The 576716-nt window shown below is 41.1% G+C and overlaps 12 protein-coding genes, 2 long non-coding RNA genes and 5 pseudogenes across 23 annotated transcripts; 9 read left to right on the plus strand and 10 right to left on the minus strand.

Annotated features, from left to right (window-relative positions):
• The window catches only part of LOC125354356, a 1319-nt pseudogene extending 827 nt beyond the window's left edge, over window positions 1–492 (minus strand).
• Window positions 493–20059: 19567 nt separating this feature from the next.
• Window positions 20060–36770, minus strand: LOC125355724 (annotated as a pseudogene).
• On the minus strand, window positions 27392–28880 carry LOC125355382 (annotated as a pseudogene).
• On the plus strand, window positions 34497–35502 carry LOC125355383 (aprataxin-like). The gene is given in 2 exon segments (XM_048351725.1): window positions 34497–34905; window positions 34908–35502. Coding segments are annotated over 2 exon segments (795 nt in total). The 5' UTR covers window positions 34497–34598; the 3' UTR covers window positions 35396–35502.
• A 10610-nt stretch (window positions 36771–47380) lies between the features above and the next one.
• On the plus strand, window positions 47381–64061 carry LOC125355384 (guanylate-binding protein 5-like). 2 transcript variants are annotated; one of them, XM_048351726.1, is made up of 11 exons: window positions 47381–47542; window positions 54415–54615; window positions 55167–55294; window positions 56756–56865; window positions 57185–57414; window positions 57740–57982; window positions 59062–59342; window positions 60090–60302; window positions 61079–61181; window positions 61484–61677; window positions 63392–64061. In XM_048351726.1, exons 2-11 carry the CDS (start codon window positions 54426–54428, stop codon window positions 63512–63514), a joined length of 1815 nt encoding a protein of 604 aa, XP_048207683.1. In that variant the 5' UTR covers window positions 47381–47542; window positions 54415–54425; the 3' UTR covers window positions 63515–64061. The 2 variants fall into 2 exon arrangements, with proteins under 2 accessions (XP_048207683.1, XP_048207684.1); XM_048351727.1 differs by having other exon boundaries at window positions 47382–47542; window positions 57185–57381.
• Window positions 64062–83808: 19747 nt separating this feature from the next.
• Window positions 83809–103698, plus strand: LOC125355385 (guanylate-binding protein 4-like). 3 transcript variants are annotated; one of them, XM_048351729.1, is made up of 11 exons: window positions 83809–83869; window positions 88463–88658; window positions 89899–90026; window positions 91841–91950; window positions 92150–92346; window positions 95845–96090; window positions 96853–97133; window positions 99284–99496; window positions 101565–101667; window positions 101981–102174; window positions 102926–103698. In XM_048351729.1, the coding sequence occupies exons 2-11, from the start codon at window positions 88469–88471 to the stop codon at window positions 103142–103144; spliced, it is 1881 nt and encodes a 626-aa protein (XP_048207686.1). In that variant the 5' UTR covers window positions 83809–83869; window positions 88463–88468; the 3' UTR covers window positions 103145–103698. The 3 variants fall into 3 exon arrangements, with proteins under 3 accessions (XP_048207686.1, XP_048207685.1, XP_048207687.1); XM_048351728.1 differs by having other exon boundaries at window positions 83835–83869; window positions 88457–88658; XM_048351730.1 differs by lacking the exon at window positions 83809–83869 and adding an exon at window positions 88297–88313.
• A 21292-nt stretch (window positions 103699–124990) lies between these two features.
• Window positions 124991–132884, plus strand: LOC125355725 (monocarboxylate transporter 1-like). The gene is made up of 4 exons (XM_048352141.1): window positions 124991–125207; window positions 126458–126601; window positions 128648–129514; window positions 132610–132884. The coding sequence occupies exons 1-4, from the start codon at window positions 124991–124993 to the stop codon at window positions 132882–132884; spliced, it is 1503 nt and encodes a 500-aa protein (XP_048208098.1).
• A 37401-nt stretch (window positions 132885–170285) lies between these two features.
• Window positions 170286–173313, minus strand: LOC125355726 (annotated as a pseudogene).
• A 19960-nt stretch (window positions 173314–193273) lies between these two features.
• On the minus strand, window positions 193274–202780 carry Tafa3 (TAFA chemokine like family member 3). 3 transcript variants are annotated; one of them, XM_048351732.1, is made up of 7 exons: window positions 202469–202780; window positions 201225–201282; window positions 199863–199929; window positions 199630–199745; window positions 198765–198914; window positions 197886–198010; window positions 193274–195928 (listed from the first exon to the last, which is right to left on the minus strand). In XM_048351732.1, the coding sequence occupies exons 4-7, from the start codon at window positions 199742–199744 to the stop codon at window positions 195917–195919; spliced, it is 402 nt and encodes a 133-aa protein (XP_048207689.1). In that variant the 5' UTR covers window position 199745; window positions 199863–199929; window positions 201225–201282; window positions 202469–202780; the 3' UTR covers window positions 193274–195916. The 3 variants fall into 3 exon arrangements, with proteins under 3 accessions (XP_048207689.1, XP_048207690.1, XP_048207688.1); XM_048351733.1 differs by having other exon boundaries at window positions 199863–199951; XM_048351731.1 differs by lacking the exons at window positions 199863–199929; window positions 201225–201282; window positions 202469–202780 and having other exon boundaries at window positions 199630–199817.
• Window positions 202781–205651: 2871 nt separating this feature from the next.
• On the plus strand, window positions 205652–210935 carry Ppm1j (protein phosphatase, Mg2+/Mn2+ dependent 1J). Its single transcript, XM_048349958.1, has 10 exons — window positions 205652–205977; window positions 207183–207300; window positions 207823–208110; window positions 208385–208497; window positions 208969–209053; window positions 209625–209743; window positions 209926–209989; window positions 210146–210253; window positions 210374–210525; window positions 210668–210935. The coding sequence occupies exons 1-10, from the start codon at window positions 205652–205654 to the stop codon at window positions 210813–210815; spliced, it is 1521 nt and encodes a 506-aa protein (XP_048205915.1). The 3' UTR covers window positions 210816–210935.
• Window positions 210936–215423: 4488 nt separating this feature from the next.
• On the plus strand, window positions 215424–221603 carry Rhoc (ras homolog family member C). The gene is made up of 5 exons (XM_048351736.1): window positions 215424–215560; window positions 218907–219064; window positions 219729–219849; window positions 220102–220232; window positions 221005–221603. The coding sequence occupies exons 2-5, from the start codon at window positions 218909–218911 to the stop codon at window positions 221176–221178; spliced, it is 582 nt and encodes a 193-aa protein (XP_048207693.1). The 5' UTR covers window positions 215424–215560; window positions 218907–218908; the 3' UTR covers window positions 221179–221603.
• A 368-nt stretch (window positions 221604–221971) lies between these two features.
• Mov10 (Mov10 RISC complex RNA helicase) lies at window positions 221972–245491 on the minus strand. Of its 2 annotated transcripts, none has more exons than XM_048351734.1 (21): window positions 244268–245491; window positions 243865–244060; window positions 232740–232943; window positions 232181–232416; window positions 231778–232036; window positions 230246–230380; window positions 229382–229550; window positions 228529–228683; window positions 228112–228288; window positions 227850–227997; window positions 227293–227451; window positions 226979–227082; window positions 226697–226794; window positions 226377–226593; window positions 224592–224709; window positions 224177–224368; window positions 223921–223995; window positions 222920–223045; window positions 222747–222835; window positions 222380–222501; window positions 221972–222300 (listed from the first exon to the last, which is right to left on the minus strand). In XM_048351734.1, the coding sequence occupies exons 2-21, from the start codon at window positions 243999–244001 to the stop codon at window positions 222209–222211; spliced, it is 3012 nt and encodes a 1003-aa protein (XP_048207691.1). In that variant the 5' UTR covers window positions 244002–244060; window positions 244268–245491; the 3' UTR covers window positions 221972–222208. The 2 variants fall into 2 exon arrangements, with proteins under 2 accessions (XP_048207691.1, XP_048207692.1); XM_048351735.1 differs by lacking the exon at window positions 244268–245491 and adding an exon at window positions 244169–244253.
• A 2874-nt stretch (window positions 245492–248365) lies between these two features.
• On the minus strand, window positions 248366–286493 carry Capza1 (capping actin protein of muscle Z-line subunit alpha 1). Its single transcript, XM_048351742.1, has 10 exons — window positions 285919–286493; window positions 268560–268623; window positions 266265–266316; window positions 262548–262611; window positions 261337–261543; window positions 258168–258247; window positions 257551–257629; window positions 252186–252257; window positions 250351–250413; window positions 248366–250008 (listed from the first exon to the last, which is right to left on the minus strand). Exons 1-10 carry the CDS (start codon window positions 286123–286125, stop codon window positions 249868–249870), a joined length of 1029 nt encoding a protein of 342 aa, XP_048207699.1. The 5' UTR covers window positions 286126–286493; the 3' UTR covers window positions 248366–249867.
• Window positions 270942–271961, minus strand: LOC125355395. The gene is made up of 3 exons (XR_007211654.1): window positions 271648–271961; window positions 271342–271437; window positions 270942–271123 (listed from the first exon to the last, which is right to left on the minus strand). It is a non-coding gene; the product is annotated as an uncharacterized LOC125355395 (long non-coding RNA).
• A 106-nt stretch (window positions 286494–286599) lies between the features above and the next one.
• St7l (suppression of tumorigenicity 7 like) lies at window positions 286600–435072 on the plus strand. 4 transcript variants are annotated; one of them, XM_048351738.1, is made up of 15 exons: window positions 286600–286818; window positions 289808–289890; window positions 294255–294417; window positions 297487–297541; window positions 300948–301063; window positions 309062–309140; window positions 312527–312681; window positions 315072–315169; window positions 315429–315543; window positions 319045–319117; window positions 320932–321034; window positions 336535–336685; window positions 340343–340435; window positions 348933–349072; window positions 434837–435072. In XM_048351738.1, the coding sequence occupies exons 1-15, from the start codon at window positions 286611–286613 to the stop codon at window positions 434894–434896; spliced, it is 1692 nt and encodes a 563-aa protein (XP_048207695.1). In that variant the 5' UTR covers window positions 286600–286610; the 3' UTR covers window positions 434897–435072. The 4 variants fall into 4 exon arrangements, with proteins under 4 accessions (XP_048207695.1, XP_048207696.1, XP_048207698.1 ...); XM_048351739.1 differs by lacking the exon at window positions 434837–435072 and adding an exon at window positions 374207–374466; XM_048351741.1 differs by lacking the exon at window positions 434837–435072 and adding an exon at window positions 349876–349949.
• Window positions 365482–382841, minus strand: Wnt2b (Wnt family member 2B). Its single transcript, XM_048351743.1, has 5 exons — window positions 381814–382841; window positions 374395–374615; window positions 373037–373314; window positions 371083–371347; window positions 365482–368080 (listed from the first exon to the last, which is right to left on the minus strand). The coding sequence occupies exons 1-5, from the start codon at window positions 382002–382004 to the stop codon at window positions 367851–367853; spliced, it is 1185 nt and encodes a 394-aa protein (XP_048207700.1). The 5' UTR covers window positions 382005–382841; the 3' UTR covers window positions 365482–367850.
• On the plus strand, window positions 382514–397342 carry LOC125354411 (annotated as a pseudogene).
• Cttnbp2nl (CTTNBP2 N-terminal like) lies at window positions 420922–471173 on the minus strand. Its single transcript, XM_048351737.1, is given in 7 exon segments — window positions 420922–424581; window positions 424584–424947; window positions 426947–427054; window positions 430802–431032; window positions 450836–450943; window positions 455870–455992; window positions 471090–471173. Coding segments are annotated over 5 exon segments (1917 nt in total). The 5' UTR covers window positions 450935–450943; window positions 455870–455992; window positions 471090–471173; the 3' UTR covers window positions 420922–423466.
• Window positions 471174–573709: 102536 nt separating this feature from the next.
• Window positions 573710–574521, plus strand: LOC125354358. The gene is made up of 2 exons (XR_007211482.1): window positions 573710–573905; window positions 574291–574521. It is a non-coding gene; the product is annotated as an uncharacterized LOC125354358 (long non-coding RNA).
• The last annotated feature ends 2195 nt before the right edge of the window (window positions 574522–576716 follow it).

Consider the following 576716-nt stretch of genomic DNA (forward strand, 5'->3'; position numbering starts at 1 on the left):
AGCCTCGTTCCTGTCATTTCCTGTGGCAAATTCAGCCAGAAACCTGTGGTAGTCCCCTTTCATTTTATAATAGAAAACCTTGGACTCGCCAGTGTTAGCTGCTGGAATGAGGTGTTTGTCCAGTACATCCAGAATGTCACAACAGATTAACTTTAGTTCAGTCTCAACCATTTGCCGATATTCCTGAATCATTTTTAGATTGTTTTCTCCTCCCTTCTTTTCTTCTTTCTGTTCGATGCTGCTAATTATTCTCCAGGAGGCTCTTCTAGCTCCAATCACATTTTTATACGCAACAGATAGGAGATTTCTTCAACTGTCAGCTCCACATCCATTCCTGCTTTCATTGATTCCACCATTTCGTCGTATCGCTCAGCCTGCTCGGCCAGCTTCGCCTGATACACCAGATCTTCCCAATCATCCATAGCAGCAGCGGCTCCGGCAGGGTCTGCGCGACGGATGGAAGCAGATAGCGTCTCCGACTCTCTCTGCCTCTCGCTCCTTAGTTTGAGTTTTCTCCCTGGACATAATATAGGAAATGTGAGTCAAGTGCATCTGTGAAAAGTTCCAAGTCTACAGGGACTAAAGGATGCATGTGAGTACTTCACGGTCTCATCAGTGGTTGTTATCCTTTTCTAGTCTAGTTTGAATTGTTTTTCTTAATTAGTTTGATTTTACCATTCATAGCTATACTTTTTGCCTCTCACTAATCCCAATGTTCATAAACTGAAACAAAAAATTACTTATGGGCTGGGGATATGGCCTAGTGGCAAGAGTGCTTGCCTCTTATACATTCCCCAGCACCACATATACAGAAAATGGCCAGAAGTGGCACTGTGGCTCAAGTGGCAGAGTGCTAGCCTTGAGCAAGAAGAAGCCAGGGACAGTGCTCAGGCCCTGAGTCCAAGCCCCAGGACTGACCAAAAAGAAAAAAAAATTACTTATAATTGTTTCAGGAAACTCAAATCTTCATTTTTGAAATAATTCTTTCTGAAGATTGCTATAGCCTCTCTCACACAAGCCCTGGGAAGGTCTAGCAACTCCTTGTTGGTTTCTGGGGACAGTTGCACCTTCTGGCTTGTCTACTGCTCATGGTGGGCTATGGCCTTCTTCACAGCAGCTGAGTTCTCTCTATCTGGGACATGGCCAGGACTGTGTTCTCCATGCAGGGCAGTCCTCCGCTGAGAGGTTTGCACCAAGCTCACTAAACCTGAAAACAGGAAAGAAAAATTGTTCGCATTTGTTAATTAAACACATTTTTCATTCTGTATAGTTCAGAGCTTGTCTGTGATCACTTATTTTAAGATATCTGGTACAAATGCATACAGTCACATCTTAACACTATCAGAGTCAAGGCCAGAGCTGCAGTTTCCATGAAGGGCAGCGCCTCACTTCTCATGGCATTGGCATTGATCAGCACCAGATTTTCTAGACCTACAAAAAAGGAAGAGATGTGAGTATCAGCTATTGAATATAACTTTATAAAAACGATGTATATGGTTTCCACGGTGACAATTCCTTATGCATTTGCCAACACTGGCATTACAAAGAGACTGTTATGTGACATTTATTCTTCATGTTGAGCTGTAAAAGAATTCTTTAAAAGAGATTCATGAAAACTGTTGGATGTAGAAAAAATCATGTGAAGTGACATAAGCTAAACTTAGACAAATAGTGCATGTTTTCTCTCCTGTGTGGGAGCTAGATCTAAGATATACAATATTATACAGGACTGTAGGCATTCACACATAGAGAGACTGAAGGAGGACACACTCAGGGGAGAAACACAAAGGCACAGTGCTCTGATCATATGAAATAATATTTATCAAAAGGAACTACAAAGAAAGAAAGACTCAAAAATTCCATTGAACTTGATGTCACCTGGAAGAGTTTTGTTCTTGGAATGGCTGAAGATGTAGGAGCAGAATTCTGCAGCTTCTTGCACAAACTAGGGATCTAGCTCATCATCAAACAATGTTTCAATCTGGCCAAGCTTCTTCCCTTAGTGGGTGAGTCAAAGATAAACCATGTCCTTGTTGGGAAGAACTTTTGTCTACATAGATGGGGAAAATTAAAATTCTGAGTTCTTGAGAAGTAAAAGTAGCATATATTTTGTATAGAATTAAAATGCATGGCAATATTTTTCTTTTAAACTCATGTTCTTCCTTCTCATGTTACTAAGGTTCATATCTCTAAAACCCTACTCAAAAATAATAAAGGAAATTCATCATGAAAAGAAAGTAAGGAATCATATTTGCTGTAAGGTTGAGGGAGCAATGCAATTTAATATTGAATTTATCTCTTTCTTCAAAAATTGTTAATCAAAAAATTGGGAGAGGGCTGGGAATGTGGCCTCGTGGTAGAGTGTTTGTCTCATATACATAGAGCCCTGAGTTCATTTCCTCAGCACCACATATATAGAAAAAGCCAGAAGTGATGCTGTGGCTCACTCAAGTGTTAGAGTGCTAGCCTTGAGCAAATTGAAGCTAGAGACAATGCTCAGGCCCTGAGTTCAAGCCCCAGGACTGACAAAAAAAAAATGGGAGAATATGAGGGAGGGGGAGACACTATTCAAAAAAATGTCCTCATTGCCTGGCTTACATAACTGTTCACTATACCACCTTTAGAGTAAAAGCGTAAAAAACCCTAGTCAGATTTAAAACAATATGAGTAGATCTGCTGCTACTAATGATAAGTGTTCTGACATTTGCTCTGGAGATTTTGGTGGCAGATGTTGCTAACTGTGGCATCTTCTCTTAATATGCATGGAATGTATTAATGCTATTTTTCTTGTCTACAATACTATAAAGTCTGGAGCTAAATCTTTCAGAACCTGAGACTTTAATATAAAAGTGCTTTCCAGTTCATAATTGATATGGGTTCCATTGATTTCTCTAAGAGATTTTTGTTTTGTTTTTCATTTTTTGCCAGTCCTAGGGCTTAGGACTCAGGGCCTGAGCACTGTCTCTGGCTTCTTTTTGCCCAAGACTAGCACTCTACCTCTTGAGGCACAGTGCCACTTCCCGATTTTTCTGTTTATGTGGTGCTAAGGAATGGAAACCAAGGTCTTCACGAATGCTAGGCAAGCACTCTACCTCTAAGCCACATTCCCAGCCACTCTCTAAGAGATCTTGAAAGATACCCAACCTACAATGTTGGTGTTTGCTTAATCTGCTTGTTTGATTGAATTTTTCTTTTTTCTCATCCACTTTGTTTCTTAGCCATCTTAGTGAGGCATTTTAACCACAGTGTCTCATGAAAGAAAGTCATAGCAGAAAAGCAGAGATAAAAATGAAGTAAAATTTAAGGGGTTTCTTGGGTGTTCTTAGCTTTCTAACCCACAAAAAGGACAAAATAAACATGTAAGTGAAAAGATGTTTCTGTATATATCTTGTAGAGTGGTTGTGACAGAATATTTGTACTACATGCAATCTGCCAGATATGTCTCTGAGTATGGACAATTATAAATCTCAGTGATACAACTGGAATACTCCTTAGAGTACATAAGCATGATTTCCCACTAGAGTTGCTTAAGGACTATATTAATTACTAGTACTATAAATAAATTTATAACACGCTTTCAAAGAGCTTACACACTCCATTTGCACTTTGAAAGTTTTATTACTTTGGTAGTGACTTAATTCCAAATGTGAAGTCTAAACTGGCTCGTTAAACACGCCTTTAAAAGAGCAGAAGATGAGAACTGTTTTTCTTCTTTTTCACATTAAGGGACATGACTCAGCCTACTCTTTCTTCTTTTTCACATTAAGGGACATGACTCAGCCTACTCTTCTCTTGCTTTCTCATCACATTCTCATTTCTTCATGGTGCTGATTTTTCTGTTTCTCGAGTTTCTGTCTGAAGCTTACTTTTCGTTCCTCGAAAGAGAAAATTAAAAGGAATACTTGCGTGGAATGAGATCTCTAAATTTGTTCAACAGATTCGAACAAATTCCCATTCATTTTATTAATATTATTCCTATATTTTTTCTGGACTACACTACGTTAAAGCTTCAGAAATATATTGTCTATAATTCTACTCTTTCTGTTTCTTAGAGTGCCTTCCAAGAAGACATCTATAATAGAACAAAACATCACAGGGACCCTGTTACTTAGGATACACATGTTGGATATTTTTCTGAATTATGTCCCAGAATGGTTTCTATGCCAATAATCATATCTTTTGTTGAAAAAAATATAATAGCTCTGTGACATCAAAGACACAGTATGAAATGCATGTAAGGCATTGTATGTTTGGCTCAATAATACTTTTATTTTGTACATTAATGGGTATAATAACACAAACTCCATGGAGTATAACTTTTTTGTAAAAGACCTCTGACAATCACACATTTGCATAGAAAGAACCATGAAGATAATGAATACTGTAGTAGGTATTCTGCCTTCAAATTTTCTTTACCTAGATTGAGTGTACTGCATGGTACTGACACAAAAATAGGCCCAAGGTTCAATGGAACAGAATAGAAGACCCAGAAGTGGACATTATTATTTTTCATTATTCTTTATTTACTTGGGAGTGGAACTTTTGGATAACACAGTAGTGGCTTAATGCCCCTCTGGAAATGCTTCTGTAGTGTTTGCTAGTGTCCATGTCATTATGCATTCCCATCAGCCTACACTAAAGCTCCAGTCTCTCCACAATTGCTCCAATACTGCTTTTAAACATATTTTAATATCTTTAAGAAGTTGTACAGTACAGTTGGCATTCATTGAGGCAGTTTATGAATACAGTGCATCTTTTTTGTTTTGTAATTTAATTTTATTGTCAAGGTGATGTACAGAGAGTGATGTACAGAGGTGATGAACATTTACATACTTAAGGTAGTAAGCACATTTCTTGTCAAAGTTATCACCGCTCTCATTTTTCTTCCACCTTCAATTAGTACAACAATTAGTTTACAACATATTGTCTTGTAAGTATTGCTATTGCATTGGTTTGTCCTTTATCTCACCATTTTGGTGTTCCCCTTCCCTTCCTTAATTCAGATAAACATATATACAGCACCCAGGGTACCAAAATCAAATACAAAAACAACATGGGCTAAATCATAGAGAAGAAAAATGCAAGAGAAAGAATTTCACATAGTATGTTAAAAATAACAAGAACAATGAAAAACCACTTGTTTCCATATCTTGGAGTTCATTTTGCTTAGCATCATATTAAATGATCATATGTACATAGTCATTGAGCTATTGTGATCCTCTGCTAGGAAAATTAGGTTCTCCCAAAAAAAAATCTCAAAGAAACAACTACCCCATTAATAAATGGGCTAAAGACCTGGGGATAGAAATAAGCATCCTGTTAAATATAGAACTCCCCTATGACCCAGCAGCCCCACTTTTGGGTATCTATCCAAAAGACCACAAACAAAAATCACAGTAATGCCACCAGCACAACAATGTTCATCGCAGCACAATTTGTCATAGCAAGAATCTGGAACCAACCCAGATGCCCCTCAGTAGACGAATGGATCAGGAAAATGTGGTACATATACACAATGGAATTTTATGCCTCTATCAGAAAAAATGACATTGTTCCATTTGTAAGGAAATGGAAGGACTTGGAAAAAGTTATACTAAGTGAAGTGAGGCAGACCCAAAGAAACATGGACTCTATGGCCTCCCTTATTGGGAATAATTAGTACAGGTATAGGCAAGTCATAGCAGAGCATCACAAGGCCCAATAGCTATACCCTTATGAACACATAAGATGATGCTAAGTGAAATGAACTCCATGTTATGGAAACAATTGTTATATCACAGTTGTAACTACTTTCAACGTCCTATGTGTATCTGTAGCTTCTATTATTGATGATGTTCTTGTATCACCTTCCTGTGGTTGTACCTACACTATCTCTGTAATCTTATCTGAGTATATTGGAAACCGTGTTCACTGGTATTGGAAGTAGGAAATTCAAAGGGAATACCAAATTTGAGAGACACAGGGTGAAAAAAAGAGAAACAACTACAAAAGCAATACTTGCAAAACTGTTTGGTGTAAGTGAACTGAACACCTCCAGGGGGGGAAGGAAAAGGGGGGGAGGGAGGGGGGCATAAGGGACAAGGTAACAAACAGTACAAGAAATGTATCTAATGCCTAACATATGAAACTGTAACCTCTCTGTACATCAGTTCGATAATAAAAATTTGAAAAAAAAAAGAAAGAAAGAAAGAAGCAGCCTGTGACTCCATTGACAGACTTGCTATTCTTACCTGAGATGTTTGAGAAATGTTTCAAATTTTTATGCCTTCCTTTAGGACAAAAGTGGAGATTTTAAATAGTTTAAGTCACTGTGACACAAGTAAAGGCAATAGATCCTGAAAAAAAATGAGATAAGTGACTTTAAAATAACTTTATAAAGGATTATGTAAATATGCTTAGGAAAGATTGCAGACAGTCAAATAAATTACCTTAAAAATACCATTATGAAACTGAGTACTGGTGAATCACAGCTCTAATTCTAGTCTCTCAGGAAGCTGAGGTCTGTGGAGCAAGATTCAAAGTCAGCCTAGGCAGGCAAATTTAAAACACTCTTATCTCCACTAAGTAGCAAAATTCCAAAGTAGAGGTGTGGCTCAATTCATAGAGCACTAGCCTTGAATGAAAAAGCTAAGAGACGGTGTCTAGGCCCTGAGTGTGAACCCCAGTACAGGCACATACACTAAAAAAGCATTCAAGGAAGTGGCAGTGTTGCTCAAGAGGTAGAGCACTAGTCTTGAGCACAAAGAGGCTTAGGAACAGACCTTAGGCCCTCCCTGTTCAAGACCCACAACTGATTAAAAAAAGAAAAAAAGCATTCAATACATCTAATTTGCAGAGAAGTGACATATTAAACTTCAGAAGTCTTAATTAGTAGATAAATGCTTTGAATAGGCATTTTACTCTTGTCCATACACTTCCATTTTTTAAATATTCCGGATGGCAAAAATGTGACACTATTTTATATTTAGTTTGGGGAAGAGATTTTGGGGCCCTGTGAGTACAGGATCATGTCATCTGCAAAAAGGGATAGATTTACTTCTTCCTTCCATTTTGGATTCTTTTTTCCTATTGCCTTATTTTTCTTGCTAGGAATCCCAATACCATGTTGGAGAGGAGTGAAGAGAGAGGACATCCTTGTTTCACTCCTGATTTCAGGGGAAATTGCTTTAGTTTTTAATCATGAAGTATAATGTTAAATGTAGGCTTGTCATTTACAGCCTTTATAATATTGAGAAATGTTCCATTTATTCCTAGTTTCCTCAGTGCTTTTTATCGTAATAGGATGTTGGATCTTCACAAAGGCTTTTGTGGGGGATCTATCAAGACGATCATGTGGTTCTTGTCCTTGCTTGTGTTGATGTGTTATAATAGGTTAACTGGCTTATGTATGTTAAAACAGCTTTTACACAACTGGAATAGATCCTGTCTGATATCAGTGTATGATGTTCTTGATCAGTTATTGCACTGGATTGGTCAGTAATTTGTTGAGAAGTTTTGCACCAATGTTCATCAAGGAAATAGGTCTAAAGTTCTCTTTGCTTGATGTGACCTTATCTGGTTTGAGGGTGAGTGAAATACAATGAGTATGGTAGTGTTACCTCCCAGTCTATTTCATTGAAGAATTTGAGGAGAATGGGTGATAATTCTCCTGTGAAGGTTGTGGGAATCTCCGGAAACCAAACAGTGAGGTCTGATAGGGAAAGAAAATTGGAACACCATTCTCTAACAAGACACTCAGAATGCAGGGGGTTGCCCTGGAAAGATCAAACCATCTTGGCTGTACAGAAATTCACATTCCTACCAAAATGTCATTTGGTCAGGCCCCAAGCTGTCTGGGAGCATGGGGGTAGATAAAAGCTTAAACAAATTTGAAGATGTTCACTGCTTACCTCTACTTCCAAAGATAAGGAAGTCATTTATCACTAGCATGCAAAACTGTATTACATGTTGGTATTTGTAACTTCAAAGGTATTGATACTAGGGTTTGTCAGACTATTCAGTACAGAAGTAGAGTTCATTTGTGGTGTGGAGCTATGCTGTTAAAATTTTTCTCTCATATAAAAGAGATGAGGTTGTCAGGCAAGGTTAAGATGAAGAGCAGAATTTTCCATACATATCTCTGAGTCAGAGAGGTCTAAGTTTATAGAGAGGTGAAGAGAGAGGAGAAGCAAGGGAGGACAGGGAATGAGTGCAATGGAAGACACAAATGAGGAAGAGAAACCTTATATTCTACACTGAAGAAAAACATAAACTAGACAGAAAATGGAAAAAACACCCTGAACACTAATACTAAGTACTCTCAAAAGCCTAAGGCTATTGCTGATGCTCTCCTACATAACTACACCTCCACCTCTGAAAAGATAAATGGAATATTGAAAAAAAAAGGATTTTGCAAGCATATACATATATAACGTATGATATATAGTTATATATAATTAGTACATTATATTGTACATAATATGCATTTATATGTTATGTTATATATTATATTATATAACATATCATATAATTACATATTATAATACGGTTATATTATAATATGATATAACATAATTATATATGATATATTACATATATACACATCTCAAACAAACAGTAAATACAGAAAAATCAAGTTGGAGACACCATTCTCTAAAAAATGCATAAAAGTCAGTTGTTGTGGTGCTCTGTTCTATAGTCCTACCTACTCAGGAGGCTGAAATCTGAGGATCATGGTTTGCAACCAGCCTGGGCAGGAAAGTCTGTGAGAATCTTAACTCCATTAAACTATCTGGAAAAAGCTGGAGTGTCACTGTGATTCAAGTGGTTGAGTGCTATCTTGAACTCAGGAACCGCACATAGGCCCTGAGTTCAAGTCCCACAACCAGCTACTCCGTGCCCCACCCCCAAAAAACTAAAGGAAAAAAATGGTCTCCTAAATGTGGTACATATACACAATGGAATTTTATGCCTCTATCAGAAAGAATGACATTGCCCCATTTGTAAGGAAATGGAAGGACTTGGAAAAAATTATACTAAGTGAAGTGAGGCAGACCCAAAGAAACATGGACTCTATGGTCTCCCTTATTGGGAATAATTAGTACAGGTTTAGGGAAGTCATAGCAGAGCATCACAAGAGCCCAATAGCTATACCCTTATGATCACATAAGATGATGCTAAGTGAAATGAACTCCATGTTATGGAAACGATTGTTATATCACAGTTGTAATTACTTTCAATGGACCATGTGTATCTGTAGCATCTATTATAGATGATGTTCTTGTATCACCTTCCTGTGGTTGTACCTACCTCTGTAACATTATCTGAGTATATTGGAAACCATGTATACTGGTATTAGAACTAGGAAATTGAAAGGGAATACCAAAATTGAAAGACTCAGGGTAAAAAAAGAAAAACAACTACAAAAGCAATACTTGCAAAACAGTTTGGTCTAAGTGAATGGAACACCTCATGGGGGGAAAGGGAAAAGGGATGGGGGGAGGGGGTATGAGGGACGAGGTAACAAACAGTACAAGTAATGTATCCAATGCCTAATGTATGAAACTGTAACCTCTCTATACATCAGTTTGATAATAAAAATTTGAAAAAAAAAATGGTCTCCTCTACTCAGTGTATCAGACATAGGAGCTGCTCTGAGATGCAGTTTCTATAGGACTGGGGTGTTTTTGTTCCCCTCCGTGATCTGCAGGTCTCCTATTGGCCACAGTGGGGGCAGTGTCAGACTAAGTTCCTTAATTCAGGGTTAGAAGTCCTCTCTGACAGTTGCTACACTGATGAAGATTTTTCAGAGAGCACAGGTAGAGTTAGCAGTATAACACTTTCAGCAGTCTTTCCCGGTCTGGGTGCAGGTCAAGTACCTGGATTTTCCTACCTATGGGCCTCCCTGCTATGGGCACTCCCTGGGGTGTTATTGTAGGAGGGCTGGAGTTTTTAGGACTCCTTGCTCTTGTTCCCATGGTCTTTCATAGGTAGCCAGATAAGCGATGGGAAAAGAGCTTGCTTCTCGACCCTCTATAAAGCCCTCCTTCTCACGTGGGGGTCTGGTGCAGGTGCTCTGGTTCATCACAGGAGGAGGTCCCCCAAGGCAGGGGTCTCCAGTAGGGTATTCATATGTTTGGATGTGCCAGTCACGAGATTCTCTTCTTGCCTTTTTCTATTCTTTTGTCCCCAGTTGTGTATCTTCAGGGAACCTAGCATAGTTGCACTGGCCCCGTAAGGAGGGGAAAGGAGCACCTTACTACTGTGCCTCTTTGCCAATTTCTGTCTTTGCATGGCTGCAGTATAAACTCCTTTTCCACTTCCTCCAATAATTTTCTCATTTTCTCTGAATGATCAGCTTTTGCTTTTTCAACTGGAAATATTAAAGAAGAAAAAAGTTATTTTGCGTTATGTCTCCTCCATGCTTATTTATGTTGTTGCTTTATACAGGAAATGGTGTTTTTATTGGGGTAATTATTAATTGACCCCAACATATATTTCAGGCTCCTGTCCCATTTACAATGAAGTAACATCTACGCTAGACTTTCCCTAGATCTGAGGTGGCGCTGCCATGGTCTTGTCAGTGTGCATAGACCATGCAGCTTCTGCTTACCGATTCTAGTCATGACATTACCAATGACTATTGTTCTTTCATCGGACCATTGTTCTTTTCCTCCCGGGGTAAGGGTGATGGAGTCACGATGTAGACACCAAAGACAGGGCTCAAGGGACAAGTCTACTTCATTGCAGAAGCACGGCAGCCTATATACATTTTTAAACTAATTATAATACCCTACTCACCCTAGCAATCCAATGTAACTTATTACCTTAAAGGTTAAGTTGTTTACCAGGTTCTTTGGCTCAGTTCTCAAGAATGAGAAAGGTGTGGTGGTACCTGATGTGGAGGAGCTCATGACCCAGGGCAAACAACACACAGTGTTCTGCGTGGTTTAAGCACCCAGCAGTGTGCTGTCATGCCATGTCCCTTAGGGCAGCAGCACACACTCCAAAGCCTGGCTTGCGTCCCACATCTCCCCCTTCCTTTTGTATTTGAGCAAGCATCACTTCTGAAAATAAGGCTCTGTTTATCACCTGGGCTCATTTAAATTGTAAGAAACATTTCCATAACAGCAGCAACACTAAAATAACTAAGCCAAGCAAGGCAGATAGCACTAATTTGAACCAACTAAACCATTAAGTCAAAGTATTCCATACCTCGCCAAAAAAAACCATGCAAAGACTCAGCAGTATCTAATATATCCACTCGGTTATTATTGACTTTTAAAATATCTTATTCCATTTGTAGCATGAATTGCTGGAACATATAATTCCAAGGCCCTTGAATGAATAAAGACATATTTTTAAGATTTATTTTTGTTACCATGCACCTTATAAGGTATGACACAGATAGCTGTATATCTTGGGTAGCAGAATAGCATAGCAATCCTACATTGCTGATCAAAATCCTCCCTGACCAAGTCCAATTGCTGTTGGATTATCTCCATCCCATTCACTTCTTGTTAGTTTATCAGTTCCTGTCTTTTTAAAGGCCTCTGCTGTATGGGTGGAGAGAGAATTTACTCGTTTTTACGTGTTTAGCACAGATAAGCAAAAACAGAGTCCCAGGGGCTGGGGATATAGCCTAGTGGCAAGAGTGCCTGCCTCGGATACACGAGGCCCTAGGTTCGATTCCCCAGCACCACATATACAGAAAACGGCCAGAAGCGGCGCTGTGGCTCACGTGGCAGAGTGCTAGCCTTGAGCGGGAAGAAGCCAGGGACGGTGCTCAGGCCCTGAGTCCAAGGCCCAGGACTGGCCAAAAAAAAACAGAGTCCCAGCTCCAGGATTAGCATCAATTGCCATCTCTTGAGCCAGATTCACGAGATTCTTGATGACTCCACATATGATGTTATGAGCCATATGTCCTCTAGGTCTGCATCCTCTATGTCCCCTCTTGCGTGGTGGTGGATGAATCACCATGGTGTCCTCCAGCTCCTCCAGCTCCTCCAGAGTCATCTCCTGCAGTTTTCCCTGGATCTCCTGTGGTGGGTACTGGCCGGACATTTGGAGCAGGTATCCACAGGGGCTTGTCCTCTGTCTCTGGAAAGATACAAGCAAACCCTCTTCCTTGTGTTAAAAGGGGAGCAAATTCCTGCCATTGTTGTACGATAGAATCTCATGGCAGTACATAACATCAGGCCCCAATGTCTATAAGCTGCTGTAAGGACAGATGTGTCAAAAGTCAAAAAATTTTAAATAGTGTGGAAGTAAGTACTTTTGGGGGAGTTCTTCCCTGAGTTCCCCCTTCTTTTTGTATTTAAGCTTTTAACCTTTTGTAAGTCCTTCCTATCATACCTTGACCCTGTGGATTGTAAGGAATATCTGTGGAAGAGTATTATGTAGCTGTGAGCACAATGTTTTACAGGCCTGAGAAGTATAGGCACGACCATTATCAGTTTTAATTTGTTGAGGCAAATTAACAAAGGTAATAGTTGTAAATAAATGTGTAATAACATCTTTATAAGCCTCTCCTGTGTGACAGGAGGTAAAAAGCAGTTGTCTATAGAAACAGGAACTTAGGACAATCAACCAACAGAAAAAACATGGGTCATATCCATTTGTCACAACTGTCTAGGCAGGAGACCCCATCGGTTAACCCAATGATGGGAACAGCATGAGCAAGTGGACAATGGACACTTGGTGAATGAAGGATAGTACCAGCTTGCTCACATGTCAATCTAAACTGTTTACGAAGGGTGGCTGCATTTTGATGAAATTTTTTATGGCATCACAAGCAACATCAACAGGAAATTGAATAAGCATGTCAAGCTGAGTTAACTCATCTGCAATGGCATTGTCCTATGTTAAAGGTCCAGGCAAAAGAGAATGAGCATGTATATGACAAATGAATATAAGGGCTGTGTGCTGCAACCGTTGTTGCTGGAGGGAAGTAAAAAGGTGCAGCAGCTCCTCATCTGAAGTAAGAATAATGGCATCTTGGGTGTGTTGTAAAACAGAAACAACATCCTGACTCTCTTGGTACAAATTTATAGTAAAAGAATACTGCTGTAAAGCCAAAATGGCTGCAAACAACTCCATCCTTTGTGCAGAAGTCCTATTATATTGAACTTGTGTGGTGGAAGTATGAAGAGGGCATTGCAACACAAGCCCTACTTTTCCATTTTTTAGACCCATCAATAAACACATTGGGAACATTAGAAATAGGCCTGAGGGAAATAAAGGAGCAGATAATAATATAGTAATCATCAGCAAACTGTAATAATGGTAATGTGGGCAAGTGAAAGAGTACTTGCCCAGGAAAATTGGCCATGGCAATTTGCCATGCCAAGGAAGTTTGTAACATACTATCAAAGTTAGTACTCGTCATATGTAGGCTAAGGCATCAGGCTCACACACAAGTCAACTGAATACAGAACCTGCGTCCCTTAGAAATAAGTAAGGAAATCAAAGCAATCAAAGGCTTAATTACACTCATGGAACGTAAAGTCAGAAATATCCATGCAATGAGAGCATTCTGCCAAAGAATAGCAATAGGGAATTTACTAAGATTTAAAATATATAAAACATAGGTTGAGAATAATCTACCTGTACAAGTTGGGCCTCACGAATTATATACTCAATGACTTTTAAGGCCTCAACCACTTTAGGTGTAAGAAATCTTGGAGAGTGTCAGGACCCCTTTCACCCTCAAGCGTTTCTCACCCCATGCCACTGGGCAAAAGCTGGAGTGCAGCCCAATGTGCAAACCTTGGCGGTGCTTAGTCACGAGATGACCCTCCTCCCCTCGCACTCTTAAAGAATGACACGGGAGTCACACGGGCTGTCTCAGGGTAAGCTTCTGGAACTTCCACTGGATTTACTCAGGGGAGGGGTTTATATAACAGTAATGGTGGCAGGAAGGGGAGGGACTAACTGCATACTAGCGATAGGCTGATAAGCTGCCCATCATAGTGATGTCACAGAACTTCCTCTAGAGGCAGAGATCACAGCTCACATCACCGCCCTCTTGGGCTCGGCTTGGCGCCATTATGATATCCACACGTGGCTGAGGTGGAAGGTGAAGCTGGTTTGCTATCTCTTCTGGTTCTGGACCCAGAAGGGGGTAGGAGTGGCTAACAGCCAAGCAGCCCCAGGGCGGGAGAAGAGGCAGGCCTCTCGGGACTGCCACTTAAAGGTATAGCCAGAGCCCAACAGGAGAGGCTGGATTAGAGTCTCCCCGTAAAATCTGAAAAAGAAGTTGTAACTGTTGCAAGTAATTTTTAATGAGGGGGCGAATCCAATTAATGTCCCCAGTAACTTTTAAAAATTATTAAAAGTTTGCAACTGTTCAGTCTCCTTTCCCTTCTGGTCCTAGACCTGACATCCTATCACACCCTTGATTAAGCATATGTTGAGTAACAACTGGGCTAGGAATGTGAATGAAGCACCCATGTGAGACAGCAGTTCATGACCCCATAGATTTACTGGGAAATCAGGCAAAACAAAGGATTGAAAAACACTTGAATGACTCCTTGGTTAGCCACCATAGCGTGGCAGAACTTTGAGTAACTTTGGACATTCCTATACCCTGCAGCAGGGTGAAGCTATCTTCTTTTGGCCAGGAGGGGCCAGTGTAGACCAAGTATAACAGAAACATTAGCTCTGGTGTCAACTCAGCCCGTAAAAAGCTTTTATCCCATACAAAGATTTAATATGGGTTGCTCCTGTCCAATTCTCTGAAGCCAAAAGGCCTTATTTGGGGAGGCAAAGCCTCTATTTCCCTGGTTAGGTTGAAGAGACTCAGTAAAAAGAAGAACTAAAGGAAGTAAAATTAATTAATGGGAGTATGTGCAGGAACAAGCAAGGTTCCTCTTTCCAGTCCAGCCATGATTTTAATTTTTCCTGTATAATCATTATCAGTAACACCTGCATAGACAATCCTTTCATAGTCCAGCTGGACCTGCTCAATACTAACCCTACTGATTCAGAAGGCAAAGTCTTAAAATCCATCATTTATCCCATCTGATCTTAGACAACTCCTCAGTCCTGGCCCCAGAAGTAGGAAGCCTTCTCCAGGCTTTGGTTGCACATTTATTAATTTTTCCATAAGCAACTTCTGGGTAATTGATCAGTTGCTGAACGTCAGAATATTCACCTGCACCCACCAGCATGTCATAAGATACAAGGATGTTGGTGTGATTATTGTACTTTGCCACCTGATCAGACCTTTCCATCCATTCTGCCTTCCATAACAAATAATTGCCCCCATTGAGGCAGGCCCAAGCAACTGTCTTCCAATCCCTTGGGCATAATGCCTGCTGGGCCAAATTATCAATTAGGGATAAAGTAAAGAGAGCATTTTCCCCATATTGAGCAGTGGAAATCTTAATTTCTTTTAATTCCTTAAAATTTAGAATACTATACTGCCAGTTGCCTTTGTCTTGTAAGACAGGAAAATGTTGGAAATCCCCAGTATTCTCCCCCCACACACACCTCCTTTGCATCAGTATAGCCTTTTGAACTGCAGACATAGGGGAGAAGTCTGAATTAGGAGCAGGTGATAGTCACCTTCCCCCTTTATCCCAGGGAAGGTGGCTCTCACAGGGCCAGGTATGGGGAATGGCCGGTGCTCTGAAGGGTCTTTGTCTTCTTTACAGAGAGCGTCAAAAGACTGACACAGACTTTCTATACTTTTAACACTCTCACTCTGATGGACACAGAGGCGGGTCTCTTTATTTTTCTCCTCAGACAATGATTTTATAGAAACAATTTCAATCTGGTGATCAGGATCCAGACTGTCTCTAATCATCTTCCGAACAGAAAATATCTGAGGTGGAATAGCTTGTTTTCCTCTAATTTTTATCTGATTCTTTAATTCTTGGCCCACTTTTTGCCATATGGCTAAGTCCACAGTTCCCTCCTCAGGGAACCAGGGGCAGAGGTTCTCTATAATCTCAAAACAATTTCATAGCTCCTTTGAACTAATCTTACAGCCCTTTGCCTTAGAGGGGCAATGGTGGTGGAGCCTTTTCATTCACTGCTGTCCAGGGATCACTTTTCCTAGTGGGATCAGGGGGTTCCCAGGAAGGAGGGGAAAGGCTTCCCAGTCTATGAGGTCCTGCTTTAAGGTTAGGATATATGCCGGTCCCTTTATCCTCTGTACCCTTTATCCCCACTCTCCCTCAGCTAGATCCTTCTTTAGTTCCTCTGCTAGGAAGACATGTGTTGGGACTCTTCTTGCTCAAAGAGCCCTTGAGTACAAGCTATGATAGCCGTGATGATGAGGTAAAATGTAAGAGGGAGTGTTGTTCCTAGGTCTCAATTTCCTTAGGCCTAGCCAAGTGGAGCACTCTGCTCCAACTATCTCCATCCCACAACCTACTCTCATCTATCCGTGGAGCAATTCGAACCACATCGGTCATAAATTGTTCCAAGTCAGTTAGCTTCACTTTTACTCCCCTGCTTCGCAAAAGGCTCTCCAACGCTCTGGCCATTGCAAAGGTCCACTTACCCGTCCTCCTGCTGTAGCCTGCCCAAAGAGCCCCACATTGGGCGCCAAAAATGTTGTTCTTTCATTGGAGGTCGTCCTCGGAGGGTAAGGGCATCAGAGTCATGATGCAGACACTGAAGACAAGTCTCAAGGGACAAGTCTACTTTATTGCAGAAGCACAGTAGCCTATATACATTTTTAACTAATAATAATGCCCTACTCACCCTAGCAACCCAATGTAACTTATTACCTTAAAGGTAATGTTGTTTACCAGGTTCTTTAAGGTGTGGTGGTACCTGACATGGAGGAGCTCATGACCCAGAGCAAACAACTCACAGTGTTCTGCGTGGTTTAAGCGCCCCACATTGTGCTGTCACACCATGTCCCTTAGGGCAGCAGCATACACTCCAAGGCCAGGCTTACCTCCCACAAATGACCATCTAATACATTAGCTTGAACAATTTACACATGCTAATAACGTTTACTTGCACAGCCATTTCTCTTTTAACTTCAGAAAAATGCATCTCATTAACCAGTTAACCGTGATGTTCATATTTACTTAAAGATTGCTCATTTTCTATGTATTTTTGTCTGGTTCATACTCCATCCTTGACCACAAATGAACATTTAAGTTAACATCATTTGGCTGAAGATGACTATAAGTATTTCATATGCTGGAAGCAAAAGTCTGCCCTAAACACACTAAGTAGGTATCTGTTGTAAAATGCCTATTAATCACACAATTTATAATCCTCTGGTGTAAATGTATATGACATATATACAGTGGGTAATTTGTTTCTTGCTTCTGTCAATGTAATAAAACAAAATTACTTTGAACTCTGCTAGATAGGAAAAAATGCTGGATATTTTCCCAGGACACATTGCACAGACACTACCTTAGTTTTCCTATACTTTTCTTACTTGAACAAGAACATTGCATGTGAATGTGTGGACACACACACACACACACACACACACACACACACACACACACACTGAATTAGTATTCAGCCCAAAAGAAGAATAAAGTTATGACTTTGCAGGAAAATGTCTGAGGCTAGAAATCATCAAGTGATGTAAACTCAGTCACACTAAGAGTAATAGCACATTTTCTCCCATATGTGGAATCTACAATTAAAGAAGAAAATGACACATATGTATATGGTATTATCATTAAGGCATGAGGGCAGATAGGAAAGACTAATAGAGGAATTATTTTCACAAATGGACGTTATATACAGTGTGGGAATATAGCAGTGAAACACATATCAACAATTTATATATGATGACAATAATAAAAGAGAAAGAGCATGTAAAATAATTAATGTGTTCTTCCTCTCTAGCTCCTGAATCTCTTCCTGATGCTTTCTTGTCATTTCATTTATTTCCTCCTTGAAATGTAGTTCTTGTTCCTAAATAGGCAAAGAGGGTAATTAAAGTGGCAAATTATAAGATAATATCAAAATTATCCAAGAGTTTTTATTTTCCTTCCTTAAATTACACTTCTAGATTTTTAAACACTTTATGGAAAATTTTGATCTCTTAACTTCTATTATTTCAGTTTCTCATTGGGATTTTATGTTTTCTGTTACCTCTAAGTTTTCTCTATCTCAGAAGATGTATATTTACAGAATCCTTGAAATATTTATGATCTAGAATTTGTCTTTGGATCCTTGAATGCACATCTAATGAGTTTTTTTTCTGTAATTTTCACATGTCCTGATACAGTTCTAACCTTCTATATGGTGGGTTTTCATCTCAGAATTCTAACCTTAGATAATGTGGGTTTTCATTTCAGAATCATGGCCTTTGGGAAGATTGCTACATCACACTGAGAAGCAGGGGTATTGTGTGATCATGAGATTCAATGCAAACCTGACAATTTTCTGGAGGGACAGGAAGAGGAAGAACATGAGAAGATTAGGACTAAACATGTCCAGGGGGTACTTCTGGGTGGACATCAGAATCTTTGGAGTTGGACCCAGAGAACTGGGAACCAATAATAGCCTTGGCATATAACCAGTGTGTGTAAGAGAAGATGTGTTTAGAGAGTCTTCATATTCATTAGGGTATACAGAGAGCAGATATCATATCAGTGATGGTAGAAATGTGGATTTTCCTAGGAAAAAATATGTTAGATAAGTTTTCAGGAAATATTAGAAGGTAGCTCCTTGTTTCTCCTGAAGCTATAATGTTCTTATTTGAAAAAGAACAATGGTATTATTTCTATGCCATTATGTTAGGATGCAAAATGTAATAAAGGCAAGGCAGTTCATATAGTTACTGACTGATATAATAATGCAGGTTCATGGAGAATAGTCTGAGTGTAGAATGCCTTTAGCAATTGCAGATTAGGAGTGAAAGATTCGTACAAGGAATGAAAACTATTGAATAGATTCTACCTACAAAAATCCTTCACCAAGATTCATCACACCAACCTCTCTAATCACTGTCTTGCATTACTAGTCATTAATGAGAAACGTGCGATGACACAATGAAATACCTTAAGTTTAAAATCCGTAGTTCTTTCAAGTTCTGCCCTGAACTGATTTCCAACTCGCTGTATTCTCTGTACCAACTCTTTGAGTTCATCCTTGTGATTCTTTTCTTTCTGTGCCATCATTTCCTCAAGGTTCTTTTGCATTTCCACCAACATTTTTGCTATAGCCTTTGAAGATTAGTATTGCATCTGCTCCACTGAAGAAGAAAAGGAAAATTGTGTACAAATATCCTTCAAATGTTGTCTTCTTCCACCAACACTTGTTATTTATTGTGCTATTAGATAGAAGAAATTCCGTGGGAGAAATGTTTTCTTTTTTGTGAGCATATTCCTTCTGACATATTATTTGCACTCAGCTATGGTGTCCATAGTAAAGATACATTTTTGTTTCTATTGACATTATTTAAAATCCAAACTGATATATCTGATAATAAGCACTAAGTACCAGAAACTAGTATATAAAGGAGTCTTTTAACTTCCTCTAAGTATGCCTCTAAAGAATCCAGCTCTTCCTGCATATAATGTCCAGTATCACACCTCCCATTGACCATGAAACTTCCACTTGGTTGTTAACTGTACAGCATCTGGACAGTGATCTTAGTGTGTGCTGACATTATTGGCTAATAACTACTTTAATTGAAACCTGTATCATTTGATCAATGGCAGGATTGGAATGTGAAATATCACAAGAAAATGTGTTAGGTTCCCAGAACAAGTGTAATTCGAGGATGTATTATGATGTAGATGAAGACTAACAACAGTCAAATTCCAGCAGCTGCCTGATATCTCTCACATCTCACTCATTGAGCAATATCTAAAGAAGGAAATGATTATTTAATAGTAGTATAATGAAAATGTGAAAATAGAATTCAATCTGTATTGCAGATAACCATTAAATATCTATGGATAGGAACAGACTGTAGCATTCATTTTTACAAATGTCATACCTCTACAGAATTCCAGGTAATGTTATTTCAAGTGTAATGTAGTACCCATTGACTAGGGTCTCAATGCCATTAGAAAACTTAAACCCTGGTGTGGTTGTGTGACATAGCAAACCTGTGTCCTATGAGTTTTTTTTGTGATAGTGATTATTTATAGGAATACTTTTTTTCTCTTTGTCTCTTGTCTACATTCTGCATCTCCTGCTCAAGTCTTCGGCTCTCTAAATCCCTCGTTGAGTAGTTGTTTCTGTTCCTAGAGGATAAAAGGATGTTGAGGCTGGTATAGAATGAATAATATTATGAAGTTCTTAAATAATTTCCACATTCATTCCTATTTTTACTGCCAACAAATCTGAAAAGGTCTGATATTTAAAATTCTGTACTTCATCAGTTCCATTGCTTTTTTCTCTCTATCATATTATATCATTTTTATATATTTTGTAGGTCATACTCTATAAGTTAAGAATAACATTCTGTTATAATCTCTAAAATCATTTCCTTCCAAAATTCTATCCTGAGATTTGTGACTCCAAATCAGAAGTACTCCTCATATCAAAATTATAGTATTTTCTTGTTTTAGTCTTTAGTCTGTCATGTTTTAGTGTATATTTTTTACACAAAGTTGTCCCTCTGTATTCACACATTACAAATATATGCCCTCAACAAATTGTCACTTAGGTATGCTTTACAAAAAGTTGCATCTGAACATATACAAACATTTCTTTTGCCATGATTTCCTAAAAAAATAGATTCAAGCATCATAGGTCCTGCTGTCTGTGGAGAACTTGAAAAACCAATCTGTCTGCACAGATAATTGTTTATATAAAAGAAAAAGGATTCAAATAAAAAGGTCATTGACTATCAGAATCTTAGAATAAGAGAAGATAGTCCATTAGAAAAATCTATTAAAACTTCCAAAAATTTTAAAGGAAGCAAAAATGAAATCAAAAATTACTGTGGTCCGTAGGATGTTTTATAGCTGACATCATGACTTCACATATACTAGTAATCAAGCCAGGAGAACATGAACCTATGTGCTTATTGGTAATGTGCACTATTTTTCATGAATCTGCTTTTAGAGATAAAAATCATATAGAAAAATAAGAAAAGTATTACTACTTGGTCAGGCCAGACCAAGAGATGTTACCTAGAAAATTTAATTAGAAGATGCTATGTTACAAAATATTCATATAAAACATGACAACTCAAAAATTCCTATTCATAAGAGGATAATTCAAGCATAGAACACCTTCAAACTTCACATGCAAAGGCTACAAGTGAATAGATTGTGCTTACACTTAATTGTATATACTCTATAAACAAATACCTTTTAATATTCACAGATGAGCAGATGTTTGACATAAACAGGCAATGAATACTGTGGTGGATTTTATGTCCCTGAAAATTCTTATCCTATGTGATACTTTTGCCCAATATTGCAGTATTAATATAGAATTGTGAGAGATAAAAGACACAATGGAATACTTGAAGTTTAAGAGCAATGTTCCTCTTTTGCTCATCCATTAACTGTTTCTGTTCTCTCTCCATCTTCTCAGTCAGCTGTTTGAAATGTTCCTGATAACTCTTTTCTCTGTGTTCCATCAACTGCTTATTCTTCTTTTGTGTTTCTTCCAGCAGTTTTGCACTAGTCTGTGCAAATTCACCGTTTACACGTTCCACTGAGGAAGATAGGAAAGAGAAGTTATGTAAGCTCCCAGTGTGTTGTAGGGGGAATACTAGTATCCCCTCCAATTAGTATTTTTAAACCTAATTCCAAATGTAGTGGAAAAAGGACATGGACCCTGATAAAATGAAAGAATTCATGTAAGGCCACTAGGAAAACATAGGGTACTGTTTGGGTTTGGACGGATGGGAGAGAAATGATGTCAACTAAGATGCATTGTACTATCAAACTGGTTTTTTAGAAGCTACCCTTTTGTAACACACACACACACACACACACACACATATTTTAAAAGAGCATGAGAGTGGAATTCATAATTGGATTATTTCTTTGATAAGTAGATGAAGAGTTTAAAGCTGCCTCTCTTTCCACCATATGAGCAATTAATGAGAATACTTCCAGCTGGAGAAGAAGAAAGGGCCCCCTTAATGAATTTGAATGTCAGTGGCATCGAGTCCTATGATTCTTATTCTCCAGACCTTTGACAAATACACTTTTCTTGTCTATGGAGACTCAAATATCTGGCTTTTACTACAGAAATCACAAACAATAATACAGTGGTGTTCTATTTCCTTCCACACACCCTTTTTATTGTTACCACTCAATATGAAGAATTTCCTGCCACCATTTTCCTCTAGGAGCAAATATAATTTTAGTAACTTCATGTGACACACTAAGAAGTGATTTCAGGATCTCTGATGATTTTTATTCTTCTTAGTATTCAGTTATAAAGAAAACATTTGCACTTTGAAGATAATTCATGAGCAAACATTTCAACGTTGAAGAGATTTGATAAGCATCTCGAGTCATAGATCACTTCTCACCTTCAATCTCCTTTTCCTTGGCTGTGAGGGTCTGGTCTGTCTGGAGAATCGTGTTGCCTATGCTTTCCTTGGACTTCAAATACTTCTGCAGAATCTCTTCAGCCTTAGAATCCAAAAGCATGGAATTAGCAGAAAGAAGACCTGCAAACATTTGTTTTCTGTTTCCCAACATCCTCTAGAAAATGCTTCCTTAGCCTGGTCTAGCAACTTTCCCTGCTGGAGGGCAGGAAGAATGCTCCAAGATGGGCAATGAGAACACTGCTGAGCAGGACCATTACAGGAGGTTGGCACTGGGAATTGGACACAGAGACTATATTTCTTTCCATCTGAGACTGTATGGTTGTAGTTGTTTTGTTATGATCTTATTTTTTTGGGGGGGTGGGCATATCAATGTCTACTGAAATACTGAAGAAAAAAAAATCCATGTTGTTGAGAAATTCCTGGCAAGAACTGACATTACACTATGCTATTTCACTGACACAGTAGGAAAACGTCAACAAGTAACCGATTTCACACCATGAGCATGGCGTAGGTTCAAGTCCAAGGCAGTTACAATAATCTGTGGCACAAATGTTCAGATATCACAGGCTCATCTGTTCACAAATGTAGATCATCTATAATAAACCAAGCAAAGCAAAAACAAAAATCCTTTCTACCAGTCTGCTTTTCCCTGTGACTGAGAAGGCCGGTGGCTGCATAATGGGTCATGAACTTAGAAAGGGCCTGCCTGCCTAGGCTAGGAAGCTGGACAGGGCCTGGTCATAGTCCTGACCGGCCTCCGGTACCACCTCCATCCCTGGTGACTCGGTTCTTCTTTCTCACTGTTCTCAGGGCCCCGCTCACTGGGGAGACAGACTGATAAATGACATGTTTGTTTTAGATTTTAATACTCAGTAGGATGTCCGGTATATTAAAAATGAGAAAACATAAATTTTAGGAAATCAGTGTATTCTTTTTTTTTTTTTTTGACAATGTAAAAGACCTTCCAAATAAGCATCTTTCTCGTGTCATAATTATCCCCACCCATGGTCCATGGGCAAGATGGAATCCTTTTATTAACCATTGACAGCTCTCCCACTAACCAATGTGCTCTGGTGCGGGGGGGGGGGGGGGGGGTAACAGGCTCTGCCATTCTCTGAAGGCTTTGGATCTGAGATCTGCTCAGTGGTTTTTGACTGAAGCTTGGCAGCCACCAGTGCCCAGATTTTGTTGTTGTTGTTGTTGTTGTTGTTGTGTTTTTGTTTTTTTGGCCAGTCCTGAGGCTTGGACTCAGGGCCTGAGCACTGTCCCTGGCTTCTTTTTGCACAAGGCTAGCACTCTGCCACTTGAGCCACAGTGCCACTTCTGGCCATTTTCTGTATATGTGGTGCTGGGGAATCGAACCCAGGGCCTCATGTATATGAGGCAGGCACTCTTGCCACTAGGCCATATCCCCAGCCCACCAGTGCCCAGTTTACCAGGGTGTAACCCTTCATGTGGACAAATGTAAAAGGTGAGTCATAAAAAATAATTCAAAATAATGCTCTTCGTACCTACTGAATAGTAACTAATATCTTTGGTATACAACGTACAATGCCTTAATGGGAAACCAGGTTAAGACTCCACCTGGTTAAATGTAATCACAAACAGAGAAAGCTACAAGTCACATCATTTACAATAGATATTAAATAAAATACAGTAAAAATGATGAAAATTTACAGATGTTTAATCAAGTGGATGATTTTCATTCATTAAGACCCTTCTATGTCCTGGAGCAGAGTTCCACTAACTCGAAGACATGCTAGAGTAAACACATACATTTGGTTTCTCCTGTCTTGGTTATATGTTATACAAAGGCAAAAAAATGAGGAACAATAAATTAGTACCATAATTGTCTACAGTTAAAACTATGATATACAATATAAATAAACTATTCAAAAGCCGGAAATATTTATGGAAAAAAATTCAGAGACTAGGAGATCCTTTCACTTTTTTTTAAACAGTTTCTACAAGTGATTGTTCTGCAGATCATCTCAAAGGATGCATGAGATTCTTGGTCTTGATTTTAGTGTCTCACAACATACAATAATTACTGATCAAGAAAAATAACATTAAAGAAATTACTGCTTTTAAAAAACCAATAGTCCCCTCATCAAGTGGGCTAAAGACTTAAAAAGAGACTTCTCTGATGAGGAAATGAGAATGGCCAAGAGACATATGAAAAAGTGCTCTACATCACTGGCCATAAAAGAAGTGCAAATCAAAACAACATTGAGATTCCATCTCACCCCAGTAAGAATGTCCTATATCAAGAAAACTAACAACAACAATTGTTGGGAGGGGATGTGGCCAAAAGGGAACCCTACTTCATTGCTGGTGGGAATGTAAACTGGTTCAGCCACTCTGGCAAGCAGTATGGAGATTCCTCAGAAGGCTAATCATAGAGCTCCCCTATGACCCAGCAGCCCCACTTTTGGGTATCTATCCAAAAGACCACAAACAAAATCATACTAAAACCACCAGCACAACAATGTTCATCACAGCACAATTTGTAATAGCTAGAATCTGGAACCAACCCAGATGCCCCTCAGTCGACGAATGGATCAGGAAAATATGGTACATATACACAATAGAATTTTATGCCTCTATCAGAAAGAATGACATTGCCCCATTCATAAGGAAATGGAAGGACTTGGAAAAACTTATACTAAGTGAAGTGAGCCAGACCCAAAGAAACATGGACTCTATGGTCTCCCTTATAGGGAATAATTAGCACAGGTTTAGGCAAGTCACAGCAGAGGATCACAAGAGCCCAATAGCTATACCCTTATGAACACATAAGATGATGCTAAGTGAAATGAACTCCATGTTATGGAAATGATTGTTATATCACAGTTGTAACTACTTTCAACTTGCCATGTGTAACTGTAGCTTCAATTATTGATGATCTTCTTGTATCACCCTCCTGTGGTTGTACCTAAACTATCTCTGTATCTTTTTTTTAAGTAGTTACAACTGTGATATAACAATTGTTTCCATAACATGGAGTTCATTTCACTTAGCATCATCTTATGTGTTCATAAGGGTATAGCTATTGGGCCTTGTGATGCTCTGCTATGACTTGCCTAAACCTGTACTAATTATTCCCAATAAGGGAGTATCTCTGTATCTTATCTGAGTATATTGGAAACTGTGTATACTGGCATTAGAACTAGGAAATTGAAAGGGAATACCAAATTCGGAAGACACAGGGTAAAAAAAGGCAAACAACTACAAAAGCAATACTTGCGAAACTGTTTGGTGTAAATGAACTGAACAACTCATGGGGGGGGGGAGGGAAAGGGGGAGGGGGAGGGGGAACTAGGGACAAGGTAATAAACAGTACAAGAAATGTATCCAATGCCTAAGGTATGAAACTGTAACCTCCATGTAATTCAGTTTGATAATTTAAAAAAAAAGAAATTACTGCTTTTTTTTTTTTTTTTTTTGCTAATTTGGAAGATTGTAGTTCTCCCCGCCCCACCCCCTCACTCTCAGGACCTAAAGAATATACACACTATATTTTATTTGACTTTAAAGTATTAATACTTCATTTTAAATAAATGCAGATTCACATGTGCACAGCTCCCTTTGAGAATGATGAAATAAGGCAAGCTTCCCAGACCTGTGTATAATACTGACTGTGGTGTTTACAAACTCTGTGATTATTTGCTTTCAATATTTGTTCTACAGTAGACTTTGGTCAATGACTTAGAAAAGTCAGTACCATTCTCTTCCTTGCCCCTTTAGCAAAGATGTCAATTACTTTCAACATTCCAGGTTGTATGTAAAAAAAAAGAAAAACAATTATGTTAAGAGATGCTTGATACAACTAGAATGAACTTCCAGGCCCAATAATTGATAAAGCTCATCAATTCTGTTTATTTCACATTGCTAAGCATGCTTCTTCAATGTTTTGTTTCTCAACGACTTAGAACTTGACTATTTGACAGCCCAACAAAAAGATGCTTAATATTTTCTTTTTTAAATGAAGTTACCAACCTTGATGATTAAAAAAGACAGATGTGTCTAATAGGCAAGCCTTGGCGGCCAGGAATTCTCATGAAATCCAGTAATACCAAAGCCACAATTCAACAACATTAGCAGAAATAAGGTCTCACTGCTTTAGCTAGGGAGCATTTGCTTTAAATTTTTGTAATCATTTCCCTTCATTTTAATTAATGCGAATAAGACAGAAGAGGGATACTGCCTGCTTGAAAAAAAATAGGAACACACAACAAAACAAACTTCAGAATGCATTTAATGGCAAGGGACATATTGTTTCTAGACCGTTCTTATGAGCTGTTTGCAAATCCAAGATACGGACATTGAGACTTAAGGATTCCGCGGAGCTACTGCTGGGTGGCTGGACACAGGTCCTGGGCACAGGTTCGGTGACCTCAGGGCGGAAGGGGCGGGGACTTCCAGGAAGAGGGACTGGCTGGACAGATGCCAATGGTGCACTGCTGAGAATTCTTCCAGTGTCACCACGGAGGAATTCTGGATGCTAATTCCTCACTGTCTAAGCCAAATGAATGATGTGGACTCATTCTTCAATTTCTTCATAGCAGCGGCGATCGGTGTAATTATGGGGAATCTGTTCTGTCTGAGTTTTTGTTTGTTATTCTGACAGTGTGGAATCCATCTGTGAGTTGGAGTCTGCTCCACGACGCTGTCTCATTTGACTCCTGTGGGGACGGGTAGCTTCTCATTCACAGTTTGCAATACGAATACCCTGATACATCATTTGTCTGCTATTTATTAAGTATTTTGATTATAATGCCTTTTTAAATTCAATATCTTTAAACCAAGTTTGTTTTTAAATTAGTGTTGCTTGGAGCAGCTCAGAGTATTTATTTATTGTCCCTACCCCACTTCCGGTTCTTCTCTCCCTCCCCCATCTCTGCCTCTGTCTCTCTCTTGTCTTGTGCTGGAAGCTGAGCCTGGGGGCGTTCAGGCTCTCTTGGCATGCAGCATCTCGATGAGAAGGTTGTTGTAGGGTACGTCACCGTTCAGGTGGTTGAAGTACAGGTAATCCTCGGCCTGGATGCTGATCTGCCGGATTTCGGGGAGGAGGAGGACGAGCTGCGGGAACTTCTGGGTGTGCTGGGGGTAGTTGCACGTGGTGTACTCCAGGAGGGCGTTGTTGACCTGCTCATGGACTCCTTTCACCAGCTGTAAGTTCTCCAGGCTCTTCACATCTGAACTAAAGAGCACCAGGAATTTCAGACACACGAAGTCTCTCTGATCGAACTGCAGGGAGCGAAGCTTGGCCACCAGCTCCTGGGCATGGCTCAGGAGGTTGTGGAGTGTGGCGCCAGCTTGCTAGGCCACCAAAGAGTAATCCACTTGTTGCCCAGTAACCAAGAAGGTGGACCCTTCCTTCCCATGGACCACTTGCCGGTTTATGTGGTCCAGGATTAAGAGCTTACTCCAGCAATTCTGAAGCAGCTTCATTTGGTCATCAACCTTAAGTTCTTTGAAGAAGATGCTACTCCTGGCCCACTCAACAATGGAGAAGAGGGTTTGATCCACCATTTTGCACATTAACCCAAATGTGCTCAGCTTCTCGTGCTTGCCTTGGTTTGCCTGCTCTTGCTGTAGGTGAGCCTTGAACTTGAGGTTCGTGGGGCTCACATTTCATGAGTTCCAGTATCAGCTGTGGGATGCTTGCTGGGGAGCTGGTCTGGTAACTATCCATGTAGGAATAACCCATGATGGACTCGGATGAGCTGGTGTAGGGGTCTGGGTACTCAGACTTGATGGTCATATGGGTCTGGTAGGCTGGCAGGCTGTTGGGAGGTGGCATTGTCATTCTAATGGGGGACGTGACAAAGGGGCTTCTATCATAGTCTGTGGGAGGCAAGGTAGTGTGGTTCAGAGGTAGGCCCTTGGAAGCAGAATGGATATTCTGAATGGGGGTAGCTTAAGTCTGTTGGCTCTGATGAGGGCTTTCTTCTGTTGCTTCAAGGCCCTGTCCCTCTTGTACATTGGCCCAAATTTGTTCCTTCCTCTGTGCATCCAGTCATTCCTTACAGCTTCTAGCTTCATTCCAACACTCAGACATTTTTGAAATCGACAGTAAGGACACCGTTTTCTCTGTGTTTTGTCAATTTGGCAGTTCTGATTTTCTATACATGTGTACCTTTTATTATTTTGGACCATTCTCTTAAAAAATCCCTTGCAACTTTCACAGGTGAGGAGCCCATAATGGTATCCAGACACTTTATCTCCACACACAGGACACAACCCCTCAAGATCTTCATCATAGGAATAATTCACCATTTTAAATTGTGACATTTCATCTCCTCCCGCAGGAGACGTCCTCTAAAAGTGACAAGAAGGAAAATGAGAGGAAGCATTGCATGGCTTCCGGCATCTGTCCCTGGTCCCAATGCGATCAAGCCAGTGCCAGGGCTTCCGGCTCCACTTTGGGTAGCATGACCAGGCCGCCTCAGGGTCGATGAGCCAGCCCAGCAACCCCCGTCTCTGGCCTCTCTCCCTCTCTCTCTTTCTCTCCACTCCTCTCTTCCGGTCAGCTAGCTTCGCCTCTCCTCCACCCCTCTCCCGACCTCTCCTCTTCTGGTCTTATATGGCCTTAACATGCTGGAGAATAAAGTCCTCATATTCAGATCATTAATACAAACACGGGAAGAAAGGGAAGTATGGAAGCACAGGCCAGCATCTGACAAGGAGAAAGATGATATTATGTAAATATCCTCGTCCACTGCTTTTGAAACCTCACTTTCCCTTAACAACACCCAGTTGCTTACATCTTTCCTTAGCAGCAGTCAGTTGCTTTTGTAATTTCCAATGACTCTTTACAATAGTACACACATAATATTTCACATTTTAGTTGAGTTATAATTGAAAAGTTAGTTAAACATATTCTTTTGGATATACTGGTAGCACATCCAACATGATGGGTTTCCAATCTTTTTTGTCAAGGAATTTGTACATCAATGAGAAGCCACATCTCTGCAACCACAAGGACTTGTGGGGCATATTGGTGTCTCAAGGAAGCCTGTCAGCCAGAACACACAGGTAAGTATTATGGCTACCTGGATTTCTTTCCTTGGTTCTTCAAGGTACTTTTGCTTCAATATTTCTGTCTTTTGAACAAAGAAAGGGTAACCTCCAGGGTTAGAATAAATACCCTGCTTCAGTTCTTCTTCTAAAGGGCTGAAAATGTCCTGAAGTTACTCCCAGCACCAATATGATGATGCATCCAGATTGCATTTGTAAAAGTCATTCCACTGTTTGTGTAGCTGAGACTTCAATGAAAAATGAGAAGAAAGAGGTATAATCTTCTCAGGATGCCATTTAGCTTCAGAAATTCTAGAAATGCCTCTCAAAAAATTCAATTTCCCCCCCAAAACCTGAAGGACAACTAAGGAGAATTATGTCTATTCTCTTCTCCTGGACTTAGTTATGAAGTACCTTCTTAATAGATTCAAAGCAGAGGTTATGAGCTTCTACATTAAACATTAAAATTGGCTTGATGAAGGCAGAAAAACAGAAGCCTACTGGTGGAAATTGTTATTCTGAGTTTTATTTCTTTTGTTTCAAATGGTGTCAAAACAATCAGATATCAGAGGTAATTTATATTTCCAAAGCTCCATTGTTGCATTTATTTTTGAAATATGACTTTTAAAATTGTTTTAAATCATTGAGTGCATAATTATAAATCTTATCTTTTGATAATTGTGACAGCCAAGAGTTGTCATCAGAGTTAACAGCTCTTGAAGAATTGCCACCTAAACATGCATACTAATATGTTGCCTCTCATTTTGCCTGCAATAATAAGAATACATATAAACTTGAGAGAAAAATTACCATTAATTCCTTTTGGAATACATGGCCTACATCTTTGAAGGAGTTGCTATTGAAGATTTCTATGGCCTCATGCTCACAGGTCCTATGCATGTCCAGCAGCTCCTGGAGAGTGTCAGTGGGCAGCTCTGCTCTCTGGCCAACCTGCTGCTTATAGTGGGCAACGGTCTTTCACACCGCAGCTGCATTCTCTGTCTGGGCCAAAGCCTGGACTGCATTCTCCATGCAGGGTAGATCCCCACTGCTGATGGCCTTAACATAGGTAAGCACCAGACTCCCCAATCCTTTCAAATGTGAAACCAATAAATAAAGATTATTTATACAGAATGAAGAAAAAGTCTTCATTCTGAGTATTTCTAATCATACTTATAAAGAGCAATTATAAGCAGTCTCATCAATGGCATAAGCATTATTGGGAAACCTGGTACAAATGGAGACAGTCAAGTCTTAATACAGACCTATTAAAAAGAGAACCTTTGTGAGAACAAGACTCCCAGCTAATATTAATACACAAGAAAGGATAACTAGTACACAAGCCATGGCTTTAGATAAGACAGGTATGGATTTATTAAATCTGAATCTATTTGGCTCACTAGCTCTTTAGTATATGTTCTTCTCTTGTTTTCCTCAATCATTGGTTCTATGTACATGTCATTGGCATTAATCAATAGTTGTGAAACAATTAATAGTGTTCCAGCAGAAAGACATTCTTACTTTGGTTCACTTTTGCTCAATGATATCAAGATACGTTTCTGAAGTAAATGGATTGTTCTATGTGGGTGCTTTTCATTACATTAACTATGAAAAGTATATCTTTAGCTTTGAAATGAGGCTATGTAATGAAATGGTATTTTTCCATTTTTGTTTAAATGTAAATCACTATACATACACCTATTACCTACAGAATTAGTGTCACAGTTGTACTTCCTAGTATAATAATCAACCTAGAGGTTATTTCACTTGATTTTTGAGGTCATTTCTATCACAACATGTGGCTAACCAAAATCATTATTGAAGATATGGTTGAAATCATAGAGGGATTGCCTATCAATTGTGATATCCTAAAAGCAATCTCAGCCATGCATGAAAAAAACAAAATAAAATCTTAGTGTCTGTCATTCAAACTTGCTTGAGTTTATCAAATATAGCTGTAAATTCTGTTTTTCTTTAAATTAAGGTGTATAAATGCATTGTACACCCTTTATCTTACAAATCTCTGACAGACTAAAAATCTTATTTACAAGGTCCATTGACGTGGCTGCCTCCAGGAAGAGTCTTAGTGTTTGAATCTTTGAAGACATAGGCACAGAAGTCTGCCACTTGTTGCACAAAATCAGACTCTAGCTCATTATCATGCAGGGTCTCCAACCTGTCAAACTTCTTCCAATCAGTGGGAGGACAGAAGACAGACCATTTCTTTTTAGGAAAGAATTTTCAAATACAGAGTGAGGGCAAGTTGAACTTTTGAATTTCCTCACTGGTACCTAGAGAATTTACAAAACAGGAGGGGAAATAAGAGTCTGGAAGTCTTGAGTCATTTAAATGTTCTTTGAGCTTTCTTCCTATAAAGAGTTTATAGGAATAGAGTAGGGTGCTGGTGGCTCACAGCTTTATCCTAGCTACTCAGGAGGCTGAGATCTGAGAATTGCAGTTCAGAGCCAGCCCAGGCAGGAAAGTCTGTGAGACTCATATTAACCACCAGAAGAGGGGAAATGGCACTGTGGCTCAAAGTAGTAGTGTACTACCCTTGAGCTAAAGAGCTCAGGTAGAGTGTCAGGCTCAGAGTTCAAGACCCATGACAAAAAAAAAAAAAAAGTTTTCATTGTGTTTAGCTTCATGAATCTAGGTAGGGATGTGAAAGCAATTGGAGAGTGTATCAAGGGTAAAAAAGAAAAAGAAGCTTTCACTGAATGTAATCAGTTGTAGTTAGACATATACTAAAAATAGCCTAGAACTTAGAAATAGCTGAATATAAACACTTGTGAAAAGTGTTAATTTCTATACTTTCCCTCGCTGTTTTCCTATCACAATCCCTTTACCTTGCTTTAGTGTAAGAGAATGCTCCAGGTTAATCATCTGCTGTGATGGGTTGTCCATCTACTTCCAGCTTCAATGTCATATCTCTCAAAGTCTACACAAAATCTGGAAAGAAGGTCACAAAATCAGCTGAGTCCTCTACTTTCTCCTCCTCTATTGAAGAATTTTCTCTGATTCTCTGAGTTAACTCTGTCACAAAGTTGAACAGCTAAGGAATGACAGCACAAGAGTAAGGCCTTCCACACACACCACATTAGTTCTCTGCATTCCAAATCTTCATTTTCCCTTTGTGCTTAACCGAAGTGTAAATTCTTTACTAGGTACTTCTCTCCTTTCCCATAAAATTACACATCATCTATTTGTTTTGTTATCTAGGGCCTGTTTCTTCAACATCCATTTCTGGCATCTGTTTTAGTCAGGTAGTTCTCCCTTTTAACTTCATCCAATGGGATCACAAAAAGGATACTGCAGCTGGTCCATGGCATATTGGTTGATGGCTCCCATGCTGTTGTACAGGAAGCTGCTGCTCAGAAGTATGGCCATGGCAAAGATCCAACAGTCATTCTGGTTGTCACCCTGGAAATCAGAGCACATTTGGACCTGTGGTAGGCTTAGTACTCATTCCCCTGTCCAGATTGGCACTGTTTATTAATTTGTATTTTTCCAGCATACGTGGAGATGTTTTAGGATCACTATGGTTTATAAAAAGAATTTCAGTCTAATGCAAAGTGATTGATTGAATGTGGACTTTGTATATCATTTGGGTTCACACTTATTCTCATATGCCTTTCTTCTCAATATTGAGAGTTTGACAACAAATAGTTAAACTTGTTAGAGATAAAATTTTCTCTCATATATTAGCAATGTTGACTTGATGATATTTATAGTACTTTCAGTTGTTTTGAATTTTGTAAAGTTGGGAATGAACCCAGAGCCTCACCCAAGCTACTCAAGAGTGCTAGTACCGAACTATATACCCAGTCTGTTGTAACTTTTATATTGAGTGAATTTGATATACCTGAGAATATTTACCTTGTTATATAGAAACAGCACTGTGAAGCAAGTATAGAACTATTATGTTTACTTGGAAGATTATAGATATGACACTAAAAGAAATCAAATAACATGCTTATGACAATGAAGTTAGTAATGGTGTTTAATTTTAAATACAAATGGCATGATGCTTCAAAAACTAAATCCTAAGTAAATCCTAACTAACCCATGATCTTGAGTGTATTTACATCTCCTTTATACATGTGGCATTACTTGCTTCCCTTACAGTCTGTTTTAGTAGCTAGAATACTATGTACTAATCATTTTACTTTCAGGACACTGCTGTCTTAACACTGTCCCTTACAGGTAGTTGCTGGACCTGATCTCACAATATGTTTGCAGAAATGAAAATCATCTTATTTTAAATGCAAGTTACCCAATTACAGACACTACAGGGACATATTTATAAAGGCAAGGGCTTAATTTAAAACTGAATCTTCTGTCATACTTTCTCAACGTCTCCTGGGCCCTCTGTGTCCAGCAGAACAAGAGTGTGTTTTGACTTCATGGGATGAGGCACCCACCACATCCAGATTCTTTTGGTGTGAGACTGGACTGTATTGCCCAGAGAGATGCCTGAAAAGGGTAGAGAGAATTATGTCAATGGCCATAAAGTTTCACACAAGTAACATTAAGAGAGTTAACTAAGTAAGTAGCCAGTATTAGAACTGCTATCAGAGATGTGATAATAATTAGAATATATACATGAGGGCGAGGGATGGACAGAGTGTCATGAACGCGTTGTTTTCCGTCAACAGGAGATCATCGTTGACTGTGGCTAATGGAAACCATGGAAAGTGAAACTGTGGATAAGGAGGATGACTGTGTTGTCCTACTTTAGGCCTCATCATCTTTCACCTGAAATATCATGTATTGAGGAGCAAACCCAGGGCCTAGTGCAGATGAGTGCACACTCTACCACTTGAGTTACAGCTTCCGCACTACCGCTAATTCTTCATGTTTTTGTGTCAACTCCTTCCCAGAGACTTGCTAGTGATGATGCAGGTGTGCTGGTTGGTGAGACAGGACAGCCAGCAGCAGCAAATCAAATTTCCACATTTAGAAACAGTTGTGATTGGGCACAGCCCAGAGACCAAGATCACTGATAAAAAAAAAAAAATGTTCTCGACAGCAAGTACAGCTGAAAGCAGAGTGTAACAAGGGATATGTCAGGGTAAAGCAGTAGGGGGTCAATCCTACCAGCATTGACTCAGTCATAATTGGGAAGGACCAAGAGATGAAGCTGCAGCCTGGCCAGGTTCTCTATATGGTGAATGAACTTTATCCATATATTGTAGAGTTTGAGGAAGAAGCAAAGGGCCCTGGCCTACAAACACACAGGAAGAGAAAGAGGTCAGGCCACGGCAATTCTATAGAAGGGGATGTTGCCCAGGAAGCTGAGCCTATGATAGAGCAGGAACATGGGACTTCCAACCCCAGCCAATATTCTCTGCCCCCAAAAAAGGGGAAAGATGCATCTGCCAAAAAGGAATCACTGGGCCACTGGAGTCAAGGCTTAAAGATTTCTATGCAAGACCCTAAAATGCGGTTTACAAAAATGAGCAGGTGGTGGTGATTAAGGATAAATACCCTAAGGCCCAGTATCATTGGTTGGTCTTGCCATGGGCCTCTATTTCCAGTTTGAAGGCTGTGACCAGTGAACACCTTGAACTTCTCAAACATATGCATGTTGTAGGAGAAAAGGTGATATCAGATTTTGCTGGATGTAACAAACTCCGTTTCCAACTGGGCTATCATGCCATTCCCAGCAAGAGCCATGTACACCTTCATGTGGTCAGCCAGGATTTTGAGTCTCCTTGGCTTAAAAACAAAAAACACTGGAATTCTTTCAATACAGAATACTTCTTAGAATCAAAAGCTATAATCAAGATGGTACAAGAGGCTGGCAAGGTGACTGTCCAGGATGGGACGTCTGAGCTCTTGAAGCTGCCCCTTCGATGTCATGAGTGTCAGCAACTACTGCCTTCCATTCCACAGCTGAAAGAGCATCTCAGGAAGCACTGGACAAAGTGATGCTGAAGAGCTTCAACTTCTGCTGCCAGGGTGGCCAATTGGAGAGAAATGCTGGCACCTATTCTGGGTTGAGAACTTCTATTTATTTCTCCAATTAAAATATGCAGCTTTTTGTCAAAAAAAGAGAATATATACCTGAGAAATCAACAAATTCATGATAAATAAAATTCCATTTAAAAAATTAAGGCAACTGCCATCGCATAATAAAGTTATACCAAATCAAAGAGCATGCTAGGAAAATTGTAGGGAAGGGTATGGATAATTCAAAAATGTACATTATTGATGCGAAAGTAAGATGGTGCAGTCACCAAAGAAAAATGTATAGCATAAATAAAAAATTACTTGGAATGAAAATGAAGACTTGGAAAAAACTTATTAAAATTAGATTTAGAAAACTTAAAAAAATTGTTTAGTTATAAAAGTAGAATGCCTTTTTAGCCAGCAATTCAACTTCTGAGTGTTCACATGAAGAAGTAAAAGCAACTGTCTAAAATATATCTGTACAATTTATTCATGTCATCATTACGATTAACAGTAAAATGTAGAGGTAACCCAGGTGACCCTCTGCACATGCCTGGAAACAAATTTACACACACACACACACACACACACACACACACACACACAATTAAACAGCCCTAAATGAAGAATTTGACAGATGCTACAACAACATTGTTAATCATGACTTCACACAGTAAATGGAATAAGGCATTATTTCAAATGACCTTCTCACCATAACCTCTCAAAATGCTGGCTCCTATAGCCTCATGTCATAAGTCTTGCTTCTCTCTCTATTTTCCAGTAGTAGTTAAATTCATAGAGACAGTACATACAATGATGATGAGGAATTAGTGAAGGGAAAAATGCTATTTAATAGGTGTGGGGTTTGTGCTTAAAGAGTGAAACAATTGAAAATTAATCGAGGTGATGCTTGTAAGGCAATGTAAATTTACTTAATGACACAAAATTGCATTTCAAGAAATAATGTTATATTTCTGATCATAAAATCTAATTCACACTCAAACATTTTAACCTTAGAGATCAATGGAAACTTGGTACTACATGACTGCTTTAATAAAACCTTACAATGTATCATAGTGGAAATTATTGTTCTATTTACTCCCTTCTTCCTTCTAGAAAAGGAATATTTCATGCCTATTAGAATATCCCCCAGACTCATAATGGAGGCCTCACCTGTTTGCTCCCCAGCCATCTTGTTCATCAGGTAGGATTTGCCTGTGTGGTGGTAGAAGCCCACAATAGCCACCACCACCACAGGCTGCTGATGGCAGACAGGGATTTCCAGAGCTTCCTGATGTCCTTTAGTGTTCTCAATGAGGCACATGGGGCGTGACATTTGGGTATCAGAGGCCATGTCCAGGGTTGTCCTTTGTCTGCAAGGAACAGGAGGAAGAACTGAAATCTTCAGTCTCAGAATGCAGAGTTGGAAAATTCTCCAGCAAGAATAGAACTTTTATGTGCATAGTGAGATGGGTAAGTGAAAATATTTCATTTTAGAAAGTTGTGGAAGTATTATCAATGTAATTGATTTAAAAACTCATAGGGAAAATATGTTATTACTATTTGACTAGTATCACAACTCATAGCTTTCAATTACAGTACCAAAGATAGTTTACTTTTTTAATTTATTAATTTCTTTATTGTCAAAGTGATGTACGGAGGGGTTACCATTTCATATGTAAGGCAGTGCGTACATTTCTTATCCAACTTGCTACCTCCCCCCAGCTTCCACCTTCCCCATTTCCATCCCCTCATGAGGTGTACAGTTGGTTTACAGCATATAGTTTTCTAAATATTGCTGTTGCATTCACTTGTCTTTTTAACCTTTGTCTCTCAATTTTGATATTCCCTTTCCCTTCCCTAGTTCCAATACATGTATATAAAATATCCAGGGCACCAAAATCAGTTACAGTGACATCAGGGGTAAAATCATGGGAAAGAAAAAGCGCATAATTTCACATGGTATATTGAAAATAACAACAATGATAAACCACTTGTTTCCATAACTTGGAGTTCATTTCGTTTTTTGAATCCTTAGTAAAATTTTAGAGTGGATGTTAAAAGAAAATGAGAATCGAAAAAGTTCTTAAGATTCTACTTAGAAAATTTAGAAAATATAATTTTAGCAGATAAAATGTCTATTCATAAAAAACTAGTATGTTTTTCTTATCCAAACTATTATCAAGAATTTCAGTATTGATTAATTGTTCATTCTTGTAATGACTAAAACCCCTTATGAATACTTTATTGCCATGGTTGAATTGATAGAGGTTTTAAATAGTTTCCTCCCTCTCTTTTTTTTTTTTTTTTTTGTCAGCTGTGAGCTTGAACTCTGGGCCTAGGCTCTGTCCCTAAGCTCTTCAGCTCAAGGCTAGCACTCTACCACATAAGCCACTGCGTCACTTCTGGCTTTCTGGTGGTAAAGAGGAGATAAGATTCTCACGGACTTTTCTGCCCAGACTGGCTTTGACCACTATACTCATATCTCAGCCTCCTGAGTAGCTAGGATTACAGGTCTGAGTCACCAGTGGCCAGTTCTTCCTCATTCTTATTGATCTTTTCATTGGCTTGAGGATCCATGTGCTTTTCCCAATGACATTCTAAATGCATAACCAACACAACTCCTTGGATTTTTTATGCCACACATGTGGCAACACAAAAATCACTAAAGTAGGGAGCACAGAACTAGTGAAAGAAGCAAAAAAGTCATGTTTGCAGGAAGTGATCAATGAACCTAATGCCTAGCCAGGAATTCCCAGAATGACTTTCCAGAAATTAGGGGACATTATTTGAGATCATGAGGAGGCCAAGGTAATCAAAGATGCTGCCATTAGCACTGCACTCAGGAGATCACAGCCAGCCTTTAGTAAAGAATGGAACTAGTCTTCAACTGGCTGGGGAAAGAACCTGGAGGACACACTGAATGCACTGACACTGTCTCCCAGACCCAGCTGCAGCCAATCATCCTGGTAGTCTTAAGAAAACTAACTGGCCCCTATATATACTTCTCATCCTTACATCAGCTATGTAACCACTGAAGAACCTGAGCAGCCGTTGCACCTCCATATTGTAGCTTGGGCCTGACTGGGCCCTGAAGCTTCCTGGAATAACTGCAGAACATGTCAATGTAAAGAGCCTGAATAAAATGCAGTCTAAAATAATCAAGGTAGCCAGAGAGACTTCATTTGACCAGAGGTCAGTTAAAGTTAGAATGCTTTAGCCATTATGACAACAATGTTAGCAACATGTTAGCTGCACCTTATCCAGGTGGCAGCTTCTCTGCCGCTAAAGGGGAAGTAGGTAGGTCTCAATGGTGAGTAGAAGTGGCCCATTATAGTTCTAGGGTAGGGAGTTTAGGTGTGGATGGATCTGGGGGCAAATGGGAAGAGCTGAGGACCTAAGGCTGGGGAAATGCTAACAGCTATACCAGTGGTTTTCTGAATGGCAATGATTTTCTGAATTTCAAGTCAAGCAAAAGACTTTCTCTGAGCATAGTTAAATAAAAAACAGACTCACCGCTGGAAAATTGACACAAAAAATTGACAAAAGACTCCAAAAGAGAACACAGCTGTAGGAGAAATTCCCAGGGAAATTGGAAAACAAAAACATAACATCAAACTTTTTAGACAGCAAGCAGCAAGATATAAAGGAAATTTTAAGCTAGAGTAACATTTATTTCTTAACAAGTCTCAAATCAATAATCAAAATATACACCATAAGACTCAATAAATATAAAGTAAAATTAACTCAAAGCTAATAAAAGGAAAAGAATTTAAGAACTGAGATTAAATTTTTAAAAGCTTAAAATAACCATATAAATTAGTAATCTATAAATTGGAAGAAAGATAAAAGTTTGTTATACACAGAAATGTGCCCATGTATTGTATAGTTGAAGAAAATTAAACATTATAAAAGATAGATTAGATCTTGAAATCAGAAGATTTCTGAGGAAACTTAGAAGGTTTAGACTGTTTTCTTCTTAGTGGGAAAAGACAGAGAACCTGCAGAAAGAATAGTTTAAAAAGAAGATAGCACAAAAGGGATCTGAAAGGTTTTTAGCTTACCTAGATAGTGTGCTCTAGAAAAAGCTGTTAAGGGTGAGGCTGAACAACAGTTTTTGAAAAGATTTTAGGTTGTGTGGCTCACGAATGCTTTCAACCAGCTAAACTAAGTTTGTTGTTTTTTTTAGATGTCAAATTTGCTTTATTACATCACTATCTTTTTTGGTGTTAAAAAGTCATACATACATCCCAACATTATCCCTTGGTTTATCTTTTGTCATTACTCAGCCATTCTCTACAGAGGGCTTAAAGATCCCGTTAAGAAAGATGTACCCATCTTATCACTTCCCATGCTGCTTTTGAAGTAAAATCAAATTGTTATTGTGGTGAAGGGTAGGGAAAAAAGCTCCCAAAATAAAAAAGAAGTAAATACTAGCAAAACACCTTCTACACGTTTACCAGGAGTGGCTGGTAATAAAATAAGAAAGAGAAAATACAACTTCATAGTTGATTCAGTTTATTCCTACCACAGGGAATCCTCACTGGTGACGATGTCATGATAATATTTTTACTCCCTTTTTAGTCATAGTTTCCCTCTATGTTTTCAAGTCAAAATAGAATGGAATTTGTCATGTTAGGCTGCTGACTTGCCTGGGACATAAACCTGTGTTCTTTTGTGTTTCCCCTTCTTGAAATGAGGCATCATTATCTGATGCCTCGGTAACTTATTCTTGGTTTCTTAAGTTCGGCACATCAGAGGGATGTCTCCACATGACAAACCATATGTGGACTCTTACTCATACCTGGTCTACGTGAGACTTAATGAAGGTTTGGGAGTAGGGTGACGCTGAGACAATGTAATACTTTGAGGATGTTGTGATGGAAGAATAAAATTTGCATATAAGAAGTTTGTGCTACTTGAGAAGCTAAGGGAGAGGTGCAGTACTTTGTTACGGCAGCCCTAGAAAACTAACAATAATGATGGGTGAGGATGACTGCCCTGTTTGCTTAACGTATTTGATTAATTATGATGACAATTTTTTTTTTTGCCAGTCCTGGGGCTTGAGCTCAGGGCCTGGCACTGTTCCTGAGCTTCTTTTGCTCAAGGCTGGCACTCTACCCCCCCCCCCTTTTTTTTTTTTTTTGGCCAGTCCTGGGCCTTGAACTCAGGGCCTGAGCACTGTCCCTGACTTCCTTTTGCTCAAGACCAGCGCTCTGCCACTTGAGCCACAGCGCCACTTCTGGCCGTTTTCTATATATGTGGTGCTGGGGAATTGAACCCAGGGCTTCATGTATACAAGGCAAGCACTCTTGCCACTAGGCCATATCCTCAGCCCGTGATGACAAAATTTTCATCTCATTCAGTTCAAAACATTTTTAGAATCAGAATTCTCTTGTAAATATATCTGTGTTCTAGGAGCTGAGGGTGAGGGAAAGCAGGGAAAAAAGAAATAAAACATGGAAAAAATTTATGATAGGATAATATTTAACTCCATTGCTAAAATATGGAAGAAGTTTATTAAAACCCTGAGCATAATGCCTCTGTGAATATATATGTATATATATGTATATATGTACATATATACATGTTCAAGATTTCTTGTAACTTGTAGACCTATCAATGGAAAACTGACATAAAAATGTGACAGTGATGACAATAACAATCACAGGAGCTTGCATTTCTGATGACATGTTTAGAGCATTATAGAGCAAATTTTCTGTATTTGCTGACAAAGTTAAAGAACTAAATTCATATGTGCTTACTGAAAAAAAAGGTCCAAACTCTTAAACATGAATGCATTGAGCCATTCCTGTAATTAATATGTATTGACCACTATGTGCAGAACACCAGGGAAGGCATTAAGGATACTGTGATTAATAAGATAGTTGTAGGTCTCGCATTATTATTTTTAGTTCATAAGTAAGCCCTTATTCAGTCTTACCAACAAATTTAAACATAATAAGTGAACAGCACACAATGACTTAAGAATATACAATAATGATTTCCTAAATGGCCAGAAATACTTGCCTAAGGAAAGAAAATTAAGATGAATTTTTAATAAGTACAGTTTCGCAACAAATAAAATGAGGTTGGGCCCTGGTAACTCAGGTCTGTAATTCAGCCTACTCAGGAAGCTGCGATCTAAGGATCATTGTTCAAATCCAGCCCTTGAAGGAAGGCCCCTGAAACTCTTATGTCTAATTAACCACAAAAGTGGAGCGTGGTTCAAGTGGAAGAATGCTAACCTTGAGTACAAAAGCTCAGGGACAGTGGCCACTAATGAGTTCAGGTACTAGAACCAACACACAAAAAGAAACAAAGGAAAGAGAGAGAGAGAGATACAGAGAGACAGAGACAGAGACAGAGAGAGACAGAGACAGAGAGAGACACCGAAAGAGAGAAGAGAGAGTGAATCAGAGAAAAAGGGAAAACGAAAGGAAGGAAGGAAGGAAGGAAAGAAGAAAGGAAGGGAGGGAGGGAGGACAAGAAAGGAAGAGAGGAAGGAGGGAAGGAGGAAAGGAAGAGAAAAAAAGAAATGAGGAAAGTGATGACTAGGGAAAGTGTGTCCAACATTGGGGGTTGGGGGATAGTTTGGCACCTTGCTTCTGAATGAAGGTCCATTGGGAAAGCAGAAGTAGCCTGGGCTGACCAAGATCAGGCAAAAGCCAAGCTCAGAAGCCACTGAAGCCCAAGCTATGCAGACTAAACTTTACCTAAGTGAGGTAAAAGCTTTGAAGACTTTGAGAAAACTGTGATATAATACAAATTTGTTTGACCACTTTGTCCACTACAAAGAATGAGGTAAGGATAGCTAAACTAGAGGTTGTGCCATCAGCCAACCTACAATCACTTACAGAAAGAATTAAAATGAGGAGTGTTCCAACCTGCTCTGGAAAAGCAACAAAAAAAGATGTTAGAGGTAACATAGGATGCTTCCATGTTACTTTGTCCCAACTGCAGAGAATTGTAAACAAGTCTATTAGGATTCTCCCAGCCAGGAAAACAAGCCTGGCTAATGTAATGGCCTTTTCTGGAGGTGAGTCAGATTGAAACTGAAAGCAATGAGGAGCTAAGGATTCAGCAGGGCCACTTCCCAGAAATCATTAGCTTTCTTTCTAACGAAACATGAACTCTGATTTTAAAATAACCTTAGAGCCGACTAGAACCTTAGCCGACAGCTAATCCCTGGTTCCTGCAGAGCTATCATAACACACTTTTCCATGGGGAAATATACACTTCACAGGCCAGAGCAATTGCATGGCCTGGCAGCCTGCATGGCCTGGGACCTTAAGACTTTCACTTCTTGCTGTGATGTGTGCAGCTGCCTTCCTGGGTGTGTGCTCCCACAGACTTTCCAAAGTTAGGGCACCTGCTTCTGTTCACAGCTCTCACTGTTCTGACATCCAGCCTTTCCTTGTGCTGGAAAAACAGCTGCTGGGGAAATAGTTTGAAGAAAAAGTAAAACAGAAGTTTACTCTTTAAAAATAATAGAGAAATACTGATGTTTATAAAACCTCAGGACAAGAATATTGAAACAGATGGGCACACTATACATGGAAATACCAGATGCCATTGTGATCTTACAAGAAACTAGAACTATAAAAATACATTTTAATGCTTATAACTTCCTTGTCTTGGGAATTCTATGATAGCAGCATTGAATGAACTCAAGTACAAGGGGATTTGATATGGTATTAAGACAAAAATTAGAAATGAAAGAGATGTGAAAGGAAGTATCACCAATGTGTGAAGACTAGTAGGATTGGGTTTCAGATAGATACAAGGGAGAAATCCGAGGTTTAATTTGAACTTGAAGTATTTGTTGATGACAGTTATAGACCCCACAGACAGTTTAATTTAAAACATAGAAACTCAGGAATGAAACTAGAACTGAAAAAGTTGTTATATTTATATAGCTTGCCTTGGCCATGGACTTGATTACATGTAATCACCAAAATAACCTGAAAAACTGCAGAAGAAGAGCAGAACCAGGTATCTGTGGCTCATGCCTGTAAGCCTAGCTACTAGGAAGGTTGAGAATGAGAAGAATATAGTCCAAGGCCAGCCGGGGGACAAGAATTCACAAGACCCTCCTGTTCTCAATCCCAAAGTGGGTGCAGTATAACACACCAGTCAGTCATCCTAAAATAAGGTCGGAAGGTTAAGACTGGGAGGACCAGGGTCCAGGCCAACCTAGACAGAGAATTCTGTAAGACTTCATCTCACAGACAGATTCTGGCTACAGTGGAATGCCTGCCACTCTAGGAACATGAGTTGGGTAAATAGTCATCTTGGCAGGAAATGAGACCCTGTCCTAAAACAAACAGAAAAAGAAAACCAAGTCTAGAGGCATGACTCATGCAGAACAGTCCTACCAAACAAGCAAACTGCCCTCTATTCAAACTCCAGTACTGTGGGGGAAATGAGCAGTGATTGACTGTGGGTAACGGCTATAATCCCAGCTACTCAAAAGCTTAGATGAGGAGGATTGAAGTTTGATCCTAAATCCTGGCTAAAAGTTCATGAGACCACATCTCAACAGAAAAAGCTGGGGATGGCAGCACATCTGTCCTGCCAGCTATAGTAGAAAGTGTAAACACAAATACTACAGAACAGGCCAGCACAGGAGGAAAAAAGAAGATGAAGACCTATGTCAAAAAAATCAGAACAAAAAACAGTAGTGGATTCATAGCTCAAGTAATAGACCACCACCAAGCAAGTAAGAAGCCCTAATTCAAACCTACTATTGCCAAGAGAAGAAGAATAAAAGGGACCCAAACTGTTAAACCAATTAAAAACTTTAGACACTAAATGTAGTTCTACTGCTTAAAAACATTAATTGTAGCATTTATGACGAAGAACCTGAGCAGCCGTTGCTCCTCATATTGTAGCTTGGGCCTGACCTGGCCCTGAAGCTTCCTGGAATAACTGCAGAACATGTCAATGTAAAGAGCCTGAACAAAATACAATCTAAAATAATCAAGGTATCCAGAGAGACTTCATTTGACCAGAGGTCAAAGTTCGAATGCTTTAAATCGAGAGACACGGGGTAAAAAAGACAAACGACTACAAAAGCAATACTTGCAAAACTGTTCGGTGTAATTGAACTGAACAACTCTTGGGGGGGAAAGGGAAAGGGGGAGGGAGGAGGGGGGAATGAGGGAGGAGGTAACAAACAGTAAAAGAAATGTATCCAATGCCTAAGGTATGAAACTGTATCCTCTCTGTACATCAGTTTGAAAATAAAAATTTAAAAAAATCTGAAAGAAAAAAAAAGTTAGAATGCTTTAGCCATTGTGACACAAAGGAAAGATATTGAAGTATGGCCAGTGTGTTTTGTTCCTGAAACATGGTTAATGTGTCCCTCATAAATGAGAGTAGCCACTTCTGAGAAATAAGGCCCACTCCTAACAGGTGTGACTTAAGGCTGTAAACCTGCCCCTATGACAAAATACAGAAGTGCAGAGATTCCAGAAGAGTCAATAACCCCTTTAGGCAGTGAACCTCTCATAATTACCAAGTAATCAAGAAAGTGTCAATGACTTCTTTGGGCAGCGAAAACTCTCATAATAACCAGTAATCAAGAAATAACAGGAAATACCTGAAGTTCCAGATGTTCCCCTCCAGTTAAGGATGACTTGGGTGACACCCTTTCGACCCAGATCATTTGTCTAAACCAATCATTTTTGAACCCCATAAGCTAGCCAATCACCTTCACCAGGCCCGTTCCCGCCATTGATTAGGCCAATTATTCTTAAGGATTATTTTATGATTTTCCCGCGGTGTGACATGATTTGCTGTGTGATGATGTGACGCATGGAATGTTCCCCCAAGCCCTATAATAACCCTGATGAATGAAGGGTCGGGGCTCTCGATTCAGACCCTGCTGTGTGGGTGACTATCATGAGCCCAGACTGGAGCTTGCAATAAAGACTCTCATGTGATTACAGCAGCTTTCGGCTCTTTGGTGGTCTTTGGGGACCGCGAAATCTGGGCATAACAATGGCATAATTCTAAATACATAATACAAAGCTACTTCTACATAAATTACACTAGCATTTTGCAGGTTTCAATGGTATAATCATGGGGATATTAATTCCTCAACCAGACAGTTACATCTAATAAACTTACTTTATTATTAAAGTATTTTTCCACATATATGTTAATTTCTCTATGTAGAATTCTAGGTCATCATATTGTGATTTCTACATTACAATGGGTAAGTGATTTCATATAGAAATCACTGTCCATCACTATCCAATCACTGCTCTTCCTCCTATTTCTCCACCTGGAATTCCTACAATGTGGGTAATGCCCACATTGAGACCACAATGGTCTCCGTTTATCCTTTCTTTTTTCTCTCTTTTTCTTCTTTGGCTATCTTGGGGCTTGAACTCAGAAAAAGCTGGGAGTAGATCTGTGATGCAAGTGGTAGAGTGCTAGTCTTGAGCTCAGTGACAGTGCTCAGGCCTTATGTTCAAGCCCCAGGACTGGGGGAAAAAAAAAAAAAAGAATTGATGTGGATATTCTGAATTTTAAAATAATAAATTCCTATTTAAAAAAAAATTAGTGCCCCTGAAAGCACAGCTTGAAGGCTTGCTTACAGGCAGGTTAATTGTGAATAAGATTTCAAGGAATCAGAATGAAAGAGAGATTTCAGCACAGAAGGAAAGAAACTTAACAAAGGAATGAATTTTCAAGTGCAATGATGTAGCTATTTAATTCCACTGAAATGTTTTATGGAATATTTACTTTGGTGGACTGTTGTTGCACCTATTCCACATGGTTTACAGAAACACCAAGTAATAGCTTGTGACCAAATACAGTCCTTCCTATATCTACTGTGTAAAAATTCTAGTATCCCATTGTAATTAAGTCACAAGCACTAGTGTTTTGGTTATGTATCACATGTAAAAATTAGCCCCAGACAAGTGGGGGGGGGGAGGGTTCTTATCTATACTCAAGAGGCTGAGATCTGAGGATAGATATTTCAAGCCAGCTGAGGCAAAAAAAATTTTACACTCTATCTGCAAAATAACTAGCAAAGGGCTGACATAGAGGTGTGATCCAAGTGGTAGAGCCTCAGCTATAAATGGAAAAGCTAAGTGATAGCACCAGGCCCTGAGTTCAAGCCCCAGGATCAGGAAGAAATTACTCATGAACTTAGAAGAACAACTTTTTATTACAGCTAATAATTACTTTGTTGTGGTTGTTTGGAAATTCGGATGCTAATCCATTCAGTAAATACAGGAGAGCTGTAATAAAGTGCTTAGGTTTGAAGATTCACTGGCCAGTGGCTCTGTGGTTTTGGACAGGTTACTAAGTGTCTCAAGACCATGCTTCTCATTGTCCTGGGGGATATATATATATTAGCATATGTATGCTAGGAGAATTAAATAAAATAAATAATAAAAATAAAATTATATTAGAGTAATCTATATTAAATTGTGACTATTATGTGGAAAACAGAGCCACTCTTTAGCAAATACACTACTAGCCTTCTTGTGTATTAAGTGACAAAACTTTGTCTTTTCTGTAAGTTAAAATTCTCATTTATTATCTACTATAAAATCAATAAATTTTATCTCCTCTCTCTGAAAGTGCTTTTAACATTTTAGAAACTTAATCTCTCAAAGGATGTGAGATTTCCACTCAAAAATTTGGTACTTACAAAATGGAGGTAAACATTATTTCAGGAAACAAACTAACACACACTTGGAAAAACTGCAAAAATATCCTCCCAGTTCGTTTCCAGTAACTACAACTAATTCTGGGAATTCAAGTGAAATCCAGCTGCCATTCCACCAAGCAGCTCCTGGGGAAATTCCCATCATCAAGGCTTATTTGTTAGTTTCACTTTCCCATAGAGAAGTTTAGCAACTGCCTCTGACTGTTGGTATGCACCATTCATATTCAAATTATATTTTGGGGTGGATGGGGCATGGGAGAGACAGGAAATTGACACCATTGGGTAGACCAAGTACCAGAAATGATGACAGCTAAACGAGGGTACAATTGTCAGAAAGCTTACCAAGTTCTCTTAAAAAGCAACTTTCTTGCCAGCACTGAAAGATCTCCCATCAGTTCTAAAAGATCTCAGATCTTGAAGATTTTACTGTAAAGGTAAGATAGAGCAGGGGAAGATGCTTTCAAGGTTGGTAAGATTTTTAAACATATTCTACCTAGATGACATATAGCTTAACCTGGTGTGCTGTACCTGAACAGTAAAAGCTCAATTGTGTGATCAGAATAGCAGCAGGGTTTACTGTGTACCGATTGCTTTTCCTTCCTACTGAATTAGACACAGGTCTGGGCTGGGAGTCAGAAATGCCTTAAAATGTTTTCTCTAAATGCCATTTTAAGACCTGTTGAGTTCCCAAATGTCTTTACTGAAATCTGATTATGCTATTTCAAACTAGTCTTTGTTAGAAAAATGGAGGAGAATGGAAAAGGAATAAGCCAGACTCAATCATCAACAGGGGAGGACAATTTATTGAGGAACAGCAAGGGGCACAGACCTTCCCCCAGGTTTGGAGGTTGTGCAAGGGGGTGAATTTGGGACCAGGCTTATATGGGGTCTGAGCAAGGAGGCAGGTAATTGAAAGCACCACTAGGTCTAAGAAGTTGGGGCTTTTCCCTTTGGCCCACAAAGGGTTGTTTACAGCTGGGCCTAGGTGAGATGTCCTGCCTGCATATCAAAGCAGGTTCACATATTGAAGTTTTGCCTGGTGCCTGCAAATCAAACAAAGCAGGTTCTCATATTCAGGTTCCTACCTGGTGTTTGTATGGGCCGGAGGCAACAGGGTGGAGGTCAATCCTTCATATTCCATCTTTGATACATAGAAAGAATGGGCCTAGAGGGGAGAGGCTTCTGCTTCTGTCTTAAAGCCTCAAAATTATTTGAATGAGAAAGCAATAAATGAGTTTCTGTACAAACAGCTTGGGAACATTGCTATAGACAAAACAAAAATAAAATAAAAGGTGAAATTTTGAGAAAATGAAGAGATTGCATGAAAACAGCAATTACTATAACCTAGTAATTTGAAGGTCTTGGTCTTTGTTTTATCTTTTTCTTGATACCTATTCTCTTGTTAACCTCTGTACTGCAATTTTGCTAGCATCCTGTCTGTTGTAATGAATCACTTAACTCAACCACTGGTTAACTGGACCCCAAATACTGCCTGGCAGTTCTGGTCACTCCTTGCCACTCTTTCTTCCTTGGAATGTCTTACTATGTCACACTCTTCATGCAGGTTTTCATTCACTCATTTGACAAGTGATATTTTCCTCCAAATTGAAATCAAAACAACATAGACAAAGCAAATGTGAGGGGGGAAAAAACCCCACAAATCTTAAGTTAAAGGAAATCATATGTTTGAAAAGAGCTGTTTTCCCTAGAAACACCATCAGCAGCACTTATCAGTGTTTTTCTCATCTGTGTTTTGGCATTGCAGTTTTCTTCTTTTCATATTTCTTTTCTCTTTTACACTTCCTTGTTTTCTGAGCCAGCAGTTACACTGATATAAATATGTATTTATTGACTTTCTCTTTTAGGAAGCAGGCTTTTGCATAGTATGCGATTAATGTGATACAGCTAGCCTAGGCAGGGCTGGGGCTGCAAAAACGGTGTAACTTTCTACAAATCCAAAACTCTGTGTGTGTGTGTGTTCCCATGTTTTGTTCCATGCTTGTATTGCTTTTATTTACAAAGTAATGGAACACTAACAAAATTGGAAACAATGCACCCTACGGCATGTCACAGGCCAAGTTATGAAGGGCCAACCATTAGTTAATATGTGGCTTTAGTTTATTAATATTCCTAGCTGATTTACAGAGCTATCTCTATAGAAACCATTAAAGATGTTTTCCAAATACCACATAGTGACAAGGTATAAAATGCCATTTATTCACATAGGTGCAAAGTACAAATATTATTCATAAAGAAGTCTGAAGATTCAAATTAGTTTCCTCACCTTATTAGCATCATGCTAAAACATAAGTGCTCATAAACCCAATAGGTACTTATAGATTTGATTATCTTTGGTTTTTCTAGCGATGAGTCCTTGCTGCAAGGTTTGTACCTCTTGATCCTCTGAAAACATTTCTAGCGTCTGTTGTACAAGGCAAGCAGGATATTACGGTGGTGAGGAACCAATTAATTAGAAATGGACTAAGATGAAAAGACATTGGGTGTTTGAGCCTCTAAATCCATCTAAGTGTACTAGGCATTTCCTGACTCTCATACCTGGTGCCCTGCCATTTGTGAAGGCATCTCCTAATGTCTGCTCCCAAGTCATTCATATTTTAATTCATGGGATTTTTTTAAAGCATTGGCTATAAAGAAGAGGAAAAATAGGTATGCATGATTGTTCAAAACAACAATAGCTGGACATGATGAGCACCTGTAATCTCAATCTTTGACAGACCACACAGGAGAATTATATAAGGTCAGGGCCAGCCTAAGATGTATAGTGAGACATTTCCAAAAAATAAAAATGAAACAAAAACAAAACCAGAAACAGAGTAACAAAAACAAAACCAGAAACAGAGATCAACAAGGAAACCCATAGTTTCTCCAGTCAGCTAACACAGAGAATCTAGGTCATTTCAGTGAAACAAAATGAAATGAAAGAGATGGCTTGTTTTTCATTTCTATAATAAATAATCACTTCTACAAGGAAAGATGATGGTTTTTATGAAAACAAAATCCAGAAAAGCAAGCATTTTCTTATGTCTTAGATAGGGTTGTTTTCTTTTTTTTTTTAATGACTAAAACTCCTTATGAATGAGTATTTTATTGCCATGGGTGAATTGACAGAGGTTTTGAAGAGTTTCCTCCCCCTCTTTTTTTTTTTTTTTGTCAGCTGTGGGGCTTGAACTCTGGGCCTGGGCGCTGTCCCTGAGCTCTTCAGCTCAAGATTAGCTCTCTACCACTTTGAACCACAGCACCACATCCTCTCAGATAGTTTAAAATAGTTTTCCCAGAGATTTTTTCAGATTAAAGGAATAGATTCCCAGAAGTAGTGATTAGGATTTTTTAAATCAGGGCTGGGGATATGGCCTAGTGGCAAGAGTACTTGCCTCGTATACATGAAACCCTGGGTTCAAATCCCCAGCACCACATATGCAGAAAATGGCCAGAAGTGGCGCTGTGACTCAAGTGGCAGAGTGCTAGCCTTGAGCAAAAAGAAGCCAGGGACAGTGCTCAGGCCCTGAGTTTAAGGCCCAGGACTGGCAGGAAAAAAAAAAAAAGAAGGATTTTTTAAATCATTCAACCAATGATAAAATTATCATAAATGGAAGTTCTGTGTTTAAAAGGGCATTAAAACGTGTTTAAAATTCATTAAGTTGTAAGAGATGAAACAGGTAGCATCACCACAGAAATAACCGAAATTCAGAAAATAATAAGGGACTATTTTGCAAACCTTTATGCCAACAAATTCGAGAACTTGGAAGAAATGGATGATTTCCTAGAAAAAATTGATACCCCCAAACTCAACTATGAAGACTTAAACCTTCTAAACAGACCCATATCCAGTATTGAAATAGAAACAGCAATAAATGATCTCCCATCCAAGAAAAGCCCAGGTCCAGATGGATTCACCGCAGAATTCTACAAGGCCTTCAAAACAGAACTCACTCCAATATTTCTCAAACTCTTCAATGAAATTGAAAGAGAACGTTCACTGCCAGACTCATTTTATGAAGCCAGTATAACCCTCATCCCAAAACCAGGCAGAGACTCATCACGGAAAGAGGACTACAGACCAATCTCCCTGATGAACATAGATGCAAAAATTCTCAACAAAATTCTGGCCAATCGACTTCAACAGGTCATCAAAAAAATCATACACCACGATCAAACTGGATTCATCCCAGGGATGCAAAGCTGGTTTAATATACGCAAGTCAATTAATGTAATCCACCACATCAACCAGAGCAAGGTAAAGAACCACATGGTTTTATCGCTGGATGCGGAAAAAGCGTTCGATAAAATCCAGCACCCATTTATGCTAAAAGCCCTGGAAAAACTGGGATTCCAGGGAACATTCCTGAATATAATCAAGGCAGTTTATGACAAACCAACAGCAAGCATAACTCTAAATGGTGAAAAACTAAAGCCATTCCCTTTAAAATCAGGAACAAGGCAGGGATGTCCACTCTCTCCCCTGCTCTTCAACATAGTACTAGAATTCCTAGCCAGAGCAATTAGGCAAGAAGAGAATATAAAGGGGATCCAAATAGGAAAAGATGAAGTTAAACTTTCTCTCTTCGCAGATGACATGATCCTATACCTAAAGAATCCCATAGACTCTACCCCCAAGCTACTAGAGCTGATACAAAACTTTGGCAAAGTTGCAGGATATAAAATAAACCTTCAAAAATCAACGGCCTTTCTCTATGCTAACAACCCGAAGACCGAGGCTGAAATCAGGAAAGCAACTCCTTTTGCAATAGCCCCCAAAAACATAAAATACCTAGGAATAACCTTAACCAAAGAAGTGAAAGACCTCTTTGAAGAGAACTTTAAAAGCTTGAAAAATGAAATTAAGTCAGAACTAAGAAAATGGAAAAACCTCCCATGCTCCTGGATTGGGAGGATTAATATAATCAAAATGGCAATATTGCCAAAGGCTATCTACAAATTCAATGCAATACCCATTAATATCCCAACACCATTCTTTAATGAAATAGAGGAAGCAATCCAGAAATTCATATGGAATAATAAAAGACCTAGAATAGCAAAAACACTCCTAAGCAGAAAGAACAGTGCTGGAGGAATTACAATACCCAACTTCAAGCTGTATTATAAAGCTATAGTAATAAAAACAGCTTGGTATTGGCACCGGAACAGGCCTGAAGACCAATGGAACAGAATTGAAGACCCAGAATTAAACCCACAGAACTATGCCTACTTAATCTTTGATAAAGGAGCTAAAAGAATAGTATGGAAGAAAGATAGCCTCTTTAACAAGTGGTGCTGGCAAAACTGGCTCAACACATGCAACAAACTAAAACTAGATCCTTATATATCACCCTGCACCAAAATCAATTCCAAATGGATTAAAGACCTTGAAATCAAAACAGGCACCCTGAAGACACTAAAGGAAGGAGTAGGAGAAACACTTGGGCTCCTTGGCACAGGACAGAACTTCCTTAACAAAGACCCTGAAATGCTACAAATCAAAGAAAGGTTGGACAAATGGGACTGCATCAAACTTCAGAGCTTCTGCACGGCAAAGGACATAGCTCTCAAGATAAACAGAAAGCCCACAGACTGGGAGAAAATCTTTACCGGACATTCAACAGACAAAGGCCTCATCTCTAAAATATATGCAGAACTAAAAAAATTACCTTCTTCCAAAACAAAACTGCAAAGAACAAATAGCCCCCTCATCAAGTGGGCTAAAGACTTACAAAGAAACTTCTCTGATGAGGAAATGAGAATGGCCAATAGACATATGAAAAAATGCTCTACATCACTGGCCATAAAAGAAATGCAAATCAAAACAACATTGAGATTCCATCTCACCCCAGCAAGAATGTCATATATCAAGAAAACTAATAATAACAATTGTTGGAGGGGATGTGGCCAAAAGGGAACCCTACTTCATTGTTGGTGGGAATGTAAACTGGTTCAGCTACTCTGGCAAGCAGTATGGAGATTCCTCAGAAGGCTCAATATAGAACTCCCCTATGACCCAGCAGCCCCACTGTTGGGTATCTATCCAAAAGACCACAAACAAAATCACAGTAATGCCACCAGCACAACAATGTTCATCGCAGCACAGTTTGTCATAGCGAGAAGCTGGAACCAACCCAGATGCCCCTCCATAGATGAATGGATCAGGAAAATGTGGTACATTTACACAATGGAATTTTATGCCTCTATCAGAAAGAATGACATTGTTCCATTTGTAAGGAAATGGAAGGACTTGGAAAAAGTTATACTAAGTGAAGTGAGCCAGACCCAAAGAAACATGGACTCTATGGCCTCCCTTATTGGGAATAATTAGTACAGGTTTAGGCAAGCCATAGCAGAGCATCACAAGGCCCAATAGCTATACCCTTAGAAACACATAAGATGATGCTAAGTGAAATGAACTCCATGATATGGAAACAAGTGATATATCACAGTTATAACTACTTTCAATGTCCTATGTGTATGTGTAGTTTCTATTATTGATGATGTTTTGTATCACCTTCCTATGTTTGTACCTACACTATCTCTGTAATCTTATCTGAGTATATTGGAAACCGTGTTTACTGGTATTGGAAGTAGGAAATTCAAAGGGAATACCAAATTCGAGAGACACAGGGTAAAAAAAGAGAAATAACTACAAAAGCAATACTTGTAAAACTGTTTGCTGTAAGTGAACTGAACAACTGGGGGGGGAGGGAAAGGGGGGAGGGAGGGGGGCATGAGGGACAAGGCAACAAACAGTACAAGAAATGTATCCAATGCCCAACGTATGACACTGTAACCTCTCTGTACGTCAGTTTGATAATAAAAATTTGAGAAAAAAAAAATTCATTAAGTTGAAGTAAATATCTGTGATTCATTAGATACTACTATATATTTAATGCAATGCATTTTCACCAGACATAGTAAGAGAAAAGCAACAAGTTCAATATAAGCAAGAATGCTCATAAGCAATCAATCTAGGGATTTCAGGAGTTAAAACTACAAAACATGTAAGCCAAAAGCCAGTGAAATCAGTTAGATTTGTCAGTAGATTAAAATTGTCAATAGTTTAAACTCAGGAAGTGAGTTTCTCAAATATTCATCAAATATTTTAGGACAAATTAGGTATCCTATAGCAGTCCCATAAGGATGTAGGAAGTGTTTTACTTTGTTACTTCCTTTATTTTTAGTTGCTAACTTCCTCCAAAACTTAGGCTATACTGGCTAGTGTGTGTTTCCTGAGCCAGGAAGCAAATTGACTTTCCATAAACACTGGATATTCCATCTCACCCCATGTCTTCTCTTGCAGACATCTTAGACATGGCCCCAGAGATCAACATGCCAGGCCCAGTATGTCTGGTTGAGAACACTGAAGAGCAGCTAGTGGTCAATAAGGAAGCTCTAGAGATGCTGTCTGCCATCACTCAGCCTGTGGTGGTGGTGGCTATCGTAGGCCTCTACCGCACTGGCAAATCCTACCTGATGAACAAGTTGGCTGGGAAACAAAAGGGTAAGTGCCATCTTTAAGGTTCTGCTCCGTCTTCTCAGCCCATCCTCACTGACAGGCCCAGCATGGGTAAGTGAGGAAGATAAAATGTGGGATGAGGATCAATAGTGAACATCGAAGTTTGGGTCACAGCTGCTCTCCTTATCTTCTGGGAGATAAGGGAAGTTCTTTGTCCTTGACATGTCTTCCTTTATTTCCCTTAATATTTCCCTGAGGAAAACATAATATACCCCCCAAGTAAGGGAACATAAGGTGTATGACATTAATTTAATAAATTTTAAGTACAAAATATTCCAATCTTATAAGTATCACGTTGTCTTTAAGAATCCTTTCCCCTCTACATAGGCTTTATAATAACAATAAAAAATTTATAAGACTCTTTCAAGCCAAATTTACACTATTAACCATCTAGTCACATATTTACTGAATTCAGATCATTGCTCAAATTATCTGCTAACCTCATTATCTGTATTCCTTAAACCCTAGGTAAACTGTCAATAACACATCCAAATTTCCAGCCCCACCCCCATGATATCCTCTTTGTTCTTTGTCAGGCTTTTCTGTTGGATCCACAGTACAGGCTCACACCAAAGGAATCTGGATGTGGTGTGTGCCTCATCCCAGCAAGCCCAACCAAACCCTCATTCTTCTGGACACTGAAGGACTGGGAGATATGCAGAAGGTGACCAAAGGAGATTCTATTTCAATTCACTTTCTAATCTCTGAACATTCTGTATTTAGGGAATGTTTTGTTATGTTTCCTTGTTTGATTTTTCTAAACATGCACTTCCCTTTGACCACACCTTCCTTCCTTTTCTATTTGTAATACAGTGTGGAATCATAAAGTTAGAAACTTATTTGTAAGACAGATCAGTATTAGCAATATGACACCCATGTCAAGTTTAGGAGTTCCTAGGGACACAAAGATGTTGCAGATGTCATCCCTGCTCCAAGCCTGGTCCTGCAGAAAGTACAACTTCTGTTCAAATCAAGGTTTTAGTACTTGGAGCTCTCTGACTTTAGTAAGAATAGTAAGGCTTGGGGACAAGCCTCTTATTTGCTCTTCGGAATTACTCAGCCCACTAATTGGACAGTAATCACATAGGCCTTTCCTTGAGGCATGTTATGAATTTAACCACCAGCTTGTTGAGGAAATGGCCTTGATTCATGCCATTTGACTATTTCCTAAGTCTTTCCATCATAGCTCAACTTAAGTTGCCAAAATAAAGTCAGTAAGTGAAGATTTAGGAAGAGATGTATACAGATAACTGTTTGGAGTTTGGATCGCATTGTTGTATTTCATTCTCTTACCATTTATTATAAGCACAATAGCTATGTGTATCTGACCATATAATACAATTATGGAAATGAACTCCAGGAAGTGGAAACTTCTGTTTTTTATCTCCATTTCCTTTTGTCTTGTTTGTTCATGTATCTGTCTTTGGGAGGGAAAAGGAGGGGAGGAATACAGAAATGGTGGGGGAAAAAGGTGAACAAATGCAGCAGTGTTGCTCACTAGACTCAATGTTGAAAATGAACTCTACAACTTATGGGCAGAGATGAGAGGGGAAAACTGGGAGAGAGCAAGGAAGGGGGGGCATTGTTCAAAAAAATGTACTCTTTATCTGACTTATATTAACTATGACCCCTCCTTATATCATCTTTATAATAACATTAAATAAACTTTTAAAAAGGATTTAAAGATGGTGAGCTATAATGTGTACATTCCAGTTTTCTCACTACAGTATTTAGAGAACATTCTAAACCCATCTCACTGTATTATTTTTAGAATTAAATGAGATTATTAATATGACTACATTGTGGATAATAATTAATGAATAAAAAATCATGTATATTGAGAATTGAGGTAAGTATTGCTTTAGACTCTAGAAGACTTTCAATTTGACTACTCTGGTTTCTCCATTATCTTTGACCATTCATTTTGAAAAGTATAACAGGATTTGTAAGAGGAAATGGTGAGTCAATGATAGGTGGATCACTATAAAATTACCAATAGGAAAAGTATATAAAGCTCAAGCTTAACCATTTTTGTCATTTGACATTTATAGACAAAGATATTCTTTTCAATGATTGTCCATCTAGGAAAACCATGGGACACAATTTATACTTTTTCTGATATTAGGTTGATAACAAGAATGATGACCAGATCTTTGCACTGGCAGTCCTTTTGAGCAGCACCTTTGTTTACAATACCATGAGCAAAATTGACCAAGGGGCTATTGACCTACTTCAGTATCCTTTTGAGTTAAAGCATGGCATCAAAGATAGAGAGCACTCACCAGCTGTGCCTGTGAGAACTTGAGAGAATTAAAAAAATGAAAATATGATAGAGAGTGGGAATATAAGGACAAGAGTCTCCAGGTATTCAGTAAGGAAATGCTGACTTGATTCAGTGCCAGAGGAAAATGTGGTTTATGGACATATGGGCTATAGACCAAGTACTCAGTAATGGAATACTGACTTGATTAAGTGCTAGAGGGAAATGAAGTTAGGAAGAAATTAGGGCTAAGAAGCAGTCTTGTATTTGCAAGTTTCCTCAACTTTATCTCAGCAATGTGACAGAAATAACAGATCTTCTCAGAGCAAGAAGCTCCCCTCATCTTGATGGGGTTGAAGATGCTGCTGATGTTGTGAAGTTCTTTCCTGACTTAGTGTGGACTCTGAGGGACTTCTACCTTAGCCTGCAAACTGATGGACAACTCATCACAGCAGATGAATACCTGGAGAACTCACTGAGGCCGAAAGAAGGTAATAGACTTTCAAAATTGGAAAGAAGAAAAAGTAACTGAAGAAATGATACCATTTGTGTCATCAGCTTAATGTATTGTTTTCTGTATTTACCTACCAGGCTATCTTATAAAAACAGATGATTAACAATTTTAGAAGGAACCAATAGATGCACTATTACATTTCACTGCTTCCCTCATCTTACAAGAAATTTGATTCCATATCTTCTTTTCATGATTAATTTCCTTTAGTATTTTTGAGTAGATTTTGTAGAGGCATTAGCCTTAGTAACATGAGGAGAAAGAAAATGTGTTTAAGGCAGATACATTGCTATGAGTTTTAATTCTATACTAAATAAATACTTCTTTTCCTTCTCAAGGTAGTGATCAGAGGACTCAGAATTTTAATTTACCCCGTCTATGTATACAGAAGTTCTTCCCAACAAGGAAATGCTTTATCTTTGATTCCCCTACTGACTGGAAGAAGCTTGGTCAGCTTGAGACATTGTGTGATGATCAGCTGGATCCTGAGTTTGTGCAACAAGTGTCAAACTTTTGCTCCTACATCTTCAGCCATTCCAAGATCAAAACTCTTCCAGGAGACATCAAGGTCAATGGACCTCGTAAGTCTCTTTCTTAGAATACTTTTTAGTTCAACATGAAGAAAAGAGACACATAAAAGCCTTCTGGTAATGCCAATGTTGGCAAATGCATTAGGAATAATCACCATGGAAATCATATACACCATGTTTATAAAGTTATACTGAATATTAGATCTATTTCTGGTGTGGCTTTTATTAATGTTTTCAAGGTTACATAAATTAGGAGCATAATAAAAGTCAGATCAACTTAAGTTTTATCCATTAAAGACCCACTGTTGAATTAGACAAACTGCATGGACTGAAAACATTTGTCCATCAAATATACGGAATTCATATCATGTTATACAGTCATTGATAAATCTAAGACAGGCAAGACATACATGTTCCCTACAGAAATAGAACTAGTTGACACAAATATTAAACATAGGCACAAATTGTTTAGAACCCTGAAAGATATCTGATCAGATTTTGTAAAGAACACAGTATCTCAGAACTCTGTAATAACTAATGTATATCATATAGGACAATTGCGCTGCCTATGTGGAAAGACTGACATGGGAGTAAAACAGGGTTTCCTAGACAGTATAAGGAAACCTCGGTCTAAATTGTTCAGTTAGCCATTTTACAGGGGATAGTATTTTTATATCATTTTAATTAAAATGCAGTAATACATATATATATATGAAAATTCTGAAGACAGAAAAAAAGATAGGGATATATAAAGAGGTAAAGTGTAGCATTCTGATCAAATAAACATTTATTAATTTTAATGTGGCCATCATCTTAGTTCTATGTGAATAAGGATGAAATTTGGACAATCACATAACCTTTTGATATTTTCCCTATTTTCTTCTTTGAATGCTGTTTCGTTTCTCTTTTCTTTTTTATTTCCCAACAAAGGAAAGATTTGGGCTTCTTATACAATTTCCCAAAGGAACTTATCTAGGCCACTTGAGTTCTGTCTAATATGCTGAAACATGATGCATTTTGACATTAATGTTTTTGGCATGAAATAGATGTTTTTGTTTTAAGACTCATTCTGTGTAGAGTGTAGACTTCTTTCCTATAAATAATGGCAATATATTTCTCTGGCTACGTAGGTCTAGAGAACCTGGTGCAGACCTATGTTAATGCCATCCACAATGGAGAACTGCTCTCCATGGACAACACAGTCCTGACCTTGAGTCAGATAGAGAATGCAGCTGCAGTACAGAAAGCCATGGGCCACTATAGCCAGGAGATGAGCCAGAAGGTGCAGCTCCCTACAGACACGCTCCAGGAGCTGCTGGACTTGCACAGGACCTGTGAGAGAGAAGCTATAGACATTTTCAAGAAGAACTCTTTCAAGGACGAGGATCAAAGTTTCCAGAAAGAATTGGAGGTAATTATTTTTGTTCTAGCTCATTGGCTTTAAAATTAGGAAAAGTATAGCTACAGTAGGTAAAATAGGACTAAATGAGAAAAGGCATTCTCACTAGAATGACAATAATCACTAAGAAGGCTGTGAAAACACATATGTAACCTTTCTCGTCTTTGTTGACTTTGAAGTTTTCACTCATGAACATGCCTCACTTTTCATAATATGTGCATAGATAAAGCTCATTATACTTCTTTAAAAGTTGTATTTACAGGTCAGGCACTGGTGTCTCACACCTGTATTCTTGAAGAATTTGTGGCATGAGTTCAAGGCACAAATAAATGTCTACTTTTTAATATAATCAAGCAAATAGACTTGCCATTTCAATGCTAACATATATGTTTATTAGTAGTAGAATAAACAAGTATTATTCCAGCTAATTTTTTTTCTATGTTCACACCAAAATTGTAGAATAAGTAAAACCACAAATGTTGTGAAACAGGTTTTATTTTACACAAGGTCACAAAGCTAAAGTCCACATCTGAGTCTAAAATAACATCTTGAGAAAGGCAAAATTCAGGAAATCCCTAAAGAAAGGTAAATGCCATTTTTTTCAGCGTGTCATCACTTTGGAACTCTTTTAGGCTTAAAGAATACAATCTTACATATATTTCTCTAATTCTTTAAAAATTATTGTGGACTCTTTTTGCAAATGATTCCTAGAAATGCTAAACTGTTGCTAACATCTAAATGGGTTCTGTCCCTATGAAGACTCTACTACGTACAAAGCAGGAAGATATTTGTCAGAAGAATTTGGAAGCCTCCTCTCAACATTGCTCAGCATTACTTCAGGATATTTTCAGTGAGCTGGAATCAGAAGTGGAGCAGGGGATTTATTCTAGGCCAGGAGGCCATGATCTCTACATTCAGAAGACAGAAAAGTTGAAGGCATTATACTACCAGAAGCCCAGAAAAGGAATTCAGGTATCCCTGGATATTTTTTTACCTATTAGTTTCTATCTATTTCATCTATTATTTCTATTATTTTATCTATTTATAGTATTTTATCTCTGAGTTGTATCTGTTAGTTATTGGAAACTGCTGGGGCCTCAGTACAAAGCTATTAATAAGAGAAGGAAAGAGAGGAAGACAGAAACAGAGATGAGATTTACAGGTATGAGTTATGCTTTTGTGAAGTGAGCATGTATGGGAAATTATGTGGGTATACTGAGGTTCTGGCACACAACTCACAATTAACAACACCTGTAGAAACAAGCAGACCTATACTGCAAGCACCAGATTCTAGTGCAGCCATTTACGTTCAGGAGCAACAAAGGGACCTTTTCTATCTACACAGAGCAGAAGCACAATAACTGAATCTAAGAACAATGAATAATTGGTTGAATTATATAAACTAACAACTAATGATTTCAATATAGTTTCAACAGTTCAGTATCATCAATTTTCCTTCTTTTGAACTTCACATTTCATACTACATTTTTCTCTGCTATTTTCTTGTCTCACTCAGTCTCACTCTTCATGGTAAGAGAGAAGAAAATGGGTACACATTTAGTTAAAGTTAGCACCTCGGTCTCTGAATGTTCCCAAGCAAATCACAACTACTCCTGCAACAGGAAAGTCTTGAGACGATTCTACAGTCCTGGCACAGGAGAGCACCTCCTAGGATGAAAAATGAAATGCAAACATTACAGTATTTCTAACATATTTCTAATTATTCTGCATGTTTTTGGGGTTCTTAGGCTGAGGAAGCTCTACAGAACTATTTACACTCCAAGAAGTCTGTGAGTGATGCAATTCTACAGACAGACCGGGCTCTCACTGCCAAGGAAAAGGAGAAGGAGGGTGAGAAAAAAACAAAACCAAAAACAGAAGTTATGAGAGATGAACAAAAATGTTCTACTCCAAATTCATGTAATATGGCCAGCCCAGATGACTAATCTAGAGCAGGAATGGCCATGTTGCCTCTTTTCTTCACCAGCTGAACTGAATAGAGTCAGATAAGCTGCAAGGTGGTCTTTTGGAAGAAAACAAACAACCCCCAAATTTTATCTGTGTAATTAAAACAAACAAACAACAACAAAAAGAGTGGGAGGAAGAAGGGTGAGATTTAGGCATTCGAAAGATAATTGTCTTTTTTTCTGCAGAGGAACGTAAAAAAGTAAAGGCTGCCATCGCTGAAGCACGAAGAATAGAGGAGATTTATAGGCAGAACCAAAAACAGATGGAAGAGAATGAGAGAATCCAACAGCAGCAACTGAGGCAAATGGAGATCGATAGAGCAAACTATCAGGCACAGCTGCAGAGGAATGCGGAGCTTCGCCTACAACAACGCCTCCAGGTATTCCTCACTTGTTTAATCTCAGGAACTTACTTGATCCCCCTGTCCGTAAGGAACAGGGCTTGATCAAATGACAAAGGGACAATAATATCCTCCCATGGAGACTTGGACTAGGTTTTGAGCCAGACTGCTAGGTGTGAGTCTGAGTACCACTTCTAAACAAACATAAAGATTAGGCAAGTTTGCTGTGAGCATATTTATTACCTCATTCTGAGTTCATGTCATTTTCCCCCTCCTGTAGCATGGAGATGGTCAATAGATGTATTTTATAAGGTTGTTCTTAGAACTAAACACACTAAGGTTCATATTTGGCCCAGAGCAAACAAAAATGAATTTTTAAATAAAACAAATGCATTTCCAGCCCACCTGAGTTAGCTTTTTCTTTGAATAACCTTATGCTTTACTGTTATGTTTGTTCTTGTCTTTGCTCTCTTGTCTCTGAACTAATGGTCTTGAGTTTGTAGTTTTATTTTCATCTATACCTTTAGTATGTTACCACTCAGTAGTTTGTATTTACCTAGCCCTGCATAAAATCCTTCATATGCATTCTCTCACGAAACCACTGTGAAGCTGAAATATCATGCCCTCAGTTTCCAGATGAGATTCCATAGAGATAACTAAATGCTAGAATCTCTAGCCTTGCAAATGATCAAAACTGCCTTCTCTTGGGGCTGGGGAGATAGCCTAGTGGCAAGAGTGCCTGCCTGGGATACACGAGGCCCTAGGTTCGATTCCCCAGCACCACATATACAGAAAAACGGCCAGAAGCGGCGCTGTGGCTCAAGTGGCGGAGTGCTAGCCTTGAGCGGGAAGAAGCCAGGGACAGTCCTCAGGCCCTGAGTCCAAGGCCCAGGACTGGCCAAAAAAAAAACTGCCTTCTCGTAGAGTGGGGTCTGCAGTGCAGCCTCTCCTGCAAACCTAGTGTGAAATTCTCATGCAAGCACCCTCACTATAGACCTACTCCCCCATCTTGTCAATTTACCTGCCCATGCTAGTTTTCATGGCTGATTCCAAAGGTAGCCAATCTGTATACTTTTTGTGATTTCAAGAACAGTGTGCACTAACAGTATGGATTTTTATTTCCTGAATTTTTTCTACTCTCTACCTAAGAATGAGGTGACCTAAATCCTATCCCTCACCTAAAGCACAAGCAACACACCTGATTCTTGTCATCTTGGTGTTCTATAATTTATCAGCTTCTTCTCTTAGTAATGTACCTAATATCTTATGCGTGACTAAGAATTGAAGTTAATATCTGACTAAAATTTACCAAGGAAATTGTAAAGAATACGGAGAAGACTTGAGATGGGATTCTAGAGGTAATATTTGCCCTGGGAGGGCTCCATGCAGATGTCTACACCCAGTTACCTGGGTAACCAGCAGACCTGGAGGCAGTTACCTCCCCTTTCCCTCAGGTCACATCCTAATCCACCTGGCACACACCCCTGCCCCTGCCCTACATAAAGCAGGGCCATATGGAGGTCGCCCCTTCTCTCTGGCCATGCATCACCTGGGCCACAGGCCAACAGTTCAGTAATAAAGCAGCCAGAGAGAGAGAGGAAGAAAAAGGAAGAGAAAGAAAAGAGATATTCAAGTGCTATCGGTTGCTACTTTTGTTTAAAATAAGCAAGTATTATTCAGTGGTGTAGACCATAAGAAATAAACTTGATCTTAATTTTACTAAGATTTATAGCTTTTACTCATTACTCCTTAGGAAGAAGCTGTAAGACTGAAAGCAGCTCAAGAAGCTGAAAGAAGAAGACTTGAGGAAGAGCTCAGGCATTTGGAGAACATGAGGCAATCACACAGTTCCGACGGTGGCTGTATATTAATATAATGTGCTATATATCAAGGTTTTCTTTTCTTCTTCACTGAAGAGACAAAGAAATGAGAAAGTACACAACTGGGAACAACCAACACTTAAATGACATCAGTGACTTTTGTCCAATTGCTTGTTTTTGCTTTTTTTTGTCTCAAAGTATTATAAAGTTACATGGGGGAAGGGGGGTGGCGGACATCACATGAGCTCAGCCAGATGGAACTTGATGGTGATCTTGTACGCAGGTGGGCATCTCCCCTGCCGGCTGGCTTATGCTGGATGTGCCAGGTACCAGTGGTATATGAGAGTCAATTATTATACTGACAGTATGGGTTGTTTTCTTTTCCATTCTAACTTCACACATACTAGGCTATTCTGTCCCACTCTCAGCCCTTTGTTATTGATTTTTAAAAATAACATCTCTCACTTCTTTTCCAGGCTTACTAAGACCACTACCCTCCTATTTATGCTTCCCAAGTAGTAGGGATTTCAAGTTCACAGCACAGCACTTAGCTTCATTGATTAAAATTGGGGGGGGGGGCCATGCTTCTTGAGCAGTTGTAATTACAGGCATATGCCACAACACCCAGCCTTGTTTAATTTTATTCTTGCTACAGTGAAAATTTTAAATTTTTCAGGCAATCAAATATGAAAGTCCACTGATTTTTTTAAAATTATAGACTAGATAAATTAGTGCATATTTTAGCTATTAAAATCTTTTTGACACTGTAACTCTCTGTTTTTCTTTTTTTCAAGACTTCAAATTCGGGGCTGGGGATATAGCCTAGTGGCAAGAGTGCCTGCCTCGGATACACGAGGCCCTAGGTTCGATTCCCCAGCACCACATATACAGAAAACGGCCAGAAGCGGCGCTGTGGCTCAAGTGGCAGAGTGCTAGCCTTGAGCGGGAAGAAGCCAGGGACAGTGCTCAGGCCCTGAGTCCAAGGCCCAGGACTGGCCAAAAAAAAAAAAAAAAAAAAAAAAAGACTTCAAATTCTATAGGGAAATCTGATTTTCCTGAAATTAGCAATTACTTTAAGATTACAATTAAAGTGGACTTTATTACATCTTTTTATTTGTGTTCTGTTTATTTTACTTAACTCTAGTAAAACATGTTATGCTCTGCTTATTTTACATAACTTCAGTAAATTAGAATTGTACAATTATAGGAACATTACACAAAGCCCTCTCATTTTTGCTGTCATTAACTGCTTATTTGTATAAGAAACTGTCCACTTAGTTATGAGTTTAAATCTTTTTTGTTTTTCAAAATATTATTTACTTATCTTCAGAACAAAGCAAAATCCATGTTTGTTCCCCCCCCCCCAAAGAATTTTATTTCTCTAAACATCTCATATCATGTAAGGACATACATTGTGAACTATATTCAGCCTGACCTGAACTTCAGAAGGAACTAGCACATAGGCTGAGTATGTGTTCAACAATGTACTAGAATTACTTTTGCAAACTGTTGAAACTCATAAAAGAAACAACAAAATGCATTTTAAGATTGAAGGCAAGGACATAGTACCAAAAAAAAAAAAAAACGCTCTCTATACCAGTACTCATCAATACTCTCTATATTAATATTCATCTTAAATTTAAAAATACCTTTTATACACATGATAATGAACAAGAAGTATGTCAAGCATTCTTTTGGGATGGAGATATTTGTGAGAGGGAGCAGGGCAAATGAAAGAGGGTAAAAATAGTCAAAATACTTCTGGACATAAATAAAAATGGAAGCTGTTGGTGTTGATTTGGGAAGGGATGGGGAAGCTGAGGGAGTGTGATGGAAGGGGTGAATGATCAAGGTGTGGTAAGCATATATAAACACATCAGAATAAACCCTCCCTGAACAGCTACTTGATGCTAATAAAAATTGTGGGAAATTTTTAATTAAAAAAAAACTCAGACCCAGCAGAATTCTAATTCATGTACAAAATTTTCACCCCGGTGTGGTTAGCATGGACCTATCATAAATAAACTGATATCTGTAGCTCCACTTTTCCTGGTCTTTTTTCCAACACCAAAAAAGGGCCTTCTCCTGGTTTCTAAGGCATAGAAACCAACAGTCACATGCTATGTTCACTGCTTATCAAACAAGTTTCATCCTGCCGGTTTCCTTGACTTCCATTTGTCTGCTAATACTCTGTCATAAGGCAGAGATATGGCACACTGAACAGGAAGGTGATGGTGGAGAATTTTATTAAGCCATATTGATTATACTATGTTTTCTGGTCTGAAGTCTGTGAAATTAATTAGTTAACTTATACACATAATAAAAAGCAAGAAAACTGATGCCAACACATGGAACACAGCCCTCTGAACACCTTGAATTTTTACCTCAGAGATTTCTGATTCACAAATAGTAAAGTAATGTAATTTTTTGAGCCAATAAGTAGGTGGATATTCACTACTAAATGGGAACAAATATGATTTAGTATGTACTGTTTTAAATAGTTATTAATACCAGCTAATATTTTCCTGATTTATTTTGTGGCAGTGGTGTGACTACAACTCAGCTGTTGCTCACAAAGATTTTATGAACATTTAGCTTTGTTGTATTATCATATTTGTTTATTTACTTATTTAGTGCTAGTACTTGGGCTTGAACTCGCCCTTACACTTTCGTTTGGGTTTTTTGCCCAAAGCTGGTGCTTTACCATTAGAGTCCAAGCTTTTTATTGATTACTGTAGCAAGGGTCTTGTGGACTTTCCTGCCCAAGCTGGCTTTGAATGGCAATCTTCAGATCTCAGCCTCCTACATATTCAGGTTTACGGGCATGAGCCAACAGCATCTGGCAAGTAATGTATTTTCTAAAATGATTGTTAAGCCACCTACATTTAATAAGTTATCTAAAGACAACATTACATAGTAATTTTTGAATCTGGACTCCACCCCCCTCTTATTATATTGAATTTTATCTCTCAAAATAGATTTCTTTATTTTTAAAAAATAAAATCATTTCTATTTGATTTCTTTATGTCTCATAATTTGTTTAATTGAATGTTGGGCATTGCCAAAGTACCAGTTGAGGTTAATAAGAATATTTCTGTTTGAAAATATGTACAGCTTATTTAAATTAAAATATTTGTATTGACCACTGCTTTATTGTTGTTTTGATTAATTTTATTCTGTAGCTGCCTTCAGTATGCCAAAATAAAATAAATATAAATCAAGCAAAAACAAATATCCACAATTTCTAAAACAAGATGCTAGATATTTCGAGAGTTCAACTAATAGAACTCTTTCTTCCAGCTCCATGGAAGAGTCCAAATTTGCCTTTTATTCCATTACCAAATAAGCTAACCAATCCTGTTTACAGTAAACAAACTAGTCCAAAATTCTTCTTCTTTTGATTTGTATCTTCATACCTGCATGGTCAAGATTAAAATGAAAAATAAAAACAAAACCCAGTGGAGGAGAGAGAGAGAAAAAAAGACTCATTCCTTGGATTTTGTTCAGAGAGATTGGATTATTGGTGTTTGGGCTGGTTGTCTGCCCATTTACCTGCTCATTGTCAGTAAGTACATCACCACTGTATACACGCAGGTATGAGTTCAACTCCAGAAAACTTCAAGTTTACTTTCAAAATTATTTTGTAAATCTCTATCTGATACTATTGCATTTACTTTTAGAGTTATAAACTAATTTTGACCTCTAAACAATGTATTTTATGAAAGAGCTCATGGCAACCCAGCAAGAGATTACATACATTTGAATATGGAAGTTTTTAACAAATAGGGTATATTAGTACTTAGTTGAATCTTAATTTTTTATCTTCCTTTACTATTTTACCTAGAATAGATTGATTTTATTTTTAATAATTCCATAGATGCAAACAATGTATTTTGACCAAGTTCAATATCCCTCATATTGGCTTAGGCATTCATCCATAATGTTTTATCACCATTATTTTTTCTGATTCAAAATTTTCATACTAGGAAACTAAAAAATTTATGTGAGAAATGAACATCAGCATCTAAATGTCAGCACGTAGTTTTTACCTGTTATAACCAAAGAACCAAGTTCACAGAAACAGACTAGTAAAGTTTAGGAAGACATACAGAACATTCTGGGTAGAGAAAGAAACTTATAAGCTCAAGACCACACTATGTTCTTGGAAAGCAGACTCTACTGATATCCATCAAGAAGACAATGTACTAAAAACAAATATTTTGATTATGTAATTTTCACCATGTTGCTCACCAGAATGGAATGACAGATAGGAATGCATTCTAGTGGGTGTTTTTTATTCATGTACCTCAACTTCACACACCCAAATGCTTTTACTGAAATGCACACCTTATAGAACAGAGTATTCTAACAGAAGATATGAAACAGAGATGAAATCAGCCCTTACCAACTTAAAAAAAATACATTGGTGTCTGGGTACTGATGATTCATACCTGTAGGAGGCTGAGACATGAGGATTGCAGTTTGAAGTCAGCCTCAGCAGAAAAGTTCAAAAGACTCTTCTCCAATTAACTGGGAAAATGCTGAAAGTAGAGTGGTAGAGACGTTAGCTTTGAGTGAAAAAGTTAACAGAGAGTGGCAGGGCCCTAAATGCATGCTACAGTACTGGCATACTCACACACACACACACACACACACACACACACACACACACACAAATACATATCAGTCATAATTATTTGGTAACTTTAAATATTTACTTTTTAGTTTGTACTTTTATTAATTTAAAGCAGAAACTCAAATTTCATATTTCATGACAGTGAAATATAGATGACTCAGAATAATCTCAGAAAATAGTGTGGAAGAATATTTTACAAAATAATAGTGGTTATTTCTAAACAATATTGGAGATCTTACATGCATATGTGGACATATGTGTATTTTAATACTAGAAAAATAAAATTCATTGAAATAGCATAGGATATTTTAGGAAGAGTCAGTGTGCAGATTTCTGCACAATATTATAAGAAAAGTATGTGTGTAGATTTGATGTTAGGAAAGAAAATAAATAAACCCATAAATTTCCAATAAAAATGTGAGGTAGTATTACCTCACATACCAAAGAGAAAAACCTATTTTTATTTTACTTTTTTATTTTTTGCCAGTCCTGGAGCTTGAACTCAGAGCCTGGGCACTGTCCCTGAGCTTCTTTTGTTCAAAGCTAACACTCTATCACTTAAGCCACAGCGCCACTTCTGGCTTTTCTGTTTATGTGGTACTGAAGAACCTAACTCAGAGAGAGCTTCATGCATGCTAGGCAAGCATACTACCACTAAGCCACATTCCCAGACCCCTAAATCATAATTGTTTTGGTTGGTTGTTGGGCTTGAACTCAGTACCTGGGCACTGTCCCTGAGCCTCTTTGTGTTCAAGGCTAGTGCTTTACCACTTGAGCCACAGCGCTAATTCCCGGAAAATGAATTTTTAAAGTTCAATATGAAAAGCCCTCATAAGAAATGAATCAAAACAACAAATAGTACAGCAATGGGTAATAAAAATAGCAGGGTGAAGGCTGTAGCCAGAAGTTGAGTGGTCTCTATGCATGGTCCCATGCCATGGTTTTGCTCAGAGGCTTTGCTAGGAGAAAATAAGTGCCCTGTGAACCTAAGATGCTGGTAGTGCTCTCTGCTTCTTCTGAGCATCCTGTATACACCCAGGGCTGCTTTCATTCTGTTGTTCTTTGTTGCAAAGAGCTCTAAGTGGGAAACAAGGTGTCTATCCATTCTAGAAAAAAAAAAATGAGTTGATATTTTCTCTGACAATGACCAAACCCCAGCCAACCCCTTTGCAGAGGAGCAGCTGTGGAGTCATTTTCTCCTGTTTATCACCTGTTAGATAAAGCAAAACCACAGGAAATAATAACCACTTGGGTTCCTCTTATTTTGCACTTTTTAATGCTTATTCTGTGCATACATCTAGAAACAAGCTGAAATATTATCGTTCTACTTGCAGATTTGAACTTTAAATCGCCATTGTGGAGACCTCAGTCTTCCTTTGTAGTAAGAACAAAAACCAAATAAACACCACAAACAGTAAAGGGGTGATATCAATCACGATGTACTCATTATATTAGATAACGGCCCAGGAGTAGAATTGCTGGATCACAAGGAAGTTCTATGTTTAGTCTTTTGAGAGACTTCCATACTGTTTTCCAGAACAGTTGAACAAGTTTACATTCCCACCAACAATGTAATAGAATTCCCTTTTGGCCACATCCACACCAGAATTAGCAATTAATAGTTTTCTTGATAATGGCCATTCTAACTGAGGTGAGGTAGATCTCAAGGTTGTTTTTATTTGCATTTCCTTTATGACCAGAGATGTGGAACATTTCTTCATGTGTCTATGGGCTATTCTTCCTGTTGAGAAGTCTCTCTTAAGTCATTAACCCATTTATTAATTTGGGTTGTTATTTGAGGATTTATTTGGGGCAGGTTAATTTTTTGAGCTTCAACTATACTTTAGATATCAAGTCCTTTTCTGATGTATAGCTGGTGATAAAAACTATCTCTCATTCTGTGGGCTTTCTATTTAGCTTATTGGCCATGTCCTTTGCATGCAGAAAGTTTTAAGTGTGATGCAATCCCATCTATCCAGTCTTTCTTTGACTGTTGTGATTCTGGATCTTTACTTAGAAAGTTTTTCTTTAATTTTATTGTCAAAGTGATGTACAGAAGAGTTACAGTTACATACATAAGGTAGTGAGTACATTTCTTGTGGAACATTGTTACCCCTCCCTTGTTTTTCTCCCACTTTCTCTCCCAGCCAACCCCCCAACCCCCCCCCACCCCATCCCTGCCAAGATGCCCTAGTGTTTTCCCTACCCTTTTGTGTAATATTTTCATGGCTTCTAGCCTTACATTGAGGACTTTGATCTATTTGCAATTGACTCTGGTGCAAGGTGATATATAAGGACCTAGCTTTGGTTTTCTGCATGTGGAGAGCCATTGCCAGTACCATGTGTTAAAGAGAACATAAACAAGGCCATATAAAGCTACTGGCACAGCCATGTTTATTGCAGCATTGTTTACCATAGCAAGATATGGAATCAGCCCAGATTCTCCTCAACTGATGAATGGGTCAAGAAAATGTGGTACATATACAGAATGGAATTCTACTCATCCATCAGAAAGAATGATAATGTACCATTGGTTTGGAAATTGAAAGACTTGGAAAAAATTGTATTAAGCAAGTAAGCCAGGCCCAAAGACCTGTAGGTTTTATGGTTTCCCTCATTTGTGGTAGCTAGAACATGCCTATCAATCTACAAGTAAACACACTGGGTGGTAATTGAAAAAAAATAGACATTGGGACATGATAAATTATGTAGGTCCCTAGGGATTCACACAGTTAGACAAAAGGAGGATATTCTTAGTAAAGGATCACATAAGCCCAATAACTGTGTTCATCAAGCCATATAAAATACTATTTATAGAAATGAACTCCAAGAAATGGATAAAATAATTTTTTTTTCTCTTTGTTGCTGTTATTTGTTTTTTCCTTTTGTCTCGTGTGTTCATTTATATGTCTTCAGGAGGGTAAGGAGCACAGAAATGGAGGGACAAATGGTAAACAAATTCAGCACTGGTACTCACTAGACTGTTGAAAATGAGCTATACAACTTGTGGGTAGGAAGGTCAAGAAAAACTGGGAGAGAGTGAGGGAAGGGGTGACATTGTTCAAAAGAAATGTACATTTCATCTGACTTAGCTAACTGCAACCCCTCTATAAAACACCTTTACAATAACCGTAAGGGAATTTAAAAGAAAAAAAAAAACAATTAACAAGCACAAAATGTAAAAAAAAAAAAAACCTCTGCTATGTCAATAAAAACAAAATGTACATAATTTAAATAGATTTGTTGATTTATTGAAAGGTAACCCTTTTGTATAATGACTTAAAGATAACAAAAATACAATTGAAAAAATAGTTCAAACACCATAACTCAGTAAATTCACATACTCCTCCCCAACAGTTGTCAAATATTAAATCTAGAACTCAAATGTTTCTCTTTTCTATAACCCAGCAGGAAATGATTCATGTTTTACTGTTAAATGGGCCCAGCGCTGCCTTCTTATACCATAAATGGCAACTTATGGTTTTCCTTCTAACAACTTAAAATTTCCCCCTATAAGTGCAGAAAAGCAGAAATGTTAACAGGAAGCTTGTTTAAGGAGAAAAAAATGAATTTGATTTTTTTTTCTAATAAAACGTACTTTCAAGCCAGGCCTAATGATCTATACCTATAAATCCCAGTGCTCAAGAATTTGAAGCAGGAGGATCATGAGTTTCAGTTAGCCTGGCCTACATGGAAGGTTGGAGAACAGCTTGAGCTGTATTGCAAGACCTTCTCTCAAGAACAACAACAAACAAACAAACAAACGAAAAACCTACGGATGTTCAGTTACCTGAATTTCCTTGATAATTTGTAGTTTCTAGAACAGGCAAATGCATTGCCTTAATATCTTCCTTGTTCATTGGAGAAATAGGATATTCACAGTGGGAAATTATTAATAAGCTTTGGTTGTAATCCTGATTGGAAAAAAACAGAAGGAATAATGTTTTTCCCATACTAATTTTTTTGTTTTGCAGTTACTGAATTCAGGTCCTTATACTCTGGCTCAGAATCCAAAGACACCCAGCATCCACACACTACTGATAAGAAAACTGAGGTATAGCCATCTCCTAGGTGATAGGATTCCACCCTTGATAATCTGTCTTCATAGCACATCCTGCAGCATACAGGATAGCTCAGGTCTCCTCTCACCTGATTCATTCTCCATCTATATCTCTCTATTAGCATCTTTCCAGTGCTCATTTTCTACATGTTCTCCTTCCTCAGCAGATATATTTTTCCCTTGTAATAGACAGCTACACCCTATATCTTTCTTCCTTCTCTCACAACCACTCTTCTACCCCCATCTGTCTGTAACTCCCATGGATTCACCAAGTCTGTCAGGGCTGCTGGCCACCTTGCTCTTTGCTCTTAATGTCATGCATGTGTCTTTTCTTCAAAGCATTTTGTTTACTGTCTAGTGTATACATTTCCTGGTTTATTATCTATCCCCTGTTATATTTGAGCTTCAGGAGAATGGAATATATAACCATTTTCTTCAGTGCTGGATACTGAATACCAAAAATAGTTCTCAACTCATCAGATGATTTTTTAAAAATTTCACCACATTTATAACCCCAGGCTCATTTGTCCATGGGCTCTGCTCTTTACTGAATAGCAGATAATAGAGTTTCACAAAAGTTTCTACACAAAGAGTTTCTCAAGAACTCCCTTCATATACATGAACATAGCAATAGTTGTTTTCATTGAATTGGATTCTTATCCATGACAGATATTTTAGCATCCTTGCAAGTTTAAACAAGATGGTCATGTGTAATCTAAGCTGTCTTCTATCACTCTTGGTCGAATGCTCCTTTTCCCTCACAACCTGTTGTATGTGCACCATGGTGATGTCTGAAGCCAAGAGCATCTCGATGTGATACACACCCCATCCTCCTGAGAATAGCCCCACCTCAATTTCTCTGGGCCCAGAGCATGGGTTATGTGGAAAAGGTACAGTTGTGGAAATTTTGCTCCTCGTTATCTATATATGTTTAATTATCAAGCACAAATCAACTTCTGTGGTCTGAATCTACAAATCTGAAGTTAGTCTGTTTCCTTGCATTTATTTCTTAGGTACAGTAAAGTAATTTGATACACTAGATACATCCGGATACACAAAATATTTGATCAGCAAGATGAAATATACAATAATGTCTACTGAATAGTTGAATTTCAGAGCTCTGGGATAAGTATTATAGGTGTCAATGAGCAAGGCAATGACCTAGCATCTGACTTGGGATACTATATGTGTGTGTGTGCACGCGCACGCGTGTGTGTATATGTGTGTGTGTGTGATTAGTTCAGGAGACATAGAAATAGACCTAGTTTAGTTAAATGAACCAGCAAAATTTTCTGGAAGAAAAAATTTCTAATCTTTAATATATGATGTCAATACAAGCGGTGAGACAGAGTATAGGAATGATAGGATTAGCAGTAAGATGTGGCTAATTAAATAAGCCTATAAACTTCAGGAAAGAATTAGCATTAGCAAGAACCTTTCTGAATGTTGATGCACACTCTAGATTTTGGCGATTATGTCATTTCTGACTTATACAAAAGCTTGAATTTGACCCATCAAATAACATTCTAAATTAGATCACTGATTTTAAAAATATGTCTTTAAAGCATAAGCTAAATTTTAATATTTTTCTTGATTCTACATACCTTGAGCAAAAATCAGGAGCAATAGTAGTAAATCTCTGGTTTCAATTAGTCTTCTCCCCCAAAGGATTTAAATATTCAAGTTTTATATCCAAGCTCTAACCAGGCCAGACTCTGCTTAGCTTCCAAGATCAGACAAGATGTGGCATGTTTAGGGTAAGGGAGGAAGTGACCCCATTCAAAAAAAAAATGTACTCATTACCTGACTTCTGTAACTGTAACCCCTCTGTACATCCATCTTTGACTGCAGGAAAAAGATGTGTGTGAAACACTGAAAAGTGCAGCCCACTCTTCTTTGCCTCAAGTCACTGAAGGACCAAACCCCTGTCTCCTCACAGAGACATTGCTGGAAGGTTTCATCTTCCTGCCTCCTCCATCAGACCTCAGATAATTCCTACTGTTGGAAAAGCAGAGGGAAAAGATAGCCCTGCCTTAATGAACTTGAATCCTAAGTGCCTGGCAGTATTCCACGGACAAAGTGCAGCTAAACTATGTGGATGATGTCATTGTCCATGATGTTTATTTAGCAAATGCTGAAACAACAGCAAGGTCTCAGCCTCAATGAATCCTGAAATTCAATTGTCAAGTGTTTGGACCATCCAATAGTGGCACCAGAAACAGCTTGATACTTGGAGAGAGTTCAGGGTTGGGCCATTTTAATTGTCCATCCACATGGCACATGGATAGCAACTTTTGGAAACACTTGCTCGTGAATGTGGCTTAATAGAATTATATTATTGTATTTAATGTACTTGGTTTATATAGCTCATTGCAGCCTGGAAAATAAATACATAAGAAAAATGAGGGAAAAAGATAAAGCAGATAGAGTGGACAAAAGAAAAAAATAAAATTGAGTTAATCCACTTTTTCTTAGCACTTTCTTGTGCATTAAATTTAAGGGAAAGAACTCTTTAATTTCTCCTGTCTCTGTCCCAGTGATTAAAGTGTAGTATCTTATTCTTAAATTCTGTCCTCAAACCATCACAGTAGAAGACTAGAACTCACACATACAAAATCTATTAGGAAACTACTGTTCCTTTTCGGGGCGGGGGAATTATTTAGTCCAGTTTTGGAGCAAGTTATACATTATAGGACATATCACATGTTAATTCATTGTCTCACATGATCATTAGAGAAACTTAGATAATTATCCTGGAAAATTAAAAGTAATACTGAGACTCTATTTGTTATTAAGTTGTATAGTGTTGGATCAGTCAGAAATGGTTTTATCCATAATCTTGATTTTTAAAATCAAGAATGTTATAGGTAAGTTCCCCTTCCAGGTCCAGCAAGCAGTGATGGGAGCCCTGAAATTGAATTCTATAGCAGGTTGTCTCTTAGGCTGTGTTGTGAATCCTCAGAAACTCTGGGTTCTTTTTCCCTAATTATCCTTCATTGGTCCTTCCTGCAACATCTTTCCACTGCTCCTCTCCTGCCTGCTCTTCCTCCTCACAGTATGCTGGTTTCCTTGCTAATATTGGTCCTAGTTTCTTTCACATTCAGATTGAATCCTGGGAGGACTCATGTTGTTGACGCCTATCTACTTAATCAAATCTCTTGCCTGCTTGATGAATGGAGATGGGAAAGGGAGACAAATATAGTCATAATATTTAATGCACATATGTTAAAATGGTACCCAATAACTTGAAGTGATGACCGGGATTGGGACAGATGGGGAGACTGGTGAAAGGGGTCTCATTGATCAAGATACATTGCACACATAAACACATAAACCGACATGGTGACTTGAAATGCCTTTGTACAACTTACAGATGATTTAAAGAAATAAAGTATCATTAGGTAACAGTGAATCATGCCTGCCACCCTAGCTACTCAGAAGGCTGAGATCTGAGGATCACTGTTCAATCAGCCCAGGAAGGAATACTTTTGGGACTCTTCAATTGCCCCCCTCCCCCAAAAGAAAACTAGAAGTGGAGATGCGGTTCAAGTGGTAGATCACTAACCTTGAGCAAAAATCTAAGAGGGAGTGTCCACACCCTGAGTTCAAGCCCCAGTATCAGCACAAAAATGGGGAAAAAATCAAAAGTAAGTTCTCGTCTAGATTGAAGAATGTTGAGCTCTCATAGATCTTTAAGAGATTACTCCATTGTTTGTAAAATGAAAAGTAGTATTAAACAACAGATACTTGTGATTGAAATAAAGTACTATAGGGAGAACATAGAGCTACCTTGTAACCCAGTAATTCTACTCCTGGGCATTTATACAAAGATTACAAAAAAGGATATAGTAAAACCACCATTACAACACTGATCATTGCAGTAGTATTCTCCATAGCCAAGATATGAAATAAGCCCAGATGCCCCCCCAATGGGCAAATGGACCAAGAAAATGTGAGATACACACACACACACACACACATGCTCATTCACACACACATTGGAATTTTACTATCCATTAGAAAGAATGATATTGTACTATTTGTAAAAAAAAAAAAATAGAAAGACTTGGAAAAATTATGTTAAGTCAGACCCAGAGAGACAAAGGACCCATGTTTTCCCTTATATGTGGAAGCTAGGTTTAGCTTATAAACTTATAAATAAATACATTAGGTGGTTTGCAAGTGTGTACAAATGTATTAACTGAAATATGGTAGATTCAAGGGAGTACACAAATAGTGTAATTTCCTAGAAAGGCAAAGTCAAAATTCAACACAATAAACACCAAAAAGTGGGTACTTGAAAGGGGAAAAGGATAGATGAGAAGAGGGAGGAAATTCCATCAAGAATTCAATGTTGGGCTGGGAATATGACCTAGTGGCAAGAGCGCTTGCCTCCTAAACATGAATCCCATGATTCCTCAGCACCACATATATAGAAAATGGCCAGAAGTGGTGCTGTGGCTCAAGGGGCAGAGTGCTAGCCTTGAGCAAAAAGAAGCCAGGGACAGTGCTCAGGCCCTGAGTCCAAGGCCCAGGAATGGCAAAAAAAAAAAAAAAAGAATTCAATGTATTAGAATGAACTCCATGCTATGGAAATAAGTGTTATATCATTGCTGTAATTATTTTCAACATGCCACATGAAACATACCTTTTTTGTTTGTTTGTTTCTCTCTCTTTTTTTATTTTTATTTTATTCTTTTTTCTTTTTTTATTATTTATTGTCAAAGTGATGTACAGAGGGGTTACAGTTTCATACGTTAGGCCTTGGGTACATTTCTTGTACTGTTTGTTACCTCCTCCCTCATTTCCCCTTCCCCCCTCCCCTTTTCCCTCTCCCCGCATGAGTTGTTCAGTTGATTTACACCAAATGGTTTTACAAGTATTACTTTTGGAGTCATTTGTCTTTTTATCCTTTGTCCCTCGATTTTGATATTCCCTTTGACTTCCCTAGTTCTAATATCAGTATATACAGTATCCAGTGTACTCAGATGAGATACAGTGGTAGTGTGGGTACAACCACAGGCTTATTCTTTTCCTGTGGTTGTAGCCCCACTATCACTGTATCTCAACTGAGTGCCCTGCATATTGTATATGTGTATTAGAACTAGGGAAGGGAAAGGGAATATCAAAATCGAGAGACAAACACAAATGATTCCAAAAGTAATACTTAAAAAATCATTTGGTATAAACCAACTGTACAATTCATGGGAGAGAGAGGGAAAGAGGGAGAGGGGAGGAGGGGGGTAAAATGAAGGAGGAGGTAACACATTGAACAAGAAATGTACTCACTGCCTTACATATGAAACTGTAACCCCTCTGTACTTCACTTTGACAATAAATGGAAAAAAAGAAAGAAAGAGAGAATTCAATGTATATCCTACAAAATTAGAGTGAGAAAAGGGGTGGGTAAGGAAGGGATAAGTGACATTGATCAGATTTATGTATTCATAAACAACTCTGTGAAATGGCAACTCCTTTGTACAACTACATACATAAAGATAATTTTAAATACTTTTTTTTTTTTTTTTGGCCAGTCCTGGGCCTTAAACTCAGGGCCTGGGCACTGTCCCTGGCTTCTTCCCGCTCAAGGCTAGCACTCTGCCTCTTGAGCCACAGCGCCACTTCTGGCCATTTTCTATATATGTGGTGCTGGGGAATCGAACCCAGGGCCTCATGTATATAAGGCAAGCACTCTTGTCACTAGGCCATATCCCCAGCCCTTTTAAATACATTTTTAAAGCAAGTATTTCTTTGAGTCGAAAAGACATTTGTGAATCTACACTTCTGCATTAGTTTATGTTACTTTGGTAGTTATTACATTAAAAGATCAAAAATAAAAGGCAAAAAAATAACTGAGAACTTGTAACCAAAATTCACCATGACCTTAAGAGAGAAGTGGCTTCAGGACATAGATCTGTACTGGCATACAGGGCCCAGTGCTAAGAAAATAATCCCCTGGCTTAATGTTCTCTTATTGTTCTGATTCATGACAAATTTCTATATGTAGTTTGTATATTTTAAGTTAAGCAGTCAGTCTCATAAATATAACCATCTTTCTTGTCTAATATGTTCCTTTTTGCTTTACATGGGATAATATTTACAGGTTGCCCTAATTATACTGGTGGATATTAGTGTTGTATATTGAAACATATGAATGGAAAGCATTTAAAAGTACATAAAGAAGAAGGTAGAGTTTTACAAACAAGGAAACAAAACTTTATGCTAAATCAGGTTTAATGTTTTTCAAAATACTAACTTTCAAATCATAAAAAAGTAAAATATAGTCAATTTGATGTTTATTCCTAACTTACTTGCCTCATTCAGGCTGGGGGTAAGGCTTGTAGAGATCTACAGGGATGTGCTTAATGCTGGAGCATAGAACTCAGTGACAACTGAGCCTAGCTTAAGAATTCAGCAGCTGTGCACAAGGCAGCTCATCACTACAGCAAGCAGATGGCTCACAAGATGAAGTTCTCCTCAGACTCACTGCAGGAACTGCAGTCTTGACAGTCTTGTTGGAGGTCTCATTTCAGGGCGAAAATCAGGATCTACAAAATCAGCTGGGGGTACTCTGTATTGACTTCCTTTGTTTTCTTTTTCTCTGTTTTTGGAATGGTCCTTATAGGTCACCTTTTTTAACCCCAGTCCTCCTATATAAGAAGCATGGATTCCTAAGTAGTAGATATTTCTTTTCAGTTCCTGGATACACTACAAGCTTTCATTCTAGTTTTTCTATGGAAACTACGGTTATAAAAATACATCATCTATCCCAAATATCTTATAAAATAGAATTTTGCGTGCCTAAGAAGTAAATGAGCAGTTGAAAATAATACCCATTAAAAAGAGGTTACCTAAATATTATTTCTTGAAATAGGTCATTTTCTTTTAAAATGGAAAAAATTTAATTGTTTTATATATATATGTGTGTGTGTGTGTGTGTGTATGCATATATATGACTAAAGAAGTACTTTATATTCATTAAAAATAGTAATTCAAAAATTACCAAAATAAAACAAATCATTAATCCATTTAATAAGATAGCAGTGCTATAATTTTTGGAGTATGTATGATTTAAAATTTCTATTTTTTATTAAAAAAAAGTCATGCTAAATACACCTGAAATTATCACAATGCCAAACAGTATCTCCAAATTTAATTTTCAACAATCAACTTACTTTTTACTTTATTTTGTACTGGAGCTTGAACTCAGTGCCTTGTGCTCCTGCTAGGCTTTTTTTTTTTAAGGCTGGTGCTCTATCGTTTGAACCACACCTCCAGTTCTGACTTTTGTTGGTTAATGCAAGATAAGAGTCTCTTAAATTTGTCTGCTTGGGCTGGCTTCAAGCCAAGATCCGAAGTACTAAGTTCCTGATACTAGGATTGGAGCTGTGAGCCACCAGTGCCTCACTTCAATTTACTTTATTTGGAAAGAATCATAGGTAGGAAGGAAACTTTGTTCTTTGATTTAAATCTGAAAAATAATTCTATTTCCCCAAGATTAATATTTTGGTTCCTGATATAAACAATGGCAGTAGAAAGCAGCTGATTTCTGAGCATTTCTCCTATTTACAAGAAGCTTGCTTAATTTTCACTTTCAATTTCATTTAGAAGGGAAAAAAAGTGTCTATTTGTGTCTTGAAATGGACGGGAATTTATTTTCATTCAAAATCTGGGGATGACTCTATTATACATCCTTTGCAAGAATATAGTACTAGTAGGCTAAGAAAATTGAGAGAGGATAAGAAGAGACCAGCAGAATTAATGATACTATGCCTGTTTTTAGGTTAAAGTTGAATATATCTCAAATTCTATTCACACAATGGCTAGTAATTTAGAGGTCTGAGTTTCTGTGCAAGTCTGTGTAAGAATCTGATCGTAAGACTGGGTTTTAAGTAGTCCAAGCATTCAACAAAAAACTCCAAATTCTAGTAGGTGATTGAGAAATATGAGAGACAATAGTTTGGGCTCTAATATCAGAAATTAGATTGCTGTTTATAAACTATATGAGTGAAATTACACAGAATGTATTCTACAGTGCTAAGTGCTTTTTGCTCAACATTATGATATGGTATAGCTAGTATTGTACTGAAAGGCTTTCCATTTAAAAACATTTTATCTTCTAACAGGGGACGAGCACTTGGATATTTTCATTTTAAAAGTATTCTTATAAATATTTGTTCTCTGATCATTCTCTGTAAGTTTGTGTGTATGTGTGTATATATGTTTATTGGTACTAGGACTTAAAATCAGGGCCTCATGATCTTACTCAGCTTCCTTGCTACAGACTCATACTCTACCATTTGAGATATACCTCCAGTGTGACATTTTGCTGATTAATTAGAAATGGAATCTCATAGAATTTTCTGCCACATTTGGTTTCAAACTGTGATCCTTCAAGTCTCAGCCTCCTGAGTAGCTAGGATTACAGGTATATTCCACCAGCACCCATATGTATGTGCATATGATCACCCTGCTGTTCGGTGTATACTTAATAATTAAGTGGACACATCAAAGAATAGATTTAGTCAACTTAGTAAAGAATGAAAAACTAGTTTTCTGGTATGCACTTTAAATATCTTCTGTCTTACAATAGATTCTAAAATAAGAACAGCTGTCAGGAAAAATACAATTTATTCCCAGTCTCCCATAAAGATTTTTATCTTTAATTAACCACTCAAAAACTGGAAGTAGAGCAGTGGCTCAAAGTGGTACAGTGTTAGCCTTGAGCAAAAGAGCTCAGGGACAGTGCTCAGGCCCTGAGTTTATGACTCACAACTGACACCAAGAAATGATCCCTGATAAATTAGCAGTTGAAATGTTAGGTTTCTGTGTATCTCATGTGTCATAGAACCACTAACTAATAGCAAAAGCAGCCTAAAAAAATATTCCTGTGAAATGCTTTCTAGGTTTGAGTTCGGAGTAGCTAGGGAATCTATGGGTTGGGAATTGCTACAGCTAGAGGACTGAGAAAATATGTCCTTCCTTTCGCTTCTTCCATAAATGTGCTGTAGCTACTTGTTGTAAGGTAAACTTTGCTCTTCCTTGCTTTAAGAGTCTTCCTCAAATTCATTGATTGGTACTGGTATTTGTAATACCAGTTGCATTTGCAGAAGGGCTTTATGCCTTGACTGTCCTCATCAAGCAGAGTCTTTATATCAGCATGAGATCACTTGTCGTAGAACTTTAGGTAAAGCTTAAAAGGCACAAAGATGCAAACAAATAAACAACCATCTTCACTATAGCAATTTTCTGGAATTTTTATATTTTTAAAACAGAACTTAATGCCTGCTTGATATAGTTAATAAACATGTAGATGACAGATGCCATGACTTATTCATCTCTGTATCCACAAAATGAAAGAAACAAAGGAAGAAAAATGACAGGAGCAACTGTGTGACTCCAACATCCCAAGGTGATTCAAAGAATGATCAACTGGAATTGCATTTTTTAGAGTCTCAAAGTTATTTTAATCTTATAGATGGTTATTATTTTAGTTCTTCATATTTATGAAGCATCGTGTGATAATTTGATTAAGTACATAATTAAAGTGATTAAGTCAGGGTATTATTGAAATGCATTATCTCATACATAGCAACCACTCTTCATTGGAAGACAAGCTGAATGATCACCTAGCAAGAGTAGCTTGATGGAGGAAACTGCAATTCTTTGGAAGAGAAATATATTTCCAGACAGTTTCAATAAAATAATAATATATAACACCACAAATATGTGCATGGTTTTAAGAGCTAACACATTTTTCCTGCTCATGTTGTTTCCTGTTCATATTGTCTACAAAAGTTATGGTCTAGTCATTGATTTTTGTACAAGTGTATATTCCATATTTTTTCCTTTGTGATTAATGCAAAGGAAAAAGCATATGTGAAGGTAAGAACTTGATAAGACTCCATAAATCTTTCTCTTTTACCCCAAATTTGTCCCTGGATAGTTGCCCTGATCACTAATTCATATACCAGGTTTGGTTTTATTTCTTAGTTATATTTCCAATTATTTCCTTCCTCCTAACTTGAAAATATGTCCTATGGACAATCTCACAATAACCCTTCTATGATCAAGGAAAATCATGATCTTAGTGTTGAAAACTGTGAATAGCCAGATATACCTCTTGTGGAATTGGATCTGAGCAACAATAAGGATATTTAATAATAGGCTTATGAAGCTAAAAATGAATGACTGAATGTTATGCTTCCGCAGGGATCCCATTCAATGAGAAATCTGACTACAGCCTTGTCTATATCACACATATCTTAAAGGTAAAAGAGGTGCAGATCTGGAAGTGCTGCCCTCTACTATCCCATCAGAATATTCCATCAGAACCCTGTAGGGTTTTGAAGGTTGGTGGAGGAAGCGCAAGATCCAAGGATATTGAATGAAATTACTAATTCTGTCACTATGGTAGCCTCTAGAGACAGACACTATAGGCTTGCTGCCTGGGTCCCGTTTTCTCCTCTGCTGCAGTAGTGACAGATAAACTCTGTTGAAATCAGATATAGAAGTCTGTTAACTGAGATGTGGTAAGATCGTTGAATGGAAAAGAAAATAAAAGAATTTTTATCCCAAAGTAATGTACTCCTCTTTTAAATGGCACAGAACGTGATTAGGAGTAGTCCCTTTCTAATAGGAAAATATAAATATGGTATCGAGTCACAGCATCCCTCAGATGGGTCCACCCCAGCAATGCCAACTTCATAGGAAAAAAATACACATCAAGGACACTTGCCCATCTAGTTATATCAATCACTGCTGAAGAATTACATCATCATAATATCTGATGCAATCTTTCTCATTTTTATTTTTAAATCATCCCCTTGGGGTGAAAGGGGAGTGAGAAATATTAATGAATGAATGAATAGCAGGTTACAGTTAGATCAGCAAAGTTCTGGTACATCACTGGTCAATGGAGGTGACTAATGATAAGCAATATAGTGTACACTTTCAAAAACTGGAAGAATTGGGCTGGGAATGTGGTTTAGCGGTGGAGTGCATGCAGGAAGCCCTGGGTTCGATTTCTCAGTACCACATAAACAGAAAAAGCCACTGTGTGGCTCAAGTGGTACAGTGCTACTCTTGGGCAAAAAGAAACCAGGGATAGTGCTCATACCCTGAGTTCAAGCCCCAGGACTGAAAAAAAAAGTCTAGAAAAATGGCTTTTGCCCTAAAATGATATCAAATATTTGAAAAGATAGGTACATTTATTCTGATGTATACATGACAATACATGACATATAATGTTTACATAGCTGCAAACATCATATTACCTGAATAATATTGAAATATTTGTGTTTGTATATATGTTTGTAAATAATTTTGAATTTAAATGACACTTTCCCAGTGCCTAAATGTATTTAAAGTCTTCATGCCCATAGAGACATAGGCATTCCTGTTGCAATGCTCAGCTATTCCTAAATGAGAACTGATTTTTATTTCTTTGTGGGTTATCTGTTTTGTTTTGCTTAGGTTGTCAAACTAACATCCAGATTCTAAAAACTACCTTTTTTGGACTAACAGAAAACAATGTAAAAACTGAAAGGGTTAATTCAGCAAGAAATAAATATACTTTCAATTTCAGTTTCTTCTTACACAGCACTTACTTAGAGCACTGGGATATCCGGCTTAATGCTTAGTTTATAAAAACAGACTCCAGAGGAAAGGCAGAGCTAAGGCAGCTGGGAACTTGTCTCCTGACTTCAGAACTGGGTGAGTTATCAGAGTAAAGGGGTCTTCTGTGTGCATTTCCCTTAAGGAGCAAAAACAAGGAATGTCCAAGGGAAAGTCTCAGAGGCCAAAGGGACTGGGTTCCTGGACAGCACGGGAAACTCTGGGTGCTCACTCTGCTCTCAGGAAGGCAGTCCTGAACAGCTTCAGATGTGTGGTACATTCTCAAAGACCACCAGTGTACCTTACCATACTTAGAGAAAATCAGTGTTGTACATTTTTAATGACTCATGGATAATCATCATAAAAAATGCTTGATTATGTACATGACCTGATGGAACTCATCCTATTTGTTTAACTTGGATTTGAAAATTTCTTGGCTTAGATTCAGTTATACTTTACAGCCAGGGGTAAAATAAATAAAACAAGAAAGGAAAAGGAAAAGCAAAGAAAAAAGAAAAAAATCTTTTTTTTTTTTTTTTTTTTGGCCACTCCTGGGGCTTGGACTCAGGGCCTGAGCACTGTCCCTGGCTTCTTTTTGCTCAAGGCTAGCACTCTGCCACTTGAGCCACAGCGCCACTTCTGGCCATTTTCTGTATATGTGGTGCTGGGGAATTGAACCCAGGGCCTCATGTATACAAGGCAAGCACTCTTGCCACTAGGCCGTATCCCCAGCCCCAAGAAAAAAATCTTAAGCTCATTGATTTTTTCCCCCATTGTTTTCTTATGCTTTTATATATAAGGCAAGAACAGTTTATTTCTTCTGTATCTAACACAGTAATTAAGGGGTCATGTTTTGCTCCAGTTAAAGCACAGAAGTTTTACAGAGCAAGTCCAGAAAGAGACTGGTTGGATTTTGTCATTCATTTGTTTCTCTGACAAAAAGATTGTCCTTTCCTTGGTAATTATCATGTACAAGGAGTGCTGATACTTAGTAACTCATGTTCTCACTTGCTCACTGCAGACGCATTATAGTCCTCCTAGAAATTTAAAAATAACTTACTGAGAACCTGTTTCTTATTAGCCTGCATAGGAATGGAGCAGCGATTGATTTATTCACAATATTGATAAGTGAGACAACGTTTACAGAGATAACTTCTCTTTTTCTCGCTCACAGGCAATAAGTGATAGGATCCCTGGAGAGTAATCCCTAACCGGCTGTTTTCTGAATCTGTGCTGTGACATTTCCATGGGCTCTAGGGTCCTGTTTCCCGATTCATCCTCCCTTGGTTCTCCCTGCAGCCTCTTCCCACTGCTTTTCTCCTGTCTGTCTCCTCACAGGATGTCACTTTCCTTGTTCCCATGGATGGCTGTCTCCACATTCAAACCAACTCCTGGTCAGGAGCTATCGAACTGACTCTACCCGAAGTCAATCCCTTACCTGCATTTAGAATTCCACCCTTTTCACCTTGTCAGCTACTTTTTTCTTAACAAACAAAATGTTTATACAGTACTTGATTCAGTCATAATTATAAAAGATTTTAACTCTTAATATCTTATGAAATATCATTAGTATTCACAACTTACAGAGGAAGAAACTGAGGCACAGAAATGTCTCTAAAAGCTTTATCCCTTTCACTCACAATTCATTTATATAGCAAATAGTATGTTCAACGTACTATAATCCACTGGGAGACAATATAATAACCTATTTGAACTCCTCAGGTATCAGACTTTTCTGTCTGGGATGACTTTGAGTGGTGATCCTCAGATCTCATCTCAGCTTCATGAGTAACTAGGATTACAGGTGTGAGACAGCTACTGGCTAAAAATTCAGTATATTTTAATTTCGACAAAAGAGATTCCTTTGTCTTTTGGTAATATGGAACCTGTTCAACATAGGTTCTTACTACTCTAAGCACTCGGATCTGTCTCTTAGCTTTTTTGCACAAAGGTAGTACTCTACCACTTGAGATGAAGCTCACTTCCAGTTGTTGTTGTTTTTTGCCCCCACCCCAACCCAGTCGCTCTTGTGGGACTTGAACTCTGGGCCTGGGTACTGGCCCTTCAGCTCAAGGCTACAGCTCTACCACTTGAACCACAGCTCCACCTTCTGTTTTCTAGTGGTTAATCAGGAAAAAGAGTATCATGGACATTCCTGCACAGGCTGGCTTTGAATCACAATACTCAGATCTCAGCTTCCTGAGTATCTAGGATTTGATTACAGGCGTGAGCCACTGGCACCAGGCAATTTTTTTTTTTTGGTTTTGTTTATGTGGTACAGAGGAGTTATGGAATTAAACCCAGGGCCTCATGCATGGTAGGCAAGCACTCTACCACTAAGCCACATTCCCAGCCTAACTTCCAGTTTTTTGGTTTTTTTTTTTGCAGTTTTCAAATGACCACTTTATTTTATTTTATTTTTATTTTTTTATTTTTTTGGCCAGTCCTGGGCCTTGGACTCAGGGCCTAAGCACTGTCCCTGGCTTCTTCCCACTCAAGGCTAGCACTCTGCCACTTGAGCCACGGCGCCACTTCTGGCCGTTTTCTGTATATGTGGTGCTGGGGAATCGAACCTAGGGCCTCGGGTATACCGAGGCAGGCACTCTTGCCACTAGGCTATATCCCCAGCCCCGACCACTTTATTTTTGATAGAAATGTCTTTCACAAGAATTACTTAGAAGTCATATATCCGTCTATTTCCAGCAGTGAGGAACCTAGACTTGCTTAATTTTCTCCAGCAAATAGGGCTTGGTCATAAGATCTTGGAAGTAGAGACACAGGAAATGGTCTTAACGGCTGTGCAACAAGGACTGTGGGAGATCTGGAACTTAGGTTCTTTGTGGTGAGGGTAAGTCTTGTAGTCTACCAATGGTCTTTGTGCTACTCCCTCTATCCAGCTTGTTTCTTCCTAATCTGCCTTCTTAGCTTTCGAAAGGATCTTGTGAATGTTATTCCTTTAAGATTTTGCTTACTTTCATCTTACTAAATGTGTGTTTGGTCCGTGCTTAGTTTTTGTTTTAATTTCAAATCTGACAGTTCATGAAGGGATATCTTTGTACCTCTTTCCCTTGCTAAAGAATTGGAGGTCTGGTTTGAACGGTGTTTGACCTATTTTCTCTTCCAGACTATGTGTTGGATTATAGATTGACTCTAGCTTGATCCTTCTTTCTGCCTTCCTCTCACCTCTCTCTTAAGCTCATAGCACATCATAGGAGTATAATATATCCAAATGGATAATGTATCCATTTTTTACAAAGTTTGAGGTAGTACATTTCACATAATAGCAGCCATCATATTTATGAATCAGGGAGGACCAACTTTCCCATTTGGACAGTAGTTTGAATCAATGTTTAATACATGAAACACACATTTGTACAGGAGGCAAGTTATTAAACTAAAATCAGAGACTATGATTCATGTATTATCCTTACCTAAGCGAAATTGGGGTTTGAACCTTGTAAGTTTGATAATCAATCATGGATTTCCATAAGTTTCTTGTTTTTCTTTTAGCACTGTGTGGTTGTTGAACATCTGTCTTTTGGACAAAGAGGAAGTGTAGAGAGTTGTTATAAAGAATTTTGGACTGAATTCTGTTCTTCACTTTATGCGCTCAAATTCATATATGGCTTTTCTCATCTGTAGCACCTCAGAATGTAACTTAATTTGAAAACAGGACCTTGGGAGAGGAAATAAAGTTCATTGGGGTGGGTGAGTTGTAACCCAATATAATTGGTGCTCTTCTGTGAAAAAGAAACAATTGGGGCAGAGAGACATATATAGGAGGAAAGCAATGGGAAGAGGCATAGGGAAAGAGAACCAAGGAGCTACTCCTGGAACAAATATTCTCCATGTGGTCCTCCAAGGGAACAAATGCTGTAAAGTCCTTCATTGTGGCCATCTCCATTTTTTTTGATGGTTAAGTGGAGATAGAGTCTCATAGACTTTTTATTTTAGCCCAGGATGACTTTGCATCTCATTCTTCAGATCTCATCCTTCAAACTAGCTAGGATTACAAGCATGAACCACCAACACCAGATGTGGTATGTTGGTTCTTTGATGTCTATTCTAAATAATGCTAAGGGAACAAGAATCATATCTTCGGCCTTGGATATTATTATGCCTGTGATATACATAGAGTTGTAATAGATTTAACAATTAATATGATAGCTGAGGAGTTCAAATAGGTTATTATATTGTCTCCCACCTGCTCCCTAACTAGAGCAGGTGCTTCCGGCCGTAAATGTAGTACACCCTGATTCATACAACAGAGGGAAGAAGGGATGGGTCCAAGTGACAGACACCCAAAATTGCTGTTGCAGGGAATATAATACATAGCCTGGTTTCAGTTTTTTGTAATCACTATTTCTCCTGCACCATCAGGGAGGGAAAGAGATTTGTCCCCCCAGGAAAAGATATTGGCAAAAAGACCAACCCACATTGCTCATGCTTTTATCTAGATCCAGGTGGCATTGGATGAAAATTGCAGACTCTGTCAGTGTGCTGGCTGCTCACTTTTCTCGTCTCAGAAAAGCCCTTCAGTGAAGTGAGTATCGTTCCTTCCAAAGCATAGCAAATATAGAAAGTTGGTATACATACTTCATAAGCAGAAAGCTGATAAGCATGCAGTTTCACCACCCATAGAAAATATTTCCAATGTTGTCTATTTAAATGAGTGGTTTTTCTGAGTTTCAGGTTACCATGCCATCTATGTCTACTATGAAGGCCCCTATTTGTCTAGTGGAAAACAAGCATGAGCAGCTGACGGTAAATTTGGAAGCTTTAAGACTTCTTGAAAAGATATCTCAACCGTTGGTGGTGGTGGCCATTGTTGGGTTATATCGTACAGGAAAATCTTACCTCATGAATCGACTTGCAGGACAGAACAGTGGTAAGTACAGTCTTGGGGCAGGTATCATTCTCATGCAATAATTAATAAAACGAACAGATCACATTTGCTTAAGACAGAGCCTAATATCTTCCATGAGAAACATTTCTCCTTTTCATCATCAAACTTACAAATTCAAATCTACTCACAAAATCTCACTCTTTTATAAAAAATTTTTATTGAAAAGGTGATGAGCAGGAAGGTTACAGTTACATAAGTAAGGTAATGAATACATTTGTTTTTAATCATTGTTACCCTATCCCTCATGATCTCCCACTTACCCCTCTCCTTTCCCCTCCTCCTCCACGTTGTAAGGTTCATGTCCAACATAGTGACAAGTGAGTATCAATGTTGCATTGATTGATCTTATGTCCTGCTGCTTCTGTGATTTCCCTTTCCTTTCCACATATAGAATAATCTTATATACAAGACACAAGGTACAGAAAACTAAGAGAAATGTGGTGGGGGGGACTATTTACAGGACATGATAAGAATCTCTTGCTTTCATATATTAAAGTTCATGTTGATACACTCCCACTCTTTTGCCCACTAATTAAGAGCTTTCCAATCCTATCAAAAAGTTTCCCCATTATTTTTTCTGATCTTATCCAGTCCCACTTGTCCAGGAGCTAATCTCCATCAAGTTCTCTTTCTCCTGCCCTCTTTGCCTAAGCTGCAAGCTCTTTTCAAGTAGCCACATAGTTTATATGACTCTCAGGAGATTGAGTAAACAGAAGAAGAAACACAGTAATATTGTACTACAATATGTTGTGATTGTACTACAAGGTGTTGTGATTGGGGTAGGGAGCCAAGCTCCTGTGGCATTGTGACCCACTAGGGTGGAAGCTAGAGGGAACATGACTACTTTAGGGATGACTTGTTACTGCTTCCTACATTTCAAATCCTACCAGAAGCCAAAAGACATAGAAGCTCTTTATGGTCAGATGCAAATACATAGGTTAATGTCCTTTATACTAATCCTGCAATCTGACTAAAATTGAGCATTTGAACCACAACACCACTTATGACCTTTTCTGAGTAGTTTGTTGGAGATAAAAGTCTCATAGACTTTTTTACCTGGGCTGGCTTCAAACCATGATCCTCAGATCTCAGCTTCCTGAGTAGGTAGGAAATACAACCACCAGTTCCCAGAAAATTTTTTATTATCTTTGCTGAATATTCCTGCCACATCCAGTTGGTTTCTCTCTCAATGACCCTTGTTGTTTCTCCTCTTCCCTTGCAGGCTTCCCCCTGGGATCCACAGTGAGGTCTGAAACCAAGGGCATCTGGATGTGGTGTGTGCCCCACCCCACCAAACCAAACCACACACTGGTCCTTCTGGACACTGAGGGCCTGGGAGATGTGGAAAAGGTACACAGAGAATATTCTCAACTCTGGAGAATTCATTTTCTTTAGATTTTTTTCACGTCCTTTCAACTTCCATAGCACACTCTCGTAAAGTTCAAATTTAATCCTGGTGCTAAATTCAATTTTTTAAAAACTCTCTTGGAGGGCTGGGGATATGGCCTAGTGGCAAGAGTGATCGCCTCGTATACATGAAGCCCTGGGTTCTATTCCCCAGCACCACATATACAGAAAATGGCCAGAAGTGGCGCTGTGGCTCAAGTGGCAGAATGCTAGCCTTGAGCAAGAAGAAGCCAGGAACAGTGCTCAGACCCTGAGACCAAGCCCCAGGACTGACCAAAAAAAAAAAAAAAACTCTCTTGGAAACCTCTAATGCTTGGTCTGGTTCAGTTTTATAAATATGCATTGGAGTTGAGGTCAATGGCTCCAATGTAAGTACCATTGATGTTAATAGTAAGCATGGTAAAAGCCAAGAGCCTGACTGTGCAGACAAGATATATAGAATATGATCACTACAATGTACTGATCCAGTCATTATATTAGGGAAAGGTCCTTGGAAATACTGTGACCAAGGGGATCTACAGGTTCTACTAGCCCAAGTGCATGGGTTTGATGGTTTGCAAGTAAAAATCAGGACAATAGGGTTCCAAAGAAAAAAATCCATTAATCTTTCAGGAAAGCTTCTGTTTCATCTTGCAAATCTTGGATATAACTCTGAACTCTTGTTATGAATTGTTCAATAATTAAAAGCATAATCTACACCTATGAAAAATACTGAAACTTGAGGAAAATTTTCTTTGTAGTGTTAGAGCCAACCAATTCTTTTCTCCTAATTTAAATTAACCTGAGCCTAAATTAAAATACCTGCAGTTGATCCTTGTCTTCCATCCCTGCAAAAGGTGGACTGGAAAAAGGAATTAGAAAATCTGGATTTAAAATGTTTTGTGTTTTTTTGTTATCTTTTCAATATGAATCTAAGATGGACTATGAATTGTAATAGAAAACAATTTGTACAAACTTCTTTTTATATCTTTTTGCATTGTCAATAGACCAAACATAACCAAACAGAAGTGGTTGGTGGCAGAATTTCTGGCTTCTCATAACTTACAATGTGGTTTGAGTAATATTTAAATCACTTTCAAAGCTGTCTGTGGACTTTTTTCCAGCTTCATTTTCCACTCTAGTATGCATGGCCATTGCTTCAGTTGAGTGAAATAACTCTGTAATGATCGTATATTCTTTGCTCTAACATCTTTTCTTAGTTTCTGCTGCTTCGTTCACATGCTGTATCACTTCATCTCTACGAGTCCATAGTTATTAACCCATTCAAGTTCAGCTATTTTCAATTTATTCAGTCACATATGGTAATTTCTTATGCTGAATTCCCAGAATAATTATTCCAACTTTATGAGACTAACACTTCACATTGTTTTGTTTTGTTGTTCTGCTTTAAAATCTTATATACACTTCTGTGGTTGCATTTATATATTGAAGTATCTTGAGGACAAGGACTGTTATGTAGAAATTTGCATACATAAAACCATAGATCTAGTGTAAAATTATTGAACTTGATTGAATAGTAGTTGTGTCCTTAGCATAGCCACATTCAAAATGAAAGTTTTATGAATTATTCACTTATTACTGAAAACATACTATATTCTAGATACTTTATAATACTTTATATACATTAGCATTATCTTCAAATATGATGTTTTTCTCAGATCCAGCAATTACACAAGAGCAAAAAAGTGAGTGAATGAATGACCAATAGGTGAATGAAGAATAGACTTCTAAATCCCTAACTCTTGTGTGTCTTCAAGGGTGACCCTAAGAATGACTCCTGGATCTTTGCCTTGGCTGTGCTTCTGAGCAGCTCCTTTGTCTACAACAGCATGGGCACCATCAACCATCAGGCCCTGGAGCAGCTATAGTATCCTTCTATAAAAGCAACTGCCATGTTTCATTGCGTTTAGAATGGTAACTGACGCTGCTTGTTCCTTGCACTAATTGTCTTGGTTGAGTAAGAATGGACATAGATAGGACAAAGAAGAAGGCTTAATGTTTATAAAATTTGTCTGTGAGATCTGGATGTTTTGTTGTCTCACAAAATTCCTTACCTCCGATCCCAGTTATGTAACTGAATTAACACAGCTAATCAAAGCAAAGTCCAGCCCTAGAACTGATGACTTAGAGGACTCTTTGGAGTTTGTGAGTTTCTTTCCAGACTTCGTTTGGGCTGTTCGGGATTTCTCTCTGGAGCTAAAATTAAATAGTTGCTTCATCACAGAAGATGAATATCTGGAGAATGCCTTGAAGATGATTTCAGGTAACATATTCTGGCCTTGGTAGAGGAAGGTTCAGTAGGGCAATGGGATCAAGCCAGCCCTGTTCAGCACTTGACATAAATGTTTATTGGAACCTGGATCAGAGTCCTTGATGATGGTGATTGACAGGTGACATTAACTGTGGCGATTTGTATGCAAAGTCTTCAGAAGTTAATAGTAAAATTAGGAATTGGGAATATGGCCTAGTGGCAAAAGTGTTTGCCTCATATACGTGAAGCCCTGGGTTCGATTCCTCAGCACCACATATATACAAAAAGGTCAGAAGTGGACCTGTGGCTCAAGTGGAAGAGTGCTAGCCTTGAGCAAAAAGACGCTCAGGCCCTGAGTCCAAGCCCCAGGACTGGCAAAAAAAAAAAATAGTAAACTTACTGAGGAAATTTTGGGGACATATCAATAATTTTAGACCAATAAATATCATAACAAAGCTTGTTAATTGACTGACAGGACTACTACTTCTAAAATTTATATATTTGCTTCCTGCTTATCTGCTTCTCATATTTTAGATTTAGAAAAATAGTTTATCAGGGTATCCAGGCAGCAAGATGCCTCCAAAGCAGTAGGGAAACACCCTAGCTCTCTTCAGCCACACAGAGAGTTCAGGTTCCAACCCACAGTTTCCCCAGGAGATGGGCAACAACAAAAAGGCGAACAACTGGAATATCACAAGAACTGAAAAAAAGAAAAGAAAAAAACCTTAGAACTTGCTCACAGAAAAATGGAAACTCTGGAAGACCCTTCCCCAACCCCTGGCTGGCAGCTCCACTTGACCATTACGCCATAAAAGCAGCCTGCGGCTGCCTGGGACCTGAAGACCACAGAACCCAAATGCAGAAGAGCCCCACAGCACCAGGCCTGGACAGAGCAGAAAGAGACTGAGAATAGAAGCAAGGTACGGCAAAACCCAGACCCAGAGAGCGCCCACTGCCACACTACTCATCCCACAATCATCGCAACCGAGCACGCTGGCAACCTGGCAACCAGCAAGCTGCAGTGCAGATACAGAGATCTGCCACAGCACCGCTGGACAGTCCTTACCCAGATACAGAATCAGTGAGTACCCCGCCAGGGACAAATCTCCACATACACCCCCCATGGGAGACAAGCGCTAGCTGTGATCCACAGAGCTTGACCCGGACCCCTCCCTCTCCCACCTAAGGAGGAACACCTCACTTGAAGGGAACAGAGGCCAGAGCCCTTCTCCATCCCCCACCTCACCTGCTAGTGAGCCCTAAGTGGGAAACCCAGCCGCCTGGGTCACTAGTAGCTGTCTGAAGCCTTGAATTGTGCATGAGCCCTACAGCTGATGGAAGGACCCCTGCCTGCCATGTTCTTCCAATAGTTTCCCCTAGGTGGGAACTGTACACGCCTTCCACAGTCCAGTGTGCCTGCCTGCTGGACAGTAGAGTTCCAATAGCAATTTCAAGAGCATACAGAAGAACTCTCAAGGGAACTTCAGGACTTCAAAAAAGAAATGCAGACAAAAATAGATACGGCATATACCTGGTTAAAAGATGAAGCTAACACTTTGAAACCCGATTTAGGAACCATAAATGGTTCAATTTTAACGACGCGAACCACAATGGAAACCATAGTAGCAGAATAAATGAGATTGAAAATAGAATAACAGGAGTTGAAGATAAAAAGAGGAGCTGGAACAGAAAGTCATAGAAATGGAAAAATCACTCCTTATTTACCAAAGGGAAGTCCAAAAAATGGCAGACAAAGCCAAGAAATCTAATCTTCATATAACTGATGTTGAGGAGGGAGAGGAATTCCAGAAAAGAGAGATGCAACATTTAATCAATACAATTAGTACAGAAAATTTCCCCAATCTTAAAAGAGAAAATCTCACCCCCATAATAGAAGCATACATAATACCTACTAGATAGGATCCTAAAAGAAACACCTCTAGACACATCATAGTAAAAACATTAGACTTGAGTAGCAAAGTGCTGATTTTAAATGCTGTGAAGTCAAAGGAGCTATATTACAATGGAAAGAAAATTACAATCACTGAGGACCTCTCCACACAAACCCTCAATGCAAGAAGAGCCTGGAAAGGTACTATCCAAGCCCTGAAGATGAATAACTGCCAACCCAGACTGATATACCCAGAGAAGCTGGAATTTACATTCAATGGAGAAACCAAAACTTTCCATAACAAAGAAAAAGTAAGGGACTACATGAACAGTAAGCTAACACTGTAAAATATATATACATATATATATATATATATATATATAAAGAGGAAGACTACAATCTGAAGAAAACAATCAAAATCAGGGAACCACATCAGATAGAAATCACTAGGAGATCAATTTAGTAAGCAAAGAAAGTAAAAGAAAGAAGAAAAAAAACAGGGAAGCAAGAAAATATCAGGAAACAGTACATTTCTCTTTAATAAGCATAAAAATCAATGGATTCACTTCTCCAATCAAAAGAAAAAGAATTGCAGAATGGATCAGAAAACAAGATCCATCCATTCATTGTCTTCAAAAGACCCATCACACAGCCAAAGACAAAAACAAATTCTGAATGAAGGGATGGAAAAAAGATCTTCCATGCAAATACACCTAGCAAGAGGGCAGGTGTTGCCATTTTTATCTCTGACAAAATAGACTTCTCATTAAAATCAATTCAAAAAGGCAAAGCAGATTTTTAATATTGCATATTAATATGGGGGGAGATCCAGGAGGACAGCACCACAGTCATCAACTTATACTCACCAAATAATGGAGCCCCTAAATATGTCAAACAGATACTCTCAGACCGAGATTCAATATCGATTTTAATTCATTCATTTACTCATTCTTTGAATGAATGGCTTTTTCAAGCACTGATTTTTGCCACAGAATTTCAGTAAGACAATGTCTAAGATAATCTAGTATCAAATCATATATAGATTAACTTTGTTTTGGGATTTCCTGCTGAAGGAATCACTAAACCTAATTATGATGGGGGTGCTTTGATTTTTAAGATTTCTTCTTTGCTGACTTGTGAATCATGTTTTCTTCATTGTTTCCTCAGAAACAGAATATCTTTATTTTCAGCATTATCTTACTTTAGTGGTTGTGTCTCATTCCTAACATAGAATGTATTATCAGAAATGTCTTTCTGATAATTTTGTGGATGAATCAATCATTCTAAAACCTTAATGAACATATCATTCCTTGATTGTTAGAGATGTGTTGTACTCATAAACTGGTGTGTTTAAAGATAACCCTTCTGTACAACTACTTAAAGATAATAAAAAACAATAAAAATATTGTCCCCTATACAAAGGCTATGGAAGCCAATCATAGTCCTCTGTCCTGGTGATGAATGTACCTATCTATTGAGCCAACTTTCATGAAGCTGTTTGTATAGGTAGATGAAGGAAGATGTACAGTCACAGGAGATCTAGTTACACAATGATCTGGGGAAAGTGTTCACATCACTTTGCCTGTAAGGTTTCTTTTCAATGAGCACTCTTTTTACAGGGGAGAATCCCCAACTACGAAAGTCTAACCTGTCTAGAGAATGCATCCGGTATTTCTTTCCAATCCGGAAGTGCTTTGTCTTCGACCGGCCTACACATGACAAAAAAAAATTACAAAACATAGAAAAGGTTACAGAAGACCAATTGGAACAGAATTTCCTGGAGCAATCAAAAAAGTTCTGTTCTTATATCTTCACAAATGGGAAGACCAAGACACTGAGAAAAGGAATCATTGTCACTGGAAATCGTGAGTTTCCCAAAGCTCTGATTTTGTTGTTGCTGTTGTTGTTATTGTTGGCTTCAGTGAAAGAATGTGGAGAAGCAGATGTTCATGTTGCTCACAGATAGCATGTTTCTTGAACACACATTATTGAAGTCTAACTTATCTGACAAAACTAATACACTAAGATATAAGCACCACTATTGCTAGAAAGAAAAACCTGTAAGATGAAGAGAAATCTCACAGGATAATGTTTCTCAGTGAGAAAAACAAGAAATTTTAGGAACAGGTTAAAAATGAGTAAAAGGCCATGAACTCTATGAAATTTTCTTGAAAAACAAATTTGAACAGAACAGCTTCATGACTCGTGGCTTTTGCAAATATGTAGCATGTGCTGAGCTGGACCAGGCTTGTTCCAGTCCTTGGTCCAATCTTAAATTTTCTGATGGTATTTTTTTCAAAATAGACTTGTATTCCAATCTGGAATCAGGATTGATAACTTGAGTAATTTGCTATCTCTAGCTATGAATTGTTTCTTTTTATTTTCCTCTGGGTTGTAATCAGCAATTTAATTTGGCAATATGGTATGTTTGATAACCATATGCAAAAGACAATTGTGTGAATAAACAGACATGACTTTATAGAGGGCATGAAGAGACAAATATAGGAATAGAGAAGGATGAGAAAAAAGAAGAAGAAAACAGAATTTTTATGACTTTCCATAATGACATTTCTAAAAGCATGTGAAAACACTAAGTACTGGCATCTTATTTATTTCCTAACATTAAGGATTGGGAAGTCTGACTAAGAATTATGTGGATGCTATCAACAGTGGAGCAGTGCCATGTTTGGAGAACGCTGTGACCACCCTAGCTCAGCAGGAGAACTCAGCAGCTGTGCAGAAGGCAGCTGACCACTACAGCCAGCTCATGGCACAGCAATTGAGGCTCCCCACTGACACGCTCCAGGAGCTGTTGGATGTGCATGTGGCCTGTGAGAGAGAAGCCATCGCAGTCTTCATGGAATGCTCCTTCAAGGATGAAGAGCAAATGTTCCAGAAGCAGCTGGTGGTAATGTACCTTAGCATTTATCCTTTCTGAGTCCCACCTTTCTGGAGAGGTGTAGATTACATCTTTATATTCCATTGTTCATATCTTTCTCATTAAAGAAAGAACTTGGATCCTTATGGTAGCAGGTCTCTAGGCTACAGTATATATTTTCTCATTTTCCATTGGTATAAAGCAGATTATCATGTGATAAGCAACTTCAAAAAACATGTGTTTATTATCTCACATTTTCTTGAAATTTTAATGTATTTTTATGTTTTGTTTGAAATGTAATCTATGTATTTTCACAGTACAGTGTGAAAATACATTGTGCAACATGTAGTGATAACATTAGGGAAATGTTTTCATCTTGTTGTTACTTTATATTTGGAATTCTCAAACTTTTCTCATGATTCATAAAATTTTTTAAAGTTTACCATAAAATAGAGTTACCCCGGTGTACTATAAAACACTAGAAATTATTAGTTTTACCTGTATTTTTTTTGCCAGTCCTGGGCCTTGAACTCAGGGCCTGAGCACTGTCCCTGGCTTCTTTTTGCTCAAGGTTAGCACTCTACCACTTGAGCCACAGTGCCACTTCTGGCCATTTTCTATATATGTGGTGCTGGGGACTCTCTTGCCACTAGGCCATATTCTCAGCCCCTTACCCGTATTTTTTTTTTTTACCAGTTATTGCATCTTTCTTCTTTACCCATTGCCCTCTTTCTTCTTAGCCTCTGGTGATAATTATTAGATATTTTGATCAAGTGTTTCTTAAACATCCATGTGAGAAGAAACATATACTAGTTGTCTTTCTTTGTCTCATCTAGTTGACTAAATCTTAATGACTTCAAATTTCATTCATTTCATTACAAATAAGTGATTATGATTATTTTTCATGGCTGAATAGTATTCTGTTTGATACATACCACATAATATTTTTATATCCATTTGTTAATGGATATTTAGATTAAACATTCAGTTTCTTAATTCAAATGTGAGCACAGAATATCTGTATGGTGTGTTCAATGCCTCAAGGTGAAACAAGGTGTTAAATGTACTGAGTTCTCAACTGAATGCTCTGGGAAAGACCACCCCAATGTAAAGCCAGCAAGAGCATCTCAAATACTTCTCTTATTTCTGTTCTTTATGGCATCTTTTACTGCCACTGCCACATAAAGCTGATATATTAAAGAACACATGTGGTCAGGCAATGCCTCATAGAGTACTCTATTTTGAAGTCAACCTGTGCTGTCCAAGGTAATGAGATCAGAGGATTAGCGGCAGTTTATGCACAAGCCAAGGGATGATAAATGCTATGTACTCCAAGGGAATGAATTTTTAAGGACATCTTAAGTTGCTTGACCTTCACTGAAAGTTTGCCTATAAGTTTATCTAGGTCTGATCTTAAAACACTAAAATCAAGTATCTTATATTAAAGAAATCCATCTGGATTGTAATTTGCCAAACTAGTGTCAAAAATGAAAAATAATGATCTCTTCCAGTATCCTCATTCCTCAAAATGTCACTGAAAGAATTCTTGAAGGGTTCAAAACCCTGTGCGGAACCTCCTCCCTAGGGATTTGGTTTCCTGTGTATTGTTCTACAGAGCCATAAATACCCTACAATTAAATTTTATTTCTGAGCAAATTTCTCTTTTTATTTCTCATTGCTAGGATTTGGACTCTCTTACTCACACTATAGCTGCACAAACAAGAAAGTTTATTCCTTCCAGCTACATCATTTTATAGCTATTGCACAAAACCCAAGAAAGATAGCATATTCTCCAACAGTCATACAGAACTGACCAGAATTGAACCTAAAACAAGATTCCTGGCTCCTTCCCATATCTCAGTCCACTCCAAGGCCATACACTTCTGTTAAGAGGGATCTCCAGGGCTGGTGATATGGCCTAGTGGCAAGGGCGCTTGCCTTGTTTAAGTGAGGCCCTGATTCAATTCCCCAGCACCACATATACAGAAAACAGCCAGAAGTGCACTGTGGCTCAAGTGGCAGAGTGCTAGCCTTGAGCAAAAAAGAAGCCAGGGACAGTGCTCAGGCCCTGAGTCCAAGCCCCAGGAATGGACAAAAAAAAAAGAAGAAGAAGGATCTCCAATGGACATTTTTTTCCTAGCACTTTCTTTGCATTGTTTTTTCTTACATTTCCTTGACAGGACACCATAGAAAGGAAAAAGGAAGATTTTGTGCTGCAGAATGAAAAGGCATCCATCAAATATTGCCAAGCTGAGCTGAAGAAACTCTCAGAGCCCCTGATAGAAAGCATTTCCGCAGGAACTTTTTCTGTCCCTGGAGGGCACAGTCTCTACTTACAAGCCAAGAAAAAGGTTGAACAGGACTACAAGCTAGTGTTTGGGAAAGGAGTGAAGGTAAGATATAAGGGGAGGGTTAGGATGGCCCACAAAGTGTAGTAGGGAAGTCTTTGTTCCTTATTCTGAAAATCTATGATATAATACTATTTGTAAAAAGAAAGCAGAACACAGAACTATGTTAACATCTTATATGTATATCCATCAGTAGTTAGACACTCTTAGAGAAACACTCTTCCCTAAAAAGATATTCAACTTTCTTCTTATATCAACAAATTTTTGGAGGGGAGCAAGGTAATGACTATCATAGCCTTGAGTTCTATAACCAGCACTGTCAGGAATAGATTTTGAGCTATGAAATGCACTCAATATAATCTGACTTCAGGTGGGAAAATAATGGTCAAGTTTCGTTGGTGTTATAACAGTTATTATACATCACACTAACATAACTAACACATAAAAAAAAAAACCAATGAGGAGATAGATGTGTCTTACGGTGAAAAGACACTAAGCATTTACTTCCCATGCCAGAGAAAGCTTCAGGTCATTTTACTAGGTTGCCAGTTTATTTCTGAGAATAATATGAATGAGCTAATACCTTCTATCACATTTATGCAGTAGAAAAAGTTAATACCTAGAGGTCCAAGTAAATTATCTAAGATTAAGTAACCAGCAAGTAGCTGAACTAACATGGCAACCATTAGAAACGTAGGGGGAGTTTGTTTGTTTGAGAAATTTTTTTACTGCTTTCTATTCTGGTAGTAGCAATTTCTAACCCACAAAGAGTTCTTTAGCAACATTTATTATCTTTTGACTTTTCAGTAATAGCTATTCTAACAGAGATGAGATAATGTTTTATTGTAGTTTTGTTTTGTATTTCACAGATGATTTGTGATACTGAATTTGTTTTACAAATATATGTCAAGAATTTAAATTTTTGAGTCCATTTATATCTGGTTTTGATTTTTTATCATTTTATTCTTTTTTCTATTAAGTTGTATATGTGATTTCCTATATACTTTGGATGGCATATGAATATTTTCTCCCATTCTATTGCTGTCTTTTCATGTTGCTGTTTCCCATTCTGCAGAAATGTTTTAGCTTCATTTATTCTCATCTATTTCTTTAGCTTGTGCTTTTGTTATTAAACCCCCAAAATTATTACAAAGTCCAGTGCCAATGAACTTTTTCCCTGTTTTCTTCTAAAAGTTTTAATGTTTCAGATTTTATACTCAAAACTTTAACTCATCTACAATAACTAAATTATGAAATCGGCCTACGCTGCCTATCAAAAGATGAATAGGTAATATGTATATACAAATGGAGTTTTATCCAGCAGGAAAATGGATTAGACTGAAAATCATCATGTTAAGTGAAATAAGGTGGACTCAGAAAGATAAACACTTCATCTTTGTTCTTAAACACAAACTCTAGACCCAGAAGAATGACATAAATAGAATAGAAGGATTGTTGAGAGGGTTGGCAGTGAAGGGAGAGAAAAAGGAAAGGGCATTGGGAAGTGAATAAGCAAAGTATGTTATATGCATGAATGAATATAGTATAATGAGATTCCATAAGAGTTATAAAATTAATAATCCAAACTTTCCAAAGAAAAGGATCTAATACTAATCAAGACAGAGAGAAAGGTATGTGCAAATATTACAAATTTTGTGTGGACCTACACAAAAATCTGAAAAGTCTGTAACTTGGGTGGCTTGTGCGCAATGTCCCTTGGAAAGGAGGCTGGACTCTGCTACAGAGGTGCTGCACGGCTCACCAAACATGGACAGTTGGTTGTGGCTGTGTCATTAAAGAAACTGTGAGATTTAAGTAGAATCCATTTTGAGAATTTTTTAAATAATGTCCTCTTAGGAAGTTACTTATACTAGATTTATACGTATATACACTATATATATAGAGAGAGATAGATATACACTAGATTTTATATATAATTATATATTTATGCTTATATAATTATATTAATACATAATATTAATATATAATATAAAGTTATATATTTATATATGAATAGGTACATTTTATATATTTATATATATGCTAGTGTATATCTAAATACACACTAAATTTATGTTGCCTAAGTTGATCTTGGTCCTTCTTGTTTTTCTAGGCAAATGAGGTTCTCCAGAGCTTCCTGCAGTCCCAGTCTACAGTAGAGAAGTCCATCTTACAATCAGACCAAGCTCTCACAGATGGAGAAAAGGCCACTGCAGGTACCAGGAGGACTGAGCTCTCTCTCAGAGGTGTGGGGAGGTTCCTGAGAAGCTCTCACTTGCCAAACAGTGTTTCCCCATCCTGTTGAAACACAAGCTGTTTTAGATCTGAAAACAATAGGGAGATTGGGCCAGCACACCCATCTCATCAGTGCCATTATGTCACATTGGGAATCACGATCCTGCTGTCATTGTCAACAGGAAAAATTTAGAGATTCCTGTCTTGGGGAAAGCGTTTAGTTTCTGAGCTCAGAAAGGTAGATCTCAGGTTTGACTGTTGTTTTCTTCACTGTTTGTAACCATTTTGGAACAGCTGAGAGGGCCAAGAAGGAGGCAGCAGAGAAGGAAGGAGAGCTACTAAAGCAGAAGCAGAAAGAACAAGACCAATTGATGGAGGCTCAAGCGAGAACCTACAAGGAAAACATGGCCCAACTACAGAAGAAGTGGGAGACAGAAAGACAGAATATTCTGAAGGAGCAGGAGGAAATGTTGGAACACAAGCTCAAGGTGAGTCTGGATAGGGCTGGCAAGGCCTGGCAGACAGCGGCCTGGTGCTTCAGGAAGGGGGGACCAAAATCTTCAGAGCAGAGGCAATTCCCAAGGGAAAGTTCAAAGGCACATGTTTCCATAAAACTTCCAATACACCTGAATCCACAAGAATCCATCGTTGTGTAGCCTGAGGTTTTGGAGTATAGGATGGCAGGCTGCTGTTTGTTGAGATGAAAGAATGCTTTCCATGTCTCACTAGTCATTAGAATTCTTGGCATAGCCATCCAAGACACATGAAGTACATCCATACCATATGAATATATTATTGTTTCGATCTGAAATAAAATAGGGAGTGTTGAAAACTCAAAAGTTGCTCCATTTGTTTCAGTATCAGCCAGAGTCACTCAGTACAATCTGACTGCCATAAGCCCTGTCCTGTTGATTTGATGAGGAATCATATATGATCCTGGCTATGACACTTCCCTGAAGCTGAGAACTAGTTAGAATGCAACCTGTGTTCTCCCCCAGAGGGCGTCTGGCATCTGCGATCTGGACGAATCTTCTCTCCATCCTTCCCTCCACCTCCCACCCTGTCCCCAGTCTGAATAGTCCTGGATAGCTCCATTCCTCAGATCCAGATGTCTGCAAGTAGCTTGGATCTTTCCAAGACAATGAAGAAATAGACAGGTGTGCTTGAGCTAAGTAGTTAAATAAAAACTGACCATTTGCCATGGAGGATTTCTTACAATGGGTTTGTTCTCTTTTATAGGTTCAGAAGGAGCTGCTTATAGATGGATTTAAAAAGGAATCTGAAAAGTTGAATAAAGAGATAGATAGACTACAAAAAGAGATTGAAACAAATAAAGGGAATGGATCACTATTTTCAAAGTTCCTTGATATGGCTGGCAATGTGCTCATTGTAGTACTCCCTGGGGCTGGAAAATTGATTGGTATAGGGGCAAAAATATTAAGCTCACAGATGAAATAGTCTAAAATTTCCTGGGAATAAATTTATAAATGGGTTAATTTTTACTTCAAAATTAGAAAATTGTGTCTCAGTTTCAAAATGTATGTGCCACAGTGAATTCATTCAAGAAAAGTTTTTAAATAAAAAGCAATTGTCAAGTAATATCAGGAAATAACATTCATAGTGTGATTGGCTTAAGTTTTACCTGATTTCAAGAGGGGAAAGGGAAGCCCAGAAACGATGGAACAAAGGGTCAACTAATTCAACAGTGAAACTCATTAGACACTATGTTGGAAATGAGCTATACAACTTGGTGGGAGGGGGGTTGGAAGGAAAAAAAAACTGGGAGAAAATAAGGGAGGGGTGACACTGTTCAAGAAGAAATGTCCTTAATACCTGAATTAGGTAAATGTAAACCCTCTGTATATCACCTTTACAATAAAAGTTTTTTAAAAGAACACTGTATGATGCAAGGCACATACATAATGGAAACTTAAATATTTCAAATAGTTGAAATTAAATTTTACCTAATACACTTTTAGTATATGTATAAATTAACTACTTTTGAAAGCCTCCTTTTTATTCTATCATTGAGGTTGACTCTAACCTAATGCATTAAAATACCTGTTAAATTTCATTCTAAACAAATATTTGCATAGAAAACTTGACTTTTCTTTCTCTAAAAGATTCAGAATGAAAACTTAAATCAGACTATAAAGTGCAATAGTTTATTGGAGCTGTTTATTCCACTGGAGATTCTCAATTCTATTTGGTTGTTTTCTTTTCATCCTTTTATAGAACTCTATTTGGGCTCTAGTCCCCACCTTAGGAATTCGCCAGAAAGGGCCCAGAGCCTGCAACTGTGTAACTAGTTTACATGATTGTATTTGCTTAACTATTATAATTTATGGACCAATTCTAGGCTCTGTTTGTCAGGCTCTATCATCTCCCACCAGAAGATCTGATTCCAAAAGATACATCATTTCCTTTGCTCCAGATACCTCAGAGAGACTGAAATAAGAAATAGCAAGATACTTCACACCACTACATAATTATAAGTGTTAATAATACCTAAATGTCTTTAAATGGTAAAGGAGACTATAGATGAGACTTCAAAATTCACAGGAAGGCTTATACTTAATTTTGAAACAAATATTAGTTAAGTAGTTATAAAAACAAACTAAAATAAAAACAAGATGAGAATATAAATTGTATATTTCTGAGGACTCAGCTCTTAGTCTTTGACCCACGTTGAGCAGTTGGTGTGATTTCTAGAGGTAAGAATTAATTTTATGATATGGTTGTAAGGTGACTCCAGTAGGCAAGATAAAGAGAAGCCACATCTGAGAAGTCCAGTTGGGAGTCTTTATTAAGAAAGCTGTCATCTGCAGGCGGGCTATTGTCACAAATACCTGAAGCCCCTCCAATATACTTAACACTGTTTGAAAACTGGGTCATGAGAGCAGGAGAGGAAAGAAAGAGCTGAAAAGCAATACCAACAACAAAGAGCAACCCTAATGGAGAGCTGAAGTGGGAAACCATGTTGACCAGAGCACAGCCAGGAGACAGGACACAGCACAGGAGGCCCAGCATCATGGCAGAAGCGTCTGCACTGGTCTCACCCCAAAATCCAGTCAGGCCAAAAGGCAGGGTCACTGGAAACTAGAGAGTCTCAAGTTCAAGGCACAGGATTGACAGGCCCAGTAACCTATCATCCAATTCTCCACCCCTGCCTCTAGGAATCCAGTCATGCACATCACCTGGGAGGTGGGACTTCCCTGGGGCTACACAACAGGAGACATTTACATATATTCTCTGGGTCTAAACAATATGATGTATCTGCAGTTCAGAGGGTGGCTGTCCAACTTCTAAGTCTTGGAAACTGGGTGGACATCCCCCATTACCTGGTTAGGTACCAAGATGGCTATAAAAACAAGGTGATTTAGACCTAGTCTTTCCCTTACTTCAATCTAACAGCAACTTTCACTTTTTTATTTTTTTCCTTATTAGTATTGCATTTTAAACTGTTTTACATAGAAGTGGTTGTTGCAAGTCACTGAGTTTTGTTGTTGGTAATACTGAGGTTTGAACTCAGGGCCTCAAGCTGGCTAGGCAGCATTAAAGACATTGGAGTTGATGAAAACAGAGATGGGTTTTTAAGCAACTAGTAGAGGATGGGTGAGCAAAGAAGGTGAATTACAATCTGGTCTAAAGGACTTTGTCAAACATAGATCCAAGTTTAAGTGTCAATGTCATGAATGGCCACTGGGTACAGTGGCTCACACCTATAATCCTGGCTACTCTGGAGGCTGAGATCTAAGGATCATGGCTCAAAGCCAGCCTGGGCAGGAAAGTCTATGAGACTCTTATCTCCAATTAATCACAAGAAAAACAGAAATGGAACTATGGCTCAAAGTAGTAGAGCACTAGCCTTGAGAGAAAAAGCTCAGAGACAGAGCCCAGGCCCTGAGTTCAAGCTCTATGGAAAGAAAGGGAAGAGAAAAACTCTTCTCGGCTCTCCTCTACTGAGTCTCTAATACTATGATCATCTGCCAAATTATTCAAAAGAATGGACTAGCAGTGTAATAAATCAGGAAACTGTCAAGATTGATCATTGCATCCATCATTTGTTTTCCTACAAAACCCTCAGTGGCATCAAACATTTTTCAGTTTGATTTGCAGTTCTGTTGGTGCAAAAATTGAACTTCAGCCAGGCTGAACCATGCAACCTCAAAGCCATTCTATGTCTTTTCTCACATTAGTCTGGATTTTACAACTGTGCTGATTCATGGGGCTTCAAGAAAGGGTTCATTACAACGTATGTTCCCCTTCCCCATGTGATGATCGTTGTCATTTGCTCTGTGATAAGCAATAATTTGAGCACAAATACCTGCATGCCTTTATTTTCTTCTATTCCAATATTTTCTGTTTGTATTAAACATGCTTGTCTCATTTTAGGCAAACTAAAACTAATGGACAAATATAGACCTGTCAGTACATTTTTTTGGTCAGTCATGGGGCTTGAACTCTGGGCCTAGGCACTGTCCCTAAGCTCTTCAGCTCAAGGCTAGTGCTCTATCATGGTGAGCCACAGCGCCACTTCTGGTTTTCTGCTGGTTAATTAGAGATAAAAGTCTCACAGACTTTCCTGACTGGGCTGGCTTTGAACCGTGATCCTTAGATCTCAGCCTCCTGAGTAGCTAAGATTATAGGCGTGAACCACCAGTGCGGGGGGCTGTCCCTACTTTTTGGTTCAGTCCTTTTTGTTGTTATTGATCAATCTTTTTTATTAGGTTCTTATCGCTGAAGACCTCTGAACTGGCTGTGTATCTCAGAAAGCCACAATCCTTCCAACATTTGAACAATGATGCCCTCTGGTGCTAAGATCTTGATGTTGCAGTTTGAGAAAAGGGAAAGTAAAATCTCTCATGGTTTTAAAACAGACTTTCATACGTGCCATTCACCTACTTGTACTTTGTCTTTGGAGCCCTTTCCAGAGCTATGAGGCATTTTCTACCTGTATTTGCTATGCTATAAATTTTGAAATTAGGGTAGATGGAGAACAACAAAGCAGGTCTATGTATTTTTGGTATCAAGGGAGAATCTTCATTTCTGGAATAGTATCCAGATTTTAGGACAATTTTAAAGTATTTCATGCTTATTGGGGAAAAGCAGTTTGATATTCATTATGGGCACACAGAATTGTATTTGAAACTTCACTATTTGCAATATTCAATCTCCTCAAGGAGGATTACTAGTGTAGAATTAAGTATAGACTATTTTTGCAGGTATTTTCTCCTTGAAGTTGAACTGAGGAGGAGATAGATAGAAAAATCTTAAACCTAACCAGTTTAATCAAAGGTATCTTTCCAGAAGGGCACTGGAGACTCACATCTGTAATCTATACTCAGTAGGCTAAGATCATAGGACAGAGGTTCAAAGCCACCTTGGGCAGGCAAGTACATGAGAGTCTTAGCTCCAATTAACTACCACAAAGCCAGAAGGAGAATTGTGACTCAAGTGGTAGAGCTCCAACCTTAAGTGAAATGGCTGAAGGCCAGAACCTACATCATGAGTGTAAGCCTCACTACAGGAAAAATACAAGGTATTTCCAAGCACCTCTTACAGATTTTGAGGTCAGTTTCTCTCAGGACACCATCTTACACTTTCTGAATGACTGTTATGGATAGCATACTCTAGCACAGAATCTGAAAACAAACCACAGAATCATTTTCTGTTATATATGTTCAGAACAGCAACTACCAGGAGATTTCCCTTGAGTAGATTGTCTTTCTTAAAATAATGATTAATGGGGGCTGGGGATATAGCCTAGTGGCAAGAGTGCCTGCCTCGGTATACCCGAGGCCCTAGGTTCGATTCCCCAGCACCACATATACAGAAAACGGCCAGAAGCAGCGCTGTGGCTCAAGTGGCAGAGTGCTAGCCTTGAGCGGGAAGAAGCCAGGGACAGTGCTTAGGCCCTGAGTCCAAGGCCCAGGACTGGCCAAAAAAAAAAAAAATAATAATAATAATAATAATGATTAATGCAAAAGTAACAAGTTGTTAGTATTAGAGATAAGAATCTTTTTTGCAAGTCCTAGGTCTGCAAGTATAAGGTAAAGATAGTAGCCATTCATACAAAGTGATATTCCTCTACCATGTATCACAATTCTGTATAAAACACCATGTTCCAATTCCATTAAAGATCTTTTTTAAAAGAATGGAAGCACTTGTATGTGTCAAGCTGTTTTTCAAGCCACAATCCATCTAATTCATTGCTGTTTACTTAGACGTATAACATGGGCAATCTATTTCTAAATGGAAAAGGACACTATTTTAAGTGCCTGTGGAGAAACAGGAGCATGGTGTGTGCATCTACTAGACATACATTACTTGCTATTTTGATTTAAAATGAATTCTTATCTTCCCCCTCCCTCACTGAAGTTTCACTGACAGATTCAGAAGTCCCACTTCTCATTAGGGTTTTCTTTTCTTTTGTATTTTGGAGACAGGGTCTTGCTACATAACTTAGGCTGACCTTGAATTTAAGATTATTCTGTCTTGGCTGCCCAGAGCTGGGATTACAGGTATGCATCACCACACCTTCTAATATTTCTCTAAACTAATAAATAGGACGAAGAAAAGCTAGAAAGCAGAAAAAAACCATAGGGAGAAGGGAAGGAAGTAGAAAAGAATGAGGAAGGTATCTTTAGTCCTATTTCATTAATATTTTGCTTGAGGTATAATCACCCAACATAGATTCTCCACTCAAAGTTTTCAGTAAATTTCTTATGTTATATAACCATCAAAAATAAGTTCAGAACATTTCCACCCTCTTCACCCCCCAGCCTACCATACTATTAGTTAGTCCTAATTTCTCCACACTTCTGCTCCTCAATTTTGTTGGTTAATTGGAGATAATAGTTTCCCTGGTTCTTCTGCCTAAGCTGGCTTCTGTCCTCAATTCTCAAATCTCCATCTCCTGAGTAGCTAGGATTATAGGCGTGAGCCATTAGTGCCTCACTCTGTCTTTTTGTTATTGAATATATGTTCTCAAAATACACAGAAATTTCAATATAGGAATTTCTGTATATTCTGAATAGACTTTTTTTTTAAACCAGATGTGTTTTCAAGTATCTTTTCCTATTCTGTAGTTTGCCTTTTCACAGTGTTATTTCCTTTGATGCACAAAAGGTTTTGATATTGTTTGTTGGGGGGCTCTGGACCCCCTTTTCCCCTATCTCCCCGGGGGAAATGCCTGAACCCAAACTATAAAGACACTCAGCCCCACCCCTCCCACTGGCAAAAGGAGTAAGGCGTATCTTTGTGGACTTTGCTGAGTTGAGGAGAAATGCCAAAATCCCCTTCCCCATCAGCCCCCTCATGTGTTCGACACAGGAAGAAAATTCCGAGGAGACAGCCTGATGGTTGAACAGGTCTCGCCTGCCCAGGGGGCGGGCAGAAGAATTTATTACAGTGACAAAGGCGGAAGGGGAGGGACTTGGGGTGACTAGCTAATTGGCTGAACTGGGCTGCCCATCAGGTGATATCATGAAACTTCCTCTGTGGGCGGGGACCACAATCCCCCAAGGGTCGGGCCTCCGCCATTAGACACATGGCCAAGCCGGGAGGCCAAGCCAGGAGGCGGGGACCACTTGCTTCTCTTCCGGTTGAGGCCGGGAAGGTGGGAGGGGCTCCCTCCCACACTGCCCAATGCTAGGGGAAGGGCAGCGTGAAACCCCAACAATTGTTAAAATTCTTTTCCTTTCATTACTCCTCTTCTGATGCTGTCGTTTAAGAAGCCATTTACAATTCTGAGGTCATAAATATAATATTTCTGTATTCTATGAGCCTTATATTCCTTTTGTCTATAATGGATACATTCTGTGTTAATATTTATATATGATTCAACACACAAGTAAAATTTCATTCATTTTCATAAGAATACTCAGTTGGCCAGTCGTTATACCACCATTTTTTCCAGTAGATCGTCTTGACACTTTTTTTTTCAAAAACCAATAGGCCATAAACATGTAGGTGTACTCTTAGACTCTTTTTTTATTTTTATTTTTATTTGTCTTATTTATTGTCAAAGTGATGTACAGAGAGGTTACAGTTTCATACGTTAGGCCTTGGGTACATTTCTTGTACTGTTTGTTACCTCCTCCCTCATTCCCCCCTCCCCCCTGCCTCCTAGACTCTTAATTCTATCCCGTTGGTCTCTATGTCCACACTTATGCCACTATCATACTGTATTTGATCTATTAAGTTATGTGGTAAATTTTAGTATTGGAAAGTATGTGGCAGCACCTTTATTCTTTTCCAATACTATTTGACTATTTGGGGCCCCCTTTAATTCCACATGAATTTGAAGACTGGCTTTTCCACAGTGAAAAAAAAATTGGAATTACAATAGCAATTGCATAGAATCTGTAGGTCTCTCTAGATAGTACTAAACAAAGTTATCTTAATAAAAACAATATTATCTTCCAATCCATGAACATGAGTTGTCTACATTTATTTAAGTACTACTTAATTTATTTTCAATAATGCCTTGTAGTTTTTGGTGTGGTATGAAAGTCTTCCACATCTATGTATTGGGGAATTTTCCCTCACCTAAAGAGACATCTGGCTTTTAACCAATTCACAGATGACCTCTAAAATCTTGCAATTTCTCATGTGTTAGGAGTGACTTCAGAATTTGCGGTAGGCTTCTCAGACCACACATGATCATTTGTGGTAAGTAGACTATTCAAATTTGCATACAAAATGTCCCCCACAGGCTATGTGTTCAAAACTTAGTCGCCAGCTATTTGAACTCTTCAGAAGTTATCATGAGGATGCTAGTATCATCAATGCATTAACTCATTTATGAGTTCACAGCTGAACGGATTATTAGGAGGTAAGGCCTGTTTGAAGAAAGTGGGTCATTTGGGGTAGCTTTGAAGGGTATCCCATGTCCCCGTCTGTCATGGGGGGGCTGCATTGCTCGTGACCATGGACTGCAACCTCTGAAACCATGAGCCAAAATTAATCTTACTTTAAATTGTTTTGTTTAGGCATTTCTCAAAGTGATAAAGAATAAGTAATACAAAAGCAGATCCTGGTGAACCCTCAACAGTTATTACAATGCTAGGACTTAGGGTGGGAGCTGGCAAAGTCAGAAATATTAATCATGTGATTAGAGAATGGAAGTACTGCACTCCTTATTAAAATTCTGACCTCCAGAGAGAAGAAGGAAGTGCGGAGATCAAGTTCAACCATACAGGCAATGATTCATTAATTATGCTGGTATAATGAAGCCTCAATAAAGACTCTTCGAACCAGAGCTTCAGTAAAATTTCCTAGCTGGCAATGAGCGTGTGTGTGTGTGTGTGTGTGTGTGTGTGTGTGTGTGTGTGTGTGTGTGTGTGTTGGTACTAAGGCTTTCCTTTTTTTCTTTTGTTTTTGTTGTTTGTTTGTGCTATACTGGGATTTGAACTCAGGGCCTGGGCATTGTCCCTTAGCTATTCTTCTCAAGGCTAGTACTCTGCCACTTGAGCCAAAAATCCAATTTTGGATTTTTGGTGGTTAATGTAAGATAAGACTCACAGGCTTTCCTTCCTGAGCTAGCTTGGAACCATGATTCTCAAATCTTAGCCTCCCAACTAGTAGCATTACAGGCATGAGACCTAGCTTCCATGGCTTTTCAGTTACAATGGTACTCTAGAACTTAAACCACACCTCCAGTCCAGCATTTTGCTCACTAATTAGAGATAGAGTCTCATGGACTTTTCTGCCAGTATTTGCTTGGAACCTGATCTTCAGGTCTCAGTAGCTAAGATTACAATGAGACATTGGCACCTGGTTCAACAATACTGTCTGAGGTCTGTCACACTTCAAAGACTGGAGGAGGCAATGCTATATAGGATTGCAGAAGATGACCAGAGGCCGTGCATTTGAACCCTTCTGAGATTTATAGCCTTATACTACCTTTCTTTGGTTAAGTTTAGTGTGTCCTATCCTCATAACAAACATAACCTTGAATATAATACAGCTATTATAGCCAATGCTATAATAGCAGTGAATTGAGACTTTCCAGAAATTTTCTGGGTCTAAGGATGGTCTTGGGAACAGCTAAAGTATGGACAGTTTTGAGACTTCCTTAATTTCTTATGGATTTCTTGAGACTGTTTCCCCTAGTGCTGAGGATCAAACCCAGGGCTTTGCACAGGATAAGCAATCATTATGCCCTTGAGTTCTATCCCTTTCCCAATGTATTTGTTTTCTAACAAACTCTTTCTTATTCAGCACTTGCTAAATGCTATGCTCAAGTGCTTTACAAAAACTTTTCTTTTATTCTAGTCCCATAATAACTCAATGGAATGTGTACTTTTTCTTTTTGGAAGATGGGCAGTCTGGTTGCTGAATCCATATTGGAAGCTAGATACCACAGTGCTTTCTAAGCCTTTCTTGAGAACTTCCTGAGCACCATTTCATTCTTTCCACTGCAATTCCTTCCCACGGGACTTGAAAGATCACACTTAACCAGTCCTAGGTCTTCTTAAGTCATCAACTCCAATACTGCTACCATCCTCACAACCCTACAGCACTATTATCCTAAGTCCTGGCTACTCTGATAACCTGAATTCCCCTCTCCCATATTCTGGATCAAACATAAGAAGTAATTATTGCTCCCAAGCAGCACTTGATCATGGATTTCATACAGCCATTTGCCAGATGTTGAATGGTTTTTAAACAGACAAGTGTATTGAGACCCCCAGGACCTGCTCTCTCAATCTCAGGTTCTTCATTTGCAAAACAGAAACTATAAGACCTACCTCAGTAACATGCTTGTTGTAAAACTTAAGTAGGGATGAGAAGAAGCAGGAAGGAGGAAGAGGATATGGAGAAGGCAGGATCCTGGTATGCTATAAGTGCTTCATATATGTTTAATTTAGCCTGTCTTTTCAAGAAGCTTGTACTGTTTCTCAAGGCACTCTCTCTCTCTCTCTCTCTCTCTCTATATATATATATATATATATATATATATATTTCTCAGAAAGCCTCAGAAGCAGTGAATGATTAATTTTATTACTTCAACACACACACACACACACACACACACACACACACACACACACACACACACACTGGTATCTGGACCTAGTGAAGTACCTACCTTGGAATGTGGTGTATGTGGTGGAGTGCTAGCCAGGCCCTAGGTTCAATTCAACAGCTCTTCTACCAAAATCAGACTTTGTAGTCTGACTTCAAATGTGGGCCACTTCCTAACTTGGTAGCTCCCAGGAAATTGCTTAAATTCTTTAATCTTTAGGTCCCTTAGTTATAAAATGTTTTCAGTGGTTCCTGCCTTTCTGGTTGGGAGGATTCTACAACAGAATGCAGGTAAAGTGCTTCTGCCTCCCAGCATTGTTACCTATAATTGAATCTGTGTCCACACAGATTTGGCCTCTTAAGGTTAACTATGCTTCATTTTCTGGGTTTTCTGACAACGCACTCTATGGCTATTTCTCTCCTTATCCATTTTTTTAACTCTTTAAAGGTACTTACAGATTTATCCTTATGTTTTATTGTGTTCCAAGCAGCCCTCACCAATCAGACCTGTCTTTAAACCCTCTCCATAACACACACACACACACACACACACACACACACACACACACACACCCCCCTCTTTCATTAAATGCCACATCCATCCAGACTTGCTAAGGAGCCTCTGAAGTCATCCATTCACAAAGGAAGCAGACCCGAGGGCTGAACCGAGTGCCAGGCCGGGATCGGGGCCAGGCTCGTGGGAGTTCACAGCCCACTCTCTCTGGCGCTGGCTCCTGGCGTCTTCCCGGGTCCGGGCTGCAGGACGTCCATCCGAAGTCGCCCCGTCCCTGCTCGTGCAGTCGCCTCCCCACGACTCCATCTTTCCCCGCATCTCAAGGTCCCGTCCAGAGCGGATTCTTGATAAGCGCAGGTGCCGGGCGCGCGCCGGGATGGGGAGCAGGAGCGAGCTTCCCCGTGTGTTTGGGGCGCGGAGCAGCTGGGGGAGGGAAGACAGGAGTAGGGTGGAGGGGGCGAGAGCCGGGAAATGAACAGCCGGGGGTCCTCTCTGCCTGTGCGCATGCTCCAGGCCCCTAGGTTCCCTGGCTGCCGGCAGAGCCCAGCCACCCGATGAGCTCCGCCCCCGGCCGCGAGGTGCCTCGGGTGCGGATCGTTGCCCGCCACTCATCCCACGCGGTCCACAAGCCCGCAACACGGTCAGTGTGGTCGCCAGAGGAGGGTCTGAGGGACCCGCCGGGGAGAGGGAGGAGATGGGGCTGGGGGCCTGGTGGTCGCTGGCGGCAGCCGCAGGGCCTGGCGCCGGGAGCGGGTGCGGGAGGCTCTCCCAGGGTCGGGGCTCCGCCGGGTGACCTCAAGACCCGGGCCGCGGCTCCACTCCGAACTGGATGGAGATGCTTTTGATCGGTCAGAACAATGAATGGGCTGAGGAAGCGAATAAGGTTAACGAACCTACTGCCTTCGAGGCTTTGGGGTCGGGTGATGGGGCTGGTTCTGTTTCGGATATCCAGACGAGTTACTTTATCCCTCTCATTTTTTTTTTTTTAATTTTGTGTTTCTCTCTCGTAATTCACCTAACAAATGAAATGCTCTACTCATGATTCTTCTTGATTTTGCTCTGCCTAAAGAAATGCTCTTTTATTTCCTCAAGTCTTAGTGTTCCTGTCCATCTGTGTAGGGGGAAAAGTGTATATGTAGTAGGTGAAATTTGTTTTATTTTGTGTGTTTTCCCTTCCTTAACAGGTTGTAATTTTTTTTTCAGTTAGTGACCATCTTTGTAATTCAATGGAACAACAGTAGGTGTTGAACATAGTTAAAAGGAACAGTGGGTACAAGCAGCAACTTTTTGGGTACAGGATAGAATGTAGAGTACCTTTCTGATGTGAGAGACATCAGTCACATTTCCTACATTAGGTCCAAACTTTTGTCTTTAGTATCACTTCCAATGTAGGCCTTCAATGTAGCTGTTGGAATAACTCAGAGGTTAATGTAGTCACATTTGGGATATCCACTCAGCACATTGGAGAAACACATGTTTACCTCCCACCATGCTAATCATTTAGAAGACTCTCAGTGGAGATTAGAGAAAAGGAAATGCATTAACAATGTAACATTTTTCAAGTAGATAAAATAAGTTGAAATTACTGTAAATGTACTTTGTAGTGAAGTGATTTTATTAATGACAACAAAGCCTAGGATTTATATGGGGAGCATGTAAGTTTCACCTGTAGGTGTATTTGGAAGTAGCAAAACTTCCTTGTCAATACTTCCTTATTGCCCATAAATGCCCTCTAAAACAAATTTTGCAAATAACCATTTATCTGTGTACAGTGTATATAATGCTTATACTAGAAAAGCAATACTCAGATGATTACTCAAGTACTCTATAAAAACAAAATACATTCTTTTGAGGTTTGAATGAGGTGTGGCAGGAGTAATAAAATATTAACTGTGTATAGGAATGTGCTGGTGTTACGGGGTTCGAGGGAGGGGATTCCCCATCCCTCTAAGAGTCCACCACTCAGAGACAGTCTCAAGCAAAAAGATGGATTTATTGAGGAAGCAAAAAGCGAACTGACCAGCCAGGGATGCAGCACAGACTCGGGAGCTGAAGTTGCGACAGTGAAAAGTGGGCTGACCAGCCATGGACACATTGCAGACTCGGGCACTGACACGGTGACCCCGAGCAGTCCTCAAATTGGGGTTTATAAAGGTAAAAGCGTAGCACAGATGTAGGGGGCTTGACACAGGGGGTTGAGCAAGAAACAAGTTAAGCAAGCATGGCACAGATGTAGGAGGTTGGCACAGTAGGTAGAGCAAGCAACAAACAAGTTAAGCAAGCCATTTCTAGAAGCAGAATTTTGGGGTCAGGTTGACTTAATCTGCTCCCCCGAACATTTCCTACCATGGTTCCCTAGTCAAGATGGAGTCATCTGTACTCCCTACAACACTGGGAGAAACAAATTTAAAGGTTTTCAGATTTGGGGTAAAAACTTTCAACATGATGAGTATACTTTTGGAAAAAAATGTTAGTATGTGCTCTTAATCATCAAACTCTGAAATGTTGTTGGGAACTGATGTCTCACACTTGTAACCCTAGCTTCTCAGGAGTCTGAAATCTGAGTGTTAACTGTTTCTATGAATATTTTGATTTAGATTTTTCCCACCAAGAAAAAAAAGCAGCATTCTCTTTTGAGTTTCTCTTTATTTATTTATTATTATTCTCTTTATTATTTATTCTATACAACTTATTTTCCAACTAGATCTCAGAGAAATAGGTGTGAAATAATTACTAATGTATGCTACCCATTTTCAAATGAGTTCAGTAATGAAGATGATCAAAGCCCTAACATCATGCTTGTTTGTTATTTTAAAGGACCCAGTTTATTTCTGTGCTTTCTGGGACAAGGCTAACCATATATTAACATACTAAAATAGAATACTACTGAAAGCTTCCCCAAAGTAAAAATTGTAAATAATAATGACTGCAGTTTGCTACTTTCATGGTATTATGTTGAGTTTACATCTGAGTTTTGAACTAATGGCCCTATTTTTCTACCAGGGGTTATTTTATCCACTTTCTTTTTCTTTCTGAATCTACGTTAGGACACTAGCAATTTTTAAAACAATTTTTTTGTATTGGACCTGATCCTGGGGCTTGAACTCAAAGCCTGGGCACCATCACTAGGCTTCATTTTGCCAAAGGCTAGCACTCTGCCACTTGAGCCACAGCTCCATTTCCAGCTTTTTGGTGGTTAATTGGAGATAAGAGTTTCATGGGCTTTCCTGCCTGGGCTGACCTTGAACCAGATCCTCTGATCTCATTCTCCTAAGTAGCTAGGGTTAGAGGCATGAGCCACCAAGGCCTGGCTTAAATTTGACTTTGAAATTGTTTTAATACAAGAAAATACAAGAAAATATTACTTGTTAATACCAGAGTTCTGGATATCCAAACATCAGTTTAAATAGCGAACTATGACAACTCATAACTGAAAAATACGCTCAAATTTTAAATATTTTCAGTGTTTAATTTTTTCAAGTGAGCTTCAGTGTGACAAACAACTCTACTGTAGTTCTAGTATATTTAAATGTAGATATTTTGAGATGAAGATAATCACTTTTGCCTACTAATTCAGAGGAAAACTTGTAGTAAGATTTATGCTCTGGTACACTTGTATTTGACTTTGGAACTCAATTCTTTCCTCTGAACTGAAATGGCTTCTTCATTCTTTTTCTTTTGGGAAATCACTGGGATTTGAACTCAGGACTTCTAGCTGGCTAGGTAGGTATTTTACACTTGAGCCACATCTCCAGGTGAACTGACATTGCAGCTTCTTTAATACAATTAAGTAGTTACTCTAAGATAAGTATAATCTGTTTCATAAAGTGGTATAGTGTTAGCGAATTGTACAGCTTCTCATGGGAGAATAGGGTAGAGAGCATGCATAGCATGGGTTCAATCCCTACCACTAAAATGAAATAAAGTAAAATAAAATTATCTCTCCTAAGATGAGAATTGAGTCTCAGCACTTCTTTCCTGAGTCATCTCATACAAAGACTATTCTTACTCCTTAAAAAAGAATGTGTACCTAATGAGATATTTTTCAAAAAGGGAAAGAAGTACAGTATATAACTCTAAAAAGAAATTTGGAAGGAGACAAGACCTTATTTTACTCAGGCAACAAATTTCAACCTCCTACGAGTGTCTTCAATCAATCTTAAAGTCTGAGAAAAATGATGATTATAACAGAAATTATCTATCAACCCATCAGTTCACTGCTTTGAACTCAAATGAGATTGGACCTTTTCTGATAAGAGACTGGACAATTAGTAGCCACTTTTCATAAATGGAATGAGCTAATCACCGTGGATTTAACAAAGATAATTTTAATCTACACATAACATAATATAAAATATGCCAGAAACTATATCTTTTGCAGCTCTTAAACTTACACATTCAAGTAAGATGTGAAAAGGAGTCCACATTTTCCAAAGTTCTTTTGCAACCAGCAATTGAAGACCCACAAACCTGGATCATGCTTTTGCCATACCTCATTCTTTTTAAATTTAATCTGAGGATAGAATTTAAGATGAATTTAAAAGAAGATAGAATCGTATAAAAAAGGACTTTATATCATCCGGGATTTTTTTTCTAAAACTGAAGTTTTTTAAATATTTTAATCCCTATCTAAAACTCTGGGTGATATTCAATGTTTAGTGTAATTCTGGTGCTTCTTTTTGTACAAGTTTACTTTTAAAATGAAGTTGTTTTGCCTGTAATTCTAGCTACTCAAGAGGCTGAAATTTGAGTATCAAACTTTGAAGCAAGCTCAGGTAGACAAATCTGAGAGATTTTTGTCTCCAAAATGTAGTGGTTCAAGTGGTAGAGCATCAACCTTGACTGAAAAAGCCAAGTGAAAGCACAAGTTCTTGGGTTTAAGCCCCTATGCTGACACAAGAAAGGAAAGAAAAGGAAGAAGGGCAGGACAGGGCAGGGCAGGGCACAGGTAGTTTGGCCCAGGGCTCCAGGCCCTATATGCTGACCATGTTGCTCCACCAGTGTTCTATGCTGTAATTCTACACCTTCAGCCCAGACCCAAGTTTATAACAGGTCTTACAATTATCTCAGTTAATCAAGCACTTCAGGACACACTGTGGAGTTGCAGCAATTAAAACTTCTTAATATTCCAAGGAGATGAAAAGCTTATTATCAGATACTGAAAGAAATCCATCCTTTATTCATGTTAATCCATGAATCATTATTTTTATGGGCTATAATACTATTGCCAATTTCATGCACTTTTACTCCATAATGAACTCCCACAGGAAGGCATGTCTGTAAGTTTTCTCAGATAAATATGATGCAATTACATTTTCTGTCATCTTTTTAATGTCTGCAAAGTATGGCACATACAGGCCCAGTTTCTTTGTCCTTAACGTATATTAACTAAATAAAGGGGTTTCATTGTGACGTTTTCATGCATGTATGTAAGATGTTTTGATCACATTCACCCCCTCCACTACTCTTCCTTATCCTTTCACTTATTTATTTTACAATTTTAATGGTTTCATAATTTTATTTTTATAATGCATACAAGGTACTCTGATCATGTTCACACCCTCCATTACTCTCACAGATACAGATTCTTATGAGCAAGGGTCTTCATAATTGCTCCTTTCATGTATTTTATGAAATTAGTCAAACCCATATCAGTTGGTGTAACTGGCTCAATGTACTATCATGACTTTATAGTCATGCCTAGGGACATGTAAATTGTTGCATTTTCCAAACAGTTTGCAGTTTTCTTTATTATTTATGTTGGGATTCTCGGCCCCCAGGCGCTTCTCCTGGCCAGCGGGAGAAGCGGGGAGCGTATCCCGTGGGGTCGAGCCGAGATGAGGCAGAGCCTCCAGCCGCCAGCTTCCGGCCCAGAAAAGACACGCAGGCGCGGGGGCGGGGGGGGGGGGAAGTCAAGCAATCATCCGACTTTTAATAAGAGAAACCACATTTATAAAGGCTGATTGGCGCCAGGAAGGGGAGGGATGTAGCGTAGCTAGCTAGGGCTGTGATAGGCTGTCTGGGCTGTCCACCAAGGGTGGGCGCTGGGGGGACGTCCCCTAAGGGTGGAGTAAATCTACATCATGGCCCACAGGACTGCCTCCGGGTTCATCACCCGCGGCCATCTTGGCTCACAGGCGGTTCGAGGCGGGAGGCGGGGCTGGTTAGAGCAGCCTTTCCGGTTCAGGACCCAGAGAAGGCTGGCAGGGCTAACAGCCACGCGGCCCCAGGGCTGGAGAAGAAGCAGGCTGGCTAGGACCTCCTCTTTAAGCTGCAAGCCAGTGCCCCACAATTAAGAGAAAAATGAGCAGGTGATTGCTTGGCACTGGAGAGGAGACAACACCCCTGCCCTGCAGGGACTGCCCAACCCTAGCCTGGCCTGGCTTTAGCCCCTGCTGGACTGAGCTCCCCCAGTATTTTGCTGATACTGTTTTCCCTACTTGACACCAAAAGTAAATCTTACATAGTTTATAAAAAGAAAATTAACTTGTTGATTCTATCTAAAAAGCTCCCAATGAATGAATAAGATGAGAAACCACTTTCAGAGACTAAAACTTGTATATCAGAAATAACTGATGCCTGCAAAAACCTTCACCAAACGTGTGCTTTGATAGAGTCAAGTGGTGATAGGGAGACTTTATGAAATGACTCTTGGACCTGTCCTGGGTTGTTTTTGTAGGATTTTTCTGTTCTTGCTCATTAAGATAAATAATCAAAATAATTGGGGGGCAGTGCTGAAAGAGACTCTGTACCTGTAATTGCTCTCATGCACTAGAACATTGGTGATCTCTTGTTCATTTCTGGGCTACAGCAGCTACTACATAAGCTCTAACTTGGGGGAAAGAGTTGAGAACTATTCCTTTCTGGACTGTGGGTTCCAAATCACTAGAGAACTAGAAACCCTCTCATGGCTTCTTTTTTTTTTTTTTGCCAGTCCTGGGGCTTGGACTCAGGGCCTGAGCACTGTCCCTGGCTTCTTTTTACTCAAGGCTAGCACTCTGCCACTTGAGCCACAGCGCCACTTCTGGCCGTTTTCTGTATATGTGGTGCTGGGGAATCGAACCCAGGGCCTCATGTATATGAGGCAGGCACTCTTGCCACTAGGCCATATCCCCAGCCCCTCTCATGGTTTCTTGACTTTCTGCAAATAAGACAATTACAGAGTTTTCTCCTGTCCATAGCTTCAGTCGTGTTTCTCTGGCCAAGAAATGCTGAGGAAACTTGAGGGAAAGGCCAGGAGCCTCTCAAGCTTTAAGGGAGAAGTCTTAGTCCATGTGTAATACTATGAGTTTAATTACGATAGTGAACCATAGTTAATATTTAAATGATAGGTTTAGCAGTGAAGATCATATTTTTTACTTAATGAGCTATGTATTTATCTTTTAACTTTTCCTTTTATCTTTGGTTTTTGGTGGCAATGGTGATCAAACCTGAAACCCCATGTGTGCCTGCTGCCATTAACTCTGCTACACCTCCAGCCTCAAATTGGTTTAAATGAAATTATATACTAGTGTAAACACATCCACTAGGATAGCATTGAGCAATGCTATCCAAATGCTACCCATCTTGTAAATCAATGTTCATTTTCAGTGATTTTGCTTGCTAACACTAATATGTAAGATCGCAATTACAGTCATCAACCCAGCAGTCTAAGAGTTTTCATCTTCCTTTGAGGAATAAAAAGGTCTGGCTGGACCCTGGTAGCTCATACCTGTAATGCCAGCTCATACCTGTAATGCCAAGATCTGACGATTGTGGCTCCAAGCCAGCCTTTTACTTCCAATTAACCACCAAAAAGCTAGAAGTAGAAGTAGGAATCAAGTGGTAGAGTGCTAGCCTTGAACAAAAAAGCTCAGGGACAGTGCCCAGGCCCTGAGATCAAGCCCAGGAATGGCACCAAAACAAACAACCTGATGAAATTAAAGGGAAAATAGACAATTTAATAAGAATTGTTAGAAACTTCAACTGAAATGAAATTATGATGGTTATACAATTCTTTTATTATACTAAAAAAGTAAAGAGGTTGATGATTTTTAAAATTATTAACAAGAGCAGCAAAAAGACTTTGGAGTAAAACAACCAACTACAAAAGTTGTGCAAACCCTAAGCATTTTCCCATGTTATAATACTTTTAGAGACTTTATTTCCATAAAAGTCTTAATTTAAAAAAAACTTACAAAGGTTTTTCATTTTCTTCAGCAGAACTATTCTTTTTTTTTTCAAATTTTTATTATCAAACTGAGGTACAGAGAGGTTACAGTTTCATATGTTAGGCATTGGATACATTTCTTGTACTGTTTGTTACCTTGTCCCTCATGCCCCCCTCCCTCCCCCCCTTTCCCTCCCCCCCCAGGTGTTCAGTTCACTAACACCAAACAGTTTTGCAAGTATTGCTTTTGTAGTTATTTCTCCTTTTTTACCCTGTGTCTCTCAAATTTGGTATTCCCTTTGAATTTCCTACTTCCAATACCAGTAAACACGGTTTCCAATATACTCAGTTAAGATTACAGAGATAGTGTAGGTACAACCATAGGAAGGTGATACAAGAACATCATCAATAATAGAAACTACACATACACATAGGACGTTGAAAGTAGTTACAACTGTGATATAACAATTGTTTCCATAACATGGAGTTCATTTCACTTAGCATCATCTTATGTGTTCATAAGGGTATAGCTATTGGGCCTTGTGATGCTCTGCTATGGCTTGCCTAAACCTGTACTAATTATTCCCAATAAGGAGTCCATGTTTCTTTGGGTCTGGCTCACTTCACTTAGTATAACTTTTTCCAAGTCCTTCCATTTCCTTACAAATGGAACAATGTCATTCTTTCTGATAGAGGCATAAAATTCCATTGTGTATATGTACCACATTTTCCTGATCCATTCATCTATGGAGGGGCATCTGGGTTGGTTCCAGATTCTCGCTATGACAAATTGTGCTGCGATGAACATTGTTGTGCTGGTAGCATTACTGTGATTTTGTTTGTGGGCTTTTGGATAGATACCCAACAGTGGGGCTGCTGGGTCATAGGGGAGTTCTATATTGAGCCTTCTGAGGAATCTTCATACTGCTTGCCAGAGTGGCTGAACCAGTTTACATTCCCACCAACAATGAAGTAGGGTTCCCTTTTGGCCACATCCCCTCCAACAATTGTTATTATTAGTTTTCTTGATATATGACATTCTTGCTGGGGTGAGATGGAATCTCAATGTTGTTTTGATTTGCATTTCCTTTATGGCCAGTGATGTAGAGCATTTTTTCATATGCCTATTGGCCATTCTCATTTCCTCATCAGAGAAGTTTCTTTGTAAGTCTTTAGCCCACTTGATGAGGGGGCTATTGGTTCTTTGCGGTTTTGTTTTGGAAGAAGGTAATGTTTTTAGAGCAGAACTATTCTTAAGACTTGTGTTCTTCCTACTACTGTGAGATCATTCTGTAAATTATGTTTGAAGCCTTTCTGTTGATGAGCAGGTTAGCTATTTAAAGTTGGCTTTTACAGCTAGGAGACTAAAATTTTCACAGTTGGCACTTTACCACTTGAGCCACACCTTTAGTTCCAGGAAACTAGGATTTTTATAGACTAAAACATACATTGGTAAAAAGTGAGTCATTTGACCTAAAGCACGTTGATACTATATTACACCCATGCCAGGTGACCAAAACAGTCATGGTAGCATCAGGATACATGGTTAACTTGGATGTAATTTTTTAATATATTAGTGTATAGTAGTTATACAAAGGAGTTTCACTGTGATATTTCCTTACATGAATATGATGTGGTCAGATTTATCACCTCTATTACCATTTCTTATCTCCCTTTTCCAAACAATTTTTAAGAGATGGGCATTCATTCTATTTTCATACCTGCATATGAAGGACTTTGATCGTATTCACCCTCTCTTTCTGTCCTCCTCCTCCTAATGGTTTCTACTTGCAAACTGGTCAAAACTTTGACCCTGGCTTAAGTAAACCAAAGGAGAAGATAAATTTTTCTAAAGAAGGCTAGTAAAACTGTTCCCAACCTCTCCTACCTGCTACTAATTCAAATCTTACAGTGTATTTACTTATTGTTCTCTTTGCTAGTACTAGGTAACAAAAGAAAAAGAGGAAATCTTTTTCTTTGGGTTGTTATCAGTTGGGTTGTTACAGTTACATAAGTCAGGTATAGAGTACATTTCTCTTTGGAGGGAAATATTTTATTTAAAACTACTGGATTCTGAAGTTAGGGTTCATTTTTCTGTTGCGCCCTTCCCCCAGTCCTGGGGCTTGAACTCAGGGCCTGAGCACTGTCCCTGGCTTCTTTTTATTTGCGCAAGGTTACCAATCTACCACTTGAGCCACAGTGCCACTTCTGGCTTTTTCTATATATGTGGTGCTGAGGAATCAAACCCAGGGCTTCATGTATGGGAGGCAAGCACTTTATCACTAGGCCATATTCCCAGTCCCCTTTCTGTTGTTTTTAAAACCTGAGTTTAAACTCAGGGTCTTGTGTGCTGTGGCTCACCTTGCTTGCTCATGGTTGACAATCTCCAACTTAAGACATGCCTCCAACCTTCCCAGCCTGTCTTTGAATCTCTTCCTCAATGTCTCAGCCTCCCTAAGTAACTAGGATTACAAGTATTAGCCACTGGCATCTAGGAAGCTATTATTTAGGAATACATCTAGTCACATAATAGAAAAAAATGGCATCTGCACAGTTGGATAAAATATAACTTTATTGAGATAACTTTCCACTCTCCTAAACAAATTTAGAAGTGATCTTTTGAATTGTAAATTTCTTTGAGTTCAGTGAATTTAAAAAAACATTGTGTCAGAAATGGTACCATGTGGGCTGGGTATGTGGCTTAGTGGTTGAGTGCTTGTCTGGCATGCATGAAAGCCTTGGGTTCGATTCCTCAGCACCACATAAACAGAAAAAGCCAGAAGTGGCGCTGTGGCTCAAGTGGCAGAGTGCTAGCCTTGAGCAAGAAGAAGCCAGGGACAGTGTTCAGGCCCTGAGTCCAAGCCCCAGGACTGGCCAAAAAAAAAAAAAAAAAAAAGTCAGGGACAGTGCTCAGGCCCTGAGTCCAAACTCCAGGACTGGCAAAAAAAAAAAAGAGAGAGAGAGAGAGAGAGAAAGTGGTGTTGGGTGGTTCAAAGTAGTAGAGGGTTAAAGTGGTGGAGCAGTAGCCTTGATCACAAAAGCTCAGAGACAATGCCAAGGCCCTGAGTCAAAACCCAAAGACAGGCAGAAAAAAAAAAAAAAAATTGTGTCACTCCTGGTTTTTAAAGGCAGCCTAAGAAACAGAAAATAAAAAGTAGGTAAGTATTTTGAAGAATAACTTTGGGTAAAGGAGAAAAAATAATAAGGAAACGAACAAGTTGTAAAACTCTTAGAGAGTGTGTATTATGTTTCACAAGTAGATAAGTTCCAAAGAGGAATTTGGTTATCCTCAGCAATGCAGATATTAATTATTGAAACAGATATGCTTTTACATTTGAAGGCCAAAACTGCATTTACTGGGGGAAAAAACGCATACAGTTCAAACGGTGGTGGGCTTCTAATTCGAAGCATTTACTTCTCTGATTGTTTTCCTGCCAAGTTCCAGTAGAACATGCAACACTGAGAAACAATTTCATTATTTCTAACATAGGTGTTAGGAGTTCTGTGAGAGTGCTTTGTTATTGACCTACTTGTTACATACTGTTTTCATTTATATCCTTTAGATATTTGGATTTCAGCTGCATTTTTTAATCCATCTTCACATAAGATGACATCATCAGATGGAGGTCCAGTTGGATATACACCCCCAGATGGAGGCTGGGGTTGGGCAGTGGTGGTTGGTGCTTTCATTTCAATTGGCTTCTCTTGTGCATTTGGAAAATCTGTTTCTATCTTTTACAAAGAAATTGAAGGTATATTCAACGCCAGCACCAGCGATGTATCATGGATTTCCTCCATCATGTTTGCTGTCATGTATGCTGGAGGTAAGTGCTCATTGCTGTTTGGATGTTCAGTAAGCAGATAACAGTTCTGGGGGCTGGGAATATAGTCTAGTGGTAGAGTGCTTGCCTCAGATAACAGTTCTCTATGTCCAGTAGTCTCTGTTCCTGATGATTTTCTCAGTAAAATGTCCAGAATGTTAATTTGTACAGAATATTAATTCTTAACACTGTATACTAAGAATCATTTTTAATGTGTCTAATCAACTAAAGATACCTGGTATCTGTGTCCTCTATTGGCCAATTATAACGTTGTAAAAAAAGTGTTTTTTAAACAATAACTTTTGCCAGACATATTGGTTCATGCCTCTAATCCCAGCACTCAGTAGGCTGAGGTGTCAGAACCCAAGTTCAAGTCAGCTGGACTACAGAGAGAACCCTGTCTCTTAAGCAAACGAACCCATAAAAGATAACTTTCTTTAAAATGTTTTTTAGCCTGAGGATATGGCTCCATGGTAGAGTGCTTGCTTAGCAAACAAAAACCAAGAAACAATGTTTTCAGCTTTTGCTGGCATATAGAAATGTGACTGATTTATTTCCCTAAATTTTATTTGTATATCCAGTAATCCTATTAGGCTCTTCTTTTTTCTAATAGTTCATTGGTAGATTCTATCAAAAATTTTAGATATACAAAGTATCTTCTACAAATACTGATAGTTTGGTTTCTTCCTTTCCTTATACCTTTTTCCCCTCTGTATTACTGCGATGGCTCGGACTTCAAGTATAATATTGAAGAAAAGAGGTGATGGTAGGCATTCCTGTTTTGTAATTTCATGTTGGTTTGTTATTGTTGTCTTCTAAAAAAAATACATTTTAGCTGGTTTTTAAATATGTTTTAAAGTTAGAAGTTGGATCAGATTTGTTGGGACACAATTAATAACAGTAAACTTGCTACATAGATTGGTAATATTCTAGATGTATGAAGAAGCCTACAGATACTTATAACCATGGAACTGCAGCCTGTTTTAAGTTGGTTTGAGGTCTTTCATACCTACTTAAAATCCATCTAATATATTATAGATATATAGAGGATGTACAATCACTGCTGTTTTTTCTACTACACAAACTTCTAATTCCAAAATAATGATAGGAAGCAGAATTCCTTACAGTGGTTTCTGTTTTGTTTTTTCTTGTTTCTGATTATTGTGGGGGATTTGATCCTGACATCTTTCTTTTTGATAATACCTGTGTGAGCCTGGCTTCTGTGTGTTACCAAGTTTTTCATTCTCTCCTAGGTCCTGTCAGCAGTGTGCTGGTGAATAAATATGGCAGCCGCCCAGTCATGATTGCTGGTGGTTGCTTGTCCAGCTGTGGCCTAATTGTGGCTTCTTTCTGTAACACTGTGCAGAAACTTTACTTGTGTATTGGAGTCATTGGAGGTAAGCAGACTCATTTTCACACATTCATTATTTTGTGGACCACTGTAGCATATATCTGCCCATTCATTTAAGAAATAAAACTTCTGCCTTAGAAAATTTTTTGTTTTAAGAGTTTAGATAGATTAATTTAAGAGTAACAGAAAAGCAAGCTTTTAAATGCAGTACCATTACTTGTTAAATAAATGAGTTAAACATTTTTCCTTCCCCTCGCTGCCTTCTTTCCTTTCTGTCTTCCTCTTCTCCACTACTCTCCCTATCTTTCTTCCTTTCCCTAAGGAAAGTTAATAGTGATAGGTATAGTGTGTGGTATACTGACTTGTTCCCACTCAGCATCAAATTTTCCATGAAAATTGGCTCAAATTAGACTAGGAGAGACAGTGCAGAATTTTCTGGTAAAGAAGCCAGATTTTCAGAGTGAAGGACATACCTGAGATCTCTCCTTTTCTCCTTTCTTGTTTTTGTACTGGAGGAATAAACTCAAGGCCTTCTAGATCATTCTAGGCAGGCATTCTACCACATGAGCCACACCCCCTTTTGAATAACTAAATTTAAAAATGAGCACAGGCACTGGGCAGCCCTCCAAATGTCAAGGTCACAAATGTAGAGATAAAGCTGAGGCTGGATGCCAGTGGCTCATGCCTTTAATTCTAGCTACTCAAGAGGCTAAGGATCATGGTCAAAGCTAGCCCAAGCAGAAAAGTTCATGAGACTCTTCCAGTCAACCAGGAAACAGGAAGTGAAGGTATGGTATAAGTGGTAGAGCACCAGTCCTGAGCAAAAAAGCTAAGCAAAAGCATGAAACTCTGAGTTCAAGCCACAGTACCTGTACCAGCAGCAGCTGCAGCAGGAGGAGAAGGAGGAGGAGGAAAAGGAGGAGCTACAAATAATATAAAGAATACATATCACACATACCTCTGCAATGCAAAGTAAACCACCAGTAAAAAAGGAAAGACCATTTGACCATTTAATATTTTATGCTGTATCTGCTCATACATCTGCCTATGCATGCATGCACGTGCACGCACACACACACACACACACACACACAATTATTTTAAAACAAAAGGAAGATGAAGTTATATGTTATGTTTGCAACAACTTTGGGAGTTACACTCCTAGGCAGTGACCAGTTTTTTAAAACTTTATACATCATATACATAGTTTCCCATCTCAGTAAAGATACATTAGATAAATGCTATAATATATGTTACCATTCTGTGATTGGTATAGAGATTTTTCACCTTTTTTATTTTTTTACTATTGATAACTAGTGTTTGTATGACTTCTCAGTACATCTTTATGGCAGTGATTTTCTTCCAGTTCTGAGTTTGAAGTCAGAGCCTCAGATAACTCTACCACTTGTGCCACACCTCCATCCCCTTTTGTCTTCATTCTTTTTGAGATGTGGTCTTGAATTTTGCTCAGGTCCACCTGGACCACAACCCCATATAGCTGCTTCCTGCATAGCTGTGACAACAAGCTTTTTCCCTGAAGGCCAGCTTTTCCTCTAAGGTTTGTACTACCCCAAAATACTTTTACTTGTTTGGTATCTTTCTATGTCTGTGAGACTTATTCTTTTCCTTCTTGGTTCTCAGTTCCATGTTCCTTTGGAAAGCTAATATGAGATTAAGCAGGATCCCATATTTGTTATCTTTTGGTTGCTAGAGTAAAAACAATCTGTGAATGTTTACTTAAAATGGCCCACTTAATGATCTACCAATTATAATAACCTCTTTCATAATTATAATTTTGCTCTCTTTCCATTCCATTTATTTGTCTAATTATTTATTTTTTTTTTTTTTGGCCAGTCCTGGGCCTTGGACTCAGGGCCTGAGCACTGTCCCTGGCTTCTTCCCGCTCAAGGCTAGCACTCTGCCACTTGAGCCACAGCGCCGCTTCTGGCCATTTTCTGTATATGTGGTGCTGGGGAATTGAACCTAGGGCCTCGTGTATCCGAGGCAGGCATTCTTGCCACTAGGCTATATCCCCAGCCCCATTAATTAATATTTTTGCCATAATTCATAATGGGTTTTTTTCCTTTCCTAGGTCTTGGGCTTGCATTCAACTTGAACCCAGCTCTGACCATGATTGGCAAGTATTTCTATAAGAAGCGACCATTGGCCAATGGACTGGCCATGGCCGGCAGCCCGGTGCTCCTTGCTGCACTGGCCCCTCTCAACCAGACTCTCTTTGACATCTTTGGCTTGAGAGGAAGCTTGCTAATTCTTGGGAGCCTCCTACTACACTGCTGCATAGCCGGATCCCTGATGCAACCAATAGAACCCAAGCCAACTGACGCAAAGAAAGTTAAGTCCAAAGAATCTCTTCAGGAAGCTGGAAAATCTGGTGCACAAAAAGATGCAGGTGATGCAAATGCACAGTGTTATGGTGTGACCCTGGAAGAGGAGAAACTATCGGTCTTCCAAACAGTTAACCAAGTTCTGGATTTGTCACTGTTCACCCACAGAGGCTTTGTTCTGTACCTCTCTGGTAATATGATAATGGCTTTTGCACTGGGTGCGCCCTTAGTCTTTCTTAATAGTTATGCCAAGAGTCAACATTATGCTAGTGAGAAGGCTGCCTTCCTTCTCTCTATTTTGTCTTTTGTGGATATTATAGCCAGACCTTCTATGGGAATAGTAGCCAACACAAAGTGGGTAAGACCCAGAATCCAGTATTTCTTGGCTGCTTCTGTTATAGCAAATGGCGTGTGTCATATGATACTACCTTTATCCTCCAGCTACGTTGGGTTCTGTGTCTATGCTGGATTCCTTGGCTTTGCCTTTGGGTGGCTCAGCTCCATTTTGTTTGAAACACTGATGGACCTCGTTGGACCCCAGAGGTTTTCCAGCGCTGTGGGCTTGGTGACCATCATGCAATGCTGTCCTATCCTCTTGGGGACACCACTTTTAGGTATAGTATGATTCTCCACCCCTGTGGCTTTTTTAAATCATGAAATGGGCATACCTCATGGGGACATGACAGAGATCCATAGCCATTTGGTGGAAAAAGCTAGTCTTAACCATGTTTTACCCATGCTGTTGGCACAGCATGCTCACCTAAACAATTATAGGATGGGACTAAGTTGACCTAGCAAGCTAAAAAGAGAAAAATACTAATATACTTACTATAGAAAAATAATATACTTTTTGTATATATAATATTGATATTAATACTTATTTATAATATACTTATTTTTAAAACTTATTATAGAAAACTAATATACTTATTATAGAAAAATTCCAAATACTAATAGCAGTTTCATTTTAATCAAGACATTTATCTTGAAACTATTCAAAAAATACAATAGTAGTTGTGGCAGCTGGGCACCACTGGTTCATGCCTGTAACTGTAGCTATTCAGGAGGCTGAGACCTAAGGATCATGGTTCAGAGCCAGCCCAGGCAGGAAATCCCATGTGACTCTTATCTCCAATTAACCACCAGAAAACCTGAAGTGGCACTTTGGCTCAAAGTGGCAGAGTGCTGGCTTAAACAAAAAGAGCTCAAGGACAGCACTCAGGCCCTGAGTTCAAGCCCCACAACCAACCAATACACACACACACACACACACACACACACACACACACACACACACACACAAGCTGTTAGGGAAAGGATCACAGTGTACCACAGATTGTCCTAATTGCTTTATAAAGCCTGTCACATTTCACAGGTCTTTGGGGCTAGCAGTGGTATTGATTACTTTGTAAATGAAGGAACAGAGGCTTCTAAAATTAACAATCTGTGTAAAGATTCCACAGCAAGTAAGCAACTCTAAAACTTAAGGATTATTCTCTTAGAATCCCACATTCTTGCCAGGGACCAGTGGCGCATGCCTATAATCCTAACTAATCAGGAGGTTGAAATCTGAAAATCTGGTTTGAAGCCATCACAGGCAGACAAATACAAGAGATTCTATCTCCTATCAACCAGCAAAAACCCTGAATTGGAGGTGTGGTTCAAATGATAGAGCACCAGCCTTGAGTAAAAAAGCCACGCAAAAGCTCAAGGCCTTAAGTTCAGATCCCAGTACAGGTACCCACTATTGGCTTTTAGAAACTCTCCACTTCAATTCTACTTATGGTTTTGTCTCCTAAATCTTTAGTTTGCCCATTTTCCCCCATCACAGCCCACCACTCTCAGTCAAAAATCCTGTCTGCTGTTCAGACGATTAACAGCAGCTTCCTAATTGGTCTGCCTGTGTTGGTTCCAGTGTTTTTATATCTTGCACCTCTCCAGTTGCTTCTCAATGCTCTCAGGTAGAATCAAATTCCTTCCTGTGACCTGCTGCACTCTGCAGAGCCTAGCCACATCTGTCTTCTCCGTCCTTACTTCCTACCACTATCTCTTTGCTTTTTGGTCCAACAGCCTGGCCTTTGCTTCCCCTTACATCCCCTTACATCCCCTAACATACCCCTTTGCCTTTGCACTTTCTGTCAGCCTGGAGCCTCTCCCTACCCACTTCTAGGTCATCTCTATCCTCCTGCAATTCTCAGCTCATCAAATTCTCATCAAAAAGGAAGCATTCTTCAGACCACTTCTGAGTCCCAACCCTCTATTTTTCATTAAGAGCTCTCCCGTGTAATTCTTTGGTTAACATCATTCTTCTTTGCTGAACTAGGGGTGTTATGTCCTTTACCTACCCTTGCCTGCAAAGCCAGTGCTGATGAACAGCAGAAACTTAGCCAAACACTGTAATGAGTGATGGTAAGTTAGGAAACTGTGACATCCCATACAGACTAGTTTGGCTGAGTGAAGAATAGTGTTTACCAAAGTTTATTTCTAGACAGAGTTGTTTGATGAGATGTAATAAATGTTAACAAGGATGTCATGGCCAAAAAATAACTTTAATTTGGAAATACCAAGCTAAATAACATGCATTACTACCAACCTCATGAAACCTTGAAGAGAAGGATATATCATTTGACTTTCACTTTAAAGCATGAGAGGTATCTTGGAGCACAGGGGTTACACTAAAGGCCCTGGAGCCAGTCTTCCTGGGTTAAAGCCAAGCAAGTTCACTTACCAGCTTTGTGACCTTGGACAAGTTACTGAATGTCTCTGTCCTTTGGTTTCATATCTGAACAAGAAGAAAATGATAGAAGCTATGTGTGGTGAAGATTAAGTGCTTAGAATGGTGAGAAAGTGTGGCTGTTCCTAGCACAGGGCAAGCATCCACAAGAACAGTCTTTGGGAAATGCTGGGAGAGAAGGAACCCTGGGGGCTGGGAATGTGGCTTGGTGGTAGAGTGCTTGCCTATCATGCATGAAGCTCTGGGTTCTATTCCTTAGCACCACATAAACAGAAAAAGCCGGAGTGGTGTTGTGGCTCAAGTGGTAGAGTGCTAGCCTTGACCAAAAGAAGCTCAGGGACAGGGCTCAGGTCCTGAGTTCAAGCCCCAGGACTGGCAAAAAAGAAAAGAAAGAGCATTGACCTTGGACAGCTGGAAGGCTCTAGAGCTTTGGACAAAACTCCCAAGGGCTGGGAATATGGCCTAGTGGCAAGAGTGCTTGCCTCGTATACTTGAAGCCCTAGGTTCGATTCCTCAGCACCACATACATAGAAAGGCCAGAATTGGTGCTGTGGCTCAAGCTGGCAGAGTGCTAGCCTTGAGCAAAAAGAAGCCAGAGACAGTGCTCAGGCCCTGAGTTCAAGCTCCAGGACTGGCAAAAAAAAAAAAAAAGACTTCCAACTAAGCATCTTTTGAGCAACAAGTTTAAATCTTATATATTGAAAGAGATGATCTACTACTAATTCCGAGGGCTGCTTTTATTTTTCCAAGTTGCTAAAGAAAAAAAAATAACAATATACAAGCCACAAAATCAGTGAGCATATATACACATAAGATGGGTAATTTTTAACAATTTCTTTTACACAGATTTGCCATTTGTGAGTTCATTGGTGATTGGATAACTCTCTTTCTGAGCAAATCCTTCTGCTTTGTTTAGGAAAGGGTAGGTAGGCTTGTTTACTTTCACATCTAGATCTTTGTTCTTTCCATCTCTAGGTCGTCTCAATGACATATATGGAGAGTACAAATACATGTACTGGGCATGCGGTGTCATCCTAATTGTTGCTGGGGTCTATCTTTTCATTGGCATGGGCATCAATTATAAGCTTATGGAGAAAGAACAGAAAGCACAGGAGGAGCATAAAGGGGAAGGCAAAGAGGAAGAGGCCAGTGTAAGTATTGACAAGAAGCCAAAAGCAGTCGCTAAAGCAGCAGCATGTATGGAACAGGAAGGCCCCTCGGAGAAGCATCTGGTCTGGAACCATGCATGATTTGAGAAGCTTTCATTCACAGACACTGGGAACATTCTCTGAGTTGTGTTCTAACCATAGCACTTAAGTGTATAGTTGAGGTCTATGGTAAGCTATACCAAGGGTCCACTGATGGAATTTCTATTTTATTCCTTCTCAGCAGTCTAAAAAAATCACATCCCTTGGAGGAAAGGAGTTTGTAAAAGATAAGGGAAGAAAATAGCTTTTATTTGATTTTTGATTGATTAAAGTATACTTTACACAAGTCCCCTTCCCCTTCCTGTTTTGTTTTGTTTTGAGACATGGTATCCCTATGTAGCTCAGGCTGGACTCAAACTCATGTTAGTCCTGCCTAAAACCTCAGAGTCCTGGAATTACAGGCCTGACACCCTCCACATACACACACCTAGTAATACTAGTGATACCACTCAGGAGGCTGAGGGAACTCCATCTTGAATTTAAGGTTAGTCTGGGGTACGTAGTGAGAACTTGTGTCAGAAAAAAGAAAGAAAGGGAGGGAGGGAGGGAGGGAGGGTGCAAAAAAAAAAAAAGAAGCAGGGAAGGAGGGAAAGATCTGCACAGTTTTTAGAAAAGTATTTAGTCAAATTACTACCATGCTATTAAAGAATTTTTCAGAGCAAAAGTAGTTCCCTCCAACCCTTTGCAATCAATCCCTTCTCCCACACAACCTTTAGGAACCACTAGTGTAGTTCCTGTCCTCTATATAGGGAGGAAAATCTCCCCTCCCACCTCTTGAAGGAGACAGTGAGAACAAAATCCCATTGTTGTGGCTGAGAATGTTGCTTAGTGGTAGGGCTTGCCTAGCATTCATAAAGCCCTGGGTTTGATTCCTCAGTACCACATACACAGTAAAAGCCAAATTGGCATTGTGGCTCAAGTGGTAAAGTGCTTGTCTTGAGCAAAAGAAGCTCAGGGACAGTGCCCAGGACCTGAATTCAAGCCCCAGGACTGGTGAAATAAATCCCAGTTTCCTGGAGATGAGTGACCAGTGACCTAGTGCAGGAAATGCTAGGCAGGAAACAAAGGTAAAGTCCATGAAATATTCCCTCCATGAGTTCAAACACTAAGGCTAATGATTTAATCAGTGAGGCCTACATCATGAAACCACCATAAAGTCTGCTAAGCCACTGTGTTTGGAGAGCTTACTGGTGCCAGAAAATCGCATACAGCCTAGCCTGTGCCATTACCCTGTGCCATTAACCTGTGCCTTGCTCCATGGAGCTCTTCTGTGTGGCTGCTCCTGAATTGTATTCTCTGTAATAAACCATTAAATGTGCATGAGGTGTTCTATGAGTTGTTACAGCAAATCATCAAATTAAAAAGAGCCATGGAAATGCCTTGTCTATAGCTAGCTGGCCAACTACAGGGCAGCCTGCGACATGGTTTCTGTGGAACCAGGTCTTTGAACCTGTGAAGTTTGATGCTATGGTCATTAGCAGTAGAATGCTGATGGAATGATTGTTCATATTGAAAACCCAACTTATTAGGTGTCAGCAATGCTGTGACGGGTCTGTAAATGTCACAGTGAAGTGCATTACTGTATCTTGTACAATTAATATGGATTAGTAATTTTAATTTTCAAAATAGAAGTGAGCCTTGTATTTGGCTTCTTTTGTACAGCATCATGTTTTATAATTTTTTTGTACAGCATCATGTTTTATAATTTGTGTGTGTTGTTGCATTTGTCAGCACTTTTTTGCTCTTTATTGCTCAGTAGTATTTCTTTGTAGGGATGGACCATAATTGTATATTCATTCACTAGTTGATAGTTATTTTGGTTCTTTAAATGTTGATGCTACATGAATAAAGCTGCTATAAACATTTGCATATTCTGTTAGGTAATACTAGGGTTGGGATTACTGAGTTGTAAAGCAAGGACATGTTTATTTTTATATGCAACTAAATATCTATTTTCTAAGTCGCTGCAATTTTGCAGTCCCGTGGCAATGTATGGAATCTAAATGTTCTGCATCCTTGTCCGTATTTACTTATTATTAGTCGTGTGTGTTTGTGTATGCGCACCTGCGCACACTTGTCTAGAGCTTAAACTCAGAGCCTGAGCACTGTCCCTGAGCTTTTGTGCTCAAAGCTAGCATTATACCACTTGAGCCATAGCTCACCTTCTAGCTTTTTTGGTGGTTACATGTAGAAAAGATTCTCACAGACCTTCCTGCATGGGTTGGCTTTGAACCGCCATCCTGATATCTCAGCCTCCTGAGAAACTAGAATTTACAGGCATGAGCCACCAGCCCCTAGTAGGTGTGTAGTTTGGCTTACTTTATATTTTCTTGACAATGTAGTGACTAATGATGTTGGTCATTTTTTCATGTACTTGTCATCCATTTATTTTTAGTGAAGTTTTGTTTCCTAATTTTAACATTTAAAAGATACTAAATGAAGCTGGGAATATGGCCTAGTGGTAAAGTGCTTGCCTCATATACATGAAGCACTGGATTCAATTCCTCAGCACCATATATATAGACAAAGCCGGAAGTGGCACTGTGGCTCAAGTGACAGAGTGCTAGCCTTGAGCAAAAAGAAGCCAGGGACCGTATTCAGGCCCTGAGTTCAAACCCCAGGACTGGCAAAAAAAAAAAAAAAAAAAAAAAAGATACTAAATGACTTGCTTTTCTTGTTTTTCAAACTCCGGGTGACTTTTCATGTTATGTGATAGTGAAATGAGTAATATGTTTGAAAAACCCATAAACAGGATAAAATAAACATAAGTCAATGATTATGAGATCTAACAACAAGGAAAGATCCTTACATTATAAACATAATACAGCATTAAGAAAAAAAGGCAGAGTACCAAGCAGTTATATCAATAAAAACAATGCACTACTGGAGAAGGAGGGAAAGGCAATACACACAGAATTCCAACCATCCTTGTGTTTGAATGGTAACTTTTTCCGTTTATTCCAATTTCCTTTATAAGAATATGTTACCTTGTCACAAATAAAAAGAGGAAAGAGAAATAAGTTTGAAATTGAAGACATCTAACAAGAGCCATTTGTCTCCTAGGGAAAATGAAGCTACTGACTATTACAGGCAGGATATTTTTTTTCCTCTGTCTCTCAGAGTTTCTATGGTGGAAGAGAGTTGAGTCTGACATGGAACACATTGGTCTCCAGTTTTCATCTTGCTGGGACTGCTCCAAAGTTGTGTTGCACAGAGCCATGCGCCCCATGGTCAGCACTAGTGCCTCCTTTCTGCTGTCAAGTATCTTTGAGACAGCTGCCCTTCTGAGTATGTCAGCTACCAGGGGATCTAGAGATTCTGTGCTTACCCACCTCACAAGTTGTGGTTATTACTGAGATCTGCATGAGGAAACCATAAGAGTGACATCACAAAAAAGACAGGGTGATGATGTGTGGCAAAGGAAGTCTACCTTTCTACATACTCACTGACAGATACTATTGACACGTAGGGGCAGTCCAAGCACCATCCTAGGCATTGGGGATCTGGTAGAGGCAAAAACACAACTGCCTGAATTCCATAGACTTTGTTTCTAGTACTGGAAGACAGCTGATGAGCAGGAAGTCATAAGGAAGCAAGTTTTCAAACTAGCCCAATAAACATATTCTTTGCTTTATTCATTCTTTCATCTAAATGGTATTTGGGGGAAGCACTGTCTATGTGCTTGATGCATGAATAGGAAAGAGATAGCAATGAGCAAGGTTAAGTTCCAAGCCCCTACCAGGTCTGCATTTGACAGGCCAGGCTATAATTATGTGTGAGGGACCAGCGCATACTGAGGCACCTGACCCAATCCTGGAGGGCTGAAAGTCGACAAGTACATTCTCAAGCAAGTCGGTCAGTTTCTCTGGCGCAGATAAAACAAGGGCAATGCAATTGTGAAAATGACCTATGAAAGGGGGTAGCTATTCTTTTCAAATAGATTCCCACTTTTATGTTAACATACATTAACACAAGAGATTTTAATAGTTCCATAAATGAATACAACGTGCTTTCAACAAGTTAACACTTTTTAGTATGTTCCGTTAGTCCTTCTTCCTCCCCTCTTTTTCAGATAGTTTGGTGGGTTTCACTATACTTTATTCATATATGGGTGTATATGTAAACATAGATATACATGTATTCATGTATACATATATGTGTGTATATAGTGTACTTTAATCCTCTTCACTACCCCTAGTACCCTCTTTTCTTCCCCACTCCTGCTAATTTCCTTATCATGGCAGTCAAGCCCCGTTGTTATTACTATTATTATTATTACTATTACTATAATTATGATTATTAACACCATCATTTGAGGTCTAGATTCCACATATGGGTTATATGAATAAAATTTGGAGTTTTGAACTTGGCATATCTCGCTCAGCATAATGCTTTGCAGTTCCACCCATTTTCCTGCAAATGCCACAGTTTTATTCTTCACTGTACTTACACTTCATAGTGTATAAATATATTTTCTTTATCCATTCCTCAATGTTGGACACTTTAGGTGATTCAGCTCAGCTATTGTGAATAAAGCTGCTGTGATAAACATAGATATGCAAGTATCTCTCTTGTATGTTGCGCTACACTCCCTTGGATGTATACTGAAGCAGATATATAATTTTACAGCAGAGTCATAAGGTAGATCGCCTTTTGGTTATTTTTTAATCACCTTCCATACTTATTTTTGAGTTATCTTAATTTACATACCCACCAATAGTGTATTAGGATTCCTTTTCCTCCCTCTTCCTGGCCAGAATTTATTCTTACAATCTCAGGGTAGTTTTAATTTTATTTCTTTTTTTTTTTTTTTACAGAGGATGTTGAACATTCCATGTATTTATTAGCCATTTGTACTTTTGAAAAGTGTGTGTTCCGTTCATTTGCTCATTTAATTGGGTTGTTTTTTCTTTTGGTGTGTAGCTTTTTGAGCTCTTGGTGTATTCTAGGTATTAATCCTTTATCTGCTTAATAGGTGGAAAGGTTTTCTCCTATTCCATACATTATATCTTGACTTTGGTAATTGTTGCTTTTGATGTGCACTTTAATTTTATGCAATACCATTTATCAATTCTTGCTCTTATTTCCTGGGCAACTGGAGACTTATTCAGAAGATAATTCATTCCATCTATATCCTCTTGTTTTCCTGTAGTATTTTTTAATTTTCAGCTCTTACATTCAGGGAGCAAAGTGCAGGCCTATTGAAACTCAGGGCTGCACTATGCTCCCCAAATGGAGTGCAGTCACTGTGCAGAAAATAAACTCCTAGCCCCATTAACTGAATGTCTTGGAATCTCCTCTGAATTTGGGATAAAACATCACCGGTCCAGCTATGGGTTAGAGTCTCACCTTGGTGACCGGGATATAGCATATGCCCTGAATTTCTTTTATTTCTTTCAGCTGCTTACTCCATATCTCTTTTATTTCATTCAGCTGCTCATTTGCATCCTCTGATATTAATTTAGGTGCTGCTACATAGTGTTTCTCTGTGTTGTTTTAAAATTGTGTTTCTATGTTGAAGTCTGTGCACCTGTAACCAAATCACAGATTGGAAGTTTTGATCACTTGTAGTCTTTCAACTGATAACAGTCACAATGTTCAGGTAAGACAGTATAGTGGTTCCGTTGTGGTGCTACTTCTCACCTCTGGACTCACTCACTGAACTGGGGGTATGGCTCAGTAGCCAAGGATTGACTCATATGCTCTGGACTTGATCCCTAGCACTGCTCAGATTGAGGTAACCGAGCTGGAGTCTCTTGTAGAAGGATTGCTTGTCCACTATAGCACGACTTTCACCATTGAAGCATCTCTGTTTTGTGTATTGGGAGCCACTGTTGGCTACATGGAGCTCCCCTTCCAGTGAGCTGAACAAGTTCCTATTTGCTCCATAAGATCCCCACTGTGTATCCCCAGGGCAAGCAAGCATCCAAGCCTCTGGTGACTCCCCCCACCCCAAATGCATCAGGTGTAAGAAGGAAACAGCATTGAGTTCTACACTGGCTAGGAAAGAACTGGAGGACCTTGTCATTCTGCTGGTTAATGCTCACAGACTCCATCCAACAGTTCACCTTCCTGTGAAGAGGTAGTGGTAGTTTCATGATTCAGAGAGTCTAAACTACAGGCCTTTAGGCTCCCAAGACAACAAAAACACACCAGGCTGTAATTCCCAGTGGCAGATCTCAATGCTGTCAGTCCCTTTCTAGTAATTTATCCCCTTGTTGGCAGAAGGAGGTAATTCAGAGGGGGTGGGTAGAAGGCCCTGACCCACCTAGACACACAGTCATCCAAGAAGCAGGTCTTATGGACTGAATACTAAGCCATCTACAGGTTCAACCCTTTCCCCACATGAGCCTCAGGTGAATGGACTCGCTCCAGGGAGAAGGTGAGGCCTGAAACTACCACAGTGACCTGCCAGTGGAATCCCCCCACTGCTTTAACTTCTCTGCTGGGTCACATTGGACCCACTCCTTCTTGATCATCTTGATCTCATACTCGGTGGTAGGATGTCCCAGGGATCCTTGAGCTATAATCGTGTCTTATTTTCAGGATCCCAGAATACCCCGGTTTCAAACAATGGGCTCTCTCTTGAGATGAATGCTCTCTATTGCCCACCAATATAAAGAAAATAACAGAATGTCTTTCTTTACCAAGGCTAGCATTCAACACTACCCTGTCTCACAAACCCCCACCCAGGGTTTACGGCTTGCAAGAAGCATGGCATTATATTGCAACTAGAACGGCCAGATGGACACCAGGGCCATCTGTACCTTATGATGGCGTCTGCAGCTTCCCCAGGAAGCCCATTTCTCTCTGTTGTCGTGATTTCTTTCTTTGTGCTTTTTGCTGTCCTGAGACCCTTCTTGTGATTTTCAATATTCCTCTCTTTCTGTCTTCAAAATAGTCTCTCCTGACTCTGCTCATTCATGAAGTAAAAATGGTAGACATTCCTAATCCACAAATCTTTCTTCAAGTACTTTTAATGTACTATAGGGAATGCATCTGAAAGGTATTTTTTGTTTCTTCGTTATTGTGTCTGTTTAAGTCTCACTGTATACTCATGCTGGCCTCATATTCACTATGTATCCCATGCTGGCCTCAAACTCATTATGTATCCCAAGCTGGCCTTTAACTCTCAATCCTCCTGCCTCTGTCTCCCCAGTGCTGAGATTATAGCTGTGTTCTCCACTCCCACAGAAAGTCTAAGTATGAACTAGACAACCAGAATAACAATAAATAATAATTGGTAATAATAATAATTGGTAATAATTACTGTTTGCAAAGCATCACTCCTTTTATTACAATATATCATCTAATTGTAGATCCACCTGGGAAAGCCCCAGTACAGAAGACCCCGCCCCTCCTGTTTAAGTCTCTACCCAATACCTGTTACCTAGGTAACTGGAACACCTGGAGGCAGTTGCCTTCCTCTTCTCTGAGGTCACAACCTGGACTGCCTCTGTCCGGCCTCCCTCTGGTCGTGAGAAGTTCTCAGGCTCTGAGGTCACATCGGCATCTGGCATGGTCACACCTTCTCCCACCTGGCCACACTTCTCCTCACCCCTTCCTAGTTAAACCCCTAGCAGCATATCTGTTCTCTCCTTCGGCCATGTGCTTCTCCAACTTGTGCTGGGGCCAGTGGCTTAGGAATTAATGTTCTCTCTCCTACCTGAAGGCCACATGGAGGTCTCTTTTCGGTTAACCTAATTAAAATCTAACACTAATCATGTAAACTCTTGAAGGTGAACATAGTTAAAAATACTCTCTAGGGGCTGGGAATATGGTTTAGTGGTAGAGTGCTTGCCTAGCATGCATGAAGCTCTGGGTTCAATTCCTCAGCACCACATAACAGAAAAAGCCGGAATTGGTGCTATGGCTCAAGTGGTAGAGTGCTAGCCTTGAGCAAAAGGAAGCCAAGGACAGTGCTCAGGCCCTGAGTTCAAGTCCTAGGACTGGCAAAAAAAATACACTCTAAATGCCATGTGGTATTGACACCTGCTTTACATCCTGGAACTGAAAGCAGACAGCAGAAAAGCTGGCCTGTAGTTAATAGGATTGCACCAAGGTTAATTTCTTTGCTTTGATAAAAAGCATCCTGGTTGTCTAAAGTTATCATGAAAGGAAGCTGAATGAGGAGTATAAAGGAACTCTCTGTACTATCTTTGCAACTTCCCTGTAAATCAGAAATTACAAAAGTGGAGAAGAGCATAGTGCTGACTCCCTATCTGGTCCTTCATTCTAGAAGAGCGCCTCAAGTCCTAAGTGTGCAAAGCCAGAGCATTCCAGCTTAGTGCAAGGCCTGAAGCTTATGTAGAATGGAGCCTCTGGAAGCAGAGACTGAGTTCTGGGTGGTACTGAGGGTGCATAATGGCCAAGCCAACCTCCTGCCCCTACATCTAAATGAATAAAACAATTCCTGGTCCTCAGAAGTGTATACTCTAGTTTGTAAGTCGTTTCCTTGATTTGGGATTCATAATGTGATTTTTTAATATTTATAGACTTTCTTTCCTAATAAGTTTTGCTGTCTCAAGAATGAAAAGAGCTTCCTTTACCCCTAATGTGCCCCAGAAGGAAGTGGCTGCCTCCATTAAGAAGCCTACTTGAGGCTGGGTACCAGTGGCTCATGCTTATAATCCCAGCTACTCAGAAGGCTGAAATCTGAGGATTGTGTTTGAAGCCAGCCCAGGCAGGAAAGTCCGTGCGACTCCTATTAACCAGCAAAAAGCCACAAAGTGGAGCTGTGGTTCAAGTAGTAGAGTGCTAGCCTCAAGCAAAAACAGTGCAAGAACAGTGCCTAGGCCCTGAGTTCAAGCCCTGTTACTTCACTTTTAAAAAAAAAAAAATAGCAATTTGAGAAATGAGCTGTGAACAGGCTCTAGGATTGCTAGCTATAAAAGTAAGGAAAGATTCATTAATTAATTCACTTTTTTTTTTTGCAGAGTTGAGTCCCAAACTCAAAGCTTGCACTTATCAGGCAAGTGTTTTCCACTGAGCTAAATTCCCAACCCCAATTCATTGATTTTTGTTGCTATGTTTTGATTTTGACTCTCATATCTCCACATTTTTTATCTTTGCTTTTTTGCAGTACTGGAATTTGAACTCAAGACCTATAAGCTTTCTAGGCAGGGGCTCTACCACCTGAGTCATACTCTTTCCTTTTTTTGGTTTGGATGATTTTCAGATAGGGGCTGCTTTGGGCCTTGATCTTCCTACTTACACCACCCACCTAGCTGTGATCCTGCATTTCTAGTCCTCAGCAAGCACCATAGTCCTCAGATGCTGTTAGAAGAGTTCCATTCAAATTAGAACTGCAGCACAAGACCAAAGTCCTTCTGGTGACTTCATAACCTAAAATCAGGATTATGTTCTCTGCTGGGGTCTGGTTTAGTAGGGTGTTTTGAATAGTCAGAACAAAACCCACATTAGAAAAGATGGTATTTTTGTAGCAATGATGTGTGGATTCTTCAGTGTATAATGAACTGTTTGCTTTTCCTTTGTGGTAGAGTGGTAGCCTTGAACACAAAAACTCAGTGACAGTGCCTAGGCCCTGAGTTCAAGCCCAGGACCATGACCGAATCATCTCCCCTCCTCCTCTCCCTGAAAATGCACTGGCAGTCTTGAAAGAGAGCTCAAGACCAAGACCATGTCTGATGTTGCTGCCCCTAATGAACACAGATACTGTTCAAACCTTGAAAATCCTTGGTCAAAATAACATTGCTCACCTACCCCACCTCCATCTTACTCAGCTTGCATCTGCTCCCCATCCCCCAGCTTCACTCTTTCTGCCTAATATATAAAGGAACCCTAACTGTAAGGGTTATTTCCCCTTCAGCTGGACCAAAGGGGGCTTGGTTGCCCTTCCCAGGCTTCACTCCTGAATACAGCCTGCTGGTCTGTTGAGTTTGCTTTCTGCCCTTTCTTTATTCCGATACCCTCATGACTCCGTTTCCTTACAAGGTCTGTCCATCCAGATTCTTCTTGGCCTCTCTCTACATTGCTTTCCTTCCTCCCAGGTATGGAGAAGTACCCTCTGGAGGAGGAAGAAGGATGGGACAAAAGAGCCACATTTCAAGATTTTATGGCTGGCTATGAGGGAGGATTCTGGTTTTGATGACCACCTAGGGAAAAGTAATTCTAGTTTTTATGTGTCATTGCAAAGGAGAGGGAGGAACTAAGAAGTGGGATAGCCAAAGAAGGTCAGAGACAGACCTCTGAACCCCTTCCAAAGTCTTCCAAATGCATGCACTCAGCGTATCAAGGTGCCACTTTAGGACATCTTGCTTCATCTACCTTAAGACTTACATACAATTAAATTCCTCAACAGCAATGAAGCATCCACCATGTCCAAGAAACCACAGAGGCTTTTCCTATTCATATATCCTATGGAACCTTTTTGTTGAATTAACAAGTTCTCCAACTGGGAAGTCGAAGGAAGTAAGAGGAGAAGGGAAAAGTGACTGACAAGCACCTGGCCTTGGGTCTCCCGGAGCAAAAAAGGTCAGCAAGCCAGGAGAAGGCTTCATCCTGCACAAGGGAAGGAGACTTTCCAAGTGCCTGCCCCTCTCACCTTCTATTCACAAATCAAACCACACATTTCCTTCTGCCATCCCCTAATCCCAGAAGTGCAGTGTGGGGCGACCTCCTGTGGCCAGTGGCAGCCCCACAGCCGCTCTCCTAGAATTTCAGCGCTCTCTGGCCTCTCCCACAGGCAGGGAGTTTTTTGATATAACATTGCCGAAACTATACTGCTGAGAAAGAGAAGAAGGGAAAACAGCTGACAATTTCCCTTCATTTAAGCCACATCCTATAGTCAGATGAGTCAACAGGCCATAGGAATTTGTATATTTGAAATCATGTATATTTTCTCCTCTCAGAAATGTACCCACTAAATGTCAGGGCTCTACCTCCATCATGTCCATTGGCTTTTTCTCCAGTTTAGATTCCCTTCTTTTTACCTGGGACTATTCAGTTATGTTTAAAATTCAACATTCTGTGTGTATCAAAGATTATCAGTCATAGAGCAAGTTACCTCCAAAATGTAATAATAAGAAATAACAAACAACTCTTCTCTTATCTTGTTTTCATAGGCCAGGAACAGCATAGCCAAGTGAATACCACTCAGAGCTCATAAGAACTTGAGGTCAGACTCCTGATCAGGACTGCAGACATCTGAAAGCTACATTCACACACATAAACATTCATTCATCTACCACAGCTCTCCACAAAACTCCAAAGGAAAGGACAGAGAGCTTCTCCACAGCAACTTCAGCAAGAGAAACAGAGCCTGAGAAACGAAAATAGCAGCCACCGAATCTTCACCTCCTTTAGGCGTTGGTGGCTCAAGCCTGTAATCCTAGCTACCCAAGAGGCTGAGATCTGAGAATCCTGGTTGGAAGCCAATCTGGACAGAAAAGTCCTGGAGGCTGGATTTCCAATTAAACAATGAAAGAGCCAGACTGGCTGGGTGCTGGTGGGTCACACCTGTAATCTTATTGACCCAGGAGGCTGAGATCTGAAGATCAGTGTCTGAAACCAACTCAGGCAGAAAAACCCATCAGATTCTTATTTCCAGTTAACCAGCAAAACGCCAAAAGTGAAGGTGCAGCTTACGTCGTAGTGTGGCAAGTGGCAGCCTTGAGTGAACAGCCAAGTGAGACTGCAAGGCCCTGAATTCAAGCCCCAGTGCCATCACAAAAAGAGCTAAACAGGAGGCATGCTAGAATGCCAACTGTGAGTAAAAAAGACAGGAAAGCAGAACACCAACATTTAAAGCCCCAATGCTGGTTTTAAAAAAAATTTTAAAGCCTCACCTTGCAGGTAAGTTCTGCACTGGATGACAGCTCAGTGCACAAAAGACCTGAACACTGCCTCTATGAGCAGCCTAATTAGAGGAAGGCTCCCCAGCTAAGGCTCCTTATTTTGTGTTTATTCACAGACTGACCTTGAATGTCCCCTTACAGCAGCAATTAGATGAGACTGTAAGGTCTCTGTAAGGCCACTGGTCTATTACGGAATTAGCTAGTGCCCAGGAACTCCCAGGATAACCCCTTTGACAAAACTCCTCCCAGGACCCTGTTGTGCCTCTGGCTCTAGCCACAAGATGGCACAGTTCTACCAGGACTGGACCTGCCTAGGGCCTAGAACACCCAGACAGCTAATCTTATTACATACTGAACCAGTGACATGACCCGCACAGATGCAGTTCCTGGATGCCATCCCTAGACCTTTCCTGAGGCCATGGTCACAGCCCATTGGAGATATTGCTTGCCCTTCCTCCACAGCTTATAATTTTGTTTTTCCATTTAACAAATGTTTATGAACCATAATGTGCAAGAGTCTTGCAGGTCAAGGACAGCTGCACCCCACTCTCCTGGCCTGTCTGAATAAACACCCCTATCCTATCCTGCCCCAAAGGGACCCCTGGCAGGAAAGAGCCCCTCTTACTTTGGCAGCTGCACTGGACTGTGGGAATCTCCAGAGGATTTACAGACTTCCAGCATGGGAACTGAGAGGGGAGGGAGGGAAAGTGATCATAGCAGCAGAACCTGCCTTGTGGGCTTTGTCTCCTTCTGGGATGGGGTGGTGGACCATGCAGAGTGAGGCTCTGGATCCCAGGACATCTGCTTTGACACAGCTCTGTGAGGTTGGGGAAGTCATTTAATCACTCTCAGCTCAGAGAAAAGGAAGTTTTATATTCACGTGAGACTTTACTCCACAATTCTGCTGTGGAAGAAATGGAAGGAAAACAGATTTAAACTGCATCCGTGCGGAGGTGTGTCTCAAGGGGTGGAGAGCCAGCCATGAGCAAGCAAACAGAGTGAGCACTTAAGGCCCTGAGTTCAAGCCCTTTTACTAGCACAAAAAAAAGTACCCAGCCTAAGGTATTCATTATAGCAACAGAAAACAATATAAACGTAGAGATGTTGTGAAGAGTGGAGACAGAGGGGATGAGGAAAAGAATACTCGCTGAGAACTGTAATGTTGCTTTCTGGGTCCAGAAAGCCATATAGGGAATAAAAAAAAAAAAAAAAAGGACTTTTGGCTTACCCAAGCTGCAGGGTCCCTAAACAAATAAAAATGTGCAAATGAGATGCAAAGTAGCAGGCAGAATTTCCTTAGTCTCCGCTGGAACAATCCCTTCTCTGGGTCCCAAAGACTTTGCCTTTGACTGTCAACAAGTTTCCTCCCTGTCTCTCTGTAAACTGGCCTTGAAATACCCACAGAAATCAGCATCTCCCTGTCAGTCCCCATGGCTCTACAGAGCTGCTTAAGGAATTCCAAGTGTCTACCTTCCAGGACTTTGTTCCCTGGGTAGGAGAAGGGGTAAGAGCAGAAGGAGCCATAGGGCAGTTCGAAGGCTGCCATTTGTTGACCTGAATGAGCTGCACAGCAAGGGACAAAGTGTGTTTCCCAAGAGGTGATCTAGCCTCAAGCCTGTCATCTAGCCCCAAGCCAGATAGCTAATGACAGTAAATACTCAGCTAGTGCTCACTTGGGGCAGATGCAAGGCCCTGGTTCAAGGATGAGCATGGTCTTTGCCTTACCCTGCCAGGAACTGTTCCTTAATTACTACCTAGGCACAGTTAATCACCATAAGGCACAGCCAAAGGGAAAACCCAGTCCATATCAGTCTGCATAGAGATGCGCCATCCCCCTAATGAGGTTCTGGCAGGAGTGAGGAGGAAACGCTGTTTTCCCAAACCAAGGTGGAGGCCTATTTAAAGGCTCAATATTGTGAAAGCTCTGCGGTGGGGAAGAGAAAGGAGGGATAAATAATTCAGAAAGCAAATGGAGAAGTGCTGTTGCCAAAGCTGACCAAGGTTTGTGCCTGGCTAGACTGAGCTGTACCATAACCTCCCAGGAGAAAAGCACATGTGGTGATGGGCTCAAGCAGCAGAGTTGAGCACCCCAACACCAGCGTTCTGCAGCTTCACCAGCTTCATTTCTCAAGCTAATTGCCAATAACTGCCCAGTAACTGGGCAGATGAATTCACAGGCCCTGGCGATGATGAGGGTAAGTGAGAGAAGTGCCCAGACTGTTCACCTTCCTGATGAGGCAAGTCTAGAGCCCAGAATCTCACCACTGCCCCAGCTGGGAAAGAAAGCTGCTGCCTCTGTCAGGCATTGTTCATGTCTCACATCTGCTGCTCCTTGTGTTGATGCTGTCAGGTGGAAGGGCAATCTCTGAGGCTGGAGTCACCAAAAGAACATCTGGATTATGACAGGGGTCTTGACCCAGCTGTGTGATCTTGGGCAAGTTCTGGCCCCCTTCTGCCATCTCACCCAACCTAGATATCTCTCCTTCTTTGGGATAAAGTGCTGATGGTCTCTGGTTTTAAGCCCCAGTTGAGCCTTGGTTTGTGAGCGATACCAATGGGGAAAAGGCCTCTTCCACTGGCCCCTGGGAACCTGCCAACTGCCTCTGGCTTCACCCTTCACTAACTAGGCTTAACCCTGGAGCCCGGGGAGGGGTGGGGGATACAGCACCCCTTTGCCCCCTCTGGATTCCAAAGACTTACCTGAAAAAATAATTCCATTTCCCAGCTTCTTCTCTTGTCTGAACTGAAAAACAGGAAGCATTTAATGAAGCCAGGACCAACCTAATTATCAAATGCACTTGTGTTAATAATAAGTGTCTTTCAATTCATGCAGGAAGCTAACACATCATAATAAAAAGAGAAGAAAAGTGTTTCCCTTGAAATGTCTGGGTTCTGACCTGGGTTGAGTCCTAGGAAGTCACAAATGAGCAAATACGAGCTGTTACCTCAGCACAGCACACAGCCTCAGTCTGTCCCTAGAGACAGCGATGAGGCCCACGCTCCCCCTAAGACAGAGAGGTCATCAAAAGGGGTCATGTTCTGCTTTTATTTTTTTCAGCATTCTGACTTCTTGGGAGAACCATTGTCTAGCCCCTTCACCTCACCCCACCAGATTTGTCACCTCAAGTTTCCTTTTTTTTTAAAGAAAAGTCACAACAGACAGATCCAGCAACTGAATAATCTAGAAGAGTTACTTAGAGATCTTAACTCTTCACCTAGCTCACTCTGAGCTGATGATTGCTTTACTAGGATGAAGTAGAGAAGATGGTGGAAGGTCAGGGGCAGCTGAGGAAATGATGAGGAAGAAGACTCTAGACTGTCCCAAGATTTTTTGGCTTGAGCATCTTGGTGGATAGTGATACTGTTACTAAGATAAAGACAGAGAAGCGTGTTCGAAAGACAAGAATGCTAATATATATATTTGGTCCTGATCCTTTAAGTATGGAGTACAGGGCCTGGGCATATGGCTTAGTGGTAGAGTGCTCGCCTTGTGTGCATGAAGCCCTGGGTTTGATTCCTCAGCACCACATAAACAGAAAAGGCCGGAAGTGGCACTGTGGCTCAAGTGGTACAATGCTAGGCTTAAGTAAAAGACACTCAGGGACAATGCCCAGGCCCTGAATTCAAGCCCCAGAACTGGAAAGAGAGAGAAAAGTATGGAATACAGGGATAGGTTAGCACTGGAGATTAGATTTGAAGCTGGGAATGTAGCTCTGAGGTAGAGTGCTTGCCTAGCATTCATGAAGCCCTGGGTTCGATTCCTCAGTACCACATAAACAGAAAAGGCTGGAAGTGGCGCTGTGGCTCAAGTGGTAGAGTACTAGCCTTGTACAACAAAAGCAGCTCAGGAACAGTGCCCAGGGCCTGAGTTCAAGCCTCAGGACTGGAGAGAGAGAGAGAGAGAGAGAGAGAGAGAGAGAGAGAGAGAGAGAGAGAGAGAGAGAGAGAGAGAGAGAGTGAGAGAGAGATTCAGTTTGAGAGTTATGGTAGGAAAGGTGCTTAGAAACTATTTTTAAGCTGCATGCCAGTCCAGTAGCTTACACCAGTAATCCTAGCTACTAAGGTGGCTAAGCTCATGATTCAGAGCCAGCCCAGAAAAAAAAGTCCATCAACCAGCAAAAAGCACAAAGTATGGCTCAAGTGGTAGACTGCCAATCAAGAAAACAAATTGAGTGAGCTTGAGGCACTCCACTACCCACCCCTTATAGAAGAAACAGCTTTTGTGCTGGGAGCACAGATCAAAAGTGATGGAGTGCCTGCCTAGCAAGCACAAGGCCCTGAGTTCAAACCCCAGTACCATTTTAAAAAACAATTAAAGCAATTGCTTTTGCTGAAATTTAATGACTCCTCACCTGGCCAAAACAAAAGAAAAGCTTGACATTCTTGCCTCTATTTTACATATGTTCTTTATTCTAAGTCTCTCTCTCTCCATGAATTCCAAGAAGACTGCTCTGATCAATAATATCTTTATGAGAAGGGACCAAAACTACCACCTAGGAAAGGAATAGTGGAGCCTCATCTTATGGAAGCCTGATGGTTTCTCTTCAGTGGTAAGAATAACAACTTCTGGGCTGGGAATATGGCCTAGCGGCAAGAGTGCTTGCATCCTATACATGAAGCCCTGGGTTCAATTCCACAGCACCACATATACAGAAAATGGCCAGAAGTGGCACTGTGGCTCAATGGCAGAGTGCTAGCCTTGAGCAAAAAGAAGCCAGGGACAGTGCTCAGACGCTGAGTCCAAGGCCCAGGACTGAGCAAAACAAAAACAAAAACAAAGAATAACAACTTCTCTGAAATCTCACATGACCATAACTGACATAATCAACAGTCAGGTGGCACTCTGCCTGCCCAATAACCATGCATACCTATTGCATAATTGTTATTACACAAAATTATCCATGCTCCAATTCTTTCTCTATGTCAACCTAAAGTGCCGGTCATCCCAGAGATGAGCTAAAATGCTTCCTTTGCCTCTTCCCACAGCTGCCTGTGCTGATATCAAAAATCTTTCTCTGCCCTTCACCATGTCTTTACATAGCATTTGGGTGTAAGTGGCCAGGACCTGACCTGGGAGCCCTTAGAGTTAACCTTCTGGTTTAGATCCCTAGTCCCCATGGGAGTTTATGGTACATAAACACATAAATTGGCTGAAAACAGGGAGACATGCACATAGAGAAGTGCTAGGAATCAGCCCTGGCTCAGGTACACACATGATTTAGATAAACAGAGGCGGTCTCAACCACGTGCTGCTGTGGAACTCATTGCTCTTCCCAGGATAATGTTATGGGACCGGAAGTGAATTCTCTCTTCCTCCATCAGTAGGCAAGCCCTCCTGGCAGAACCCAGCAGGCTGCCTATTAGCAAAAGAAAACTGTGGTTTTCAAAGTGCTAGTCCCAGCAACACAGGCCAGGTAGAAAAGGATGGGTGTGAAACTAAGTGACAATTGTTGGATAACTAACACACATATTTATATACTCCTTGAGGACAGTCTAACACCTGAGATTTTTTCCCATACTTCTTCCTGGCCTCTGAGGGCTAAAGGGCTAAGCACAGGCTGAGTATGACAAACATTGGAGGAAGCAGGCACAGACTAAGAAGGCAGCCACAGTGGGGAAAACAGGTCAATTTGCTTGCTCTAAGATTAAAAGGGAGCTGCTATAAACTGGCAGTAAAAGAAAAAGGAAAAAAAATTCTTCAGTTTAAGAACTTGACTGGTCTAAGCAGATGGAATGGTGAAAGGAGAGGCAAGAATGAAGGAAGTCAGCTTTTTTTGAAAAGAGGGGAGAAGAAATATTTAGGCTTTCAGGTGAGATTAAAGAGAGTAGGGCTTGGAAAACTAATTCCACCTCTTAAGCCTCCTATTCCCATTCAGTCTCTGATGGAGGACGGGGAGGGACCAGGAAGGCTTTAGTTGAATTGAATAACCTTGTCCTTCCTTTCAATCCCATGCTTCCCCGCCATGCACTTGGGTTAGGTTCTCAATGTAGTTCATCTGGGGCTGGGCAGAGTGGGACATCGTCTGGGAAGGGTGTGAGTATTCAAAAAATGGGGGAAGGCAATTTTGGTGTCTGCGGAGAGGCCCCCACACAGTTGTTCCTTAATTTAATGCCCTAAAACAAAGGATGGGAAGAGAAGCTTGAATAGGTTCCCTATCTTACTGAGCATGGATTTGCTCACTCTTGCTGCTTTACCTTCAGAGTTTCCCACATTCACCACCTGCCAATCAAGATCACAACTATTAGACATGATTTATAGACATGTCAACCAACAGACATCTAATCCCAGCCTTTCCATATCAACAGACAGCTGTCAAGTTGCTCACAGAGCTTCTGATACTCAGCCATTTGAGTCTTGTATTATCATTTTCATTATTATTATTATCCTACTGTAATTATCCCATGCTTCAAATGTGAGAAGCTTTTAAGTGCTTAGTTAAAAACTAGGAAAGACATCCTAAAATACTCCAATCAATCTGGTTTCCCATGACTCACAGAAACATATCCTTCAGGATAGCCAGTGCTAGGCTTGGGACATGACCACTGACCCTCAACAGGAGTACCCTGGCCACTCCCATCACCATCATTTATCTCTACACAGAATAGCTCTGCATAAGGTCAATTGTCCGGTCCCTTTCCTGGAACTTTCAGTCTATACTCCATATCTGATATTTTTTTAAAGGAAAAGAAAAAAAATAGGACCTAAGCTCACCACCAATTTGGACAGAGGCTCTGCTGACTATTTAAGCTGAAATGCATTAATACCTCTAAATATTTCATGCCAGGTACATTAGAAAACACAACATTATTTATTGAAGGCTGATCACCCAGCATGGGTACTAATATATCTACTGCACAGTGTCAGCCAATGGGAAATTTGTTTCAAGGGACAAGTGGGAGGTTGTTTGCTTCCTAGGTACTTTTCTAGATAGTGGGGGGAAAGAGGGGAGGGAGGGAGAAAAATCTTACATAGATAGAAAGTGTGGATCAGTGTTTATCTGATCTCACTTTGACTTCTACTAAAACTGCTGGAAGGCTCATTGGGAGGGCCTGCCAATCACCATCCAATGTATGAGTGTAAGTCCCACCTTTATATCTCAGGCTCAAGAAGGCCAGGCAGAACAGCTCTAACATGTTAATTTTAAAACATCAAATTCTTCTGCCTTTCTACAGAGGGAATAAAGGAATAATTGGACTCTGAGGAGGGAGAGAAATGGAAGTCAATGAGCAGCCCTAGTTTCTCTTCATTCATCATAGAGAGACTGATGATCATTTTGGCCTGTGCTCCCAAAACTGTTAATCAGTCATCATCTCTAGCAAAACAAACTACTATAGCTATTTCAGGCTCCAAGAAATTTAACCCAGATAGCTGAGGCTCATGTCTCTAATACTATACACTGTACTATACTATACTATATACTATACTACTAATTACTCAGGCAGCTAAAATCTGAAATCAATAGGATTGCAGTTTGACACTAGCCCAGGTAAAAAGTTCACAACACCCCATCTCAACCAATAGGGGAGCCTAGTGTCTAATACCTGTCATTCCAGCTATCGAAGAAAGCATAAATAGAAGTATCCTGGTCCAGGAAGCTGAGCAAAATGAGATCCTATCTCAGAAAATAAAGCACAAAGAGCTGGAGGCATGGTTCAAGCACCTGCCTGGTAAGCATGAAGCCCTGAGTTCAAATCCCACTGTGATCCAAACAAAATTTAACTAGAGAATTAGGTGCTTACAAAATTGTTGGAAGGGTTGAAAGAGTGGACTTAAGGCAACTCATGGAGTTCCACAGATCTGTCTCACCAGGACTGTCAGGCAAGCTTTATTTTACATGCTGTTAATCTACCACCAATTAAGGAATTAGAAAACTAAATATAGTCATCCTCAGAATTCATGAGGGCTTGGTTGTAGGACCTACACAGATGCTAAAGTCCCTTCCAAAAACAGTGGGATTCTTTTTTTTTTTTTTTTTAATGCCAGTACTTGGGCTTGAACTCAAGGTCTCAACCTCTCATTTGTCTTTTTCCATTCAAGGCTGAGGCTCTAGCACTTCAACTATGCCTCCACTTCTGGCTTTTTGCTTGTTAATTGGAGACAGCGTTTCACTCATTCACCTAAGTGAGTACAATTACAGGTGTTGTCACCAGCCCCCAGCCAAAATGGTCTGATTTTTTTTTTTTGCATAGAGCCTGTACACATCCTCCCATGTACTTTAAATCATCTGTAGATTCTACAGAATCCCATAATGATGCAAATGTTATATAACTACCCTATGCTGTGTTGTTTAGGGAACAACAGGGAAAAAAGCCAATGCATATTCAATATAAGTACAGTTGTTTTTGTGGGTTGGTTTATATTTTTTGCCCTGGATATTTTCAACCTGCAGTTGGTGGACTCTATGGCTACTGAAACCATGGATATAGAAGGTGGGTTGTATTTTGATACTGAAGCAGTGGGACATATCTTAATGGTATAATGCTAATTTCTATCTGGGATCTATGGTTCTCCAACCTATAAAGTGGTGTGTGAGGCAATTAAAATAGAAGATATTTCCTAGGAACTTTCTGCAAAGTCCTATTCCCAGGACAATTTCACTGGCATCTTGCATTCTGCTTGGTGGCCCTACTCTGCTTTGGCCACTTTGTGGTGCTTTCTTTCTCCAGTGGTCATTCAGCTCACATGAGTTCCAGCTTGTTGAGATCCCTCAGTGATTGTATGCTTTCCTAGAACATGTCAAGCATACCTCCCCAAGAATGTGACACCCTTTGTGTCACACCCTTTGTTTATATTTTGGCATGCGGGATGTAGTACTAGGGATTGAACACAGGACCTGTTGCTCTTGCTTGGCCTTTTCTGTTCAAGGATAGTGCTCTACCACTATAACCACACCTCTACTTCCTGCTTTTTAAAAAAAAATTATTTATTTATTAAACAAAAATATTTGACAAGGTGTTGTGCAAAAGGGGTACAGTTACACAGTAGGGCAGTATATACATTTCTTGTGTTATCTTACACTGTGTTTTTCTTTCCCTTCCCTAGGTCAGGTAGACATATACACAATGTACCAAGAACATATACAGTAGCCATGTGGCCTACGCCAAAGAAAATTTGCCTAGGTCTTTAAATGTAATGTCTACAATAGACAGTGTGCCGACAGTAGTCTTATATGAACGTACATACATAGCTTTTGAGCTATTGTGATCCACTGAGAGGTCAATTTTTGACCTTTATATGTTGAGTAGTTGTTTGGTTTTAGTAACATAATGTAGAGTCGCTGACCCAAACCTGTGGGAAATACCATTTGACAAGAGGTTTTTGGTTTCACAGACCTGGTCTCTACTGTCTCCCCGTTACCCCATCTTAACAGTCATATATCAGGGAGATCATTCCCCTTTGTTTTCTGTGTTCTAGGCTTGTCTCACTCAACATTACTTGTTCAAGTTCTGACCATTTCCCTGCAAATAACAATATTTCACCATTCCTAATCCCTATGTAGTATTCCGTTGTGTATAGGTACCATATTTTTTGGATCCATTCATCTGTGGAGGGGCTTCTGGGTTGTTTCCATATTTTGGCTATTGTGAATTGTGCAGCGATAAACATGGAAGTGCAAATGTCTTTTTGATATCTTGGGACCTGCTGTTCAGGATAGATGCCTAGGAGTGGTATGGCTGGGTCATAGGGTAGGTCTATGTTGAGCTTTTTGAGAAACCTCCATCCTGTTCTCCAAAGTGGTTGTACTAATTTGCACTCCCACCAATAATGGAGAAGGGTTCCTCTTTCCCTGCACCCCCTCCAGCATTTGTTGTTGCCTGAGTTCATAGTATAGGCCATTCTAACTGGAGTGAGCTGGTATCTCAGGGTTGTTTTTATTTGCATTTCCTTTACTACCAGGGATGTTGAACATTTCCTCATATGTTTCTTTGCCATTTTTTATCTCTTCTCTTGTGAAGTCTCTCTTTAGCTCCTTTGCCCATTTCCTAATTGGTTTACTGGGCTTGGAGTGGCTTAGTTTTTTGAGTTCTCTGTAGATGACAGATATTAGGCCTTTGTCTGTTGCTGTGCTGGTAAAGATCCTTTCCCATATGGTTGGCTGTCTTTCTATTTCGGTGGCTATGTCCTTAGCTGTGCAGAAACTTTTTATTTTGTAGTAGTCCCATTTGTCGAGTCTCTCCCCTATTTGTTGTGCCCCTGGGACTATATTCAGGAAGTTCCTTCCTGTGCCTAGAAGTTCTAGCGTCTTTCCTACTCCGTCCTTCAGTAGTTACAAGGATTCAGGTCTGATATTGAGGTCCTTGATCCATTTTGAGTTGATCTTGGTGCATGGTGATAGGCTTGGGTCTACGTTGAGTTTTCTGCATATGGCTGCCCAGTTCTCCCAGCACCAATAGTTGAAGAGGCTATGTTTATTCCATTGTGTGTCTTTACCTCCTTTGTTGAATATCAGCTGACTGTAAGAGTGCGGTTTTATTTCTGGATCTTCAATTCTAATCCATTGGTCTTCTGGTCTGTTTTTATACCAATACCAGGCTGTTTTTGTTATGATGGCTCTATAGTAGAGCTTGAAGTCTGGTATTGTGATACCTCCTGCACTGCTTTTTTTGCCTAGAATTGCTTTGGCTAGTCTAGGTCTTCTGCTGTTCCATATGAATTTATGGATTGCTTTCTCTATTTCAGTGAAGAATGTAACTGGGCTTTTGATAGGGATTGCATTGAATTTGTATAACAATTTGGGCAATATGGCCATTTTCACTATATTGATTCTGCCTACCCATGAGCATGGGAGGTCTTTCCATCTCCTTATGTCTTCTTTGATTTCCCTTATTAGATTTTTATAGTTCTCATTAAATAGGTCCGTCACGTCCTTGATTAGGTTGATCCCTATGTACTTTATTTTTTTTTTGGCTACTGTAAATGGAATTGTTTCCATAATTTCCTTTTCTGCTTGTACATTGCTGGTGTACAGAAAAGCTGCTGACTTTTGTGGATTGGTTTTGTATCCTGCTACTTTGCCAAAATGTTTTATTAGGTATAGGAGTTTGGGGACTGAGTTACTTCCTGCTTTTTACTGGTTAATTTGAGAGTCTCACATACTTTTCTGTCCAAGCTAGCTTTTAACCATGATCCTTAGATCTCTGCCTCCTGAGTAACTAGGATTACAGGCATGAGCCACCAGCATCTGGCTTATATGATTTTTTCTGATGAGTAAAGTTTATATACATATGTGTGTATGAGTGTGTGATATGTCTATATATCACATTGTATTCATGCATTTTAGGGCATCTGGGCTGTTTCCATAACTTAGTTATGGTGAACAGTGAAGCAATATGTATAATTCTGTAATTGTGATCTTCTGGATACAGATTTAAGAGCACTATTGCTAGACCATAGGATAGTTCTGTGTTTCGTTTTTTTAAGGAAGCTCCAAACTGCCTTCCAAAAATGTCTGCACTAGCTTTTCTGTACACCAGCAATGTACAAGCAGAAAAGGAAATTACAGAAATAACACCATTTGCAATAGCTAAAAAAAAAACAAGAATAAATTACCTAGGGATTAACCTAAGGACATGAATGACCGATTTAATGAGAACTATAAAAATCTAAAAAGGGAAATCAAAGAGGACACCAGGAGATGGAAAGACTTCCCATGCTCATGGGTAGGCAGAATCAATATAGTGAAAATGGCCATATTGCCCAAAATGTTATACAAATTCAATGCAATCCTTATCAACATCCCAGCTACATTCTTCACTGAAATAGAGAAAACAACCCACAAATTCATATGGACAGCAAAAGACCTAGAATAGACAAAGCAAATCTAAGCAAAGGAAGCAGCACAGGAGGAATCACAATACCAGACTTGAAGCTCTATTATAGGGCCATCATAACAAAAACGGCCTGTACTGGCATAAAAACAGACCTGAAGACCAAAGGAATAGGATAGAAGACCCAGAAATAAAGCCACATTCTTACAGTCAGCTGATATCCACAAAGAAGCTAAAGACATACAATGGAAAAAAACATACCCTATTCAACTACTGGTGCTGGGAAAACTGGGCAGCCAAATGTAGAAAACTCAAAGTGGACCCTAACCTATCACCATGCACCAAGATCAACTCCAAATGGATTAAGGAGCTCAACATCAGACCTGAAACCTTGAAACTACTGAAGGACAGAGTAGGAGAGACACTAGAACTTACAGGCACAAGTAGAAACTTCCTGAACATAGTCCCGGGGGTACAACAGATAGGAGAGAGACTCGACAAATGGGACTACACAAAATAAAAAGTTTTGGCACAGCTAAAGACATAGCCACTAAACTAGAAAGACAGCCAACCATATGGGAAAGGATCTTCACCAGAACAGCAACAAAGGCCTAATATCTGTAGAAACATGAGGAAATGTTCAACATCCCTGGTAGTAAAGGAAATGCAGATAAAAACAACCCTGAGACACTACCTCACCCCAGTTAGAATGGCCTATACTCTGAACTCAGGCAACAACAAATGCTGGAGGGGATGCAGAGAAAGAGGAACCCTTCTCCACTGTTGGTGGGAGTGCAAATTAGTACAACCACTTTGGAGAACAGTATGGAGGTTCAGCATAGACATACCCTATGACCCAGCCATACCACTCCTAGGCATCTATCCTGAACAACAGGTCTCAAGATATCATAAAGATATTTGCACATCCATGTTTATTGCTGCACAATATGGAAACAACCCAGATGCCCCACTACAGATGAATGGATTCAAAAAATGTGGTACCTACATAGCAATTAGAAATGATAAAATATTGGTATTTGCAGGGAAATGGTCAGAACTTGAACAAATAGTGTTGAGCGAGACAAGCCTAGAACACAGAGAACAAAGGGGCATGGTTTCCTTGACATATGACTGTTAGGGAGGGAGGAGGACAGTAGAAACCAGGTCTGCAAAACAACAAACTTCTTTTCAAAGGGTATTTCCACATGTTTGGGTCAGCGACTTTGCATTATGTATCTAAAACCAAAAAACTACTAAACATAAAAAGGTCTAGAATAAACCTATCAGTGGATCACAATAGCTCAACAGCTATGTACACATGATCATATAAGACGAGGATAAGCAAAAACAACTCCAAGAGAAGGACACAGGAGGATTCTATTGTTGACCTTATCTTTAAAGTTCTAGATGAATTTCCCATGGCATACCCTACGTGGTTACAGTATATGATTTTGGTACACTAGATATTGTATATATGCCTACATGATCTAGGAAAGGTAAAGAAAAATGAGGGTGTAAGATATCACAAGAAGATTCACTGACTTATTATGTAACTGTACCCCCTTTGCACAACACCTTATCAATAAAATTTAATTTAAAAAATAAAAATAAAAAATTTCTGCACTAGTTAACATTCCCATCAACATTCCCACCAGCATTTGTTGCTATTTGTATTCCTTTTTTTTTTTTCTGCCTGTCCTGGGGCTTGGACCTGAGCACTGTCCCTGGCTTATTTTTTGCTCAAGGCTTGCACTCTACCTCTTGAGCCACAGTGCCACTTCTGGCTTTTTCTGTTTATTTGGTGCTAAGGAATCAAACCCAGGGCTTAATGCATGCTAGACAAGCACTCTACCACTAAGCCAATTTTACTGCAGTGAGATGGAACCTCACTGTTGTTTTGGTTTGCATTTCCTTTATGGCATGTGTTTACTGACCATTCTTACTTTTTTTTCTTCTGAGAAGTCTCTATTTAATTACTTTGCTCATTTATTAATTGGCTTACTGGTTTGGGGGTGGGGTGAGTTTCTTCAACTCCTTGTATATTCTGGATAGGCCATTGTCAAATGTATAGGTAGTAAAAACCTCTCATTCTGCAGGCTGTCTTTTTTAGCTTAGTAACTATGTCTGTTGTTATACAGAAGCTGGTTAATTTGATGCAATCCCATTGGTTGATTCTCTCTTCAATTTGCTGATCACCTGGAACTCTACTCAGAAAATTCCTGCCTATGCCAATATGTTGTTATTCCTCCCTGTAGTAGTTTTAAGGTTTTTCAGGGACAAGTTTTTGATTCCAGTTTGGCAGTTAGGGATAAAAAGCAACCAGAACAAAGGTCTACATGGCAGGAAACAAAGAAAAGACATAAATCACCTTTCTTGTTCCTACCTTGGGTGGCAGGCTCCAAGTCTGGCACGTGTACAGAAACAAAAGACGTGCAGAAACAAAAGACAAGCCACACACACACACTTTTGCACAGGCTGGGAAGGGTCCAACCAGATAGTAACTTACATCCAATCAGAAAGGCCTTCAGCAGTGAGCAACCACCACCTACCAAATCAAACCAAAGTTACATCCCCCAAGAGAGAGTGGACTAAGGACAAAATATTGGACAGGAGCAGACAAAGAAGCCTGAGTTTCCCACGTGGAGTAACAAGGAGATTCCCCTCCCTACTTGGACAGTCTGCTAATTCTTTCTAATTACTTTCTTTCATGGCTTTCCTTTCACCTTCAAATAAACTTCTCTTCTGCTCAAGTTTGCCACTGCCTGTGGCTTTACTGTCCAGAAAATAAGGACCTACTCACTCATATCACTCAAATATCAGTTTTAAGTGTTACTTTGAGGTCCTTGATCCATTTTGATTCAGGATTAGTACAAGGTGACAAATAGGAGTCCAATTTCTGTCTTCTGTGTATGGATGTCTAGTTTACCCAAACCTGTCTTTTTCAACATTCATTTTTGGCTTTCTTTCCAGATGGCTGTAAGTAAATGGACTTATTTCTGGATCTTCTAGTCTATTCCATTTGTCTTCAGGCCTATTTTTGTTACAATACCAAGCTGTTTTTGTTACAATAGCTCTGTAGTAAAGTTTAAGGTCTGGAATTATACTATCTTTAGCATTACCCTTTATGCCCAAATTTGTTTTGGTTGTTTGCTTTTGCTATTTCTTTTGTGATTCCATATGAAATTTTTATTGTTTTCTCTGTCTCAATGAACATTTAGGATTTTGATGAGTATAGCATTGAACTTGTTGATCACTTTTGGCAGTCTGGTCATTTTTGTGTTATTAAATCTGACAATCTATGAACATGGGAAATCTTTTCACATCCTGGAGTCTTCCTCAATTTCATTCTTCAAAGTTTTATAAATTTTACTTTGGAGATGTTTCACTTCCTTGGTTGAGTTAAAATGGGGGTCATGTGTTATTTTTGTCGGGCCCTTCTATTTTTATTTTACAACCTGTGCGAGGTAACAGGATTCTTTTTTTTTTCTTATTTATTGTCAAAGTGATGTACAGAGAGGATACAGTTTCATATGTTAGGCCTTGGATACATTTCTTGTACTGTTTGTTACCGCCTCCCTCATTCCCCCCTCCCCCTTTCCCTCTCCCCCCATGAGTTATTCAGTTGGTTTACACCAAATGGTTTTGCAAGTATTGCTTTTGTAGTCGTTTGTCTTTTTATTCTTTGTCTCTCGATTTTGATATTCCCTTTCACTTCCCTAGTTCTAATACCAGTATATGCAGTTTCCAATGTACTCAGATAAGATACAGTGATAGTGCGGGTACAACCACAGGAAGGGGATACAAGAGGATCATCAACAATAGAAGCTACGGTTTCACATGGCATGTTGAAAATAATTACAACAGTGATATAACAGTCATTTCCATAACATGGAGTTCATTTCACTTAGCATCATCTTATGTGTTCATAAAGGGCATAGCTATTAGGCTTTTATGATCCTCTGCTGTGATAGCCTAAACCTGTGCTAATTATTCCCTATGAGGGAGACCATAGAGTCCATGTTTCTTTGGGTCTGGCTCACTTCACTTAGTATAATTTTTAGGTAGCAGGATTCTTGAGCACCTGTGATAGTGGTGTGGATAGAGAAGATCTCCCAAGGTCAGTTCCCATTTTTCTGGGGGACAGGACACACCACATCAATCCACTTCAATCTAGACTGCATTATAAAGGGCTGGGCCTGGGGGCTTAGCAAGCCTGAGTTCTTCAGGCTTCTAGAGGCTTCCTGTGTCCACCACAAGAGAGCAGAGGGAAAGGTGAATCTCTACCCAACATATTAATGTATCAGTCTGTCTCTCTGTCTCTTTGTCTCTCCTGCACACACACACACACACACACACACACACACACACACACACACACACACACACACACACACACACACACACACACACACACACACACACACACACACACACACACACACACACACACACACACCCCTACAGGTCCCACCTCCATTTTTCTCTCTTCTTCACCTCCAAATGCCCCTCCTTCTTCCGCCCCTCCCTCCAAATGCATCATGGGACTTGTAGTCCAGTGAAGAATAAAAGAAGAAACAAGGACCCAAAGCCATTTTGTTTTAATATACCAATGGAACTTTGCTGAAATATATTATTTTTCACACATTGCTTTGAAATGCAAATCCAAGAACTGTCAGTAAGCATCTCTAATCTCCTGAGGTTCTAGGACAAAGGGGAGAAAATGACTTGAAAATTCATTTGCCAACTCTTTTACATCAGAGAACCTCTTCCAGTCCCCAGAGCTATCTTCCAGTCCCACTGAAGCGAAGGCCTAGAGTCATCCCCACAACAAGGGGAAATGTTCATTTCATAGCCAGTAATAGCCTAGTAGATGATTCCCAGCCTAGGGGAAGGTGCACTGCATAGGATAAAAACACAGATGCTTAGTTTCCATTGAACTTTCCTCTCTCATCAAGATCACAGAAGGAAGAGATCAAGCAGACTTATGGAAAAAAAGCAGAACTCCTCCTCATCTACAAATTTATTACAGCTCCTGATTCAGAACATAAACTAATTCATTCTTGTGTATTGTATCTGCTCCTAACCTCAGAATCACTGGCCTGTAGTTGCCTTGCTAAAAATAGGGCTGGCCTTACATCTATATTGATGTTAGTCAGGAAATTGGAGCCTCTACAACTTGCAAGTGACAGGACAAGATGATAAACCCAAATCTGACCGACAATGAAATGGGACAGAAGACTACAAAAGAATAAGGAAGTAAAGTCAAAATGGTGAGAAAATAAGGATAGGGTACTAAATTTTTGGCACCAGGATCTTTTAGTAAACAGAAAGAAGATCTACCAATCAGAAAGCTGTCTTCAAGGGCTACAATTTTCTCTATTTAACCTGAGGCCAAGCTCTGTAATGAGAAAGATGATGTAAGATGGCTGACTTAGATTCAAGTATTCTCTTTGCCATGTGTTGTTATTGCTACCATTTTTGTCAGTCCTGGGGCTTGAACTCAGGCCATAGGCACTATCCCTGAGCTTCTCTTGCTCAAGGCTAGCACTCTACCACTTGAGCCATGGTGCCACTTCCAGCTCTTTCTGTTTATGTGGTACTGAGGAATGGAACCCAGGGCTTCATGCATGTCAGGCAAGCATTCTGCCATTAAGCCACATTCCCGGCCAACCATTTTTCTTTTCCTAATAAACTTTTCCTTCACCTTTACTATGTTCTCATCTTGCCTGATTTTTTTCTTTTACCAAACACCAGGGCTGAGGTCAATTTACCTGCTCTAAATTTCTGGTGATGTATTTGGTATGTTGGCTAGGAAGTTAGGATTTAAGTATGTTTGCCTTCTGAGTTTGATTCATCGAAAGGTAATGGTATCATGTATCTATGAGAAATCTGGCTTTGCTTAAAAACATGATTTTTCAGGGAATCTCAAAAAATAACTGCAGAATGCTGGGTGCCAGTGGCTCAGGCCTATAATCCTACATGGGAAGCTGAGAATGGAAGGATCACAGTTTGAGACAGATAGAAAGAAAAAAAGTTCATGAGACCTATCTCAAAAATAATCATATGTGTGTATGCATAAATATATATGTGATACACATATATATGGCTGGAGGTGTGACCCAAGTGATGGAATATGATATCACATTCAAAAGGAAAAAGCTGATTAGAGCTGAGGCTCTGTTATTGCAATCTAGAACAGGATGTTTTCAATGCTTTAGCCCTGTGTGCCTGACTCCTCACATAGATAGCTGGGGAGCAACTCATCTGTCAAATAAGCAGGGTACCTTCTTGAATGAGTAGACTTCATATCCTGGGGGGAATTCATCTACCCAGCAGCTCTCAGAGCCTCAGCAGTATCTAATAAATAGAAGTTTGGCTTTAATGTTTACACTGAGTTGGGTTTCATTTCCCTTGAGTACAAGGGACATTCTCAGCTTAATGACCAATTGCATGCAGCTCACCTGAACTCCTGGCACCTTCTCTTAGTTTTTATGCCAGTTAGGCTAACATATCCTTAAAATTGAAAGGATCCAGATAAGAATAAAGAATACTTCTCAGCATATCCTGTATGACAAATTCCTTGCTATGTAGTGTTTGGATCCGAAGATGTAGCTCATTAGTAGAATACTCATCCAGCATAAGTGAGGCACTCTGGATGCAATTTTTTACATCATACACACAGGTAGTGTGCACTCACACACACACACACATACATACACAATTAGTTGGTCACTTGGATAAGATGGCCCTAGAGCCTTGGGGTCCTACAAAAGAAAAATGAAACCCAAAACTTTAACATATCAGAAATTACCAACTAACCTCTAGCTAGAGACTGTCCACATTAACCTATCAAATATTTTCTTTTCTTTTTTGTCAAATATATTTTTTAATATTACTTCCTGAACAGCTCATTGAAATCTTACCAAGCACATGTCAGAGCCCAAACTGCTAGTGGTTTGGTACTGTATAATTCATGAATCACTACACAAATAAACTGTCAAACATTTTACTATGCATAACAACCTCAATGTGTGGCCTTGAATAACAATGTTATACCCATGAGAGCTGAAACAGAGGAAGTAGCTCCATGCTCTGAGAAATTTTTAGGTCCTTTATTGAAGCTGGTGAATAGGAGAGGTAGGTAGCTATCGCCACCAATGAAAAAACTCTCCATTCCAAGGGGAAGTGGAGTTTTTAAAGGCAGAAACTGCAAATTTTCCTTATGTCCAGTTAGTAGCAAGGAGATTGGGTACTGACCAGATAAGGAGACAATTCAGGCTACAAGAATATGGTGGCAGATACCTCTCAATTAAACCAAAGTCACGGGGGCTTCATGATCTAGGTAGGTTGTAAAGCAGGATGTCACAGTTTAACCATTTGCTCTTGGTGTGTATTTACTCTTTAATTCCAGATTTTCCCTTATTAGGAAACCCTGTATGGACCTTCTCTGTAAAATTGGGAGGAAGCTAGATATTTCAATAATCACAAAATTACCTTTCTTGTGAAAAATTATGTTCCAGACACCTACTAATCAAGAAGTAGTGTACAATTAATTTTGAGAAGTTGGTAGATTGAAGCAGGATAGACAGATAAGAAGAAAGAAAATTAAAAGCCAGATGCCAGTGACTCACACCTATAATCCTAGCTACTCAGGAGACTGAGATCTACAAAATTGTTCTTCAAAGTCTAGGCAGAAAAGTGCAGGAAACTCCATCTCCAAAATGAACAGCAAAAGCTGAGATGCAGTTGTGGCTCAAATGGTAGAGTGCCAAGCAAGCCAAGCCCTGAGTTCAACCTTGGTACTGGCAAAAAAAATTTTTTTTAATTGTAAAAGGCCAGACTCAGACACTAAAGCCAGGAGGTGAAAAGTGAAAACTAATTAATTAGCTCCTTTTCTCCCACCACATCTACTTTTAGATATTAAGTAACAAGAGTAAGGGGACATATAGGGCCTGTCTGCATCTGACTTCTCCTAGAGGGTTGTTAAAAAGCTGAAAATTCAGGGGATGGGATATGGCCTAGTGGCAAGAGTGCCTGCCTCATATACATGAGGCCCTGGGTTCGATTCTCCAGCACCACATATACAGAAAATGGCCAGAAGTGGCAGAGTGCTAGCCTTGAGCAAAAAGAAGCCAGGGACAGTGCTCAGGCCCAGAGTCCAAGCCCCAGGACTGGCCAAAAAAAAAAAAAAAAACGCTGAAAATTCTTCATAATGCATAAAAAGACCAAATTTTTAAATGTGCCTAGTAAAAGGAAGTTCAAAATCATCTATTTGTGTATTGGTTGGGCCTAGATCACATACCCCATAGTTTAGCATAGTAAACAGCACCTATTTTACCCCCTGCCACCCCTGTCACCAAACCACTGTGAGTCAAGTTTAAACTATATTCTCCCAGTACCAAAGTATAAAAGCCACAAATGAGAACCACCATTTTGGTGCACAAGACACAAGTATGGTGGGTTCTTGTTCTCTGGTAGTATCAAAACAATACCAAGGATGATGAGCACAATTTTACGAGATTATTTAGTAAAAAGAAATAAAGGCCACACAGCAGAATGTGCAGCAGAACCCAGAAACAGGCTGACCCATCACGTGGTCCTGGGCTATTGCTTTATGTTACCTCTATCCTGTCCCTCTTTCTCCCCTCCCTTCAGGCAATTTGTCAGATCATGATTGATAAGTTTGAATCAAGCCAGACTTTCTCCAGGGCGGTGGCCACAGGATGGCAGGTTGGCTGGGCTCATGACTGGTTTGTTTAAAACAGGCCAGACCCTCTTCTGTGTGGTGGTCCCAGAAAGATGGGTTTGGTGTGCTAGATACGCACACGTGTATCCTTACCTTTACCAGCCCAGGCCACTCTGGGCGCCATATATTTATAGTTTTGGAGCCAAGGATAGAGAAAAAGTGTGGAGTTGGAGAGGTCCAGAGAAGGAATCTTTGAACATTGAAGCCACCAGCCTTATGTGTCTCCTCTCTTTTCTCAGAATCAGAACACAGGCATTTTAAAATCATGTCTGTCAGGATATATGAAGCCCTTACTGACCATAATAAATGTTTACACAAATGTGATTTGTTCCTACAGTAAACCAAATTAGAGTCAATTCTCCAAACAAGATCAGCTTCATGTAGATTAACTTATTTTACTGCCAGTCGCTAGGGCTGGTATTTGGGAAAGAGCAGAATAAACAGAGGCCTCTTTCCTTCATAGTCATTTCCCCTGATAGCCTCAAATTACATATGCCATTCACTCCAGAACCAACATCCAATGGGACAGTTCCATATTACTAAGATTCTGCCTAGATTTCCCCCCTGCCACACAGGAAAGAGCCCTTTATTTCCTCAGCCACTTCTTTTCTTTGGCAGTTCTGCCCCTTGCACAATAATAATTGAGCCAAATTCTGAAGTTCAGATGAAAGTGATTTTTCCTCTCTGAGGTCTGGGTATGGGTTGAGTGTGAATTGACCAGTAATTTAATGTAGCTTGGGAAGATTTTTCCTCTTTCTTTACCCAGCTCAAACTTAAGGTCTAAATTTAAAGCCCTTTCCCTTGGAATCAACCGGCTCCACTTTCTCTTTATTATTTGATTTATAAATCTCTCCTTAATGTGCCAGAAGATGGAAGCCTAATTGCCAAGTGTAATCATCTCCTCCACATTACAAGTAGTAAGTATCTCATACCTTCATTTCCTTCAAGCTAACCATGGCCCAGTTCGGAAGGCAATGCATTACCCCTGCTTTGAGGAAAATGAGAGGGAAACTCAAATGGCACTAAGCCAATCTATAATCCAGGTAGGACCCCAGTGAGCTCTTCCTGAACCAGATTGGAAAGACTCAGTGGCATGTGGGTATGGATTAAGCATTGCTAAATACTATTATGGACTCTATGGTCTCCCTTATTGGGAATAATTAGTACAGGTTTAGGCAAGTCATAGCAGAGCATCACAAGAGCCCAATAGCTATACCCTTATGATCACATAAGATGATGCTAAGTGAAATGAACTCCATGCTATGGAAACGATTATTATATCACAGTTGTAACTACTTTCAACGTCCCATCTGTATCTGTAGCTTCTATTATTGATGATGTTCTTGTATCACCTTCCAGTGATTGTACCTACACTATCTCTGTAATCTTATCTGAGTATATTGGAAATCGTGTATACTGGTATTAGAAGTAGGAAATTGAAAGGGAATACCAAAATTGAGAGACACAGGGTAAAAAAAGACAAACAACTACAAAAGCAATACTTGCAAAACTGTTTGGTGTAAGTGAACTGAACACCTCAGGGGGGGAGGTAAAGTGGGAGGAGGGAGAGGGGTATGAGGGACAAGGTAACAAACAGTACAAGAAATGTATCCAGTGCCTAACATATGAAACTGTAACCTCTCTGTACATCAGTTTGATAATAAAAATTTGGAAAAAAAGAATGTTAATGTCCTGGCTTATAAGCATTATTTAATGTTCTGCATTTATCTGAAGTTTAAAACATTGTATGACACATCTAAGTGTCCACCAGTGCTTCCTGATCAGAGTCCCTCCTTCTATCATTCTCCTCCATCCCATCTGTTCCCTCCCCTCTGTGCATTTGTGTTTGTTGTTGTTGTTATTGCTGTTTTCCTGTGGAGCAGAAAAACTGCCAGAAGCAGTCATTAGCCCCTCAAATGACAATTGACTGACCTTCTCTGGTGCCTGGTTGTCTCAAATAGGGAACAGTCGGCCAAGTAGCCGATTCTTTGGCACCCATTCAGCTATTTTGAACAGTCCAAGATGCCAGAGTGAATGTCACTTTAGCTATGAGAATCATTGAAACCACAACTGTTGTTGCTTCAGTCCTCACTTCAGTTTCTGGAGGCCTTACTCTGGTCATGACTGCTCCAGGCAACTTGCTCTGGCTTTAGAAGACTCCATTCTAGGTGGAACAAGGCTTGCTGAACTCCAGAATTATCTGCTCAACTATTCTATTCTCATGCAAGGCTTCTTAGGGAAAGATCAAGCAGACAGAGGAGAGAAGAAGGCAGAGACCTCAACAGACCACAACAGGTTTTAATCACTGCTGCAAAGCGACTCAGTGGAACACTGAGTAGGGCAGGAGAAACAAGGGCTAGGGGGGCGGGGTTAAGGTTTTTATATATTCAAGTATAAGATCTTCTTTGGAATGTCTTTGGCCTGTCCCACTGGGGATATAGAGTATCCTCTGACACCAACAGTCCTGCACTTTCAGGGGTGGGGTTTTCTTGAGAGTTCGGAGGGTTCCTCGAGGGGTGAGGGGGGAGGGTAATCAATTGCCACGGGAGCAGCATTGAGTGATTAGATCAAAGCAGATTCCCATCATTTGAGACTCTGAAGCAATATAAAAAGTTAAAGGGCATCATGATCTTTTCTGGCTACTTGCTGCTGACATGGAGTTGTTGCTGGGAAGAGAGGGGAAGGTCTCGTAAGTCTTTAGTTGCTCATAGAAGGTCTTTCTTTGTTCCAGGCTGTGTGGTTGCTGTTGTGTGATTGATGAGGAAATTTTGAAAAAGATTTTTTTATTAGGGTAGAAAGTTTAAGAGAAGAATGATCACTAGAAGTGGCTCCCACCTGTAATCCTAGCTACTCAGGAGGCTGAGATCTGAGGATTGTAGTTCAAAGCCAGCCTGGGCAGGAAAGTCTATGAGATTCTTATCTCCAATAAACCACCAGAAAACCAGAAGTGGCTCTGTGGCTCAAAGTGGTAGAGGGCTAGCCTTGAGGAAAAACAGCTCAGAGACAGTATCCAGGCCCTGAATTCAAGCCCTGTGACTGACAAAATTGGAGGAAAAAATAAGTAATCACTAGAGATGGAGTTATCAGTGGTAGAAACCAGAAGATCTGGCTCCAGATATTACTCCATTAACTATAATCTTAGGATAAGAATGATTACAAGAAATGCAAATGGTAGGAGCCTGCAGGTCCCATTTCAGACACTACTCTCCTGATTCCCAGAGTTTACTCTGTAGAAGGCAGGTGAGAAAGATAAGGAGATTGACAAGTACAGTTACAGTCATGTCACCAGATCCTGGTGAAAGATTGTGAAGCTTTCCTCTAAAAGTCAGACTCTTCACTTAGGGCCATTGACTTCAATAAGAAAACCTGGCAGTGCTTCACTGAGTTGGTAAGCAAGCTGGAAAACAGATAAGCAGAAAGGTGGAGTCCTTCAGAGAAAGAATGCATCCTGCCACATAAGCACTTTGTACCAGGAGGAGCCATTTTTCCAAGTATTTGCTTCTCCTAGATACATGTCTTTTTTTTTAATGATATCCTTTCTCCATTTTTAGAGCACACTAATTGTGGCCAGCAGGCAAAATAGCATTAACCTGAGTGTGCAGATCCTGAAGGACTAAGGCAACATCTGATAACTTCTATCATGTATCTATTGAGTCTAAATGGTCATGTGTCCTTATCTTGAGGCCCTAGAAGAGGGCTTTAATTTACTGCAAATTAGAGCCTTGAGCAGATGCTTGAGACTGGACTTTTTCCCTGCCTCCCTCTGTGACCTTTTTGGTACTTTTAAACTATCCACCACCACCACCACCCCCATACAAGCCTATTCTTTCTACTATAAATAAAAATAATGAGTAACAGAAAGTCAAGGGTGTAAGTTCCCGTCCAGTTAGTAGGTAGCCAGGTATGCTCATTAGATGCTTATGAACTATTTTCTTTTGATCTCCTGGCTTTAGTCACTTTTTGAAAGGATAAGCACAAGTGACTCCATTTAAGAGTCCACTGCCCTGGTTGGTCCCTCATTGCCAGGATAAGCTTTGTCCGGGTAGGTCTAGTAGGTGTCTTCTTCTTGTTGGGATATGTGCTGGGATAAGGTGTTCCAGTTGGTCAAGAGGTGTCCCAGTTGACTGATAGGTCAAGTGAGATTTTGTGCCAATAGACCCTTTCATTTCCAATTTAAGCAACCAGGAGATAGATAGAAATAGCCTTTAAGCAGGACTCACCTTAAACTTATTAAGAATAAAAGTTAACCAATAAACACTTGTCAAAGTAATTTATCCCTCCATGGGTCTAACTATAAATGCTGCAGAGGATCAAATCTGTAATGACAAGAAACTTTAACAGTAGTCATTATAAAAGTTTTAAAACAATAACTGATTAAACTCTCCAGTTATTTTTAATGTATATGGCATATTCAGATACTAATTAAGATTGAAACCACTGTAGATGTCACTAAACCATTTTGATTATAATGAGGATTGCACGGACACAGGCCTGCTTGATGTTCTTTTCAACTTGATATCCACGGCAGCTTACATAATTGGGAAAGAGATATGTTAGACAGCAAGAAAAAATGGCATTTTAGTTTAATGTACTTATTTAAAGGTGATCATTTAAAGAGCCTTGCCATAAATAAACATGTCATTATAAACTTAATAGTACACAATTACTTATGTAGATGGACATAAGGAATAGGATGCTGGTTTTATATCCATGTATTAATCTTGACCTTAGGAAAAATCTTTAGATTGGTTTTTAAATAATAGCCAAGTTAATTACATACCAACTTTACAACTTTAATAATAAGCTCTATTTTATAAATTTAGGACAGACTCATATCATGTGTTACTTACTTGAACATTTGATCATTAGTCTAAATTTTTCCTTTTTCCATTTTGTAACATTTAAGACAAATCTTACTTTCCAAATTCTTTCTTATCCAAAGGAAACCTCTTTTCTTATCACAGCCGGGAATGGGGCTAAGAATGGGGTGACAGGCAGATGTAGCTGGAGGAGGTTGATGAGGTCAGTGGAAAACTCCCACTCAAAGGTGGTTCAGTCCTTTCACCACCACTGAAGAAGTTTTCTCCTTCTAACAAGCAGCACACTTGATAGTCACAGTTCCATTTTAACTCCTTTGATAAAGATGTCTCTTCCTAACTTGGCTAGCTGATTGTTCATCTCCATGAGGCCTCCTCCACTAGCCTCACTGCTTGCGGGGTTGGGATGAGACTTTCAGGTCCTGCTGGGACTGGAGCTTCCAGGCTCATCATCATCTTCTGGCCATTGCACCCTCCTCAGCTTGGCCCCAAACAGGGCAGCAGCCAATCCTAAGGCAGAACTTTCATTGTGGCTGGTCCCTTTGGCTCTGGCGGGAAAGTAGAGTAGGGAGTGGCCCCTGTGGATGGAGGGGACACTAGGTGCAGTTGTGGGTATGGAGGCCCAATACATGAGAGCAGGGCACTGGCTACAGATGAGGGATGCCTCAGTGGGAGAATGGGAGATTGGCAGGTGCTGCTGCTGCTCCATCACTTGTCTTCTCTGGATCTCCATCTCCCCAGGAAAGGGGGCCATTCTGTACCTGATACTGAGTGGAGAAGCCTCCTTCTTGGGAATTCATGATGTTCCAGGCAAACAGCATTGCATTGAAGCATGTGGTCACTTCTTCCTTCCTTGAAAAGTTTAAGTGGTACATCTGGTGGGCATCTTATCACTGGTTAAGGTAGTTGATGCCTGATTGTACTGGAGCCCTTTCATGATTGATCACAATCTGTTAATCGTGTAGCTTGACTCTGATGACTGTAAAGGTGTTGATGTTGCTGGCAGTGTTGTGATAGATGTTGATCCTGCTAAATCCCAATTGTCCAGGCTTTATTGGTATCCATTTCTTACTAGTTTCATCATAGACCACTGTGGAAGCCCAGGCTTGGCAGGTAGGATATTCTGTTTGGCTCTCATCTTTCTTTCTGTCAGCATGCCTGTCTGGGAGACTGCATTTCTCCTAAACTATTTTCTTTGGAAGTTTACAGAATTTGCTAGGGGTTGATTTAATTTTATAGTATTTACAAAATCCCTTTTGTTAATCATACATTTTAAGGGGGGTAGCTGAAACCCATTTTTAGACCACAACACTTTTTTCTTTTCCAGAAGGAATGTACAAAAAGGGAATGTGTGAGCCATTGGATAGCAACAATTAGGGAACAGATGAGAGGAAGGAGTTCCTCCAGGGGGCCTTTTGAAGCCTCTTATGGGAGTTTTTCCTTAAGGGAGAAATTAAGAATCTAGATCCTGAAGTGAGTAGATTGTTGGAAGAGAAATGGACTCATTCTAGTTGTGGGAGGGGGAACTCTGGGTCTGGCTGTACTAGGGAGCCAGGGCTTTGCTGTTGAGGACAGTCCGTTTTCATTATTATTATTATTATTATTATTATTATTATTATTTCTTTATTGTCAACATGATATACAGAGGGATTACACTTCCATACTTAAGGCAGTGAGTACATTTCTTATCCAACTTGTTAAGATAGTCCATTTTCTAGTGTCCTCATGTACCACAAAGTGGACGAGGCTTAGAGGTGGGCCATGGGTTGGGGCAAGTCAAAATAACATTGCTTATCCACTCCGCCTTCATCTTCCCCGCTTTCATCTCCCCCTGACTTCACTCTATCTGGCTAATATTTAAAGAGCCCTAGTTTTAAAGGGAGGTGAGCCTTCAGCCATATTAAAGGAGACTTGGTCGCCCTTCCCAGGCCTTGCTCCTGAGTAAAATCTGCTAAGTTTGCTTTCTGCTCTTTCTTTATCCTGATAGCCTCATGACTCAGTTTCCTTACAATGGTGAGAAAGAGGAGATTAGGGAAAACAGTGGGCTAACAACAGAGTTTACCAATTCAGTCAATAAAGACGTAGGCCAAAATCTTGACCCCTTAAAGGCAAGGACTTCTGGCTGATCACAGGCCGCTGTTTAGCAGGGGGCTTCAGCACCCCTTTTGTGGTAGGCTCAAGGGACTGACTGGCTCTCTGAAAGCTGCTGTTTTAGGAAGGAAAAAGAGAGGAGAGAAAGGGAGAGGATGTAGACGGAGTCCCCTTTAAGGACAGTGAGTCCTCCAGCAACTCCTTTCCATCTGTTCGGAAAGATCAAGCAGAGGGAAGGAGAAAAAGAAGGCAGAGACCTCAACAGACCAGAAATAATCATTGCCGCTGAGGGACTCCATGCAAGCAGCATTGGAGGAACAAGGAGTGGTGAGGGTGGAAGGGTTTCAGGTTTTTATACATTCAAGTATAAGATCTTCTTTGGAATGTCCTTGTCTTGTCCTATCCTGTTGGGGACTTGCAGGGTACCCTTCTGACACCGACAATACTGCACTTTCAGTTAGGTCAGGGATGAGGTTTTCCGGAGAGTCAGGAGGGTCCCCCAGGGAGGGTGGTCAGTGGCCATGAGAGCAACACTGAGTTATGAGAAGAAAGCAGCTTCCCATCAAGGGTTTTATATATAAAGTGTGTGATGATTAGAACTGGAAGCTGTCTACTTAAAAGGTAGTGAATCGCAATCTGAGCACAAACATATTTTGTTGATCAATATAGGATACTTCAAAGGCTGTGTGTGTGTGTGTGTGTGTGTGTGTGTGTGTGTTTACTTATCTGTGGCTACTGGAGTTTTGAACTCAGAGTCTTCCACTTGCTAAGCCAATGCTTTATCACCTGACCAACTCTTCTAGCCCTAAAGGTTTCTTTTGAATGGACTTTCATTGCTTACTTGTGATCTTTATTATGATACTGTAGAGTGAACTATTTGCAAAAGAGCCCCAAACCTACCTTTACCTACAGTAAAGAGGCAACTGAAGAGTTTCAGAGAACAGCTGAGTTTCAGAGAGCAGACACTGTGGAAAGTCGGAGGCTGTGAAGACCGAATGATTATTTCTGCAATCCCTGGACCTTGGAAGAGTTCCCGAGAAGACAGCAAGGGTTAAAAGCCAAAGAGCCCTATATCCGAAGCTCAGGAGCTGTAACACTAGCTGCTAGGTGCTGGGCTGCTGACAGTCAAAGCTCAGAAGAACTTACCTCTGACTTGAGCACCCAGAGCTAGAAGTCTTTGACTTTGAAAACGCAGGGTAATAAGGCCTCTCGTTCTCAGGGCCTAGAGCCATAGTTTCTAGTTTTCAAAGCCCATATCTTACTGTGACCTGAGCACCTCAAGTTATAAGCCTTTGATTTTTTAAAGCCTCTGGAGCCTTAAACCTCTAGTTAGTATAGCTCATGTTCTAGAGCTAAAAGTCTCTGGTTTATAAGCACAGTCCATAATTCTCTAGTACTCAAGAGCTCAGAGCTGCCAGCACTAAGGGAGCTGTTCCTTGGCCATTTGTGATTTCTATCAAAACAGAGCAAAAGGACCCTCAACCATTTGTGACATGAGCAGGCCCTGTCCACATGTTCTTTTCATTCACCTCCACATATCCAAGGCTGCCAACTAGAACTATGGCAAACCACCTATGACAGTGTTAAAGGAACAGAAGCAGTATACAGTTAATGACAACATAATTACACTGCTTCACTCTCATTCACTGCACCGCATACCTCACACCATCTTCCAATGTTGTCCATTTCCCTGGTTGGCATCTAGTTTACTAACACATTTTTACTGTTTTTTTTTAATCTATTTTATTTCCCACCACAACATTAGGGGGATTGTTGATCTCTGCAACCTGGAGCAGTACGGCAGGATACTAGAGCCAAAGAACTGAGAACGGACTCAGAGAGAGCCAAGCAAGCAGAGACCAGGGGCTCAAGGCTCTCACCAGCACATGAGCCCTGAGTTTCCTTAAGCAAGCTTATTTATTTAGTTTAGTACATGGAAGGGTACTACCAGTACATGTGGTTACAGACATTGACAAAGTTTATGTACATAGTGATAACTGACTCCTTTGTTATTATGGGGTAGCGAGAAGCAGTAAATATTTTTGAAATCTAGGACTATGACCTAGACATTTATCTTACCCCCCCCCCCTTGTCCCAACCCTCATAGGGTCCAGTTCTCAACCTTCTGAGCACTGAAGTGGCATTCCAACCCTTAATCTTACAGCTCAGCTTCAGAGTTCCCTACAGGGGATCACCTGGGATCACGTCCCACAAAAACATAAAAAACCAAACAAAAAACCTCTTTGTACCCACATTCTTGTTTTGGGTCTCTTTTGGAACTGAAAAACAACACTTTTATGTGTGGTATCCTGATTCTGGCCTTGTGGTGGCATTACTAATTGATGGGCTTTACAGGAGCTCCCAGTAGGAAATCACTTGGGTCTATACAGTGGGATCAGGATAGAATGACCTCCCTCATCAGAAGCTCTGAGACAGCCTGAGGATTTTTAGAAGTCCAGGAGTCAATGCAGGCTACAGGCCCAGTTGGCATGCTCACTAATCACCTTGTGAGGTGTGGAATCTGTAATGCAAGAAGGAAAGACTCTGGGCAAATTCACTTCAGCAAAGGTGCTAAGGGAAACAATTTGTTTTTCTGAGGCAAGTGCTCATGCTCTGGGCTTTCCTAAAAGAATGGAAATAATATATCCAGAGTCTAAGTTCCAAGCACTTCCGTTCTGAAATAGGCACTCACAAAAGGGCAGTGTTGCATTAGAAGGCAGGATATCTTAATTTGATTAGTACATTTTGTGAACCTCTGAATGTTTGTCAATGTGGCATTCATTACCCTATGTAGTGATTTTTATTTTCACCATCAAGCATAACAAGAATTATATGTGTGTGTATAAAATACCTAAGGATGTTTTTGTGTATAAATACATACATATATGACATAATGAAATGTTTCATGAAAAAAATGCCTGGTCCCACTGTGAGATTCTGATAATCTCCAGGATATTTCTACTCCTTACTTGCATTGTATCAAAATTAAAAAAAAATAAAGTCATAAAATAAATATCATAAAGTAAAAAAAAAAAAGGCAGGATGCCTGGAATGAGATACTAGCAAACACTTAAGAGAAAACCTGACTTTATTCAATTCACCTATTTTGTGTGTGTGTGTGTGTGTGTGTGTGCTCACACGCATGCGTGCCAGTCCTGAGGCTTAAACTCAGGGCCTTACATTCTCACTTGACTTTTTCTTTTTTTTTTTTTTCTTCAAATTTTTATTATCAAACTGATGTACAGAGAGGTTACAGTTTCATATGTTGGGCATTGGATACATTTCTTGTACTGTTTGTTACCTTGTCCCTCATACCCCCCTCCCTCCCCCCCTTTCCCTCCCCCCCCCCCCCCGAGGTGTTCAGTTCACTTACACCAAACAGTTTTGCAAGCATTGCTTTTGTAGTTATTTCTCTTTTTTTACCCTGTGTCTCTCAAATTTGGTATTCCCTTTGAATTTCCTACTTCCAATACCAGTAAACACGGTTTCCAATATACTCAGATAAGATTACAGAGATAGTGTAGGTACAACCATAGGAAGGTGATACAAGAACATCATCAATAATAGAAACTACACATACACATAGGACGTTGAAAGTAGTTACAACTGTGATATAACATTTGTTTCCATAACATGGAGTTCATTTCACTTAGCATCATCTTATGTGTTCATAAGGGTATAGCTATTGGGCCTTGTGATGCTCTGCTATGGCTTGCCTAAACCTGTACTAATTATTCCCAATAAGGGAGGCCATACTGTCCATGTTTCTTTGGGTCTGGCTCACTTCACTTAGTATAACTTTTTCCAAGTCCTTCCATTTCCTTACAAATGGGTCACTTGACTTTTTCATTCAAGGCCATACCTCCAGTTTCAGCATTTTGATAGTTACTTGGAAATAAGATTCTACAGACTTCTCTGCCTGGTCTGACTTCAAAGCTCAGGCTCCAGATCTCAGCTTCCTGAGTAGCTAGGACTGCAGGCATGAACCACTGGTATCCAGATTCAACCTTTTAAAATACTTGTTTTTCAATAATCCTAGCTGAGTGAGCTGAGCTGAGCTGATCAAGCATCCATTCATTTACCAGACCTCTTTGTGTATGTGATGCTGGGGACTAACCCTAGAGCCCTTTGCATGCTAGGCAAGTGCTCTACTACTGACATATTCCCTAATCTTTGTCAGCTATTTACTTTTAGAGTTGTGTGTCAGGCACAGTGCTAGCTAAACAGGTATAAGAATGACAGTCTTTGCTACCTAGAAGTTCTTGATCTGGTACACAGACACAGACACCTACATGAAGAGAGAGGTGAGCTAAAGATGCAGCAAATGGATTACTTGGGAAGGCCTCTAACCCAGGCTGAGAAATCCAGGAAAGAGCTGCTACTTGAAATGAGTCTTGAAGTGGTGATTGTAAAGGGAACAGCATCTGCAACAGAAGGTTCAATGCATGAACATATAGGGAGGAAAAGCAAACACAAGGAGATGAAGCGCTCTTCATTTGCTGCTTCTGCATGGTGTGCCAAGAGCACGTGACTGCGCTGGGTTGGATTATGACTTCCACAGTTGACCTGCTAGTGTAAGCTTGGATATAATAATGTGAAAACATCAACTTCTTTAGAAATATGAAAGACTGGAGAGTAAGCATGTAAGAACTAACCCACCAAGATGTTGGGAATGAAGATGGTAACAACAAAGGGAGGCCTTTGGGGCCATTTACATGGTCTGCCTCTTGTCTGATATATCCAAATTGAGAAGTGATGAAAACAATCCTGATGAGACACATTTCCAATGACTTAGTTTGCAGGTTTTTGTGAATGTCCTACTGCATGCGAGGCTCTCTTAAATATACTGGGAGCACAATGATGAGCAAGAAAGACAAGCTTGTGGCGGGGGGGGGGGGGGGGGGATGCGGGTCCTGATGAATTTCCATCATCATATTTTACTCTCACACCTTTTAGGGAGAGCAGACCAGACTGAGATTCTAACTCTTGATTTCCTAATTATGAAACTGAGGCTCACAGACACACAATACCTATCCAAAGTCACAAATAGATCACGATGGTGCCAGAATGCCCACTAAGGTCTCATCCTGCCTCCTTCTCAGCCACTGTTTTCACACAGAGACTGGTGTGATACAAATCCTGCCCAGATCAGGGTCAGAGGAAAAAAGTCAACTGAGTCCTGGAAGGTATTAGTTAGAAGGAGGAGATGGGCCTCTGGTACCCTAGCAGTAGTCTCAAGCAGCAGAGATGGAAAGAACAGACAACTAAATTTGGATGTCTCTAGACCCAAATCCAAGAGGGTTTTCATGTTTCACACAAAATTCCTCCCCCTGCCTCCAGTTCCTCCAGCCAAGTTTGACTCAGGCTTCCATGGACATGATTTCATTTACTCCAAGAAATAATGCATCCTGAAGTCTCTTTTTCATCTGGCTTCCTTCACAACTCCCACATGCTTCCTCCATGCCTGGAAATAAGAATATACATGGGGATTTTAAAAAAAGAAACTGTAATTAGGCTGCTGATGAACTGGACATTGTTTATTGAAATCTCCCCTCTAAATGTAGCTGGAGGAGTGGGGGTGGGAGTGGGGGAAGGTTGCCAAAGGCTCTGATGAAACTCAAACAGCTGGAGAAGTGGCTTTAACAAGACCTGCTGAATGGGAGTCAGTAATCCAGCACTTCATCAGGCTGAGCCAGATGTTAGGTTGAGGGAGTATGAGGGGATCCTAGGGAACAGAAATGACAGGAGATTAGCAACCTCTTATTCCAGGAATAGGAAACAGGTACAGTGTCTGGGCACAGTGGAGGAGTCCAGCCTCAGGTCAGAGTTGCAAATGGTATGTCTCCTATTTAGACAGTGAGGCCCTTCATTGGAGCCCACTCATTTATTGATTCACTGTTTGAACATTTACTACGTACCAACCAGGAGCCAGACACTACTCAAAGCTAGAAAACAAGGTCATTATTTGTAATCTAGGACTTACAGTATTGAAGCCAACAAGCAAGCTGACTGATATGAAAGTAAAGGGGGAGCACTGTGCTGGAAGGCAACGTCCTGCAGCAGAAGATACACAAAAGCCTTGGCCGCTTCTACTCAGATAGATCTGAAAATATTTTATGTAACCAAATGAATCTTGAGGGTTTGCTAGTAGGAGAGGAAGGAAAGCCGTCCCAACCTCAAGCACAGCAATGCTATGTGTCCTCGATATGTGAACATGACAGATGTTGAATCACTTTCCTCGTCCCTGAGAACAAAACTCTTACATAAAAAAATTAAGAGAAGAAATTATTTCTTTTAACTCATGGTTTCGAAGGTCCCACCATCATGGCTAGAGGCCAGGGGAAAACAGAGCAGCTCCTGTCACAGTACTAGGAAGCCTAGGAAAAGAATGCACGGGGTGCTGGGAACATGGCCTAGTGGCAAGAGTGCTTGCCTCCTACACATGAAGCTCTTGGTTCGATTCCCCAGCACCACATATATGGAAAACGGCCAGAAGGGGTGCTGTGGCTCAGGTGGCAGAGTACTAGCCTTGAGCAGGAAGAAGCCAGGGATGGTGCTCAGGCCCTGAGTCCAATGCCCAGGACTGGCCAAAAAAAAGAATGCAGGAAGGGGCCAGGGAAACATACAGCCTCTGAGGATGCTCCACAGGCCCCAGCAAGGCCCTCATCTCCTACTTTTCACCACCTCCCAAAATGCTTCCTATCATGAGTCCTTCAGTGGATCAATCCATTAGTTTAGATCAGAGCCCTCATGATCAAAACTCTGGACACATCATCACCATACACTCAAAAATGTGCTCTCCTAATCCCTTAGTCATTCTTTTTTTGTTGTTATTGTTGTTGTTGTTGTTGTTACAGGGGTTCTGAACTCTGGACCTGTTAGGCAGGTACTATCACTTGACTTGAGCCATACTTCCAGCCTGCTTATATGTTTCTCAACCCAATCAAAATTAACCTTCACAGATATGGTTTAAAAAAAAACTTAATTTATTTATTGTCAAAGTGATGTACAGAGGAGCTACAGTTTCATATGCAAGGCAGTAGTGAGTACAAGAGCTTTACATAGTATTCTTTCACTGTTACTCAAAATGTCCCTCGGTTGATAGGTTTATTGTTTTATAAATGAGGAACTTGCAGCCTAGAGTCAATTTAGGGGAACTGAGAATTAAGACTTGGAGAGGTGGAGCTGTTCTTGAAATGGTGAGGCCAAAACAGGCATAGGTTGGACCAAGCAAGACCTCAAGAGTGTTGCTGAGTGACATGCAGTTCATCTAAAACTGCATGAGCTGATTTGCACTTCCCAAGATCACCTTGGCAACAGAGCTGAAGTAGAATTGTTGTAGAAAGCAGAAAGGCAATTAGGAGGAAAACCTAGTGATCCAGAGGACAAATAATCAGGTTGACTAAGTTAGTGACATTAGCAATAGAGACCTCAACACCAGAAGAGAAAATGGGTAGGAATTCCCAGAGGAGAAAAATGAGCTAAGCACTGCTGGCTCACATATGTAATCCTAGATACTCAGGAGGTTCAAAGTTAGCCTAAGAAAGATCCAAGAGACTCTTTCTCCAATTAAGCAGTAAAAGGCTGGACTGGGGGTGTGGCTCAAGTAACCACAGGGTTTCATGCTCTTAGTTGGAGTTCTTGCTCGTGATTGGCACTCTATCACTTGAATGATGCCTGCATTCCAGATTTTTGCTGGTTATTTTGAAGACAGAGTCTTGAGGACCTCCTGCCTGGGCCAGGTCTCAACCTCCTGAGTTGCTAGGATTACACGCATGAGCCACGTGCTTCAGCTCCCTGTCTGCCTTTCTATCTGTTTAAAACTAAAACATGAGCTGATGTGATTGTATAAACCTAGTATTTAGGAGACTATGAAACCTGGCTTTATCTCTTTTGAGCGCTCTCTCTCTCTCTCTCTCTCTCTCTTTCTTTCCCTCCCTATCTTTAGTACCGGGGGTAGAGGATTGAACTCAGGGCCTAGTTCCTGATGGGCTAGCACTTTACCACTTGAGCTACCTCTAGCCTCTGGATCTACCATTCTTGCTGAATGAAGTTGAACAAGTTTCTTATACTCTCTGTTCCTCAGTTTCTTCACCTGCTAACAAGTGTCTAACTTGTAAGACTGGGATAAAGATTGAGTTCATGACAGTGAAGAGTTTGAACATTCGAATAAACATTAGCACTTAGTCATTAGCTCTTCAATCATTGAGGGTAATTCCAGTTGATAATATGCAGAGCTGGCTGACCTTTGTCTGGACAAATGAATCTAACTGGAAGTGTGGTTATGTGATGATCTGCAGCTCTTGCTGGGAGCTTGAAGCTTGAATGGAGCCATGCACACTGGAAGGGTGGTCCCAAGTGGAGAAAACAGTGACACAGGTAGGACACAGGAGAGCTGGTACAACTGCCCTGGACAGGAAAGAGTGGCATTGAACAACAAAGAGCAATTCAGAACCCATCACGCAAAGCAGAGCAGAGTGAAGAAGTCAGCCTGGGAGATCAGCCAGGAGAGAAAAGGGGGTGTGGTTATTGATATTTCCTTTGCTCCTTCTGTCACAAGGGACTAAGGCTCTAGAATAGGAAGCATCAGAGGTAGTTCATACCCATTAATGGGGCCCTGACAGTGAGTGGCTAAAACAACTGTGTGTGCAAATACAACGACTCTCTCCATCTGGAAGATGAGCTGTGTGCAAATTTCAGAGAGCCCATAGGGCCGAAGCTACATCTTCCTGACTCAACTCAAACCTCAAAACCCAAAGGAAGCATTAATGCCCCACCCTTGAAAAGAGGTTTCTGCCACAGCGCCTCTCCTACAGCCTCAAGCCAAAGCCAAGATGAGCAATCTTGTGCAATCATTGCAGAGATCATTGGGGCTCCTGTTCCTCCCCTAAGCTCCCTGCTTGGTATAAATCACTCCTCCTGAGTATCAGGGTTTGGGGTTTGCTAGTTTGGCAATGAAAACTTGCAAATGTTCCCCAAACAGACTACTGGACCCTCTTGAGGAAAAAGTGTCAGAAAGCTATTGCTGCTGCTGCTATTTTATTGGTAGCAGCTAGCCTTAAGATATGAGGGTATGTAAAGAAAACTTAAAATAGAGGAAAAGATCACAAGATTTCTGGAAGAAAATACTGTACTATAAACAAAACTTTTCCACTCAAGTGAGCTCAGCTCTATAGGCTGGACCTAGGGAATTTCTCACTATCTCAAGTTTCCAAATGCTGTTCTCACCCTAGATTGCCTACTTTCCCTCTTGAAGTGTTTTTTTGTAACAAGTACTTAAACTGTTTTGCTGCCATGAATTAACTAAGCACAGAAGAAAAGCCTGGAAACCCTGCCTCCATTTTGTATTTGTCATTGTTTTCAGTCATTCCCTTCCCAGTCATTTTGCAATCAACATGGGGGAAAAGAACACTGGTGGATAATATCTTTATGACAAAGGACCAAAACTACCCCTAAAGAACAGTAGGGCCAGCAAGACAGATCACACCCAAATGAAGACAATTACTTATGATGAGACACATGCTGAAGCCGAAGAAATCATCTCATAGAAACCAGATTGTTCCCCTCAAGTGATGACAGCAGTAACAACTCTGAAATGAGAACATCAGATGGAGATAGGGGATGAACCACACCACATCAGTAATTGGAACTCTTGATACACATATGCCTTCCAAATTCTTCTCCTGCTTAAACCTAACACTGGCAAATCGCATAATACTACACCTCCTTTCTCTGCCTTTCATCAAGTCTGTTTTTCTTCTGCATGTTATGGCTCAAGCTGACATTTCTTTCCTAACATATTTTCTTATCAGTTTTACTATGTGAGGAATTCAGACAAGAACTCATTAGCCAAGGGGCTAGTTTTGTCCTGGATTTCTGTGTTCTTCGGGAGAGAACCCATGGTGGTACATACATTTCCGGGAGCTTAGAAATGAGAAGTAAAGCCAGTTGCTCACACCTATAATCCTAGCTACTCAGGAGGCTGAGATATTAGTATCACAGTTCAAAGTCAGACTGGGTAGGAAAATCCATGAAACTCTTAGGCCACCCAGGGCAGAAAAATCTGTGCAGCTCTCTGTTCCAACTAACCGCCAGAAAACCAGAAGTGGTACTGCCTTGAGTAGAAGAGATCAGGGACAGCACCCAGGCCCCAAATTCAAACCCCAAGACCAACAACAACAAAAAAAAAAGAGAGGCAAGAGCAGCCTGGTGGGCTGGGGATATGGCCTAGTGGCAAGAGAGCTTGCCTCGTATACATGAGGCCCTGGGTTCGATTCCCCAGCACCACATATACAGAAAACGGCCAGAAGTGGCACTGTGGCTCAAGCGGCAGAGTGCTAGCCTTGAGCAAAAAGAAGCCTGGGACAGTGCTCAGGCCCTGAGTCCAAGGACCAGGACTGGCCAAAAAAAAAAAAAAGAGCAGCCTGGTTCAATAGAAAGTTTGAATTTGCATTTTTTTTTAAATCCTAGCTCCATCATCTATTCCTTAGTTTTTCTGAGCAAATCAGTTAAACTCTCTGAGTTTCTGTTTTCTCTTTGTAAAATTGTAATGACAATAATAATTTCTTGAACTACATAAGATCTAAGATTGTGTGAGACAGTGAGAGAAGAGAGGAACCCTTTCCAAAAAAATAATTTCATGCAGAACCTGAATGTCCATTCAAGACTAAAATGGTATTTTCTATGAATGAACACATTTTACAAGATTTCAAACTTTAATGTCTCAACATCAATAACTGTATCTTATAGCTGCTTTGATGAATCTTAGGTTGTTTGGTGAATACACAAATTTGAAACTGAGAATTCTGAACAATAGTTGCAATCTGACATATCCTGGTTGTTGGTTAATTTTATTTTGCTTACTCAGAACAAAACTTCTGATTCCGCAAATAATTGCAGCAGTGTTATAAGCATTGTAATTTTTTTCACCTCCATGAAGCATAGGCGTCCTTAAGGTTGTTCTTCAGAATTGAGGACAGTAACCTCTGTTGGGGTCCATCTTTCCCCTTGATGGAAGGGGCTTGATGCCCCTCCCCCAGCCCTGGGCAATGCGGCCCTGCTACCCCCTCTGGATTGGAATCCAGAGGAACCGGTTGGGCAAACATCCCCCAACCTTCTAGCCAGCCCGGCGCGCTCGAGTGACGTTAGCCCTTGGGGGTCAGGTGATACCTTTCAGCCTATCGACATCCTGGCCAAACCCCTCCCTCGGAATCATCGCCCCTTGTCCTTATCTCAATAAAGTCAGTTTGCTCTAAGAAGCTAGCCCCGTAGCATATGTACGCCAGTGTCCAGGGAAAGGAGGTGGACACATAACTATGGCAGATCACGTGCTCGTCAGGTCAGAGCGACCCCCACGTCCCACTCTAACTTACCTGCAGGCCGAGGGTTAGGGGAGAGGACGAAAGGAGGGTGGAAAGAAAGAAGGAAGAGTCCGAGCCGGGAGGGGCAAAAAAAAAACCCCAACAACCTCCATCCCCCTACTTCTGTCCCACTACAGCATTTCCCCAACTTTTATAGCTGTAGGTGTCTGGAACCTCTTCTTGAGCTCTTAGACTCAAGTGATCCTCCTATCTCAGCCTCCTCAATGGCTGGAACTACAGGCACATACCACCACACTAGGCCTGAGAATAAAGACTTCTTAACTCACAGAAACAGTGTTTCATAGACCCTCGGACCTCCATGTACACACAGACACACGCGCATTTGCCCCTCCCACACAAGATTCCTTCCCTGTCCTCACACATGTGTATTCTGCTCCACAAACTCAGATATAGGTCTGAGAAACATGACAATGAGAACTATTTACTGTGGGCTTACTACATTAGAAAAGACAATACAGGGATGGGGTATGGACAGAGGAAACATGGCTCTCAAGAAGGCTACTAGAGCCTTCTCTTGCTTTCTTTTTTCTTGACTACTGTCTACATCCTTCACCTTGTTCTCTCTACCAGAGGAGGAGCTCAGCTTGTGTGGACCAGCTGGCCTTCAGTCTCCACTTTGAACCATTTTGACTGCTCAGGGGAGGCAGCTGGGAGCTGAGACACAGGCAGACAAAGATGTTTAAGGAGGCTTACAAGATAGGAGATCAGCCCAGAAGAGCCTGGAAATCGAGGATCAGAAATAGAATCACATGCTGAGTGGGTCTTGCATTCCTTGGTCTGTGGACACCTGAAGTCTAGGTGGTCCTCCCAGCTCTCAAGTCTGCTTGTCTTTCCAAGGCCCTGCAAAGCACCAGACACTTAACAGCTATGTAGTCTGTGAGCAAACACTGTTTATCTGAAGAACAGAATTAAAACAAGATCAAAGAAAATTATGTCCTGATTCTTGGATGCGCAAATCACTGGATTTTCCAATCGTTCCACCCTTCTCCCAGGCCAGCCCTCTCTCCTTTCTATTTATACTGACCTCTCAAGTAAGATACAAGCACCTTGCCCACCTTCTTGCATCTTTCCTCCCATTTTCTGTAGAAAAATGCAGGACACAAAGTATATAGAAATGCCTTGACCATGGTCAAATGTTTGTACCTATAAAACACCTATCTAGAACCATGCAAAGTTTTTTCTGCAAGGACTGTTAAAAAAAAACAAACTAGTAAATTACTAAAACTGAAACCTGGTAAACTACTAAAGTCCTTGCCATCCCCAACCATGGTCTTGGAGACCTCCCCAAAATGGCCCATCTGACATGGGCTGCACAAGTGCCTAGCACACACTTCAAGTGCACACTCAAGCATTCAAAATAAAGGGTTCTTCAGGCCTCCTGGGTATCACCTCTGACTGATTTGTTGCTTTTTCCTTTTGTCTTTGTGCTTTGTTATGTCAGAGTTTGAAGACGGCCTCATGCTATCACTGGAGCCCTACCTCTAGATCAGGTCTTAGTTGGTTATTTTGGAGATGAAGTCTCTCTGGTTTTTATGCCTGGGCTGGCTTCAAACTGTGATCTTCTGAATCTCAGCCTCTTACACAGCTAGTATTACAGAGCTGAGCCACTGGAGAATGTGGAACACCCCTGACTCAATTTTCCATATAGATTTCTTCCAGGAAGGATTAGCTTCCCTGACAATTACTCTAATTCTAAAAATAACTACAAAATCAGGAAAAATAAACGAAATCTGTTTTCAAATCCTGGGTAATAGTGGTCAGTGAGGATAGTTGCAAAAGTTTGACTCCATTTTTTTTTTTTTAATGTTTGAGTGCTGACTATCTTTAAGTCCTATCTCTTCCTGTCTCCTTTCCGGACTCATCCAAGCAAGCCTGTAAGAAGGCCACACACTTGGTCCCGAGCCTCTCCAATTTGTCCGCCTGCACTGGCTTGGAACAGGGATACTCAGATACTAAGATCTCAACTTTCTGAGTAGAGCTAGGATTACAGGTGTGAGTCACCAGCACCCAACTTTAAAGTTCATGAAATGAAAAATGAGACATTGCTTTTCCCTGAGCTTCAACTTTGGGCCGACAAGTGCACCTTTGCACCCCTCCATTTCTACACACGGGGGCGGGGAAAGGGGGACTGGACCTTTGTGCCACACAGCCCCGCGTGGAGAGGAGTCCCAGGTTAGCAAACACCTTGGGGAGCCATGGAGCAGGCGCTGGCAGATAGGGGTGGGTGCGGCCCAGGGGCTGGAGACACGGTGGGGCCGAAATGCCTATGCCCCTGATGGGTCTTAGGTTGAAGACCCGGGCCGTCTTGCCGCCAGGGGCCTCGCACCCAGAGGCCTCGAGCCCCAGATCCAGGAACCGTGCCCGTCACCGGCCCCGGCGACCCCGCGCGGAGGCCAGGAGGACCCGGAGGACCCGCAATGCTCCCGATCCACCCGAGTCGCCACGACTGGCCGGAGGATGCGGTCCCCTGGGGCCGCCGGGCTGCAGCACCCTAAGGAGTGGGAGACACAGAGAGAGCCCCGAGAGCCGGTGACCCGCCCAGACCCACAGGGTCCGGGACCCCCGGGGCTGAGCCCGCCGGCTCCCACCGCCTGCACTTGGGACGCGACCCGCAGCGCCCTGAGGCCGTGTGGAGCGGATCTGAGGCGATCGTGAAGAGGGCGGGTGGCTCAGGTCTGTCATTCTACCGGCTCAGGAGGCTGAGATCTAAGGAGTGAGGTTCGAAGCCAGTCCGGGGAAGAGTCCGTGGGACTGTTATCTCCAGTTTACCCCAAAAGCCAGAAGTGGAGCTGTGGCTCAAGTGGTAGAGTGCTGCCCTTTATAAAAAAAAAAAAAAAAAAGCTCAGAAAGAGCGCCCAGGCCCTGAGTTCAAACTCCAGCACACAAAGGGGCGGGGGGGGGGGGGGGCGTGGTGGTGGGAGGGGAGAGAGTACGGCAGCTGCCAGTAAAGCAGAAGAATCTCTGGGAATGAGTGTCTAGCTCAGCATGCTGGGGAGAGTGTGCAAGGGGCTGTCTGTCCCAGGAGAAAAAGCTCACCTCTTCAGAGTTTGCACATACCCTCAACCTCCCCTATTCCTCCCAAGCCCCCACTCCTCCAACCTCCTTTCCCTTCTCTGACATCTTCTAATTGGCTAATGTCTACCAATTGAGTCTAACTAAACTTAATTAAAAGAGGTTTGGGTTTTTTTTTGAAGATTACTATTGTGTAATCAGCTTAGCATCAGCTTAATCTTTAACAATCAGCAACTAAAAGCAAACAGCATTGGCAGGACCCCCTGGCTGGTGGCAGGCTATGCAAGCAGCTAGTATGCAAGCTCAAGGAGCGACATTCCAGGAGGGAGCAGAAAAGCAAACGGCCCCCTCCAGCCTAAAAGATGTTAACCTTCCCATCCTCTGGGCTCTGGATGTCTTTTGGCTTTGCCCCTTAGCTAGGCATGGGGCCTATGCCAGGTGGGACTGGATTTCCGTGAAGCTCTTACTATTCCTATTTTGTGCTCCAAGTGCTGGAAGGATCTCAGGCTTGGCAAGTTTGAATGGGCCACCTGTTGAACATCTATTCTCCATCTTGGGGAGGGCAGGGGTGGGAAGGGTCGGTATTTCAAAAGAGTTTCTCCACTATGTGCTCCTCTCTAGCTGGGCCCAGACTGAGCAGTCCACACTTGGTTTGTTAACTCAAATGCATAAAGAAAAGTTGAAGAGAAACTTGACACTCCAGCTAAAAGGGAAAACAAGGCTCCCCAAATTTCTAGAATCCGATAGACAAATTATTTATGTCTACCACCCACCCTGACCACCCCAGCAGCTTCTCCTTCCAGGCAGTATGGCCACCTCTCTTTAGCAAGAATGCTTCGAGTTGGAAGCCTGCCTGGGAAGGAAAGTCTGTGAGACTCTTTTATAATCACCAAAAGACCAGAATCAAGGCAGTGGCTCAAGTAGTAGAATGATTGCTTTGAGCCAGAAAGCTAAGAGGCAGTTTCCAGACCCTGAGTTCAAGGCACACACACAACAGCAACAACAAAACAGTACATAGACCTGGTGCATGAATCTGTAGTACAGGAGAGGGATAATTCAAGCATTGACTATATAAATGAGAAGAGAGCCTGAAACTGGAAATTCCCTCATCTCCCTCCCTCTTCTCTCTGCCCCTCAGGCAACCACTCCTTCTGGTTCAAGGGCTTATCTCTTACCTGGATGATTATTAAAACATGTTATATCCCAGTGTGCAGTTTCACCCCTTATGTGGCCAGGTAATCTAGTCTTGGATGTGGTACTCTGTGTCTGCCCTTGACCTTGTGTCCTTGTGAGGATCTCTAACATCTTCAGGATAGAACCCAAACTACACAGCTTCTCCCAAGTTCACCCTGGGCTGACTTTCAGCAGCATCTCTCCTTACCTCCTATCCTTTGGATTCTAGCCACTGTTCATTGCTTCTTTCAACTTGCCTCAAGCCTTCTTTGCAGATGCTTTTCACTCAGCCTCTGCTGTTTTCCCTTCAATGTGTGTGTGCACACGCACACAGACGCACACACACACACACACACACAACTCAGGTTGCCTCTCATTCAGCCTTAGACATGGTATGCAGGCTAGGTTCAGTTCTCTTTCATTGTTTACCTACAGCACTCTCCTACCTAGTACACATTCCATTACCAGGCTCCTTGCTCCTTTCCTGTGCATGACTTGTAAAATGTTTGCATAGTTCATCTTGTAGGAAATGACCAGAACACAGTTCATGTGTCCTGAAAGAGCATGATGAGCTTGTTAGTTGAACAGACTTGTTCATTTCTGGGCCAACTCTGGTTCTGAGGCTTATGAGTTCTGTTATCTTTGGCAAACTCTACTGAACTTCTGAGGCTTAGGTTCCTTGCCTGCAAGAGGAAGATAGCTAAACATTTCTGTGAAAAGACCATGAGAATTAAATGATACAATTTATTTAAAAAAAATGTCCACCCTAGCCAGGCAGTGGTGCACTGGTGACTCAAGAGACTGAGAGTTGAGGATTGAAGTTTGGAGCAAGCCCTGGTAGACAAATCTAGGAGACTCTAATCTCCAGTTAACCAGAAAAGCAGCCAGAAGTGGAGGCATGGCTCAAATGATAGAGCACCAATTGTGAACAAAATCATGAGTGTGTGCACCAAGCACTGCGTGCAAAACTTAGTAAAATCTACCCTACAATGTTCACTTCCTTATGCCTTTTTTCCCTTGCCTTGGACTCCCAGTCAGCATGACACAAGTGATCAGAGCCTTGGGCTTTGTTTCTCATCCTCTTAGGTCATGTGCATCTGTAAACTGGTGTTAATTACACTTATCTCATAGATTCTCGCAGGGAAATAAATGTGCAACCCTTCACTGAATTGCAATCACTTGCTATGGCTCCAGCAGATAGCTTGCTTATTCTTTCTCACATCTTTTCCTTTAATTCCAACATGCGCACTCATTATTTTGTGTTTTGTTTTGTGGCTTTAGATGACCTTCTTTGCCTGGTTCACTGTCTCCTAAAATGTCACACTTGGATTGTGATAGAAGTGAGATGCACCATATCCCAGAACTCCTCTAGAATCGCAGGACACAGCCACAGTGGTGCTGCCAGTTCCTTCCAAGAGTGTTCTAAAGCACTGACAATGGTCTGAAGCCCCCCCTCTCTCTTTCTCTCTCTCTGTCTCTCATAATTTCCTTCTTGAAGATTCCAACTTGAGGCATATTTAATCCCTGTGAGCATAGTTACAAATGGTCTAGGAGCATACACATAAAGTCTTTTACAAGGCTGGGAAGTCTGGTTTAGAATGTGGGTGCAAGTTGGGTGCTGGTAGCTAAGGCCTGTAATCCTACTCAGGATACTGAGATGTTAGGATCACATTTTTGAAGCCAGTCCACACAGAACAGTCCATGAGACGCTTATTTCCAATTAACCCCAAAAAATCCAAAAATGGATCTGCTGTTCAAGTGGTAGAGTACCAGCCTTGAACAGAGTAGCTCAGGGACAGGTCCTAAATTTAAGTCCCAGTACTAGCACATGCATACACACACACATGCATGCGCACGCACACACAATGTAGGAGCTGTGGAGACTTGTTAATATGTGTCTTTTTTTTATCCTGACCTTTAAGGTTTTTGTCAAAAAAAATTAGTGGGGACTGTGGGTGTACTAGAGTTTAAATTCAGAGTTTTGAGCTTGCTAGGAGGCATTCTACCAATAAGCCATGCCCCAGCCCAGTTTTTTACTGACTATTTTTGAGATGGGGGTCCTGCTTTCCATACAAGTGTGCACCTGAGCTATGATTCACCTACTTTAGGCTTTCCATCCCACCTGGGCCGACAAGCATGCACCACTACTTCTAGCTTTCCTCCAGTGAGATGGAGTCTCCTAGACTTTTCTGACTAGCTTGGCCAAGAAATATGAACCTTCTCTCCCAATTTCAGCCTCCCACTTAGCATAAGATGGCAAGCTTGCACCATCACATCTAGCCATTGGATAAGAAGAGATTGTTGAAACTTTTCTGCCTTGCTAATCTCAAGCCATGGTTCTCTCATTTTTAGCCTCCAAGTAGCTAGGATTACAGGTATGAGCTACTGGCCCCTGGCTCTCTGTCCAAATTTTGGAGTGGGGAAATTTCCATGTCAGATTACTATTACCTGTATAAAGAGCCTAGCAATTGTGCTTGACACATGGTAGAAATTCACTAATAGAAGTGCTGGTGCATTGTCAATCACCCAGCAGGTAGGTCAATTCAACTTTCGAAAATTGAGCACCATTTTCAAAGGTTGAAATTCTCTTGAGTCCAACTAGAGAGCCATTCCTGTACTCTCGGGAATGGCTTAAAGGTAGTTGTTGTCTGGTCCTCAAATTGGCATGCCTATTCCAAGTACACTTACAGCCATCTGAGTTCAATGGCTTCTGTGTCCCTGCTCCTCCTGGACCCATACTCAGTGACAAGTCATAAGCCCAAGGATATTGGCTGGCTGCTTATAACAGGAGAAGAGGAAATGAAGCTTCCTCTGTTAGGGAGCTCCATGTCAGCCACACAGATGGAATAGGAACACATAGTTATGGGCTGGCCTGGGTGCAGTCAGTATGTCTTGGTCTGGTCATCTTTCTTGCTCAGTTTTTGGGCTGAACTGGTTTACACGTATTTTGAATATCATCCTGGCTTATAGAGATGGAGAGACTCAAATCTACAAACACATAGAAACTTCAGCAGCAAACATGCATGCATAGTACATTTTTACATGTGGTTGCACATAGTTATCGTCCTTAAATTCAAAGATAGAAGTTACATAAACTTAGAAAATATGATCCAACCCAATAAGGGTTACTATAACTTATTAGGGAAGCATCAGTCTGCTCCAGGTCTTTTTCTTGGCCAATTATAGTTTTTATGTCTTCATTTCTTTGGTTGTTAGATATCACAAGTGGAAGCCAGAAGTTCATACCTGTAATCCTAGCTACTTAGGAGGATGAGATATGTGAATTGTAGCTTGAAGCCAGCATTAGCAGGAAAGCACAAGAGTCTCTTAGCTCCAGTTAACTACTAAAAAGCCAGAAGTGGACCTGTGGCTCAAGTAACAGAGCACTAGCCTTGAAAAAATGAGCTTAGGAACAGCACCCATGCCCTGAGTTCAAGCCTCTGGGATCACACACACACACACACACACACACACACACGCACACACACACACACGTGGCAAAGTAGCACTAGAAGGGATTCAAAGAACACAAACACAGGCCAAAAAAAAAAAAAAGACTGTAAATGCAGAAATATAGTGTAACCATCATTTTCCACAGGTGTGGAAATTGCTAGCAATTTTTTCCATATGAAATCAGATGATCATTTAGACTCTGTGGGCTGCATGGTCTCTTCACAATGACTCACTTCTGCTATTGTAGCAACAAAAGTAGCCCTAGGTGGAATGGCTATAGAGCTCAAGTGGCAGAGCACTTGGCTGGCAAAAGGTCTGGGTTCAATTCCCTCTAGTGCCCCCCACCAAGTAAGCAATAATAAGCAAATAAGCATGGCTATGTTTTAATAAAACTTTATTTGCAAAAAAAAAAATTAACTCATGTATTAGGCTTGCAAACCTTTGTTTAGTGTGTAAAGATCCCAGAAGCCAGCCAGTCACTCAGTGGCTCGTGCCTGTGATCCTACCTACTCAGAAAGCTGAGAACTGCAGAATTGTGATTCAAAGCCAGCCCAGACAGAAAAGCCCATGAGATTCCATCTCTTAATTAATCACCAAAATACTGAGATGGAGGCATAGTTCAAGTGGTAGAGCACTAGCTGAGAGCAAGAACTCAAGGACCCCGAGTTAAGACATAATACTGGGAAGAAAAATAAAAAGACCCATCGGGTTTAGTTTTTTCATTTTTTATAATACACTCAGCTTTCTCCTTTGAGCCACACCTCCATCTGGCTTTTTTGTTGTTGTTGCTGGTTGAGTGGTTAAAGAAGTTTCTCAGAGAGACTCCAATGAACCACCAGGAACCCAGAAATGGCGCTGTAGCTCAAGTGGTAGAGGGCTAGCCTTGAGCAAAAGAGCTTGAGGGGCAGCGCCCAGGCCCGGAGTTTAAGCCTGAAGCCTCATGACTGACAAAAATAAAAAATATGAAAAAATAAAAAAAAAGAAGTTTCTCAGATTTGTTTCACACTGAAAGCCTCAGATCTCAGCCTCCTTGAGTAGTAGGATTGTAGGTGCCTGGTTTGGGGCTGTTTTCTTTTTGTTGTTGTTGTTTTGTTTCTTTTAGACAAGGTCTCAGTACACAAGCTGATTTGCAACTCACAGTCCTGCCTCACAGCTTTGCCCGTGCTTGGATTGTACCATACTTCCGGCCTGCCAAAAGATGATGGGGCTCCATTCTTCCTCTTCAGAAAGGTCAAGTTTCAATCACTTTTTAATATACATTAGTCTCTCTCTCTCTCTGTGTGTGTGTGTGTGTGTGTGTGTGTGTGTGTGTTTACTCAGGATCTTATACTGCTAGGCAGGCACTCTACCACTTGAGCCATACCCCCAGCCCTGTGCTGGTATTTTGATGTTCTAAATAAATGATGTCAACTCTTCCTTCTTGTCTTCTTTCCTCTTTTGGCATATATACAATGTACTATTCTCTCTTCTGTCCCTTGCACTTACAGCTTCAGACAAGTCTAGAATGAGACTGTCACATTCATCCATACTGTAACCTGGCCTCTTTCCAAGGTTTCATCTGTTCTGAGTGCAGTAGTGGAAAGAACAAGTTATCTGTGTCCCTGGGCAGTACATGTCTCCAATCTGCTATGTCACTTTAAGCACATTACCTAACCACTCTGAGCCACTTTCTTCATCTATCAAATGTGGCCAGTGGCTAACTTACCAACTGAAATCCTTTGGTTATAAGCTTTTGCTTTTCAGGAAGCTGCAGCCTTAACCACATGAGATTATCTGGGGTCATTAATTAGGATGTCATTCTGAAACCTTAATTTGGCCAGAAAATCCAGGTGCTTAGCAGTTCATGCTTATAATCCTAGTTAGTCAGGAGGCTGAGAGCTAAGGCTAAAAATTCTAAGCTAGATGGAGTAGAAAAGTCGGTGAGATTCTTATTTCCAATTAACCAGCAAAAACATGGAAGTGGAAGTGTGGCTCCAATAATAGAGTGCAAGCCTTGACTGAAAAAGCCAGGCAAGAGGTCCTGAGTTTAAGCCACTGGATGGGGAGGGGGGGGAGTCGGCGGGGGGAGGAGGAAAGGAGGGGGGAGGGAGGGAGGGAGGGAGAGAAGGAGGGAGGGAGGGAGGGAGGGAGGGAGGGAGGGAGGGAGGGAGGGAGGGAGGGAGGGAGGGAGGGAGGGAGGAACTGCCAGAAGGCCAGGGGAAGCTGGCCACAGAATCTGCAGATCATAACCACCCTAAGCCCTGCACAGAGGAGGGGATGGGAAAGACCAGCAATTTCAAAGAATCTGAGATTTCCATCACCAACAGAAGAAAAGGAAGAGAATTCTAGGAATTGTATGTTTCTAGACTGTCACTGTAATCATTAGAAAACACACAACAACTTTGACTCTATCATAAAGCAAAGCTCAGGCAGCAACTGTTGCTACCCTTCTCCTCTTCTGTGGAGAGGCTTTTCTCACCATATAAGGAATACCCAATCCCTAAGCCCACCAAAGAAATACAAATAGGTCAGTAGAAAATGAGGCTCTGCGTCATTGCACAGTGAATGACCCTATGTCAAGAAAAAGAGTATTCTCTGGAAGCGGAGAGGAGGTAAGAGCCAGGGTGCTGACTGAGGTAGGGCTTGGTTGGGGGGGTGGGGCTGGCAGCCGGGGAGAGTTTGTGCAGCATGGTTCTCATGCTCTCAGGCTCATCCCCAGCTCAAGTGGATGACGCAGATGGGCAGGAGGACAGGATCTCCAGAGTAGGGAGAAACAGAGCAGTCCCAATTCCAGCCTCCAGGACAGCAGCCTTTTAGTCTGACTGCTAAAGCTGTCTCATTTGTAGCCTAAATAATTCACTTGCCTATCTCTCAAGGAGCATTATGAAGAAAACAAAACCTGTCCCAACCCTGAGCTCAGGTTTCTCCTTCATGTGGGGCAGGCCAGGAGGCTGGAGGCCATCCCAGGACTGCAGAGGTTCCCTGGGGTTGGCAACTTGCTGAAAAGGGGCCAGTATCTGATTTTAAGTTAAGAATGGATTTTACATTTCTGAGAGGTTTCTAAAACCAAATGAAAGGAAACCAGTAACAATGAAGACTATGCAACAAGGATTTACGTGGTTTGCAAAGCATAAAATATTTACTCTCTGCCTTCTTCCAGAAAAGCTTTGTCAACCCCTTAGTCTATCCTCTAGCCTCCATTCTCCAGTGTTTAAGGAGACAATGAAAGCCTTTAACCCCTTCCTTGGCTACCCAACCCCATGACTCATCTATGAGCAGCAATTTTAGTAGTTGGGAGTTTTAATATTTCTAGTCCAGTGAGAAACTGGACCACTGTTCACTCCATTAACAAAAATCAAAAACAAAAATGTCCAGCACAGTGGGGTGAAGAAGGGAGATATCAGCCTTGGTTCTACTGCATGGGGATGGAGGCACAAAGGGAGAAAGGGAGACTTGGCTCCACACCATCATGTAATGTGCCTTCTCCAAAGGACAGAATACAGCACCATCCAGGTTGTCTCTAATGACCCCCTAATCCCTAAGGCCATGACAATCCCTGTAAGCTAGTGTATTGCCTCTACACCACCCAAAATGCTAGGCTGACTTCTGGCCTTAATCCTGGACAGAGGTCCAGCCTGCCACCCCTTCTGCTGAGCAGGGTCTCTTCTCTGTAGGAAGAGGGTGCTGACCTACCCACCCCAACTACCCTTGACCTGATGCTTCTGAGAGAGTTACAACCCAAAGACTCCAGAAGAAATGAATCCTGGCAGCCAATGGCATGACAGCTCAGAGACCACACTGTAACTTGGCTGAGGGACCTCTGGGCTGTCATAGGCTTGTTTGGAATTTGGGTACTAAGGGAAGGGTAGAAATCAAGCCTCATCCTTGAGGGGCATACTGGATGAGTTCTAATAGAACAGTGATTTTGATCAAAGTTCCATTTTAGGCATCTCTCAAGATAAAAGCTGCTACTGTCTAGGCAATACTTTGCATGGTTCAATACCTGAGAAAAAATGAACAGGGAAGGGCCAGGTTGAAATCATAATATCCACATTAGATTAAGTGCCATTCTTTAGAGACTTAAAATCCCAGGTTATGAGATTTAGGACAAATTGTTCATTAATCTATGACTCTATTTCCTCATGTTTAAACAAAAAAGCAAACAAAAACCTAAGGTGTTGGGGAAGGTGATTCCAAGGTCCTACTGTCACTCACTCAGTGAACAGCCCAAACTCAGCCATTCCTCTCAATGTTTGGCTGGAGAGCTGTGTCGTTTCATCTTTGCTCTCCTTCTTCCAAGCCAATCCAATATCTTCTAAATGAAACCCCACTGGCTTGGTGTAAAGCTGGGTCAGTATTTCCTATAAGATGTTAGCAGCTTGTTGGAGATTCAGGACTGAATCGAAGGATAGGATGCAAGGATGAAGAATATGACCACTTTGTCTTTGTGCTCTGTAGCTAGGGGTTGGCTGTAGAATGATGGGAGCCTCATTCTCAAAACTTTACCATGTCCAGAGAAGGTGGCTCAGAAGTCAGTGTACCATATACTTAAAGCCTACATTATCTGTCACTCACTCTTCAACTTGACTGGACATTCCTTAAGGGCAGGAATGGTGTCTGGACCTTCTTTGTCCCCAAGAGATCACAGCACCCAGGTATGTGGCTTCAAATCCATCCGCATCTTCTGAGTAACTTCTCTGAAATACCCCTAGAAAGACAGATGCTATAGGTGGCATGGGGCACATGTTCAGGAAAGTGAATCACCGTGTTTGCTGGCTGACAACTGGCTATCGTTCTTCAGTCCAGGACTCCATCAAGCCATGATCCCCCACAAGAGCTATCGAGTGACCTAAGGAACAAGTGGTAGGGTAGATGAAGGTTAGAGAAGTCAATGGAGACACATCCCAGCATGCAGGGACTCCCCAAGAGATGCAGTCACTTAGAAGATCACTACTCCTGGTTGCCTCCTTCTAAAGAAGCTCAAGTTGGGACTGGTTGGCTCCTCCTAAAGAAGCTCAAGTTGGGAAACGGGAGCCTGGTAGCCTATACAAACACAACTCAAAATGTCTCACAACTGGAGTCACTACACAAATTGTAGGCATAACAATTCATTTTTTAAGCTATAAGCCCAGATCTTTAACATGGTAACAAATGTTCTAACCTTGGTGCTGGATCTCACTCTCTTCTAGCCTTCAATAAACTCAGAATGCCTGTCTCTCTTCTCTGCCTAAAAATCAAATATTCTACTTTATATCCAGTCAAGTTTTTTCTTGCCACAACTGCTTTTGTCCTGTGCTTTAGAAAAAGCACTGCTTTCTTCAGAACCCTGGGGCCTTCCCTTTTCTTTTCTGGTTTTGTTTGTTTGTTTGTGTTTGTTTTGTTCACTGTATGTTGTGCTGGGGAAGGAAAGCTGAGCCTTGTCTTGTCCTGCAGTGTCACTCCTCTGTACAAATGGCAACAACAACACAATGTAACTAATTAACCATGACACACATGGAATTGCTAAAGAATTTGATAAAATTTTAATTACCCCTTGTTTCATGGGGCAGGCAGTAAACCATGAAAATAATCTTCTTGAGTGCTGTCACAGCAGGCAGAGCAATTTGACTAGAGAAAGATAGGTCTAAACTTAGGAAGCTGATAATCATGGCAATGGGGTGAGCGTTGAGGACAGTCCATGGCCGAGGCAATGGCAGACAAAGCTGGCTACTGTACTGGGATTCAGGTTGGAGAGATTCTTTCCTGAATTATCTGGGCAATTTCCTCAATTCTTCACATGGTTGTTGTTGTTGTTTTGGGGTTTGTTTTGTTGCTTGAGTCAGGGTCTCACTCTATAGCCAGGCTAGCTTGGAACTGACTAGGTCACTAAAAAAGCCTCAAATTCCTTATTCTTCTGCCTTGGCTTCTGGAGTGCTGAGATTACACGCATGGACTACCACACCTGGCTCCACTTTGTCTTTCTACATCTAGCATTTTCTGAAGGCAAACTGAGGCAAACAGAGGAAGAAACAAAAGCATATGTAACATCAATAATTTCCCTAGACAGGTCTTGAACAAATAATGTGAGCGAGACAAGCCTAGAACACAGAGAACAAAGGCACATGGTCTCCCTGACATGTGGTTATTAGGGGGATGGGGGGGAGAATAGTAGAGATCGTGTCTATAAAATGACAAACTTCTTTTCAATGGTATTTCCACATGTTTTGGTCAGTGACTTTTCAGTATGTCTCTAAAACCAAACAATTACTAAATAAACATAAAAAGGTCTAGGATAGACCTATCAGAGGGTCTATAGCTATATCATATTATTATATAAGATGAGGCTAAGCAAAATGAACTCCAAGAGATGGAAACAGGAGGATTTTATTGTTGTCATTATGTTTAATGTACTAGGTGAATTTCCTTTGGTGTACCCCTGTGGTCACTGTATATTATTTTGGTACACTGGATATTGTATATATGCTTATCTGAACTAGAGAAGGGAAAGAAAAATGAGGGAGGATGTAGCAAACAAGACAAGGAATGTACTCACTGCCTTATTATGTAACTGTACCCCCTCTGTATAACACCTTGTCAATAAAATTTAATTTAAAAAAAAAGAATTTCCCTAGAAAGACACACAAGTTTGGATGCCAAGCCCTCATTCCAGTCCCCAGAGTCACAACAGATCCAGAGGGACTTTATTTGGATACATTGTCATGGCTCACAAATCTCACTAGGGACCCTGTCCTCCTGGACCTCCCAGGGCTTCTGAATCCCCTTTGCTGCCCCAAGTAAGAAAGCAGATGAAGTGGCCATCCCAATACCTTGGTGGTTTTGACTTTGTATCCACTGCTACAGCTCCATCCTGACAGGTCGGGGAGCACCTTACACTCCTCCCCAGGCAGGCAGGGCTCCATCTGACACCACCACCGCTGCAGGACAATGGAAGCTGTGGAGCAGGAGGCAGAAAACCACTTCTAAGCTCTTTTCAAGCACAGCAGTAGTTCTGAGGGGTCCCAGAATAAGGCATACATTTGGCTTTAAGCCCTGAACTTCCATTCTCTTCCCCTTACCCTAGGGAGCCCAGAGAGACGGCCCTGTGCTCAGGCAGAGGCCTGGGGATATTACCCTCTCAAGCTTAACCACAAGGATCTGCATTTCGTCAAAGACAGCAAGGGAGGATGGAAGTAGGGAAAGTTGGCTCGGAGGGAGCTGTGCTATTCATACAAAGGCATAATCTTCAGTATTCCTCCCCACACTGGTGTACAGCGTGTGAGCAAGGGTAGGAGCTATGTCCAGGAACACACAGCTGGCATGCAAGAGCACTGTGAGCAGGTTGTAGATGGAGAGGTGGGAACAGGGGTTGGGACATGGTGACTACATGGGGAGAGGATAAAGGCCTGGCTGAGAAGAGGAAACACATGGAAGAAGACCACCTTTGGAGGAGTGCTGGAATGTGTGTGTGCACATTCGCCAGATGGTGGCTAGAGCGGGAGAGCAGGTGTAACAAGAGCTTTCTTCATCTATGACACACAGATGCCATGTCTGCCCTCCTGTCCCTCAGAGGGTGCCCCACCATTTGAGACTGATCATGAAAGCCCTGATGAGGGTGAAATTGGATCCCCAACAGATGGCAAGGCCTGAACATGACCTCCTTATCTCTGCTGAGGACCTCCCCACCCATCCTAGCCCTGGTTTCTCACCATCCACGCAGGAAGGCTTTGCCCGTGTAGTGCCAGCCACCTGACCAGAAAGACAGGAGCATTTGACAGTCTGAGAGCGCTCCTCGATGCGATTCCGGTTGCAGCAGCGGTGAGCAGCAATTACCTCGCAAGTGCCCTGCTTTTCGAGGACTGATGAGGTCAAGGCACACAAGATCAGGCCCCAGACTTGCACCCCTCCCACCAACCCAGGTGGGCCTCAAGCCCTTCCTCCCTGCTTGGGGGAGAGCTACTTAAGAGATTCCCAGGGCTGAGGTTCAGTAGTAGAGTGCTTCATAGACATCCCTAGCAGGCTGTGGATGGGTGGGAGGGGACAGGAAGATTTCCAATGGCAGGGTAAAGGAGGTGGAGGAAACCTTCCTCTTCCTCCCCAGCAAGGCCACACTCATCACCCCTTGTCAGAGCCTGTCCCTTAGGCAAAAGAAAGTGGGGACCTACACCAGCCCCCACCTTTTGGCTTTCTCAGGGTGAGGGCAAGGGCCCCAGGGCTTACAATGCGTGGAAGGGATCATCCGCTTACACAGGCTTTAGCCATCCCAGAAGGAAAACCTCAGAATTAGGCCAGGAGGCTAGACTTAAGCCCTCCTGCAAAGTCCTTTTTTCCCTCTCTTGCTACAGAACACCTTCCAACCTGGAAGGATCCATAAACCATGGGTCTGCCCAGGCCTCCTCTGGCCACAGAGAGAAGAGGACAATGTCCTGGGTAATGATCAGAAGAGTCAGACCCTGAAATCTGTGGGTTTTACTCTACCTCAGATCTGCCTGCTATGTGGCCTGGGATAGGGTATTATCCAGCTCTCCGGGTGTTCTGGGAAACTCTTCTCCTAGCCCCACACCTCCCTCAAACCTGTGGCAGGCGAAGGCTGCAGTGAAGCCGAGGCCAAGCAGGTCCACAGCCAGGCCACACACAGTGCCAGCAGCCAGCCCCCCGGGCTCCAGTTCCATGCGACCCTCTCACTCATCCTGTGGAGAGAAGTGCACATGCTGCTTTGCTCAAGGCAGGAGCTCCCAGGCAGCCAGCCTGAGTCCCTTCTCAGTGCCATGCCCTCCAGGAAGCACAATGGTAGGCAGGGTGCATACCTTGTCCCCAGTCAACCTGCAGCCTGGCATGAAGTTGGAGTAGGACAAAGTAAGTGCTACCAGAGGCCTAAGGGGCAAAAGGGGAGAGACTGTGGAGGAGATGACATTCCAGGTGAGTCTTGGAGAAGGAACCAGAGGGATATGTTATGAACAGAACAATGATGCTGGCTCCTATTCTTTGAGCTCTTAACCCAGACACTTCACATGCATGATCTTAAATCCTTCACAATCATCTCACAAAGCAGACTTGTTATATGTATTTTATAGATGAGCAATCCATCAGTAAAGGACTGGCTGGATACAGTATACAGGCTATACAAATGTAGTACCTTCCATACAACTGTTTTAAAAAAGAAAAGAAACCAGGCATTAATGACTCATACCTATAATCCTTGCTACTCAGGAGGCTGAGTCTGAAAGTCACAATTTGAAGACAGAATAGACAGTGCATGAGACTCTTATTTCCAATTAACCACTAAAAAGCTGGAAGTGGATGTGGCTCAAGTGGTAGAACAATGAGCCTTGAGGAAAAAGCTAAGGACAGCACCCCATTCCCTGAGTTCAAGCCCCAGTACCAGAACAATAAAAGGGGGAAGGGGAAGTCCTATGTAACTCTTTTGAATGTTATGTATAAAATGTGTAAAGGGAAGGGGAGATCTCTGTTGCTTCTATGCATAACCTACCTCTAGAAAGTGTAGACAAAGCTAACAATGTTTGCCACTAAGAAGTGAAACTGGATAGCTGGATTTAAGAGTGGTAGGTAGATTTATTTTTCTATTTTTCTTACTATTTGAGTTTCAAACCTTGGGAAAGTAGTTGCAGTGCAATTCAATTTGAACATTTAAGTTTAAAAAGGAAGAAATGAAACAGAAGCTAATAGGCCTAGGGCCCAGCAGCACATGGTAGCATAGGCCAGAGCCCAGCAGCTTCCCCTAGGTCCTCTGCACTTTGCCTCTGCTCTTCTCCTTTACTTCTCCATTTTTCCATCAAGCCAATGCAGGCCTCCCAAATCTATCACAGAAAGAGAGTTAGAAACTGAGGAAGCCCAGGGAGGAAGAAACGCAGAGTAGCTGCCCAGTCTCCGATCCAGGAAGGAACAACTCCAGGAGGCTGCAGGGCCTTGATTGAGCTCAAGAGATGGCATGGGTCACTGCCTCAGCCTGTGACAGAATGGAGGACTGAGTGGGCTTTTGGGATACTGCCAGCCTTTTGGGAGCATTGCTAATCGTTCCCCACCTCAAATGCCAACATCATCCCGGGAATGAAAGGAGCCAAACCCAAATGCCAGGATCCTTTGGATTCTGACTTGGTCTTTGCCTCTACCCTTCCCCACTTCTCATCTTTAAGTGTCTCCCCACTTACCTTTTGGGGGATGTTTCAGCTTCTCTTTGTTCATCTGCTGGCCTCAGACTGACTCTACCTAGACAAGTGGAAAAGAATTTTGAAGGGTTATAAGGAACAGAGGCTGGAGCCCAGGCCTACACAGTGGGTGAAGGAAAGTTTGGGAGAGGAGAAAGGGGTGGGCAGTTTTGAAGCTATTCCCAGGATAAGGGCAGGTCATTCTGACTGAGGCACACGAGGGATCCTTATAGATTCTGGCAAGCCTGATACAAGTGGCCTGATACAAGGAGTTTCTCTGCCCTAGGAGTGAAGCAGAAGTGGGTGGGGCCTAAGAATCAGTGGTGTCATCGCTCTAGTCTTGAGACAGACTTAAGGGTCAGAGGTAGGTTTCTCAGCAGAATCCATCTGATCTTGCTGGAACAGGCTGCTAGGGAGATTCCAGTGGCTCTGAGTCTTCTTTATCACCTCCCCTACTCCCATGCCTCAAACCATTGCTTCAAGGTCTCAAATAAACTTGGCTAAATTCTGCAGTCATTCCCATTCCCTCTGGGACTAGAATGGGGGCACCACAGGTCTCTGAGCCTCAGGGTCTACAGCCCCCAAGAGCTTCTTCATCCTCTCTTAAGAATCTCTCTTGGTTCAGCCTCCAACAGAGACAGAAGTAAAATGCACAGGATATGAAGCCCAGGAAATACAAAGTATCTTGTGTCCCAGTTCCCAGGCATAAAGGGGCAATGGAGGCAGATGGAGGAAGTGGTGCCAACAACCACAGGAAGGGTGTGTCCCATGGACAGACAGCTCCCACCCTTCTGGACAGGCCTGTTTACTGAGCAGCTCCTTCCTCTCCCTGCCCCCTTCAGGAACTCTCATTTTGACCATTATAGATGCAACTTTGTGTTCTCTTAGGAGATCCTATTTCTCTCTGAATGTTCACAGGCTCCAATCCAATCCACTCATTTTCCTGTGTACCCTAAGGTCCAAAGGGTCTGGTATAGAGATGAGAATTGGGAGACAGGATCTCTGGCATTCTGTTCACTCCCTTAACAGAACTAGAAAAGATGCCTCTGGGATTTTTTTCATTAGCTTTCATTCTCTGTTTTAATTTCCCAGCCCCTTTGCCCCAAGCCCCAATGCAGATTGTGGTTGAGGCTGATAGATCAGCCTGCAGACCCGCAAGTACCTTAAACTGTTACCCCACCTGTTCCCGGCCCCATTCAGCGCCCACTCGGCCCTCCAAATTCTGAGTCCCCACACCTGAGACCTACCCGCCTCACATGGTGCCCACTTATCCAACTTGCTGGCTTGAGGTCTTTTCTGCCTTTGCACAAAGGACTAAGACTGCAAAGCTAGCTGCAAGCGGAAGCAACCAGCTTAGTTAGGTGCTCTCCTTTCCTCCGAAGTGCTGTCCTAGTTCGTCACCACGTTGCTGCGTCCTGGGAACCGCGGGCTTCTGCCTAAGCTGGTGTCACCCGCCCGGTGTGGTCGGTGCTGGACACCGGGGTGGCTCCAGGCTTGGCTCCTCCAGGCAGGAACTGCGCAGCTCCGTCGGATCCTCTCTCAGTCTCCTGCCGCAGGTGAGGAGCTCCTAGCCACTGCCTCCTAGCCTGGGGTCGCCAGGCTGCTCCAGCCCCCGAGGGCTCCGCCACCTCCTTAGGCTAGGAGGGGTGCTCGGCGGGTACAGCCTGCACGCAGCGGCCCCTGCCGGCACAGAATAGGAGGAGAAAAGAGCTCGTCCCCAAAGTTCCATTCTGATAGACAGCTCATTGGTGCAGACCTGGGCAGCTTGGAGCAAGTCCTTCAACACTGCCACCCTAGGACTACTAGGTCCCTGCTCTGCGGCTCAGGGGAGGTGGAAGGGGGTCTGGGGAGAAAGGGCCTGGGAGTAAGGAGCCATCACCCAGACCTGCATGTGTTTCTGGTTTTTTGAACATTCTAGAAAACCTCTGTTCAGTTCAGTACTCACAGCTGAAACTTGAATTTAGACCTACACTGATTAAATACAGTTCAGTTCTTCAGCACTCAAGTGCCACTTACAATGTTTATTAGCTCCAAGAAGCGAAGACTACCTTCTGTGACTTTCTTCATCATGAAAACTAATAAACTCGATTATGTCATTCTTTGCAGGATTATATTTTGGATATGGAAGTATCTGACACAAGAGGGGGCAGATGTGCTCTGCTAATTTGAATCTTCACAAAGAGACAAATTCACAGGAGACAGGTGTTTCTTAGCTAAGATGGCTTTGGGATGGGGGTAGTGTGTGTGTGTGTGTGTGTGTGTGTGTGTGTGTGTGTGTGTGTTGAGGGGGACTAGGGTAAAGACTCCATTCTGAGCCCTGTGATAAAAGGGCCTATCTAGAATCTGTCCTGTCTCTCTCTAGCTCCAGCCTTGTGCTCCCATATGAACAAATCACTTGATAAAGTCTCAGTTAACTTTTAGCAATAAAAGCACCCCCATTTCCTCTCACCTCTGGTGCCTGGGGAAAAGTGGTGACCTCCTTGCCAGACCTGAGAGTACAAGAAGTATGACAGTGCAAGGAAAGCTAAGAGGCTCAGGGAGGGGAGAGTCCTGAGGTTTGGGTATAGCTGGGGACTAGGACCCAAGGAAGTCATGGGCTTTCCTGTCTGATGATCTAGTACTAGATTCAGAGGCCTCCTAGTTCTATGGCCCACTTTAACAGCCACACCTTGGGTGCTGTGAAGAGCAAAGGATAGGAAGCTGAGTGACACTGAGATGTGGTAAGTCAACTGTTCGAGCAACACTGAATAATAAAAATAGCCCTAGGTTATATGTTTTTTTCTTCAATCTTTGGTTTCCCAGTGATGTGATGCCATTTATCAGAGAGCTGGCTTGGTTTTTCTCAAATAGGAGTACACCCATTGCAGCAGTGTGTTCTTTGTCCCCAGCTGCCTTTGCTGCTCTGTTTGTGGGCCTGTTTTTTGTTTGTTTGTTTTTTAATGTGTGTGACTTCATTTTTCTGGCTCTTTCTACCCAAAGCACAGGCATTATTACAGCAACTATACAAATCTGAAGGACCATTGTAGGCATTTACTTAAGAGCTTCCAAGAAAGCTATCCCTTCTTGGGGCAGTTTAGCCTGGGAAACAGAGTGGGATATGGTCAGGAAGCACCCTGTGGATAGACTCTGGATGGAGTCCCAACCACACACCAGTTGCCAGTGGTCCCTGACAGTCTCCCTTGGCCTCAGGACCACAAAAACTTGCCCTCATTTGAACTGTGTTGGGAGCCAGATGTCTCTGAGCTCCTGGTGATCAACTCCTTGACACCTGGTTTTAGGACAGAGCTCTTATGTCTCAGCTCTGTGCTACCTTCCTACAGTCCTCCAGAGAGTGGGCTTTTCAGTCTTCGTCAAATGTTTAGTTTGGCCTCTGTCTCCCTCTGGTGTCAGCCAGAGAACTTGCTCAACATCTGGAAACTACCCTCAGCCTCTCCTGAAGTCGGTTGAGAGAGGATGAACCCATTCTGCCATCCTAACCTTCCTAACACTTACTTCCTCTTCAGTCTAAAGAATCACTTGGTTCTTAGGTCAGAACCTTGTTTGGTATCAGGTGGCAGATACAGCATGAATTTCAGAGTGGCTCTATGATCTGTTAGGGTAAGTCACATAAAATGACAGGCATCTAGTCCTGCCTCATCCATAAATACATATCTCACTAGAAGGGTTGGTGTGCAGTATAAGCGACCTACATGTATGGAACGTATTTGTTGTATAAGGTCTAGTGTGCAATAAATCGGATTTTGTTCTCCTTACAACAAAATAATAGACAAGGAAGTCTAACTTCGAGGGAAAAGGTTCTTGACAGAGGAAATGGGGTCAGAATGGCAATCGCTCTCTTGGAAGTGAAGATGGCCTTCAAAGGGTTCAAATTCCTTTCAGGAGTCAAGGAATTTACTCCAGCAGCCTGATCCAGGGACATGGGCTGCGCCTAGAGTGCACACCATCACTGGATGAGGCACCACCTCAGCGATGTCGCTGATCTCAGCAGCTTCAACCAGGGGTGGTGTCACACCAGGGGCTTCACACCCAGAGGCTCTGCAGCGGCAGTTTTGTTCTGAGGTCATCGGCTCCACGGACACCTGCCCCCAAGGAAGGTGGCCACCTAGCCTCGAAAGCGAAGAGAGTGCTTTCCCCACCCACCCCGTCACAATGGGAAAATTCTACTGATGTCTAACTCAACCAGACTGAAATAGTTCCCTTGTCTCCTCCCACTTCCCACAACAGACCGTGATTATTCCTCGGAGAAATTAGGGTGCGACACAGCCGGGATAGGGTCGGGGAGAGGCCCAGAACCAGTGGGGCGGTACCCGGGATGGCCCAGAGCCAGTGAAAGTTTTGTCCCGTTCAGGACTGAGCGCCGCCCACTCCGAGCCCTAGGGGCGGGGCTTTCTCGGGGCGGGGCCACGCGGAGGGCGGGGCAGGGAGGCAGCATGCTAAACCGAGTGCGCTCGGCCGTGGCGCACCTGGTGAGCTCCGGAGGCGCTCCGCCTCCGCGCCCCAAATCCCCAGACTTGCCCAGTGCAACCTCCGAGCCGCCGGCAGCCGCTCCCGGATTGCCCAAGAGCCCTCCTGCCAAGCCCGGGAGCGGGAGCGGGACGCCAGCGAAGATCACAGAGCCTCGGGCGAGCTTCTCCAGACCGACCTTTCTGCAGCTGAGTCCCAGGGGGCTGCGACGCGCCGACGATCACGCGGGCCGGGTTGTGCAAAGCCCCCCAGACACAGGTCGCCGCCTACCTTGGAGCACGGGCTACGCCGAGTGAGCGCCCCCTCCCTGGGGCATCCCAACCAGCTCGGGACTCCTACCCTTCCCCAACTCGGCATCTGGGGTGCTGGGATGTGTCCCGGCGCGGCGTTCTTGGCCAGGAGCCCCAGTGGGCCAGGATCTTCCCAGGGGATCGCACTCGTTTCCAGCCCTCTGCCCAGTCGAGGCAACTGGAATCTCGTTCGTTTGGACCTTGCAGCTCATGGACCAATGTGGCTGCTTCAGGACCGGGTTCCCTCCCAGACACGGGAGGAGGAGGGCGCCGCCAGGATGAGTTAGCTAGTGCTAAGCTGCGGCCGGCAATTTCAAGGCTAGGGGAGGAAAGGTTCCAGAAGGAGCGGGGTTCCTTCTAATGGGGAAATGGTGGTTGAAAGACTCGCTAACCGGCTTCCTGGTCGCAGCGTCCCAGTTCCCTGTCCCTGTTACCATTCCCCTCCCCCTCCACACCCAGAAATAGCCCGAGACACCAGGAGGCCAGTGGCTTCCCGGGACGGGGGTGGGGGCCGCCACCCAAGATTCGCACTGGTGGGACAAAATAGACCCTGGCTGGTGCTGCTTACTCCCAGGCTAAGTGTATTTTTAATACACCTGCTGGGAAAGCCAAGCCCTGGGCCCCGAGGTCTCGGTGGGAGGTGGCTTTAGCTTTTCAACTGGAGGAGTCTGTGGTTGCGTGGCTCCTGCCAAGTCCAGGTGTGGCCACACGTCTATTTCAATCCCTCTTCCCCCATCCTGCCTGGAGCCCTTCCCCATTGCCAATGGGGCAGAACTTTGGTTGGCGGCATGGTTTTAGAGAGATAGTGCAGCATGCTGAGGACGAAGTACTGATTGAAATTAGAAGTGGAATGGAGGGTCTTGGTCAAAAAGAAGGAAATCTTCCTGCTTCTATATGGCCTCTCCCCCAGCAGCACCACTCTGGAAAGCCGCCTTTGCCAAGGATGGGGGAAGCAACCGCCCTTTCTAGGAGGTGGAAGGGCTTGTCACCAGACTGTACTCCTTGCTGGCCCTCCCTTCACTTCCCTCTGGCCACCGTCCCAGGCAGCGGTGACCTTTCTCGGCTTGGCCAGCAGTACAGAAAAGGATGTGTGTGTGTGTGTGTGTGTGTGTGTGTGTGTGTGTGCGCGCGCGCGCGTGTCTAAAGTGGGGGTTATTCTGGGATCTGGTCTGGTATCCAACCTGATGTGGTCACTCTGGCCTGGCAGGGTCATCAATGCTGGCAAGAGCCGGCACAATGAGGACCAGGCTTGCTGTGAAGTGGTGTATGTGGACAGCCGGAGGAGGAGTGTTGCAGGGACCCCTAGAGAGTCTAGCCAAAGTCAGGTAAGCCCTAGCCCTCTTTTCCAGACATCTAGTTTTAAATCTGAGACATGTAGAAGAGCTTCCACTTAATTCCTGTCTCTCTCTGCCATACCTCAAAGCCTCACATGGCTTTTCTTTGTGAGATTCTGCCATGGTTGTATAAATGTTTCCTTTTCCACTTAAAATGCAGAAGCTTTGGGCTGGGGCTGGGAAGGAAGCAGTAGAGTGCCTGCCTAGCAAGCATGAGGCTTGAGTTCAAACTGTAGTACCACCAAGGGGGAAAAAATGCAGATGCTCGTGTATTTATGGATGACTTAATCGCAAACAGGGACTTTTTTGTCCTTTCTCTTAATATTTATGTAGGCCCTACATGAATAAGTAAGTAATGCTAACTTGCCTTTATTAGCAAGCTCAGTTTGCCTCTCTGATATTTATATGGATGCTACAGTTTTATTTTCTCTTTCTCACACACACACACACATACACACACACACACACACACACACACACACACAAATTCACCTCCCACTTTTTCTCTGCCAGGGACTCTGCTTTTACTACTGGGGCTTGTTTGATGGGCATGCTGGAGGTGGAGCTGCAGAAATGGCCTCCCGGCTCCTGCATCGCCACGTCCAGGAACAGCTAAAGGATCTGGTAGAAATACTTCAGGACCCCTTGCCACCTCCTCTCTGCCTCCCATCCACCCCAGGGTCTCTGAGTTCCTCTGATCCCTCTCACCTGGTTAGCCCTCATTCCTGCTGGTCTTCACAGAAGGAAGTGACCCACGAAAGCCTGGTTATAGGGGCCATTGAGAATGCCTTCCAGCTCATGGTAAGTGGGTAGGCCTAGGCAAAAGGCCTGCTAGCCAGGTACTCAGGTTAATTCTGTGTAGGCTCAAGGAGTGGAGCTGTACAACACCTTTGAGAGCCTATGTGGAACTTAGCTCTAAAGGGAAGAGAAGGGATACGTTCCCACCCCATATGTTGCTCCTTTTCCTGTACGGACTGTTTGGGCCAGATGATTTCTACAGATGGGCGTGGGGAAAGTAATCTTGTGCCTGGAAGTTCTTCTTCCATTCTCCCTTTGACCCTTCCTCACTTGGCAGGATGAGCAGATGGCCCAGGAGCGTCATGGCTACCAAGTGGATGGGGGCTGCTGTGCACTGGTTGTGGTGTATCTGCTTGGCAAGATGTATGTGGCCAATGCAGGTGATAGCAGGTATGGAGGAAGAGAACTGTGAAAGTGGCTATAAGGGATCACACCCTCTCAGATGATAGAATAGAAAGAGTGAGGTGGTGGAGGCTAAAAATAAAAGATTAAAGGAGAGAGTAGAGGTAAGATGGGGCCCAGGTGAGGAATCCTAAGGGTCATTATTAGATTGGTCTTTCTGAAACTTTCCACAGAATGCTGAGGAATGCCTTGTTTGTTTGTTTTGGTGCCAGTACTGGGGCTTGAGCTTAGGGCCTGGGCACTGTCCCAAGCTTCTTTTGCTTAAGGCTAGTGCTATACCACTTGAGTCACAGTGCCACCCTTGGCTTTTTTGGTGGTTTATTGGAGATAAGAGTCTCACAGACTTTCCTGCCAAGGGATAGCTTTGAACCACAATCCTCAATCTCAGCCTGAAAAGCTAGGATTACAGGCATATGCCACCAGTGCCTGGCTAGGAGAACCTCTTTTGTCTCTATGCAGAGCCATCATTGTCCGGAATGGTGAAGTCATTCCTATGTCCAGGGAGTTTACTCCAGAGACTGAGCGACAGCGGCTTCAGCTACTTGTAAGTAGGACAAACTCCCTTATGCCTGTTCTTTGAGCCTATACCTCTTCACTGTTCCTAAGAACTCTCATAGCCCTGCCACCCATACAGAAAGCCCTCTGGGGGAAGGGCAGCTGTATAGACTGTGGAGAGCAGGGCCCAGCTGGTGGGATGATGTAGTAGGAAGGAGCCTGGGCTGGCCCAGTGCCCATACTATGACTCCAGCTGAAAAAGAGTGCAGTCAGAAGTGGGCTAAAGGAACAGCAAAGGTCCTTGACTCAGTATAGTTTTGTTCTTAAACACATTAACTCTGGAGCTAGACTGCCTGGGATTAAATTCTGGTTTCTGTGTTTTGCTAAAAATGTGAACTTTTGACAATTACACTAACCTCTGTATATCCACTGTTCCTGTCTCATGTGTTGGTATGAAATGTGAATGAGTTAATCGATGTTAACGTTAGAACAGTGTGCGGCATGTGGTAAACTTTATATAAAGATATACTATAATTAACATCATTTATATGTTGTATCAGTGTGTCATGAATGTAATATGCCATCCTTGTGCTCTAACTGGCCCTTCCCAACCTCTTCAGGGCTTCCTGAAACCAGAGCTGCTGGGCAGTGAATTCACCCACCTGGAGTTCCCCCGCAGAGTTCAGCCCAAGGAGCTGGGCCAGAGGATGCTTTACAGGGACCAGAACATGACTGGCTGGTAACACTTTCCCCAGAGCTGGAACCATTCCCATGGCAACACAACCAGTCCTTTACCAGCAGCTAGGTGGAAAGCTGATGCCTGGGGGTTGGGGGGATGTGGTCCTTCCAAGGAGGGGTGTACAGCCACTAGCAGAGGAGCTTTGCTGCACGGTGATGCTTCCTGTACTCTCCCTTCCCCAGGGCCTACAAAAAGATCGAACTGGAGGATCTCAGGCTTCCTCTGGTGTGTGGGGAAGGCAAAAAGGTAAAGTCCATAGTAAAGGTGAGAGAGGGCAGGGGGACCCACTTTCACTTGTCTAAGGAGGTATAGGTTCTACCCAACGGTAGAGGATGGGAGGAATCTATGGTTTCAGAGTCTGTGAGAGGCCTAAATAGTGGCACCGTTCCTCATTTCTCTCAGGCCCGGGTGATGGCCACCATAGGGGTGACCCGGGGCTTGGGAGACCACAACCTTAAGGTCTGCAGTTCCACCCTGCCCATCAAGCCCTTCCTCTCTTGCTTTCCTGAGGTGAGTACTCCATCTCTTTTCAGGAGGGGGTGGTCTCAAGCTGGCTCTCACCCAAGGTAAGATTAAGGAACTTGACCTGCAAACCCCACAGCTCAGTTCTTGCTACTTCTTTCCCATCAGGTACAAGTATATGACCTGACACAGTACGAGCATTGTCCAGATGATGTGCTAGTTCTGGGAACTGATGGTCTGTGGGATGTCACCAGTGACTCTGAGGTAGCCACCACTGTGGACAAGGTGCTGTCGGCCTATGAGCCCAATGACCCCAGCAGGTAGGGGCTGCATGGCATAGTGTTGAGGGGATGGCAAATGGTGAAGGAAGGGACAAAGGGAAGTAAGGCCCACTTGTGGGCCTGTGTAGCTGTCTTCCCATCTATGTGTTAGAACATGAGTGTGCACGTGTGCTCCTGGCAGGTATACAGCTCTGGCCCAAGCTCTGGTCCTGGGGGCCCGGGGCACCCCCCGGGATCGTGGCTGGCGTCTCCCAAACAACAAGCTGGGTTCCGGGGATGACATCTCAGTCTTCGTTATCCCCCTGGGAGGGCCAGGCAATTACTCCTGAGGGGCTCAGCCCATTGTTCCTACTACCATCCCAGCCTCTTCATACTTATCCCTCTCCCAGTCCAAATTCTGAAGTTGTCTCCTTAACTCTTCCTTAGTGGTGATTTACAGCTATTGACAAATAAACCAGATGGATAAAGGTTGTGTGTGTCTTTATTTCCTTTGACCAAACACTGAAAGTATGGAAAAACTGTTTGGAGTAATGGAAAGAATACTAATAGTCCTATAAGTGTGGTTTGTCTAGGTCTGTCTTCTGTCATGCCCTCTTCCCACTTCCTGCATTTGCTGGGAGTATTTTCATCCGCCTCTGTGACTTCATCCATCTGCTGTCTTGTTCCCAGCTGAACCTTTTATAGACACACATATCCCAGTTATCTGCCAAACATCTAGACAAAAGACAGCCTCAACCTACCTCAAACTTAACTTACCATTTTCTTCCATAAATATGGTTCTTTTCCTGCTTCATTCCCTCAGTGGGCACCAAGTTAGAAATATTGGACTTGGTCACTATCAGGAAGCCAGCTATGTGCCATTAATGGTGTTTCAGTAAATTGCCTGTATATATGACAGATAGCCTAGGTGTGTACTAGGTTGTTCCAATTCAGCTTGTGTAAATATGCCTTATGGTATGGTGTTCACATGATGAAATCACCAATGAATTTTTCATAACACCCTCATCATTAAGGAATGAATGACTGTATTGTTAAATATATAGATATTGGGGTCTGAACTCTTGGCCTCATTCTTGCTAGGCAGACACTCTATCACTTGACCCATGCCCCTAGCCCTTTATTTTTATTTTATTTTATTTTGCCAGTAGGATCTCACATTTTCCCCCCACCCCCAGGTTGTCTAGGTTGCAATCTTTTTCTAGACTTTCCCCATGACTGGCTTTTTTTGTTTAAATGGAGTCTTGCTAACTTTTTTGCCTGGGCTTGGCTTGAATCATGATCACCTCAATCTCTACCTCAGGAGCAGCTGGAATTATATGCATGAGATATGCCTGACCTTGATTATATATTTTTAAAAAATACTTCATATTTGTCCACTTATCATCATCTTATTTATTAAGCTTCTTAACTTTAATGGCTCTTCATTATAACTAGAACAGAATTTACATTCAATCCCTGAGACTGTCACTTAGACCTTCATTATCTAGCTATCTCTTATATCCTTCTCTAGCTATATGAAAACCATCACCACCACCATCACTGCCCTTCTGGAATTCCCATAGCTCTGGGCCTGTAGTAGCTCCAACTTACTATTTAAGTTCTACCTGTCCCTTTTTCTTGACCACTTCACCTGTCCAAGGCGGGGCATCCCACAGCCAATGCCTGCCCTTTATAGCAATTACCTCCTGGATTATAACAGCTCATCAAGTCCACAGGAATAGAAGTGAAGAGCAGAGACTTCAGAGTCCAGTTTTGATTCTGATGACAGACCTCACACTGGCTCTGTAAGCCCTCTGAGCATCCCTTCCTCAGTATTAAGCAGATTACAGTGTTGCCTCCTAAGGTTGATGTCAAGTAGTTTTGAGTATGTAGGGCAAAGTCCATGTAATGATTTAATAAATGTTAGCTATCTTGGAACTTTATTTTTTAGGCTATAAATTGTTTAGAGGCAGAAATTCATCTTGGCACCTCATTTTCAGCTCATAATAAATGTTCATTGAGTATACTGAAAAGCCTTTGAGGGCACTGGTGGTTCAAGCCCATAATCCTTGCTACTCGGGAGCCTGAGAGTTTAGGATGGAGGTTTGTAGCCATCTCTGAAGCAGACAGATCCATAATACTCAGTGCCAATTAACTAGCAAAAAAATCTGGAAGCAAGAAGAGGCATGGCCAACCATATGGGAAAGGATCTTTACCAGCACAGCAACAGACAAAGGCCTAATATCCGTCATCTACAGAGAACTCAAAAAACTAAGCCACTCCAAGCCCAGTAAACCAATTAGGAAATGGGCAAAGGAGCTAAAGAGAGACTTCACAAGAGAAGAGATAAAAATGGCAAAGAAACATATGAGGAAGTGTTCAACATCCCTGGCAGTAAAGGAAATGCAAATAAAAACAACCCTGAGATACCACCTCACTCCAGTTAGAATGGCCTATACTATGAACTCAGGCAACAACAAATGCTGGAGGGGGTGCAGGGAAAGAGGAACCCTTCTCCATTGTTGGTGGGAGTGCAAATTAGTACAACCACTTTGGAGAACAGTATGGAGGTTCCTCAAAAAGCTCAACATCAACCTACCTTATGACCCAGCCATACCACTCCTAGGCATCTATCCTGAACAACAGGTCCCAAGATATCAAAAAGACATTTTACTTCCATGTTTATCGCTGCACAATTCACAATAGCCAAAATGTGGAAACAACCCAGATGCCCCTCCACAGATGAATGGATCCAAAAAATATGGTACCTATACACAATGGAATACTACATAGCGATTAGAAATGGTGAAATATGGGGCTGGAGATATGGCATAGTGGCAAGGGTGCTTGCCTCGTATACATGAGGCCCTGGGTTCAATTCCCCAGCACTACATATACAGAAAATGGCCAGAAGTGGCGCTGTGGCTCAAGTGGCAGAGTGCTAGCTTTGAGCAAGAAGAAGCCAGGGACAGTGCTCAGGCCCTGAGTCCAAGCCCCAGGACTGGCCAAAAAAAAAAAAAGAAATGGTGAAATATTGTTATTCGCAGGGAAATGGTCAGAACTTGAACAAATAATGTTGAGTGAGACAAGCCTAGAACACAGAAAACAAAGGGGCATGATCTCCTTGATATATGACTGTTAAGGTAGGGGGAGGGGGAGACAGTAGAGACCAGGTCTGTGAAACCAAAAACTTGTCAATTGGTATTTCCCACAGGTTTGGGTCAGCGACCCTACATTATGTAACTAAAACCAAACAACTACTCAACATATAAAGGTCAAAAATTGACCTCTCAGTGGATCACAATAGCTCAAAAGCTATGTATGTATGTTCATATAAGACAAGGATAAGCAAACTCTATTGTTGACGTTACATTTAAAGTCCTAGGTGAATTTCCTTTGGCATAGGCCACGTGGCTACTGTATGTTTTTGGTACACTGTGTATTGTATATATGTCTACTTGATCTAGGGAAGGGAAAGAAAAACAGGGTGTAAGATATCACAAGAGATAGAAAAACAGGGCGTAAGATATCACAAGAAATTACACACTGCCCTACTATGTAACTGTACCCTTTTTGCACAACACCTTGTCAAAAACTTTGTATTCAATTAATAAATTAAATTTAAAAAAGATATCACAAGAAATGTACACACTTCCCTATTATGTAACTGTACCCCTTTTGCACAACACCTTGTCAAAAAAATTTTTAATTAATAAATTAAAAAAAAAAGAAGAGGCATGGCCCAAGTGGTAGAGTACTAGCCATGAATGAAAAAGCCAAGCAAGAGCATTAAGCCCAGTCAATCACTAGTACTGGTGTGTGAGTACATGCACGTGCACACGTACACACACACACAGATCTGGTGAGCAAATTGTTCTGTGCCCCAATTTCCTTTTTTTAAATTAAAAATGAGATGTATAGTATCAGATTTTTAAGATCTATATGACTTTTAGCATGCATTCATTAAATATGTGCCAAACACTGGCTAGACAGTCTCACTCTTTCTTTTTGAAGCTAGGTCTCTCTATAAAACCCAGGTTGATCTTGAATTTACTCTTTAGGCTGCCTATATGAACGGGAAATCCTCCTACCTCAACCCCTTCCCCCCACCCCGTGTTGGAATTATACTCCTGCTGACTGTACAGGTGCTGTGAATCCAACTCATGCCAGGCAAAGCACTCCATTCCTAGACTACATCATAAGTACTAGTCTCAGTTTCTTAACAGAAGGAACAGGGTGGGTATACTTATCACAAAGATCTGCAATGAATATTCAGAGTTAAGCTATGAAGCATATTAAGCACAAGCTAATAAAATGTTGGCAGACTTCCTCCTCCTCCATCCACCTCAGGGAAAGAATTACTCGTGTAGGTAAATACCCTAAGCAACACGTCAGTCAGTAGTACAATATCGTATAACGGGAGTGGGAACAGAGTTCCCAGCTGGGGATCCGGAAGCATTTCCAGGAGTGGACTTTGAGGAATAAGTAGGAACTGGATTCAGAACTTCCAGGCGAGGGAAGGAGAGGCATTGTGAGACAGAGTAGAACGGTGGTCCTGAGGGGCCTGGGAATGACTCCGCGCTGTCCTGGCTCTGCGATGAACGACTCCGGAGCCGCAGCGGCTGGGCGTCTTCTGCACCCACCGCCCCCTCCTCGTCTCCCGAGGGCCAAAGTGCGGCTGGAGCCGATGGATGCTTGGCCACCGGAGGGCAGCATCGAGCCTTCCTGACCCCACTCCGGGAGCCTCGCAACTTTCCCGACTCCGGTCCGCCTCCGTGGGCTGGAAGGCGGGGCACAGGCTACATCCTCGGGGGTCCCTCGGGCTCTCCCCCACTCCCGCTCACCACCCGTTCCTTCTAGGCCTTGGCATCTGTCTGTTCCTACCCGGAGCCGGCGCCCCCACTCCCCCTCGGCCCTGCCCCCGCCCGGGGCAGAAGCGGGGGCGGGCCGAGGTAAGGGCCGCCCCCCTGCCGACCCTCCCCCCCGCCGGGCCCGCCCCAGCGCAGGAGGGTGGGGCGTCCCCCCCACCCCCGCCCGCCCCGGTCAGTCTCTGCCTCCGGCGCCGGCCGCGCAGCTGGAGCGGGCCGAGCAGAAGGTACTCGGGGTGGGGGCGGGGTGGCGGGGTGGCGGGGCGTCCGGCGTACTCCTTCCCCCCGCGAGCACTTTTCCGTGCAAACGGAGCTCGGGGCGCGGCCGCGGAGGGGGGCCGGAGAGGGAGGGGGTGCTCAAGCTGAAGCACAGAGCCCCGGTAACTACAGGACAGGGGTTCTCTCTTGTGGGGTCCTGCTTCGAGCGCCCCCCTCTCCTGGCCTCCCGCCCTCCCGGAACCTCCTAGAACGAGGGACCCACTGGGGTCTCCGCGAGGGATCCCAGCCCCGCGCTCCAGCCCCGGCGAGGCGGCCCGACGTGGGGCTGGGTCCAGCCGGAGTCCGGCTGGGGTGGAACTCCCCCAGGCCGGGAGGGTGGTGGAATGTGGAAATGGGGCGGGGTGTGACCCGTGGGGGCTGCCACTTATCGGAGGGGTCTAGTTGCTTTTGGGGACCAGCTGAGGTAGGGGGTGGGGATGACCGAGAGGGATCCCGTGTGTGTGTGTGTGTGTGTGTGTGTGTGTGTGTGTGCGCGCGCGCGCGCGCGCGAGTGTCTTAGACTGTGTGTGTGAAAAATTCTCGGTCCTCCTTCACACTCCAAATCAAGCTAAAGACTACACTGTGTTACAGAGGCCGAGAGCTTCCCACACTTCTGGCTTTAAAGGGGAGGAAGAGCTATCTCCTGAATGACTGATTCCTTCCCCCAGACTTCCAGCGGAGTAAGCAGAATACAGGGCCCTCCTGGGTTATCTGGGAAGTCTGGCAAATGGTTGAAGAGGAGAGCATGCCGCTCCATAGTATCTTGTCTCTTGGAAGTTTCCAGACGTTCCGGGACCCTCTCCAGCCCCACTCCAGGCCCAGTGTGAGATTTAGTTGTCCCTTTTAGGGTCAATGGAGCAGATCCTCTGGGGTTACCTCTCACAGGGAGCTGTTGTCCATGCCATCTTGGCCTTGGGCCTGCTGGCCTGGCCTGGCCTATGTTGCCAGCTCCTGTCTTTTGGCCTAATCAAGAGAGAAAGTCTTCTAACTGGTCCGGGTTACCAACTCACTTAATGCCCGCCACTAACCTAAGTTCTGGCTTCTGCCTCTCCCCATCTGGTGCCTTCCTGAGATCCCGCAGTGGCACACTTATGCTCAAGTGACCCTAGTCAGTGCATTCAGTACGGTGATTGACTTGTAGTAGCACTGTTCACTTGTGGTTGCCAGCCTATCTGTACATATCTGGAGGAGTTGGAAGATATCCTACATATGGACCGCAGTTACCTGGTAGACTTCTCAAAGGACCCCTTTTTGGAGAGAATCTGCTGGCAGTGGCAGGGTGGATGGCAAGTTGACTGTCTTCTGGGGTTCCATCTGAGAGTGTCTTTGTGGTCAGGGAAGAGAGGTTGCAGTGTACTCTCAACTCCTATAAATTCTCTGTGACTCATGTCCTCTTCCCCCTCATTGCAGTTTTGTGAATGTGTGTGTGTAGAGATGAGGGAGGGGCCGACCAGATCTGGGCAGAGGAGAGCCAGCCTGGAGCTGGAAGATTCTGCTTCCTAAAGGGCAGGCCAAAGCCTGAATGTGAGGTGGTGGTGGTGGTGGTGGTGGTGGTGGTGGTGGTATGCCTGAGTAAAGCAGTTCAGCCCAGCCTGACAGGATGTGGGACTGAGAGAAAAAAAGCCAGGTTTGGGGCTGAGATCAGATTACCTCCCCCATTTTAACGGCTCCCGGCCTGGTCCATGCTGGGACTGGCCTCATTTGTCTTTTGCTGCTCCTCCCAGCCCAGACTCTAGCCCCCTCCCCTTTCCCAACAACCTAGATTATATCTCTGCTCCGGAGCCCTATAGGTCTGGGAGCTGCAGTCCTTCCCTAGGGAAGGAGGAAGTGAGGGAAGCAGCGAGGTGTGATGAACTGCAGGTGTGAGGAACTAACTGCTTGTTTTTGTGTGTTGTGGAGAGGGACACATTCATATCCTGGGATGCTGATTCCCTCCCCTTGAGTCACAGGGAAGGGTGGGCAGAACCTAAGAGTGAGCTGGGAAGGGCTGCCCCAGAGTGGGTGGAGGTGATTCTCAAGTGTATTCTCAGCCCCTGCTGTGGTGGATGTGTGGCTCCCTACAGTGTGGTCATTGTCCCCTGCTGAGAGCTGAGTGACCTAGTGTTGGTGCCAGGCCTGAGAGGAAGGGGGGGGTGCAGACTGCCCGAATGCAAGAGAACTGTGGGCACTGCCAGGACTGAGTCTGCTTTGTGTGGCTGGAGGCTTTGGGGAGAGGGTGGGGTAGGCCAGGGAAGCTGGCTGGCAGTTGCCACTGTCCTCTATTTGGATTTCACTGCTTCTGCTCTCCTTTCCACCTGTGGAGTGACATGGAAAGATGGCACCGCCTGGAGCCATGCAGCTTCGCTTTGAGTGCTGTCCCTGGCGATTAGATGCTGGACTCTGAATCTTATGACTAACCCTCACTTAGTCTTAATTTCCCAGTGTGTCAAAATAGGCAGTTCACCACCCACCTGGCAGGTAGCTGGGGACTGAGGAGGAGCTTTTCATCCAAATGCCCAACAGAATGTGGGGCACCTAGAGACTCTACAAATAGTCCTGGCTTTACCCACCTACTACCTGTATCTGGGTCTGCTGGTCTTCAGTCTTGATGAGGGACTCTTTTGTGATGAGGCAGGCATGACTAGTGCACAGGACAGTCTGTACTAGATTGCATCTTAATGATTAGTAACCTTTCAATGTATCAAAATCCTGAAGTCCTGCTAATAACTGAAGTGTTACACAAAACTCCCCTAGACAAAGCAGATAGAAGCTGGCGCTTTTAGAGTTTAGGTGTCTGGGGTCATCCAGTTGAATGATTTAAACACATTTTCTAGCTCTAAGGTTTTGGGCTTGTTCCACATCCCATTTCTGTATTCTAACCCCAAGGGGGAAGACATATCCCTCACCAGAGACCAGGAATCCCAAGGTCTTCTGTTTACAGGATTGGTTTTTGGCAAGAATGTACTTGGGCAAGCCCACTTTTCTCCTTTCCTTTCCTGAAGGTGGGACGGGGGAGAGGGTCCTAGAGGTGATTTTTGGCCTGACACCAGTTGCTCCTATCTGTAATCTTAGCTACTCTGGAAGCTGAGATCTGAAGATTGCAGTTCCAAGCCAGCCAGTGCAGAAAAATCCATGAGACTCTGATCTCCAGTTAACCAGCAAAAAGCTGGAAGTTAAGCAATAGGTCAAGTGGTAGAGTGTTAGCCTTGAGCAAAAAAAGTTAAGGAGGCCTTGGGTTCAAGCCCCACTTCTGGCCAAAAAAAAAAAAAAAAAGTGAATCAACATCCCCCTACCCCAAATCCTCTCTGCCTGTTGTCTGCCACCCTACCACCCTAGCCATGGCTGCAATACGGAAGAAGCTGGTGATCGTAGGAGATGGTGCTTGTGGAAAGACCTGCCTCCTCATCGTCTTCAGCAAAGACCAGTTCCCAGAGGTCTACGTCCCTACTGTCTTTGAGAACTATATCGCAGACATTGAGGTGGACGGCAAGCAGGTGAGGGCTAAGAACGTCTTTCCACACTACGTTGGCACCTTATGTCCTTCCTTACCATCCCCACCCTAATCTGCTTCATTCTCCTTCCTGGAATCAGTTAAAAGCTGGGAAGATAAACTTAACTGTAGATAACCTGGATACATCCTCTGGTTCTACCACATACTAGTTCTATAAACTGGACCAAGCTTTTGTCTGTAGATTTACACACACACACACACACACAGCAAAATGAATAGCGGAGTAAAGGTGAAATAGAACAGCAACCAAACCTTATTGGGGGGAGGGGCAGAGCAGTAATAGTAGTACTGCAGCCTTAAATCTCTCATTTGGCTGTTTTACCCAAAGCTGTTGCTCTACCACGTAAGGCACATCTCCACTTCTGGCTTTTTTCTGGTTAATTGGAGGAAAGAGTCTCAAGGACTTTTTTGCCCAGGCTGGCTTGGAACAGTGATTCTCAGTCTCAGCCTCCTAGGTAGTTAGGATTACAGGCATGAGCTACCAGTGCCCAGCTCCAAAGTAGATTTTTTTTTAGAGCTTAGTTTGTTGTGTGATAGTACTCAATAGATGTTCAATGCGTTTAAAGACCAATGGTTTTAAGAGAGGCTCTCTGGGTGGCAAAGGGTTGGGACTTTAGAACCAGCTACTCACTGGCCCTGTGTGTTAGGTGGAGTTGGCTCTGTGGGACACAGCAGGGCAAGAAGATTATGATCGCCTTCGGCCTCTCTCCTACCCGGACACAGACGTCATCCTCATGTGCTTCTCTATTGACAGCCCTGACAGCCTGGGTGAGGCTTTGGTGGGATTGACACCCCTGGAATCAGCCATCTTCAGAGGCTGTTTGGGAAGGGGATGGACTCTGGCCCTGCCTCCTTTCCTGTGGCAACTGTGGCTCTTGGGAGAGTGTGGGGAAGATGGAGTATGGGAGGGGTTTTGAGCCATTAAAGAAATTGCCATGTTGAATATCCTGATACTGCTATATACCCAGGCACCTTTTGCTAAGTGGAGGTACTGACACCATTTGGAACATGTCTGTGCAGAAAACATTCCTGAGAAGTGGACTCCGGAAGTGAAACACTTCTGCCCCAATGTGCCCATCATCCTGGTGGGGAATAAAAAGGACCTGAGACAAGATGAACATACCAGGAGAGAGCTGGCCAAGATGAAGCAGGTGCATGGAACACACACTTGGAACCCTTGCAGAAGAAGGGATCCTCTGAGGAGTAGCAGGCTGGTTGAGTCCCTCCCGTGTTAAGTTGACTTTGGTCATCTACTCCTTGTCTTGGTCAGAACCCAAAGGACCTTTGGTAGCTGATGAAATACCAAGAAAAGTGACTTGTCCAAGGTCACTTGGCTCTTTTTATCCAGTTTATTGTCTGTTTTTCAAATTGGGCCTATTAAGTTCTTGTCCTCAAGGACAGCCATCCTTTACTTGGAGTGTACAACTGTGTCAGTGGCGCACCTGGAGAGCGAAGGCATACTCTAAGAAGGCCCAGAGGGTGAGGGAGAGCCAGAAGCCAGTTCATTTGGAGATTTGCTAAGTGGCTCTCCAGCCAGAGTACTACTTTATCAGAGGAAGCTTCCAAGATAAAGAAGTTGAACTGTATTGGGAAGATAATTATAATATTTCAAACTGCAGATGAATGTCAGGTCTGCATGTTAGGAAGAAATATGGTAGCTAGAGGATAAATCAGATGAGATTGGTTAGGGACAGTGGCCACTTGTTGAGTAGGGTGTAGGACTGGATGGAAAGGGAGGGAATAGACTGGGAGAATTTAGAATGTAGTCTTCCATTCCTGGCCTGAAAATGCTGAGCTAGCCAGGGCCTGGGTGCTTTGTGGGGTAAGGCCGAAGTTCTCAAGTTCTACTTATTAATGGTGTCATAGGGAGAAGTACAACGAGCACTAGCTCCCTTTAACCTCTCTTATCTTCTGTCTTTTCAGGAGCCTGTTCGATCTGAGGAAGGCCGGGATATGGCAAATAGGATCAGTGCCTTTGGCTACCTTGAGTGCTCAGCCAAGACCAAGGAAGGGGTACGGGAGGTATTTGAGATGGCCACACGGGCTGGCCTTCAGGTTCGCAAGAATAAGCGCCGGAGGGGCTGTCCCATTCTCTGAGACACCCAAACCCATCCCTTCTTCCCTATACAGGGGTAACAAATTACCCACTCACCACCCACCCAAACTCCACCTTTGTAGAACTCTATGCTAAAGGCTTCCTTTGCAATTTGCAACTGCCCATGACTGCATCAAATTTCCCCAGCTCCAAATGGTGGTGGTGGGTTCTTCCCCTTCCTCCTTCCCTGTCCTCCAGGAACTCCCAGGCCTGTGTCCTGCCCTTCCTGAGCAGGGTCTGTGGTCCTGTTGCCTTGTTCCAGTGGTGAGGCTCCTGTTCCATGTCCTTCCCCAAAGGACAGTCACACCAGCACTTTATACACTTCTGATGTCTAGGGTGGTCAATTGGGGTTTCTGCTTTGGGCATGGCCTTGTCTCTGACTGCACTTGGTAGGGAGGGGGGCATGAATAAAGGCTGCAGGTTCTAACGTGTGTGTGGCATCTTCCTGTCTTTCCTGGTCCCTAGTTTGGCTGCAAGCCTAGAGTTCCATCTTCATTCATTTCCAAGTTGCTGGCCAGGCTGGCCCTATCCATAAAGATTGAGGCAGGGTGGAGTCTAGAGCAAAGGATGAGGTCATGGCTGGCTAAGAGCCTAGGAGGTGGGTGAGGAGAGTGGTCGTAGTGGGGGCTAAACTTAGAAATCTGTATGGCTTTCCTGCCCACTGTGTTTCCTCCCCTGCGCAAATGGGGGGGGGGCACCTCTGGGAAGATCTTGACAGTCTCGGCCTCCTGTAAGGGTCATTTTGGGGGCACAGGAAATTGGGGGTGGGGCTGAGGAGACATAAGCAAGAGACTGTTGCTTAGAATGAGGTTTTGTTTTCAGAGTTTTTCTTCCTCCCTTCCCCCAATTGTTAGCAGCTTGGTATGTCACTCTCCCCAGCAGGGGAAGGGGAGGAATGGCTTGGGTTGTAAACTCCCTCCCCAGCCTTCCCATCCTTCCCAGGGGCAGCTGGGCTGGGTTCAGGTTCAGGGTTGGGCAGCGGTTAAGGCTTGGCTGGCGTGAGAAAGCTGGCGAAGGCAGGTAGCTGTATCTTCAGAGCTCATTCCTCCACTCGGGCTCCACTTGCAGGCACAAGCTCCCTTCACCCTCCCTCTCCTGGGGGAGGTAGTCATGGCCGTGGGAGCCTTGGAAGAAAGGAGGTATACTTGGTCTTTTTTTAATCCTTCCCTTTTCTTTCCCTAGATCTCCCTGGACCCTCCATACCTGAGGTAGAGGGGCTGAGCTTGCTCAGACCTAGGAGTGAGTTCTGTCCCTGCTGCAGGTCCAGCTTGGCAGGAAAGGGGCACCCAGTATACCCCCCGTTTTCTTTACAGAACTCCAGGAATCTGTGGGTACAAGGATGTTGGCACATGACGCTAGGCAGGCCTGGCTAAGAAGTACTGGAGATGATGATGCATCATCTGAGGTGGAGACCAGAGGTCAGGCCTCAGTTATCCGAGGTACATAGCTCGTACCCAGACAGTGAGGCCTAGCAGAGGCATAAGCAGTTGTTTAACAAAGAAACATGTTCTAGGCTGGGCTTGTGGCCCCCAAGAAGGACTTTTGGGATTTATGGGGTGGGAATGCTCACGCTTTCCAGTCAGGATCATGGCCCAGGAGAAGAGGGTTGCCTATTACAATGAGCAGTGCCTTGGCCCGCGTCACTGCCACATTGAACCGCTGGAAAAAAAAGAGGTGCTGGAGTTTACAAGAGGGAAGGACTCTGAGAACGAAAGAATTCCTGCCACCCACCAGTCCTCAAACCTTAGGGTTCTTAAGGAAACCCAGATTGAAGTCCAGGTCCAGTTGTACAAAACCCTGGCTGCTTCGCACTGTGGAGATGAGGATGACACTTCGTTCTTGCCCTTGGAATTCTTCCACAGAGCCCACCTAGATGAGGGAGTGGCAGAGTCTGAGGCCAGGTGGGCTCAAGGGGAACCACAAGAACAGGCCTTCCCCAGGGGGTTTGTTCTGCAAGGAGGGTACTGAAATCACAGGGAAGTTGTAGTTCAGTGGACTGAGGAGCTGTGATGGGCAGGAAAAGAGGACAGGGGGTATACCATGGAAGCTGAAACCTAAAGGCTATGGGGTGGACATGGAAAGGGTACAAAACAAACAACATGGCAAAGAATACTAGCAAACAATATGGCAAAGAATAGTAACTGAGCAGTGTTTGCAAGTTTCCTGAAGATAATCGCTTAAGTCCTACCGACGTAGTACTACACAACCCTGGGTGTAATCCAGACCTCCTGATCAGAACTGCAAGGGAGAGGCCTCTAAATCATAAAGCAGTGCTTTTCAACCCTGGCTGCACCTCAAATCACCTGAGGAGCTGTAAAACATACCAGTGCCTTGGCTCTGCCCCCAGATAGCTACGTTAATTGTCTGGGTGGGGCCCTGGCACTGGGTGTATTAAAAGCTCTCCAGGTGATTTTTATCTGCATCTAGTGTTGTGAGCCACCACCTGAGAGTCAAGCTGCAGAGAATGGGGGTGGAAAGGGGCTGGCAAGGTCACATGACAGACTCAGACCATGGAGTTTGGACTTCATCCATAGGGTAGAGGCCTCAAACCTGCCGGCCGGTAAGAATGACGTGAATGCTTGTTAAATACACAGGCCTCCTATCTCATCCCTGACCTACCTAGGGAGAGCATCAGGTCTGTCTCAAGGTAGTAGAGTGGAACAGGGACACAAGCTGAGGTCTCTGAAAGTGGAGAAGTGAGGGGTACCCAGAAGGCAGGGAACAAATGTGGAATAGTGTGTCACCTTTAAGTCTTTGATGTCATCCAGTGCCCGCAGCTCCCTGTCAAGTCTGGTAATACAGTGGCGGATTTTTTCCACCTGGAGGGAGGGGAAGAATGCCTTTCTCTCTTATGTGTCCTTGCCCAAATACAAGAGGAAGGGAAGCAGGCAGGTTGGAGGGGAGGAGGGGCAACGGGGTTGAGGCTCCTAAGCCTCTGCTTATTTAGGGAGGTGCCAGCTGTGGGGAGGGTCTATTTTTGCTGGAAACTCAAGGCCTGACCTGCTTCCGGTATGGAGAGATGACGCCCACACTTCGAGGGCTCAGGCGGGCTTTGCCCTTCTTGGAGGAAGGGGCCAGGAGCAGCTTCAAGTAGGAAGTCACTGTGGCGGCCTCTTCAGGGTTGAAGAAGGATGGGCTATTGCCCTCGCGCTCATCTTTGCCCATTACACCATGAAAGATAATGGGAAAGCCCTGGACATGAGGCAAGAAGAAACCCTCAGACACCCTTCGCTGCCTCCTTTCCATGCTGCCCTCAAACTCTTCCAGGGAATAAAGGGTCCCTGGCCAAGATGGCAAAGGGAGGATCGTATGGCATCTACTCTGCACTCAAGTTCCTCCTGCCATGTTCCTTCAATAGGAGGAGACAAGTCAGGGTACAAGGCTGGGTGACTGACCCCACTCTACTCAGCCTCACCTGTTGGGGAAGACCCTCCCAGCGACAGAAGCGCTCGCGATCGACTGTGTCTGCACAAGCCTGCAGCTCTCCCTCATAGTACAGTCGGTTAGGAATATCCAGAATGGTGGGATGAGACCTAAGAGGTAGGAGGAAAAGGAAGAACAAGATTGAGGGTTAGGGGTCTGTGACTGTGGCTTAGGGGCTGGGAATGTGGCTTAGTTGTAGAGTGCTTGCCTAGCATACATGAAGCCCCGGGTTCGATTCCTCAGCCCCACATGAACAGAAAAAGCCGGAAGTGGTGCTGTGGCTCAAGTGGTAGAGTGCTAGCCTTGAGCAAAAGGAAGCCAGGGACAGTGCTCAGGCCCTGAGCTCAAGCCCCAGAACTGGAAAAAATAAATAAAAGATTGAGGTTTGGATTGTTTCTGCCTGCCTTAGAGGACTCGCATTCCACCAGCCCTATCTTCTGCCTTCCTGCTCCTTGCACAGAAGTCTTTCACCTAGTGTCACAGGCAGGCACTACAGACCACATGGAACAAAATGCAGATCCACACTGCATGCAGGCCAGGAATTTCACTGGCCAGCAGAAGGACTTTCTTTTTTAGAAAACTAAAACATGAGGGAACCATTCAAAAGATTTCAATTTGCCAAGCAAAGATAATCCACACACAAATTATTTCGGATGACCACAATCTGATAAACTTTGTTAAACCTGAAAACATGAGTGACATAACTAACATTTATTAGACTCATCAACAGTAGTGCAGAAATCATCTAAAATTCTTTTTTAGTAGTGCTGGAGTTTTAACTTAGGGCTTCATGCTTTTGGCACTCATGCTCCACCACTTCATCCATACCTCCAGCTTTTTATTACTCCAGCCTTTTGTTGCCTTTTTAAGGTAGTTTTCCAGGTGGGGTCTCCCATCTCCTGAGTAATCTGGGATTACTGCTTAAAGTCCCTCCCTCCCTTCTGACCTTGTGATTTCTAGACAAGCACTCTACCACTTACACCATACTTTCAACCCTCATCTAAGCATTTCTGATGTTTGAACTTTCTTGTTGCTGCTGCCAGTACTGGAGCTTGAACTCAGAGTCTGGGCTCTATCCCTAGGCTTTCTCAATTAAGTCTGGTGTGCTACCACTTGAGCCACAGCTTCATTTCCAGCCTTTGGTGGTTAACTGGAGGTAAGAGTCTCATAGATTCTCCTGTGCAGGCTGGCTTTGAACCACTATGCTTATATCTCAGGCTCCTCAATAGCTAGGATGATAGGTATGGGCCATAGGCACTCTGATGAATTCCTTTACTAAAAGAAGGATACAAGATGAGTGCACTGGCATATATCTGTAGTCCCAGCTACTTAGGTGGGCCAGGATTGCTTCAGCACTGAAGGTGAATCCAAGCTTAACAACCAAGACCTGTCTCAAAAGGGAAGGGGAAACCAAGGGTATAGCTAGTGTAGCATGTGCAAGCCCATGGGGGCTTGATACGAAGCACTACATCCACACACACAACACCCTAAAAATAGAAGTATATACTTATAGCTCCATGCTTATTTAAAATTTGCATTCTGCTTTTCTCATTTCTTTTGGATTGCCTAGAAACTTAGACCTATATCCAACTTATGTTAGAATACAGACGAGCCACGTGGTCCAGAATGAAAACACTACGTTGCAGAAAGGACAAGAACCAGTGGTGGGACTAGAAAGAAAATGGCTCAGTCTATCTGAATTACACAGGCCCTCAGCCCTCAGCAGAGGTATGTGTGGCACAGCAGTGTTGGGGGGGGGGGGGGGAGGTGGGAATACCTGTAGTTTCGGAGCAATTTGGTTATAAACTGGGGGTTGTAGCCATTGGGGCCCTTCTTGTACAGTGTGTTATATGTGAGCAGCCGCTCCAGCAGAGAGTACCCCAGCCCATACTTCTGGGTCAGTGGGGATCGCAGTACAGGCCCCAGCTGCCGAGGGTCTCCTGCCAGCACCAGCTGCCCTCCTGGGTTGCCTGTTTCCCTGACTTCCATCAGTCCTGGGAGTCAGAGATGGAATAAGAAGAAAGGTGAGTGGGGAAGGGACCTCTCTTACCCAGGGCAAGGTAGCACACCTGCAGCCGGACATTCTGAGCCCCTCACCTGCTATGGCCACCAGACTCTCAGGCTCCATGCAGTGACCAGCTTCATCGATGAAGATGTGTGTGAAGTGATCGATGGGAAACTGGGCTGACACCAACCTGGGAGGTGTTAGGCCAGGCAGGGGTTGTTCCCAGATACCTAACTACCTAACTTGAATGTTTACTACCCAAGCTGACTACTCAATGCAGTGGTCCCCTTCCCATGGGCCCTTCTTTCCCATCTCCCTAGCCCTGTCCCTCTGTACTTACACTTACAACAAAGATACCCATGCACACTTCCCACCTGCTGGCAGTGATGAGGGTGGTAATTAAGACCCGATATTCCTGCAGCTGCTTCTTGGCAGGAAACACATACTCGCCCTTCCTAGGATCCCAGTTACAGCAGGGCTGTGGATTGTGAAGGAATAGAACAATCAGCGTAGCGCTACCCATTCTCAACTCTACAAACTAGGGAAAAGGTCCCTCTCTCACTCTACAAACAAGGAAAAAATGTCCAGAGAGAAGTCTCAACCTGCCCAAGGTCACACAGCAAGGGTTCAGATTTGAGCTTTTCCCACCCCAGTGCCATCCCATGTCATTCTGTTGATCCCTAGGTACCTTAATGTCCTCAGGGACCATGCGGATGTCCCTGCTGGGGGCCAAGATGCGGTAGATAGAGCTGGGCATGTGGACCCGGAGCCGCTGACAGAGAAGGTCAGCCCCAGAGTTGGAGGGAGCACAGGCCAGGATGTGAGCTTTAGGTAAGTGCTTCGCCACCTACAATGAAGATGTACGGTATTGAAACAACTTCCAGAGGCTCTGGGACTCAGACCTGAGAGTGCAGCAGCGATTGTCTCCCAGAACTCAGGGAGGTGGTGACATAAAAGGCATGCTCTGATTTCCACATCCTTGCTAGTTCAAATAGCACATTAACATCTACTTAAGTGCATAGGTATGTTCGTAATAAGCGACACGTAAATGTGACTCCATTAGTCCATGCAGTGTCCAACCTGCACAACAGTGGTCGGCGGCCACACAGACCTGTGTTTCCCACCTCTGCTGCAGGTGCTACGCAGTATGAGCAACATTACAGGGTAGAGGGAATCAGAATCTGTGGACAGATATTGGAAGTTCAAGGAGTCAGGAGTGTAGGTTTAAAAGTGTTCAAACCTTACCTGCTTAATGGCCTCCACCAATGTGACAGTCTTGCCAGTTCCTGGAGGCCCAAAGATGATGTAGGGGGCTGGCCGGGTGGTACCCATAACAATGTGCTTCATGGCCTGTAGCTGCTCTGGGTTTGACTCCAGACTTCGGTCAAACAGCCTGGCAAGAAGGGCCAGGAACATAAGCTTCGCGTCATCTAGCATCCCAGAAGACTTTGCGACTCCACTCCCTATCCCACACTCTGAGTGGCCCCAGAGCCCCTGCCATTCTCACTTAAGCTTCACATCTGCAGGAAGCAGCGCAGCCCCACAGGAGGCCACAGGAAAAAGCAAAGGTGACAGTGGCCAGCGTCCTGTCAGCTCCAGGGCACGGTGCTGGACCCTCATGGGCTGGCGGTTGAAGGTGAAGTTCACCTTGAAGGTCAGCCCATCCACAAAGCGGTTCATGAGGCTTTAGACAGAGAGAGAAGAAAAGAGCTCCAGTGAGGTGGGGTGAATATTCTCGCCACCTCCCACTCCTCCACCTGTTCTTCCCAAGATTTCCCCACACAGCTCTCTAGAAGAAGAAACTGCTGATGTATGTAGTTCAGGGTTTCCCTAAGGAAGAGCCTCCTGCTGTGGAAACATACTTTTCTCTTGGCCTTAGAAGCCTGAAAGTGTTCTGATGGGGGGGAGAATCCCCAACATTTACCTTGGAGAAAAGCTGAGCTTGACACGGTCCAATTCCACCTTGTGCACGAAGCCCTTATAGGTGACAGAGTCTTCCTGGTGTGTCTCAGAGCACAAGAGGGCAAACAAATGATCACCTCGTAGCACTGAGGGGCGGCTCTCAGCCACCCCAGGAACCTGTGGGGTGTGAACACAAGCAAGCTTCTATCCTAGGGATGGTAGTCAAAGGCTCTTTAGATCTGAGAGACAAGAACTGAAGCTCAGCCTCATACTCATGCTAGCCCTGCATCCTTCTCTCTTCTCCTACTAGATAGGTAGGACAAGCCTCAGAGGGAGAGGAAGGAGCCCAACTTTCCCAGGCTACTCAGAGGTGCCAAGCCCAGGAATCTAGCACATCTAGGGCAGAACTCCAGAACCTGCAGCTACCTTCCCAGTCCATCCAGTTAGCCTTTTGGCCAGCTCAATTCCTACTTTGCCTCTGAAATTTAGTTCACAACTCACTCTCTACAGTCTCCTTTCCCCAAACAGTCTTGGGCTATCCCCACTTACATAATTCTGGCCTTGTGTGTATTCACTCCAAATGTAAAAATCAGAAAGGGCCACAGAATGATGCAGGCCAGCTCTGTGCTTTTATATAAGGGACATAAGGTCAGAAAAAGCAAGGTCACATATGTGAAGGCGACAGAGCCTAGGATGAAACCCCTCGGCTCTGCCTAGATGTCTCTTATGTGTAGAATGTCCACCTGTTTCTTGTTGAGCCCTCTCGAACAGGAACTAATTCATCCTTATTCTAGGTTTGATCTGCTGTCAAGAATCACAGCTTACGGTTGATGGACTTGGGCCCACCCTTGTGCTCTACGTATGCAAGTTCCGACCTCCAGTGTGAGCAGCCTGGGGTTCTGATCCATGGGGTCCCAAGTCATGGGCACTGACTCCAGGTCGTAGTGTCGGATGTCATGCTCCATCTGCAGCTCCTCCAAGTGCAGCAACAACCGGAGCTTCATCTCATAGTTCTTCCACTTCAGAGCTGTCTCCAGCTGGGCCCTGGAAGTGATGGTTGAGGGTGAGGTGAGGGCAGGAACAGGGCACAGCAGACAACCCCCAGGTCTCCAAGCTTCACCCTCTCCCACCTGAAGCTCTGGAACTATGAAAGCCTTGGGAGCAGGGAAGGTTAGAAGGGTAGAGAAGCAGAGGGGAGTCAGAGGGCTCACAAAAGGGAGCCCCAGGTCTTGCTTTCCCAGTGCTCCCCACCCCCCATCTTAGACCTGACTGTTATTTGTACTGTGGTTCTTATGGGCCAGAATAGCTTTCCCCAAATCCTCCCATAATGCACAACCTTACCTCATTGAAACGTCATTCTCTCCTCAAAGAGGCCAGGACTAACTGCATGTTGTAAAACCGCACCAACTCATCCCTTTAACCTGCTTTTTTATTTTAGTGTCCTATTAGTTTAGTTCTTCATAGCACTGGTCACTACATGAAATTATAAAATAAAATGTTTTGGTTCTTTTAAGGAAATTATAAGTGCTCTCACTGTTCTCAACTAGAATGGATGAGGCTGGCATTGACTGGTTTACCTTGAACAATGCTGAGCACTGTCAGTGAGAGGAGAATGAAGAGCCTGGGAGGCTGAGGACAGAGGTACTGGGCAGTTGAAGGGGCCAGCAAGGAGGAGACAGAGGGGAGGAAGGAATACAGGAGAGAAGGGAGGAGTATGGGTGGCAAGGGGTGATACTTACTTGATCTTTGCAATCTCTTTAGGGGCAGTGAAGACACTTGTTCCCTGAAGAAGGATGGGGAGCACTTGCCTGAGGTGGGGTGGGGGGTAGTAGGTCCCCAGTGCCATAGTTAGCTCTAGTTCATAGCCCTTAGCACTGTGGGGATGGAGGAAGAAGAGCTGTCATAAACATGGAAACACTTCCCACCTTCAGATTTTGGTAATGTCTTCTTCTCCTTGGGGCATGTACTAAGTCTTTTTGTGGTGGTGGTGGTGGTCCTGGGGTTTGAATGTAGGGCCTGGGCACTGTCCCTGAGCTCTTTTGCTCAAAGCTAGCACTCTATCACTTTGAGCCACAGTGTCACTTCTGGTTTTCTGGCAGTTAGTTGGAGATAAGAGTCTGATGGATTTTCCTGCATAGGCTGGCTTTGAATTGCCATCAGTTTCCTGAGTAGCCAGGATTACAGGTGTGAGCCACCAGTACACAGCACACTAGGTCTTTCAATAATATGATTGCTCTACCTAAGAATGCAGAGGGCACTAACTCATGTGCCAGACTGATCCAAAGTTGAACCATTCTTATTTTTGCCAAGCCTAATACTGAGAACACTTAAAAAATATATTCCATGAGCTGAGCACCTGTGGCTCATGCTTGTCACCCTACTCAGTAGGGTGAGACCTGGAGGACTGAGGTCCAAAGTCAACTGGATCCTCAGGATTCTTATCTCCAATCCACTACCAAAAGAAACCAGACCTGGGGCATGGTTCAAGTGGTACAGGGCCTACCTACTATGCACTGTGTTTAATTCCCAGTATCAAAAAAAATTGTTCAGGGGCTGGGGATATGGCCTAGTGGCAAGAGAGCTTGCCTCCCATACATGAAGCCCTAGGTTCGATTCCCAGATTCCCCAGCACCACGTATACGGAAAACGGCCAGAAGGGGCACTGTGGCTCAAGTGGCAGAGTGCTAGCCTTGAGCAAAAAGAAGCCAGGGACAGTGCTCAGTCCCTGAGTCCAAGGATCAGGACTGGCAAAAAAAAAAAAAAAATTGTTCACAGTTCTTCTTGCGAGGGGTGGAAGAGACCTGTAATTCCAGCTATGAGGATGAAGGATGAGGGGAGATCTTGACTTTGAGACAACCCCAGCGAAGTTATAAATACCTTAAGGGAAAAAAAGGCTAGGGGTACGTGTTAAGTAACAGAGTACTTGTCTACCATGTGAGCCTCTGTCTTTAATCAGAGAGGGGAGGAACAGAAGATTGGGGATATAGGCTCAAGGTAGTGCATATGTTTAGGATGCATGAGGCCCTGGATTCAGTCACCAGCATCATCAAAAAGAGAGAGATGGGACAGACAGAAATATCTCAATGGTTTGCCTGATAATTGAGTGACTCCAATCTACCACTCTCTTGCAGATTGCTTCCTAGACAGTAAAGGACAATATCTGGAGTGAAGAACCCACAGTTTAGAAAAGGAGCTCTGGGCAATTCCCAAGGGTCCACAGTACTATGGTCAGGAGGTGCCCAGCCTGGACAGGGTTCGAGGGAGGAGTTACCGGTCAGGTCTCTCGCCTTCCTCTACACGGTTAGTCACCACAGGGTTGCTAGTGATCCGGACACGCTTGTAGGGAGTTGTGGGCTTCAACTGTGCAGCCAGGGGGCTATGGGCAACAGCTGCCAAGAAGCGGGCAATGTAGAAAGTTCCAGCTTCTTCTGACTCAGATTCTCCTGGTCCCAGAAGTTCCCAGAGCACAGTAGCAGGAAAGTAGCCCACAAAACTGGTCTTACAGTGGACATGGAGCTCATAGTATTCACCTGGAGGAGGATGTCTGAATGAATAGGGTGAGGTGGGGAATCTCCCAGCAATCCTACCCCAAGGTGGAAGCCTGCTTTCCAAAGCTTAGCCTGCCTAGAATGAGTCCCTGTATGCCGATCTTTTCCCTTTGGGAACCTACTTACCAGGGCCCAGGGGACAGGGCAGCTCCTGATCAGCATTGTAGAAAGTAAACTGGGGTGTCCAGCAGAGTGGGAAGAGGTGAGTGAGAGTAACAGGCTTGGGCCCTCCATTTCGAAGTCTAAGGGTCAGCACTTCTTTGCGATTTAAATCCAGGCGAATAAGAAGCTGCCCATCTCGGGCTTCATGGGGCCCCCGGACTTCCACGTCTACCCCATGCTTCCCATGAAGATACTCAGCCCTGAAGAGTGGAAGGCAAGCAGGGGAAATGAGGTGTGAGGAGCCTGGACTGTGGGGGGGGGGGGGGGGCGGAGGGGAAGGGAGAAGGGAAGTGCTGCCCTGGGTAAAGTTTTAGGATTGGGAGGTTGGCAGGGTTATGCTCAGGAAACCCCTTCACCCTCATCCCCCAACCATGACCAATTTCCTGCCCTTACCCCATTCCTGAAGAACAACCTGAAGCAGTCCACTGTTTCTTCAACCAGATGCCCCCCCACCCTCGTCCCATCACACACACACACACACACACACACACACACACACACACACACACACACACACACACACCTGTCATAAAAGATCTTGGCTAGCAGTGACTTGTGGTGGTTGCTGATATCTGACCCCAGCTTCATTCTCCTCTTTTCTGGGAACCGCACATCGACCCAGGGGTCAAGACTGAAGAACCTGACCCGAGTCTTGGTGACGTAGGCCAGATTTGCAATCTTCATTCCGTACAGCATGGAGGAGAAGCCAGGGGCGGGGCTCCCAAAGCTGCCAGAAGCAGAGGAGACTGGGAAGTGAGGGAAGGCAGGGCCAGTGGGAGGCAGGGTGAGGGTAGGGGATACAGAGGGGTGGGGACAAAGGCTCCTGAGGGTCACTGTGCTGGACATGCCAGCACTGCTGTGGGGCAACATGGGGCTCAGAGACAGAGACTTGGGCTGGGGATGGCTGGAATTTTAAATGTCTTAAATCGAGGCAATGGAACTTTCTTTCCAAGGCAAAATATAATTTTCTTAATAGCAGGTTGTATACTACATAGGAGAATATTCCTATCATGGGCTGTTGGTTGGGAAGACTAAGGGAAGAGAGAAAGAAACAGATTTTTTTTTTTTTAGGGGGAGGGACTATTGGGACAGAAAAAAGAAAATGCAAACAACCAGTGGAAAACACTAAGGCCAAAGGGGAACTCAAATGAGTTGACTCAGAGGAGTGGACGCAGGCCCAGCCTGTGGGGGAGGAGGGAGAAAGGGGACCAGAGAGAGCAGAGATGTCCAGAGTATGGGCAAGCTGGCTGATCAGACAGCAGTTTCCACCCGAAGTCAAAGGGTGCAGGTGGAACTCAAGCAGGAAGGGAAAGGATCCTTCTCCAGAGATCAAATAGCCTGGCTTTGTGCCTAGAGAGGTGAAGACAGGGAAAACTGGTCAGCAGGACAATAACCTCAAGGTTCAGCTTCTGGAATTCAGTTTAGTCAATTCAATAAACACTTACAGAGGCCTGTTAGGTGCCAGACACTGCACTAGATGCTGGGGGTTCCAAGATGAGAGACATCCAGACCCTCCTTCAAGGACCACTCAGCCCAAGCCCATCAGTTCCAGTGTGGCCACTGGAGTACAGCTGCTGGGGCTCCCCAGAAAGCTCAGTGAGCCCAGGTGGGTCACTGACCACAGGGGCAGATTTCCAGAGGATGAAGGGCACTCCCCAGGCCAGAGGACACCCAAAGAGAGCACATGAGGGATACACACCATCTGGGCTCTGCCACTCTCCAGACAGTTACTACAGTATGCCCCCCAGAGCCTGGCTTTGCTTCTTTCCTCCTCTAGCACATCCATCTGGGGACGGTACTCAGTGGTCACCTAGCATTTGGGAGGCCCAGGGTTCAATGCCCAGCAGCATAAAAACAAATCAACCAATAAATAGGAATAGCAGAAACTTTAAAAGGTTTTGGTGAAGCTTCCAGAAGACACTGCCGTGGCAGGGAAGCACTTAGCCCAGTGCTTGGCACATAGGAGACCTCAGTAAGGGTGAGTAATGATTAGTATTACATACAGGTTGGTTGTACTAGAATGGAAAGTGAAAAAAAAAAAAAGGAATGGCAGGAGTGGCAGAGGTAAGCAGGGACCCAAGAGCCTAAGGACAGTCCCATGGGTGACATACTTAGGTATCATGGTCTCAAGGAGTGTCACCTTACCCCGATGTTTTGTAGAGTTAAAGGAAATCTCTTGTTCCTAAGAACTATGGTAATCTCTAGTAACTCTCAGAGCTAAATCAGCATGGTTATACACTAGAGTACATGGTAAAAAACATTTGTCTGGTGCCCCACCTAGAACTCTGCCCCCCTCTTCCACCCCCAAGCAAAGGAGAGCTGTACCATTTAGAAAAACTTGAAACTGGCTATGATTTGTTTTTAACAGATAATAAATCATTGGAAAGCATAATGGAAAATGCTCAATAAATGTTAGCTACTACTAGTTAGTATTTGTATTAGTAACAGTGGTACTAATGGTGGCAGTAGTAGTAGGAGTAGTAACAACTTACTTTCAGCCCCGCCAGAGGCTACCCTGTGGCTACAGAACCACTGCAGGTGGAAGGTTTTAAGCAGGGGGGGTGGCAAGATCATATTTGCATTTCAGATCACTCTGGCATCAGGATTGGAGGATGGATTTGCTGGAGGCAAGACTGTAGGCAGGGAGACCAGTTAGAAGAAGGATATGGCAATTGTTTGGGTTAAAAGATAACAAGGTCTGGATAAGACATTGGTAGAAATAGAAGAGGGGCAGATCCTAAAACATTTAGAATGTCAACTAGCAGAAAGTGAGGACTGACAGCAGAGAAGCGGAAAGGAGTCTAGGATATCCCAGAAGTCAATTGTTTGGTGTCTGGGACCATTCCTAAATAAGAGATAAAAGACAAGAGAAGGTAGACCAAACAAAGGACCACAAAATAAATCTGCTTATACTGGGTTTGAGATTCCTGTGGTTCAAAGGCAGTGTGGCTCATGTGAGTTCCATGCTGAGAACTCAGGCAAAGGGTGAGCCTAATGTTAGGGAATTTGGGTTGGAAGTATAGCCAGGGGCCTGTTTGGGATCACCCCAGGGAGTGTGAATTGTCTCAGGCCAGGACAATCCAGGGAGAAAAGGAAACTCTCAGGAGAGGGAGAACCAGAAGTCTCCACATCAGGCATCAGGAGGGTCAAATACCACGGGGGTGACTAGGAATAAAGGTAGTCAGGTAGTCAGCACTAAAAAAAAAAAAAAAAATCAGGACGTCAGCACTAATTTTTTATCATGGTTCCTTAGTCTTTTAGTCACAAAATCCCACATGTTGAAGCACAAATCTAAATGTCCACCAAAACCAGTTTAGACAGGTATCTTGATATGTGCATTCCTCTCAGAACAGATCAGATACACTATCAAGTCATTAGAGTAAAAATAACTTCTTATCCCTCATAACCCAACCATAAGAAAATAACAGTGCAGGAATCTTAGTTCTGGGCACTGTCCCCATTCTAGCCAGAGGTGGCCAGCAGATAGCCTAGGCCCACAAGAAAAGATGGGCATTGGTGGTCCGTATCTTTAGTCTTAGCTACATGAGAGGTTAACACTGAGAGGTTCCAGGCCAGCAGAGACAAAAAAAACAAGGAAGTTTTGGAGACCTCATCTCAATTGAAAAAGCTGGGTATGATAGTATGGACTAGTCATCCTAGATACTTGGATAGCATTTATAGGAGTGTAATGGCTGGGGCCAACCAACACAAAGAAAACGAGAGGCTCTGTCTCAAAAATAATCAAAGCATTTGGGTATTCATGGCTCATGCCTATATCTATTCAGAAGGATGAGATCTGAGGATCACAGTTCAAACCCGACCTGGGCAGCAAAGTCTATGAGATTCTTATTTCCAATTAACCACCGAAATGCTGGAAATGGCGTGTGGTTCAAGAAGTAGAGCACCAGCCTTGAGCAGAAAAATAGCTAAAGGCTCTGATTTCAAGACCTCTGTACTAGTACACACCCAAAAATTTTTTTGAAAGTAGTCTTTCTCAGTCCTTAACATCTGAACATTTCTATCTTTTACATTTCTTCCCCCCCCCAAAAAAAAAACTGGCTCCTTGTTTAAATGTGAATTTCCCAGTCACTGATATAATTAAGGACCTTTCCTTTCTTTACAATCATTTGTATTTCTTCTGTGAACCATCTGATTATATCCTTCCTCAATTTTTCAAGGCTCTATGAACTCTCCTTTTCCCTCTTCTTACCCCTTCCCTCCCTCTCCCCATGTCTCTCTCTCTCTCTCTCTCTCTTTCTCTCTCTCTAAAGGGCAGCATTATCATCAAACACAAAACATATTAGCTGCCCCCAATTAATGACTCTACACTGTACAGCCTAAGTCTAACCCTTTAATATGGCAAACTCTTGTCCTCTTTGGGAACAATGACAATTATATCACCAAGAGTAATCTTTAACTGAGTACTTACTATATTCTGTGCTAAATACCTATAATCCCCACAACAATCCTTTGTGGTAACAACTACTGCCAGTCACTTGAGAAGAAACTGAGGCACGGACCCTCACCTGATGTAGGGCCTCTAGTTAATCATCCTCAGTGGTCCTTCAGCCATTTCTGTATGTGTTACCTCTGCACTCCTCTGCACAGACACCGTGCCTTTGTAAACACCCTTCATCTGCCCAGTGCTGCCCATGGCCACTGCTTGCTGTGAGAATGGTGTCTGATTTTTTTAGACCCAATTCAGAAAAAACTAAAAGCTGAAGGAATGGTATTTCAAAATACAGTATCAGAACAGTAGTTCCATGTTTTACAAACTTTAGATTGCCACTTTTACCAGGATTTTTATTTATTTTGAAAAAAGTTATACATTCATTCAGTGGAATGTATTGTTAAAGTTATACATACTAGAGACCAGGGTAAGACTTTTTTTTTAACTTTATGGTTTTATCCAAAGCCACCTTCATACCAGAAGCCAGAAAAACCTAAAACCCTGATTCTATCCATCTCCTACTTTAGAATCTCCCATGCTTTATCTGTTAACTGTTCATATTTAAAACAAAATAACACATATCAACACTTCTCCATGGCCACAAGGTCCTGCTCAAACAGCTCCTGTCTCCCTTTGGTCTCAGGTTAGCAAATTCATGGGACCCCCAAGCCTTTGGAGATGTAGCTCTCTTTGCATCTGAAATGGTCTTCCCTTATATCTGCTCATTTCTTCTAACTGTTCAAGATTCTACTCAAATCTTACTTTCTCTCCAAACCTCTGGTTTCTAGACTAGGTTCCATTTCCACTCCCAATTGTTTTATACTCCCAATACATATTGGACTCTTTCTTACAAGCACTCAATTAAATGAGTATCTGTTTAATTGCGACTACCCTTCTTAGTTAGGTTCCTTTTGTGTATCTCCAGCTACTGGAAGATTTGCCTTACCCATGGGGGGAAGGCAAGTCAATATTACTGAATAAAGAAGTGAATTTAGCCAGTCGCTGGTGACTCATGCCCGTAATCCTAGTTACTCAGGAGGCTGAGGTCTGAAGGTTGAGGTTTGAAAAGTGAGACTCTTAAATTCAGTTAACCAGCAGAAAGCCCGAAGTGAAGGTGTAGCTCAAGTGACAGAAGGCCAATCTTGAGCCAAACAAACTAAGGGAGAATGTCCTGACCCTGAGTTCAAGCCCCAGTACTAGCACACACACCCTGTATCCAAAGCATTTTCTTTTCTTTTCTTTTCTCAGAAATTTGTGCTTGGGATGGTAGGGCACACCTGAAATTCTAGCACGAGAGGCAAAACAGGAGGATCTTGAGTTTCAGGCTAGTAGAGACTACAGTGTGGAGTCTCTACCCATCCTCATAACTTAATCCTAAGAAAACAACAGTGCAGGAACCTTAAAAACAGCTATGAACGCCAGGAGCTGGTAGCTATTCAGGAGATCTGAGGATCTCAGTTCCAAGCTAGTCCAGGTAAAAAAGTCTGTGAGACCCTAGTCTCTAATTAACCAGCAAAAATCAGGAAGTGAAGGTATGACTCAAGAGCTAAAGTTCCAGACTTGACCGAAACTCTAAGGAAAAGCACCCTGGTCCTGAATTGAAGCTGCAGTACTGGAACAAAGACAAAACATACAAAAAATAGCTGTATGCCAGGCGCTGGTGGCTCCTGCCTCTAATCCTAGCTATTCAGGAGGCTGAGATCTGAGGATCTTGGTTCAAAGCCAGCCCAGGAAGAAAAGTCCCCACGAGAGTCTTATCTCCAATTAACCACTCAAAAAAACTGGTAGTGGCGCTGTGGTTCAAGTGATAGAGCTCTGGCCTTGAGCACAAAAAGGCTCAAGAACAGTACCCAGGACCCAAGTTCAAGCCCCACAACTGATAAAAGAAAACAACAAACAGCTGTGCATACTGCTCCTCACCCAAAGCAGATGTGGCTAGCAGATAAGCAAGGCCCAGACAGACAGATAGATTCTCAAGGAAAGACAAAATCAGCTGAGCGCAGGTGACTCACACCTACTTGGAAGGCAAAGATTGAGAAAATCATAGCAGCCACACAAAAAATAAACTAAAGTAAAAATATGAGGCTCCTCCCATCCATACTCAGCTTAACAGAAAAACAAGTTACATTATGGCAGTGTACATCTACCATCCCATCATCTCGTCTTTCCAAAAGCATAAATACAAGGATCATGGTCCAGGCCTGTGTTAGGCAAAAAGGGAGGCTCTATCTCAAAAATTATGAAAGGAGTAGGGGGAGAAAAAAGAAGGGAGAGTGGGAGGGAGAGGCAGGAAGATAAGTCTATTTTTAGAAACTTCTGCAGGGACACATCAGGAAGGAAGACAGAACTTGTGTTTGCAAATCTTGCAATGTCTACAGATGCTACTACTTCTAAATATTTCTCAAAATTTTTGTCTTTTAGCCCTTCCCAAATTCATTTACTTCTGGTCTAAGATGATAGCAATAAAAAAAAAGACCCAACACCTCAAAAGCCTTAATACAGCTCCAATCATTGTATTATATACATCTAGTAACCTAGATTGCTAGGGAAAACTTTCTAATCAAGAATGAAAATTCGGGGCTGGGAATGTGGCTTAGTGGTAGAGTGCTTGCCTTGCATTCATGAAGCCCTGGGTTCAATTTCTCAGTACCACATAAACAGAAAAAGCCAGAAATGGTGTTGTGGCTCAATTGATAGAGTACTGGCCTTGAATAAAAGAAGCTCAGGGGCAGTGCCCAGGCCCTGAGTTCAAGCCCCAGGACTGGGGGGAAAATGAGTGAAAATGAAAATATGGAGCTATTAAAAAAACCCCAAAACCAAAATAAGTTTTTTCTTTGACAGGGGGCAGGGGTAGGGATGGGATGAGGTGTGGGGGGGGCCTATGTACCATCCCTAAGTTTTTCTGCTCAAGGTTGGTGTTCTACCACTTAAGTTACAGCTACCCTTCAGATTTGTGGTGGTTAATTGGGTATAAGAGTGTCATAGACTTTCTTGCCCAGGCTGGCTTTGAATCTTCATCCTTAGACCTCAGCCTCCTGGGATTATAAGGTGTGAGCTACCTGTGCGTGGCAAACAAAAAGAAAACAAAGTTTTGACTATTAAAATCTATTTTGAAGCCAGGTGCCAGTGGCTCCAACCTACAATCCTATTTACTCAGAGGCTGAGATCTTAGAGGACCATTATTTGAAGCCAGGCAAGGCAGTAAAGCTCTCCACATTCTATCTTCAAAATAATGAACAAATGGCAAGGCTGGAGGCATGGGTCAAGTGATAAGAGCACCAGTCTAACAAGCACAGGGCCTTGAGTTAAAGTACCACCAAAAATGAAAGGAAAAAATAAACGTGTTAAATATATTACAAACATTAATACATAACATATATGCATATGGATGTACATAAAATGACAAAGGTAATATGAAGATATATTCAATAGATGAATAAAATATACTTTCGATGTAAATGACTGGCAAGGATTAACTTTTATAATATGCAAGTGTGAGGCCCTAGGTTTCCACTATTAGGGCTAAAGGGGGTGGAGGGAGGAATAAAAGTATATAAAATTAAAGGCAGATTGCTGGGTGCCAGTGACTCATACCTGTAATTCTAGCTACTCAGGAAGCTGAGATCTGAGGATCTTGGTTCAAAACTAGCCTGAGCAGACAACTCCAAGAGACTCTCTTCTCCTGTTAACCAGTATAAAAAGCCAGAAGTGGATGTGGCTCAAATGGTAGAGCACCAGCCTTAAACAAAAAGCTAAGTCAGAATGTAGGCCCTCAGTTCAAGCCTCAGTACTAGCACAAGAGAATAAAACCAAAGGTAGAGGGGCTGGGGATATAGCCTAGTGGCAAGAGTGCCTGCCTCGGATACACGAGGCCCTAGGTTCGATTCCCCAGCACCACATATACAGAAAACGGCCGGAAGCGGCGCTGTGGCTCAAGCGGCAGAGTGCTAGCCTTGAGTGGGAAGAAGCCAGGGACAGTGCTCAGGCCCTGAGTCCAAGGCCCAGGACTGGCCAAAAAAAAAAAAAAAAAAAAAACCAAAGGTAGAGAGTAAGGTGGGGAAGAGAGCTGGCCCAGTGATACCAAGGCTACACCCAAAGTAACCTATCAGTGCCCAAAGGAAGAAACACGTGTTCCGGGAAGATAAGGGTTGACTTCACAGTATTCCAACCAGGCTTTAAAGACCACAAGGGGGTAGGGATGTAGACAATCCCTATTTCTGCCTTTTGGACTCACATAATTCAATCTAACTACCCAGACAGTCTCTCTAAAATATTCACAGACAACTATCTTGTCTCTGATTTTTCTCTTTTTAAGGCAAATATTTCTGTTTCATTGACTGGGTCACATAAAAGGACATGCTTGAACCCACAGAGTGGCCCATCCTTCTCTTTCATATACTAAGGCCAAGGTCAACCTCCTGTCTTATTTGCATAAAAGAAAAACAAGAACAGCCAGTTGGAGTTGGCAGTAGCTCAAGCCTGTAATCCTAACTATTCATGAGGCTGAGATATGAGAATCTAGGTTCCCAAGCCAGCTAGTGCAGGAAAATCCATGATGCTTCTTTCCACTTAATCAGTTAAAAAGTCAGAAATAGAGCTGTGGCTCAATTGTGGAGGGCTAGCCTTGATGGAAAAAGTTAAGAGTCAGAACCCAGGCCCTGAGTTCAAGCCCTAGAACTGGCACAAAACAAACAAAAAAAGTCCTTACAATAAATATTACTTTTGGGCTTCAGATATTGCTCACTAATGCAGGAATTGTTTGCTTAGCCCTGGGTTCTATCATTGGCATTGCAAAATAAATACATTTAAACTAGTACTGTGCATCTGTTGTTACCTGGGAGGCTCAGGCAGGGGCATTGCTTGAGTTTGAAGAGAGCCTAGGCTGAGAGAACCATCTCAAAAACAAAAGAAAAATGCAAAATCCCCAAACTCTTCACTCCTCAAATTCACTCATAATGAACAGCTACATGGCCTGCTACATGCAATCCAACATTGCTGATTCCTATATCTTTGCCAAAACATACTGTGTATTTTTGGCTTACAGTGGACAGATTCTTCCAATCAAGCTATAGTAGGGCTCCCTCCCTTGGCTCCTTAGGTTCTTACTCTTACATCTAGCCTCTGTTCTTGTAAGTTTGCCAAATTAATGTGAGAATTCTCCTACTTTTGATAAAAGGTCACTCTTAATATTTGATCAAGTTACTTGACCCTCACCTTTTATGTTAAAGTCTTTCGTCTCTCTCTCTCTTTTTTTTTTTCCCCCACCGTGGGGCTTGAACTCTAGGGCCTGGGCACTGTCCCTGGGCTCCTGTTTTTGTTCAAAGCTGGCATTCTGCCATTGGAGCCACAGTGCCACTACTAGTTTTTCTGAGATTAAATGAAGGTAAGACTTTCCTGTCAGGCTGGATTTAAACCACGGTCCTCAGATGTTGGCCTCCTGAGTAGCTAGGACCACAGGAATGAGCCACTGGTACCCGGCTTTCGAAAAAATGAGTATTTAATGCTCCCATGCTCAGGGCTTAGGCACGGTCCCTTAGATTTTTTGTTCAAGGCCAGTGCTCCTACCACTTGAACCACTGCTCCACTTCTGGCTTTTTGCTAGTTAATTAGAGTTAGAGTCTCATGAACTTTCCTGCCCAGGTTGGCCTGAAACTGTGATCCTCAGATTTCAGCTTCGTGAGTGGCTAGAAGTGCAGGAGTAAGCCACTTGGTCTGTCTTTAACAGACAGCAGTTCTGTAGGTCATTTTAGCCAGATTCCCCAGTCTTGGTGTTTCCTTAGTATATTCCTGTACACTGGACACTCCCCTGTTCCTAATTTCTCCTCCAGTATAAATCTGGGGTTGTGTTTTTTGATCGGGGATTGAGCTCTATAGTTCTCTTTTAAGGTAAATTCGTATATAGAAAGTATCCACAGAAGGTATTTCTATGTACCCTGACCAGTCAGTCCTTCAGAATTCCTATTACCTGCATTACCACCCTCTTCTATCCTGTTCTAAGTAAACTGTATCCATATCATAGCCTTACTTCCCCAGAATTGTGTCTCTTTCATCTTTGTCTTCCCACAGTGCCCGGCACACAGTAGAGGTCTAAAGCAAATCTTCATCATCTTTGCCTCTTCAGATGTTGCCCACGCATTAGTGAAAACAATATACTAGATGCAATAATTTGGTCAATACTGAAAAAAAATACTTCCTCCATCCCGAATCCTCGAAACCAGAGTTCTATTAATTCAATCTAAGGCAAGCCCAAAACCAAAGAAGTCATTCTTATCCTTACTGGTTTGCTAAAACCCAATCTTCTTTCAAGCGATATCCTATTAAGACACCCCCCCCCCTCGTGTTTATTTGTACAACTGTTAAATTGTTTTCTGGTTTCTGGCTAAATTGTTTTCCCTGTTAAATTGTTTTCTGGTTTTCGGCACAAGGCCAGCAGCAGCCTGTTGATAGAGGTGTTTTTGAAGCACACTTCTATGGTTTGACAGAAGTCTCTTTGATTTTCACTTGGGTGGTAACAGGAAAAGGAGACCAAATATCTTCAGCCACAGGGTGAAAGGGGCCTCCCGGAGGCTGGCCCTGGCCCTGGGTCTCCATGGAGAAGCCACAGGTGCTAATGGAGGCTGGGTGCATACGGACTCTGTGTGTGTGTGTGTGTGTGTGTGTGTGTGTGTGTGTGTGTGTGTGTGTTTAACCTCTCTCAATCTCTCTGAGATTTCTCCCTCTCACACTGTGCCTCTGGAGCACTGAACACCCCCCCCCGCCCCCCCTCAACCAGGCTGCAGCCCCTCAACATCGGGCCGGGGATCCCCGTGAAGCCCGCGCCAGCAAGGCAGTGCCTCCCCCCTGTGCCCGCCTGGACCCCCTGGAGCTCCCTCCTCCCACGGCTAGCGCTGTTCCCCCCGCAGCCCGATGGGCTCAGTCCCCACGCACAGCCCCAGTGGCGGGAGGCGGGCGGCCCCGGAGGATCCTCGGGGACTCTGCACCCAAGGCCCTGTGCAGAACAAGCGGGCTGCTGGCGGCGCTGGCGGGGCGTGGGCTGGGCGCGGGAGGAAGGTCTGCGCCGCCCCGGGACTCCCCAGATCCGCTGGCGACGCCGTGCGTCCGCGCCCAGGGCACGGAAAGGGGGCCCCAGCGCTGGATCGCGGCGGCGGGCGCGCCGGACCCGGGCGGGATTAGGGGTCGGGAGTGGGCCAGCCCGTACCTGGTCTTGAAGTCGCGGTTATAAATGGTCCGCAGCCGCTCGCGATCAGTCTCCAGATCCAGTCCCCGAGCAGCCAGGAAACTCTCGAAGTGCTGGCCGGTCTCCCGGAGCTGCCGGTAGCTGAACTTGCTGGGCATCGCGGCGGCGCGGCCCAGGCGGGAGGGTCGGTGAAATGAAACTGAAAGTCGCCGCTGCGCTGTAAGTTAGGGCCCGGGGTTGAGGGGCAGAAGCCGAGAAGCCCCTACCTCGGACCCCCGGATCCTGGACGCTCTCGGGCTCCGGCCTCCCCTCCGTTCCTTCCTACCTGAGCCTTCCCTACGGTCTCTTCGCCCAGTCCCCTCCCCCTCTTTGCATTAACTCTTTCCTGAGGCGTCTGACCCCTCCCTCAGGGCCCTCCCCTTACCCCCAGCTTCCTCCCCTGGCTGCTCGCCAGGAGAAGAACGTGGCTATCGCTTGGGGCCCCCTAACAGCCCAGAAAAGTCTGAGACTCCACAGGGCTACTCCCTCGCCCACCCTCCAGAGCCTAGGGACTTATTGCAAAGCCGGAGACCAAAGGGCAGGGACTGGAACCTGGGTCGGCTGCAGCTGGACTGGGGCAGCTCGTCCAGCACCTCCCCCAGACTGACGGGGACATAAACCAGTACTGAGGCGGGCGTCACGCCCCCCCTCCTCCATTTCCCCACTCTGGCTTTCAGATGTAGGGAGGAGGGCAAGACCGAAGTTTGGGGGAAGTACTGGGGTGGGGGGAAGAGAAGAGATAAAGGTGTGTGTGTGTACGTGTGGGAGTGAGGGACAAGTGGTTCTGCCAGGAAGAACAGTGAAGACTTTTTTTTCCGCCACACAGGATTCATTATGTTGAAAGGCTGGTGATCCTTAACCTTGAGCCACATATTTGGACACTTAATTACACTCTGGTCTGTATTGCTCTTTTATTGTTCTTAGTATGAAAGTAGGGGCTGCCCCAGTCATCAAAACATAATTAGCTCCCTGAGAGCAGGGTACTATTATGTTAGGCAATGAACAGTTAACACTTAACAGCATCACTACCAGGAAAAGAGCAATGTGCTTAAGAAGCTGTTTAGACAAACCGAAGGGGGCGAGGCTTCCACAAAAACAAATGTAACGCGCCTTTTGCATGTAGTTATCTTCCAGAGAGAAAAAACAAAACACCTACTGGGATGAGATAAAGATACTAAATTGCATTTTAAAAAACAAAGCATACCAAAGCTAGTGTTGTCTAAATCCCCTCATGGGAGGCCACTCCACAATCTAAGGTATTGTGAGAAAAGTCCAGGTCGTTCTCCACATTATAATAACCCTCTACCTCCTTCCAAGCCAACAATCAAGGAAAACCAGCAAACAGGCTTTAACAGGAAATGCAGTTATTAGTGAGAATCAGAGTGACACGCTGGGAAAATAAGAGCGAGGAAAAAATTTTCATGCCCTAGAAATTGATTATGCAAACTTGTGGGAAAAACTTGGAAAGCAGCCAAAGATTTTACCTTTTCTCTCCACTAATTACTTGATGAAGCCCCAGGGGAAAAAGGGTGAACTAAAAATCGCTGCTGCTTAGGTAGGCAGCAGCTCTACTACTGTAATCCCATCATTCAGGAGGCCGAGGCAGATATATGGTGAGTTCCAGCTCAACCTGGGCTACAGTGCAAAACAAAACCAAAAACAAAAAACAAACAAAATACAAGACTGCTATTGCTTACCATCTCAAAAATCTACCAACTACACCCAACCCAAATGTCTGACCTAATTCTAACAGCAAATCTAGGACCTCATTATACCTGAACAAATAACCTTTCCTTTTTCTGGTCAAACCTACATTGTGGATGTTCTCCAAACACATAATAATCACTTGGGTAAAAATTTGCTGTTTATATGGCTGTCATCACCATGAAATGTCTACAATTTGTCTGGGGGAAAAATCTACTTTATATGAAATTGTTACTTTTGCATGCAGTTCTACATGTCTAGAATGACCTTCCTACCTTTCACATAGCCTTCAGGTCTCAGTACCTTACACCTATCTGCCCTTAAAAGAATCCAACCTCAAATTTAATAAATTGCTTTTAGTGTGAGTCTGAACAATGTTAAAAAGTCTTCCAAGGTAAGTTTGTATTTTCTTATTTTTCTACTTGTTGGGTTGAAAAATGGTTTTGAATGCTCTCTAATGTTACGTATTGCCTGCCCTAAAGCACCTAGAAACAGCTCTGAGATTGGTCAGTTTATTCTCATTATTTGAAGATCTTGTGTGCAAATTCGCTTCATATTTCTTTGTAACCCCAAAGTCAATACTTACAGTGCTTTAATTGATTTCCCGTGTGCTCATTCCCAGGTGAGAGAGAACAGTGTGATGCTTGGTCTTCTTTGGAGCTCTGAGCTACACCCCCAGCCAGACCCTTTGCTTTCTTGTTCTACCCTCATAAACCCTGTTCTTTTCAGTTTTTGTTTCCATGATTTAATGCCATGTTTTTTTTCCCCCTTTTGGCTTTTTGGTGATTTTCTTACTTAAAATGATGCTCAAAGGTGGTGCTAAAGTGTAGTCTAGTATTCTTAACCACAAGAAAGCTGCTTTAGAGACAAAATTCCTTTTAAAGAAGCTTGTCACAAGTTTCAGTATTTTTATTCAAGATTAGCAATGACTGCAAAATCCAACCACCCTAATAATCAGAACTGTATATCCTTGCAAGTTATATACTGTTTTATCATATATATATATATACTGCTTTATCATACTGTAAATCCTTGGAAATAACAGAATGCTTTTAGACTGGAAGAGGTGCTAGGCTGATTGCTATCCTCAGAGGACATATATCTCTATTCTGTATGATTATATATACCTTCTTTGTTCAAAGGAAAACTTAGGTTATCTCAGCTTTGGCTAAATGACCAATGTCCGTTTATTTTCCTTCTTCAGAGGAAGGTAGTTGAACAGCTAGAAGGTGGTCCTGAGTAGCTGGTTTACTTGCATGTTCTTCACACAAGTCTACACAGTAAGCCCAGTTACAATGGAGCACACTCAGGAAGGTTTTCAAGTTTTGAGGCTAGTTTGAGCTACAGTGATATTTCCACCTCAAAAAGACTCAAGAAGCCTATAAATGAATTGGCACTCAGATATATAAATCATTTCTTTTGTTCTCAGTTTGGAAAGAATATGCCAAGGTTTTCTAAGTATCTCATCAAAGTTCTGGATTATGGAACCGAGAATAGACATTCAAACTAGGCTACCAACAGCAGGACAACCACTGAAGGTCCGATGAGACAGCATTCAGAGATTTCATTTTAAACTTGAGCTCAGAAGTGAGGTTCTCACTGAAAACTCCTTTCCCCAGGACACTACAAGCTGATTTCAGCAGTGAGCGATGAAATAGACACTACAAGTAACTATTCTACTAAGGGACAAGTTTCCGGGCTTCGGGTGGTTTCCTCCTACTTCCACAACCAAGGGCTTTAGATAGCTTTTTGTTTGTTACTTTTGGTTGTTGTTTTCTTTTTTGTTTTTTTCAAAGTTTATCTGGAATTGTAAAAAAAATTATTGGGGGAGTTTGGGACAGGTTGATAAAAGCTAACAAATTCATGGAAAGATTATCCGAATTTGCTTACAAATGGAATATAGTTAAACGGCTCTCAAAAAGGAGAGAATTTAGCCTGAGTCACTACAGTATTCCCACAATGGCAGACGCTGAGACAGGAGTTCAAGGCCTGCCTGAAGGGCCAAAAAAGAAAATAATAATAAAAAGGGGAGGTAACAAAGTGACTTTGGACAGAGTGAAGCACAGAAACTCCCTCTGGCTCTCCGCTGGGAAGCAGGATACAAAGCCTTTCCCACAAGTCACCAGTAGCTAAACCAAACTTAAAGAAAGCAAAGTAGTCTTTAAAGTTAAGCCAATGTGAAATATTACGCAAGCAAGGGTTTTTTCATTTATACTTCCTGCCTAGTGATTGCAATCATACTTAGGCCTTGCCTTCTGAATAATGGGTAAAGAAGATAAATTTTTCTAGTTATCTTTGGAAGTCTCAAATGGACAATGGTATGATCCACAGACTTTTCACATTAAGAAAGCTGTTCTTAGTGCTGGTGGCTCACACCTGTAATCCTAGCTACTCAGCAGACTGAGATCTAAGGATCATGGCTCAAAGCCAACTTGGGCAGGAAAAGTCCTAGAGACTCTTATCTTCAATAAACTACAAAAACAACAACAACAACAAAAACCCCAAAGTAGGGCTGAGGTTCAAAGTGGTACAGCACTAGCGTCCAGCAAAAGAAGCTCTGGGACAGTGCCCAGGTCCTAAGTTCAAACCCCAAGACTGACACACACACACACAAAGCTGTTCTCTACAAATCTTTGGATACTTACCACTTTTTATATTTGTTCAAAGTCAGAATCAACTCCTAAACATTCTTAGTAGGATGAATTACAGATGAGTATCTTACCTTGAGGACAAAAGCTGAAGAAGAGATGGATTAGAAAGGAGAGAGAGACACACACCATTTTAGAACAAAACAAGTATATTTCTATTGGACTACCCGATACAGAAGATAGCGTGGTATAGATGGATAGTATGAATGACAAATAATACAAATATATTTTATTTGAAATAAACAAAATGCTTACATAGCTTTCACTTAGAAACAAACCGTTGCTTGACTGTATTACAGAGCAAAACAAAGCTGAAGCACAAACACCCTTCTGTTTTGACAATTATTTGAAGACAGGTAGGAAGACACTACTTGGTTTTTAAAAAACTGACCTTCCCTTAAGGCCTGGTCATAGAAGTGTAAACAATGTAAATGAATCCACCATTACCAGTTGTCATATCATATCTACGTTACCTGCATATTCTGAGATCATAAATGTACCTGCCAATATACCTGGGAAGGGTTGCTTATATCACAGTTACATGAGTTCTTGGCAGGTTGGATCAAAGAAGAGTAATTTGGAACAAGTTTTACACCTATTTAGAAGAAAATACTAGTATTCCCTTAAATAACAGGTTACAATAGAAAGATACTGCCTGGAAGTTATCCTTTTCACTTTGGTTCATTTTTAGTTTCTGTAGTTTACATAGCTGTCTGTTTCATTTGCTTATATTACAATCCTGCCACAAAATCTTAAAGCACAAGATACCTACTATTCCTTCAACATCTGCATTTTTCAAGTTTCATACTCTATCACATCCACAATATGTCAGCAGTTCTTGAAGAGGAAAACAGAAATATAAATGGGTAGAACTTTCCTAAAAATGTAGATGTTTTGAACTACAATGGTACTTAATGAGAAGACAATGCAAGAATGAAAAAAGAAAAAAGAAAACATTCAGGTGCAGGGAATGTGGTTTAAGTCTTTGGATTTAAAACAAGATCCCTCAGAGAAGTTGAGTATTGTGGAATTTCTAAAAATTTCCTCTGCGCCCCCTCCCCAATAGACCTGAAAAGCCCCAATCTAAACTTCTGCAAACTACATTTGTGAGATGCTATAGATGATGATCAAAGCAGTCAGAGGGAGAAGGATGAATGTGTCTTCCATTTAGCTAGTTTGTAGCATAGCCTCTTTAGCTGTTGGTGGATCAGTAAAAACTACTGGTATCAGAAGTGCTTTGAAGAATAGGGGTTAAAAACAACAACAGTAATAATAAAAAACCCTACTGACGATATTTTCTGTTTAAATCAATAACTGGAATTCATGGCTAGGAAATTTTTCTAAATGGTAAAGTGACTCCAGGATAGATCTCTCCATTAAATGTAGCAGGGAGGAAAAAGAAAGATTTATACTAATAGATATAGTGATAACAGAGAACTACAAGGTAGAGAACACACACACAAAAAAAAATCAAGACAATGCTATAGGTTCAACAGTATTCCATGAGGCTAGAAAATCAGTTAATTTTGAAAGCCCTAGCAAAATATCACTCTTGTTTATAAATCACGTATTTATCATGTGACCACGTTGAATCCTTTTCCTTTCATACACTGAAGAATCCTATAGTCAGCTTTTAAGCATTCTGCATTTCTTTACCAATCTTGTAGCTGAGTATCTTGTTCCAGTCGATTTTGGTGCGGGTAACTGGAAGCTGCCGGCGCAAGGCCTTGAATGTGGTATCTGACATTGTTTGATAGTTTTCACTAATTGCTGTCTGCAACAAATAATTGAAGATGAGTTGCATTAACAGAAATGGAGTTGGTGGTGAACAGTAAAATAACCCTACAGAGAAAGGATATGCTATTAAGACATTTCTACTTGGTTTCTACTGAACTCCTTTCAAAACTCTCTGAAAAAAACCAAGAGGGTTAACTATATTGATAGAACTAGCATAAACCTCAATCCTTAACTGTAGACACAAAGTCAAATTATAATACGTATAGTTTCCATACTTTAGCACTGCATTTGTACTAAAGGACATAGGTCTAAGTGATATATGTTAAGAACAAAATAATAACGTACCAGAGCCAGAAAAATTAGTGCCATGTCTTCTTACCTGATACTCATTTTCTGCACTCTCTATGATTTTAATAAAGTCCTTGGCAGTTTGGACTTCATTCTAATGAGGGCAAAGGGGAAAGAAAGAAACAATTTTTAAAATGTTTAAGTAGTTAGTAAGAAAATGCTGAAAAGTCAATCCATACTGACATTTATATAATGCCTAGTTTACCAAATGTTCACAAGTACATTAGCTCTTTTGATCCTTGTTAACATTGTGGAATATATTATTATCACCTTCACTTTGCAGATGAAAACAGAATCCTCTTACATGCCCTGACCAAATTTAACAGCCTTTTCATAAAGATGGAATCCAAATCAAGGTTTTCTCTAAAAAACCAATACTCTTTCCATTCTACCACAGGATACCTAAAAGTCATTACCACTATGTGTTGAAATGCTAATGACTTGAAAATATTCCTAGCTTAATTTGTTATAAAAAATGTCCTCAGATAGTATCAATTATGTAAGCTCATATATTTCTGTGAATGTATAAACTCATTTATTTACTATTTATGATGTCAAACAAGCCACTTTTTGTGTGTGTTGTACTACTCCTGGGGCTTGAATGCAGGTCTGGCATGCAGTCCAACAGAAAAAGCCAGAAGTGGCTCTATGGCTCAAGTAGTAGAGCTCTAGCCTTGAGCAAAAAGGAGCTCTGGGACAGTGTCCAATCCCAGAGTTCAAGCCTCAGGACTGGCAACAAAAAAGTCTCAGGGGCTTTCCTGCCTGGGCTGGCTTTGAACAATGATCCTTAGATCTCAGCCTCCTATATAGCTAGCATTATTGACCACAGATACCTAGCAACTTATTATTTTGATAAGCAAATATTTTAACAATTGTTTTATTTTTTCAGAAGGGTAATATTATACAGACCAGGCTGGCCTCCATCTTCTTCTTGTGTACCAATATTTGGTCCTGAACTCAGGGCCCTGTCCCTGAGCTCTTTAGCTCAAGGCTAGCATTCTACTACCACTTAAGTCACAGCTCCACTTCCGGTGGTTATGTGGAGATAAGAGTCTCATGAGTGTTCCTGCCTGGGCTAACTTTGAACTACAATTCTGAGATCTCAACCTCCTGAGTAGCTAAGATTACAGGCGTGACCCACTGGCACCCAGCAAACTTTTTTAATTCAGAAAAATTTACTTGTCCATATGAATTGTACAATGGGGGAGGATTTCACTGTTGGCCTCAAACTCTCAACCTCTGTCAGCCTTCCATGTGCTGGGATCACAGAAGTATGTGTGCAAGGCAACATGAACCACTTTTAATTTTTAACAATGTGAGCATTACTAAATATAACGTATATAAACAAAAGCTACAAATACAAAGAAAGAATTTTAAAGAATTAAAAAGTATGAATTGGAAAACAAATTATGTCCCTTCTTTCAAGGTAAAGACCACTACACTGACTAAATACTATTAAAAGTCTTCGAATACAGCCTTATAAAATTTACTTTGGCCTTCTATTCTTTTGGTACTTACTGACTATAGATATTGCTGTTCCTGAATAAGTTTTACAATCAAGAAAAAGACACAGGGAGAACGGTAAAGATGTTTTCATTAAAGCTATAATCACTCTTTGAGACAAACCATAAACTAATATAATCAGTTGGTAGTAAGGAAAAAGATGCCAAAATTGAATAGCAGCACTCAAGTAAAACACTCTTTATTCTACGCCTCCCCCCATCCCAGGTACTGGGGATTTAAACTCAGGGCCTTATACTTGCTAGATAGGCATTTTACCACTTAGCCACAACTCCAGCTCCCAAATTCATTTTTTAAAGAAAAACAAGACACAAGTATAACAGACATAAAATATTGTATACTCACAGAAACAGTTACTGAATCTTGTACATCTTTATGACTAACCAACTGAACATTGCCATCTTCATAATAGTGAACCTGTATTGAAACAATATTTGAGTAAGTTTATGTATAATTCATGTAGAAACCTATTATTGAAGGCACACATTCCTGCTTCAAACAATTCTTCAATTGGCAAGTCTGCCTTTTTATTTTATAGCTTTTTGGTTTTTAAAGATTTTTATAGCTTCCCCTCTCCCCCCCCCCCCCCCCCCCCAGCAGAGGACCCAACTTGGGGCCTTGTGCTTGCCAGGTAGGCACTGTTCCACTGAGCTAAATCCCCAGCCCCTAAGTCTACTTTTTGAAACAGGTTCTCACATGCATCCTACACTGACCTCCAAATTTATTTATTTATTTTTCCATTGATATTGGTATTGGACTTGAATTCAGGGCCTGGACCTTAGCCTTGTTTTTGTTTTTGTTTTGTTTTGTTTTTGCTTAATACTAGTACCCTATCACTTGATTCACACCTCTACTTCCTTTTTTTTTTTTAAACTAGTTAATTGGAGAAGAGTCTCTGATTTGTATGATTGTACTGACTTTGAACCACAGTTCTCAGCTATCAGCTTCCTGAGTCACTAGGATTAAAGGCATGAACCACCAGTGCCCTGCCAGCCTCAGCCTTTGAGGGGCTTGAAATCAGACTTGGACTACTATACTTGGCAAAAGTACATACATTATACTTCTCTCTGCCCCTCACTTTCAGTGCTAAGGAATCAAACCTAGAACCATATACATTGTGAAGCACGCATTCTACCAGTTACACACCCAGCCCGGGTAGGCCATCCTTACCACCTCTGAGCAAATATAATCAAATGACAATTCACAATAATAATTAGGATTCACAGAATACTTTTATGTAAAAATTATCTCTCTTTAGCAGGAAAAAAGTGGTTGTTCACTGAGTCTAGCAATTGCTTACTATGTGCTTATTACATCAAGGCACTGTGCTAGATATTGCAAATACAAAGATAAATAAGATTTTACTCTTAGCTGTATTAAAATAATTAAAATAAATGACATTTTGTTTTGTGTTTCTAGCATTACTGGGGATTTGAACTCATGGTCATACACTCTAGTATTTGAGCCACATCCCTAACCCCTTTTGCATTAGTTATTTTTCAAGTGTCTCATGCATGCTTTTGTCTCAGCCAGCTAGGGACTGAGATCCTTCTACCTATGCCTCCTGAGAAGCTAGAATTACAGATGAAGGCTACCCTTAAATAGGAGTTTTTCCTCTGTGAAAGAAAGGGTGTCTGTTTGTTTTTGATGGTACTGAATTTGAACTCTCAGTCTCTCATACTTGCTAAAGGGGCATTCTACACCTTGAGCCATACCGCCAATCCCTTTTTGCAATGGCTATTTTCAAGGTAGAGTCTTGCTTTATCCTGGGTCCAGCCTGAACTGTGATCCTACTATGTACTGCTGGGGATGATGTGGCACGCTGCTGCACCAGCTATTGTGCTTCCCCTGTAGGTGCATACTACTGGGCGTCCTGTGACTTTTATACCCATACATTGGCTTCAACCTCCATTTCCCCAATCTTTACTTCCACACAAAAATGAAAGTTTGAGCTACTGTACCTAGCTAAAACCAAAGAATTTTAATGGATCTCAATATACATTTCTTTCCATATGCACTAATATCAACATTGACAAATAGATTTGCCCTAATAAAAGACAAATTTAACTGAGAGTTAAAGGTAGGACTGAAAATATTGTATTGTTAGACTATAAAATTCAATGTGGTAAAAAACATTTGGGAGGGGGGTGAGGATGTACCTCAATGGTAAAGTGCTTGTCTAGCACATGTGAGACCTTAGGTTTAATCCCTAGTACCACTAAGGAAAAAAAAAAAGGAAAGTAGTTTTCAAGACATAAGGTAAAGTGAGGTGCTAAAATCATAAAAATAACTAGCAAGAAGGAAGAGTATAAGAGTATGCAAGAGACAAAACTGTAACATTCAGGAAGTTTTGGCAACTTACAAGATAGGTCCAGTCACCTTAGTATGGGCACACATTGGCTACACAGAATAGAATGAGAGTATCCTCTTGTTAAATAAGTTCATTTGAATAGTCTTGAATATAGTAGCACCATCTAAGTGGATAAGGTCTCTACCTGAGCAAGGTATCTAGCCTGGGGACAAGGAATATGAGAACAAAGTGAAGTGTAATTGGTTTAGTTGAATGAAGAACCAAGATTTCATTGCAAATGAATGTGGAAAGAAGTGTGTCTGGAGACACTTATGAAATAAAAGAAAACCCAAAACTATAAAGAACAAAGCTCTTTATAAACCAAATTAGAATTCTGTTTATCCTCACATAGGATGGGAACAGTAATTCAGGTAATGCCATTTTCTTCATATACTATAGTCTGTTAATGTCCTTGCAAAATCCTCACATTGAACCTAATACCCACAGTGATAGTACCAACAGGTGGGACCTTTGGGAAGTAATTAAGTCATCAACTTTACAAAAGAAGCTTGAATGAAAGAGTTCCCTTGCTGTGTTTGGGCTTTATGAGGACAGCGTTTGCCCTTTGCACCAAGTGAGGCTCAGGCAAGAAAACAACATCTTCAGTTGTACTAGTTGCTGAATAAGTTGGCACTTTAAACGTGGATATGTTAGCCTCCAAAAATGAGAGCAATACATTTCTGTTGCTTACGAATTACTTAGTCCAAGATATTTTGTTATAGCAGCTTGAGCAGATTCAGATACCTTGGTCTACTTGCCAGCTGAAGGATCAGCAATGAGAGAAGGAGATCACACACACACACACACACACACACACACACACACACACACACACACACACACACACACTTTGTCCAGTGCTGAGAACCAAACCTATACTTCACTCATACTAGGAAAGCTTTCTTCCACTGAGCTACACCACCAGCCCAAGGTAAGTTTTCAGAAATCAAGCAAAACCCCTAAAGACAGGTGCAGTAACCTTTACTATTACAGCTATTAATTATTAAGCTCTACAGTGTGTTAGAAACTTCACTTAATATTTTACTCATTATTTATTTTGTTTAGTCTTTACAAAATGTTACAAGCTAGGGACTAAGTTAACTCTATGTTACAGCTGAGGCTTGAGGTATTTCTTCATGTTCACATACGTAGTAAGGAGAGCTAGATGCCAGGCTCACACCTGTAATCCTAGCTTCTCAGAAGGTTGAGATCTGAGGATTGTGGTTCAAAGCCAGCCTGAGCAGAACATTCTCTGAGACTCTTATCTCCAATAAACCAAGACCAGAAGTGCTGTGGCTCAAAGTGGTAGCTAGCCTTTAGCAAAAGAGCTCAGGGACAGCACCTAGGCCCTGAGTTCAAGCCCCACAACCACCATAAAAGAAAAGAAGGGGGAGCTGGGAATATGGCTTACCAGTAGAGTGTTCACCTTGTATGCATGAAGCGCTGGGTTCAATTCCTCAGCACCACAGAAACAGAAAATGCCAGAAGTGGCGCTGTGGCTCAAGTGGTAGTGTGCTAACTTTGAGCAAAAAGGAAACTAGGGACAGTGCTCAGGTCTGGAGTCCAGGACTAGCAAAAAAGGAAGGAAGGAAGGAAGGAAGGAAGGGAGGAAGGGAGGAAGAGAGGAAGGGAGGAAGGGAGGAAGGGAGGAAGGGAGGAAGGAAGGAAGGAAGGAAGGAAGGAAGGAAGGAAGGAAGGAAGGAAGGAAGGAAGGAAGGACTAGGATTTGAATTAGGGCAAATTCCAGAACTAAAACATGCATTAGAAAGGAATGACATTAATCAAGATGAGTTGTATTCATAAACTAACATGGTAAATTGAAACTCCTTTGTACAATTACTTAAACATTTTTTTTTAATGTTAAAAAGATCCAGGTTTTAGGGCTGGGAATGTGGCTCAGTGGTAGAGTGCTTGCCTCACATGCAAGAAAAGCTCTCAGTTCGATTCCTCAGTACCACATACAGAGAAAAAGCAGGAATTGGTATTGTGGCTCAAGTAGTAGAGTACTAGCCTGAAGCTCAGGAACAGTGCCCTGGCCCAGAGTTGAAGCTCCAGGACTGGCAAGAATAAAATAAAAAAGATGCAGGTGTTAGTGCCTCATGCCCGTAATCCTTGCTATTCAGACACTGAGACCTGAGGATCAAGGTTCAAAGTCAGCCTGGGCAAGAAACTCCATGAGACTTTTATCTCCAATTAACTACCAAAAAAGTAGGCAGTGGAGCTATATAGCTCAAGTGGTAGAGTACTAGCCTTGGGCACAAATGCTCAGGGATAGTGCTCAACTCAGGCCCTGAGTTCAAGCCCCAGGACACACACACACAAACACACACAAACAAACACACACACACACACACACACACACACAGAGAGAGAGAGAGAGAGAGAGAGAGAGAGAGAGAGAGAGAGAGAGAGAGAGAAAGAAATATACCATGGGGAAAAAGAACATGCATTATACTTCCCAATGCGATGGTTGGGGATGCTACTTTGATCCAAGTAGAAAGAAAAGTTAAAAAAAAAATTTTATAATCTTCAGAAAGGTATAAACTAAACTGCCAAGTTTTAGGTGGAACCATGATCCTGTTTGAAAGAAACTGATTTCTATAAGCAACATAAACTCAATACATACTCTTACAGGACAAAACAGGTATCTTCTTCAATGGGGACAAATGTTGAAAGAAAAAAAACAAAACTAATGTTTGAGCCAGGTGTGGTGGTACATGTCTATCATCTCAGCACTTGAGAAGCTGAGATCACAAATCCAAGTTCAACCTGGGTTACATATTAAAACGACAAAACTGGAAGCTGAAGACCAATATGTATCGTGAGTAGGGTATGAGTATGGGGTATATTTAAGAATTAGGCCAGGCCAGTGGTAGTGTCTTGTTTCTATTTCTTTCCTTTTCCCCTTCTCCCTTCTGTTTTCTTTTCTTTCCTTTTTGCACTAACAAGGGATTGTATTTAGGGTGTTATGCATGCTATGCAAACACTATACTAGTCCTTATTTCTAATACCAAAGCATCTTTATTTTCAGATGTGAAGTTTGGGGTTGGTTTTTTTTGTTTTTGTTTTTGTTTTTGCCTGTCCTGGGGCTTCAACTCCAGGCCTGGGCACTGTCCTTGAGCCTCTGTGCTCAAGGCTAGTGCTCTATCACCTGAGCCACAGCACCACTCCTGCTTTTTCTGAGTAGTTTATTGGAGATAAGAGTCTCATAGACTTTCCTACCCAGTCTGGCTTTGAACTGGGATCCTCAGATCTGAGTGTCCTGATTAGCTAGGATTACAAGCATGAGTCACTGACACCCAGCTTAAAATGTGAAGTTATAATCATTAGCCATTTACCCATTCCATGCTGGAATCTTACCTGAATCTTTAGCACTCCAACTACCTGGGCTGTAGGTGGTGTGATTGTGAACTTCCACTCTGATCTCCAACGACCATTCCTATTAAAACATACACATACATACAATGCTGTAGAATTAGCAATAGGCACAAGACAGAGGTGATCTTTCAGAACCAAGAGTTGGGAAAGAGGGAGGAAGGAGACACAATCATTTCCAATTTGATAAATTTAAGACTTGGTCTTTTCAAGTGTAAGTTTGGATCCAAGTGGGTTAACCATAACCTTTACTAGCTTATTTGCATTTCCACTTAGCCTTCATTCCTTTTGAAGGAGAATTGTGCCTATTCTAAAACAGGATTGACAGACTGCTTAGGTTGCTGAGTTTTATAACTAAACATGATTAACTCTACACCAAAGTAAAACAGACTTTCAGGTAGACAACTTATATTAACTTGTCAGTTAATATAACAGGATTTCAAAGACATGATAAAATCCTGGAGTTGGAAAGAATCTAAACAATGGTTAAATCTCTCATTTTATAGATATAGAACTGACAACTCCAAGTCCATTAATCTATCCCAACAGTTAGATTAAAAATTAGAAAAAAAAACAACCGGAAAGGAACATTTATTTCTTACCAGAAGTTTTTAGGCTGAAACTGGTGGCTTTCAATACATGCGATTATAGTCTGTTGCCCATCTATAGTTTTAGCATAAACCTATTGTTTGAGAAAAACATTTAATTTAAACAACAAACTACAAGAGCAGTGCAGTAAGTACATAAGAGAGACAAAGATTATGACATAATAACTTTCTTGGAATATGAACACAAAGCTGAATATTGTAGGTTCTAGCAGACAGTGATTCAATGAATGCAGACAGAAATACTGTTTCTGGTATAGAGTATAAAGAAGGTGCCACTTAGCCTGAGTCTTATGAAAATACCCTGATCTGAGACTGAGGATAAAGAAAAATTCAGGCAAGAAACCCAGGGATTGTTAAGGGAATGGAAATTAGTTCTGTCAGGTGGGAGACAAAATAGGAATAAGAATACATAGATTTAAAAGTTGACTTTGGGCCGGGAATATGGCCTAGTGGCAAGAGTGCTTGCCTCATATACATGAAGCCCTCGGTTCAATTCCCCAGCACCACATATTTAGAAAACAGCCAGAAGTGGCGCTGTGGCTCAAGTGGCAGAGTGCCAGCCTTGAGCAAAAAGAAGCCAGGGACAGTGCTCAGGCCCTGAGTCCAAGGCCCAGGACTGGCAAATAAATAAACAAATAAATAGGTTGACTTTATGGCTGGGTGCTGGTGACTCATTCCTGTACTCCTAGCTACTCAGGAGGCTGAGATCTGAGGATCCCGATTCAAAGCCAGCCTGGGCAGAAAAGTCCCCATAACACTGTTTTCCCCAATTAACCACTCAAAAACCAGAAGTGGTAATTGGCTAAAGTGGTAGAGTGCTAAGCCTTAAGCACAGAGAGGCTCAGGGACAGTGCCCAGGCTCTGAGTTAAAGCCCTACAACTGACCAAAAAAAGAAAAGAAAAAAGGTTGACCTTATTTTAGCAGCAACAAACAGAAAACTAAGAGGGCCAGAGTTGTTATTTTTGGAGAATAGTCATTATTGGTGCACAGGATAAAAATGGAAGAAAAGTTGAAGGTTGACTAGGGGCCACATTAATCTAAACAATAATCTATCATGGTATCAATGGTAATGGGAAAAGAAAGGTCTCAGACAAGATGCAGAAATACTACCAGAAGTGTACAGCTGGAGTACTTTAGCGGTAGAAGCACATGCCTAGAATGTACTGAGGCCATAGATTTAATCCCAAGCATCTCAAAACAAATCAAAAGGTGAGCAATATGATGCAATTGAAGAGCAAAGGGAAGAAGAAATCAAAGTATTTGAAGACTTGAATGTCTTAGAAAGATGGTGGTATCATTCATTAATTGAGAAATGCTATCAAAATTTCTAGCTATTAGTTAAAAACACAAGCTCTTAGAGTGGGAGATGCAAATAAAAACAGTCACCCAGGGAAAGCACAGAAAAGATTTAGTGCTTTACAGTTCAAATATGGGTTTTTTTGTTCTTACCAATCTGGTTTAAAAACAACATGTTACCACATACTGATGACAGAGCTAAGGTTCAAAATTTCTTGCTCAAGGTTGGTTATTCAAGAGAATATGTGCTTGAAAGTAAAACACAAACCTATTGTTTTCTGACAGAAATCTGTGTTACTTTTGATTAAATGGACTAGACCTTCTGAGACAAAGAAATACAACCCTAGGATATGCCTAAGTTTAGAAAGATAGGGGAGATGAAAAGAAATAACTATAGAGAGTAAGAACATCAGTGATGTTAATAAGCAGTCTTAGCAAAAAAATCTTTTTTTTTTTTTAAATAAATACCTGGTTGGATTCTGTAAAATTCAGTAACAAAGCCAGGTGTGGCGGTACATGCCTATAATCCCAGCATGGCTGACTAGTTAGCAAGACCAAGCAAAACAAGCAAAAAGGTGGGAACTGGTGGTTTATATCTATAGTCTAGAGAAGCTGACATAGGGAGGATCACCATTTGAGGCCACCTTACTTAACAAGTTCACTACAACATTTTTGACTAATTACTGGACTTGATGGTATATGCTTGTCATCTTAGTGAGAAGCATAAAATGGGTAGATTGTAATGTTGGGAGAATAGCTAGAAAGGATTTGACACTTCATCTCAAAAATAATTAGTACAGTTGGTAGCTTACATCTACAATATCCTAGCTACTCAGTAGGCTGAGATCTGAACAATTGTGATTTGAGGTAGGCAGAAAAGTCCATGAGACTCTGTGTCCAAAATAACCAGCAAAAAGCCAGGCTGAAAGAGTGACTCAATTGTAGAGCACTAGCCCAGCAAGCAAGCCAAGTACCCAAGTTCAAAACCCTAGTACTACTTCTCTGCAAAACAAACAAACAACAACAAAAAACCCAGTGTGAAGCTGGGTGCCACTGGCTCATTAGTAATCCTAGCTACTAAGATCTCAGGATCTAAGTTGAATGTCAGCCAGGGAAGACAAATCTGAAAAAGTCTAACCTCCAATTAAACGGAAAAAAAATCTGGAAGCAAAGGTATAGATTAAGTGATAGAACACCAAGTGTAAGTGAAAAAAAGCTAATAAGCAAGAGGCTCCTGAGTTAAAGCCCCAATACTGATACATGCATTCATGTACACGCACATCCCACCCCCCACCCCCCGCAAAAAAAAAAAAGCAGGCATAGCTCAGTGGTAGAGCATGCTTAGCAAGAACAAGGCCCTGTAAGCAAACAAACAGCCATAAAATGGGCAACAGCTTTCCTAAAAATGTCAATTTGTGATTTTCCCCTCACATCTAAGCTAAAGACCACTTTTTTTCTTCTTTTTTTGAGATAGGGATTTGTTATGTTGCCTAGAGTGGTCTCAAACTCTTAGAGTTAAGTGATTCTCCCACCTTAACCTAACAAGTAGCTTCAACTATAGGCCTGTGTCATGCCCAGATCACAAGACCTTTAAAAACTGTTTGACAGGTGTAAGGCAATTTTGCATAAATAAGAAAGAAAAGTAAAATAGAGGACACTGAGATCTAAAATTATTATGCATTATGATCTTAAAAATAAATTTTCCATACAATTATATATTCTTCAAAAACGGTTTAGGGACTAAAATACAGAGAAGACCATAACTAAGAAGGAAGAAGTAAAGATTGGTAGGCTGAAGCCTCAAAGGGAAAAGGGAAATATAAGAAATGAAACACCATCTGATATGAAAGTAGGCAGATACTTAACAGTACAGAAGCCGTTGGAATAATGATCTTTCACGTAGGCTCTTAAAGCACTGTCACAGGATTCTCTCCAAGACTTCAAACCTCCATCTACTTCCTCTGGCTGGGGGTCACTTGCTTCTTTCCGTAAGTGATCAAACTTAAAGGAAATTTTGTTCCTTGGATCTAAAAATCTGCTATTACCCAGGTCACCGTGCTCTGTTATTAGGACCTTCCAAAGAAGAATTACAAAAATGAATAACTCTATTTAAAGAAAGATGGCTCTTATCACATTTTGGAAAATAAGTAAATAAGGATTCTGAGAAAGAAAGTTAACTTCATTTAACCACATTTATTTCATATTGACTTTTCAATTAAGTCTCATTTTTACTCTTACAAAATTATTATATTTGGAGGTAATTGAACTTTATAGCTGCAAATTGTTCCACCTCCTAACAATAATCGTCATTTCTTGATTTTCTAATGCAATGTTTAATCTCTAATGTAATGTAAATGCCTCATACCTAGCTGTAACAGCTTTTATGTATGTGTGTGCACATGTCTGCACGCGCACATACACCAGGTCCTAAACTCAGGACCTGGGCCTTGTTCCTGAGATTTTTTTGCTCAAGGCTAGTAGTGATCTACCACTTAAGCCACAGCTCACTTTCAGCTTTTTTTTTTTTAAATGTTTAATTCGAGAAACTGGCATTTTTGAACTGCAATCCTCAGACCTCCTTCTGAATAATTAGGATTACAGGCATGAGACACTAGCACCTGATAGCTTTTGTTTACTCTTGCATTTTTTCTCACACATTTTATGAAACATTTCCAGAGTCACTGCACTAGCATGTAAAACAGGCAATAGATTCATATAGTTCAAAATTAAAACAAAAAATGAGATTTTTCTCATCATATTTCCCAATCAATGAATTCCCAAGTAACTTAGAGTAGCCTAAATTTCAACGAGAATGCTTTGTTTTCCATTAAATATAACATCTCCTTTTATTCTTACTAAGGAGAACTAGAAATACCATGAAAACCTCTAAGACTCATTTCTTCTTATTAGGTCTCTAAGAAAAACTACTAGTATCAGAAAATGGAAGAATTTCCTAACATAGAAATTGTACATAAAATATAAAAACTATGATATGAATTTATTCAGCACTGATTAACACATATGCTTTGCTTTCTTTACTACTACTTGGCATAACCAAGCTAACAGGCAGTTATTACCTGATCTTCATATCCTTCTATCTTCACAGGTGTGAACTGATCCATGTTATACTGGGCAAATGCACTGTTTAGAAAAAATTTAAATAATAATTTTACCAGCTGCTGAAGTAAAATATAGTAATTTTTCTTTTACATTTCATATCCAACCCACCTTGTAGGTTCTAAAACCTGACTTGGGACTAGATTCTGTAAACCTATATTTTATATGCCATCACTTGAAAGTGCCATCATGAATAATATCCTAATTATAATTTACCTAAGTAAAACTTGACACTCTCCCCTAATTTCTCTGCTTCCTTTTTAGTCGAAATCACTACCAACTAATTAAGAATCTTAAAAGTGCTATCTTGCATTAGCCTCTGTCCCTTTATGTACTGATTAAAATAATCATAGTCAGTGCCTATTAAAATTTTTAAGTTTCATCATGTCATTCTATTTAGCACTTTTTAAAATTTATTATCTGTAGTTGTACAAAGGAGTTGCCATTTAACCAAACAGTTTAGGAATATAATGCATCCCGATCAGTATCATACCATTTCAACATTCTGGCCCCCCCCCCCCCCAACCTACAAAACTCTCAAGTAAGGTCCTATCTTAGAATAAAATTCACTGTTCAAAACCATCAACATCCGGGCTGGGGATATAGCCTAGTGGCAAGAGTGCCTGCCTCGGATACACGAGGCCCTAGGTTCGGTTCCCCAGCACCACATATACAGAAAACGGCCAGAAGCGGCGCTGTGGCTCAAGTGGCGGAGTGCTAGCCTTGAGCAAAAGGAAGCCAGGGACAGTGCTCAGGCCCTGAGTCCAAGGCCCAGGACCGGCCAAAAAAAAAAAAAGAAAAAAAAAAAAAACAAAAACCATCAACATCCTACTTACATTATAATTGCTGAGATTTATCAGATAATTGTTTCAATGGTTAGAAGCTTCCACAGTTATAAACATAAGAAAGTGGGAGACTCCTAAGTCTTTTAGACCTTCCACTATGTATGTTGAACGCAGTAAGAATGACCCCGGTGCCAGAGGTTCAGACCTGACCTGTAATCCTATAAACTCAAGAGGCTGGGACCTGAGGACCACAGTTCAAAGCCAGCCAATACAGAAAAGTCCCCAAAGTTTCCAATTTGCTAACAAAACCTCAGGGCTGGTGGCATGGCTTGAGTGGTAGAGTTTGCCAGCAGAGTTCAAACTCTGGAAGAAATGACCAGGGAGTGGGGGTGGGGGAGTGAGGGGGAGAGAGGGAGGGACAATCAGGAAAACTGTCCTTTAACAAGAAGGTTCTCCATAAACCTAGAGTTTTTTTTAAGAATCAGAATATTTATACAAATAAATCTTTAGTGTTAGTTCAAATAATGCAACTGAAGCATCTAAACTATATACCAACTTCTAATCAGTCATATTTAGGAATGGGATAATAAGCTTGGAGTTGTGATCACTCTTAAGAGGCATTCTACCTTCACAGTATTCCGGAAGTACCCTGTCACATGAAAAAGAGAGATTTATTTTGGGAAGCTATGAAGGATAAAACTATGGCTAACATGGCAGGCAAGTTAAAGAACCTGCTTTGTTTTAAAAGAACTCCTCATTCCTAGAAGCATTCAGATTGCACAATCACCTATTACCAAGATATAGAGGAGGTTGAATCAAAGAGAAGCAAATGATAAATACTCCTTCCTATGGCAGATTCTGTGCATCTGCAAGAAATTGACATTTGAGTACATCTTAATGTGTGGTTACTTTCCTAAACAAATTATAACCAGGGTATCATTCATGATGACAGTGATAATTTGTAAATTACAGTGATAATTTATAAATACTGGGTTTTCAGAATCTAGTTTCAAAATGAGCTCCAGGGCTGGGGACATAGTTTAATAACAGAATCTGCCTAACATGTACGAGGCTTTGTGTTTGAACCCTAGCTGGGCAAGGAAACAACAACAAAACTATTATTACCATCACCAAAAGAAAGAATGAAAAAAAATCTCTTGCCCAAAACATGCTCCAAAAAGGCTAGAGATCAAAATGTGTTCCAGTGAGGCTCACTAGAAGAGCACCTGCATATCAAGCAGGAAGGAGGCTGAGTGAATTCAAATACAAGAACCATTAATAATAATAATAATAATAAATCCAATAAAAAAGGGTTCCAGAAAAGCATCTGAATAGGGAAAAAGACCAGTATTTCCTGTTCTTGATACAGCTTTCTATAGGCAAAATCTAAATCAATTATATATCATACCAAAATGATTTTTTGGGTTTGTTTTTTTTTGCCAGTTCTGGGGCTTGAACTCAGGGCCTGAGCATTGTCTTTGTCTTCTTTGTGCTCAATGCCAGCACTCTACCACTTGAGCCACAGCACCACTTCTGGCTTTTTCTATATATGTGGTGCTAAGGAATCAAACTCAGGGATTCATGTATGTGAGACAAGCACTGTACCCCTAGGCCATATTTTCAGCCCCCAAAATGATTTTATGATATTATTTTGTGCTTTTCATCATCCTATTCCACCTCTTCCTTTCATTTTCCAATTCTAGTCATTTACAACAAAGAAACTTTGGTCCATTTGGGCAGACAGTAACTGTAGGGAACTTTGAAGAGTAGACCAGAGTAGTGACAAAAAAACCAAGAAGATAGCAGGTCTTGAATGCTTAAATATCATTTAGATTTGATTACAGATGACAAACACACACACAAAAAATCTGCCACTATAATGTTTTTAAAGACAAAGACAAAAAATAGTATTTTAGAAAAATGTTATTTTGAATGGTTAGCCTGACAGTGATAGGGAGACAGTGTCTAGGTCAGCCAATTATGCTTATCCTATAGTTAATTTTATTAAAAACTTTATAAACATATGCTATTATTTGATAATTGAGGAAATATTACCAATCCTCAGCAGCAGGTTTCTATAACCAGTAGTTAAAAAGTAAATTCAGCTGGGCTCCAGTGGCTCACAACAGTAATTTTATCTACTCAGGAGCCTGAGATCTGAGGATGGCAGATCCAAGCCAGCCCAGGAAGGAAAAGTCTGTGAGACTTTTATCTCTGATAAACAACAAAAACAAAAAGCCAGAAGTAGAGCTGTGGCTCAGGTGGCATGGAGAGCTATAGCCTTGAGCAAAAGAGCTCAAGAATAGTGCCCATCCCCTGCGATCAAGCCCCAGTACTGGCACAAAAAAAAAAAAAAAAAATCAATGTGAGCTAGTGAAGCTATAAAAGAAAACCTAATAGTTAACACTAATTTTTTTCAATAAGGAAATTCTGGGCAAAAACAAGAAACAATTAAGTTCAAATAAGCTTAGATGTACACAACATTGATGGAAATGTATTTCCTCTAATAAAAAGCTAAAACCCAAATTTGAGACTTACAGGTTTGGTTCCCAAGGTAGATGTTTATGGAAACTTTAGGATGTAGGGTCGGGCTAGAGGAAGTAGGTCACTGGGGGCATGTCTGTGAAACTCTATCTATATCACCCTTCTAGGTCTTTCTGCTTGTCAGCCATGAGGAACATTCTCCTAACCATCCTGATGTTCTGTTTTACCATCAGCCAGAATCAATGGAACCAAGGACTACATGGGCTGAAACGTTTAAGTTGTTCTCTCAGATATTTTGGAGACAGCAACAGAAAGCTAAATAACACAACTTTTCAGGGTACCAGTTTCTGGTCACTATAGTTTAGCCAAGGTTACAATAACACTATAAAATGAATTAAAGATACGTACTGTGCTGCCCCTTCCCTGAGGAGATTGTCATTATTAAGTAGTAGCCGAACATCTGAGGAAGAAAACATTGGAATGGTGAGTTTAGAACAAATATGACAGATTTTTAGAATACTGAAATCGATTTTAAAATTCAAGATTTGAGTTAGGCTCTGGTGGCTGACACTTGTAATCCTAATTACTCAGGAGGCTGAGATCTAAGGATCACAGTTCAAAGCCAGCCCAGGCTGACAAGTCCCCACGATACTCTTCCCTGCACCTCCCACCCCACTCCTGTGGCTTGAACTGGGCACAGTCCCTAAACACTTTTTGCTCAAGGCTAGCAATCTACCACTTCCGTTTTTTTTCTGTGATTAATTGGAGATAAGAGTCTCATAGATTTTCCTGCCCAGGCTGGCTTCCAACCATGATCCTTAGCTCTCAACCTCCTGAGTAGCTAGGATTACAGGCATGAGCCACTGATTACTAGCCCAATCTTCTCTCCAATTAAAGTGGAGCTATGGCTCAATGTGGTAGACTACTAGCCTTGAGCAAAAAAGCTCAGGGATAGCACCCAAGGTCCTAAGTTCAAGACCCATGACTAACCCATGACCAGCCCCCCACCCGCAAAAAAAAAAAATTCAAGATTTGAGAAGGATTAGTCTACAGAAATAGTATATATACAGATATTCTAAGAATGTCAAATCACAAATACTAATATGTATAGATTTGTACATTACTTTTAATAATTCAACAATAAATGTTCAAAGAACTTCATAGCAAAAGAAAAACATGGTTTGTAGAATGCTCCAGTGGTACATATCTATAATTCTAGCATTTAGGAGGCTGAGACAGGAATATCTCAAGTTCAAGCCCAGTTCAAACTGCACAGTAAGACCTTGTCTCAAAATAAATAAAAATAGCAAATGTAACTGAAGGTTGTATATACTAGAATTGTGGTTCCCAAATTAGCTGTGATTTAGAATTATCTGGTAAAGAACTTGATATAAAATACTGAGTACCAAATTCTACCCAAGAGCTAACAAATGAAAAAATCTGAGAATAATAAAATTGATTCTGTAAATTTGATGTTTCCCGGATACAGTCAGCCCCATTGCTCCTACTATGGAATTTGTGTGTGTTTACTAGTACTGGGAGACTTGGAACTCAGGGCCTAGGCACTATCCCTTGACATTTTAGAAAAGCTCAATAGAGCTAGTGCTCTATTACTTGAGCCATAGCTCCACTTCTGGCCTTTTTAGGGGAAAGGTGGTTAATTGGAGGTAAGAGTCTCATAGACTTCCTGCTTGGGTTGGCTTCAAACTGCAATCCTTAGATCTCAGCTTCTTGCATCACTATGATTACAGATGTGAGCTAGTATGGAACTTACTGAAAATTCGGAAGCATGAAAACTGTGACAATATTAAAGTCATAAAAGTGATTTAAGGGGCTGGGGATATGGCCTAGTGGCAAGAGTGCCTGCCTCGGATACACGAGGCCCTAGGTTCGATTCCCCAGCACCACATATACAGAAAACGGCCAGAAGCGGCGCTGTGGCTCAAGTGGCAGAGTGCTAGCCTTGAGCGGGAAGAAGCCAGGGACAGTGCTCAGGCCCTGAGTCCAAGGCCCAGGACTGGCCAAAAAAAAAAAAAAAAAAAAAAGTGATTTAAAATTGTTTATACAGAAGAAAAAAAGATAAAATTGTTTATACGGGTTTTTATATTAAAGTGTAATTTCTTTCCCTCATCTAATATAAGTATCCTAATTTATGGTAAAAAGCATGTGTTTGACTCAGACTTAGAAATCAGTCCTTCATTTAAGGATTAGTGAGGTAACCTTGGACAAGTTATTTTTTTCAATCCCTATGTTTGCTTGAGTTTCTTAAGCCAGTAGTAGAACTTGGAACTCAGGATCTTACACCCTTGCTAGACTTTTTCCTTCTAGCTTTTTACTGGTTGACTGGAGACAAGTCTTGAAGATTTGATCCTTAGATCTCACCCTACTGAGTAGCTAGGATTCACCATTAGGACTTTGATCAATCTCTTTAAATGTTGATTTCTTTAGCTATGGTTATAATACAACAGCTGAATAAAGAGATCAAAAGTACCCAAGCATAGTGGCACATGATTATAATCCTAGCATAGATATAAAGACCTCAAATTTGAGGCCAAACTTGAGGTTACAGATTACATTCAGAGACTCTATCTCAAAACAACCAAAACAAAAGATAAAAATAAAACAAGAAACACCCAAAGGAAGAGAGAGAAAGTACTCAAGTACTCAAGGATTTTAAATAACTCAATACTAATCTTTACTCACCATTGAATACTTCATTAAACTCTCCTGGGGGTGCATGGGTGATGAATTTAGCAGCTATGCGTACCTAAAGAAAAATAAAATTTACACTAAGTGTACTGTGAAGAGTAATATATATATAGCTGGGCATAGTAACACATGACTGGTAATGTAATCCTAGTACTAGTGTGGTGGAGGCAGTGAAGTATTTTGAGTTTGAGGTCAGATTGAGCTATATGCATAGCAAGATCCTGTTCTCAAAATCAAAACAATGCAACAATAAAACAGTTATATATAAAGGAAGAAATGAACAATGCAAGTTTTCTAATATATCTTGAAAATTCCTAACCTTTACAACAATTTTTTAAAAGAAAGTTCCTGCTTAGATTTACAATTTAGAAATTGTTAGGTTGGCTCATAAAACATCCAAAGCTGTTCCTACTAACATAGGTGTATTTTGATTTTAGAATATGAGTACTATTTTAATCATTTTAAACTTTTCTTTAAAAAGCTGAATAATCAGTTTGGGGTCCTCAAAAAAGGAGAAAGCTGTAATACTATCTCACATACAAACATTTAAGCAAAACAAAAATGAATGTGATTTAAAAATTAAAGGAGGGGCTAAGAATATGGCCTGGTGATAGAGTTCTTGCCTAGCATGCATGAAACCCTGGATTTGATTCCTCAGTACCACATAAACAGAAAAAGCTGGAAGTAGCACTGTGGCTCAAGTGGAAGAGTGCTAACCTTGAACAAAAATAAAAAGCCAGTGACAATGCTCAGGCCCTGAGTCCAAGTCCCAGGACTGGCTAAATAAATAACTGCATAGTTAAATAATTAAAAAATTAAAGGAGCAAAACCACGTGATCATCACAATTTTTGCTGGGGAAAAAATGATACAAGTTAACACTTAACTCAGTATCATAAGTTTTAGGAAGAAACAGAAAAAAACTTCCTTGACTTTAAGGAACCAAAATTCAATAGCAACCCTCAGCATGAAGAAAAATAAGCATTATCACTAGTTTTAAGAGGAGCAGCCTTCAGAATGAAGAAAATATAAGAAAATAAGCACTGTCCCTGATTTGAAAGAGGGGTAAAGCCTTTCAACATTATACTAGGCAGAGGTCCAAAAAAACTTCTCTGTAAAAACTCATTCTGTTCTCTTCCTGCTCTCTACAGCAATTCTTCCTCTGTGGAGCAACTATGAATCTTTTATCCTTTTTCTTTTTGTCATTTTATACTTTGGTAAGAATTTTTACATATATGTTTTCAGTTCAAGATTATGCTCTTTGCTCATTCTGCTGTCCAGATAATTTTGACTGTCCTATTTTTAGTTTTCAGAGTTTTGATAATTTTATTTTACTGTATAAAATAATCCTATGAGGATATGAAATATGCTTGTTTGGAACTCCTGACCTTTCCTGTTTGGTTTACCTTCATCTTGTCTTTAGTTATTGTTGGGGAAGGGAATAGACTTTCTGCTGCTGATCAAAACAGATAAACAGTTTAATCTTTTGAGTAAACTTAAGGGCCATTGGCTAGGATATTGCACATAGCATCTCAATTTTAATGTCATATTTTGAGAACAAATGCTATTACTTTGAGGTTTAGTCTAAATGGAAGAGAAGGGTCTAGTCAAGTGGTTTGTGATCTACCTATCAATTCTCTAATTTACTTACTTCAGCTTGTTCTGGGTCCTTTCCTTCTTACTCCTTCAACTGAAAGGAATTCCTTCAGAAGGGCCTCTATTTGGCATTTGACAACTGATCTCAAGATAGTTGTAATATACAATAAGAGAAGGGACATTAAAAACTCTTAATATTTGATGTAATAACAAGTACACAGATATTAAACTCACTGATACAGAAGAAAAAATTTATCTAAAAGGTAAGGTAAACCATACATATAATAAGAGGCATCCTCTGTTAAACTTATTTCCTCCAAACAATTTTAAGTTCTTGATCAAATTCAATCAGGGGGAAAAAATAGTAAGAAAAAAAAAAGACTCTCAAAAATCTTTTAAAATAAAGCTGGAAGCTATCAGTCCTAGCATTTTAAAAGATAAAGCAGTAGATTTTGAGTTTGAGGTCAGCCTGGTTGCATATAGCAAGATACTCTCTGAAAAAAAAAAAACAACATAAAGCTGAACAGAGAGCTGAGAAATGATATTTAACAATTTTTAACATCCCTAGGTTTGGTTTGGTTTTTTGCCAGTTCTGGGGCTTGAACTCAGGGCCTGAGCACTGTCTCTGGCTTCTTTTTGCTCAAGGCTAGCACTTTATCACTTGAGTCACAGCACCATTTCCGGCCTTTTCTCTATATGTGGTGCTGAGGAATAGAACCCAGGGCTTCATGTATACGAGACAAGCACTTTACCACTAGGCCATATTCCCAGCCCAACATCCCTAGGTTTATACAAATGATCTGTGACTTCAAAAGGAGCTGAGGGTATATAGCATGCACAAAGTCCTAGCTTTAATCCCTAGCAGCACAACAAAAAAACAAAAGTTGCTCCATAACCAACTTTTCATTCCAATGAAGGAAGGCTTATGATTGATAAGAGCAAGGCAGAATAGAAAACACAGGCTCTAGGGGCTGGGAATATGGCCTAGTGGCAAGAGTGCTTGCCTCCTATACATGAAGCCCTGGGTTCGATTCCCAAGCCAACACATATATAGAAAATGGCCAGAAGTGGCGCTGTGGCTCAAGTGGCAGAGTGCTAGCCTTGAGCAAAAAGAAGCCAGGGACAAGTACTCAAGCCTTGAGTCCAAGGCCCAGGACTGGCCAAAGGGGGGGAGAAGAAAACATAATAGTCCCTTGTCAGTCTATTAGCTAACTAGATGTATATTTTGAAACATTTCTAACTTTTTTTGGTCCTGAGTTTCCTCATTGTAAACCAGTCCTCAAAGAATTTCAATGAGGGCTGGGAATATGGCCTAGTGGCAAGAGTGCTTGCCTCCCATACATGAAGACCTGGGTTCAATTCCCCTGCAGCACCCACATATATAGAAAACGGCCAGAAGTGGCGCTGTGGCTCAAGTGGCAAAGTGCTAGCCTTGAGCAAAAAAGAAGCCAGGGACAGTGCTCAGGTGCTGAGTCCAAGGCCCAGGACTGGGGGGGAAAAAAATTCAATGAGATCTACAAAATTTCTTTTAGCTTCTCATTTTTTAACAGTTGGAAGAAAGGGATGGGGATACAGCTTAGTAGCAAAGCACTTGATTAACATATAAATGGCTCTGGTTTCAGTTCCCCAGCATTGAAAAACAGCAAAAACTAACCAACCAAACAACAACAACAAAAACCCTAAACAAATGAAACCAAAAAGTAAATTCAGTATGTGAACCACCATAGAGTTCATAAGCATTCATATTACAAATACACCTTTTAGGATATTTTGTTTGAAACCCTGCCGTAGTTATAATTACAGATTATTATTTTTCAGGGATGAACACTGGTAGAGATTAAGAGGGAATATTCCATAAGGTTATTCTAGTATATCAGGGGAAAAAAAAGGGGGTGAGGGTTATAATCAGGAAGAAATACTCTTCATTTAAACTGTAACTCCTTACTGTTACTGTTTGGACTAAAAATCTCTTAGCATAAATAGATATTAGCTATATTATCAACAGTATATGCTACATTAAGAAAAAAATTTTAATAGTATAAAGCGGTTCTTACAGCACAAAACCTTGAAAAATTCTCTATCTGCTGATGTGGGTAGATGTTAAAAGGATATACTATTGAAAAGGGCTTACAAAATCCCTTATTAGCAAGGTTCCAGTGGGCCATACTTATAATCCTAGCTACTCAGGAGGTTGAGACCTAGGCAATCATCTTTTGAAGTCAGTTTAGGCAGAAAAGTCTATGAGACTTTATCTCCAATTTAACTAGCAAAAAGATATACTGGGTATGGCTCAAATGGTAATCAAGCTGAGTTCAAAGACACTGTAAATCCTTAATACTGCAAACAACAACAAACATATTGCTGGCCCTATTAAAAGTATATATATTAACCACACATGGTGGGCACGGCTTATAATTCCAGCTACTTGGGATAAAGTGACAAGAGAATTAAATACTTGAAGGACAGGATTAAAAAAAGGTAGCAGAAGGGGCTGGGAATATGGCCTAGTGGCCATACACATGAAACTCTCAGTTTGATTCCCCAGCACCACATATATGGAAAACGGCCTGAAGGGGCGCTGTGGCTCAGGTGGCAGAGTGCTAGCCTTGAGCAGGAAGAAGCCAGGGAAGGTGCTCAGGCCCTGAGTCCAAGGCCCAGGACTGGCCAAAAAAAACAAACAAACAAAAATTCCTTCAAAGAAAGGTAGCAGATTTTGGGCTGGGAGGTAGCTCAGTGGCAAAGCGCTTGCCTAGCAAGTGCAATGTCCTGGGTTTGATCCCCAGTACCAAAAACAAAAACAAACAAAAGACCAAAAAAAAATGCAGTTAAATTACCCCCCCCCCCCGCCCCCAATGCTAAAACATCCTCCTCCCCGGTACCCTTCGACCCCTGCCTCTGGGGAGCCTTCCTGGAGGCCCTTGCCCTTGGCCTTTGCAGCAAAAGTGAGAAAAGGTAGCAGATTTTGTCTCTCTAAAACAAACAAACAAAAAAAGGGCCAGGGGTACAGCCTTAGTAGGATGCTGAGCATCACAAAGACTGAGTTAAATCCTTACTACTGCAATTCTATGTGTATCTACATCTACATATGTAGATATATATGTATTCATTTTTATACACATGTCCATGTGTGTGTAGTACTGAGGAATCGAACCCAGGGCTTCATGTATACGAGGCAAGCAATCCTGTCACTAGGCCATATTCCCAGGCCCCTGGCTTTGTCTTTTTTTCTAACCAAAAATGAAGTCAAAGTTGTTCTTTTGAAAGAAGCAGCTGCCTCAAAGTTGGGAGACTAGGAAAAATGATGAGTAAATTTAAAAGTCAAGACTCATCTTCAAAAGTGGCTCGAAAGTATGATGATAGCTATGTATAATCTGTGGCTCATAATACAATCCCAGCTACTGAAAGGCAGAAATCATAAAAACTGACACCTGTAATCCTAGCTACTCAAGAGGCTGAGATCTGAGGATCACAGTTCAAAGTTAGCCCATGCAAGAAAAATCCATGAGATTCTTACCACTAATTAAACACCAGAAAACTGAAAATGGCACCGTGGAAGAAAGTGGTAGAGAGCTAGCCATGAGTTAAAAAGCCCAGGGACAGTGCTCAGACCTTGAGTTCAAGCCCCAGGACTGACAAAAAAAAAAAAAAAAAAAAAGATTGATATTTGACATCAGCCCAGGAAAAAAGTTGCTCCTCCTAGCCCAAGCAATAAGCCAGCATGAGGGCAGGTACCTGTGATTCTGGCTACAGAACAGCATAGTTAAAGGTAGATTATGGTCCAGGTTTTCCAGAGCAAAAGAACCCAGGGATCTACTTGAAGAATAAAGAAAAACCACAAGATGGGGGTGGAACTCAAGTGCTACAACACATGTCTAGCAAGTTTAAGGCTTCAAGTTCAGAAGCTAGTACTGCCAAAAAGAATAAAGAAACTTGTTTTAATATAAATGAAGATGTGCTATTCTTCAGTAACAATGCTTTACCCAATTATTCTTAAGGTAAGGAAACAAAGGAAGGAGAAAGCAGGTATCTTCCATAAAAGAAAGTTATGACAGTGCTTGTGTACATGATACATGGGGTTCATTTAAAAACCAAAGCTGATTTTAAAAAATCACTTGTCCCCATCTCACAAAGTAATAATTTCACTACAGAATCCCCCCTTTCAGAGTTCTCCTGTATTTATTTGTAGTGGTTATCCAACAAAAATTACATCATACACTTCTGAGTCTATTCCCAAACTATTCTGTTGTACTTTGCATTTTATAGATTGGCAAAATCTCAGGCACTAATCAATTGTCTGAATTGTGACCACACAACAGAGAGCAGATGGACGAAATAATTAGGAAACAAAGCTGGAGATCACAGTGATTACAGAATATTAAAACAAATAATCTTATTACTGCTAACATTTTGATAATAAAGTCTTCTTGTAAATGCAACCTTAGGTAGTTAGTAGTTAGTCTGAAGGTGTTCTGTTTGGAAATGAACTGTCAAGAAAACTACTCTACCCTAAAAGGGATTGTCTTTAACCGATTATTGTAACTTGCCAATGAAACATATCATCTCCAACAGGACCTGCTGAACATGCTAAGAAGTAGGTCCTTTAATTCCTTATGATTCTCCTCAGAGCCATGGTAGGAGACAGTGGTGGCCTCCAAGGGGGAGAAAGGACAGGAACATGTGAGGAAAAGCAATCTTTTCTGTCAAACTAAAATGTCTACATCTTGTAGTAAGTCACCATTTTCATTCTGTACTGCTACTTCCTGAAATTATTTGCTTCTTAACTTCAACTGTAATTATCATGCATTGTTTGTAATCAGTCAGCCATGTGAAGGGTATGAATCTTTACCAATGGAAAAGAATATACCCTTCCCACCTTGAGTGTGAACTTTCCACAGACTTTACCAACCTCCTCCACTGACTTTACCAAGCCTCCTCCTTAGCAGCCGGTTCCCAAATCAGCGGTGATGATGGAGACTCACTTTGAAAGTGGGAGCTTTTGCCGATAGTTGTAATGCTTTTTGACTTCCTTGTACTACTCTGTCATCCTATTAACCAACTGTAAAAACATGAGCCTACTCCTTAATAACAAGGAGAAGGGACAAAGTCACTCTTTAGGATGGGATAAAAACCAACTGGACCATCTCACCCAATGTGTCTTCCTAACTCTGAAAAGAGTGGTGGTAGCACATCTTTCTGTGCAGAAGTAAAATGTCTTGACGAAATCTCCTATATCCCTTATGTGTCTACTCATTTTTTTTTTTTTTTTGACACTGGAAGACTCTCTCCAGTTTGTTTCCACCAGAAAGGACAAGGAGGCCTGAGGGTTTTTGGCCAGGGCTCACTGGGCTTCTGGAGTTGCTGCAGCAACTATCAGAGGTGGTGGCCTCTTTATGTACTGCTTGCTGCCCTAGCAGCCGATTGTGCCCAAGCATAGTATTTTTAAAGGGGTGTAACTCTCATAATTATATTATACATACTTAAATATTCCAGTAATGTTAATTTTCTAAGCCCTATTGTATTTTATTCCTAAACTAGGAAAGAAAATGTTTAAATTTAAACATATAACCAGTGAAAAATAATCCTTTCACCTTTGTAAAAGAAATGTGTATTAAGAGGGGTGGAGATGTGGCTCCAAGGGTAGAACGCTAATCATGAATGGAAAAAAAGCTAGTGAGAGCAAGAGGTCCAGTTATCAGTACACACAGAAGAAAAGATTTGAAAACCAACTGTAAATGGTTAAGGACATAGATCACAGCACTTAAATGGCATGTTCTATGCCCTAGGTTCCATCCCTAGCAACACAGAAGTAAACACATGCACACACACATACACAGTGTTACAACAAAATCTTTGGTTAAGTGTACTGAAAAAAGAGTTGCAATGCACTTAATAACAAGGCCAGACTAAACAGCCCCAAATCTTTCTCTAATGAGTCAACTTAGTAAATGATTTACTTTGTTTAGCTCTCTGGAGTCACTTTCCCTTCCTTCCCCCTCCCCTTTCCTTTCTTGTCCTTTTCCCCTCTCCTCCTTTCTTTTCCCTTCCTTTCTCTCCCTTCCTTCTTCAGCTGGTTCCAAGGCTTGGGGCCTTTTGCTTGAGCATGACTGGTACCCTAACAACTCCAGCCATATATCCAGCCCAGGGTGGCTTTGAACTGTCATCTTTTACATTTCAGACTTCTGGTAGCTAGGATTACAGGTATGAACCATCACTGCCTGTAGAATTCATTTCCTGACCTTGAAACACACAATTCCTGAAAGTTATACCTCTCTCCCAGTCTGTTTTTTTCGTTCAAGGCTGGCCTTCTACCACTTGAGCCATAGCACCACTTCTGGCTTTTTGCTCATTAACTGAAGATAAGAATCTTGTGGACTTTTCTGCCTGGGCTGACTTTGAACTGTGATCCTCAGATCTCAGCCTCCTGAGTAGCTAGTATTAGAAGTGTGAGCCACTAGAACCCAGTTTTACCCTGCTTGATATTTGCTTGATTCCTGGTTCTAAGAGGTATTTTCAGAATACTTCTAGTCTAGGCATCCTCTGTACTCCTACCATATTTTACCTGTACATTTATCATAGAACCTACAATATAATTGTTATTCAATGGTTTTGAAGATACCCCAAAGATTCAAGTTCTGTTTTGTGCAAACTTGAAATCTGCTTTTCCATATTATGGAGTCTAGCAAATTAGATAGCATACAATAGGCAATTAGTAAATGTTGACAAAATCCCTTTGGAATAAAATGACAGTTGTCAGTTTTTAAGATTATTACAAAAAATAGAGTAAAATGGAAAAAAATAAAGGCTCTGAATTTGGACAGACTTGTTTGTTCTTTTAGTGGTAATGGGGTTTCAATTTGGGGACTTAAGTGGTAAAGTACTTGAGCCTCTAGCCTTCTTTGCCTTATCTTCCAGAAATGGTTTTACACTTTTACCATTTTACAGAATGTGTCAGACTTATTTTTTTCTTTATTAGGACTTATCACTGTATTTTTACCATTCAGTATAATACTGTATAAAATGACTTATTTAGGAATAAAATTTACTACATACTAAAAAACAAGTTTAATTTTTACTTTTTCTTCTCCCAAATATTCCAATTGGATTTACAATTTCTCTAAGGACCAAGCTAGAAGGAAATCATTTTTTAGTTCTCATCCTGGGCTCTCCTAATGTAACAAACACATCTACAATCTTAAGTGTTCATTTAGAGTTCAAACTAAATGACATCTAAGTCATTGATTATTTAACAGAACAAAAATTTTAAAGCACTGGCTCAATCCTAGCAAAGATATAAAAAAAAGTTAATTACTATCATAAATACAAAATGGTTATTACCGCCAGTGACTCCCTCCTATAATCTTGCTCATGCCTATAATACTAGCTATTCAGGGGGCTGAGATCTAACAATCTCAGTTTTAGGACAGTCTGGGCAAGAAAGTTTATGAGACTTTTTTTTTTTTGTCAGTCATGGGGCTTGAATGCAGGTCCTCGGCCCTGTCCCTTAGCTTTTTTGCTCAATGCTAAGCACTTCACTACATTAAGCCTCAGCTCCAGTTCCAGTTTCCAGGTGGTTAAATGGAGATAAGAGTCTCAGGGACTTTCTTGTCCAGGACAGCTTTGAATTGTGATCCACAGACCTCAGCCTCCTGAGTAGCTAGGATTTTAGCGCCTGGCTCATAACTCTTATTTCCAATTAACCAGCAAAAAGCTAGAGCTGGTGTCATGGCTCAAGTGGTAGAGAGCTCCAGCTAGGAGTTAAAAAAGTTGAGTGAGAGCCCTGAGTTCAAGCCCCAGCACAGGTGCAAAAAAGAACTACAAAAGTAAAAATGTCTGATAAGAATATACTATTGGGTCAGAAAATATTCAAATCAGGAAAAGATCATATAAGCCATTTGTTGCTGCTTAGGAGCTTGAAAGTATGAAATACTAGCAGATAAGAATGGGGTGTGGATTAGTTGGAACTAGGTCAAGAAATTAATGAAAAGAACACAACAACCTCTTGAGATTAAGAATGTCAGAGAATAATGATGCAGACACCAAGTTCAAAAGGGTAGGGTTATATTGTATACATAAACTTCGTTAAATAGCAACTCCTTTGTATAACTATTTAAATATAATACAAAAATTTTTAAAAAGAGTTAGCAGTGAGAGCTCATGCTAAATAGAAAAAGAAGCAGCGGGAAACAAAGGATTTTCTCTTTAAGAGCTAGTGTTGCCAGGTGCAGGTGGCTCATGCCTTTAATCCTAGTAACTCAGATTATGTGATCTTACTATGTAAGAGCCACATAGTGACTACTTCCAGAATGGTTAAAGTAAGGTTGTGGTAAGTTTATTTTAAAGGCAGGGCCAGGATTTGCTAAAAGATAATATATAGATTGCGAGAAAAACAGCAAAAATAACACAGAAGTTTTTCACCCAAGCAGAGTAACTAACTGAAGATGCTTTTAGTAAGAGAAGAAAAACTATATGACCTACAGAATGCAAAAATTTAAGATATAAGCACTTCCTTCCAGCTCTGCATAAACTCTCTGCTGGTTATGTGACAGGGTATTAACCTCTGTGTTCTACTCACAGCTATTACCCAAAGACCTTCCTTGGTCTTGGTGATATCTATTCTTGAGGAAAATGCCATTAAAAATTTTAGAACCCCAGCTGAGGGTGTGGCTCAAGTGTTAAAAGTATCTGCAAGTCCAAGGCACTAAGTTCAAACCCTAGTAATATAAACACAGAGAATCCTATGTTCAAAATCTTTAAACTGTTAAAAAAAAAAAACCTAGATGAGAGGGAAAAATTAGGAAAAATAAGACAATTAAAATTAAAAATAAAAATGTAAAAACTTTTAATTTTCATTGTGGCAGATTTGTCTAGGGAATAAAAAGGAATCTAAAACCTTCTTATTTATTAAAATAGCTGTTATTTGGGTTTTGTATAGAAGTTTCATCACCCTAGCTGATATGATCACGGTTCGAAGTCATCCTGGGAAGAAAAGTTCCTGTAAGACTCCTATCTCCAATTAACCACTCAAAACCCAGAAGTAGCCTGTGTCTCAAGTGGTTGAGTGCTAGCCTTGAGCACAAAGAAGCTCAGGGTCAGGGCCCAGAAGCCCTGAGTTCAAAGGCTACAACTGACACACACAGAAAAACAACCATTATGTGTAACTGTAAAAAAGATAAGCTTTATATTCTACTCAAAAGCTAGTAATACAGTAAAAGAGCTTATAGTAACCAGCTAGGATGTGGAAAGGAAGGAGAAGCTTGAGACAAAAGCAAGAATGATGTTAAAATTAATCCAAAGCTCCTGAGGGCTGGGAATATGGCTGAGTGGTAGAGTGCTCACCTTGCATGCATCAAGCCCTGGGTTTGATTCCTTAGCATCACATAAACAGAAAAAGCCGCAAGTGGCACTGTAGCTCAAGAGGTAGAGTGCTAGCCTTGAGCAAAAAGGAAGCCAGGGACAGTGCTCAGGCCCTGAGTCAAGGTCCAAGGACTGGCAAAAAATAAAAAGCTCCTGAATGAAGACAACAGTAAAAGGAACGTGAACAAGTTAGCTTTGCAAGGCTCCTTGCAAGTAAAAGCTCCTTGCAAAGGCTCCTTGCAAGTGACTTTGATATCCATAATGATCTGTAGCTTTAGGAAAATGCTTTTGGGGGACTGAAAGTTCACAGCAGTGGCTTAACAAGAGCATCAATAACGGGAACAGGTACTTAGATACTGAAACATAAAAGACACCCATTCTGAATACAATGCTTACAGACTACCATAAATATTTTGGGGAAAGAGTGTTTTAGAAAATGAAAGAGCAATGAAGTTGTGATCTCTTTCATAATAATAAGTCTGTGCCTACACAGTGTGCTATGTTGAGCACTAAAATAAAAAGACAGTTCCAGTTACCAAGGAACTCAGTCTTGTTATCAAGGAAAACATAGGGAAGCAGGTAATATAAAAACCTCTTGGGAGCCAGGAGGCAGTGGCTCACGCCTGTAAACCCAGCTACTCAGGAGGCTGGGATCTGAGGATCATAGTTGGAAGCCAGTAAGGACAGAAAACTCTGTGAGACTCTTATCTCCAATAAAAACTCAGAAAAAGCTGGAAGTGGTACTGTGGCTCAAATGGTAAAGCACTAGCCTTGAGCACAAAGAGGCTTGGGAACAGCATCCAATCCCTGAATTCAAACCCTGGCTAAAATTCAAGCACTGGCAAAAATAAAACAAACAAAATCTCTTGGAATATTTTAATGTTTCAACCTTTAATACAGGGTTTCTTTATTAGATTTTGAAAAAGCTCATTAAACTTTGTTGGGGCAATGTGATCCAATTTCCTCTATTTTAGAAAAAACTATGATCCATCTGTAGATGTTAAGTGATCTTTCCCAAATTACACAGGTCGCTAGACACACAGCAGGGGGAGCCCAAATCTTCTAACATTCAAAATTGTTTATTTCAATCACGATACAAGGGGCTGGGGATATGGCCTAGTGGCAAAAGTGCTTGCCTCATATACATGAGGCCCTGGGTTCAATTCCCCAGCACTACATATATAGAAAATGGCCAGAAGTGGCACTGTGGCTCAAGTGGCAGAGTGCTAGCCTTGAGCAAAAAGAAGCCAGGGACAGTGCTCAGGCCCTGAGTCCAATGCCCAGGACTGGCCAAAAAAAAAAAAAAAATCATGATACAAGGAAAAGTGTAGTTAACTAAAAAATAAAATGATAAATAAATAAAGCCGCGTGTCAGTGGCTCCACTGTAACTTTAGGTACTTAGGAGACTAAGATATAGACAATGTTGGTTTGAAAACAGCCAGAGCAAAAAGGTTGGAACCAGGCCACCTACAAAATAACCAGAAAAGAGCCTGCTGAAGGTATGACTCAAGTGGTAGAGAGCATACTAGCTATGTGAACATACCTAGCAAACTCAAGGCTTTAAGTTCAAACCAAAATACTACTAAAAAAATAAAAATCTAGGGTCTGAATTTTATGACTCATTATACTACTGTTTAGCATTAAGGTTAGCTTTAGTGAAATGATGTTCTAGAAGAAATTATGACATACCTATACTCTTAACAAGAGTCTATACCTGCTTGGGTTTTGTGCTCTGTCTCAAAGCAAAGCAAACTTAAAATAAGTGAAGGCAAAGAATTATAATATGGATGGTAATTGATTCCTGGCTTGAAAATAGACATAATAAACAAGCTTCAGGACTTACTTCTTTCTACAAGTGTGAGCTGTAAGCTAAGGATGCATACATAATTAAGGAAGTCCACTCGAAAATTATATTTTCATGAGCTCAATCAGCACCTTCAAATTCTAGTGTCATTTACAATATTTTCTACATCTCTACTATTCTGATAAATCCATTTCTCAAAAAAACTGCCCTACCAATGAGTCCAAAGAACTAAACTCTAAAGCATCTATATCTACTCACAGTTAAGGTATTTTTGAAGATGCATACATTAATGTTTGAATTCTCTCTACATTTATTTTTAAAACACTGAACCGGGGCTGGGAATATGGCCTAGTGGCAAGAGTGCTTGCCTCGTATACATGAGGCCCTGGGTTCGATTCCTCAGCACCACATATACAGAAAATGGCCAGAAGTGGCGCTGTGGCTCAAGTGACAGAGTGCTAGCCTTGAACAAAAAAGAAGCCAGGGACAGTGCTCAGGCCCTGAATTCACGGCCTAGGACTGGCCAAAATAATAATAATAATAATAATAAAACACTGAACCATGAAATAAAAAGAAACAGATAAGGCAAATATGTTCAACTCATTTGCTAAACAATTAGAAGAACCTAAAAAATATCTAGAAAAATAGAGCTTATTCTGAGAAACTCAACTGATGACTAGAAGCATTTATTTCTTCTTGTTCTTACACTCTTCACTTCCTGATTTATTTAGACAGCTCATCATGACCATTTCAGGTAACAAAGCAGAAATGAAAAAACCCAACTTCCTCTCTATAAAACTTTAAAAACTGGGGCTGGGGATATGGCCTAGTGGCAAGAGTGCTTGCCTCGTATACATGAGGCCCTGGGTTCAATTCCCCAGCACCACATATATAGAAAAATGTCAGAAGTGGCGCTGTGGCTCAAGTGGCAGAGTACTAGCCTTGAGCAAAAAGAAGCCAGGGACAGTGCTCAGGCCCTGAGTCCAAGCCCAGGACTGGCAAAAAACAAAACAAACAAAAAAACATTAAAAACTTAAAAGCTGGGTGCTGGTGGTTATGCCTGTGATCTTAGCTATTCAGGAGGCTAAGATCTGAGGATCACAGTTCAGAGCCAGCCCAGGCAGTAAAGTCCATGAGACTCTTATCTCCAATTAAACACCAAAAAGCCAAAACTGGAGCTGTACCTCGGTGGTATAGGGCTAGCCTTGAGCTAAAGAAGCTCAGAGACAGTGCGCAGGCCATGAGTTCAAGCCCTAGGACCAGCACACACACACACATACACACACACACACACACACACACACACACACACACACACACACTTTACTACTTGGTTATGAGAATGGATGGATTTACTTCATTTTATAGAAATGCTTGAAATCAGTGACCATAATCGCCAAATTTACCTTGGGGCTTATGGCTTTTAGATACTATAAAAACCTGGAAAGTTTAGATTTCCCCCTAAAAGAATTCAAAATACAAATTAAGGTGCAAAATATTTTGATGTTAAACATTAGTAACAGTACCTACAGTGTAAATGTTTTATAGGATAAAAAGTCTCATTTAACTGTTACTATTTATGAATCCTAAGACAGTCACATCAACAGCTCTTGGGCTTTCTCAATTCTTAAATTTAGTTTAAAAGAATTTGAAAGCTTAGAGGATAAGAAGGTAAGACAGAAAGCTAAAGGAGAACTCAATCTTACAACATTAACAGATCCATAGAGAGATCTGAATAGGATTTATCTATAAGACATTAACAAAATTTTAGTTATCTCAAATCATATGGATTTTATAATGTCAACTATACTTAATTATCCACACTAAAAAAAGCCAATATGGTTAATCTAAAACTTTCTTGCTTCAACATAAAGTCATCAGCACTTTTTGGTAGATTTACTAATTATGATTTGCTTATTATATTATTATTAAAATTAAGCAACCTAAGCAGCATGTCCTGCCTCAAAAATAAATAAGTACTCTGAGAGTTGAGAATCAATATTTGAAGCAAGCCAGGACAAAGCTGAGAGATTCATCTCCAAATAATCAGCAAAAAAGATGGAAATCAATGTGGTTCAAGTGGTAGAGCACTAGCTAGGAGCAAAAAGACCAGCAACCAGTGGTCCTGAGTTCAAGCCCCAGTAAAGGTACCAACAATAAACCCAGGAGTAAGAAAATGAATCAACAAAAGTATGGTAGAAGCTAACAGTGATGATAGATTAATTAAAAACACTATCAATATAAAAAAGTAACTTACTTTGCACTTTAAAATACACTATTGCTCAAGTTTAACTTAAAAAGTATTCTGGGCTGGGGATATAGCCTAGTGGCAAGAGTGCCTGCCTCGGATACACGAGGCCCTAGGTTCGATTCCCCAGCACCACATATACAGAAAACGGCCAGAAGCGGCGCTGTGGCTCAAGTGGCAGAGTGCTAGCCTTGAGCGGGAAGAAGCCAGGGACAGTGCTCAGGCCCTGAGTCCAAGGCCCAGGACTGGCCAAAAAGGAAAAAAAAAAAAAAAAAAAGTATTCTAATATACCTATATACATCTCTTCTAATATACTTTTTATTTATTCATATATGTACATATATATAGTGAGAATGGATTATTTGAGCACAAAAACTTCAAAGCTTATTTTCCTTACATTATGAAACTGTTTAGAGATATTTTTGCTTAAAGTAAATGGACCTCAAGCCTGTAATCCCAGTATTTGGGAGGCTGAGACAAGTGGATAGAGTTCAAGGCCAGTCTCAACTAGCAAGACCCTGTTTCCTAATAAATATTTTATCCCAGGACTTTCCCTGTAACTCATCTGAATCATACTACTAGCTTAAGAACACGTATTTCATTATAGTTTGCATAGGATGTTTAAGGATAGTTGATAAGTTCATGTCTTTATTTTCCTCAATCTTTTTTAACATTTATGAGAATTTTCAAATAAGAAAAAAGTGATTTTAAAGTGTTCAGCTGCTTTCTGAGAGTGTGTGTATGTATGTACTGAAATTTGAGCATAGGCCCTTACATGTTAGGGCGAGCTCTGTCCCTGTGCTACATCTTCTGACAGCCTTGTTTAGTGGCTTTTAAGTGGCTGGATACTTCCCTCAGTATTTCAAAGTGGCATGTAATATAGTATGATATGTCAAATTTTTCTGTCCGAAGATTCCTGGATCATGAACAGTTTTGTCTCTATATCTTATAGAACAGTCAGTGGTGCACACTTTGTAAAACTACCCTAGCAAACAGAAGACATAATTCTTGTCCTCTAAAAAGTTAGAAAATATTCTGATTTCTACAGGCATTAAAATTCTGGACTTATTAAGAAGTCTGACAGACTGTCTTTAAAAGGCCAAGGGTGTCGGCGGCTCATGCCTGTAAGGCTAGCTACTCAGAAGGCTGAGATCCAGCATGGGCAAGAAAGGCTGAAACACTCATCTCCAATTAACCACCAAAAGGCCGGAAGTGGATCTATGGCTTAAGTGGCTGGGCATAGCCTTGTGCAAATCAACGCAAGGCCAGCAACAACGTTCTGAGTTCAAGCCCCAGGATTGGCACCAAAGGTGGAGGGGAGGGAGAAATGTATGTAGTCGTTATTCAAAAGGTTACCTCACCTTAGAATGTATTAAAAATATATTTTAAATACTTTTTAAAGAAAGTACATATAAACTGCACGCTGACAAAACCCAACTATAATCAGACCCCACGGGGGGGGGGGAGGAGCAGAGAGGAGGGAGAAGGTAGCATTAAAGAAGGCAGGATGCTTTGTCCAGACTTGAGTGTGTTAACATGAATTTTGTGTACTAGAAAAGCCTTTCTGAGGTTTAAAAAGAAATTTACTAATTATTCTTACTTGCTAACATGAATCCACAAACTACTTTCAAAACAATTATTGTGAAGCGAGTTCAGTAAATCAGTTAGAGGCTATATAGTATATACAAACAAATCAGAGGCACACCTGCAAGGCAAAAGTGGTGGTCGAATTCTGAAGCAAATAACCTGAGCCTAACACCTTTACTACAGCGAACTAGCCCAACCGATCCGTGAGAACATATGTGAAGGGGACAACATTCTCTCTCGGGGAGTCGTGACAGCAATATCACTTCCTGGGGAAGGAGGAGCAAGAGGGAAGTTAAGAGGCCACCCTCCCTGACCAGGAAGTGACTCGCCCCACGCTATCCCCAATCATATCTAAAAACGGGGGAGGGGGAATAGGGTGAGCCCCAACAGCCTAAAAGGCGGCAAAATAACTGCTGCCAGAGACGTCGCGACTCCACCACCACTCCTTCTGAAAATGACAGAAACAAGCAAGTCCACAGTCACGACTCCACAAGGCAAAAGTCTCCCTTCTGTTGCAAGAAAGCCACTAGGCTGTGTCTCGAGTCCGGGAGGAAGCGGAGAGTTGAGGCGTGGGGAACTGGGGCCACCCTGAGGCAGAGGAAAGCTCCCCTTAGAGGGAAGCGTCCCGACTACAAACAGCGTGTGCTAGCGCAGGCAAAGAGCCTCCTTTTTTCTGGGGTCGCGGCCAGGCTTCCCACTGCTGTTCGGCCGGACCCCTGACCTGGGTCGGGGGAGGAGGTAAGAGAGAGAGGCGGACCCCCTTACCTTCTCCTCATCCGACACCCGATCCTCGAAGTCGGCCATCTTGGGCTGCTCTGGCCCAGCCCGGCCGCAGGCGCAAGGCATGCCGGGAAGGAGGCTGAGTGATGGAATCACCGCGGGGGGAGGGGAGGAGGACAGAGGGTGAGGAGAAAGGGAAGAGGGTGGGGCGCGAAGGGGAATCGGAAGGACCCTCCCGGAAACGCGGGACATTTGCAGTGTCCGCGCCCCAGGGCTTTGCCTTCCGGGGATTCAAGTATTGTCTCTCACTGAGTCATTTCCCCTTTTTGTCTACTCTGGCCGCGTGTTTCGAATGCTGTGGGCGCCTTAGCAGTGTTGATCGCCATGGCAACCAAGCTTAAGAGCTACTCGGGTCCCTGGAACGACCCTTGGCTTTTCCAACCCTGGGAATAGGGCGAAAAATGTCCTTCGTCTCCTCTGGAAGTAAAACCAGCGCAACTCCAGCGTCACAGCTTAGTCCATTTCCTCCAGAATAGGTGCACCTATCCGTCCCTTCCCCGCCCCAGCAAAGGTGTAGCTAGCCCGCCACCTTCTAGGTCTTCCCGGCTTGGTTCCCAAGATTCGGCTTTTAACGTGAGGCCAATCTGGTCCGCCACTATCCCAGCATTCCCAACTCCCCGTTTCCGGCCCATCTACCCCCCCCCCCCCCAGCTGCCGGCGCCTGCGGCAGCGGCAAGATGGCGGACGGCGACGGCTTTAGTGAAGCCGCAGCGGCTGCGGCCTTTTTTCCCGCATCTATCCACGGCCTGGGCCCGCCGCTGGGCTGGAAAGAGCGGCTGCGGGCCGGGCTGGCGGGATCTGGGGGCTTTTTGTGGTTCGTGGCGGGGCTGGGGCTGCTTTACGCTCTGAGGGTCCCGTTGAGGCTGTGTGACCACTTGACAGCGGGTGAGAGAGAGGCCCAGACCTCCCGGGCGGGGACGGGGTGGGGGGACCCAGCAGAGGTGTTGGGGACCCAAAGCTCCCCAGGGAGCAGACAGTCACAGTCATCCTGAAGGGCTTTGGTGAAAGAGTTGACGGTGCCGGGTCCGGTAGGTTAATTTTCTCTTGGGCCACCGCACCGCAGCTGATTGTCAAATCCGAATGCTGCTGTTTACCGGCTCCTCCCTAAAGGTTTGAAGATCCGCCCTCCCCTCCCTTCCTTTACCGGGGGAAAAGCCACCTGACCAGCTGCCAGCCTCAGGTGGGGGGAACAAAAGATAACGCTGTCAGACTTGGACACGGGATTTATAGGTAGTTTTCATCATTTGTAGGGTCCTTGGAAAATCCTACTGCTGCCCAGCGGTAGACCATCCACACCCAGACAACAAAGATGAGCACATCTGTAAAACGGTGATCTCAGAGAAAATTCTAGGAAATAATAGTCGATTGTTCTATTTAAAAATATCTGGGAAATAGTTAATTGAATTTTTTTTCGTGATATTCTTATCTGTTCTTTTAGGCTTTATCTTGAGTAATAAAATAGGCCAGTACAGGAAAGAGAGAGGAGAGGGAAACACTGTTTTATTCTTTCAACATTTGTGTATTTGTCATATAGTAAAGAGTTGTAATAAGTGTTGAACCCAGTGGATTCTGCAAATACAATTTTTTAAAGCTGTAGACAGGATGTAGTATATGAGGTCAGGACCTCTTACAATGTTATGTTGCAGTATTTCATTCATACTCGGAGCAGCAAACTTAGAATAAGATGGAAATGTTTCTGTTAAGTGATGGCTTTGTCAGTACAGTACTTAATTTTTCCTTAGAGAGGAAGACTATATTCTGTTTCATGAAGTACTGTGAGATAATGTTCTGAAATATTTTTAGAAGATAGGTACATATAAAATCAGATATAGAGCTTATATATATACACATGTATTAATACATATAGGTATTAATACAAAATAGGTACATATAAATTCAGATAAAGAGCTAATTTCGTATCCATATCAGGTGAATAAAGTACTTAGTGATAGTTTGTATGCTTACTGAAATGTTCATTGGGCTTATCGTTTATTTTTATTGATTTAGGTAATTTTAGATAATTTTGAGATAGAGCCTCACTACTATGTAGCCCATACTGGGCCTGACCTTGAAATTCTCCTGCCTCAGCCTCCCAAGTACTGGGATTATAGACATGCAACACCACACTCAAATCAAGTTTACTGGATGCACCATTTAGATGAGAGTAGCTGACTATTTCATATGTACACTGGTGCTACTGGGGTTTGAACACTTGCTAGACAGATGTTCTAATCCCCCACCCCTACTGCTTTTTCACTTTACTTGTTTTTCAGATATGGTCTTGTGCTTTTGCTTTTTTTCCTAGGCTGGCCTTGGACTATGATCGTCCTACTAATGCCTTTTAGTAGCTAAGATTGTAAGTGTGAGCTACCATATCTGGCCTGACTTTTTTTGTGGCACTGAGATTTGAACTCAGGAGCTTGTTCTTGCTAGTTAGGTGCTCTACCATTTGAGCCACATTCCCAGCATATTTTCTTTTTTTTTTTCTCTGAAACATTATTAGAGAGCAACATTTTTTTTCTTGCATTATAGCATTCTTTACAACTATGCTGAGAAATGAACTTCTGGCACTCCTTTTTTGTTTATGTTTTTACATCAGAAAATGGTGAGGTTAAGTCATTTGCTTAAGGTCATACACATGACTAATTTTAAAGTATTCATGAGACAGTTTAAAGTGAGGAATGTGATCCAGGATTTCATTAAGTCAGATGCAGGTTTGTTTGTGCCTTTTCTCTTTGAGCTGTTTTGCCTTTTAAGCTGATTTACCAAACACACTGTTAGTTTCCCCCAAATTTGAAATACTGGTTTGTATCTTACTAATTACAGAGTGATTTTAAACTGCTTTTGTAAAAATAAGCTTGTTTAATTTCTTATCTTTATAGACTAATTTGTGACTTACAAGAGCAAGCTAAATTATCTCATTCTGGCATTTTCTCCCTTGCTGGAGATTGAACCCAGGGCTTTGCACATGCTGTCTCATTTTGATTTGTGTGTGTATGTGTGTGTGTGTGCACGCACACACACTTGGTCTTGGAGCCTAGACACTGTCCCTGAGCATTTTTGCTCAAGGCTAGCACCCTACCACTTGAGCCACAGCTGTACTTCTGTCTTTTAAGTGATTAATTGGAGAAATGAGTCTCAGACTTTCCTGTCCAGCCTGGCTTCAAACTGCAATCCTCAGATCTTAGCCTCCTGAGTAGCTAGGATTCTAGGCATGGTGCCTACTCATTCTCTTCACATTTAAGTAATCAGTATAAAATTCTATATTTACATATGTACAGTTTTTATGTTTATTTGTTTTAGTTTCATGTTACTGCTGTTTTAATTCTGAGCCTTGTACTACTACTGGAGCCACTTTCCTAGCCTGTGAATACATATATGCTATAATGGAAATTCAAAGTAACTTTCAAAAAATTTAAAACTCTTCAAATGAACTTTGTATTACATATTAATATAAACAGTTCCTGATTTAGGAGTTTCACTTATCAAATTTAGAACTCTAAAATGGTTTAAAAGCCATATGCATTCCATAGGAATTTTGAGTTTCAATCTTTTCCTACCATAGCAACATGATCTCTCCAATGCTGAATAGCAGCAATGAGTTGCTCTGTTCCATTGGGCACAGGATCTAGAGTAAGCAAGCAATACTCTGCAGTGTATTTGCCAAGCTATGATATTAGGAAGATTAGAGGTATCACATGCATGTTTTATATTTTTTCAACATACCTTCTGGAGTTTATCAAGATATGATTTCATCATAAATGAAGGACCACCTGTACTATTTGTGTCTCTGCATTAAAAACACCTACGTAGTTGTAACTTAAGTACTTTAAATTTGTGGGTTTTTTTAAACTGATATTTTCTTTTTTAACAGTGACAGGATTTTTAAATTCATTGACCCCCAAATTCTATGTGGCACTTACAGGAACGTCTTCTTTGATATCAGGACTAATATTTGTAAGTAGTTTCCATTTTCTTCATTTATATTTTGGCATTTATCTAAAGACCCTTTGTATGTTTATAATTGTTAAGTACATAGATATCAGCATTTCCAAGATATGTTGGCATTTGGAAACAGTTTCTTGGTCAAATAAACTTGGAACACAGTCTCTACTTTTGCAGATTGACAGTATTTGTCACATATATATTAAGTATATATTACATATATACACACATATAATATACCTATATGAAATATATGGAAGTTTTGTGTATTATAGTCAGGGATGGGTTAGGATGTGTTACAAACTTATTCCCTGAAATACCTATGTTAATTTAAAAAAAGAATAAAATAGTATATAAGTTAAATTTCTCATTTACTTTGAGGACCGGGTGATATGGGAGGTACGTGCCTATTCTAAAAGAGACTAAAATGTTGGGCAGAATAAAATTTATGTGTCTGGAATTCAGCCTATAGTTTTTCCAAGCCACCATTTCTCATCTGTAATAGGAAAATAATAACCATTTCACAGAATATGGGAACTTAATAGAATATTGTAAATGAAGTCTTATAACATGGTAAGTGACTCAGTAAATACTTAAAATAATTTTGGTTATTGTTACTCTGAGAAATCCCACAATAGGTAGACCTATGTTAACGCTAATTCAGCTTTTCCTTCATCAAGATATTATTTTAATATAAAAATATTAAAATTTTGTATAATCCTCATTAACACTAGGAAAAGGAGCTATGTTTCCTATTGTAGATGTTGGGAAAACTCTACTACAGAAAAAAAAAAAATCTAAAGGAGTATTTATGCCATCCATGGCCACTGGATTTTTCTGTTCTTTTTTTTTTTTTAATCTGTAGGTGGTGCTCTACAGCTTTAGTAGAGATAGTAGTATTTGTGTTAGACTTTTGTTTCTTTTCAAACAGTTTCACTTTTTAGCCTAGAATGCCTTTGAAGTAAGAATTTTCTCATGTGTGCTTCCCAAGTGCTAAGTTTACAGGCATGGGCCTCCGTGCCTAGCCCTGGACATCTCTTTAAAAGAGATGAACAGTGACCATTTGAAGGAAGTGAAATGTTACACAAAAAAAAAAAATAAAAGGAATTTTCCTCTTGAGTGCAAAATTTAAAAAAAAAAAGTCTGTGGAGGAATTCAGGATAAAAACTACATGATCTTTTTCCTTTTCCTTTTTGTAATTTATTTCTTTTTTGTTGTTGTTGGTGGTGGTGGTGGGGCTTGAATTCAGGGCCTGAGTGCTGTTCCTGAGCTCTTTTACTCAAGGCTAGTGCTCTACCACTTTGAGCCACAGTTCCACTTTCAGTGTTTGAGTGGTTAATTGGAGGTAAGAGTATCATGGGGACTTTCTTCCTGGTCTGGCTTCAAACCGAAATCCTCAGATCTCAGCCTTCTGAGTAGCTAGGATTATAGGCATGAGCCACCGGTACCTGGCATGATTTTAATTCTTGACAAGTCCTATAAATGTAAAAATACTGTTTTTTATTTACAATGGGGGATAATTTACTCTCCATCCCTATATACATAATGTCTAAAAGTATTTAAAATTTTATTATTACTCTTTTTTGTTATTACTCTTTTTAAAGACAAGGTTTAAATATGCAAAACTTAGGAAATTAAAATAATATTTCAAAGGCTAGACTATGTCATTGCCCTTGAAGTAACAATGAATTTTTATTAGCAAGAGTTGTATTTATAATTTTTTTACTACCTGAACCATCAAACCTATGCACATATACTCAGGTAAACGAATACAGTCATATATAAATGTCACTGATAGAGTAGTTGGAGAACAATCTAAAATGAAAATTAGAAACTCCAAAGTCAGATAAACATGAATAAGAAACTCAATTCTATCAGCATATAGAGGTAAGAAGGTTGTGAATTCAAGACCAGCCCAGGCTAAATAGCCAGACTCTGTTTCACAGGAAAGAAAAATAGAAATCCAACTCTGTAACTTAACATGGTTTGAACTACAGCTAGTCATTTAAACTTGGGATTTAAATTAGTAGCTCTGAGAATTAAATGGCATCTTTATAAAGGACACAATGCTTAGCTCACAGAAAGCATTTGGTAAATATTAGCAAGAATTTATCATCTGTGTTATAAAGTTGACCTAAGAGTTTTGAAAGCATATTTATTTATAAAGAAAACACCCACACTTCATATAATGAAGAGGAGTTTATTATTACCTCTATGATAATAAGCCTTGGCACTATTTATCCAAGATATTCCCGACATACTTCTTGTCTTTTCTGCCACATGAAACAGTTTCTACATGTATTATTTTTTCTAGTTTTGTGTGTGTGTGTGTTTTTTTTAAAGCTTCATTGCATTTATTAGTAAAACATAGTAGAAGCCAAACCGTGGCCACATTTGATGGGGATTCACAGTTTATTGACTCAATAAGATGAGCAGAAAGAGAAAGTGTTGTAGATTGAACATAAATTAATAGCATAATAGAAAAAAGACCAGCACTTTCGTTTTCTGTCATTTCCCTATAAATATTACAGCATTTAGTCAATGGGCAACAATGCAGTATAAAATGAATGTATATGTTTGGCACCCATGTGCCAATTTTGTTATTTACTGAAGCCAAAATAACATTCCTGAAGATCTGAAAGCTGACTTTTTTTGTGTGTGTATGTGTGTCATATGCTCTGTGATCATATAAAAATTGTGATCATATAAAAATTGCACTGGTGGCTCATACCTGTTACCTTGGCTACTCAGGAGGCTGAGACCTGAGGATTGCAGTTAAAAGCCAGCCCAGGGAATTTGCTTGAAGTCCTGAGGAATAGCAATAATTTTTTTAAGTGAAAATTTACAATAAAAGAAAAATATCTAAGGCTGGGAATATGGCCTAGTGGTAAAGTGCTCACCTCATATACATGAAGCCCTGGGTTTGATTCCTTAGCACCACATATGTAGAAAAAGCCAGAGATGGCTCTGTGGCTCAAGTGGTAGAGTGCTAGCCTTGAGCAATAAAAGAAGCCAGGGACAGTGCTCAGGCCCTGAGTCCCAAGCCCCAGGACTGGCAAAAGAAAACAAAACCCAAAACAAACAAAGAGAAAGCTCTAGTAGAAGCATATAACAAACTTCATATTCTTTTCTATATAATCAGGAAAAGTGCCCTGAGAAAGTAGTGTGTGAACTGAAATGGCAGAAGTTAGGCATAGAAAGTAGAGGAGGTTGGAGCAGCCAATATTAAAATTTATACTAATTCCATACAAAGAACTTCTTTTGGTTCCTCTTTTTTTTTTTTTTTGGCTAGTCCTAGGGCTTGAACTCAGGGCCTGAGCACTGTCTCTGGCTTCTTTTTGCTCAAGCCTAGCACTCTGCCACTTAAGCCACAGCGCCACTTCTGACATTTTTCTGTGTATGTGGTACTGAGGAATCGAACCCAGGGCTTCATGTATAGGAGGTGAGCACTTTACCACTAGGCCATATACCCAGCCCCTGGTTCCTCTTTTTGTAAGTGATAAACTATTGAAATACATTGGAGAGAAGAGTCTCATGGACTTTCCTGATTTTTAAGTAGTGCAATTCTAGAATCAACTTGTCTCAAACTCCACTAATAATATTAAAAATACTAAAGTATTACTTTTTGCTTTGAAAAGTACTTTCTTATAATTCTTATTCAGTGTATTTGCTAGATTAAAAATACTGTAAGGTTCAGCCTGGCGCTGATGGCTCACACCTGTAATCCTAGGAGGAGGATGAGATCAATGCTAGTCCAGGTAGAAAAATCTATGAAACTCTTATCTATAAGACCCCGACCCCCGGCCAAAGAAAAAAGTCAGAAGTGAAGCTGTGGTAGAACACTAGCTTAATTGTGCTACAGATAAAATAGCCAAGTGTTATGGTTTTTGTTTTTATTGTTAAGTAATTGTACAGGTGGTTACAATTCTGTAAGTCAATATCTCTTGAACAATATCACTCTTTCCTTCATTCTTCCCCATTCTCCCCTCCTGTCCTACCCACAGTTTACGTAATGACATATGTATAGATAAAACATGTTGTTCTTTGTTTTATTACAAGTACAAATTTTGTGTAAACATGTCTAAATTTCATAATGAAACTATAAGAAAGGAATTTTTTTACAAAGCATTTTTTTTTAGCAAGGAGGGAAGAGAATGCATTTAAAGTATTAAATTTAACAGGGAGGAGTTCAATGTGACATTTCCACACATGAGTACAATATATTTCAATCAAACTCACCCCTCCTATCACTCTTCCTAACCCCACTCCTGTCCTCTTGATGCAATTTCAACAGATTTTAACTAAAAGGAGTAACTTGAGAGTATGTTTTAATTTTAGCTTATAATTTCCAGTAAAATATATTGTCTTTTTCATAGATATTTGAGTGGTGGTACTTCCATAAACATGGCACATCTTTTATCGAGCAAGTATCGATAAGCCATTTGCGACCACTGATGGGAGGAACAGAAAGCAGCATTTCAGAGCCAGGTGCCCCTTCCAGCAATAGAGAAGGTGAAACCAACAGACAGAATTTCTCAGGTAACTACAGTTTCCAATGTGTATTCCGAATTGTGTAAAGACTGAGTTTGGCTATGGATGACAGAAAACCCCAAACAACAGAGTGCTATAGTTTGTATGTGTACTTTCTACCTCATTCGTGTGTTGAAATCTAATTGTCAATCTGATTATTTTAGGGCCTTTGGGAGTTGATAAGAGTGTAAAATTATTTTAGGGTCTTTGTGAAGTGATCAGATTATAAGAGTAGAATCCTCATGAATGAGATTAGTGACGTTATGACTCCAGAAAACTGTTTACCCCTTGCACCCTGTAAGAATATACCAAGAAGATGCCATCTATAAAACAAAACTGAGTCCTCGGCATCACCTTAAGCCTCCACTTTAAGAAATATAAGCCACTCAACTATGGCATTACGGTATTATAACATTCTAAACAGGCTAAAACACAGGAAGAACTTTATTTTTTTTGTTAATATAATTATTCCATGCTGGTGTGCTCGAGAACTCTGATCATCAGAGACACAGACCCCTTCTATTTTATTAGCTTGCCATTTCTCCATGCAGTTTTTATCTTGTGATTCAATGTACTTTCTCTGTATTAGCCATCTTATCCACATTCTATTCAGCAGGAAGGAGAGAGAGCCAGGATATTCCTTCACTTGTCCCAGCCTCTCAACAGGCAATAGGACACTTAAAGAAATGTTGCATACTACCTCAGTTTAACTTATTACTAGTCAGACATTTGTTAAATGGCCACTGCTAAGCCATAAGGAAGACTAGAAATTAAAATATTTCCCTCGGGGCTGGGAATATGGCCTAGTGGCAAGAGTGCTTGCCTTGTATACATGAAGCCCTGGGTTCAGTTCCTCAGCACCATATATAAAAAAGGCCAGAAGAGGCGCTGTGAGCTCAAGTGGCAGTGTGCTAGCCTTGAGCAAAAAGAAGCCAGGGACAGTGCTCAGGCCCTGAGTACAAGTGCCAGGACTGGCAATAAATAAATAAATAAATAACTATAAAAGTTCTCATTTAAAAAAAATTTTACTCAGTGCATACATGCACTGCAAACAATATATTCACAGCAAACAATCAGGGGGTATTATTTCTGATAAAGCAGAAATCTAAGACATTAGCCATCTCTGCCAAGAGACTGAAGTAGGAATAAAGACTGAGATTGACCAAACTCAATCTTTTTATTTTCAGTATGCTTCCTTATTATATATCCAGTATTAAAAAGCAAATATTAATAATGATATGTAATTAGGAAAGCAAAGTTTTTAAATAAAAATAAATTATTTTCAAAAGTAATTTAAATATGTATTGTATTTATAATTTATATTATATTTTTGGATTATTGTTCCTTTTATTTTCTATAGGTAATAATGATACCATAATAGGGGCTGGGGGTGTGGCTCAGTGGTAAGTAGCATGTTTGAGGTTCTGGTTGCAATCCTAGCATCCCTCCCCCAAACTCAGTAATGGTACAAATGAATTAATTCCATAGGAGTCCCATAATTTCTCATTTGTTCAATGAACACAACCACTAGAACTAGGTTAATTTAGTAGAAAAAGCATGTTGGAGTTAAACCTTGAATACTTTTTTTTATTTTGTCATGCAAAGCTCCTGAGTAAGTACTATTTAATTTGAACCCCTGAAGCATGAGTAGGATGAGTAGAAATGGGGTTATCATGAGGTAATGTAGAAATGAATAATATTTTTCTTTTCTCTCTTTTTCCTTCCTCCCTTCCACCTCTCTCTGTACTGGGAACTGAACTCAAGGCCTTGTACTTTAGGCGAGCACTCTTACTACTTATACTTGTACCCAGCTCTTTAGGCAAGACTCAGACTTTAGGCACGCACTCTTACTACTGAAGATTGTACCCAGCTCTTTTGCTTTATGAAGTTCTATTTTAATTTTTTTCTGTTTATACATTTTTGATGGCTTCTGATAGACTAAGGATCATATCTAAACTCTACAGTATGATACATAAGGTCCTCCAGTAATTTCTGTATTTTTTTTTCCAGTCCTGGGCCTTGAACTCAGGGCCTGAGCACTGTCCCTGGCTTCCTTTTGCTCAAGGCTAGCACTCTGCCACTTGAGCCACAGAGCCACTTCTGGCTGTTTTCTACATATGTGTTGCTGGGGAATCGAACCCAGGGCTTCATGTATACAAGGCAAGCACGCTTGCCACTAGGCCATGTCCCCAGCCCCTAATTTCTGTATTTTTTATTTATTTATTATTATATTTTTTTTTTTGGCCAGTCCTGGGCCTTGGACTCAGGGCCTGAGCACTGTCCCTGGCTTCCTTTTTGCTCAAGGCTAGCACTCCGCCACTTGAGCCACAGCGCCACTTCTGGCCGTTTTCTGTATATGTGGTGCTGGGGAATCGAGCCCAGGGCCTCATGTATACGAGGCAAGCTCTCTCGCCACTAGGCCATATCCCCAGCCTAATTTCTGTATTTTTTAATCATTATTTAGTTTTCTATCTTCCTCCATGTCCATATGCTAACCTAAACATGCTATGTAGTTTTATGGTATTTCCTGCTTCCTAAGCTGGCCTACCCATCTTTTATAGTAATTCTGTGTCAGCTCATATGTTACCTCCTCTGTAAGCCTTCCTCAATTTCCTAAGAGAAAAATTCACCACTTTTTTGCATCTTAGAATTTAGAAGAGAACTTATCTCTATTATAGTACTTGTTATACTGTTCATCTCATTGTTTTTATGACTGACTTTCATTATGTATATGATTAGGCTAAACAAGTCAGTTCCGATGATGTGGTAGGCTCCAGGAATACAAGAATAACATCATTTTAGGAAATCATAGTTGAGGGGGAACTGAAAACTAAAGAGATAACCACCTTGCAATATAGTAAATGCTGTAACTGATTTATGAGTAAAATGCTATGGAGACAGAAATAAGGAAAACTGGATTTAATTCAAAACTTTTTGAGAGAAGGATAATTTATGCCTTATGATTTATAACATCTGTGGCTAGCATTGCTTAGCACATAGTAGGTTGACAATAATTGTGGCTAAATATTTAAATTCATATGAATAAATTATATTTTTATTTCCCTCATTGTTTTTCAGAATGCAAGGTATGGAGAAATCCTCTAAACCTTTTCAGAGGAGCAGAATATAGGAGGTAATGTGTGTGTGTGTGTGTGTGTGTGTGTAAATATGGCACCTGTCTCTGAGTCAAAGTACTATAAAAATTGGGCTGGGAATGTGGCTTAGTGGTAGAGTGCTTGCCTAGCATGCATGAAACCCTGGGTTTGATTCCTTAAGTCCCACATAAACAGAAAAAAGCCGGAAGTGGTACTGTAGCTCAAATGGTAGAGCACTAGCCTTGTGCAAAAAAGAAGCTCAGGGACAGTACCCAGACCCTGAGTTCAAGCCCCAGAACTGGCAAAAAAAAAAAAAAGAAATTGTGTATGTCCATCCAGGTCTTATACAGCACAGATTGGCCTTGAGCTTGTGAGTTTCCTGCCTTAGCCTCCAGAGTACTGAGTTGATAATCATGCACACCAAACATTAAAAAAAAATTTTAAATAAACTGGGCACTGGTGGTTCACACCTGTAGTACTAGCTACTCAGGAGGCTGAGGTCTGATGATCAAGGCTGGAAGATAAGCTAGCACTCTACCATTTGAGTCACAGGCTTTTTGGTAATTAATTGGAGATAAAAGTCTCACAGATTTTCCTGCTGGCTTTGAACCATGATCCTCTGACCTCAGCCTTCTGAGTAGCTAGGATTATAGGCGTGAGCCATAGGAATCAGATCTTACTATATAGTCTAGGATTTCCTAGAGCTCATGATCATGCCACATCAGCCTCCTAGTAAAAGAGTCTCATAGGCGTTCCTGCCTGGGCTGGTTTTGAACCATAATCCTCAGATTTGCAACTTCCAAGTAGCTAGGATTATAGGCATGGGCCACTGCTCCAGGCTTTCTTTTTAAAAATTCCTATTGTGGAAGTTAAAAAAAATAAAAACAGGAACAGTAGTATATAATTTCATGTAGTCATCTCCCAGCTAGGTATGACTATTTTAAGACTCTCAGTAGCTATTACCTAATAGATGACTAGAAAAAGAAATATAAATACAGTAAACATACCTTATTTGTGGACTTATTACCTGTAGTTTTTACCAAGCATACCAGTAATAGTAAATAAAATATCAAAAGAGGCCAAGCACTGGTGGATTACACTTGTAATCATAACTACTCAGGAGGAGGCTGAGATCTGAGGATAATTCGAAGCCAGCCTAGGCGGGAAAGTCAGAGAGACTCTTATCGCCAATTCATAGCCAAAAAGACAGAAATGCAGCTGTGGCTCAAGTAGTAGAGCTAGCCTTGAGCAAAAAAGTCGAGCAAGAGTGTGAGATCCTAAGTTTAATTCGAGCACACACACAAAAATATCTCAAAAGAGGGCTAGGAATGTGGCTTAGTGGTAGAGTGCTTGCCTAGCATTCATGAAGCCCTGGGTTCGATTCCTCAGCACCACATAAACAGAAAAAGTTGGAAATGGCACGATGGCTCAAGTGGTAGAGTGCTAGCCTTGCACAAAAACAAACCAGGGACAGTACTCAGGCCCCTGAGTTCAAGCCCCAGGATTGGCAAAAAAATAAAATAATACATACATACATATATATATATATATATATATATATCAAAAGAAATAGCAGAAACAAAACTTGTGAATTCCTGAATGTGCATTACATATGTATTTGTTTATTTATTTTGTCTTTGTTGTCAGTCCTGGGGTGTGGACTGAGGGCCTGAGCACTGTCCTTGGCTTCTTTTTGCTCAAGGCTAGCACTCTACCTCTAGAGCCACAGCACCACTTCCGGCTTTTTTCTATATATGTGGTGCTGAGGAATCGAACCCAGGGCTTCATGTATACGAAGTGAGCACTTTACCACTAGGCCACCCAGCCCCTACATATACATTTGATGTGAAGAAGCTCAGTAAGTCCTGTGTTACTGCCAGTTCTATTTATATCATTCTTGCTTTGTCCTCAGTTTTGTGAAAATATGCCTAAATAAGCTCATGGTGCCTCAAAGCAAGGTAAAAGTAAATAAACTTCATTAAAGTGAGAAAGTGGGGGGGAAAAAAAAAAGATTTGTTCAAAGGCAGCATGCCTTCAGCAGAATTAGGTGGCATTATGAGATAAACGAATTAAACATCCTCAGTTCTTTATTGTACTCCACATCCTCAGCATGCTTTGTTTTTCTCTAAAGGGCAGTTTCCTTGGAAACATGTACCTGTGTATACCAAATGTTTACTGTACTAATTTACACTTATACCAATAGTGTGTGCATACTTATTTCATCCTTAATAATGTATTTCCATCAATTTGATAGATAAAGAGTAAAATTATAGCCAGGAACCTGTGGCTTTCACCTGTAATCTTACTTAGGAGGCTGAGATCTGAGGTTCCTGGTTCAAAGCCAGCCCTAATAGACAAATCTGAGAGACTTTTATCTCCAGCTAACCAACAAAAAGCCAGAGATGGAACTATGGCTCAAGGAGTAGAATGCTAGCCTTGCTTAAAAGTAACTAAGGGAGCTGGGTATCAGTGGCTCATGCCTGTAATCCTAGCTACTCAGAGGCTGAGATCTGCGGATCATAGTTTGAATCCAGCCCAGTAGGAAAGTCCTTGCTATTCTTATCTCCAATTATTCACAAAAAAAGCTGGTTGTGGCTCAAGTGGTAGCCATTATTAGCTTTGAGCTAAAGGAGCTCAGGGACAACACCCAGGCCCAGAGTTCAAGCACCAGGACTGGCAGAAAAAGAAAAAAACAAAACAAAAAAGCTAAGGAAGCATGCAGGTCCTGAGTTCAAGCCTAAATACTAGGGTGTGTGCATGTGCACATACACACATACACGAATAAAACTTACAAAGAAATCCATTATTTTGTGCAACTACTATATATTCATAATTTTAAATGATTAAAAGATCAGATGAAATTCTTTAAGAAGGATAAAACTAATGAGATTTAATATTTATGAATGTAGTTAATTTGTTAACTTGCTCTTAATCCATTGTAGGGTGGAGGAATTAGAAAGTTAAATTTTTACTTTAATAAGGTCTGCGAAATTTTGTTTTATGTTTTGATAGCATTTTATTTTCTTGACACATAGTTCAGGCTGGCCTTGAACTCAGCCTCCTGGGCTACTAGGATTATAGCTATGTGTCACTACACCCGAGTTTTACTTTTAGCATTTCATTGTAATTCATTGAGAATACATTCAAGCCTTTAATAAGGTATATATGTATATGTGTGTATGCCTGAAATTGTTTCATTCCTTTAAGTCTAAATTTCAAAGCATTATTTATTGAATAATTTGTTCTTTTCTATTTGTTTTGGGTATTTTATTATCACCTCATAGGTAGTTTGTGTAGCTTATTTCTTTTGATATTACTTAGTAAGCCTTAAGAACATGCTGAAATAGAATTTTTAGTCATGTTTTTGGAGTTTATTGTCTTTTATAATAGAAAAAAAATGTCGTCTTACACCCAATTTAAACATTTTCTTGTGTTTTGGTAAAGATACACATGGGTGACTGGTAAAGAGCCACTTACCTACTATGACATGAACTTGTCAGCACAAGATCATCAGACATTTTTCACCTGTGATACCGATTTTTTACGTCCTTCAGACACAGGTATGTATTTTGTGGTTCATGGTTTATACAATAACTATGAAAAACTTTTTAGTGTTATTATAATACACTTGGCTTAGAATTATTACATCATCATCATCATCATCATCACCACCACCACCACCACCATCAACAGCAGCTGGAGAATCATTATTGTTATAGTACTGGGGTTTGATTTTAGGGTGTTAAAGGTAGCCATAACCTCAGCCTATTTGTTTGTATGTTTGTTTGTTTGTTGTGCTAGTGGGAGTTGAATTCAGACACTGGACACTGTCCTTGAGCTTCTTTTGAGCCACAGCTTCATTTCTAGCTTTTTGAGGAGGGTAGTTTATTGGAGATAAGAGTCACATAGACTTTCTCAGCATGGCTTTGAACCACAAATCCTCAGATCTTAGCCTGAGTAGCTAGGATTACAGATATGAGCCATGGGCATCTAGCTCCTCAGCCTTTTTTACTTTAGTTAGTTTTCAGATAGAATCTCTGAGATTATCAGTGTGTACCTGTATATCTGGCATTTACATTACTGACAGAATTAAATGTGATTATAAACTAGGCTAATGTATTCTTTGCTAAAGGATTTTAAAATATTTTACTTGTTTTATTATTTAGATATTTCATATCAAAAAGGCCCTACAGATCAAGCAGATCAAGTATGCATAAAAAACTAAACATAAACGAGAAAGTATAAACAGTAAGGAATGGCATGTAGAAAACAACAAAATATATTTTGGTTTACTTATAAGATAAAAATGTATGTAAAGAAATGTCTATGTTTAGTTCTCTCTAAGCTTTTCTCTGTCACAGAGAGTATTGAGGACTGGGATGTAGCTCATTGATAGAGGGCTTGCCTAGTATATATAGTTGCACTCTAGGAAGCAAGTGGTGAGACTGCATTATGTGGCTTCAAGACATGTTTTCGTAAGGCCTGATAATTAATGCCCTCACTTTCCTTATTTATCTGATAAGTTAGTGTGTGTGTGTGTGTGTGTGTGTGTGTGTGTGTGTGTGTGTGTGTCCTAGACTAGCACTCTACCTCTTGAGCCAAAACGCTAGCCACTTCTGGCTTTTTCTGTTTATGTGGTACTGAGGAATTGAACCCAGGGCTTCATGCATTTTAGGCAAGCACTGTACCGCCAAGCCACATTCCCCACCCAGGAGTTGCATTTATTTATTTATTTATTTGTTTGTTTGTTTGTTTGTTTGTTTATTTTTGAGAGGTTGAATTGGGGGTCTTTATTGGAAATCCAGCAGCTGCAGGTGGTCTTTTGTCACAAAGACCTCGAATACACTTAACACTGTTAGGAAACTGAGCCATGAGAGCAGGAGAGGAAAGAAAGAGCAGAAAAACAGTGTCAACAAACCAGATCAACTCCAATGGAGATCTGATGTGAGACACCATGGGGACTGGAAGAAAACTAGGAGACACGAGACACAAGGCATGGAGTCATGAGTTCCATTTTTATACTTGAATATCCAAATTAAAAATCAACTCTAAACTAGCCTTCTCTTGGCTATTCTGTCATTCGAGCACTTTGTTCTCTGGTACTACAGTACTTACTCTAAACCTTATGAATTAATGCTGATTTATTAATTCAACTAACAGAATTTATTTGTTAATGTTATCATATTGCTTTCATGTTTGTCTTCTTTAACAGAATAGGAAGATTTTTATAGATCAGGGATGTATTCTTTTCATTTTTGAATACCTGTCATATAGCACATTGCCTGTCCTACTATAAATAATAGGATTTATTCTTTTTCTTGTTAAAAGTATGTATGAGTGAGCCAGGCACTGGTGGTTCACACCTATAATTATAGCTACTCAGGTGAGATTTGAGGATTGTGGCTCAAAGCCAAGCCCAGGTAGGAAAGTCTACAAGACTCTTATCTCCATTAACTAGCAAAATGCTGGAGGTGGAGTTATGGCTCAAGTGGTAGAGCACCAGCCTTGAGCAAAAAAGCTTGAGGTGGCATCCAGCCCTGAGTTCAAGCTCAGGCCAATACACACACTTACACACTAAAAGTATGTATAAATGAATGGCATAGGTGTCACAGATATCCTAAACACTAATAGCTAGAAATTTACAGGTGATTTTAAAAATCACTTTAGGAAGTAAACACTATCACTAGCCCATTTTAAAAGTAAAGAAACTGCCATGAGTCTAATAGCTAATTAATGGTAAGACTGGTTTTAAGCTCAAGTGTTTGTTTTTTTTTTTAACCATTACACTATTCTGCTTCTATTGATTGATAGAAGAAAACTCCTAATATGGGTTTAAATAAGTCATTTTCTTAGCACTAAAATATGTGATACATCTTTTCTGTACTAAATGTATTAAGTGTGGATAGTAGCAAGAAGTCCAGGGATCTGTGATATGGTTACATAAAATGTTCAACTACAAATAGAGGAGAAAAAACAATTACTTTTGTTTAAATGTTTAATGTTTATATTAATAACAAGCATGTATAGAATGAGGGATATGGCTAAAATGATAGAGTACCTACCTAGCAAGCATAGAACCCTGAGTTCAAGCCTTAATATTGACAAAAAAAGTATGTGTAGGGGAAATAACTTGCAATAGAATCCTAATATTGTGTGTGAACTTTAACAACTGAGGTGACTAAACATGAAGCCTAATCTCCCTCATAGAATTACAAACATCAGTAGTCTTTTCAGACCAGTCCTATGGCTTTCCACTAAAGCTAGGTGATCTTAAAACATTTTTGTTTGAGTATCTTCTGAAATATTTTTGGAAATCCATATGTCCTTCCACACATTTTTTTTTTCCTTTTGCCAGTCCTGGGGCTTGAACTCAGGGTCTGAGCACTGTCACTGGCTTCTTTTTGCTCAAGGCTAGCACTCTACCACTTGAGCCACAGCGCCACTTCCAGCTTTTTCAACTTATATGGTGCTGAAGAATCAAACCCAGGGATTCATGCATGTTAGGCAAGCATTCTACCACTAAGTTACATTCCCAGCTCCCTTTCCACACATTTTTAAGTTGATATTATATGACTAAATGATTACAACATATATGATTTTGACATAATGCAAAATACCAATACTTTTAAAATACTGTACCTTATATTTAAATGTACTATGGAATCAAATTACTATTTTTTCTGTGTGTGTATATATGATGAGACCAAACCCAGGGCCTCTGCATGGATCCATACAATCTACTATTCAATCACACTAGTCTCTGCTATGGAATAATTTGTGACATACCATTGTCCATTGAAAACTACATAAATAAATACTCTTTTACAATAGTAAACTTTTAAATTCCTTTGATTGGTTGGTTGGTTGGTTTTGTTTGCTGCTTGCTTTATGTTTGTTAGGAGTCTTGCTATGTGGCCCATTTACACTTCCTCAAATTCAAGAACTTTATGCCCAGCTTCCCTAATGCTGGGATTACAGGAATGTACCACTATACCCAGCCTAGAGATCCTTTTTCTTAATGTTCATATATTCTACACCCTTGTATAATTTTATAAAATATTTTTACTTTTGAGAGTCTTTCATCACACTTGCAGACTTTTCTACAATAGCCATTTTATATAAAATTTTGAAGTTTGAAATTCATTTGACCATGAAGATCTAAATGTTGTGATCTATCCTTTTTATTGTTGTTATTTTTAGGGGAAATTAAATTTCTTTTAAGTGGTAAATAAAAGCATGAAAGTCTATATAGCAATGGAGAAACATATGAATGTTATGTAATATTTAAATTGAGTAAAATATACTTAATTATATTTTTGTCAAATCCTTGAAGATATTTACTTAGCTCTTTAAATTTCAGAATATGTCTTTCATATAACCTAATTGGGTGAGTGTCTTCATTGTCCATACTATCAATCAAATTATACTTCTTTTCTGACACAAAATGCTGACACATTTCTCATTTCAAATATACATTACATGCTTTTCCATGACAGCCAACTATACTGAATTCATCTTTTAAAGTAGAAAGACAAATGTTGAAGTTTTGCTTAGAGCTTATTACTTTGCCAAAGAAGGCTCTTGCTTTTATTTTTTCTTACTAATGTACCCTTTTTTTTCTCTTTTTTTTTTTTTTTGCCAGTCCTGGGGCTTGAACTCGGGGCCTGAGCACTGTCCCTGGCTTCTTTTTGCTCAAGGCTAGCACTCTGCCTCTTGAGCCACAGCACCACTTCTGGCCATTTCCCATATATGTGGTGCTGGGGAATTGAACCCAGGGCTTCATATATATGAGGCAAGCACTCTTGCCACTAGGCCATATTCCCAACCCCACCTTTACTTTTTTGTAAAAGGTATTTTCAACATTAGGAGTAAAGCATTTTTAATAGTAGTTAGGTATGGGTGCTAATGGAATTAATAAAAATTATAATCACTCCTTGATTTGAAGCATCCAAGAGCCAGAATACTCTATTGCTTAATGGCAAGTTCCACTGTTCCTGACTAAAAGTCAGGAATCCCTCTTATATGGTACATTGATTTAAAACTAGCCATCCACTGCTAGGATTTGGCTTGTAACCCTAGAACTTGGGATTTATAAGTGAGGAGGATCTAGAAACCCAGGCTTGCCTGAGCTTTCATAGTGAGATCTTAAATAAGCAAACAAAAGCTACCTTCAACCCAAAATTCCATTGTCCTTTTTTATACTATAGGACAATGTGTCTTAGAAAAATTAAGAGTGGGTAGGAAGCAAATCTTTTGTAGAGTAGAAGGGAATATGTCTCTCAGAGGGGGGATGTAAAGATTGTAGTTAGATAGAAAAAGGAAACTACTTTGTGAAGAGATTGATCAGAGGAATGTTCTTCAGGTAAATCAATTTTAGCAGAAAGCCATAAAGAGTGGAATAAAGCCAAGGCTTTACAAATCGATTCCCTTCAATCTATGTATGCCTTTTTGGTGCTTGAAAAGTTTCATGTACACCTAAAGCTATGTATAACCCAGTCAAAGACTGAACTCAAGGACAGCCTTTTATCAGTTGAATGACAATTCAGAAATGGACTGTCCCATCTTGATCCTTTCAGACATTTACTTTATAAAGGCAGTACTTTATATTAGCAGCTTTATACTAAAAAAAGAAAAGGCAATTGCATATATAATACATGTGATATGACACATTTCCCTTGATTTATAACCATCCATTATTAGGTTTTGTTCTTTTTTTAAATTAAATTTTATTGACAAGGTGATGTACAGGGGGGTACAGAGGGGGTGCATAATAAGGTAGTGAGTACATTTCTAGTCTATTTGTTTCACCCTCCCTCATTTTTCTTTTCCTTCTCTAGTTCAGGTAAGCATATATACAATACCCAGTGAACCAAAATCATATACAGTGACCACAGGGGGTACACCAAAGGAAATTCACCTAGTACATTAAACATAACAGCAATAATAAAATCCTCTTGTTTCCATCTCTTGGAGTTCATTTTGCTTAGCCTCATTAGGTTTTGTTCTTATTTTACTGATTTATTTTTCTAAGTTAAAGAACAAACTTATTCTCAAGCACCAGCCTTTAGAACTTTTTTTATTTATTTTTAGCATTTAAAAATCAGGATTCTGGGGAACTGGTGTATATATATGAAGTGATATATATATACCCGGAGTCCCCTTTAGTGGGGAGGCTAGAGTGGGAAATGCACTTGGGTCCAGGAGTTGAGGGTCAGCCTAGGCAATAGAGTGATAACCTTGTCTCAAAAAGAAAACAAATCAAATTTCACATTAAAATCTAAATTTACACCTTTAGCTAGAAAATAGGAAAGACTGGACCTGAATTTCTACTTTGCAGAAGTCAGAGAGAGTTAAGTTGTTTTTAGTTCTTTTGTGTTTCCTGCTTAGATTTGATGGGCATTTATATTTGTGACCCCTGACCTAGTGATTACTACTGTTCTCTTTTGTGTTTGTTAGAATATTGTTTAACTTAAAAGATAAACTTGAGCAAATTGCTAATTACTTGTGTTAGTTATTTTGTAGGCATATCATGAGGTCTTAGAACGTTGGATATTAAATCAGCATTTTGCTTTAAATTATTCCTAGGCCTTATTTTAGAAAAAAATATATTCATTTTTCTTCCTCAACTTTATTTCCGCCTTTCTTTTAGGCTTAGGGCTGCCTTGATTGTGAAGAATAGTCTTGAAAGATTGGATAGAGTATATGAAAACATAAGAATAAGAAAAGGTACCTAAAAGGGGATTATATAACATCACAAAATTAAAACAAACAAATGAAAATGAGATTGCCTTGATGTATAAGAAAATAGCAAAGACTGATAATAACAAATTAAATATTTCTTGTCTGGAATGGTTGTAACTAGAAGTGTTTTAGAGTTCAGAATTTTTCAATTTTGAGAATATTTGATTTTGAAAATGAGATATTGTGAAGAGATAGCCCAAATTTAAACACAAAATTCACATATGCTTCATATATATCTTATATAAATAGATGAAGGTAGTTTAGTTTTATATAATATTCTTAGTGTGCTTGTGTTTTGACTATAATCTATCACATGAAGCCAAGTGTGGAATTCTCTATTTGTAGTTTTATGTCTTAGATTTTGGAGCATTTCAGATTTTGGATAAGTTTTAGGGGCACTCAACCTATAATATATTGGTAAGAAAGTAGAAATACTGTTACTCTCATACCTCTTGAGAATATAAATTAATATTAAGGAGTTTGGTTGCACATATCCAAAATCTTTTTAAAGATACATAGATTTTAACCAACTGGAACTATTGTTCTAGAAAGGAAGTATTTTGTCAGCTATAACATGATAGACAAAAGACACAGAAAGATTGTTATAATATTTTCATAGCAGAAAAGCATTCCTTCAAAAGTAAAATGGTTATGATATATATCTGATATAGATATGATATATATCTAAAATAGCAGCAGACTATCCAATAAAATGTTGGTTAAGATTTGGCATTAAAATATACTTCTAAATATTATATAGCTTATAGAAGAGAAACTCATCAAAAATTTCAAATCAAATATACTTCATTTTGGTATTTTAGAATTTTTGCAGAATGATGTTTTCTACCTGGTCAGTATCAAATGAGTGCTGACTTGCATCAATTTGTCAAGTTTAAGAAGAAGCACTAGCTGTCAGCTAACTGATGACATGTTTGATATGAGAAACTTACTTTTGTTTCACAGTAGAATATATTGTCTCCTTTTCTAAGCCAAGACTATTTCATTCCCAAAGGAAAACTCATTTTCCTCATTATTCTTTCTGAACAGTTGTAGGTTTTGTTCCAAAATCAACACTCATAGGTTCTCCATATTTCTTCTCAAACTTCAAATAGGCCAGATTTAGAAATCTACTTTAGATTTAGAGATCTACTTTATTTACTTGTCTGTTTAACTTATAAGAAACTTAGCACTTAAAGTGATATCCTCATTTTGGTACAGCCAATGGCAGCAAAACTAGTACTGTTATTCAAAAGAAATCCTAACTCAAGGCTTTTACTGAATCCAGGCAAAGCTGACATTTTCCAGAGATGTATAGTATTTTGAATTAGTTCATTTTTCTTTTCCAGTTTTCATATAACATACAAATTCACGCATCTTTCTATAGTGAATCATTGAGCAGACAAAGACTTTGTTTTTAAGTTCTTGTATATTTTTAACTGTTCCATAGAATCTTCATAATGGTAAAAAGTAGAAGTGGAATATTTCATATTGATTATAATCTAATGTGTCACTCAAACTGAATTTTAACATGCACTTATATATATGTTTATGTATAATAATGATGTAGTTAATTAAGTACCTTACATGTTGTTATTCATATAAATCATAAATTTTTTTACTGTATAAAACATTCCAAATTTAATGTAAATTTTTCATATAATTAATGTAAACTGGTAACTTAGTTTCTTGTTTCATATGTTTAAGAACATGTTATTTAAGGTTTTATTTGCTCCTCTAGCACATTCTTCATACAGTTTGCATAAGATTATTATTTATGTTCATCATCTCATCCACTTTTTGAAATATTTTTCCTACAGTTATGCAGAAGGCATGGAGGGAAAGAAATCCTCCAGCTCGCATCAAAGCAGCCTATCAAGCTTTAGAATTAAACAATGAGTAAGTTTGAAATATATGGAAAATAAGTTTATTTTAAAGGAAAAACAGGAAAATGCTTTGGTATTTCCTTTTTTCTACCCCTAAAACACTTAGAGTATTAACAATCCCCTTTCCTTTTCTGCATACAAAAAATAAAATTTGCAGCATTCCCTGACATTTATATTTTACTTCTGAAGTTGTAAATGTATATATGTTTTTGAGTAGGCACATGTTAGAAATTCTATTTAAGGTGGAGAATATTGGTTATTGGTGATAATACTGGATAGTTAAAAGTGTACTAAAATACTTAGGCCATTGTTTTAATTTTTTTTTCATTTAAATCACTCATTGAAAGCATTCATTCAGTCCTGAGAACTTTAGTTGCTAATGGGGTTGAAGGCATAGAAGATTAAAGATAAGTAAAATACAGCTCTCACAACTTTTTTCCTTCATTTTTATAGCTCTGTGTCAGCTTTATGTCTTGAGAAGAAAAAATGTAAAATCTTGAGTCAGTATTTAAATGGTCAAATCAGTTAGTCTACTACCTATTAAATAAAAGATAAAAATATATGCCCAGTTGGGATGACTCAATGAATGCTTCCAGGATAATGTGAACTTAGAGTTTTCCCTTGAAACTCCCCAATAGATACACTATCCTTATTAAGAAGACCATCTTAAGGTGGAGCAAAATGGTAGAGTAGGGGGCTGGGGATATGGCCTAGTGGCGAGAGAGCTTGCCTCGTATACATGAGGCCCTGGGTTCGATTCCCCAGCACCACATATACAGAAAACGGCCAGAAGTGGCGCTGTGGCTCAAGTGGCAGAGTGCTAGCCTTGAGCAAAAAGGAAGCCAGGGACAGTGCTCAGGCCCTGAGTCCAAGGCCCAGGACTGGCCAAAAAAAAAATAAAAATAAAATAAAAATGGTAGAGTAGTGAACTCCAAAAGCAGTGACTAAGACTAGGCACAGTAGCTTATGCCTGTAATTCAGCTACTCAGAAGACAGAGAAGGGGGAGATCATGGTTCAAGGCCAGCATGGACAGAAATGATTCTTAGTCAATAAACGAGGCATGGTACATGCATCCATGGTCCCAGCTATGAGGGAAACCTATAGGTAGGAATGAGGATTGTGGTGTGAGACCAGCCCCAGCAAAAATTCAAGACTTTACTTGGAAAATAACTAAAGCAAAAAAAAAAGGGGGGTTGGGGATATGAAGTGGTAGAGCACCTGCCTAACAAGCATGAGGTGCTGAGTTAAACACTAGTATCACCAAAATTTAAAACTAAAAATAACAGTGACTAAACTTACTTAATCAGTTTTACTAAAACTCTGTAAAGGAGCTGGGAATGTGGCTTAGCAGTAGAATGTGCCTAGCATGCATGAAGCCCTGGGTTCGATTCCTCAGCACCACATAAACAGGAAAAAAAAAAAAAGTGCCAGACATGGCTCTGTGGCTCATTAGGGTGCTAGCCTTGAGCAAAAAGAAGCCAGGGGCAGTGCGTAGGCCCCAGACCTGGCAAAACAAAACTAAAACTCTGTAAATAAATGTCTAGATAATACAGTGAATGCTTAATCAAGGGGGAAAAATACCTAAATTTTTGTAGGAGCTTTGTGGTTATTTTAACTTATGATGGTTCCATTCCCCAGGCCCTAGGTAAGTGGCAGCCTTGAAGATAATACTGCATATTCCCAATATAGATTTCTAGTGCCAGAGAAAACAGAATGTACATTGTTCTTAAATAATTCTTTGTATTTTTCCTTGTATGATGGTTCCCTATGGACCCTCTAAAAAGGGCTTGCCTTTATTTCAGTTAACGGAATTCTCTCAGCATTGAATTAACTATTTGGAAGGACATTCATTGAAAACATTGGAAAGAAAAGGCGTTATTAGCCATTGTTATCAGACATAAGGGATAAACCTGGGGCAAAAATATAAGACAAACCAGAAGGCGTATGAGGAAGGCTGGGAATCAGGACATTGACAAGCTCTTACGTATTCTGCAAATCTCAAAGCCTGTCTACCCTTGGCCAAAGTTGAGCATGTGCTCAGAAAAGATTTAAAAGCAGGCTACACTCACATGACTAACCTTCATATTGTTCATAAATGGGAAATTAAGGCTAAAAGACAGAGTTGTAAATTGTCTAGCTAAACGTTGAAAGTACACTTTAACACAAGCACACTAAACCCACTTTCAAAAGCATTGGGTTTTTTTGGTTTTTTTGCTTTGTTTGTGTTTGGTTGCAGATGCTTAAGAAATCTTTATCTGCCCCACAGCTAACAACAACTTTCTAGTACCCAGATTAAAAAAAATAAAAATGAATATGAGTGCTTACTTAGCTATATTCAAACTTTTGAAATATTATTTTAATATACAGTATTAAAAACTATTACTGAAGTATTTTATATTTTCTCAGTCTTCAAAATTTGGTGTATACTTACATCACATTTCAACTTGCACTAAATACATTTCAAATGCTCAGTAGGTATATGTGACTACCAATTAGAATAATGGAAAATATACACTGGATAATCACAACTAAGAACAATAGCAAATGTGCTTGTTATTTCTGAGAATGGAAAGGACACTTCTGTGGGGGAGGAGCAAGGGGGAGGGAAGTTGGCCCAAACCAAGAATGAGTTTATTTTATTAGACAGCGGTTTAACTTTAACAAATGAAAAGAAAAACATCTTGGTGTTTTGGTAGGATGAAGAAAAGGAAAATTTGGAGTATACATGGATGTGAGGGTCGTGAATAGGCATAAGGGGGAAAGGACTGGAATTTAGACTAAGGGAAATATGCTTCATGTTAATATGGATGAGTCTTAAAGTGAGGATGGAGTCGCATATAAAAGGAATAAAGAAAAATTTTGTAGTAAAGGCCTAGGTCTAGGAATATGTTTCTGATCAGATATGAAAGGTTCCTAGTGAGCTAAAGAACTTTTCCCAGTCTTTACTTTGTCCTATAGCTGCCCATATGAGATGAATTTGCAAAGGATATAGTGACTAAGAGCAAGAATGACCACTGGAGTATTCGGTTCATGAAACTACTTTTTAAATATTAGTTTTCTTTTGAGGCACGGGAGTCCTGGGGATTAAACACTCAGACAGTTCTTTTTATGTCTTTTTTAAATGTCCTCTTCCACATAAGAAAACATAGGACAGTGTGTCACAGAATGCATGTAGAATAAAAAGAGAAAATAAAGAGTGCAAAATTATGGTCTTAAACATAATGAATATACCAGGGTGCCTCTTAATGTATTAAAATATTGAATGAAGTTTTTTTTCTTCAAAGATGAAAAGTATAGGGGAGGCTAGGGGAAATATGATATAGACTAAAGGGACATATCCAAGAGAAATACTTGCTTTACCTTTGTACTTAAAATTATCTTGCTTGCTTTCTTCATAGTTGTGCCACTGCATATGTTCTACTGGCTGAGGAAGAAGCAACAACTATTGTAGATGCTGAAAGGTTATTTAAACAGGCTCTCAAAGCAGGAGAAACAATTTATAGGCGATCCCAACAATGCCAGCACCAAAGTCCTCAACATGAAGCTCAACTGAGTAAGCAAACTTGAACTGATTTTTACTGTCTTTTAGCTTCCATAATAATAAGAATAATAATTTAATATTTAGAGGTCAGATAATTTTCATGACATAGCTGATAAGACTAGTTACTTCTAATCTATAGTATCTATAAGTCAAAAACACAAAAATTATGTACAAGCCAAAACGCTTGTGGGATTTTGCTCAGATAACCGGGAAGAAATTTGCTGTTCTAAGACAGTTTATTTCATCTAAAACTCAGGCCATTAGAGAAGCAATTCAAGTGTTTGGGCCAAGCATCAGTGGCTCCCACCTGTAAATCTAACTACTCAAAAGGCTAAGATCAGAGGATCTTGGTTTGAAACCAGTCCGAGAGACTCCATGTCCAATTATTACCTTGACCTTTTAGCTTATCCTATTCATAGCAATAGTAGATGCAAGTGTTTTGTTGTTCTGTGGGTTGAACCCAGAGGCCTTTGCATGCTAAGCAAGCACTAGAACCCTGAGCTACATCTCCAGCTCAGGCACAAACATTTGTTTGTTCTTCATATTATATGTGGGCATATAGTGTGAGGAGTGGTTTCCTTCCTCCCTCCCTCCTTCCCTCCTTCCCTCCTTCCTCCTTCCCTCCTTCCCTCCCCTCTCTCTTCTTTCTCTCCTCTTTTGTTCTCTCATTCTCTCTCTCTCTCTCTCTCTCTCTCTCTCTCTCTCTCTCTCTGTCTTTCCTTAACAATTCAGAGTTAATGGTTCTTTTTCTTTGTTTTTTTTTTTCCATTTCCATTTCTAGATATTCTCTTTTGGTAATGAGTGAGACACTGTTACTGAAGATGTTAGAACCAGCAATGCTACTTTGTTATTTTTTTTTGTGTGCCCAGAATGTTTTAGTTTTATGATTTGGGCAGGGAGTAGGCAGTAAATTGAATTATATTTGCATAATGCATTATCTGTTAACAGTTAAATTCTAAATCTTTTGTTTGTGGAAAACAAAATTTGGATGATATTTTCTCCGAGTTAAATACTGGTGTTCATAGTATGTTATATTAATGCATGTTACAAGTAATCAGGAGAATAGTTGATTCTGTAGCTTAGAAGTAATGAAACTACACATATAAAGAAGTCTTGCCATTTGTCCTTCTCTTAATATCAAATATAGCTCTGTTATGGAATTTTGTTAGCCCTTTCTAGAAATAGTTTTATAATTTGTTATTTACTAGCTATTAAGAAAACTTTGTTAGTCCCCAAAATTTTGTTCTGGAAATTGTGTGCTTTTTAATTGGAACAATAAAGAATATTTTGTGTGCATACACACATAATGAAGCACGCACATTTTGAAAAATCGAGAAATATAGAATAGGGTTAATGCAACATATTAGGAGGAATTATAGATCCTGGAGTTATAGCTCAATAGTAGAGTGCATGTCTAGAATGCTAGAAGTCCTGGGTTCAATTCCCAAAACCACCTAAATAGATACATATTTTTGTTTTGTTTTGTTTTTGTCAGTCCTGGGCTTGAACTCAGGGACTAAGCACTGTCCCTGGCTTCTTTTTACTCAAAGCTGGCACTCAACCACTTGAGCCACAGTGACACTTCTGGCTTTTTTCTATGTATGTGGCGCTGAGGAATCGAACCCAGGGCTTCATGTATGCTAGGTGAGCACTCTACCACTAGGCCATATTCCCAGCCCATAAATACATATTTTAATGGAATGATTTATACTTTAAAAAGAGAAAGAACCAATTGTTTATACAGAAACTTAAAATAATAAGCTAATGTTACATCTTCCTATTTATATATATATTTGTATTATATATGTAATATATAATTAATATATGTGTAGATTTATAGAGAAATTTGCAAGAAATTCCTTCCATATGTAACTTACGAGATGTGTAGCCTGCTTATGATATTTGTGCTGAAAGTTTAGCAACTAAATATAAAAAGTCACTTATACATGTAATCCTAGCTGTTGAGAAGGTGGATATCAAGAGGACTGTGGTTCAAGGAAAGCCCTGGCAAAAGTTCTGGAGACTCACCTCAACCATTGAAAGTTGAGGGTGGTGGTACATGCCTGTGTTCTCATCTGTTAATATTAAAATTCATTAATCAATTGTACATCAATTATATATACTGCACTTAAAATACTGTTGGCAAAAGTAAAGTATAAGCTTTTACTTTGAAAGTAGAGAGCACTTTTACTCAAAATTTATCACCCTAATGACCACTGATTCAATGATCATTGGTTCAATGATCATTAATATTCCTCCAAACTGATAGTTTAATTTTAATTGAATCTTCCAAGGTAAAAAAATAAAATGTATTGGCAATACATTAGTGAAATAGCCGGTTATAATACAAAATTGATGACTGAGTCATTTTTTGTTTTTGTGATTTGTTTTTTTTTTAATAGGGAGGGATACCAATGTACTGGTATATATTAAAAGAAGATTGGCAATGTGTGCGAGAAAATTGGGAAGAATAAAAGAAGCAGTGAAAATAATGAGAGATGTAAGTGAATTTGATAACTGAATCATTATTTATTCAAAAACTCAAAATGCAGTTTAAGTTGCCAATTATTTTAATGCAGAATCACTGTCTTTATTTGGCAATTTTTGTAATAGGGTATTTGTTTAATATATACATATATTTGTTAAAGGTTGGGTCAGTCTCCACAGTTTTATAAAGAAGCAAAGAATAATGAATCTAGTTCAGCTCTGTTGAGTTCTTATTATGATTTTAATCTTTTTGTTTTCCTCTTAATGCACAGTTGATGAAAGAATTTCCTCCTTTTACCATGTTGAACATCCACGAAAATCTCTTAGAATCACTTTTAGAGTTACAGGCCTACGCAGATGTTCAGGCAGTACTAGCAAAATATGATGGTGAGTTTTATTTGTCTTGATAATATGATTTTCTCTTTTCAATTGTGTAATTATAAATATGAGCCTATTGATCTGTTTCCCTGACTTTATCTTTTTAATATTATCATACAGCATTTAGTGTGTATAAAAGTACAAGTTGCTGTTAAGTATCTAGACTTTTGGTAAAAGAACCTGAGGAACTTTTCTTCTGTAAAGATATTTCTTTGCTTATTGAGTATGTAATACAAGTAGGCACTTGGAATACAATGGTGGGTAAGAGGACAAAGATCTAGGACTTGGAGGATTTGCATTATAGTGGAATGTATACAGAACTGAGCAGGACAATGAAGACAGCTTGTTAGGCATAATCTTTGGAAAAGTATAGTGCTATGCACCTCATTTATTTGGAATATCAATGAGAGATAATAGAAATTGCTTAGTATTTTTTTTTTTTTTTTGGCCAGTCCTGGGCCTTGGACTCAGGGCCTGAGCACTGTCCCTGGCTTCTTCCCGCTCAAGGCTAGCACTCTGCCACTTGAGCCACAGTGCCGCTTCTGGCCGTTTTCTGTATATGTGGTGCTGGGGAATCGAACCTAGGACCTCGTGTATCCGAGGCAGGCACTCTTGCCACTAGGCTATATCCCCAGCCCTTAGTAGTGTTTTTAAGAGTAGCAAATATATGTATGATCCTATAAGACAAGGATAAACTGGGGATATGGCCTAGTGGCAAGAGTGCTTGCCTTGTATACATGAGGCCCTGGGTTCAATTCCCCAGCACCACATATACAGAAAATGGCCAGAAGTGGCGCTGTGGCTCAAGTGGCAGAGTGCTAGCCTTGAGCAAAAAGAAGCCAGGGACAGTGCTCAGGCCCTGAGTCCAAGCTCCAGGACTGGCCAAAAAAAAAAGACAAGGATAAGCAAACTCTATTGTTGACGTTATATTTAAAGTTCTAGGTGAATTTCCTTTGGCATACGCCACATGGCTACTGTATATGTTTTTGGTACACTGGGTATTGTATATATGCCTACCTGATCTAGGGAAGGGAAAGAAAAATGAGGGTGTAAGAAATCACAAGAAATGTACTCACTGCCCTATTATGTAACTGTACCCCTTTTGCACAACACCTTGTCAACAAAATTTAATTAATAAATTTAAAAAAAGTAGCAAAGAATAATTCAAAGTGACATTTTACAATGCCTTTTAGTTACAGCTATTTATAAACATGTAAACATGAAGGGTAATAGGACAAGTAGTTTCACTCTTTCCGTTTACTAAATTAGGAAACTGGAGTTTAAGAAGGTTAAATATTAGGTTATACCTTCCAGCCAGTAAATGGCAAGCCAAAACTGAAATCCAAGTACTCTGTAGTCTTCTCAAAACAATAATTCAGTATACATTAACAATGCTAATTATTATAACAATGCAGTTTACTGAAAATGGAATTGGGAGAACTTTAAAGACATAAGTTTTCTCTTCAGTCAGAGGAGGTATCAGCTTTTAACCCCAAGCTGAAAACTTCCTAATGAACACAATGTTTCTGGTCCTATCTTCCATTATAACAGAAAATATAAAATCACTTATATCCATACTTGTCTTGACATAGGTTCCTATATATTAGCTTGATAATCTCCATGATTTGATAAGTTTGAAACGTGTTATACTTGGAACTTTGTTATTAATATCTGGAATTCTTAGGCAAAATGCCAGATTTTTTTTGGAATTGTGTAGACTTATGGAGAAATTGGCAAGAAATTCCTTCCATATATAACTTAGTGGATGCATAGCCTGCTTATGATATTTGTGCTGAAAGTTTAAGGACTAAATATAAAAAAAAAAATTCCAGAATAAGAACTATATGTGGTGGCTTATGCCTGTAATCCTAGCTGAGAAGGTGGGAATTGAGAGGCCCTGGCAACAAGTTCTGGAGACTCCACATCAACCAATCAAAGTTGAGGATGGTAGTACAAGCCTGTGTTCTCATCTGCTTGAGATTGAGGCTATCTCAGGCATAATGTGAGACCTTATTAAAAAATAATGAAAGCAAAATATCTGATCACATTGCTCCCGTGGTAGAGTGCCTGCCTAGCAAGTACAAGGCCCTGAATTTATTTTTTTTTAATTTTTTTTTGTCAAACTGATGTACAGAGGGGTTACAGTTTCATACGTTAGGCATTGAATACATTTCTTGTACTATTTGTTACCTCCTCCCTCATTCCCCCCTCCCCCTCCCCCTTTTCCTCTCCCCCCATGAGTTGTTCAGTTGATTTACACCAATCAGTTTAAGGCCCTGAATTTAAACCCCAGTGCTGCCCCATCTCCCAAAAAGGTCAGAATAAGACCAATTAAAATAAAATCAGATTAAATTAATAAAGCCAAAGTTGCTATGCTTCTATGTTGTCAGTTTTTATATCCCTCAGTTTTTATCATGCTGGAATCCTAAAGTCATTAAAAGCAAATTTACTTCCTTGGTATAGCTCTGAAATTGAAAATATCAAAAGTGTGTCATTCTTACTTTTTTGATAATACTATTTTAGGCATTCTTTTAAATTTTTATTTTGTTTATACTCCCAGGTTACTTAAAAAGTATTATTTGAGAAAATATGGAAAATACAAGAACTTAAGAAAATGGAAATATAAAAGTCACTCTTGGGGCTGGGAATATGGCCTAGTAGCAACAGTGCTTGCCTCGCATACATGAAGCCCTGGGTTCGATTCCCAAACACCACATATATAGAAAATGGCCAGAAGTGGCGCTGTGGCTCAAGTGGCAGAGTGCTAGCCTTGAGCAAAAAGAAGCCAGGGACAGTGCTTAAGGCCCTGAGTCCAAGGCCCAGGACTGGCAAAAAAAAAAAAATCACTTGTTTGTTTCAGGAATTGATTTAACAATATTTACAATATTTATTTATTTTATAATCTTAAATTTTTCTGTATGACTAAATGTGTTTATGTGTGTATATATATGTTATTTGTAATTACAGCTATAGCTTATCTCTTGAATCCTCTTACTGTAAACAGATTATTATAAACATTTCTTGAGAATTTGCCAGCAGTGTATACAGGGTTCTCAGAGACTGTCAGCCATAAAGTAGCATTCACTCTTTAGAATAGTGGAAACAGAGATCAAAGAAATTTCTGTCAGTTCATGGACACTAGACAGTAGAATCAGGCCTTTTCTTTTCTTTTTTGCCAGTCCTGGGGCTTGGACTCAGGGCCTGAGCACTGTCCCTGGCTTCTTTTTTTGCTCAAGGCTAGCACTCTGCCACTTGAGCCACAGTGCCACTTCTGGCTGTTTTCTGTATATGTGGTGCTGGGGAATTGAACCCAAGGCCTCATGTATACGAGATAAGCACTCTTTGCCACTAGGCCATATCCCCAGCCCAGAATCAGGTCTTTTAACTCTGTGTCCAAGTGCTTCTACCACTATATTATAACTGTTGGATTTGCACTATGAATTATGCTTATGAAAATTACCTTAAGACATTTAAAATAATTCTTACCTTAATTAAAAATTATTGTTACAGATATAAGCCTTCCAAAGTCAGCAGCAATCTGTTATACAGCAGCACTATTGAAAACAAGGACTGTTTCAGATAAGTAAGTAGTTACTAAACTACAATAGTTTGGGAAGACTGCTAAACTCAGTATTGGTTTTTTTCTTAACTGACTTTACTTGTATTATTTATGTATTTACCTAAGAGACCAGATCTTGCTAATAAGTATCTTGGGCTGGCCTGAAACTTGGAATTTTTCTGCCTTATCTTCCAAAATGCTGGGATTATAGACCTGTACTTCCATGCCCTGATCTTCCACTGACTTTAAAAATGCTTTTTCCTCTCTTATTTCCTTCCAAATAATTGTTGGTCCTCTGTAACTTTGAGATCTTTCTTTTCACAGATTGGAAAGCAAAAGGTGTTAGAGTTAATTTAATGAGAATTTAATTCAGACTTTACCACATACTAGCTGTAGAACGTTGGGCAAGTTCATTTAAGTTATTTCCTCATCTTCAAAATAAGAATGTTATCATAGGGTGGTTTGTGAAGATTATTTATGCAAAACACCTAAAGCAATGTTTAGAAAGAGAGTATGCACAACTGGCTATCAGTGGCCCATACCTGTAATTCTAGCTACTCAGGAGGCTCAGATTTCAGGATCACAGTTCAAAGACAGCCAGCTCCAAAAAGCTGAAAATAGAGCTATAGCTCAAGTGGTAGTATGCTAGCCTTGAGCAAAAGAGCCAGGACTGGCACCAAAAAAAAAAAAAAAAAAAAAAAAAAAAGAAGTACACATAGTAAATAGTATCTGGTAGAGAAATGGTTTTCACATTGTCTGTCCTTGGGATTGTAATTGAATTAGTCTACTTTTCTTCTGTTTTTGTCTATCCTTACTGAATTCTCTATATGGCAAATAAGATATATACAGAAACTTGACAGTGAGATCCTTTGCCAAAAAACAAACCAACAGAAAAAAAAAGATATTCAGTATTCCTAACTCTAAAGAGCAAAGTTTGAAGCTAGCCTGCACAGAAAAGTCCATGAGACTCTTATCTCCAGTTAATCAGCAAAAAAGCCAGAATTGGAGGCATGGCTATAGAGGTAGAGGGCCAGCTGTAAGTAGAAAAGGGCCAAGCAGAAGCAGGAGACTGAGTTGAAGCCCTGGTATCAACATCAAAAAGAGAGAGAGACTGACAGTTCTTTTATCTTAAAAAGTATTACTTTTTGTAAATTGCAATGAATATTCATTATCTTTCTTGATAGCTAAAATTTTGATAAAAATTTCTGTTTCATAAGATTTTCTGGTTGTCCCTGCACCTGGTGGCATTTCTCATTATCCCACCTTTTCTAAAGTGTGCCTTTATTGTATGTTTTCTATACCTCAGGTTGAATATTTCTATTCCTTATTATGCTTTATTTTTTTGTTTTCAGTAGCATTGGGGTGTGAACTTATAGCCTTGCACTTGTTAAGCAGGGGCTGTACCACTGAACCATGCCTCCAGCCCTGTTTTACACTGGTTATGTTGAGATAGCATCTTAGTTTTGTTTTTTTTTTTTTCCTGGGTGCACACCTGGAACCATGATCTACTTATTTTTCACTTCTTGCTGTTGCTAAAATTACAGCCATGTGCCACCATGCCCAGGTTCTTGCATTGAAATGGAGCCTTGTAAACTTCTGCCAAAGCTATCCTTCTTCCTAAGTAGCTTGGGTTACAGATGTGAACCACTGACACTCAGTTCTTGTTTTTATGCTGAACTAGAAGCTTTACTTTCATTTTTAGTAATTATATGATTTTTATCTTTGACAGTTATCAGAAACTTCTGGTTCAGGGGCTATATTGTAGTCTAACTCCATAATTTTCTTCTTTTTTTATTTGTTCCTTTCTTCATTTTGTCTTTTTTTTTTTTTTCTCACAGATTCTCTCCAGAAACAGCCTGCAGAAGAGGATTAAGCACAGCAGAAATCAATGCTGTGGAAGCAATTCATAGAGCTGTGGAATTTAATCCTCATGTTCCAAAAGTGAGAAATTTTAAAATGAAAATACTAACTTTTTTAAGTTTAACAAATTGATTGTAGTGTGTAGAGCAAAGTTCTGGTTGCCATAATTTGGATTGGAATTGTTTTAGTGTGTGGTATTCTGATGTTTATTATGTAAATTAAAGGAGACATTAAAAGGTACTGCATAGAAAGGAGAGTAGAAGCAGTTAGTTACTATGGGCTTTGTAATTATTGCCAAAGTAAAATTTGAATTGTGTTTACTACCAAAGTAAAATTTGAATTGTGTTTACTTAGCTTTTTTTTTTCCAGAGCTGGGAATGGAGCTCGGTGCCTGTGCATGTTAGCTAAATGTTCCTCTACTTAGCTATTTTTTTTTATTATAGTTATAGATGAGTAACCAAATGGCTTGCTCTTAATAAAAGATTATTTATATTTCAGATCAGTAAATCAAATTTCCTATTAAAGTGAAAACTTTGTTAAGACTTAAGTTTTGAGCTAGGGCTTAGTACACACACACAAAAAAACAGAAACAAATGAATTAAAATAATCAATGATATGAAACAGATGTGAGCTTCTTAAAAGAATTGCTGAGTTGATGCATATTTCATTCCAAATTAAACAACTTATTTTATTTGTCTTTATATTATATTCTTTGTAATCATACAAATTATTTGCTGATATTTGTGTATTATTACTTAAGTACCTATACACCTAGACTCAAGATTTAAAATTGGGTTTTACAATGTCTTAGGAAGTAAGAATAGATTTCCTTACCACAAAATATAATTCTAGGATATGTTCGTAGAACTTGAAAGCCAGTAGTCAGTAAAGAGATTAATCACAAGACAGTCTCCTACAACAGGAAAATATAAACTTTCTCAGTTTACTGTTAAAGAAAGTGAATATATTGTATAGTGAATTCCTGACTGGATGTGGTAGTGAATACCTGTAAATCCAACATTGAGGGGACTGTAGCAGAACCATTGCAAGCTTGAGGCTAGCCTGGGCTGCATAGCAAGACACCATTCAAAACAACAAGTACTGAAATCTAGGGCTGAGTAGTGGTAGATTGCTTGCCTAGCTTGTTTGGTCCCCAAGGCTACAAAATAAGTAAATACATATAAATAAATGACTGAAATCCAAGAATAAGAATCAGCAAATACTGATAACATTCTCTTATTCAATGGCCCTGGTTCTACACATTAAATTGTTTTTTCTTGTCATGTGGCTTGAGCTCAGGGCCTAGCCACTGTCCCTGACCTTTTGCATTCAAAGATAGAGCTTTAAGCCACAGAGCCTCTTCCCATTTTAGGGTGGCTAATTGGAGATAAGAGCCTCACCAACTTTCCTGACTGGGCTGGCTTTGAAGCATGGTCTTTGGATCTCAGCCTCCTGGAGGTAGCTAGCACTACAGCCATGAGCTACCAGCATCCAGCTCAAATTTAAATTTTAATTACAGATACATGTGTAATATAGTAGCAAAATGAAATGAGCATTTTAATTTTTTATTGGTTGTGGGGCTTGCACTCTGGGCCTGGGTGCTGTTCCTGAGCTCTTAAGCTCAAGGCTAGCCCTCTACCACTTGAGTCACAGTGCCCCTTCCAGTTTTCTGGTGGTTAATTGGAGATAAGAGCCTCATGGACTTTCTTGCCATGGCTGGCTTTGAACCACGATCCTCAGATCTCAGCCATTTGAGTAGCAAGGATTACAGGTGTGAGCCACCAGTGCCTGACGAAATGTCATTTTAATATAAAGCATATACTAGGTCGGCCTGAGAAACCTACCTGATTACCTACCTTTCCCATTTACAACTGCTTCTCTCACCACCATTTTGACATTAGTTACACTCAGCTCCTCCTTTTTTAAAGTTAGAAGAGTGACCTCTTCTTTTTTTATTCTCTAGAATAATTTGTGTAACGTTAGAATTATTTCTGCTTCAAATGATTAATAGAATTCATTAGTAAATTCATCTTATTCTGAAGTTTTCTTTGTGAGAAGCTGTGATGTATGGATTTTTTTTAGTTTACTTAATTACAAATATTGTTTTTGAAATCATCCCAATAACAGTTATTTTTGTTTTGTTTTTGTAGGCTTTTTTTTTTCTGGTCATATTCAGGGTCTCATACCAGGCAAATGTTCTACCACCTGAGCCAAACCTTTAGTCCTTTTTGTTTCAGTTGTTATTTTTTAAATAGTCTTATGCTTTTTGCCTGGACCATTCTTTATTGAGAGCACCAGATAATTGGGATTACAGATATGTACTACCATACCCAGTCTTATTGGTTGAGGTAAAGTCTCACTATTTGCTTGGGCTGACATCAAACTGTGTTCCTTCTGATGTCCATCCCCCATATAGCTGGTTTTTTTTTTTTAATTGTTATTACAGAGGTGATGTACAGAAGGGTTACAGTTACATTTCTTTTTGGAGAGTGTCACCCTTTGGGCTCTTAGTTTTTAATAGTTTAATTTACCTAATCAAAAATTTCAAATTTACTTACATAAAGTTATAAACTCCCTTAATATGTTTTAAGAGTCAGCTGTAATTATCCATTTTTACTTGACATGGGACTGTTTTTGCTGGGGTTTTACCAGTGATAAAGTGTGGCATACCTCCCTCTATTCCTTTCAGCAGGAGACAAGCAAACATAAGGGCTTTTGTCAATTTCTCCTTAAACTTCAACTATGAATTGTTATAACTTATTTCACCAAATTAACAGTGTCATTTCACTACATATGTATCTTTTTGTTGTTGGGGGTGGGGGGCTTGAACTCTGGGCCTGGGTGCTGTTCCTGAGCTCTTCAGCTCAAGGCTGGTGCTCTACCCCTTAAACCACAGTGCCACTTCCGGTTTTCTGGTGGTTAATTGCAGATAAGAGACTCATGGACTTCCTGCCTGGGCTGGCTTTGAACCGAGATCCTCAGATATCAGCCTCCTAAGTAGCTTGGATTACAGGCATGAGCCACTGGTGCTGGGCTTAGCACATATATATCTTTAAATCTTTTACATATTTTTTTCTGTGCTTGTACTAGGGCTTGAACTCAGAGCCTGGGCATTGTCCCTGAATGTTTTTCCTCAGTGTTAGTGTTCTACCACTTGAGCCACAGCGCCACCTCTGGCTCTTTTGTGGTTAATTGGAGATAAGAGTCTCATGGACTTTCTTGCCTGAGCTGTCTTTGAATCATGATCCTCAGATCATGGTTTTGAATATATTTTTAAATATCTAGGATTACAAGCATGAGCCACCAGTGCCAACCTTTTAAACTCGTTTGTTCATATTAATTTATTATATAAATTTGTCAAATGATTGTGTTATTCTTAGCAGTCAGATGACAAAAGATAATGCAGTTTTGCCAGGAAATATGTTTTGGCAACTGTCCACATTCTTATAATAGAAATGGATGTAGGTCTAGAGCTGTGCAGTTTATTAAAGCTGGAAAGAATTAGAAAGAGCAATAGACAAAAAATACATAAATCTCTTCATGCTATAATTTTTCTTTTAGAAATCCATTAGTATTGATTGCTTTATATAGATGTTTTTGTTCTATTGAATAAATAATTTCAGTCTATATTAACCATAATAGTACTATAGTAAAGCACTTAGAACAGCATCTTTTCATGTGTTTTGACGTGCTTTGTTACCTAGCTGTGGCTGTGGCTTAACAATATTTTTATTCATTGAACAAGAAAATGATTCAGTGTATTTTAGCTACTACAGGAATAGGCAGCTTTTTTTTAATATAGTAGGAAATATTGTATATTCCAAATACCCCCACCGCATTGTGTTTCATTCATTTTAGTACTTTATGTTCTTTGTTATCCAAGTAGTTTTATTCTTTTTTTACTGAGATAATTTGTATACTGTAAAATTCACTCTTTGTATCCTTTTAAATTGTTTTCTTAGCATCTATTAATTTTATACAGGGGTTTCATTGTGGTATTTCCACACATGCATATATTGTACTTTGATCAAATTCACGCCTCTGTATTACTCATCTAATAATAATCCACAAGATTGTGAAATCATTACCACTATATAATTCTAGAACATATTCACTATCCCAAAAAGAAACCTTGTGCTGTTAGCAATGATTTCCCTTCTCTCCTCCTTCCAGTCCTCACAACCACTTATCTACTTTTTGTCTTTGTGAATGGAATCCCCTATTCTGGACTTCTCATATAAATTGACTCATATCATATGTGACCTTTTGTGTCTAACTTCTTTCACTTAGCATACTGTATCACTATTTTGATCCTTTTTGTGACTGAATAGTATTCCATTTTATCTATGGTTCATATTTTGTTTATTCATTAGTGGCTAGGCATCTTAATTGTTCCATTTTTTACCAGTATGAATAAGGATATTGTCAAAATTCATGTAAAGATTTTGCAGGAGCATATGTTTTTACTTCTCGTTATGTACCTAGGGGTGGAATTGATAGATTGTATAATAATTCTGTGCTTAATTTTTTTTGTGTGCTGGTACAGGGGTTTGAACTCAGGGCCTTTTCACTCAAGAGTGGCATTCTACCACTTGAGCCACGTGTGTGTGTGGTTGTGTGTGTGCGCATGCGCACGCGTGTACCTATCCTGGGACTTGAAGTCTGAGTCTGGGCACTGTCACTGACCTTTTCTGCTCAAGTTTAGAGCTGTACCACTAAGACCACATTTAGATCAGTGATATATTTCAAATCCTTGAGACATTTTTGAAAAACAAACTAAAAGTAGAGGAAGGACATGTGGCTCAAGTGGTAGAACACGAACCTAGCAAGCATGAGGCTCTAAATTCAATCCCTGCCCCTGCCTTCAAAATGAGCAAAGCCTTGAACAGATAATTCACAAAAGTAGGTATTTAAAACTCCAACAAATAAGACAAGAAATGTACTCACTACCTTATTATGTAACTATACCCCCTATGTACATCACCTTGTCAATAAAATTTAATTAGAAAAATAAGTCCAATAAGCACAAAGAAGGGCTTAACATAATACTTGATATTATAGTTATCAGATAATCATAATATCAAGTGCTAGGGTTCCACCTTCATTTAAAAAGCCAAAAGCCCAAGGCCCTGAGTTCAAGCCTTAGGAAGAGCACAGAAAAAAATAAAATAATTCCATTGGTGGGTTAGTGGTAGAGTCTGGCCTAGTGTGCATGAAGCCCTGGGATCGATTCCTCAGTACCACATAAACAGAAAAAAAACAGAAGTAGTGCTATGGCTCAAATGGTAGAGTGTTAGCCTTGAGCAAAAGAAATTCAAGGACAGTGTCCAGGCCCTGAGTTCAAGCCCCAGGACTGGCAAAATAACAATAATAACAACAGCAGTAATAATTCCATTGGTAGTATGTAGTGTTAAACATTAGAACAGTGTTTGTCTCAAGTGATTGATGTGGATAATTAACAGGAAAGGAGAACTTTCAAGATGGTGGAAATCCTCTCAGGCTAGATTTGAGTGTTACCTACTTGTTTGCATTTTTCAAATTTTATTGAACTGCATAGTTGAGATCTGTGCATTTTAAGTTATACTTTAATAAAGAAGCAAAAGTCTAATTGAGCAGAGAAAGCACTGTAAAAGTATCTAAGCTTTTTGATGAAATGAGGTGCTAATATATGAAGTGCTCAGCATAGTATCTGAATATCAAGCAGCATTGTTGATGGGTTTTTTTTTTTTTAAATAGCAGTACTGAGGTTTCAACTGAGAGGCTGGTACTTACCAGGGAGATGATCTACTGCTGAGCCATACCTCCAGCCCTTCTTTTTTTCTGTTACCATTGTTTCATTCTATTTTAGCGTCTCTACTATGTATGCTTTCTTTGCAATATGTTACTTTAGTACTTACAGCCTTAGAATGACTAAGGTTTAGGATTCCTTTATTGAGAGGAGGTAAAAGTGAACATATTGAAATAGTTAGCAGTTACCTAATTTGAATTATTTAACATTCCAAGGACAAATTGTAAGTTATATAAGTATTCGAGGGTGAGAGAAAAGGAGAACATTATAAATGGAACAAAATAGTAACAAAGCCTGCTGAGTAAATCTCTAAGTCATTGGTATCTGTAGTTTTTTTTTTGGCCAGTCCTGGGCCTTCGACTCAGGGCCTGAGCACTGTCCCTGGCTTCTTCCCGCTCAAGGCTAGCACTCTGCCACTTGAGCCACAGCGCCGCTTCTGGCCGTTTTCTGTATATGTAGTGCTGGGGAATCGAACCTAGGGCCTCGTGTATCCAAGGCAGGCACTCTTGCCACTAGGCTATATCCCCAGCCGGTATCTGTAGTTTTATAACTTTGTTATTTCTTACTTTAGAGTAAGACTTTTTAATGTTATGTTGCCAAGGAAGCAGACTTCACATAGAAACTTTCAGAAGTGTAAGGGGAGTTTTAAAAATAAACGTGGTGCCAATACCTTATGCATGCTATTCAGGAGGCTGAGATCTGAGGATCAGGGTTCAAAGCCAGCCATGAAACTCTTGATCAAAAAGCCAGAAATGGGGGCTGGGGATATAGCCTAGTGGCAAGAGTGCCTGCCTCGGATACACGAGGCCCTAGGTTCGATTCCCCAGCACCACATATGCAGAAAACGGCCAGAAGCGGCGCTGTGGCTCAAGGGGCAGAGTGCTAGCCTTGAGCGGGAAGAAGCCAGGGACAGTGCTCAGGCCCTGAGTCCAAGGCCCATGACTGGCCAAAAAAAAAAGCCAGAAATGAACCTGTGGCTTAAGTGATAGAGGGGCAGCCTTGAGTAAGAGTGTAAAGCTACGTAAGAGTATAAAGCCCTAAGTTCAAGTTCCAGTTCAGGAACAAAAATAAAATTAAGTTGAATGTTGATACATACAGAGTGAAATGCATTCTGGTTATCAGAAGTTGAAACCTGTAGAATGTTAGTTTTGTCAACTATAGAAGATAGCATGCTTGCACTTCATTGGCTAAACTACTTATATTATTGGCCTTTCTAAAAGATGAAACAGGCAATGAACTGAGACTCTGAGTGGCATAGCAGAAATACAGAAGCCTATAATACAATCTTATAGTACAATGAGACCTTTACATTTCCACTGTTATACTGTGTCCTAAGAGAAGAGTTGAGATAGGAAATGCTTGCCATTTGATGAGTGGCTCCATAGGATTAATGGAAAAGAGTTTTCTCATGGCAAATGCCCTCTCTAACCTCTTTCCCTTTCTCTTCTCTGTAGGATCACTTTCCCTTAGCTTCTGAGGCTGTTAGGTAGTGTTTACTTTATTCACATAACAATTCTATTTGCTTTCTATCTAGGAAGTATCTTTAGTCCTGCCCCAAACAAATATCCACACAGACTGCATTCAGCCTGCCTGTCCAATCTCATAGAATGTGCACTGAGAACACTAATTGCAGAGATAAATTGGTTCTTTGTGTGCATGACTGATCAAGAGCAAAGTACCTTAATTTCAGATGTCTTCAGAGAGCCTTTTCTTTAACCTTTGCTTTTAAGAGGAAGATTATAAAGCATTATCATTACTTCAGGTCAGAATTATATTGCTTTTGGTCAAAAGCTGTTGTAAGATTTACAAAGTGATAGAAAAAGGTAATTTAAAAGTAAATTATGAAGATCAAAGCAGTTGAAAATTAAAGTAAATTTGAGTGTGAGCATAGGTATGGTTTTAGAGTTATGAAAGAACATCCATGCACAGGCCCAGGGTTCGAGCCCCAAGCACCACCAACCCCCCCAAAAAAATCTTACCATACCTCATTATGTCTTTTAATTATAGCTTTCAGAGTAGCTTTACATTTTATGTCTAGCCAAAAGCAAGGGACTAGGTAGTTATTTGAGTCTAGCAGATTGAAAGGAGTTTTGTCACAAGCATTTTCTCATGTATTACAGATGTAACACTAAGGTTGTTTACAGTTAATATGGACAGATCATCTTTGGTTTATATTTTCAGCTATATTTTATTTGCTAACAGTTTCCAGAGCTGTCTTTTAATTGGCTTCCTTCTTCTACAGAATTCTATTTCCATCAAGTTGTGGAAATCCCTAACAACAATAATTACTTCATTTTAATGTTCATCAAACTAAATTTTTTCAATTTTATTTTTAAGTGCTTTCTCTGTGCAATCTCTTAATTGTGTATTTGGATTTATGACTTTATCATCCTCTTCATTATCCTTTACTTCTGCCCTTTCCAAATTGTCAGCCCTTGAAATCTTTCAGATTTCATTCTCACTAATTGTGCATCTTCACTACCTATAATTTTAAAAATATATTATTACTGTAAAAGCAATGGGTACTTTAAAAAATCAGACACTTCTGAAGTTTATAAAGTGAAGTAATCATTATTTTCTCTCTCCCAACTCTAGTTCTCTTGCTACCACTATCTCTGTTTAACAAATATATGGCCAGAATATTTTTTTCTTTTCCTTTCCTTTTCTATTTTTTCTCTACCTTTTATTCTTTTCTAAATAGAGTCTCACTACATAGTCCAACCTAGCTTTGAACTCTGGATCCTCCTGATAAAGGTGCTTAGAGTGCTGAGATTATAGATGTATAATACCATAGCCAGACGTTTGATGTGCACTTCTAAACATAGAAAATAATCTCAAATATTTTACCGTTTCTTGTGTGGACCATCTATGCAGATTCCTCACTCATCTCCCTGCCTTCAGCACCTCTCTTGAGTTATCTGTCTAATTAGCAAATCTAACTTATCTTAAAGACCTTCATTTATTCTCCTTGTTAGTTAGTATCTAGTTACTACTAGTAATATATGTGTGTGTGTGTGTGTGTGTGTATGTGTGTATGCCTTTCATAATGCAGTCCCAATATTGGTCTCTCACCTTACTCCTTGCTACTTCTGCCTTGCTTCATATTTCCAGTGTCACTGTTCCACTACCACTGTATATATGACAAGAATCCCCAATCATCTAATGTGAACTTTTTAAATGAATTAGTGTTCTCAAGCAAAGATAATGGTTCTCTGTTTTCTACTCCTGAGCATCATTTATATTTTGGGAGGGAAGTTAATGTCTCTATCGATTCACTGCACGTATAAGACTCTTGTCTTATTGATCATTTTATGTCAATGTTCTGTTCTGCACATAAGGAACACTCAATAGATGGTGGTAAATAGACATGCCTATTGTCTATGTTGCTTTAAAAGCTTGAGTTAAGGAAAAAATATTATAGCCTCCACTTTAAATTTTTTTTTTTTTTTTTTGGCCAGTCCTGGGCCTTGGACTCAGGGCCTGAGCACTGTCCCTGGCTTCTTCCCGCTCAAGGCTAGCACTCTGCCACTTGAGCCACAGCGCCGCTTCTGGCCGTTTTCTGTATATGTGGTGCTGGGGAATCGAACCTAGGGCCTCATGTATCCGAGGCAGGCACTCTTGCCACTAGGCTATATCCCTAGCCCCCACTTTAAATTTTTAGGCACTCAAATTGTCATGTTTTAGTGATATTGTATTTTTTAAAGATGGTAGTGCAGGCTGGGAATGTAGCATAGTGGTAGAGTGCTTGCCTAGCATTCATGAAGCCCAGGGTTCGATTCCTCAGTACTACATAAACAGAGAAAGAAAAGCCAGAAGTGGCTCTGTGGCTCTGTAGCTCAAGTGGTAGGGTGCTAGCCTTGAGCAAAAGAAGCTCAGAGACAATGTCCAGGCTCTGAGTTCAGGCCCCAGGACTGACCAAAAAAAAAAAAAAGATGGTGGTGCAATTCTAGCTAGCATGATGTTATTTGCTAATATATATTATGAAACCACAGCTTTTAATGTACCGACGTGTAATAATTTAAAAAGTTAGAAATATAGAGAGAGACAGAAAGCTATATACAAGAAATATGTTTTAAAAAGTGAGTTACCTAAAAGTTTGATTCTAATTTTTGAAATTATGATATAATTCATTTGTTCCATACTTGCCTAGCATGGATAAGGCACTGGGTTCAATCCTCAATGCTACAAAAAGAAAAGAACAAAGGGAAGGAGGATGGAGAGGGAGGAGGAAGGAATGTGTGTATTATGTATAAAGAAGAATAAATCTGGACAACCATAAATCAGATTATTTTTCATTCTTTTATTCTCCAAACATATAATATTTTTCTTTTGTTGCATTTCTCTTAGCAGTTTTTGTACACTTAGCATATGCTTTGCTTTCTTTTTTCTTTGCTTTTTTCTGCCAGTCCTGGGGCTTGAACTCAGGGGCTGGGCACTGTCTTTGAGCTTTTTTTGTTGAAGGCTAGGGTTCTACCACTTGAGCTACAGTGTGTCACTTCCAGCTTTTTCTGTGTATGTGGTACCAAGGAATCGAACCCAGGGCTTTGTACATGCTAGGCAAGCACTCTACCCCTAGGCCTAACTCCCAGCCATATACTTTCCTATGACAAAAACAAAAACAAGTGCTGGGAATATGGCCTAGTGGTAAAGTGCTTGCCTCGTATACATGAAGCCCTGGGTTCGATTCCTCAGCACCATATGTATAGAAAAAGCTGAAAGTGGTGCTGTGGCTCAAGTGGCAGAGTGCTAGCCTTGAGCAAAAAGACAGCAAAAGGGACAGTGCTCAGGCTCTGAGTTCAAGCCCCAGGGATGGCAAAAAAATAAAAAAATAAAACACCAAAAAAAAACCCACAAAAGACCAAAGCAAATAAAATTAACTGTCTTTTAGTTTTTAACCTTTCACATTTTTTTTAGAAAAGTATTGTCTGCATAGCAGGGTTTTGTTTAATTTGCCCAAAAATTTGGAAAATATGTAAATAAAAACAAATATAGATGGAGTACAGTAGAGTAGCTCATGCTTATAATCTCAGCTACTCAAGAGGTGGAGATTGGTAGGATCACAGTATAAGGTCAGCCAGGGTAGAAAGTTAGTAAGCTTCCATCTCAGTGAATTAGCTGAGGATATGGTTCATACTTGCGATTCAATCTACAAAAAGGCATAGATAAGGGGTCAAAAACATGAGCTCCAGCTGAGAACCAATGGCTCATGTCAATAATTCTGGCTACTTGCAAGGTTGAGAATTAATAAATTGTCATTTGGTTGTCATTGTCCTGGGCACACATTCTCTTGACATACCAAATTTGCTTTAGAGCCAAAATGAAAAGAACAGTAAAAAAGCAGAAATGTTTGCAAAATATTTTCTAAACCCATAAGTAGGCAAATGGTGGCTATGTAGGATGCTCTGAATTGGGAGGATGATTGCAGGTCAACCTGGGCAGAGAAACTCAGCTTGGCAGAGAAACTCCCCATGGAAAAAAGGTGAATGTGGTGGTGCACCTGTGATCTAGCAATGCTAGACATCCAGATGGGGGCAAATCCCTATTCTAAAAAATAATTAGTGAAAAACAATACTGGAGGCGTGGCTCAGCACTGTAGTACCAGGGTAGTAAAGTCAATGCCCTAAATTCAAACTCAAGTACCCCCCCCACACACACGCGAAACAACAACAAAAACTACTGAAATGTGAGTTTAAACACATTTTTACTATCTACATCAGATCAATTTAGGTACTGTAATTTTCTATATGCAGCAGCTTAACATGGAGAATAGAGTTTTTATTGTGTAGCAATTTATTGCAGAAATTCCTAATAGTTTCTGAAGGAGGTAAGTTAAGTAATAATACTATTTTTTAAAAGTGTGTGTGTGTGTGTGTGTGTGTGTGTGTGTGTGTGTTTGCACTGGGATTGAACCTAAGGACTTTATGTATACAGAGTACACATTCTATCATTGAGATACACATTGAACATACTAAATACATTTTATACACTTTTCTTTCCTTCCTTCCTTTCTTTCTTTCTTTCTGTCTTCTTCTTTTTTTTTGCCAGTCCTGGGGCTTGTACTCAGGGCCTGAACAGTATCCTTGGCTTCTTTTTGCTCAAGGCTAGCCCTCTACTACTTGAGCCACAGCGCCACTTCTGGCTTTTTCTATATATGTGATGCTGAGAAATTGAACCCAGGGCGTTTACAAGGCAAACATTTTACCACTAGGCCATGTTCCCAGCCCCTAAATACATTTTTCTTAAACTGAAATTTTCTTACGTTTTAGGAGCCAAATTCTATTGAAATGTCAATGCAAAAATTAAAAAATTTGCTTTGCTTTAGAGCCAAATTGAAAAGGACATTTGCTGGAAGATAATGATTTTTTTTTAAGTAGAATAAGGAACACATTAAAAATAATTAGAGGGCTGGGAATATGGCCTGGTGGTAAAGTGCTTGGCTTGTATACATGAAGCCCTAGGTTCGATTCCCCACCACCACATATATAGAAAAAGGCAGAAGTGGCACTGTGGCTCAAGTGGTAGAGTGCTAGCCTTGAGCAAAAAGAAGCCAGGGACAGTACTCAGGCCCTGAGTTCAAGCCCCAGGACTGGCAAAAAAACAAAACAAAACAAAAAATAATTAGAGCTAAGTATGGTGATGCACACCTATAAGTTCAGCATTCAGGATGCTGAGGCAGGAGAATTGTGAATTCCAAGCTAATTGGGCTCCATAACAAGATGTTGTCTGAAAACAATTCAATAGCAAACATTTTTTAAATGAAAAATCTTGAATTATAATTTCCTAGTAACATTACCATATACTTACTACCATCTGCATGGACACTTAGCTTATATTACTTAGTGAAAATATAAGCATATAGTTGTTTAACAAAACCATTTTCTCGACCCATCATCAAATTTATGTGTTCAATAAAATTTACTGGATAATGGCTATTCACATTTTTTTGCTTATATTTTCTCAGTGGTTACCAAGATATTAAATGCCATGTTGTGATGTGGTTTAAAGCTTCTGCATTCTAAAACTCATGGAAATAATTTGGAAAATTTTTCCTTCTCTGTAAAATTTAAGCAAAATTTAAGTAGAATAGGAAGGCTGTGATTTAGAAATTAAATGGTTTTCTTTTGCAAATGAAATCCACTTTCTGGTGGTGATACCACCGTGGTTGCCACATTGTCTTTGCTGCTACTGAAGAATCTCTCAATACACTTGCAAAGAGCACACGGAGTCATGTCAGAGGTCAGCTAGTTGAGTCCATTTTCCCACAGATGCCTGGTGCGAGTGATCTTCTACTGTGTTTCAAAAAACTGGGCAAGGATTAGAGAGGATTAGGAAGAATATGACCCTCCTGAATATAGGCCTAAGTCACTGAGGGCAGAAAACCCAACCAGGCAGCAAATGGGCTTTGCTTGACCAGGACACAACCTCTGCTGCATTCCTTTAAGTCCCCAAACTGGATTAGTAAATAATCTCATAGTTTAACCATATCCTTAAACTTTGAGGACAAGTTCCAGAAACATTAAGAGTAAAGATGGACATGAATCTTGGTAATAGGAGTGGCCCATTTCATAAAGAAGAAAAAATATTTTCTATGTATAAATATGACTATATCATATTAACTAATTACATAAGGCTTTTGTTTTGGAGCCACATCTTTTTGTCTTTTTAGATTCTCCTGGAACCGTCTTGCTTTGTTGCAGTTGTAGAAAGTATTTCACAAACTCTTTATGCTAATTCAGTTTGTCTAACAACATGAGATATCAAATTTTAAATATAGGAATATATCTTTTGAGACACTTCTGGAATGTTTCTCTTAAAATGCATTTTATTGCACATGATTTAGTATCAAATTGCTTAGAACCAGAGATTCTTTCAAGTCTATTCGATAGGAGAAACATTTTGGCCTCTGTCTTTATGGAGGAAGTATCAGCTAACTAAAATTTTCTAGAGACTTAGTTTTAAGGTGACCATTTAATAGTAAAGATGATGCATAAGTGACTAATTTTGTATCTTAATGTAAGCTTGATGAGTGTGATAATTGTGATTACATTGCTTGTGTTATGGATAATAGTAGGACAAATAATTTTCTTCAACAGTTTGAAATAAGGGGTTGCAGGCATGGCTCAGTTTGTAGTGCTAGCCAATGAGTGAAAGTAGATACAGGTACAGAGTTAGATTCCCAGTCTTGGACCAAAGAGGGAAAAAAAAGTTTGAAAAAAGACAAGGATGGTAATACGTACCTTTAGTTCCTCCACTTTAAAGGCTGAGGCAGTAGGTTCATGGCTAGCTTGGTATACACAGTGAACTCAAGGCTAGCCCAGACTACATAGGGAGGACTGGTAAAATGGATGAATAAATGATGAAAAGATAAATAAGATATGGTAGGTCTATACAATGAAATATTATTTTACCACAAAAAAAGAATAGAGTTCCTAAATGTTCTACAACCTGGATAAACCTTGAAAACATTATGCTATATGGGAAAAAAAGCCACAGAAGAACACAAAATTGTATTATTCCATTAGTATGAAATGCTCAGAGCAGACAGAGTATAGAGAGAAACTGAAAATATGTTATTATTTGCTTAGGGAGATTGGGGAAATATGGGATACAAACTGATGGTAAAGAGCACAAACCTCTTTCTGAAGAAATGACCAATTTCTAAATAACTGTGGTGATGGATACACATATCTGAATATAATAAATACCATTTTAGATGGGAAATTCTAAGGTATATGAGTTATATCTCAACAAAGATGTTTTTAAAACCAAATAAAAATTAGCTGAGGGCTGGGAATATGGCCTAGTAGCAAGAGTGCTTGCTTTGTATACATGAAGCCCTAGGTTCGATTCCCCAGCACCACATATGTAGAAAACAGCCAAAAGTGGCACTGTGGCTCAAGTGGCAGAGTGCTAGCCTTGAACAAAAAGAAGCCAGGGACAGTGCTCAGGCCCTGAGTCCAAGGCCCAGGACTGGCCAAAAAAAAAAAAAAAAAAAATTAGCTGAATGCCAGCAACTCACAACTGTAATCCTAGCTACACAGAAAGCTGAGATCTGAGGATCACAGTTTAAAACCAGCATAGGCAGGAAAGTCAATGCCAGAAGTGGAGTAGAGCTGTGGCTCAAGTGATAGAGTACTAGCCTTGAATATAAAAGCTCAGGGACAGTAAGTACCCAGGCCCTGAATTCAAGCCCCAAGACTGGCACGCTTACAGACACACACAAATTTCTTATCCATGTACATTTGTACGTTGTTTATACTTCTAATGAGGTACTCATCACAGTCTGATTATAATTATTTACTTAGGAAAGCTTAATGTAATTTCCCATTATACTATGAAACTTCAGAGACTGTGTTTTAGTGCTTTATACTCTGTCAATATTAGCTTAATTGAATTTTTGAAATGTAAGCTTTTCACCCATAAGATGGGAATCAAAGCAAAAATAATTGAATGCTGCCACACAGTATTGTTCCACAAATATATTTTATAATTTTATGTGTCATTCTTTTTTGGAAAATAAAAAAATTCATTTTTCTTACATAATTTCTTTGGCTTTAATTTCCATTTCAGATTTAGTTAGGTTACACAAGGTATATCACCTTATACCTATCCAAATGTTCTGATTTGAGGGATTTGTATATATAACATTGTATAGACAATTTTTTAGAAGGACTTTCATATAATTTCACTGGTTTAATGTTTTTTTAAGAAATCAATTTGATTTTATATTTGTAACTGAGTTTAACACTATTTAATTTTCTTTTTTTCTGTTGTATATGTGTTATTTCTGCAGTATTTACTAGAGATGAAAAGTTTAATTTTACCTCCAGAACACATTCTGAAGCGAGGTGATAGTGAAGCAATTGCCTATGCATTCTTTCATCTTCAGCACTGGAAACGGATAGAAGGTGCTCTTAATCTATTGCAGTGTACATGGGAAGGCAGTAAGTATTCTTTCCCAAATGTAATACTAATATATGACTACAGGCCACCTTCTTAAATGAATTGTCTAGGTTTCTGAGTTCCACATTTAGGAAAAGCAGAATGACAACTATCTAAATTAAACATTTTTAATGAAAGAAAAGGAATATGTAAATTCTTTGTCTTGTAAGATATTTAATGTGGCTTTATTGTGTGTGGAGGGGGGAGACCAAACATAAGGCCTTGGTCATTGTTCTACCACTGAGCTATATCCTCAACTCTTTTGTAATATTTTAGGCATTAGTCTGATTTTGTTTTGAGGTATATACAATGTGAAAATTGAAATGTGTAAAACTGTGTTAAAATACATGTAAACATAAACTACCATTTTAACTATTTTATGTACAGTTAAGTAGCATTGCATATGTTTATATTGCTATGCAGCTATCATCACCATCCATCTCCAGAATATGTCATGGAATTCTATGTTCAGTTTTTAAAGGAATCGCCATTCTGTTTTCTAAAGTAGCTGCAACTTTTGACATTCCTAGCAGTCATACACACAAGTTACAATTTCTTTGTGTCTTTATCACCATTTCCTGTTTTCTGTTTTGATTTTTGGTTGATAATAACCAAAGTAGAATCTCATTGTGATTTTTTTTTTTTTTTTTTGGCCAGTCCTGGGGCTTAGACTCAGGGCCTGAGCACTGTCCCTGGCTTCTTTTTGCTCAAGGCTAGTACTCTGCCACTTGAGCCACAGAGCACCTTCTGGCCCTTTTCTGCATATGTGGTGCTGGGGAATTGAACCCAGGGCCTCATGTATACGAGACGAGCACTCTTGCCACTGGGCCATATCCCCAGCCCTCATTGTGATTTTGATTTGCATTTTCCTAATGATTAGTGGTTCGTGTGTATATTTTCTTTGAAGAGTAAACTAGACTGTTCATAACTAACTTCCAGATTTCTTATGTATAGCTTCTTAACAACCATTAAGAAAATGAAAAAGGTTGGGACTGGGCCTGTGGCTTAGTGGTAGAATGCTTGCCTAGCATGCATGAAGCCCTGGGTTCAATTCCTTAGTACCACATAAACAGAAAAAGCCAGAAGTGGCGCTGTGGCTGAAATGGTAGAGTGCTAGCCTTGAGCAAAAGCAGCTCAGGGACAGTGCCCAGGCCCTGAGTTTAAGCCCCAGGACTGGCAAAAAAAAGAAAGAAAGAAAGAAAGAGAAAAGTGGGGGGCGAGAGAGAGAGAGAGAAAAGGAGGGAAGGAAGGAAGGAAGGAAGGAAGGAAGGAAGGAAGGAAGGAAGGAAGGAAGGAAGGAAGGAAGGAAGGAAGGAAGGAAGAGAAAATGAAGAAGTTAAATCAAAGTATTTCATTAGCTGGACTCTCATAATTCTCTTGGAAAGTATATCTTAACTGTGAATAAAAGTCCAAAATTAAATTCACTGTTTACTAACTAAAAGTATTCCCAAACTTTGCAATAAGGCACTGTGAAACATGGAAGCAATTCTCAAAAGTACCAGAGAATATTCTAAATTTTTACTGGAAATACAATAATACTTAACATCTGTCAGACACCACTCAAACTATTTTCTCCAGATAATTCAGTTTCAGCATTGTCATGCTCCATTTCTTTCCATGTTTGTAACAGTAACTTTCATTGTAAGCTGTTTGTGTGTTACTGTGATTAAAAGAAGTACTGCCCAATGTTTAGTACTTTCTCTAGGAAATAAGAATGGTAGCATCCAAGTGTGATCCCACTGTTTAAGAAGTTGCTTAGTGTGCAACAGGCTCATAAATATATCTCATTCATAAGAAATGACACTTTTTGTTTTTGGATGTGTTTGTGTTGTTGTCTAGGCTGGTCTTGAATTCCTGGGCTCATGTGATCTTTCAATCTCAGCCTCCTGAGTGTGCACCATCATGCCCTGCTGAAATGATTATCTTAAAGTGATTATTTAAAAGTGCTAAGTGGTTAAAAGATAGTCTTTTTAAGTTGTTTGGACATATTAATTGGTAAATGGAATTTTTAGATATTTCTTTCAGCTTGTTGTACCATACAAAGATACTAAAGCTGTGGGTACAGCTCAGTAGTAAAGTACAAGCTTAGCATGCATGATGCCCTGGGTTCAATACTCAGGAACAAAAGATTACTACTTCTACTACTATTACTAAGAAGTGAATGGCACCATGTGTTCTTTTTTTTTTTTGGCCAGTCCTGGGCCTTGGACTCAGGGCCTGAGCACTGTCCCTGGCTTCTTCTTGCTCAAGGCTAGCACTCTGCCACTTGAGCCACAGTGCCACTTCTGGCCGTTTTCTGTATATGTGGTGCTGGGGAATCGAACCCAGGGCCTCATGTATACGAGGCAAGCTCTCTTGCCACTAGGCCATATCCCCAGCCCACCATGTGTTCTTGACAACAAAATTTAGAAACTTCTATGTTAACAATTTGCTAACAGTCATACTCTGTGCAATTAATAAAACTGAGACAATATAATTGAGGAGCTAAATGAGTATTTCAGCCTTCTGTAGTAGCCTATAAGTCCCTCAAAACCAGGTACATTCTTCATGCATTTTATATATGCCTTTAGTGCCTGGAAGTCTGCCTGCCACATGTGGATTTTTTTTTTTTTGGCCAGTCCTGGGGCTTGGACTCAGGGCCTGAGCACTGTCCCTGGCTTCTTTTTGCTCAAGGCTAGCACTCTGCCACTTGAGCCACAGCGCCACTTCTGGCCATTTTCTGTATATGTGGTGCTGGGGAATTGAACCCAGGGCCTCATGTATACGAGGCAAGCGCTCTTGCCACTAGGCCATATCCCCAGCCCCCACATGTGGATTTTTTAACAAGTATATTATTTACACTATAACTCTTGCACATGTGTGTATGTGTGTGTTTCTGTGTCTGTGTCTATGCTGGTACTCTAGCTTGACTCAGGGCCTCCTGCTTTCACTTAGCTTTTTCTTCTCAAGGCAGGTTCTCTGCCACTTGAGCCATACCTCCACTTCTGGCTTTTAGCTAGTTAATTGGAGATAAAAATCTCACAGTTTCCTCCCTGGGCTGGCTTTGAATTGCTATCCTCAGATCTTAGCTTCCTGAGTAGTTAGGATTATAGAACCTAGCTTAATTCATGCATCTTAATGAGTTACTCCCTCATGATTATCACTGGCTTCCTGAATTACTTTAAGAAAATAGCTAGATCTGACCAAAGGACTGTAATTTAGTAATTCTGGACTTAAGCCCCACTCATAGAAAACTTTGGTGAAAATCTCTCCCATGAAGTTAGGAGTCATTTGAGAACTCTTTTAGGTTGCTAATTTAAGGCTATAACAATTTTATGAAGATTCCCCAAAGAAGAGGTATTTATACTTGTAGAATTGAAAGCCATAAATGTAATGAGAAGACAAACAAAGAAGGACCTAGCCAATCTTATCCACTGTTCCATTCTGTTTTAGATAATTCACTATTCTCTATAAGTCTTATTCCTTTGCTTGTTCATTCTTTTGCTTTATTTCATCTAAAATGTCTAAAAAGAAAAGAAAATGCTATGTGAATTTTTAATTTTAATCTCCAAAATAGTTTTTCTCTATAGTATGGTAAATACTCTAGGATGATACTATAAGGTATAGGATGGTAAGTGAGAGAGAACTGGATATCAACATGTTTTCTTTTCCCCCTTCAGCTTTTAGAATGATTCCATACCCATTAGAGAAAGGACATCTATTTTACCCTTATCCAAGCTGCACAGAGACTGCTGATAGAGAGCTATTACCTAGTAAGTAAATATTTCAGTTTTCTCAAACTTTGAAAGAATTGTTTAGATTATTTTTAAATTGCTTTCTGTATCACCTTTTTGTAACTATAATGAAGTACCTGACTTAAGAAGAGCTAAAAAAAAAAAAAAAGAGCTCAATTTAGCTCACCATTTTAGAGGTTCAAATTTAAACAGCATACCATACATTATGAAATGAGGGTTGCTCTTTGGCAGCATTACCTTATAAAGTACATGGCAATGGCAGGAGCATGAGCATGAGTAGCATAACTGACACTATCTTGAACTAGAATGAGAGAGAAAAAAAGAGAGAGAGAGAGAGATCTTAAAATCCCTTTTCAATATCACATTCCTCAGGGAAACCTCCCACTAGATCTCATCTTTTTTTAAGATTTTAGTTCCCAATATACCACACTGAGGACCAGCTTCCTAAAACACTTGAATCTTTGAGAAGATACATACTATATTTCTAACCATAAGATTTTCCATAGCATTCTCACTATTAAAATCCCTTTGGTTGAAATTTGAAAAAAACTTTAGCCATTTCTAGGATATAGTTGCATAATTGAATTCATTTGCAAATACTTTGTTGGTGTAAAACCTTATGTTATAGGCATGAAAGAGTACAAAGATTAAAGACATAAAATAGAGCTGTCATCTTACAAACGTTTTTGTTTTGGCAGTGTAAGGAGAGATCAAACCTAGAGCCTCATTATTTTGCTCAGGCTGGCCTCTAACTTACGCTCCTCCTGCTTCAACCTCCTGAGTAGCTAGATTTGCTAATCTTTGCTACTACATGCCACATTACAAACATGAAAAAGAAAAATAATCCTTTCAAACTCATAAAGAGAAGGGAATACCCCCTAACTCATTTGATAAGAACAGTATTATCGGGCTGGGAATATGGCCTAGTGGTAAAGTGCTTGCCTCGTATACACGAAGCCCTGGGTTTGATTCCTCAGCACCACATATATAGAAAAGAAAAAAGCTGGAAGTGGCGCTGTGGCTCAAGAGGTAGAGTGCTAGCCTTGAGCAAAAAGAAGCCAGGGACAGTGCTCAGGCCCTAAGTCCATGCCCCAGGACTGGCAACAAAGAAAAACAAAAAAAACAAAACAACAACAAAAAAAAACAGTATTACCCTGATATTTAAATCAGACAGATATAATTATGTAAAAAAAAACACCTATAGAACAAGAGCCTTTATGAATGTAGGCATAAACATCTTCATCAAAATATTAGCAAACTTAATCAGGCAACATTAAAAAAGGATTATGTACCATGACCAAGTGAAATTTACCTCAGAAATACAAAGTTGGCTTAACATCTGAACATGCTATATAGCATAGATAATAGATGCAGATAACTGATTTGACAATATCTAACTCCTATTAGTAATAAAGAAAAAAAACCTATCCAACTACAAATAGAAGGGGACTTCTTCAACTTGGTAGTATATTAAAAAAACATTTAATATCATACTTAATAGTAGCATATTGAATGCCTTTCCCCAACCAAGATGTAGGTTCTCACTACTTTGTTCAGTATCATATTGGAGATTTTAACCAGTGCAATCAGGCAAGAGAATTAATAGAAGGCATTTGTATTAGAAAGGAAGAATTAAAACTGTCTTTATAGATAGATGGTATGACCATATATTAGGAAATCCAAAGAAATTCATAAACAATAAACTAAATCAATGAACTCAGCATGGTTATAGGATATATCTAGGAATCAAGTTGTCAGTATAGCTTAGGTAGAATGTTTGCCTAGTATATATAAAGCGTTAGATTTGATTTCCACTACAAAAAAAAAAAACAAGAAAATCAATTGTATATCTATATATTTAACAATGAACAATACAAAATGAAATTTAGAAAACAATTCCTACCATTTTAACATCAAAGAGAATAAATTAGAAATAAATTTAACAAAAGGAGTGCAAGTACACTAAAAACTAAGATATTGCATGTAGAAATGTAAAAAATCCATATAAAGGGAGAAAAAAATTCATGTTGATTAGAAGATTCAGTATTACTTGCATGGCAGTTCTCTCCAGCTTGGCCAATAGATTTTATACAATCCACATTAAAATTCCAAGAGGAATTTTGCAAATTCTTGACCTATTACAAAGATTGTTTTGGCTATTTTGAGTTGTTTGTAAAGGAAAAATTAAAGTGGCTACATTTTGTAATTTGAATAGTAGTCAAGAGTTAAAAGAACAACAACTATACAGGGTTAATTAAGATTGCTGAGAATGATTCAACCTAGTCCTCTCTTTCAAGAAGCCAAATTTTCAAAATAGTCATCTAAATTTTGCCTCAATTGCTTTACCTACTCATTCCTTTTCTCTGTGAACTGGTAAATGTTTGTTTTAACTGATAGGTAAGCATGCTGAAGGATATAAACATTAGCACTGTGTTTCCTGTATAATGATAATTTTTACTATAATTTTTGTAAGATTGAGCCATTAGAATTGATACCTAGCAAGTAAAGTTGTAGTTTCACAATCAACAAACTTAATGAGCTGAAAAGTTTAGGTAAGTTAAAACTGAGGAAATATTATATAAAATAAGAATTATGGTATTTTTCTCCCTACGGTTGTCCTTTTTTTATTTTTTGTCATCTGCTCAGATAACTGATTTTATCTTTTATAGAACTCTCAAAGTGTTGGATATACTTCTTAATCTCCCCCTTTTTTTAAAAACTGAACTCTTTGAAGACTAGGATTCTGTTTATTGTCCCCAAATATAATTGGATTTTAAATCCAATATTTAGTAAGTATTACTTGACTTACTCAAATCTATTAATTCACTCTACCCACTCAACAAGCATGTTAAATACTAGTACTTTTTATTCCTTGCCCTATTCTGAACTCCTAGACTGCTCATGGTTAACAGAAAGACTGATAGAGAGCCAAGCATGGTGGGATATACCTGTAATTCCAGTACTTGGTAGGTTGAGACAAGAAAATTGAGAATTTGAGGCCACTTTGGTTGTATAATGAAGCCTTGCTTCCGGAAAAAACAGAATGAAAGACAAAGTGTTAAGGAACAGACTGTGGGTTTCTCTAGAGTTCAAAGGTAAATCCTAATTTTGACTTGGGTGACTTGAAAAATGAAAAATCTTTTATACAGTGAGAGGAGCAAGTTTGAGTTTGTTGCCTGCATAATCATCTATCATTCATTTATGCATACACACACATGCTTAAATATTTTAGTACATAATCAATTTAACAAATATAAAAGTGTGTTTTGGCCAGTGTCTCACGCATGTTGTTTTAGCTACTCAGGAGGCTGAGATCCATAGGATCAAGGTTCTAAGCCAGCCTATGCAGAAAAGTTCTGGAGATTCTGACTCCAAAATAAGCAGCAGTGGTAGAGCGCCTGCCAAGCAAACAGGAGACCCTGAGTTTAAACTCTGATTGAATTCAATGTTGAGGGCATTTTGCCTACAAAAAGCAGTCACTTCAAACTGTCTTAACCATAAATGGGAGTTTGTTCAAAACTAACAGACTACATTCAGCAACTTAGATGGTCAGGATTTGCTGCAACCAGTTACTTGTTTATCTCTGTGTCTGGCTGCCTTTTGTAATCTCTCCTGTTCTTCTCCTTTCCCATCTTCCCTCCCACACCTCTTGTATGATTTCTCTTTCTGCTTCTCTTAGTTCATCTGATTTATTTATATATTTCTCTCTTTGCAGTGTGATGTTCCATGAATATATATTCAAATGATCTAACTTCCTGTCATGTCTACATTTATATGCCATTAGTTCAGGCAAACAACATAGAATGAATAATACTTTAGTTCTTTAAAACTAGATTTCTCTAAGGTCTCCTAAATCGAGTATCTAGTGTTTGTTCCTGGTTCCTGTAACAGTGGCCTAAAAAGGATCAGGTTCAGGTTGTATAAATAAAATTGTCAGGGATCCTGATATTTTTCTCTCTGCATCTCACAAAAGAGATTATAGACTTATCATTTTCTAGGTAGCAAAGAAGTCCTAGGTAAGAAAAAGATCATTGGGCTGGGAATATGGCCTAGTGGCAAGAGTGCTTGCATCCTACACATGAAGCTCTTGGTTCGATTCCCCAGCACCACATATATGGAAAACGGCCAGAAGGGGCGCTGTGGCTCAGGTGGCAGAGTGCTAGCCTTGAGCCGGGAAGAAGCCAGGGATGGTGCTCAGGCCCTGAGTCCAAGGCCCAGGACTGGCCAAAACAAAACAAAAAAAAGATCATTTAAAGGAAACTGTATACTTTAAGAAGTAATATGGGGGCTGGCAATATGGCCTGGTGGTAGAATGCTTGCTTCACATTCCTGAAGCCCTGGGTTCAATTCTTCAGCACCACATATATAGAAAAAGCCAGAAGTAGCACTGTGGCTCAAGGGGTAGATTGGTAACCTTGAGCAAATAAAAAGAAGCCAGGGACAGTGCTCAAGCCCTGAGTTCAAGCCCAAGGACTGGCAAAAAAAAAAAATGAAGTAATATGAAGGTAGAGCCATGAAGGCACAAAAATTTCTAATGTATTAGTAGAAAGAAAACAGTTAAAGATTTAATGAAGGACTGATCAGAGAGACAAAATAAAGGCTAGAACTAGATATCCTAAAATCTAGAAGAGGAGAAAGAAATTTCTGAGAAGGAATATCTGATCTATTAGGTAACATAGTTACTAAGAAAAATCTATTGATTTTGGCAATTTGGAGATCATTAGTGGGAGAAATTTCATTTTACTTCTTAAGGCAGGAAAAATAAATCATACTGTTTATTCTTATTATTTTTCCATTTTAAAAGGAATGAAGGTTTTTTTAATGACTGTTTAATTATGGAACATTAATATGCTGGATGTGATGGCACATGTCTGTAATTCCAACACTCAGGAAGCTGAAGCATGAGGATTGTGAGTTTGAGGCCAGCCTGGACTGCATAACAAGACTGACTAAAAATAAACCAAGCACAAAAAAGCATATTGTTAAAATGTTTTTCTTTGTAAATTATTACTAGTTAAGGCAAAATGTACTTGTTATTATGAGGTTCTTTTATATGTCACAATCATAAACTACAAGACTATGTTTTAGTGTTAGTTGCGGGTTTTGCAAATCAGTTCAATCTAGCTCTATACAGGGTAGGAACTCCAAAGGTGGGGGTAAAGGGACATACTAGAAGGTTCTGTCTGATTGTAATATATTTCTTTACAGCTTTTTTTTCTGTTTCTCACTGTGATAGGATGGACAATTTTTTAATAATGTGGAGCTCTAATACTCAGGACTACTTACTGTTTGTGTTTTTAATTCTCCATCAGCCTTGATATGAGTTACAGCATTCTGGAATTTGCTTATGGATTTCATAAATTCAGACTTGAACTATTCGCCTAGTTCACATAATTATTTTGTCATCTTTTATGCCTCCTGATACATTTTTCTCTACAAACCAGTGTTGAAATTTGAACTTTTGTTCCAAGGGAGTGTTTCTGTACAAGCCAGTCATTCATTATATTGATCGATTAACCAAACACTGACTGACAAATGCATCTACAGAAAGCAATCCAAAAAAGAATGCTTCCATCTCTCTTATAGTATAGAAATCTCATATTTTAATAAATGTTATTAGTAAAGATAAGAAGTTTTCTACCTTATAAAATGCATAAAATACTATATCTCTTAGGTTATGAAAAATCAAATGAGTACAAACAATATAGTTTAATTAATAATATTAATTTTGCTATCTTATTCTTGCTTTCTGAAATACCAGTGTTTTTTTTCTCTTGGTTTGCTAAAATAAGTCTGCCTGCCAGGGCTAAGGGATAGGGCAGAAGGGACTGCTAGTTCTTTGGGTGTTAAAAATACAATGTTGGGCTGGGATGTAGCTCAGTGTCAAAGCACTTGCCTAGCAAGTGCAACATCCTGAGTACTAAAAGAGAAAAGTCAAAAACAAAACAACAAAAACAAACTCACAATATTATACACAGTTTCTAATGTTTTTCACTTAAAAAATCAGTTCTAATGTACTTTTAATTTGAATTTTGCTCAAAGCTCTGGATATTTTGGGAAGTTTTAAAAATGCATTTAGGTTTTTGGTATATATTCTCTGAACATATATAAGCCAAAATATTGTAGCTATTGAAGGAAATTTAGGTGCAGCCTTCTCCATTAATCATTATGTTTAAAAAAATGAAATTTATAGCTGACCTTGGTTCACCGCTGAATTAGTCATCCCTCACTAATGCAGGATAGTACATCATAATTCTTGGGTTAGTGTCCAGCCCTGAGCAGTCAACTTGCTAACCTAAGGAAGTCTCAAAATAGCTCTCGGTTTAACAGGAATTTATTGAGTACCTACTGTATGTCAAGCAAGTACTTTGCATATTAAAATATTTTTAAAATATAAAGAAAATATAAATACTTGAATAAAATCAGCCATAAAGTAATAGTAGAGGGCTGGGGATATAGCCTAGTGGCAAGAGTGCCTGCCTCGGATACACGAGGCCCTAGGTTTGATTCCCCAGCACCACATATACAGAAAAACGGCCAGAAGCGGTGCTGTGGCTCAAGTGGCAGAGTGTTAGCCTTGAGCGGGAAGAAGCCAGGGATAATGCTCAGGCCCTGAGTCCAAGGCCCAGGACTGGCCAAAAAAAAAAAAAAAGTAATAGTAGAAAAAATAATACTTGAGTGTGTAAATGTTGTAAAATAAGGGACCTCATTTATAAAATCCCTTGCTTTTGGGACTTTTAAAATGTGAAGCAATTTTATTGAGATATAACTTACATACTATAAATTTACTCATTCAGAGTATGCAACTTTTTTTTTGTCAGTTGTAGGGCTTGAACTCAGGGCCTGGGCACTGTCCCTGAACCTCTTTGTGCTCAAAGCTAGCACTCTACCATGTAAGCCACAGTGCCTCTTCCAGTTTTTGAGTGGTTAATTGGAGAAAAGAGTCTCATGAGGATTTTTCTGCCCAGGCTGGCTTCAAACCACAATCCTCAGATCTCAGTAGCTATGATTACAGGCATGAATCAACAGAGCTGGCAAAAATATGCAACTTTAAGTGAAGGTGTCGCTCAAAGTGGTAGAGTGCTAAAAAAGCCTTGAGCAAAACAGCTAAGGACAGTACCTGGGCCCCAAGTTCAAGCCTAGTGGCAGCACCAAATAAATAAAATAATAGTTGATTGTAAAGTAATTACCTAGCCATGTGCTAGTCACTGAGTTATATCCCTAGCACTGCAAAAATAAATTTTAGAAATAAGATGTGGCCAAGCACTGATGGCTCATACTTGTAATCCTAGCTACTCAGGAGGCTGAAATCTGAGGACTACAGTTCCAAGTCAGCCCAGACAGGAAAGTCTGTGAGACTCTTAAGTTCAGAGATAGGAGTAAAGGGACATGCTGTAGTGAAAAAGCTAAGGCACCCAGGCCCTGAGTCTAAGCCCCAATATCGGTATGCACGCGTACACATAAACACACACACACACACAGAGACAGATGTGCACTTTGATACTTTTTGTCTCTTTACAAAGATTTGTAGTCATAACATATAGGCATATAATAGAATTTTAAAATACTTGTGGTGTCCAGAAAAGAAACCCATTCCCTAGGGGTCTCATAGCAGCTCCTAATCTAGTTGTATTTGTATCAAGTTGACAGCCTGGGAAATTTCATGTAAGTGGAACCAAATAATGTAAGTGGTCTTTTCTGACTGATTTTTTACATTGCATAATATTTTAAAGGTTCATTTATATTGTGGCATGTAACAGTATTTCATTACTTTTTATGAGTGGATAGTATTCCATTGTATGGATTTGGTTATCTTTCACCAATTGATGTTCATTTAAATTGTTTCCAGTTTTTTGTTATGTAAGTATACTTGCTGTGAATATTCATGTACAATATTCTGTATGAACACTTTCTGAATTGTCTTGGGTATGTACATATCGATGAAATTGCTTATTGATGTGGTAAGTATATATGGGTTTGGTTACTGGTTCAATATTTACAGTGTTCAATGAAATGTCACACACAGAACATATAAGTAACTAGGTAACATTATTAGCTGGTGTTTCTGGAAATTCCCCATGGTATATCTGTCTTTTTATACTAGTCTGAGCTTCCAAAAGACTAAAACTATTAACAACTCACATTTATTAAGTGCTTACAGTGTTCCTTATAACAACTCTGTAGCAACTTACAAGGGTTTAGCAACTTACAGCTCTTTTCAAAAGACAAAGCTCTTTTTCAAAACCATCTAAGCATGACTTTATAAGCAATGCTGTTTCCCACGATGCCATCGTGTTCTCAGACCCCAAAACAGTCATCTGGTTTTGTAGATAGGTTGTTAATGCTAGAATAAATAGTGGCCAGAGAATTTACCTCAGTTGGTCAGAAACTTCTTGTTCTTGTCTTTAAAAGCACTTTTCCTTATAGCTTTTAAAAATACATTTATTTGAAAATGGTAAGATGGTTTATACTATTTTCTGAAGTAAAATTCATGTCTGTCTTTTCTCCCTTGCAGCCTTTCATCATGTTTCTGTTTATCCAAAGAAGGAGCTTCCTTTTTTCATCCATTTTACAGCAGGACTGTGTTCTTCTACAGCAATGATAGCCTTTCTCACACACCAGTTTCCAGAAATCATGGGTGTTTTTGCTAAAGCTGTAAGTATGATCTCAAGGACTTGTGTAGAGTATTTGTAAAACACACAAGAAACCATATATCGTCTGTTTATGCTAACCCAAATGAGCAGTAAAAGATATATGTTATAGTAAATTACAAGAATTGATTTGTAAAGTTACCACCATAAATATGTGAAACATGAAGTTTTGGTGATTTGAGCTATGCTTTTGTTGTTTAAAAGTTTAAAGAATACAATGCTATAACATTATAAAGTTGGTCTCTGTAGATCACTTTTGGTGATTAACATAGCATTCATTATAAACATTAAGAACAATCCAGGCTCATTTTTTTAAGTTAGTCAATTTTTTGGCATTTAAACAAATGCCTCTTTTGTAAACAAGTCTTCCAATTTTTCCATTTAAATGAAATAATTAATTGTAAAGATTTGCTGAACTTTAAATTCAAGAGTACACCTAGGATGGAGAATAAGTAGGTGAGATGGGACAAAAGAGACATTTGCCCTGGGTACAGAATGTGTTTCTATACCTAGAGATTCTCCTAGTTATTATGTCTGCATGTTCTTATTGGCCTTTCCCAGTTTGGAGCAGAGAACCATGTATAGGTCTTTATATTCATTTTTATCCTTGAAAATTGAACTACTTTCCCATTTCCTGACCCAGGAAACACTTGAGGGCTGGTACTAAAGAGGGTATCCCTGACTATTCATCCTCTCTATATATTTATTAATTAATATCACTGATTGAAGATAAAATTACCAAAGATGATTTCCTTTAAGTCTCCAAGTCTTTTTTAAAAATGCATCTTTCTTGTACATCTTTATCAGGTAATAAGAGTTTAAAACCCAAAAGAAAATGCTGCTTCATATATTCACAAATAAAAGAAATTATGCAATGAGAACCATAGAAAAACTAGTCCTTACTTGGTAATGTATTTTCTATATTTTTCTCTGTATGCCTCCATTCTAATTCCCTATTGTCCTCACAGTTTCTTTTCCTGCCTTAAGAATAGTTTATTTTGTGCCTTACAAGTTAGCTGGCTTTCTTCTGACACCAGTGGTAAGAGCAGTGGTTTTCCTTTTCCCCAAGGATCAACTGTATAATGTGTTAAGTTACCATTAGCTGTAGGCCTAAGAGTCTGAATATACATTTGATTCTGGGTTAGGATTTAAAAAGAATGAGTTCTCAATGTTGTCCACAGAGTGCAGATATTTGGTTTGGAAACTGACTATTCTACTTCCTTCTAGTATAAAAAGGAAAGTTAGTGATTAATTATACCACAACTGTGTTTTTGCAGTGGTGCTGCCTGGGGAGTAAATGTATCTCCAAGTGAAATGACATCACTGTATAATTCAGCATGGGAAAAATAGACTAGAAAGGGGAAATCTCATCCATTTAATAGCTGAGGAAAATGTACAACTGAGTATTTAAAAGATACAAACAAGCAAATGGTGCAGTGATTCTTGGATTTTTCTCAAGGTAATAGAAAAAGAAGAAATAGAGCAAAAAAGAGATCTAGAATCTGGGATAAATGTGTAGCAACTATTAGTTGTGTATTTCTTTGAGTACTGGCTAAAATTAGTGTGGGATGTACTCAATGTGTGCTCTGTCTACCACTGTCAGTATATAGCCACTTTTCCAGAGAAGTCACTAATGGCACTAAAGAGCCTTTGAGATTACATAAGTTCCTTAGCACTCCTATAGCAGAGTCTTGAGAATGAAGAATTACATATTTTACAGTATAATCTTCCTTTTCAGATCAAATTGATATACTGTGATCCTAGTTAATGAACAATAAACATTTATTCACTACCTTTTTGTATAGTTGATGATATATGACATTAAAATATCATTGAGAGTGAACTTTTAAAGTCACAGCTTATCCCTTTGGCTTTATGTGTATATTTAAAATTCCTAAAAGGTCGGGCTGGGGATATGGCCTAGTGGCGAGAGTGCCTGCCTCGGATACACGAGGCCCTAGGTTCGATTCCCCAGCACCACATATACAGAAAAACGGCCAGAAGCGGTGCTCTGGCTCAAGTGGCAGAGTGCTAGCCTTGAGCGGGAAGAAGCCAGGGACAGTGCTCAGGCCCTGAGTCCAAGGCCCAGGACTGGCAAAAAAAAAAAAAATTCCTAAAAGGTAAGTATTTTAGTAATAGTACCTGCAAAGCAATATTTGGCATGCAGCACTTACAAAAGTAGGTCCCATGTAAGAGTTATTAGAAATGATTATAGTATGAGTGGTCTTCAGTTTGTAAACACAATACATACATGCCTTGACAGACAAAGAGCAAGGGGATTGGAGGGTCATTCTTCACCTGAATGAGAACTGCATTTTAACAAGAGCCCCACGTTATCCTGTATACACTTTAAAACTTAAGACACCTTGCTGTACTCTCCCACCCTGATAAGAGGAATTTAGAGAAGCTGAACAGTGCCACCTTGCCAAGTTCAGGGATGGGCAGCAGTGCACAGTGGCTATGAATGCAAACTCTAGAGTGAGACAGCTTTGCTTTACTTAAGGTAAATATCTTTTTTTTCTTTTTTTCTTTTTTTGCCAGTCCTGGGGCTTGTACTCAGGGCCTGAGCACTGTCCCTGGCTTATTTTTGCTCAAGGTTAGCACTCTACCACTTGAGCCTCAGAGCCACTTCTGGCTTTTTCTATATATGTGGTGCCGAGGAATCGAACCCAGAGCTTCATGTATGCAAGGCAAGCACTCTACCACTAAGCCATATTCTCAGCCCCAGGTAAATATCTTAACCTTCTCTCTCCTGAACTGTAAAATGTGAAATAGTATTGCTGCATCGGTTTTGGTGAGTGTTAAATGACTTTAAAATATATCAAGTGTTTAGAATCATGTGTACACACAGTTTAAAAAAGTATTAGCTGCTGTTTACTCCATCATTGTCATCATCATTTAAGACAGGTTATAGAGTGAGGAACCTATCCTTTTATATATGTCCTAACAATAGCACAAAATACATTTTCCCATTAAAAACTGTAGTGTAATTGAGTGTCATTCAAATGGTACTATCTTTCTGATACATTATGTGTTTATGAACCACAAAAAGAGGATAAATGCTCAAATTCATAGCACACTGGCAAATTATAGAACAGAATTTGTTGGCATGGCATAAACTGCCTATGTTAGGAATCTGTCTGTGTGTCTCTGTCTCTGTCTCTGTGTGTGTGTGTGTCTCTCTCTCTGTTTTCAGAACTGAGATATGAACTCAGTGCATTCTTGAGCCATACGCCAGCCATTTTCAGTTAAGCCCAGCAATATATGATGATCAAATAAAGTAGAAATTACTTAAGTCAATTAGAAACACGTTTGTTCTTCTATTTAGTAAGGCAAAGGCATTTAAGAAAACCCCCTAAATTATTATTTATTTTCCTCTTCTTCATTTTGTTTTTGTTGTTGTTGTTGTTTGTTTTTGTTGTTGATTTTGTTGTTGATGTTGTTTCTGACAGTTCTGGGGCTTGGACTCAGGGCCTGAACACTGTCCTTGGCTTCTTTTTGCTGAAGGCTAGCACTCTACCTATTGAGCCACAGTGCCACTTCCAGCTTTTTCTGTGCATGTGGTGCTGAGGAATCAAACCCAGGGCTTCCTGCATGCTAGGCAAGCACTACACCCCTAAGCCACATTCCCAGACCCTGTTTGCTTGTTTTTTGAGATACTTTTTTACTCAGGCTGGTCTCAACTCATTGGCTGGGGATCAAACCCAGGGCCTTATGCAAGCTAAGCAAGTGATGGTGGAGGTTGAGCATATCCTTCCACCTCAGCCTCCAGAGTAACAAGACTTTACCACCACAGCTACATTTCTTGTTACCATTGTGTCTTTCTCATTTCATATCTTTTGTATTAGCTTACACGCTAGAGCAAATTAAATTTAAAGTTCTTAAAATGTGTGTGTTATGTCAAGGGGAGGGGATAGATGACTGAAGAAGGGAAAGAAATGCAGTAAAAGAATTCAATATATATCCCACAAAATTAGAAAAGTGACGGAAGGAGTAGGGTTGGGAGGAATGGGTAAGAATTTTGAAAGGGTGACATGGATCAAGATGCATTGCATTTATAAAACTGCTTTGTTGAATGATAAAAATATATTATAAAAATTGATTATTTTATGATGCCATTTGACTGAAAATTGGCTAAAAATTTTTTTAAATCGTACTGTATATCAAATTTAGGTAAGTAGAAGGGAATCAACTAGGACAGTTAATTATGCTTAATGCCTTTTTTTTTTTTCATGGCTTATGGCTATGTGCAATAAGACTTCATTCTCAGCAAGTTAAGGTTTTTTTTTTTTCTCCTGATTTTTCTCCTGGCCAAGAAGAAAACCTTGTCTGACATTAGACATAGAGTAATGAAAAAATTGCATAAATCCCTGGAGATGTGGAATGTGCTGATATCAGAGCTTATATTCTCCAAGGCCAGAATTCCAGAAAAAGGAAAAATTGCTCTTAAGTGGTAGGTCATTTTCTCACCTGCTTTGAAGCCTGCTGGGTTAAATAGGAGAGTTCAAAGTAAGGGTAGCCAGGAAGCCAAATGAAGTGGAATCTGATTCTGCTTATCTGAAAGGAGCGTCTTTTTTTTTTTTTTTTTTTTTTTTTTAAGCAGCACTGCCCCCTCCTCAGAGAACCAATCTTCATATACTCTGGTCCTTTTCAGTTCTTTTTTTTTCTTTTTCTTTTTTTTTTTTTTTTGCAGTAAAGGCTTGGGAAGGTGTCATCACAAAAAATGAAAAGGCTTAAAGATGGTCTTGGGGGATTTCATTAACTTAATGATAAGATCAGGCTTGTGGCATGGGCTTTTAGTGCTTTGAATTAAAAAATGCATTTAAATGTAGAAGTTTCTAGTTGAGTGTTAGCTAAATAGGACAGTCTTTGCAATGTTGGCAGAAAAAAGACAAAAATCAAAAATATTCTCAAATAAATTGCTGTTTTACCAAGACAAAACTTTGTCTAGTTTCACTGAACACATTGTAGCTGTGCTATGGTGGTAATGGGCCTTGTTTCCACATATTTTTGCTAATCTTCATGTGGGAAAATGTAGTTGGACATGCCAATGATGAATTTCTGAGCAACTCATAATTGGCTGGCTCCACTGTAACTATGGCCTTACAATCTGCTTGATTAATTCTTTAAGGACTACTTTAGCCAAGTTGCATGATTTCCAGAGATATAGAAGGTCAGAAGTTACACTAACAAAAGACCTCTCCACAAAATGTTTCACTGGGTTTCTTCAGGCCCTTCTTAAAAATAATTAAAATTTTTCTCCCTAAATTACATTTATAAAAATAATAAACAAATATAAATGCCATTTTTAATGAATAGTGACCAAAGCTTTCAGGAAGGTTTGTCCATTGCTCTCATTACTTTTTTTCAGAGTCAAAGATCATTTTAAGAACCAGAGGAGTTGGTAGATAATTACAGCTATATATTGATATATGCCAGTAGAAAAGATATATGACTTTTTATGCTAGTACTAGGGCTTAACTCAGGGCCTTTTGCTTGTTTTTTTGCTCATGCCTGGTACTCTACCATTTGTGCCATGCTTCTAGCCCAGCATTTTGCTGGTTAATCGAAGATAGAATCTCATGTATTTTTCTGCTCTGGCTGGCTTTGAACTACAACCTCAGATCTCAGCTTCTTGAGGAGCTAGGATTGTAAGCATGAGTCACCCTAGCACTAGGCTATTTTTTAAAAAGGTCTTAATGTTATAGTTAGTAATGTATGATGTATGTTAGTAGTGCTGCTCATAGGTGAATGAATAGGTATAGTCTTCATTTGACTTTATTATCGCTAAAAACCTATGGTAGTTGCATATTCCTTTATTTCACACATAGAGCTACATTCAGAAATTAAACTGACAAAGTAAGTTTCTTTACTTTGAAAATGGGTTATATATTCAAAGCTGTGAGACCTTTTTAGTTCTTAAGAACATATATATATATGTACATATACATATATATGCATTTTGAATTGTTACTAAGCTTATGTTCTTGAAAAACATTGTTCTGTAATCATACTATTTCCCAATGATGCACTAGAAGTGTTTCTCAGAAATGGTAGAGATAATAAAATGAGCCTATTGTATACAGGTCAAAAATTTGAAATGTTTATATTTTTGTTCCATAGCTAGTACATTTAAGGTCTATATTTGGTGGCCTGTCATTCTGCTCTTTCTTTTCCTGTTTTACAGTGCTGGGACTAAACTAGGGGTTTACACACACTAAACAAGCATGTTATCATTAAGGTACAGCATCAGCCCTTATTTGTTTGTTTTTTTTATTATTTATATGTGCACACACATATGCTAATATTGGGGCTTGAACTAAGCTCCTTGGTGCCATCCCTTTTCTTTTCACTCAAATCTGGCACTCTACTACTTAAGCTCCATCTCTGGCTTTTTGCTGGTTGATTGGAGGTAAGAGTCTCAGAGACTTTCCTGCCAGATCTTAGCCTCCTGAGTAGCAAGGATTATGGCCATGAGCCACCAGTATCCAGCCTCTTAAAAGATGTTCAATAAAGATATTTCTCACACTTCATTCTCATTGTTCTTCCTTGAAAAGATCCAGACTGAAAGTTGTAAAATTGCATATATTCTTTATTCAAATATTCTAAATTCTGAACTTTATTTTCTTGTTTTTCACCAGTACTGAGGCTTGAGTTCAGGGCCATCCTGGATGCTTTTCCTTAGCCTTTTTGCTCAAGACTGATGCCACTTGAGCCACTGCTCCATTTCTAGCTTTTAGCTGGTTAATTGGAGAAAAAAGTCACAGACTTCCCCAACCAGGCTAGCTTCAAAACGTCAACCTCAGATCTCAGCCTTCTAAGTAGCTAGAATTATAGTCATGAACAACTCACCCCACATGAACAATTCTTTTTAAAAAGAGGGAAAGAATAAAAGTTAGATCAAGATATATACTTTTTAATGCATATCTATATTTTTCTCACCTTAATTTAATGTTTGTGAAAAGCACTGCTTTTTTTCCTCTTAATTGTTTGGTGCTGGTCCTGGGGCTTGAATTTAGGGCTTAGATACTGTTCTTGAGCTTTTGTGCTCGAGAGAGAGAGAGAGAGAGAGAGAGAGAGAGAGAGAGAGAGAGAGAGAGAGAGAGCCACAGCTCTACTTTTCAGCCTCTCTCTCTCTCTCTCTCTCTCTCTCTCTCTGCATAATTGGAGGTACCAGTATTATGAACTTTCCTGCCTGGACTGGCTTTAAACCACAATCTTCATATATCAGCTTCCTGAGTAGCTAGGATTACAGGCATGAGCCACTGGCATCAGGCTAAAGCACTGTTTTGTTTTTTCTACTAGCATATGCCACTCAAACATGAAATTCACAAAAACCATCCCTGAATTTGTATATTTAATATTTCCCCCTTAAAATGCAAGTTTCAGTGCCAGAGTTTAACACATCCTGTCACTAACTGTTAATTTTTTGCTTAAACAGTAGTATTTGGGGGCTGGGATTATGGCCTAGTGGTAGAGTGCCTGCCTCGTATACAGGAAACCCTAGATTTGATTCCTCAGCACCACATATATAGAAAAGCCAGAAATGGCACTGGCTTAAGTGGTAGAGTGCTAGCCTTGAGTAAAAAGAAGCCAGGGACAGTGCTCAGGCTCTGAGTTCAATCCCCAAGACTGGCAAAAACAACAAAAACAGTAGTATTTGGGGGCATATGGATTGCTTAGAATTTTTTGGATGAGCTTAGATATTGATACATATCATTCATTCCAAACCTACTATATTACTGATATTAAAATTCACTTTAAGAAAATGATTAATCTTTGAAAAACATCTTTGTCTTTTGCAGGCCCAACATAGTTCTCTAATTGGAAGAAATATGTGCTACTGTAATTTTTTTTTTATTTTTTGCTAGTCCTGGGGCTTAAACTCAGGGCCTGAGCACTGTCCTTGGCTTTTTTTCCCCCTATATATGTGGTACTGAGGAATTGAGCCCAGGGCTTCAAGACTATGAGACAATCACTCTACTACTAGTCCATATTCCCAGCCTGTGATACTGTAATCTTGAAAAATAGTTTTTAGCTTTTTTTTGTCTTTTCTCTTTTGGTACTGGGGATCGAACCCAGTACATTGCACTTGCTAGGCAAGCACTTTGCCATGGAGCTACATCCCAGCCCCTCCCCCCCCCCTTTTTTAGTAGAGTTTTGCACTTTTCTGTAACCAATCAAATTTCTAATGCCTAAAAAGAAGTAAATTAGCTGGCACAAGTGTCTCACACCTGTAATACAAGAAGCTGAAAACCAGAAGATGAGCTGTTTAAAGCCAGCCTAGGCAGAAAAGTCTGCGAGATTCCACCTCCAGGATAATCAGAAACAAGCCAGGCTGGAGGTGTGACTCAAGTGGTAGAGCAGGAAAGTAGAGCAAGAATATGAAGGAAGGTCTTTTGGTATCAAAAGAACTAAACTGATAAAACTACTTTGATATATTAATAAGATCTAAACCAATAATAATTTGGACTTCAAATACTTGTTTTCTCCCTTATGCAGGGAATAGTAATTGTTTCCCTCTGTAATATTAAGATTGCCATACCGGGGGCTGGGGATATGGCCTAGTGGCAAGAGTGCTTGCCTCGTATACATGAGGCCCTGGGTTCGATTCCCCAGCACCACATATACAGAAAATGGCCAGAAGTGGCGCTGTGGCTCAAGTGGCAGAGTGCTAGCCTTGAGCAAAAAGAAGCCAGGGACAGTGCTCAGGCCCTGAGTCCAAGGCCCAGGACTGGCAAAAAAAAAAAAAGATTGCCATAGGTCCACCTTGAAAATAGCCAGCTTTATAAGCTATTTTTTGGAGCTGGATACAATAATTCAAGCCAGTAATCCTAACTAATTAGAAGGCAGAGTTAGGGAACTACAATTCAAGGTCAGTAATAAAAGTTTGTAAGACTCTATCTCACTCAGTGATACATGGTGTTATTCCGGAAACAGGCGAACACAATGGCTGAGTGTAGTCATGAGTCCTGTGACCCTCAATGACACAGAGAAACTCAAGTAGGAATATCACAGCCCAGCACAGGCTCCAGCATAAAGCAAGACCTTGCCTTGAAAATAAGCAACTCAGCTCCCTTGTACAGTTGCTGGAGAATACCTATGAATAATAATAAAGAAAGAAAAAAACCAAGTGAAAAAGGTGCTGTACGTATGGTTTAAGTGATAAAGTGCTTGCCTTCTAAGTTCAAGATCTGAGTTCAATTCTCAGTACTACCAAAATAATTATTTGGGTTTTATGTATCACCAAAATTAAGAGAATTCAGGCTCTATTAAGAAAGGTCTCAGTCAAGTAACATGTACTAATTGGCTAATTGGAGTTATGACAATGAAATCAATTGTTATTGTTTGGGGTTTGTTTTTTTTTTCAATGATAGAATCTTACTATGGAACTTTCAGTCCTTGTGTATGCTAATATGCCCATAGAGAATATTTTAAAATAGACACAACTTGTCCTTAAGGAACTTAGACAAATTAGATAGGTAATCAATAAATGTAGAAAAATGATGAAGTTATGTGGAGTAGAAAGGAAGGCCCAAGGTTGTACTGGAGGGTTGAAGAATATACTGTTTAACTCATTGATGCATCAGAAGAAAGGAAGATAGATTATTTAAACAATGACTCGGAGGCAGAAGACAGATAAGCTTTAGAATCTGCTAATGACTCTTGCTTCTGGTAATTTATCTGAGCTTGCCAAACTGACTGGAATATGCAGAAATTGTTAATATTTGAGTAAGTTAACAGTTTACATCTCCAGATCCTGAGTTAGATGCACAATGACATCATGAAGTCCAGAAGTTTAATTTGTAGCACAATAGTAAGGAGCACATTCATGTTTCCCATCCTCTCACCTGCATTCCTGTTAGACTAGTGACTATGCTGATATTTTATTTCTCAAAAGATGTAAGTAAACTGCATCCCCCTGAATTCCTGTGAAGTTATTACCTACTCCCATAGGACTTGGACAGAGATATGAAACATAGTTACATACCTTTTTCTTCCTAAACTTTTATCTTTCAGATGGCATTGAGAGTAACTATATCTCTGATTTGACCTCAAATTCCATATTGGATTTTTTAAAATTGCTTTTTGAGCAATAACTTTTCCCTGGTTGCTTAACCAGTCATACAAGTTGTGGCTTCTGTCTCTAGGCCTATTTTATAATAGCTGCTCTGGGAGAACAGATGAAAACTAATAAGTCAGTTAGATATTTTATGAGTATTGAAATCCCTTCCATTCAGAAATGTAAATAAAATAACCAGCATGAGCAATCAGCTTATGTCAGATTCCTTGGGTTTATGTTACATAGGGAAATTATAGTGCAACCTGAAACATGCTTCTTAATGAATTCATAGTGGTGTCACAGTTGAATGTAAACCCTTGAGCTTTTCTTTTGTGAAGGATTTCAGAAATCACCTTTTATAAACTGCTGAGGAGAGAAGGGGAAAACTAAGATGATACTAACAAATGCTATCACCATTAAGTAGTTGCCTCCCTTCTAGCACCAAATCATGCCAGGTAAGTAAAGTAGAAACCTAAGATTCTACTCTGCTTTGGGCTTATGAGGGAGCATAGAAAAATACATGCATGTTGCTGCTCTGGTCAGACCCACAATCCAAAATGTATTATCTTTCTGAACGTGGCACCATGAAACTGATGTGGAAGAACTGGGTTCTTCTGCTTTTTGTCCTTATCAATTAGGGAAATTCAATTAGAAGTATGATTCCTGACAAATAGCTGTTTTTACCTTCAGCAAATTTAAGAAATCAGAGACTAATTGGAATGGTGAAATCAGAATTTGCCCCCATCTTTGGCTGCTAGTCCAGTGCCTCTAGTATGCAGGAAATGCCTCCTCATGTATTAGTGAACTGGTTTTGCAATCTCTAAAGCTCTTTAGCAGCTCCCTTCTATTCACCATGGCCTCAGATATGATAAATAATCTACTAGCCACAAAAATCTAGCATACAAAATAGAATATAGGGGATTGGTCAACTTTTAAGGTTTGGAGTGAAAGAAAGAAATGTGTTTTCTATATAAAATTAGTCTTTTTCACATTCTAATTTCTTAAGAGATTGGCTTGACTGATGCCAAATTCTGGGCCTGAACTCTACATTAATGCATTACAGTCGTGAATAGGATATATAATATCCCCTACTTAGTTCAGAATTTCAAATGATAAGGATCTGCAGTTAATGATACATAGCATTTTGTTGGGCTCCACAGTGCAGATCTCTTGTAGTCTTCGTATCTATATCAAATAAATTCATCCTTGTGCTTTCCCATACATGCCTTGGTATTTCCTGACATAGATCAAGATGCTGTGTGGCTCTATAGGATGGTGAATCATCTGACAGTCTAGATACATAGTAACTTCACATCATTTAGTCTCTGCTCTCAACATTCAAATGTCTCTGTATTCCTTAAAGTATATAATAGGAACCTGCTTAAAATTCCTTATTTCTTGCTTGTACTTTCTTGTAAGTTTCAGCATATATCATTTCCTTCCATTTAGAATGCCTTCCCCTGACTGCCCTCAACTCACTCTCAAGATACCTCTGGGAGAATATCTATCTCTGGCTAATTCATTCACATTTTCTTTTATTCTAAGACTTATGTTTCTCAGTCTGTTAAGCTGTTTTGTTTCTTTGTAAGTGTTGACTCTGTACATTGTCATTTAACAAGCATAATGATTCTAGGAATGATGATCTTCCTCCATCCCTTTTTGTTTATTCTACACAAAGGTCTACTGATGTCCTTTTCCATTTTGAGAGTCTCTGTCCATTTTCTATACTCTTTCCTTTTACTTTATGGTCACATTCCTGGAGAAAAGGGCTTGTGTTCGGGGCTTGGCCTCCACCTCAGCGTGTGTGGCAGCCTGCTGAATAGGTCCCTACAGTTGACAGGGATTTGACCCTTTGCCTGTTAATCTCTGCATTCTGCTCAGACACCTTCGAGCTACAGGCATGAGACCAGGAGTGGACCTGGAGGTGGGAATAGGGAAATTTCCACTGAAAGCCAAGTTACTTTTTTTTTTTTTTTTAACACAAGACCTATGAAGCTGCTATCGTCAGCAGCTCACCCGACATTCTCCTGCTCTGCCTCTTTTCCAGGAGTCAGGGTTAGTTTAAGAAAAAACCTCTTGCTAGAAGCCATGACCTCGTACTTTTATCCCCTCCATCTGGTGTGCGGCCTCATGGGGCTGTTCTGCTATGCAGGAGGTGAGCAATGGAATTCTTTAGATGATGACTTCTGAGCCCACATGCAGAGGCAGTGGGGGTGGGAAGCAGGGAGAGCAGTGAGAGCCAAGATCGATGGACAAAAACTAACGTTTGTTGGGGGGAAAATCCTGACTTTAGGTAGACTGTTTTCCTAAGGTGTTCTTTCTCCAGTGTAAGCAGGAGCCCAAGTCAGGGAGCTGTAGCCTCCCAGGCCTATGACTGATGAATATTATGTTCCTGTAGCCTTCATTCCTTTCTGCCTTCACATTTGGGGTGCAGCAGTGGGATAGGTAGGGGTATTTGAGGCTTTCAGCAACCTTTAAGCAAATGCATTCTAAGATGGAACAGGGAAGGTTCCCTCTGCACATATCTTCTCTTGGAGCTTCTTTCTCTCACTAACTTGAGCCAAAAGACAAGTCTAGATTTTGAAGGAAGGTTGGGAGGGGTTAAAAAGAGGAAAAGTTTTTGCTCAGGAGAAATGGAAGCCTGTTATCTGTCTATCTCACAGAAGTTTCTCTACAGGGTAGATGCCCTTTGCTTTGCTATGGGTGAATTGCTTGTCTGAAGAGGTCCCAGATCTTTCCTAGGCCATGGGTGAGCATCTGAGTTAGGGTAGGATGATGTCACAGCACTTTCTTTACTGTCCCTACTTTCCTACCCTAAAGAGAATGAAGTCTTGAAGGAAATTCTAATATAATTCTTAAAAGACTAAAGACCTAAGAATTTTCTCTCGTGGCTTCTCCTGGTTACTCCCATTCTGTCTATGCATTTAGCATCCCTTGAAAAGAACTAGATAAAATTAAAACAGAAATGTTCATGTTGAGCTGAGGGTGAGGAGGACTACAAAGAACTAGGCACAGAGTCATTTAAACATGAAATGCTTTGTAGAGTGATACCTTGATAGTGGTAATGACAGTGTCGAAATTGATAGAAGAAGATTTGTTGAGATTCAGAGAGTTGTAGACTATGCCTTTGTAAACTCTGCTCATATATACTTTGCTAATAGGAAGGACTCTGAAAGGGTTTGAATATGTTATAGCAGTTTCTGTTCTGAAGGTGTGCTAGTGCTGTGGTACCCTCAGTCCTAGGTGTTATTAGACTTTGAGGAGAGTATACAGGGTATGAAGTCAGAAGATCTAGGTTTAAGTTCTGTCTGGGTCACTTACTGTCCATGTAATCCTGGATAAATGACTGAACCTCTATTAATGGCATCCATAAAATGAAGTTTAGCTCCTGCTTCACAAGGTTGTTGTCAGACTTACATATTTGTTTATACATTTTTTGTGAACAAAAGGGGCTTTATGAACATTATTGTTATTCTTGGAAAAAACACCACAAAGGATGAAACCATCTTTTTTCTTTCTCAGAATAGCCTGTTTTATCACAGCTGCTTACCACAGGCTGGTGATACTGACATACCAGATTTGGGTTCTCTTGGTGAGAAAGTCCTCATGTCATAGATTTGTGGAGCAGAATAGAAGGAAGTAAAGAAAAAAATTTAAGTCAAGATAATTCAGTTAGGCATCAAAAGGAAAATGCTTATCTTGGGTTCTCAAATCCTGGAAGACTAAAACATATTACATCAATGAAGAATAACTACAAAGATGCTCAAAGGACATGAATGGGAAAGTAGAGAAATAAGCTTATAAGCTTTCCTATCCTTTTCTACCTTTGGGATTAGGGGCAAGTTTATTACTGACACCCTAGTAGCTGTTGCCTGAAACCTGTCAATCACTTGAAGAGGGTAAAAGAGCTTCTAGGGAAAGCTAAGTTAGGTACAGCAACCATGACACATTTATTCTATAAAGCTACTGCTTGTTCCTTTCCAGTGCCTCTTTGTTGGAAAGATCGTGCCTGAAATCCAAGGCTCTCCTGTTTCCTAACCTAGTAAGAGTTACAAACAACAGGCCATAAGCCTCAGGCTCATGCAGTCATAGCAAACTGCCCCATCTTCCAGAGAACACAGGCTACCCAACTCACTGTCTCTAGCATGTACCAAGCTTGAGAAATGGTGCCACCTCAGCTACTGTGCTTGGGTAGTGATTCTTCATCCTTGGCGGCTTCTCTACCATGTCCTTTCTGCTCTCTCCCCACTCCCCTTACATCCCAGAAGAACCAATTCCAACAACATAGCTTTGTAATATTCCTAGGCTGGAACCTGTCATTGGTGTGGTTTGGCTTTATTGGACATCTTTTATTGCTGGGGGAATGGAGGTGGAGGGGAGGAAAGATGGGACAACCACAGCTTCTATGCAACCGGAGAGAAGCTATGTGTATGTATGTATGTATATATATGCATATGTATTTCTTGGACATGTGTATGTGCTGTATATCCTCATGATTGTGCTCAGGCTGACAGGGAGGGCAAACAGTGAAGAGGAAGCATCTTTCTTATTCTCCAACCTTATTTCAAAGATGCCCAACCCCCATAGTAATAGGCAATTCCCAAGTGGAGGGTGGGGGCAGAGGCCTCCACCAAGGCCATCAATAACCAGGTGTGAGCTACAGGTCTCTGTGTAATGTGAGGCTCTCCCGTATTTCATTTCTGCACCCAGGGGGCGGCTCTGCAGGATTGCTTACGGAGAGCTCTGTGTCTGGCACCTCTCTCCACAAGGCCCAGGCGCCCAGGGTCCCACCGACCTGCCCAGGAATGCATCGCATTGTTCTCTGGTGCTGTAATTTGGCTTCAGGAGCTAGGCTGAATGCCTCCCAGGGATGAGAAACATACTCTCCCTGGTGTCCTCCCTTTTTCCCAGCTAGCTTGGGCTTCTGCCCTATGACCACTGAGAACATTTAAATAAAAATTTCAGAAAGACTGAGGGAAAAATCCTGGTTATCTATCTTCCATTAAACTATGTAGAAACTCATGTCCTGAGTGGGTCTGAGATTTGGCAAAGGGTTTGATGGTTGGTGCTCTTGATAATGGACAAGAAAGGAGAAACTTATCTGCATAATGAGGAAAAGACACTAAACTGTGAACATTCATAAGCTAGAGCTAGAAAACTTTTTGCAAACAGACCTCAGAGTAGTATTTGCTTTTTAATTAATCTCAAGTCTTTAATTTGATTCTCCAGCATCACTGTAAAGAAGAGTGCAATTACTCAAGGCTAATAATAAAACTTGGCTCTTTTCTGCATGTCTAGGTTAAAGCTGGCATTCTTACTTTTACTTAATCTGGCCATCATCTGTCCAGCTGAGGTACTTCAGTCATGTGCCTTCTCTAAAAAGGCCCTATAGGGTAGAGGCAATGTCTTTTAAGTTAATCTTGTATCCAAAGAGTACTTGCTTAAATGGAGTGTACCCAAATATCAAAAGCTAAAAAAAAGAAAAGGAGGACCAACGTGGAGTAGAAGGAGATGATGATGGGAAGGACAGGCTTCTATCTAATAAGAAGAAAGCTGGAAGAAAGAAAGGGCTTAGCAGCAAAACCAATGGTACCAAATAAAGTTCTTGTTTTGATGCTTGTTCCAAATAAATGTTTCTGTTTGTATAGTGCAGAATGAATGCCAGTTGTCTACAGCCAACTGGAATGCAGAGGCAAGCTAAGGACTAAGAAAGAATTATTTGGCCCTCATTCCCATTGCAGCCACACAGCTTCTGTAGTGGGGCTCAAATGGATATCTTTTCTCTCATTGAAGTACCTTATTTTCAACTTCTTACTCTGGAAAGCTTGTTCTCTTAACCATTTATAAGAAATGGCAGGAAACCGGGTAGAAAATGTGACCCTCTTAATGGAGAAGCTGTAGGCTTTACTGGTGAAGCTGGGAAATACTGTTCAGTCTGAGCATACTAAGACCATTGTGTTGTAGTTTTACAAAGAGTCAGTAGCTCAGCCTTGACTCATCTTGCTCAGTATCCAGATGTGAAGATTGACATATCTACACTTTGCACAGGGATGTCTGCAATTGTGGCTGTCCTGATGATAGGATTTTAACTGAGACAACTGTTTTGAATAAATGTGTTGGGTTTTTTGGTGGTTGTTGTTGTTTTTGCCAGTCCGGGAGCTTGAACTCAGGGCCTGAGCGCTGTCCCTGGCTTCTTTTTGCTCAAGGCTAGCACTCTGCCACTTGAGTAACAGCGCCACTTCTGGCTTTTTCTATATATGTAGTGCTGAGGAATCGAACCTAGGGCTTCATGTATATGAGGCAAGCATTCCTGCCACTAGGCCACATTCCCAGCCGGTTTTTTGTTTTTTTTTAAGAAATGGCAAAAGTGCCTCTTTGTGAGCTAGTGCTGAAGCCTAGGGGAAAATCAAGTATTATGAGATACCAGAAAAGGTGCACCTACTTCTTTCCACAGGGCAAGAACGGCAAATCAAATAACAGGTTACTGGGAATAGGACTTAAACACAGGTTGACTTCCACAGGAGGCCTATGCCATCTCTCATCAGTGTGGTGACTTGGATGTTCCTGAGGCTCTTTCCAGTAGCTTGGCATACAAGGCAGTATGTGTAAATTTACTCATACTCATAAATTTCCTTCATACTGATTATTACCCCACATTTCCCCACTATCCCAAAGCTTTCCATCTCTTAATCCCAGCCCAAGATGCTCCTCTCTTCACTTTCCATATCTTCCTCCCTAATCCCACTATTGGCTCATCAGTTACCCAGTTGACTCCACTCTGCAAGAAAGACATTCCCTTGGCCTGACTCACTCAGTCCCATTTCTCCACAGGCATCCCCTTACCGCAGACCACAAGAGCCCTGACTAGCTCATGTTTTGTGTTAATGAATGTGAAACCGGAGCAAATCCCCTCACCAAAAGAAAAACCACCCCAAACTCTCCCACACAGGTCTCAGCAGGTTACACAAATATTAGTCCTATCATCCAAATAAATCTGCCTCTGTGGCCAGAGCAATGGCTCCCCCAACCTCCTGCTGCCTGAGCAGAGCAAAGTTGTTCCACAAACATATGAAGACCCAAAGCAAAGGGATGTTAGAGAGGAACTTGAGAAAGGAAAGAGGGCCCATTTCTAGACTTCTCTGTGTAAACTCCCTAATCTGTAGACTGCTGTCAAGATCAGACAGGCCTAAACCAGAAGTTCTTAAAGAAGTTATGATGGGCTTGAATAGTCAGGTGAAGAGTATCTACTGGCTACCTTTTGGAAGCATAATTAAATTCAATATCTAAGATAGGTATATACTCTTATTGTACAGATGGGAAAAAGAAGCAGTTAGAAGAATTTAAGTATCTTCCAGAAAAATAAAAAAAAAAACAGTGACACAATGGTGATTTTTAACTCAGAACTGTCATAACTGCAAATTTCCATACCACTTTGCTGTTTTATCAGCAAGCAAGAGCTAACCATTGTCCAAGTAACATAAAATTAGGACATCGGGGTTTCAGACTCCATGTCTAATCCTCCAGCTTTACTAAGTCTGCTATCTCTAGGGATTCCACTATTGAAAACCTAGTTAGGCAGAGGTTAGTAGCAAAGAAGAAACTGCCCAATTGAAGCCAAATGTGGTATGAACAAGAATAATCACCAGGACCTGGAGAGTCACTAAATAAAGATTGGTTGAGTAAATGAAGGCAGGCTACTGCCTTCTAAGTTGCTTACCACATTGGCCCCAAGCCCCAGCACTTTCTGTATGTAGCCACAGCTCCTAGCTTCAGTGATCTGGATCTTCTAAAGAATTACTGAAACTCGAGGTCTCCTATCTTCTCAGTATATACTGATCCTCATGTTGCCCTAGAGATCAGCTTTTCTTACCCTCTCCTACCCTCCATGAGTTGCCTATCTTTTACTCAGTGTTTTCAAAACCTAGCTAGCCTCCAGAATAATGCATGGGGATGTGGTTGAATCCCACAGCCTAGCCAGATTTACTATAGTACTCTCTCTTTCTCCTTGTGCTGCTCCAGAGTTTTCTGATAATCTGTTAGAGTTGAGAATCAATCACTGTATGCCACCTCAGTCTGAACAGGCAACAGGTGAACAGATTTCTCTCTGATAAAGGTGGAAATGGTAAGAGAATGTGTGTTTGTATAGTTATGATTTTTTTTCTCCTATAAAACACAGAAGGTCATAAACTATATATGAGCATGTGAATGTAACCTATCCACCATCTTATCTAGCATTCTCGGGCTCTCAACAGTAGAGTGTTGTAAGAAGCCTAAGATTTTCTTTCAAGGAATCAGGCAGTCTGTTCAAACTGTCTCCAGGGAAGGAACATGCAGTTTTGTTTCTCTTGTCTACTTTTAGCTACCTTCCTCTTATACACCCAAGATGTATCAGGAAATGGGGGGGAGGGGGGAAAGCCATGACCAGGTAATTTAGTGCAACTCAAGTCACTCTGAAGACTTTCTACCTCTTCTACTCTCTCTTCAAACCTCCAGAGGGAAAATCAGGGAACCCACTCAGTTTCTTTATATCCTCTATCAACTCTTTCCCAGGGCTAAGGAACCAACCATGACATATGGTCCCTCTGGATTATTCTCCATGTCCTTAAATAGAAGCTGTAGCAGCCCAGGGTTGCAGGTGGAGAAAGGTGTGCATGCAAGGATCTTGTGCTTTTGAGTTGGCAGGCTTGAAGTGGAAGGGATGAGTGAGGTTCTTAAGTGTTCAGGTCTGGTCCAGCCACTCTGCTTTCTTGGGGGCCTTGCAAGTATGGATGTCCACAATGTTTCTGCACTCCTTGCACCGCACAGCACAGCACCAGTGGAATTTGCACTCACACTGGGTAACACGGGTGACTCGAGTTGTATCGTACCCTCGACCACAGCACATGATTTCACAACCATCTGTTCCTTTAGATGTCTTGCTGCAGACTCGACCTGCGGTGCCTAAGGAACCTGGGTTGGTGAAGAAAAGGGCGTGAGAACCAAATTACCTCTTACTCCAACTACTGTGGGCACCTTAATCACATCCTCAGGAGGAAGCCATAATCACTTTTCCTGAAAATATATTCACTAGCCATAAAAACTCCTCACAACCTCCTAGGCCAGTCTCAGTTGCTCCCACCATCATGGATCCAAAAAGATCACTGACCCCACCTGCAATTCTCTCCCTGTTAATACATTTCCATGTTCTCCTTAGAATGGAACCTTACAATGTACATAACTATGTTGGAAATTAAATTACAATTAAAGCAACTTGATCTATAATTTGCCTCTTCTAAGGAATCTTCCCACAACTCTGATTCTGATACCATCTGTTAGTATTTTGGTCTTTAGTTCCTATTTTATTAAGTTGTATTATACTGGAAAGAAGTACAGCATGGCCATTAAAGCATTAATACTGGACAAGTGCTTGTGGCTCACACCTGTAATCTAAGCTACTCAGTAGGCTGGAATATCCAGAGGATTGCTAATTGAAGCCAGCGCAGACAGAAAAGTCCATGAGGGCTGGGGATATAGCCTAGTGGCAAGAGTGCCTGCCTCGGATACACGAGGCCCTAGGTTCGATTCCCCAGCACCACATATACAGAAAATGGCCAGAAGTGGCGCTGTGGCTCAAGTGGCAGAGTGCTAGCCTTGAGCGGGAAGAAGCCAAGGACAGTGCTCAGGCCCTGAGTCCAAGGCCCAGGACTGGCCAAAAAAAAAAAAAAGAAAGAAAAGTCCATGAGACTTTATCTCCAACATTAAAATGCAGAAAGTCTGGCTGTGGGCATGGCTCAGAGCACCAGCCAAGCAAGTAAGCAAAAATTTTTTAAAGCATAATATATTTAGGGTTTTGTATATTACCTACAATTTCAGGTATCCACCACAGATCTTGGAACACACTGCCCAGATAAGGGGGACTATTGTATTTCAAGTGGGCAACAATTACATGTGACTAATTTTTACTGTAACTGGGGAACACAGCTATGAGAACATTCATGTCACAGAAAGTTCAACTGGACAGTAGAGTTTTAGAGGGAAAACCTGGCTCCATTCTCTCAGGATGTCATATTTCCTTTGAATTCAAAGAACTACTTTGTGTTTTTAAGAACTAATTTTATGCCTATGTAAAAAATGAGCACCTATATTACTCATCCTCCCTTGTAACTAAAGATCCTTGCCTCCTGACTCCCTCCCTCCCTCCTTCCTTCCTTCCTCTCCCTCTCCCCCTCTCTTTCTTTCTTTCATCTTTTCTTTCTTTCTTCCTTTCTTTTTTTTGCAGTAGTGGTGGCACTAGGGTTTGATCCAGGGCCTCATGCTTGCTAGTCAAGCACTTTACTTTTTCTTTTTTGCCAGTCCTGGGGCTTGAACCCGGGGTCTGAGCACTGTCCCTGGCTTTGTTTTGCTCAAGGCTAGCACTCTGCCAACTTGAGCTACAGCACCACTTCTGGCCTTTTCTATATGTGTGGTGCTGAGGAATCGAACCTAGGACTTAAAAGCACTACTTAGCCACACCTTTAGCTCCCCAAAGGTATATTTTTGGTATGTTGAAAAGGGTTATATGTCGGGGCTGGGGATATGGCCTAGTGGCTAGAGTGCTTGCCTCCTATACATGAAGCCCTGGGTTTGATTCCCCAGCACCACATATATAGAAAACGACCAGAAGTGGCGCTGTGGCTCAAGTGGCAGAGTGCTAGCCTTGAGCAAAAAGAAGCCAGGGACAGTGCTCAGGCCCTGAGTCCAAGCCCCAGGACTGCCAAAAAAAAGAAAAAAGAAAAGGGTTATATGTCAGCTATTATGAAATTATTTCTAAATCTCCGGAGTCTAACCCTCTGAATAAGCCCATGTGGAAACACACCTAGTGACCAGAAATCACTACTGGAGTCAAAAGGACTCTTTAGCCTTTTTTTTTTTTTCTTCTAGCCCTCTACAAAGTACACCAACTCTTTCTGCTACCAGGTATAGCTCCACCCTGTTTCTGTGCAGTTTTGTTCTGAGCCACTTGACTCTACAGAAATGACAGTGATGGGTGAAAACAAACAGTACTGAAGACAACTCAAGTTTTTGGCTCCACTTTACCCAAGTCCTGAATGTTGAGTCTGCAGAAAGAGCCTTTGGAGCCCTATGACAGTAACCAGAAGAAAAATAGTTCTATTACACTATTTAGCCTATGTGAGCCAGAAATTGTGAGGCAGGATGATAACTTCCACTCTCCTGGGGAGATACCCTATCACTTTCCCTCCATTCCCAAGAATTCCACCACTAAATAGTGAAAGTAGATTGAAAGGCAACCGTTCCCAGCTATACCTGCTTTTGTAGGAAACTCCTTTCTTGTCTCTCTAACTCCATTTTCAAGTTTTCAGTGGCAGCACACTGGATAAAGCCTTTCAAGACCATTTGTGGCCTGGTTCCAACCTGTCTTTCTAGCTTTAATCTCCCTTGCCAGACACCTTTATTCAGACATACTGATCTGCTCTGTCCCACCTACCATTTTACTCAAATACAGAAAATTTCTGCCTATTCTTTTCTCTTGCTATCCAGATAATCCCCACACTTCAAGGAGCAGCATAAGTATCCCATTTTCTGATAAATTTTCTTCATATTCCAGTCATCTGTCTTTACAGTTACATTTGTATACCAATTATTCATGTTTTGTTTATCTGTTGTGCTCGGGACCAAACCTAGGGTCCTACACAGGTGAGGCAGTACTGTATCTACTGAGCTACATCCACATGCTCGATCTCATTTCTTCAGGGAGAGTGTAAAGAGCTAAAGGTTTAATTCTGCTACTAATGCTTCTGTACATTGTTCATAACTGAAAACAGGTGGTTCATTTAGGATCAGATTTTCATGTGGGGAGGTTACTGACTTGTATAGCAACCCCTTCCTGAACTCCTACAAATAAATAGACCAAGATGATTAACCAAATGTATTAAGAACTGGGATCTGTGTCTCCGCCTGCTTTCCTTTCTCACCTGCAGCCTTGTCTAAGACACAGTAGTCTGGGGAGTTGTCAAAGTAGACAAGATCAGTCCGGGTAGCACGGCGATAGCCTTGGCGAGCTGCTGTGAAGTTGGCACCATCCTGGGTGGCTGTCACCTGCACGGCCCCATCATAGCGCCGCCGCAGGTAGTCACCTGTACGGCGGAAATCTGAGAGTGCACGCCAACAGGTGCGCAGAGTACAGGAGCCACTCACACCATGGCACTTACACTCCAGTTTCAGAAATCGCCGCACAGCCTGGGGATAGGGAGGAGGTAGGTCAGGAAGAAGCACTAGTCAGGCCACACAATTTTGTTACTCTAAGAACTCTGAAAGCCAGACACTGGTGGCTCACGCCTGTAATTCTAGCCAATCGGGAGTTTGAGATCTGAGGATCCACAGTTCAAAGCCAGCCTGGGCAGGAAAGTCTATGAGACTCATTTCCAATTAACCACCAGAAAACTGGAAGTGGTGCTGTGGCTGAAGTGGTAGAGCACTAGCCTTGAGCTGAAGAGCTCAGGGGCAATACCCAGGTCCAGATTCAAGCCCCACAACTGACAAAGAAAAGAACTCTGAAATCTGCTAGCCCAGGCTGGCTGCCCACATCAGATCCATTCTTTCTGAACAAGTTAAAGAATCTCTTCTCTTGGGGCTGGGGATATGGCCTAGTGGCAAGAGTGCTTGCCTCGTCTCGTATACATGAGGCCCTGGGTTCGATTCCCCAGCACCACATATACAGAAAACAGCCATAAGTGGCGCCGTGGCTCAAGTGGCAAAGTGCTAGCCTTGAGCAAAAGGAAGCCAGGGACAGTGCTTAGGCCCTGAGTCCAAGGCCCAGGACTGGCCAAAAAAAAAAAAAAAAAAGAATCTCTTCTCTTAAGAAATCTTCCTACTTGTCACAATACCTGCAGGACTGCTGAGCTATAAGCTTCATCCTACACTATATCCTTTAGTTCTTGTGTGTTTTAGAGGGCTAAGTACCATGCTTTTGTGGTATGTTATTTCCAGCATAATATATGGGAGGTGTTCACATACTAATGAACAGACTAGAACCATCCCTTAGTTTTCAGCTTTTATTAAGGCTTTTGTTTTTCTCTTTAAAAGTCACTTTTTAGCTGGGTGCTGGTGTCTCATCACTGTAATCCTAGCTATTCAGGAGGCTGAGATCTGAGGATCCCTGTTTGAAGCCAGCCCAAGTAAGAAAGTCCATGAGACTCTTATCTCCAATTAACCACCAGGAAAATGGAAGTGGAGCTGTGGCTCATTGGAGTAGAGCACTAGCCTTGAGGAGTAATAAGACAGCACCAGACCCTGAGTTCAAGCCCCATGACTGGCAAAAAAAAAAAGTTACTTTTCACCAGACACTGGTGGTTCATGCCTGTAATTCTAACTACTTAGGAGGCTGAGATTTGAGGATCACCATTCAAACCCAGCCCAGGCAAGAAAGTTCATTAGATTCTAATCTCCAATGAACAACCAAAAAAGCCAGAGGTGGAACTGTGTGTAACAGAGCACTAGCATTGAGCAAAGAGCTCAAGGACAGCATCTGAGCACTGAGTTCAAGCCCCAAGACTAGCACACACATAAAAGTTTCTTTGCAGCTTGTAGTTCAAGCTAGCTGAACAAAAAGTGAGATCCTATCTCAAAAATAACCAAAGCAAAAAGGGTGAGAAGCATGGCTCAAACAGAATGGTGCAAAGCCCTGAGTTCAAACCTTAGCACTACCAAAAAAAGTTTTCTCTCTCCCTTTTTCTACTTTTCACCAGTACAGAAACTTGATTGAACCCAAGAATTCCCAAGATCCCTTACATTCCTGTCCCAGGATGCTAAGACCCTTGGAATTGATCCAGAACCCTTTAGCTCTTCCACCATCACCTTTAGGCTCTGGTCATACAGACTAATTACCCTAGAAAATGTGAATGTTCATACCCAGATATGAGTACTGACCGTGCGACCACAACGGTTGTTATGTAAGTTCATGAGGGCGCGGGCATCTTTAAGCCTCTTCTCCTTGGCATCCACAAAGGCCTTGGCAAAGCGGACACCATAGTGGATGTTGTCACTGCAGCCACCCCAGTCAAAATCCCCACGTTGGTCATGATGTCGACCACGAGTATAAGGGTCACAGCTGCACACACTCAGTTCTCCCTGGCTACAAGCACGAGTGATAGCGTGAACCACTCCTGCTGATGAGATAGCATACACAAATGCTGCCTCTCGGCTACCTAAAGAGAGAAAGGGTAGAGGCATTTCAGGAAACAAGCCTATGTCTGTCCCTCCACATTATTTTTACTATGTAGTCCAGGCTGGCCCAGAACTCAAAATCTCCTGCCTTTATCCTCCACATGCTGTGGTTATAGACATGTGCCACACTTCTGGCTCTGTCCATACATCTCTTCAGCCCACCATAACCTCTCATATCTTTTTTCTCAGGGCTACCTCTATACTCTATTCAAGGTGCCTTTCCCTTCCAAGAGCATTCCTCAGAGTATCTGATTTCTTCCCCTTAGCCCTCACTGTTCTCCATCCACTTTCTTGTACAGTTGACTCTTATTTCCTTCCAATTTCCCTGGGTCCTTCCACTGCAAAGTCCCAAGGTGAATCATTCCTTCCCACTGAGTGCTAGCACTGGTATAGTTAGCTGCCTTAGACAAGACAAGCTTTTCCAGCCCACCTCTGCTAGACAGACAGTTCCCCATAATGCAGATCCAAGGGACAACCTGTCTGGAGACACATACTACTTTCCTCCGCCTGCTCAATTCCCCTTTCTGCTTCAAATCGATTGTTACCACTAGCATCCTCCAGTTTCCCATCTCATTCCCTCTCTCCTAGTTTCCAGCCTAGTCTTGCTTAGCTGTTTTGATGAGCTGGGGTCAAGCCACTGATTCCAAATATTTACATATTACCTTTCTGTCTATTTCTTGTTCCCATTACTGTAGTGTTGGGACTGTTAAGAGTGACATAGTAGTGCTGGTAAGAACCAAAGGATCTTTTCCTAGTTCTCACCTTTTCAGTGAATGGAAGCCCCCTCAGGCTTGGGAACTAGAAGTACAGAGAAAACAAAGGAGAAAGATGGAGGTACTAGGAAATAATTATCTTTGTTTCACCATCTTAGAGTACTGGGATGAGAGAGATTCCTACCTGCAAGGGTCTGGTTCCTAACTGTATCCTGAGCTTGACTCACAGTTGTTTCTCTGATTATGAAATAGTGTGTGGGAGAGGAAAGCAGGGATAACTACCCTTCCCACTCACCACCCCAAGCCCCAAAAGGGAAGGAGCTGGGGCAGCATGGACAAGGCCCCTACTTCTGAGCATGACACGACCAAAGACAGTGTGGTCCCTGTCCAGCGTGGTGCAGTTCCATCGGTGATGGCGGAACTGATGCTGACACTCTCGGATCCATTCTCGGGCACCTTCACCCACAGAGCGCATGATGTCTGGGTAACGCTGACACAGCTGCCGTTGCCGGCTCACCAAACCAGGGATGTTGTCACAGATCACTCGGGCTCCTAGTGCCCCAATGTACCTGTAAGATGGAGAACAGCCAACCATTTTCTACATCAGGAGGATCAAGAGAAAAAGGGTGCTGAGAAATGTTTGGTATGGTATCTAGACCTTAGATTCCTTTTCCTCCCACCAACCCACATCCCTGAGGGTGATGAGTTAGAGCCATTCCCCACAAGCTCTGGGGAAAGTTACTCAGTTGCAGAAAGAGTAATTGAGTGGTCTCCCACCATTACCAGTTCCCCAGCCAAAGGCTAGAAGTGACACACACTCCCAGAACATAAGCCAGGCATGTGTCATATACACAGAAGCTGTGGGCATGTCACACAAACCCATTGCCTGTTTATTTAATAAACATTACAATACTCAGAGAAAAATAAACTAACAAATGAAGGTCTGAAACAACACTTTGAAACCCACATGTAAGAGGCACATCCTGAGTGGCTGGTCCATGAAGACATGAGATTTGGCTGCGGGAGTGGGGGAGAGAGTGGGGGATGATGGAAGGACTGGCAGGAAGGGACATAGTGGGCAATTCTGAGTAATGTTTATAGCTCTATTTCAACTCATGTAGTTTTTTTTTTTTAATCCTCATTTTCAATCCAGAAGACTTCACCCCCAACTCTTCATTTCCTCTGTTTCCAGTTCCCAGGGCTTTTCTTAAGTAATGAAGCTTTTAAAGTCACTTTCTCTAACCTATTAGCACCATGTTCTCAATGGAAATGTGTGGACAATGACTGTTTTCAGTGGGCTAGATAAAGTAGTCCAGTCCCCGTTTGTCCAATAAGAACCATTACAAGAAGATCAGTCAGCATGAGCTACTAAAGGATAGGTAGGTTACTAGAATTATCCTCAAATTTTTTTTTTGTCAGTTGTGGGGCTTGGAATTCAGGATCTGGGTGCTATCTCTGAATTCTTTTGCTCAAGACTAGCACTCTACCACTTTGAGCCACAGTTCCACTTCTGTTCTGGTGATAAGTTAATTGGAGATAAGTCTCATGGACTTTCCTGTCCAGGCTGGCTTTGAACTGGAACCCTCAGATCTCAGCCTTCTAAGTAGCTAAGATTATAGGCATGAACCATCAGCACCCAGCTCAGATATCTTTTGTTGTTGTTAGTCATGGGGTTTGAACTTAGGGCCTGAGTACTGTCCCCAAACTCTTTTGCTCAAGGCTAGCACTCTACTACTTTGAGCCACTCATCACTTCTAGTTTTCTGGTGGCTAATTAGAGATAAGAGTCTCCTGGACATTCCTGCCTGGGCTAGCTTTGAACCACAATCCTCATATCTCTACCTCCTGAGTATCTAGGATTACAGGCAAAAGGCTACCAAAAGCAATCAGGCCCATTTACCGACTTCCTTGAGAAAACAAGCTAGCTTGACATCTTTTTCCATTTCTGTCTTCTTAACCTCATACCACCTTGCATAATTTGCTGGATATTCTCTATTCTGTCTTAAGATACAGCAGAGGAAGTCCTTTGCTATAGGGGCTGTGGGAAGCAGTTTCTACTTCAGACAGAAAAGCTTTAGTCCATGTTATGATTATGCCAGTCATTTGGGAACAGCCCTAAAATGTGCCTACAAGTGTGTGAAGGGAGGGCAGCTGGTGGGGGAGGGAAAAGCAGCTCTGGGTCCTGTTCTCCCCACCCACATGCATTCCCACAGCCAGCTCTCACCCACAGCCTGGATCACCACTGGTGACACCAACTCAAACAAACACAAGGAGGGCTGATGCTTGCCTCTTTGGGAACTCAGCAGGGCTGATGGGCCCCATCTGTGCTGAGGGAGGGATGAGAGGGCTGGCCCTGTACTAACAAATCCCATGGAATCAGCGTCCCCAGCACTGTCCATCAGGGCAGCAGCTTCCAGGAACAAACAAAATAAACACCCTAGGCTGGCCATGCCGGAAAGGGCTGCCTGACGCACAGCCTGAAGTTACACCCACTGCCGCGGTGCTTTGTTTGGAGAATCAAGATGATTGGAATTGGAGCTGGTCCCTGTCTCACCACCATTCTGCCTCCCCAGTTCAGCCCTGGAGTAGCAGTGTTCTGGGCAATGGGTATTTGTTTTTGTTTTTTACTGGGGCTTGGGAGGAGGGGGGTTCAATGGGAATGGGAGACCAATAACCCAGCCCTTGTGAGACAGTCTGGAGTGAGACAGGCCAAACTCTGGCAAAAAGGCCTTTTTGTGGTCTGACTTAAATCCATTCTGCTACAGCCCACATTGGTCCTTCTTATTACATTCTCAATGAGTATGGGAATGTGTGCTTAGTACCTAAGATGGGAAGATAATTAAACTTTTCTATTACCATGCCTATACCACTCAGTAACTGCTTCAAGACCCTGCAGTGCTTGAAGTTTGCCTGCTGTCCAATAGTTGATCCTTTGTAGTCACTTGGAGGAAAGGGCTTCAACAATGCTAAGCCTTCTCCCTCTCAGTTCATTTCATGCTTGCAAAATGCCTACCAGGTGCTAAGCACAGAGTTCAATTGTTAGAGGCATAAAAATTTGTAAGGTACCCCCAGCTCACAGTGCAGGAGAGTATACCAGAGGCCTTGACTTTGGGGCTTTTTGTTCCCTTCTGGAAGTTAGTGCGTAATTTACTTCCTTCTCCACTCCTGAACCAAATGACTTCTCTTTGCCTGCTTTTAACTAGTTCACATTCTTTCCTTTGACATAGTGGCTCACACCCTACTTTTTCTCCTTGTTTCTCAAAGCATGGTCCCCAGAAAAGCAGTGTGTACATCACCTAGGGATGCCCTGCCCTCAGGCCTACTGAATCCGAATCTGAATTTCATGGAGATCCCAACCTGATGTGAATACATTGCCCTTTTGAAACTGAGATTTCTGGTCTTTTGTTAACTTCAATATTTCCCAGTACTGAGAAAAGTTTCTAGCACATAAGGAGGGAAAGTTCACAGGGTGAGGCAGGAAATAAGAGGGCGAGGGCTGGGGATATGGCCTAGGGGCAAGAGTGCTTGCCTGGTATACATGAAGCTCTGGGTTCAATTCACCAGCACCACATATACAGAAAATGGCCAGAAGTGGTGTTGTGGCTCAAGTGGCAGGGTGCTAGCCTTGAGCAAAAAAAAGAAGCCAGGGACAGTGCTCAGGCCCTGAGTCCAAGGCCCAGGACTGGCCAAAAAAAAAGAGGGAGAGCTGAAACAGAGACCTTGCACTCTAACCACCCATTCTCTGTGGAGAACAAGTCACTTCCTGAGGCCGGCATTCATTTGCATCAATGGCAATGCCTCTGTGGACCAACTTAAACGATTTCACCAATGAAGACCAAGTTTCCAGCACATGAATCTTTAGGAGACACACTAACATAGCACTGACATGTGGGGATGAACTTTAAAAATGCCAAAGACAAATGAGAACTTAGTCACAACAGGGAGGGAAAGGCCAATGACACAAAAGACCAAAAATAAGACCAAAGAAAAGACTTCTGAGCCCACTGTGGTTGTTCTGATCTGTAATCTTAGCTACTCAGAAGGCTAGTGTTGGAGGATAATGGTTTGAGGCCAGCCCAGGCAGAAAAATCATCAAAATGCCAGTATTAGAGGTTTGGCTAAAGTGGCATAATGCCATCCTTTGAGAGCAAGAGGCTCTGTGTTCAAGTCCTGGTACTGGCACAAAAACAACAAAACCTCAAATACTAAAAACAAAATGGTGAAAACCTTTCCATTTGTAAATTAAAAATGTATTTTAAGAAAGTGGCGAGTACACAGTAGGTACTTTATTTATTGAATGAATACCCAACTGCTCTGATTTATCCCCAACTTCCCTGTCTCCTCACCACCCCTGGCTTGTTACAGTTTCACCACTTGTCAACACTGTCAGTCTGCTTGCAGATGTTCTGTTTGTATCCTTTTCATGAATCGAGGAATCCTTTTTTTTTTCCTTCCCTGTTTTTGTATATGTCCCCTACTGTACAAGGTTCTGCTTGGTACTTATAGGACTTCGAATATAGAGATAAAACTATTAACTTTCCTGAATCAGCTTTTAAACCACAGCATTGGAGTAGTACTTGACAGTTCACAAAGGATTTTTCTGTACAAAAATCCCAACACAGGCTGGAATATGGCCTAGTGGTAGAGTGCTTGCCTCACATACATGAAGCCCTGGGTTTGATTCCTCAGCACCACATATATAGAAAAATCCAGATGTGGCACTGTGGCTCAAGTGTTAGAGTGCTAACCTTGAGCAAAAGGAAGCCAGGGACAGTGCCCAGGCCCTGAGTTCAAGCCCCAGGACTGGCAAAAAATCACACACACACACACACACACACCACACGGTAAGAGGGGACAGAGAGAAAGAGAAAGCTCCATTCAATAGGTGAAGAAACTGAGCTTTCAGTTTCCTTCAGTTTCAGGGGTATTGGGAGGATTATTCTACCCATGAGGGCTAGTTGGAGGAGAACCTGGATGAAGGAAGCCCACCTGACTCTGAAGTCCAAATTCATTTTTTTGTTTACTTTTGGTAAGATGGTCTTACAATATAGCATGGGCTGGCCTCAATTTGTGATCTACCTCTCCAGTGCTAGGATTACAGGTGACTATCACCACCCTTGGCCCAAGTTTATTTTTATTTCAGGGGCAAGAGAGACATGCAGAGATTTTTTTTTTAGGATTACTCCCATTGTTCCAAAATTGGTGTGAACTTGAGCAAGTTTCTTATTATCCCTCTCCTTCACTTTCTTCATTTGTGAACAAGGAATGGTAATACCTACCTCACTGGAATCTTCTGAGCATTAATGAAGATAATGCTTCTGAAGTAGCTTGGCCATCATGCATGGAGTTTGGTAGGGGCTCACTAAGTGGCAATTGGTGTTTGTAACAGTAGTGTTACTATGACACTACTCTGTGATCCTCTATAAGCCACAAGAACAGTCCTACTCATGATTCTCTACTGCTAACTCTCTGCAAGATGAAACAAGGAAGCTCATGACGGCAACCCCTTATTTTTTACTGTTTATCAAAAACTAAGCAGAAACCATCTCCTCTTAGGAGACAGGAGGAAGGGAGTGGTTGGAGATGAAAGGGAAGAATCTTAGGCTATGAGAAAGATCATAGCTGGTGATAGTGATGCTCTTCTGTTCCACAGGAGGGCATGGGCTCACCAAGTCACCAGGCATTCGTCTCTTCCAGGGTTGTAGCAGTCATGCTTAGAGGGATCAGAGAATTACCTGGGGGCCTGGCCTGCCTTCAGAATTTGGCTTTTCATCTTATCCTAGGAGTGGTTACCAATGAGACAGGCATCTGGAGCTGCAGCTATGGCAGGTGGGCGCAAGGAAACGGAAACTACCTCTGCATCTACAGTCCCCCTGGCCCTGCTGTGCCTTCTTCCATTTCACAGGGACTGCGGAGTCCCTCTGCGCATCAGCAGCCTCCTTCCCAGCTCTTCCATTTAGGAGTTTTTCCACCATCATTAATATGAACCATGTGGAAGGAGGGCAAGAAAGGGAGAAAAGAAAAAAAATTAAAAGGAGGAGGGGAGGGTAAGAAATGGGGAAAAGGAGGAACCCTGCAAAGGTCTTTAGGAACCACCACCAGCATGCTGAAATTACCAGTGATGCTTCCTCATCTAAATACCAGTTGATTCCCAAGACTGCCTCCCAAACTGACAAGAAGCAATCCAGAGTTCCTAAAGGCAAATTGTCATTTAGGCTGAATAAAGATGGGCAGCTCTCCTTTATCCTTTCTCAACAGGGACACTAAGAAATTCAAGTCAAACTAAGCTGTGAAGGTAAAGGATGGCTTTGATCTCACTCTGAACATTGAAAGGCTTTTATCCTGTCTCATTTCTTCCTTTTTCCTTTCTAAAGGAATGTTTCAAGCCAGATGTAAGATATAGGCCTCTCTGCTCCCCCATCCAGAACCCCCCTCCTTGCCTTCTCCAACACTACAGAGATAAAAAAGATCCAAAAGAGAGATTTTTCTTCAACAGGAAAACGGGGGTGGGGGTTGGGGGTGGGGATAGAGAGAGACGCATCTTGAAATGATAGGAATCTGCAGCCCAAGCTGGCTGGCCCCTCAGCCAGCTACCCCTCGCCCTTCCAGCCAAGATTCCAAGTGAAGAGGAGAAAAGCCACAGGGTGCAAGAGGAGAAGAGACCACACTTGGTGGGGGTGAGGGGTGGGGGTGGGAAGGGAAGAGGAGCACAGTAAGGAAAAGAAGGGGGGCAGTGCGTGGTAAAGAGGGGCACTCACCCAGTCCAAGAGGCCAGTTTGATTGGAGGGGTAAAGAGGAAAGATGAGAGCATTGAATCTTCTCTCACTCAAGTCTCCCCCCCCCCTTGCCTTTCTCCCTTCCCCCCCCCCCCCACCGTGGTGAGGGAGGAGGAAAGCAGCACTTCTTCCTAAGAGGACAGACAGGATGAGTACCATTCTGGACTAGGGAGCCCTTGGGGGTAGGGATGGGGGAGTGTGAAAAGACAGACAACAGATTTGCAGTAGATTTGTCATGTCTTTTGCCTCTTCGGCCTTCTCGTGAAGTCTGAAACCGGTGAGAAACCTGAGGAGAGGGTCTCTCACTGTTTTGGGACTCCAGAAGCCTCTGGCTCTTGGAAAGGAAAAGTAGGACTTGGGGTCATCTGGGAAAGGAAAGCAAGAAGGGAGGGAGAAACCAGTGACCCCGGCGACATCCTCAAAACCGTGACTGAAGACAACGTCCAGATTATGCAAACTTAAGTAGTGAATTCGTCTTCATTTTGGTGGGGTGGTAATTAAGCCTGGATTTCACTTCTGTCTAAGATCACGCTGGGTGCTCATCAACGCCATTCTGTGATACCTACGGGGTGGGCTAAACTAGCCGAAGCTTGTCTGCCCTGGCCAGCTGTCCCTCTCTGCCTCCGGGCCTGCCGTCTGGGCCTGCCGCAAACTTCAGAGGGTCGGCTGGTTCCCTGAACCCTCCTAGAGGGAAAATCAGAAGGTAGCTTCTGCCCTAAGAGGCTTGTAGCCTTCCCCACCCCCCAGGGGACGTTGCCTAGGAGGCTCCAGTAGCCTCTACTACAGAGCATCCACGCCCTCACCAAGCAGGTAAGGCGCGGGGCTCCATCTCCTCTTCCTGATCTCCTCACTGGCTCCTTACTGTTGGGTTGAGGGTCCTACCAGGATCACCTCTACCTCCAAGCAACAACCAGGTGGCTCACCGTTGCCCGCGCCCGAAGCAGTATATCCCCGCGGGGCACTCACCGCCCAGTCAGGAGAGCCACACTCACCACCAGGACGAATCCACGCGGGCTGGCAGAGTCAGCAGCAGCAGCAGCAGCAAAAAGCAGGCAAGACCAAGGCGGGCCGGAGCCGGGGAGACGTCGGGGGCAGCAGATCTGGGCGCGGGTGCGGGGATCAGGGCGCGGGCGCGCCGAGGGGCGTGCTGCGCGGCTTCCTGCGCACCACCGGACCTCAGCATAGCTCCCCGAAGGCTGCCGGCCGCGCAGCCCAGAGGGGTGTGGACGGGACACCGTCTGGGGATACTCAGGCTGCTCCTACCTCACCCTTCTGGGTGGCCATTGGGCTCGCGAGCGGCTGCGATCTAAGGTCACGTGGAGTACCGGAGCACCGCGCGGGGTCCCGGGGAGGGCGAGAATGGCAGTGTTCGGAAACCGACGACGCTAGCTAGCTGGGGTCCCGAGGTGCGCTGCGGGAGCCCCGGGGGCGGTGTCAGGGGTTCCGAGGCGCGGAGTGGAGCTGCGGGGCCGAGCACGCGGACAGCCCCTCCAGCCACAGGCTCTCATTGGACGGCGCGGGGCGGGGCCGAAGCCGGGAACACGCGCAGCCTTCGGGGCGGCTCCGCCCGCGCCAACCCGGGTGCTGCTCCGCGGCTCCCTAGGTGTGGCGGCCGCACCCTCCCCCCCTCCCGTTGGCTGCCCCTCAGCTCTCCTTCGCTCCTCCGCGCCGCGCCCCACCTGCTCCGGAGCGATGCGACGGGGTGCAGCCGCTCCACAGAGCCCGAGGAGCCCCGTCCCTACCGATGTCGCGTCACCGGGTCCTAGCGCCCTTCATTCAACAACTCCGACAGCAGCGTGGATGGCAACGCTCACCGAGTGGAGGGGGCTACAGACACTTTCCCGGGTCCCCTAACCTACAATGGCAATGACAGGGAAGTTGAGGTCAGAAGATGCACGCGTTTTACTAGGGTCCCTTCCACTCTTACACTTCTGTGAAATGGGTAGAAACAAAGCCGTCAAGAATTGAGTGTCTCTTAACTCCTTTCCCCTACTCGGGGTAGGCTTGTTTGGGGCTTCTTCTGAGAGACAACCTCCCCCCCCTTCCTTCTGCCACGATGTTCCATCTAGGTTATCTAGGCCCCTGCAGTGAATCCTCGTGGAGGAGACACACCTGCGGGTGACGCCTGGTGCCTTATGGCCACGGCTCCACCACGCTGGGTCGTTCCCCCCAGTATTTTGGTCCCCCACCCCCTCGGGCCGAGCTGCAACTTGGAAAGAATCAGAAACATCTGGGCCGTTTTCCCCCACCAGAGGCCAGGGTGGGGGTCCTGGTAAGAGAGGAGCCATTTGCTCCTCGCTTTTCCACCCTTCCCACCTTCCTCTTCTCATCTGCTCCTGCATCCTTGCTCAGTCATAGGCACAGCGGGTATGTGATAACCTCGGGAAGGCTGGAGAAGGGCTTCCCTATCCCTCCTCCACCCTACTTCACCTCCCAGGCTGGCAGAGAGAGCCCCTGCTGAGAAATCTCTTTTAAAGCCTTGTGCCTTCCAACTTGAGTCTACCCTCTGGGGTCTGGCTCTGCCTTCAGCCTCAGTTTCTCCAGCCTGGCCCCTCATTGCCAGGTGTCCTGCATGCCTCTCCTCCTGACTTATCTAAAGTATAAAGTATGAGTGTAAACAATTTGCTAGTCACTGTCCACCTCCTTAACACCAATCTCACTGTCAGTCATTGTTTGGGTGGTGGGGTGTTAGAGAAGCCCTTGTGTGAAGGACAGGGCCCAGCTGGCTGGAGAATCACAGAGGCAGAGGCAAGAGAGGAGGGTTCAGTTCAGCCCCTGGTCCCTCTCCCCACTTCTCAGTACACCTCAACCTACTGAGGTAAGGGGCCAAATGCCCTCCTCAAGCCAACAAATACTTACTGTTTACCAGGTGCTAGGACAGAGCTAGGCACAGAGGACACATCAGGGAGCAAAGCAAAATGAAATAATTTCTGCCCTCATGGAGTTTACATTCTATTGGGGTGGAAAACAGAACATTAACATGTACATTGTTTTGAAACTTTTGATTTATAGTAATTAGAATCTATTTCTTCTATGCAATTAAATTTGGGGAATCTTTAAATCATGTGATAGAAGCATAGAAGATCTTAGAAAGTAGTAGGGGTATTGGGGAAGTAGAGAAGAGTAAGGGCTGGGACACAGTTATAACCAGGGTGATTAAGGTCTCTTCATCACAGTGACATTCAAGCAAAGATGTGTGAGATGCTGCACAAAGCTGAGAGGATCCAAAGGGTCAATAACCGCCCTAGGGCCAAAGTGGGTTGGTGTACAGGGGCTAATGAGAGGACCAAGCAGCGGGAGCCAAGTGAACTAGGAAGGAAGAGAGGAATTCAAATAATGGAGAGTGGTCTAAGTTATGGAAGGAAGGTGTTCATCAGCATTGGTGATATGACATTGGACAGGAGTGGGAGAAAATGGACTGCAGGGACCATTCAGAACCAGCATCTGACCACATGAACCAGGAAAGAATCCTTTTCTTCCCCTTTCCTTTTTGCTCCATTCTGTTAGGCTCTGGTTGGCCCGTTGTGCCTTTGAAAGGTACACATGGACTATGACGAGTTTCCTTGAGAGAGGCGGGTGGAAGCAGAGAAAGCCCAGGCCCTTTCCTGGCTGGGCCCCTTTCCTTGGACCACTCTCTCTCCTCCTCCCAGTCCAGCCCACCCCCTTTGCAGGACAGCAGTCTTCCAGCTCCAGCAGCCTCTCCCAGACTCCACTGTGTGTTTAGACCTGGGTGTGACTCTGGCCTTGCGTTTGCTTCTACATATGGGCCTGGGGTTGTGGGATAGGAGCTGGAGATGATCACATCTACCCTTGGGTGGACTGACCCACACAGGCTCCAACTCACTTCTGAGGCCCCTTCTTTGGCTTCAGTTGTCTTCATAGTTGAGTGGGACCGTGTCTTGGCACAGCATAGATACTCAGCTATTAAAGTATATTTCTGAGTATGCTGAACTGGTGGGGGGGGGGGGAGTCAAAGAATGCCAGCAACTCTGAGAATGAGCAGCTCAAGGGACACGATTTCTCCCCAAGGCTTACAGGCTACCTCTGCCCCCAAGTAGGCAACCCAGGATGGGCCTTTGCTACTTGCACCCCTTCCCCCCTCTCCCAGGCCCCAGTTCTCCAGGAGGAGCCCAGGCTGCTGGAGCCAGCTGACTGCAAGTGCTGCACTCAGCCACTTAACTAGAGAACAAATACAGAGCCAGAGAAGAGGTTTTCTGGGATCTGCCACTTTGGAGCCTCAAATCTCAAAATAAACTTCCAATCTCAAGGTCCTAGACACACTTGGAGAGCTCAGCTCCTCACGCGAGGGTCTGTTGTGTGGCTTTCAGGCCAGTGTCAAGGCCAAAGTCTCAGGCTAGGCTCCTTGACTTTATTTTCCAGCTCATCCCACAATCCTTCTTTTAAGTTATGGTACCTAGGAGGAGCCTCTGACTGGAGAGTCAAATACAGATCTGGATGGCCCTGCATAGGACCAAGTCAGCATTTATGCATTTATTAAGCACCTGCTGTGTGCCTACTGGCCAGGGCATCATCCTAAATGACACAGGAGAGAAAGGAAGCTGTCTGAGGACAGGGTGCTAAGGTTGAAGGTGGCATACTGCAGATATATTGAACAGAATTTTGAAGAACTTGAGACTCTCCCAATTCCCAAGGCTGCTAGATTTCTGGGGGCCACCAGCAAACAAACTCCACCCCATGGAGCAGAGCGGAGTCTTCCCTCTTCCTCCTGAAGGCACTCTGTCCTTTCAAAAATGATTCCCATGGGAGAAGAGCCCACTCCCACTGGATAGCCCACCCCTCACTGTACTCCCCAGCGAGGCTACTTATGAGTTGAGACTCATGTTTTGCTCTATCCTAAGACATGCGTGGCTGAATTGAATAAAATTTTACTGGCCCCTAGATGGAGCAGAGATGAGCTAAGGGGAACTCGGGTGTGGGTAAATGGCTCTTACTCTGCCCTGCTCTATCCTCTGGAAGGTCTCCCCTTCTTGGGCCCCTTTAGTGATGACCTTCTCTTTCCTGGTGGGTGGGAGGTGGTGTGGATGGTAATGAGCAGAGAAAGGCCAAGAAGGGGCTGGGTGGGGGGAGGTTTGGAAGGGAGTCAAGGAATTCCTGAGCCTGCTACTTGCACAAGGGGCCCTGAAACGCCTTTCCCGAGATTTCTTTGCAAACTGAAGCAGGTCTCACTTGAATTGGGGCCAGTTTCACATAGGCCTCTAGTCTCCCTCCTCCTGCCCTGCTGCATCATGCAGGTGTCTTGGGGAGAAGAAGGGAGCCTGGGAAGAACCCAGGGGTGCTTAAGGGGGTGGTTTGGGGACCCATGTGTTGTACACAGCCTGGCTGGCCTCTCCTCGGTATTTATGAGCTCCCAGGCGTGTCTCTCAGAGGCCAGGCCAAGGAGGCTTTTTTTTTTTTAAGGGGGTGGGTGGTCAAGACAAATTAAGAAAGGAGGCTTTGGTGCCATAGTATCCCTTTCCTCCGAGCTAACAGATAAACAAAGAGCAAAGGGTTCTCTGGGACCCAGAAGATATTTAATGGAGAAGAGGAAGAAGAGGAGGCTATGGGAGGAGGAGTCGGGGGAAGAATCTGAAGTCTTCTAGGACTTTGACTCTCATTACACTAGAGCCGGGTGGTGGGCGGGCTGAAGGCCATCCCGGGCGGGTGGCCCAGGTTCTGAGTGAGTCCAGTGGGTGTTCTGCTGGGATCCTGGGTGGTCACTGACCAGGCTTTTCCCAAAGGAAAGTTCCTATTTTGTCTCCAGGATCCCTTTTGGCTGATATGCCTGTATCAGATAGATTAGGTATCAAGCAAGCCCTCTTTCTCTCCCTTCCACCTGTTCTAGGCCCTGGAATGGTCTAGAAGTGTGATTTGCTTCTAATGGAAAAAAAAAGCCAGGCTATCTACCTCCCTTCCCTTCAGGTCTTCTCTGCTGTCTCTACCTCTTATTCCTATGGTCTCCCCATCTCTTTTCCCTGAGCCCTATTTCTGGCTGTATTTCTGGTGCTCTGTGTCTATTCCTGTCTCTTTGGGTTTCTCTTTCAGTCTTTGTCTCTCTGTGTGTCTATATCTGCCAGCCTACTCTCTCCTCCATTTGGATTCTGTCTGCCTTTCTCTTTCTAAGCCCTGTCTTTGCAGCCTGTGTCACTCCGTCTTTTGGTAAGCAGGCACTCAGGTCTCCCCATCTTTCTTTCTGTGTGAATCTGCACCACTGTTGGTCTTGCTCTGGTACTAGGGCTTGAACTCAGGGACTGGACATTCTCCTTTAGCTTTTTCATTTTAAGGCTGGTGCTTTACCACTTGTGCCATGGCTCCACTTGTACCTTTTTTTCTGGTTCATTGGAGTCTTAATGGACTTTTGTGCCAGCTGGCTAACAATCTCAGTCCTAAGATCTCAGCCTCTGGAGGAGCAAGGATTATAAAATAGAGCCACTGGTTTCCTTCTTCCTTTCCTCCCCTTCCCCTCCCTCCCACCCTTCTTCCAAATCTATGTGAACCTGCCTCCTACCCACCTCTGTATTTTTGGTGTGTGATTTTCTTTCTCCTCCTGCTCCCTGTCTCATACCTCTCCCTTTGCAGGTCCAGCAATATAGTATAAAGTGCCTGAACCTGTTCCCTCAAAGTTTCTGCTTCTTTCCTTTCTCAATTCGAGCCTGAAGTCACAACTGTGGGACCCTAGGGGTTTCAGTGGGGAGGGTGTCTGATACTGTCAGCCAGGAGCCCCCAGAGGACTCCTCACTCCTCCACTCTCTTAAACATCAGGGTAGACAGGGTCCCTTTCTGAGGCCATGTCTGGGATACAAACCAGATTAGCTCATCTCTCTAATCCTCTTTGTGCTGGGGCCTCTGCCAGGCAGGGACACCCACAGCGCAGAGCAAGTGTGTGTGTGTGTGTGTGTGTGTGTGTGTGTGTGTGTGTGCAAATTCTCAGAGAAAACAGAACATCCAAGGTCCTCCTCCCTGTTACCCTGCCCTCACCGTGTAAGAGAAACATTCTCTGCTCTGGAGCCAAACTAGGTTTTTCAATCATCTGTCAGTTCCTCACCTCCACTCCACCTCTTCCTCTATAGCCTCTCTAGGCCTAAAGTGCCATTCCAGCCTGATGTAAACAGCGCAGAATCCGTTCCCCCACCCCACCCCCGCCACCTCACGGGCCTGCATTCCTCTTCTGTTTTCATGGGACAGCGTGTCCATCCCTCCCAGAGCACTAGGAAGGACATGGGGGTGCGGGGGAAGGACAACGCGGGAGAGCAGGCTGTTCCTGGGCTTCACACCCCACATTGGAAGCCTCCTGCCCTGCTCTGAAGTTTCATTGGAGAGATTTCGCTTGGCTGATAAGATCAAAGCATTCCCTCTGCCAAATCATTACCTTATTTTTGAGGCAATTATAGAATTTATTGTATCAGTTAGCCAGATCTCCAGCTGCAGGCGGTTATCGCTGGCTGTCTTGCGTGAACTTGCAGGGGAGAGAGCGGGGACCGAGAAGGAAGGGCGGGGTGCGGGGCTGGGCCCCCAAGGCAAGGCCCGGGGAGCTGTCCGGCTACTTTCAGCTGAGATGCGCCCCTGGAGGAGATGGAGAACCTCCAAGTTCCTCCTTAGCGCCCCGCCACTTCCCGAGGGCCTGGCATCCCTGGAGTCGCCACCCGTGCATGTGGCCCCAGGAGTTCACGGAGGGAGGATCGCAGCGCTTCGGCCCGGCCCCGGGTCCCGGCCCCGCGGGGCCAGCGCTGAGCCCGGCGGGACACGGACCCTTCCCCACGCTCCGCTGCGTGACTTGGCGCCCCGTCGTGGCGTTTGCAGGAAAGACAAGGCGGGGAGCGCTTCGTTTTCTCGGGGGAGCTCCTGCATCCTCACCCTACCCCCTGCACAAGTGGTGAGGAAAAGAGGGGTGTTCCCAAGAGTGCGGGAAGGTGGCTCCTTGCCGCTGTTGTGCGAAGACTGCAGAAGAACCTCAGCTACTGGAGAGCTGGGGTTGAGTCCGGGGAGGGGACCCAGGAGTGCAGTCCTCAAACTTTTTTGTCTCAAAATCCTTTTACACCCTTAAATGTCATGAAGGTCCTCCAGAGGATTTAGTTTACACAGATTATATGCATTCATAGTAAAAATTGACACAAACAGGAGAATCGACTGAAAAACCTCCCGAGGGCCAAAGTTAAACCATCAGAGCAATCATTAAAAAAATAATATTAGATAGTAATCCAACGTATAAAATAAATACCTAAAGCTGGGCACTGGTGGCTCACACCTGTAATCCTAGCTACTCAGAAGGCGGAAATCTGAGAATGCTCGTTTGAAGCCAGCCCACGCAGGAACCTCCATGAGAATCTTGTCTCCAATTAACCACCAAAAAGCTGAAAAAGGAGGTATGGCTCAACTGGTACATCACCCCAGCCTTGAGTGGAAAAAGCTAAGGGCTAGCCCTCAGATGGGGAGTCTGCCCCAGTATGGCACAATACATAAACAAAATGCATACTCACTAGTCCATATAATATAAATTAATGATTAAATGAATAAATAAATGGAGGAAGAGATAGGTATCTTACGTGGAAGACTTCCAAATAATTTGCATGCCACTGTGCTAAGAGGTGGAATACAATTGTTTGTCTTAAGGCAGTCTGTGATTCCTAACCTCCTTCCAAAGAACATAGAACTGCAAAGGGCATGAAGGAGAAAAGCACTTTTGTTTTTCATTTGTGGGGTTGAACTCTGAGCCTGGGAGCTGTCTCTAAGCTTCCTTGTTCACGAACAGCCCTCTACCACTTTGAGCCACACTGCCACTTCCGGCTCCGGTGGTTAATTGGAGACAAGAGCCTCACAGACTTTCCTTGGGGGGCTGGCTTTGACCCAGGGGTCCCATATGTCAGCCTCTGAGTAGCTAGGATTACAGGTGCGAGCCACCAGCAAACCAGACCAATACCTGACCAAGGACAGCATCAGTCAGGGTGGCAGCGTGTACCTGAATGAGATGTGATGACAGTAACACAAGCATCCTGCTGCTGGTGAAATGCAAAATGGTACAGACACTTTGAAAAACTGTAGAAAGAAGATTCCTATATATATATATATATATATATACTCTTACCACATAATCTAGTGAGTGCTGTCCTTTATATTTTCCCAGTGGGCTTAAAAACTTAATATTTACACAAAACTCTTTACCAAGATGCTTGTAGCAGTTTTATAACTGCCAAAATGGAGAAGCAATTAACACATCCTTCAGTGGAAAAGGTAAACAAACTGTGGTATGTATAGAGAGTGGACTATTCTCCAGTGCTAAAAGGAAATGAGCTACGGAGCCATGAAAAGACACTTTCTACCTCCAATATTTATTAAAGTGAAAGAAACCAATCTGAAAAAAAAGCTATGATTTCAATTATATTACATCCTGGAAACAGAAGAATTATGGAAACAGTCAAAAGGTGGTTAATTGCCAAATTTTCCTTTTTGATCTTTCTCCCCACAATCCTAATGAGAAAAATTATGCAAGTTAATCAGGCCTTGTGCTTGTTAAGCAGACACTCTTCCATTTGAACCAAGTCCCCAGAAATCTTTTTTTTTTTTTTTTTTTTGCCAGTCCTGGGCCTTGGACTCAGGGCCTGAGCACTGTCCCTGGCTTCTTCCCGCTCAAGGCTAGCACTCTGCCACTTGAGCCACAGCGCCGCTTCTGGCCATTTTCGGTATATGTGGTGCTGGGGAATCGAACCTAGGACCTCGTGTATCCGAGGCAGGCACTCTTGCCACTAGGCTATATCCCCAGCCCACCCAGAAATCTTTTTGAACAATCTTTCTGAACAATTTTTGAACAATTATTGAACTCGATTGTTTTCTAGTTCGTGAGATCATCAGGTATATAATATACAGCATATTATATATAACTACTTTTTAGTTAGTATACATCAATATTGTACAGAGATGTTTCATTGTGATAAGTCCATAGATGGATACAGTGTACTAAGAACGAGTTCATACCTCTACTGTTGCCTTAATACCACTTTCAAGCAGTGTTTCATTGCCTATCCTCTTTTCATGTTTCATGGCTTTCATTATGTCATCTTGTGTGTATGTGTGTGTATGTGTGTGTGTGTTCATGTGTGTATATGACATGCTTCTATTTCACACATCCTAGCCCTCTCTCCTTTTCCCCCTCCCCCCTTTTGTCTTTGTCTCCCAGGAAGTCCTCCCTTTTTTCCTGAGTTGGCTTTGAATAGTTATCTTCAGTTCTCAGCCTCCTGAGTAACTAGGATTACAGATGTTAGCCACCAGCACCTGGCTTATATTAAGTCTTGAAGTCAGGTATAATTTGTCTTATTACTTTGTTCTCCTTCAATGTTGTGTTGACTGTGTCCTTTATCTCCTTACAAAGACCTTTCTGTGTGTTCTGCCAGTGCTAGAACTTGAACTCAGGGTCTGGCCACCGTCCCTAAGCAGTTTCGCTCAAGGCTATTGTTGTGCCAAGTCGCAAGACCACCCCCAAGAAGACCACCGAGATTCAGACACTCCGAAATGCAAAAGCAAGGCAAGGCTTTATTTAACGAGCTGCCAACTCGGGCCTCGTCCTACCCACCGACACAGCGGAGGTTAGGAGGAAGCCCCGAGCTGTGATTACACAGGGCTTATAAAGGCAAAGAACAAGGTTACAACAATCAGCTGTGCAAGCAAGATTAGCACACAGGTACAAATCTGATTGGCTCAGGGTTCGATTCTAAAATGGGGTTCACGTGGTGGGGCCTGACTTCAAAGTCTGGCACCTCATTTCCCCCTTTTTCTTTTTGGTACCTTGGGAGCCAATCATGGCTCCATTCTGTCCATTTCAATGGCTTGCATGTCTAGGGGATGATATAGAGGTAAGGCATGGGCCAGTAGGGCCAAAAGTAGTATCCGAAAATAACTCTGGTCCCTCGGTTTTAAAGGGGGGCTGATGGGTGAAGATCATCCATCTTCTGTAACTTCTTCAGGCTGACTCAGGGGCGTTGACCTCACCCAGCCAGGAACCTATAACCCTAGTCTACTTTACCAAGGGACTGCAGGATTCACCTCACTTTGGAGTGAGCTGCCAAAATAACATTAACACCAGCCAGGGTAGTAAGGAAAGAAGGCAAAAAGAAAATTATAACAATATTCAGTCTAACTTTCTTTTCTTGAGGCGAAGGCGAAGCGGCCCAGCTGGGTGCTTGGAGACCTCCCATGTTCCATCACGGTAGTTGTCATCCAGGGCAAAGGGGTCAGCTGGCCTGGCGTGGAAGCAATGAACCCAAGTGGCGATGCCGTCTAGGGTTCCTTCCACCGTGGTTCTTAGGATTTCAGTCCCCTGGTCTGGGTAGGATTTCTTTCAGGATCTTCTTAGCCACTACATTCGCAGTCTCATGCTTTGTTGTATAGACTTCAACCCATCCTGAAAAGGTGTCTACAAAAACTAGCAAATATTTGTAATTTCTGTGAAATCTACTTCCCAATACACACCTGGCCTATTCCCACAGAGGCGAGCTCCTTTAGTAATCTGTTGATTGGGGGCATTGGCAAGCTGACAGGTCTTGCAATTTTTAACAATATACCTTTGCAGGCCTTTAACAGATCTCAATAAGGACACAATCTCAGGTCTACAAGCTTTCACTAAACAGATGTATAAGCTTAAAATTCTCACTGCCAGTCAGGGCTTTGAGTAAATGCGGGGGGTGAGATTTTAATCTATCCTCTCATTTGACAAACTTACCCTTACTACCCACTATCACAGATGACTGGTAAATTCCTGCCCAGTAGACAGACATGGGCATTGGAAAGGCATGCTTATGAACTATTCTTCTAGGACTTCCCGGCTTTAACTTTTGAAAGGCCAACAGTAGTGACTCTAGGATCTGACACCATCTCTGCCATCCAAGCAGTGGCTTACTGCCTCTGGATGCTCCATCACTTTTGTCCCAGGAGGAGTGACTTTCGACTTGGACTCAGGGCCTGAGTGCTGTCCCTCAGCTCTCCAGCTCAAGACTAGCACCGTACCACTTTTGAGCTCCACACCACTCCGTTTCCAGCACTCTGCTGGCTGATTAGAGACAAGTCTCTCACAGGGACCTTTCTTTGCCCGGGCTGGCTTCGAACCGCAGATTCAGATCAATGAGTCTTATAAGGGGCCACTTTACTCCAATTATAAGCAACAAGGTGGTCCACACAGAAGTAGTTTTTAAGCATGCTCTCTTACCTGGAACTTATTAAGGGTCAGTATTAGATCTTGACAAACTTGTAGGAATCACCTGTGCTTCTCTGTGGGCCTGCTGGAAACTGTTACAAAAAAACCTACAAAGAAGCTGGAATGGCAATTAAACATTTTGGTAGCCATAATTCTCCTTTTCTCACTTTGCAATAATTATTTAGGACAATTTTACTTCCAAATTTCTTCCAAAAGGCTACAAAAACAAAACAATTAATACAAAAGGAGGAAAACACACAGACCTAAAAAAAGTTACGAGTTGGAGATCTCCCAAGCTGGCCCACAACCTCCTACAAGGGTGCAGAAGGAATGGACCCGAGTTGGCCCACAACCTCCTGCAAGGGTGCAGAAGGAGTGGACCTGAGTTGGCCCACAACCTCCTGCAAGGGTGCAGAAGGAGTGGACCCGAGTACAAGGTGGGCGGGTTGAGTCTCGTTTAGGAGGCCCTCCTGGTCAGTTCCGGCCAAAAACCAAACTGACTCGTGCCCTACAAGTATAAGCAAAAGCAAAACAGACAAACAGACAAATTACAGGACAAGACAAATAAACAGCGCTGTTTTCTTACCTTCAGAGTCTGGGATCTCGGGGTCTCTGGGGCTATCCCGGACGAGCCCACAAATGTTGTGCCAAGTCGCAAGACCACCCCCAAGAAGACCACCGAGATTCAGACACTCCGAAATGCAAAAGCAAGGCAAGGCTTTATTTAACGAGCTGCCAACTCGGGCCTCGTCCTACCCACCGACACAGCGGAGGTTAGGAGGAAGCCCCGAGCTGTGATTACACAGGGCTTATAAAGGCAAAGAACAAGGTTACAACAATCAGCTGTGCAAGTAAGATTAGCACACAGGTACAAATCTGATTGGCTCAGGGTTCGATTCTAAAATGGGGTTCACGTGGTGGGGCCTGACTTCAAAGTCTGGCACCTCACTATATTCTACCACTTGAGCCATAGCTTCACTTCTGGCATTTTTTTCCTTTTTTGTGTGTGGTTAGTTGGAGATGAGTCTCTCAGAATTTCCTGCCCAAGCTAGCTTCAAACTATGATCCTCATATCTTAGCCTCCTGAATAGCTAAGTTTTACTGGTAAAAGTCACCAGGGCTTTCCATACACTTTTCAAGATCAGGTTTGTTTGTTTGTTTGTTTGTTTTTTGGCCAGTCCTGGGGCTTGGACTCAGGGCCTGAGCACTGTCCCTGGCTTCTTCTTGCTCAAGGCTAGCACTCTGCCACTTGAGCCACAGCGCCACTTCTGGCCATTTTCTGTATATGTGGTGCTGGGGAACCGAACCCAGGGACTCATGTATACGAGGCAAGCATTCTTGCCACTAGGCCATATCCCCAGCCCAAGATCAATACTCACATAATAACCTGCTAGTATTTTGATTAGAGTTGAATTGAATCTAAATCCCAAGTTGGAAAGAACTAACATCTTGACAAAATGGACTTTCTATGCATGAGCCTATCTCCCCATTCATTTAGTTGTCAGTTTCTTTTATCTGAGTATTATAGTTTCCTTAGGATTTGGTATATCTAATATAGAGTTGGTCACATTTAGGCTTAAATATTTCATCTGTATTAACTTGAATGATATTGTGTTTTAAAATTCTGCTTGTTGCTATGAAGAAAAGCACTTGGGCTTTGTATATTAACAGTATATATCCTGTTATATATATACATATATGTATATATATAACAGGATATATACTGTATATATACACACAGTATATATATTCAGGATATGTATGTATATATATACTTATTACAGGATATATACTGTTAATATACATACAAGATACATACAGTATATATCCTGAAGCCTTAATGTAATTGCCTATTAGCGCTAGGTATTTAGGAACCATTTTATTGTTTGTTGTTGCTATTGTTGTTGTTGTTAGTACTGAAGCTTAAACTCAGAACCTTACACTCTGGCTCAGCTTTTTCTTGCTCATGGCTGGTACTTGAAGACACACTTTCACTTCCAACTTTTGCTGGCTAGTTGGAGATAAGATCCTTGAGGATTTATTTAACCAGGCTGGCTTCTAATTGAGATCCTTTTCTTTTAGCCTCCTGGCTTATAGGCCTATATAGTGAATGTCTGCTTGGAGAGTTTTTCATTTGATTCTTTGGGATTTTTCATATTGATGATCAGTAACCACACAAAAAAAGAAAGAAAGAAAAGCCAATGAACACAAACAGTTATTTTTCCTACTTGTATTAATTACTTTAGTGTCATTGTGATAAGACGACAACAAGCTAAAAGGAGGACTTATTTGGGTTAATGGTGACTTGGCCCATGCACTTGGGCAGATCATCATTATGGTGGAAATGCATAATGGAGGAAAAAATTTTCACCTCATGGAAGACAAGAAGAGAGAGATAGGAAGATACCAGAGCAAGCTATAGCTCCAAGGACTTAACTTCAGTAAATCCATCATATTATGAATCCATCAAGAGATTAATCCACTCAGTAGTCAGAGCATTCATGATCTAACTGTATCTAGAAATGCCATAGTATAGTTTACTCTCTTAAATGTTTATTAATCAAATCAAATTGGCAGTCAAGGATCTGTTAGAAGCTTCCTCTATATTCTAACTTTGGGACTGACATGGAAAATACAAAGCCTTTTCACTAAAGAAGCAGACTCTTCTTGAAAAAGGAAACAGTAAAGAGCTGTAAGAATTGGTGATGCTTGATGACACATGGCTTGATCACGGTGGCATATGTCTGTAATCTCAGCACTTAGGAGGCTGAGGCAGTTGGATCATGAGTTCTGGGCTATCTAGGGCACTATAGTGAGACCCTGTTTAAAAAAAACCAATATAAAACAAATCCGCAATTTCTGATGCTTCATTAAACTGTCGAGTTGGATTCAACAGTTTTCATACCTGCTCCCATAAGTGATATCTAAAAGAGATAAAGAACTCTGTCTCGTGAGTATTGTCTCTGCAAGTTTCATGGTGAAAAGTAGAAACGCGTAATACTCTTACAAGAAAGAGAATAACTTTGAGATGAATAATACAATAAGCTTTATGTGTGCTGGCTCTAGGGCTTAAACTCTGGGCTTCATACTCTTGATTGGAATTTTCACTCAAGGTGGGTGCTCCACCACTTGAGCCATATCTCCACTTCAGCTTTTTGCTAGTTAACTGGAGATAAGAGTCTGCCCCAAAACTGGCTTCAAACCATGATCCTCAGATCTCAGTTTTCTGAGTAGCTAGGCTTACAGGTTTGGGCCACCTTTGCCAGGCTAGAAACTTCTTTTGAGATAATATCACAATTAGCACAATACATAATGATGCAGCCCAGGCTGGCCTTGAACTCCTGATCCTTGAACTCTCTCAGACGTGGCTTTTGTGTTTTCACATATCACATTGTCCTTCTTACTATACAGACCTACATAGTTCATTGCTTCTAAATATTGCACTCTATTCCATGATGAAAATCAACTGCATTTTGCTGCACCTTGAATCTATGCTATGAAAAAGAATAGCTCCTAGGCAGTCTGGGGCAGGAATAGATGTGATGTCTTCATAATCAAGGAGCTGGTGCCCCTGGAGCAAGAATAACAAAACCTTACATTTTACTGTTTTGATATAGAATTTGGATTTTGAGATATTTTTTAAATTTGAAAACTGTTTCTTCTGACAATGTTAGAGGTTTGTTCCAACATGAAGATTCATGCCGTGATTATATTTACCATGATAAGCCAAGTTCTAGTTTACAAAGTCTTGGACCAGAAGGAAAAACTCTTTTCCCAGAAGTTTTCCAAACAAGTCAACTAGGAACGATTCAGAGTGTGAGGATTACATTTTCCCTGACTGCATGGCCTCTGAGTAAGGTGATTCACGGCGGAGTTCTTGGAGAAGGCTTTTGAACCATCTGGATGGCAGGAAGTCTGAACAGTAATGTGTTGGAGGTGCTGGTGGAGGCCACAGATGTGGGCTTTTCAGCCTTGAAGGCAGCATGAGGCTTGCTGAGCCTCCACCTGAAGGGAGATCAGTTGTTGTGGGTAGCTGTTGATGATTCTGGAGTATGTGATCAGACTTAGCACTTGCAGGTGAGCATGTTAGGGTTTTCTACCAAAACGTGGATGACTGAGAGTAAGTGTGATTATTTTGTCAGATGTGTTGAGATTTGATTGAGATTGCAATCTGACATTCTTCAAGACTGAGTCTTTCAGTACTTATTGTTTACTAATCTGCTGTTCCTGTGTGAGGAGAGTTACAGGAAATTCTTACATTTGAGAAGTAGCTTGTCAGTTGTAATTCTGGTTCTACACAATAAAACATTTCCACAATGGAAGGGGTTAAAATTGTATTTTGAAGTTAGATCCAAGAGGATTGTGAGGTCTGTGGCTCATGCTTATAATCCTGGCTACTCAAAGATGCTAGAGGGGGCTGGGAATATGGCCTAGTGGCAAGAGTGCTTGCCTCATGTACACGAAGCCCTGGGTTTGATTCCTCAGCACCACATATATAGAAAAAGCCAGACGTGGTGCCGTGGCTCAAGTGGTAGAGTGCTAGCCTTGAGCAGAAAGAAACCAGGGACAGTGCTCAGGCCCTGAGTTTAAGCCCTAGGATTGGCAAAAATAAATAAATGAATGAATGAATAAATAAATAAAATAAAGACATAGAGGATCAAGGTTCAAAGACAGTCCAGGCAGAAAAGTCCAGGACACTCAGTCTTCAAAACAACTAGGAAAAAGGGCTTAAGTGGCAGAGCACAAGCTAGGTGATCAAACTGAGCAAGTGAGAGTACCTGAGTAGAAACACCAGTTTTACACACACACACATACACACAAACTGAAAGAAAAGAAAAGAAAAGCTAAAACTTACTGAGAATCCTCTGATGATATGCTTGTTTATCAGAAGAACTATAATACCAAGACAAAGTGTACCCTTCCCAATGGTTGCAATGACCCACGTGGTCTCCTCTACCATTATGACTGAGCAACTGTGATCACTTCACAGGGATAAGCTTTGTGAGGGACCTTGTAAGGAAGAAATGGAAATTCAGTTCCACAGTAAATTGTTTTCTGCTCTAAGTGCCTATCTGTTACTGTTTGTCCTAGTCATTACGTTTTACATGGTGCACTCTCCATTACTGACTACATTGAGTTGGAAGTCTAACAGACAACATTGCATTACAAAAGAGGGGCAATAGAGACACTTTTGTAGATTGCACAGGGGCAGATATTAAAATCATTGAGCATAAAATGTATTCATCATGATGCAGTGGGAGGAATTGTTTTTTGCTCACCACAACAAGGCATGAGGAACAATAAGAAAAGGGACAAGCTTGAGAAATTGTAATCACTTCACACTCCAATTTCAGTCTAATTCATTAGTTAATTAATAATAATTTATTTTGTTGTGCTGGTACTGGAGTTTGAACTCAGGTCCTTGTGCTCTCCCTTAGCTTTCTCACTTAAGGCTGGTCTCTACCTCTTGAGCCGTACTTCTACTTCGGTGTTTTGCTAATTAACTGGACATCAGAATCTCTTGGATTTATCTTCCCCAAGATGGCCTTGATCCTTGATCCTCATATTTCAGCTACCAGAGTAGCTAGGATTACAGGGTGAGCCTCTGTCATCTAGTTTATTTTGTGATCACTGATTTATCAACACTAGTTTCCTTTTGAACAAAGAGGCTGTCAAAACTGGCTAGAACTAGATAGTAGGCACACATGCAATGATCCAGGAACTGTCTTCACAATAATCTTTCAGGTACCCACCCTAACTTATGACTGCATACATATGGACTGCATCTCATGCAATCTTTTAAGAACCCGGGAATCAGCACATGGCTCCCAGGCAACAAGACTGATTTCAGGAAGGAGTCTTTCAGTCAGTCAAGAGTCACCTATACCCCAGCCTGCCTCACATGTGGCCTAAGTAAAGCCCCAATAAGACACAACCTTGGGCTCCTTGGGCTTTCTTTGCTAGCCTTCTGCTTCCTTGCAGCATATCCTTATTTTATTTTAATAAACTCTTATGCTCTTTTACTACTATCTCTTTGTGTTTTGCTAAATTTTTTGTGTAGTTCAGAAAGAAAGAATCTGGACATACATCATGGAGGTATGGGGAGACAACTGTCTCCGAAGACTCCTACCCCAGGACTGCACGGGAAAAAGGCATACTGCAATGGGAAACTACAGGCATACACCAGCAGAATCATTAGTGAGGAACTGACAACTCTATGGTGCCAGAGGCGTGGGTGTCAAGATATAGTCCAGGGGTCAGTGTTCCCTGACAGTTGTTGGATTCATCACTGCAAGGATTAATAATAATAATAATAACAATAATAACAATGGCTCTGCATTACAGACTTCTTTTTTAAAATTTATTAATTAAACAAATTTTTTGACAAGGTGTTGTGCAAAAGGGGTACAGTTACATAATAGGGCAGTGTATACATTTCTTGTGATATCTTACACCCTGTTTTTCTTTCCCTTCCCTAGATCAGGTAGACATATATACATTACACAGTGTACCAAAAACATATACAGTAGCCACGTGGCCTACGCCAAAGGAAATTCACCTAGGACTTTAAATGTAATGTCAACAATATAGTTTATCCTTGTCTTATATGAACATACATACATTAACTTTTGAGCTATTGTGATCCACTGAGAGGTCTATTTTTGGCCTTTGTATGTTGAGTAGTTGTTTGGTTTTATTTACATAATGTAGGGTCCCTGACCCAAACTTGTGGGAAATACCATTTGACAAGAAGTTTTTGGTTTTTCAGACCTGGTCTCTACTGTCTCTCCCCCCCGCCCCCCACACACACCTTAACAGTCATATATCAAGGAGATCATGCCCCTTTGTTTTCTGTGTTCTAGGCTTGTCTTGCTCAACATTATTTGTTCAAGTTCTGACCATTTCCCTGCGAATAACAATATTTCACCATTTCTAATCGCTATGTAGTATTCCATTGTGTATAGGTACCATCTTTTTTGGATTCATTCATCTGTGGAGGGGCATCTGGGCTGTTTCCATATTTTGGCTATTATGAATTGTGCAGTGATAAACATGGAAGTGCAGATGTCTTTTCGATATCTTGGGACCTGTTGTTCAGGATAGATGCCTAGGAGTGGTATGGCTGGGTCATAGGGTAGGTCTATGTTGAGCTTTTTGAGAAACCTCCATACTGTTCTCCAAAGTGGTTGTACTAATTTGCACTCCCACCAATAATGGAGAAGGGTTCCTCTTTCCCTGCACCCCCTCCAGCATTTGTTGTTGCCTGAGTTCATAGTATAGGCCATTCTAACTGGAGTGAGGTGGTATCTCAGGGTTGTTTTTATTTGCATTTCCTTTACTACCAGGGATGTTGAACATTTCCTCATATGTTTCTTTGCCATTTTTTATCTCTTCTCTTGTGAAGTCTCTCTTTAGCTCCTTTGCCCATTTCCTAATTGGTTTACTGGGCTTGGAGTGGCTTAGTTTTTTGAGTTCTCTGTAGATGACAGATATTAGGCCTTTGTCTGTTGCTGTGCTGGTAAAGATCCTTTCCCATATAGTTGGCTGTCTTTCTATTTCGGTGGCTATGTCCTTAGCTGTGCAGAAACTTTTTATTTTGTAGTAGTCCCATTTGTCAAGTCTGTCTCCTATCTGTTGTGCCCCTTGGACTCTATTCAGGAAGTTCCTTCCTGTGCCTATAAGTTCTAGCATCTCTCCTACTCTGTCCTTCAGTAGTTTCAAGGATTCAGGTCTGATGTTGAGGTCCTTGATCCATTTTGAGTTGATCTTGGTGCATGGTGATAGACTAGGGTCTACTTTGAGTTTTCTGCATATGGCTGCCCAGTTTTCCCAGCACCAGTACTTGAAGAGGCTCTGTTTTTTCCATTGTATGTCTTTAGCACCTTTGTCAAATATCAGCTGACTGTGAGAGTGCGGTTTTATTTCTGGATCTTCAATTCTAATCCATTGGTCTTCCGGTCTGTTTTTATACCAATACCAGGCTGTTTTTGTTATGATGGCTCTATAGTAGAGCTTGAAGTCTGGTATTGTGATACCTCCTGCACTGCGTTTTTTTTTGCCTAGAATTGCTTTGGCTATTCTAGGTCTTTTGCTGTTCCATATGAATTTATGGGTTGCTTTCTCTATTTCAGTGAAGAATGTAGCTGGGATGTTGATGGGAATTGCATTGAATTTGTATAACATTTTGGGCAATATGGCCATTTTCACTATATTGATTCTGCCTACGCATGAGCATGGGAGGTCTTTCCATCTCCTTGTGTCTTCTTTGATTTCCCTTTTTAGATTTTTATAGTTCTCATTAAATAGGTCCTTCACATCTTTAGTTAGGTTGATCCCTAGGTAATTTATTTTTTTTTAGCTACTGTAAATGGTATTATTTCCATAATTTCCTTTTCTGGTGTACAGAAAAGCTGCTGACTATTGTAGGTTGATTTTGTATCCTGCTACTTTGCCAAAATGGTTTATTAGGTGTAGGAGTTTGGGGACTGAGTTTTTTGGGTCCTTCAGATATAAGATCATGTCATCTGCCAATAGGGATAGCTTGATTTCTTCCTTGTCGATGTGGATCCCTTTGATGTCCTCCTCTTGCCTTATTGGTATGGCTAGGGATTCCAGCACTATGTTGAAAAGAAGTGGGGAGAGTGGGCATCCTTGTCTTGTTCCTGAGTTTAGGGGGAATGATTTAAGTTTCTCTCCATTTAATATGATATTAGCAGTTGGTCTGTTGTATATGGCTTTTATTGTTTTGAGGAATGTTCCATCTATTCCTGTTCTCTCCAGAGCTTTTAATAAGTATGGATGTTGTATTTTGTCAAAGGCTTTTTGGGCATCGACTGAGATAACAATGTGATTCTTGATTTTAGTTCTGTTGATGTGGTGAATTACATTAATTGATTTACGGATGTTGAACCATCCTTGTGTCTGTGGGATGAAGCCTACTTGGTCATGTATCATTTTCTTGATCAGTTTCTGGATCCTGTTAGCTAATATTTTATTGAGGAGCTTTGGGTCTGTGTTCATTAGTAATACTGGTCTGTAGTTCTCTTTTTTTGTCGGGTCTTTTCCTGGTTTGGGGATGAGTATAATATTAGCTTCATAGAATGAGTTTGGGATTTCTCCCTCTGTTTCTATTTCGCGGAAGAGTTTGAGGAGTATTGGTATTAGCTCCTCACTAAACGTTTTATAGAATTCATTGGTGAATCCATCTTGGCCTGGGCTTTTCTTTGTTGGGAGGCTCTTGATTACCCCCTGTATCTTGCTGTAAGTTATTGGTTTATTTAGTTGATTTATTTCTTCTTGATTCATTTTGGGCAGTTTTTACTTCTCTAAGAATTGATCCATTTCTGTAAAATTATTGTTTTTTAGTGAGTAGAGGTTCTGGAAATAGTTCCTTATGATTGTTTGAATATCGTGTGTATTTGTTGTAATTTTTCCGGTGGAGTCCCTGATTTATGAATATGAGTCTCTTCTAGTCTTTTTTTTGTAAGTCTGCAAGGGGTCTGTCAATTTTATTTATTTTCTCAAAAGACCAGCTTTTAGTTTTATTTATTTGTTGAATGGTCTTTCTATTTTCAATCAGATTTATCTCTTCTTTAATCTTTGTGATCTCTCTCCTCCTAGTTATTTTAGATTCGATCATTTCTTGTTTCTCCAGATGTTTTAGTTTCATCGTGAGGTTATTTACCTGCTCTGCTTCCATTCTTTTAATGTGAGTGCTGAGGGCAATGATCTTGCTCCTCAGCACTGCCTTAGCTGTATCCCATAGGTTTCTTTGTGATGTATTTTCATTGTCATTGTGGCTTATGAATTCGTTAATTTCATCCTTAATTTGGTCTGTGGCCCAAGTGTTAGATAACAGTGAGGGGTTTAACCTCCAAGTATTTGCATAGCCTCTGTGGTATCCTTTGTTATTGAGGGTTACCTTGATTCCACTGTGGTCAGATATAATACATGGGATGACGTCAATACTTTTGTATTTGCTGAGGTTCTTTGTGTGGGCTATGACATGATCTATTTTGGAGTATGTTCCATGGGCTGCTGAGAAGAATGTGTATTGGGTCTCTGTAGGGTGAAAGACTCTGTTCAGATCTATCAGATCCATTTGGGGTATGGTGTTACTTAGGTCTTCAGCTCCCTTGCTAATCCTCTGGGTGTTGGATCTGTCTCTTGGAGAGAGTGGAGTATTACAGTCTCCCACTATGATTGTGTTTGGGTCTATCTTGTTCTGTAGTTCTGTGAGAATTTGCTTGACATATGTAGGGCCTCTTTTGTTCGGTGAGTATACATTTATCACTGTGATGTCTTGATTCTGGATTTTTCCTCGTATTACAACGTAGTGCCCTTCTTTGTCTTTTTGAGTTGATTTTAATGAGAAGTCCAGCTTGTCTGAAATCAGGATGGCTACTCCTGCCATTTTCGTAGGTGCGTTTACTTGGAAGCTCTTGCTCCATCCTTTCATTCGGAGCCTGTTTTTGTCCCTTGCTGTAAGATGGGTCTCTTGAAGATAACAGATGGCAACTTTTTGTTTATGAATCCACTCTGTCAGTCTGCTCCTCTTTATCGGAGAGTTTATACCATTTATATTCAAAGAGATCATAGAGAAGAGTACTTTTTTCCCTTCCATTTTCCTGTTAAGCTGTTTTTCCTCTCCTTTTTTTTTCTTTTCTTTATTGAGCTGCTCTTTCTGTTGGGCTCTGGCTATTGTAGTTTCTTTCTGTTTCTGTCTGGCAGTCCTGTAGGTTTTCTGTTGGGAGGGGTTTCCCTCTTAGAATTCGCTGTAAGGCTGGTTTTTTTATTCACATACACCTTTAGATCCTCTTTGCTATGGAAAGATCTGGTTTTCCCCTCAAAGGTGAATTCTATTTTTGCTGGATATGTAATTCTGGGTTGTCAATTGTTGGCCTGGAGGACTTGGATTGTTTTCTTCCATGCTCTTCATGCATTGTAGGTTTGTGTGGAGAGGTCTGCTGTGATTCTGATCCTTTTCCCATTGTAATATAGCTCTTTCTTCGTTTTGGCTGCATTCAAAATTTGCTCTTTATTCTTGAGATCTGAAGTCTTGATTATTGTGTGCCTGGGCGAGGATTTTCTAGGGTCTGGTCTGCCAGGAGTCCTATAGGCTTTGGTTACTTGGGTGAGTCCCTTGTGAGATTGGGGAAGTTTTCTGCAATAACTTTATTTAAAATATGTTATAGCCCTCTGCTCTGGTATTCGGCTCCTTCATCTATTGCAATTATGTGCAGATTATATCTCTTGTCTTTGTCCACTAGCTCCTGGATTAGTCTGCCCTGGAGTTTAACCGTTTCTTGGAGTGTGGTAATTTTCTGGTCCTTATCAGCTGCATTGTCGTCCAAAAGAGAGATTCGGGATTCAATATGATCAGTTCTTTGTGATGTGGCTTCAAGTGTGGAGTTTATGGATGTCAGCGAGCTATTTATGGTTGTCAGATCAGCTCTGATTGTGGAAATTTCTTCCTTTAAAGAATTGTATTTTAAATCTATTTTTTCATGCATTTTGCTTCTCAGGATGTTAAGGTCTTCTTTAATGGAGGAGTGAACTGTATCCATTTTTGCTTCCATTTCTTTCTTGACTTCCTGAAGGTCCTTCAAGACTTCAGTTCTAAACTTCTGGAATTGTTTTCTGAATTCGTTCCTGAGGCTTTCCATCATTTCTGCTATCTTAGCCTCAGTTGTCTTTTTATTCTCCATCTCCTCTTCAGACGTACTAATTTTTGGAGCTGACGAGTTGGCTTGACCTTTCATGAAATTTGTAATAATTCTTTGTGATTTGTGCATCTGGAGATCTGCACCTGTAGGTGGCAACCTTGGCTTGGCTTTGTGCTGGTTCCCACTGGTCCGTCAGTGGAGACTTGTTTTGTGTCCTGGCTCTGGGTTTGAGTTTGGCTGTTGAATCTTACTGCCCAATGGGTGAGCGTGCCCATCTCAGTTGTTGCCGGGGTGGTCACCCTCACTGCACTTGGGGGTGGGTAGGTTCTTTGTCTTTCTCTGCAGGACTGTGCCCTGTCACTGTGTTGTGCTGACTGTAGTGTGCCCTGATGGGGGTTTGTGGGTCACGTGGAAACTTTCTTCTTCTTTGATTCTTTTCCCACCTGGTACCATGTTCAGAGATGCTCACCTCTCAGATTGAGAATTGCCGCTGAGAGGCAGCTCGCTCACCTGTGTGGATTGCTCCTGTCGGAGCAGGTCATTACAGACTTCTTAAATGAGTCTATGACACTCCCAAAATATCCATGGTAAACAATTGGGTGCATAATTATGGAAGGCTATTGTGGTTTTGGTGAAACTTACAATTTTCTCTGATCTACAAGGAAATGCCCAAGATAAAAATGGAAGCACTTAAACTTCAACAAGTGGAGAGGCAGATGCGGCTGAGAGAGTGGATGTAGAAGAGCTGATTCAGCTTGTGACTGGAAAAGGGAACTTTAGGCAAGAGCTGCCTTTCTGAACCCCATACAGCCTCCACACAGAAAGGCCAGATTGGACAGAAAAGGTTGATTGGAGCAGGCATCACACAGTTGCTGGCAGCTTTATGTTGCAGGGGATGTTTGCTGCAATTGTAGGGAAGCAGTTGAAGTTGAATGGGAAAGGGAGTTCAGGCACTTCCTTTTCCACAGTGATGTAAATACGAGACGTGGTGACTTTCGTAATCCTAGCTACTCAGTAGGCTGAGATTTGAGAATCATGGTTCAAAGCCAGCCTAGGCCCAAAAATCCATGAGAGTCTTCTCTTCTTAACTAGCATAAAGCTATAAGCAGAGGTGTGGCTCAAGTGGTAGAGCACCAGCTGTGAATGGGAGACCTGGAGTTCAAGTCCCATTACTGGCACAAAAAATAAAAACAAACAAAGAAACACAAAACACTGGATTTTGCATACGATTCCCTGTAATTACTGCTGCTCATGTAAGTTTGGCTTATGTCTATATTTTATATTTGATGCGCTCCATTGGACTTAAGTGAAATGTAGGTTCATTTCTATCTGTAGATATTGCACATAAAACATCAGTTTATAGGAAAAGTTGTAAAAATATGTGACACACAAAATAATTGGAGATTTCTTATCTCGGTGATTCTGATTTTTTTCAGTGCAATGTTTTCTTACATTATAACCCTGCTAATAACTTTCTGGAGTGAATACATTTAATGGCACTTCAGAGAGGAGGGAGAAAGGCAAGGTGTGCAAGGCATGTGCAGCACAATACAATGGTGTTGTGTGTGGTGTTCTGAGGTTGATGTTTTATCCCAGATAAAATGAGTTTTTTTTATTCTGTATTTCCATAATACTTGTCTTAAAATAAAAACTGTGAATGGGAAATTACTACGTAGTCTACTTACTATTGAGAAAATGAGGGGTGCATAGCTGAACTGTGCACTCATCTAACCAAATAGTAATCGATAGCATGGGAGCACATCCACTACTAAGGAGAATGATTTAAATATGTATTTTTATTTCACCACACAAAAAAAGAATGAGCCTCTAAAACATCTTCACATGCAATTTTTTGTATGTGTGCGCTGGTCCTGAGGCTCTAACATGGGGCCTGGATGCTATCCCCAAGCTTCTTTACTCAATGCTTGTGCACTACCACTTAAGCCACAGCTCCACTTCCAGCTTTTTGGTGGTTAATTGGATGAACTTTCTCTCCCAGGCTGGCTTTGAATGATACTCAGATTTCAGCCTCCTGAGTAGCTGAGATTATAGGCTTGAATCACTGGTGCCTGGCTACATGTGATTTTAAATGTACAAATCTCAGCTGGGCATTGGTGACTCATGCTTGTAATCCCAGCTTCTCAGGGGGCTGAGATTTGAGGACAATGATTTGAAGCCAGACTGGGCGCGAAAGTTTGTGAGAGAAAGTCTCTGAGACTCATATCTCCAATTAACCACCTAAAAGCCATAAATATAGATGTGTCTCAAGTGGTAGAGCACTTAGCATTGAGTGAAAAAGCTAAGGGATAGTGCCAAGGCCCAGAGTACAAACTCCAATGCCAGCATTAAACAAACAAACAAGTGTGCAAATTTTAAGTCAGGTCTGGTGGAGCACTATAATCTCAGCACTTGAGAGCCTGAGGCAGGAGGACCGCGAGTTTGAGTTCAGCCTTGGCTACATAGCAATCCTTGCTTCAAAATAATAATATTAATAATAATAATGTTTTAAAAACATGTGAATGTTTTTGAGGTTGTAGGATATTTGAATGTACACACAATTGTCTACAATTTACCTCTTAGCGGTAAGAATTCCCATGAACAAAAATTCTTGTTTTGAACAACGTTTGGTATTTTTCAACTCTTTATCATTCTATAACATCCTCAATGTTCATTTGGGGGAACGAGAGCTTAGAGCATGGCCTGCACTAGGAAGGCCATGATTTGAACCATGCCTCTGATCCTGCTTTTTAGTTTGTTTCCCAAGCAAACTAAACAAACTGTTTGTTGGCCTGGTCATCCCACCTTCACCTCCCAAGCAGCTGGGATTGCGGACGCAACCACACTGGGTGGCTTTTGGGGCTAGAGTCCTCACTAATGTTTTGTCTGTGCCGGCCTCAAACTTCAGTCCTTCTAACTCTGACTCCTGAATAGCCTGGATTATAGAAATTCACTACCACAAATGACTCTTCATTATTTTAATGTGTATTTATCTGATTTTTATAACTGATCTTGAAATTTCTATGAACTGTCCATTTGTTCATTTCTCTATCAGGCCTCTAGTTTTTCATATTGATTTGCAGAAGGTCCTTGTATCTCAGTGACAGTTATCAGTGTTGCATTCTCTGAGAGCTACTGTCTGTTAATATCTATTGTGTTCTTTTTGAGGGGTGTTGTGGGTAGCTCATACTGGGACTTGAACTCAGAACTTCTCTCTTTTTTTTTTTTTTTTTGCCAGTCCTGGGGCTTGGACTCAGGGCCTGAGCATTGTCCCTGGCTTCTTTTTGCTCAAGGCTAGCACTCTACCTCTTGAGCCACAGCGCCACTTCTAGCCGCTTTCTGTATATGTGGTGCTGGGGAATTGAAGGCCCTGGGCCTCATGTATACGAGGCAAGCACTCTTGCCACTATGCCATATCCCCAGCCCCTCAGAACTTCTCTCTTACCACTAGCTCTTTTGCTCATGATTGGCACTCTACTACTTGAACCACATTTCTACTTCCAGTTTCTTACTCGTTGTTTGAAGATAGGGGTCTCATGTATTGACAGACTGAGATCTGCCTTCTTTTTAGCTAGAATCATAGGTGTAAGCCACTAGTGCCTAGCTATTATTGTGTTCTTAAAAAGAATCTTTTTTGGTGGTTTTGAGTTAAGGGCTTTACTCTTGCTCAGTGAGTAGTCTATGGCTGCGCCATGCCTCTGCGCTATTGTATTCTTTATTGAATAGAAATCCTTTGCCTTAATATAACACTCAAACATATCTACTTTTCCCTCACGGTTTTAGGTGGGTTTTATTCAGAAAGTCTTTTCCCTGTCCAAAGAGCCCTAAAATATTTCTTTACACTTTTTGTCCCCATTACCTTTATGCCTTTTCACCTTATATTTTAGTTTTTTACCCATCTAGGTTGGATTATGCATATGGTTCAAAGGTAAATTGTATATTATCCATACAATACGTCAACTTGTATTTGAATTTTTAATGCTTATTTATTAGCCTAGTGCTCCTGGTCTATACATAAACTGTTTTGGTTTTTTCCCCCCAGTTCGATGGCAAAGCTTTCTTTCAAAGCTAGGTCTCATCATGTTTCCCTTAATCTCTAAACTTCAAAAAAATTGTAGTCTACCAGTCTCTGTTGAGGAGAAGCCAAAGATTTCTATTTTAATCTTCTTAATTTCTGATTATTTCTTAATGTGTATAATCTGATTTCAACATCCAAAATTACTTTTTAATTGTGATTGTTGTTACAGAATTTCTCCTACTTCTTTCTGTGCTGTCGGGGCTGAGCTGGGACTCGGGGCTCCAAGTGATGCTCCAGCCTCAGCCGCCTGGGTCATTTAGTGACTTGCGCTGCTTGGCCTGTCTGTAGTTTAAGCAACAGTGGAAGCCACCTCACTTTTCAAATATTTCCTCCTTCTCCTGTGGCTTTCCGAGCTGTGTTTCTACCTGCATTTTTTCTTTTTCTTTTTTGCCAGTCCTGGGGCATTGAACTCAGGGCCTGGGCATTGTCCCTGGCTTCTTTTTGCTCAAGGCTAGCACTCTACCGCTTGAGCCACAGTGCCACTTCCGGCTTTTTCTATGTATGTGGTGCTGAGGAATCGAACCCAGGGCTTCATGTATGCTAGGCAAGCAAGCACTCTACCACTAGGCCACATTCCCAGCCCTCTACCTAAATTTTTTCAAACCCATTGAACTCTATGTCCCCTTCCTTGACTCCCTATTCTCTGCCATCTTCCAACCATTGCTTAAATGTCGAGATGTGCAGTGCATCCCTGGTTACATCCTCAGCACACTTACCCACAGACACAATGTGTGACATCCTGAGGCCCAATGACTTCTGAAGGCTCGTGTCCTCCCAGCTTCTGAGATGAGTGGCACCAAGGCCTTTTTCGAGTGCGGCCTCTAGGGAGAATCCTCTCCAGAGAATTCCCAGGTCCATTAACATGTGCATCCGGATCCAGGTGTCTTCCCTTCACCTAAATAAATATAGTAGTTATGAAAAAAGTGCACTTTATTTTAAATAAGAAATTATAACAAAAAAGTTTATAGCACAAATAACAGAAAATCCACCTAAACTACATTTTATTTGAAGTAATTAACACGTTGACATACTTATATAATACTTTAAATCTGATCATCAGATCTCATTTATCTGTATATCTATATTATATATCTATCTCTATCTCTATCTATCTATCTATCTATCTATCTATCTATCTATCTATCTATTTATCTATCTGTACTAGGGAATAAACCAAGGGCCTAGACAGGCAAGCTGTTTACCACTTTCTATACTCCCAGCTCCAAACCCAGCTTTATTTACTATTTATACATTATATAATAAAGTACACATGTAGAGCGTACAATTTAATGTGTGTGCATGCACATGCCCGCACACGCACTGCTACCAGGGCCCGAGCACTTGCTTAGCTTTTTTCACTTAAGGCTGGCACTCTATGACTTGAGCCACACCTCCACTTTCAGCTTTTCAATGGTTAATTGGAGATAAGAGTCTCTCAGATTTGTCTACCTAGACTGGCTTCAAACTTCAATCCTTCAATCTCAATCTCTTAAGTCATCATAACAGATGTGAACTACCTGGGCTTGGTTACAATTGATACATTTTGACATCGCCCTGGTCAGAATGGTGAACTATGCTTCACTCTACAATTTTTTCCAAACATCTTATATTAAAAACACCATTGTATCCAGGTATTGGTGGCTCATGCCTGTAATCCTAGCTACTCAGGAGGCTGAGATCTGAAGATTGCAGTTCAAAGCCAGCCACAGCAGAAAAGTCCCTGTGATTCTTGCCTCCAATAAACTGCTCAGAAAAATCTAGAAGTGGCACTGTGGCTCAAGTGGTAGAGCACTAGCTTTGAGCACAAAGAGTGTCAGGGTTAGTGCCCAGGCCCTGAGTTTAAGCCTCAGGACTGTCAAAAACAAACAAAAGAAACCCTCACCATTTTAGTAAATTTAACACTTTTGACATTGAATTATAAGAAAATCAAACTGATTTTCCTTCTGTATTCCCTTCTGTACTAGCAACACTCAGTACTTTGCATATAACACCAGATGTGTGTGTGTGTGTGTGTGTGTGTGTGTGTGTTTCACATGCCAGTTATCTTTTGGACACCATACAGGTGACCTATAATTCAATTTAATTTGACTCAATTAATTTTGATTCAATTCCATTCAATTCACCTTAGTTCAGCTCAGTTGAATTCAATTCATTTCAATTCTGATACTTGGTATCTGGAGTTAGAGTCATATCTCACAGGCTAAGGGCTCCAACAGGCAAGACTGCCCCACTCGCTAAGCCAATTCCAAGTCCTGTCTCATGACACTTCTGACTAGCTGTAAATGGAGTCCCACACCCTCTCCTCAGGTTCAGTTAGTTTGTTTGGGTGGCTCACAAAACTCAGGGAAAACTTACATACGTTTTCCAGTTGGTCATATTCAGGATGGGTTGCAGGATGCAGATGAAAAGAGACACAGTTTGTGGAAGGAGCATGGCTTTCCTTGCTCTGGGTGCTCCGCCTTGCGGCCCTCCTGGGCTCAGCTTTTGGGTTTGGATGGAGGCTTTATCACACAGGCAGGATGGATTGAATCATTGAGTTCTTTTATTGGTAATTTTTGAGAATTCTTTGTATTTTCTGCTTTTCAAAAAAATTCAGTACAGGGCTGGGGATATAGCCTAGTGGCAAAAGTGCCTGCCTCGGATACACGAGGCCCTAGGTTCGATTCCCCAGCACCACATATACAGAAAACGGCCAGAAGCGGCTCTGGGGCTCAAGTGGCAGATTGCTAGCCTTGAGTAGGAAGAAGCCAGGGACGGTGCTCGGGCCCTGAGTCCAAGGCCCAGGACTGGCCAAAAAAAAAAAAATTCAGTACAGTCACTGGCTTGTCATTCATTTACTGAGTATTGCCTTTTGATGAGCAGAAGCCTCCATTTTGTCCTTTTTTTTTTTTTTTAATTTGCCAGTCCTGGGGCGTGAACTCAGGGCCTGAGCACTGTCCCTGGCTTCTTTTTTGCTCAAGGCTAGCACTCTGCCAACTTGAGCCACAGCGCCACATCTGGCCTTTTTCTATATATGTGGTGCTGAAGAATTGAACCTAGGGCTTCATGTATACGAGATAAGCACTCTTACCACTAGGCCATATTCCCAGCCCAGAAGCCTCCATTTTGATAAATATAGGTAATTAACTTGCTCTTTGTGGATAGTGCCTTTGTTTACTTATTATGTTTTTGAGCCAAGCTGGCCTTGAACTCTCAGTTCATCTGCCTTGTCATCTCAAGTGCTGGGATTAGAGGTATATGCCACCATTATTTGACTGTTTTTAATATCTACAACCCTGTAAAAAGTCACAAAGAGTTATTTCTATGTTATCTTGTGTTTTTTAAAAATAGTTTTAGGGTTTGGGGAGGGTTTTTGTTTGTTGAATGTGGTTTGTGGAGTTAGGGATCAAATCTAGGGTCTTGGGACTGTGAGGCAATTTGCCACTGAACTATTCTTAAAATTTTGTTGTTTTTTTTTTTGTGTGTTTTGCTTTACTTAAAATTTTGTTCGGGGCTGGGAATATGGCCTAGTGGCAAGAGTGCTGGCCTTGTATACATGAAGTCCTGGGTTTGATTCCCCAGCACCACGTATATAGAAAATGGCCAGAAGTGGCGCTGTGGCTCAAGTGGCAAAGTGCTAGCTCTGAGCAAAGCCAGGGACAGTGCTCAGGCCCTGAGTTTAAGGCTCAGGACTGGCAAAATAAATAAATAAACAATAATAAAATAAAATAAAATAAAATTTTGTTCATGAGCTATTACTTTTGTGTTCACAGTGTGTTTTTACCTGTTGTACTGGAGACTGAACTCAAGGTTTTGTGCTTGCCCAGCAAGTATTCTGCCACTAAAGTGATCTCCTCAGTCGGTCCTTCAGTTGGGTTTTTTGTTTGTTTGTTTTGCTGTATTTGTGCCAGTTCTGGTGCTTGAACTCAGGGCTTAGGCACTGTCCCTGAGCTTTTTTGCTCAAGGCTGGTACTCTGCCACTTGAGCCACAGCTCCACTTCTGGCTTTTTGCTGATTAATTGCAGATAAGAGTCTCAGATTTGTCTGCGTAATCTGGCTTTGACTCTCAATCCTCAAATCTCAGCTTCCTGAGTAGCTAGAATTATAAGCACAAGCCACAGGTGCTGGGTTAAAGATGCACTCTTTATCACTGGCTTTAAGTAATGATGATGTTTCTTAAAGTTTTCCTCATGTTTCCTGTGCTAGAATTTATTAACGTTTTTTTAACCTGTGGATTTATCCTTTTCATTAAACTTGAAAAATATTGGCCATTGAACTTTTTTTTTTTAACTTAAATTTCATGAGGTCACTTGAAGTTGTTCCAAAGCCCACTGACATTTTTGTCATTTGGAAAGAAACTAATATCCAAAAATTCTCTCTCTCTCTCTTTTTTTTAATGTTCTGCTTCCCCTCCCCCTCCCCCCATCTGGGGCTTGAACTCAGGGCCTGGATGCTGTCCTTGTGCTTTCTTGCTCAGTGCAAGTGCTCTACCATGCAAGCCACAGCTCCACTTCTAACTTTGGTAGTTAATTGGAGATCAGAGTCTCACTTTTGTGCCCCAGCTGGCTTTGAACTTCAATCCTCAGATCTCACTCTTTTGAGTAGATAGGATTACAGACATGAGTGCCTGGCACCTGGCTTTTGTGCATAGTTTTGTAGTTTCCAGGGCAGCTCAGCCTCACCTCCAGCCAAATGAGCCAAAGCAAGCATCAGATACTGATTTCAAGTTCCAGTCTCAGACCAAAAAAACAAAAAAGAAAGAACTACTGTCTCTACAAGCTTAATGATCTTTTTTCTCCTTACATTGTGAGGGAAAATATTGTAATTTTCATTTGTACATGCTTGACTTGGTTTTGTTCTACATCTCATGTCTCTAGTTAATATGCTCAATCTTTCTTCTAGCTCCTTGAACATCTGGAGGACAGGATAATAGTTGTTTTTGGTGTTCTTGTCTGCTGTTCTCATCACTGAGTCATTTAGAAGTAATTTTCAGTTGATTGACTTTTCTTTGAGTTATTTGTTCTGTTTTCTTTTTTGCATGGCTGGTAATTTATTGATTTCTTTTTAAATTTACTTTTTATGTTGGTACTGGGGCTTGAGTTCAGGGCTTCACCACTTGAGCCACATCTCCACTTCTGGCTTTCTCCTGGTTAGTTGGAGATAGTTTCTCAGACAATAATTATAATAATTATTATTATTAAAAAATGGCCCACTAAGCGTTTTATGGTTTACAGCATTAACAGTATAACAGCAACAGAATGTTCTGAAGGCATCCTTAAATGGATGAAGAACGTTGATAGTCATCTTGGCTCTTTTTAAATTAGTCACTGTTCTGGGAGGTAGGTCCCTTGTTGAGTGCATACTTATGCCAGGGGCCAGTTTAGCTTTGCAGCTTTGAAGTTCACAACCTGCTTTGAGTTGCTTTGTGATAGTCTCTCTTCCTTCATGCAGATGGGCTTCTTTCCCTTTCTTAGGGAAAGCTGGCATGCTCTGAACCCAGAGTCTAGGGAACAACCGCGCGCACCGGGGAGTAGCAGCGGGAGCGGCCTGCGCCCCCGCCTGGCCGCAACCCGGAAGGTGCTTGGCCAGACCTCGGTGGAGAGAGTCGCCCGTATCGAACACCAGGGGGCGCGCGCGGTTCAGTTTTGGGAAGGGGGCCCTCGGGGAGGAGCCCGCCGGGCTCGGCGCACCCCACCCTAGCACCGGCGCCAGCGTCTCCAAAGCAGACGCACAACCACGCTGGGCGCCCTTCCCGACGCAGCACCCTGCGGCCAAAGGGACCCGTGACCCGGGGTAGGTTTCTGCACAAGACAGAAACCCCCGAGGGGAAGATGCGCCTGGGTCTTTGTGTGTTCCGTGGTGGAGACAGAGGCGGAGGTCCCTTCCCTTGTCCGCCTTGCACTACGGCCAGTTGGCTCCAACTCCTCGGCGTCCCTTTGCTGTGTGGTGCTTTACACACTCCAGGCCAGGCACGCCAAGACCCTTCTGTTCATTTAAGTCAAGTGCTGCTGCTTTGTTTTTAGAGTTTCTGAGCTTCCTACCTTTGAGATGGGGGGGGGGGGTCTTCCTTTTGACCCCCTGAGCCATCATGATCCTATTTACATTTCCTCTTGTAGCTGGGATTGACCTGGTACAGGCCACCTCGATCAGTTTAAATTAGGTGCTTCTTAAATTCCTAGGTCCACGGATTTCCCTGTTCCTCGGACCACCCATGTGAGACCTCTGCTGTCAGCCAGTGCCACCTTAACATGTCACCTCAGCGCGGTTTCTTCCCCAGCAGAGCGTCAATTCCAGCCCCTAATTACCCTGTGCTGAATAAATGAAAGGCAAGTGCGGGTGCATGTGCGTGCATGCGTGGCTGGCTGTGCAAGAGCCAGCCGCGGCAAATACCTGCTGACTATCCTGAGGACTTGGTGATGTAACATTGCTATCTGTTGTGTCTACAGCCAGCTGGAACTGCCACCTCCCAGAGGACGAGGAGGAGGAATGTGGGCGTCGGGGGCGCTGGGGCAGAGGGAGGAGGCGCAGGGCAGGGAGCAGAGCTTTCCCATGGTGAGAATAAGGCCTACATAGAAAATGAGGGTGTGAGATGCCAAGATCTGAGTTAGAGCAGAAGGAAAGTGAGCCATGAATGGGAGCCTTGTGTGTGTGGCCCTGTGGGCGCTGACTCACCAAGACTCTGGGATGGAAAACACGCTGGGGATGAAGAGGGGCTTGTGTGTGCTTTGACACCCGCTCCCCCACCGCGAACCCCTTTGGGTCAGAGGTTTCCTGAGGATACACAGCCTCTGAGGGCTTTGAGGTGGGGCTGGGCAAGTCCACCGGAGGAGGAAGTGGAGTTGCCTGTCAAGTATGCAGCGGCCCCTCTGCACCACAGGTGTGATGACTGCGCCTCCAGAGCCGCTGCAGGCTTCTTGGCCACACCTGAGGGGCAGGGAGGCTGATCAGGAGTCTCGGGGGAGTGCTCCGCGGAGCATTCAGCCCCGCAGACACAGCCAGAGAGCGGAGGCTGCGCCCGACTCCACCCTCGCCCTAGCCGTCAAACCTGTTCCCAGACTTGACAACGATGGGATGTTTGTGGCAACAAGGTGGCAGGCAGCCCGGGCCCAGGCAGAGGGCAAGGTCTGGACTATGGGGCAGCCCAGGTGAACAAGATCAAAACCAGGCATTGTGGAAAAGCAGGTGGGAGGAGGGAGGAGAGTCTGAAGGATCACAGCTAGGGCTGGATAGGCATTGCTGGGCTCTCTCTTTGCCAGCTTAGGGAGGAGCACCCCTCGAGGACTGAGGGAGCCATGCTGACTGGTCCCGATTCCGCCATGATCTAGACTTGTAATCTGTGGGCAAGCTACTTGAAACGTTTTAGCTTCATCTTTAATGAGAGGAAAACTAGAGCTGAGTTTCTAAGTCATGTGTATAGGCCAATTACCTGTGTTTTTCTCTTTACAAAAATCCTGGTTCCTTGCAGGGCCTGCTCCTAGCTGAAGGTCTCAAAACAACTCATACTTCCTTAGGTGCAATGACTGGCCACTAGCTAGTATTGGAAACTCCCCAGATAGATAACTGGTTTTGTTTTTGGTGGCCTCTCCCGCTTAAGTGCGAGTTGTATCGCTGAGCTACACCCACTGCCCTCCGAACTGCGTGGAAACTTTAGGATGGCCTTGATAGCCAAGTGGCTCAGAGCTTGAATCCCAGGCAAGCCGCCGTAGGACCTTGGGCAATTACTGTGTCTTAGTAGGCCTCAGTCATCACCTTATCTGTCAGTGGCTGACAGGATCTGTCAGTGGAATAATTTACCTCTTTTAGAAGCTGGGTAGATTAAATTAAGTAACACATATAAAATATTTGCTCAAGAGCTTAGCACCTTATAAATACCTTGAAAATGTGTCCTCCCTCCTTTACAGGACTTAGGGAAGAAGACTGAAGGGAAGACACTTACTTGGATCCACATCAAGGGAATGGAAGGGGAAAGGGGGTGGTGTCAGAGAGAGAAGGGAGGGGAGTGGCAGAGAGAAGCTGAGTGGCAATGAATCCTCAGTGAAGGTTTCAGGCAACCATCAGATGGTGTTCAAGATAGATGATCCCTGAGTTCTCCCTACTTAGGACAAGGGGAAAAATATAAACTTCAGCTAGGTGTGATGCTCACCTATAATCCCAGTACTTGGGAGGCTGAAGGATCAAGAACTTGAGGACAGCTTGGGTTATATAGTGAGACCTTGTCTTATACATACATACATGTACATATTCATTTATATGTATATGTATATATATATATATATAAATAAAACTTTGCCTTTGAGTATGAGCTGTGTGCATGGGAGATGTGACTTTGGTTGGTAAATTTTATTTTTCTTTACTCCAGTCAAAGCAGTTCTTGTAAGGGGCTGTCAGCATTCCTGCACTTAGGGAAATGTATTCCTCATTGCTGAAGCAGATCTGGGCATGCTGGTATATATCACATTGAGGCTCTGCCAGGGTGCCCCCCTCCCACCAGGAGTAGGATAAGGCCTGTCTTATTTTCCAATCACAGCAGGGTAGACAGTGTCCCATGAAAACTGCCCGCCCCCATCTCAGCAAGACAGCCATGGATGCTGGTTTCACATCCCACAAGGAAATGCCACCTGTAAGAGTCCCAGGAAGACTCACTTGATTCTTTCAAAGCCTCATTTTCATTTCTCATTTGCTCATTTAAAGGGTACAAAGAAGAAAAATGAGTAGAAATGTATTTTAACACCAGATCTTTTCTCACCCTGCTGTTTACATGTTCCTAGGTCTTCCCCCGGGTTAGGGGAGAGACATTGGCCTGCAAGTTTCTTTTCCCCAGCCTCAACCCCTGTAGAAACCATGAACTGGAGCCTGCACCCTCCCTCCAAAGGGCCCCAGGCTCTGGGGGACTTGCTCGTTTGATATCCTTAAATCTAAATCTCAGCAAGTTAACTGAAACCCAAAACAAACAGGGAGATCCTGCCAAAGCCCAGGAAAATGCTTGATACAGGAATAAATATATTGCCTTTTTTCTTATTAACTTTCTCCAAAGAAGGACCACCCACTACTTTTGCCCAGAGCACCTTCAATGACTTCATGGTTTTCGGCAGGCAGGAGTCAGGGTCTCGCCCTAGGCTGGCCATGAGCCATTCCAGCCTCAGCTCCACAGGGTAGTCTCTCAAATGACAGTCATTTCTTAAGGGGGTTAATGTTTTGCCATCTAAATTGAGAATACCCGGAAGGCAGAGAACAGGTTTAAGCTTGTGTTTCTCTTAATAGCTACCTTGGCATCTGGCTTTCCAGAGCCTACAGAAACACAAAAGTTTGAGGGGAATTACTAACAAAGAAAGACCCTGGGTTTGGTTTCATTTATCTGACCAGATAAAAGTCTCTGGGCACTTGGTGAAGTCTGACAGGTCACTGGGGACAGGGAGGAGCGGTGTGGGGGCCCAGCAGGGTTTTCTAACCTTGCTCAACCCACACACTGACTGCTGAATTGAAACCCCTTTCTACAACTCAGGGATAATAAACTTTTTTAAAAAGCATACTAAAAAGAATTATTCCATGTACTTACTGAGAGCTCACCTTGGCCAGAGAATCAGAGGCCAGGGACTCACCATTGCCCAGGAGATTCTCTTGGGAAACAGGTAGTTGAAAGAGGAAATCCCTTTGGTAAGTAAAATTACACTGGGCAGATTTGGACTAGGTTCCTTACCATGTCCCTAAAGCCAGAAAAAACATCAGCTAACTTTATCTGACTTGAGAAATCAGGAGAGGAAACAACTAACTTTCCCAGCCAGCCAGTTTCAACAGCAGGACAATTTTCTTCTGCTTTAATCCTTCTCAAATAGAAACCTGGTTGGTCAGTCTGTTGTTTTCTATCTTCTCCCAGTCCATACCTTCCAAGGAAAGTAGCATCGAAATAACCAAACCACTTTTTGTTCTTTCTGCTCTTTTCTGTTTATGAAGCCAATTAACTTTAAACCAGCCCTTGAGAACTTAAAGCTTAATGTTGCAGGAGGCAATTTAAAAAATGCTTTAGCTGAGCCTGTTAAGGAACTAAAAGATGGACACCCAACCTTCACCCTGTCCCCCCTCCGCTCTGTACCGGGTGCTCTTGGATCTGAGTCATTCCCTGCTGCGGTCGCTTTCTATCACTTTGGGCTCCAGGAAGAACAGGATTCAATGATACTATCTTGTGACAAAAGGTAAACTGTGCCTCAGACAGGGAATGCCATCTTATCATCTTGAAGACAAACAACCAAAAGCTACAGAAGCTCGCCAGGCTGAGCTACTAGTCAACCAGGCCATACCTGTGACTTGGGACTGTACAGACTTTTCTTACCACCTGCCCCCAGTTCTCCCTAGCTCACCCCCAGTGTGTGCCCACCAAGGGGCCTGAAGGGAACTCAAGTGCTGTCTTCCATGGCTGCTGTCTGGACCTGGGCCCAGGTTTATATAAAACCCAGATGTGTGTGTGTGTGTGTGTGTGTGCCGCGCGCACACGCATGCACGCATTAAACTCAAACTCCTGTGAAAGACTTCTAAACTGAACAAGTTTACTGAGCTATTATAAATGTCTGCCAGAAATAAAATACCATGTTCAAAAGTTCCTGAACTACCAGTAGAAAGGCTGGGTTGCAGCTAGAAAGACCACTGGACCTATATAGCTAACCGTGTGTATGTGTGTGTGTGTGTATATATATATAAACTTTGGAGACACATTATTTACACAACCCATAGGAGGGTAATCGGTATGAAATAACTAAGCCAAGCATTGGTGGCTCATGCCTGTAACCCTAGCTACTCAGGAGGCCGAGATCTGAGGGTTCAAATCCAGCCTGGGTAGGAAAGTCCACGAGACTCCTCTTATCTCGATTTAACCACTAGAAAACAAGTGGCACTGTGACATTAAAGGGTCTTATTTTTGGTTTATAGTTTTTTTTTGTTTTTGTTTTTTTTACTAGTTAACCTTTTCCATCTCTCCTTCCCATTACATTCCTCAGTGTTCTTTGTAGTAGTGGGTTGGAAATCTCATATGGGTCACAAATCTCATAGACCTCCTTACTACAAAAAGGTAAGGCATCTCTAATTTGTATGGATGACTAGTGATGTATATATGAAATCATGATCTTGGTGCTTGCTTGGCATCCAATAGGTGCTTGACTGTGAATGTCATTGGTATTCAGAAGCATAAGACATCTCCTTAGTTACAAACAAGTTGTAGAACAAAGGGCTGAGTGTGGTAGTTGGTGAAGCACCACTGATGAGTAACAGTGCTCATGCCTGTGTTATCAGCTGGGCCTTATTTTTAGCAGGCTCCCTAGGTTATACTGAAGAACAATGAAATCTGAGAGCCACGAAGTCTCCTACATTTTTTTTTTACTAATGATTTGTCCATTAATTTATGAATAAATGAATGAAAAGGCTCTTAAATTGTCTTAATTAGTTTGAATAGTTAAAAATGACTCCTAGGGATTAATGCTCATTGCGTATCTCTGACGCATCATTATGAAAACACATTTCCTCTACCCTTTTTGCAATGCTGGGGTCAGAGCTTGGCCTGTATGCGCAAGCAAGCACTGTGTAACGGAGTCACATTCCCAGCATCACACATCCTGTTCTGCAGATAGCATTTCTAGAAGCTCTGGTCAAGATTATGCATCAGAAGAACTCTTCATAAATTCTCTCTCTCACATACACACACGTAAGTTCTGCAGATAGCATTTCAAGCAGCTCTGGTCAAGATTATGCATCATAACTTCATAAATTCTCTCTCACACACATAAATTGACAAGGCATGACTGAAGCTATCATGGGAAACCGGATACAGCTAGTGTTTGTTGAGATGATCATTAATGGGTTTAACATGCTGAAAACCTAAGATATGTAAACATCTAGGCTGTTGGAAAGTCTTTTGAACATCAAAGGCTTTTCAAGTAGTTTATACCTTTTCAAAAATTTCAGAGCCCCTAGACATTTTTTGAAAATTACAGACTGGACTACTGTGCTGGTTTTTTCAAGTGTGTGGTTCTAAAGGAAACCAATGTCATAATTCCTTATGGCATCTTCCTGGGATAAGTCTATTGATTAACTTGGTCTTTCAAAGACAGGACCAAATGTTCCCTCAATACCACCAACTTCCCTTCACCATTAAAATATGCCCAAGTGGGCCACAATCTTCACTTTGTTCAAACAAAACTATTTCCCCCAGATAGTATGATTTAGCTTGTTTTAATGTAGTTTGATATAAAAATGAAGACTTCTGCATGATACATTTGGCTTTACAAAAGTTAATGACTAGTTAATGCTTGTGTTACATGTTGTACAGCACTATAATCTGTTGACCAGCAATAGCATTTTCAACATGGGTTAATACCAAAACTGTGAATCATGGAAGTTTTACTCAGCACACACACAATCTACTGCAAACTTAAATAGTAACCTATTTTAATATCTAACTGAATTATTGGATCCATTGTAGGATTGTGCTTATTTATCTCAGAAGATAGGCAACTAGCAAAAATACACATTTCTTTTGCATATTACACTGTAAAAGAAATACATTATTCAGTGCACTTCCTAAGAAATAAACTCCCTTATAGTATCTCTTTATATATCTATCCCCAAACAAAGGAAGAGCATAATGCAACTTTTAAGATTACCAGTTAAAGCAAGAGAGGTAATAATACTCTGGCAACGGAGCCGCCCTTCCTGACTGGAAGGTTCAGCTGTTTTATCAACACTGTTTCATTCTGGCTCTGTAATGGGAAGAAAATTCAATGCATGATTGCTTTGGATAGTTTAAGATATCCCCCTACACTAACTCTACTCGACACTCTGATGCAACGGTAGCATTTTGGTATTACAGGTATTTACCTTAATCAACTAAACTGTGGGGTCACCTGATTTCTACCACCTGCTCATATGGAATTAAGAGGAACAGAATTTAATTACAGATCAATGGGCTGCTAGATAGTGCTGGTTAGGAGAGTATGAAGGCACCAAGGCCTCTTCCTCCTGGTGCATGTAAAATCACGGAGCTGCCATATCTTAGTTGGGGTATGGAGAATCCTGTTTGGAAGAGGGACATCTTCTTAGAACTATACAGTCTGGAGGCTTCTCTCTATACACACTTATAATGATGGAAATGGTAGAAGTGTCTAGAATGAAAGAGTACAGCTTGGCAGCTTGCAAACTAAAGGCAGCTTTGAACATGCTTGTTTACCCAGCAACATTTAAAAGCTCTCTGAATCAGCTCAAATATTTAAAGAAATGATCAGATTTAAAATGGAAATTTTCTTGTTACAATCTGGATTCCACAAAGATCTAAAGAGCTGGTGGCCCTTGTCTAGTGTTCTTGCATGGGAACAGCTAGAGCTGAATGGGTGGCCCTTTTACATGGGGCTGGGGCACTTCGGCTTGCCCAAGTTCCTATCATTTCAGGCTGTGTAAAGCACTGCCAGATGATCTCCTTCACACATTCATATAACTAGTACATTTTTGTGACCCTGGAATGAGTCTAATTGTGCCTTTTCATGGTGATGAAGACTTGGGCTTCATTTGGAATTTCCCCACTTCCTGGAGAAGGAATTCTGCCTGTGAGTGATTGGGTTCCAGACAAATCTAGTTGCTTTGGTAGGTAATCTTAATGTGCAATTCTACTTGTCCTTTATGGTATACTGCAAACGCCAAAAACATAATCACACTAATATGTATGTGTTTAAGTGTGTGCATGGTGAACGTGGAAAGGGATATGTATCTACACAGACATATGTATACTTCCATTTAGGCAAAAGTTAATTTGGTCGCACAGAGAAAGACAAGTGCTGGCAGCCTGGAGAATAGTAACAATTTGGTAAAACCTGTATAATCGACTTAAACTATTACAAAGAGTGAATTTTTAAGTTATTGCTTTTTTGATTACAGAATAAAGATTTCAATCTGTTGCAAAATACTTTTGTACTAACCATTTTCCTATTCAAGTAAAAGCAATCAGAATCAGAAGTTCCTTACACAACAGTAGATGTTTGAAGGTATTTTTGAATGGAGGTGTGATTTCATTCTATTCAAAAATTTATGTAGGAAACTAGGAGTGACTTAATTTTTCAAAAGTCCAAGAAAATCAGCACCCCAATGGTTTAGTGCTCGGGAGGGCTTCTCAGGCTCTATAAAGCTCAGCTTTACAGGGCTCACACGCACCTTTATAAGCATTCCCATTTTACTTACACATTGTGTCAGGACACAAAGCTTGTAGTAAAAACAGTAAAGAAGGATTAAAAGCAGTGTTGGTTTTTAACATTCAGAATTCACAGAGGATCTCATTTTCTGCAATTAAGTGATCTTTTTTTTTTTTGCTGCAGAATCACATTCATATGGCAGTCTTATTTCAGGCACTTTTAAAACATGTTCATCTGGAATAAAACCACTTCTGCATAATTCAAAATGAGTGTTGAATAATTCCAGTCTCAAAAAAGACAACAGATCACCATCTGGTTCTCAATTAGCTTTCTCCATCACATCGTGACGGTGACTGCTGAGCTTGAGATGTCTCTGAGGTGCCCTTCTAGCTTAGCACAAAGACACGGGCCATAAAAATCCAAACTACTCTGTTTCTACTTAAAAAAAAATACAAAAGGTCAAATACACTACATACAGATGCTTTTCACTACTATCAAAATAAATAACATGATATGACTCCATGGTCTGACTCTGAGCTCTTGGACGAAATCTGATGGAATGTGAAGGGTGGAGACAGTGAGGGACTAGCTGCTGGTAGGCAAAAGTATCTCAACGTCCTTGCCGTTGGCCACCATGGCATTGGAAGAGCAGCTACTGGCAAGGTCTTCTGCAGTGGTAGAAGAGGATGCTTGGGCGTGAGTTTTGGTCACTGGAGTGGATGTGGATGGAGAAGGGGTGAGGCCAGGCTTTTTCGGTGGGATAGGTGGAGGGTTACCTCTCTCAGCTCTGGGGATGGTTGGAGACTTGATTCCTGGAGACAGGGGGCTTAGAGGGCTGGACACTTTCCCTGGAGTAGGTGAGTGGCTGGTGTCACCCCTCGAGCTGGCTGTGTTGGCCAGATTTCGATAGTCTGTGCCAAAGGGAGAGCTGTTGGGAGAAACAGGCTTGATTGGCCCTTGCTGGCTAGTGAATCTGGAGAGCACCTGAGTGACTGTGTTTCGGGCCAGTTGCTTGGCAGCAGAGTTGTCTAAAAGGGTTGGGGACAAATCCCTGGATGGAGGGCTCTGTAAGCCACTGGCTTGTTGGTCATGATCTGCCTGGGATTGAAATTTGTGCCGAGCTGCATGGAACCGCTGGTTGATCCCTACTTGGTAGGATGACTGGTAGCCAGGGCTGCTAGCTGATGACCCCAGTAAGCGCTTGGAAAGTACTGGGGAAGAGCAAGGAGAGGATGTGAGCGAGGAGGAGGCAGTGCTGCTGGGAGACAGTGAGCTCCCACTGGAGGGGAGGGGGCTGGCCGTGGGAATCGGAGTCTCCATTGCCACAGGACACCCACCATTCTCTACTGGTTTCTCTTGGGATAATGCCACAGCTCTCTCTCGTGGAGGCCCTGGGTTTTCTGCACTGTGGCCTGCCATGGACTCCCTGGTGGTTTGTATTTCTGGATCACAATGGCCATTGGTTTTTGCATAAGAGTAAGGAGATGTGGGGGGGCCAGGAAGCCCAGTGTTTGCCACCTTGGCTATGGGGCTCCCATGGGCTCTTTCTGCCGGAAGGTTCTCCGTTTGGCAGAATACAGACACTAGCGTGGGAGGCTCGGTGGCAGTGCCTTTGGACATGGCAACTCGTTTCTTAGGTTGCTCATCCACGCTGCTGTGCTGCTGTGAAGCCTCGAGACTCTTCACTATCTTCTTCAGACTTCCATCTCTTCTTTCAGGGTTTTGGTCCGGTTCTCTTCTCGGTTCAGTTTCGCTCGCAGCTGTTCCCTTTCGATATCAAACTCAGACAACTGCTTCTCCACCTGCGCCTCGGTCTGCAGGCCGCGCTTCCGCTCGGCAGCCAGCTCCTCCTCCAGCTTGCTCACGCGGCTTCTCTCCTTCTCCAGCTTGAGGCTCAGCTCGCCGGCCTTCTGCCCTTCCTCGGCGGCCTTGTTCGTGGCCTTCTTGCACTCCAGCACCAGCATGGAGGACAGCTGCTTGTGGCGGGAGCGCTCCTCTTCCAGCTGGCTAGACAGCTTCTTTTGCTCTTTTTCAAACTTTTTCACTTGAGACTTTTCAAATTCCAACTAAAACAAACAAACAAAACACCACACATCTTGATTAGAGCAGGGAAACAAAGATCTACTGACAAATTCTGATCAAGGGGAGGGTCCTGGCTACATGGGGTTACCATGCTTATACCAGCACCAGAACATCTAATACAAAAACTGCACACTATGGTTTAATCTTTCTTCAAGGAACAAGGGGGCACTTGGAGTTCTTACTATCTCAGTGTTGCTAAACGGAATATGATTCATCACTGTGTCGAGAATACACAGAACCCAAGCAAAACAAATAAAAAAAATGATATAAGTTAGAGATTTTTTGGGGGGTGGGCAGGGGGTATGGCGAATGCTTCTAAAACAAAATTTTTAGTTTAGTAATATCTTTCTCTGGTTTAAAAAATGAACAAATAATTGCATTTGAATCTCACTTCTTTATTTTACTCTTTTTCTATTTTGGTGGTATTGGGGTATGGACTCCATTCTCATACACAAAAGGTAAGTGTTCTCTCCCACTTGAGTCCCACCCTCAGCCCTTCTTCTGCCTTTTTTGATAGTTTCATGTCTGCACATGGCTGGCCTTAGACTGTCCTCTTCCTGTCTATGGGCTCCCACATGATTGGACTACATCACCATGTACACTTAACTTACTAATGAAGGTAGAATTTCCCTAACTTTTTGTCCTGGCTGGCCTTGGAAGAGAAACTTGTCTCTGCATCCCGAGTAGTTGGAATTACAGGTGTGTGCCGCTGCACCTAATCATACTCCTCTCCAACAGCCTCTGTCTTTTTTTTGTTTAGTTTTTGGAGATAGAACTTGTTATATAACTAAGGCTGATTTTGCACCCCATCCCCTCTTTTTTTTTGTTGGTTATGGGGCTTGAACTCTGGGCCTAGGCACTGTCCCTGAGTTCTTCAGCTCAAGTCTAGTGTTCTACCACTTTGAGCCACAGCACCACTTTTGGTTTTCTGGTGGTTAACTGGAGATAGAGTGTCATGGACTTTCCTGCCTGGGCTGGCTTTCAACTGTGATTCTGAGATCTCAGCCTCCTTAGTAGCTAGGTTTACAGGCAAGAGCCATGGGCACCTGGCATGATTTTGCACTCTTAATCCTCCTACTTCAACCTGTAAGTGCTAGGATTAGTGTTATATACCACTATACTTGGATCTGACTCAAACTTTTTATTTGGTGCCTGTCCTAGGTCTTGAACTGAGCTCTTGTGCTCAAGGCTTGCACTCTACCACTTGAAACATAGCTCCACTTCTGGCTTTTGGTGGCTAACTGCAGATGACAGGTTCGACTTTCTTGCCAGGCTGGCTTTGAACTGAGATCTTCAGATCTCAGCCTCCTGAGTAGCTAGGATTGCAGGTTCGAGCCACCAGCACCCAGTTTGACTGATACTCTATACACATGTACTATTTTTATCTTTTAACATTATTGCATGGAGATCGAAGGATCTGAGAAGGAATGGGTCAAGAGAACTCTTTTTTTTTTAGTCAGTGTTTCTCAAATTCTGAGACCTATTAGTGGACGAGGAAAATCAATTTAGTGAGCTATGGTCAGAATGAAAAGAAAAATGAAATAGAGAAACTTGAGGCATCACTCAAGTGGTAGAGCGCCAGCTATGAGCACAAAGCCACGTGAGAGCTTGAGGCCCTAAGTTCTGGCCCCAGTACTAGCTCCTGCATGCATGCACATCCCCCACCCCATGTCTCACTGCCCCCACCTCCCATCCACACAAGAACACTAATGTATACTGTGGGCAATAAGGATTATATGCCACTTCCTGAGCTTTCTGTTGCAGGCATGACAGGTTGTGAGATGCACGGAGTTTCTCACTGGAGGCCTTACTTCAAAAGCTTTATAAAAACATAGCTTGCTAAACGTGAAATACCCTATTCTGCACACTTAGAAATCTGTTTAATATTGTTTAATCTAGTAATTCTCAGACTGGTTTGATCACAAAACCTTTCCTTTTCTTTTTCTGAGAAATCACCTGCTGAGATCCCTTTACTGTAATTACCTGCTGAGTCAGCCGCTCTCTCTCCTTCTCCAGCATGTATGTGACATCATCTCCTTCAGCTGTGTCCTGTGCATGCCTTTGTCTTTCTTCTTCCAGGTCTAGAATCACCTTTAAAGAATTTTTTAAAATTCATTTCAAACTATCAAGTAATCACACTTAGGACACTAAGTGCTTAACTAAACAATTAAGATAGTTCCAGAGTGAATAAACAAACAAATGAAGTCCAACCAGGCCCTCAAGGAGTATGCTGTCTAGTAGGGTGGAAGACATGTAAGCTATGTGCTAGAAAACAAGATATTTACTTTATTTGAATTCTATTCAGAATGGTATGTAAACAGAGAGAAGAGAGCAATTAGTGAGCTATAGAGTTAAGAAAGTTTCTAAGAATGAATACAAAGTCTGGAAAACTATGGCAAGCAATGTGGTTTTGTGCAGGGGCCAGATGGGAGCAGAGCAAGAAGGGGCCACGAGAAAGCCTAGGTGCCCCTGTAATGCTCAAATCGCTGGGGGCACCACAAATGGAGCCTGAGGCTAGGCATGGTGATAATACCAGCACTGAAGAACCAGGCAGAGGATGGATGGTGAGTTTAAAGTCAGTTTGGATTATATAACAAAACAAAAAAAGTATAGGGACAACAGGGAGAAAGGAGCCCTGCAATTGAGCATTTCATGTGACTTGCTTAACTTAAAGAGGTGACTCGATTTCATTCTGCATGCAAAAAGACTCAATTATGGGGATCACAAATAGAGATTTTCCCAAGGCCTCTCAAGTAACTACCCCTATTCCAATGACCATGATGCTAGAGGATTAAGCTCACTTTTAAAGAGAAAACAAACTTAAAAGATGCGGTTCTCATGTATCCTGCCTGTAGTTTACAATCTTCTAAATGGCAATGGATTACACAGTGGCTTCTCCAGAGGGGCCTAGATGCTCTCCCTGGTAGAGCAATGGCATCCCAATAGCATTTCTCATGATTTTACATCATAAAAATGTTTATGAATAGATGGAAATTTTCTGGGAAATGAAGCACATTTACCCCCTTCTCTAAAGTTAAAAATATTTTTGTGTATTTTCTTCTAGGTTTAAAAAAATCTAATTTTCAAACAGCGCAAAGATAAGCTTTTGGCTAAATATGGTGGGTCATCTCTCCCTTTTGAAAGCCCTCTAAAATTACAGAAATGGAACAAAAAGAGTAAAATCTCAGAAAGACAAAAAGACTTTGGCAGAAAAGAAATTTTTAATAACATTTCAAAAAAGGAAAAAGGGATGGCAGTGGTGGTTAGCAGTGTGTGATAAGGTGTTTCAATAGACACCTGCACATCCATGTTTGTAGCAGCATTATTCACAATAGCCATGCTATGTAATCAGCCTGTCAATCAACTAGGACACACACACACACACACACACACACACACACACACACACACACAGAATCATTCAAAGAATATCACAATGAAATGATGTCATTTGCAGAAAAATGGAACTGCAAATCATCACATTAAGCAACATAAGCCATACACTGAGAGAAACAAATATCACATCTTCTTTCTCATACGTAGAATCTAGACCTAAAATATAAAATGAAGGACATGGATGTGAAATGGAGGTACTGGTTGTAATGGGGACCAGAAGGAAGGAGGGTTAAAAAGAAGAAGTGCATGGGGGGGAAGCACAATGAAAAGTTCTCCATACACATTCATGAAAACATAATGAAACCCACTGAAATTGTTCTAAAACACGGGAGAAAGGGATAGGAAAGAATAGAGGGGTGAATTTGACTCAAAGGACATTATATGCACGCATGAAAATACTATAATGAAACCCACGTGTACAAGTACTAAATAAGCATCAATGAAAAAGCAGGGAGGTTTGCTCAAGCTTTGTATTTTCAGAAGTTACTTGTTCCTTCAAGCTGATTTCGCACACAGAATGATAAGAGACTAGGTACCTATAGCCCCAGGGATAAGCCACAGATGTTCATCCTCTGAAGAAACAGAACATGACAAGATTAGGATTTGATATACCAGATAGGACAGAAAAGTGGGGGGAGGTGAGAAAGGATGATTAAACTTGTCTATGAAAGATGGTAAGGGTGGCCGATGTGGTATAAGAAATAAAACCACCATAAAAACAAGTAATATAATGTTTAAGATTAATAAAGAGACAATAGTATATTACTTGTAAATATGAAGGTGACACCAAAATAAATTGTTAAAAGATAGAAGTTGCTGCTTCTAAGTACTGAAGAGGATGGAGAAAGTGACAGACTAGGGAATGTCGTTTATTTGTTACAATATCATTTACTGTTCAAATCAATGTTTTTGAAAGCCATGGGGGGGGTTACTCTTAATAACTATACCAGAGGGATAGACATAAACTGGGAGTATGAGCATCGTAATTATAAACTGCTAAGTATCATTTGATTTCTAATGAAATCTGCATTCTACTTTCATAAAACACTTAAGAACAGATAGGGATTTAGTTTCAAAATATTACTTGCTTAAAACCATTTAACATTTAAATACAGTACTAGGGAATTTTGACTTGTTATGCTATCTTCCACGGGCAGGATCTCTTAAGACAGCACAACTCAATTATCTTTGATAACGTATAAACATGGCCTGACAATCAATCAGGTGTGCTGTGTATTTTCTGTGAGGATTATGTAAGACCTCCTCAAATTTAGGCAACTCACTTAAATCCACTAATTCTTGTTTTCAGATTTACCTCATTCTAGACTAGGTGTTAAAACTCTCTGAGGTCTTGGGTAATTTGATTAAAGCCATGAAAAAATCCATTTCCCACAAAAACGTGTAAACTTTTGACAATCTGTCTATTTTCTGGGGGACTGTGGGACATCTACAGGCCATTCATGATTAGGAGCCTTTCATTTGGATTCTGAAGGGAAAGAAAAAACTCACAGACAAGATTCAAGAGTATGGGGCAATTGATCAGATGTAATTTAAGTAGACAAGCCAATATGGGTAAACCATAAAAGTCCACCAAACATGAAACTTTTCCTACAAAATGCATTGTAACACCCCCGGCCTTTTTTGGTATAAAACTAAACTTGGAATTTTTAGAAAAATAAATTCTAGCAATCATCAAATAACAAGCCAGCGAATAAATTCAAAAGCACAAGAATTCCATTCAGATGAGACAGAGAAAAGCACAGGTTTGCCTTCCCAACTTAGGAGCTGTCAGACAGAAACACACAGACACACAGACACACAGACACAGACACAGACACACACACACACACACACACACACACACACACACACACACCCTTTCCTTATAGAGTGGAAGAGCTTTAGGGTAAACAACTCTAAGAACTGTTTATGGTTTCATGAGCAATAAAATGTGATAAAACTCAAAACTAGGAATAAGTGAAAACAATCTACTGGCTCGTGTGTTTGTAGTCAGGTAAATTCATTTTCATTCCCCACCCCCTTTGCTGGGATACAGCATTCCCCAAATACCTGTTAATCTTTCTATTTATCACTTAAGTAAGCAAACAGAGAACACTTTGTTCAACTACAAGCTTGTTTAAACCCAAGCTTATTGCCAAACTGTGGATGATCAAGATCTGAAAAAAAAAAAAATCAAATGTATTAGAGTGACATACTGAGAAGGAATGTCACCAAAGAATGTGTCTGGTCTGTTTCCTAAATTTAACATTTGGAAAAGCCTGTGCTCTCCTCCTTTGTATCTAAAGTGTTTTGACTACCACCACCTCTCCCTGCCCCCCCCCCCCCCAAATTACTGTGCAAACTGGCAGCTGACAAGAAGGTAGGAGGCCTCATTTAGAGTTGTCACCAAGCTCAGGGTGAATGCCCGGAAGGTGGACCTACCTTTCGGTGCCTGCTCTCAGCAGCGGCGAGCTGGGACAGCATGCGCTCCTGCATGTTCTTGCACTGCTTCATCACCACTTTAAGGATAGATAGCGGGTTGGTGCACACCGGCTGCTTTTCACCATCATTTTTCTCCTTCAGTGTTTCAAAATCTCTCTGTAGAGCCATTAGGGGATCACTGATGTTATATTTCCCATAGCGTTCTTCAATGAAAGTATCTCTGTGTTGGGCCTGAGAAAAAGGGGGAAAAATAAGTATTTTGTTTTTTGAAGCTACTGAGATGAAGAATGTGGCATCTAGTAGTTATAATCAAAGGTGGGAGTGTTAGTATAAGTTTAATGTTCTGACTATAAATCAAATTGAGCCATCCAGATATAGAAACTACATGAGAAAGGGAGCATGGTTTATCAATACTTGCAAGCACAAATAATTATAGAGTGCTAACAATGTATTAGACCTTGTTCTAAGTATTTATGGTCATATTACCTTACTTAAGTTTTACAACTCTATAAAGCCGATGTGGAAACCATTACAGAGAGGCCAGCATACTCATCTAGCAGGCTGTCAGAACGCACACACACCTGGGCAGCCTGGCTCTGAAGCTGCGACCCTCACTGCCAGGTTCATTGTCTCTGCGTATGTTGCTACTTTTTCTTTCTTTTATGGCATTTGTATTTTCAAACTGTTAACCATAAAGACTTTATGGTTTTACCAGATGGAAAGAAGGTACGGTCACATATGTAAAGGATGCTAAAAACAAGTCTGACCGTGACCCAGGGCATATGGCACTTAACTATGTGGTAGGTGAGTCAAGAGGGCAAAGGCACTCACCGTAAGAGGTACAGACAAAGATCCCTTCTACTTGCTACCAGCTACTTGGTAGGAGTTTCTGTTCAGCTGCTGTCTTTCATTGTCCTGCTCTCTTTTGGAGCTTGGTGAGTTTCAGGATGAGAGACAACATGAGAAGGGGATATAAGGTTTATGCTTAGAGCCTGGTTGCAAGTCAGAGGCCTAAGGATCAGAAGGTGGCTGAGAAGATACACTTTTCCTATCTCCACTAGGAAGAACATTAATGCTATTTCCTATGAACATCATATATTACATGCAGTTGAACAAAGTAACATTGATATAGACCTTAGTTTCTTTAGATGTTTTACAACAAAATGCAGTTTGACATAGAACTTTCTAAAAAAAAAAAAAAAATCACCCCAAAGAAGCTATCTGTGGTGGTATAAGCTCATAGGAAATTAAAACTAGAAGATTTCCAGTGTGAGGTCAATCTGAAGCAAGACTGCCATTCTGAAGCAAGATTTTTTTCAATAAAACCCAAACCAAACCAACAATAAAATAGCAATGTATACCATATGATTTAAAGATTTTAAGTTACACCTATTATGAAAACTCATGAATCCATTAAAAATGATTTCATCACTATATTTTCTTAGCATTGCCATACATTAATATGGAGTAGGATTAAAAACTCAATGCTTTAATGTAAAAGAACCCTCAAGAAAATAATGCAAACATGGACTTACTTTAACATAGAAATATATTTCAGTGCTGAAACTCTGATGCTTTTGCTCTGTCCAACTGCCCAAGTGTACATCCCAGAAATCACTTAGCTTTTTTTTTTTTTTTTTTGGCCAGTCCTGGGCCTTGGACTCAGGGCCTGAGCACTGTCCCTGGCTTCTTCCCGCTCAAGGCTAGCACTCTGCCTCTTGAGCCACAGCGCCGCTTCTGGCCGTTTTCTGTATATGTGGTGCTGGGGAATCGAACCTAGGGCCTCGTGTATCCGAGGCAGGCACTCTTGCCACTAGGCTATATCCCCAGCCCCTCACTTAGCTTTATGTATAAATTTGTGTTGTCATCAGTGCCAAATGTGTAAAGTAGAGTTAGAAGCCCTGTGTTTTAAGCCAGGGCCTGGTGGTACACCAAGAAGATCTAGAGTTTAAGGCCAGCTTATGCTATATACTGGGACCGTATCTCAAAAACAAAAAACAAGTCCTGGTTCTCATTTAGTCTGACTCTAGCCATCCTCTTGCTACATTATGGGAGCACTTGAATGATGCTTACGTAACAGACACACAGAGAAATGCTGAAGTTAATAATCATCCCAATAATACATATAACCATGTTATTATATATAACTATATAGTTATCTTTATGTATATGTGTACATAAATATAAATATTGTGTATATACATACACATATACATACTGGGAGAGAGAGTAAACGAACGTGGGAAGAAGTTCAAAAGACAGTTCTCTGAGACATAATTTTGTTTTGTTGTTTGTGGTCCTAGGGTCTGAACACAGGGTCTATCACTTGAGCCATCATGATTCATGCCAGGTGTTTTTCTTTTGTAGCGGTCTTGGGGTTTGAACTCAGGGCCTTGGCTGTGTCCCTAGTTTTGTTTAAAACTAGTGTTCTACCACTTGAGCCATAGTGCTATTCCTGGCTTTTTCGGAGATAAGCATCTTACAGACTCTTCTGCCAGGGCTGGCTCAAACTCTGATCCTCAGATCTTGGTCTTGGATTATAGGTGTGAGCCACTAGCGCCTAGTTGTCCCCGAGTTGTTGTGTTTTTTTCCCCCCTGAAAGCTAGTGTTCTACATGAGTCAAAGCTTCACTTCCGGCTTCTTGGTAGTTAACTAGAGATAGCAGTCTCATGAATTTTCCTTCCTGGGCTGGCTTCAAACCAGACATTAGCCTTCTGAGCAGCTAAGGTTACTGGCATGAGCCACCAGCACCCAGCAAGCTAGATGCAATTTTTACAAGCAGTAGAATCAAATAATGATTTTCATTCACTAAGAACATGTTCCTTTAAACTCAGGTATTAATCACAAAGGATTCAATGAATGCTATTGACAGATACTAATATGCTAAGGCAGATTTATATTTAGAAACACATTTTCACAAAAGGGAAAGGGAAACTTTTAAGCAGCTGAAATACCACTTTTCTGTCCCATTTCTTATTTATGACAACCATTTTTGTATGGTTAATATTTGTAAGGCTTATAAGGGAAAAAATGAAGTGGGGGAAAAAAGCCTGAATTTTAGTGACCTTCCTTTCTTTCCAGAACACCATGGAGAAAGTTGAGGGGAGACGAGAAGGCAGGACTACAATTCACGACTTTGACATCAGACCTGCTGAAAAGCTGTCTCTCGGGTTTGAGCATATAGTTAACTAATCCTAAAAATATGACTTTTTAAAACCCACACTATGATTATTCCATATAATTAATAAGCATCAGCATCATGAGTAATAGACAAAGGGCTTCTTTGGTGAGGTCTCAGCCTGAGAACAGTTGTTAGGCTGTCTATTTTCTTTTGAAGTACTTCATAGTAATTCTTCAGTTATTTGCATAGTAATTACAAGTTATAAAATAGATGGCTTCACCTATAAGTAAAAAAGATTTGTAGAATAACTTTTAAAAGACTCCTTGTAACACAGTAGATCTTAAGTATATGCTAATATTAGGGCCAAATATAGAAAAAGGTGAATTCAATGTCTATATTATATCAAACCCTTCAAAAATATGAGATAGAATATGGTATTTTTTAATCATCAATGTAATGGCTCAAATTAGGTGAAGTATATGGATTATATAGGTTGGACACTGTAACTAGTAATAATAAAAAATGTTACAATTTAAGGAATTAAAAGAGCTTCAATGGTGTACTTGTTGTCTATTATGTATAACAAATCCTCCCTCGCTCCCAACTTAGCAGGTTTAATAATAAACATTTTTTTATCTCATGGTTTTTGAGTCAGGAATCTGGGAGAGGTAATTCTGGATAAGAGTCTCATAAGGCTACCATCATCTGAAGTCATGAAGTAGGCTAACAAGTGCATGTCTAAGCTTATTCTCATGGTAGCTGGCACAGGCTTCGTCTTCCTACACAGCAAGTAATGAGAGAGAGGGAGGAAAAGGAAGGTGGAAGGGAGGACACACTTAAGCAAAAGACAAAGATGAGCATCTCGGTGACTTTCATAACCTAATCATTACTTTTATGTGCTCTATTATTGACAGATCAATTCTAGAATGTTCAGGAGAGGCCTACACAAGGATGAGAGAATATGTGGAGACTGAGATTTCTGGGGGCTGCCTTATACAAGGCACATGACAAGATAGGCTATCACTATCATTTAGTTATGTGGTTACAACGTGGAGACATAATCAAGACTATCAAGGCTGGGCTCTAATAACATATTAATGAAATTGTTAAAGTTATATTAAGAAGGGGAAGAGGGTAATAAACAGTGATGGGGGGGGGTTAGTGATTGGGGATGGATATGCCACAATAAAAGTCCCTGCTGTATAGCTAATGCTAAGAAAAAAATAATATAGTAACATTCTAGCTGATATATAAGAAAATATACATGATCTTGATTTGAGTTTTGAGGAAGTTTAACAATAAAGCTAAAATTGACCAATTTCTTGCACTTTTAATATTTTTACATCAATGGAAATATGTAGTTTAACTGAACTTGTCAGAAAACAGCAAAAAGGAAAACAACTGGTTTGCTAGACAGATTTGGCAGCAGACAAAACATACTAGTCATCTACTACTCACTTGTTTTTACTGTCACAGGCTGAATAACACTCCACTACTGACAGCTTAAAATAAAATCACCTAGCTTTAGAATATACCATATTTGCACTCCCAAAGTTTTACCCATATTATTAACATCAAAATAAAATATAGCAAGGCACACAAGAGGCAGAGGAAGGACAATCACAAGTTCAAGTACAGCCAGAACTATCTAGTAAGACTGTCTCAACCCTCTCACCACTCCTCAAAGAAATAGCAAGTAATCACCTTTTCCTTCACAATATAAAGTGCATGGCAAGAATGTATCCCAATCTCAAGGAAGGAAATAGTCTCTTTATTTTTTGGATGATTATCAATCACTCATATGAAAAGTGATACCAAACCTAAATGGAAAGAATTAAGGCTTACTTTATAAAGGGTTTATATTCAACCATAAGGTTTTATTTTTAAGACTTGGGCTGGTACCATGCTATATTAGATAGTAGGAGACATCTTCTATGTTAATAATTCAATTCTGAAGTAATATTTTTGAAAGCAATCAGCAGTGCTAACCTTGTAAGCCTTAAAAAGCAAAATGTAAAAAACTTAATACTTCTGTTAAAAACCAAACATGTTATTTAGTCCTTGACATAGACTTGATTTTTTGTTAATGCTATCAAAACATGTTAAAAGGGACTGTTATTATATACAAGTTGAATTTGTTAATTGTAAAGTATGTCACATTCTGGAGTCCCTGATGAACTATAAAAAGCTGTCTGAGATAAGTGTAGGAGCACATGCTTGTAGTTCCAAGATTCATGAGTTTGAAGCTAGCCTGGGATACAGAGAGATCCTATCTCAAGAACAAAACAAAAAAGGCACCTAAACAGCTTTCTAACAACTCTTCTCTATAAAGATAACAATATTATATGAATATTCTTGTTTTAAAGTTTTTCTTTATTTTGGGTGGTAGAGGATTTAAACTCAGGGCCTAGTCCTTGCTAAGCAGATAGATGGTCTACAACTTGAGCCATGCTTCCAGGCCCCCATTCTTTCTCAAAATATACAAGATTTTATTTTTGAATCAGTATGTATTTGTAATCTAACGGTGTTTCCCCTGTCTACCATGCTCCCATCCCTCCCCACCTTCCTTTGATATCCTCTTTTTCCCTTCCTTACTCTCTAGCCCTGTTTATTTTCAGTCAGGATCTGGTAGGCTTTTTGCCCCAGAGTTGACCTTATATGATGATATTCCTCTTGAGTAGCTGAGATTATAGATGTGTATATCATTCTTTTTTCTTCTAAAATTTCTACTACTTGTTGAAAGAAACATAGATTTATTGATGGAAGAAGATTTGGTCTTTGCCTCACTTGAATTAAATTTTTATCTTTTATTTTACTTTTTGCCAGTCCTGAGGCTTAAACTCAGGGCCTGGGCACTGTCTCTGGTTTCTTTTTGCTCAAGGCTAGCACACTACCACTTGAGCCACAGCGCCACTCAGCACCACTTCCAGCTTTTTCTACAAATGTGGTGCTGAGGAATTGAACCCAGGGTTTCATGTATGCGAGGCAAGCACTTTACCACTAGGGCATATTCCCAGCCCTTAAATTTTTAATTTTGAAAATGGTATAATATGTGTGTGTGTGTGTGTGTGTGTGTGTGTAGTGCCAGAAATGGATGCTAGGTTAGTGCTTTGCCTCTGAGCTATAACCCCAATTCTAGAAAACAGTACAAAATCTAATATAAAAGTAAAGAGAAAATTTTTATGACTTAAAAAGTATTTTGATTGACTCTGAAGTAGAATCAACTTCAAAAATTCCCTTGAGGCAATCTGCAAGCACAGGTATCTATAAAAGCAATCATTTAAGGATAGGTGATTTTGAGGTAACAAACAGTACAAGAAATGTATAGTGCCTAACATATGAAACTGTAACCTCTCTGTACATCAGTTTGATAATAAAAATTTTTTAAAAAGGATAGGTGATTTATTTGCTAAAGTGTTAAAAATTCTATTCAAGACTAAAAATGAGTTTTAATCCAAATAACTACAAGTGTGGCACTTTTAGCTAGTAGTCTACTTGTTGAAATAAGAATATGAGTAAACATAATGAAGAGGTTCCAACATTCATATTCCAAAAAGTCTTGTGAAAAGTGCTAATGAAATTGAAATTAAATGTGTTGAATGTTTTGCCTTTTTGCTGTCTTTTTTTTAGTTCAGGAAGAAAACGTGTCTTGAAATTAAACAGTATTAAAAAACCAAAAACTGGTAGAGAATGCTCTGAACATAATTAAGGATATTAAAGTACCAAATTTAAAGTGCTTCACTTGTGGGAACAGTTTCAGGTTCACAGCAAAACTGAACAATACCCACACTGAAATTTCCCACTGAGCCCTACCTTTGCATGTGCACTGCCCCCCGCCCATTATCAACATGTCTCATTAGAGCAGCACATTTGTTCCAACTGAGCATGTTCTAATCTTACTTTCTATCTGCCTCTTTTTTTTTTGGCAATGTTAGTGACTGAAGCCAGGGCCTCATGGATGCTATGCCAGTATTCTAATACTGAGCATCAACCCCTGCCCTCAATCCTTTTTCCAGTGAAAGTCAATAGCTACCAAAAACCACCCACAAAAAGCAGAGATGCACCACAGACCAAAGATGAAATGCAAATGAAGAGGTGCTCAACTCATTAGTAATTAAGGAGGTACATACAAATCAAAACAGTAAAATAGTCATGAGAATGAAATTATAGACTATGAATCCTAGATGTTGGAAAAGATAAAGAACAAGTAGAACACTCTCATGTTACTTGTAAGAATAATAAAGTGAAACAACTATTCTGGAAACTGATCTGGAAATTTTTCATTAAAACTAGCTATAATTCTACTTCTAAGAATTAATGTAAGAGAAATGAAAATATGCCATCTACAAAAAGACCCAACTGTCTACAGCAGCCTTATTCATGATAGCACCAAACTGTAAATAAACTATCAATCAACAAGAGAATAGAATATATTCTATATGATTCTATTTAGATGAAGTTTTACAAGAGATAAACTACAGTGAAAAAAATCGAAATGGTGGTTGGCTTTGGAGTCAGGGGCCAAAGGAGGCACATAGTGACTTCTTGTTGTGATAGGCATGTACTTCCTGTCTTGACTAAGTGTGGGCTACATGATGTATGTGTCCAAACTCACTGAATTAAATAAACGCCAGAGATCCATGCATTTTATTCTAAATTATGTCTAGTTTAAAAATGTAACGTATAATTAAAATTAAGGTATACTGCAATACATGTTTTATATACAGTATATCTCAAAGAGACGGGAAGTTTAAATCACATTGTGATATAAATCTATATCAGGTACTGAAGACTGAACTCAGTACCTCATACTTACTAAGCAGGTGCTCTACCACTTAAGTCATGTGTATTGCTTATTTCCAAGGTAGAACCTTGCTTTATGCCTGCGCCAGCCTGGGCTATGATTCTCTAATTTGTGTTTTCCTTAGTCACTAGGGATGACAGGTGTGTGTCAGTAGGCCCTGCCATTGGTTGAGATGGAGCCTTGCTAACTTTTTTTTTTCTTTTTGCCTGGGCTCCAAATGCAATGCTCTAATCTCTGCCTCCCAAGTAGCTAGGATTATAGGCTTGAACCATAGCACTTAAGAAATTTTAACAACAATTTCCCTCAACTTACTTATTATGTACCAAGCAGTATATTTAGTTTTTACAAATCCAACCTAATTCCCCTTGAGTAGATGTCACTATTGCCTCCATTTTACAGAAGAAACTAGATAGTAACACACAACTTTCTTAAAGTCACAAAGCTAAGTGAGAAGAAATGTAAATGGTATAAAATAACTGAATACGTTAGTTGATTAATACATAGCATATATTCCCCAAAACTTTGTAGTAATACATTTCAATTGATTAGGTCTTAATTGGAAGCTTAAAATGAAATACAAGCCAGTGTAATGGCATATGTCTATTCATTCCCCTAGCTTCCTGGAGACTAAGATAAGAGGATCACAGTATTAGGCTAGTTAAACTAGATAATGAGAGTCTATCTCAAGAAAATCAAATGAACCAGACCAAACAGAAAAAAGAAGAAAAAGAAATACAAGAAGTAAGTGTGGGTGTCGATGGTAGAATGCTTGGTTAAAAATGCATGTTAAAAAAAAAACCACAAAAACCCTATATTCAATCCTTGGCAACACCTTTCCTGCCTCAAATATATAGAAATAGAACAGAATACTTCAGAGTACTAGACATTCTAGGTGAACACTATTTTGAGGAACTTTTCTTCTATGATACAATTATAGGTATGTGGACACACACGTGTATTGGTGTGTCCCTCAGGTCACAATGTAAAGTCTCTGTCAACGAAATATGGAAACACCACAATAAAATACAGAATCCAAGAAGCCCGATTCCTGCTTTTAAAGAAATATACAAATTCTATTGGAAGTGATCACTGATATTACTGTTTTATTTTAAACTAATAAATATTAGAAAACTTTACAAAACCAGGAGAGGTTTGGTATAACATCAGATATATAAAATATGTAAGAAACGAACCAAAACCCTCCAATACCTTCTCTGTTACTGTTAGACAAGCAAAATGTCAATGGAGAAGTCTAGGAAAATTCTCTAGACATATAGATGGTTCAGGGGTAGACATACCTTGAATGTTTTTTATTAGAAAAAAAATTTTTTTTGGCCAGTCCTGGGGCTTGAACTCAGGGCCTGAGCACTGTCCCTGGCTTCTTTTTGCTGAAGGCTAGCATTCTACCTCTTGAGGCACATTGCCACTTTTGGCTTTTTCTGTTTATGTAGTGCAGAGGAATCGAACCCAGGGCTTCATGCATGAAAGGTAAGCACTCTACTGCTAAGCCATATTCCCAGCCCTAGACTTAATTCTTGGAGGGTAATAAGACTGATAAATTACATGGGTGATGATAAGGGAATACAGATTTGACTATGTAAGAGGCAGTCTCCTATCCTCAAAGTGTTTAAAATGGCCAGATTTTATGTCTAGGTTTAAAAGCAGCAATGAACAAGCAGCCTGTACTTGTTTAAATATCATTCATGTCTAGAGAAACACCAAGTACTTGGTCAAAACTTTCTAAGGCGAAGAAAGTTCCTTACAGGCTTAAGGAATAGGAAGGAAAAGGCCAACCCTGGAAGTAGGTGGGTCCTGGGAGATAAATAGGACTATCAGTGATTTAATGAATTACAGGAAACACCAAGAGCTGGTGGTTAAGAAGAGGCACATGACCCAAAGCTGTCTCTGAAGTATTACATAGTGAGACTCAGCCCACAGTATGATCCTTAACCAATTTATGAACTCAAAAAACTTCTGTATTAGAGATAGGCTTAGACTCTTTCATTATGCACTACCAGAGAACATAGAAACTAAAGCATTTAAAAAGAATGCATGGGTGGGGTGGAAAGCTTTCGGTTCGATCACTAGCCCTAAAAAAGAGCTCAATAAATAAGAGGTAAATCCCATTATTTTTCTTCTACAGAGTTAAGGTTCTGTTACGTGGATACTTCAAGGAAACATGCAAGCTGCTGAAGCCAAAGTCCTTAGCTTGACTGAGAAGTTGAAAGTGTTCACATTTACAAGCTTATCGAGTAATAAAAACAAAGTTGGGGGAGAAGAAAGGGCAAAATAATGAAAAAGGGACCCAGCAATAGTTTGAGAGCCATACCCTGGTGGCAGATTATCAGGGTAGGCAAATAAAACCAAGGACAGGGTAATGGTACGTGCCAATAACAGGAGGTAGAACACAGTATAATGACAGATGCCATATCACAAGTTATAGGATGGAAGGTAGCAATTTCTATTGTCATTGTGACCTTATATAAAGGGAGGTAAGTAGTAGCCAATCAGTTCCAACCAGCAGTCATTCAGACAGACAAGGACTCAAAATTAAAGGATTCTACCTCCTTCTCCTCCTTTATTTTGTTGCTAGTACTGGGGCTTTAACTAAGGGCTTGACAATCTCACTTGAATCTTATCAGGTCTTTAGCAGAAAAGTCTAGGAAACAATATTTTGTATTTACTCAGCTAGAAGAAGAAAGAAGAGCAATATGATACTTAAAAAAACACACCATGGTGCTTGAAAGAATATAACAGAGCAGAGTGCTTGTCTAGCATGTGTGAGGCCTATGTTCAATCTTCAGCACTGTGGGGGTAGAAGGATCTGTATAATTTTTTTTTCTGAGCTCACAAAGTTCTCATAAGTAGTCAAGAAAAGCAGATGATTGCTCAGCTAGTGCTCTACCACCTCACAGGAAAGGACACTAAGATAAAGTATCAACTAAAAATTAAAATAGGACGGCTGGGCAGGTGGCTTAGTGGTAGAGTGCTTGCCTAGCATGCATGAAACCCTGGTTGGATTCCTCAGCACCACATAAAAAAGCTGGAAGTGGCACTGCGGTTCAAGAGGTAGAGTGCTAGCCTTGAGCAAAAAGAAGCCAGGGACAGTGCTCAGGCCCTGAGTCCAAGCCCTAGGACTGGCAAAAAAGAAAAGAAAAGAAAAAGCCAGAAGTGGTGCTGTGTGGCTAGCCTTGGGCAAAAATGGTGTTGTGGTAGTCAAGCAAAAAGAAGCTCAGGGATGGTGCCCTGAGTTCAAAGTCCCATGACTGGCAGAAAAGAAAAAGAAAGAAAAAATTAATAAAGGATTAAAAGCTTTTTCTCTATATGAATTCAACAGTGTGGACAAAGGCACATATCCCAGATATTTGTATGCTTTACTACAAAAATGACTGCAAACACAAAACAATGATTTCCTGTCTGAAGAACAAATTGTTCCTTAGTTCAGACTGAGATATAAATAACATAACTGAATGGGAACTGACAACAGTAAATTAAACAACCTTACTCAGTAAACTTCTCTTAAAACTTGAGAGTTGAAAACATTCAAGGTAAACTCATAGGTCCTAACCTTTCTCTTATAGGAAGCTAGATCCACTGACCAATCAAGGAACAATGAGAATCTAAAGCCAAAATATAGGATGGAGCGGGAGATTACATGTAGAGTATTCTAGAGCTAGAACTCACAGGTATTGAAACTTGATTAGATATGGGGGATCCAATGGGATCACTAAAAAAAAGTGAAGATGTTAAGATGAGATAGGACTAAGAAGAAAATCTTGGGGGGAGGTTTTGGTTTTATTTTTTTAACATTTAATTAGCATATATTATTTAGGAGAGAAGACCTGTATTACTCATTCATGCTAACATATGCAGTACATATGTTAGATATATTACAAAATGCTAAGTATAGATACAAAGCCATATAACAGGATCAATATAAATTAAATGTATACCATGGAGCATGACCCAAGAAGTAGAAGGAATAGATTCTGTGCACACAGGCAACACGATGAATCTCAGAGGCACAGTAAATACAAGAACAAGACACAGCATAAGCTGCATAACACCATACCATTTAGACAAATTTATACACACAAAGTAATACAGTAATACAAGAAAAAAAAAGAATTACTGCTTGTGGTATCAAGAAGTAGATAGGATTCACGACTAAAGATAGAAGGAGCTGTTACTGTATTTTTTTGCTGGGCTGGATCAAATCATCTAGGGCTGCCTTCTTGCTAGGCATTCTTATGACTGAGCTACCTCTTCATCTCAAGGGTTTTTTTTTTTGTTTGTTTTCTTTTGGTGCTAGCATTGGAGCTTGAACTCAGGGCCTTGAACTTTCATCAGCTTTTTTTTTTGTACCAGTCCTGGAGTTTGAACTCAGGAATTGGACACAGTCCTTGAGTCTTTTTTTTTTTTTTTTTTGCCAGTGCTGGGGCTTGAACTTGGGGCCTAGGCATTATCCTCTAACCTCTCTGTGCTCAAGGTTAGTGCTCTACTACTTGAGCCACAGTGACACTTCTGGCTTTTTCTGTTATGTGGTGCTGAGGAATCGAATACAGGGTTTCAAGTATGCTAGCCAAGCACTCTACTACTAGATATTCCCAGCCCTCCCTGGAGCCTTTTTCCTGTCAGCTACACTTTGCCACTTGAGCAAACACCTCCACTTCTGGTTTCTGGAGTCAAGAGTCTTATGGACTTTCCTGCTGAGCTTAGCTTTGAGCAACAACCCTGAGTAGCTAGGATTATACAGTGAGCCACTGGTGCCCAGCTTTACACAGCTTTGTCACTCATGGCTGGTATGCTACCAATTGAGCTATACCTTCAGTTCTGGCTTTGTGGGAATGAGAATCTCTCAGATTTGTCTGTCCAGCCTAGATTCAACTAGAGAGCTTCAGATCTCAGCTTCCTGAGTAGCTAGAATTATTAGGCATGAGCTACTAGTGCCTGGCTGGGATTTGTGTGTGTGTGTGTGTGTGTGTGTGTGTGTGTGTGTGTGTGTATGTGTGTGTGTGTGTGAGAGAGAGAGAGAGAGAGAGAGAGAGAGAGAACAACACTACGTATAATCAAGGCTGACTTCAAACTTAAAATTCTTGTGCCCAAGTCTTATAAGTGTTACCATTACAAGCACATGCCATAATGCCTAGATTTAAAAGCTTCTGCCTTTTACAATCTTAGAAATCCAAAGGGTGGCTGGACTTGGTGGTGTACACCTAAAATCCTAGGACTGCAGTGGTGAAAGCAGACTAACATGGGCTATACATAATAATACCCCGAATCAAAACAACTCTACTATAAAATGTACTGAGAGATTCTGGAGCAGCATACCATAACAATCATAGGAAAGGACACTTTATGCAGTTGCAGAAGTCATCAAATATAAGAGATACGTGGAAGAAAAAGCAGGGTCTATGAGAGATCAAGATAAGGAAAGAGGGCTGGGAATATGGCCTAGTGGCAAGGGTGCTTGCCTTGCATACATGAAGCCCTGAGTTCGATTCCCCAGCACCACATATATAGAAAACGGCCAGAAGTGGTGCTGTGGCTCAAGTGGCAGAGTGCTAGCCTTGAGCAAAAAGAAGCCAGGGACAGTGCTCAGGCCCTGAGTCCAAGCCCAGGACTGGCAAAAAAAAAAAAAAAAAAAAAAAAAAAAAGATAAGGAAAGAATACAAAAAGTAAGAGGATAAACAATCTTAGTGAAAGATTAATTAGCTAAAAAAAATGCATTAAGGTCTGGGGATATGGCCGAGTAACAGAGTACTTGCCTATTGTTTGTCATATCCTGGGTTGAATCCCCAGCATCATAAAAAATAGAAATAATGTAGAGGTTACTTTTCATTTTAGAAGGTGAAATTTGTATACAACAGTATGTAATAGCAAAACAGAAATGAGAGATTGGAAGAAACTGGAGGCAGACTACACATGATAGTTAAATGCCTGAGTGTAAAGAAAGGAGAGAGTGTGTGGCAGCTCACAATGAAGACAGGATTCTGAGCAGTCTTTTTATTGGGGGGAGGGGCTTGCCAGTCCAGGGGCTTGAACTCAGGGACTGGACTAGCTGTCCTTGAGCTTTTGTACTCAAGACTAGCTCTCTACATCTTGAGTCACAGCTTCACTTTTGGATTTTTGCTGGTCATTTGGAGGTAAAAGTTTCACATACTTTCCTGCCTGGGACGGCTTTGAACTGCCATACTCAGATCTCAGCCTCCTGAGTAGCTAGGAGTACAGGCATGAGCTGCCAGCACCAGGCTAGGAGCAAACTTTTTAAAAAGAACAGAATGAAGAGATTGGCTTTGGATTGATTAGAAGTTACAAAAGGAAGAATGTGAAGAGCTAAAAGAAGGCAGGAGTAACTCATGGAGTTGGGAGACGATAGGCTCTGGAGTAGAGGGAGTATAACATTAACTTAGGATGGTTTCTATAGGAAAAAAAAGTCATATTAAGTGAATGAAATCTCTTAGAAATTTCCAATCAGTAATCTGATTGGCGAGCTCAGTAACAACACAATAATACTTAGACCAACTTAAGAACAACACAGTCACATGCTCATTTGTTCCAATTAATTCAGTCTTCTTGAACAGACAGTTTGGATTAGATTTCAATTTTCTGTAAGTAACATACATTGCAGAACCGAGTGGTTGATTTCTGAGGTGGAAAGTATTTGGCTCCCTCTCTTTCTACTTGTTAACAGGAAACAAACATTCAGAACTAGAAAATTTGCAGTTCATAGACTATGATGAAAAGGTAATTTGTAAATTCCGCATCCCCAATGCTGGCTTCCTCTGTTTTATTAAATTAGCTTACATTAGTTATATAGGGTTCACTTTACCTTTCCATACACTTACAACATATTCCAATCAATTTCACCTCTCTATCACTTTCCTGGCTCCTTTCCTCCCTTTCTTAAAACAACTTCAAGAAGTTCCATTCTATTTTTCATAGCTGCAAATCATCTCTTTCCATCCTATTCAATATCCTTCATCCTTCTCGTAAGCCCAATCCTCCTGTAAATACCCACCCACCACTAGAATCTATTTCTATTTCTCTGCCCAGAAAATGCTTTTTGTGTTGTTAAGCAATAGAATATTATGAACTAACACAAATTGTAGATTTCTTACTAAAACAAAATTTCATGAAATTTTAATTATGTAATTGTTCAAACATATGTTGCCAGTTTTATTTAAGAGTGTAAAACCCATGGAAAAATATTTGCTTTGGAAAAATATCTTTAGTAAAAAAGCAGAATTTGAAAATTAATGAGAAATTTATTTGTTGATCTTTTGGGGGAACTCTGGGGTACTGTGAGGAAAAAGCTCATGTTTTCCCTTGGCATGCTATCATGTCTTTACTTCAGTAACTGTACTTTTAAATTATACAGACTTATGTGAATAGCCTAAATTAACTAAAAATAAGGCCTTTCCCCCAACTTCTTGTCATTCCACTGCTCATAATTGTTGTGTGTGTGTACATGTGTATGCGTGCACACACACGAGAGCCAGTTCTGGGGCTTGAACTCAGGTCCTGGGTCATGGTCCTTGAGCCTTTTGTACTCATGGCTAGCACTCTACCACTTAAGCCACAGCTCCACTTTTGATGGTTAATTGGAGATGACTCTCACAGACTTTGTTCCAAGGCTGTTTCCAACCACAATCCTCAGATCTCAGCCTCCTGAGTAGTTAGTATTACAGGTGTGAGCCACTGGTGCCTGGTTTATACTTATCTTTTGTGTGTGTGTGTGTGCCCGCACATGTGTGTGTTGTCAGTCTGGGGCTTGAACTCAGGGCCTGAGAACTGTCCCTGGCTTCTTTTTGCTCAGGTTAGTGCTCTACCAGTTGAGCCACAACGCCACTTCTGGCTTTTTCTATATATGTGGGCTTCATGTATATACAAGGCAAGCACTCTACCACTAGGCAATATTCCCAGACCCTTTACTTATATTTCTTATATTACTTATATTTACTTATATTATAAATATAATTAAAAAATTCATCACTAGTAAGTGAATATTTTCTCTTTAAAATTTTAGCCTATATAGATAGGGCCTTCCTAACCAATTTATCCTTCTTCCCCAAAAGCTTTCACTATGAGGAGTATATTATTCTCCCAGTATATTTCAAATCATATATGTATACAGTGAGGTATAAAATTAAATCATATATTATATAAGTCATTCTGCAAAACTTTTCTGCAAGTTTTCAATTTGCCTTAGAGATCTCAATCATAATAATTATTTTGCAGCATTAAAAAATTGTAGTTAGGAGAGTAACTCAAGTAGTAAGAGTGCTTGAGTGCCTGCCTAGCAAATGTGAGGCCCTAGGTTCAATCCCTGGTCCCAGGGGAAGAAAGTATATAATATGCCAATTTACTCAGCCAGACTGACTGATGCACAATCAGGTTGTTTATAATTTTCCTATATTGTATTCAACAGTGGTTCAAGAAACATCCTTCAAAATACGAAGTTTTATAAAAGAGATATATTTCTATGCTTTTCTACACAGGACACAATTTTTAATATAATGAAATTCCCAGGGCCATCTTTCTATTAAGGGTTCCAGCAAGCATACAAGATAGTTTCCTACTATCTCCCAAATCACTCCTACAAGTAGCTAGACTGACATGGCAAACATAAGAGAGCTCAGGTTTTAGTTCAAAGTAAAACTTTTATGTATTCCTTTGCTTTTTTTTTTTTTTACTGTCCTCTTTAAAAGGCTAACTAGAAATAACCTCTGATTAATCCAAAATCACAAGGCTAACACATGCAGGGAGACACAATAAGAGGAAGTCAAAATAACAGGAATAAGCTGTTTCCCTTTTTTATTTGTTTTAGTTTCAGGTTGAATAAATGTAATGAAATTCCTCAGCGCTGTCATCTTTTCTGAAGCTCTCCTCAATTGCTGAAGAACTGTGTTGCCTAAATAAGTTCCAATTTACTGGCTGCATTCTCCCTCTCAGCAAAAACAAAAAAAAACAAGACCACCACAGGAAGATGCCAGCTAAAATGAGAAATCTGCTGCTTCTTCTGGAAACCTAACTCTGGAAACCCAAAATGGTCATAAATTATAATATAAATGACACATGACAAAAAATGATAAAGCAAATAGCTGATACCATTTTGTGTAACATAGACATGTGTTGTTTTGCTTTGTTTTTGTCTTTGCCATTCCTGAGGCTTGAACTCAGGCCCTGGGCATTGCTCCTGAGCTTCTTTTGCTCAAGGCTAGCACTCTACCACTTTGAGCCATAGTGCCACTTCCTATAATGTGTTTTTAAATATTACTCACCCTCCATCATGCTCTTTTGGAACTATTTTTAAAAGCTAGCTATTATAGATGAAATTCACTGGTTTTTGCATTTGTGAATGAAACAAATATATGAAAAATCTTATGAAGCTTCTTTTTATAAATAACCTATATAAGTGAACAGCCTTTCCTCTTTCTCTGTTTTCTTCTAGAATATCCTACCACCAATCTGAGACTTCCCTCTCACTAACTTCATGTCCTTCTTAGGGCAGACCCTTTCAGGAGCCCCTACCATCTTCAGAGAAAGCATCTTCAGAAGAAGTAGCTTTATGAGATGTATTTCTGGTCCCACCAATTATACCTTAATCATTTTTTCAATGCCCACTCTTTCATAAATTATTTATACATACTCCATTGTTGGAAAATGTTTCATATTATAAAGATCTCTTAATTTCTTTAATAGTTCCGTGGTATTATATGATTACTTAACCACATCAAAATTTACTTGACTACAATCCTACTAATACATACTAAGGTGGTTTCTAGCAGTTTGTTAGTATGAATAATAATATAATAAATACCCCTATTCATATGCTTTATTATGTAGGCCTAAGAACATATGTAGTATACGGTCACAGAAGTACAATTACTTCTAGTTATATGCATCTTTAAATTTGATGAACAATGTCAAGTTCTCCCTAGTGAGTTGAAAACAATGTATTTTCATATAAGGAAGCTTTCCTGGAGATGACTGAACAATTTGACCAGGTTCACATGACTGTGCTTAATTGCATGACAGGTGAAAACTAGGCAATATTTGACTGTAAATATGTCAAAGCCATAAATTCCCCTCGAATGCCCAGGAAAACTATATGAGACATACTTTATCCCCACATCAGAAGACAATTGCCTCAAGTACTCTGGAGAAATAAAACCACTGGAAATTACTCATCATACATTACAGACTACAATGCAAAACAAAAAAGTACTGGCTTCAATTAATTACCTTCAGACATTCCTAATTAGTAATATTAGTCTTTCTGGTCGTCTTAAAAGAAATAAACTAATATCATCCTAAATGTAACAATTAAAGAAACAATAGGTTTAGATTTTATTTAGGTTCTTAATCACAATTATAACTTCAGAGTAACCCAAGAAAACACTACCTAAAAGAAGTCCTGGCAAAATGATGCACTCCTGTAATCTTAGCACTCAGGAGGCGGATAAAGGAGGATCTTGATGAAAGATGAACTTGAAACAGTAAAGAAACAAGAAAAGAAAAGAGGGCTGGGGATATGGCCTAGTGGCAAGAGTGCTTGCCTCCTATACGTGAGGCCCTGGGTTCAATTCCCCAGAACCACATATACAGAAAATGGCCAGAAGTGGCGCTGTGGCTCAAGTGGCAGAGTGCTAGCCTTGAGCAAAAAGAAGCCAGGGACAGTGCTCAGGCCCTGAGTCCAAGGCCCAGGACTGGCCAAAAAAAAGAAGAAAAGAAAAGAAAGACTAAAGAACTAAAGAACTCACACATAAGTCAACAGATTAAAGGAATAAAAAGAGAAAATACTGAAGAGAAGGTAATGCTATCTTGCTTTTTGTATGCATTGACTATTGGCTGCTTAGGGAGTCATTGATTCTTGAATTTTCCATGACAATGGGAAGATTATTTTTGTTGAAAAAAAAATCAGTTACTTGAGAGGACTGTGGTTTGAGGACAGACCAACAAAGAGTTTTACAAGACCTTCCTATGGCAATAAGAAAAACTGGATGTGGCAACCTGGCAGCACAGCCCTGTAAGCTCAACTAGGTGGGAAGTGTAGGTGAAAGGATTTCAGTCTAAGTCAGACTGGATAAAAAAAGCACAATTCAAACTCATATACCACTGATAACAAAAACAAAACTTCCAGAGCTGGAGATATGGCTAAGGCCCTGAACTTGATCCCTAGCAACACAAAGAAAGAAAATAAAAACTTCAACAAAGCAGTTTAATACAAACATATGAAACATTAATATAAATGTTCCTTTTATTCACTAAAGAGCTAGGGTAAGTACGGTAGAATACTTCATAAACTTTTTATTAAATGAACTTTAAGATGTACATCAACATAACTCCTTACAGAAAAATATTAGAAATTTATTCAATTACAATTCACTTATTCTTTACCTTGCTAAAATTTTACCTTCTTTCCCTATTTCCACTTACCTTTTGGGAGTATCATCTCCCTACTACTCATAGACACACTTATTTATAGTCTTTCATTCTCCTATCTAAATATGCTCTCAAACAGAATACTTTGTACACTCTTTATACTTTGAAGGAATAAAAAACTCACATGTTTAAAGGAATTTTATCCTTTTCTTAGACTTTATAATACAGTTTTCACATAGCTCCTGCCTCATTAATATCTAACCTCTCCTGTTAATAAATATAAAATACTTAAAGGATAAATTCTTAATCTGGGTTGCAGGGAATCCACATAAAAGTCTTCCTGAGCTCTTTGATACTATATCCTGATATAAGATATTAAATCTTGAATTTGTGCACATAGATGTACATATATTTTTCAGGAAGAGGGTCTCAGTAAGTTCTCAAGGGGTCAGTACTCAACAAGTAAATGTGCCGAGGCACACCAAACAAAAGAAATCAAGTTCAGGGTCTAGAAACCAGTAGAGACACTAAGGTAACTATTTTGTGGGTAGAGGGCTTTACAAGGTCCCTAAAATCTTACCACCATGGGTGGCTGCATAAAGCAAGTTTCACTATTTTCTCCTGCAGCTTCAATAAGGATTACAGCAATACCTACTTAAATAAATTAACAATCAATGACAATTTTCAAAACATACGTTGACCACTCTTTCTTTTAACATACCTTTAAAGCTTCTATAACAAGATCCCTTGCTTCAAGCTCTCCTTCAAGAATGCTGAAGAGGGTCAGGAGTTCAGGCTTGCTTAGTTTTTCCAGATTCATCTTCAAAGTCTAAAACAAAAATGACTAACAATCAAGCAATCTCCAGAAGACAAAGTTAACGTGTAAAGTAAGACAAAGAAGATCAACAATTATAGTATAAGATATATTATGGTAAATTGCTGGATGACAGTGGTTCCCACCCCTCTAATCCTATCTACTCAGGAAGGTGAGATCTGGAGAATCTTGGTTCAAAACCAGCTTGGGCAGAAAAGTCCACTAGATGCTAGCTCCAAAATAACTAGCGAAGATCAAGTTTTTCATCATTTTTCTTGAAGGAATATTTATAAACAACCCAGGTTTTAGAAGGAATTAGTAACTAAGAAATACTAAGAATCACTGACTAAAACATTATTAGCATGTAAAACGATTTCCCAGTTTAATAAAGCCTATAGATGAACCAATTCTAAAACTATAAACATTCTGGGATCAACTAATTGGAATGAAATTTTAGCAAAGCTAATAGTTGGTAAGGGTATAGAAGATATTTTTCTTCTGTCTTTCAGAGGAAAAAGTGTAACAAAAAAAGTGTGTACACATACACACTTTTTAAAAAATGCTTTGGCCTAAGACTGGTACTCAGCCTTGGTATCTGACACTTTTGCTCATTGGCATGTGCCCTATCAACTGAGCCACACTGCCAACCCCTGATATTTCTTAGAGTTAATTTAACAGAGTTAAATGCAACCATATGCAAATACAGTAGGTTTTGGTTGTGGGTTGTTTGTTAAGTTTTCCAGCACTGGGGCTTGAATTCAGGGCCAGGGTACTATTCCTTAGCTTTTTCACTCAAGGGTGGTACTTTATCACTGAGCCACAGCTCCACTTATAGCTTTGTGCTAGTTAACTAGAGATAAAAGTCTTGATTTTCCTGCCTAGGTTAGCTTCAAACCTTGGTTCCTAGATCTCAGCTTACTGAGCAGCTAGGATTAGGCATAAACCATGGGCACCTGACTCAAGTATGCTCTTAAATGACATTAACTATCTTAATTGGCCAGGCTACTACAAACTGAATTGATTTAGCAAATTCACATTTCTTTTTTTGAAAATTTTATTTTTTTTATTTTTTATTTTTTTCAAATTTTTATTATCAAACTGATGTACAGAGAGGTTACAGTTTCATACGTTAGGCATTGGATACATTACTTGTACTGTTTGTTACCTCGTCCCTCATACCCCCCTTCCTCCTCCGCCTTTCCCTTTCCCCCCATGAGGTGTTCAGTTCACTTAGACCAAACAGTTTTGCAAGTATTGCTTTTGTAGTTGTTTTTCTTTTTTTACCCTGTGTCTCTCAATTTTGGTATTCCCTTTCAATTTCCTAGTTCTAATACCAGTATACATGGTTTCCAATATACTCAGATAAGATTACAGAGATAGTGTAGGTACAACCACAGGAAGGTGATACAAGAACATCATCAATAATAGAAGCTACAGATACACATGGGACGTTGAAAGTAGTTACAACTGTGATATAACAATCGTTTCCATAACATGGAGTTCATTTCACTTAGCATCATCTTATGTGTTCATAAGGGTATAGCTATTGGGCTCTTATGATCCACTGCTATGACTTGCCTAAACCTGTACTAATTATTCCCAATAAGGGAGACCATAGAGTCCATGTTTCTTTGGGTCTGGCAAATTCACATTTCTATAATTGCAGTTTTTGAAATATGTTAAATGGCAAACTACATGACGAAGTTAATTTCTCACAAAACACTCAGCTAGAAGGTAGTTAATATAATCTTTAAAAGATCTAATCAGGGGCTGGGAATATGGCTTAGTGGTAGAGTGCTCGCCTTGCATGCATGAAGCCCTGGGTTCGATTCCTCAGCACCACATAAACAGAAAAGGCCGGAAGTGAAGCTGTGGCTCAAGGGGTAGATTGTTAGCCTTGAGCAAAAAGGAAGCCAGGGACTCAGGCCCTGAGTCCAAGCCCCAGGACTGGCAAAAAAGAAACAAACAAACAAAACAAACAAACAAACAAAAGAAACAGACAAAAAAAGATCTAGTCAGTCTTGGTAGAGATTGCATTTTATAACTTCCAAAGAACAGAAAATATTTTCCCTCTCTTGCTTTTTATAATTGTCACTCTCATAGTTTTCTTAAATGTGAGTCACAACATGAATGGTTCATGTACCTTCCAGTAACTTTTCACTCTTAATAAAGTTGAGGGGCACATACACAAGTCATTGATCCTTACTGTCTTTAAGTGAAAAATGTACACTTCAGTGTTCTATTAGCGTGTTCCAAGACATGCTGTACAAATATCTTACCACACAAAATGCTGTCAGAGTAACCTCAGTTCTGTTTACTTTCTAACTGGTAAATTCTAGCAACTAGAAAGTCTTACTTTAGAATTAGGGATATGACTCCCAATAGAGTTACTTTCTGCAACCATATTTAGGAAGATGGATTTGGAATTTTTTTTTTCTCTTTTTTTGCCAGTTCTGGGTCTTGAACGCAATCAGGGCTCAGACGCTGTCCCTAACTAAGCTTCTCTTGCTGCAGGCACTCTACCACTTAACTATGGCATCACGTCCAGCTTTCTCTGAGTAGTTTATTGGAGATTAGAATCCACAGACTTTTCTGCCTGGGCTGGCTTTGAACTGCAATCCTCAAATCTCAGCCTCCTGAGTAGCTAGGATTACAGGCATGACCCACCAGCACCTGGATGGAAATCTTTTGTACTAGAAGACATCCAGTGACATTTTAAGAACTAACTCCTGATTTTCAGTTTTCTCACATGTTGAGGATATACCTAACCGACAGAGATTTTGTGAAGACTGAGTTAATCAATGTAAAGCACCTTACCATCTTGATGATAACACCTAAAAAATGGCTTAAGAATTCGAGGAAAGGGCTAGGAATATGGCCTAGTGGTAGAGTGCTTGCCTCGTACACATGAACCCCAGGGTTTGATTCCTCAGCACCACATATATAGGAAAAACCAGAAGGGGCGCTGTGTCTCAAGTGATAGAGAGCTAGCCTTGAGCAAAAAAGAAGCCAGGGACAGTGCTCAGGCCCTGAGTCCCAAGCCCCAGCACTGACAAAAAAAAAAAAAAAAAAAAAAAAAAAAACCCAAAACAAAAAGAACTCGAGGAAAAGTCATCAAAGCTGGTGGTAGCCAAAATCAATGACTTCAGAAATAACTTCAGCTGTCCTTTTGTAGTTGAGACCCAACCACACAGGAACAGAGGAGGTGGAGCTCTGGAGTGAGAAATGGTACTTGAAGCAATTTGAAAGCCACACTGATTTACTAGTTGAGTCCATTCTCAATAGTTTGGTGTTTGTACCTTCCTCACAGTGAGATCACAAGGCTCTTCTTTTCCCCTCCCATGATGTCAGGAAGAATAATTGGCAAGTATTCCATAATTCTAACTTCTGAGAGTAAACCAACTGGCCACAAATAAGCACCAAGGCAGACAGATAGGAATAGAGTTAGAAAATGATAGTATTTGTACATTTTGGTCTTTTTTATTCAATAATTTTATAGCCAGTAATTGTTGTCACTTAAGAGATCCACACTTGTGGCTATTGAAGAAGTACAAGTAAAACATAATGAACTTAGGGTGAGAAGTGTAAGTTTTTGGGCTAGCTTTGTTTGGCACACCTGTATGGCTTTGAGAAAGAAATTTTCTCATTGCTCAGGAATTCTGAATAGAAAGAATAAAACAAATTAGACACTCTCCAAAATCCTCTGTTTCATCCTAAGCTTCTAGGTAACAAACATTTTTTAGAGTATAATCAAATGTAAGGGCTGAAGTGTAGCTCAGTGGGGGCTGGCCTACATGAGAAAGCCTTGGATTTGATATCACACACACATACACACACAATCTATATAGTTAAATCAGATTGTGCCTAGACTTTGATCTATTATGATAATACATGCTCATAAAATATTTGATAAAATCTTCAGAGCCACAATCCAGAGAAGAAAAAAAATCGAAACTGTTCTGTTAATGACATAAAGAACAATACTTACTTGTTATCTTTGTATCTGCAAGTCATGTCTGCACATTTCTTAGTTTGTGACATTTTTAACAAGGGATTATTTTAGGATAAGAGAGTTAGTAGAAAGAGAAAATGAAAGAAATTCATTTCTCTGTTCTGCATGCAGGATATGGGAATTAAACTCAAACATACAATTTTTAATGTCTGGAATGTAATTCATAGCAATTCATCTAGATTTGTGTTTAAATTAAGCGAGTATAATACACATATTAAAGAGGAAAAAAGGAACTGAGAGTTGGTGGCTCATGGCTATACTTCTAACAACTCAGGAGGCTGATATCTGAGGATCCTGGTTCAAAGCCATCCTGGATAGGAAAATCTGTGAGACTGCTATCTCCAATTAAAACCAAAAGGCCAGAAGTGAAGCTGTGGCTCAAGTGGCCTAGTGCTAACTAGCCTTGAGCACAAAAGCTCACAGACATATGGGCACTGGTGACTCACACCTATAATCCTAGCTATTCAGGAGGCTGAGATCTCAGGATCATAGTTTGAAGCCAGTCTGGGCAAAAAAGTCCTTGTGAACTCTTATTTCCAACTAACCACTCAAAAAACTGGAAGTGGCACTGTGGCTCAAGTGGTAGAATGCTAATCTTGAGCACAAAGAGACTCGGGCACAGCGTTGAGGCCCTGAGTTCAAGCCCCACAATGAAACAAAAAGAAAAGCTCAAGGACAATACCTATACCCTGAGTTCAAGCCCCAGAACGTAGGAGGCAAAAAAAAGAGGAAAAAGAAAAGTTATTTCTATGTAACTCAAAAAACATATTCTAGTAACCTTATAAATATTAAAATTTGGCAAGTTTTTGCTATGTATTTGAGTTTAAACTTCTAATACAGGACATTATGATTATTTTTATCTGATATAAAGTGAACTTCATTACATTTTAGAGTGGCAATGATATTTTTATGGGTGGGGTGATACTAACCTGACAGCAGACTCAACACTTTAATCCTCAGGTATAGACTACTCAAATTCTCTTCAGCCAAAACTTGGGAAAATGGACAGATGTGTTCAAAATGCCATCAGCATGGTGGAAAAGGGTCCAATGCTGCAAAAGAAAAACAAATTCATTGTCTATACAACTATACTATATAACTTGGTAAATCTAATAGATAGAAACTCCTTAGTGGAAAAAGCCTAACAGATAGTGGTTGTTACTGACAAGAAAAAAAAAAGCCAGTTCTTCATATTGAAACAAAATAATTATAAAAAATATGAAGCTAGTGCTGGTAATCACTCCTGCAATCTGGCTACTTAGGCCTAGGCCGAGATCTGTGCTTGGGGTTTGAAGCCAGCTTAGGCAAAACAAAACAAAACAAAATCCATGAGACTCTTATCTCCAATTAACCAGCATAAAGTTAGAAGTAGAGCTGTGGCTCAAGTGGTGGGGTGCTAGCCTTGAGCAAAGAAGCTAAGGAGCAGTACCCAGGCTCTGAGTTTATTTAAGCCTGAAGCCTGTACAAACAAACCTAGAAAAGATGAGGGGTTCTGAACTCAGTTCTTTTGCTCAAGGCTAGAGCTCAACCATTTTGAGCTAAAGTGTCACTTCCAATTTTCTGGTGATTAATTAGAGATCAGAGTCTCACAGACTTTCCTGCCCAGACTGGCTTTGAACCATGATCCTCAGATCTCAGCCTCCTGAGTAGGTAGGATTACAGGCATGTACCACCAATGCCTGGCAAAAATTTTTATTTAAGACAGGGTCTTGCTATGTGTCCTAGGACAACCTCAAACACCTGATGACCATGCCGGGGCCTTCCAAATGGTGACTTTGTTTGTTGTTGCTGTTTTGCCAGACGTGGGGCTTGGACTCAGGGCCTGAGCACTCTCCCTGGCTTCCTTTTGCTCAAGGCTAGCACTCTACCTCTTGAGCCACAGTGCCACTTCCGGCTTTTTTTTCCCCTATACATGTGGTGCTGAGGAATAGAATCCATGGCTTCATGTATACGAGGTGAGCACTTTACCACTAGGCCATATTCCCAGCCCAGTGATATATTTTTTACATTACATTATCTAATGTAATTTCGAAGACTAACTTCTGAATGTCACTATAGGGCTGTCTTCCCTGAATTGACAAAAAAAAAAAGCCTACCTTTTTGCCTGAAACACCATGGCTTATGCATAATGCCACAATGCATTCAGATAGAAAAATACCATAATTACAACTGTTCTACCTGCCAAATTTACGTTAAGGAAACTGATATTTCCTTACTTTCTGATAATCATAAATCAACCCGTGACCATTTTCACACTATAATTCTAATGATGTATCCCCAGCTTCTTCTCTGGGTTATATCCAAATAGTAAATATTAAATTAGATATAAGCCCTTAACGTTTTCCTAGCAGTTTATTTAATCAACAGTTTGTTTTAAAAAGTGGAGCTAGAGTGGGCTGGGGATATGGCCTAGTGGCAAGAGAGCTTGCCTCCTATACATGAGGCCCTGGGTTCAATTCCCCAGCACCACATATACTGAAAACGGCCACTTCGGCCAGAAGTGGCGCTGTGGCTCAAGTGGCAGCCTTGAGAAAAAAAAAAAAAAAGTGGATCTAGGTAAAGCAGCTCATGCAAGGCCTTGGGTTCAACCTCCAGTAATGGGCAAAAAAAGAGTGGGAATGGTGGCTCATGACTGTAATACCATTACAAGGAAGTGGAGACAAGAAGATCTGGAATTCTGTGCCAGTCTGGGATACATAATGAAGCTTTGTGTTAGCTCAGAGCTGGTGGCTCATGCCAGTAATCCTAGCTACTCAGGAGGCTGAGATCTGAGGATTGCAGTTTGAAACCAGCCAGGGTAGGAAAGTCCATGAGACTCTTATCTTTAATAAACTACACAGAAAATAAAAAGAAATAAAGACAATACAAAAAAAAACCCAAAACAAAAAAAATCAATAAACTATGCAGAAAAAGCCAGAAATGGTGCTGTGGCTCAAGTGTAGAGCACTAGTCTTGAATACAAAGAAGCTCAGAGACAGCGCCTGGGCCCTGAGTTAAAGCCCCAGGGCTGGCAAAATAAAAAATTTAAATGAAAGAAAGAAACCCTGTGTTGAAACAAAACTGAAAAATAAAAACTAATTATTAATCTCTTGATTTAGGAGAGAAAGTGTGGGCTTGTATAACTGTTGCATAAAAACAACATAAAGATAAACCACTGAACAAACAATTCCAGCAATTCCTACTCAGTGTAAGGCAGAATTATTGGCCCAGAATTCTCAGGAAAAGACTGTTACTAACCCAAGTCATTATCAGAAATATGATTTTAAGATTTTTGGCATGCCACATGGCAAAGGCTCATTCTCCATTTATTTCTAAATGAGCTGTTACTTGTCATTGTCATCATCTATTACATGACTTTGAAAGACAAGATCATTTCAGCCAGATGTGCAACTCATTCTTTCCATTAGTCTCTCTCCAAGATGCAACTTTAAAAGTTTACAAACAGATATTTCTGTCTGAGGAATTCCATAGTCTATAAATTTGAAATAAAAACCACTTGTGGACAAGTTGCCTGGTTATATGATCATGCTCTGTGGTATGGCCAGCTGTAGCTATGTTTTTAGAATTTTCTTCATTAAAAAATACATAAAAATATGTACAAATAAGAAGTTAGACATATTTCAATACCAGAGAAAATGTTCAGTGTGAAACATTTTTATGTTACCAATATGTGATTTTAAAAGGGCATTGCTCAACACACCATTCTGTGTACTCATGGGCTACGGTCCCACCATGTTAGGGTCAATGGCCAGGATAACAGTCAGAGAGTTATGTGGGCATGTGAAAAGTGAGTGCACCCGGGCACACGTACCCTCCTTAACTGCAGTGCTGATTTTGTCTAGGAAATGCAGCTGTTTTCTAGGCTCTGCTTTAAAAAAGTCAGTACTAGAGCTTGAACTACATACAGCTCCACTTGCAGCTTTCTGGTGGTCAATTAGAGACAGGTACCTCATAGATTTTCCTGCCAGGGCTGGCTTTGAACCACAATCCTCATAGTTCAGCCTCCTGAGTGGCTAAGATTACATGCATGAGCTTGAAATCTTGGTGCCTGGCAGGGCTCTGGCTCATTTTGTTTTGATCTTTTTCCCTCTGGAAAATTCTCAAGCTCCATTCATTCTAGTTGTAACTATTCTTCCGTTTTAAACTTATGTTTTGGAACTCTGAATTAACTCTATAGGATAACAAGCATCATTGCCCTTTTACCATGAAACTGGGTGGCAGAAAAAGAAACACCCCAAACAACTTCTAAAGCCATGTAAGCCGTAGGGCAGGGCAGGGCAGGGCAGGGTGGAGTACAAGTCAACTGTTTGTCTAGTATCTGGGTGTGAGGGTTCTTTTTTTCCCCAGGTAGTAAGTGACATAGAACATGAAAGAGAAAACATTTTTAGGAGCTTTAGATAGTTCCTCAAAACTCAAGACTCAAAAATATCTACACAAAAGTCAACTCATGGGGCTGGGGATATGGCCTAGTGGCAAGAGAGCTTGCCTCGTATACATGAGGCCCTGGGTTCGATTCCCCAGCACCACATATACAGAAAATGGCCAGAAGCGGCACTGTGGCTCAAGTGGCAGAGTGCTAGCCTTGAGCAAAAGGAAGCCAGGGACAGTGCTCAGGCCCTGAGTCCAAGGCCCAGGACTGGCCCCCCCCCCCCCAAAAAAAAAGTCAACTCATAGTCTTAAACATTTTATTAGATTATCCTAGCAAAACTGAATAAAAATCACTATTACAAACTTACATATCAAACTTAAGCAATTTATACTTTGGCTACAACTGGCTCATATTCAGGCTACTCATTAAATTTTTAGTATTAGTAAGTAGAAATAAGCAAATTTGTTCCAATTATTTAAAAACTTTCACATACACATAAGCAAACCTCAAATATGGATCAGTTACTTCTTAAAACTCTGGGTGCAAAACAACAGTTTGGACAGTGTTTCTGACAGCTGTTAACTAAATAACACATGGACTTAAAAATTCAGTACATGTGGAATAATAAAAAATATTTGTAAGTAAATCTAAATAAGGATAAAATGCATTATTGTTTTTTAAAATGTGTCCAACATTAATCAGGAGGTGGAAATGTTGATATGCTTACTACTTTGGCTATCCCAAAGGATTTAAGATTTCCCATTTCCTGGTTTTCAGAAGGATTACTCATGCTTTGGGGATAAAACACTAACAACATTCTAAATGGTCCCTCTCTCCTCTAGGCATTTTGAGTAAGACTGGGGAATAGACATGTCAATATGCTTTAGGAAAATGATTTTCTGACTAAAATATCTTAAAACTGAGTGCAGTAGTGTGTCCTTTAATTCAACACTTGAGAAGCCAGGGCAAGAGGACAGAGTTCAAGACAAGGGTTCTATAGGGAGACCTATCTCAAAAACAAAAAAAAAAAACTTGTTTTGGCTACTGTTATTTAAAAAAGTCAAAGTGAAAATCAATTTTACTTTACAGAATCCTATATTAAGCAATATAAGCTTCATTGTCAATATTGTAAATCAAGCTTTTCCTTATTGGAAGGTAAATAACTAGACTATTTTTTGCTGGTAACTATTTCAAACTCTTGCTCAGCTTGCTTCCTCAGCTGGTATTCCCCACTTGAGCCACAATGGTATCCTCGTTTCTTATTGGCTAATTTAAAGATGTGGTCTCCAAGGCTTTTCTGCTCAAGTTGGCTTGAAACTATAATCCTCCATATCTCAGCTTCCTCAGTAAACAAGATTACAGGTATGAGTGACAGGTGCCAAGTCCAGCCCCCAAATTCTTAGGTTGACATCCCAATTTCTAGTACCTCAGAAGGTGACTGAATTTGGGGAAAAAAATCTTTTAAGAAGAAATTAGGTTAAAATGAACTCATTACAAGTGGGCCCCAGTTCAATATGACTGGGGATCTTTCAACAGGAAATCTGAGCCAGGGTCAAACAGTTAGAAGTTACAGGGGAAGGCGTTTTCCACAAGCCAAGGACAAAAGTCTTTAAGAAAAAATTCAACTCTGCCAACTCATTGGTCTTAAATTTCTAGCTACCAGGACGGAAAGAAAGTACATATCTGTTACTTAAGCCACCCTCTGTCTGTTGTACTTTGTAAATAAAATTCACAACTAAGCAAAATAATATAATATGCTTGCCACTTTATTACTCTTTTTTTTGGGGGGGGGGGTCTTAGGTCAGTGCCTGGGTATGGTCTCAGCTCTTTTGCTCAAGGCACCACTTTGAGCCACAGCTCTACAACCGGCTTTCTGGAGACTAGGTGGAGATAAGTCCTCGGACTTTTCTGTCTGGGCTGGCTTTGAGCCATGATCATCAGAATAAGTAGCTAAGATTACAGGCATGAGCCACCAAGCACCCAGCTTACTTCATTACTTTAAAGACCATTAGAACTTTATCTAAGCCTTTGCTTTACCATGAGAGTACCACAACATCTAATTTTTCAGAATGTTTTGGCTTATCAGTCTTTTTTTTTTTTTTTATCCTAGCCATATTATCCACACCATTACCTAAAGCAGAATGGTTTGGGCACATTTTTAGAGATTGTAAATTCCAGTATCCTTTGAGGAAGGATGCTTTAAGCAATCTTGAAGTGCGAATAGTTCATTTACAAAGAAATTATAATAGTGGCAATCAAGATGCTTATTTATCCAATACTCAATGTACAGTGGGAAGTAGGTCTCAAAAGCACAGCTTTGCAGTTATGCTAATACTCTTTTCAAGGTTAACATTTACAATACCCGCTTCAAATATACAATACTTACTTGGTGCCAGTGGCTCATGCCTGTCCTTAGCTACTCGGGAAGCTGAGATCTGAGGGCAGCAGTTCAAAGCCAACCTAGGCAAGAAGCTCTAAGAGACTCTTTCTTCAATTAAGCACCAAAAAAGCTGGAAGTGGAGCTGTGATTCAAGTGGCAGAATGCTAGTCTTAAAACTAAAAAGCCAAGTTCAAGTCCCAGGATTGGGGCACGCGCGCACACACACTCACACACACACTCCTCAAATACACAATATTCTATTCAAAGATTCTAGGATATTGGATTTTCTGGATTTATGCACAACACTAGAATGAATAATGACACTATTAATCACTACTACCTCACATTTCTGTAGCAGCATTTTCTAAGAAAAATTCAATAGTAGTATTAGTAATGGAAAAGAAAAATATTCATTGAGCTAAAAATTATTTATTTATTTATTTTTGCCAGGATTGGGCCTTAGACTCAGGGCCTGAGCACTGTCCCTGGCTTCCTTTTGCTCAAGGCTAGCACTCTGCCACTTGAGCCACAGCGCCACTTCTGGCCATTTTCTGTATAGGTGGTGCTGGGGAATTGAACCCAGGGCCTCATGTATACGAGGCAAGCACTCTTGCCACTAGGCCATATCCCCAGCCCCTGAGCTAAAAATTATTGTATGCCAGTATTCTAAGTACTTGACTTATTTAATCTTCACAAAACCCACCTTAGGTACTGTCATAACCACCACATTTGTCATTACTATCATCCTCATTTAACAGCCAACAAAGCTAAGACACAGGCTACAAAACGCAATTAAGGTCTCATAACTAGTACATAAAATAATTAGGATTTGAACCCAGGTAATCTGACAACTCCTCCAGCAGCTTCCTCAGTAACTGCCATGGAGGGCTGGTCTTCTCATTTTATCAGCTCTCAGAATGGTGTGGGAGAACAAGTCAGCTAACATGTGATTAGCTAAGGTGGAAGGGACCTCAGAAATACTCTGATCCAGCATTCACAACTTACAAATGAGTACTGAATATGTAAGTATAGTACTCACTCTATGTAGGTTCAGTACTCAACGTGTTTTGTTTTTTTTTAAGATTCAGTTTAATGTACTTTCTGAGACACCATGACAAGTATCAAGTTTTTGTTTTGCTTAATTTTAAACCTCACCCATCATCTCTGTGTGCTAGTACATGCTTCTTTCTCACACTGTTTTCACTGCATGGTGCCAGAAAAATTTATATGTATATTAAAGAAAAGAAGCAGTCTTATGCTCATAAACAAACGTTTAAACATCTCTCCTTCATAAGGACATTAGCACAAAGCCATTAAAAACAGGTCTGTCTACCTAGAGATAGGTTTCCACACATTCTCATTGAGAATATGTGAAAGACCAAACAAGAATGAGTTTAGCTATTAAGAATAAAAACAAGTAAGTTTCATATTAATGAACCTTTACTGGAAACATAAGAAAAGATTTATCTTTCAATATCGGCACATTAACAAGTTCAAATTACTACAACTTTTGTTAGCTGGCTTTGTTTAAATTATAAAGTGACTTCAAATATGTCTGTCTATATCATCTATCAAGCCCCTAAAATTTCGCTTTTTGGAAATAAAGTCACCATAACAAAGGAACAATAACATTTTATTTTCAGTAAAATGATTCATGAGCCACAATTCTAGAGGCAGTCTGGAATGTAAAAAACTCTTCAAATGCTAATGTAGGATGAAGTCATGGGCTCCTCAGATACCAAACTAGGAAGAAACTCCACAGTGAGTATCATGGAGATTAACCCTAAAACAGTAAAGGCACCTATCAAAAAATGTCACACAAACTTCTAACAAATACATAACTGGTGATGTGGTTTTGCCAATCTGATTTTAAAAACAAAAACTTCAAGAATTTGTTATGAGCTGATCGTTACCAACAAACATTGCCATTATTTTTGCTCCAAGATTTTCAGGAACAATAATTCTCCAGAGATATGTTTTAAATAGATTTTGGAGTGTGAAAGGTCCAGGTATCCCTAGCTCTGTCACTTTATATAGTTCCTGGATGCACATAACCTTTAAGCTTTAATTATGCACCTGTAAAATAGTGGTAACAATAAATACTCTTCTAGGAGGTTGTATGGTTCAAATGAGTTAGTGATTGACTGTGTAAGTCAGCTATTTCATTCCTCATCCTTGATGAACATCCATTTGATTTCATCTGGAAGGATAATAAAGTTGTCCCTTCACCAAAGGAACATCACTGGCTATCACAATGTCTTATTTACAAATAAAAACAAATTTACTCCTGACTTGGCAGGTTCATCTGCTCTTGGGAGGAAGAGGCCTGGCTAGCTCATGAGAAAATCAATGTTTAACACATGTCCAAACTAATGATATGTCACATTATTTGGGAAAAGACAAGTAGATCTTCCCCCACCCCCCAAAAAACACACTAGCCTTCTGTGCCTTTAGCAATGTAAATGAAATGTGTTTGTTCCCACTTTTTACAAAATTTAATCAAGTCACAATTTTACCTTGTAAATAACTGAAAGTAGATTTTTCTGAAAACCCTTATAGCTGTTTTATAAAATTAAATGCATTGTGGATGTGTATCTCCATTTGTAACTCAGGAGCAGTTATCACATTGTTTTATTAGTTCATCTGCTTACTGAGCTACAGCACTGTAGTCCTAACCTATCTGTTTTCTAACAAAACTCCTTACTGCTCTGGACAACTATTCCATCTATTCAACTGGAAAAAACTAAGCACCTAGCAGATCTTAGTTCAAAGTAATACATACACAAAAGTTTTAGGTGAGTTAAGGCTAAGGCACACTAACTAACTTGACTGAAGAGAAATGAAGCACAAAAAACAATGGGTAGAAAAATTATAAAGCAGAGAAAGGTGTAGGGCAAACTGTGTAAAATAGACTGATGGCAGTATGAATGGAAAAGACTGATGCAAGTCACAATGTAAAGAAAGAATTTACTTACAATAATCTGATGACTGATTTCATTCAGGAAGGTTAAGAGAAAAAACAAGACTAGATTAGCTAACATTTTGAGACTGGATGACTAGACTGATGATGCTACCCACAGAAACAGGGATGTTAGAAAAGGAACTTTGGGGGGGAAATGATGACTCTGATGCGAGACATGCTGAATGAGAAGTAATTAAACCTCCAAGAGGAACCAAGTGAGAGACAGCTAGTGTGGCAACGGCCAAGGGCTTAGAAGTGAAGAAGTCTTTGGAGATACAGCCTTTTAAAGAAAGTCTTAGCCAGCTATGGTGCTTCATGCCAATAATCCTAGATCAAGAGGAGACAGAAATTGGAAGGATAATGGTTAGAGGCCAGTCCATGCCAAAAACCAAACCCAAACAAAAAGACCCCCATTTCTAACAACAGCTCAGCAATGGTGGCATGCATCTATCTCAATTATAGAAGAGTAAATAGGAGGGTCCAGGCCAGCCCAAGTGTAAGCACAAGACCTATCTTCACAATAACAAAAGCAAAAAGGGCTGGGGGCATAGCACAGCTCAAGTGGTAGAATTCCTATTTAGCAAAAACAAGACTATGAGTTCAACCCCTACTGCTATCACAAAAGAAAAAAGAATCAAAAAACTTCTCTTGTGTCCTCAATTTAAGGACTAGAGACAATATTGCACTAGACCAGACCACATTTGATCATTAGTTACTTTTAGCATCAGGTGTAACAGAAAAGAGAAATTAGCAGAATTAGGAGAAATCAAGTAAAGTACAACCTCTACCCAACTAAGCTAGGGATTTTTTCTGTTTCCTTCCACTTAACAGTTTTCCTTCATCCTTCTCTTTTGTGCCTTGTAATTCCTACCTCTTCTTATAACAATTTATCCTGCTTTTCTCCTCTGTTCTTTTCTGGCTCTCACCTTCCTATGACAGCAGTCCCCTTTTCTGATCAACACAGGTCAACATCTCCTTTTCCCACAGCTCTACACAGCAAATCTATGCACATGCTCTTGAGGCTCATGGCCAGGAGTCGTCCTTTCTTGTCTGCAAATCACATTATCTTTTTTTTTTTTTTTTGGCCAGTCCTGGAGCTTGAACTCAGAGCCTGAGCATCGTCCCTGGCTTCTTTTTGCTCAGGCTAGCACTCTAGAACTTGAGCCACAGCGTCACTTCCAGACTTTTCTGTTTATGTGGTACTGAGGAATCGAACCCAGGGCTTCATGCATGCTAGCTAGGCAAGCACTCTACCACTAACCCCTATTCCCAGCCAAACCCCATTATCTTGCATTCCTCCATTTTTCCTGCCCAGTTTCTATTAAACATAGAATCAGTAATGGGTTATGGTCTTTAAACTCAGTAACAATTAAGAATCACATTCTTTGTGGCTCCAGAAAGGGATTCACTCAGCAGCAATGGACACATTGAGATCGGAAGTTTGGGCTTTGAATGTGAAGTATAGTTTGGATATACTTGTCAGGAAGGAACCATATTACTCTCTTCTATAATGCCTGTTTGAAGTTTTGTACTCAATCTAAAAACCCTTGCCCTGGCAATCCCTCACCTTCACTCTGAACCCCTCTCCACTTCTTCTCATCTCAGTCTTGGTTGTCCCTATAATTAATTGCACTTTACTTCTGGCAAAGCTAGAGAGATGGTCTTCAAAAATAAGGCAAAAGTCACTTGAACCAAAGTTAAACAAGAAAGCCCCTTAAATCTCACAAAAGGTACAATGCTATAAAGCAATCAGGATGTCAGCATCTAACAGAGTGAACAACCAATAATTCAGAAAGAAGACATCCACTGGCTCAGTTGTTTGCTTTGCTTTTCCCTCAGGCAAAAAATATTCTAGAAAGATAGTTTATATAACAAAATTGTTAAACACATATACTCTTATCACACACACCCCCACCTAACATTTTTTGACTCAGATGTTTGAAATCATGACATATGCAAGCTTTGTTTCATTCAACTTAGGAGCTTTAGCTATACATTGATAAATCTAACTATAATCAGACACTACTTCATCTTTACCTAAAATGCTGAAGTAGTAGAAGATTCCATCTCTTCTTTCTGCCTCTTTATCTTTTTCTTCTCCCCCTCTCTTTCTTTTTCACACACAAATACACAGTTTGACCCAGGCTGGCCTTGAACTCTCAATCCTCTGGCTTCAGTGCTGGGAATAGAGGTATTATTGTCTTACTAATTTTCACACATAGAAAGTGCTAATAACTATGAAAATAATAATAAATCTTATCAATCGTTGAGAGTTAGCTACATTCAGGCACCTTGAGTTCATGCAATCCTTTAAAACAAACAGTCCTCTGAGCTATTTCTACCCCACACATGAAAAAAACTGAGGTCTGATCAAGTGAGAAAGCTGAGCCCTTGGGGCTGGGAATATGGCCTAGTGGTAGAGTGCTTGCCTCGCATACATGAAGCCCTGGGTTCAGTTCCTCAGCACTCTATCTATCCATCCATCCAAAGCCAGAAGTGGTGCTAGCCTTGAGCAAAAAGAAGCTGGGGACAGTGCTCAGATCCTGAGTTTAGGCCCCAGGACTGGCAAAAAGAAAAAAAAAAAAGAAAGCTGAGCCCTTACCCTGCTGGGTGGCAAGGTGAAAAAGTAGTAGAGATGTGAATATAGGCTTGCCTTAGAGTCTGTGCTTTACACAGCAATACTTATAAGACAATATTCTATAAACCAACCACATAACTGGGAGGGAGTGGGGGAGAGGAAAAGGTGGGAGAAAAATGAGGGAGGAGGTAATAAGTTTGATGAGAAATATACTCACTGCCTTACATATAAAACTGTAACCCCTTTGTACATCAAACTGACAAGTACATTTCTTTAAAAGTCTGTGCTTTAAACAACCACATTCTATATAATATAGCTTTGTGATAAATCATTTTCTCACTCCAAAGATTTGAACTGAAAATTGGAACTTGGTTTTTAGGTATCAGCTGAAAACATGCAGGAATTAATGGTGGTCTCTACAAGCAGGCTGAAAAACACCAGTGGCAAAAAGAAAAGAGAGAGATTAATACAGAAAGAAAGAAAAGAAAGAAAGGAAGGAAGGAAAGAGGGAGAAAGGAAGGAAGAAAGAAACAAAGAAAAGCTAGGGATGTGGCTCAAGTGATAATAGCCTAAAGGAATTCAAACCCAGGTAACTGTCTAAACAAACAACAAAAAGGGGGTCACTCCTGGGTTCAACTATCACAGACTGGACAAATTTCCTCTCAGAAAAAGTTTCTGCTTTTCATCTCATGCTATTAAACACCAGTTCAATGTCAACCCTGAGAAACACCATTCTGCTCCATTTCCAAAAATCAACTCAAATTCTGAACAGCAAATTAACTGGTAGCACATCTGTGAATATGATCTGACAAAACACAAATCCTGTAGATTATAGCAAATCAGTCATTATCAGTGTATATGATTACTATTAGGAGTCCAATCCTGTTCTATGCCCCTATTACAATCTGTAGTATGGGCTTAAAAGCACAAAATCAGGATGAGGGTTGTAGTTCAGTATTAGAGCATTTGCTCCAACAGGTAAGTGGCCCTGGGTTCAATCTCTAACACAGAAGAAAAACAAAACTGAAACAACAAAGTATAAAGGCAGCTAAAAATGCATTAAAAAAATTTCTGCCGGGTGTTGTTGGCTCATGTCTGTAATACTGGCTACCTAGAAGGCTGAGATGTGAGAACTCTGGATCAAAGCTTCTAAGAATCAAAAAACCCAGAAATGGCCTTGTGGCTCAACTGGTAGAATGCTAGTCATGAGGAAAGGAAAAACATAAAAGCCCAGGGACAGTACCCCAGGACTGGCACATACAAACAGACAAAATCCAAAGTAGAACAGTAATGAGTAAAAACCAAATACCCGGAGACTAAAAAAATCAACAGTTGCTATGTTTATAAGTCTGGTTCAAATATCTCAACACCAGGTATTTTCTTATAGAAAATTTTAGTTTTTTAGTGACTTAAAAGATACTTTGGGGGCTGGGGATATGGCCTAGTGGCAAGAGCGCTTGCCTGGTATACTTGAAGCCCTGGGTTCGATTCCCCAGCACCACATATACAGAATATTGCCAGAAGTGGTGCTGTGATTCAAGTGGCAGAGTGCTAGCCTTGAGCAAAAAGAAGCCAGGGACAGTGCTCAGGTCCTGAGTCCAAGGCCCAGGACCGGCAAAAAAAAAAAAAAAAAAAAGATACTTTGGTTTCATAGGTAGGGATTCATGACATCTCAAACTTCATGAGATACACTGGATACATAAAAACCCTGAGCATAGAGTGCTTTCTTCATCAAACATGACCTATCAACACATTAAGAAAGTTAGAAAAAAAAAACATTTCCAAGATCCAAAGAAAGGTGTATCAAACATTATCTTGCTTATTGTGCCAAATAATCAAAGAATATGAGTTGCTTTCTCTTCTCTGTGTATAAAGGCCCTTGCAATCCACCACTGCTTTGGTTTCCTTAGTCTCTTACCTTAGTTTATTTTCTGTTCTCAGCTCATGTAATAGGATATATCTTTGGGGGATTTCCTGTTCTGCTTTTAGATTTTTCGGCTGTTCCTGGGGGCCCATGCCTTACACTCCTATGGCAATAAACTTTGTGTGTGCTAGAGAGATCCTTCACAGTTTCTTCTTTGTGCTTCCTCACTAGAGATCTGGAAACAATCACTGGGTAGTATATCTGTGAGTACACATTGGCTCCAAACCCCTGCCCCTAACTATTCAAAAATAGTTACCTCCAGGAAGTCTATCTTTAGGAAGTCTAATCAGGAAGGTAAAAGACAACAGTCACTACAATCAAGCTCTGTGGTCCCAGTTCTTTGCATCTCAAAGCTATCAGCTTTGGTTATAAACAGTAATGAGATGGACTTGAGATTAAAAGCAAAAGAAATAATGCTAGGTGACAGATTTTAATATTAGGGTATATCATTAAGTGTGATCATTACTGGGAATTCAATGACCTCAACACTAGGTCAAAATTATCAATACTTTTAGCAGATGAAATTAACGACAATTTAACAAAATATTCATAAGGACACAATAGAGACTTCTTTTTTTTAAGTTACACACATAAATAGCTACTTTAGCCATTTTTTAAGTTACACACATAAATAGCTACTTTAGCCATGACTCCAAAAATTTAAAACTTGTTCTTATTTTCATACTGTAGATCTTTGTAGATGACAACTGGTGTTCAAAATTAATTAATGCTATTTATTAATATTACCTATATTTATGAGTTTCCCTGGGGGTAACTATAAAGAAGGGTTAGCTACAGTTACTAGCCAAAGGCCACAGGACCAGCTTAATCATAAACCTAAGCCAACTGAACCTGAATTTTCTTCAAACATTTCCTGCCTTTTGTTTCAACCAGCCGTAGTACACCTTCAAGGTTAACTGCCTTCTCCCCCAGCAACAGACCATCCCACCCCAAAGGAAGAGATTCTTAATAGAATGCTATTTACTTAGCTAGACGGGTTCATTGGAAAAACATGCTGTTATTCATTGACTGCCAAACAATGTGGGCTTCATTTCTGCCCACACAAGGCCAACTGCAGGCATCCAACACACCCACTTCACCGCGAAACACGAGGATGGCTTTTCCTAAAGTTCTTAGGAGAAGAAATGGGGTGAAAAGCAGAAATGAAACAAAACGTCAAGACTAAAAATAAACAAAAACTCCGAAGCTGGATTCTAACAAGCACCGGTAGAAATGAGAAGGTACAAAGGGTGAAGAGAGGAAAAAAGGTAGTTGGCTCTTTCTCCCTGCTCGCGAGTGTGCACGTCCCGAAGTCAGGCAGCTCGGACCCCCAGCCCGCCGGGAGCACGGAGGACCAGGCTGCTGGTGGAAGGCTGGGCGTGAAAGCAGGGGGGTGGGGAGCAGCTGGAGGAGGGCTGCCGTCTAAGAAGGTGCCAGTTTACGTCGGGTCTATTGGTTTATGCTTCGCCCCATCTTTCATTAAAAAAAAAAAGATAACAATAACGCTCGTTCGTTTTATCGCCTGGAAAAACCTAGCTGTGTCTCCCCCCGCCTCCCGCCGGGAGCCGGGCAGGTGTAGGGAGGGGTGCCGGGCCTCCCCGGGGCGTAAATGGGGTGGGGGCGGCGGCGGAGAGAACGGGAAACCGTCAGCCCTCCGCCGAGGCGCTGAGAAGCAGGGAGCCTTCGTAGGAGGGGCGTTGGGAGGGGAGCCCCTGCCGAGGAGCTGGGGACGAGACGGGGGACAATGAACCGCGGCGGGGACCCCGAAAGATGCGGAGCCGCCTCCTCGGGGAACACCGGGAGGAGGAGACGGCCCCGCCCCCTCGGGGACCGGCTCGGCGGCAGTTAAAACGATGGCGGCAGGGTGCCGCTGCTCGCGCCCTTTCCATTTTTCTCTCGAAATCCCCATCTTCAAGCCACCGCCAGCAGATCCTACCTTCCGTGGTTCTCGGGGATCCGCTCCCAAGCCGCCTCCGCCAACCCGCTCCCCATCCACAGCCTCTCGAGGCCCCGCCCCCTCAGCCGGCGGCGGCAGCATTGACATCCACCAGAGCCAATCACCGACTCGGCCTGGCAGCGCCGACACCAATCTGTACTGGCCAGAGGCGGAGCTTCTCCAATGTCATCCAGGCTCCTCCCGGAGCCTCAGGATCCCTTTTGTTTGGAGAGAGCCAGGCTGGGATTGAGTTTGCGTCACTTCCGGGGGAAGCGCCCTCCCGCGGCCGGAGCTTGAGGGTGGGCTCAAGCCCTTCACCCGGGCTCTGCACCTTTCCATCTCCTTGGAGGTTATGGGCCCTGGCGCGTTTTATCCTGACTGCCTGAGAAGTGTAGGAATGGCAGACTTCTAGTGGCCTGACTAACTGGGATTTTTATTTAAAAATATTAATAAATGAAGTGAATTTGGATGTCTACTTTAGAAGTAGTTGTTGGGAGCTTGTAACTTGACTTCCTTGCTCTCTCTTTTTCCTGGGTCTGCAGTGGGTGTGGGGCTGGAAGCATAGGCACCAGCGAAGTAGCACCTGGAAACCATCTACTTTTCACCTCCTACGTAGGAGGGGAGGCTAGTGCTGCAGCCCCAGGGGCAGAGAGATGCAAGAGCGTCCCTCCTGGAGGGCTTCCCTGTGAACCTGCCTTCCAGGCAGAAATAAAACTATTACAAATCGGCCAGCCACTGGTGGCTCAGAGTGTAATCCTAGCTACGCAGGAGACTGATCCATGATGGAAACTCCATCAGATTCTTCCTCCAGTGAACCAGCAAAAATCTGGAAGTGAGATAGGATTCACGTGGTAGAGCACCAGCCTTCAGTGAAAAAGCTAAGGGAGAGCACCCAGTTTGAGTTCAAGACAGCACACACACACATACACATGCGCGCGCACAAGACAGTACACATATAAGCTTGGCTTCCCCTGGCTACTTACCTACTTAGGCTGAGATCTGAGGATCACAGTTTGAAGCCAGCCTGGCAAGAAAGTCAGTGAGACTCTTATCGGCAATTAAACACAAAAACAAACAAAAAACCCCAAAAGCCCAGAAATGGAACTATGATTCAACTGGTAGTACACTAAACTTGATTAAAAAAAAATTTTAAACCCTCAGAGACAGCACCTAGGCCCTAAATTCAGGTCTCAGGACTGGCATGTAAAAAATTACAAATTTGTCTACATTATGCATGCAGTTGAGGGAGTTTTGGGGGGGAGCTTGACTCTATTATTCCATGGGACTCCTGTGTTTGTGAAAGTACACCTGGGTGAAAGGAATGCCTTCCTGCCAATCTTTAGGGTGATAGCAAAAGGAATGCTTTCCTGCCAATCTTTAAGGTGATAGCAAACACTAGGCAGAGCCAAACAATGCAGAATAAAGAAGATACATCTCAATTGAAATTCTTACCTGAGGCCAAAGCTTTTGGTTTCCTTTTCCATAGGCTGTACTTCCCTAAATTCATGACCACCACATTGTTTTTAAATAAAATACGATAAATACACCAAAGACAAATATTTGTAAGGCACAAGTATTGCTTTTGATAAATTAACCCTAATCTTCACAAATATTACTAGCAAAATGATATTAGGGACTGGTAGTCACAGAGGCAAACACAGGTCTCAAGGCAGATGCAGCCTGTCCTCATGCACTTTACAAGTTGGTGGGAGATGGCAGACTATGTACTCATAGCTTGAAGGCTCTAAAGCAGTATTTTTTATGTTGCCACTACATCATATTCCTTCATATAACAATAGCCTTCAGTACTGATTGAAAAATCAGTATCTAAAAATCACTCTAGGGCTGGGAATATGGCCTAGTGGTAAAGTGCTTGCCTCATATACATGAAGCCCTGGATTCAATTCCTCAGCACCACATATATAGAAAAAGCCTGAAGTGGCACTGTGGCTCAAGTGACAGAGTGCTAGCCTTGAACAAAAAGAAGCCAGAGACAGTGCTCAGGCCCTGAGTTCAAGCCCCAGGACTGGCAAAAACCAAACCAAAACAAACAAAAAACACTCTAAAAAAGACATCAGAATGTCTAAGGAAGATAAAGATTCAGAGAAATCAAGTGAAGTCACAGAACTAAGGTGTGTGTGTGTGTATGTGTGCGTTTTTGTGTGTGTGCGTGTGCTTGTGTGTCTTGTTCCAAGCCAGGTCCCAGTGGCTTATACCTATAACCCTACTTACTCAGGAGGCTGAGAACTGAAAGTTATAGTTTGAAGCTAGCTCAAGCAGACAAATCTGTGAGATTCTTAGCTCCAGTTAACCTGCAGAAAGCTGGAAATGATTATGCTGCTTAAGTGGTAGCACACCAGCCATTCATGAAAAAGCCAAGTGAGAATGAGAGACCCAGAGTTCAAGCCCAGTATTGGGCCACCCACAATAAAAAGCACCTTACAACAAGAATATCCAGCATAGAGCTCCAAACCTGTACAGTATGCTGCACATAGCACATACTGGTTCTCATTGGGAGGACAATCTAGAAAAGGGACATGGATGACTATAAAACCAGCATTAAGAAAACAGCTAGCAGGCTGGGAATGTGGCTTAGTGGTAGAGTGCTTGTCTAGTATGCATGGAGCCCTGGGTTCTATTCCTCAGTACCCCATAAACAGAAAAAGCCAGAAGTGGCACTGTGGCTCAAAGTGAGCAAAAGAAGTTCAGGGACAGTGCCCAGGGCCTGAGTTCAAGCCCCAGGACTGTAAAACACACACACACACACACACACACACACACACTTCTCACCCTATTGACTGTGGGCTTTAGAGGGTCATTTGTATACTATGTATAAAGGATGGGGGATGAGTGCTAAGGTGCTCCACAGCACCCCATATGCTTTGGAGTAATGACTAATGACTAGGACATAGAACTCAAGACAGAGTTTAGCAAGACCATTTAAAAGAGTTTCACAATAGGTGCTTATTATAAACTAATTTAACAGAATATCTTAAATGATTAAAAACATATAGTAGGTGCTAGAATAGGCCCACCTACTTGTAAAACTCCCATTTCCTCCTCCTCCCTTTTGCTTTGGCTTTGGGTGTGCAATGAGGAAGTGGCCTCATCGCTTGACAATGAGGCAGACATGGGACAACAGACTATTTTTCTGCTGGCTTGTGAGTCACTCTAAGGTTTGTTCTAGTGAATCAGCTTCTCCCTCTTCCACCTCCCTCCCTTCTGGAGCTCTTAATCCACCACCACCCATTTTACTCCCAAGCTGACCTGGTGAGAGCAGTACCCAGTGGCCCACTTCCTTTATGACTTCCTTATGCAACTAGCAACTTGTCTGGCTCCCCAGGTTCTCTTCTGCCATTTCTGGGCTAGTTGGGAAGGATTCACTGGCATGACATCATCTCTGCCTGTAGGATTCAGATACCTCTGGGTGTTTGGATTGTTTTTATTTTAATTTGTCACCCCCAGAGGTAATGAGCAGGCTGCCAGCCTTCAGTCTACAGCAGTGGGAGCCAGTTCACTTTAGTCTTGGTAGACTGAAGTGAAATGTGAGCACTGATCCTGAGGCTTGAACCCTGGGCCTAGGAACTGCGCCTGAGCTATTTGCTTAAAGCTAGTCCTCTACCACTTAGACCACAGCCCCATTTCCAGCTGGTGGTTAATTGGAGATAAGACATCATCACCCAGGCAGGCTTTGAACTGCAGTTCTCAGATCGCATCCTGCAGAGTAGATAAGATTACCAGTGTGAGTGAGGCACTGGAGCCCGGACTGTCCCTTAGCCTTTTGACTCAAGGCTGGTCCTCTACCACTTGAGCCATTAACTGCATTTCCAGTATCTTGCTAGTTAACCAGAGATAAGAGTCTCATGTGTTTTTCTCGTGAAGTTAGCTTCAAATTGGGATTCTCATATCTCAGCTTCTTGAGTAGCTAGGATTAGAGATCTGGGCCATCAGTGCCTAGTATCTGTGATTCAATATGCTCGTTCCTCTTTTATAAAGACACAAAACTTGTGCTCCAGCCTGAGCCTCCTGAGTAGCTGGGTTTAAAGGCACCCCATACTAAGTGACATATTCTTTACTATTATATCAGCCAAGATCCTTTTTTTTTCATATAATTCAACATTAGGAGATTATAGATATGAAATTCATTTAGATATGAATTTTGAGTGGTTACCATTCATACAAACTGGATTGACAAAAATCTTCCCATTTAACTCTGACATTGGTAAATGTAATAAAAGTAATGAATTTACTCCTAGTCTGTTCCCATTTTATAGACTTGGAAGGCAAGGCACAAAGAGGTCCATGAGATATGGGACTCAGGAGTGATGCGTATCCATGCCATTGGATCTTATTCAAAGTGTACCCTTATACTTCCTCTGCTCTACTCTCTCATGCCACACCCAATATGTTAGGAAAAGGCAGAGGGTGGGGGGGGGGTGTAATCTGAAAATGTAACTTTTAGAATGCTTGGAGCAGAGTAGCAATTTTCCTGAAGCTATGAGCATAACCAGAGGGTTGGGGGTATAGCTGAGCAAAAGAGTGCTTGCTTAAGGCATGCAGGGCCTAGGTTAGAGTCTTATCCCATGTGAAAAAAATGAAACAAAACACAAGCAGAAACAAGGGTGGAAGAAATAGTGTGTAGTAGTCAAGGCTTTCATTGTGGTCCAGTGTGCACTGAACTGAAGAAATGAGGTGGAGTGGCCTGTCTGCCCATCTCTTCTTTCTCAGTACTCTTGAGGGGGAGGGGGGTGTCACAGTCCAAACATTTTTTAGCAGGGGCCAAGCTTAAGCGGTGTGAGCTTTCCACCCATCATTTGTTTCCTCGAAGGCCTTTTCCGGGAAGTCCTTAAGTGACCAAATTGAGACCTGGGCTGCAAAGGCAGGGGGGTGGTGGTGTGGTGGTGGTGGCGGCGGCATGTAGGGGAGTTGAGAGATTTGGGGTGTGGCCCTAAACTGATTTCCTGAGCTTATTGCTCCCTCTAGTGTTCAGCGATGCATCCTGCGGCTGACCGCTTCCTTCCTAGCAGTCTTCCTCTAAGGCCCCCCTCTGGATACATTTTCCTTTTATGGATGTGGGCTCAAAGTCCCACAGGTAGGGGATTCCAAACACAAGCTGTTCAGGAAATCAACTTTAGGGACACATTCTTTCGGTTTTTAGTTAATTGCTGGGGCCGGGTTGGCTGTGATGAAGCAACTAAACCCTTATCCTGGTAGTCCTGGAGGAAGAAGGCAATAAGTCAAACACTGCTGGTTAGGGTAACAGGCATTGAGTCAGGTGATTTGCATATATTACCTCTATAATTCTTGTAAAATTTACATATGTAATCCTTATAAACATACTGAGAGGTCATTATTCTTTTAGCCTTTCAAGAGAGAAAGTACAGAGAGATTGTCTTGCTCAAAGTCTCAAAACAACAACTTCATCAGCCAATTATTTACTGTCTATTTCACACCAGGAATGTTATTTCTTTTAATCATCACAGTAACACAGTCCATTTTGCTAGTCAGGGAACTGAGATTTAGATAGTTTAAGAAAGGAATAGGGGCTGGGGATATGGCCTAGTGGCAAAGAGTGCTTACCTCGTATACATGAAGCCCTGGGTTCAATTCCCAGCACCACATATACAGAAAACGGCCAGAAGTGGTGCTGTGGCTCAAGTGGCAGAGTGCTAGCCTTGAGCAAAAAGAAGCCAGGACAGTGCTCAGGCCCTGAGACCAAGCCCCAGGACTGGCAAAAGAAAAGAAAAGAAAAGAAAGGCATAACTGAGTTGGGGGCATGGCATAAGCAGTAGAGTGCCTAACTAGCAAGACTCTGAGTTCAAACTATGGTATATTATTACCCTGCCCTCCTCCCCATACACATACAAAGGAATAGCTAAGAAGATTGTGATCACAGAGCTTGGGCTCTCTGACTCTAATCCCACCCTAGCCCAGGCTAGTATGATGGGGGAGGGGGTGTTCTTTATATTCCTTATTAGGACACCCCCCCTCCTTGTGGGGCTTGAACTCAAGTCCTAAGTGCTGTCTCTGAGCCTCTCTGTGCTCAAGGCTAGTGCTCTACCACTTTGAGCCACAGCTCCGCTTGTGGTGTTTGAATGGTTAATTGGAGATAAGAATCTCATGGGGACTTTTCTGCCTAGGCTGGCTTAGAACCTCAGCCTCCTGAGTAGCTAGGATTATAGGCGTAAGCCACCAGCATCTGGCTTATTAGGATTTCTTGACATCCTTAAGGGCCAGGAGATCAGGGTCATGTGGCCCTTTAGCTCTTCCAACCTGTGGTAGTCTAGCAATGAAAAAACAATCAAGGGCTGGGAATATGGCCTAGTGGTAGAATGCTTGCCTCGTATACATGAAGCTCTGGGTTCGATTCCTCAGCACCACATATATAGAAAAAGCCAGAAGTGGTACTCTGGCTCAAGTGGTAGAATGCTAGCCTTGAGCAAAAAGAAGCTAGGGACAGTGCTCAGGCCCCAGGACTAGTGGAAAGAAAGAAAGGCAAACAGAAAGAGAGAGAGAAAGAAAGAAAGAAAGAAAGAAAAAGAAAGAAAGAAAGAAAGAAAGAAAGAAAGAAGTTTATGGGATCCTGTGGAAAACTTGCTAGGAGAAACAACCAGTACTGTGCCCTGGGAATTTATAATACTGCTGTCAGGTTCTAAGGGAAAGCACCCAGAGAAATCTGAGCCCTGGCTCCCTCAAATCATTCCAAGTGAAACTCACATGTTCTCCTGAGGTTGGTATTTCAAACTCACAGGGGCCTAAAAGGAATGGTGGATGGAAAATTACTGGATGAGCTGGGCTCATGCCTGTAATCCTACCTACTCAGGGTGCTGAGATCTGAGAATCACAGTTTGAAGCCAGCCTGGGCAGAAAAGTCCATGAGATTCCTATCTCCAATAAACCACTCAGAAAAAGCTGGAAGTGGTGCTGTGGCTCAAGTGGTAGAGCACTAGGCTTGAGCACAGAGGCTCGGGGACAGTACCTGGCCCTGAGTTCAAACTCCAGGATTGGCAACAAAGAAAGCAAGCAAGCAAGACCGAAAGAAAGCAAGCAAGACCGAAAGAAAGAAAATTTCTGGATGAAGATAAGGTAAGTCATGGAGCTCCCAAAGCACCCAGCAGATTTCCCAAGAATCTGGATTATTTTTAACTTTTCTCCACCCCCTCAAACTACAGGACTCATCATAAATACAGGGAATAATGCTCCATATCCTCTGTGATGAGTCACAAAATTTCCTTTCCACTCTAATTTTTGAAAATGATAAGTAATAACTACATTATTATGACCAAATATACTGGGTAATGGCACATGTGCATTGATATTAAATTTGTTACTTCCAAGTGTAAATTTGATACTGGCAGGTGGGAAAGGTTATAAATCTTTTAAAACTTATTTGTAAGTTACCTTATTTCATGAAAAAAAAAAAAAAAGAACCCTTTCAGTTTCTTCCAGTTCCTTCAACCCAGATGCCTTCTGGGAGCCAGGTTCCTTTCTAGCCCCACTAGCTGCTCAGCTAAGTATCCTTACCAGAAGAGCTGAAAACGACCCAAAGGTGTTCCTCTTACTCTGTCCTCTCTGTTTCTTCCCGCACCAGGTGGCTTGATATTGTAGGCAGAGAATCATTTCTGTGTGAGAGTCTGACAGAGAGCTTTGGCTGGGCCAGGCTGCCCTACAGTTGCAATTTGATAAAAGCCAATTACACATTTCCTTTGGTCTGTTATTTCAGCTGAAGTGCCACACAGTTGGCTGAATGGGTCCTTGTTGCTCACAAAGGGGAGAAATATTTGCAAGGAAAGTAATGAGCCAGTTATGTCTGTGCTGTCATTTCTAGGTTATTTCCTTTGCAGTAGGTTGGTGCTGGAAGTTTCTATGCTTTCATTTCCTGCTTTGTGGGTTCTGCTGAGCTGCTGGGGAGGTGGGGGGGAGAGGGAGAGGGAGGGGGAGGGAAGAAGAGGGAGGGAGAGGAGGGAGGGAGGGAAGGAGAGAGAGAGAGAGAGAGAGAGAGAGAGAGAGAGAGAGAGAGAGAGAGATCACGTGCGCTCACTTGCGCTTGTCCTCTGCCTGAAAAATGTGACCTAGGATTTCTGCTTCTCTGGAAGGAGTGCAAACTTCCCATTCTCCTTCGCCCTCCCCCCACTTGCTTCCCTCTTCTCATGTTCTTCTGCTTTCTGTGTCCTCCCTCCCCTCCTTCCCTCCTTCCCTCCTCTCCCTCCCTCCCTCTTCTCTTTCTTTCTTTCTTTCTTTCTTTCTTTCTTCTTTCTTTCTTTTCTTTTCTTTCTTTCTTCTTCTTTCTTTCTTTCTTTCTTTCTTTTTCTTTCTTTGTTCCTTCCTTCCTTCTTCCTTCTTTCTTCTTTCTCTTCTCTCTCTTCCTTCTCCTCTCCTCCTCCTCCTCCGCCTCTCCTCTCCTCCTCCTCTCCCTCCCTCCTCCTCTCCCTCCCTCCTCCCCCATCCTCCCTCCTCCTCTTCCTCCTCCTTCTCCCCCTCCCTCCTCCTCCCCCCTCCCCCCCTCTCCCCCCTCCTCCTCCTCCTCCTGTCCTCCTCCTCCTCCTCCCCCTCCTCCCTCCCTCTCCCCATCCTCCCCCCTCCTCCCTCCCCCTCCTCCCTCCCTCCTCCCCCATCCTCCCCCTCCCCCCTCCCCCCTCCCCCCCCTCCCCCTCCCCCTCCTCCCTCCTCCTCCTCCTCTGCCAGTATTGAACGCAAAGCTTGAGTGCTGTCCCTTTGCTTTTCTAACACTTGAGTCACAGTTGCACTTCTTGCCTTTTGGTGATAATTTGGTGATAATTTTTAAATGTAAGAGTCTGGCCAACATTCCTTCCTGAGCTGGCTTTGAACTGAATTCCTCAGCTCTCAGCCTCCTGAGTAGATAGGATTACAGGCATGAGCCAACGGGGCCCACTTTTCTTTTATTTCCTTTCTTTTCTTTCTCCCTCTCTTCCTCTTTCTTTCTTTTTAAAATTATTATTTTAGTTGTACAAAGGGTTTCAGTTTCTTCTTTTTATCTCTAAAACAACTGTTGAATGCCTATTACCATTACAGTTCTGGGACCACAGGGGCACTTACAGCCCAAGGGAATGTAGACTTGTGTAACTCACGGATCCCCCAAACTCCTATTTTCTTGCAGACACATGTTCCAAGTAAAATACCTCAAACTAATATCTTACACCACCATCAGGACTCATGCTTCTCAGATAAAAATAACTCAAGCCATTATCTTTCATCACAATTGAAACTCCTCCAGATGTGAGGGACAGAGAGCTCTATCCAAACTGGCCAGAGCAAAGGGAGTTTTTTATTGGCTTTTCTGATGGAAAAGTCCATGAGGAATTTGCTTCGGATGAGACTTTATTTAGTCTCTCCATAAAATATTACTAGGATCAAGGTTTTGCCACTTCTCTCTGCTCCACATCACTTCTCTTTTCCGATAGGCTTTCTTCTTCAACAGGCAATAGTACAGTAGCTCCAGTTTTGTAACTTGTCATATTCAATAGAAAAATTTACCAGCTTCTTTTCACAATTTGGAGAAAAGCCTCTTTGTGTCTCTTTTGACCATGTATGTTGCTCCATGGATTCTGTTTTTCTCCTTAAAATCTTTCCTTCCTTTCCTCTTTCCTCTCCCACTCTCTCTCCCCTTCCTTTCTCCCTTCTCTTCCCTTCACCTCCTCTCCCCTCTCTTCCCTCCCTCCCTCCCTCCCTCCCTCCCTCCCTCCCTCCCTCCTCCCTCCTTCCCTCCTCCCCTTCCTTCCTTCCTTCCTTCCTTCCTTCCTTCCTTCCTTCCTTCCTTCCTTCCTTCCTTCCTTCCTGTTCCTTTCCCTCCTCCCTCCCTCCCTCCCTCCCCTCCCTCCTCCCCTCCCTCCCTCCCTCCCTCCCCTCCCTCCCTCCCTCCCTCAGCACAGGTTGGCCTCTGACTTGAGATCCTTCAGCCACCAGTGCTAGATCACAGGCATGCACTCCCATGCCCACTCAAACCATGTATTCATTCTTGAACTGATCACTGTGGCTAGGGATTTTGCTTTCATTGATTAGGTTTAGGTCATTGACTCTGGAGACATAGATGGAAGAAGGTTGAAAATGTGAAATGGAGATCTATATATCCAGTCATCCATCTTTCTATCACCCTTTTTATTTGTTTGTTTTTACTTAATTATGACCAGAACAAGTAAAGATAAATGCTTGAGAAGCAAACTATAGGTGGCCACTACACATTTACAGGCTTGTTTTTGCATTTACTATCAGGTCAGCTTGCAGCAAGCCTGATGCCCACCTCACTTTGTCCTGACTCTGCTTGGTCTGGGCTTTTTTATGTGATTGATCCTTGTCAGGAACTTTAGAATGCCTTGTTCTTGTCCTTTGTTGCCCAAAACACGCCCACATTTGCACACCCACACCCCCCCTCACCCCAACCCCCTACACTGCTATAGCAGGTTTTCATTGTGGGCTTGGGGGCCTAGATGTTACAGGAAGCACTACAAAGGTTTTCAAAAACTAGGTTCTCAGATTTGAGGGTATATCGGAATCTCTGGTGAGGTTCTTGTTAAATCACTAATCAATGCAAATCAATCTAATGCTGAAGTCCTTGGGCTGCATCCAATTCTACCTGGTTCTCATGCTCTAACAACAATAGTAATTTCTTACCATGCATATGTCAATGTTTTGCCAAAAACTTGCTGGAGGAAAGAGGTCTAGATTAGATATACTAAAGATTATCTCTTTTGAGGGAGCTAACAGACTGGTTCAAGTGGTAGAGTGCCTCTTTGCAAATGTGAGGTCCTAAACATATACATGTATGCGTATATACACCTGTATATAGATGTAAATATATATACATATATGTATGTGTATGTATTTTTGTTATTTTATAGGAAATTAAAATTTTTTATTTTCTTAAAAATAGCTAAATGATTATTAATCAGCTAAATACAAGAGAAAAACAATGAACAACTTCTGTCCAAAAATCTTTAGATGTTTGCCTGAGGGTCAGCTGGCAGCAAGTTTGAAACTAGTGCTGTAAAAGAAGGCTTTCCAGCTGGGGCCTATGGTTCATACCTGTAATCATAGCTACTCAGGAGGCTGAGGTCTGAGGATTGTGATCTGAAGCCAGAAGGGGCAGGAAAGTCCATGAAACTCTTATCTCCAATCACAGAAAAAAGTCAGAAATGGCTCTGTGGCTCAAGTGGTAGAGGTGCTAGCCTCGAGCAAAAGGAGCTCAGGAACAGTGCCTAAGCCCAGAGTTCTATTCCCAGGACTGGCAACAACAACAAAAAAAAAAAAAAGAAGAGAAAGCTTTGGCTTTATCTTTTATCAGTCAGTTGTCTGAACATTTGAGCAGGGATTTATTTGAGTTGCATCATACAAAGAAGTTTATTTCAGCCCAGTTTTAGAATAGTTTTATTATTAACATTTTTTATATTGCTTGTCAGTTCATACTGTCCTGGACAGTTATATATCATTCTGCCAAAGAATTCCATGTTGACTTGGTTCTCCATCTTTTTCTAGCCCCTTCTCTCTGGATCCTACCATCCTATCGTATCCTTTTGCTCCTCTTCTTCCTCCTTGAAAAAATTATACTTCTTATCATCCTTAGGTAGCTGTACAAGAGGTTACCACCCAACAAATCAGTTTATAAGTACAATACATCTTGATCATATCACTCCTTTCATCATTCTCCCCCATCTCTTCTTTTTTTTTTTTTGCAGTCCTGGGGCTTGAACTCAGGGCCTGAGCACTGTTCCTGGCTTCTTTTTGCTCAAGGTTAGCACTCTGCCACTTGAGCCACACCAGCGCCACTTCTGGCCTTTTCTGTTTATGTGGCACTGAGGAATCAAACCAGGGGCTTTATGCATATTAGGTAAGCACTCTACCACTAAGCCCCATTCCCAGCCCCTATTTCTTCTTTTTGTATTGGTACCAGGGCTTGAACTCAGAGGCTTAGGCTCCCACTCAGCTTTCTTGCTCATTTGGCCTTACTCTACCTCTTGAGCCATGCCCTCCAACCTGGCTTTTGCTCATTAACTGAAGATAGACTATCTCAGAAGTTTCTTCTCAGGCTGAATTTGAACCTCAGTTCTCAGATCTCAGCCTCCAGAGTAACAGGAATTACAGGTATGAGTCCCCTGTCTGGTACCTGGCTGTTACTACTCTTTGTTTTTGCTTTATCTTTTTTTTTTTTTTGTCTTTTTTTTTTTTGGTGCCAGTCCTGGGGCTTGAACTCAGAGCCTGGGTGTTGTTTGTTCCTGAGCTTTTTACTCAAGGCTAACACTTTACCAGTTGAGCCACAACTTCACTTCCAGATGTTTTTTGGTGCTTAATTGGAGATAAGAGTTTCACAGACTCTCCTTCCTAGGCTGGCTTCAAATCTCAACCCTCAGACTTTAGTTTCCTAAGTAGCTAGGATTATAGGCATGAGCTACCAGTACCCAGCTGTTACCCTTCACTTAACAAATGAATATTGAACACCAGGCACCAACGTTACAGTGATGAATGTGATGGCCATGGCGCTTGTTCTAACAGTTTTGCAACTTTGGAATTACATAGCAATTTGATTCCTTAATACCCAAACTCATTTCAGAGGCTCTCACTTCCTTAGGGAGAGAGGCCTGAGAATTCACTATCTTCAACAGAGACCTGTTCTTGGAGGTCAGCTGGCTCCAGCTTTAGTCAGCTTCTGTGATAATGTTTTTATTTGCCTTCTTGTCTCATAGTGAATAGGTGAAAGAACTGCAGGTGACATGTCATGCTAGAAGCATGTGCCAGCTGTAGCTTCCAATGGCACAAAAATGGAAAAGAACCAAGACGAGCTGCCTCACTCCTGTGTAAAAGACAGCTTGTGTGACTTAGAAAGGCCACTTAAATATTGGAATTTCAAATGCCATATACATAAAATGGAAAAAAAATGTGTTCCACCAGTGCTATAATAAAGATGGAATGAAATACTAGGGCACTTATTGATAACTATATACCTTTACCACTAATCTATCACCAATTTCATGCCAATGTTTACCTCCAAAATATCTGTTTCTATCACCATTATCACCTTGATCTGTTCTTGTCTCTTTCTATGGGCCTTTTAGCAATATACATATTCATGAATATTTTAAATCAGAACATTTAACATGAAATCTAGTCTCTTAACAGACTCTAAATATGTAGCACATTACACTCTCCCACCCAATAAAAAGTTTTCAGTCTCTTAGGGTAACCTGATGTACCACCAAAGCTTTGTTTTTTGGTTTCCCTGCTTATCTTTCTAGGAACCATCTAATGCCACTCTGACCCTTGAAATCTTTGCCACAATCAACCTGTGACAACCTTCTCCTTGACCCACATTGTGAGTTTCAGAGTGAAATAAGTTGGTCATAGGAAGACAAATAGTGTACAATGTCACTCATATGATACATTCCTAATAGTTTAATTCATGAATCAAAGAATTGAATAGTGTGAAAAGGGAGAAATGGAAAGTTACTAATCAATGGGCAAAACATTTCAGTTAAGCAGGGTGAATACGTTGTTAAGATATGTTGCAGCATAGTGTAGTATAGTCAACAGCAATGGACTATACTATACTTAGAAATCTGTTAGGAGACTAGAGCTCATGGTAAATGTTCTCACCATGATGGAAAAAAAAATACAAATAAACAAGGAAGCAGGGTATGCTGCGTTTGTGTCTTAGATCTGTCTTTCATTTCTACTTTTCCCAGCACCCCCTACTTCTCATTCCCATCTCCTGTTATTCTTGTCCTCCCCCCAGCCCCCACCCCTCCAGGCCTGGGTGATTGGTATCATTTGAGCTATGCCCCCTCTCTTCCTTTCTGTGCTGATCGCTCAGAGAACACTCCATGTTCTCTGTCCTCAAGCCCAGCCTCTCCTCATTCCATTGTAGTCTTACTCAGATTTTCAATGTGAAACTGTTCCCTTGAGATTTCCCAAGACCACCTAGGCCCTAACAAATGCGCCCCACAGCTTTAGATGCTTCCTCCTCCATCTCTTTCTTCCCCTTGGTGGCCACAGTGACACTCAACTCTCTTGGTTCACCTCCAGCCTCTCTGATTCCCCTTTTCCATTTTTAAAGAAAATGTGGCCTGGGAAAGTTGCTTCTCCAGACCTTGGTTTTTTAAATTTTATTTTAGAAATGCCTTTTCTTTTTAACTTCATGAGATTTCCTTGAGGATTAAAATTAATTAATGTGTCTATGCCTGGCTTAAAGTAAATGTCATGTAAATAGGATAACAGTCTACTTTGTGACATACAGTAATGAGAAAGATGCTATTAATAAATAACCTGGCAGGAGAACAGCTGTAAGCTGGGGTTGTCCTGAGCAAAGAAGGGCAAGTGGTCTCCGGATGTGGAAAGCCTCATTAGGTAAATAGATGTCTTCATTTTTGTTTGTCTTGTTATTCTTATTTTCCTGCAGAGATTAGTAATACAAGCACATGGGCTTATCTGTAGGGACGAGAGAGAGAGAGAGAGAGAGAGAGAGAGAGGGAGAGGGAGGAGAGAGAGAGAGAGAGAGAGAGAGAGAGAACTGAGGAGACAGTGTCTCAAGGGGACAGAGTTGGTAAGAAAGCAAAAATAAAAATGATGTTGAATATTTAGGTTTTTAGGATGAAAGAGGAGCCTCCTCTGTCCCTAAAGCAGAGGAGCAGGTAGTACTTGGCCACTGGAAGTTACATACTATCTGGATGAGTCGTTAGGTTTTATTTTGTTATTTTCCTCTTTGGAGATACTTGGATTTGAACTCAATGCCTTTGTACTAACTAGGCAGGCACTCTGCCACTTGAGCCCAGCCTTGAAACCTCCCTTTTTCCCCCCTTGTAGCTATTTTTAAAGTAGGTCTTATATTTATGCGTGGGCCAGCCTGCTCAATGATCCTTCTATTTATGCTTCCTACATAGGTGGGATGATAAATGTGAACCACCCATGCCCAGTTTTTATTATCTGAGAAAGGGGTCTCACTAACTTTGTGCCAGGGTTGGCCTTGAACTCTGGTCGTCCTTCCTCTCCTGAGTAGATTAAGATGACTAGGGGTGAGCCGCTGGAACCTGGCTGGGTTGTTGGGTTTCCAGCCTTCCCCCTATGGCCTTGTCTGGGGAGGGTATCTGAGTTAAAGCAGCCGGTGCTGATCCTATTTGCTATGCATTTTTCTGTCGGCTCATCGAGAGTTTGCTACTTTCTCTCAAAATGTTCAAAACCACGTGGTTCCATTTGCTTCCCCAACAGGGAGTGCTTTTTCATTACCTTAAATAGTTGTTTTTATGAACTAAAATAAACACCTGGTGGGTAGGAGTTTTATCACATGGTCATTCCAATTTGAGTTTCATTATTTCACTTGCATTACCTGGGGAGGAGAAAAATATACTTCTATGCCACAGTTTTCCTTTTATTCTTGTTTCCAAGACAGATGCACCATTAGATAACAGCATCTCTGCAGCTGGGCCGCATCTGTCTGGAATACCAATTGCCAGCTGTTCCGGTGCCAGCCAAGATGCCAGAGAAGCAGGAGGAGGGGAGAGCCTCTCTTACTTGGAGGTGCTGGAGCCTGCCAGGATGAGGTGCCATTTAGAGTGTGTGCCAACCGAGTTTTTTCATCCCCTCTCCTCCTGGGGAGGGAATAGAGGTAGCAGTGGGGAGAGGGAAGGAAGAACAGAACAAGACAATACTTAATGACATTTCCTATCTGCCAGGCAGTGACACATTTTGTAAAATTTATTATTTGTATTTATTGATTTATGTTGCAATGCTGGGGATTGTGCAGGCTAGGCAAGTTCTCTAGCATTGAGCTATAATCTTCCCTTTTCATTCTATTTAGTTAATCATGTGATAATTGTGTGGTGTGTGTGTGTGTGTGTGTGTGTGTGGGCACTTGTGCGTGTGCGCTGACACTAAGGCTTCAACTCAGGGCCTCATGCTTTGCTTAGGTTTTTGGGTTTTTTTGTTTTTCTGTTTTGGTCAGGCTGGTGCTCTAACTGCGTTGAGCCACAAGCTCCACTTCTGGGTTTTTGTTGGTTAATTAGAGACAGAAAGTCTTTTGGACTTTTCTACCTAGGTTGGCTTCAAATGTCAGTCCTCAGATTTCAGCCTTCAGAGTAGCTAGGATTACAGATGTAAGCAAAGAGGGTCCTGCTAGTTAGTAAAAAAATCATATAAATATGGACATTAGTCTCTCTACTTCACAGATACAGAATGAAAGAACTAAAGTAACAAGCTACATATTTATCAATGGAAAACAGGAAAGGAAGCTACTTGGGATTTGTTTTCAAACCTCATTCCTTCTATATTATATGTCTGAGGCCTGGAAGATGAGAGCTTTCTCTGTGTCTTATAACCAGAGTGTACAAAAATCATACACTTTCCAGGCTCCTAAAGGCAGAGGGAGGCTGGTTCTTGAAAGTTCATAGGTCATGTTTAATAATCTAGAAAGGTGAAAGGATTGAAATAGCTTCTGGCTGTTTGTTATTCCATATTTTATTCATTTAACAAATAATATATTTTTCTTATGGGTTTTAAGGGTACTGAACATAATAGAAGATGAAGATTTCAGTATAAAATGTAAAAATTAGGCAAATTGAGGTAATGGTTTGGGGTTAGGACAGATGGAAAGGAGGGGAGTATGCTAGAAAGGGTGACATGATGCAAATTTTTAGTACAATTACTTAGAAAATAATAAAAATAATAAATTGAAAAACAAAATTTAGGTTCCATGTTGTAATTGATCTTAGTTTTGAAACAGGCAGGATTTGAGATGTAAGATTTTTCATTAGACATTTGGGTGTATCTGCTAGAGTTCCAAGGGGAAAGTCTTCGAGAGAGAGAGAGAGAGGAGAGAGAGAGAGAGAGAGAGAGAGAGAGAGAGAGAGAGAGAGAGAGAGAGAGAGAGAGATTTGATGGTTGGGGTGCGATGGTGCATGCTTCTCTAGAAAGAAGAGATAGGAAGATCTTAAGTTCAGAGCCAGCCTAAGCCATCTTCAAAAAGAAAAATAGCAGCAACACCCCCCATACCAGAAAAGTATGAAGAGTGAAATATCGGGAAGTGGCAGTGTTTCAAAGGTAAAGTGAAGATTTTTTATAAAATTTAAGGAGAATTGCTCAGAGATGTAGGTGGAAAATCAGAAGAGGAGGATGAATTGAGTTAGATTCTTTTAGCTCCTTTTTGAAAATCAACCTCATGAACCTGAATGTGGTTTACGCTTATAGTCCCAACGATCTTGGAGGGCTAATGCAGGAGGATTACTTGAGCCCAGAATTTGAGGTCTACCTGGGCAACATAGTAAGACCTTATCTCTGAAAATTCTATAGTGGCTTCTAATCAGATATATATATATACACATATATGTATATATATACACACATATATTTTTTCATTCTTCTCAGCAATGTTTTCTGGTTTTTCAGGTATGAGGTTTGTAGCTACTATGTTACCTTTACTAAATATTTATTTAAGAAATGTTAGTGCTGGGGCTTGAACTCAGGGTTGCACATTCTCATTTGGCATTTTTGCTCAGCTTTTTCACTCAAGGCTGGTGTTACACTGCATTGAACTATGCTTCCACTTCCAGCTTTTTTGCAGCTTACTTGGAGATAAGAGTCTCACTGGCTTCCTGTCCAGGCTGGGTACAAACTGTGATCTTCATATCTCAGCCTTCCAAGAAGCTAGGATTATATGCATGAACCCACCAGTGCTGGCCTCTTTTATTTTCTTAATGTGGCAAATTACAGTGACTAATTATCTCTGAATTAATCTTAAAGACTTGAGAAACTCTACTGGATTATGACATATCACTTTTTGAAAATCCTTAATATGTATATATATATACATATACACATACATATTGTTCTACTTGCTAATATTTATTAGAAATCTTGCATTGACATTCATAAGAAGTATTAGTCCACTTTCATTTTTGTACATGTTAGGTTCTGAAAGCCAAGAAATATTGATAGTAAAGAAAGTTAGTAAAAGTTACCTCCTTCTTTCTGAATGAGTTTGAATATGATTAGTAGTATATTTTTTGTCAGTATTAGGTAGAATTCATCAAGAAACTGTTTGACCTACAGTTTTCCTTGTGGAAAGCTCTCTCTCTCTCTCTCTCTCTCTCTCTCCCTTCCTTTCTCTCTTTCTTTTAGTATATTTTTTATTATCTTTAAGTAGTTGTACAAAGGAGTTACCATTAAACAAAGCATTTTATGAATATAATGCATCTTGATCAATGTCATCCCTTTCTACATTCTCCCTCATCTATCTCAATATCATCTCTCAATTTTCTTAATTTTGTAGGATATGCATTGAATTTTATGACTGCCTTTTCCTCTCCTTCCTCTCTTCCTTTCTCTACCCCTCCCCTTGACCCTCCTTTTCCAGGGAGTACCTGTTTCCTGGCATTTATTTTGAACTGTAAATTAGCCTTTCTAAGAAATTGTACCATTTGAGTTCTCCCCTAAATCTACTTCTTTCAGTTAATATATTTATGTGTACTTTCTTCTTCCCTTCCTTCCTTCCTTCCTTCCTTCCTTCCTTCCTTCCTTCCTTCCTTCCTTCCTTCCTTCCTTCCTTCCTTCCTTCCTTCCTTTCCTTTCCTCCTTCCTTCCCTTTTTCCTCCCTCCCTCTCTCCCCCTCTCCCTTTCTCTCCCTCCCTCCATTTCTCTCTCTCTCTCCCTCCCTCCCTCCCTCCTTCTCTCCCTCCCTCCCTTCCTTTCTTTTTCTTTCTTTTCTTCTGAGAACCTTGCTTGACTTTCTTGCTCACAGCTGGAGCTCTACCATCTGAACCATGCCTGCAGTCTGACACTTTTGCAGATTAATTGGAGATGTAGTCTCATAGTTTCTGTTTGGGGTGATTTTGAACCATGATGCTTCAGGTGTCAGCCTTTTGAATGGCTGGGATTATGGATGTAAGGCACTGGTGCCAGGCTTATGGAAAGCTTCTGCTTTGGATATGGAATTGAATCTAGGACTTTACATGTGCAAAGTACATGTTCTTTTATAGATCTAGTATCCTAGTATCCTGTGAAAGTGGTTTTTACATTGAATTTTAAAGTCTCATTTCATTTATAATTTTTATTTTATTCAAGAATCAAAAAATGTTGTCTTAGTTGATAAATTGTTATTCATATTTTCTCTTTCTCTTGTGTCTGCTTTGGTAATTTTTGTTGGTAATTAAACCTATAGAAACACTATTTTTTATTCCTGATATTTCCAATTTGTGTTTCTCTCTTTAAAAAATCTAGTGGCAGGTTAGTTAGCTTTTGATGAATTGCCAAATTCTGCACTCTTATGGACTAAATCACTTATCCCTTATCTGTGGCTGTGTGGAATGTCTGGTGGCTCTAGCCCTGGGCTATGTTCAGGTCTGATTCATGTGACTGTCATTCTGTGACTCAGACTCATGGAGCAACAGCTAATGTGGACATTTGCTTCACATAGCTAAAGGCTAGAGTGAATGAAAGCAAATGGAAACTTGCAGTGTCTCTTAGAGCCTCTTTTGAAAGCTGACCACATTGTCACTTCAGTTCCTATGTTGCTCCCCACAGCTAAGCCCAAAGCCAGTGAGGGCAGTGAGCATCCTGTCCTCTGTGAACCATGGCAAGGCCAGAAGGGAAGGAGGATTCTGAGCAAATCGTGCAACCTGCCACAAGAATGTCATTGAATCCAGGCAAAGAGAGAAGAGTTGTTCTCAGTGTAAAATACCTTCAAGTATCAAATAACAAAGGATACAGATTAAAAATGATTCCTTGAATTCCACGGAGGTATTTTCTTATAGCAATGTCTGCAGAGAGTGGTAGTTGAAGCTATAGTTGATGCTACAGTGGGGAAAAAGAAGGAAGGGAAAATGGATGAGAGAATACAGAGTAGTGGATGACATTTGTTTTTAGAACTGTAGCTTAAAAGAAATGTCATAATTACTGGGGAATGTAGTGCTTAGAAAGGAATATAAATCTGTTTGGATAGTAATATGCGCACATCTTCATAATCTGAAAGGAAGGAGGTGGGAAAGCACAGAGGCTGCAGATATTAATTATACCAATTTACATCCTTTGATTTTTCATTGTCTGTTCATTGCCTGCTCTGTGGTGGGGAAGCTGTCCCCTGCATACATCTCCTCTTTACAATCTGGTATAATGTTAAGCTTTGTCAGTAGAGGGCACTGCCAGGACATGGGAAGGAAAGAATTTTTCTGCTGTGTTCCTCATGGACAGAGTCCTGCAGTGAGCGCTGGCAGCCTGTTCTGGTCAGCCACACATGCCGTGGCCAGCAGCCTGTGGCCTGCATCTGCCACATGGCTCCTCCCTGTGGGCAGTGTCTCCTAGCATACTATAACATGACTTTTCAAGAAACTATTCTTGCAGGCATTTGGGGGACAGTAAATGTGGTGGGGTGGCATCTCCACATTCTATAGCATGTGGATGACTTCCATGGGACCCTAGAGGTACTAGTTTTGGGGTATCAGACACTCTTTGGCATTCAGTAGGTCAAAGCTGTACTCTTGCCAAGAAGGCCTGGGTGTGAGCATAGGTCACCAGGCCTCTCCCAGAGTTGTCTCTTCTTTTGGTGTCTCTGCTTTTGGTGTCAGCTCTAGAAGTAGAGCTGCTCCCTATCTTAGGTATTGGTGTATTTTGTAGAGCTCTGCTTTTCTCATTAGGAGGTCCCTGTTATAGTTAATACTATGATACTAGGATTCTGTTCCAGTCGGGCTGTAGTTTTGTCTGCTGAGTAGATCCTGAGTGCTACACCAACTAAAAGCAAGTGATGGCTAGGTGTGGTGATGTATGCTTGCAGTCCCAGCACTTGGGAAGCTGAGGCAGGAGGGTCATGAGTTTAAGGCCTTCTTGGGGATTTTGAACAGGGTGAAAGCCTTTCTCAAACCAACATCCAGGCACTAGTGGCTTACATCAGTAATCTTAGCTATTCAGGAGGCCGAGCTCTGAGGTTCACAGTTTGAAGCCAGCTTGCGCAGGAAAGCCTGTGAGACTCTTGTTTCTAGCACAAAGCTAGACGTGGAGGTGTGGCCCAAGTGGATTGAGTGGCAGCCTTCAGTGAAAACGCTAAGGAATAGTGCCCAGGCCCTCAGTTCAAGTCCAAGTATTCTCACATGCACACACACACACACACACACACACACACACACACACCCTAAACAAATAAACAAAACAAAAAACTTAACAGTAACACCAAAAAGAAAGAGCAAAAATAAAGGAATAGCAACGTCAGAGATGAGAAGGGCGTGGAAGAGGATGTAAGTACAGGTGGAGAGAATGACTGAACAGGGCGAGGAACATGTTTTGAGTGTGGAGACCAGGGGGAAGGACAGAGGTGTATAATGTGGTTATATTTATGAATGAAGGGGATGAAGAGTTAAAGGAGTTCTTGGCTTTGATTTTTCTCAGAGAAGTAGAACAGACTGACTGCTGACTGCCGGGCTTAGCTCTACCTCCGTCCTCGTGGAGGTCCTGGGCCTATCTGCTTCTTCTGTGTGGTCCTCTATCGCCCTCAATGCATCCCCTGGCCAGTAGGGATTAACTGCGGGAGCGAAGGCCACGTGCAGCCTCAGTCAGCATGTGGTCGCGAGCATGTCCTGCCCCCTCCCTATATTTCCCAAGGAAGACACGGCACATGGACTTCTTGGAGAACCCTCAAGGGGTGTTCTGGTTTAATAAGGGGGAGGGCAATACACTTATACCAGCAGTGACGTGCGAAGGAGAGGGACTGGCCAGGTGCCAATGATAGGCTAACGAGGGTGTCCATCACGGTGATGTCATGGAACTTCCCACAGAGGCGGAGGTCTCCATCCTGGCGGAGGCGCCATCCTGACACACGCCATCCTGACACACGTGCTGGCCACAGCTTCTCTTCTGGTTTAACCCGGAAGGAGGTGGGAGTGGCTAGAGCCACCCCAGGTCTTAAAGGCATAGCCGTCCCCTACAGCTGACTGCTGGGGACAATCAGACATATTTGTAATAGTTTTCATGAAACTTGCAAAAGACTACTTTCAGAGTACACAGTTCTCAAGGCCTGGCTTAACAACAGGGATAGCAGAATAGCCCCAGGGTCAAAACTTTCCACAACATGTGAGTGTAAGGAAGAGGGAAGAAGGGAATCGAGGTGGCTGGTGAGAAATCATTCAAGATTGAAAAGACTGAGGGCTAAGTTTGGGGGAAGGAGAGAAGAGAAATTGTTGGACAGAGGTTGGGTTAAAGTGCTGGACCTCACTGAGGTCATGGGTAGCAATGTGGCCCAAAGAGCAAGGAGTTGTGCAAAGAGTTGAGCAAAGACTGTGACCTGAATGGGATACTGATGGTCAGTTTCCCCCCCCCCCCAAAGATACAGCCAGGCTTTTATTGGTCCAATTGTGGCCTTGAGGAATGGAGCTGAAGTTTATTTGAACTGATCAGGACAGTAAGTTGGGGGTCAAATGAATTGACTTCAGCAATTTGTCTCAAAATGGTGGCATCCTTAGTGTACAGAGGGAGATGGGGAGGGTTGTCAGTTGGTATGCACCAGGGGCAGTGTGGGCAGCCAGCAGCAACTGGTGGGAAAATCTGGGAGATGGCTGACCCCATGCACTCCCTCTTGGCAGGAAAATAGAACTCATGTGGGAGGACAAACAGCCTTTTCTGAAGAGGGATGCAGGGAAACCTTTGTTCTTGGGAGCAGGCCAGACTTTAATGATGGTGTAGGAGGATATGGGGAAAGTTTTCAGAGGGTGTTGTCCTTGTAGAATTTGCTTTTCCTGGAAGGAAGGTTACCAAGGGCACAGGGGGAAAGTTTACAGAAGGAAAATGAACAGGAAGGTGGACAGGAGAAAAGGGATGGGTAGCCCAGCAAAGGAATTTGACGTTTCAGAGGCTGAGACTTCATCCATGTAGTAGGTGCTCCATGAAAATATCTGAGTGAACAATAAGTAAGTATCTTTTCTGTGCTGCTTTATTTGGTTTTTGGACACTCCATTTCTTCTTCTAGTTACTGGGACTGCTGCTTTGATCTCTCTAGTTCTGCAGCTTCCTCTGCACAGTTCCAATTCTTTCCATCTGGCAGAGTGGGCGTCTTGTTATTTATCCCGTTTCACCCTGGTAGGGCAGGCAACCCAGGCCTCCTCAATTTCTGGCTGGTTACAACTTGCATGAAACCGAAGTTCAGAAAGATCCGAGGTTCCCTCAGTATGGTAGATTGAGATTTGTTAGTAAGATGGGTTCCAATTAGAGGCCACCAGCTTGCACTGTGGCTCCCAAAGTCGCCACAGCCTGGTGGCAGAGACTCCAGGAGGAGAGCAGCCATCCTAGTGGACTGTGACTGGCCAGGGTGTGCGCAAGACAGTGTCCAGCAGGTGGCGATGTGGAGTTGCAGAAGGCTGAGAACTACACTTAACTGTAAGACTGAGAAGTTCGGCTACTGCCACCCTCTGATTTGGATAGGATGGCCCTTGCAGCACCAAGTTCAGGAGTTGAACTTCATTCAGCTTCTTCTCTTCTTCAAGAATTACTCCAGAGCCCTAATGCTTTAGGGCGGGACAGGATAGCAATAGGATCTAGATGTCCCTTGCTTCTTTTTCTTCTCTCTTCAAGCTCAGAGTCCAAAATATTGATGAGGGGCATTTCCCCTAATGGTGCATGCACGTGGTTTGTGGGTTCTAGGTCCAGTGTACCCATATTCTTGCTGAGAACGCACAGGCCTTTGGACAGACCTCTCTGTGTGAATGATAACAGTGCCTACTTTACTCCTCCTGCTCAGGCTTTAGTAGAGGGAAGACTCCAAAAATAGAAAGATTCATTATTAGCAATTAATAGTAGTTAAGAGCAAAACCATGTTCTTGAATCTGTTCTAAAGGAGCAAGAGGAACTGTGGGGAAGGTATGGGCTGATAGTTCTTAGTAGCAGAGGAGCAGGCCCTTTAAGATTGTATATTTTCCAGGCTCAGTTGGGGTGGTGGTGGTAGGGGGTACCGAGGGATGGGCTAACAAAGGGAGTGAATGAAGATGAATATAGTTGATGTAGTTTATTTGCATGTATAGAACAATGATACCTGTTGACATTGTTTTACAAAGTGGGGAAGAGTGGGGAAGAAAGAGTGATGGGACTGAGATTGAGTGGAATACACTGGTATATATGTGGAAATGATATGGTGTCACCCTCCCCACTTGTGCAACTCATATACAATAATAAGAATGACTGTGTTTTAGTCTTTGTGACTATATTTTAGTTTTTATGATGTGAAGGGAAAGAATGCCATGGAACAATCTAGGAGAAAACAATAATAATAAAACAACTAAGCTGGGATCTGGTGGCTCACACCTGTAATCCTAGCTACTCAGGAGGCTGAGATCTGAGGATTGTGGCTTGAAGCCAGCCTGGGCAGGAAAGTCTGTGAGACTCTTTTTTTTTTTTTTGCCAGTCCTGGGCTTGAACTCAGGGCCTGAGCACTGTCCCTGGCTTCTTTTTGCTCAAGGCTAGCACACTGCCACTTGAGCTACAGCTCCACTTCTGGCCATTTTCTATATATGTGGTACTGAGGAATCGAATCTAGGGCTTCATGTATACAAGGCAAGCACTCTTGCCACGAGGCCATATTCCCAGCCCTGTGAGACTCTTATCACCAACTAACCACCAGAAAACCAGAAGTAAATCTGTGGCTCCAGGTGGTAGAGTACTAGCCTTAAGCACAAACGCTCAGGGACAGCACGCAGGCCCTGAGTTCAAGCCCAGGACCAACAAACCAGACAAACAACAAAAACACTAGTCACGGGCTGGGAATGTGGCTTGGTGGTAGAGTGCTTGCTTAACATGTGTGAAGCCCTGGGTTCGATTCCTTAGCACCGCATAAACAGAAAAAGCTGGAAGTGGTGCTGTGGCTCAAGTGGTAGAGTGCTAGCCTTGAGCAAAAGGAAACCAGGGACAGTGCTCAGGCCTTGAGTTCAAGAACCAAGATGGGCAAAAACAAAACAAAACACTAGTAACAAACTATCATCTATTTTGTACCTACTAAATACATTAAAAATAATGATATTATTATTATTACTATTACTATCATTTTACTGGTCCTAGAGATAATGGTCTCATGGACTTTCCTGCCCGTGATGGTTTTGAACTTTGATCCTCAGACCTCAGCCTCCTGAGTAGCTAGGATTATAGGCATGAACCACCAGCACCCGGGAATAAGCATTATTTAATTTAGCTAACACAGTAGCTACACAGATAGTCACAATTTTCTAATTTAATTGAAATTGGAACCTCAAGATCTTAGAGATGAGTAATAGCAGGAGGTTATACAGATAGTAAGTAGAGATGGTAGGGTGCAGGAGCTCGTGCCTGTCATACCAGCCACTCAAGAGATGAGGACTGGGAGGAACACAATTTGAAGCCTGCTTAGGAGAAATGAGACCCCTTGTCAACCAACGTGCTGGGCCTGGTGGAGTGCCCAAATACATGAGACCAATATTTGTATATGCATTTATTTTTGCCAGTCCTAGGGCTTGAACTCAGGGCCTGGGCACTGTCCCTGAGCTTCTTTTGCTGAAGGCTAACACTCTAACACTTGAGTGACAGCACCACTTCCAATTTTTTCTGTCTATGTGGTACTGAGGAATCAAATCCAGGGCTTCATGCATGCTAGGCAAGCACTTTACCACTAAGCCACATTCCCAGTCCTGTATATGCTATATGCAATTATATATATTCTCTCTATATATAATCCATAAGTATCCATATATATGGATAAACATAGAATGAGTTTAAGGAACTACTTAGGAGGAGAAGAGGAAGAGGAAAGGGGAAAAATATAGAGGGTGAATAATTTAAAAATACACTGCAACCATAGATGTAGACAGCTTAAAGAATAGAGGGTGAGATCAGATGCATTTCTAGGGTAACACTTAACGCATACCTCCAAGCAGGAGTCTCTTGGGAGAATATGAGAAACAGCAAGGTGGCCAATCAGTTCTAGAGAAAGGCTGGAGTGGCCTGTACAAACAAGGGAGGAGATGAGTTGAGAGGACTGTCATTGGCTAACAACCTTTTGGGCCCTTTTGAGAATGCTGGGGTTTGCTCTTTCGAGTTTTCTGCAGGGGAATGGTGGGAGTGAAGTTAGGTTGTAATGACACCACTTAGTGCTAGGGGGAAGATGGACTTCAAGAGACAAGGATGTGGCTGGAATGCTGAGGTGGTTCTGTCTGTCTGCATCTCAGCTCTAGACCTCATCATGGTGGCTGGATGCTGAGCGGAGGTCAAGCTGCGACAATCCATCCATCCACCCTCTCTTCCCTTTGTGTTTACTCACTCCTCATGCTCTATTCTGCCACAGGACTAAAGATAAGATACTGCGTGTGAGTGGTGACTGTATGCCAGATCCGCTAGGCCTGCACACCTGAAAGACACCAGAAATAGAGCAACTGCAACTGTACAAGCAACGTAGCAAGGCCATGATGCATGTACTCATGGACTCTGTCACTCATCCATACAGCTGTTGTTATGCACATTCCTCAGGCCAAGGGCTGCATGAGCCAAAGAAATGCTAGAAACAGTCCTTAGGACAACTCGGATGAGGTGCTGGTGGCTCATGCCTATAATCCTACCTACTCAGGAGACTGAGATCTAAGGATCTTAGTTTGAAGCCAACCCAGGTTGACAAATCCAAGAGACTCATTTCCAATTAACAGCAGAAAAGCTGGAAGTAAAGGTAAGGCTCAGGTGTAGAGTGTTATTCTTGGGTGAAAAAGCTAAACAGGAGTACTAGGTCCTGAATTCAAGGGTCTGTATTGGCATGCGCGTGCACACGCGCACGCGCGCGCGCACACACACAGACTTTTAACTCTGACCAAGAAGAAATTCTCCAACGGATCACTAGTATTTATCAGTCACTTTCATTGTGTCAGACAAGTGCTTTTAATGTATTGCCATATTTAATCCTTAAAATGAACTCTATAGTCAGTCTGTTACTTAGTCTGTTACATGAGAAAATTGAGGCATGCAGAGGTTAAGTAACAAGTTCAAGTTCACCTTACTATTAAGTGAACGAAAGTCTAATCACAGATAATCCAATGCTAGAGTCCCGATACTCTGCTTCTTACACTACAGAGGAGATATCGAAACACATAATTACCATGCAGCGTGATCAGTGTTTGTCACAGCCGCCTGGAGCTTTTGACATTATTGAGGGGTCCAATGCCGTTTCAAATTTTAGTTCTGTTAATGTCACTGTAGTATTTAACTTTTCATAAAGTGCTGTACAACTAAGATTTCTAAGTGATTCTTTATAAAAGATTTAAGTACTTTATAAAGCTATTTTCTGGCTAAGGACAGATTTACTTTCTTGGACTGATTTACTGACTCATTCCCATCATTAGATGATAGCTCTTTTGGGAACAGTTCACTTTTTCATAAAGGAACAAAGTTTGCTGGTACTAGGGGCTGAATTCAGGTCCTTCAACTTGCTTGACTTGCTTACTCTTAGGTGGTGCTCTACCACTTGAGCCATGCTTTTAACTTAACTTTTTGCTGGCTAATTGGAGGGCTTGTGTACTGTCTCTTAGTCCCCCCCTCGCCTACCCCCCTCCCAGAGCTAGTGCTCTACTATTTGAGCTACACCTGCATTACTTGAAGATGAAGTTTTGAAGACATTTCTTCATAGGCTGGCTTCAAACCTCTAACTAACCTCTGGGTCTCAGCCTCTTAGTAGTTAGGATTATAGGCATAAACCACAAGTAGCTCCTAGTTTAGGAGAAAATGTTTTGATATTAATTAGAGACCAAACAAGCTGTGTTGGTTGATGAAGGCCTTGCGGGGGAGGGGAGAGTCTTGCTAGTAATTCATGCTCAGCTCCTCCTCCACAGGGACTTTGTAACTAACTGGAATGAAACCTGTGCCTGAGAAGAATGAGAACTCAGTACAAGTTATGGCCCTTTGGAGTCTTTGGGAACAGTTGAAACCACAAATTTTATGTCCTAGAATACAGAGGGATTAAGCTACTGGATTCCTAGGTGCTAGGAGAGAATAGATAGAGCCACACACTAATTTTGTTTCAACTTGAATGTTCTTGTTTCAATGTTTGAAAGATTCATTTCCTTTCCCCAGGAAGCAAGATAAAGGAAGGCTATCCTGTTAAAAGTTTGTTACTGGGTACCAGTGGCTCACTCCTGTAACCCTAGCTGTTCAGGAGGCTGAGATCTGAGGATCCTGGCTCAGACACATCTTGGGCAGAAAACTTCAGGAGACAGTATCTCAAATCAACCAGCAAAAATCCAGAGTGGATGCATGGCTCAAGTAGTAGAGTACCCAAAACCAAGTAAAAGGATGAGGCATGAGTTCAAACTCTGGTACTGTCACAAAAAGGAAAAGTTTGTGTAAAGAATTTGGGGCAGAGTTAGCTTCTGGGATAATTCCATCTAAACTCCTGAAAGTCTGGAGGGTGGAGAGTTTTCAGAGCTGGAGCCTCCATCACTCTTTTTATCAACGTGTACAATGTAAGTTACATTTTCACTCATAAATACTCTCTGTGATTCTCCTCTGCCTCTCTAGATTTATTATGGCATAACTGACCTACAATAGGCTGCACATAAAGCTTACTGATTTTTTTCAGTCCTGGAATTTGAATGTAGGGCCTTGTGAATACTAGACAGATACTCTACTATTTAATTCATGCATCCAGCAGTTTGTATAAGTTTGTATAAGCATCCATGCCTATAATATTATCTACTTAGGAGGCTGAGATTCAGGTTTGAGGCCAGCCTAGGCAGAGTCTGTTGGGCTGTCTATCTCCCGTGTAACCCCTTTCGCCCTCAAGCACAAGCTTCCCGACCTGCAGGCAGTAAGGCTGGAGCGAGGGTTACGTGAAAGCCTCGAATGCGAAGAAGCCCTTCCTCCCCCTTGACATACTAAGAACAAAGGCGCGAGACATGTGGGCTGCTTCAGGGAAAGCTCCTTGGATTTCAGTTTAATAAGGGGAAGGGCAAATACACTTATGGGGGGTGGTGAAGGTGGGAAGGGGAGGGACTTGGAGCACCTAGCTAGGCATTAGCGATTGGCTAATGAGCTATCCGTCCAAGAGCGACATCCTAGGCCCTCCTCCAAGGTTAAAGTCACCTCCCATAGGGTCCCCATTCCCCTGGGTACTGCCAGCGCCAAGGTGGCACGCGTGCTCTCAGAAGGGAGGCGGGGCTGGTCTAACTCCCTCTCCCGGTTCAGGATCTGGGAAGGGGGTAGGTGTGGCTATCTTCCACACAACCCCAGGGCGGGAGGAAAGGCATTGTCTTGGGACTACCCTCTCCCCCTCAATGCCGAGCTGAATCCCCAACACCATGCCTATAATATTATCTACTTAGGAGGCTGAGATTCAGGTTTGAGGCCAGCCTAGGCAGAAAAGTTCAAACCATTATCTCCAATTATTTATTTTTTTTTTTGCACAATTATTATGTTATTTATTGTTTAAAGAAGCACACAATAGTAGTAAGCAAAAAGTGGGTTGTCTTGGTAGAAACAAGATGTCATAGTAGGAAACATTTCACATGTCAGACTTTATTTCTTTTTTTTTTTTTTTTTTTTTTTTTTTTTGGCCAGTCCTGGGCTCCAATTAATTATGACAGATACCAGAGTGAAGGTGTGGTGTAATTGGTAAAGAACCAGCTATTAGCAAGCAACCTGAGTGAGGGTATACAAGATTCAAGCTCTGGGACTGGCAAAACAAAACAATCAAATTAAAAAAAAAACAAAAAACCAGTGAGCCAAAATAACTGGGAGTAGTGGCATACTCCTGTTATCCTAGCCAAGAGGGAAGAGTAAATAGGAAGATCACTATCCAGGCCAACCCCAGTAAAGAGTAAGACCCAATCTGAAAATGAAGGAAACTAGAGAGGGCTGGAGGTATGGCGTAAGTGATAGAGCACCTTCCTAGCAAGCACAAGGCCCTAATTCAAACCAAAATAGCACCAAAGAGCTTTATGTAAGTGGAATTGAATAATATGCACTTTTTATCAAACTTATTTTAGTTAGTGTAATCCTTTTTGAGATTCATGTATATTATGTGTATTAAAACTTCATTCTTTTATTCATAGCTAATAGTTGTCTGTATACACTTATATGTATATACCTTTTCTAGTTTCCTGATAACAGATATAGGGGTTGTTTTCAGTTTGGGGGCGTACAAATAAATTTGCTATATACATTCTTATACAAGTGTTTTCTGGACTATATTAGCTTTGCTTTTGAATAAATATCTTGAACTATGTTAAGTATGTACTTAACTTTCTTTTTTTTGCAGTAGAATTCTGGCAGTTTGAAGTAAGGGTTCCACACTTGAGTCATGGCCTCAGCCATACATTGGACTTTTAAAGAAACTGCCAATCTGTTTTCTAGAATAATTGTAGTATGGAAGTTCTTTTTTTGGTCAGTCCTGGGCCTCGGACTCAGGGCCTGAGCACTGTCCCTGGCTTCTTCCCGCTCAAGGCTAGCACTCTGCCACTTGAGCCACAGCGCCCCTTCTGGCTGTTTTCCATATATGTGGTGCTGGGGAATGGAACCGAGAGCTTCATGTGTTGGAGGCAAGCACTCTTGCCACTAGGCCATATTCCCAGCCCAGTATGGAAGTTTTTACCAACACTTGTATGACAGTCCTTTTGATTTTTTGGCTTGCTGTTGGTTATGTAATGATACATCTGTCTGTCTGTCTATCTATCATGTGGCAGTGCTGGGGATTGAGCCCAAGGATTTATACATGCTAGGCAAGTACTCTACTACTGAGCTACACTCTTAGCTCATCTTATTATGGATTAATGACAAATTTTATTGAGCATCTTTTCATGAAGTTATTTTCCATATGTTTATCGTCTTGTTAGTGTCTGTTCAAATCGTTACCTTATGTGTCTTTGTTTTCTTGTTTTAAAGAGTTTCTTATGTACTTTAGACACAGGCTTTATCTGTTACACATTTTGTAAAGAGTTTCATCCAGTGTGTTGCTTGTCTTATTCTCTTGCCTTTTTTTCTTTTTTTCTTAATGCTGGTACTGGGTTTGAACTCAGGGCTTTTTGCTCCAACTTGGCTTTCTTGCTCATAGTTGAGTTATGTCACCTAGTCTGGCCTTTTGTTTGTCTCATGGAATTTTCCATCTAGGCTGGCTTTGAACCACAATTTTCAGATCTCAGCTTACTAAATAGCTAGAATTACAGGCATAAGCCACTAACACCTGGATTTTAACAATGTCTTTTAAAGAACAAAACATTTTGAGTTTGATAAAGCCAAATTTAAAGCTGGGTGCTAATTGCTTTTTCACCTGTAATCCTAGCTACTCAGGGGGCAGAGATCTGAGGATCACAGCTTGAAGCCAGATGGAGCAGAAAAGTCTATGAGATTTTTGCCTCCAATTTACCACCAAAAAGCCAGAAGTGAGGTTGTGACTCAAATGATAGAGCACACGCCTTGAATAAAAAGCTGAGACCGTGACCAGACTCTGAGTTTTAATGCGCATGTACACACACACACACACACACACACACACAGAGCGAGCAAATTTATTGATGTTTTTCTCCTGTGGATTATATTTTTGCTGATTTATTTAAGAAATATTTGCTAATTAAGACAGATACCCTGAAAACACTAAAAGAAGGAGTAGGAGAAACACTTGGGCTCCTTGGCACAGGACAGAACTTCCTTAACAAAGACCCAGAAATGCTACAAATCAAAGAAAGGATGGACAAATGGGACTGCATCAAACTGCAGAGCTTCTGCACGGCAAAGGACATTGCTTGCAAGATAAACAGAAGGTCCACAGATTGGGAAAAGATCTTTACTGGCCATACAACGGACAAAGGCCTTATATCTAAAATATATGCAGAACTAAAAAAAAATTAAATTCCTTCAAAATAAAACCACAAAGAACCAATAGCCCCCTCAACAAGTGGTCTAAAGACTTAAAAAAGAGACTTCTCTGATGAGGAAATGAGAATGGCCAAGAGATATATGAAAAAGTGCTCTACATCACTGGCCATAAAAGAAATGCAAATCAAAACAACATTGAAATTCCATCTCACCCCAGTAAGAATGTCCTATATCAAGAAAACTAGGGGGCTGGGAATATGGCCTAGTGGCAATAGGGCTTGCCTCCTACACATGAAGCTCTCGGTTCGATTCCCCAGCACCACATATATGGAAAACGGCCAGAAGGGGCGCTGTGGCTCAGGTGGCAGAGTGCTAGCCTTGAGCGGGAAGAAGCCAGGGAAGGTGCTCAGGCCCTGAGTCTAAGCCCCAGGACTGGCCAAAAAAAAAACCAAAGAAAAGAAAACTAACAATAATAAATGTTGGAGGGGATGTGGCTAAAAGGGAACCCTACTTCATTGTTGGTGGGAATGTAAACTGATTCAGTCACTCTGGCAAGCTGTATGGAGATTCCTCCCTCAGAAGGCTAAACATAGAGCTCCCCTATGACCCAGCAGCCTCACTTTTGGGCATCTACCCAAAAGACCACAACAAGAACACACTAAAGTCACCACCACAACAATGTTCATCGAGCACAATTTGTCATAGCTAAAATATGGAACCAACTCGGATGCTCCTCAGTAGACAAATGGATCAGGAAAATATGGTACATATACACAATGGAATTTTATGCCTCTATCAGAAAGAATGGCATTGCCCCATTCGTAAGGAAATGGAAGGACTTGGAAAAAATTATACTAGAGTGAAGTGAGCCAGACCCAAAGAAACATGGATTCTATGGTCTCCCTCATAGGGAATAATTAGCACAGGTTTAGGCTAGTCACAGCAGAGGATCACAAGAGCCTAATAGCTATGCCCCTATGAATGCATAAGATAATGCTAAGTGAAATGAACTCCATGTTATGGAAATGAGTGATATATCACTGTTGTAATTACTTTCAACATGCCATGTGAAACCATAGCTTCTATTGTTGATGATCCTCTTGTATCTCCTTCCTGTGGTTATACCTGCACTATTACTGTATCTTATCTGAGTACATTGGAAACTGCATATACTGGTATTAGAACTAGGAAAGTGAAAGGGGATACCAAAATTGAGAGACACAGGATAAAAAGACAAATGACTCCAAAAGCAATACTTGCAAAACTGTTTGGTGTAAACCAACTGAACAAATCATGGGGGGAGAGGGTAAGGGGGAGGAGGAGGGGGGAATGAGGGAGGCGGTAAAAAACAGTACAAGAAATGTATCCAATGCCTAATGTATGAAACTGTAACCTCTCTGTACATCACTTTGGCAATAAATAAGAAAAAAAGAAATATTTGCTTATCCCAATATCATCAATTTCGTTTTCCCCAGAAGCTTTTATACTTTTAGATTTTATATTTTGATCTATGACTTATTCTGAGTTAATTTTTGTGTATGATATGAAGTAAGGATTGAAATTCATTTCTGCATATCCAACTGCTTCAGAATCATTTGCTGGAAATGCACTCTTTCCTTATTGACTTGTTTTGTACTTTAGTAACAAAATCAGTTGTCTAGGAACTGGAGGTCTGGCTCAAGTGGTAGAGCACCATCTTGAATGGAAAAAGTGACAGTTCGAGGCCCTGAATTCAGAGCTCCAGTATCAGCACAGCCAAACCCATGAATCAGTTGCCTAGCAGGTATGGGTTACATGCCTGTAATTCTAGCACTTGAGAGGATGAAGCAGGCACTTCACACATTCAAAATTAGCCTGTGACTCAAAAAAAAAATAAACAAAAATGGAAACAAAATCAGTTGTCTATGTGTGTATGTATGTTGTTTCCTTTCCTTTGGTGGTACTGGGATTTGAACTTAGGGCCTGGTGCTTGCTCGACAGGGACTTCTAACAGAAAACACATGAGCATCTTATAAACCTAAAGAAGTGTATCAATTGCTTACTATGAAGACAATTCTCCTCAGTCAGGTCCTTTCTTAGGATTTGTGGTTGAGTCAATTTACAGCCTAGACTGGGCACTGACAAGAGCAGGATGACATTATCCCAGCAATAGTTTTGCCTCCTGAACCCTGAGGGCAAGCTGCCTTTTTGTGATATGAAGGGCATACTAGAATTTCCACTTTCTAGTTGACTGATCTCTTCTAATTGTGCTTCATGTCATATCTAGCTTTTCACTGGGTCCTCTTTGGTCTTCTCGGTCTCTCCCCCAAACCAAAGCCTTAATGACTTCAGTCAATCAGTCCCTGTCCTGAGGGCTGAGATTGTCTGAAATGTGAGCCTCTTAGACAAAGGATGGGTCCTTTATCAAAGACCATGGACCTGGTGGGAAGAAATCAGTCAAAGGTCACATCATAAGCCACCTTAATTGAAGTGGTTTGGTCTCCTTAGAGAAACATAAAATACTCAACTTATTGGCTTAAACTTTTTTATTGAGATATAACTCACATATCATAAAATTTACCCTTTAAAAGCGCATGTTTCAGTGACTTTTACTATATTCAGAAAGTTGTGAAACCATCACCATTCTCTAATTTCAGAACATTTTTCTCACTCTAAAGAAGCCCCAGGAATGGAGATGTGGCTCGGGTGGTGGAGTGCCTGCTGAGTGAACAAGCCAAGCAAGGGACAGAACTTGAGTTCAAATTCTGGTACTAGAAAAAACAAAAACAAAAGCAAAAGCAAGAACAAACCAACCATACCAAAAACTTCATACCACTCAGCAGTAACTCAATTTCCCCTTTCCTCCCAGCCACTAGCACTCATTAACCTACTTCCTGGGTCTATGAATTTGCCATTCTTGATATTTAATAAAGTGGAATCATGGATTTATGTCTGACTTCTTCAATTAGTAGAATGTTTCAAGGTTCTTCTATGTTGTCACATGTGTGACTGAACAGTTCTCAGTGACTATTGATCTACTTGTTCTGTCCACTCATCAAGGCATGGATATTTGGCTTCTTTCGACTTGTGGATCATTATAAATGGCGCTACCAAAAGTATATGTGGATACGTTTTTATTTGGGTATGTTTTAAGTTTTGGATATATACCTAGAATTGGTAAGTCACACAGACACACAATATTTATCAAAACTGTTTTCCAGAGTGGCTGTGCTACTTTATAATCTTGTCAGCAATGCACATGAGTTCCAATTTCTCCCTATTTAAAACCTGTGATTATCTTATTTATTTTTTATTTTTGTGCCAATACTGGGGCTTGAACTCAGGACCTCACATTCTTTTTTTTTTTTTTTTGGCCAGTCCTGGGCCTTGGACTCAGGGCCTGAGCACTGTCCCTGGCTTCTTCCCGCTCAAGGCTAGCACTCTGCCACTTGAGCCACAGCGCCGCTTCTGGCTGTTTTCTGTATATGTGGTGCTGGGGAATCGAACCTAGGGCCTCGTGTATCCGAGGCAGACACTCTTGCCACTAGGCTATATCCCCAGCCCCAGGACCTCACATTCTTGCTTGGCTTTTTCACTCATGGCTGGTGCTCTAACCACTTGAGCTGCACCTCTACTTCCAGCTTTTTGTTGGTTAGTTGGAGATAAGAGTCTCTCAGACCTTTCTGCATGGGGTGGCTTTGAAGTGTGGTCCTCAGATCTCACCCTTAGGAATAGCTAGGATTATAGGCATGAGCCACCAGCATCTGGCTTATTATTATTATAGTCTTCCTTCTGGGAATGAAGTATATGTCATTGTGGAGAGTATTTTATTATTTATTTTTCAGGACTGGCGATAGAACCCAGGACCTCACATATGCTAGGTAAGCACTATACTGTAAAGTCTCTCATATATTCCAGCCTCTCATTGTGGTTTTGATTTGCATTTCCCTAATGATGAACAATGTTGAACATTTTTTCATATTCATATAGACCATCTGTACATTTTCTTTGAACTATCTGTTCAAATTCTTTGCCCATTTTTAATTGAGTTGTCCTTTTATTGTTGAGTTGTAAGGAAGTATATGTATACTCTGGATACAACTTTCTTATCAATTATATAATTTTGAAAATAATTTTCTCATTCTGCGGTTCTTTTCTCTTTTCTCTCTTTCTTTCTCTGTCCCTTCCTTCTTTCCCCCATCTTCCCTCCCTCCACCCTCTCATGGCCTTGTGCTACAAAGCAAGTATTCTATCACTAAACTATGTTCCATGTCCCTGATTTTACTTTCTTTCTTTCTTTCTTTTTTTTTGGCCAGTCCTGGGCCTTGGACTCAGGGCTTGAGCACCATCCCTGGCTTCTTCCTGCTCAAGGCTAGCACTCTGCCACCTGAGCCACAGCGCCCCTTCTGGCCATTTTCCATATATGTGGTGCTGGGGAATCGAACCGAGAGCTTCATGTGTAGGAGGCTAGCACTCTTGCCATTAGGCCATATTCCCAGCCCCTGATTTTACTTTCTTGATAGTATTCTTTAAAGCACAAAAATTAAATTTGCATGGAGTTCAAGTTAGATGTATAGTTACATAGAATGAAGTTCAAGTTATATGGTTATATACAACTTTTGTCCTACTAGCTTCCTCAATTGTTGGCTAGGGGACATTCCTAAGAAAAGTGTGGCTGTGTCTCAAAGCTGAGGTGATCCCCAGCACCATATATGTAGTTCTCCCTATATACAGTTATATGTATAAATAATTATAACTCTCTATATAACTGTATAATTGTATATAAAACTATATAACTATACACATATATGAATAAACAAACACATAGTTCCTTATAGCTATCTGCTTTTTAAAGTTAAACACAAGAATAAAAATGTTTTCCCATTAAGCAAATCAATAATGAGGCTACACTTCCAATTTTACGTTGTAGCGATTGAAGAGGTGGAATGGATATGTGGAAAGGAAGGAAGTGGGGAGACTTAAACTGGACCTCAGATTTCTATGTATGATTGCATGTTAGCCACTATCATTGAGCAGGAGAATTGAGTCTTTGGGAACTGCCTTATTCCTTTCATGTTTAGTAGTTCTGGGCCAAGTAAGACTCCTGACTGAAATAGAGCCATGGCTATCAATCAGGAGCTCATTTTCTGGACTGCAGCAATGGTGCCTAAGGACGAGTGAGGATGAGGATGAAGTATCAGGGGGAGGGAGAACTTCAGGGTCAGACTATTGGACATCCCAGCTCGGGCCTCTGAGTCAGAAGGTGACACAGAGTTTAGTAGTGCACAGATTTGGGAATGGCAGCTATGGAAGGACTGGGAGGCTGTGGGTTCCCCACAGGGAGCTCTCAGTCCATGAAGACTTCACCAGGCTTCTGGCAGTTCAGTGAGGAACCAGGTACCTAACTGGTTGTAAGAGCTCTCTCTTGGTAGCAAAGGGCTAAACTCTTTTCCATCTTTCTCCTCAACCCCTGTCTAGAGCCATTTTAAAGAAAAGCATAGCTGTGTATCAAAACCTGAAGGAACTAACTTCTGGGAACAACTAAAACCATATCCTCTCATATCCCCATACAGACACCTCAGGTTCAAATTGCAGCAACATAGGACCATAGGAAACCCCTGCTTCAGTTTCTCCATTTTAAGGTGAAGAATGTATTTCGTTACTGAGTTGTGGGAGGATTAAGTAAGACAAGGATAAAGACAGTGCCTGATTGAGTATAGGCACTGGGTAAGTGTGAGTTCTTCTCTTTTGCCCAGATGGAAATAGGCCAAAGGAACATTGTGTTCGGCAAACCAGTTCCCACCCTTGCTGTTTTTTAAATTTCATTTCCTCTTCAGACCGTATGGCAGCTTCCTGGCCTTCTGCATATGCCTCATCTATATCCTAGGGCCTGTGGAGGCCTCTGATCCGAGCTTCTCCCGACTTTCTCAGCCTGGAGACTCAAGGGCTTTAGCGGTTGGTCCTTTGAAATGGGGCCCCCTGGCTCCTGTTCAGGTGAGATGAGGGTAGGGGTTCCTGGAATACTTCAAGAAGAATAGAGAGCAAATGCCACCTTCTCTTTCAATTGAGTCCATCCCACAGGGTATTGCTATGAGGAGAAACGATCGTGCTCCCCTTTCTAGGCACCTGGTTGGAAGTGGGAGGACCGATCTTCCTACAGGTACTGGCTTTACTTACCATGGGAGGCAGAACTGCGCCTGCGTGGTGGGGGGAGGGGAGAGAGAGAGAGCGAGCGAGAGAGAGAGAGAGAGAGAGAGAGAGAGAGAGAGAGAGATCGAGATGATAGAGATCGAGATGATAGAGATCGAGATCGATTGATCATTGTCCATCATCAGGTGCTCTGACCGTGGGGTCTCTGGTCTCCAAGGTCCTGTTACTACCCGCGTGCTTGTAATTGGTCCCAGTTTATTCAGGAATCTTAACTCAGGATAAACACAGAGCAGTTTTATTTCTTCCAGTAACTGCCCCCCACAATACCTACACAGTGCCAGATTTCTCTTTCCTGCGGAGGAGCAGCTCCCTTAATGATATCTTGGTCTGGTTCCATAACTCTCAGCCACTTAGACTCACTACAACCGTCCCATTCCGGTAATTAAGGCACAATCTTTTACATTTAAAAACTTTAATTGCAAATTCCATCCAAAGCTCTTCCCCTCCTTTCCTCCCAAATACTAGAGAGCACTGGGCCCTGGCTATTTGCAGCAGTGGAGAAAATGTGGAATACAGTTTCAAGCATCTCATCTCCCTCCTCTTTTAGGCCCCCATATCCCTGTTTACAGTGTTGATGGGAGAGATAGGGGTATAAGAGGTCTTCCCATTTTTAGGAATAGCGAAGCATCCTTTATCCCTTCCTGGTGCTGTATGCTTCTATTGGGTGCTAGAGATTTTCTCTAGCCCTCCTCCATTACCAGAATTGCTTCTTTCCCCTCCTCTTTTACCCCCTAGCTGAACCTCTCTTTGGCCTCACTAGTGATACAGGTTCCTAATGACCCCATGACTTAATTCAGAAGCCACAAGGGCCTCTGCCTTTTTACTGACTTCTATTCATCTTCGCATGGGTTACAAGGCCTGTTGATTCTCCCTTGCAGCTCTTCTAGGGCCACACAGAGCTGGATGGGAAAGCTGCCCATCTTCTTTGTACTCGTGCTGCTGAATGGTCACTACAGTGGCCTTTTTGCTTCAGAATCCTCAGGCCTAGCTAGGTGCTGGTGACTCACACCTATAATCCTTGCTAGTCAGGAGGCTGAGATCTAAGGATCTCAGTTTGAAGTCAGCCTGGCCAGAAAAGTCCTTGAGACTTTTATTTCCAATTAACCACCAAAAAGCCAGAAGTAGAGCTGTGGCTCAAGTAGTAGAGCAGCAGTCTTGAGAGAAAAAGGCAACAGACAGCACCAACACCCCAATAGCTACACCTATATGATCACATAAGAAGATGCCAAGTGAAATGAACTCCACATTACGGAAACAAGAGTTATATCACTGTTGTAATTATTTTCAATGTGCCATGTGAACTCATACTACTTTTTTTCCCCTCTTTTTTCTTATCTGTTTGTTTGACTGATTGGTTTGTTTAGTTTTGTTTCTCTTGTACTCCCTTCCTGTGGCTGTACCCTCGCTTACTCCCTTCCTGTGGCTGTACCCTCGCTACCACTGTATCACATCTGAGTACCCTGGATACTATTTATAAGGGTATTAGAACTGGGGAAGGGAGAGGGAATACCAAAATCGAGAGACAAAGAACAAAAAGACAAACCATGCAAAAAGCAACACTTACAAAACTATTTGGTGTAAACCAACTCACAGCTCTTGGGGGGAGAGGGGAAAGGGGAGAGGGGAGGAGGAAATGAGGGAGGGGGTAACAAGTAGAACAAGAAATCTACTCACTGCCTTTCATATGAATCTGTAACGCCTCTGTATCACACCTTGGCAATAAAGAAAAAAATTTAAAAAAAAGAAAAGAAAAAGGTAATGTACAGCACCAAGGCCCTGAGTTCAAGCCCCACTGCTGGCAAACACACATAAAAAATCATAAAGATATTGTCTAAAGTATGTTATATGAAGGGGCAGTTTGTAATAGTGTAACTTCTTTGGATGACTACCTGATAGTTTAGCAAAATGAAGACCAGGCAGCGGAAACTTGTGCTGTCAGGAGGGAGGGCAAACAGTGGAGCCAGAAAGGGTGGGTGAACACAGTCCTTGAGGAAATGGAACTAGGTAACTTGAGGGGATGGGTAGGGTTGGGATGGATGTGGAAAGAACGATGGAAGGGGTGACATAGGTCAAGATGCGTTAATAAATGGATATGGTGAATTGAAACCCTTTTGTATAACTACTTAAAATAATTTTTTTTTTTTTTTTTTGCCAGTCCTGGGCCTTGGACTCAGGGCCTGAGCACTGTCTCTGGCTTCTTTTTGCTCAAGGCTAACACTCTGACACTTGAGTCACAGCGCCACTTCTGGCCATTTTCTGTATATGCGGTACTAGGGAATCGAACCCAGGGCTTCATGCATGCGAGGCAAGCGCTCTTGCCATATCCCCAGCCCCTACTTAAAATAATTTTTAAGAAATTAGTCAGGACAGAGAACAAAGGTGCATGGTCTCCTTGATATATGATTCTGTGTGTGTGTGGGGGGGGGGGGACAGTAGAGACCATGTCTGCAAAATAACGAACTTCTTTTCAAATGTTATTTCCACATGTTTGGGTCAGTGACTTTACATTATGTATCTAAAACCAAACAACTTCTAAACAAACATAAAAAGGTCTAAGATAGACCTATCAGTGGATCACAGTAGCTCAACATCTATGTACACATGATTTTATAAGATGAGGATAAGCAAAAAGAACTCCAAGAGAAGGACACAGGAGGATTCTATTGCTGTCGTTATGTTTAATGTTCTAGGTGAATTTCCTTTGGAGTACCCTATGTGGTTAATGTATATGATTTTGGTACACTGGATATTGTATATATGCTTACCTGAACTAGGGAAGGGAAAGAAAAATGAGGGTGTAACAAATATGACAAGAAATGTACTCACTACTTTATTATGTAACTGTACCCCCTTTGCACATCACCTTGTCAATAAAATTTAATTAAACAAAAAAGAAATTAGTCAAGGAATTAAAAAAAATGCATCCCCAGGCCTAAGGCAGTACCGATCTCTACATTCAAGTGCAGCCCTTGACTGTAGGGTAGGTTCATCAAACACTTTGCCCATCTTTCCCATTGTGGGGTAGTATGGGAACAAGAGAGACAGGCCCTGTCCTAGGCTTCCAGGATGTCAAGGCTCTGACAATGTTGTGGGTCTCTGACACACTGTGATGAGGCTGAATTTATTCTCCCTTCTCCTTTCTTGCCCCTGTGGGGCAGGAAAGCACCTCAGCTGCTCTATCAGGGAAAAGAAGACTAAGCACCTTCCTCAGTACTTATACCATGCTCCCCACAAACCTGTCGAATCACCCTGTGCCTGTCCTAACTGGAGCTGGTCTGAGTTCTGGAGCCTCCATCAGCCCCACATGTAGGTAATGGGCTCCATCTGCTGGCGGCTGGCTGGTATGTCTTTGGTGTTGCTGGACTTCTGGCTGTACCTCCAGTGCCTTGGGAAAGTGAGTTAGGGCCCAACCAGCAGGGTGTAGTGTTATCTTTGTCTGTCTGTCTCTCATCCCATCCTGGGGCTTGAACATTGGCTTGGGCATTGGGCATTGTCCCTAAGATTTTTTCCTCAAGGGTGGTGCCCTGCCACTTGAACCATGGCTCCATTTCCAGATTTTTTCTTGTTAGTTGGAGATAAGAGTCTCAGGGATTTTTCTGCCCAGGTTGGCTTCAAACTGCAATTCTCAGGCTCACCATCTGAGTAGCTAGGATTATAGGCATGAGCCATTGGTATCTGGTTGTCTCCTTCCACCCCCACCCCTTGTCCTGGGTCTGAACTCAGGGCTTGGGTACTGTCCCTAAACTGTTTTGCTCAAGGCTAGTAATCTACCACTTGAGCCATAGCTCCATTTCTGGCTTTTTGATGGCTAATTGAAGAGTCTCATGGACATTCCATCCCAGGCTGGCTTTGAACTCCAATCTTCAGGTCTCAGCTTCCTGAGTAGTTAATATTATAGATGTGAGCCATTGGTTTCCCGGTCTCTTATCTTTGAAACCATATTGTAGGTGCTCTTTCTTCTGGAAGGGTTTCTTGATTAAATTTCAGCCGACTGGAATTCTCCTTCGCTGTTGTGGTTGGAAGATTGTATTCATGTAGTATAACTTTATGTGAGTCTTTAGTAGTGTTTATGCATTACAAGGATGAGTAGTGTTTATTGAGCTCTTACTATATATCATCTCTTGTCCAGAGCACATCTCATACTTCATCTCACTCAATTCATAAAGCACACCCCAATGAGTGAGGTGCCATGATTATCCTCATTTTACTAATGAGAAGACTAAATTGAGATGGGAGTGTTATGTCTAAGGTAAATCGCTAAGAAGTGGTAAGAAGAGGCAGTCAACGTCTCAACTCACAGTATCAATATTCTGTACAGTCTACTTGGTTTTGTGCTGAGCTCCTCGTCTTTCTCTTCCTCTATCCCTTACTTCCAGATCCTTAATAAATCTTTATAAATAAGAGTTATTTTTGAAGTAACAGCCGGCATTTGAACTCAGAGCTGCTTGCTTGGCTGGAACCACACTTCCAGGCCAGCCTTTTGCTATTATCCTCCAGATCTCAGCCTTCTGAATAGCTAGGCTTACAGGTATGAACTACTGCTACCCAGCCCTATGACAAGTTTTTGTTTGGATGAACAGAATCTATTTAGCCAGGACTTGTGCAGAAGCCAAACTAGGTGTGCAGAAATATTGTTACCTTGTAGATGGGCAAGACTATAAGATTAGGTTGAAATTATTGGTGCAGACTCTGTAGACAGAAGGCTAAAACTCTTCTATCACAGCCTTTCTCTAATGTGTTAATTTTTCCTGAGCGGACCCAGAGCATTCTAGGACCATGTACACTAGAAGAGTCCATCTGACACTCCCATTCCTATGAAAATGGAGAGCTTTTCTTGATTGAGTAGTCTTTTAACTTCTATTGTCTCCTAGATATATTTGCAACCATTCTGAATAGGAAAGCATGATTATCATTCTCATTTTATGCACTGGGAAACTGAGTGGAGAAGTGAGCAATCTGCCCGAGATTACCCATCATAGCTTGTATCTGCTTGGACTGGGACTGGAGCTATGTCTTTTGTCTCTAGTCTGTCTGGCTATAGATGCATCTTAGTGATTTGCACCAAGACCATCAGGCTGTAATACTCTTGCTGTAGGCACTGCTCACCAGTGGGCAGCTCACTCCTCTCTTTATCATTTGTTGTGTTCCTGGCCCTTGGTCTGGTCTCTTCCCCCAGCCTCTTTCTATGGGCCACATCTTTCCTCTCTCTTTCAAGAGGGGAATCCAGGTTAATAATGCCTTCTGATTGTAGCCCCTAAACCCCTGGCAGGACTGTTTATTGCCTTTATCATCCCTAGTCATGGTATAGGTGTTATTTATTGTCAGATAAATGCATTTCCAAATAAAACAAAAATGTACAAATAAATGCATTGAAAGAGCTGGAAAAAAAAAGCCTGCCTACTTGCTCACTTGAAGAAAAGCCTGCACAACTAATTAACCCAAGCAGGCCTCTGTGGTGTTTGGAAACAAGCTTGGAATTAATATTGCCTTTTTCAGCTGCAAGAGATCTAAATCTTTTATTGGGCAGTCGTAGGAGAGAGAGAAACACAGTGAATTAGAGAAATAGTGAGAGGCCACAATGGAAAATAATAGAGAGAAAAGGATGATGAATACAGTTACCCATCTGTTTCCATACCTGTGCAGACTATCTTACCCAGAGTTTGGAGTTGGCAGACAGACAGGCAGACAGTCAGGCAGACAATCTTTTCTAAGTATGAGAGGTAAGGGGAGGGAACAGAGCCTTTGTCTAGCTCAGAGACATTTCATTTCTGTACCACTGAAGTCAGACAATCAGAGGCTCTTGGACTGGTTGAGGTCTTGCAAGAGGTCATCTAATTCAGTGGTTTTAAAATTATTTTTAGCAGCAACCCCCCCCTTTTTTTAAAAAAAATGAAATCATGTGCAGCAGCAGCAGCAGTGCACATACAGCAGATGAAAGCAGCTCGGCTTTGGGTTGAGCCCTCCCGTCCTTCTCTGCAGGGCAGGTTTTTCTCCTTTGGTCCTTAGGGACAGCAAGGGCACAATTGGGATGCTAAAGCTGCCTGGCCTCTGGGTAACGAGGCTTGGGGAGCGTCCTCACTTCTCCCCTGGATTCATGCTGAGCCCAATGTCACCCAAAGGGAACTGTGGAGGAAAGGATATGGCAGTTGGTGGAAGACCTGGGTTTCCAGGGTGATGCCTGCTTCCTCGCTCCAGAACCTGTTGGATTTTTGAACACTGCTGTTCTGTCTCCTCAGGAACCTTTACTGGCAGAGCTAGGGAGCAGGCTGGTTGACAGCCAAGGAGTGCTGTCACCATCCAGGCTTTCATTGGTTGCTGTTTGTGGTCTTTTGAGATAGGGGAACTCTTCCTCCCAGACTAACTTCCAATTCACACCACCTGCTTCAGTCTCCTTTGTGCTGGGGATATAGGTGTGCAGAACCATACCTGGCCCACCCAAGACTACTTCAATAGAGTTGTTGTGGCTCTACCTGAAGTTAAGGAGTTGGGACCAAGAGTATGGAAAAGTGATCCCCTTTCTTTGTAAGAGTATGGACTGGCTAGAAGGGACTTCCCTAATGACAGTCCAGGTATGCCCTGTAGGGGCAAGAGGGGACGAAATGACATCAAATACATTTTCTCTTCTGTGTAGAGGAAGCGGAAAATCACCTGCTGAGCCACACTGCAGACATTGGTCTGGTCTGGTCTCTGGGGAGGTGGTCTGTTCTGGCCACAAAAAGCAGAAGCTCAAGGTTGGGTGGTAGATGAGGAGGAGGTGGGAGGTTGGGCCAGGCCCTGGGTTTGGAGCCTTCCTATCTCCTGTTAACCCTGGGTGTCCTTGGTTCAGGCCTAGACAACAAGGGGGGGGGGGCACAGCAAGGAGGAGAAAACACAAATCAAGAAGTAATGCTTTTTTTGAAGGAGAAATTATAAATTGCAATTTAATCACATAATCACTTTGACACTCTCAAGCAAGCTAATTTCTTCCCTTGCCTCATTTCATCCACTCGGTGAGATGAATCTTAATGAATAATGTCCTATGAATATTTAATTTTTGATCAATTTGAATTTTCTCTGGCATACCTGCTAGAGACATAAATCAGTCCCCTTCTGTCCAGCAGAGAGAATTTGGACAGAAGCCTGGATGGATCTCTGGGTATATCTCTGCCCAGGTTCACAGAAGTGATCAGCCTAAAGGCTTGGTGATTATGCTTTCCCCCCAACTCACATTATAACTTAGAGTTCCTGAAGATGCTGTCACAAGCCTGGGTACTGGGTGCACAAGTCTGTAATCCTAGCTACTCAGGAAAATGCTCCCCAAAGTAGATTTAAAGTACATGATTAAATAATGAAGTAGGCAAGTGGCAAATGATATGTATAGAATGATAATGCATTTAATACTATTAAACTAACATTGCTATTATTCACTTCAAGTGTCTTATTTTAGCTTTTGGAGCTATACAGCAAATTATTGTTATCTATTATTTGACAGCACATCGGAACATCTTCCCATGTAATTGTTACAGTACCCACTGATCAAACGTTATTGCTAGACCAAATATCAAGCTAGAACTAAAATTATGAATAAAAGCAATGCCTGAATTTGTATAGAGATCAAGAATGGGAAAAAAGAAATGTCTCTCTTTTCTAAGATATACCTAGAGGGGCTGGGAGTGTGGCTTAGTGGTAGTGTACTTGCTTAGCATGCATGAAGCCCTGGGTTTGATTCCTCAGCACCATCTAAACAGAAAAAAAACCTGGAAGTGGCACTATGGCTGAGTGGGATAGTACTAGCCCTGAGCAAAAAGAAAACACAGGGACAGTGCTCAGGCCCTGAGTTCAAGCCCCAGGACTTGCAACAACAACAACAAAACAACAACAACAACAACAACAAAGATACACCTAGATATGTGATAAAACTATATAAAAAATGACTAGCACAAAATTTGGACTTGTGGGTTGCTGGAGTAGGAGAGGAAGGTGAATGAGATAGAATGGGGGCATACTGGCATTTGGCTTGGAAGGCCATTGTACATGTTCTATTTCTTTCTCCCTTCCTTCCTTCCTTCCTTCCTTCCTTCCTTCCTTCCTTCCTTCCTTCCTTCCTTCCTTCCTTCCTTCCTTCCTTCCTTCCTTCCTCTCTTTCTCTTCCTTCTTTGTTATGTGTATGTGTGCTGATATTAGAGGTTGAACTCAAGGCCTGACGTTCTTCCTTAGCTTTTTTTGTTCTATCACTTGAGCCACAGTTCTGCTTCCAGCATTTTGCTGATTAGAGCCAAGAGTCTCACAAACTTTCCTACCTGAGCTGGCTTTGAACCTCAGTTCGTAGATTTCAACCTCCTGAGTAGGGAGGATTATAGGCATGAGCCATCAGCACCTTGGTATGGCTTTATTTCTTTGGTTTATTTTTATTTTTATTTTTTGCCAGTCTTGGAGTTTGAACTCAGGGCCTGGGCACTGTCCCTGAAACATTTTGTGCTCAAGGCTAGTACTCTACTACTTGAGCCTCAGTGCCACTCCCGGCTTTTTCTGTTTATGTGGTGCTGAGGAATTGAACCCAGGGCTTCATGAATGCTAGGCAAGCACTCTACCACTAAGCCACATTCCCAGCCTCTGGTTTGATTTCTTAAGGTCAATGTTGAGTACTTGGCTGTTAGTTTTTTTTTAATTGTTAGTCTTTAAAGTGCATCTATTATTTTTTGTACATATGGTATAATTAAAACAGACAAATTGTAAATGACTTGTGATAACCCTCACTGCAGTGTGTACTTCTTTATAATATAATCCTACTGGCAGTACCTAAAAGGGCCCATCTCCTTCCACCTTTTCATGTACTTCTTCTCAAATGTACTCCTGTCTATGTACCAGCAGTGAATTAGGCCCATTTGAAGAGACTGGAGTGGTATGAACAATTTACAATGTAGGTGGCATTGTGATTCTTTTCTGAGACAGAGTCTTATAGCCCTGGCCTACTTCGCTTGCAGTCCTCCTGCCTCAGCCTCCCTCAGGTTGGGACTATGGGTGGTATGTGGTATAATCAATCTCATTTATTTTGCAGATAAGGAAACAGAATCGCTGAGATTGAATGACCTGTCCAGATTGCATTTTGAAATTTCTTTCTTTCTTTCTTTTTTTTTTGCTCAGCAAAAGAAAAAAATGTATTTACTGCCTTATATATGTAACTGTAACCCTTCGGCACATTATTTTGACAATAAAAATGAATATGTTGAAACTCAAAACAAAACCTGAACAAATCAAACTGAATAGAAAAAAAAAGAATAAACATTAAGTAACGACAAATATGGAGATGTTATTTTCCATTTTCAAGTTGGGTATTTCAAGGCCTCTTTTCGAGGCTTTGTCTGAGATCTCACAGCCCTGAGGAAAGTTCAGTTATTCTGGCATTCTTCAAAGTATGGGGAGATTATAACTTATTATCATGAGTTGACAAGCTTCAAACAGCCATGTGAAAGGATTGTGGACTTAGTTGGAGGACTGCTGACAAAGAGCAAACTCCCCAAGTTTACAACTGCCCCCATTTCATACTGGACTTCACTAAGCTTTAATTGTTGTTTGTTATGTAGAAGTAATGGATGCATGTGAAAAACTGAAACTTACAGAGACTAAGACCTAAAGCAAAGTCACATAGTATTAAAATAGGGGCAGCCACTGAGACCACTGCTGACTGTGTACAGGTAGGGCTTTGCTTCTCACTTCTGTATTTAAGGTAAATCTTCTTTATTGTCAGAGGCCCAGTATTTTTCTTTTTTTTTGTTTTCAAATTTTTGTTATCAAACTGATGTACACAGAGGTTACAGTTTCATACGTTAGGCATTGGATACATTTCTTGTACTGTTTGTTACCTCGTCCCTCATACCCCCCATCCTCCTCCCCCTTTCCCTTTCCCCCCATGAGGTGAACACAGTTTCTTCACTATACCATTTTTCCATATGTCAGTACTAGCCAAACTCCATAGAAGCTTCGTGTTGGAATATTTTGCTGCTGGACACAAAGCCCATCTTTCCCAATCTTTCTTCAGTCAAGCCAGGAAAGAAGGCAGGAAGAAAAGTGGGGGTGCGGGTAGGGGTTCTAGAGTGGGGCTGGGCACAGGGAAAGCATCAGCATGTATATTCTCAAATCCGAGGCCCACTCACCTCTTTGGCCCTTATTACTCAAGCCTCTGATTATAAACTTGGAGACAGAGGGTTGAAGAACTATTTAATCAGCCCTGGGTCTGGCACATAGAAAGTTCTTACTAAATATTTGCTGGCTTTTGAATAAACTCTGGCTGATATTTTTGTCACCATATATGGAGAGAGAACTTTCCCTTTGGCTGTATTAGGCTTCTTGCTCTCCATGAAGCGAGGCTGCGTCGGAGCCGTAAAAGGGATGCATTGCCTTTCCAGCCTCTCTTCCTGCTAGAAATATAAGAATTTCTCAGCAGGCAGGGCTGAACTGATCAGATCTACTCTCTGCTTCCTTCTCGTTTCTTTCCTTCAATTGATTAGCTGGCAGATTGGCAGGAAGTAGTGGCAATGGAAATTTAATGTTCTGGAAATTTGGTCTTTTCCCTTTTTTCTCCACAGTTTTCCCTGACGAGCTAGGAAAAGGTCTTGCAGCTTAACAGGCAGTCAGGGATAGGGCCCAGGAGTGTTGCCATCAGAGCCAGGAATTTATCACTGTGACATGAAGCCCAGGCATGGCTGCATTTATGAGGGAGAAGTGGCAGGTGGGGAGGAGAACTACTGTCTGTCCTGGGGACATTGTCCCTATCAGGGTACTGACACCTCACAGTGACTATGAGATTTCACTGGCTTAGTGCCTCCAGCTAGAGTGAATGGAAGCAATCAGTCTTGCAGCTCAGAGCTGGTGCCAGACACCCAGTAGATTGCAAGGCCTTGTGCCTGGAGGACCTGATGGAGAGAGGTCCAGGGTGATATTTTCTGTAGTTTTGTATTAGCTGTGTGATATGGGGAAGCTTCTCTGTCCCTTTGAGCCTTAATTTTCCTTCTGGATAGGGGACCATAGATAGGGATAATAATGTCAAGTCCTATGGATGCATTGAGATGATCAAGTTGGCAGATATTCATGACATATTTGGAGCTATGCCTGGCATATGTTGAGCCCTAAACTAATGGTTAAAACAAGTCAGTAACCAAGTTCTTCCCTATTCTTTTCTCTCCTTCCCTCTTCCATTCTATTTTGGCTAGTATGGGGGCCTGAACTCAAGGCTTGGGCACTGTCATCCTTAGCTCCTTTGCTCAAGGTTAACGCTCTGCCACTTGAGCCAGCACTCCATTTCTGGCTCTTTGCTGTTTGATTTGTGATAAGAGTATCCCAAACTCTCCTGCCAAGGTTGGCTTTAACCATTACCCCTAGATATCAGCCTCCTGTAGTAGCTAGGATTGTAAGTGTGAACCACCAGTGATGGCTCCTTTGTTCTTTGGTAGTCAGTGAACTGATTTATTTGGAACTGTTTTCCTGATTTGTAATGAGTGCTTCTTGAAGGTCTGGGGTCCCAAACAAAACTGAATCTCACCAGGTCCTTCTCTTTTGGTATGGAGTCTGTCCCCAGGAGCTAGGTCTAAGCAGATCCAGTCTAGATGGATGCTTCCAGAACCCAACCAGTGTCTTTGTGATTTTAATCCCTCCCTGTCTTCTTCACACAAAGACTTCTGCTGCTTCCCCCAGGCCTCCCTGTGGGGTCAGGTGCTGCACTTTCAGCTCCATGCCTTCCAAGTTTTCTCCCGTTGTCTCTTAGCCAGTGCTGCCAAGGTCCCAGCAGGTCTGGAAGTTAAGCCCATGGGAAGGACAAATGGTATTTTTGATGGCATTGTGTCTCAGGTGGGACAAAGTGGGCGTGAGCCCAGAGCTTCCAAGCATTTATTCTAACATTTCACTCAGAGACTTCTCAATGCCAAATCGAATTTACCTCTCCAGTATAAGAATCCTTTCTGATGACCTCCAGCTTTTGCAAGGTAGTCCATCTAGTTAATAGTTGTAATACAGAATTACAGCAAAGACTAACAACAGTAAGTCAGGAGCAGCTATCATTTATTAATACTTACTGAGTGTCCAGTTGCTGTACATAAATCTAATTTTTTACAGCAATTCTGTAAATAAAGCTTTTCCTCAATTTTAAAATAGTCTATTATTTGTTGTATAAAATAATGGGTTTTATTGTAACATTTTTCATACTAGGTACTTTGATTCTTATCACCCTCTCTTGTCCTCTCCTTCTTTCTATTGATTTCCCCTCACATAGTGCCCCTTCATCATTAATGCTCTAGATTCTGCATGTGAGATAAAACATTTGAAATTTGTCTATTTCTATTTAACAAAATGATTTTCTGTTTCATCCATTTTCCTGTAAAAGACATGATTTCTCTCTCTCTCTCTCTCTCTCTCTCTCTCTCTCTCTCTCTCTCTCTCTCTCTCTCTCTCTCTCTCCCCTCCCTCCCCTGTTGTTGGGCTTGAATTCAGGTCCTAGGCGCTGTCCTTGAACTCTTTTTTCTCAAGCTAACACTCTACTACCTTGAACCACAAAGCTACTTCTGGGAGACAAGAGTCTCCTGCACCAGCTGGCTTTGAAACACAATTTCAGTCTTTTTTTTTTTTTTTTTTTTCCGGCCAGTCCTGGGCCTTGGACTCAGGGCCTGAGCACTGTCTCTGGCTTCCTTTTGCTCAAGACTAGCACTCTGCCACTTGAGCCACAGCGCCACTTCTGGCCATTTTCTGTATATGTGGTGCTGGGGAATCGAACCCAGGGCCTCATGTATATGAGACAAGCTCTCTTGCCACTAGGCCATATCCCCAGCCCCTCAGTCTTTTTTTTTTAATGGATGAATAATACTCCACTGTGTACACATGCCACATTTTTATGCATTCATTTGTTGGTAGGCTGATTCAATAACTTGACTGTTATGACCGGTGCTCTAATTAAGTATAGGCATGCAAGAATCTTTATTGTGTGCTTATTGGTTCCTTCAGGTATATACCTAAGAGTAAAATAGAGAGAGCAAACAGTAGTTCCATTTTCAGATTTTTGAGGAACTTCCATACAGATTTCCACAGAGACTGGGCTAATTGACATTCTCATCGGTAGTGTTTAAGACTTCCTATACCCTCACATCCTCACCGGCATTAGTTGTTCGTTTTCTTAATGATAGCCATTCTGATTTGGGGAGAGATGTAATCTCAATGTAGTTTTGATTTACATTTCTTCAATGGCTAAGGATGTTGGACATTTTTTTCATGTTTTCATTGGCTATCTATACTTCTACTTTTGAAAACTGTTCAGTTTATTTGTCCATTTATTGGTTGGGTTATTTGATCTTTTGGTATTTAATGTTTTGTGTTCTTTATGTAATTTGAACATTTATCCATTGCCAGGTGAACACTTGGCAAAGATTTTCTTCCATTTTATAGACTGTTTCTTTACTCTGGCCTTGTTTTCTTTACTTAAAAAAAAGTTTAACTTTTATTTTCTTTTTGTGCTGACATTGGGGCTTGAACTCAGGTCCCTTTGTGTTTGGCTTGACCTTTTCCTCTCAAGGCTGGTGCTCTACCACTTGAGCCACACCGCTTCACCTGGCCTTTGGCTGGTTAATTGGAGCTGAGAGTCTCAGATTTTTCTACTGGTGCTGACTTTGAACTATGACTCTCAGATCTCAGTTTCCTAAGTATCTAGGATTATAGGTATGAGCTACTAGTGCTGGCCTAGAAGTTTTTAATTTGATACAATTAATTTGTCAATTTTTACTATTATTTTCTGAGCAATTGTAATCCTATTCTGAAAGTTTTTACCTATGCCTGTATGTTGAAGTGTTTTCCTTTAGATAGTTTCAAAGTCAGGTTTTATGTTAAGGTCTTTGATTAATTTTCAATAGATTTTCTTTGTTACAGGGAAAGAGAAAAATCTACGTTTAGTCTTCAGTATATGAATATTCATTGCCAGAACTATTTTTTTAAAGGCTTTCTTTCCTCCAAAATGTGTTTTTGGCAACATAAAGTTAATTTCTGGATCCCTCTATTCCATTTGTTTATATGTCACTTTTGTGCCAGTATCATGATGTTTTTATTAGTATGGCTTCGTAGTATAATTTAAAACCAAATATTGTAATACTTTCAGAATTATTCTTTTTGTTCAGGATTTCACTGGCTAGTCGGAGTCTTTTCTGTTTCCAAATGAATTTTAGGGCTGTTTTTTCAATTTTGGTGTAGAATTTCATTGGACTTTTGATGGGGGATTGAATTGAATTTGTAGATTGCTTTTTGGTAAGACAGATATTTTCACAATATTAATTCTGACAGTTCATGAAAATGGGTGGACTTTCCATCTTCTATTGCTTTCTTCAACTTCCTTTTTCAGTGTTTTTGTAATTTTCATTGTGAATATCTTTTTCCTCCTATGTTGGGCTTATTTTGACTCCCTCCCTCCCTCCCTCCTTCCCCCCCTTTCTCTTTCTTTCTTGAGGCTATTGTATAAGGGATTTATTTTCCTGATTATTTCCTCAGTATGTTCACTAGTGGTATATAGAAAGACTACTGAAGTTTGGATGTTCATTTTCTATTCTGCCATTTTGTTGAAAGTGTTGATCATAGCTGAGAGTTCTCTGATGCAGTATTTAGAGTCTTTAAAGTATAAAATTATATAATCTGTAAATAGGGATAATTTGACTTCCTCATCCCCTCCCCTCCTTTTTGTTTGCCAGTCCTGGGGCTTGGATTCAGGGACTGAGCACTGTCCCTGGCTTCTTTTTGCTCAAGGCTAGCACTCTACCACTTGAGCCACTTTTGACTTTTCTGTTTATGTGGTACTGAGGAATCAAGCCCAGGGCTTCATGCATGCTAGGCAAGCACTCTACCACTAAGCCACATTCCTAGCCCCTTCTTCCCTTTTTATTTATATCCATTTTGTGATTTTTTTTTTTGCCAGTCCTGGGGCTTGAACTCAGGGCCTGAGCACTGTCCCTGGCTTCTTTTTGCTCAAGGCTAGCACTCTGCCACTTGAGCCACAGCACCACCTCTGGCCACTTTCTACATATGTGGTGCTGAGGACTCAAACCCAGGAGGGCTTCATGTATATGAGACGAGCACTTTACCATTAGGCCATATCCCCAGCCCCCACAAGGGGGGCTTTAGATTTGTTGTATACAGCCTTTATCATGTTGTAGTATGGTTCTTCTATTTAATCCTAGTTTCTTCAGGACCTTTTATCATGAAGGCATGCTGAATATTTTCAAAGGTGTCGGGGTCTCTAGCTCCCCATGCTCCCCCGACCCGCAGGAGAGATGGGGAAGGCACGCCCCGACTGGAGGAGCCAAGAAAGGAGAAGGGTCAGCAGGCCGCCCGCACCCAGCCCTCCCTCACCGGCGGACAATCATCAGATGGACTGGGAGTCAAGTCAGCGCAAAATCTCTTTTATTGGGGAAGTACGTGCCACTAATATAAGGCACAGGAGCCAATCAGGTCTAAGATCAGCAGGAAGGGGAGGGATGAGCTGTCCATCAAGGGCAGAAGAGCCGGGGCATCACAGCCCACAGAACCGCCTCCAGGTTATAACCAAAGCCACTTGTAGCAGCTGTGCGTTGTTGTTAGGCGCTGCCATCTTAGCCACACGTGGCCCCAAGACTGAGAAACAGGTGGGGTCAGCTAGTTGACTTCCAGGTGTGCCCCACACAAAGGCTTTTCAATGCACCTATTGGTCATGCCAATAGATGCCATTGATTACAATAGATTGCCATTGATTTTGTTTATGTGCTGCATTATGTTTATTGATTTGCACATATTGAGCTATCCTTGCATTCCTGGAATAAAACAAACTTGATTAAGGTTTATGATCTTTCTAATGTGCTGTTGAATTTGGTTTGTGAGTATGTTATTGAGGGTTTTTACCTATGTGTTCATCAAGGGAATTGATCTCTCTATTTTTTTTTTTTTATTGTGCCTTTGTCCAGTTTCAGTATGGGCAATGTTGGCTTCATAAAATGAGTTTGTAGTGTTCCTTCCCTTTCTATTTTATGGGATATTTTGAGGAGCACTGGCGTTACTTCTTTAAAGATCTGACAATGAATCAGCAGTAAATTCATCCAGCCTTGGAGCCCTGGGCTTTTCTTTGTTGGAATATTCTTTATTGCTTCAATCTTCTCACATGGTATAGGTATGTTTAGGTGGTTTATATCCTTGGCTCAACTTTGGTAGGTCATGTGCACCTAGAAATGTATTCATTTCTTATAGTCAAATAAACATTTCTAACATATTTCTTAAGGATTCTCTGGATTTCATTGGTATCTGTTGTAATATCATACTTTTTTTTAATCTATAATTTTGGTAATTGGATTTTCTTCCCCTTTTTCAGTAAGTTTGGATAAGACTTTGACAATCTTGTTTACTTTTTTTAAAGAGCTACTTTGTTGTTTCATTGAAGTTTTTTTTTTGCCAGTCCTGGGGCTTGCACTCAGGGACTGAGCACTGTCCCTGGCTTCTTTTTGTTCAAGGGTAGCACTCTGTCTCTTGAACCACAGTGCCACTTCTGGCCTTTTGTTTTGTTTTGTTTTTTGCCAGTCCTGGAGCTTGAACTCAGGGCCCGAGAACTGTTCTTTTTGCTCAAGCCTAGCACTCTGCCACTTGAGACACAACACTACTTTGGCCTTCTCTATATATGTGGTGCTGAGGAATCGAACCCAGGGCTTCATGTATATGAGGCAAGTACTCTTGCCACTAGGCCATATTCCCAGCCCCTGAATTTTTTTTTGTATTGCTCTTTTAGTCTTTACTTTCTTAATATCTACTCAGGTCTTTATTATTTCTTTCTTGCAGCAGCTGATTTTGAATTTGGCTTACTCTGGTTTTGCTAAGACCTTGGTATGTGCCACTAAGATATATTTGAGATTTCTTCACTTTAACACCTAGGTACTAAAATACAGAACTTTTGCCAAGTGCTGGTGGCACTTATGCCTGTAATCCTAGCTACTCAGGAGCCTGAGATCTGAGGATCATGGTTTGAAGCCAGCCTGAACAGGAAAGTCCGTGAGACTCTTATTTCCAACTAATCACGGAAAAATCCAGAAGTGGTGTTGTGGCTCAAGAGGTAGAGTGCTAGCCTTGAGAAAAAGGAGCTCATGGACTGTGCCCAGGCCCAGAGTTCAAGCCCCAGGATAGGGAAATTAAAAAAAAAAAAGATGTAATTTTCACCTAAACACTGCTTTTGCAAAGATTCTAGTATGTTGTATTTTCATTTTCATGTCTGTATTGGGGCTTCAACCCAAGGCCTGGATGCTGTTCCTTAGCTTTTTCACCCAAGGCTGGTGCTCTACTACTTGAGTCACACTTTCCTCTCAGCTTTTGGAGTTATTTGGAGATAAGAGCCTCATGGACTTTCCTGCTTGGGCTGGTTTTGAACTGCAGTCCTCAGATCTCAGTTAGTGATGTTAGGACTTTTAAAATGACTGATTGATCATTCAAAATAAATTATTCAATATTCATGTGTTTTTATGGTTTCAGTTATTTTTCTTATTCTTGATTTTTAGTTCTAATCCATTATAATCTGATAAAATAAGAAGTTATGCCCTTTTTATTTTTTATGATTAACTTTATGTCTTAAAATATGATCTGTTTTGGATAAAATTCCATGGTTACTGAGAAAAATGTGCATTCTGAAGCTGTTGGGTGGAATATTCTGTTAAGTCCATTTGAGCTATGATTAAATTTAACTCTGGAGTTTCTTCATTGATTGGTTTTTCAGGGGAGTTTGGATAATCTATTTGTTGCTGAGAGTGGTTATTTAATTACCTACTATTATTGTAAAAGGATCTGTATGTATTGTAAAAGGATCTCTTTATGTATGTAGTTTTTGTTTTGTGAAATTGGGTACAACAATGTTCAGTGCATATATACTTGTAGTTGTTATACCTTCTGGATGGCTTGCTTCTTTTAGTAATATGAAGAGACTTCTTTATCTCTTCTTACTAGTTTTGGCTTGAAGTCTACTTTTGTCAGTATGAGTCTACTTTATCAGCTATGAGTATAACTACTCTTGCTTCCTTTCAGTTTCATTTGCTTAAAGTACCATTTTCTATACTTTCACTTTTATTCTGTGTCTTTGTCAGTCAGATGTGCTTTTTGGAGACAGTAAACAGTTGGTAAACTTTCTTTTTAATCTATTCATCCAGTCTGCATCTCTCTCTCTCTCTCTCTCTCTCTCTCTCTCTCTCTCTCTCTCTCTGTGTGTGTGTGTGTGTGTGTGTGTTGGTCCTGGGACTTGAATGCAGGGCCTGGACTCTGTTACTGAGCTTTTGTGTTCAAGACTAGTGGCTTTACTTCCAGATTTTTGATAATTGGAGATAAGAATCTCATGGACTTTCCTGTCTAAGGCTGTCTTTGAATGATAATTTTCAGATCTCGGTCTTCTGAGTAGCTATGATTACAAGCATGAGCCACTGGCACCAGGCTCAGTCTACATCTTTTAATTGGAGAGTTAAGACCATTTACATTTAGGGTTATTATGGAGAGGTCTATGCTAATTCCTATTATTTTATTTTATTTTTTTAGTTGATTCCAGTTCTGCTTATTCTTTTCTTTACTCATTTTTCATAATTTGCTGGTTTACTGAGTTGATCACATTTAATTCTTTCCTAATTTTAATTTGCTTTTTCTTTCCTCCCATGAGATTTATTCTTTCTTGACTTTCTTCCTAATTTGTGCATAGAATTCCATTAAGCACCTTCTACAATGTTTTCTCAGTAGTTACAAATTGTTTTAATTTGTGCTTATCTTGGAAAGTTTTTATTTTACTACTGATTTTATTAGATAACTTCACTGGATTTAGTCATCTTGGTTGATAATTACTTACTCTCAGTACTTACATCATTCCATGTTTTCCTGGCTTTTAGGGTTTCTGCTGATGTAATTCTGATTCATTTGCCTTCGTAAATAAGTTGGCATTTTTCTTTTGAAGCTTTCAATATCCTTTCTTCTCTGTGCAGCCTTGACATTTTAACTATAATGTGACATGGACAGTTTCTTTTCTGGTCATGTCTATTTGTGGTTTTAAGTGCCTCCTGTATTTGGATGTTCACATCTTTCCCTAGGCGTGGGGAATTTTTTTGCTATAATTTTGTTGGATAGCTTTCTTCTTTTATCATTTTCCCCCACCCTCCCCTCCTTCCCTTCCATCTTGTATTTTCCCACCCTCCCTCCCTCCTTCTCTTCCATTCTCTTTCCTTCCGTTCTCTTCCCTTTTTTCCCTTTTGAGGTACAGAGGCTTTGAACCCAGAGCCTTGCACTTACTAGGCTAGGTGATCATGTTAAACCATGCCTGTAGCCCTTTTTACACTGATTATGATTATGCCGTCTGCCTCCTTTTAGGTTTCCTATCATAGTTAGCAACATAAGTGTACACCACAACATCCACCTTCCTTTTGTGGAGGTTCAACCTTACAGACTTTTCTTCCCAGGCTGGCTTGGCACTGCAATCTGCACAACTTCTGCCTCTCTTGTGGTTTGACATGACAAAGCATGCCTCAGTCTTAGCTATGTGATGAGACAAGCCCAGGTTCATCTCAAGCCATGATCTTCATGTTCTTAGCCCCTCAAGTAGCTAGCATTATGGTCTCTAGGTTTGTTTGTTTGCATGCTTGATTTGAGACAGGTCTTGCTCTATATCCCAGGCTGGCCTCAAAGTAGTGCCTTTACCCCTTAAGTGCTGGAATTACAGGTCTGTGTTGCAATGCTTAGTACAGAGCATTGCTTTCATTTCATATTGTAGCTCCTTTTGCAATATGGATTAAGTTCGATCTTTTAAAAAATTTGAATTGACTTTGTTAAAGATGAATTTTTTGATGACACATATAGGCAGATAAATTGATAGAAGTAGTTGTATTTAAATAGGTAGGTAGAGTACAAAAATAAGCCTGCTATGCTAAATTTGTATTATTATACCAATAGAGCAGCTTATTTAGAAGATCCAGAACATAGCACAAAGAACCCGAAGAACCTCTTGCTCTCCTTCAGATACTTACTAGACCTGTGACCTTGGAGAATTCAGCTAGACATTCTTGAAGAATGGTTTTGCAGGACCTTTGTAGCCACATTGATCAGAGTGAATAAAATCAGGTTTAAAATAAAGAAAATAATGTAACCACAGTGGTTGCCCAAACTGGAAGAGCTAAGACAGTGATGGCACTAAAGAAGGCAATCATGCAGAAAGGAGAACCCAAACCCATCATGTAGAGAAGGAAAAGTGGTACATAGAGGGTGAAAACACATTCCCTTCAGAAATAGCTTGAAAAAATCCAGCAAAAGAACCATGAGGAGGTTTTTGATAATGAGGAGAAAGTCCAAAAAGAAGAACCCCTCCTCCCACCAAAAAACAACAACAACCCACCAATGAAAATAAGGACCATCAAGAACAGCTACAGGTGGGCAGGAAGACCCATCTGTAACTGAAGAGGCAATTGGAAGCACCTAGGCATCTTTTACCACTGGAGGAGAAACAGGATGTAAACTATGGGCCTAACAGACCAGTAGCAATACTGAAATAAAAAACACTACCAGGGAATGAGAGACACATAGCCAATTCATACAACGAAAGGCCTTTTTAGAAAGGCAAGTAATTAAACTAGATGTGGTGAAGTCGCTAAGTGAGGAAGCTTGTCACACAAATTCAACTACGGGGGAGACAGCCTACAAGTTTCATATTGATTTGTGTCTCTGTGTAAAAATGAATATATTTTGAAAACAGACTTGGCAATGTCACAAGTTAGAGGTAACAGGAGGTCATTTTTGTAAAGCAAAGAGAATACTTGCAGGAAAAGTGGAATCAAGTAATTTTAGTCACAGGGAACTCAGCATCAAATATTGAATGTGAGCATCACAGAAATCAGTGCCACAAACAAAGTAATTCAGTCACCACGCCAAACTATTACATGGGTGGATGCAGAAATGCAAAGACATTGATCAAGATGTATACCTTTCACATTTGTTGTGAAAGATGGGACCTGTTGTTCAAAAATATATTAATAAAATAATAAAATCTACTTGTGATTTTAATTTTAAAGTGAAAAAGTTCCCTGAATGTGAAAGGGAATAAATAGCTTTCATGGGAGAGCAGATCTTTTGATCATATTCCAGAGTTCTCGAAAGTTGTGGTCAAGCTTGCGTATCACCCTTTTCTTTATTTTTATCTGAATATAATGTTTATGTGACCACTTTTCACTCTGATATTCTTTCTTCTGTTTGATATAGTCTATTGGTAATGATTTTCACTCTGTTTTTATTTGATTCATTGAATTTTTAATTTGTTTTTTTTGTATGTGTGTGCTGGCCCTGGGGCTTGAACTCAGGGCCTAGGCACTGTCCATGAGGTTTTGTGCTCAAGGCCTGAGATCTACAACTTGAGTCACAACTCTACTTGTGGCTTTTTGGTAGTTAATTGGAGATAAGAGTCTCAAGGACTTTCCTGCCCAGGCTGGCTTTGAACCCTGATCCTGAAATCTCATTCTCCTGAGTAGCGAGGAGTACAGCCATGAGCCACCAGTGCTTGGTAAGTTGTGTTTTTTTTTTTTTTTTTTTTTTTTTTGCCAGTCCTTGGGCTTGATCACTGTCCCTGGCTTCTTTGTGCTCAAGGCTACCACTCTACCACTTGGGCTACAGCACCATTTCTGGCTTTTGCTGTTTATGTGGTGCTGAAGACTCAAACCCAGGGCTTCATGCATGCAAGGTGAGCTCTCTACCACTAAGCCATATTCCTAGCATCCTTCGTAAGTTTTTTACTTCTAATATTTATGTATATGCATGTTTTTCAGAATCTCAGTTCCTTGATGAATTTTTTTATTCATTTTGCTGACTTTCTTAACCAGGTCTTGACTTCCTCATTTCATCTATTTGTTTGTTTGTTTCTTTTTTTTTTCTTTTTTTTTGCCTGTCCCAGGCCTTGGACTCAGGACCTGAGCACTGTCCCTGGCTTCTTTTTGCTCAAGGGTAGCACTCTGCCACTTGAGCCACAGCGCCACTTCTGGCCATTTTCTGTATATGTGGTGCTGGGGAATTGAACCCAGGGCTCCATGTATATGAGGCAAGCACTCTTGCCACTAGGCCATATCCCCAGCCCTATATGTTTGTTTCAATCCTCTTTGAAATGATTGATTATTGATTATTTTAAAAGCTGGACTTTTGAATTCTTTGGCATTTTACTGTCTTAAGATTTGGCTGTTTGGAAGTTATTAGCTTTTAGAGGAGTCATATTGCCTTTCTTTTTCATATTTCTTGTGATTCAACATTGCAATTTGTATATCTGTTGGGATAAATATCTTTCAGTTTTTAATTTTTAATTTTACACAGAGGGACTCATCTTACATGATAGATATCTCTTTGGGTTATATTCCTTGCTACCACCCTGGGGACAGAAAGCAGACAGCAGTAATAAAAATGACAATTCAGAAACAAGCCAGGTATTTAAAACACAGTAAAGAAACAGCAGGAAATATCAACAAAATCCCCCATTAAGGTTAGGGAAAAAATGAACACTTACAGGATAAACCTGAAACTTAAAGACTGTTGAAACTAAGTCTTTAGTTTCAACAGTCTTTAATGATTAAGTAGTTAAAGAGAGGTTGGGAAAAGAAAACGAGAAGCAGAAAGATATGAAAGTGATGAAATATTTGTGGAATGAAAGTATAAGAAAACTTTGTAAGGGATAGCATAATAAACTAAGTACAGAGAAAGATAACACAGTCAAGCTCCCTTGAAAAAAATGTGAAAATTACCAGTCAGTATTTTTTGCCTGTGGATAAGATTTTTTTGTTTTGTGTTGTTTTTGCTTTGTTTATCTTGTTTCTCCCCACACTTGACTTTTGCAGTTTACTTTGTGTGTGTGTCAGACATTTTTCCCCTCTAAAATCCAAAAAAGTTAGACCAGAAAGGACTATCTGGAGAAAAGCACATCCTACCTTTTCTATCAGGTTTATTTCTGTCAGTATTTTCACAGCGTAGGCTAGCTAATGTGATGGCAAGAGCCACGCCCAAACTGCTTCTGTAAGGTGGTTGTAAGGAACCACCTTTCCAAGCTCGTTTATGTTAGAAGCCTTTGCTTTCGTTGTTTGGGATAGTACATTTCTGAATGGCAGATGCCTTCCAGCAATCTCTCTGGCCCTCTGAAAGTGCACAAAGCACCGTGCACTGGGTGTGAGGGAGAGACTTCAGTGTGCTATGGCCTGGAAGTTCTCTGCCCCAGCGCTCCTGCTTGTAATCCATAGCTGGCTCTCCCTTACCAGATTTAGAGCTGCAGCGTTGCTGATGTGCTTGCCCTCAGTTTCCCTCTTTAGTATGTCTTGCACTTTCCAATCAAGTAGATCTCTGTTTATAAATTGGAGTTCAAGTCACAATCACTTTTCTGGGCTCACACTGCTTCTACTTGCTTAGTCAATAGTGAGAAGGAGGCCTTTAGAGTTTGGAGAGTTTGTCTTCTGTTCTTCCTAGCAGAGAGGATTGACTGTAAGACTACTCCTAAGATGGCCCCTTGCATGACACTGATGAGCATGCTAACATGCAGCATGCCCCTTCTCTGGCATCTTCCTGCTGCACCAGAAGCAGCTCTCTCATCTTAAACTGTATTTTTGCCAAATGTTAGATTTTTTCCCCTGTAGATCTCCCTGAGACTTCCCTTTTCTCTTTAGTGTATAGTCCTGATAGGGTGTGTGTGTGGTGGGGTGGGATTCTTTCTTTCTTACCACCGTGTAGCATTCTATATTAGTTAGGTGAATTGTTTCTTTTATAAATTTACAGTTCAATATATCTGGATCTTGTCTACTGTTTGCTGTTGCCCTCCCTTGCCTTTTCACACCAATCACCTCTACCTGTAGCAACATATGTGATGTTTTGTCTCAGATTCACAGAGGTGTCAGAAAGGGCTGGATGTTTCTAATCCATCATCTTCACTCCTCTCAGATGTTCAATTTTTTTTATTGTACCAGAAGGCACATAACATAAACTTTACTATCTTGACCATATTTTTGGCACTAGGAACTGAACTCAGGTCCCCATGCCTGCTAAACACCTGTTCCATCACTGAGCTATACCCCTAGCCACATTGTAATGATTTTAAGTATACAATTCCATGATGGTGAGCATATTTATATTGTTGTGTAACTACTACCCAACTCTAGAATTCTTCAGGTTACTAAACTGTGTTTCTGTCCTCATGAAATAATTTCCTACTTCTCCCTCCCCTCATCCCTGAAATCACTATTCTACTTACTATCCCAATGAATTTAACTATTAAAAGTACATTGTCATAGTGAAATCACAGTGTTTTCTTTATCCCTGTGAAACTGGTATATTCCATTTAGTATGGTACCATGTGACAGAAACACTTACTTCAGAAGACTGAGTTATATTTTATTGTATGTATTGACATGTTTTGTTTATTAGTTCATTGGTTGATGGACAACCGAGTTGCATCTACATTTAAACTATCTTGAATAATGCCCCTCTAAACATGGGTATACAACTATCTCTTGGTGACCACACTTTTGATGGCAAGACAAATCTTGTCATTTTCATTTTGAAGATGTGGAGCCTGAGGCTTGGAAAAGAGAAGTAATTTGCTTAAGGCTGGTACCAGTAGGTGAATCTGTTTTGCTTGAATTGAAAGCTTGTGTTCTGCTGTCTGCACCACACTGCTGCCATGGCCTGGAACTTGCATGTCTGACTCTTCTATCCACCGGAGGCTACAAGAAACAGTATGATTCTTCTTCTTTCTGTTCACTCTAATGCATTTGAAAAAAGCTGTCATGCTACTTTCAAGTTTTTTTTACCTTAGGCTTCCTATCCTCAACTGTTTGTTACGTTACGTGACTGTTTCTAAGCATCTCAGCATTTTGGCCTCCCTTTACAGGATATTCTTGTTGGTTAATGATTCTCTGATGTGCTGTGTTCTGCAGTGTAAACCAGCGCTGCTGAATCTCACATGGCAGTGTGCTGCCGTGGTTTAGAGAGCACAGTCTTGCTAGATGTGGGACACATGCCTGCAAGACAGTAATTGGGTGTCTGAGGCAGGAGAATAATGAGTTTGAAGCCAACTGAGCTACACACCAAGACCTTGTCTTAACAAACAAAGGCTAAATGGTTAGGTCAATCTGTGGTCAAATCCTAATTCTGCCCATTTGCTAGTTGTAGGATGGAGTTTGATTTTGAGTCTTGTTTGGTCTTGCCTTGCCCCTTCCCTTCCCTTCCCTTCCCTTCCCTTCCCTTCCCTTCCCTTCCCTTCCCTTCCCTTCCCTTCCCTTCCCTTCCCTTCCCTTCCCTTCCCTCCCCTCCCCTCCCCTCCCCTCCCCTCCCCTCCCCTCCCCTCCCCTCCCCTCCCCTCCCCTCCCCTCCCCTCCCCTCCCCTCCCCTCCCCTCCCTCCCTCCCTCCCCTCCCCTCCCCTCCCCTCCCCTCCCCTCACAGAGGAAGTTTCATGACATCACCTGATGGGCATCCCAGTCAGCCAATCAGTCAGTCACCCCAAGTCCTTCCCCTTCCGCCTTTGTCATCTTAATAAATCCTTCTCCCTGCCCTCTGGGCGGCGGAGACCCATTCAACCATCAAGGTGTCTCCCTGATGTCTCACTTCCTGCTGCTGCTCCTGACACGTGAGGGGATGGGGGGGGGGCGGAGGGGGGGGGAGGAAGGGCGGAGGGGAGGTGTCGGTAACCTTTCCTCAACTTAGCATAATCCATGAGATTACGCTTTTGCCTTCTGCTGGCAGAAGACAAGGCCGAGTGCTCTTTCATAGTTTTTAGGGTTCAGGCATTTTCCCCGGGAGGTAGGGAAAAAGGGGTCCTCAGAGGCCCCGACACTATTCATCATCCAACTGCAAAGTCATGTGGCATCAGGCAAGTGTTCTCTAGTTGAGCCCAGTCAACCTCAGAATAGAATAGTTGTTTTAAAGTTGGGTGCTGGTGGTTTATGCCTGTAATCCTAGCTACACAAGAGGCTGAGATCTGAGGATTAACATTCAAAGCCAAGCCAGGCAGAAAAGGCTTATCTCCAACTGGCTAGCAAAGAGTTGAAAGTGCAGCTGGGGCTCAAGTTGGTAGAGCACCAGCATTGAGGGAAAAAGCCAAATGAAAGTAGGAGGCCCTGAGTTCACTGGCATGCACACCAGAAAAAGAGTTATTTTAAACTGTTTTGTTTAGGAGTGATTCAATATGCAGCTCAAGATGATCTGAACCATGATTTACTCAAGTTACCAGAGCCTGGGTTTCCTTATCTGTGAAATGAAGACTGTAAAAGGATTACTATGGGCATTAGAAGGCAATAAAGCTAAAGTACTCAGCATGTGCTTGCCACATAACAATTGGACAATAAATAAAAATTATGAGCAATGGTATTAAGAATGAAATAAGAACAGGATTCAAATTGAAACCCTAGTACTAGGCAGAGACAAAAGAACAGGAGACTGAACTTGACATGAGGCATCTTTAGGAATGTGTCCAGGGTTGAGCCACAAGTTCCAAATGTGCAGTGATTTGTGCCAAGCTCTGGCAGCATCTACTGAGAAGACCATCTAATGTGGGAGTCTTCTTTACTTCTTGGCCTGCAATGGTGTGTGAGATCCTCTGTCATTAAAACTGGACATGAGGGGGCTGGGGATATAGCCTAGTGGCAAGAGTGCCTGCCTCGGATACACGAGGCCCTAGGTTCGATTCCCCAGCACCACATATACAGAAAAACGGCCAGAAGCGGCGCTGTGGCTCAAGTGGCAGAGTGCTAGCCTTGAGCGGGAAGAAGCCAGGGACAGTGCTCAGGCCCTGAGTCCAAGGCCCAGGACTGGCAAAAAAAAAAAAAAAAAAAAAAAAAAAAAAAAAAAAAAAACTGGACATGAGAAGGCAAATCTGTGCCATATCTGGAGCTGATGACTGGGAGGGTGTGGTGAGACACAGAAAACTTTTGTTTTCACTCAACCGTGTTGGAGTTTGGCCACTGAGGTAACCCATAACACACCCTGAAAGCGAGAGGAGTCTGTGCAAGTAGCCCAAGGATTTGATGTCACAGCTGACAAAGTGACTAGGTGACAAGGGAGCCAGGAAGAGTGTCTGGTGAAATTCTTGTGTATGGTGTTTTCTTGTGGCTTGGGCTCCCTAAATCAGAGGGCAGTGGCCCACAGACTGAAAGGACTAGCCTGCTGAAGCAAGTGTTTGAAAAATCCAGGCAGCCATCCTCCTCTCCCCTCCCCTCCTTCTCTTCTCTTTCTATCCTTTCCTTCCCCTCTCCTCCTCTCTTGGCCTGGTCAGTGCCAGTTATTTTTTATTTTTTATTATTTTTTAAATTAAATTTTATTGACAAGGTGAAGTACAATGGGGGTACAGTTACATAATAAGGTAGTGAGTACATTTCTTCTCTTGTTTGTTATACCCTCCCTCATTTTTCTTTCCCTTCCCTAGTTCAGGTAAGCATATATACAATATCCAGTGTACCAAAATCATATACAGTGACCACAGGGGGTACGCCAAAGGAAATTCACTTAGTACATTAAACGTAACAACAACAATAAAATCCTCCTGTTTCCATCTCTTGGAGTTCACCCTGCTCAGCCTCCTCTTCATATGCACATATGCACAATCATATGCACATAGCTGTTGAGCTACTGCAATCCTCTGTTAGGTCTATCCTAGACCTTTTTATGTTTGTTTGGCAGTTATTTGGTTTTAGATACACAATGCAAATTCGCTAACCCAAACATGTGGAAATACCATTTGAAAAGTTTGCCACCCTGCAGACCTGGTCTCCACTATTCTCCCTCCCCGCCCCTCCCTCCCCCAACAATCATATATCAAGGAGACCATGCACCTCTGTTCTCTGTGTTCCAGGCTTGTCTCGCTCAACATTATTTGTTCAAGATCTGACCATTTCCCTGCGAATACCATTATTTTATTATTTCTAATCGCTGTGTAGTATTCCATTGTGTCAGGTACCACATTTTTTGGATCCATTCATCTGTAGTGGGGCATCTGGGTTGTTTCCATATTTTGGCTATTGTGAATTGTGCAGCGATAAACATGGATGTGCAGATGTCTTTATGGTATCCTGGGACCTGTTGTTCAGGATAGATGCCTAGGAGTGGTATGGCTGGGTCATAGGGTAGGTCTATGCTGAGTTTTTTGAGGAACCTCCATATTGTTCTCCAAAGTGGTTGTACTAGTTTCCACTCCCACCAACAGTGGAGAAGGGTTCCTCTTTTTCTGCATCCCCTCCAGCATTTGTTGTTGCCTGAGTTCAGAGTGTAGGCCATTCTATCTGGAGTGAGGTGGTATCTCAGGGTTGTTTTTATTTGCATTTCCCTTACTGCCAGGGATGTTGAACATTTCCTCATATGTTTCTTTGCCATTTTTATTTCTTCTCCTGTAAAGTCTCTCTTTACCTCCTTTGCCCATTTAATAATTGGTTTACTGGGTTTGGAGGGGGTTAGTTTCTTGAGTTCTCTGTAGATGATGGATATTAGGCCTTTGTCTGTTGCTGTGCTGGTGAAGATGTTTTCCCATATGGTTGGCTGTCTTTCCGGTTTAGTGAGAGCCAGTTATTTTGAAGATGGAGTCTCACAGTTTTTTCTACTCAAGCTGGCCTTGAACCACAGTTCTCCCGATTTCAGATGCCTGAGTTGCTAGGATTACAGGTGTGAGCCATGAGTGCTCAACTTTAACTTTTACATCTTAAAAAATGTAACCATTCCTCCCCAAAGCAACCCACTACAATTAATATATATACTTTTGTTGTAGGAAAATAGTATGAAATGCACAGCAAAAAGAGCAAACTAAACCTCACCCACATTCCTACAGCCCAGAGATAATCTCTGTTAACATTTCCGTATACATATATAGATAGACTTTCAGACAGTATACAGAAATAGAATCATACTGTTTGGTAACCTGCTTTTATCTCTTAATGATGTGCCCTGGACATCGCTCCATGTTATGAAATATGCATTTGCAGTTCTGAGCTTTTCAAATTGGGGACACGTAGCAGTGTATCAGGGATTTGATGAACTAGCAGGACAGCCATGCTTCACTTCACTGGAGCATCAATTTTACTCAGTGGTAAGTCACTTAAAATGCTATTTTTATGCCAAAACAAATCCAGATATGGTAAGGAATAGAGACAAAATTGGCATTTTTTTAAAGATGATATGAAACTTCAAAGACATTAAACTTGCTGCATTCTTTTTCTCCTTCCCCCTTTTAATTAACTAATTAGCTTTTTTGAGGCAAGGTCTTAGCTATAGAGCCCAGATAGGTCTCAAACTTTCTCTACACTCCAGGTTGAACTCAAACTCAGGATCATTCTACCTCAGCTTCTTAAGTGCTGGTATCATCAATGTGCACAACCATGCTTGGCTGTACTTTCTTTTCTTCTTCTTTTTTTTTTTTTTTGGTTGTGGGGTCTGGGTGTTGTCCCTGAGCTCTTTTGCTCTACCACTTTGAGCCATAGCTCCACTTCCAGTTTTTCAGTGATTAATTGGAGATAAGAGTCTTATGTGGACTTTTCTACTTGGGCTGGCTTTGAGCTATGATCTTCAGATCTCAGCCTCCTGAGTAGCTGGGATTACAGGCATGAGCCACGGCTGCCTAGTTTTTGCTGTGTGTGTGTGTGTGTGTGTGTGTGTGTGTGTGTGTGTGTGTGTGTGTGTGTGTGATTATATTGAGGTTTGAACTCATGGTCTTGTGCTTCCTAAGCAAGCACTGTACTGCTTTGAGCCATGCCTCTACCACCTTTTGCTTTAGAGTACTTTTCAGATAGGGCTCATCCCCACTCTCTCCCCCAGGACAACCTTGAACTACAATCTTCTTACCTATGCCTTCTGCATGCATAGCTGCGAATACAGACATGAGACCATACCCAACTTGTCTGTGGAGATAGAGGTGTCACTAAATTATTGTCTGCATTGGCCTTCAACTGTAATCCTCTCAGTCTTCACCATCCGAGTGGCTGAGATTTTAGATGTGATCCTCAATACCTGGCCTGTACCATCATTTGTACTGGTACACAGCCATCCACTTATGGAGGCTACACTGAATGGGTTACATGGGAGGAGGTATCAAGAGATAGGTGATAATTTAGGAGAATGGGGCATCCAGAGTGATTCCTGGAGGTACAGGGGTCCTTATTCAATGGGCTATGAGGTGACATGCTGGACAATATGAGCATTGTTGGTGTTGTTTTTTTTTTTGCCGTGGGTGGGGAGGGCAATTGTGGGACTTGAATTTAAGGTTTGGGCATTGTCCCTGAGCTATTTGCTCAAGGCTAACACTCAACCACTTGAGCTACAGCTCCACTTCTGACTTTTTGTTGATTCATTAGAAATAAGAGTCTCATGGATTTTCTTGCTGGGGCTGGCTTTGAACAACAGACAATCTTCAGACCTCAACCTCCTAAATAGCTAGGGTTACAGACAGGAGCCACCAGTGCCCTCCCTGCTCAGTGTGAGCATCTTGAGGTCAAATTCTGACTTTCAGAACCTGGGCCCAGACAGGAGCTTAATTGTAAGCCATGCTGTGAGTAACCCTCCCTCAGCCTCAGTAGAAATGAAACAGCTAAAAGCTGGGGTGGCATCAGGGTAGGGAAACATGGCTATGCCTGACGACATAGTCAGAACTAACCCAGTAATTTCAGATCCAATGTGTGCAGAGTGAAATTATATTGTCCCAGCTCTGCTATTAGCAAACTCTGTGACCACAGGCAATTTACTACTCAGTTTTGTCATCTATAAATGAGTGATAAAAGTAACGTCTCATCGGGTTGTTAAGGGCATTAAATAAAGTACAGTACTCAAAACATCACTTGGGACATAGTGTTCAGTATATGTTAATTATTATTGTTATTATGTAATCTATGATTGCATCAACTGCTCATGGTAATTGTGTCTCATTCTTGTTTCAAACTGAGTTTATGGCTAATTCAAACCCCTGGGTCTTTTCATTGGACTTGTTATAAAGCTCCTATTTATTCTCTGTGCTATTACTAGTTTTTAATTGCATGGCTTATTAATGTTCATTATCTTAATTTTGATCTATTTTTCTAGTGCATTGGTGGTTCTCTCGAAATTAAGCCTTTTTTTTTAAAAAATAGAGACAATTTGTTTTCCGGTTCTAATTGCATTCCTACTTCTACTGTCACCATTATATAGTTGATAAAACTAAAGGGAATTACTACCTGTTGAGTGAGTTGTTAGTACCAGATATTGAGCTAGGGACTTGAAGGGAGCATCTGGGTTAGTCCTCAGGACAACCGGTGGAGGGATGACTTACTGTTTCTATTTTACACAGGTGCAAATGATGGCTCAGTGACGTGTGTACATTGCCTCAAGTTCCTCAGATGGCTCAGTGGCTCCCTACATCACACAATGTCCTAGTTTTCAGTCATCTACACACTGGAATGTTATAGTTCTATTCAAACTGCAAAAATAGATGCTTTATAAAACAAAGCTCAGGACAGAGATAAATCACTGGAAATCCTCTTCTAAGTAGATCTATGATTCTCCCATCAATCCTTGGAATCAATACCCTGTGGTTAGGACCAGTCAGTACTGAAGTCAGAATCAGATACTGCCATTGAAAACTGAGGTCTAGAGCTTCTTTAACCTCACAAAGAAACCTCCTTCCTCCATATTTTTAAGGGAAAGTTTTGTCCTGTCCCTTTGGCTGGAGTCTGGAGATGTATTGGATCACATGTCCTGGATTAATCCCAGAAAGTGTTCCTTTTCAAGCAGAGTGAGAGAAGCTTCTTGGATCATCTTGGGAATGGTCAGTGTCTGTCTATATTTATTCTTGCTATTGATTAAAGCTGATAGCTGAAGTACTGGGTGCCTAGGCACTAGGCACAGGACTACTGACAAGGAGAAAAAAATTGAGAGCAGTGGCTAGACAGAGAGAAATACAAACTGTTTTTCCACCCAACACTTCACAGATGAACAATCAGGTCAAGAGAAGAGGAGAGTGATGAATGCATACTTGTGTATGGTCTTTTCCCCGGTTTGGAAGGAAAGAAGCAATGGAGGCAGAGGTGGCATGGAGGTAACTGCCAGTGGGTTCCTTGACTCTGCCCAGGGGCCTGTGGACAGAAGCATCCATCATACTTTTTTCTGAGAAAGTAATAAACACCCTAATTAACCCTTTGGTTCCCACTAATTCAGGCAGATCTCCAGTAGAATTAGAGGGGAATTTGGGCGAGGTGCCCTGGGTCTCTGTCCATGGAATGATGCTTCCACTTACGTTGGCGGTCCCAAAACGCTCAGCCTCCTACCTCTAGCTTCACATGTAACTTAGCAGCACATTTGGTTCTAAAATAAAGTTGATCTTCTGCCTCTGATATATGATCCTTCTGGAGGGGTGAGGCTAGGGTAGCAGACCCATGTGTTCTGCTGTTGTCCCTCACATAGATAATCTGAAGCTTGCAAGACTTGTCATGCCACTGGGAATAACATTGAAAGGGCTCACCATGACCCATGAGGATCTGTGTGCTTGAGCCTCTGCTCCATTTCCAGTCTCACTTCCTAACAGTAGCCTCTGTGCCATGCTTTGAACAAGCCACACATACTCCCGCCCCCATGTCTTCACACTTTCTCTTCCCTCTCTCTTACGGTTGCCAGATTTAGCAAATGAAAACACAGGACACCCAGTTAAAACTGAATTTCAGATAAGCAATGAATAATTCTTAGAATAAGCATGCCTCATGCAATACTCATTAACCTGAATTTCAAACGGAATCAGCATCTGATACGATGTCCAGCAACCTCCAGAACTCTGGGAAGGCTGCTCTCCATGCCCACAATTGCTCCTTCACTTTTTCTAGGTCTTTGCCCACCTCCACAGAAGCCTTATCTTTCTGTTCAGCTACAAGAGAAACTCCTGTATCCCACTTTATCTCCTTCATATGACCTAACAGGGCCTGAAGTGATGTCACTTAAGCACTCATTTATTGGTTGACTTTATGTCTTCCTAATGTAATAAGTTTCACAAGGGCAGGGACTCGTGTTTTCCCTGTTGCATCCTTAGTCTTTGTGCTCATTGTTGGTGCTGCCTAATCAGCTTCTGAGTCAGTGGATGGCCCTCCTATTGTGGCTCATCATTTGGATGTAGCCCCTCCAATGACTCCCATCTCATCTCAGGCTACCCCCTTCCTATGAGCCATAGCTACGCTGGCCTTCTGGTAGATGCCCAGCTATGTTAAATTCCTTACTGCCTTGAGGGATTGCTTTCTGACAATCTTTCCTCGCTGTTTCTGTGACTTGTTTTTGTCTCCTCTCAGACCTCAGAGTGGGCTTCCTAATCTGTCTACTTGTCCACCCTAGACCTTTCATTTACATGACAATGTCCTTCAAAAATATTATTGCTCTTGGAATCATTTAGTTAATGATTGATTGTTTTTCTTCATCTTTTTCCTCCACACAAAAATGTAAGTTCCATGTGTCATTGTCCATGAGTGACTAATACATCACTATATCAAAGTACCTAGCCCCATGCCTGGCATATATATATATATATATATATATATATATATAATTAATAAAGTTATGATTTATTGATTGAATGAGGAAGGGAGTGATTCAGGGGTGAGCTGTACAAGAGCAAAGGAAGTAACAAAGACAGAGGACTGAGCCCAGGAACTGGCTTGTAGAGGGATGGGCTCTCCAAGATGCATGTTGGGCTGTACCTTTACCCATGGTGACTGAGTGCGTTTCATTAGCTGATCTGATGGGACAGTGAGAAGTCTGGAGTGGGAGCCTCATCTCCCTGCTTCCCTCCACAAAGAAGTCATGTTCCTGTTGGAATATGTCCCTTCACTCTTCTAGACAGTGAGTGTGCCTCCTCCCTGCTCCCTTCCCATTTTCACCTGCATTATTGCAGACGTTGACCAAAAGGAATAGTGAGGGCCAGGGTGATGGAAGAGGTTGATGTGCAGTCTTGGGTGATTGTGGGAAACCTGACATCCTTCCTGGGTTGCCCCATGGTAAAGAAACCAGCTACCATGTTGTTAGTTGCTGAAACTTTGGAGTTTGTTACCAAGCTTAAATGGGAAAGCTTAAATGAGAAGAGAAGGGATGCACAGGGAAAGACAGCAATAGAAGGAGTGATCTGATTAAAATGTAATGTGTGAAATACCATGCTTTTTTTTTTTTTTTTTTGGCTAGTCCTGGGGCTTGGACTCAGGGCCTGAGCACTGTCCCTGGCTTCTTTTTGCTCAAGGCTAGCACTCTGCCACTTGAGCCACAGCGCTACTTCTGGCCATTTTCTGTATATGTGGTGCTGGGGAATCGAACCCAGGGCCTCATGTATACGAGGCAAGCACTCTTGCCACTAGGCCATATCCCCAGCCTGGGAAAGCTTTTTTTCTACCAAAGGCGATCTGGATATTTATAACATTATTATGAGTCATAGGAAATGATCAATACAGGCAGATGGGCTGCAGCAACCGACAAGAAGCATTATGTGTCTGTCCTGTCAGGTACCAAATGATTCCACTGATCTTATATAGCCTGTAGGCTGGATGTTCCCCACCCCTATATATGTTGTATTATATACAAAGTGCTCAGTAAATGTTTTGTTGAGTTTCCTGGTGAGAAAAGTCTACTCTAACAAATGGGGCAGAATTACCTTAGATAACCAAAGGTAATTAGCTACTTCTGTTTATTTGTCCAGATTACGTTGTTTTCTGTTGTTGCTGTTGGTCATGGAGCTTGTACTTGGGGCCGGGAAACTGTCCCTGAGCTCTTTTGCTCAAGGCTAGCACTCTATCACTTTGAGCCACAGTGCTACTTCCATTTTTTTGGTGGTTTTGGTGGATATAAGAGTTTCATCGACTCTCCTACTGGGGCTGACTTGGAACCACAATCCTCAGATCTTAGCCTCCTGAGTAGCTAGGTTTACGGGTGTGAGCTACTGGTACCTGGCATATAAGTACTTCTTAACTCCTTAAAGTCATCCAACTAACTGTGCATGGGTTCCTATGCACATGTTCATTAAGGGTTCATGTTCATGTTCATAAGGGTTAAACTTAGAAAGTTTATCCTTCAAGATACAAGCAGAGTATGACAGACTCCTACAGTAGCCATGATCTCCCATGCTACCTGAAAGTAAATATCACACTGGACATACTGGAGGTTGATGTCACAGCTTGGTTGGCTGCACATATAAAAGCTCCTTGTGATAGGTTTTCAGGGACTTTTGAAGGAAATTCTTCTTAACCACTGATGCCAGATATTCCTAGATCAACTGTTTTAAACATCCATGTTTTATTTTAAATTTTATTTATTTATTTTTGGCTTATTTCTGTTCTCAGTTTGGTTTCCTGGTTCTTGAGTGTTGAATGACCCTTGGAATTTTTGTAGCCTGGGGCTGTGCTGCACACTTTTAATTCCATTTCTATTAGGAGCTTTTGCAGGAGGTGAGCAATTTTCTACATGCAGTCTCCAGCCACCTTTAGAGTGGACCTTGACCTTAATTTTCACTGCTGCTACTACACATGGGCATGGACAAGGGGTGCAACAGCAAAAACAACCAAAAAAAATTGGAATTTTTTGAGAAAAGAATTTTTACTTTGGAATTAAGAAAAAAATGAATTTAAGAGCAGAGTTCTGAGCAAGTTTAGAGGACATTGATTTCCTGGGGGGCATGGTTTTAACTTCCCAACACATAGACAAATCACATAACAAGTATTTATTTGACTCCTGTGAGTTTCTGCACCTGGCAAGGTGCAGCAAAGAGGAAAACCTTGACAACCTTGGCCTCACAGAACTCCAAGTATATAAGAAAACAAACAGAAAAAAAATCATACAATATTGTGTGATAAATACAATTATGGGAACATATAATGATGATATTTTTTTCATCACAATTAAAAGGTCTCAGATTCTCTCCTCAAGTTGGCCCCAAGCTCTCCCAGTTTAGGGCACAGTCTTAATTGCTTTCTCCTTTATCAACTACAGCAGGAGAGAAAAGATTGCAGGAGAAACTAATTATGTTCTTAATACCCACAGCAGTCCAGTGCACTGAATTTTGAGTCCTTTGTCTATATATTTTTCTTAAGAAATAGTTGGGGTGATGGTACATGCTTGTAATTCCAGCTACTCAGGAGGCAGAATTGGATCCAATTTCCAGACCAGGCAGGAGACTCTATTTGAGAAATAAACTAAAAACCAAAGTATTAGGGGTGTAGCAGAAGTGGTAGAGCATCTGCTTAGCAAGAATGAAGCTCTGAGTTCAATTGCTGGTATGGGGAGCGGTGGTAGGAAAGAAAGAATGAAAGAAAGAAGAAAGGAGGGATAGGAATATGTCCTAGTGGCAAGAGTGCTTGCCTCATGTAAATGAAGCCCTAGGTTCGATTCCTCAGCACTACATATATAGAAAAGGCCAGAAGTAGTGCTGTGGCTCCAGGGACAGTGCTCAGGCCCTGAGTTCAAGCTCCAGGACTGGCAAAAAGAAAAAAAAAAGAAGAAAAAGCAAAATAAAAAATGTTTCAATAAATACATGTAATTAATTTGCATGCATTTTCCTGCAAATAATTTAGGAAACAAGGAAACAAAATAGATGATTTCCTATCTCTCCACTACATTTTTTTTTTTTTTGCCAGTCCTGGGCCTTGGACTCAGGGCCTGAGCACTGTCAGCACTGTCCCTGGCTTCTTTTTGCTCAAGGGTAGCACTCTGCCACTTGAGCCACAGTATCACTTCTGGCCGTTTTCTATATATATGTGGTCCTGGGGAATCGAACCCAGGGCTTCATGTATATGAGACAAACACTCTTGCCACTAGGCCATATTCCCAGCTCCTCCACTACATTTTTGACATAGGGACTTGCTGTGCTTCTAATGTTAATCTTAAATTCCTGGACACAAACAATCTAACTGCCTTAGCCTCCTCAGTAGCTGAGACTATGGACATATAAAGCCATTGCACTTGTCTTTTTAAAAATCTACCTTGGCCCCCATTTTGATTTGCTAGTACCAGAGTTTGAATGCAAAACTTTATGCTTGTTTGGCTTGCTTACTCAGCTGGTACTGAGCCTTCAGCTCAGCTTTTTACTGGCTATTTTGGAGATGGAGTTGCTCGGATGTTCCTGATTAGGCTGACCTTGAACCATAAACCTCTGGGATCTCAGCCTCCAGAGGAGCTAGGATTATAGGCTTAAGCAATCATTTCGTGGCTTTCCTCACCTTTTTACTTGGAAAATATGGTTGCTTCGTTAGGGAACAACTGATAGGAGGTAACCCTTACCTGCACTATCTGTTTACTTTTGGAGGATTCTGTGCCCCAGGCTGTGTAACTAGCAGCCTTGGAGGTGCACAGTCCTCAGGGTCACCTGAGAACAGCCTCCTGGCTGAAAGGAGCCCTGATCTATTCTAGCAGGGACAGCTTCCCGCAGGTCATTTCCAGAAATGTCAGAGAACCTCACTGCAAAACAGCATCAAGAGTCCTTGTACTCTTGATCCAATTTTGGACTGAAAGAAAGGTCAGAACTGGGTTAGGAGGAAGGGATCTAAGGCCTCAGGATAATGGGGTGGGTGAGGGTGAGGGTGACACTTAAGAACTTTCCTGAAGAAGGCAGGGGTGGTGGGGCTATGAGGGTCAGAGAGCATGGGGAAGACTGCTGTCTACCGTGCTCAATTCTGTTTCTGTCTGTAACTGTTTCTGATATATATATATATATGTATATAAATGTATGTATGTATAATATATATATATATGACATAGTCTTTTTTTTTTTTTTTTTTTTTTGCCAGTCCTGGGCCTTGGACTCAGGGCCTGAGCACTGTCCCTGGCTTCTTTTTGTTCAAGGCTAGCACTCTGCCACTTGAGTCACAGCGCCACTTCTGGCTATTTTCTGTATATGTGGGGCTGGGGAATCGAACCCAGGGCTTCATGTATAAGAGGCAAGCGCTCTTGCCACTAGGCCATATCCCCAGCCCCGACATAGTCTTGATATGTAGCCTAGGTTGGACTTCAACTTGTGATCCTCATGCTGCCTCAACCTCTAGGTGCTAGTATTATAGGCATAGGCATTAGTTCTGGAAGTTCTGGGCCCAGTCCCTGAGGTGCACACCATGCTTGGCTTTCTGTTTCTGGATCTTGTTCTTCTGTCCTCTGGTGACTTTCTGAAAGAGGGACTGGCATAAGAGGAAACGCTCACCAGAATCAGAAGACATCCTCTCAAGTATATCTTCGGAAGGGGTGGGGGGCAGACACAGAACTTGAGGAAAATGGGTGAAATAGTGCAGCAGTAGAGCTTATTGGGCACTGATGAAAGTGAACTACACAACTTGTGGGTGGGATGGGAGGGAGGGACTGGGAGAGAAGGAACAGAAGATACTGCAAGAAAGGAAATGTACTCATTACCTGACTCAAAATTGTAATACCTCTGTATATCACCTTTATAATTACAATAAGTAAACTAATTTAAAAAACTTAAAAAAAAAACTCCTTGGTTTGAGTACAGGACCTGTGGCTGCTAGCCAAGTGACATTTGCTTTTTCCATCTCCACCTGTGACTGTTTTCAGGCCTCATATGGAACACAACCCTTCAGACTTGCACCATAGTACCTTGAGGCTCTATGCAGTCCATTGCATTCCTCAGGATCTTTCATCTTCCCAGAAGAACCAGAGACTAACCAGGGGCCTCCTTCAGCATTTTGGGGTTCCCGCTGTCTCTTGTTGAAGACTTTCTGAGCATCTAATTTCTTGTCTGCATTCAGCAAATCCTTTTTCTGGCTTAACATACTGCCCTGAACAAACATTATCTGCCCTCTAGAACTTTCTCTAACTCTGGTGAAATCAGTTTTTTGCTCCTCCATGTTCTTGTAGCACTTTTCATTTGTCTCTTGTTGTCTAATGAAGCCATTGCAGTAATTTCTTATAATTTTGTCTTTTTTTTTGCCAGTCCTGGTGCTTGGACTCAGGGCCTGAGCACTGTCCCTGGCTTCTTTTTGCTCAAGGCTAGCCCTCTACCACTTGAGCCACAGCACTACTTCTGGCCTTTTCTATATACGTGGTTCTGAGGAATCAAACCCAGGGCTTCATGCATTGTTAGGGCTGACCTGAAAACTGGAGTAACTAAATATAAGTTCTAGTGTTAAAATTATAACAGCTTCTAAACTCTGGTGATGACTCCATGATTGAGGGCTGCACCCCCACCCGTGAGACTAGTTTCTTATAGTTTGACATTTAAAAATGTAGGGAGCACTTGTTCACCTCTATACAACCATGGTAATAGACAGTAAAAAAATGATCATAGTCATAGACTATAGAAATAATCATAATAGTAGCAGAAATGCCACCATGATAACTGTTGGGTTGGTTTACTTATGATTGAGTACTGGATTGTTTCAGCCCGCTCAAGCTTGCTTAGTGGTAATGGGGAAACATGGTCATAATTATTAAAATAAAGTTGGTACTAGGTCAGCCTGACTGCAATATTCTGCTTCTGTAAAAGGCTTGCTTAACCCATTTGTGACTTGCTCTATCCCCTGCACTAACCCCCTGCATCAGTGCTATGTGACCACCTGTTGTCAATTCCTGATATCGAGGCCAGTTCCCGATATCAAAGCCAAAATAGATAACTGAAAGGGTAGATCGCCAATAGAAATAGGACAAGACTTGCTTGCTAAATGCCATCCAAGTTGGAAATACCCTGCCCCTGTTGTAATCACAATAAAAACCCTGCCTATCTGAGGCTCGGGACTCTCAATCCAGAGCTGTTGCTTCGGTGACGGTTGGGAGTCCAGGCTCAAGCTTGCAATAAAGACTCTCGTGTGTTTGCATAGGCTTGCAATAAAGACTCTTGTGCATTTGCATCGGTATCGGCTCCTTGGTGGTCTTTGGGGACCGGAAATCTAGGCAGATTCTAGGCGGCCTTGCCGCTAGGCCATATTCCCAGCCTCATTTCTGTCTTTTTCATTAGACCACGAACTCTTCTAAGTCAAGGGCCAATCTCTCTCACTGAAGGCTATAAATGTAGATGTGCTTAAGCATCATTATTTTCACCATTTCTGAAAGCGACTGGGAAAGGCTTGATTCCCCTTCTATGTTATAAAAGCAAGGGCTGGTTGGGAGGAAGTAGGAAGCAGGGGTGTGGTAACATTTCTCTCTAGCTTTTATTTTTGTCTGTCGTGGGCTTGAACTCAGGGCCTGGGTGCTGTCCTTGGGCTTTTCTGCTTAAGGCTAGTTCTCTGCCCTTTTGAACCACAGCTCCACTTCTGGTTTTCTGGTGGTTAATTAGAGGTAAGAGTCTCATGGATTTCCATTTCTTGAGTAGCTAGGATTACAGGCATGAGCTACCAAGGTCTGGCTCTCTCTAGCTCTTTGAATGCATAAAGGCAGGAAGAAAAGAATATGGCAAGGGAAGAATGGGGTCATTCTGAAGACTCAGTCACTTATATAACAACTTATACCCATGGGAAGAACTTTTCCATGATAAAGAATGGACCTGAGCAGGAAGACTTGGATTCATACCCAGTGAGTGACAATGGAAGCTTGGCATGCCAACTATACTCAGCCCTAGTTTCCTACTCTGGATAAAAATGCTTGTCTAATGATTTTACAGGAAAGAGAATTCAGTGTTGGGTATATATCTTCTCCCCTTTCTTTCTGAACCCCAACCTCTCTTGGAGGGTGGTGGGTATGAGACTTACTTTTGGCCAATGACTATGGGTAGAATTGATGTTCCCTTTTCCAGGTCTGCTCTATCGAAACCTCTCCACACTGGGTACTGGAAGCACAGGACTTGGGGACTTTATGGGATGGCAATGCCACATGATGAAAGGAACAAGAGTCGCTAATGTCTATGAAGAACTGTGTCCTCTCCTTTCTGCCTCTTAGCATTGAACTGTGATGAGAACAAGAAATACTTTCATTCTATGAAGGCACTGGAAATTTGGGGTCATTCTTTATAGCGTTTAGCCTACTTTGACAGAGTTTAAATGGATAAAAGTTTTTTTTATAAACTTCAAAGTACTATATTAATGTTACTGGTTATTATTATGGCTTTTATTCTAGAAAGCCTTTTGAGTGCACAGCTGGGGAATTTTTTTCTAGGCTTTATATAGTCTCAAGGATAGAGAGGTCCCCTGGACAATATGCCTTGTGCAGAGGTGTGCATGACTAAGTGCCAGGGTTCAGACCCTTTGCCAGAAAAAGGAGACCTGATTGGTTATTCCATTTTGTTTATCTCAGTCTATTTCAGAATGGACAGTTAGGAGTACAGGGGGCATCCAATGAGCCTGGGGCCAGCTATCTGAACATCTGCTTAAGGGCTCAGGTCTCCAAAGCTTAAAAAATAAAAGAGAGACAAAATTGAATAAATTGTCAACAGTTCTCGATCATGTGAGCCAAGCAGAACTCTTCTGCCCTCACACATGGCTGCTCTTAGTGTTTGATCTCACTTGACTCATAACCATGGTCTTCTGACCTGGCCCAGCAGAGGCTTGATGGAAAATACCCGGCAAGATCCTGGTCACAGGATCTGGGCAGGAAGTGAGGCATAGTATGGGTAGATCTAGACACAAGACTCTTGGCTGTTTCTCCAGAGTAACCACAGGTAATCAGGGAGCATACTTTTTGACAGGAAGAAGAGAAAAGAAAAGAAGCTAGGTTTGTCTTATTTATCACAAGTTATAGGCTACATTTTTCATTTACATTAAATCCGTGTGTGTGTGTGTGTGTGTGTGTGTGTGTGTGTGTGTGTGTACTGGGGCTTGAACTTAGGGACTAGGCATTGTCCCTTAGCTTTTTCAATCAAGGCTGGCACTCTACTAGTTGAGTCACAGTCTACTTCTGGATTTTTGATGGTTAACTGGAGATAAGAGTCTCACAGACTTTCCTGCTTTGGCTAGCTTTGATCTAAGATCCTCAGATCTCCTTCTGAGTAGCTATGATTACAGGTGTAAGACACTGGTGGCTGGCTTACATTAAATCTTTTAACCCTTAAAACTCTAGATAGGCATCATTAATTTTACTCTTATAGATAAGGAAACTGAGAAAGTATCTATCTGGCAAGTCACTCTACCAGGGAAGTAATTACTGACTCTGTCATGGATGTAGAGTACTTGCCAAGATCCAACAGCTAATAAATATTAGAGATAGATTTCAAAGCCAGTCTCTCTGACTTAAAAGCTTTTATCTTTGACATTATACCTTACACCTTTGCTATCAGGGTTAAGGCACAGTCCCTCTCCCAGGCTAGGGCTGAGGAAGGGTCTCCTATATTACAGTCCTGATGAGAACAGCAATAGAGCCTGGCTTGGCAATCTAAGCAAAGGCCTCTTCACCAGGGTCTTATGCAGTCATTATGCAGCCCCCTAGACATCACATTACCATGGCTTTGAGTAGTCCCACATACAGGGTCTTGGCATCACATCATGGTTCATTGTGTCAGGAAGACTTGCTAATGAACAGCATTCTGACTGGACTCCAATGATGTGCCCTGACAAGGGCACCTAGTCAGTGGGGCTCAACTGCACATGGAGAGCTCATGCAGCCTGTGTGGAATCTCCGTTTGGGTCTGGGGACTAATATAACCTGCAGGCTGTCCAATGATCTCAAGAGTTAAGAGTTAATGATTTCGGACACCTTACTAACCTCTGCACAACACACCCTGGGCAGTGCCCTCCTATGGAGGACCCTACTGTCTAGCAGGAGCTCTGCTTATCTTTTTCTTCAAAAAATCTTTGCCATTTTACTGTTCTTTCCGTGTCTATGGATATATTCTTTGAGACCATGGAGGTAAAGGAGCTGATCCAGGTGTTGCAGGCTTCTGATTTCACTGGGATTGGCGGTGATGTTGACTCCTATCATTAGCAGCTCTGTCTACTGAGATGCATTTGTTCCTTCTGGATGTGGAAGAGATTCCTTTCTGTTAGCTCATGAAGGCCCAGGTCAATAGGTAGAGGCCATCAGAAAAAGATGAAGAAGAGACAGGGTAGGTATTGGGGAGAAAGTATGAGAATAAAAGGAAAATTGTAATAAAAGACACATTGGAAGGACCTTTCACATGGAACTAGGAGTCATTAGGAAACAGGGCTGAAGCAGGATTCCAGCTGCTGCCTGAAATGCTAACTTTTTCTTTTCTCTGCTTGTTGACTGTAAGTATGTGGACTACTGTGTCTACAGGCTTAAGATACACATCAAGAGATTATTGGGCTGGATGCCAGTGTTGTATGGCTATAATCCTAACTACTCAGGAGGCAGGAAAGTCTGTGAGACTCTTATATCCAATTTACCATAAAAAACCAACAGTGAAGCTGTGGCTCAAGTGGTAGATTACCAGCCATGAACTAAAAAACTGAGCGGGAGGTAAGGCCCAGAGGTTGAGCCCCAGTACTAGCATATCAACACATACACAACAAAAAAGGTTGTTGGATTCTTATTTTAGGTTTTCTTCCCCCCATCCTGCTTGTATATTTCTTATGTCAGTCATGTAGCTCTTGTTCCTGGAGAGTGTGAGAGTGTGTGTGTATGTGTGTGTGTGTGTGTGTGTGTGTGTGTGTGTGTGTGTGTGTGTGTGTGTGTGTGTCCCCATCCATTCTAGGGCTTGAAGTTAGGACCTGGGTGCTCTCCCTTAGCTTTTTCACTCAAGGCTCTACCACTTGAGCCACACCTCCACTTCTGGCTAATTAATTTTCTTAATTTTTAAAATTCTTATTATAAAGGTGATGTGCAGAGGGGTTATAGTTACATGGATCATGTAAAGAGTACATTTCATTTGTTGTTGTTGTTGATTGTGGGCTTTGAACTCAGGGCCTGGGTGTTGTCCCTGAGCTCTTTTGCTCAAGGCTAGTGAGCTACCACTTTGAGCCTCAGCTCCAATTCCAAGAGTACATTTCTCTTTGGACAATGTCTCCCCTTCCTTCCCCACAAGTTATATAGTTTATTTTCAAGGTAGTATCTAGTGAGTATCACTACTGCATTTGCTTATCCTTTGTCTTCCCATTTCTGTGCCTCCCCTGCCCTCCCAAAGACAGATAAACAAACAACAGAAAGAAAACCTTTTGTTTCAGTCTCTTGGAGTTCATTTTGATACAAATTGCAATTTCTAAGATCCCCAGGTAGAATCCATTTGACTTTGCAGTTTCTGAGTCTGAAAGAACAGAAGAATAGAAAAGTAGTGAAGGGGAGAGGAAGAAAAGGAGTGGGCAGCATTTGAGAAGGTAAGACATGGAGAAAAGGGCAGGGGGAAGTGTTGCCTCCCGGGAGGTATTCCATCTGGGGCTGGAAGTATTTGTTCACTGTTGGGGATGGGGTGGGCAGATTGCCTGGGATGTCTAGGTGCCTTCTAGCACCTGACATATGAGTATGTGATACCTTTCGGGTACCGAGTTGATTCCCAGTTCAACCTACTTTAGAAACAGAATGATTTCAGCTGTTTGTAGCAGAACAAGTGATTATTCAAAATGTCACCCTAGCTGGGTGTGGCAGGCTCACACCTATAATCCTAGCTGAGGAGGTTGAGATCTGCTGGCTCACATTTGAAACCAGCCCAGAAAGAAAAGTCTAAGACTCTTATCTCCAATGAACTTGCAAAACATCAGAAGTGGAGGTGTGGCTCAAGTGGTAGATTGCTAACCTTGAGTGAAAAAGCTAAGCAAGAGTGTGAAACCCTGAGTTCAAGTCCTAGTACTGTCACAAAAACAAAACCCCAACCAACCACCCTCCCCTTCCCCATCCCACCCCCCGTCCTAGTTTACCCCATTCTAAACCTCTTCCTGGGACCATAAGAACCATCTTTTTGGTAGGATGTGTCTGGTTGAACATGCCTGACTTGGGAGGCTGTAGTAAATACAAGCACATGATTTTCTGGCAGCACTGCCATTCAGCCAGCTTTCCTGAGAGATGCCTAGCTTATTAATGACATTAGCCTTTTGCTAGCTGTCATTCCAATAATGTTTGTGTCTAACCCCCCAAAGCCTTCAACCACAGCCAATACCATTTCTCTGACCCTGATTGGGAGGAGAAAGTGCATTGAAAAGCAAGTTGTTTCTCTCCTAGGGAGATTCTGGGCTGGGTCAGAGAACAGCTGGAATCCTCCCTGGAGGTCTTCATGCTCCAGCTCCCTGCCAGCTTTCTCAGAGCCTTCTGTGGGGCCAAGCTCCAGGGCAAGCAACAAGAATTCTGGCTAGTGACTTGTGGAGAAGATGCACTTTGTAGATTTTCCTGAGACTTGGAGTGAAGTCAGGAGAAATGAGCAGCCTCAGGAAAACACCCTCACGGACTGAAGATGGGCCTGTATCTTGGCATTGCAAGAGAAGAAAAACTCTTCAGGCAGTCTTATTCAACTTTTGACACAAGAATTCCCTTGTCATGGAAAATCAAGGTTTTGCTTGGTGTTTTGAAACTAATCTGTTGGGACCACTTGCTGATTTTACTTTTAAAATTATTTATTTCCTATTTATTTTTAGGAAAGGAATACTTTTAGTCATGTTCCTAATTTTAAGAGTCTGCTCAGTTCCCCCTCCCCCCCACTGGCTGAATTATAATGAGACCAGTGAGGTCATAGGCAGTAGATTAAATACAACAAGGTTGGTGAGAAAAATCTAATTTTTGATAAACACAGCTTAGCTACTTTATTTTTTTTAAATATTTATTTATTTATTTTTGTTCTAGTACTGAGATGTGAACTCATGGCCTAACACTTGATGCTTGGGTTTTTCTCCTCCTGGCTTTTTGCTGGTTAATTGGAGATTAGTGTTTCACAGTCTATTCTGCCTGGCTGGTTTTGAACCTCAATTCTCAGATCTCAGCCTCCTGAGTCACTAGGATTATTGCTGTAAATGACCAGCCCCCAGTAGCTTAGCTGCTTTAAGTGAACAATTTTCTACAGCAAATATTTTTACTGGTCTTGTCTCTTACAGCAAACTTCAATGGTCTCCTGGTTACAAGCTGGCAGTTTTTAAAACTCTTAAACCATACAATATTAGAGAAAAGTACTTTGAATTTTTTTCTATAAATACACTTAGGTGATGACAAGGGATGGATGAAGTATAGAATTAACCTAAATTTTATATCTGATATGTAAATATTTTTCTAACCTTTTTCATCTGTCGCAGATGAAAAGCCCATGCTAGACCAAGGATTTTTGCAGTCTCAAAGCACTTGTGTCAATATCTTCTTTGCTTAATGCTTTTTCATTGGGAATTTCATTTCTGGAAATATATGGATACATACCTACGGTATATTATATATATTTATGGAAAATAATGAATGTAGTTGTAATATTTGTTGAGCAAACTGCCCTGCAGTTCAGTGGGAGTAGACTTGGGAAGAGCTGGAAGGTTGTGTTAGAAGCTAGATAAGTGGTGCCTCAGCTCTGTCCAAATTCGGTTTTCTCTTGTGTATTAGGTGAGACCTGAAAGCATGGGCCCACTTTGTCAAGGGCAAACCTTGAGAATTTCAGAGGATAGCCTTTTAAAATCGGAAGAGAGAGTGTAGTGTTTTCTGTCTAATTCCAGTCCAATGTGTAATTTTTTTAAAAGTGCTGTTATTGGGGTTGGAGCTGAGCGTTAGGATGCTTTTTCATTCATGGCTGGCACTTTACCACTTGAACCACACTTCTATTTCCAGCTTTCTGCTGGAGATAAGATTTTCATGGGCTTTCCTGCCCAGGTTGACTTCAAACAGCAATCCTCAGATTTCAGTGTACTGAGTAGATAGGATTACAGGCATGAGCCACTGGTGCTTGGCTCCTGTCTGTGATTTTTCTTTTTGCCTGAATTATATCCATAGTATAACTCCCACAGTGTGACATACACAGGGGCACTTTAACGAATGTTGAATGATTAGATAGATCAATGAGTAGCCTCACTGGGTGGAGGCAATGCTCACCATCTCCCATGTTGCTTGCAGTATCTTAGTTCCAGAGACTATTTGTTTCCTTATTTCACATGGATCCCCCAATTGTAACTAACAATGACTAACACAGTAAGTATCTGAGTCTTGCCAGCTGGTACCCTGTCCATCTCTTCCAGTTTCAAGCACCTAGTGACAGCAGGAATACTTAGGAACTGGCTGACCTCATATTATCCTGGCTGGTCAGTCTGGAGATGGAAGAGCACCTGGATGAGGCTGGCTATATCTTGGCTGGGCTGTGTTGATCACTTCTTAGACCAATGGGCGCAGTGTTGTCCCTCCACACTGACTAATTGAGATTCTTCCACTCTATCTAGATAGAAATCATGGATAGGTGGGGAAAAGTTCCTTCAGTTATTCTGGATCCATGCTGGGTGTTTGCATGGATGACAGTGGCCAGCAGCAGTGGTCTCAAGGGCCTTTGACAGCTAGGGCTGAGGCACAGGGCCACAGCGGCTGGCCAGAAGTGTTATAGCTCTTTAGTGTCTTGGCTTGGGACCACCTATCCATATCAGCCCATGTTAGTTCCACTCTCAGAATATCTCTAGCCACCTTGCCACTGTTGCTGCTGTCTCCACTGCCTTGCGCCCAATGGCCATAGTCATCAGGCCTGCAGCAGCAGCAGAAAGAGCTGCAGGGCAGCCAGAACTCTTTTTTTTTTTTTTTTTTGGTCAGGCCTGGGGCTTGGACTCAGGGCCTGAGCACTGTCCCTGGCTTCTTTTTGCTCAAGGCTAGCACTCTACCACTTGAGCCACAGTGCCACTTCTGGCCATTTTCTGTATATGTGGTGCTGGGGAATCGAACCCAGGGCCTCATGTATATGAGGCAGGCACTCTTGCCATTAGGCCATATCCCCAGGCCTAGCCAGAACTCTTGCAGCAAGAGAGGCAGCTAAGCAACTCCTGTGGCAGTAGAGACTGCCAGCAAAACTTACAGTTTAGTAATTTTAGACTATAAATAGACTGACAATGGGCAGATAAACAGGGAAAAAAATAATGAATTTATTAAGATATAGGGCCAGGTGTTGGTGGCTCACTCTTGTAAGCCTAGCTCTTCAAGAAGCTGAGATTTGGGCTGGGGATATGGCCTAGTGGCAAGAGTGCTTGCCTCCTATACATGAGGCCCTGGGTTCAATTCCCCAGCACCACATATACAGAAAATGGCCAGAGGGGGCGCTGTGGCTCAAGTGGCAGAGTGCTAGCCTTGAGCAAAAAGAAGCCAGGGACAGTGCTCAGGCCCTGAGTCCAAGCCCCAGGACTGGCCAAAAACAAAACAAAACAAAAAACCTCTCCCTTTGGGCTGGGGATATGGCCTAGTGGCAAGAGTGCTTGCCACGTATAGTTGAAGCCCTGGGTTCGATTCCCCAGCACCACATATACAGAAAATGGCCAGAAGTGGCGGCGCTGTGACTCAAGTGGCAGAGTGCTAGCCTTGAGCAAAAAGAAGCCAGGGACAATGCTCAGGCCCTGAGTCCAAGGCCCAGGACTGGCCAAAAAAAAAGAAGCTGAGATTTTGAGGACCATGGTTCAAAGCCAGCCTTGGCAGAAAAATCAAAGCAACTCTAATTAACCAGCAAAAGCTAAACTAGAAGCATGGTTCAAGGTGTAGAGTGCCAGTCATATAAACAAGTTGCAAGCATGAGGTGTGTGAATTCAAGCTTCAATACTGGCAAAAAAACCCCCAAAACCAAAAAACCAAACAGACCCCAAAACAAAACAAAGCATGCAAGAATAAAGTTAGGCAGTTGAAGCTTGTGACAGAGCTAGACAACAGGGTGGATCTCAGAATTCTGAGAAGAAGGTTTCATCTGGTATACAGATGAAGTCTCCCAGGTAACAATTACTTGTGATTTCCATGCTAGCCTGGTGTCAGATTCCTACTTTTTCTTTTTTTTTAAATTAAATTTTATTGATAAGGTGATGTACAGAGGGGGTACAGATACATAATAAGGTAGTGAGTATATTTCTTGTCTTATTTGTTATACCCTCCCTCATTTTTCTTTCCCTTCCCTAGTTCAGATAAGCATATATACAATATCCAGTGTACCAAAATCATATACAGTGACTACAGGGGGTACGCCAAAGGAAATTCACCTTTTACCTTAAGCATAATGACAACAATAAAATCCTACTGTTTTCATCTCTTAGAGTTCATTTTGCTTAGCCTCATCTTATATAATCATATGTACATAGCTTTTGAGCTATTGTGATCCTCTGATAGGTCTATCCTAGACCTTTTTATGTTTATTTAGTAATTGTTTGGTTTTAGAGACATACTGTAGAGTCAATGACCAAAACATGTGGAAATACCATTTGAAAAGAAGTTTGTCATTTCCTAGGGCTGGGAATTTGGCCTAGTGATAGAGTGCTTGCCTCGTATACATGAAGCCCTGGGTTCGATTCCTCAGCATCATATATTTAGAAAAAGCCAGAAGTGGCGCTGTGGCTCAAGTGGTAGAGTGCTAGCCTTGAGCAAAATAAGCCAAGGATAGTACTCAGGCCCTGAGTTCAAGCTCTAGAACTGGCAAAAAAAATTATTTACTGTTATTGTAAAGATGATGTACAGAAGGTTATAGTTACATAAGTCAGATAAAGAGTACATTTATATTTTAACAATGTTATCCCTTCCCTCACTCTCTCCCAGTTTTTCCCTCCCATCCTTACTCACCAGTTGTATAGTTCACTTTTAACATAGTGTCTAGTGTCTGCTGCATTTGTTCACCCTTTTTTCCTCCATTTCTGTGTGCCCCTTACCCTTCCAAAGACAGACAAATGAACAAACAAAACAAAAGGAAAACCAAAACAGCAATGAAGAAAAAAGAACTTCTTGTTTCCATTTGCTGGAGTTCCATTTCAATAACTACTTTATATGATAAGAAGTACACATATTTATTGTGCCTTTGTGATCCTCTCCTAAGAATATCCTCCTTTTGCTCTCACTTTGTGTGAATGCCTAGAGACCTGTATGATTTATCATGTCCCAGTATATATTTTTATTATTTTACTATCCAGTGTGTTCACTTGTAGCTTTATAGGTACATTCTAGACACCACAAATGAAGGAAACCATGCAACCTATTTTTCTTTGGGTCTGGCTTACTTCAATTAATAATTTTTTTCCAAATCTTTCCATTTCCTTATGAGTGGTATAATATCATTCCTTCTGATGCACAAGTAGAATTCCATTGTGTATATATATATATACCACATTTTCTTGATCCATTTATCCACTGAGGGGCATCTGGGTTGATTCCATATCTTGGTTATAGTAAGCAATGCTACAATGGGCATCGTTTTGCTGGTAGCTTTAATGTGGCCTTGTTTGTGGTCTGTTGGATGAATGCCCAGGAGTGGAATTGCTGCATCATAGAGACCTGCATACTGTGGTTGAACAGGTTTACACTCCCAGCAACAGTATAGTAGAGTTCCCTTTTGGCCACATCACCACCAGCATTTATTATTGTTAGTCTCCTATTTCTTCTTCCTGTGAAAAGATCTTTCCACAGAGGGAAGGAAGATAGGTATCAGATGGACAAGCAGGCTGTCCATTTTACTTATATAGAGTTCTTTTATAGATTTAAATTTCTTCTGTAAAAGGACAACTTTCTGAGCTATTCTTATGTCTGCAGAAGCCTGGAATTTCTCTGAATAACCAACTTGAAATATGCTAAATAAATATAAGTAGGATAAAATGTTTTACTTTTCCACATAGTTCATAGTTTGGTCTGTGGTCAGAAAGCCTGGGTCCAAATTCTGTTTCATCATTTCCCAGCTGGGGACTATGAACATGTTACAAGCTCAATTTCTTTATGCCTCAGGGTTTTCTTCTGTAAAGTGAGGACAATAATACTTTCTATCTCAGATGGTTACTGTGAAAATTAAATGAGATAATATAAAGTCCTTACATTTATACTTACACATAAAACACATGTTCTAGATGTGAGCTATTATTAATTGAATCTTCATTGCTTAGCCCAGTGCCTAGCACTATGAAGACAGTCACCAAATATGTATATCTGAGCTTGTCTTCCTGAAGAGGACAGAATGAAACTCATTATTAAGACTTCTTAGGAAGACCTGTTATAAATACTTCAAAACTTGTTATGAAGACTTCAAATTATTTATAGACTCTGTTTTTCTTCCTCCCATTCTTCCTCCCTCCCTCCCTCCCTTCCTTCCTTCCTTCCTTCCTTCCTTCCTTCCTTCCTTCCTTCCTTCCTTCCTTCTTTCCTTCCTTCCTTCTTCCCTCCCTCCCTTCCTTCTTCCCCCCTCCTCCTCCCTCCCCCTTTCTCCCTCCCTCCTTCCTTCCCTTTTTTTTTTTTTTTTTTTTTTTTGTGCTGGTCCTAAGGCTTGAACTCAAGGCCTGAGTGCTGTCGCTGAACTTTTTGCTCAAAGCTAGTGCTCTACTATTTGAGCCACAGCTTCACTTCCAACTTTTTGGTGGCTAATTGGAGATAAAAGTCTCACAGACTTTCTTGCCCGGGCTGGCTTTGAACTAAGATCTTCAGTAGGATCTCAGCCTCCTGAGTAGCTAGAATTACAGATGTAAGCCACGAGCACTTGGTAGACTCATCCTTGTTGTAGGACACTTTTTTTTCTCTTCTTTTTTTTATTTGCCAGTCTAGGGGCTTGAACTCAGGGCCTGAGCACTGTCCCTGGCTTCTTTTTGCTCAAGGGTAGCACTCTGCCACTTGAGCCACAGTGCCACTTCTGGCCTTTTTCTATATATGTGGTGCTGAGGAATCGAATCCAGGGCTTCATGTATACAAGGAAAGCACTCTTGCCACTAGGCCATATTCCCAGCCCCTGTAGGACATTTTTCTATGTTCATTGCCTTTACTCTTCCAAATCTAAAAACCACTTTCCCTAAGGATGAGGCCAGAAAATATCCCTTCAACTTCTAGGGGTGTGTGTGTGTGTGTGTGTGTGTGTGTGTGTGTGTGCACGTATCTTTCCCAGGGTGTGACACAGCAGCAGTGACAGACAGGGGCAAGCATAGATAATGGAATAAAGGGGAGGAGTCCCCAGATGTGCGGGCACTGGAAGGGGGAGCCTCACTCTAAGTTGAAGGCTTGCCAGCCATGCCTCTTCTGCCTCCTTTATTACCTGGACTAGGGGATCTAGCATGGGAAGACTTCCATTTCTGAAAAGACATTAAGGATGGATTTCACACCCTATTTAGTCTTCTGGGCTCACCAGCTTCACACCTGAGTAGCTGTTAATGATCCTTCTTCCTGCCATTCTCTATTACTGTCTGCTCACCACACTTCCCCCGCCTTCCCTCTGCAACCCCAGCCAAGGGTTGGGCCAGAAGGTGGGGTGAGTGCTCTGGCATTTCCTAGGCCTGGGGAGATGGAAGCCTCTGATAGCTGACAGGCAGGGGGAGAGGAGAAAGGAAGGAAAGAGCTGGGTTTTGCTAGTGGTGGAGTCTTTGTTTTCCTTCTTTCCTTCCTTCCTTCCTTCCTTCCTTCCTTCCTTCCTTCCTTCCTTCCTTCCTTCCTTCCTTCCTTTCTTCCTTCTTCCTTCCTTCCTTCCTTCTTTCCTTCCTTCCCTCCCTCCTTCCCTCCTTCATTCCTTCCTTTCTCTTTTTCCTTCTTTCTTTCCTCCTCTATCTGCTCTGGGCCCTCTCTCTGCCCTGGACAAAGGACAAAGGGTGAATCAATGCAACAGTGATACTTACAAGACAATATGTTGTAAACTAACTGTACAACTTGGTGGGTGGGGGATTAGCGAGGAGGGAAGGTGGGAGAAAAATGAGGGAGGAGATAACCAATTTGGCAAGAAATATACTCACTACCTTATATATGTAACTGTAACCCCTCTGTATATCAAATTAACAACAAAATTAAATAAAAAGAAGAATCTCACACAATTTCCTGTCTGGGATGGCTTTGAACCCTGATCCTCAGATCTCAGCCTCCTGAGTAGCTGGAATTATAACTGTGAGCCATTGATACCCAGCTCCTTGGCTAGATGTTGAAAAGAAAATGGCTATTGCTTTGCTCTTTGACACCCTACTGGGCTGTCAATTAGCAACTCAGGTTCTCCCAAGCAGGTCTTCTTAATATGGCATCACCAAATGGCGACAGCTATTTAGGAAGTTTGTGAAAATCACAAGATGATTATAGGCAGGGGCTTGTACTTTTAATTCAATTCTGAGAGAAATTAGTGACCCAAAGGCAATAAGAAACTCTGATCATTTGTCTCTTATAGTTGAAAGCTGTTCTAGAGAAGTTCGGTGAGAGATTTACTGATCTAAGGGCAGAACTTTGTCTTTGGGGCTGGGTAGGAATGAAAGGCCAGAGCCTAGGGCTTTGTTAGGAACATTTGGCCTGTATTCGTAGACATCAGAAGACTTTCATTATAGGGCATTATAGAACAGAATACTTATAACATTTGTCTTTCCTCGAGTATTCATCATTTTTACCCTGTGTCTGTTTGCTGCTCTTGGGGCTCATAGAGTAGTCTTCTGAAAATATGGTGCTATTTTTTTTAAGTATGCTGTGAAATTTGATAAGAAAACCAAAAGTCTTAGAGCAATCTTGTTCTTCTTAACCCAAACACAGGGAATTCTCTTACCTGCAGAGAGCAGGTTTGAGAGCAGATTTCTATCTTACCCAGAAATCTTATTATTTATCTCTACAAAGCAGGTGGCAGAATGTAGCCACACCTGGACAGGCTTCTTGTACAAGATGAAGTCTATGCCTTTTCTGAATCCTTGGGTTCATTCATATTCCAGAGATCATCTGAGGGACCATTCATCCCCCTAATAGTCATCTGCAAATCTGTGCAATTGTCTACATTTCCTGTAGAAAAAGAGGTATGTAAGTTCTGAAGAATATTAAGTGAGGGAAAGCAATCATATTGAAACTCGAGTTTTGGACCCCAGCCCCACACTCCTGGCCTTCTACATGTTAGATACAGACACGTGTCCCCTGTATACCAAATAAAGAGACTTGGTGAAAGGCAGGGAAAGATTTATTACATGGCACACACAGCCATGGGAAGGTAGTACTTCAGTTCACCTTCAGCTATCTTTGGGACAGACATGATATGCAGGCTTATATAGACAAAGAATTAAGGACAGGGGCAAAAGCTATGCATAGTCCTTGTCCCAGGAGTTTCCAGTAGTTAGAGGTAGCAGCAGGTGCTTGGAAGCTCAGGACTGGTCAGGTGGGGCCTCACCGACCATTATCCCAGTCTATATTTTCTGAGGGTTCTGGAGAGGTTGTTGTAGCATTCCTTGTTTGAAGCTCTCATTGTTCCCATGAGATGCTTACTCCTGCTCCAGGGTGTGCAAAAGTAATTGGCCTCATTCTTTTTAGAGGTAGGGGTGTTTTGCCAGGCTCTTCTGTTACTTAGGGGTAGTTTCAGTCTCTTATCATAAAGATGTTATTGATCAGCCCTGTCCATTCTGGAAGCCATGATGATTGCAAAGTAAATGCAGAGAATGGCTTAAAGACAAGTGCAACATGGAAGCAGAGTGTCACGCTTCTCTCCTGCTTTTACTAAATTCACAATCCCAAGTGAGGAATTAGGGCTCTGTAGCAAAGCAGCTTTTAAGTACCTGTTACAATACTTGTCTGATTTCCCCCTATGCTGTGTTTCCTCCCTTTTAAAATTAATAAATCCGAATGCTTTTCTCCTATTTAATTATTGTCAGTTTATTTCAGTGAACCTTGGTAAGGCAAAGAGGAAATTTTCAATGTCCCTGATAATGCTAAAAGCAAAACAAAATGTTAAAAACAAATTAACAAACTTCGAAAAAGGGAAGGGAAATCATCATCTAGGAAAAAGTGTTCACAAAAGGCAAATATTTTATCTTAAAGCTCAATAATCAGAAAATAAACGGATTAAAAAATAGGCAAAAGATCTGAACAGCCTTTTACAAAGATGCCATAAAAAGCATGTGAAAGATGCTTATCACCATATATCATTAGGGAATTGTAAATTCTTCTTCTTTATTATACTTATGTAGTTGTATAATGGGTTTTCAATTCAGCATGTCAGTGTATGAGTACAATGCATCTGGATTAATGTCATCCAAGAAAGAAGATTTACCATATGCTTATTAGAATGGCCTAAATCCAGAACCCTGACAACACCAAATGCCGTTAAAGGTGTGTAGAAACAGGAATGCTCACTGTGGGTGGGAATATAAAATGGAACAGCCACTTTGGAAGATGATTTGGTGGTTTCTTACAAAACTAAACATAGTCTTATATAATCCAGTAATGACATTCCTTGGTATTTACCCAAGTGAGTAGAAAATTTATGTTCACACAGAAACTTGCACTCAAATATTGATAGTAGCTTTAGTCATAATTGCCAAAACCTAGAAGCAACCAAGATGTCTTTCATTAGGTGAATAGATAAACTGGGGTACATCCAGACAGTGGAATATTATTCAGTGCTGAAATGAGCCATCAAACCATGAAAAGATGAGGCTGAAGGTGAAGTGCATATTACTAAGTGAAAGAAACCAACCTGAAAAGGCAATAAATGGTGTGATTTCCAACTGTATGGCATTTGAAAAATTGCAGAATTATGGACAGTGAGAAGGTCCATGGTTGTGTCGGCTTTAGGGGGAGAGAGGGTTGAACAGAGTGCAGAGAGATTTTAAGGCAGAGAAGCTACTGTGTATGTAAGCCATAGCAGTAGTACATGCCAGTTTACATTTGCCAAAACTTGTATCTGTGCAATACCAAAAAGGGAACCCTAATATAGGCTATGGATTCTGGGTGACATGTCAATATAGATTTGTTGACTGGGAAAAAAGTGACACCACTCTGGTGAACTATGCTGAGAGTGAAGGAGGCTGTGCTTAGGGGAGCAGGGGAGAACTGGAACTCTCTCTACTTGCTATTCAATTTTGTTGTGCACCTATAACTGCTTAAAGAAGTAGTCTGCTAAAAAAAAAATGCCAACCAACTGAGAGCACAATGCTCTGAGAGCACAACACTGAGGTAATGCATGCCTATAATTCCAGCACTCAGGAAGTGAGGCAAGAGGGTCATGAGTCAGAGGCTGCTTGGACCATATCACATGTCCTTTCAAAAAACCCAAACACAAACCACCACCATCACCACCACAAAATCAATTAACCAAAAAACCCTAACAGAACAAAATGGCACTATATGGGTCATGGGGAGGTGAGTGGGGCTGTTTCTTTGCAACACACGGAAAAAAGGCAGACTGTTAGCATTTCCCTAGCCTCAGGTCCTCAGCTCCTCCCACTAGCCCCCAGATCCACCCAGACCTAATGAGCCACTCCTACTACCTACTTACTTCCCCTTTACTCCCAGAGAGAGAAGCTGCCACCTGGGTAAGGTACAGAGGACATGTAGCTCCCTCTCCCGTGGGAACTATGGCCCCACTAATAAACCTCCTTATGAACCTTCTTCTCCTGTCTGTGATTATCTCAGCATGGTCCCCTGGGATGGCCAGGACATATCCTTTCACAGACAAGAAAGGACAAACTGACCATGGACTGAGCTGCGCAGCACAGGTTACAAAGAATAACAAGAACTCTTGAAATAACATCAAGGCGTTTTCCACCAGTTAAATGTCTTTCTTATGCTAGGTGAGTTGCCCACCATCCTGCAGGCCTTGTTCACTTCCTATTTACAGCTACCCTGGAAGGATGTTAAAAATACTCACACACTAGTATGTCATGGGCACTGACCACACAGAATGGAGGGTAGCTGGAGGCTACATATGAACTTTTTAGTGCTAGATCACAAAGTGGTCTGGAAGTCCTGGTGGGAAGGCTAGGGGAGGCCACTGGGATAAGGGTTGGGTTGACTAAGGTTCTCATCCTAATATTGCATCAGCATCATGTGGCTAGCTTGTTTGAACAGATGACTGGGTCTCTTCCCCACAGTTCTTGATGTAGTATGTCTGGGTGGAGGCTAGTATATGCCGTTCTCATACACCCTAAGAAATGTCATTGACGCAGACTAAGGAGTTATTTCTCTTTATTAAATATTCAAGTATTTTGCTATCTGGCACAGCCCTGGTTAAAGATCAGGTCTGGAGTCAGGAAGTATTTATTTCACAGATGGGCAGATAGAGGCTTAGAGAGCTAAAGATCACACATTCAGTGGCCAAGGCGGGAGGGGTGTGTGTCTCAGCCCAGCCTGCCTGACTCTGAAGACCAGCTCTTGTGCACTCTCTCGCGCTCTCTCTGTCTCTGTCTCTTCTCTCTGTCTCTCTGTCTCTGTCTCTGTCTCTCTCTCTCTCTCTCTCTCTCTTTGAATTTCCAGTTTGCAACTGCTTTAGGGCTAGCAGTGAAAGACTAGGACGACTCCATCTTGAAACTGCAACCATCTTGTTGTTTGTGTTAAGCTAAGAATAAACCAACCGGCCATAAAAACCCATTTCCCGAAACCAACTGGCCATAAAAACCCATTTCCCGGATGGCCCAACCGGTTCAGGAATGTTCCAGATACTTTGACCACCCTGGAATGTCGTCAGACCAATTTTAGAGACCCCCTAGCCCCGAGTCAATCAGATTTGTCCTCACACCCCAACCCTGCACCTGGCTCATGTCAATCAGATTTGTCCTCACACCCCAATCCTGCCTGCACCTGGTTTATATAACTTTGTGATGTTTTTCCTTTAAATACCTATGTAAAACTCTGCTCGTGGCCTTCCTCCTAACCTCCGCTGTGTCGGTGGGTAGGACGAGGCCGGAGTTGCAGCTCGCCTGAATAAAGCCTTGCTTTTGCATTTCGGAACGTCTGGCTCTCGGTGGTCTTCTTGGGGGTCTCCTCGTGACATGGACATAACAGCAGAAATGTAGGAACATGGACTGCATGGGGGCGGGGGGCTGGACAGGTTGGAGGCTCTGCTGTTTATTGGGGCTCACTCTGGCCTGGGCCTCTGCTGGCCTGGGAAATGCTCCTGAGATTCCTGAGCAGCTTGGCACTGGCTTTTTTTTTGGCCCCTTCCTTTCCAGGCAGCAGCTGTAAAGTTGAAGAATTACACTAAACTGTGATGTCTCCTCAGGAGTCTGTTCCAGGACTTGCTGTGATGGTTTCCCAAGAAGGCGACAGGGACAGGCACGTGGTCTGAAAATGAACCCTCTTGCTCCCTAGCTCAGCGCAGCAGCTGCTCAGAGGCAGCGTGGGCCCTGAGCAGCCCACCAGGGGAGCCTATTAAGAGCCACAACACTGTGAAAAGCACAGCAGAATCACTCCATTAAATCTGGTGGGGGGCCTGTTTAACAATGGGACCGGCCCTAGGAATCCTAGCTCCAACTCAGCTTTGCCTCCTTTCTGCTCCCAGACTTATCTTCCCACAGGAGATTTGGACCTAAATGCCTCTGTGCTTCTGCCGAAAGCTGGCAAAACTGTGGCTGAAGTGAAGTGAAGGCCAGGCGGAGAGAGCAATCCCAGGGAAATGGTTGGGCTCTGTTTTGCCTATCCTGAAAATCCTGTGGTTGTACCCACACTATCACTGGATCTCATCTGAGTACCCTGGAAAGTGTATATACTGGTATTAGAACTAGGGAAGTGAAAGGGAATACCAAAATCAAGAGACAGAGGATGAAAAGACAAATGACTCCAAAAGCAATACCTGTAAAACCATTTGGTGTAAAACAACTGAACAACTCATGGGGGGAGAAGGGAAGGGGGAGGGAGGGAGGGGGGAATGAGGGAGGAGGTAACAAACAGTACAAGAAATGTACCCATGGCCTAATGTATGAAACTGTAACCTCTCTGTATATCACTTTGACAATAAATAAGTATATATAAAAAAAGAAAATAGATGGCTACTTCCTGTGATGGTGATGAAGATGCAGACAGCAGGGATAGTCCAAGCCAGAGAACACTGCCCTGGGACTGCCTGCTGATCACATTCCAACCACAACTCTCCTCAGAGGGCAAGGAATCTTTGGGGCCAGGAAGACACACCCTGCTACCCTTTCTATTTCCCTGACCCCATGGGAAGAGCTGGGGGTAGGCTATGGGCTAGCATTCATCTTTCCCTAAGCTCCATGTGCTAGTGCAAACTCTAAGGAGCCTAAGAATTCTAAATTTAACTTTCTAGGCTTATGTAAGTGTATTTGTCAAGGTATGAGGATAGAATGTGTTTTATTTAACAGTTTGTTAACTCAGTGCATAACTTCTGACCCTCATGCTTTAGGTTCTGGGAGTTGGGGATGGGCCTGGTGTAGATAGTAAGGAAAGCAGGGCCCCAAGGCCCTGCAGAAGAAGGCCAAGCCAGAGCTGTACTTGTATGTAGACTACTAGGCAAAGTATCAATGGAAAGGAAGAAGGGTATTTTCCTCCATATTCTGTGGGAAAGACTCATTTGTCTTCTGTAGGGGAAGGAGGATGAAGATGAAGATCCAGGTGAGCTGCTCTGTTACCAGGAGTCTTGTAAGGAAAGGTCCCTAATTCAGATTCCTTGACCTGGTAGCTTGTAAGGTAGAGAGATAGGTGAGCTGCCCTCTTCCCTTTTACTCTTGTTGCTATGGAGATTCTCAGTTCATTTCCTTCCTGTTGTTCTCCTCCAGTTGTTTCCTGCTCCACCCAATATAACATACACAAAGTACAGTACTTATCAGGGGGAATAGGCCGTTGTGTGATGGAAACCCCCAAATTGTGTCAAATTGTCTTCCAGGAGGATGCTCCCAGCCCAGGGTCCCCCACAGGTTAGATTCAGATCTTTTGTCAGGTTGGGCAGGGTGAAAAGTCATGCTACTGAGGGTAGATTTAGGAGGGAGGTGAAAAGAGAGTCAAGTTTGTGATTTCCAAGTGGTCTTGCTCTTGACAGGGAGGAGGAGGATTAGGAGTGTGAAATGCTTCTTACATGTCTCAGAAGCCAAAAGTTCATTTGAAGATCTTTTGGATCTCTATCTTCACCTCTACTTCTATCATCTATCTGTTATCCGTCCATCAATCATCTAACTTTGTTTTTTTTGAAAAGATGATTGTGTGTTTGTGTATGTGTGCCAGTACTGGGGCATAAACTCAGGGACTAGGCTCACTTAGGCTCAGCCCCTTTTTTGCTCAAGTCTAGTGGTCTACCACTTGAGTCACAGTCCCACTTCTGGCTTTTTGGTAGTTAATTAGAGTCTCATGGAGTCATCTTCTGGGGCTGGCTTTGAACTGTGATCCTTGGATGTTAGCTTCAAGTGCACTCACCTTATGTTTTTTTAGACATCTTTATTGAAAGACTACTATATTTCAGCCTGTATATCATATTATTACCTCACTTAATCTGTGTAAAACCATGGGACATGTGATCACTATTCTATAAATGGAGAAGCTGAGATTTTCAGAGATGAAACAGTGAGTTAAGGGCTACATATGGGCCTAAGTCCATATCACTTGACTTGGAATTTTTGTGGTGTTTCTACTGAGAGAATAATATCATAGCATTTAACTATTTTTAATAAGGAAAGAGAAATGATGCTGCATTTGCTTTTCTCTTCCTAGCAACATTCCCAGGGATCCTGTTTCTGAGCCTTGCTTCTGAGGTAAGTGGTGAGCGCCAGACACTGACCTTTGGGGTACTACCTGCAGATTCAGCCCACCTGCTTCCTGAAAGCCTCACCATCGGCACAGCTGTCTGGTCTGCCTGCAATCAGGCTGTACAGGCCAGCTTTGTCAAAGTAGAAGAAGCTGGAAGACAGCTGTTTGACATTCTCTGCCACTTTTGAAATACAAAACAACCAGAAAGACATTGACTGAAATGCGAATATCTTGTTTCATGCAGATGAGGATATTTTTAGTCACAGTACATTCATTTTCCCTTTCCTTCCCCTACTCCCTATATATGTACTCAATTATTTTCCTCTCCTGTTTTCCATCCTTGCATACTTCTTTTGACTCCTTTCCTTCCCTACCTTCCTTTCCCTCCCTCTGTTCCTGCCACTCATCTTCCCTTCGTCTCTCCTTCCCTTGCCCTCACCCTCCACTATTTCCTTTCTTCCCCTCTCCCTCTTTCCCTCCCTCCTTTCTTCCTTCTCTCCTGATACATGATACATGAGTATTTACTTGTGTATAGTAGGTTCTTGTTCTCTACTAGTATTGAAAGAAAACCAGACAATGAGCACAGTTTTAGAGTTTATTTAGTAAAGAGAAAGTGAAGGCCACTCAGGAGAGGGAGCAGGGGGGCCTAGAAACCAGTTTTCCTGCCTTGTGGTCAGGCTATTGCTTTATGTTGCCCCTATCCTCACATTTCTCTTCTTCCTTCAGGCAATCTGTCCCAATCATGACTGGTGTATTTGAAACAGGCAGACCCTCTCCAGGGCACTGCCCACAGGATGGTGGGCTGGCCTGGGCTTATGATTGGTTTGTTTAAAACAGGCCAGATCCTTGGGTTTTGCTGGAGATATGGTAGGACTCACAGCCCTCCCCTGCATGGGAGCTTGTAAAAGGGATGGCCTGGGTTTTGGTAAGACCCCAGACCTTCCCTTGGTGTGGGGGAAGGGGAAAGCTGATTGAATCTAACTGCTAATGTCCCTTTCTCCCTCTCCCCCCCTTGCCTCTCTCTCTCCCTTCCATCCCTCCTACTTTTATACAAATTGTCCCCTCGCTTTTCAATATCTAAATGTCTAAAGTTTCTTCTCTTGAATGATTCTGCCACAGGGTCCAGGTAAGGGTTTGTGAAGTTTTCCTCTAAAAGCAGAAACTCTTCACATAGGGTCTTTGACTTTGATTGCAGAATAAGAATTTCTGGACAAGTCACAATTATAAGAGAACTTGGAAGAGCTTTATGGAGTAAGCAAAGCAAGCAGGCAAGCAGAAAGGCAGAGGCACAGTAATAGGTGGACTGTGGTGCTCAAAGGGAGACACACAGAGCTCTTTGACATTAAGAACATTGGTAAAGGCAGGGTCTTAGAGTTGTGAAAAGAGTTTCGTTTTGCTTTTTAAATCTTTGTTCTTAATCACTTCTGGTGTTACACTTTCTAAGTTAGTTTCTGACTATTGTCTACCACACAGATCTTCATGTTTGTGACTCACTCTTTAATGCATGGGCATTCCTTCCAGGAAAGAATGCATCCTTCCATAAAACAGATGCTTATCCTTAAAATAAGAAATGCTTCCTGTTGTCTCTCAGAAAGGGTGTATTTAGAAGCAAAGATGATAGTGCTTCTGAATACTTTGTTTCTGGGCTCCTGCATGTCATTCTCCAGGCCACATTTTTCCTAACCTCTCCTGTATCATTTTCCCCTAAACAGTCTTTGGTCCCTTATCTTAAGGGAATTGATGGTGAAGATCAGTCTCCTGTATTTGCTTTAAGCTGAGTTTTTAAATTCCTGGCTGCTGTGTACCATGCCTCATTTTCCTCTAATCTAACCTGCCTCAACACCATTTAATTATTTCATTCTGCCCTCCATTTCCACATCTTCCATGTCTTGTTATATTAATTCATATTTCTATCTCTGAGCACAAACCATTCCAAACTTGTACTTTTATGCTAGGTTAAAGGTGCCTTCAATTCAGCCAAGGTAGGAACAGGAAATTCTAAGACAAACCAAACAAAAGTCAACAATCCACCCTGCCAAACTGTTGTTTAATTTGGATAAATGAAAGTACACATGAGAGAGTGAGCATCTGGCAGTTCCTGTTTGTCCCCTCCGGCTGCCTTCATGGCCTCTGCTACAGTAACTAGGAGAATCATTCTTGTTTTTAGACTAAGCTTGTGGCCCAGCTCTCCATGGTGGTTACATCAATGGTCCAAAAGTATCAAAAAGACACTGTTTCGGCAGCTGTGCCCATGAAACCCTTTCCTCAGAGTGGGCAGAGCTCCAGGTAGGTAAATAATGTGGTCTCATTTGGACAAGTCAAGCATGACCAAGCTTCAATGACAGGGTGAGCTTTATACTTTCAGCCATTCTGGATCCTTGGAATCACTGGACCCTCCTTGATAATCCAGTCCTTATTCTTGAAATAGGAGATCTTCCCCTTGGAAATCTTCTTGGGTTCTCTCGCTTTGCTCCATAACTTAGGTTAAATCCTAGTGGTACCACTTGCCAAACTTCCAATTCCTATTGCAGTATCTTCCTTCCTATGCTTTCTACAGACAAACATGTTTTCCTCAATTGCTGTTCTCAGTGTTTCTTCATCCCTGTGCTGATTGTTTTCTCTCCTAAATGGTTTCCCATCTCCTTTTCACCTTCAGGCTCCATGGTGCATCTCAGACTTGGCATTGCTGAGCTCCCTGTCCATCTGCACATGCATGGGAAGCCTGTGGAGGCACAGCCAGAGAGCCCATGACTGCTGCTAAGATGGAGGACAACATTAGACCTATGGCCAGATGCAACCTTTGTACACTGTCCTCCCTGTAGGGAATCTACAAGTAGACCCATGGCAGGGTGGAAAAGCCTTGAGCCTCCTTCTGATCCCTATTAGGAGAAAAAGTGTTGTGGTAAGTGTAGTAGGGAGTACAGCTGACTCCATCTTGACATTGTAGGAAATGTTAGGGGGAGTAGATTAGATCAACCTGACCCCAAAATTCTGCTTCTGTTAATGGCTTGCTTAACTTGTTTGTTGCTTGCTCTGCACCTTGTGTCAACCCCCTACATCTGTGCTATGCTGTTACCTTTATAAACCCCCCTTTAAAAAAATAATAGTTACTTATTTATTGTCAAAGTGATGTACAGAGGGGTTACAGTTCCATATGTTAGGTCATGGGTACATCTCTTGTACTGTTTGTTACCTCCTCCCTCATTCCCCCCTCCCCCCTCCTCCTTTCCCTTTCCCCCTGTGAGTTGTTCAGTTGGCTTACACCAAATGATTTTGCAAGTATTGCTTTTGGACTCATTTCTCTTCTTATCCTTTGTCTCTTGATTTTGATATTCCCTTTCACTTCGCTAGTTCTAATACCAGTATATACAGTATCCAGGGTACTCAGATGAGATACAGTGACAGCGCGGGGACAACCACAGAAAGGGAATACAAGAGGATCATCAAGAAAAGAAGCTACGGTTTCACATGGCATGTTGAAAGTAATTACAACAGTGATATAAGTCATTTCCATAACATGGAGTTCATTTCACTTAGCATCATCTTACGTGTTCATAAGGGCATAGCTATTGGGCTATTGTGATCCTCTGCTGTGATTAGCCTAAACCTGTGCTAATTATTCCCTATGAGGGAGACCACAGAGTCCATGTTTCTTTGGATCTGGCTCACTTCACTTGATATAATTTTTTCCAAGTCCTTCCATTTCCTTACAGGGCAATGCCATTCTTTCTGATAGAGGCATAAAATTCCATTGTGTATATGTACCACATTTTCCTGATCCATTTGTCTACTGAGGGGCATTTGGGTTGGTTCCATATTTTAGCTATGACAAATTGTGCTGCGATGAACATTGTGTGCTGGTGGCTTTAGTGTGTTCTTGTTTGTAGTCTTTTGGGTAGATGCCCAAAAGTGGGGCTCCTGGGTCATAGGGAAGCTCTATGTTTAGCCTTCTGAGGAATCTCAATACCGCTTTCCAGAGTGGCTGAACCAGTTTACATTCCCACCAACAATGAAGTAGGGTTCCCTTTTGGCCACATCCCCTCCAACATTATAAACCCCTTTTTGAGAACTGCTTGGTGTCAGTGTCAGCACCTGAGTCTGCATTGTGTCCCTGGCTGGTTAGCTTGCTTTTCACTATTGCAGTTTCAGCTCCCCAGTCTGTGCTGCCTCCCTGGCTGGTCAGTTCACTTTTTGTTTCCCCAATAAATCCATCTTTTTGCTTGAGACTGTTTCTGAGTGGTGGACCCTTGGATAGATGTGGAATCCTCCCTTGAGCCCCATAACAGTAAGGGCCTAGTGATACCTTTGGAGACATTTTCTGATCTCATGCATCACAGAGGTCATTGGAAGCAGAGAATGTGGAGAATGGAGTTGACAGTTGCGATTCCCCATGGCCGCGTGAACCATGGTGTAACATGACATTCTCATACTTGGTATTTGCAGGTAGAATAAAGAGGAGAATGTCCCAATTTCCAAGAGGCTGAGGATCTTTGGTGCCCTTTCCTAATACATTTAGAGCCCTGGTAAGTATAGAAATTAAGTCCCTATGAGCCATCTTCTTTTTCTTCCTTTTGTTCACTCCATTCTCTCTCACCCATCCCTCATGAATTTTTCCCACTTGGTCACTCTCTGTTCATACTCCTAGGCCTTGGAGCACTCTCTACCTTGAGATATAGACTAGGGGAAGAGACATGAGAAAAACAGGGAATTGTAGTGTCCAATGTACCATCTTAGTAGAGAGGCTCTTGCTGGACATGTCTCTGAACCCCGTGGACTGCTCACTTGTAAGCAGGGATATAAGAGGTAAAAGAGTATCTGCTAAGGAGCAGAGGTCTTGGTCACCCATAACTGAGGGTGCTTCTGTTATATACACCTTACGTACACTGTAGACTCGACTTTCCTATACAGGTCACTGGGTTTCACCAACTTCCTGTTCTTGGAGCCATTCCTATAAGGAGACACCAAAGGATAGAACTACCAGTGGGTGTGAAGACCTGGAACCTTTTCTTTAATATTACCACCTTTCTGATTTGAGCCAAGAATGTGTCGTTATTCCAAAACACACTCAGCAGTGATGTGTTAGGTCTATTCTGGTTTCTGCATTGATTCACAATGAATAAAAATTAAGTTGGTACTAAATTTTATGAGCTTTTAAAAAAAATTCCTCCTTTTGAGCTTTAACTAGATAGTGCCTGTGGGAACTGAAGGTAATTTTAATTAGCATCTTAGTACTGCAAGGAGAGAGACCCTGATTATTGCTCTGCAAGTCAAGTTATGACCTTCTCTCACTCTGTCATTCACCCCCAAGTACTTGTCATTTATATCACGAAGGCTGCCCTGGCACTACAGCTCTAGTTTTCACTGTATGAACTCCTCCGTGTGTGCCAAAATATGACAACCCCGCCCCCAGGTGTCTTGTATTAATAATTCACTTCTAATTGTCTTTCCTGTTTCTGTTTGGTTTTCTAGGTAAGGAGCTTGAGGGTCAGGATAATATCTCAAGGGCTTCTTTACATTAGCCTGATGACTTCCCTTGTATATTAATGCATTCCTAAGTGTGGATAAATCAAAGATGGAGAGAGTGGAAGCAGGAAGGAAGAGGAGCCATTTCCTGGAGCTGTTTTCCGGTGTGATGCTTCTCAAGCTGTAGTTGTTCTCAGAGTCAACTGTATACATAACACTGCCATTCTGCTTTGTTGCCCAAACTTCCCGTGACTGCTGAAGGCCAAGGTTTTAGAACAACTTTCCAGGGCCATGATCTGCAAAGCCAGCTCTGTTTATAGGACTAATCACATGATTTGTTTTAAAGAATTGGGAATTTCTTAATGAATGTGAAGAAAGACAAATAGAATAATCTCTGAGAGCCCACACACATGCATAAAAATGGTAACTAATAAAAATACTTGTAAAATGTCAAGTGTAAAATTGGCTATTTAATTTGAGCTGGTAGGTTTAATTCATTTATAATTAATCCTAGGTTTATTTTCAGCTCTGGCCAGTTTGCAATTGACCTTCTTTTCTGTCTTCCTGTTCTCTGTTGTTTCTGTAGTTTTGCTCATTAACTGGTGGATTTTAAAGCCCTGAGGAGAACATGGCCGTCAGGTCAGGCTTTCTCATTTTGCCTGTTCAGCATACACTCTTGTTTTCTGCATGCCTGCTGCCTGAGCATTTGTCTAGACATGTAGGAACATTCTCTCACTCCACTGCTTAATCAGAGTTTAAGAGGGAGAATAAACACTTTAAGCCATCTCATAATTCTTTACACTTAATTTTTAAAATACCAAGCATGAGGCAAACAAATAAATGGATGGTTCATTTTGTTTTCCAACTGCTCAAAATATCCTGTAGACTTCAGTTAAAAGGTGAGAAAGCTGTTCTGGATGCTCCACTAAAAAGAGAATGAAGCTGGAATACATAATCAGCCCACTGTAGGTCTGTAAATACACTGAGAAAATTTTATAAATCTCCTCAAGAAAATAAGTGTGTCTCCCATCTTCCCAAATTAAAAAGGGAAGTAATCTGTAGTCAAATCAGTTGTAAGATGTTTGAGGTGATGGCGTGAAATAGGACAACTGTGATTGTAGACCCTGTTTGAGTCCAGTAAGAAAGGAACCCCAAAGGAAATATTTTTGGTACATGCCTCTGCTTTCTCTATCTATTTAGTAGGTGTATTTGTAGAATAGAGATGAGACATACTCAGATAGTATAATTGTTCTAGAACAAAACAAAATCGTCTAACAAAAATACTTTTTGAATCTGGGTGCTGATGGTAGTTCATGCTTGTAATCTTAGCTAGTTAGGAGGTGGAGATTTGAGGATTGTGGTTCAAAACTAGCCAGGCAGGAAGGTCCCTGAGACTCTTATCTCCAATTATTCACCAGAAAACCACAAGTGGAGCTGTGGCTCAAAGTAGTAGAGCAAAAAGAGCTCAGGGACAGTGTCCAGGCCCCAAGTTCAAGACCCATGATCAAAGGGAAAAACCAACCCCCACCCCCAAGACTTTCAAACTTCAAATTCTGTTCTTAGTTTAACTCTGTCCTGGTTGGGGTTTTAAAGCATATATATTTTGTCTCAGCTTTTCTTGTTCCTTACTACGTTTTAGGTATTCTTGTAATCTGATTAATTGTCACTTTAAGTCTTGTTCTGAGTTTGGCTATTTGAAACTCATTTTAGTTTCCACAAAGACTTTCAACTTCCTTGGCCTGGTCCCTCACACATTGAGGGCCGCTGGCTTGCCTAGCCCTTTATTTTGGAGAGAAAGCAGGGTAGGCAGTTTTTACCTTCTGTTCCAGAATGCAAATCCCTTGGGAGCTGAAGTTTCATTCATCAAAGCA

Source organism: Perognathus longimembris, chromosome 7 (genome assembly GCF_023159225.1).
Source record: "Perognathus longimembris pacificus isolate PPM17 chromosome 7, ASM2315922v1, whole genome shotgun sequence".
In the NCBI taxonomy this organism is placed as follows: Eukaryota; Metazoa; Chordata; class Mammalia; order Rodentia; family Heteromyidae; genus Perognathus; species Perognathus longimembris.

What these genes read in the sequence shown, in the direction of transcription:
- LOC125355384 (XM_048351726.1), top strand. Translation starts at nt 54,426, where the DNA reads ATGGCCCCAGAGATCAACATGCCAGGCCCAGTATGTCTGGTTGAGAAC. An exon ending in GTTGGCTGGGAAACAAAAGG is followed by an intron (nt 54,616 to 55,166) that starts GTAAGTGCCATC and finishes GTTCTTTGTCAG; the next exon opens with GCTTTTCTGTTGGATCCACA. An exon ending in GGGGCTATTGACCTACTTCA is followed by an intron (nt 56,866 to 57,184) that starts GTATCCTTTTGA and finishes ACTTTATCTCAG; the next exon opens with CAATGTGACAGAAATAACAG.
- LOC125355725 (XM_048352141.1), top strand. Translation starts at nt 124,991, where the DNA reads ATGACATCATCAGATGGAGGTCCAGTTGGATATACACCCCCAGATGGA. An exon ending in GTGTATTGGAGTCATTGGAG is followed by an intron (nt 126,602 to 128,647) that starts GTAAGCAGACTC and finishes TTCCTTTCCTAG; the next exon opens with GTCTTGGGCTTGCATTCAAC. An exon ending in CTTGGGGACACCACTTTTAG is followed by an intron (nt 129,515 to 132,609) that starts GTATAGTATGAT and finishes TTCCATCTCTAG; the next exon opens with GTCGTCTCAATGACATATAT.
- Ppm1j (XM_048349958.1), top strand. Translation starts at nt 205,652, where the DNA reads ATGCTAAACCGAGTGCGCTCGGCCGTGGCGCACCTGGTGAGCTCCGGA. An exon ending in TGTGTGGGGAAGGCAAAAAG is followed by an intron (nt 209,990 to 210,145) that starts GTAAAGTCCATA and finishes CATTTCTCTCAG; the next exon opens with GCCCGGGTGATGGCCACCAT. An exon ending in TCCTCTCTTGCTTTCCTGAG is followed by an intron (nt 210,254 to 210,373) that starts GTGAGTACTCCA and finishes CTTTCCCATCAG; the next exon opens with GTACAAGTATATGACCTGAC.
- Mov10 (XM_048351734.1), bottom strand. Translation starts at nt 244,001, where the DNA reads ATGCCCAGCAAGTTCAGCTACCGGCAGCTCCGGGAGACCGGCCAGCAC. An exon ending in GCCCTGTCCCCTGGGCCCTG is followed by an intron (nt 232,037 to 232,180) that starts GTAAGTAGGTTC and finishes ATCCTCCTCCAG; the next exon opens with GTGAATACTATGAGCTCCAT. An exon ending in AAATTGCTCCGAAACTACAG is followed by an intron (nt 224,710 to 226,376) that starts GTATTCCCACCT and finishes CCTACCTCTTAG; the next exon opens with GTCTCATCCCACCATTCTGG.
- Rhoc (XM_048351736.1), top strand. Translation starts at nt 218,909, where the DNA reads ATGGCTGCAATACGGAAGAAGCTGGTGATCGTAGGAGATGGTGCTTGT. An exon ending in TTGAGGTGGACGGCAAGCAG is followed by an intron (nt 219,065 to 219,728) that starts GTGAGGGCTAAG and finishes CCTGTGTGTTAG; the next exon opens with GTGGAGTTGGCTCTGTGGGA. An exon ending in TGACAGCCCTGACAGCCTGG is followed by an intron (nt 219,850 to 220,101) that starts GTGAGGCTTTGG and finishes ATGTCTGTGCAG; the next exon opens with AAAACATTCCTGAGAAGTGG.
- Tafa3 (XM_048351731.1), bottom strand. Translation starts at nt 199,765, where the DNA reads ATGTGCACTTCTCTCCACAGGATGAGTGAGAGGGTCGCATGGAACTGG. An exon ending in GCAGCCTTCGCCTGCCACAG is followed by an intron (nt 198,915 to 199,629) that starts GTTTGAGGGAGG and finishes TGACCTCATCAG; the next exon opens with TCCTCGAAAAGCAGGGCACT. An exon ending in AAAGCCTTCCTGCGTGGATG is followed by an intron (nt 198,011 to 198,764) that starts GTGAGAAACCAG and finishes CCTGCTCCACAG; the next exon opens with CTTCCATTGTCCTGCAGCGG.
- Capza1 (XM_048351742.1), bottom strand. Translation starts at nt 286,125, where the DNA reads ATGTCCCGCGTTTCCGGGAGGGTCCTTCCGATTCCCCTTCGCGCCCCA. An exon ending in TTTCAGCCTAAAAACTTCTG is followed by an intron (nt 257,630 to 258,167) that starts GTAAGAAATAAA and finishes ATGTTTTAATAG; the next exon opens with GAATGGTCGTTGGAGATCAG. An exon ending in TTGGAGTGCTAAAGATTCAG is followed by an intron (nt 252,258 to 257,550) that starts GTAAGATTCCAG and finishes GTTTCAATACAG; the next exon opens with GTTCACTATTATGAAGATGG.
- LOC125355385 (XM_048351729.1), top strand. Translation starts at nt 88,469, where the DNA reads ATGCCATCTATGTCTACTATGAAGGCCCCTATTTGTCTAGTGGAAAAC. An exon ending in ACTTGCAGGACAGAACAGTG is followed by an intron (nt 88,659 to 89,898) that starts GTAAGTACAGTC and finishes CTTCCCTTGCAG; the next exon opens with GCTTCCCCCTGGGATCCACA. An exon ending in TGGAGAAAAGGCCACTGCAG is followed by an intron (nt 101,668 to 101,980) that starts GTACCAGGAGGA and finishes ATTTTGGAACAG; the next exon opens with CTGAGAGGGCCAAGAAGGAG.
- Wnt2b (XM_048351743.1), bottom strand. Translation starts at nt 382,004, where the DNA reads ATGCTGAGGTCCGGTGGTGCGCAGGAAGCCGCGCAGCACGCCCCTCGG. An exon ending in CGCGTGGATTCGTCCTGGTG is followed by an intron (nt 374,616 to 381,813) that starts GTGAGTGTGGCT and finishes TCCATCTTACAG; the next exon opens with GTACATTGGGGCACTAGGAG. An exon ending in TGTCTTAGACAAGGCTGCAG is followed by an intron (nt 368,081 to 371,082) that starts GTGAGAAAGGAA and finishes TCACCAACCCAG; the next exon opens with GTTCCTTAGGCACCGCAGGT.
- St7l (XM_048351738.1), top strand. Translation starts at nt 286,611, where the DNA reads ATGGCGGACGGCGACGGCTTTAGTGAAGCCGCAGCGGCTGCGGCCTTT. An exon ending in TGATATCAGGACTAATATTT is followed by an intron (nt 289,891 to 294,254) that starts GTAAGTAGTTTC and finishes TCTTTTTCATAG; the next exon opens with ATATTTGAGTGGTGGTACTT. An exon ending in GCTTTAGAATTAAACAATGA is followed by an intron (nt 309,141 to 312,526) that starts GTAAGTTTGAAA and finishes CTTTCTTCATAG; the next exon opens with TTGTGCCACTGCATATGTTC.